This window comes from Chelonia mydas, chromosome 7 (assembly GCF_015237465.2).
Source record: "Chelonia mydas isolate rCheMyd1 chromosome 7, rCheMyd1.pri.v2, whole genome shotgun sequence".
NCBI classification, from domain to species: Eukaryota; Metazoa; Chordata; order Testudines; family Cheloniidae; genus Chelonia; species Chelonia mydas.
Genome location: NC_057853.1, coordinates 28,939,919 through 29,397,351, shown reverse-complemented (window position 1 = coordinate 29,397,351; position 457,433 = coordinate 28,939,919). Strand labels below are relative to the sequence as shown.

General features: G+C 55.7%; 22 protein-coding genes, 1 long non-coding RNA gene and 1 other non-coding gene across 57 annotated transcripts; 11 read left to right on the top strand and 13 right to left on the bottom strand.

The window, feature by feature from the left end:
* Positions 1 to 754: 754 nt before the first annotated feature.
* On the top strand, positions 755 to 6,114 carry CTSW (cathepsin W). Of its 2 annotated transcripts, none has more exons than XM_037905182.2 (11): positions 755 to 898; positions 1,552 to 1,618; positions 2,104 to 2,217; positions 2,432 to 2,565; positions 2,816 to 2,915; positions 3,510 to 3,590; positions 4,154 to 4,276; positions 4,706 to 4,770; positions 4,897 to 4,987; positions 5,123 to 5,181; positions 5,747 to 6,114. In XM_037905182.2, exons 1-11 carry the CDS (start codon positions 803 to 805, stop codon positions 5,858 to 5,860), a joined length of 1,044 nt encoding a protein of 347 aa, XP_037761110.1. In that variant the 5' UTR covers positions 755 to 802; the 3' UTR covers positions 5,861 to 6,114. The 2 variants fall into 2 exon arrangements, with proteins under 2 accessions (XP_037761110.1, XP_037761109.1); XM_037905181.2 differs by having other exon boundaries at positions 2,432 to 2,568.
* Positions 6,115 to 6,217: 103 nt separating this feature from the next.
* BBS1 (Bardet-Biedl syndrome 1) lies at positions 6,218 to 16,828 on the bottom strand. Of its 2 annotated transcripts, none has more exons than XM_007056171.4 (17): positions 16,612 to 16,828; positions 16,086 to 16,162; positions 14,151 to 14,185; positions 13,533 to 13,805; positions 13,262 to 13,308; positions 12,859 to 12,897; positions 11,963 to 12,035; positions 11,562 to 11,693; positions 11,298 to 11,404; positions 10,755 to 10,875; positions 10,285 to 10,443; positions 9,944 to 10,013; positions 9,490 to 9,648; positions 8,775 to 8,908; positions 7,074 to 7,208; positions 6,909 to 6,995; positions 6,218 to 6,697 (listed from the first exon to the last, which is right to left on the bottom strand). In XM_007056171.4, exons 1-17 carry the CDS (start codon positions 16,647 to 16,649, stop codon positions 6,611 to 6,613), a joined length of 1,773 nt encoding a protein of 590 aa, XP_007056233.2. In that variant the 5' UTR covers positions 16,650 to 16,828; the 3' UTR covers positions 6,218 to 6,610. The 2 variants fall into 2 exon arrangements, with proteins under 2 accessions (XP_007056233.2, XP_027674395.2); XM_027818594.3 differs by having other exon boundaries at positions 7,128 to 7,208; positions 16,612 to 16,762.
* Positions 16,829 to 19,752: 2,924 nt separating this feature from the next.
* Positions 19,753 to 34,197, bottom strand: DPP3 (dipeptidyl peptidase 3). 4 transcript variants are annotated; one of them, XM_043551388.1, is made up of 18 exons: positions 33,929 to 34,197; positions 32,884 to 33,166; positions 32,554 to 32,643; positions 32,110 to 32,247; positions 29,935 to 30,009; positions 29,541 to 29,634; positions 29,161 to 29,291; positions 28,673 to 28,803; positions 28,351 to 28,409; positions 27,713 to 27,907; positions 23,507 to 23,619; positions 22,985 to 23,077; positions 22,706 to 22,768; positions 22,255 to 22,379; positions 21,359 to 21,479; positions 20,972 to 21,151; positions 20,556 to 20,718; positions 19,753 to 19,971 (listed from the first exon to the last, which is right to left on the bottom strand). In XM_043551388.1, the coding sequence occupies exons 1-18, from the start codon at positions 33,985 to 33,987 to the stop codon at positions 19,820 to 19,822; spliced, it is 2,265 nt and encodes a 754-aa protein (XP_043407323.1). In that variant the 5' UTR covers positions 33,988 to 34,197; the 3' UTR covers positions 19,753 to 19,819. The 4 variants fall into 4 exon arrangements, with proteins under 4 accessions (XP_043407323.1, XP_037761336.1, XP_037761337.1 ...); XM_037905408.1 differs by lacking the exon at positions 33,929 to 34,197 and adding an exon at positions 33,849 to 33,909; XM_037905409.2 differs by lacking the exon at positions 33,929 to 34,197 and adding an exon at positions 33,681 to 33,850.
* Positions 34,198 to 45,157: 10,960 nt separating this feature from the next.
* On the bottom strand, positions 45,158 to 58,304 carry PELI3 (pellino E3 ubiquitin protein ligase family member 3). 3 transcript variants are annotated; one of them, XM_037904876.2, is made up of 7 exons: positions 53,480 to 53,730; positions 49,617 to 49,769; positions 48,725 to 48,854; positions 48,307 to 48,408; positions 47,556 to 47,753; positions 46,699 to 46,887; positions 45,158 to 46,062 (listed from the first exon to the last, which is right to left on the bottom strand). In XM_037904876.2, exons 2-7 carry the CDS (start codon positions 49,766 to 49,768, stop codon positions 45,496 to 45,498), a joined length of 1,338 nt encoding a protein of 445 aa, XP_037760804.1. In that variant the 5' UTR covers position 49,769; positions 53,480 to 53,730; the 3' UTR covers positions 45,158 to 45,495. The 3 variants fall into 3 exon arrangements, with proteins under 3 accessions (XP_037760804.1, XP_043407657.1, XP_043407656.1); XM_043551722.1 differs by lacking the exon at positions 53,480 to 53,730 and adding an exon at positions 58,290 to 58,304 and having other exon boundaries at positions 45,168 to 46,135; XM_043551721.1 differs by having other exon boundaries at positions 45,168 to 46,135; positions 53,480 to 53,724.
* LOC102930625 (actin-related protein 2-B) lies at positions 56,130 to 66,490 on the top strand. Its single transcript, XM_027818579.3, has 9 exons — positions 56,130 to 56,385; positions 61,656 to 61,766; positions 61,953 to 62,168; positions 62,514 to 62,586; positions 63,082 to 63,218; positions 63,963 to 64,112; positions 64,353 to 64,498; positions 64,907 to 65,039; positions 65,425 to 66,490. Exons 1-9 carry the CDS (start codon positions 56,338 to 56,340, stop codon positions 65,593 to 65,595), a joined length of 1,185 nt encoding a protein of 394 aa, XP_027674380.1. The 5' UTR covers positions 56,130 to 56,337; the 3' UTR covers positions 65,596 to 66,490.
* A 3,701-nt stretch (positions 66,491 to 70,191) lies between these two features.
* CD248 (CD248 molecule) lies at positions 70,192 to 74,131 on the top strand. The gene has a single exon (XM_027818597.3). The coding sequence runs from the start codon at positions 70,221 to 70,223 to the stop codon at positions 72,348 to 72,350; it is 2,130 nt and encodes a 709-aa protein (XP_027674398.2). The 5' UTR covers positions 70,192 to 70,220; the 3' UTR covers positions 72,351 to 74,131.
* Positions 74,132 to 89,260: 15,129 nt separating this feature from the next.
* RIN1 (Ras and Rab interactor 1) lies at positions 89,261 to 96,441 on the bottom strand. Of its 4 annotated transcripts, none has more exons than XM_043550440.1 (10): positions 96,201 to 96,441; positions 95,644 to 95,827; positions 94,966 to 95,080; positions 94,690 to 94,762; positions 94,268 to 94,359; positions 93,011 to 93,814; positions 92,298 to 92,603; positions 91,517 to 91,648; positions 90,576 to 90,727; positions 89,261 to 90,266 (listed from the first exon to the last, which is right to left on the bottom strand). In XM_043550440.1, exons 4-10 carry the CDS (start codon positions 94,722 to 94,724, stop codon positions 90,012 to 90,014), a joined length of 1,776 nt encoding a protein of 591 aa, XP_043406375.1. In that variant the 5' UTR covers positions 94,725 to 94,762; positions 94,966 to 95,080; positions 95,644 to 95,827; positions 96,201 to 96,441; the 3' UTR covers positions 89,261 to 90,011. The 4 variants fall into 4 exon arrangements, with proteins under 4 accessions (XP_043406375.1, XP_043406374.1, XP_037761211.1 ...); XM_043550439.1 differs by lacking the exon at positions 96,201 to 96,441 and adding an exon at positions 96,006 to 96,194; XM_037905283.2 differs by lacking the exon at positions 94,268 to 94,359.
* A 2,440-nt stretch (positions 96,442 to 98,881) lies between these two features.
* BRMS1 (BRMS1 transcriptional repressor and anoikis regulator) lies at positions 98,882 to 106,062 on the bottom strand. 2 transcript variants are annotated; one of them, XM_037905271.2, is made up of 11 exons: positions 105,907 to 106,062; positions 104,283 to 104,428; positions 103,864 to 103,954; positions 103,472 to 103,599; positions 102,657 to 102,736; positions 102,120 to 102,216; positions 101,437 to 101,529; positions 100,931 to 100,995; positions 100,130 to 100,169; positions 99,644 to 99,776; positions 98,882 to 99,324 (listed from the first exon to the last, which is right to left on the bottom strand). In XM_037905271.2, the coding sequence occupies exons 2-11, from the start codon at positions 104,419 to 104,421 to the stop codon at positions 99,012 to 99,014; spliced, it is 1,179 nt and encodes a 392-aa protein (XP_037761199.1). In that variant the 5' UTR covers positions 104,422 to 104,428; positions 105,907 to 106,062; the 3' UTR covers positions 98,882 to 99,011. The 2 variants fall into 2 exon arrangements, with proteins under 2 accessions (XP_037761199.1, XP_043406370.1); XM_043550435.1 differs by lacking the exon at positions 105,907 to 106,062 and adding an exon at positions 104,886 to 105,110 and having other exon boundaries at positions 98,882 to 99,406.
* A 645-nt stretch (positions 106,063 to 106,707) lies between these two features.
* B4GAT1 (beta-1,4-glucuronyltransferase 1) lies at positions 106,708 to 111,735 on the bottom strand. Its single transcript, XM_027818526.3, has 2 exons — positions 110,308 to 111,735; positions 106,708 to 107,776 (listed from the first exon to the last, which is right to left on the bottom strand). Exons 1-2 carry the CDS (start codon positions 111,388 to 111,390, stop codon positions 107,585 to 107,587), a joined length of 1,275 nt encoding a protein of 424 aa, XP_027674327.2. The 5' UTR covers positions 111,391 to 111,735; the 3' UTR covers positions 106,708 to 107,584.
* Positions 111,736 to 111,862: 127 nt separating this feature from the next.
* TRNAS-GCU lies at positions 111,863 to 111,944 on the top strand. The gene has a single exon. It is a non-coding gene; the product is annotated as a tRNA-Ser (tRNA).
* A 2,752-nt stretch (positions 111,945 to 114,696) lies between these two features.
* SLC29A2 (solute carrier family 29 member 2) lies at positions 114,697 to 126,765 on the bottom strand. Of its 10 annotated transcripts, none has more exons than XM_037905262.2 (14): positions 126,207 to 126,756; positions 125,796 to 125,853; positions 122,453 to 122,561; positions 121,263 to 121,344; positions 120,802 to 120,992; positions 120,174 to 120,313; positions 119,620 to 119,754; positions 119,304 to 119,401; positions 118,881 to 118,994; positions 118,302 to 118,522; positions 117,983 to 118,170; positions 117,715 to 117,800; positions 117,270 to 117,469; positions 114,697 to 116,874 (listed from the first exon to the last, which is right to left on the bottom strand). In XM_037905262.2, the coding sequence occupies exons 2-14, from the start codon at positions 125,845 to 125,847 to the stop codon at positions 116,763 to 116,765; spliced, it is 1,728 nt and encodes a 575-aa protein (XP_037761190.1). In that variant the 5' UTR covers positions 125,848 to 125,853; positions 126,207 to 126,756; the 3' UTR covers positions 114,697 to 116,762. The 10 variants fall into 10 exon arrangements, with proteins under 10 accessions (XP_037761190.1, XP_037761198.1, XP_043406365.1 ...); XM_037905270.2 differs by having other exon boundaries at positions 117,983 to 118,088; positions 118,881 to 118,965; positions 126,207 to 126,748; XM_043550430.1 differs by lacking the exon at positions 117,270 to 117,469 and having other exon boundaries at positions 125,676 to 125,853; positions 126,207 to 126,765.
* Positions 126,766 to 132,967: 6,202 nt separating this feature from the next.
* Positions 132,968 to 140,829, bottom strand: NPAS4 (neuronal PAS domain protein 4). The gene is made up of 8 exons (XM_007056176.4): positions 140,585 to 140,829; positions 140,027 to 140,175; positions 139,466 to 139,568; positions 138,803 to 139,052; positions 137,993 to 138,102; positions 137,761 to 137,899; positions 135,997 to 137,273; positions 132,968 to 134,707 (listed from the first exon to the last, which is right to left on the bottom strand). The coding sequence occupies exons 1-8, from the start codon at positions 140,757 to 140,759 to the stop codon at positions 134,679 to 134,681; spliced, it is 2,232 nt and encodes a 743-aa protein (XP_007056238.3). The 5' UTR covers positions 140,760 to 140,829; the 3' UTR covers positions 132,968 to 134,678.
* Positions 140,830 to 153,868: 13,039 nt separating this feature from the next.
* On the bottom strand, positions 153,869 to 166,103 carry MRPL11 (mitochondrial ribosomal protein L11). The gene is made up of 6 exons (XM_037905279.2): positions 165,935 to 166,103; positions 165,252 to 165,386; positions 155,765 to 155,860; positions 155,397 to 155,490; positions 154,579 to 154,738; positions 153,869 to 154,295 (listed from the first exon to the last, which is right to left on the bottom strand). The coding sequence occupies exons 2-6, from the start codon at positions 165,372 to 165,374 to the stop codon at positions 154,190 to 154,192; spliced, it is 579 nt and encodes a 192-aa protein (XP_037761207.1). The 5' UTR covers positions 165,375 to 165,386; positions 165,935 to 166,103; the 3' UTR covers positions 153,869 to 154,189.
* LOC114018579 (transmembrane protein 121) lies at positions 157,727 to 165,258 on the top strand. Its single transcript, XM_037905274.2, has 2 exons — positions 157,727 to 158,146; positions 160,552 to 165,258. The coding sequence occupies exons 1-2, from the start codon at positions 158,041 to 158,043 to the stop codon at positions 161,502 to 161,504; spliced, it is 1,059 nt and encodes a 352-aa protein (XP_037761202.1). The 5' UTR covers positions 157,727 to 158,040; the 3' UTR covers positions 161,505 to 165,258.
* Positions 166,104 to 166,516: 413 nt separating the features above from the next.
* On the bottom strand, positions 166,517 to 177,978 carry LOC122466543 (cilia- and flagella-associated protein 251-like). The gene is made up of 10 exons (XM_043551008.1): positions 177,855 to 177,978; positions 175,499 to 175,682; positions 174,722 to 175,137; positions 174,345 to 174,622; positions 173,845 to 174,071; positions 173,708 to 173,763; positions 172,483 to 172,594; positions 171,098 to 171,229; positions 169,136 to 169,173; positions 166,517 to 168,955 (listed from the first exon to the last, which is right to left on the bottom strand). The coding sequence occupies exons 1-10, from the start codon at positions 177,937 to 177,939 to the stop codon at positions 168,861 to 168,863; spliced, it is 1,623 nt and encodes a 540-aa protein (XP_043406943.1). The 5' UTR covers positions 177,940 to 177,978; the 3' UTR covers positions 166,517 to 168,860.
* Positions 177,979 to 185,187: 7,209 nt separating this feature from the next.
* Positions 185,188 to 227,571, bottom strand: GAL3ST3 (galactose-3-O-sulfotransferase 3). 2 transcript variants are annotated; one of them, XM_037905273.2, is made up of 3 exons: positions 225,374 to 227,571; positions 188,141 to 188,371; positions 185,188 to 187,769 (listed from the first exon to the last, which is right to left on the bottom strand). In XM_037905273.2, the coding sequence occupies exons 2-3, from the start codon at positions 188,266 to 188,268 to the stop codon at positions 186,584 to 186,586; spliced, it is 1,314 nt and encodes a 437-aa protein (XP_037761201.1). In that variant the 5' UTR covers positions 188,269 to 188,371; positions 225,374 to 227,571; the 3' UTR covers positions 185,188 to 186,583. The 2 variants fall into 2 exon arrangements, with proteins under 2 accessions (XP_037761201.1, XP_043406371.1); XM_043550436.1 differs by having other exon boundaries at positions 185,188 to 187,772; positions 225,374 to 227,556.
* Positions 227,572 to 234,693: 7,122 nt separating this feature from the next.
* On the top strand, positions 234,694 to 249,797 carry SF3B2 (splicing factor 3b subunit 2). 2 transcript variants are annotated; one of them, XM_037905259.2, is made up of 21 exons: positions 234,694 to 234,929; positions 235,350 to 235,396; positions 237,228 to 237,305; positions 237,716 to 237,967; positions 239,310 to 239,436; positions 239,623 to 239,723; positions 239,971 to 240,076; positions 240,875 to 240,960; positions 242,067 to 242,261; positions 243,120 to 243,257; positions 243,601 to 243,681; positions 244,175 to 244,402; positions 244,785 to 244,934; positions 245,243 to 245,332; positions 245,687 to 245,794; positions 246,513 to 246,620; positions 247,164 to 247,306; positions 247,449 to 247,550; positions 248,012 to 248,111; positions 249,123 to 249,308; positions 249,575 to 249,797. In XM_037905259.2, exons 1-21 carry the CDS (start codon positions 234,815 to 234,817, stop codon positions 249,644 to 249,646), a joined length of 2,613 nt encoding a protein of 870 aa, XP_037761187.1. In that variant the 5' UTR covers positions 234,694 to 234,814; the 3' UTR covers positions 249,647 to 249,797. The 2 variants fall into 2 exon arrangements, with proteins under 2 accessions (XP_037761187.1, XP_037761186.1); XM_037905258.2 differs by having other exon boundaries at positions 234,708 to 234,929; positions 240,872 to 240,960.
* A 4,932-nt stretch (positions 249,798 to 254,729) lies between these two features.
* On the top strand, positions 254,730 to 354,543 carry PACS1 (phosphofurin acidic cluster sorting protein 1). Of its 5 annotated transcripts, none has more exons than XM_037905256.2 (24): positions 254,731 to 255,054; positions 306,548 to 306,635; positions 316,011 to 316,100; positions 319,450 to 319,575; positions 319,860 to 320,004; positions 323,681 to 323,772; positions 324,452 to 324,532; positions 325,875 to 325,931; positions 326,866 to 327,026; positions 330,338 to 330,431; positions 331,426 to 331,506; positions 331,893 to 332,008; positions 334,716 to 334,854; positions 335,509 to 335,613; positions 336,862 to 336,968; positions 340,966 to 341,120; positions 341,681 to 341,791; positions 342,415 to 342,517; positions 343,071 to 343,113; positions 344,615 to 344,657; positions 345,729 to 345,864; positions 346,862 to 347,088; positions 350,405 to 350,524; positions 350,968 to 354,543. In XM_037905256.2, exons 1-24 carry the CDS (start codon positions 254,795 to 254,797, stop codon positions 351,078 to 351,080), a joined length of 2,793 nt encoding a protein of 930 aa, XP_037761184.1. In that variant the 5' UTR covers positions 254,731 to 254,794; the 3' UTR covers positions 351,081 to 354,543. The 5 variants fall into 5 exon arrangements, with proteins under 5 accessions (XP_043406360.1, XP_037761184.1, XP_037761183.1 ...); XM_037905255.2 differs by having other exon boundaries at positions 325,872 to 325,931; positions 334,719 to 334,854; XM_037905254.2 differs by having other exon boundaries at positions 325,872 to 325,931.
* LOC119566835 lies at positions 286,175 to 336,863 on the bottom strand. 2 transcript variants are annotated; one of them, XR_006292005.1, is made up of 4 exons: positions 336,738 to 336,863; positions 333,106 to 333,177; positions 312,424 to 312,498; positions 286,175 to 292,670 (listed from the first exon to the last, which is right to left on the bottom strand). It is a non-coding gene; the product is annotated as an uncharacterized LOC119566835 (long non-coding RNA). The 2 variants fall into 2 exon arrangements; XR_006292004.1 differs by having other exon boundaries at positions 286,175 to 289,743.
* A 4,961-nt stretch (positions 354,544 to 359,504) lies between the features above and the next one.
* Positions 359,505 to 371,949, top strand: KLC2 (kinesin light chain 2). 6 transcript variants are annotated; one of them, XM_037905260.2, is made up of 16 exons: positions 359,505 to 359,640; positions 362,889 to 363,138; positions 363,844 to 364,074; positions 364,306 to 364,378; positions 364,465 to 364,687; positions 365,212 to 365,299; positions 365,796 to 365,897; positions 366,979 to 367,152; positions 367,613 to 367,712; positions 367,940 to 367,989; positions 368,118 to 368,185; positions 368,526 to 368,634; positions 369,017 to 369,172; positions 369,561 to 369,685; positions 369,923 to 369,980; positions 370,588 to 371,949. In XM_037905260.2, the coding sequence occupies exons 2-16, from the start codon at positions 362,899 to 362,901 to the stop codon at positions 370,669 to 370,671; spliced, it is 1,881 nt and encodes a 626-aa protein (XP_037761188.1). In that variant the 5' UTR covers positions 359,505 to 359,640; positions 362,889 to 362,898; the 3' UTR covers positions 370,672 to 371,949. The 6 variants fall into 6 exon arrangements, 5 of the variants coding, with proteins under 5 accessions (XP_037761188.1, XP_043406364.1, XP_043406362.1 ...); XM_043550427.1 differs by lacking the exon at positions 359,505 to 359,640 and adding an exon at positions 359,677 to 359,776; XM_027818577.3 differs by lacking the exon at positions 359,505 to 359,640 and adding an exon at positions 360,402 to 360,464.
* Positions 371,950 to 374,733: 2,784 nt separating this feature from the next.
* RAB1B (RAB1B, member RAS oncogene family) lies at positions 374,734 to 393,480 on the top strand. Its single transcript, XM_007056178.4, has 6 exons — positions 374,734 to 374,874; positions 388,241 to 388,313; positions 389,393 to 389,488; positions 389,733 to 389,828; positions 390,745 to 390,876; positions 391,786 to 393,480. Exons 1-6 carry the CDS (start codon positions 374,861 to 374,863, stop codon positions 391,978 to 391,980), a joined length of 606 nt encoding a protein of 201 aa, XP_007056240.1. The 5' UTR covers positions 374,734 to 374,860; the 3' UTR covers positions 391,981 to 393,480.
* A 12,136-nt stretch (positions 393,481 to 405,616) lies between these two features.
* Positions 405,617 to 425,660, top strand: CNIH2 (cornichon family AMPA receptor auxiliary protein 2). The gene is made up of 6 exons (XM_037905280.2): positions 405,617 to 406,186; positions 413,303 to 413,371; positions 421,560 to 421,607; positions 422,998 to 423,110; positions 423,414 to 423,557; positions 423,795 to 425,660. Exons 1-6 carry the CDS (start codon positions 406,106 to 406,108, stop codon positions 423,820 to 423,822), a joined length of 483 nt encoding a protein of 160 aa, XP_037761208.1. The 5' UTR covers positions 405,617 to 406,105; the 3' UTR covers positions 423,823 to 425,660.
* A 5,077-nt stretch (positions 425,661 to 430,737) lies between these two features.
* YIF1A (Yip1 interacting factor homolog A, membrane trafficking protein) lies at positions 430,738 to 437,818 on the bottom strand. Of its 2 annotated transcripts, XM_037905277.2 has the most exons (8): positions 437,498 to 437,818; positions 436,187 to 436,404; positions 435,404 to 435,508; positions 434,965 to 435,043; positions 434,477 to 434,534; positions 433,866 to 434,021; positions 433,100 to 433,193; positions 430,738 to 432,502 (listed from the first exon to the last, which is right to left on the bottom strand). In XM_037905277.2, exons 1-8 carry the CDS (start codon positions 437,526 to 437,528, stop codon positions 432,347 to 432,349), a joined length of 897 nt encoding a protein of 298 aa, XP_037761205.1. In that variant the 5' UTR covers positions 437,529 to 437,818; the 3' UTR covers positions 430,738 to 432,346. The 2 variants fall into 2 exon arrangements, with proteins under 2 accessions (XP_037761205.1, XP_037761206.1); XM_037905278.2 differs by lacking the exon at positions 433,866 to 434,021 and having other exon boundaries at positions 437,498 to 437,704.
* Positions 437,819 to 441,181: 3,363 nt separating this feature from the next.
* On the top strand, positions 441,182 to 445,818 carry TMEM151A (transmembrane protein 151A). Its single transcript, XM_037905272.2, has 2 exons — positions 441,182 to 441,365; positions 442,959 to 445,818. Exons 1-2 carry the CDS (start codon positions 441,306 to 441,308, stop codon positions 444,273 to 444,275), a joined length of 1,377 nt encoding a protein of 458 aa, XP_037761200.1. The 5' UTR covers positions 441,182 to 441,305; the 3' UTR covers positions 444,276 to 445,818.
* The last annotated feature ends 11,615 nt before the right edge of the window (positions 445,819 to 457,433 follow it).

The following is a 457,433-nucleotide window of genomic DNA, read 5'->3' as shown; positions in this document are numbered from 1 at the left end:
ATGAAGCACAGAGCCCTGTGGTGCTGGGTACAATGAGCTGGGGGCGGGGCCCTGCGGGGCTGAAATCTGTCAGGTGATTAGCTGTTTGGAAGCTCAGTGCCTGCACCTGTTCAAGGCTGCAGCGGGGTGGGGGTGGACTCAGTCACGTCTCTGATCAGGTCCTGCCAGGCTAGCTAGGGTGGGGATTCAGTAGGGGGCACTCTCCCCTCACAATCAGTGCTAACCCCACTAGACCTGACGGGTCGCTGAGCTGCAGGGGGGCTCAGTAGGGGGTGCTATATGCCTCATCTCTCCAGTGCAGTGTTACCTGGGGGTCATGGCTGATCCTTTTCCCTGGACTCAGAGTGCAGACCCAGGCATGTGGGCTGGATTCCAGCGTGGCCAGACCAGCCCCAGATAGAGGTTCTGTGCTGTGGCTGCCATAAGCGTCTTTGTTCCTGAGGTCCCTGGATTCTGGAGGACGGGTACCTCCCATGGGGGTGGGGGGTCACCGGGAGATGGGGCCTTGGGCTAAATGTAGCAGAGCAGATGAGTGATAGGAATGGATGGAACAATACCCCATTATCCCCAAATCTGTCCCCCTCCGTGGTGCAGACCCTGAGGGCACAGGAGCAGGTTTGATGCTGCTTGGGGGTCTGAAACCCAGCCCCCACACCTTGGATTCCCCACCCCCCATCTCCCTCCGTCCCCGGATCTCACACCTGCAGCTCCTCTGCTCTGTGGTTTCCGTCACTCTTCTGCCTGCCCTTGCCTATATAACCCCCCCACAGGATGCCTGGGCAGGCACAGAGCAGCTACTGCCATGGGGCCTGGAGTCCTGAGTCCCTGCCTCCTGCTGCTGGGGGTCTGGGTCTATGCCCTCCCAGCTGGCTCTGTCCTGCCCCCTGAACTCAGCAAGGTAAGGGATGGAGGACACACCTGGAGGGAGTAGTTTTGGGGCGGAGTGGGCCTGAAAGCCAGAGAAGGACAGAGAAGACACCGCGTGTCTGTGCCAAGAGCCATTGGCTACTGTGCTGAGACCCAGCACCTTGGTGCATGCATGGCGAATCCAGGGACGGGAATTGGAGCCAGCACCCTCGCGAGGGGAAGGTCCTTTAGCCATTCCCCACCACTATAGGCCAGTCTGTGCCTCATGCTCCTTGCACACTCACATGCCATCCTCCGCACTCTCCCCCATGCTCCACGTGCTCCCCCCCCACACCCCAACACACACTCACCCAGATGGGTATGTCCCCCCATCCATCCCAGACATCAGTGGGCTCCACTCTACACCCCAAAGCAGGGATAGCCAGGGGCTGGGGATTGAGGGCCATGGGCAGAGCTTGGAGCAGGCGCAGAGCCCAGGGTTAGGCTAACAGGGGGCTGGGGGAGAGGATTGGGGGGCACTAGCAGGGCTGTGGGTGAGGGGAGCCCAGTGGTAGGATAGCAGGGGGCTGTGGGTGCGGACTGGGGGGCACCAGAAGGGCTGTGGGTAGCCGGGGCTGAGGCAGGGGCACTGGCTGCTGGGATGCCCCTTTGCTGCCCACCATCCTGCTGGTTTGTCCATTTCAGGCTGAAGTGACTGGAATGTTCAAGGATTTTATGATTCAGTTCAACAGAACCTACAGGAGCCCCGCAGGTGACGGACAGGGAGGGTAGGGGGGGCTGTCGGTGTGGGGGGCAGGCGGCTCTTCCTGGAGGCTGTTACCATGGGGAGAAGGCGGGGGGCAGCAGAGGGATGGATGGGGCTGAGGCGGGAGTGCACAGACCAGCCCGATCCCCTTCTCCACACCTCTGTGAGCAGCCACCTCTGAGTCTGGCCTGCCCGCGGCTGGTGTGAGCTGCCTACCCTGTGGCCGCATGCTCCCCTCCCTCCAAGTCCCAGGGCCGCGTGAGGGCAGGGGGAGGGCGGGGGGTGCTGCTGTGTCGCTCTTTCCGTCCCTCTGGTTTCACACCCAGCTCCCTGTGGCTCGGCTCTGCAGCTAGCAGCGGAAAGAGGTGCTGGACGGGTGGAAAATTCACGCCCCCGATTTGTGCTGGGGAGTGGGAGGGGCAGGATGTCCGATGCCACTGGCTGGGGTTGTCATGCCCCCCAGTACTCGTGACCCCCCCATCTCCCTCCAGAGCAGCGCAGACGCTTCGGGATCTTCACGCGGAGCCTGCTTGCGGCGCGGCGGCTGCAGGAGACGGAGCTGGGCACAGGGCAGTACGGGGTGACCCGCTTCAGCGACTGGACAGGTGGGAAGTGACCTCCAACGCCCAGCACCTAACCAAGCACCGCACCCCTCTCCCCTGCAGCTGTGTACCCCTCCCTTCCCCTGCCCCCCACCGCTCTGCACCCCCTTCCCCTGCCCCCCTACTCTGCACTCCTCCCTTCCCTGCCCCCACCGCTCTGCACTCCTCACTCCCCCTTCCAGCACCCCCTCAGCACCATCTCCCTCTGTCTCCCCAGATGAGGAGTTCCGGGGGATGTTCTGGAGCCCCCCGCCCCGTACCATGCACCAGGACCCCCGGCGCCCGAGGAAGAAATTCCCTAAGTCCTGTGATTGGAGGAAGGCGGGGGCTGTGACCGCCGTGAAGAACCAGGTAGTTGTGGGACGGGTGGGTTGGGAATCCCCCAGACAGACAGTTAGATGGGGCAGGACAGGGGGTGCCATGGGAGGCTTAGTAATGACAAAATCATTCCACGCCCCCTTCCCCACTGCTCACCCCAGTTGTCGTCCCCTCCCTCAGCTGGGACATTGGGGACAGTGAGGAGGCTGGGGAGAGCGCCCCCTCCTGCCCCACAGCACAGCGCCTCCTAGCGCCACGCAGGGCCTCACCCCTCTCTCTGCAGGGCCAGGAGTGCCACTCCTGCTGGGCCTTTGCTGCCGTCGCCAACATCGAGTCCCTCTGGAACATCCACTTCCACCAGCCCCGGAACCTCTCGGTGCAAGGTAGGGACTGGGGGGAGCCCCGCCCCCTCGACTGGAACAGGGCAGGGCACCCCAGCACTGCCCTGCTGTGTGCAGGTGAATGGGGCACAGAGGAGGGGGCGCCTGGGGATGTTCTAAGCGCCTCCCCCTTCCCAGCCCAGAATCCCTCTGTGTGTGTGTAAAGTACCTCCTTCGTTTCCTGTCCCAAACTGGGAGCTTGTAACCCTTGAGGGACTTGGGAGCAGGCTGGGTGTGTGGGGTTTACAGGGACCATGACCCCATGCATTGGGTTTCGTATATTTGCACCCCATCTGCAATCACTGGGGTGGGGGCCTGGGGACAGCCCCACCACAGACTTGCCTCCCTGTAGGCTCGGATCCCCTCCCCAACCCCCAGTCTACTGTCAGCTGAGCCCTGCCTGTGGAACTCTCCCCCACCAGATGTTAAAGCGGGGGTGGCAGGTGCTGAGTCTCTCCATCCAGGGGTGGGTTGATCACCCCGCTGGGAGCCGCTGTGGGATGAGCCTGTGTGCGCCACCCAGCAGGAGCAGGATCCCAGGGTCTGACTGGGGTGAGGGGGAGATGGCTTGGTGCTCACCCACTACTTCCCTTGCAGAGGTGTTGGACTGCAGCTGGTGCGGAGTGGGGTGCAACGGGGGCTACGTGTGGGACGCCTTCACTACGGTGCTAAACAAGGGTATGTAGGCACTGGAGGGACGTGTGGTCCTTTGCCCTGCAGACAATAAACCCCCCACATCCCCCTGGACTGTCCCCTATTCACCCCTCACAACTGTTTACTGTGAGGATATTTTAGTGCATGGAGACTCACTCTGACTCAGACTGGGGCCCCCCATCGTGCCAGGCACTGCACAGACCCTGACCCAGATTCAGGCCCGTCACCACAGGTGCTGCACAGACCCCTTGACTGAGATTGGGGCCCCCAGCATTGTGCACACCCTAGCCCAGTCTGCAGTCCCCATCACCAGACACTGCGCAGACCCTGACCGAGATTGGGGGCCCACATCATGACAGGTGCTGCATGGACCCTGACCCAGACCAGGAGCAATCTTCCCAATACTGTATATGGAAGGGAGACCCCTCCTCATTCCAAGACCCTGCTGTGGCCCCACTCTTTGTGACAGGTTGAATTTGGGGGGAGGGGGTTTACTCTGATCCTTGAATCCAGAACAGGGGAAGGATGGAGCAGGGAATGAGGTGCTCTGGGCCCATCCCAGACTTTTCACATACACTCCCTCCCAGGTGGACTGACCACCGAGACTGCCTACCCCTACACAGGGAGACAGGAGAAATGCCACAACCTCAATAAGTATGAGCCGGCTGCCTATATCCAGGGCTTCCAGACACTACCTGGAGATGAGGAGGGTGAGGCCTGTGGGGAGAGGGGGTGGGGTGGGGCCAGCACTGGGGACAGGGGGGAGTGGGCCATCCAGGATGGAGTGGTGGGGGCAAAGGGAGCAAGTGAGGGGAGTGGAACAGGATTAGGGGGTAACAAAGAGGGCTGGGGGGGAGGGGGAGAAGCAGGGCCTGGGTGGGGGCAGAACGGATCAAGACCTGGCCAGTTTCCAGGCAGCTGTGCCTGGGGTGATGTGTGTGAAACCTACCCTGGGAGAGCTCTGAGCAGCAGAGGGGGAATGTGAGGGATGCAGAGGGCCCAGAGGACACAGGGAGGGGCAAGGGCCAATGTAGCCAGTGTGTGGGGACAGCAGCAGCCTGGTAGGGCCATGCCTAGGTCAGGGGTGTTTGTTCCTGGGTCCTCCTCCCCACCCAGTACATTTGGGTTTCCTCTTGTAGAAATAGCTGCACACATCGCAACTGAGGGCCCAATCACAGTTACCCTGAACTCAACTGCCATGAAGGTACGTGCCTCCCAGTTGTAGCAATGCGGGAGAAGCCTTCTGGCTACTCAGCCCATCCCATGGTGACCTGCCCACTAAGCCCCCCTCCCCCCGACTCACTTTCTGCTCATTTTTGTGCCTCTGCAGCATTATAAAAAGGGCATCTCACAGCCCTTGGTGAAGAACTGCAATCCAGACCAGGTGGATCATGTTGCCCTGCTGGTTGGCTACGGGAATGGTGAGTGGAGATGGGCGGTACAAGGGTTTGGATTTGGGTGAGATGGGGTTAAATGAACTGGGGGCTTGGCAGGGGGCTCAGCTGTCAAAAGCACTCTAAGACCACTGTGCCTTTCTCTTCATCAATTCATTGCAGTAAAGGGAAGGCAGTACTGGGTCATCAAGAACTCCTGGGGGGAAGACTGGGGAGAGAAGGTGAGTGGGGAGTGTATGGGGCTGCCCACAGGGCGGTGCTGTCTGTGGGTGCATGGGCTGGTTTTGTCTGAAGGAGGCTGTGCTGTGGGATCCTACAGAGATGGCCTCTGGGTGGGGTGCAGGGACCATTTAAACAGGGATCCCCTGCCTAACACTAAGACACAGCCACCACTGGGGTGAGATGTGGGCTTTTATTATACACTCCCTGTCCAGGTTCAGACCCCGTTCCAGTTTGATGCAAAGGCTGAGTGAGGGTATGTCTACACTTAAACCGCTACCACGACCCAGTTGCACGGCCACCTCCACCAATGGCAGGGGTTCTCCTGTCACTGAAGTTCATCCACCTCCCGAGAGGCAAGAGCTAGGCTGACGGAAGAATTCTTCCATCCACCTAGCACAGGCTACTGCAGGGGTAGGTCGGCACTGCTACGTCTCTCAGGGTGTGTGGATTTTTACACCCCCGAGAGATAGAGCTATGCCAATGTAAGTTCCCAGTGTAGAGCAGCCCTGGGTGAGGAAAGGCTGTCCAACACCATCTGTCCCTAACTGCGTGTCCCCTCGGCAGGGCTATTACCGTCTCTATCGCGGCAGGAATGCCTGTGGCATCACCATGTTCCCTGTAACAGCCACCGTCAACCGCGTTGGGGTCCCGGGACATAAAGTCCACTGCCCCCCCTGAAAGGGGTGCTGCTGCTGCAGAGAGCCTGCTGACTCCCCTGCTACCACCAAGACAGAAATAACTGGGGCCATGGGCCTTCGCTGTGCGATGGGGGAATACATTCGATACTCAGACTGCTATAGCTCCATACCCACAGGTACCCAGAGCTGGGCTCGGCCCTTCCAGCAACACTGCCTCCAAGTGAATGCTCCTTCCCTTTGCTGCAGCAGCAAAAGGGGCCTACGAAACTGCCATTAAACTGATTTTATGTGCTATGTGTGTGGCCCCTTTGATTGGGGGAGGTTGCTGAATTGTTAACCTGAGTGTACCACCCCTGACTCCCCCCACGCTGCACACTCCACACACCAGCACCCTCGGTACAGCAACTGTCCTGGCTTTATTGGGATGCTACGATCACAGCTAAGGGGGTTTCTAGGTGCTACCCCCAGGGCCGTGGATGGGAGAGAAACACCCCATCCTCCAGCAGCTCTTGATACCAAACCAGGCATAAGTCCTCCCCCCGCCCCCTCTGCTGTAAGGAGCTGGCCTGATCCCAGACAAAGCAGCTGGGTCTGCACCCCAGGCTGGGGTGGGGACGGCAGCCCCGACACCCCCTCTACATGGTCCCACATCAGTAGTGTGGGGGCACCTGGGGGCAGCTCGTGGTTCACTGCACAGCGGGGGCCTCGGCTCCCAGTCCTGGCTCTGATCCAGTGAGGGTTCCTATGGGATCTACTGCAGCTCTGGTCTCCATCGCCCCTCAGAGGCGGTTCAGGCAGCAGCCAGGCCCTCACTCACTGGCATGTTGATATGGGCAGTCAGCAAGGGCATGCTCTGGCCCTCCCGCAACACAAACACCTGCAAGAGATGAGACAGAGAGCCCCACGCTGAGATGCAGCCACCTCTGGGGTGGGTGCAGGGACTCTTTGTACACAGATCCTTCCCTTGGCACTGAGATGCAGCCAACCTCTGGGTCCTACCCCCCCCCACACCCACCCACAGCAGGAGGGAGGTGGAAGCATTTTAAAGGGTCAGGCATCTCTCTGGGATGGGGTGTCCCTGTACAAACCTTGATGACGTCCGAGATCCCCTTGTCACTCAGACACTCCACAAAGGTTTCAATGGGGTAGTTCAGTCCCGGGACCAGCATAGGGGCCTGTAGGGAGACAAAGCTGAGTTAGTCAGAGTGCAGGAGCCCATAGGAGCGGTCAGAGGTGTTGTGGAGTGGGGGTACCTTGAAGAAGGCTCTCTTCATGGCATAGAGGCTCTGGTCATACAGGAAGCTCACCAGCAGGTTGATGGAAGGGCGCCCAGCTGACGTGTTCTGAATGTGGAGGGTCAGTTTGAAGGTGGGGCCGATGCCCTGGACCTGGGGGGGCGGGGGGGGGAGAGGGGGTAGATCCTGAGCACAGGTTCAGTGCAAGGGGGAGAGGAGTCCTTGATCCCACAGCCTGGGGTTGGGGTGTTTTCCATCACAGGAGCCACAAGAACGGACACCCTGGAAATCTAAAGAGATGATTGAATCCCAAATCTCACCCCCTCTGTTCCCGAGTTCAGCCCAGATCTGCTCAGTGAGCTAGAGGCACATTGCCTCTGGATTGGAAGCCCCCAAGCGATGGAGAGTTCCCTGCTCCCGTTGTTCGAAGGGCAAATCCCTCTCCCTGTTAAACACTGGCTGTGGCTGATGGTGGCTCCTGGCTCTTGCTCAGACTTTGTCTGCGACCTTCATGAACCCCCTGCTCCCACAAATCCCCCCACCATGCAGAGAGACCGGAATCAAGCCCCCCCCCAGGACCTTCTCTCAGAGGAACTCTTCCACCAGGGCTCCCTGAGGCCCAGGGTTTCCAGTCTGGCATTGTTCACATGGCTCCTCGCTGACCCCTCCCCAGTGGGTCAGTAACCTCGTGGAAGAGCAGCCCCCCAAGTGCATGCAGCATCCTGTAGTGGCCTCGCAGGCGCTGTCTGCTGCGCTCCCAAAACCTCCGCCTTGGGCAGCAGAGAAATCAGATGGTTCTCTCCCACCAGTGACCTGCCAAAGCAGGAAGCTTAGTCTAGTGATTAGACCATGAGCTTCAACCTAGAGCCCTGCAGCGGGACTGGGATCCCGAGGGTCCCGCTGCCATAACAGCGGGAGCGGGAGAAAAATTCAAGAAACAATACGGGGGCAGGATTAAAAAGATAATCCTTCCACACTGCAAACAACATGAATGCCCCGGCCAGCAGGCACCGCTCTCTGGCCGCCCAGCTCTGAAGGCAGTGCCGCCGACAGCAGCAGTGCAGAGCTAAGGGTGGCAGTGGGAACTCTCCCTGCCTGTGCCTGGGGATGGCTTCCTGTCCCCTTTGCATGATGATGCAGGGGCTCTCCAGCCATTTGCATGGAGGGTTAGAGGTTTCTAATCCCTGTGCGTGGGGAAGGGGAGATGAGGGGCTGCTCATCCCCTTGTAGGGATGAGGATTCCGATCCCTCTAAATGGGGGAGTTGAGAGGGTCAGGGGGTTCCCAACCCATTGCACGGGGTACAGGGAGTAGATGGGTGCTGATGGGGAGACATTTGCTGAAAGCAGCATGTTCAGCCATTGCTGGGGCAATTTTAGAGCCCTGCAGCGGGACTGGGATCCCATGGGTCCCACTGCCATAATAGCAGGAGCAGGATAAAAATTCAAGAAACAAGGCGGGAGTGGGCGGGAGTGAGTATTGCAGGGCAGGATGGGAGCAGGATTTAAAAAATAGTCCACACAGGGACAACCCACAGCAGGGAAAACAGCCCAGCCCCGCACCCGCTAGGCCCCCGCCCCGAGCTGTGGAGAACCCAGGATTCCTGGCTCCCAGCCTCCGCTTGCACAATCCTGAATTTTCTCACCCCGTCTCCTGGCTCCCTCCAAATGCCCCATACCCTTCTCATTCCAAGGGTCTGGTGTCCCCATGACCCACTCACCACTGCATTCATCTTAAGGGGCTCCTGCAGTGTGGATGTGATGGGCGCCAGGCTGGACTCCAGCGCCTTGACATAGGCCCGGGCTGCCATGAGCCGCAGCCGGTACAGGTCCATCTGGAACACGTGGTGCATGGCTGGTGAGGGATGAAGGGACAGCGAGGACAGAAAGTCAGCCTGGGGCCAGCAGCCAATCAACAAGGGGGATCTCTACCAATCACAACGGATCTTGGTTTTATGCCTTATCTACAGCACAGTGCCCCTTAGTGTGGCACTGCGGCACCAGGGTCAGCACCCCGATTGAGCCCCCACCCCTGCTCCCTGCAGCGCAGTGCTCCCTGGGGCATTGGGGCAGCACTGACTGCGGGAAGAATGCCTGCCACTGAGTCCCCATCCTGCTCCCTGCAGCACAGCACCCCCCAGTGGCTGGCTCGTGCATTTGCACTAACATGCTGAGTTGGTAAGTAAATCCCAGGCCAGTGGCTTCTATCTTTCCTATAGTGGATGCTCAGAGTGGGACTGGTGGCTCTATGGCTGGGCGCATGGGAGGAGACCCATGTTCGGTGGGGCATGGAAAATGTAGTGGGAGATGCCCCACCTCGCCTCCCACCCCCAATCTCCACTTCCCCCACTCATTGCCCTACACTCCCAGCTGCTCCCTCCCCAATCTGCCCACAAGCAGTCCCCCTCCTCAACCCACCATTCCTGCCCCACTCACCCACAGCATTCTCGCGCTCCCGCAGCGTCTGGTCCACATAAAGCCTGGTCTTCTTGGGCACACTGAGTCGGATGCTCTGGGCCACAGGAGGGCCCAGTGACATGTCCTTCTCCTCAAACATGGCTGTGCGCTTCAGGATCTTGATGATCAGCCCCCCGCCTGGGCAGCGGGATAACCAGGATAGAGTACAAATGGGCACAAAGCTCCTGAATCCCGTCTTCCTGGATCAGACCCATGGGCCCATCCCCCGTGGTGTACTGTCTCCAGTAGTGGCTGGTCCCGTTAATGCCCCTCGCTGCACTGCACTGTCCCACAGGACTGGAATTCCTTCCTGACCCACCAGCTGGAGCCCCGCTGATGCCTACAGCCAACAGCATCCCCTGCAGGGTGCATTCAGTATTGCACAGCAGCACATGGAACTGAATGGTGCCCACCCAGCACGCCCCTTGCCCACCTTTAGTCGTCATGATCAGGGTGTTGTCCTCACGCCCATAGCGGCCAAAGCAAATACTGGTGACCACGTCCTGTGGGGGAGCAAGGGGGGGGTAATGGGGTATCAGGGAGCTCGGCCAGTGTCCATAACCACCAGACCCACAATTCTGGCTCCTAGCCTCCTCACTCTAACCCACTAGATCCCATTCCCTTCTCAGAATTAGGGATAGAACCCAAGAGGCCTGGCTCCCAGCCCCCTGCTCTAACCCATGAGACCCTACTCTCCTCCCAAAGCTGGGATAGAGTCCTGCATTAAGAGTCCTGCATTACCCTGGCACTGGCTTTGCCGGGTGGGGAAATTACCTGGGTGCGGATGACGTCCACAAGGTTTTTATCCCGGTACATGTGCACCTCCTGGTTGGCCAGACCTACCATCACGGCCTGGAAGCCGCGTGATTTATGATCTAGGAGGCTCATGGTCATCAGTGGGGCTGGCAGATAGACTGTCCACAGCTTCTTCCCCTGTAAGAGAAAGAGATCTGGCACTCAAATGTAGCCATCTCTGGGGTGAGGTGCAAGGCTGTTTATCTGACTCTGGGGTGGGGCAGAGGGGCTACTTATACAAGGATCCCTTGTGTGGCACCCCTGTGACACTGGCCCCCTAAGCAGACTAGACTTAGAATGGAGCCATGGAGATCTCCCACTGGCCCCCAGGGAGAGGTGCCTTGGTAACAGGTGGTGTAGGGAGTAGATCTGGGGGCACACAGGTTCCAAGACCTGCCCAGCTGCCCCACCCCTAGTGCCCCGTAGGGGGTGCCCTCACCCACTCCCACCTTCTGTGTATAGCCCTGCAGGGTTTCGTCGGAGCAGCCGGCCACGATATTCTTGTGTACCCGCACCAGCCCCATGGGCTGGGCACTCAGTTCGATGCAGTACTTGGGCCGCTTGGACTCCCTGGAGTGGGAAGGGAGGGCAGACAGGTCAGTGCCAGTCCCCCACAGTGCTTGCTGCCCCACCCAATCCCCTCCTCCCACTCCTGCCTTGTGGGCTCCAGTCACCCTCCCCACCCCCTGCGCCGAGGGAATGGGCACAGACAGGCCTCACCAGCAGGAATGTTACAGCAAAACTAAACCTTCAGGTACTGGGGCCTGGCACTGGTGGCTGTTGGGCAGTGGGGCAGCAGGGAGGCAGAGTATTGGGATGGGCCCATGGATCTGATTGGAGAGGGAACGGAATACCAAGCTGGAAAGGACCATAGATCTGATCTGGCGGGAGGGGGAGACATAGCAGGTTCCTTATCTGATGTTCCTCAGCACTCCCCTGCCTTCCCCTTTGTCCCATTCCAGCCCCAAGCACCCCTCACGGCTGGCTGTCACCTGCGGAGGATGTAGATGCTCCCATCCCGGCAGGCCACTGTGACCCGGTACTCCACATCGAACTGCCCCATCACGTCCAGGAAGGCTGGCACGCTCGGCAACGTCATCTGCAACAGCAAATGGAAAGCTGGGGCAGCCCCACACCCGTGGGAACGAGCTATATATGAGCAGGGGTCCCTCGCCTGGTGCTGAGATGCAGCCACCTCTGGGGTGGGATGCGGGGACTGTTTATATAGGGACCCCCTCACCTGGCACCCCACTCACCTTGGCCAGGATAGTGAAGGCCTCAGGGTCCAGGATAAGGACATCGGCGCTCTCCGTCCCGATCACCAGGCAGCTGACTGCGTCCTCATCTGCCATGTTCTTCTTCAGTGTGCTCATGCACGTGATGACAGTCTGGATAAGGAGATGGGCATGAGAGGGGCATGGACCTCTCCCCCTTCCCCAGTCTCCCTCTCTACCCAGGGAGGGCAGTGCCAGTCTCCCCAGAGGGTATGCTGGGAAGGAAGGGTACCCGGAAGGCCCTGCTGGGACCCACAAGTCATCAGTGGGGAACTGGCAATGCTAGAATACTCCCTTTCTCCAACCCCCATCCCCTTGAGTCCCTTACTCTGGGAGGATCCACTGGGGAGTTTTCCCCAGACCCAGGGCAGGGCAGGACCCACCTGGCGCTTGATCGGTTGCCCCTTATGTAGGTTTACAAAATTCTCCATCTCTGGTACATCTTGGGCCAGGAACCTGGGGGTTGGGGAGACAGAGAAGGGGATTGTGGGATAGTGACACAGCTTGCTCTGGTCCACAGTGTTCCCCGTACCACTTAGAACAGGAACTCTGCTGCTGAGAGCCTTCCAAGCTTTGGGACAATGTCCCCCGACCCGGCCTATGCTCCCCACACCACCTGCCTCCCCCACTGCCGAAATCCCTCCCCGATCACCCACCCCCCCGGCTTGTGGTCCCTACACCACCTGCCTCCCCCACAGCTGAGGTCCCTCCCAGATCCCCCCCAACCCGGCTTGTGCTCCCCACACCACCTGCCTCCCCCACTGCCGAGATCCCTCCCCGATCCCCGCGCCGTGGCTTGTGCTCCCCACACAACCCGTCCCCCTCACTGCCAAGATCCCTCCCCAATCCCTACCCTGCGGCTTGTGCTCCCCACACAACCCGTCCCCCTCACTGCCAAGATCCCTCCCCAATCCCTACCCCGCGGCTTGTGCTCCCCACACCACCCATCCCCCACACTGCCAAGATCCCTCTCAGATCCCCACCCACCCTTGGCTTGTGCTCCCCACTCGCCCTGCCTCCCCACTGCCAAGATCCCTCCCTGATTCCCACCCCTCCAGCCTGTGCTCCCTACACCACCGGGCTTCTCTGCTGCCAGGATCCATCCCTGACCCCTGCACACCCTCTCCCTTGGCCACCAGCCTCAATCTTCCTGCTCCAATCCCTGAAAAAGCTGGGTTCCTAGAGCTCCCAGCCCAGGGTTTTGGTGCTAGCCAGGAAATCGCTGGAGGGTGAGGTGCTCATGCCACTCCCTGCCCTCAGTGGTACCATATGGTCTTACCTCAGTGATCGTACCGACAGGGGGATCTCTGCCTTGTCCCTGACACACGAAGATGTTGAACAGATAGGAAGACATTGGATAGAAACTCAGTATGATACATTCACCATCACAGACCCTACCATCCACAACCCGGAACAGAACACAGGAGTCCTGATTTCTCACCCACTTTACCGTAACCACTAGATCCCACTCCACTCCCAGAGCTGGGGATAGAACCTGGGAGTCCTGGCTTTCAGCATGCCCAGCTCTAACCTCAAGGATCTCCCCAGTGTCCACACCCAGGGATCGAATGTTAAATGCCTCTGGCATTAGCTCCCAGCACTTGCTAAGCCAGGGACCAGGATGGAGTTTCTGGGGGGCGTGGTGATGTGACAGTCCATGGGGGGAAGGAAGAGCCACTCACCGGATCCCCTCCAGCATTTCCTTCAGAGTCAGGGGGTCGATCATGTCCTGGAACAAGATGCAGACAGAGAGAGATGGGAAGGCACATGACTACAAACTGGGAATAGAACCAGGCATCCTGGCTCCCAGCCTCTGTATTCTAACCACTAGACCCCACTCCCAGAGCTGGGTCTGATGTGGAGTGCCAGGGAGGGGTGGGCCCATTGGTTTGATGTGGGGCAGGGGTGTGGACAGGTACCTTGGGCTGGCCATGCCACCCCCAACCTGCTCACCTCTTTGGCCTGCTCCCAGACGTCCTGCTCCAGGGGGTTGGCATCCAGGGGGGGCAGGGTGAATTTGAAGTAGGGCCGCAGGTTCTTGTAGACATAGATGAATGGGCCGGAGGCCACGGCCACAGCAGGCGTGCGTGGCTCATTCTGGTCCATTAGGAAGGTGGTCACGGCAGCCGGCAGGTCCAACAAGGTGCTCTCGCTGGCCAGCCCCGTGCCCCGGTACACCTTCAGCCTCATGGTGTGTCCAGCCATGCCCAGGTCACCCACCACCAGCTGGGGGGTAGACAGAGACAGAAGGGTAGTGCTGGGGGGTCCTCATCCCCCACCACAGGGCAGCTCCCACCTGCTGGGCTGGGCACGGACACCCTCACTGCCTCTTGCCCAGAGAGGCAACCGGCCCAGAATGCTCACTCCCACCCTGAACGCTTTCCCCCACCCCGCCCCAAGAGACACACTCCCCATCCAGATGCTGTTTGCCCCTGGGGGGTTAGCCAAAGCCAGGGTGGAGTGTGGGGGATACCAGGCCCAGGGGGCTGATCTGGGAGGTGGTGGAGGGAGGGGATACCAGGTTGGGTAGGCCCATTGCCTGGGGTGGGCAGGCAGGCCATCCTTCCTCACCTTGTACTCTCCATCGCCATGCAGGTCAGCCAGGGCTGGAACAAAAGAGACATGTGGAGTCAGCATCCCTGACAACCTCCCCCCGGCTAAGCAGGTCCAGCCATGCCCAGTATCTGCATGGGAGACCAAGGGGATGCTCTCCCCTCCCAGTGAATGCTAACCACAATGCCCCAGCATGATGCCAGGGGGCACTGTGCTGCAGGGAGTGTGTGGGGGTGGGAGTAGTAGGAGGTGTTCTCTCCTCGCAGATGTGCTGGCTCATTCCATACCAACTGTGGAGGCTTGTGCTCCAGAGCCATGTAATAATTTGAAGGACTTTGAGGTAAAAGGGGCTCTGGAACCATGCAGTGTAAAAGCATCACTGCGAGCCAGGACTCCTGGGTTCTATCCTCAGCTCAAGAAGGCAGACTATCTAACCACTATGCTCAGTGCTCTGTAACCACAGGGCTGTGTCTATCACTGCTGTGTGTCCGGTTCCCCTCTGGAATGCTCTCAGCAGGGTCCCACAAATGTCCATAGTGGCATGGAAGGTTGGGGGATATGCCCTAGGGGACAGTGTCTGAGACCCCTGTAATGGGTGGCCCTCCACTGGCCCTAGCTAGCGTGAGCCCAGCAGTATTAGTCATTATCCCTAGCAGCACAGCTCCCATCTATCTCCCCCTCCCAGGGATGTTAGTGGTGGACAGGAGGAAGGCAAGGTGCCATAGAATTGATTAGAGAGACAAGGTATTGGACCAACTTCTGTTGGTGTGAGAGACAAGTTTTCAAGTTACACAGAGCTCTTCCTCAGGTGTGGGAAAGGTACTCTGCAAGCGTGTCTCTCTCTCTCACCAGCAGAAGTTGGTCCAATAAAAAATATTCCCTCCCCTACCTTGTCTCGCTAATATCCTGGGACTGACAGAGCTACATCTACACTGCAAACAACAATTAGAAGGGATTACACAGGGCCCTGTCAGCCGGGGCTGCTTGCTACGCGCTACAGTTAGTTATTTAATGGTAATCCGAGGCAGGCTGGGAACCAAGCTTCTAACTTCAGCTTTGGGAGGTGAGTGGAGTCCAGGAGGTTAGAGCTCGGGGCTAGAACACGTGGGTTTATCCCCAGTTCTGGGAAAGGACAATGTAGACAGTTATAAGGTTTTCTTCCCAGCACTATCAGGAAGGCAACAGCTGCTTTCCAGTGAGTTCTCCTTGGAGGACCTAGAGATGTGGAGCTGGTGTTCTGTCACTGAAGAGTGGGAAGGGGTTAAATCTTTAACGGAGAACACTTTCCTGCCAACCGGGCATCAGGCCTCAGACTTAAATAAGCATCAGACCATCCCCTTCATTGCCTTTCCCTGCGTTTGTAAGTTCCACATCCTGTTTGCTGTGGCTGGGTGTTTCACACACTCACTGTGAGAGAGAGGCGACTATGGAGAGAACAAGAGCTCCCATCCCCATGAGTGTTAACAAACCTGGGTGGGAGGGAGGGGAGAGTCTACTTCGTATTCCCAGGGTTGAGATCCCATGTATCTGTACATAACTATGCTTTGCCATCTGCCAGCACCACATGTGCTTAAGTGACCTTGAGAAGAGCTTCCTTTGCGAGGTACCTCACTAAGTTATTGATGGAGAATGTGGGGGCCAGATAAGGGAAGGGACTTATCTAAGCACCTACAGAGACAATATGGCAGGAACAGAACCCAGCTGTTTGGATTCTCAGCACCCCACCACCCACACATTATAACCACTGGAATAGAAACTAAAAGTCCTGATTCCCAGTCCCCCTCCAATCTAACCACTAGCCCTCACTCATCTCACAGAGCCAGAACTCCGGGCCCTTTTCCCCCTCCCTCCCCACCTCTAACCACTCCCTGGGCCTCCACCCAGGAGAATCCCACTGGACCATTCCCCAGCTCTCTCAGCTAAGGGCACTTTATGGGAGGATCCTGGACTTACCGATGCAGGAGGAGAACGTGTAGAGATTGGCCATGGGGTCGTAATGGGCATCCAGCCATTTGGAGTTGGCTTCATTACTGGAGGGGGATGTGGACAGGGTGGGGACACAAAGAGACAGGTAGACACAGAGTGACAGTGAGAAACTGGGATAGATTTCAATCAAAAAAAGGAACAGAAATTCCAGCAGCCCCAATCCCTCCCCATCTGCTCTCACCACGGGACCCCACTCTCCTCCTGGAGCTGGGATAGGTCCCACGAGTCCTGGCTCCCAGCCCCTCCCCTATGCTAACCACTAGTCCCCACTCTCCTCCCAGAGCTGGGATAGAACCCAGGAGTCCTGGCTCCCAGCCCCTCCCCTACGCTAACCACTAGACCCCACTCTCCTCTCAGAGCTGGGAGGAGATCCCAGGAGTCCTGGCTCCCAGCCCCAGCCCGTCCCCGCTGGGAAGAGGATCACAGTCATTGCCACCCCCAGCTAACCAGGCCCAGGAAAGAGGGGTTCAGGGGTCACCAACACCCCCCTCACCTCTCGCTGCTGGAGGAGGAGGAGGAGGTGGCCGCCATGTCCCGCTCCAGGACGGGCAGGATCTGTTGCTACGGCAACCAACGGCTGTGGATGGGAGTTACTGGAAAACAGTCCCCAGCCAGATACGGTGTCTCACTCAAAAGGGCCCTTCCGGGGGAGACCAACCGTAGCAACTCAGGGTTCCGGATGTGTGGGGACTGTCTCCGCCCCGCCTCCCACCCCACATCTACCCCCAATGAATCTGGGGCGCGCGGCGACGGGGGGCGGGAAGACAGCAGAGCAGCTTCTGCAAGGGAGGAGTCACCCCAAGAGCCTGACTTCCACCTGGATCCAGCCTCCAAGGGAGATGGTCCCCCTAGGAGCTGTGCGGGGACCCCCAACTTGACTGCCCCACAGTACAGGCTCCAGTGCCAGCGTCCCCAGGAGGGGAAAGGCCCTGTATCCCATACCCCTGCACCAGCCAGTCCCTCCCACAGCCCTGGGCCCAGGTCAGAGCCAGCAGCCCCTTCCCCTTCCCCTGCCCCCTAAGCCAGCCGGGCCACTCTCTGAAACCGAGAGGCTGAAATGCACTGGTCTGGCCCCTGGAGATCCCAGCTGAGCTGAGTCCTGGGCCCAGATGCTTCTGCAGGAAGAGGATCACGCCCTGTGACATGATAGGAAAGGGACATGCAGGAGATATTAACCATCCTTTGGGAGGAGAGTGGGGTCTGATGGGTTAGAGCAGGGGGAGGGCATCTGGGATCCAGAGTCAATTTAATAGAATTTAGGGCCAGAAGGGATTAGCACAGAGGTGGGCAAACTACGGCCCGCGGGCCACATCAGCCCGCAGGACCGTCTTGCCCGGCCCTTGAGCTCCGGGCCGGAGAGGCTAGAGCCCGGCCTCTCCCCTGCTGTTCTCCCTCCCCCGCAGCCTCAGCTTGCCGTGCCGCCATCGCTCTGGCCCGCCACTCCTGCCGGGCAGCTTGGTGGCATGGCTGGCTCCGGCCGGGCAGCGAGCTCCTGCTGCTCTGAGCAGCACGATAAGGGGGCAGGGGACCCCGGGGGCAGGCAGGGGATGGGGAGTGGTTGGATGGGGCAGAGGTTGGGGCGGGGGGCAGTCATGGGACGGGGAACAGAGAGGGTTGGACAGGCATGGGAATCCAGCGGGGCCTGTCAGGGGGCAAGAGTGTGGATAGGGGTTGGGCAGTCAGGAGCCGGGGTGGAGGGGTTGGGGCGGCAGTGTGGATAGGGGTCGGGGGGTGGGGGGAATCAGGAGACAGGGAGCAGGGGGGGTTGGATGGGGGTGGGGTCCCAGGGGGGCAGGCAGGGGGTCCCAGGAGGGGGCAGTCAGGGGACAAGGAGCGGGGGGGGGGGGGGGGTTGGATGGGGCAGGAGCTGAGTGGGGCAGTAAGTGGGAGGGGGCAGATAAGGAGTGGGGGCCAGGCTGTTTGGGCAGGCATAGCCTTTCCTACCCGGCCCTCCATACAGTTTCACAACCCCGATGTGGCCCTTGGGCCAAAAAGTTTGCCCATCCCTGGACTAGCAGATCATGTAGTCTGACTTCCTGTCTATCACAGGCTGTTAAATCTCACCCAGTTTCTCCTGTATGAGGCCCCAAGATTTGAGAGAGACTAAAGCATTTCAGCCATCAGGAGACTAACCTGTTGTGAGCCCCAGAGAACCAGTGAGGCCCCCCCAATACCCAAATTCCCTGTGATGACAGGGAATTGCTGAGATGAGCCATGCCCAGCTGATCCCAGGAGGCGACCCGTGCCCCATGCTGCAGCCGAAGGTGGAAAAGCCCCAAGGTTCCTGCCAATCTGACTGGTAGAAATCCCTTCCTGATCCCAAAACTGGTGATCAGCTGCACCCCAAACATCTGGGTAAGACCCTCAGTCAAGCATCTGAACAAGATTCTCAGAGCCCAAGCCACCCATCCGCTGTCCCATCTCCAGCTGTGGCTGCTCCCTGACACATCAGAGGAAAGCAGGGGGAAAAAACCCAGATAAATGTGTCCACTTGTGCATGGAAGAAAAAATTCCGTCTTGATCTACTGCGGGTGACTGGTTGAATCCCTGATTACAGTCATTTAACTGCAGACCTGCAAACATTAGGGGTGTGTTGCAGGCAAGGCTGCTCTCCCCGTAGTCCCTGAAGAAAAGGAATGAACAGGGGGATTTAGAGATTCCATGGCCAAAACTGACTACCACACCCTTCCAGCCCAACCCCTCCAGCACACAACGGCTGTATCATTTCTCCCAGGTGCTGGATTAATGTAAGATGTCCCGTTAAAGCCTCCAAGCGATGGTGAATCCCTCCACTTCCCCAGGGAAGCCCTTCGAATGGCTGTGGAAATTGCTTCTGAGATCAAAGTTAAATCTGTCTAAATTCAACTTCCAGCCATTGGGTCTTGCTAGATCTTTGCAGCAGTGGTGAAAAGCTTCCACTACTTGCTCTCTTTTCCACGTGTAAGTACCTACACAGAGCGATCAAGTCAGCTCTCGCCCTTCGCTTTGATCAGCTGAATAGACTGAGCTCATCATGCATCCCCTCATGAGGCTTGTGGTGCAACCCTGGCTCATTTTTGTGGCCCTCCTTTGAACCTTCCACACCCTACTGGAAGTGTGTATATCGGAGCTGGACACAGCATTCGAGCAGCAGTTACACTGACACTGGGGGCACAGGCAAGACCATTCCCTGCTACTCGCGATCACGTTAGCCCTTTTGGGCGCAGGGCTGCATTGGAAGCTCATATTGAGGCAATTACCTGTGATGCCAGCTATGTCCTTCTCTGAGTCCCTTCCTGAACCTGCATGGTTGGCTCCCAGACATACTACCTTGAATTTGGATGTACTGAAACTTCTCAGGGTTCTCTGGGAGGGGAGGGGTCTAGTGGTTAGGGCAGGGGGAACTGGGAGCCAGGACTCTTGGGTTCTATGCCCAACTCTGGGAAGGAAGTTGTTTTGGTGGCTTGTGTGGGTGGAGGGGAGTGGGAGCCAGGACTCCTGGTAGAAAAGTTGTGGGGAGGGAGTCAGACACTAAGGCCCATTAAGCCATGTGCCATTTTGCTGAGGCTGTGGTGAGGAGCCCCATTAATGCTCATTTGGGACAAGCTCCCCAACTCTTGTTTGACACATCAGACGCAGCAGAAAGAGATGAGAGGCAGGTACAAAAGCTGAGTGTATTGAGTTTCCGGTGCAGTGTGCGGAGGGGTTGGGTCTCCCGGTTCTCAGCCCTGGCTTGCCCAGAAGTGGGCGTTGCCGTCCGACAGCTCCAGCAGATGGCGCTCCAAGAGCTCAGCATCCTCAGGGAATCGCTCAGAGAAGGAGCGGATCAATCCGGCCGCGGTACCCTCATACTGCACCAGGGTCACATCCTCGCCTGGGAAGAAGGGGGGGGAGACAGGGTCATGGCATTGCCCTCATCACAGCCCCCCACCTAACCTTCACCCTCTCTCTCTCTCTCTCTCTCACACACACAGGTCATGTCTCATGTCCTTGCCTCCTGAGGGAAAGGGCGGTAAGACGAGGTCCCGGTGTTTCCCCCACACCCTGCTCCATCACAGCCCTCTGTATTGCACCCACTCCAGCTCCTGTACCCTTCCACCTGCCCCTACCTTGTCACTCCACGTCGGTCACCCCTCACTGGCTCCAATCTTAGCCCACCACGCCTTCTTGGCGCCCTCTCCACCTGCACCTGGCACCAAGGCCCCACGGGTCTGAACTCCCAGCTGGCACAGGACTGGGGTAAACCAGGGCTCAGCCTGGCCTGCAGCCCAGGGATCTAGTTACCCGAGGGGGGCAGCTGGGGTGGGAGTTGTGGGGCAGAACTGTACCCACCATGGGAGTGTCACCCCAGAGCAGGGTGCACGGGGCACTGGGGGGACTCCATACCCTCCAGGCAGTGTTACCCCATAGGGAGGTGGATAGAAGCCTGGGCAGTGCCGGGGGCGGGGGATTCCATACCTTCCAGGCGGGTGTTGGCCTGCACAAACATCTTGCGTGCCTCCTTGCGTAGCAGCACGGTGTCCCGCAGGCTCAGGAATCTCTCAGGCCCCTCGTCTGTCACGGCTGAGAAACCCTCATAGAGCGCCCGGCCCCCCGCCACATCCGCTGTCGACTTCAGCACCTGCAACACAAAGGGGGCTGAGACCCAGCCAGCCCCGCCCCCCCCCCCCCCAGCGGCACCCCCCCGTACACCCACAACACAGCCACGGTCCCACCACCCCTACCATGATCCCCCTCACAGCAATAGCACTGCCTCATTGAACCCCACTGTCGAGTAGCACAGCACCCCTATTGGGGCCAGCACTGACTGTGAGAGGAGAGAGCCCCCTACTGAGCCCCCAGCTTGCGCCCTGCAGCCCTGCCCTGCCCCTCACCTGCAGCCTGCGCAGGAACCGCTCGATGGCCGGCTTCCCCACAGGCAGGATCTTGTTACGGTTGAGAGTGATGAGTGCATCAGGTTTGCCGTCAGCGCCCGTGGTGTGTTGCAGCGACACCAGCCCCTCGCCCGCCTCCAGCAGCACCCGCAAGATCACAAAGCGCGCCTGCATGTGAGCCTGGGGGAGAGCAGCAAGGTGCCGTGATGAGCCCAGGAGTCCTGGCTCCCAGCCCCCCTCCACTCTAATCCACTAGATCCCACTCCCGCCCAGGGCTCAGATAGAACCCTGTCTCCCCCGAGCCCTGCCACACCGCCCCCAGAGGAAGAGTCAAAGGCTGTCCTGCCTCCTTTTAAAGGGCCAATGCCCCCCCCACCCCCAACTCACCTGGCGCCAGGTGCCAGTCTCAGGGGTGTAGAACTCCAGCCCTAGCAGCCCAGCCCGCACCATGTTCAGCCAGTTGATGTAGATCACATCTTCCGCATCCTCGCCTTCCAGCTCAAAAATCCTGTGGGGGGCAGGAGGAGGGACTGAGGGAGGCCCACTGGGGAACCCCCAAACTCCCCCCCCCCCACACTTCTAGATAAATCTCTGTATTAAGTATCTTCACATAACTCTCATATGCCTTTGTATTATGCCTCTCCATATAACCTTGTATTAAGCTATTTTCATACAACTTTGTATCAAGTCCTTTGATATTGGAACTTTGTAGCAGATCCCTATACAGAAAACTTTGTATTAAGTCTTGGTCTAATGTTATAGCCCCTAAGGATAGTTAAAGTAGAAGAAAAATGTCTTTTTGCTAGGAGTAGAATAAGATTTCCCCCCGGACTCCTTTTGCCCTGTTGAATGAATGAGGTGTGAATGAGTAAGGCGTGAAAGCAAGCATCTCCAGACAGCTGCAACCGTTGGAGAAAGAAAAGGAGGACTTGTGGCACCTTAGAGACTAACAAATTTATTTGAGCATAAGCTTTCGTGAGCTACAGCTCAGAGGGGGACTTGCTGACAGTGGGGGGCAGCAACAAGTGCAAGGACACGCCCCCCATGGTATCTGCAGGACTGCAGCATTATCCTGAGCCCCAGACCCTGCCATCCCCCAGCCTACCCCCACTCTCTCAGTCCCCAGTGACAGCCCCCACCTCCCTACTCACCACCCCCTCCGTACCCAAGTAATATGAATCCCCCCTATGACAGCCACCCCCACCACTCAGGTGACCCTCCCCATCCACCTGCTGTCCCCAGCCCCTGGCGATAGGCCTTGTCCCCCCACCCAGGCCCCTCACCGGAGCACGTCCTTGTTGAGGCAGAGGTAGAGCCCCACGCACTCAGCCCGACACTCCTCGTAGCTCGACGCGATGGTGGAGAACTTGCTGTCCCATGTCTCGCCGCCCCGGTACCAGCTCTGGATCTGGGGGGGAGGGGGGTGAGAGAAGACAAAGTTAGGGGGCAAGGCTGGCACCTGAGGGAACCCCAAAGGCAATGTGGGGGTCAGGGCTAGGGGGCTGGGACTGATACCCAATGGGATCCGATACGTAATGTGGGGAGGAGGGGTCTGGGGAAGACACGCATGGGGACATTATAGGGGTTGGGGTGCAGGGCTGGCAGGTGGGGGGCACCCCAAGGTGATCACAGATGTTCAGTGTAAGCTGGCCCTGCCACTTCCCTTCCCCCATTAAGATCATTTCTCTCCCCACCCTCCCCTATCGCCACCACTTCCCCTCTCAGCCCCCTTACCAGTTCCCCCGTCTCCGGGTTGATCACAGCCTCCCTGTCGAAGTTACAGGTGCCCTTCTCCTCCTGTGGAATGGGGGAGACGTTAGCATCCACCCTCAGCCAGCACTGCCGCGCTGCACCAGCCGTGCTAGCCCGTGGGGAGAAGCATCATCCCCAACACTGTGTACAGGGATCCCTCGCCTGGAGCGAAGAGGCAGCCTCCTCTGGGGTGGAGCGCAGGGGCTGTTTATATAGGGATCCTTCCCCCTCCCCCCATCCCCTGCCAAGGCGGGTGCTTACCTGCACAAAGAGCTTCCCACTGCCATGCCCCAGCAGCTCGTGCAGCCCAACCTGCACCTCAAATGATGGCCCCTTCCACTTAATGTACAGGTCCTGCAAGAGACCCACAGCCTCAGCCAGCCATGGTGTGCGGTGCCCCTTCCTCCCAACACAGAGTCCATGCTATCCCAGCCTTGGCCTTCTCCCAAACTCCCACAGCTCTGCCAGTGCCCCTCAATCCTGACCCACTGCTATCCCAGCCCTGGGGTCCCCTGATCCCCCTCAGCTCTGCCAGTGCCCCTCAATCCTGACCCACTGCTATCCCAGCCCTGGGGTCCCCTGATCCCCCACAGCTCTGCCAGTGCCCCTCAATCCTGACCCACTGGCCCCCTGCTATCCCAGCCACGGGCTCCCGACCAACTCTCCCAGTGCCCCTCAGTCCCAACCCACAACTGCTGCTATCCCAGCCCTAGCCTTCCCCCAATCCCTACAGCTCTACCGATGCCCCTCAACCCTGACCTACAGCTCTGGGCTCCCACACACCTTGTCCTCCTCAGCGAGGAAGGTCAGTTTGTCCTTCTGGGTGGCATAGGCCACTGACAGCACGTTGCCCAGGGACACATTCTTGAAACCTTCGGTCTGGCGGATGTCGTCATCTGGAGAGATGGGGGAAGCAGACACTTGGCTCAGCCCCACCTGCCCCACACTGTGGCCCCAAACCTTCTCCCTGCAGCACAGCGCCCCCTAGCACTGCACTAGGGCACTGGGGTCAGCAGTGACTAGGAGAGGGGAGAGTTACACTCCCAGCCCAGAGAGGCTGAACTGCAGTGATCTGACCTCTCCAGGAGATGAACCTCCCTAGAAGCTGCTTTAAACTGTTCCAGGGAAAGCTGCCAGGGAAGATTTCCTTATTTACAAACTCTTTGGCTGGGAGAGCATTAGAGGACCGTCACATGGAGATGAGAGAACTTTTATACTAGCCAAAGGATGGTCTGCGACTCTCTGGGCATTTCTGGGACAAGTCGCAGTGAAACTGCAGCAAAATGTCGACTTGCTTTAATCAAATGCTTAACCATTGCAGGAAGAATTGGACGATCAGGGACTGTCTACATTGTTGGCATTACAAGATAAGAGCATTCATTGCTGCAGCAAACGGGGAGCAAACGGAAACAACTGAAGAGGAGACAGTTCAGACCCAGAGTGCTGAAAAATTTAAATGGCTTGAAATACAGTTTCAGGAAAGCATGAAAGAAATTAACAAGCCAAACCGCTGTGGAAAATCTGCCACTGCCAGCCCAGAAAATAGAACCAGTTCTAAGGAAAGATTTTAAAACAACAGGACAGACTGGGAATGCCAACCAAGAGGACAGGTTAAGCCTGAACAGTCTGGCTTCTCAAACTGAACGTGGAATTCCAAAGGGGTACGCTGAGGCAGAGACCATGGAAGCTGTGATCAAGGCAGTTTGCCCGGGACTGAGCTTCAGGAGTTACTTGGAGGGGAAAACTAATCAGAGCCTGCCAAAACTGAGGGTATATTAAGATCTTATTACCACGAAAAAGATGCAACTGAACTTCCCCTGCAGCTCTCAAGAGCAGCACAAGAGGACGTTTCAGGATTTGCTAGTCCCAGCCCTTGATCTGAGACAGAAAGTACCGTCTGCCTCACAAGAAGCTGATTCTAACTGAAGATATGATGCGGTGCTACAGAGAAGGCTTTACTGGAAACCAAGCTACCTGGTATTACCTGAAAAATCCAAAAGCAGGTACATCAAGAATCACACACAGAGATGGGACTTGGAAGAGCAGAGCAAGTAACCAGTCTTGCAAGAGATCAGTTTTATTGGCCACAGACGAAGAGAGACATCAGACATTGTCACTAGAGTCTGTCCACTTGACAAGCAAAAGAACCCTCACCCGCCTACCAGAGCGCCATTAACTCACAGTTACAACAGAACCATTTGGGCTTGTATCAAGAGAAGTCTTGCATCTAGACAGAAGCAAAGGAGGGTATGAATACATCTTAGTCGTAAGGAATCACTTCACTAGGCATGTCCAAGCGTACCCTTCCACCACCGAGTCAGGAAACACCGTGGCAGACGAGATCTTCGGTGACTTTGTTTTAAAATCTTTTTCCTTTCCCCAAAAGGATCCAAGAGGCAGAGTTTGAAAATCATTTATTCCAAAGGTCACTGGACTACAGTAAAACTGAAACACCTTGCACAACTACAAACCATCCATGGGGCAAGGGCACATGGAAAGCCTGAATCAGGCTCTGCTGGATAGGTTGAAAACCTTGCCGGAAGAACAAAAGTCAAATTGGAAGGCTTCCCTTAATAAAGTGATTTTTGCCTATAACTGTACATGAAATGAGCAACACGGTTCTCACCCTTCTGTTTATTATATGGAAGTTCAGCACATTTGCCCACTGACATTGCATTTGGTTGACCTATAAACTCTCAGTCTGCACCTGGGAACCGTAAAGATTATGTTGAGAAATGGAACCAGCAGATGAAAGAAGCTTAGAAACCAGCATCAACATGTTCTCAAAAATCTGCTACTCACAAAGGGAATCACTGTGATTAGAAAGTGCATGGTGCTGCCCTCCTGCCAGCTGCACCAGTACTTGTCCAGAGTCTCCCACAGAGAGGGGGAACCAGACAAATTAAGATTGTAATGGGAAGATAAAAAATCATGTAGTACTTCACAGGGAAGGGGACAGTCTAGTCCAGGAGTAATCAATTATATTTTGGTCAAGGTCCAAATTTCTTGGTCAAGGTATAGTCAAGTCCAGACTCCAGGGAAAATAATAAAACCCAACGATGATGATAACAACAACAAGTAAATAAAAAGATGTTGGGGTCTGTTCAAAAGCATCTGGCGATCTGGATTGGGCCCGTGATCCGCCTATTGACTACCCCTGGTCTGGTCTATGAAGCACAAGCAGAAGACAGGAAAGGAGGTGTTTGCAGTGAAGAACCCTATCTTCTACTTCCCTATGACTTCCCCTTGGATGTAACACCACTACAGAAGACACACAGGACAAGGCAAACTAGCACCAAAGGAAATCAAAATGAGGACAGGAATTTGGACTCCAGGGACTCTGAAAGCGAGAGTGAAGATGAACTACATTGCTGATGGTATCCGATGCTGCCCATGGCACAGAGACTCTGAATCCACAGATATTTCTTCCCCAGCTGGGAAATGAGGATGCTGTTGACTTTGTTCGTTTGGAAACTGCTGATCACATTGATGGGACATTTGCAACAGCTGTTGAAAGACGGGATTATCAAAATGTGACCACGGAACCTGAAACCAGCAGTGCCCCAGAAGACAAATCACGGACACACAAGGTCGGCTGACAAGGAAGAGAAGAGCCCTGCAGATGCTGACATAGGAACAGTTAGGGCACCTACTTATCAATGTCTAAATCCAACTATTGGACCGGTGAATGCACCAGGAGGGTGTCCTCACATTTGTCACATGCCATACTCAGTGTCTATTCCTGCACCGTATCCGGCATTCTATCCAAGGCTGATGTAAGGGATACTGAATTACACTGTGGATGTTGATCTACAGCAGTTTATGGCTCTGGATAGTTTGTAATTCTGTTCATTTAGTACGTTTTTCTAAGTAGCTTGCCATATACCCAGTGACTTGGGAGTTACTTGTGACGCCACTGAGCACATAGGAACTGTTATTCCATAAGATATGAACATCTTTGGGGACTGAAGGTAGGATGACCAGCCAGCAAGTGTGAAAAATTGGGACGGGGTGGGGCGTAACAGTCATATATATAAAACAAAGCCCCAAATACCAGGACTGTCCCTGAAATCGGGACATCTGGTCACCCTAATTGAGGGTGTTCAGAACTGACTATTCTGTTGGACAGTGGAACTAAAGTTGCCACAGAAACTTTCTGCTGAATTTGAAATAAATGGGAGAGAGCTGCAGAAGGTCCCACCGTCAGTCCCAGAACTCGTGACAGATGAGAGGCTCAAATGACAACGACAGTGATGTGCTGGGACTATTGCTCATAACTCAAACGGATGGACTGGATTAGATTTTGCTCGGGAAGACATTACATGAACTGAGGGGAGCGTAGTACTCCAAAGGGAACGTCAGGGTTAGATTTGCCTGTGCGTGTCTCTTTAAGGATTGAAGGACTGCCGAGGGGGTCCAAAGGGGAAGCTCTGGTTGTAGCAGTAGCGTCATCTGTGCTCTGAAAGCACCGAGCAGAAATGGGGCTTGTGCAACGTGTGTGGGTGTGTTCGGGTTTTGATACAAAGCTTAATAAAACTCCAGTTTTAAAACTGCTCCCAGACTGGGAGTGTAACAAGAGTGCCTATGGTACCCTCCACTCTGCTCGCTGAAGCACAGTGCTTGCTAGTGCGGCATTGGGATCAGCACTGATTGCAAGGGGAAAGCACCCCCTACTGAATCCTCCCTGCAGCACAGCACCCCATAGGGCCTTGCTAGGGCATTGAGGCCAGCACTCATCAGGAGGGGAGAGCAGGTCAAGGGGACAGACCAGTGGGCCTTACATGGGGTCTGGTCTCCCGTGCCAATGGCTGGGATGCAGATGCAGGGGATTCTGGATAGTGCCAGGGTGGAAGAGGATTGTGGATAGCTCCTGGGAGGCACACAGGATTCTGAGAAGGGATGCAGACAGAGGATTCTGGGTAGCCCCCGGGGAGGTGCAGAGCACTGTGGACAGGGGTGCAGGCACAGAGGATTGTGGGTAGTGCTCACAGTTGGGGATGTTGATGCCAGCCGGGATCCCACTGCCTGCGAATGTCAGCACGTCCAGCGAGGTGAAGTCCGGCGTGAGGAAGGTGTCCTTCTCGAAGGCACGGGGCCAGGGCAGCTCCAGCAGCAGCTGCTCAGCTGACTCCACCAGCCGCGCAAACTTGGCGCTCATGGCCTTGTTCACGATGGCCACAAATCCTGGGGGGAGAGAGCGGGTGCTGTGGACGGGGCTGGCTAGTACTGCCCTGCCCCAGCTAGCCAGCCACCCTCTGCCCAACACCACCACAACCCCCCCCCACTGCAGAACGCAACCCCCACAAAACACCCCAACAGTCACACAAAACTACACTCCTCCCCTACAACTCCCCCACAGCAATTACAATATATGACCACCATCTCCAAAACACACCTACAGTACACAGTTGCAAGGGGCACACAACCACACACCCCCAACGACACTACACGACTACACAACCAACTCCCCTCAGCAGTCAGCCACACCCGAACACAATTACAGTACAAAAGCACACCCAGAAAAAAACACACACACACCCGTCCACAGCCAACCCATCCCCTCCCTCCCGCTACTCCAACCCCTCCCGGTTCCCCAGGGTTCCTTTGAGGGAACCAGCATGTTTTACCTTCAAACTCCCCCCGGGAGCCGTAGGGGTCTCGATAGCTTTCAATAAAGCCGATGTAACTGTGGAGGGAGAGAGCACATTAAATGGCCTGTCCTGCCCTGGACAAGAGACAAGCCCCTGGTTCGCTGATCCCAGGAGGCGAATGTCCCTATCAACAAACCCCTCTCCTTTCCTCTCCCAGCCGCCCCCCCGCCTCCCCCAGCTAGCACCTGACTTCTCTCAAAACCCCTGGGTGCCAGCCCTCTCTGCTCAAACCCACTGAACTCCACTTCCCTCCCACAGCTGGGGACAGAACCCAGAAGTCACGGTTCCCAGCTCCCACCTTTCGACAATAGGCCCCTTGTCACGGATCCAGCTGCGGGAACCTTCCTTGTGGGCCGCAATGGAGCCCTGCGTGAAGCTACGGATGTAATGCTCCAGCATGCGCTCCTGGTTTGTGTTGGCAGCATGAGCCTGGGAGAGAAGAGGGGCAGACACCTAGCTCATCAACGACTATTCATCTGGCTTCAGCCATTCCTCTCCCCACCCCGCAATAAATTCCTCCTCCCCCATCACCATCTCAACTCCAGAAAGTGAGAACCCAGGGGTCCTGGCTCCCAGCCCCTCCTCCCAGAACTGGGAACAGAACCCAGGAGTCCAGGCTCTCAGTCCTTTGGCCCTAAGACTATCTTCTCTCTCTGGATATAAAAATAAGGTTTCCCTTTGGTGGCAGAGTTAGGGTTTAAAACCTACAAAAGCCACTGGGAGAGACCCCCCCGGCCCCCACAACTCAGTGCACACGCAGAGCAGGGGCAGCACGGACACACATGCCTTGGTGCGCTGTAGGTTCTCCACCACTTTCTCCAGCAGGGGTGCGTAGTCCCCGCGGGTCACGCGGAACGTGCAGCCCTCAAACTCAAAGCAACGCAGCTTGGGGGCCAGCTCATGGTCGACGGGTGCATCTGGGGAGAGAGAGAGATAATTCAATGTGGGGGAAGAGAGTGGGGAGCGCAGGCAGGGAGCTAAGCATGGGGGTGGGATCCAGGCAGCAGGTGAGGGGGGTGGCATGGGGGAGTACGGGTTGAGGGATTGGGGAGAGATCCAGGTAGCATGGGGAGCACAGGTCAGAGGAGCTCAGGGAGGTGGGCAGTGTGGGGAGCACAGACTAGGGGGATCCAAGCAGTGAGGGGGCAGAGAAGGGGGAGTCTTACCAGTGCCCAGCACTGATGCCAGCCGCACCTCATAGCATGTCTGCCCTGCCTTGTCCTTCTCCTTGAAGAGCCGCGTGTTGTAGGCACTGATGTTCTGAAAGAGATGAGGAGATGGTGCTGGAGGGGGTGGGAGATTTACCCCATCTGACCCCCCCCTTCAGTGGGCCCCCTACAATCCTATGCAGAGACACTGGGATCAGAGTGGGGGATGGGAAACCTGGAGGGCGCAGACCGCAGGAGGCCTGATGCTGGCCCTGCCCTATGGGCACAAGAGCCGTAGCAATGCAGATGCAGCAGACACACCCCACGGAGGTGGTCAGGCTTGGGGCTGCCCTGTGTGGGGCTGTCTGGGGGGACCCGGGGAGATGTCCTATGTCAGCACGCCAGCAGGTACCTGCGAGTCGAGGAATTTCTGGGCTAGCTGGGCATCCTCCAAACAGCAGTTCCCGGAGAAATAGGTCGTGGTGCCCTGAGGGGGAGGGCAGGGTGTTAGAGAGAGACTGCTAACCTCCTCTTCCCGCCACCAACCGAGACTGCTCACACAGCCCCTCCCCACCGCCAGCCACACCCACTGACCCCCCCCGACCTCCCTGCCACGCCCACTGAGACACACCCCCTGCCACCAGCCACGCCCACTGACACACACCCCCGCCGCCAGCCACACCGAGACACAACACACACCCCCCCGCCACCAGCCACACCCACTGAGACACACCCCCCTGCCACCAGCCACACCCACTGAGACACACACACCCGCCGCCAGCCACACCCACTGAGACAGACACACACCCGCCGCCAGCCACGCCCGAGACACACACACACACCCGCTGCCAGCCACGCCCACTGAGACACAAACACACACAGATCCCCGCCGCCAGCCACGCCCACTGACACATCCGCCCGCCGCCAGCCACACCCACTGACACACACCCCTCCCGCCGCCAGCCACGCCCACTGAGACACACACACACACCCGATTGTCCAGCGGCCCCACTGGTTCATAGAATCATAGAATATCAGGGTTGGAAGGGACCTCAGGAGGTCATCTAGTCCAACCCCCTGCTCAAAGTAGGACCAATCCCCAATTTTTGCCCCAATCCCTAAATGGCCCCCTCAAGGATTGAACTCACAACCCTGGGTTTAGCAGGCCAATGCTCAAACCATGTACTTTTAAAAAAAAAGTGCTATTAACTTTTTGATTCTTTGGCTAACTGTTCTTCAATGTGTTTTAAATTCAGTTTGAACTCCTGACAGGCTCTGGCAAGGCCAAACCTTACTGCAAACCATTAGAAACACTGAAAGAAATACACAATAATATAATATGCTGCATGGATGAGCCCTCAAATCTTGAAGGGGGGGAAGTGCACGGCTTGTGTAATTATATGAGCAATCGGGGCTAAACCATCTTTAATGGCTGAGGACGAATCAAGCTTTATACATGTCACAATGGCCTGCGTGTCCTGAGGGTTGAGCAGAGTGAGACCTGGGCCCTCCATTAGTTTGACATTGAGCAAACCTTGCTATCTGCATGATCTCAAACCACAGTTCTTTCAGTTTCTGTTCTGCACAAAAGCTTCCGCTTTAATTTAGTGCTCTAGTTCAGCGTTTTTCAAAGTTCAGGTCAGGTCGCAGCATAGAAGGCCCTGGGTCGCTCTGGTCAGCGCCGCTGACCAGGACATTACAAGTCCCGTCGGCAGTGCTGCCCAGCTAAGGCAGGCTAGTGCCTACCTGTTCCGACACCCCTCTGCGCCCCGGAAGCGGCCAGCAGCGGGTCCAGCTTCTAGGCAGGGGGGCCACGGGGCTCCACGTGCTGCCCCCACCCCAAGCACCAGCTCCGCACTCCCACTGGCCGGTTCCCAGCCAATGGGAGCTGGGGAGGAGGGGTGGGGCGGTGCCTGGAGGCAAGAGCTGCGCAGAGCTGCTTGAGGGCCTCCGCCTAGGAGCTGGACCTGTTGCTGGCCTCTTCAGGCAGAGCGCCGTCCGCGGGGCCAGGACAGGCGGGAAGCCTGCCTCTGCACCCTGGCTGTGCCGCTGACCAGGAGCTGCCGGAGGTAAGTCCATGCCCCAATCCCCTCCCCCAGCCCTGAGCCCGACCCCAAACCTGGAACCCCTTCCTGCACCCCAAACCCCGCATCCCCAGCTCCACTGGGTCGCGGGCATCAACAGTTTTCTTCAACTGGGTCCCCAGAAAAAAAGTTTGAAAACCACTGTTCTAGTTCAACCAGGAATTAATTCAGGGCAGTCGTATGGCTGTGTTATACAGGAGATCAGACTAGATGACTGCAGTGGTTCCTCGTAGCCTTAGAATTCATGAATCTATAAATCAACCTGTTTGACTGGTTTATACCAACCAATGAGAATAAACCTTTCGTTAGGAAAAAAACTAAAAAGTACAAAGGCAAAACAAGATGACAACAGATGATTTAAATCAAGGTTTCCTGCTGACTGATTTAAATCATAATTCAAATCGGTGGTTTAATCACTAATTTAAATCAATCCATTCTGGTTGCTCCCAACCCCCACCCCTCCCCAGGCCGGAATCATCATGTGTGTATGTGTGAGGCATTACCTTCTCTCTGAGCCCCAGCTGTCTCTGGTGCGGGTCCAGCGAGAACATCAGCTCCCCACACCTATCCCACAGCGACTCCATCTCCTCTGGCCGCTCCTGGAATGCTTGGCTCTGCCAGATCAGCTGCCGGAGCTTGTCCTAGGGGAGAAAGGGACTGAGCTGTGACGGAGAGGGGGATAAGCGGGCTGGAGCCATGGGGTGAGGGAGGGCCAAACAGCCTCCCCTCCATGGAACATTTAACTTAGTCAGGGACCTGCTCCATAGCCAATGAGAGGGAAGGAAAGTGATGATTGGCTGGGGAAGACGGCTGGCACAGAGCTCTTGGCAAGAGGATGATGCTGTGTCTAGGGAGCAGTGCCTCCCCATGGAGACTCCAAAACACATTCCATCCCCGTGACCCTGGCATGTGGCCCCTCCCTCCGCCCCCTGCGACTACAGACTCACCTTGGGCAAGTTGGGCACAAACTTGGTGTCCCCAAAAGATTTGTAGTTCCCCATGTTGGAAAAGACGCCAGCGGCGTAAACCAGGAACGCCTACGGGGAGAGAGGAATGATCAGGGTCCAGGCAGGCACTCCAGTGCCAGGGAGAACCCAGGAGTCCTGGCTCCCACCCTCCCTTCCCCCCACTCTAACCTACTAACACCCAATCCTCTCCCAGAGCCAAAGAAACCCAGGAGACCAGCCTCCCAGCCCCTCCCCAGTGCTCTAACCCACTAGACCCCACTCCCCTTCTAGAGCTGGAGACAGAGCCCAGGTATCTGGGTATGGTGGTACCTGGTACTCCAGGTCAGTGAGGCCAGCGGAGCGCGCCAATTCCCCCAGCTGGTCAGGGTCCTGGGCACGGAAGAGCCGAGAGAGCAGCACATAGATGGCTGGTGCCTCAGGTGAGGTCTGGAGCAGCACAACCAGCCCCCCGTACCAGCAGGCACGTGACAGATAGTGGGCGTAGAGCCGCTCGCTCCGCAGCAGCAGCCGGAAGGCCTCGCTGCAGTCCAGGAGCGCCAGCCCCACATCGTTGGGCAGCACGTACTGTGAGTCAACCATCTTGCTGGCCAGCCTGTGGGGAGAGCATGGGTGCCCCTCAGTCCCAACCCACAGCCCCTGTTCTAACCACGAGACCCCACTCCCCTCCCACTTCCATATTCATCCCTAGGCTGGTTATTGTCCACCCCCCACACAACAGCTACAGCAGAATGTCCACGAGGACAGGCAGGGCTATTGCCCCACAGCTGAGCCAAAGTGGCATAAGCACAACCAGGGACACAACCACCCACTCATGCAATGGCCTATCTGACTGACCTACACAACCACACAATTGCCCTCCCTAGCACGACTGTACAAAGACACATCCACTCCAGGATGCAGCACCCCAGAGGAGGCTAGGTAAGGGATCCTGTATAAACTGCCCCCACGCCTCACCCTAGAGGAGGCTGCATCTCAGCATCACTCCCCCCCGCGACACTGCCCTCATTGCACCCTTGTATTGCAGCAACATCTGCACCCACAAGTGCCTGCACCCCCCCCCCAGTGCATCCGCTCCCACTCTCCCTGTGCCCAGCCCCCCAACTCACACCTGGTGCCTCCCCAGTCCGTGCAAGGCCTCTGCCCCCTGCACCGCGGGGGGGTCTTCACCACCCCCAGAACCCCCACTGCTCTGAGGATTCCCCCTCCCCCCGGCAGGCTGCACGAGACCCGCCCTGCACCCAACTCGAGCTACAGCACGCGCCCAGAGCCCCCACCTGCCGCCACTGCCCACTTCCTGCTTGCGGCCCCTCCCCCAGCGCCTTTCCATTCATAACCTCGGCCCTCGCCCACCCACCAATCCGTGCCCTCTGCCAGGGAGACGGACGCTCTTTGCAGCCAATCGTGCTTCGGCATGGGCAGGCCTTCGCCTTCCGAGCTCCTCCGCTGCCACACGCGTTACCCCAAAGGGCCGGCCCGTGCTCTGGCGCCTCAGGGGCCGTTGTCATGTCAGTAACGGGAGGGGAAGGTCCCAAATCCCATGGCCCACCCCCGAGCCTGCCAGTCCACCTGCCCTGGGGCCGGATCGGGGCTGGTGCCCCGAGCGGGGCAAGGCCCCGGCTCCCGTTCCCTGACAAACCGGATTGGATCCGGCTTTACTTTCCCAGAGGGTCACAGGCTGCCCTGCTCCTGGAGGCCGGGTCGGGGCCCGGGGGGGGGCAACCTGGGTTTTTTTTTTTTGTTTGGTTGGTTTTTTTGCGATTTTCCAGAAAACTCGCAACCAAACCATGCAGAGAGATTCTCTAGCCGGCCTGTGTCCGCTGGCAATTTTGCAGGATTGTGATTATTTATTATGTGTATTACCGCAGCGCCTAGGAGCAGGATTCCCAGAGAGGACCCCATTGTGCGAGGCATTGTACAAATGCAGAAAGCACAGACCCTGCTCCAGAGTGCCTACAGTCAAAGTACAAGCCAGGAGACAACAGGGGTAGAGAGATGGGGGAGCACAAGGAACCAGTGAGACAGCTGTGGTCAGCATGAGAGGCTGTCTGGGCTCAGCACACCTGCAGGCTCACCGCTGTCAAGTTGTTTCTATGTGTCACGGCAAAGGAGAGATGCCACTGCCACCAAAAGTACCTCTGTTTGGGGAGTCATCCAAGCCACACCTCTTGGTGTCTTCACTGGTTCCTTAGTTTCATCTTCTTTCTAGTTTGTATTGCTTGATATCCGAATCCAGGATCCAGTGTAATCCCATCACATCTTTGGGTCCTGGAAAGGGCTCCATAGGGATTGTGCATCTGGCTGCAGGGTCACATTGGCCAATGTCAGTGACAACTTTGGATAACAGGAGCCCCTGCGACTCCTGAACTGGCCCAGCCCAAGCCCAAAGCAAAGGAAAGTGGCTCTTAGCTCCATTTCTGGTCTTCCATCCCCAGTGATGGAGCTCCGAGGAATTGGTGCTCTGGAGACTATATGAAGTTGGTCTAGTGTACTCATCAAATGCAACACAAACTCCTGCAGGCACGTCTGCCACTGTTTTGTTCACGTGCTCCATCAGTGCCCATACCAAGAGCAGTATCAACCAGGCCTTTTCCTCCCCACAAATCCGTTTTCAGCATAATGCTGCTACCAATACCAAGATATAGCTTAGCTTCTACTCCTTGGGGTATCATCCACTATATCATATCCCCTTTATATATAATATAAGTTTGAGTTATAAAATAATCCATAACTCTTATAAAGCACTTTCAATCAGTGGATCTCAAAGCACTGTACAAAGGTGGTCAGTATCATTATCCCCATATTACAGATGGAGAAACTGAGGCACGGACCAAAGACGTGAAGAGGATGGGTCTATGACAGAGCAAGGACCAGAACTCAAGTTTCTTAAGTTGCAGTCTAGTGTTCTAGCCAGTGTTCCACCCTGACTTTCAGGGCCGCAGGGAACCTCTATGCAAATATCATAATTAATCTAATTAACATCCCCTTTAACTCCTCCCTCCTCCTCCTCTTCCAGATCCAGGAATAGAACCCAGGAGTCCTAAGTACCAGCCCCTGCCCACCCCCAACACACTATATCTAGGGCTGTGAGTCTGTCACAGAGGTCATGGATTCTGTGACTTTCTGGGACCTCTGTGACTTCTGCAGCGGCTGGTGTGGCTGGCCTGGGGGCCACCCAAGCAGCTTGGGCAGCCCTCGGGCCAGCCACACCAGCCGCTGCTAGGGCAGTCTCGGGACACTGTGCACTCACCCCCACCGATAGCAGCGGGGGTCCTGGGCTGCACGCCGCTGTCCACCCGCAGAACACCTGCACACTCCTGAACAGCTCCCCCTCTCCCCATCAGAGCACCCAACATTTACTCAGGGGTATATAGTACAAGTCATGGACAGGTCATGGGCCATGAATTCTTGTTTACTGCCCGTGATCTGTCCATGACTTTTACTAAAAATATCCATGACTAAAATGTAGCCTTAACTATACCCCATTCTCCTCCCAGAGCCAGGGACAGAACTCAGGTGAAGGGAGTGGAATCTAGTGGTTAGAGGAGGAGGGGCTGGGAGCCAGGACTGAATACAGCAACCCTGGAAGAGAAAGTGATTATAGAGAGAGAACTTTTTTAACCTGGAATCAAGAAGCAGAAGGGGAAAAAGATAATTATGTTATAGAGCTGAAAAGACAGGCATCCATATGTAACGCTGGAGACATTAAAGATTCCCTAATTAGAGACAGGATCATTTGTGGGACACATGATTCCAGCTTGCTGGAAAGATTGTGGAAAGAAACAGATCTAACCCTAGAGAAATGCCTCCGAACAGCAAGGGCAACTAAACTGTCTGGGGAAGGAGCAAAACAGTGACAGTCACTAGTGCAGACCAAGTACACAGGCTCAAGATAAAGGAACCCAGGAAGCAGGACAGAGACATACCAGCCAAGAATGCAGGCATCATGGTCCAGTGAGTGGTATGAAAGGCAGAAAGGAAAATGCCCAGCCTATGGACAATGGTGCAAGGGTTGTGGAATATAGAACCACTTTATGTCTCAATGCCAGTACATGGAGTGACTGAGGATGTAGCAACTTCCAGTGGGAAAGAGGAGATCTCTTTAGCAGATCCAGAGACACTTACTCAATGTCCATGCACTGCAGGAGAAAGCTGCCCACCATTAAACTGCCATATTTGCAACTATGCTATTGGATCGACAACCGATTGGACTCCAGATGGACTGCAGAGCCAGCTGCAATGTAATCCCAGCAACAATGATGAGCACCAATATTAGACTGGAGGAATGTGACTAAGTGCTGGTGATATTCATTCTGAGGCTAGTGAGCAAATGCAGATGCTTGATAAGAAACCCACGAGAAAAGAGACATTGCTTGGAGCTCAAAGTAGTTGATATACAGAAGCACCACCCGCTGCTGAGCAGCTGGGCAGGACAAGCCATGGATCTGATAATAACACAACACGAGAACACCTTCAACGTGAGAGAGGAGGGAGAACAGCCACTGTGAGCCCTATCCAGCACTATATCAGAATATCTATATAATAAGATCCCACAATTGTCACCTGTCCGAGTGTCACTCAGAGGCCTAGACTGTCTGTGGAGTCAGTGTGAAGTGATGGAAGCAGCTACAAGCATGGCTGTGAGCTCTTTTGGTTCAGAATATCACCAGGTTCGATCATCACTGGGTTTCGCCGTTTGTTACTGTCCATTCTTTACTTTCTCAGCCATTTTGACTTTACAAATTACACCTGTGTTGTGTACAGCTACAGTAAGGCATTTATCCACGCCAGGCCAAGAGTTCTAGACCATTGTGAGATCAGAGGTAACTCAACCAATCACCACCCTTGCTCTACAGCTAACTTGCATGCAACAGTTTCATTGGTCATATGAGCGAGACAGCACAGGTGGTGAATTACTTGGCCCACCTGCCACACCTATGTGACAGCATGGGCTTTCGGCAATTAGGAAAGACATATCTCATGGAGACGGACACCAAGAGGACAAGCTGAAAATAGAAACAGACCCTCATGTGCAGCTTGTGAGACAACCAAAATGCAGAGACCACCTTCTGTAGGTAAAAGAGACAAGCTTTCAAGCTACATTTGTGTATCTCAACACTTGTCTCTCTCACCAACAGAAGTGGTTCCAATAAAAGATATGACCTCACCCACCTTGTCTCTCTAATATCCTGGGCCCAACACAGCTACACCAACACTGCAAACAACACTGCGTGGGATGTCACAAATGGGTTCTGCTGTGTTGAGCTAAATGAGCCATCCTGCCACCTTTTGGCAGGCACTGCAGGATCTGAATGCCACTGGCATCAGCCCCGGAGGTGTTCCACCTTACACAGATAAAGATGAATGAGTCACTGGCCTGGAAGTTGCTGGTTGCTTAGGGACCAGAGATCATGACCCGATTACATTCAAAATGGGCAAACAGAAAACAGTCCCAATCAGTAACATAGACTTGATTCTTCAGAAGGGCTAATTTCCCAAAGTTGAGGAAAATTATATGTGAAATTGATTGGGAGGAAAAATGTAAATGGAAAAAATGTGAACAAAAACTGGAAGTTCTTTAAGAAGAGCAGATCTTTTAGAAAAACATCCAGTCTTGATTTTAAAATTGTCAGTGATGGAGAATCCACCACAGCACTTAATAAATTGTCCTAATGGCTAATTACTCTCACCATTAAATATGTATGGCTGATTTCCAGTCTGAATTAGTCTAGCTTCAACTTCCAGCCATTGGCTCATGTTATACCTTTCCCTGCTAGATTGAAGAGCCCATTATTAAATATTTATTCTACATGTAGGTGACTGAGATCAAGTCACCCTTTGACCTTCGCTTTGTTAAGCTAAACAGATTCAGCTCCTGGAGTCTCTCACTCTAAGGCACGTTTTCTAATCCTTAAACCATTCTTGTGATTCTTCTCTGAACCCTCTCCTATTTATCAACATCCTTCTTGAATTGTGGGCACCAGAACTGGATACAGGATTCCAGCAGCGATCTCACCAGTGTCCAATACAGAGGTAAAACCACCTCTTTACTCCTACTCAAAATTCCCCTGTTTATGCATCCCAAGATTGAATTAGCTATTTTGACCACAGCTTCACACTGGTAGCTCATGTGAGGTTGATTACCCACCACGACCCCCACATCTTTTGCAGAGTCACTGCTTGCCAGGATAGAGAACCCCATCCTTTAAGCTTGGCCCACGTTTTTTGTTCCCAGATGTATACATAGGGTTACCATACGTCCGTATTCTCCCGGACATGTCCAGCTTTTTGGTTCTTAAATTGCCATCTGGGAGGAATTTTTAAAAATCTAAAAACATCCGGGATTTTGCCATTATTATTTTTCCCCAAAGAAGAGTTGATCATTCAAGAAAGAGAGTGAATGTTGATCATTCGAGAAAGAAAGTGAATGTTGATCACTCAAGAGAGTGCCCACTTTTCCCCCCTAGCTCCCAGCACTTGCACCGCGAAACAGCTGTTTCGCGTAGCTGGGAGGGAGTGGGGAGGAGGGGAAACGCAGCGCGCTCAGGGGAGGAGGCGGGGCTGGCGCAGGGATTTGGGGAAGGGGTCCAACGGGGCAGGGAGGGGGCGGAGTTGGGGCGGGGACTTTGGGGAAGGGGTTGGAATGGGGGCGGGGAAGGGGTGGAGTTGGAGCGGGGCCGGGGGGTGTGAGCAAATACCACCCGCCATGGAGTGTCCTCTTTTTTGAATGCTCAAATATGGTAACCCGATATACATTGACATTTAGCTGTACTAAAACACAATTTGTTTGCTTACGCCCAGTTTACCCAGCAATCCAGATCACTCGGAATCAGTGACTTGTCTTCTTCGTTACTTACCTCTCCCCCAATTTGTGTGTCATCCGCAAACTTGATCAAGTCCAGGAACAAGGGCTACAGGCCATGCCTACAGAATGGGGACTCTATCCTGGAGAGCAGTGACTCTGGAAGGATTTAGGGGTCTCAGTGTACAAGCAATTCAACATGAGCTCCCAGTGCCATGCTGTGGCAAAAAGGGCCAGTGCAACCCTTAACTGTGCAGACTGGGGCATAGTGAGTAGGAGCAGGGAGGGGATTTTACCTTTGCATACCGCACTAGGGAGACCAGTGCTGGAATGGTGCGTTCAGCTCAGGAGGAGGGGCCACAATTTAAAAAGGGTGTTGAACAATTGGAGAAGGTGCAGAGAAGAGCCACAAAAATGATCCAGGGGCTGGAGAAAGAATCTTAGAATGTGACTTAAAGAACTCCATCCGCTGAGCTTCTCAAAGAGAATGTAGAGAGGTGGCTTGATGACAGTGTCACAGGGAGACAATACTTGTTACTAAAGGGCTCTTTAGGCTAGCGGAGAAAGGCAGAACAAGAACCAAGAGCTGGAAGCTGAAGCCGGCCATATTCCACTGAGAAATAAGACGCCCATTTTTAACCATGAGGATGATTCACCATTGGAACAAACCCTCAATGCAAGTGGTGGCTTCTCCTTTCCTTGATGTCTTCAAATCCAGACTGGCTGCTAGCTGGAAGATGCTTGAGACAAACCCAAGTGACTGGGCTCAGAATGTGGTGACATTGTCTGGCCTGTGCTATCCAGGATGTCAGACTAAGTGATCTAATGGGCCCTTCTGGTAAGAATCTGTCTCTATGAACCAAGCATTAGAGGGGCTCTCGCGCATCAAGACTGGTACTGTTGGCATTCTTCTTGGAGGAGAAGGAGATGTCAAAGAGGAGACAATCCAGACCGTGATACAAAGCTGCAACAACCCTCACACAGGTGTTGGGAGCAGAAAGTTAGGCTGGATGCCAACAAGCTGAAGAGCATTGAAGTCCCCTACTACATCAGACATCTGTTGCCTTCTGAGGAACTCCAGCTGGACCCTAAGAAGCTGAGAGCCATTAAGGACAGCCCAGAGCGAAGGATGTGAAGGGAATCCAGCGATTTATAGGGATGGGCCTGCTGTCTTTCCAGATTCTGTGCACACCTCTCAGAAGCCAGTGAGGCTGTGATGCACTCCCACACTGATGCAGCACAGGGAAGGTTGGAGACACAAGAAAAGGCTTTGAAAGAGTAAAGAAAATCCTAAGTAAGGTACCAAAAATAAAGTCCTAAAACTCTGCATAGCAGCAAGAGTTGCAGGGCATTGCCTCAGAAGGAGACTAGGAGCAGTACTGCTGCACAGCCAGCAGCCCAGAGCATTAGCAAGCAGACCCCTGACAGATGCGCTAGACAGAAAGGAAGCTACTGGCAGTGCTCGTTGGAAAGAAACGCTTCCATTAGTTCACCCTGGGACAAGGGCGGCTCTAGCCATTTTGCCAGCCAGGGTGGAAAACGTTTTTGCTCCCCCCGCCCGCCACATGCAAGCGTGGCTGAGAATAAAAAAAGCCCAACAGCTGGCCAGCCCGAGATCAGAGTGGAGGGGAAAAATCCCCAAACCCAGTGGCCCAGTGGTACAGCACCCCCTGGAAGTTGGTGCCCAGGGCGACTGCCCTGCTTGCCAGCTCCTAGAACCAGCCCTGTCTTTGGGCACAAGGCGGAGGTGCCGTCTGATCACAGGCCATTAGAAAGTGTCGGGAAGAAGCCACCGCTGAACGCACCCAAGCAACTACAACGCATGCTATTGAGACTCCAGTGCGATGAGGTGAGGATAAGGTACTGCCCGGCTGAGGAAGGTCACTGTTGGTGGCAGATACACTGAGCAGGGCAGACTTTCCAGCGTCCCTGCCCCTGATGGCTCTGTGGGACAGGAGACGGAGTCTATCCACAGGCTTCAATACCTCCACATCTCCAATGGGAGGCTCCAGGCAGTCCAAGAAAGCTTTGAACAGGATGGGGCAGGAAAATGATTCAGACGCCCAGGGGCCAGATGACAAGAAGCAACGCCCCAGGAGGTTATACCTCACCAGCCAGTGAGGGCGAGCGGGGTGTGCACGGCAGGATTTTGTTTAACAGGACTAAGCAGTAATTCCAGCCGAGTTAAGAGCTGACATAAAAGAATCTAAGGCCAGAAGGGCCCACTGTGATCATGGGTTTCAGAGTAGCAGCCGTGTTAGTCTGTATTCGCAAAAAGAAAAGGAGTACTTGTGGCACCTTAGAGACTAACCAGTTTATTTGAGCATAAGCTTTCGTGAGCTACAGCTCACTTCATCGGATATATTTGTTAGTTTCTAAGGTGCCACAAGTCCTCCTTCACTGTGATCATGTAGTTTGACCCCTCATGTAACACAGGCCCTAGGGCTGCCCTGAATTAATTACCATTTACACTAGAGAAGAGCGGTTAGAAAAACATCCAACCTGGGTTTAAGAATTGCCAGTGATGGAGAATCCACTCCAGCCCCTGGGAAGTTGTTCCAGGGGTTAATTCCCCTCACTGGTACAAATGTGCACTTTAGGTCATGCTGAATTTGGCTGAATTTCCAGCCAATGGCTTTTGTTAGACCTTGGTCTGCTAGATGGTAGAGCCCATCATCAGACTCTGTTCCCAATGTAGGTACTTATAGCCTGGGGTCAAGTGACCTCTTAACTTTCTCTTGGTTAAGCCAAACACACCGAGCTCTGCTCCGGGAGTCTCTCACTAGAAGGCTTGTTTTCCAGCCCTTTAACCATTCTCATGGCTCTTCTCCTGGGATGGCCACATGCTCCCCATGTGGGGCTAGAGGCACGCCTGAGCTGATCCAAGGAGAGAATGCCCAGCTGAGACCATGCATGGACCAGTGTGAATGTGCAAAGAGCATCCGAGCCTCTACGGGCCTCATGAAACCCCCTCCCTGGGAAAAGGCCAGACCCATTCACTCATGATGACAGGAGCCGTCTGCTCACAGTGGATTGTAACACTCGGGTCTGGCAGGCAGACTCTCTGGAGGTACTGGGGTAAGATCTGTGATCAGGAACCTGAAGGCACATTTTGTAAAGGTATTGTGGGGGTTCTGGCCTGGTGAGTGCAGCCAACGGCCACAGCACACTGCTGCAGAATTCAAAGGATCCAGCCCCAAATGGGAATGGGAGCACAAGTCATCTTCCCCTGGGTAGCCACAAAGCAACGGGAAGGCAGCCAGCTGGCAAGACAGCCAAGAGACTGATAGTAAAGGCAAAGCAGATGGGAAGTGCTCCCTACTTGGCAATGTTGCACCATCGCAGTACCACCCCCCAGGGACCAGATAGGGGCCCCCACACAGAGACTGATGGGCTGGAGAACCAAGAATCCACCCAGGCACAACCTGAATGGGCCAGGGGTTCTGCGCTAGGGCAGTGCGGGGGAGGGAGCTGCACCCTGGGATATGGAATCTGTGTATGAGTCCACCACCACTCCAGTGGGAGAGGGACGGGGACTCCAGCTGTCCCCTCCCCACCTCGGGCCTCTGCCACAAATCCCAAGAGGAGGGGGCTGTGCCATGTCCCTGGGGAGGTAGGGATCCTGCATGGCCACCGCAATGTTGCAAAGACCCCTCAGAGGTGCTGCTGCTGCTCCCCAGCCAGGATTCAAACTGAGGTCTCTCCTCGCAGTCCACAACCCCCAACTTCCACCACAGCTTACAAATTTCCTTGTGGACACGGGTCAGCTTCCCCCTCCCATTACTCCTGGGGATGCACTGCCCCCATCCCAAGGGACAGCCCTGGGGCGGGCTTTGGGCCCGGGGCAGATGGCCATTCAGTCCTCAGCTTCTCTATTGGGCTGCCCACAAAGGAGAGGGTCCTGCCCACCTGAACCAGCCAGTTCCCCACCCTGGGGCCAGACTGAAGCCGGTACCCCCTTGAGGGGCAAGCTCCCGTGTCCCATTCCCGGACAAATCCGGTGCCCCAGTTTACTTCACTAAAGGGTCACACAGGTCATTGCTCAGGGAGGCTGAGGGCTGTGTTATCCAGCTTTTAAAATGTAAATAGAGGCCTGGCTGGGGGATCTGGGTGGAATGGGTGAGGGGCTGACCATAATGGGGGCGAGGGTATGGCCTTGCTTTGCATGACCAATAATCAGAATCCCAGACACGGCTCTTTGGGGCTGGGACTGCCTCTCACCCTGTGTCTGGGCAGCTCCCAGCATGAGGATGCCCTTATCTCTGCTGGGGTCTGTGCAGTATGGTGGGGTCCCTGATCTCAGTCTGGGTCTGCGCAGCACCCGGCCCGACGGGGCCCCAATCTCGGTCAAGGTCTGCGCAGCACCCGGCCCGACGGGGCCCCGATCTCGGTCGGGGTCTGCGCAACACCGGGCATGACAAGGCCCCGGTCTCACTCAGGGTCTGCGCAGCACCCAGCCCAACAGGGCCCCAATCTCGGTCGGGGTCTGCGCAGCACCCGGCCCGAAGGGGCCCCGATCTTGCTCAGGGTCTGCACAGCACCCGGCATGACAAGGCCCCGGTCTCAGTCAGGGTCTGCGCAGCACCCGGCCCGATAGGGCCCCAATCTCGGTCGGGGTCTGCGCAGCACCCAGCATGACGGGGCTGGTTTGAGCCTCTAGCTGTCAGAGAATAAATGGGAAGTGCTCCCTAATAAATGGATAACGTACCCCCCCCCTCCCCCGAAGCATCTCAGGGACTGAGCCCAGGATCCCTGCAGGTAAAAGCAGCTTCCTGTGTCTGAGCTAAAGGCTACAGGCCACTCACAAACCTCTTGATGGCTCTGACCACTAGGAGGAGCCGGAGAGCCACACACAGGGTTCGCGTGGGTCACACCAGTGACAGCAGGAGTCAGTGTCCCCAAGAACCTCTTATTCCATATCTCCCGCTCCATAGATTTCAAGGCCAGAAGCAACTGCTCTGACCCCTGCATCACCCAGCCTGGCAATGCCCCCCAGCCCCAAAGTGATGGAGAGTCAGCTCTTCCCCCTCCGCCCCTCCGTTCCAGGCCAAATGTGACCAGCGTCAGCTCCCGGCCCTGGAGTCTGGCTCAGCCTTTGTCTGTGGGATGGAGGAACCCGCTGCTCCCAGAAGGGGAGGGGCAGAGTGACTGGGATTGAGCCCCTTTGGGATCCTCCTTCAGAGGAGCTCTTCCAAGGGGCTCCCTGAGTCTCGGGGTGTCCAGACTGGCCTTGTTCTCATGGCTCCTCTCTGACCCGCCATGACCCACAACTGGGTGCAGTCTCCTTACCGCAGTATGCAGAGGGGACCTCCCTCTCCCCACTGGTTATACACCCAGGGCTTCCTTAGTCCTCAGCCCGTGTCCTGCAGGGAGCACCCGGCCAGCTGGTTTCCTCCAGGACTCCTGGGTCCTTGCTAGGACAGCTGCATCTAGTGGGCTGCCCACGTGAGCCAAATTCGCTAACAGGAGCTGGGCTGACACTGCTGCCCCAGCCTGTGTCTCAGGACCCTTGGGCACTAGACTTAGGGACCCTAAGGTGCTGGGGCACCTGTTCCTGGCGCCAGTCACTGCCCCCATTTCTCCTCACCTGTGGGACTTCCTGCAGCAGGGGGCATTGGCTGGGATAACAGCCTGCAGGGGGCACACCCTGGCCCATGCTGGGGCTGGGATGGATACTGGGCTGGATGGGGGGGAGACGGGAACCTGCACAGCAGGAAAGGGCAGTTGGGTCCAAATGTCCATCTGGGGGCAGGCAGTAACAGACACACGGACACGCCCCAGTTTAGTCTCTGTAGATAGCTTCCCCCCCAGGTTTTTTGCTGTTTTATTGGTCACTCACACTCAGTCCATGGGCACCCCCGCGCTCCTGCCCCACCTACCACTCTGTCCACAGAGCCATGCCATATCCCCCCGCTCAGGCCACAGGCTTCACCCCACCACACGCAAATGCACGCTTCGGCCACAGGCTCCTCCTCCATTTACACTCCTGCCTGGCCCCCCATTCAGTCCACGGCCCCTGCCAGGTACCCCAGGCTCAGTCCATGGGCCCCGCCCCTGCTGAGTCCCCGGGCCCCGCCCCACCCCATCTGCTCAGTCCATGTCCCCCTGCTGAGTCCCCGGGCTCAGTCCATGGGGCCCTGGAAGATAAGGCGCACAAATCCCCGCTCGCCTGTGAGCCAGGTGCCACAGAAGGGGCAGGCGGCATGGAAGGCATGGGTGCCGTGGGGCAGCGGGATCTGGGCCCAGTACTGCACAGTCTTCTGGGAACAGACGTGGCCGCAGGGGCAGAAGGCGTGGGTGGGCCGGCCTGTGTCCAGGTACAACCCAGCCTCGCAGCCCAGCCAGAGCGGCACGTAGGGTCCGGCTCGACGGCACATGGGGCACTCCCGCTCCAGCCCCCCCTTCTCCTTGCGGAAGCCCCAGTTGTGGTAGCCGTGGACGTGGCCGCAGTTGACATAGACCCAGGGCTGCTGTTTGTCCACCACGCCGCGCTGGGCCAGGCTGGGGAAGGCCAGCGTGTTGAAGCCCACAGGGCACTGGGGGCGGGCGGCATTCGTCTCCTGGCGCAGCGCCTCCAGCTGCTTGAGGGTGGGTGTCAGCAGCAGCCCCGCTGTGGTCCGCCACAGCAGCGTGGCCCCGCACAGGTCGATGAGCGAGCCGTCCTGCAACACGTTGGACTCGGTCTGCACCTGCAGGACATGGGAGTCGGAGGCGGGGAGCCGGGCGTGTCAGAGCATCAGTTCCAAGGGAGGGGGGTTGGGGCTGGGGAGGGGAAAGGGGGAAGTCAGGCTGGAGAGGACGGACCAAGGGAGGGAGATATGTGCTCCAGACAGGTGTGGGGGGGGTCAAGTTGGAGGGGCGTTGGGGGAAGGATCACCAGACTGGGAGTGTGTGGGGGAGAGGGCTCAGGCTAGGGACCAGGGGGCATGACACATGGGGCTGGGAGGGTTGCTCCTGAGAGGGCAAGAGCACCAGGCCAAAGGGTTGGGGGTTTGTTCCAAACCAGGGCACCCCTCTGGGCACTGAGTCCTTTCTGGATTGGCAGGGGGGAGGTTCCCCCTATGACCACCATGTGGGCCAGGCCTCCCCGCTGCCAGATCTATAGTCATGTCCCTGTAACCTCCTAGCTGGGTGTTGGGGCACCCCCTGGGCAGGAGGAACCCCCTGGAGGGGTGGAGCAGGAGCCCTCCTATGGCAGTGAACAGGGCCCCCCAGGAGGGTATTGGGGGCCCCACGTACCAGCTTGCCACGGTACAGGTTGGCGCTCCCTGGGGCAGTGCAGGGAATGGGGGACCCCCAGGAGGGATGACGTGGGCCCCACGTACCAGTTTGCCCCGCTGCTGCGCGGAACGACTGTCGCGCAGGGCATACACATTCCCGCACACAGAGATCTCGCGCCACACGCCAGGTGCCGAGTCCTCACTGAAGCCCCCTGTGGGGTGCATCACCAGCACCCCATTGGTCGTCAACCCATCCATCAGCCCGTCCGGCGTCCTCCACTTGGCTGCCCTCTCCTGCCAATGAGAGCAGTCAGGGGTCATGGCAATGCATGGGCGGGGGGGTGGGGGAGGGCTCCTTACAGCTCCTCCCCTGAATCCCTGCATCTGGACCCAGCTCCTTGTTCCCTCCCCAAGAGGGACATCTGCCCCATCCTCCTCCATGCCCAACACACGCACCTATCACCCTCCAGGACCCAGAGGCTCCCAGTACCTTCACCAGGGCCCAGTCACCCTGCTACCCATGGGTCCCAACCCCCTGCATTATTCCCAGTGATCCAGGGCAAAGGTGCCCCTTACAGTTCATTCCCCAGGGCTTGAACCTTGCTGTCCCCCATGTTTGGACTCCCATCACACCCAGGAGAAGATCCCCAGATCCCTCAGCCACAGGGCACCAGCCTGTACCAGAACCCTGCCCAGTGATGACCCATGGCTCCTGCTCCCCCTCCAGGATTCCCTTTGGGTTCACAACCACTGAGGGCAGGGACCTCAGGCACCTGCTTCCCTGAACAAGTGTCCCAAGGACCAGCTGCCCTGGGGTTGGATTGAAGCACGACCTAGAGGGAAAGGCCCTGTGTCCCATTCCCTGACCCTTGAGCCAGGCAGTGCCCCTGGTCTGGGACCGGATTGCAGCCAGCGCCCCTGAGAGGGGAGGTCCCCTCTCAGCACTGTCAGGACTCACTCACTCCAAGGAAGATGTTGCGCGAGGAGTCGAAGCCTGCGGCGTAGATCCGGGCGGTGTAGGGAGGGCTGCGCTCACAAATGATGCGGCAGGCATAGCGGGAGATGGTGCTTTGGGCCGACTGCCCCTCACTGGCGCAGCTGCCCCCAGGCGCCGTGTCCGTCACCACAAAGTCAATCATGTTCTCCGTGGAACGGCCAATCTGTACAGACACTAGTTCTGAGTGACCAGCTTCCTCCTGCCCCCTCCAAGCTGAGAGGCAGCTACCTTCTGGGGTGGGATGTGGGGGCTGTTTATATAGGGATCCCTCAGGCAATACTGACATGCAGACACCTCTGGAGTATGGTGTGGGGCCTGTTTATACAGAGATCCCTCACCCACACTGAGATGCAGCCACCTCTGGGGTGGGGCATGGGGGCTGCACAGCAATAATGGCCAACAGTCTAGGACAGGATGTGAGTGAGAACTGCAGATGGAGGCTTCATGGAGGCAAAATGGGATCCATAGGGTCAGTGTCTGGCTCAAAAGGGCCAGACAAGGGCTCCGATGGGCACAAAGGGGAGGCTCTAGCCAAGCCTTGACCCCCAGCCTGTACTGCCTGCTGTTGCCACAAGGGGGCACCCTGACCCTAGCCTGGGTCAAGCAGTGGTGGAAGGGGCAGTGGCTGAGCTAAGATGTCATGGGCAACTGGCCATTGTGTGTCGGGGGGGATGGGTGGAATCCACAGTGTATTGTGGGTTGCTGCGGTGCGGTACCTGGAACATGTCGGTATCACAGTCATGCGTATATTCCACAATTACCGAGTGGCTGCGGGACAGCGTGTAGGAGATGCTGTGCTGGCCCTTGTTACTGAGTGCCTGGGAGAGCAGAGAGCATGACCTGAGCCAGATGGCCCCAGCACCACTCCCATACCCCACTCCCTGTCCCCACAAGCCAGATCAGATCTGGCGCCCCCTAGAGGATAAAGGGCCCGTATCCCATTCCTTCTCTCCCTCTCCCCCACCCCCGAGGCAGCCAGTACCCCCGGCCCTGGGGCCGGATCAGAGCTGGCGCCCCCCAGTGCTGTGTCTTTATGCCGTATCTCCCCTTGGTGGTCAAAGCAGGCAGCAGCACTGCCTGGGAGCCTGCTGGAAGCCATGGCCATGGGGCAGTGGGTGCAGGGGCATGGCTCACCTTGGACACAAGGGGGGTGGAGATGTGGTGTATCACGTCCGGCTTCACCCCATTGGCCTTCGGCCTCTTGAAGAGTGCGATGCGGCTGCGGCGTCGGCCCTTGTCCCCACTGGCCAGGGAGCCATTGTATCTGTGGGGTGGGGGGAGGTTAGTCCCATACGGACACTGTTCCCCCCCGGCACCACCCTCCCCTCCTGAGCCAGCACAAGGCCCAGCCCCCACCCTGCCAGACACTCGACTCTAGGCTCAGGATGGCAACACAAGCAAGAAAAACCAGGTGTCATGGCAGTGCCGAATCCCTCCCCCGGGGCCAGCACAGCAACGCCAATGAGCAAAGAATTCTGGGATAGCCCGGAATGGGTCTGGGAGCCCAGCCCTGCCTACTCCCCGGCTGGCACCTTAGCAGCATACAAAGGGTTAAACAGTGCTTCTAAGGAAGGCAGCAGTCCCAGCATCACCAAGCACACATGGAGCTGGGTGTTGCACAGACACGGTGAGGGAGAGTCTCTGCCCCAAAGAGCTCACAGTCTGAATAGCCAAGGAGTGGGAGGGAAACTGAGGCTCCAAAAGGGGATGGGATTGCCGAAGGTCAGTGGCAGACCTGGGAATAGAACTTAGGTATCCTGAGTCCTGTCCAGGCAAGGTGCCCACTGCAGCTGGATCTGTGTTACCAGGGAGGGCTCTTGTTCGCCTCATCCCTCCCTAATAAACCAGCCCCAGCATCCCCAAGAGACCCTACAATAACAAACCAGTGTGCACACCGAGCACCCTGGAGATGCTTCAACAAGCTGGCCTTCACAGCCCCAATGCTCCTAGAGACTCTAGACTAACAAACCAACCTGCATATCCCCAGGGCTCCCCCCCTCAGACCTCGTCCCTAGTCCCCACTCACCCCAGCACAATGAGCTCTCCATACTTCACAGCCTCTTTGTTCAGCAGGGAGCCCTCTCCAGCAGAGGGGAAGATCCGGGAGCCCTTGGGGCAGGATCGCCGCAGGTCCAGAGACTGGGAGCTGACGGCCTCGGGGCTGCCCTCCAGCACCATCCTACAAAAAGAGAAGAGGGGGTGAAGGGGAAATTAATGCAACCCAGGGCTTAGATCCTATCTCTCTATCTATCTTTCTGTTCATCCATCCCCCTCTACCCCCATCTAATTGTTGTTCCAATTGTTAATTACCTTCATTGTTAAAAATCTGCAAAAAGAAAAGGAGTACTTGTGGCACCATCGGATGCATCCGATGAAGTGAGCTGTAGCTCACGAAAGCTTATGCTCAAATAAATTGGTTAGTTTCTAAGGTGCCACAAGTACTCCTTTTCTTTTTGGGAATACAGACTAAGACGGCTGTTACTCTGAAACCTGTTAAAAATCTGCACTTTATTTCTGTTCTGAATTTGTCTAGCTTCAACTTCCAGCCCTTGGTTCTTGTTAGATTTTTGGCTGCTAGGCTGAAGAGCTCTCTATTATCACATTGCTGTTCCCCACCTAGGTACTTCTAGACTGGGGTCAAGTCACCCCTTAACCTTCTCTTTGTTAAGCGAAACAGATTCAGCTTCTGGAGCCGCTCACTACGAGGCATGTTTTCCAGCCCTTTATTCCTTCTGGTGGCTCTTCTCTGAGCCCTCTCCAATTTATCAGCATCCCTCTTGCATTGTGGGCACCAGAACTGGATGCCGGATTCCAGCAGCAGCCGCACCAGCACCACACCCGGAGGTAACAGAACCTCCCTTCTCCTATTTCACACTGCCCTGTTTACACACCCCAGGATCACCTTAGCTCTTCTGAACACAGCGTTGCACTGGGAGCTCATGTTCAGCTGATTATCCGCTGTATTTGGATGGGTGGATGGTGTGTGTCTGGGGGGCTGGGGGTGAGGAGGAGGAAGTGGGTCCCAGCCACATGGTAGGTAAAGTGTTAACCTCCCCACCCCTTTCTCCTCCCACCTCCCCTATGTCCAACAGGAACACAGAAAGCTGGGCAGCCCAGGACTCTGCCCCCTCCCTTCTCCATCACTGGGCCCAGCTCCCCACCCTGACATTGCCATGACAATGCCCCTAACACTTAACCTCTTGTCACCATGGCAACACTCCTGAGCTCTCCCAACCCAATGTTACCATGGGAACACCCCTGATTTCTGACATCCACTTGTCACCATGGTGACGCTCCAGACCATAACAACCCTATTGTTTCCATGGCAACATTCCTGAACTGGAATCCCTGTCACCACAGTGACATTTTAGATCTTTAATGCCCCTCTTGTTACCAGGAAAACACTTTTCCTTCAGTCGGTCCCCCCTCACTCAGGCAGGGTCAGAGCCAGCCCCCTAGAATGGAAAGACCCCACAACCTATTCCCCCTCACCAGCTGATCCTGAAGGCAAAACCCCCCCTGCTCTGAGTTGGCCCTATGGATTGCCATGGGTTGCCCATCTGCAGAGGCCCGTGCAGCCCCCAGATGCTGGCCCTCCGGCCTTCCCCTGCAATGGGATCCATGCCACACAAGGCCAGCTGTGCCAGGCAGTGAAGCATAAGCCAGGCAGGGGAACCTGGGGAAGGGACAAGGATAGCCAGTTTTCCCATCCTCCCAGAGCAGCATAGGACGCAGGAGGGATCGCTGGTCTGTGGGGTTCCCTGGGATGTGGGTAGCTGGGGGACTCATCGGGTACCACAATGGAGTGCCTCCCAACCATCATCCCACCCAGCCCAGGGACAGGAGAGACCCACTGGCTGGGAGGGAAGGCGAGAATTTACAGACTGGTTTCTTCAGTCTGTACATATCTGTATGGGGGAAGGAAACGTCTGTTTTCTGATATCCCAACTGTAACATCAACCATCCACACACACACCTGACACGACACACAGACACCCCCGTCACCCCACAGACACTCTCAGCATCACACACAGACACTCCATCACCATGCACAGACACCCCATCACTACACACAGACACACCTGAAATGACGCAGACGCATACCCCTGACACCATACACCTGAAACGGCAGACATAGACACACTTCGCAACACCACCCCCAACACCAGACATACCCATCCCTTACACACACACACACACACAGGATAAACATCCTTCGTCACACCCCTTTGAAAAGCAAGAAGCCAAACAACCCTCACCAAAACAACATAACACAACAATTCCTGGTGTCATCACATCGAGAGACATTCTAACTCAACAACAACACAACCCTATCCCAACACACACACCGGGCTGCAAGGGGCTTCCCACACATGCACAAGGACAACACAACCCCCTTTCCCCAAACACAAACTGGCAGGGCAGGGGCTCTCCTTCCCACCCACCCCCACACCACCTCCTCCCAACACACACACACACACACAAAGGGGGCAAGGGCTGCCCTCCCACCCAACACAACTCCCAAACACATACAAATGGCAGGGAATCCCCTTCCAACACAATGCCACCACAACTCCCTCCCAGCACACACAGGAGTGGGGTGAACAGGCACTTCCCTTCCCACCAACACAAACCACATGGAGGAGAGCAATGGGCTCCCCTCCTAGGCACCACCCCCCAGCAACACAACCAGCTCCCCAAACACACACAGGCAGCGAGGGGGCGGTGGCTGCTGCAGGGGCTGGCAGCAATTGCCTGGGAGCCAGGTGATCCCCGCACCTCCTCCAGCCAGACACAGAGAGCAGCCCTGGTGTGGGTGCGCAGAGAGGATTTTGGTCCCCAAGTCACAGATGGGTGTGTGTGTCAGGGGTGAGATGGGGGGGCGGGGATCAGGGGCTGGGGATTCAGTGACTGGGGACTGCTGGGAGGCGGGAAGGGGTGTAAGCTGTGGAGGTGTCCCTATCTGACCCTTTGGTTTGGATCTAACACACCATTGTGCAAAAGAAACAACCCCCTTTCCTCCAGGGCAGGCAACAAACCCGTGTGTGAGTGAGACAAGGAGGGGAACTGATGGTGCAATCAGATCTCAAGAAGAAAGAAAAACAGATGGAGTGTAAGGGGATAGCTAGATAGATGGCTGGGGAGGGAGGGATGGTTACAGGGCTGGGGAGGGCGGGATGTAGGGATGCTTATAGGGCTGTGGATGGAGGGATGGTTACAGGGCTGTGGAGGGAGGGATTGTTACAGGCTGTGAAGGGAGGGATGGTTACAGGACTGGGGAGGGAGGGATAGACGGATGGTTACAGGCTGGGGAGGGAGGGATGGTTACAGGCTGGGGAGGGAGGGATGGAGGGATGGTTACAGGGCTGTGGAGGGAGGGATGGTTACAGGGCTGGGGAGGGAAGGATAGAGGGATGGTTACAGGGCTGTGGACGGAGGGATGGTTACAGGCTGTGGAAGGAGGGATGGTTACAGGACTGGGGAGGGAGGGATGGTTACAAGGCTGTGGAGGGAGGGATGGTTACAGGGCTGGGGAGGGAGGGATAGAGGGATGGTTACAAGCTGTGGAAGGAGGGATGGTTACAGGACTGGGGAGGGAGGGATGGTTACAAGGCTGTGGAGGGAGGGATTGTTACAGGCTGGGGAAGGAGGGATGGTTACAGGACTGGGGAGGGAGGGATGGTTACAGGCTGGGGAGGGAGAGAGGGATGGTTACAGGCTGTGGAAGGAGGGATGGTTACAGGACTGGGGAGGGAGGGATGGTTGCAAAGCTGCGGAGGGAAGGACAGAGGAGATGCCCCTGGCTGACACTGAGGTTCCCATCTCCAGCCGCCCCTCTGCTTCTGTCTCCCCCCACGTAATCCCCAGCAGCCCCGACCCGCCGCTTACCCCTCGGCGCGGCCCCAGCTCCCCCGCAGCCTGGCTCAGCAGCCGCCTGCGTCGCGCGGCCAGGATGAATAGCCCCGCATTGCTGCTGTCTCCGCCGGCAGTGCTGGAGCGGAACTGCCCTCCCCCCGGGGCGGGGTGTGAGCGGGGGCGGCCCCGAGACCACCACGGCCACCCCCGCCCCTCCCTGCCCTGCCCCCGCCTCCCCCCCACCCCATCGCAGGCAGGGATCCCCCCAGCCACGCGTGCACCCCCTGCCCGCAGCCGCTGCGTCACTCGTGGGGGGATGGGGCGAGGCGCTTTTATGACTATGCAGGTGCGAGAAGGGATGGAAAAGGCTAGAAGTGTGGGGGGGGAGGGATTGGAGCCGGAGCGGGGGGCTGAGCTGATCGGGGGGAAGCAGAGCTGGATGGGGGCACTGAAGCTGGATTAGAGTTGGATTGGGGGGCTGAGCTGATTGGGAGGAGGGAAGCTGGGTGGGGGGTGGAGCTGTATTGAGGGGACTGAAGCTGAATTAGGGGACTGAGCTGATCGGAGCTGGATGGGGGGAAGCAGAGCTGGAGTGGGGGCAGGGCGCTTCCACTGGGTTGGGGGGCAGGAGAGTCTGTGCGTTGGTCCCCCCTACTTGATGAGCAGTGATGCTCATGGGGAGAGAGGGGGAGATGGACCCTCCCCCACACACTAGGAACTCCCCTCCAACTTCGAGCTGGGTTTCTGCCCTATCTCCACTCTGGGGCCTGGGGACACATTGAGGGGCCAGTGGCCTCTGCAAACTCTTGATTGTGCCTCCAAATTTCCTTGGCCTCCTGTATCCTTCTTTGTCCATTAGGAGGAGGACGGTGAAGGCTGGTTCAGGGGCCAGGGGACAAGCCTGGGTTCACTTCCCTTCCCCACCAGCCTCCCCTGGTGTCCCCTTGGCCAAGTCACTTTTCTGGCTGATGCACAATGGGCCAGATCTATTCTGGGTTGGTTGAATGGTTGGTTCCCCTCCTCCCCCCATCTTCCTCTGAAGCATCAGGGCTCGGCCACAGCTGGAGACTGGACACCAGAAGGAGGGTGCGGAAAGGAGGGTGCTGGGCTCTGAGCCTGTTCACAGAATCTTTCCTCTAGCTGCCAGGCTAGTGCCTGCTGCCCGGATGCTCAGGGTCCAGCTGATCACCGGGCTGGGAAGGAATTTCCCCCAGGTCAGATTGGCAGGGACCTTAGGGGTTTTCACACACACACACACCCTGCAGCATGGGGCGTGGGTCACCTACTGGGATCCCCTGGGCACAGCTCACCTCAGCAATTCCTTGCCACTGCAGGACCCGCGGGCATTGGGGGCCCCTCCCCCGTTCTCTGCCTGGGGCTCACAACAAGTCAGTCTCTGGAGACTGAAATGCTTTGGTTTAACTAAAGTCTTGGGGCTCAATTGAGGGGGAATGGGGTGAGACGGTCAGGCCTGTGCTAGACAGGAGATCAGGCTGGATGATCTATGGTCCCTTCTGGCCTTAACCGCTAGGAATCCAGAGCACCGAGGGGATGTCTACACAGCAAGTAGACTCCCACAGGCTGCAGGGCCCTAAACTTGCCGTGCAGACATTCTGGCTCCAGCTGGAGCCAGGGGAGCCTCCCCCCTCCTGGGGTCCCAGAGCTTGGGCTCCAGCCCAAACCTGAATGTTTACACAGCAATTCTACAGCCCTGCAACCAGAGCCCCATTAATCCAAGCCAGCTGACATGGGCCAGGCCTCTACAGTAGGGATCACAGCGCTGCCCTGCCTCCTGTGGGGAAGGGGGACTAGAGAGGTGCTGAGCCCCTGCAGTAATGGGGGCAATCCAGACAGTATGACCTCTCCCCCTTGACCCAGTGACATCCACTGTGCCCCAAGACGCAGACCGCTGTCATGACCTGCCAGCTGTCCCCGGACTCTTGCTGTGTGTGTGGCTCTAACACAGAGGTTGGCAAACTACGCCCGTGGGCCACATCTGGCCCACGGGACCGTCCTGCCCGGCCCCTGAGTTCCTGGCCCTGGAGGCTAGTCCCTGGCCCCTCACCTGCTGTCCCCCCTCCCCCACAGCCTCACCTCACCGCGCAATGCTCTGGGCGGCCCGGCCTGACCCGGTGCTCTGTGCTGTGCGGTAAGGGGGCAGGGAGCGGGGGCTGGATAGAGGGCAAGGCGGCTCCGGGGGTGGTCGGGGCGTGGATAGGGGTTGGAGCGGTCAGAGGGCGGGGAACAGGGGGGTTGAATGGGGGCGGGGGTCCCAGGGAGGCAGTCAGGAAGGAGAGGGAGGGTTGGATGGGGTGGTGGCGGGCAGTTAGGGGGTCCGGGGACGGTCAGGGAGAAGGGGTGGTTGGATGGGGTAGGGGGGCCAGTCAGGAAGGAGAGGGAGGGTTGGATGGGGCTCCGGGGGCGGTCAGGGGCCCGAGAGCAGGGGGTGTGTGGATGGGGCAGGGGTCCTTATGGGGCCGTCAGGGGGCGAGAAGCGGTGGGGGGGTCGGATAGGGGGCGGGGACCGGGCCACGCCTGGCTGTTTGGGCAGGCAGCCTCCCCTAACCGGCCCTCCATACAATTCAGAAACCCGATGCGGCCCTCAGGCCAAAAAGTTTGCCCGCCCCTGCTCGACCAGCAAGGCGATGACCGAAGGCAGCTTTTCCCGCGGGGGCAGAGGCAGCGGGGACCCCCCGCCCCACCCCCTTTTCGGATTGTGCCCAGCAGGGGGCAGCAGCACGTGGCCCACAGGCGCACCACGCCCCCGACGCGGTCCCAGCCCAGGACGTTACATCAGCGGGGCTGGTTTCCTGCGCTGGGAGCCGGGTCACTGGGCTGGGGCCGGGGTTCCGTGGCTCAGACGGCGCAGGGCAGCGAGAGGCGGAGCCCCCATGGACAGCCAGGGCCGCAGGGTGGTGGTGTGCGACAATGGCACGGGGGTGAGTGTGCAGCCCCGGCTGGCCCCACCCCTGCGCAGGGGCGGCGGCTGGGGGCAAGGGCGGCGGCGAGCCGGGGCTCGGGACCGAGACCCGGCCCAGCCTCGCCGCCAGCGCGGTGGTTTCAGCGGGGTTCGGGGGATCGGGCCCCGGGAGGAGCAGGGCGGATCGGGCCTTCCCACTGGCCCCGGCAAGAAGCAGTCGGCTTAAAGGGTTCTGCAGCCGCCGGAAGAGCCTCGCCCCGCTCCCCGGGGTGCGGTGCTGGGTTCCCGCTCGCCAGTGAGGCAGGTGGAGGAGCAGGCGGGGTAACTGTGCGGGCGGTGGCTGCCCCTGTTCCGGCTTGGCCGGCAGTTCCGCTGGCCTGGGTGGGGAAGGGGCCCAGCGACTCCTCCAGCGTCTCGGCGTTGGCGCTTCCTGCTTGCCCTGGCTCATACACGGGGCCCAGCTCCCCGCAGAGAGCGGGGCAGCCCGGGGAGGCCCAGGGGCAGCCTCGGCCGCTGGCACCGGGGCCATTTTTCCATTCTGAGAAAAGTCCATTTCTGTTTCTTCTTTGCATTACGGTGGAAGCTCCACTCCCAGCCTCAAGTCAAGGGCCCTTGTCGTGCCAGACCCATTGAGCCAGGTTAGAGCCCCCTTGTGCCCAGTGCTGCCCAGCCACCCAGTGAGAGACAGTCCTTGCCCTGCAGAGCTCGCCATCTAAATAGACAGAGGGTGGGAAGAGAAACTGAGGCAGGAAAAGGGACTTGCTGGAGGTCACACAGCAGCTCAGTGGCAGAGCCAAGAATAGAACCCAGGAATCTCAGCTGTCACCCCACCCTGACTCATCCCCTCTGCTGAATTGTGTTGTGTAGGGGGAACTTTATATATCCAGTATAAGTAAGGCACCTCCATTAGAGAGCGGGGGAGCATGAAGACTATTAGACAAGGCATTGGTAAGAGCACATCAGGAATGCTGGGTGCAGTTCTGGTCACCCCCTTCAACAGAGAAGCTGGCTCCTAGGCTGATCAGAGGAATGGAGAGCCGATCTTAGGGGAGGAGCCTGGAAGAGCGGAGTCTCTTCAGCCTGGCTAGAGAAGGGGTCTGGTTCCTCCCTCTAAATACATGGGGGAGAACCCCTGAGGGAGAAGAGCTATTGAAGTTTAAGTGGACACAAGAACAAATGGGGTTAAACTGGCCAGGGATCAGCTGAGGCTAGAAGTGAGAAGAAGGGTTGTGCCCCTCAGAGGCAGGAGGATCTGGAACAGCCCCCCCCCCCGATGGATGCTGGTGGGGGGGGGGGGGCAGTGATGGACTTGCTAGCCAAGGAGCTCCCTTCCAATCCTGTAGAAGAATGGGCTCACCCTCGTGCTCTCCCTTGTGGAGAATGGAGGGGTAACAGCTGTTTCCTCACTACTTCCCCTGCCCTTGGTCACACCAACCGTGGTGGAGTTCCTCTTCTCACCACTCAGCTGGCTCACACCTCACTTCTACCCCTTTTGGCTACCAGAAGCTAAACTAACAGTAGTCCCCCTCCTTACACTGGATCTTTGGTACTCAACTCCAGGCCCTGTGATCCCTACAGCCCTTCACACCAGCCTCTCTTTCAGTCACCCTTCTCAGACGCCTCACACTACCTCTCCCAGAGGCTGGTTGGGGGAGGGTCCAGGCCTACCCTCTATGCTGGGTTCAGTCTAAGGCCCCTAGCACACGCAGCCAAGCTCTGTGCCATCAGATGCTTTGTCACTGTCTCCCTGGTCTCTGTCCTTTCTTCAGGCCTCATCCCCAGCTTCCCTCTGGGTTGTGTAACAAGCTCCCAGGGTTTCTCCCAGAGATCTGGGCCCTATCCTTGGGTCGGGTCAGGTCAGGCAAAGGAGCTTGCTTCAATCTGGTGCCTTCCAGGCACCCCTACCTGCAATCAGAGCCTTACCATGCTACTTAGGGCGGGCGGGCGGGCGGGCGGGCGGGCGGGCAGGCTGCGCTGCGCTGCGCTGCTCTCCCCTTCCCCTCACCAGGATGCTTCTTCCCCCTTCTTTTAGTCCACCCCCTTCTCTTTTTATAGCTCCATCCAGCTCCTCCCCAGCTGAGCTTCATCTTCACTGAGGCCTGGCCCACCTTCCAGGTGCAGCCAGCTGTGTTAATTGGGCTCTCAGGCCCACATTAACCCTTTCATCACCTCTCTGGGGCAGACCCCCACTTCCACAGGCACTCCTCTATCTGTAAAGAAGCCTCAGTGTGTGATATACATTAAAGCGAACATTGTAAGAGTCTTTTCTTCAATATTTCCAAGCGACAAACTCTTTTTAACCTGCTTCATTGGCGAGCTTTGCCATGAGGTCAAGGCTGAGAGAAGGCAATGCTGGTTCACGCAAGATGTATTTAGCCTGTGGGACTCACTGCCACAGGACATTGTTGAGGCAAAAAGAAAAGGAGTACTTGTGGCACCTTAGAGACTAACCAATTTATCTGACCATAAGCTTTTGTGAGCTACAGCATCCGATGAAGTGAGCTGTAGCTCACGAAAGCTTATGCTCAAATAAATTGGTTAGTCTCTAAGGTGCCACAAGTACTCCTTTTCTTTTTGCGAATACAGACTAACACGGCTGCTACTCTGAAACCTGTCATTGTTGAGGCTGAAAACTCAGCAAAGTCCAAGAAGGGATTGCTCATTTTTGTGGAGAAGCAGAATCTGCAGAGTTGGAATTGTTGACGCTGACACAAATCCTGGCAGGGGGATGAAACCTCAAGCTCCAGGGGTTGAGCCAATCTCTACCCATTAGTGAGAGAGCAGGGGGAGGCTAATGTGTGGAGGATTATTCCCCATTGCCTACTGCAGGAGTCTTACACCTTCCACTGACAAATTCCCCAGGCAGTGGTCACTGTCAGAGACAGTATTCCGGGCGAGAGGGGCCTTGGCTCTGAGCCAGTCTGGCAATTGCCATGTGAGTTCTGCAGGTTAGCAGCTATGCTGTGTGTTTGGCAGGGAACTCTGGCACTGCTCGTTGGATCTATCCAGGCGTCAGTCGGAAGTGTCTACAACCTGGCTGTTCTCACCAGGGCCCCGATCTCAGCTCCGTGCAGCACCCAAGGCAAGGGGTCCCAATTCAGCCCGGGGGGAGGGGGCTCTGTGCAGCGCCTGGCACGATAGGGCCCTGATCTTGGTCAGGGTCTGTGCAGTGCCTGGCACGATGGCAGCCCCGCCCACACTTGCTGAGTTGGGGGTTAAAGGGGACACAGGCCTGCATTATGCCAAAGCGGAAGGTAATTTGTAAATGAAACATGAAGCAAAACCCGCTTTGCAGAGGGGACGCCAGGAAAGTTCCTGTAAAAGGAATCAGAAATGAGATTTCTCTTTAAGGGCTGTTGCTCTAGAGGCTTTGGCCTCGCGGAGTCTGCCCAGAAATGCAGGGTGCTGCTAGGAGCGATAGAGCCAGAGGGGATGTGCCTGTCTCCAGCAGGCTGGGTCTGCGGGTGCCTCTCTGCTGGGGTGAGTGCATGTGTCGTGGTAGCAGAAGCAGGCTCAGCTCTTGCATTTCCTCTTTCTCCACATCCGCTTGCTCGCTGCAGGGTTCACTCTCCCACAGCAGGCAGGGCCAGTCTGCCAGTGCTTTTGCTATGATTGCCCGGGCCTGCTGTTCAACATGAGACAGAATTAACCTGCAAGCTGTGTCCAGTGGCAGAGGGTTCCACAGGTTAATGGGAGTGAGGAAGGCCTAGGGGGACACTCTTGCCTAATCTGGGAGCCAAGGAGCCTTGGGTGAAACTTACACTGCTCAGGGGGAGTAATGGGCCCAATCCCCTGGGAGCAGGTGAGAGGATCAGGCCCAGTACTTTTACACAAACTCTTAATTAACTTGCAGAGCTCGCTGTCATTGGGTGTTCAGGAGGCCAGGCTTGGAGAGGGGGCAGGGCACTGCGATGGGTAATGAGGTCATCCACAGATAGGAACAAAATTAAACAGCATGGTTGAGTGGGGGTGGGACTGGGACTTGTAGCTATGCCACCATCTTCCTGTGTGACCTTGGGTGGGACCTTTCCCGTCATTGGGCCTCAGTTTCCCCTCCCACCCCTTCTCTGTTCAGACGGAGCTCTTCCGGGCAGGGACTGTCTCTCACTGTATGTCTAGGTAGTGCCTGGCATAATGGGGGCCCTGCTCTCATACTGCTGCTCTGACTTCTAAAGCATAGAACACGGTGAGCACCCCTAAAGGACTCACACACTATATAAAGGGATATTATCTTAGTCCGTTACAGCAGGGGTTCTCAACATGTTTCTTTCGGAGGCCCCCCAACATGCTATAAAAGCTCCACGGCGCTCCTGGACCACAACAACTGGTTTTCTGCAGGGCTGGTATTAAGGGGTAGCAAGCAGGGCAATTGCCTGGGGCTCCACTCCACAGGGGGCACCACGAAACTAAGTTGCTCAGATTTTGGCTTCAGCCCCAGGTGGTGGGGCTCAGGGCCCCAGGCTGCAGTCCCATGCAGCAGGGCTTCGGCTTTCTGCCCTGGGCCCTAGCGAGTCTAATGCTGGCTCTGCTTGGCAGACCCCCTGAAACCTGCTCACAGCCCTCCAGGGGGCCCTGGACCCCTGGTTGAGAACCGCTGCTTTACAGGGCCTCTAGGCACTACCCTAATATTCCTAATAGCAGGGTGTCCACATCTCGCTGCATGAGGGTACTGATGGAGCCTCTCCCTTTCCATGGCGGGGGAGTGGAGAGGAGAGGCGGGGAACGAGGGAGTCGTGAGTGTCTACAAAAGCAGAAGTGTCACTTCCTCTAGACTCTGCACCCAGGGCTACTTCCCTCCATGGCTGGGGAGGGAGGTGGGGCTTGTGACCCTGTATACATGTAGCACCTCCTGCTAGCGCTTGGTGTGCAGATAGGGAGGGTCAGGCCAGCCCAGGGGGCATTGGACACAGTTCTTTGCAGCAGTTTGGCTCCTTCCCCCCCCCCCCCCCGGGGCAGGGGTGTCTGTGGCTCAGGGCTGGGCCAAGAGGATTTGGGGCTGAGGGGAGAAATTCTGTAGGGATTTAAAGGGTGATACTTCCAGTGACCACCCAGCCTGGTATCCTTCTGCTCCCCCCCACCTCAGAACAAAGGTAACTGGGTCCCTCTAGGTGTTGTGAGGGTAACAGGAGTAGCCAAGTGGCCCCAGCATGTCTCCCCGGTGCCCCTAAGCCAGCTGGAGGGAGGAATGGGGCAGATCTCCCCCCAGCTTGGGGAGATCCTGTGTGGCTGGGTGGGTGGAGACTCGGAGGGGTTGTCACCTGGTTCATTTCCCTCTCTCTGTCTCCCCAGTTCGTTAAGTGCGGCTTTGCCGGCTCCAACTTCCCTGAGCACATCTTCCCCGCACTGGTCGGGCGCCCCATCATCCGCTCCACCGCTCGCGTGGGCAACATCGAGATCAAGGTCAGGCTCTGGCAGGGGGGGCATGTCCCACAGGGGTCAGGTAAGGGGAGGGGGGCTTTGAAGGGGAGCTTTCCCTTGGGGGGAGGGGCTCCTTAGGGATCTGGGGCAGAGGGGCCCTGGCCTCCCGTGGTGGCTTAGCCAAAGTGCTGGTGTCTCAAATCTCCTCCCTCCCCACCGCCGCCCCAGGACCTGATGGTAGGGGATGAGGCCAGCGAGCTGCGCTCCATGCTGGAGGTGAACTACCCCATGGAGAACGGCATCGTGCGCAACTGGGACGACATGAAGTACCTGTGGGACTACACCTTCGGGCCCGAGAAACTCAACGTCGACCCCCGCAGCTGTAAGATCCTGCTCACCGAGCCCCCCATGAACCCCACCAAGAACCGCGAGAAGATCATCGAGGTCAGGCTGGGCTGTGGGACTGAGGGGCATCAGCACGGGAGGGGGAGGGGGCTGCGGGGCGGGATTGAGGGGCATCAGCACAGCCTGGCGGGGGAGGGGACTGCGGGGCGGGATTGAGGGGCATCAGCACAGCCCAGGGAGGGGGCTGCAGGGCGGGATTGAGGGGCATCAGCACAGCCCGGGGGGGGGGGGGGGGGCGGCTGTGAGGCAGGATTGAGGGGCACTGGCAGAGCTTGAGGGACATCGGGCCTGGGGGGGGAGCCCAGGGCTGGGATAGCAGGGGCAGGAGGTTGGAGCTGAAGCGCAGCGGCGGGGCTGTGCCCATGGTTTTTTCTCTCCCCCCAGGTGATGTTCGAGACGTACCAGTTCGAAGGCGTGTATATCGCCATCCAGGCCGTGCTGACTCTCTACGCCCAGGGTGAGGGGGCGCTGGGGCCGGAGCGGGGGTGGGGGCCTGAAGGGGGATGGAAGGGGCGGAGCAGGTGAGGTATGGGAGGGCCAGAGGGGGAGGGTGCGAGAGGTCTGGAGGGAGGAGAGGCGAGGGCAGAGTCAGGGGCAGTAGAGGGAATGCAGGGGAACGTGTTACCATGGTGAAGTCTATCCTGCTGTATGGCAGGTGAGTGAACCGGTCACCCAGGGCGCTGGCCTGGGGAACTCACTGCCACTGGATGTCCTGGAGGCTGAGAAGGGAGCAGGGTTTGGGGAGGGAAGTGCAGGGAATGACCAGGGGAGCCCTGCTTTGGGAGGATGGGCAGGGGAGATGTCCCCTCTGAGCATGTTATTTCCTGTTTCGCCACAAAGGGGCCATTGTCACCTTTCCTGACGTGGCCAGTCCTGGTGCCTTTGGAGGTGGGATACCAGGGTAGATGGGCGTATTGCCTCTCAGCACAGTAACCTCCCCCTCCCATTTCAGGCCTGCTGACTGGGGTGGTGGTGGATTCTGGGGACGGTGTGACCCACATCTGCCCTGTCTACGAGGGCTTCTCCCTGCCCCACCTCACTCGGCGGTTGGACATCGCGGGACGGGACATCACCCGCTACCTCATCAAGGTGAGAGCCGGGTGAGGGTGCGTCATAGATTTGCTAGCCGCCCGTCGGACTGCTGTGAGGGGAATTCACGCCCCGGCGTCCCCGGATGTCTTAAGCCTCCCGGAACCTAAATGGGGTCCAGCCCCTGTCCCGAGGTGTGAGCTTTCTGGGTCCAGCTCGGCTCCCCCAGGAGCCCCGCGGCAGCTGTGAAGCAGATATCGCACCCGGACCCCGCCCCGCGACTCACCTGCTGCCCTTTGACCTCATCCCATGCAGCAGAACGAGCTCAGATCCTGCAGCCCCGACCTCCTGCCTGCAGTGCCTGCCGCTAGCTCCCCTTCCCTGGGGAGGCCTCCACCCAGCTGGGCTCAGGCAGGGCCCCTGCCTCAAGGCTACTCTGTCGAAAATGGCCCAAACCTCCCAAGAGCTCAGATCTTCCCCTTTATAACCATCCAGCCTCCTCCTTTGCCACCGGCCTTCGGACTCTCCGCCCACTGGGGGGGGCGAACAGGGCGTCGGGCAGGCGAAAGGCTGCACCTCGAAGGGAGCGTCCCGCGTGGGAAGGAGCCAGGCAGCCAGTTCCTGCTCCCACTTGGAGTGCCTAGATCGTACCCATGCCTTCCCCAGAACCTCACAGGAGGCCAGAGGGAGGGGTGGGACCTCTATGGGAGGGGCCCCAGCAGCTCCTGTTATTATAGTCTCCCCCTCCTGGCAGCTGCTGGTACTGCAGGTTCCCCCCATGACTCTGTCTCCCCCTCCTGGCAGCTCCTGTTGCTGCGGGGTTACGCCTTTAACCACTCTGCGGATTTCGAGACGGTGCGGATGATGAAGGAGAAGCTCTGCTACGTGGGGTACAACATTGAGCAGGAGCAGAAGCTGGCTCAGGAGACCACAGTGCTGGTGGAGTCCTACATGGTGAGGGAGCGGCTGGGGGTGTGTCTCTGCTTGGTGGATGGGTGGGTCACTCCTGCCCCATTGAGAGACCCTTGCCGGGATGGTGGGGACCTTAGCACAGTGAGGCTGGGAGTTAACACCCCATTAGGATGCCTGGGGTGATTCTCCGCCTTGGAGCAATCAGCTCAGGCTCTCTGCAGACTCAGGCTCTCTGCAGACTCAGGCAGTGTTGCTGACAGCCTCTCCGTCTGCTCCCCACAGCTGCCCGATGGGCGTGTGATCAAGGTGGGGGGTGAGCGGTTTGAGGCGCCCGAGGCCCTATTCCAGCCCCACCTCATCAATGTGGAGGGTGTGGGTGTGGCTGAGCTGCTCTTCAACACCATCCAGGCAGCTGATATCGACACCAGGTGAGCAACGGGGTGGGAGGTGGAGCCTGGAGCCCCCTCTCCTGACACTGGGCTGCAGGCAGGGGGTGCCTGCAGGCCTAGGAGGCAAGACCATTGGTGGGGATTTTTTGTGTGTGTGAGAACTAGTAGGGGAGGTGATGGAATTATTGGGGATTGGGAGGTTGTTGGTGGATTCCAGGGGGCCGATTGGAGGGGGGTTGCTGGGGAGATCCTAGGGTGTTGAGAGGTGAGTGGAGGCAATCATTGGGGTAAGCCTGTTTGGGGGGATCCTGAGGGAAGTTGTTTGGGGGTTGAGTGGGGAGCTGGGGGGTTGGGAGAGTGAGTGGGGATCCTAGGGGTGCAGTGGGGCTGAGCCCCGAGGACCCCTCCAATGGGGTGTTGTCTGTCTCACTCCATCCCTCTCCCCAGGGCAGAGTTCTACAAGCACATTGTGCTGTCAGGTGGCTCCACCATGTACCCGGGCCTGCCCTCTCGGCTGGAGCGTGAGATCAAACAGCTCTACCTGGAGCGGGTGCTCAAGGGCGACGTGGAGAAGCTGTCGGTGAGTGGGCACCATGTGGGGTGCATGGGCACTTCCCCACTGGACCCTAGTTCCGTTGCAATGGGCCTGGGGCCTACAGTCCCCTCCCTGGGTGGGACAGGCCAGCTCAGCTCCTGAGTGCCACCCACAATCCATTGCAGCTGACCTGCGGGTGGGGCCAAGGAGGCCCCTGCCATGTGAGGGGGATTTGCCCAGGGGTGATGCAGGGGTTCAGAACAGGCCTTCTGACCTTAAAATCCAGGGGTGAAATCCTGATCCCATTGACCCTGTGACTGAGACCAGTCACACTAGTCCCATAGCCGAGGGGGCGGAGCCTCTTCTCCTGGCTGAGGGTTTGAATCCTGGGGATCCCGTTTTTAATAAATGGTCTTGTCTCCCCCTGCAGAAATTCAAGATCCGGATCGAGGACCCACCTCGGCGGAAGCACATGGTGTTCCTGGGGGGTGCCGTGTTGGCCGACATCATGAAGGACAAGGATACCTTCTGGCTGCAGCGAGCCGAGTACCTGGAAAAGGGGACCCGCATCCTGGAGAAGCTGGGGGTCACTGTGAGATAGGGACACCCCTGTCTCACCCCCTCCCCACTAGCTCAGCTGCCCCATCTCTTCATTAACCCTTTCCTCCCTGTCAGTATCGCCTTGATTCTGCCTTTCTCGCAGGCTGACCAATCACAGGGCTTCTTTTGGGAACCTTTTTTCTGGGGGTGGGGGAGAATAATCATAGTGCCAGGGGGTTGCGTCTGGGTGGGGTGGGGAGAGGGAGGGTGTGCCTCTCTCATAGGCCCAGGGCACTCTCCATCCCAATCCCTGGGCTCTGCCCTGGCCACATCAGTGATGTCTCCCTTCCTCCTAGGGGCCAAGTGGGCCCCTGCAGCAGCCTGCTAGAGGCAGGAGCGGGTGGGGTTCAGACAAGGCTGTTTCGGGCTGGATCTCAGGGAGATGCCCCTGCTGGGGAGGGGTCAATGAGGCTGGGGAGTCCCCCATCCCCAAGTCTGGCTAACACCGTGGGGAATGTGCTGTAGGGACCAGAGGGAGGGGCTAGCTGGGGCCCCCCATCCCTGTGGGATTGGCCCTTGGGAAGCAAATAAGGGGGCATTGGGGAGGAAATTTGAGGGGAGGAATAAAGGGATCAATGACACAACAAACTGGATTGGGGTGGGGCCCCAACTAGCCCCACCCTTTCCCAAGCACATGGCTGGCCTTAAAGGGTTATTAACAAGCTTTGCAGGAGCCTGATTGCATTGGTGGGGTAGGGGACCTTCTTTCCATGCCCCCCTCTCTCCACACTGCAATGCTGGGGTGCAGACATGGGGGAGTGTTTGCTGGGCCTGGGGCAGGATTCCCAAGCGACGCAGTCTCTGTATTGAACATGGTGGAGGAAAATCACCCCCGCACACACAGAAACCTGTAAATGGGTTTTTTACCCTGATTTTTAAATTGTTTTTGCTTCTTAGTGTCTCTCTGTCTCCTGTCTCTGCTGGGGAGGGAGGGCTGAGAAGAAGTGTATGTCCCAGCTCTGGTTCAACCACAGGCTGGCTCAGGGGAGTGAGATATGGGGCCTTTCCCCTCTATGGGGTGCTGGTCCCTGTTCTGTGTCCTGTGAGTGGATTGACTTGGAGGGGGGTCCCAGCCCAGCTCCTAGTGGGGCCAAGCAGCCATGTAACCGTGAGCGCTGAATCTGGCCTCCCTGGGGGATCTGCCCCCATCCTTAAAGGCAGGAGTCAGGCCTTGGGGTGGCTCCCCTGCTCCTTCCATACACGTAACGGGAGATGCTCTGGGCTGGGGGGAGCTGTGACGACACAGTCCCTAGGGCTGCCAGGCGTGGGGCACGAGACCATGTCCAGGTCTGGAACTCTGAGCCCGCCATGATTGTTTCCCGGCCCACGGGACCTCAGCTCTCCCCAGCCCTGCACTACACACAGGGCCGCTGTGATGAAGGTGGGAATGGCATGTGGGTAAATAGACTCCTGGAGTCTATCCCCAGCTCTGGGTGGGGTCTGTTGGTTAGAGCACAGGAGCTGGGAGCAAGGACTCCTGGGGTCTATCCCCAGCTAGGGGAAGGGAGTGGGGGATACTCACCCAGCCCCCACTGTGGCCCTTTGTGTAAAGGGCCAATATCAACATTACCTGTCCCGTCCCCCACAGCTGGCGCTGTGGCTCAGAGCCCTGGGGTCTGTCAGGGGCTGTGAGGTCCTGGGGGGGCAAGGCCATCGGGACAAATGCCAAGAATAATCCTTGTTGCTAACTAGGAATTCTGCCTGCCCTTACAGACCATAGGGCTTGGGCCATGTCAGCCCCAGGCCGCCAGGGGGCAGCACAGGTCTTCAAGACTAACTACATGGGAGTGATTCACACGTGCATTTCCCTGCCTGGCCTGGGGTAAATCGAGTCACTCACTGCGTGCAAAGTTTGCCAGCATCGCCCATGCTCTGACCGTTAGAGACCACTCTCCTCTCAGAGCTAAGCCAGGAGCCCTGGCTCTCAGTTCCTCCCATTGCCACCAGGTGGTGCTCAACCCACATCACTGCGCTAGGATCCCTATATCCCAGCCTAGAGGCCCCTTAACTGGGGAGCTCCTCTCCCCGCCCACCCGAGCCTGCAACCAGGACCCAGGGTAGAATCAGCCCCCCTCCCCCGGTACAGAGCCTTCCCCCCCGCCTGAGAGAGTCCAGAAAGGGGATGAAAACGAGGGAGGGGCTGGCTCCCTGACCCCCATCCCTCCCTTCCCACAGGGATACCCGGCTGAATGGGCCCATTGCAGCCGGAAGGGGAGGGGGGTGGGGGCGGGATGGGTTCATCGGTCTGATCGGAGGGTGGGGGGTGAATACCTGGCGGGGTCTAGGGGTCAGTGTCTCCCCCAGCCCCAAGCAGATCCAGGGGGGCCCAGCTCCATCAGCCACAAGCCAGTGTTTCTTGCAGTCTCTTAAAACAACCAAGCAGAAACCGGGGGGGGGGGGGGGGGGGGGGGGGGGGGGCGGGGGGGCGTTGATTAGAACGAGGGGAAAGGGGGCGGAAGAGCTCCCATAGCGTATGCCTGGGGTACCCTCACCCCCGCCGTGGGGATCCCTGTGGGGCCGCTGGCACGGGGTGTGGTTACTTACTACCTATGGGGTGGGGGCTCCTGCCCCAACAGGGACCAGGCTGAGTCAGAAAACTCACCTCTCGGAGGGGCCCTGAACGGGCGCCGGATCGGAGCCCGTGTGCCTGCGGGGGGAGCCCTGTGTCCCATTCCCCACTTCCCTGAGCCAGCCATTGCCCCCAGCTGGGGCTGGAGGGGAGCAGAGCTGGCGCCCCCTAGCGGGGAAAGGCCCCACGGCCGGCCGCCCCCCTCTCCCCTCCTGGTTCCCACACGCAAGGAATTCCATGCATTTCCGCGCTGCGCCTCCATCCGACCTGCAGCCCCCGCCCCCGGCTCCCCTCCCCCCGCCAGCCCCTTCGGCTGGGCCCATTGTGCCCTCCCCCTCGGCTCACACCACACACACCGAAACACACAACCCCCCCCCCCCCCGGAGATGTACAACACACACCCGCCACAAAGCCCGCCTAACACACACACACCTAGTTCACAGCAGAGACAGCTGGGATCCCTGCCCCCCTAGTCGGGGCTGCAGACCGAGATTCCTGGATCGCAGATCTCGGACCCTTCCCTGTCTCCCCTCGCCTGGCCATGGGGGGGCGCTCCAGAGCCTTGCGAACTTGTACTGCTGGCCTCGGCCTCCCCAGGAATGGGGTCCCCTAGGGACTGCCAGTTGGCTTAGTAGACAGGGTGAGCAGGTAGGAGTGCATGGGAAGCACCTGTGCAAATATGCCCAGGGGTGTGCCCACAAGTGAATGCACATGTGCAAATGCTCAGGTGTGCAGGCACAGGCATGGCAGTGCAACTATGCATACACATTGGTGAGTGTGGGACAATGTGGTGGCATGGGTGTGTGGCAGCATGGGAGGATGCGTGAGTGAGTCTGCGCAGGTGTGCAATGGGACGATGATCACACCAGTGTGTGAATGACGAAGTTAGGAACACGTGCATGAACAGGAGTGTATGTATGCACAGGGGTGTGCATGCCCAGGAAAATGCATGCATGGGAGGGTGTGTGTACAGATGGATGTGCGTGCCCAGGAATGTGTGTGCATACGCGGGTATGCTTTCAGGGGACAGTTAGAATGCAGAAGAAACTGAGCTTGCACAGGAGAGCTTGTGTGTGTGCAACATGCACACACAAGTGTGCACATGTGCATGCACGTCAAACTAAGCTGCACATGGGGGTACTCACACATGTGTGGGAAAGTGAGGGCGAGGAACAATTCTGGTCCCTCTATGTCCTCCCCCCATGCTCTCCTGCCCTCCCATGCAATGCGCACCGTTGTGTGCACTCACCCACGTGCACACTGACATCCCCCAATCTGGGCCCAGCGCCCTGTTGTGGGTCTCAGCTCCCCGTGGGAATCGCCCTGAGCATCATGAGGTCCTGGAGAGGATGGCGGGAGGAAACTCACGGTGAGCCTCTCCCCGCTCCCAGCAGGGCATTGGGGCGGGGGGGGGAAGCGAGGAGCCAAATTCCAACCCGGTGTTCCAGCCTCCAGGTTTCTGGAACAAAGGGCTGAACTAGGTCTGGGACTGGGGTGGGTGAGGGGGATGTAGCAGTGTATGCAGAGTGTGTGTGTGCATATGCACGTGTCTTTGTATGTGTGTGTCAGTGTGAGCCGCAGCATATGGTCACTGTACGCACCCATTCTCTGCAGATTCACTGTCCCTTTCAGCAATTACTAGAGGAAAGCAGGGTGGTGGGACTGGGAGTCTGGACTCCAGGGTTCTAGCCCCAGCCCTAGGAGGGGAGTGGTATGTCTAGTGGTTAGAGCAGGAGGGCTGAGAGACAGGACTCTGGGGATCTATCCCAGCTCTCGGAGAGGAGTGGGGTCTGCATTTCTCATCCAGCTGCAAGCAAGGGAAGGTCTCACACACACACATACCCTGCCTCCATCCTCTGGGTCAGGCTGTCCAGGATCCCCACAGCTGCCCCTCCCAGCTTGTCTCCCCCTCTCCCTGGGCCTGGGACCAATTCTCTGCCTTACAAGGGCAGGGGCGTGCACTGTCCCATCCTGCCCCTCCCCGCCGAGGGGAAGAGAAGGGCAGGGGCTCCGTGCCGAGGCACAGAGCCGAGCAGGCAGCCGTGGGCGCCAGGACGATGCTGTGTCTCTGGCTGCTCTTGACTGGGCTGGTGGGGCCAGTGCGGGGTGCCTGGCCGGGGCCCGAGGCTGCCTGGCCGGGGCTCGAGGCTGCCTGCAGCCCCGAGGGCTGCTACGTTGTCTTCTTCCAACGCCGCAGCTTCCTGGAGTCCTGGCGGAGCTGCCGGGAGCGCGGCGGGAACCTGGCCACACTCAAGCGCCACGAGGAGGCCGCCCAGGTGGCGGAGCTGCTGCAGGCCACGGGCCCGGGTACAGGGCAGCAGCGGCTCTTCTGGATCGGGCTGCAGCGCCAGCCGCGCCAGTGCTTCCCGCAGCGCCCACTGCGTGGTTTCACCTGGACCACCGGCGACCAAGACACGCTCTACACCAACTGGGCGCGGGCCGAGCCGGCCGGGGGTGCTGCTTGCTCGGCCTCGCGCTGTGTGGTGCTGAGCTATGGCCCGGCCGTGCAGGAGAATTTCCAGTGGCTGGAGGGTTCGTGCACCCTGCCCGTGGACGGCTTCCTGTGCCACTTCGGCTTCGCCGGCATGTGCCACGGGCTGGCCACGGAGGAGACGGGGCCCGTGAGCTACACGACGCCCTTCGGCCGGGTCAGCAGCGCCCTGAGCCACATCCCCTTCGGCACGGTGGCGTCCGTGGCCTGTGGCAACGCAGCCCCTGTCTCGGTGCTGTGCATGCAGCAGGACGACGGCGCCGTGGGCTGGTCCAAGGAGGAGCCCCTGTGCGGGGAGGAGCAGGGGGACTGGTGCGAGGGTGACAATGGGGGCTGCCAGCAGCTGTGCGTGGACGAGGGTCCCAGCTACTCCTGCGAGTGCCACGCCGGCCACACCTTGCTGCCCGACGGGCACTCCTGCGCCCCAGCCGATGGCTGCCAGAACCACCCCTGCCAGTTTGAGTGTGTGCCAGGAGAGGCCGGAGGGTACCGGTGCTTGTGCCCCGTGGGCTACACGCTGGCCAGCGACGGGCGTGCGTGCGAGGACACGGACGAGTGTGCCACGGGCCCGTGTGAGCAGCTGTGTGACAACTTCCCCGGCGGCTTCCAGTGCCGCTGCCAGCTGGGCTACGAGGAGGACGGGGCCGGGGGCTGCGCCGACCGGGATGAATGCGGCACCGCCCCGTGCGAGCACCAGTGCGAGAACACCGAGGGCTCCTACCTGTGCTTGTGCCACCTGGGCTTCAGCCCGGCCGAGGAGGCGCCCCAGCACTGCGTCGACAACGACGAGTGCCAGATCCCCGGCGTCTGCCAGCAGATGTGCGTCAACTACGTGGGCGGCTTCGAGTGCTACTGCACCGAGGGCTACGAGCTGGAGGCTGACGGCATCAGCTGTGCCCCCCTGGCAGAGCCCCCCGCGCTGGCCACCAGGCAGCAGAGCTTCTACCCGCGCTTCAGGGACCAGCAGGAGTGGGGGGCGGAGGTGCTGCAGGTTTTGGGGACGGACGAGCCGTTCAGCCTGACCCAGGAGTTCTCCGACCCCACTGCTTCCCACTCCGGTCTCTCTCCTGCAGCCCCGCACTCCAGCACCGGCCACTCAGCCCCTCGCCCCTTCACTGCCCCCCCAGCAACCACCACCAGCCCCCCAATCCCTTCCACAACCACTGCTCCCCCAGACCTCACCACTGGCCCCCCAATCCCCAGTACCACCACCCTGATCCCTCCCACATCCACTGCCCGCCCAGAGCCCACCGATGGCCCCCCAGTTCCTCACACGAGCCCCGCTATCACTCCCACAATTGGCCCCCCAACCCCCAGCACCAGCCCCCCAAGCCCCAGATCTCCAAGGTCCCCTGGTGCTCCTGCCTCACCCTACAGCATGGGGGAGGGGGACCCTGCGGCAGACAGGGCCAGGGCTCCGCTGCCTCCTTCAGAGGACCCCAGCACCTCTCCAGGCGGGGAGCGGGCACGGAGGAAGCGGGATGACCGGTGGCTGTTGGTGGCACTGTTGGTGCCCCTCTGCGTCTTCCTGGTGATCATGGTGGCATTGGGCATCGTGTACTGCACCCGCTGCGGTGCCAGGGCCAAGAGCCGCAGCGTCACGCAGTGCTACCGCTGGGTCACCAGTGCGGGGGGCAAGGGGCCCCCGCACCCCCCTGCAGGGGCCCACCCAACCACCTGCCGGACCAGCGTCTGAGACTGGGGGGGGGCCCAGAATACAAAGGGACCAGGATGCCTCCCCCCACTCCCAGCAGGGAGATGAGACCCCCTGGCTGGGATGCCAGGACTGGCCTGCACCCTTCCCCAGCTGAGACCCTGGAGCCACCCCATAGCCCCTGGCTGGGACATGAAGGCCGATGCCCTGGCTGGAGCAAGGGCCCTGCAGCCACCCTGCCCCCTGGCTGGGACATGGACACCCCAACTGGAGCACGGAGTCCAGAGCCACCCCATCACCCTCCCCCAGCTGGGACCCTGGAGCCACCCCTTAGTCCCCAGCTGGGACATGGACCCCCCATTTATTTCCCAACTCTCCAGCTGGAGCATGGTCCCCCCAAAACTGTCCTGCCTCCATCAGCTGGTCCCCTGGAATTGCGCAGTGGCCATCCCGGAGATGGAATCACCCCCACCCCAGGGCTGGCACTAGAACTAGGACTGGGCCCCTCGATCCAGGGCAGAGACATGGATCCCCTGCACCCTGGCTGGGACATGGGCCCCCACTCATCTCCAGGGCTGGGTTCCTCCTTATCTTGCTCCATGGACTTCTGCCAAACGGACACAGGAGCCACCCCCACTGCTCTGGGGGCCCCCGCTGATTGTGGGGAACCCCTGATGAGACCCACGGCTACCCCCACCCCAGAAAAGCTACGAGAAACTGACAGGGATGGAGAAGTGCCTGCAGGACTTGAGAGACCTCTGGAACTAGGGGTCATGGAGCCAAGAAGGGTGGGAAGTGGGGGCCTGGAGCTAGGGGAAGGAAGGGGAGTTATGGGGGGCTCAGAATGGGGGTTGGGGAGGTCTCGGGGAGAGAATGTGGGGGCCCTCTGGGGGCGTGGAGGTTCAGGGACTCCCCAAATGCTGTTCCATTCTTAACGTGTGTTGCTCTCACAATAAAGGGGTGGAGCCCACACTGCCTGCAGCTGGTCAGCTTTACTGGGGTGGGGGGGCTGGGAGTCAGGACTCCTGGGTTCTATTCCCAGACAGTTTTACTGAGTCAACCCCTGACTCCATGATGGAAACTTTGGAATGGGCATCATGTGAGAAATCTGTGGGCTATTAGGCTACTGAGCCCCACACTTGGCCCTCTGGCCGTCCAGGACTCCTGGGTCTATCCCAGCCCTGGGAGGGAAGTGGGGGCTGGTGGGCTAGAGTGTGTGTGGAGGGGAGGGGCAGTACTCCTGGGTCTCGCTGGGAGCAGGCAAGGATGTTTGTGTCTGCTGTTGCCTCTGTAATTAGAGTGTAATTAAAGCTCCTGGTGGCAGGAAGCTCCCTGTACCAACTCCCCCCTCCTCTGGGGCCTTTCCCACCAAGCGAGCAATGGCCCCCCAGAGTCTGTGTCCCACTGGGGCGGGGTGGGACATGGCTCCCCGCCTTAACCCTTCACTAAAGCCAGGAGCAGCCCATCCCCCTGTCCCATTGTAAGCTGGGCTGTCTTCAGCTCTTACACTAAGCTGGGGCGGGTCTGTGTATGGGAGACCTCCAGGAGGCTGTGAGAAGAAGCAGAGGCTCACTTCCTGCCCTAAACTATCCTGCAATCCCAGTTGTTGCGCCCCACTCCAGAGGTGGCTGCATCTCTGCGCTGGGTGAGAGATCCCTACCCCATGCTCAGCCCCAGCAGTGGCTTCATCTCTGTGCCAGGTGAGGAGTCCCTGTGTAAACAGCCCCCTGTGCGCCACCCCAAAGGTGGCTGCATCTCAGAGACAGGGAAGTGATTTCTCTGTATACAATGTGTACAAACCATTAGTAAATATTTTAAACTGAGTCTGGCTATGGATGAAATGTTCTACAGCTTCTTACGCAGGGAAATATGCCCTGTTACCCCAGCCCTGGGCTCCCCCCTCCCACTCTGCCAGTGCCTGCCTGTATGTCCTGACCGACAGCCTTTTGCTATCCCAGGCCTGGGCTTCCTTGCCCCCAGCCCACCATGCAGTGAAGGGTTAATACTGCGGGGGCCCAGGGAGCCCCCCACCCCAGCCGGTTGGGGGAAGGTTTCCTGGGCTCTCTGCCCCAGAGCCGCCCGGCCTGTTAGCACAAACTGGAAACAGACTCTGGCCTGACGCAAACACTTGGCAAACAATGGCCCCCAGGCACCTTGGGGAGGGAGAATGGGAGGGGGGGCTGGGAGGCATGGGGGGCCGGGAGAGGAAGGGGGCAGAGGGAAGGGAAGGATATTTTGGCTCCTTCAACTGATTGAGTTTCCCAATGTCTGTGCCCAATTGAACTCTAGCCCCCCCCACGTGCCCAGAGACCCAGAGACATTTATGCGCACTGACCCCCCCAGACACACTCCCATGCACATATACCAACATGCACACCCCCACCCAGAGACAAGCGCCTGCACACACCCAGAGACACGTGCACACCACCCTGAAGACACATGTGCGCACATGCTGGTGCGAGCGCACACACAGAATGACAAGCACACACCAGTGTGAGCACACACACACACAGAGACACATGCATTACCCCCTCAAGACATGCACACGCACACACACATTGGTGCAAGCACACTTGCACACTGACACACGTACACACACCAATGTGAACACCCTCACCCCCGAGATCTGCATGCACTCATGCACCCTTCCCCCCCCCCTGCTGATGTTCCCCCCATAGATTTCCCTTTGTCGGGGCTGAGCAAACGCTATCAATGTGACAGTGAGCAAGCTAGGCGGTGTGCGCACGATGTGTGTCTGTGCAACTGTTAGTGCAAGTGTGTGCTCACCCTGCCCCCTGCTGGCTGGATCAGGGAGCTGCGCAGGCCCTGGGCCCTGCTGGGGGGAGCCGGCATCCCCCAGCTATGGTCAGCTAAGGGGGTTTGCAGCCTTCAGGTGCTGACAACACAGCACCTGGAAGACACCCCCCCACACACCTACCCCCTCCTGACACAGCCTGCGTGTGGGACAGACCCAGGCCTGGGATAGCAGGGAGGCTGTGGGTCAGGACTAGGGGGCACTGGCAGAAGCAGAGTTGTGGGGTGGGGGCAGGGCTGACTCTGCATGTTTATGGGGAGGGGGTGTATTTGGGGGCAGGCAGGTTGAACCCCAACATACTGTGTCTGCCCCTTTTCCCCCAGTTCACTGTGTCCCCGTCCCCCCCAAGATGGACAGGAATGTGCCGGGGAGAGGGGGGAGTGTTGAGAAGGGTTAATTAGAGCCAGACGGGCGGAGAAGCCAGAAGAATCTCAGCTCTGTGGGGCCTAATGAAGAGCAGATGGGGCTGTGTGCTTGGGACAGGGACCCCTCCTCGGCCTGGCTCCCCTCACCCCCTGTAGCATGGCCCCCCATTGTCCCAAAGCCCCCCCCCAGCCTCCCCCACAGCACAGCCCCCCCACTGGCCTGGCACAGCCCCACTATCCACTCCTACAGTCCCCTGCCTCCCCCATCGACCATGACACCCCCACCCCACCCCCACCATTCCCCCAGCACAGCCCCAATACATGCCCCCAGGGCCCCCCACCCTCCAACACCATGGCCCCCCGTGGCAAGGCCACCCCCACGGCACTGCCCTTCTCCAGTACAGGCCCCCATTCCTCGATACTCCCTCCTATGGCTCCTTATAATCCCCCAGCCCAGCCCCCCATACACCCCACAGTTCCCCACAGCCCATTGCCCCTAATCCTTGCCATCCCCCCTGTGGTGACCCCAAATCTTTCCCCCACAGAGACCCCCAATGTTTCCCCCCCAAGCACTTGCAGAGAGTGAACCATACCGGTGCTCTGCTCTTGGGGGATGGGGTGTCCTTCACCAGTGGGGGGTTTGAAGGGGTTCTGTCCCTGTTCACTGTGGTGGGGAGGCGCTTGCTCGGCAGCCAGGCAGACCCCCCTGTGGGCGGATGGCCTCATTGTGAGCACGAGGGGCCAGGCGGACGCCGTGCGGGCGGCTGCGTCGTGAGCACAAGGGGCCGGGCGGACGCCGTGCGGGCAGGTGGGCATATCAGGAAGAGCAGGGCCACGAGTGTGCCCATGCAGGGATCTCACACACGTGCAGAAGCCTGAGGACCCATGTGGCCCCCAAGGACTCGTTCTGAACATGTTTCCTGGCTCTCCCCAAGTCACTCGTGACCCCTGGCGGTGGGGTGCAATAAGCCAGCCTGCAGCCCCCCCATACCTCTCCCCCACTGCATGGACCCACCAGGGAGGCCTGTCCCAGCAGTGTGCGGGGGGGAGCAGTGATCCAGGTCGGGCAGGGGGCAGAGCTGAAGTGGGGCTGGGAAAGGAAGTGCCGGGACCACCCAGTGAGTCCCAGCCATGGCTCAGCAGCAGGGGCCAGAATGAGGCACAGAGGAACTGGGGAACACTCCCCACCCCCAGCTCTGCCAATGCCCCTCACTCCTGACCTGCAGCCCCCGGCTATCCCAGCCCTGGTCTCTCCCCCAGCTCGGCAAGTGCCCCTCAATCCCGACCCACAGGCCCCTGCTCTCGCAGTCCTGCCTCCCCCAGCTCTGCTGGTGCGCCTCACTCCTGACCCACAGCCCCCTGCCACCCCAGCCCTGGGCTGCCCACCTGAGGCAGAGACCCAGGTAGGGCAGCCTGGCCCATCCCTGTGTCACAGGATGGACGGTCCCTGGAAATCAGCCAGGCCCAGGCCTCAGGCTTCTGCAGAGGAGCAGCCCAGACAGTCTGTTTGTCTTGGCTGGAGCTACAGCCCCACCTCCCCACAAGCTTCCTGCCACCTCCCCCACAGAGCGGAGATATGGGGGAGGCACAGGCTCATCTTACAGAATCCCAGAGTGGGGATAGCAGGGGGCGGTGGGTTGCGATTGAGCGTCATCAGCACAGCTGGGGGAGTCTGAGTCCCCGGGTCTGTCTGAGTATGGGGGTACAGGAGCCTTTGTGTGCCCATTACTCTTGACCCAGCTCAGCCCCACTGCCAGGGTAGCATGCAGGGTGAGTGTGTGTTTGTGAGTTCAGAGAGTGGGTGTGTGCATGTGTGCTGGTTCTGTGTGTGAGCCTGATGGGAAAAGCAGGCTGGTTTGGTGTGAGTGTGCACAGCCAGGTGCGGGGGAGTGTGTGCCAGTGCAGTGTGAGTGTGGGGGAGTGTGCCTGTGTGTGCCAGTGTTGTGTGTCAGTGTGCACAGGCAGATGCAGGGGGAGTATGTGTGTGTGCCAGTGCAGTGTGAGTGTGCACACCCAGGTGCGAGGGAATGTCTGTGTGTGTATGTTTCAGTGCCTTTTGAGTGTGCAGGGGGTTAGTGCCTATGCACCCAGCTGGGTGTGCGAGGGAAACGCATGCTGGTCAGAGTTTGGCTAGCCAGCGGGCGGCTGTGGCAGAAAGAGGGATGTGGGAAGGAGAGAATCAGGGGCTGGTTCATGCCTGTGAGGGTATGTGGGGGTGAGTGCGAAAACGGACCCTGGACACAACAGAAGGGAAGCTGAGCGACCCCAGCTCTACCCTCCCCTCCCTTATCCCCAGCTCCGGGAGGGGAGTGGGGTCTAGTGCTTTAGAAGGGGGAGGTCTGAGAGCCAGGACTCCTGGGTTCCCTCTGGCTCAGGGAGGGGCTATCCTGTGTCTCAGCCATGGCTCAGGGACAGGATCGCTGGTGGGGCAGGAGCAGGCGCTGCCTCATTAGGGTGAGGGGAATTAATGCGTGTCCAGCCCCCCTCCCATCATAGGGACTGCAAATTACCAGTTATGGGGGAGGGATGGGGCAGTGGGTCCTGAGGGGTGGTGGTGGTGACAGTATGTGTGGAGGGGAGATGGGGGCTGACTGTGGGGGGGGGAAGAGAAGCACAAAGTGAGGCTGGGAAGGGCTGGGCATGCTGCCAGCTCCCACTTTGTACCGTCCCATTCAACTGCGTTTAACCCCCTCAGCTCAAAGCTAAGGACGCTTTCACTAGCCCTCCATCAGGCTTTGTTTTTGTAGGGTCTCTCAAGAGCGTGGGCAGAGATCAGCCCACGTGTCATGGTGGGATATCTGAGGGGCAGCAGAACTGTGGGGGAGCCCCAGGCTGGGATAACAGGGGGCTGGCGGTTGGGACTGCCGGGCACCAGCAGAGCTGGGGGTCAAGCCCAAGCCCTGACTCTGCAAGGAGCCAGGCCCATTCCCTGCTAAACCCATTTCCCGTCTCAGCCCTAAGGGACCCGCTCCAGTGCCTGGTGGAACCATCAGCAGCCAGAGGGGGACAGGAATGCCATGTGGCACTCTGCCCCCACTGCTGCCCCAGAGCCCAGCAGCTGCGCATCCGTCCTGTCCCCCAACGGCTCGCCCCACCGCCGCACTGCCCACATACTGCTCGCAGGGGGTCGCCCAACCGAGCTGGAATGGAACCCAGGAGCCCTGACTCCCAGCTCCCTGGCACTGCCCCTCACTCCAGCCCAGCAGCCCAGCCCTGCCTCTGTCCTGTCTCTGTCCCTTCTCTGGGGGAGGGATGCAGCTGTGGTGGTCAGAGGAAGAAGGAGGCCCTGGGGAAGCCCCCCCTTGTCTATCTCCGGGTGGGGGGGGTGGAGTGGGGAATATTTGAGGCTTGACAGTCTGGGAGGAGCCAGGCCAGGACCCGCACGTCACCAGGAAAGTATCTGAGCAAAGAGCCAAAGGATGGGATGGGAGAGCAGGGCCAAGCTTTGCATGGGACATTGGAGCCTTTCCCCTCCAGGGGGTGCCAGCTCCCATCTGACCCCAGGGTGTGTGTGTGTGGGGAGACTGGCTGGCTCCCAGAGGACGGGGAATGGGATCGGGGCTTTTCCCACTTGGGGTGCTGACTCCAATTTCCCCCCCTGGGGCCGGGCAGTGTGGTGGGGGCAGGGGGGCCTATGAGTGGCTACAGGTGAGACCCATAGGTGCTGGAACTAGGGTTGCTGCACCCCCCTGGCTTGAAGCAGTTTCCATCCTATCCAGGATTTACAGTTGGGTTCAATGGCTCTCAGCACCCCCACTAGACACATTGTTCCAGCACCCCTGGTGAGACCCGTGGGAAACTCATTTCATCAGGTCCCCCTGGGAGCCAGGCAGACCTGGAGGATAGGTGTGTGTGTGTCCCTTTGAACATGGCCTTTTCTTGTATGACCCAGACCTGGTTCTGCTCAGCTGTCCCAGCACCTCCAGGCCTGGGGGATTGTAGCCCAGAGACCTGCTCCCAGCCCTCAAGGGGTAGGTGTGCGAGAGACATAGTGTGTGCCCCACACCTAGTGCACTGGACAGGCTAGTGCAGGTGAGAGTGCGTATAGGTGAGCGGCTCTGTGTACATGTTGGTGTGCGTGTGTGCACGGGTGTGTATGAGCAAGCAAACAGTGCATTAAACATCACCTCCATGCCTGTAGCTCGTCACACTCACACACGCTGCCACGCTCACCACGCCGACGGGCTGAGGGGCACTCGCAGCCTTGCCTCTCCTGCACAGAACCAGCACCTCTCCTGCACAGAACCAGACCCGGCCCGGACTCCTGGGTTCTAACCCAGCTCTAGGAGGGGTGGAGTGTTAAGGGGAGAGGTGGTTCAGGACACCCCAGCACCCCAGGGAAAGTGAGTCATCACAGCAGGAATGTGATGGGCTCACGCGTTCCCTGCTCACACCCACCCCACCCGACACAGGCCGGCTGGACCCACAACAACATCTGGATCTGCTCAGCAGCTGGAGCGCCCATTGGGGGGGGGCAGTGAGAGCGAGAATGGGATCGTGTGCCAGGCTTTGTTGGGCCTGGAGCTCCCCTCCTCTAACCCAAGCTGGGTCAGTGCCCCCCAGAACACACTGGGTGCCACTAGCTGGGACTCCCCTCCATATGGACCCCTTCAGAGCTGTCTGGGAGAGGAATAGGGTCTAATATCATAGAGCAGGGAATGGAACCCCGGAGTCCTGACTTGCAGCCCCCAGCTCTAACCACTGGACCCACTCCCCTCCCAAAGCCAGGACACAGAACCCAGGAGTCGTGGTTCCCATGAAGTACTAGGCCCCATTGCTTCCTTCCTGCAATCCAATGGTTTCGCCCCTCATCCCTGTGCAGTGTGGGACAGACCCTGCTTAGCAGCTGGGAGAGCGTGGTCCAGGCTGGATTCCCAGCCCCCTGGGGCCTGAGTTCCTGGGGAATGTGGCCCCCCCAGGAAAGGAAAGCAAGCAACCTCTTCCCAGGGTGGATAAATATAGCTCAGGGGTGGGCAGGGGGTCACAGACAGGAAGGGACAGTGTGGCGGCTTCCGGCCGTTCCTCTCCGTCCTTGAGTGACCCACAGCGACACTGACACAACCCCAAGATTCCTCCTCCCACACGGGCAGGGTGGGACCCAGCATCTGGGCTGCCAGGAGCTTGCTGAAACAGAGGGGGGATCCAGCAGAGACAGGAATGGAAACCCCCTCCCCCAATAAACCCTACAGGCCCAAGCCAGACAGTCCTTCCATCCTGCCCCCAACAGCTCGCCCTGCCCCCATAGAGGGAAAGGCCCTGTGTCCAGTTCCCCACAGATGTAGGGGGCTGAATCCTGGGCGGGGGCAAAATTGTGGTGGGACCGAGGGTTGGGAGAAGCATCCTGCCTATAGGAATTAACACCAAAGTGGGGAGCGTGAGAATAAAACCTGGCCGTGTGGCACATTCCTGCAGCTCCCAGATGGACGCCGCCACTGACAGAGATGGGGGGGGCCCAAAATCTTCCTCCTGTGGCCCAGAGGGGGCTGTGGTCCTTTGATGGGGCTTACAGGGGAAGATACCAGCTCTTCCCTCTAAAGGAAGAATGAGGGTGTGTGTGGGGAGCAACTCAGAGCCCAATGGGGGGCACTGAGAGCAGGATGGACTGGGGGTCAATTCTGACCCCCCCTAGCCTCCCCAACTCCCTGTCAGACCTCACTCCAGTCCCCCCAGGCTCCCTCTATAAACAGCCCCCATGCCCCACCCGAGAGGCGGCTATGTCTCAGGGCTGGGCGAGGGATCCTTCTATAAAAACCCCTATGCCCCACCCCAGAGGCAGCTGCATCTCAGAGCCAGAAGAGGGATACCTGCACAATCCACAGTCCCTGCAGCACATCAGCCCCCAGCACTGTACTGAGGCACGAGAATCAGCGCTGATTACTAGGGGGGAGCCCCCCATACTGAGTCCCCACCCCACTCCCACAATTTAACTTTGAGCTCGTCCACTCAGATGACACCTGGGCCTGTCTCTGCTTTGCGTTAGAGCCTGGCCAGGAGCAGGGACATTAATTTCCCTCCGTGGAGTGGGGGTGTCTCAGGGCCATAGTCCCCCCTCCCCTCCGGCAGGGTCCTTTTGTGTGCTGCCCCCCTGCTCCAGGACAGGATAGAACAAAGAGCATGTGCTGTTCCAAGCCCCCCTTGGATGAGCTCATTCCCCCCCCCCCTCGGGCTGCCATGCAGGGCAGGGCCTCGGGGTTCACGCAGCGTCTCCTGGGCCTGGGCGGTGCTGGCTTAGCCTGGAGCAGACCCAGAGCCCAACAGCTGGGGGGTGGGGTGAGGTGGGGGGACACAGAGCACGTCCCCCACACAGCCCAACAGTGAGGTGGGGGACACACACACACAGAGCTCCTCCCCCACACAGCTCCCACTCACCAGAACACCCACCCCTCCCCATAGCCTGGTGGGGGAGAAACATACACAGAGCATCTTCCCCCACAGCCCACATACCCCACTGGCAGGAAACCTGCCCCCCCCATGCCGTTCTCATCCCCCAACCCCCAGCACACCTGCAGGAACCCCACATCCCTAACCACACAGAAGACCCCCTAACACTCATAGTCCCTCCCCCAATCTAATGTGCCCCCTCCCTGCTCTGCAGAACCCCCAAAAGCAGCCTTCCCTCCACCTAACGTGCCCTAGTCTCACGTGCTCAGAGAAACCCCCCGACAGCCCTCCCCACCCCTCAGTCACACTCTCCCCGCTCCCTAGCCATGCAGGGCCCCCTCCAGGAGGCACAACGGTGGCTACTGCCCCTGTGGAGGGTAGATCCTGCCTTGCTAGGGACGAGGCTGTGACCTGGAAATTTAGCTATTATGGGGCAAATGAACTAGATGGGAAAGGCCCCTTGTGCCATTTTTCACCCCCCTGAGCCAGCCGGCCCTCCCCCCTCACACCCAGCTTGGGCCAGCTGGAAGCTGGTGCCAGAGGGGAAAGGCCCCGCGGTGCAGGGTGAGTGCAGCAATCAGGGGTGGGGAAGAGCTCCACACTCTCTCACACCCCACATGAGCTCACAGCAGCCCCAGCTGCTCCCGGCCCTGCTGGCCCATGGACAGACTGACGCAAGGGCAGGGAATTGGGGCCGGAGCACGAGGGTGGGTGGGACGGGGACAAGGGTCAGTGCCCAGGGATAGAACTGGGCCAGTCACGGGGCGTCAGCTGCTGTAGCCGGTCCTGCCAAAGATCCTGCAGCCCGGCCCAATGCACACAGCTCTGCCGATGCGCTTCCATCCCAGCTTGTAGCCCCTCTGTATCCCAGCCCTGGGCTCCCCCGCTCTGATCCTGACCCACTGCCTCTTGCTGTACCGGCCCTGGGCTCCCCCCTCAGCTCTGCCAGAGCCCCTCAATCCCAGCCCTGGGCTCCCCCCTTCAACTCTGCCAGAGCCCCTCAATCCCAGCCCTGGGCTCCCCCCCTCAGCTCTGCCAGAGGCCCTTAATCCCAGCCCTGGGCTCCCCCCTTCAACTCTGCCAGAGCCCCTCAATCCCAGCCCTGGGCTCCCCCCCTCAGCTCTGCCAGAGCCCCTCAATCCCAGCCCTGGGCTCCCCCCCTCAGCTCTGCCAGAGCCCCTCAATCCCAGCCCTGGGCTCCCCCCCTCAGCTCTGCCAGAGGCCCTCAATCCCAGCCCTGGGCTCCCCCCCTCAACTCTGCCAGAGCCCCTCAATCCCAGCCCTGGGCTCCCCCCCTCAGCTCTGCCAGAGGCCCCTCAATCCCCGCCCTGGGCTCCCCCCCTCAGCTCTGCCAGAGCCCCTCAATCCCAGCCCTGGGCTCCCCCCCTCAGCTCTGCCAGATCCCCTCAATCCCAGCCCTGGGCTCCCCCCTTCAACTCTGCCAGAGCCCCTCAATCCCAGCCCTGGGCTCCCCCCTTCAACTCTGCCAGAGCCCCTCAATCCCAGCCCTGGGCTCCCCCCATCAGCTCTGCCAGAGGCCCTTAATCCCAGCCCTGGGCTCCCCCCTTCAACTCTGCCAGAGCCCCTCAATCCCAGCCCTGGGCTCCCCCCCTCAGCTCTGCCAGAGCCCCTCAATCCCAGCCCTGGGCTCCCCCCTTCAACTCTGCCAGAGCCCCTCAATCCCAGCCCTGGGCTCCCCCCTTCAACTCTGCCAGAGCCCCTCAATCCCAGCCCTGGGCTCCCCCCCTCAGCTCTGCCAGAGCCCCTCAATCCCAGCCCACAGCCCTTGCAGTCCTAGACCCGAGCTGTCCCCACAACACTCCAAATTCATAACTGGGTTACAATCCCAGTTTAAGGATACGGATGGAGTGGTGTTGCCCCCTGCAGGCGTGATCACAGCACTGCACCTGGACTCAACTTCATCATTGAATCAACTGAACATAAATTTCAATTACTGTCTTTTGGGTGCTGGGTCCCACCGGCTGGCTGAGGAGGGCAGGGAATGAGATACGGGCCTTTTCCTTCATGGGGACACCAGCTCCAATCCAGCCCCAGGGCAGGGGACTGGCTGGCTGGCTCAGGGGCACAGACTATGACCATGTCTTTCTGAAACCAAACCATGCCAGGACTCCTTTAGTCGAGCAATGTTGGGGGTGGGGGCACACACAGAGGTTGATTTTGTAGTGATACAGTTATCCCAGGACAGCCCCTCAGGTGGATCCTGTTATCCCAGGATAAAGGTGCTTTAACCCCACTTATCTTATTCCCCTTGTGTACAGCTAGCCTGTATCCTGGTACAGCTGCATCCTCACCTGGGGCAGGAAGTATCCTAGTGCTGAAAGGAGACCAGGACTGCTCCAGCCGAAACACATGTGTGTGCGCTGACTGGCTCTTACACTGGTGTACCTACCCCCAGGACCTTAGGAAAACCATAGAAAGGTTCCTTCCTTGGACAGCAGCTGTGGGCTTTTGAGACGTGCTGCCCTCGGCGTATTCCACTAGAGGTGCCCCTGTGCCACAGGCCCCCCAAGAGTGCCCCTCTGGTCCATGCCTGCATCCCAACTACCCTATGCCCCATTTCAAGGCCACAGGAGATGGAGTGGACCAGTGCCTTCACCGCCAGGGCTCCCAGAGCGGACAGCGGGCTCCACAGCGGAGGGGAAGGGGGGCAGGATGTGGAACAGACACAAGGCCAACACACTGCAAAGAATCCCTGCCACTGCAGAAAACTGCCTTGCCTTCCTCCAGTGCTAGTCCCGATGCATGCTACATTCCGGGGGCCTCCCAAGCAGGCTTCTGGTTCTGGCAGGAGCTCCGAGCCCTGCCCGCCACCCACTGGAGAATCACCTGCCCAGTCTGCAGTACCCGGGAAGGGTGTGGATATTGCCCCTTGTGGCGGCTCAGCTCCAGAAATGCTCCTCAGGTGGCCCACAAAGGACACCTTGAGCCCTTGTCAAATGAGCGGTAAGCGTGCTTGGGGGATTTTGTGTGGCAGCCTCAAAACATGTGAGATACAGCTCAGACCACAGCACCTGCCATTCCCCCAGCCAACGAGACAGACCGGCTCAGGGAGGGCCACCTGGTTTTGTGTCTGGAGGGAAAAGGCTAAAGGTCTCCAAACTCATGACTTGTGTAAGTTGGCCTCACCCGTTAGCATGACATTTCAGATACCACACAGCATTACATGACTCACCACCGCAGAACAGCCCCTCACAGCAAGGGCCTGCATGGCAGCACGCTGCCTCAGTTTCCCCACAACAATCTTCAGCCTACTCCAGCCATAGGATGACATGCTGCAGTGATGTGGCCCTCCAGCTAACTCATTAACAGACATCCACCCTGTCCTGGGAATCAACATCCAAAACACCCCCCCCATCCCATGCACCTTTACCCCAGTTCCCAACTGGACCCAGTCCTTCCTTTCCAAGGGATCTGTTCTCTTTCTTCTAACTCATATACACTTCTGCCCACCTACTGTGCTCAGTTTCCAGGCCAGCCATGCTTTCCATCCACCCCCACAGCCCCTCCTGGGGTCCTCCCCAAGCAGCCACACCCAGACACCTTCCCCGCCGCATCCGGTACCTGCCTTGTGTTGCACTCTGCTCTGCTGGGCTTCCTTCCTTTTAAGTCTCACACCCAGCAGGCTGCAGCTAACTGAACAGGGCTGACTAGCCCAAGGCCTCCTGGGCCTTAAAGGGGTAGGCCTTCGTGTGACACCTGGGTGAATGGATGGCGTGAGTTAGACGGCATTCAGACACAATTCTGGGTATGAGCTTAGGGTGCAGCCTGAGCGAGTCCTTGTCTGGGAACAAAACTGTATAAGGAGGGTCAGTTGTAAGAGCCCCTAGTTCCCCCACTGTTCCTGCTGATGTTATCGCTGCAGGACAGGGGGCTTTCCTGAGTAAGTGCATAGTTCAAAGAGTGATCTCATCAGACCTGGTCACACTGCACTGAGGTCCCAGACTGGGGCAGGTTCTACTCCAGGTGGAAATGCTCTTAGGGAAATGGGGAGTTGGTATGGTGGGAGAATACCAACAAAATGTCTACACGGGGCTGGGGGCACTGATCGCTGCCCAGGGCACGCTGAGAGAGCAGCGTCAGAGACCCGAGTTCTTCAGCAGTCATAGAGAGTCTAGCCTGTCAGCTATCTGAGACTGCCCCGGTACAAGCTCGAGCTGATCCCGCCAAGCCACAGAGCCTTTCCACTCAGAGCTGCCCACTTTCCTCGTGGAATCAGCCTGTGAAACTCATTGCCAGGGGATGTTGTGAAGGCCAAAAGGATAAAAAAAGAAATAGGTAAGTTCATGGAGGATAGGTCCATCAGTGGCTGTTAGCCAAGAAGGTCAGGGACACAGCCCCATCAATGGGCATCTCTAACCCTCTGTTTGCCAGAAGCTGGGACTAGGCGACTGGGGATGGATCACTTGATAATTGCCCTGTTCTTTTCATTCCCACCGACACATCTGGCTCTGGCCCTTATCAGAGACAGGAAACAGGGCTAGATGGACCATTGGTCTGACCCAGTGTGGCCCATTCTTATGCAGTCCTTTCTACTGCTGAGCAAGAGAGTTTGTGTCCCTGTTTGTACACTGCCTATTCTTTCTAGCTCCAACACCCAGCCAAGAACCAAGTGGTCGGGTGGAGGGAGGACAGCTCAGGGGAATGAGCCCTTCTCTTGTTCTGTGATAGGAGCCCTGGCAGCAGAGGGAATGGGATGGGATGACAAGTGGACAAACCAAGAGGATCTAGGAACCACTATTGCCTCGGCCACCTGGGTGCCAATAGGAGAATTAGTACACTGTCCTGTTTGCTGTGTCCTAGTACTCTGGGAAGCCACGGGGTGGGTGGATCGACATCTGTTGTGACTAAAGGGACTGCAAAGAGAGGAGCTCTCTCCCCCTGCTCGTTTATAGTGTGGTCATATTGTCTGTGGTGATGGGAACGGACTGGTTGGAATGGCTGGTCTGGAGGTCATTGTGCCCTGCTCTGAGTTCCAGCAGAGCAACTCTTCAGCTCACGAAAGCTTATGCTCAAATAAATTGGTTAGTCTCTAAGGTGCCACAAGTACTCCTTTTCTTCTTGCCTTGCACTACCTGATGGTCCAGGTGGGCTCCTCAACTCAGCACAGATGCCTCCAGCAATATAGTTCCTGTCAGAAGGGCTGGGACGAAGGGCACTGCTACCCACACTGCAGCCGGGTGCGTCCCCAGTTGGGAGAGGAAGGAGCCCTTGGTGGGAGTGCTCCCATCAGTCTGGGCTGTGGGCTGTCCCCAGCTGCGCTAGCCTGCAGGGCAGATGCAGTTTGGCAGGCGGCGTCACAAAAGTGCAAGAGGCCGCGTGGCCCAGCGAGACCTTACCATCATCTGTGGAGCGAAGAGGATGGATCGATTGGTCGTGAGCCAAGTCCACACTGGCAACCCTAGAATCCATCTGGCATGGCTCGGCAGGGGCTGAGGCCTTCAGCCAGCCTTCTGGCAGTAACCCCATCTTGTGCCAGGCCCCGCAGTAGCTCACAAGAGACTCCTCAGCCCAGCGATAGAAGTGTTCAGATACACCCCAGAGGGAAAGGATCTGACTCCAAATAGTTCCTTATCCCGAGAAGGAGGCTGGGGGCCTGGCCTAGCCCTCAGAGAGCTCAGCACCTAAGGAGGTGTCCCCCAGATGGGCCCCAGGGTTCCCAACAGGGCCACTGTAGGGCATGGTGTGGATTAGAAGGGCCCCAGGGACGGGCTAATGGGGCACATGGGGAGCATGAGAGTCCCTGTCCTGGGAGCACTGGGATACCCAAGAGGACCGCTCTGAACTCATGTCTGGGCCTGGGCTCTAGGACAGCGGAGTGATGACTCAGGGCCCTTCGGCTAGGAGTCAGCCAATGATTCATGACTTGTCTGTCTCCAAAGAGGGGGCAGCGCTCAGGCAAGGGGGACCTGGCCCCACAGCCTGTGCCAACTCCCTGCAGTCAGTGGGACCCATCTCTCCAGTCCTGGCTGCCTCCCCCATCCCCATGCTCCTCCTCACCCCCCCGCCCCCCCAGAGCGCTACTTCCTCCCAAAAGCCTTGCGTTCTGCTGGACTCCAGGCCAGTGCCCCACTCAGTGCAGGGAGCTGCCTCCTGTGAGGTGCTAAGCAGCAGCAGCAGGGGGCACCAGTGTCCCGCCTCTGCCTGCCCCGCCGGATGGGCCTGATTTCCCTCCCACTGGGTTCTGCCCGCAGGTGCCAGGCCCCTCCCTGAGGCTGTGGCATTGTGCAGGCCGCCACAGACCGGGGAGCTGGGCGCAGAGCCTCAGTGTCCAGCCACAGGCAGAGCTAGTCGCAGCGCCTTGGGGGAAAACCACAGTGAAACCCGCCAGGGCACCCCCTTCACAGCAGGTGTTGGCCGAGCTCATCGTCCCCACCAGGGCTCCTGGCATCCCTCCTTCCCCCATCCCCAGCTGCCTGGGTGCCATCCTCCATCCCCCTCTCGTTCAGAGGCTCCCTGCCCTTCCCCCAAGCTCCTCCTTGCCAGGGGCTGTCTGTTCCCCCTTCCCCCATACCAGGGGCCCCCCAACCCCCCGGCATGGGCTCTGACAGCTCCCCCTTCCCACATACCAGGGGCCCCCATTCTTCCCCACCCCCAAGTGGGCTCTGTCAGCTCCCCCTTCCTCCATACCAGGGCCCCCCATTCTTTCCCACCCCCGCATGGGCTCTGTCAGCTCCCCCTTCCCCCATACCAGGGGCCCTCCTTCCCCCCGCCATGGGCTCTGTCAGCTCCTCCTTCCCCCATACCAGGGGCCCCCATTCTTCCCCCCCCAGCATGGGCTCTGACAGCACCCCCTTCCCCCATATCAGGGGCCCTCATTCTCCCGCTCCTGCCAAGGGGTCTGTCTGTTCCCCTTCCCCCATACCAGGAGCCCCCATTCTTCTCCCCCCCGCCAAGTGGTCTGTCAGCTCCCCCTTCCCCTCACACCAGAGCCCCCCTATTTCCACCCATGCCAGGGGCACTGTCTGTCTCACTCCCACCATTTTCATTTCTTCTCTTTCTGTCCAGGAGCTCAGTCACACAGGGTTTCAATGTCTCAAACTCCACCTGGAGACTGGGCAGAGCAGAAATGACAGCAGTGTTGTGCCGGAAGGTGTTAATTGTTGTCAACAGCAGTGGGGCTTGAAGCCATGGCTCTGCTACTGGATGCTGGGGTTCCAGGGGCCTCCCATTTCCCCCTTTTGGTTTCTCTGATTTTCACCAACATCCAACGGCTCTTGCCCATTGCTGCCTAGAACGTTCCTGGAAATGTTGGAAATGATTGTACGCAGTGTTCAAAAGTTATCTTGTTACAGATAGAGACAGCCAAACAGATGGCACGTCATTCAGCCAATAAAGCAGACCCTACAATAATATCAACAGGAGAGTTTCGTGTTCCAGAGTGTTGTATTTATCAAAAACATATATTGAAGCTTCAGAAAATAAAAAAAACCCACAGACTTGAGTTAAAACAAAGAATGCCACTCTTCGAACAAAGTAAATCTTTTTTACAAATAGCAAATAAAGTAGGTCCTACAATAATATTGATACAAGAGCATTTTGTTACAGAACTCCTTTTTCTTTTAATATATGAACAAATTGTAAATTTGAGGCCTCAGACAAACCAGGCCGTGTCGCTTTTGGGAGAATAAAAAATAAAAATGAATTTCCCCCCTAAAAAATATTTAATAAAGTAGGCCCTATAAAAATAACATCAGCAGAAGAGGTTTTTGGGCCAGCAAATCCCCCTGGTGTATGTACATTGATCCTCTGTGTCACTAGAGAAAGAGTCTCTCTCTCTCTCTCTTTCGGCATTTAACTGACTCTTATTCAAGTCAGGAGTGATTGTCACAAGCTAAGATACTCCCTGCCCCACCCCCAAAGTGAGGAAGAGGCTCCCCCAGCACCCCCCCCCCCGGAACAGGGAGGGGCTACCGGGGACAGACATTCCTTCCACACTGCTGCAGGTCTTATTCGCCTTGTTTTACAGAAGGGGGAAGCTGAGGCGCCAAGAGGGAAGTGGTCATAAAGCCAGTCACAGCAGAGCTTGGACTAGAATCCAGGAGATCTCACTCCCAGGCCCACTGCTCTAACCTATAGGTCCCACTCCCCTCCTAGATCTGGGACAGAACCAGGCATCCCAGGTCAGAGGGGTTCATCCAGGTCGACAGCCCCTTCGCGGAGCAGCCTGTGCGGGGGTCCTGGCCTGGGTCCCATCTCCCCGGGGTGGCGGTGCTGGGCTGGGTGCTCCTGGGGCTGGCGCTGTCCTTCAGGGTGCAGGGGGAGACTGTTGTCTGTGGGGTGCCCCCGTAGCTGCTCTGCCGTCCCCTGGGCTCCCAGAGCAGGCGTGGTGGAGTGGCACCCACTGCAGGGGGCCTGGGTCTTCTCAGGCTGTGGGTCCTGGAAGGCAGAGCAAGTCAGTGACTAAGTGGGCATGGGTGTGGGGGGTGGGACTAAGAGCAGCAGGGACCAATGGGGATGGGGGGCAGGGACTGAGTGGGCACTGAGGCGGATGGAGGGGCAAAGATGGGGTGATGGGGGGATAGGGACTGAGCAGGCACCAGGGGTGATGGGGGGACTGTGCAAGCAGCGGGGAGGGGTAAGGAAGGGGGTAGGGATGGAGCGGGTCGTGGGTGGGGTAGGGGCAGGGACAGGGTAGGTAGCAGGGAGTCCCCGTCAATGACTCCTCCAGGGCACTTCCCCACATACCTGGCATGGGCTGCCAGGGGGCCGCCCTGGGGGGCACAGGTGCTGCCAGCTCAGGGTTCTCTGGACATCGGGGTGCAGCTCCCTTGGCTCCTCTTCATGGAAACGCTCCAGCAGGGCCAGGCTGGCCTGGAGAGTGGTCAGGTAATAGCCACCTGGGGGAGGATGGGGTGTAGATTGTCAGGCCAGAAGGGACTCTGGGGATTCTCTAGGCTGCCCTCCTCTCTGCACAGGGCTGCCCTGAATTGATTCCTGGAGGAACTAGCACAGATCTCAGAAAAACATCCCCCCTGCTTTAGACACTGCCAGTGACGGAGAATCCAGCCCTTGGGAGGCTGTGCCCCTGGTTAATTCCCCTAACTTACAAACGTGCACCTTATTGCTAGTCTGAATTTGTCCAGCTTCAGCTTCCAGCCCTTGGTTCTTGCTAGACCTTCGGCTGCGAGACTGAAGAGCCGTGTGCTCTCCTGTTTCTGTTCCCCACGTAGGTACTTAGACTGGGATCACGCTTAACCTTTTCTCTGTTAAACTAAACAGATCGAGCTCCTGGGGTCTCTCCCTCTGAGGCTTGTTCTCTGAGCCTTTAGTCATTCTCGTGACTCTGCTCTGAGCTTTATCAGCATCCCTCTTGCATTGTGGACACCAGGACTGGCCGCATGGCACCAGCGCCACACCCGGAGGTAACAGAACCTCCTTTCTCCTAGTCGAGATTCCCCTGTTAAACACCCCGGGACCGCTTTAGCCCTTTTGGTCAGAGCGTCGCACTGGGAGCTCACGTTCAGATGATTAGGTGGGTCCCCCCCCCCGCATTTAGGGAAGTAAACGGACTCAGGGATTTTCCCCTCTAGGGGGCGCCATCTCTGATCTGGCCCCAGGGTGAGGGGACTGGCTGGCTTAGCGGGACAAGGAAAAGGGGTAGTGGAGGGCCTAGGCATCTCCCTTACCTTCCCCCAGGAGCTGGCTGGGCTCCATCAGCTCCATCATGTACTCAGCCTCCATGAGCAGCTGGGGCAGGTCACACTGAGCCAGGATGAAACTCAGAACTGGCAAGAACTCGTCCGCCCCATAGCTCCCATCTGGGGGGAAGAGGAGACATGTGAGTGGGTGCTGGCAGGGATGTAGCAGGAACATAAGGGGGCTGGGGGAGTCATGGCAGTAGGGGAGGCAGGTGGCGCTGGGAGCATGAGCTGGGGGAGGGGGGCTCCCAGCGGGGAGTAGCATGGAGAGCACAGGCTGGGCAGGGATGGGGGAGGGATCCTGGAAGCTGAGGAGGCATGGGGTGCAGGTTGCACAGATTGGGGGACTGGGGAGGGAGGGGCAGGGGGAGACCAGGGTGGCTATGTTAGGTGTGGGAGGGCACAGGGGTCAGTTACGGGGGTGAGCAGGTATGGGGATGTGGGGAGGATCAGGAGGTTGTAGGGAATGAGCAGGTTGGAGGTGGGGGGGGGGGCAGGCTGGGTGGTATGGGGGTGGTGCTGGGGAACAGGGGGCCATATGGGGGTTGTCTGTACTTGGGGACAGATCTATGGCTGCAGAGACGCCCTCCTAGGCCTGGGTGCTGGACGAGGAAGAACGGGGGGCGGGGGGGGGCCATGCAGGTTAGGGTGGTCGGGAAGGCTGTGCGGGGGCCCCCCCCATGGCTCTGCAGACACCTTTGCAGCCCTGCAGGAGCAGCATCACGTGGGCGAGGGAGGGGAGGGGGGGAAGGGATGAAGGGATCCGTACCCGGGGCTGCCCCCATGGCTCGGTAGACACCCTTGCAGGCCTGCAGCAGCAGTGTCACCTGGGTGCTGGGCGAATAGGCGCGCAGAAGCTGCAGCAGTTTGCGCCGTGCCCGCTGGGTGTCGGGGGGGCTAGGTAGCGTCGCCCGTGCCGGGAAGGCACCAGGGCCCCGCTCCCGCACCAGCCGCAGGTTCTCCCGGAGCTGGCCCAGGGACCCATCTGCCATGCGTCGCCTGCACAGCCGTGATGCCAGCACTGGTTTGAGGGGCTTCAGCACACAACGATGGAGGGCCCGTTCCAGCACAGCATCTGCGGAGTAGGAGTGGGTTACATGGGCTAGCGACAGAGCCAGGAGTCCCGGCTCCCAGCCCCACTGCTCTAACCCACTAGGCCCCACTCCCTTCTCTGAGCTGGCAATAGAACCCAGGTGTCCTGGTCCCCAGTAGACCGCATTCCCCTTCCTGAACTGGGAATAGAACCCAGGCATCCTGGCTCTCCCCTGGCCCAACCCCCACCCTTCTCTTAGAACCCAGCAGTCCTGGCTCCCAGCCACCCCTGCTCTAACCATTACACCCCACTCGCCTCCCAGAGCTGGGGACAGAACCCAGGAGTCCTAGCTCCCAGCCCCACAGCTCTAACCCAGTAGACTCCATACCCGTCCCAGAGCTGGGAATAGAACCCAGGCACCCTGGATCCCTCCCCCCAGCCCCACTCACCCAGCCTGTGGTCAGGCAGCAGCGTGGGGCTTGGCAGCTCCAGGGCTGGGCTCTGCAGCAGCTGGGCCTTGGTGTGGGTCAGGAAGGTCCGGATGGGGCTCAGCAGCTCGTGGCTGGACTGCCACTCCCCCCCGCCACCCCTCACTAGGGTCAGGAAATCCTGGACGCTGGCTCCCAGCCTGGTGCTCCGGTCCCGCGCCAGCCCCTCCACGGCCCGTGACAGCTGTTTCTCAGGGGCCAGCACTGCCAAGACGGCATCGCTCATGCAGCGCAGGGGGGCACGGGGGCGGCGCTGGGCGGGAGGTGAGGGGGCCCGTGGACCCCCACCCCCCTCGCTCTCTGAGCCACTGGGGGACCCGCTGTCCAGCTCCTGCAGGGATGGGAGGCTGCTCCCGGCTGGCTCGGGATTAAGAGGCTCCCCAGCCCGCTGGGGCACCCGATACCCTGACATGCTGAGCGGTGAGTACTGGCCCGGTTCCTGGTGCAGGGTGGGGGACGTCCCTGGCTGGCTGGCAGGGATGGGGGGCGGTGGCTTGGGGGGAGGTGAGAGAGGGCTGGAGGTCTCGGTGGACACCCGCACTTTAATGCTGCGCTTGAAGTCGTCCCGCCGTGAGCCCCCGTCCCTGCCCTGGAACAGGGGGTTCAGGAAGCCCAGTGCCCCATTGCCCAGGCCGCAGTCCAGCTCCCTTGGGCTCCGCGTGGGGATCGCACCCAGCTGGCCATCTGCAGGGGCAGCATCCTCACAGAGTTGGGGCTCAGGCGACTTCAGGGGGTCCTTGGCATTGAGAGAAGAGCTCCAAAACTCTGGGGGATGGGGGAGGAAACGAGGGGTCAGCACCGAGGAGAGGACATGGGGCCTTTCCCCTCTAGGGGGCGCTGGCTCTGATCCAGCCCAAGGTGGGGGGCCTGGCTGGCTTAGGGGGCCAGAAATGGGATATGAGCCTTTCCCCTCTAGGGGCTGCCGGCTCCAATCTAGCCCCAGGCCAGGGGGAGGGGAGGGGAATTAGAGGAGAAATGGAGGGGAGGGATTTCCCGGCTACCTAGGGGGTGCAGGGAGGAGGTGCAGGGTGATGGGGGAAGGGGAGTGGGGATGGGGTGGAAATGGGGCACACAGAGAATGAGCAGGGAGGGACCAGGGGGATTGAAGGGAGAGGAAGGATCAGGGAGAGGAGTGTAAGGGCCACTGAGATGTGGGGCACGGGTGGGGGTCTGAGAGAGGGGTCCAGGGGGAAGGGCTGTTGGGGGGGTGTCACTCACCGAGCCCCAGGTGGGAAATGGCCTCCAGTTCCTTGTGCGACACCGCCTGTTGGATGGGCGGGGGCAGGCGCAGGGCAACCGGGAGAACCTCTCTAGGGGGACAGTGCATCAGGCTCTGACGGCAGTCCCAGGGCTCCCTCCTCCCCCTCGGGCACTCCCCCAATTCCCTTCTGCCCCTCCCCCTCCCCCAGGGGCACTCCCCAATTCCCTTCTGCCCCACCCCCTCCCCCAGGGGCACTCCCCAATTCCCTTCTGCCCTTTGCCCTCTCCCCCAGGGCTGCCCCAACGCCCTCTACCCTATAACCCCTCTGCTGTCCCCCACTGCCCTGGATACTACAGGATCTCTGTCCACTGGGAGCAAGGGAGAGCTGGAGCTGGGGTGGGGCTCAGATTTTGGGGTGCCCCCCCATCCTCCCACTCACCGGCTCTGGCAGTAGGAGGCCACCAGGTGCAGCATGTCTGGGAAGCTCTGGGATGAGCCCTCCAGGGAGATGCCTGCAAAGAGAAGGACTCTCAGACCTGTGGCACTAGGAGGCGCTCTCCCTGGCAGTCAGTACTTGCCTACTGGCCCAGTGCAGCGCTAGGGGGCACTGTGCTGCAGGGAGCTGGGGGGCTCAGGAGGGCGCCAGACGCAGGGCTGTGTGTAGGCATGGCATTCCCAGGGGGGCACAGGGCAGCACAGACAGATGCGTCCCTACCGGCTGCTCTCTCCTGCAGGCAGTAGCTAGCGACGAAGGCCGGGGCCAAGTCATCTAGGAGGCGCAAGCAGAGAACCCGGCATCGGTGTGTGTTCGATCGGCGCACCAGGAATGTCTGGGGCAAGAAGGGGGCACCTGTCAGCAGGGCCTACACCGGGGCTGAGGACATGGAACACTTCCCAATATCCACCCCCTTCCCTGCTCAGCCCCATGAACCCATCCAGTGTGGGCCCCCTCATCAGTCCCATGCACCCATCCAGTGTGGGATCCCCCACTCCCAATCAGCCCTGTGGACCCATCCAGTGTGGGATTCCCCCCCCATCAGCCCCATGGACCCATCCAGTGTCGGATTTCCCTCCCCCAGTCAGCCCCATGGACCCATCCAGTGTGGGATTTCCTCCCTCCCACATCAGCCCCATGGACGCATCCAGAGTGGGATTTCCCTCCCCCAGTCAGCCCCATGGACCCATCCAGTGTGGGATTTCCCCCCCATCAGTCCCATGGACCCATCCAGTATGGGTCCCCCCCCATTAAAGCCATGGACCCATCCAGCCCAGTATTATTCCCCTCCCCAGATGAGCCCCAGGGGCCCACCCTGCCTGAAAACCCCCATCAGACCAATGAACCCATCTGCCCTAATATCCAGCCCGGCAGGGCAGAGGTCCCCTGAGCCCTCACCCCGGGGGGCTCACGCTGCAGGATGTGCAGGGCGGTGGCAGAATTGAGGCTCAGCTGCAGCCAGACAGACTGGGTGAGGAGCAGACGATCCAGGAGGCTGACGCTGTTCAGAGACCCCCGGGCTGGCCTGGGCTGGGGGAAGACGTGTGGGTCTGGGACATCGTACACCGGGTCACGCCCCAGGCTGAGGAGAGAGACAGCGCTGTGAGGAGGGCGGGGAGCCCCTAGCACTAAGGGCCAGAGCATGGAACCCAGGAGTGCGGGCGCCCAGCCCCACCTGCTTTAACTCACTACCCCCCACCCCCACCTGGGCTAGACCTCGGGAGCCCTGGCCCCCCACCTCCCAGGCCCCTCTGCCATACCCGTCTGGCTGGTCCGGGGGCTCCATCTCGGCTGGGTGACGGGGCTGCAGAGACAGGCTCCCTCTGCCAGAAACAGGAGCTGCTGTTAACCCTTAGCGGACCCCCCACCCCGTGGTACCCACTCCCCTGGGCCCCCCAGGGGCGGCTGAGTGTGGGGCAGCCCAGCCCAGCACGACGCCAGCCCTGAAACGCTACCGGGAAGCTGCAGGAGGAGCAGGAAGGGGTACGACTCAGACCCACGTGGCCCTTGCTGGGAATACGCTTCTCCCCCGGGCCGGGGGCCCTGGCGGGGCGCTGAGATGCGGCCACCTCTGGGGTGGGGCGCGGGGGCTGTTTGTCCCGGGAGCGCAGCCGGGGAGAGGGGGCTCCTGCCCAGGGCGGGCTGCGGCAGCGGCGACCCAGGCAGTGCCCCGGCTCCGCGGGAGGGGGGAGCTGTTCGGGCCTGGGCCAGGAATGCGCGAGTCGGCTCTGACTCACCGTCACACCCAGCCCTGGCACAGGGCTGGGCCAGCCCCAGGCAGGGACGGGCGGGCTCCCCCCTCCCGCAGCGCAGTCACGTTTCCAAGGCAAAGCTCTCTGGGCTGGCACAGCCCATGCGGGGGCGCAAATCTAATCGGCAACCCAGCCCCGGGGCAGGGGGAACAGGAGGGGAGACAGCCTCCCAGCGTGCCCATTTTGTACAGGGGTAAACTGAGGCACGGAGCAGGGTTCTGCCCAAGCGAGAGTCCAGGAGTAGTGGCTCTCAGCCCCTCTGCTCTAACCCCCTAGACCCCAATCCCTGAGCTAAGAATAGAACCCAGGCGTCCTAGCTCCTAGCTCCCTGCTCTGACTCACTAGACCCCACTCTCTCCCCAGAGCTGGGGCTAGACCCCAGGAGTCCTGGCTCCCAGCCCCCGCTCCTCTCCCTGCGCTGGGGTAGAACCCATGGACCCATGTCCATGCTCCTAGTGCCCAGCACCCTGCTCTACCCACTAGACACTGCTCCTCTTCCAGATGGGAGAGAAAGGTCAATCTTAGGGCTGCAGGGCAGGTGTGTACTTGTGTGTGTATAATCACAGGGAAACGGTGCTTGGAGGCAGGGCAGTAGATGGAGGAGTTGGGGGGGGGGGGGGATGCAGGGGAGAGAAAATTAGCAAGAGATGGAAAATCCATCAGAACCATGCCAGATCCCAGATCCCAGCTCCCCTCCCCTGATCTCAGCTCCCTCCCAGATCCCACCCCCTCTTTTCAGCTCCCCCCCCTCCCCCCCCCGCTGCCCAAGGTCCTGAGCTTGAAATAGCTGCTGGGCTGCTCCCTCCCTGCCTGGAGTGAAGTTTTGATGTGAACGGAGCTTATATTGCAGCTCATCCTGGTGGAGTCCCCAGTGCCCAGTGCCCACTTCCCACTCCCCTAGTGCCCCATGCAGCCCCACGCCCCATCCCAATGCCCCCAACCGCAGGCCCTTACCTGGCAGCGCCCCCTTCGCTGTCTGCAGCGTCGTTATTAATTCATTATTCCCTTCGCTCCCAGGTTGAACTCAGATGCGCTGGGCTCTGAGCATGTCCGGGTTGCCAGCCAAATTCAGCAGCTCCCTGGCCACCCCCAGACACCAGGGGTCCTGGGCACCATCCCTAGGGTCTTGCTTTATCCTGGGTTTTGTATCTGTCTCCAGCCCCCAGCCAAGAGCCCTTCCCAGATGCCCCATCCCCTCACCCTGGCATCAGGGAGGCCACCGTAGCACCCAATACAGGGAGGGAAACTGAGGTACAAACAGGGGAGGGGACTCTGCCACTGTCAGCCAGTCAGCTGGGAAGAGAACCTAGGGGTCCTGGCTTCCAGCCAGCAACCCCTCCTCCCCAACCCAGTGGACCCCACAGTCCTTTCAAAATGGAGGATAGAACCCAGGAGTCCTGGATCCCAGTGCCCCTGTCCCACTTGACCCCACAGCCCTTCTAAAACTGGATAGAACTCAGGAGTTCTGGCTCCCAGACCCCAATCAGCTGGGCATGCAGAGAAGGGAGATGAACCATGGGGAGGGTAGTGGGGTGTTGGAATCCAGATCAGTTCTCTGCACCACTCATGGGGTGTCAGGCTAAAGCCCCAATTTGGGGAAGGGCTAGTAGAGAGCCCCTGTGGGCAGTTGGCAGGAAGGTTTGAAAGCCCAGCACGGGACAGAACCAAGGATATCGGGACAGGGTTCCCAGGTCTGTGCCAGATCCCACCCTGTGACCCAGTGCTACTCACCCTAAGGCCCTTGTAACCTCTCCAGGGCCTGTGAAGTTGGGGTGCAGCTCTGGCTGGGCTCATGCAGAAGGGATGGGAAGGGATCCCCCATTCATTACCCCCCTTGCTCTGCTGAGGAGTGCAGGAAGCTGCAATTCTGGGGGAGGCCTGGCTGAGAATGGGCACGGCCCAGACACGAGACCCCCAGGCTGTCAGCCACGTGAGCAGCTCCCAGCAGTATGGTCTGGCCAGGGACTGTGAGGGGCCCTGTCTTTCCCGAGGGGAAGGAAGGCTGGAGAAGGGGCAACAGTGCAGGCTAGGAGAGTTGGCTGGGCGGTCCCAAAGGTGCTGCCACTTGGGGGAAAGGAGCCAGGGTGGGTGTCCCAGAATCAAAGCAGGTTGGAGTCAGGGGGTGCCCTGATGCTGCAATGACCCCCCTAAGGGCCAGCTGTTCTGGAGGGTCTCAGAGACAAGAGACGGTGCACACAGCTGGGGCGGGGCTGGCTTGGAGCTGGGGATCCTCTGCGCCCCAGCAAGGGGACACCCCACTCACCCTCCATCCCCAGCCCACCCTGGAGCCAGAACGGAGTTGGCGTCCCCTAGAAGAGAAAAGGCCCATGCCCCACTCCCCATTCCCCAGCATATGCTGAAATGAATCAAAGAGCCAAGAGTTGTATGTTTCACTTGGTTTTTAATGTGAACGCTTCCAGGGGGCTGGCTGAGGCCCAGGGCTTCTCCTGCTGAAGCCCCTGGAACCAGCACCCCTATTTCCCTGGGGGGCACAACAGCCCCAGGCACCGGGGTTTACGTGCAGCCCCCCAAGATTGCTACAAACATCAGAGTCCTAGTGAGGGAAGCGAGCAGTGAAGCCTCGTGCTGGCCTGTCTGCAGGGATCTGAGGCGGGAGCGCTGGCCATGGGAACACGCTGCCGGGCAGGGCCCCAGAGTCCTCTCCATCGGAGTCCTAGTGCAAGGGGAGAGCAAGCCCAGCCACTCGCTGCGCCGGGGAGGGTCCGTGGGCCGTTGGTTTCCAGGAGGAGGCCTGTGCCGAGCCGCAGGGCTGAGCCACGAGAGGGCCCGCTCAGGCCTTGTGCACCGAGTACTTGCCCTTCTGCAGCTGTGAGACATAGATTTTGGTCTTGGTGCCATCCTCCCGGCGCAGCCAGACCTCCCCAGTGCTGACAGCCGTGATCACAGCCCTGCGGGGGAGAGCAGGGGTCACACCAGGCCCCCAAAGACAGTCAGTTGCGTTGCCTCCCCCGCCCTGGGACTGGATTAGAGCTAGTACCCCCTACAGGGGAAAGGCCCTGTATCCTATTCCCTGCCCCCTGAGCCAGCCAGTCCCCTGCCTTGGGGCTGGATCAGAGCTGGTGCCTCCTAGAGGGAAAAGGCTCCGTGGCCCATCCCCTCCAGCCAGCCAGTCCCTGGCCACTCACTGCGCGGGCGCCTCGTCCCCGACCTCCAGGATGACGCTCTGCCCTTTGCTGTAGATCTCGCCCTCGTAATGCAGCCGCCCGTCCTCACAGCGGGCTGAGAATTGGGCCCCCGGCTTCTCCACCTTCACCAGCACTGGGGGGAGAGAGGTGGTCAATGCTGGGGGGGCAGGCACAGCCCTACATACCTGAGGATGGGCCCTGCTCGCAGCAGCAGGACCAGGTTAGCTCGTGTCCTGGCTGAGGCACTGGGGGAGACCAGAGGTGGCAAGGGGGATCTGTGCAGGGTGGTGGAGGGCAACAAGATGGCTGGCGAGGAGCCATGAAGGGGCAGGAGGGACACGGCTGGGATTCAGGGGGGCCCAGGTCAGAGCCAGCGCCTCACTCCCTGAACACCTGAGCCAGCCAGTTCCCTGCCCTGGGGCCAGACTGGAGCTGGTGCCCCTAGAGAGGAGAGGCCCCATATCTTATCCCTTCCCCAGCTCTTACCATCTGATTTTCTTTTCTGGGGGGATACGGCTGCTTTAGCCTGTAGGGAGAGACAAGACGATTAAAGGGGCTTATGCAGGGAGCGTGCTCAACCCCCTGCAACTGCTCACAGAACTATGCAGACCCCACCCATGCTGGTCCCCCAGGAAGGATGGCAGCATTAGCCTGTGTGACAGATGGGGAAACTGAGGCACAGGGTAAGGGACTCACTCAGCATCAGTGAACAGAACCAGGGAGTCCTGACTCCCAGCGCCCACTCTCTGCCCACAGCTGGGGATAGAACCCAGGAGTCTTGGTTCCCAGCCCCACCCTCCCCATCACTCTAACCCACTAGACCCCTCCCCAGCTCTGCTCCCAGAGCCGGGGACAGACCCCAGGAGTCCTGGCTCCCAGCTTCTGGCCCAGCTATGCAAATGGTGACTTTTAAAGGGCATATTAAGAATACACATGAAAACAATCCCATTTCCACATGTTTGATCCCAAATGGCAGAGCTAGGAAGGGGGATTATTATGGGACATGGTGTTCTGCAGCACAACTAAGGGGGTGTGTGAAGGGTGGTTATTAAGGGACCCAGGCAGCCTGTGGGGCAGCCAGGGGACATGTGTGTGTGGGAGAGGCTTAAGGGATCCAAGCATTGTGTGGGGTGGCCGGGGGTGTGTGAGGGACTTGGGGTCCTGTGGTGTCGCTGAGGGATGTGTGGGATGGGGTTTAAGGGACTCAGGCATTGTGGGGGGTGGCCAGTGGTATCCAAGGAAGCGGGGGTTATTAAAGGACCCAGGCGTCCTGTGGGTCAGCCTCACCTTTTTGATGGCCGTCCAGTCTTCCAGGATGTCGATGTCCCGCAGCATGTAGACGATGTACGGGCGTGAGGGGCACGTTAAGGGCTTGTAGCCATACACAGCCATGGTGATCATTTAGCCCTATTCCCTTTCACACCAACTTGGGGGGGAGGGGGCAGCACCAGGATGCGGAGGATGGGGAGATAGTGGCAGCCAGCCAGGAGCCAACAGGACTCCCTGCCACAGGGCACCACAGAGCAGGGAGCCCCTGGGCCAGACATCCCAGCCCCCTCTTTCCCCAACATCAGCACTGGGACTGGAAGGGTCAGGGGCCAGGACTGATGGGACGCCTGGCGGGATAGGTCTGTTCTGGGGGAGGAGATACCAGCATGGCCAGCGGGGGGGAGATACCAGCAGAGCGTGTGTGTGTGTGTGTGTGTGTGTGGGCGGGGGGGACGGGACACCAGCATGGTCCTTGCCCCAAGCCCAGCGGGGGGGAGGGGGATGGGATACCAATGTAAGGATATCAGACACAAGTGGCGCTTTCTTCCTCTTGGCGGGCCGGAAGGGATCCCACTTCTTGAGGCTGTTCTTGGGGCGCAGCTTGTCGTCCCACCACTCTAACCCAGGAGGAGAGGACAAGGGTCAGAGGACAGCCCCACCCACCAGGCTGGGGGGGGGGGGGGCCTGCTTGGCAGCAGCCCCCTCTCTCCCTTCCCCCTGCCCCACAGGGATGCCTCTGGGGGGCAAAGGGGACTCAATCCTCTCTCCCCACTGGGGCTGCCAGTGCAGGGGAAGTTAGTGCCCTCTGGGGACAGGGATGAAGGGAATGGTTTGTGCCAGGAGTGGGGGGGCCAGCGATCCTGCCCCATGAGGGACTGGGCTGAGACCCAGCAAACTCGCCTCACACATGGAGCAAACGAACAGCTAGAAAGGGGGAACAACGCTAGGATACTGGGCAGGATGGACCCGTTGGTCTGATCCATGGGGTGCAGGGACCCTGGACACAGCTGCCTTTGTAATGGGGATGTGACACTGGGGCCCTGTGGGGGGCAGCAGCAGTGTGGCAGGGGGCATCAAGCTGGGGATGATTGTGGGGGCACACTGAAGTGAGAGCAGGTTAGAGGCACCCTGGATGACCAGGAGGCAGAGACACGTGGAGAATGGCAGGCGGGGAAGGGGGTCGAGGGAGGCCCCAGGGCTCACTGACCCGAGGTGATGTCGATGCTCTGCCGATCATCCTCCAGGCGCTGGATGCGCTCCAGCAGCTCGCTCTGCATGTTGTCGTACAGCAGCAGCTTCTCACTCTGTGTGGACAGGACGGGGTCGGGGGGTGCAGCCAGGACGGACCCACCCCACTGGCCCAGAGGACACTAGGGAGGCCCTGGAGGCGCAGCCAGACCCAATCCCACCCCAAGGCTGTGGGCTCCCAGCCTCCCACCTGGCTCAACTGGTCCCATTCCTGGACCCCCCGCAGTGGTTGGCGTCACCCACAGGTGCTCCCTGGGAATGCTGGGGGTGCAGAAGTCAGCCACTGGGCTCACACAGATGCGGCATCTGGAGCTGGGAAGTAGATGGAGAGTCTGCGGGAGCAGGGCAGTCCGTGGGGCACTCAGAGGCAAGATCGGGGGGCTTATGCAGGGGGCTCCTGCGGGGCGGGGAGGGACAGATGGGGGCCTGCAGGGGACCTCAGCAATGGGACTGAAGGGGGCGGGGAAGAGCAAAGCGGGTTCATGAGGGCCCTCACCTCCAGGTGCTGGTGTGCTCCCTGCAGCTCACACTCGTGCTTGTTCCTGACCACCTCCAGGCACAGCCCCTTGTAGATGCCTGCAGAGAGGGGGGACCAGTGACCCCTGCCCACCCACCATCCCTCCACCTCCATGCCCAACCATAGCCCCTGCGAGATGCCTACCTTGGCTAACTCCAAGCCTCCCATGAGGCTCCCAGTCCAAGTCCCTGCCCTCCTACCACCACCAGCCTGGGCCCCGCCAGCCTCACTCCATCACTCCCCCTACCCTGAGAAATTCCTGCCCTCTGGGCCCTGCCATCAACTGCCTGCTCTTGGCCTCACCCCGTCTTCCCACAGGTGGGCCTGGCCCCCACCTGCCTGAATCTCTCCACCGCTGAGCCCCCTCCCAGGGCCTGCCTGCCAGCACCCTCCTCTGAATTCCCACCCCACCCTGCAGGCCTAAGTCCCCCCTATGCCTCTCCTGAACCCCCTCCCCCAACTTCCTCTCCCACCGGCTCCCCCACCTGCCATCCATCCTCCCCTCTCCTGAACTCTTCCCTCCCCCACCTCTGGGCCACACTGGATCTGGGCCCTGTCATTTCCCCCCCAAGCCCAGCTGCCCCCAGCTACTGAGCCTTCAACTCTTGCTGCTCCCTTAGAGCTGGTCACTGCCCTCTGAGGCCTGTTTGGACCAGGACAGCCCAGGGGACACAGCCACCCTCCCCCCATGCCCTGGTCCTGAGCCCTGGCACCCCAACTCCTCAGCGGTGGGACCAGTCCCCTGTGGGGCAGCAGGGGATACAGATAACAGATGGGCAGGGCCAGGAGCTCACCAGCCACCTCGATGCGGATCTTCATGTTGTTCTGCAGGACACCCAGGGGGTCGAGGTACTCGGCTGCCCGCCCCGACGCCACATCCTCCAGCTTGGCCTTCACCTGGTTCAGTCGCTCCTTGAATAGCCTGCAGGGTACACCAGCAGGGACTGAGCCCTGTCCAGCCCACCCAGCTTGTACTTGCCCCCCGCTTCCAACCAGCCCTGCCCAGCATGGTCCCGCTCTGCCTACCCCACCCAGCACAGCACAGGCCTGCCCAGCCCACCGTGTCAGCCCGCACTGAGACACAGCCATCTCTGGGGTAGGGTGCAGGGACAGTTTATACCAGGATCCCTCGCCTGGCACTGAGATACAGGCACCTCAGGGGTGGGGAAGTCAACAGGGGACTCACTTTTCCTTGAGCTCAGAGAACTGCTTCTCCAGGTCACACATCTCATCCAGGCACTCACTGCGGCGCCGCTCACAGTCCTCCTCGTCCATCTCTGTAGGGCACAGCACATGTACCTTCCAGCCCACGCTCACCCTGGGCACAGTGCCACACACAGACCACCCGGGGAACTGAAGCACAGAGTCAGGACACTCACCCAGCGGGCAAACAGAACCCAAGAGTCCTGGTTCATAGGCCCATCCCCCTATAGCCCACTAGACCCCACACTCCTCCCAAAGCTGGGAACAGAACCCAGGAGTCTGGGGAGAGGACACCGGCCTGGCTGGGCCATGGCTCTTACCCAGGAAGCAGGGCCAGCCCCCAGTACTGCTCCTTGATGAAGGGCCAAGCCCCATCCCAAATCCCCCTCCACACCCCAGTACCTGAGCTTTCTTCCTCAGACTCAGAAGGACTGGCACTATGCTCCTCCTCGCTCTCCTCCTCTTCGCCATTCAGCTCAGGTGCCGAGTCCCCATCCCCCTCCATCTCCTCCGCCTCCTTGGGCGCCGGGTGCACCGGCATGGGCGCTCTGGATGATCAATGGCAGGGGTTATTGCCAGGTGATCTGGGAGGGTCCTACTTCACTGCACCTCCCACTGCCCTCCTCCATCACATGCAGGGCAGGGGACCCTGGACAGGGACAGCTGCCCCCCAACCCATGGGACCCCCTGTGTGCCCAGAGCATGGGTCTGGACAGGGGCAGCTCCAACCCCCAACCCCTGCCAATGTGTAGCCCCTTGCCCCAGGGCCATCATAATTAGTGGACCCCAGTTTCCACTGGGAACAACACTGAGACCCAACAACTTGTTCCACATGTGGGCCCTGAATACATATCACATGGGGCCAGACCAGAGCCAGCGCCTCCTAGAGGAGACAGGCCCTGTGTCTTATTCCCCCCCACACCCTCAGCCAGCCAGTCCTCCTGCCATGGGGCCAGACCAGAGCCAGCAACTCCTTGTTCTCACTGCATTGTGATTTGCAGCCACCTTGAGGGGAGCCCCATGAAGCCGCCCAGTCGCTCTGTCAGGGAGAGAGGAGCTATCAGCTGGTAGCTGCTATTGCAATGGTGTCGGGACACGTGATGGGACTCTGCGGAGATGGGTGCTGGCCTCATCGGAGCCAGCCTGGTGACCCCAGTGCTCCCGTGCCATGAGCCTGGAGCTCCCTCCTCGCCAACACTGCAGGGACCTGACTTCCAACAGCAGGCCCCAATCCAGGCCCATGGGGCACTGGAGCCAGCAGGGAGCAGGGCTAGCAACGCTGGGAATACAGGCAGAGGCAGTAACAGAACCCAGGAGTCCTGGCTCCCAGCCCCCTGCTCGCTCTGTAACCACGGTCTGACCCAACTCCCTGCTGGGTTTATTGCTATTTGTGCAATCCTGGGGGACACTCTGTTCCCCCCACCCCTTGATGGGAATGGTATATCCCATCTTCTGCTCACTTGAGCGCACTGAGGGACGTACCACTGCTATATATTCCCCCTCCAGTTGACATAGTCTGCTCTATTCCCGTGCTGGGGAAGGCACCACTGAACTCCATACACAGCAGGAGGGCACAATTCATACGCCCCCCATGAGATGTCTTGGTCTCTTCCAGTTCCTTTGAGTTTGCTTTGGAAGATGCCGTTCAGGTTCCCATGAAGGGGGACAGCAGGATATAGCGCACCCCTTCAATGGTGTGAGCCCCCAGTGCGTTTCCAATGGGGAATGGATCATTGAGCCCCCACAATACGGGGACCGCAACCCTCCCCTTTGAGTTGCAATGGTCTGGGCCGGCCGCCACTGTAAATTCTCCCCCTGGGGTTGCAATGGGCCGGCCTGCCCTCCCTTGATCGCAATGGGGATAGAACCAACAAGCTCCAGAAGCAGGGGAGGAAGCGAATTCCCCCCTTGGGCTGCACTGCTCTAGCCCAGCTTCCATTGATCTCAGCTGGGAATGCACCATCCAGCACCCCATGGAGGGGAGGCTGGGACGAATCCATCTCCCGCTGCTCTGAGCCCCACGTACCTCGGGGAGCCCAGGCCGCCGGCCTCCCTCCCGTAGGCGCTTCGCTTCTCCGTACCCGGAAGCTCCACACCTACTGGCTCCGCCCCATCCTCTGCCAGCCAATCAGGGAGACCAGTTAACCAGAGCGCCGTTGCCTCTATGGTTCCCAGCTGCCCCCCCCCTGCGCTGGGCCTTATGGGATAGTGGAGGATGGCGCATGTTCCCATGGCAACAGGACGCCCACAGCCTAGCGTGAGGTGAGCGACATACACCCAAAGTTGGGCTAAGGGGAATCCCCTGAACTGGTGTTGCCATGGCACCTAGTCTTATGGGCACCTGCTTGTGACACATCACCATGGCACCCAGTCAGGTTGTTGCCATGGTGCCAGGTCATGACATTACCAGGGGACCTGGTGATTCCTGGACAGTCTCATCACAATCTGCTGCAGCGCCATTGCAGCATCGCCCGAGCACCAGTCACGGCGTTGCCATAACACTTGGCACCCAGTCCCAGGGCAGCCTTAGCACAGGACCTCTGGCCCCTTGCCATGGTGCCCAACTGCAATGTTGTCATGGCACCCATGGGACTGCCCCCATCACCCAAGGGCCTGGAGAGAGGCCAGGGCTGTGTGGCTCTCTGCTCCCCTCTCTCCATCCTGAGCAGCATGGGGTGCATTGGCAGGAGGGTCCCTGCTCTGGCACACCAAGAAGTCACCACCACCCACCAGTGCCATATCTAGTGAGCAAAGCCCTGTGTGGGATAGATAAGTTCCAGCCACTGCCCCCAGCACCACAGAAAGGACCCACAGCAGGACACAGCCATGAGGAGATGCCCCTGGCCTCCACATACTTTATTGTTCTAAGCCAAGGCTTGCACTCAGGGGGACTGAATGCCAGGCCATTTCCTACAGTGGGGTAAGAGCACTCTGCCAGCCCCATCCAAGCAGCATTGAGCATCTTCATAAATTAAGCCTCATGCCCCCTGCCCTCAGGAGGTAGGTCAGTGCGTTAATTCCCGTTTTACAAAAAGGGGAAAAATGAGCTGCAGAAAGGGGAGGGGACTTGGTGGAGGGCAAATAGAATCAGTGACAAAACTGGGAACAGAACCCAGGAGTCCCGACTTTCAGCCCCTCATTCTTTAACCACTAGGGCCTACTCTCCTCTCAGAGATAGGGAAAGATCGCACAAGTCCTGACTCCCCACCCCCCTTCTCTAATCCCTATACTAGCTCCCACCCCACAGCCACCTACAGAAAGGGAGAGGGGGATGCTGAGTCCAGAACAGCCCCTTTCTCTTTGCTCAAGAAGGGAAAGAATCATAACAAGGGAGCTGCTGAGGGAGGAAACAGCTGTCCTCTGCCCACACAGGCTGCAGCGGGAGGTCCTCTGTTCTGACAGCCTGCTGTTCAATGGGAAATTGGGGAGGAGAATGCTGAAGTATATTGGAGGAGGGGATACAGGAATCCATGACCCCAGCAACAGGTTGGGGCAGGTGAAGGATCCAGTGTGATGTGGCTGGAAAGATTCCCCCCTAGCTATAAACCTCTGTCCGATGTGGGGGTTAATGACTCAATGGAAAGGGGGGGCGTTGCAGGCCCAGATTGGGCAGGGCCCCCTAAAAACACTATGACACCAAAGCTACAGATGAAGGGTCATGGGGAAGGCAGGTCTGAGGAGCTGTGCCAGAGATGGCAGGACCATCAGCACCGGTGCAGTGAGCCAGGATACTTCAGCTTCAGCTCCTGCTTGAACTGGCGGAAGAGCACCTTATTGCGCTGATTCTCGGCATCCTTCTGTGCATGGAACTCGCTCGGCACTTTGAAACCCTTGTGCACCAGGAAAGCATTGTTCAGTACTGAGAAACTGTACCCGGCCACATGGAGCTCACATGCCTGTGAAAGGGGACAGGAGAGCTGTGAAGGAGAGACCAGGGTAATCCCCACCCCCACCAGACTCCGAAATCTGTTACATTGAGGGCTGAAAAGCAGCCACCTCTAGAGTGGAGTGCAGGGGCTATTTATACTGGGATCCTTCTCCTGGGACTAAGATGCAACCACCTCTGGGGTGGGGCTCTGGAGCTGTTTTATACAAGGATCCCTCACCCAGAGCTCAGATACAGTGTGGGATGTGGGGGCTATTTCACAGCTTCACAGAGCACTACAGTTCAGCACAGGAAGTGGAAATTCTCCACTGGATGGAAACTGTCGGAAAAGGGACAAATGGTCATTAGTAAGCACAAGGGGCCAAGGCCCATTTTACATCTCACTGGACAGATGGCACTTCAGTGTTTACGGCAACCCCGGTGCAGCCCTGGCATTGGGAACAGTACTGACTGCAAGGTGAAAGCACCTCTTACTGAACCTCCCACCCTGGTTCCTGCAGCACATTGCCCCCTACATAGATTCATAGATTCATAGATATTTAGGTCAGAAGGGACCATTATGATCATCTAGTCTGACCTCCTGCACAACGCAGGCCACAGAATTTCACCCACCACTCCTACAAAAAAACCTCACACCTATATCTGTGCTATTGAAGTCCTCAAATTGTAGTTTAAAGACCTCAAGGAGTAGAGAATCCTCCAGCAAGTGACCCGTGCCCCATGCTACAGAGGAAGGCGAAAAACCTCCAGGGCCTTCCAATCTGCCCTGGAGGAAAATTCCTTCCTGACCCCAAATATGGCGATCAGCTAAACCCTGAGCATATGGGCAAGATTCATCAGCCAGATACTACAGAAAATTCTTTCCCGGGTAACTTGGATCTTACCCCATCTAAAACATTGTGCTGTTTCTCCCCCCAGCCAGTAAATACCCATGACCTAGGGCTGGATCAGGGCCAAAGCCCCCTTGCCGGGAAGGAAATATTCACTTCTCACACCCTGCCCAGGTGTCTCACAGGGCCATGTTCGAGCAGGGTTGGTGTAGCCACTAGGTGAACTACACGGCCGCCTAGGGCGCCAAGATATGGGGGCGCCAAAAAGCGGTACCCCAAAATATTTTTTTACACTATTGCTTAGGGACAGATACCTGTCAGTCTCCAATGCTCGGGCCGTGCCAGGGCCAGCAGCCTCTTCACCTCTGAGTCTCCCCTGCTTGCCCGGGGGCCACTCCTCCTCTCAGGCTCCCCAGCCACTGCCACCGCGGCTGCCCAGAAGAACGCGGGCGGGGGGCTTTGTCACGGAGGAGGCACAAGGGGCTGGGCTTGGTTGGGGCCCTGCACCTGCCAGCCGAAAGCAGCAGGAACCGGGTGCCGCTCGGGGGGAGCCAGGTGGTCCGAGCCCAGGGCTGCGGCAGCCTCCGCAGCAGCAAGGGCATGCAGGGAGCGTAGGCGCCCTGGGCTTGGCCACCTGGCTCCCCCCGAGCGGCACCCAGTTCCTGCTGCTCTCAGCCAGCAGGTGCAGGGCCCCAGCTGAGCCCAGCCCCTGCATCTCCTCTGCGGCAGCGCCCCCCGCTCGCGTCCTCCTGGGCGGCCTGAGAGGAGTGGCCCCCAGCCAAGCGGGGGAGACTCTGAGGTGAAGAGGCTGCCGGCCCTGGCGCGGCGCCAGCGCTGGTGACTGACAGGTACCTGCCCCTGCCCCATCCCGGCACCACCTGCCCCCCAGCCCAGTGAGGGTTACCTGCCCCACCAGCTTCAGTGCCCTGCCCCATACTGTCAGCCACCCCAAGCTCACTGTGACACCAGCACCCCTTGGCAAAGGGCCCCCTGATCTTCACAAACAGCTGTCACCACAGGCCTGACAAACTCACTGCACCCCACATGTGTCTTACAGGGCACTTACCCACAAAGAGGAATGTGGAAGGGATCAAGGCAAAGCTGGTAACTTGTCAAGAGTGAGAATCTTTGTGAGATGTGTGCATGGGTAATATTGAAGGAATAATGTATTTACCTTAAAAGTCTGCTTTACAGACTTGGAGTAGAAATTAGTCACCAGGAGATAATGGCCCTTTGGGGCAAGGGGGATTTGTCACCCTGCCTAACGTGGCTGGCAAGGCTCAATTGTTTAGCTTTGCACAATAGTAAAACTTTGAATGGGACACCATCAGAGGCAATGGCAAACAACTGAAACACCTTAAAGATAAAAAAGAAACATTACAACAGCCGTTACCTGTTCTGACAGGCTGTTTATAATGCTAAGTTTACTAGTTTTCGGAGGTTGTCAGGGGTGGGGGGGTGTGCAAGGTGGAAGTTTTGTCTAGGGCGCAAAATATCCTTGCAGCAGCCCTGTGTTCGGGTGCCCTCTATGAGGCTCAGTGAGCATAACCTGAAGTGCCTAGTGATCAGGAGAGCACCTGGCTGAGACTTCCCAGACTTGTTTCACCCACAGGTCAAGGACACCCTGGTCCATCTCTTGGGGTGGCTGGGCGTGTATCTGGGGCTGGCTCCCATGGCACAAATGCCTCCCCATGCCCGGTGAAGCAGGTACCTGGCTGATGCGGTTGAACCCATACTGCTTGAATCTTTCATCATAGGGTGGCACAGAGTTGGCACTGATGTAGAAGGGCTCCCAGGGGTCCCTCCACTCCACGGTGTAGGCAATGTTCAGGGAACTGCCTGGAGGCAGGTTCAGCCAGCGTGAGTAGTTGGTGGGGGCCTGGCAGCGTGGGCAGAGCTCCTCGTAGAACGGCCGGATCTCCCCCACCTGATACAGCTGCAGCAGCTCGGCCTTGGCACCTGGGAGGCGCCGGGTGTGCCGGATCTCAAAGGCGGGCACCACGAAGACGCCGGGTGGCCCCTCAGCACCCAAGGTTGCAGCTAGTGCCAGGAAGGCCTCACGCAACCCCTCGCTGGGCAGCATGTCCACGTCCAGCACGAGCGTGTAGTGCCCCGTGGCCGCCCCCCGCGCCACATTGCGCAGCAGGTTGTTGGGGTATGAGGCGTTGGCGCCCAGGGCATAGTTACGCCGGCCCGCCCCGGCCCGGGCCAGCTTGGCGAAGACATCCCCACAGGCCTTGAGCCGGGCAAACTCCGCCCGGTCCTCTAGCTCGGGGAAGGCGGCCAGGTCCCCCGAGTGGCACACCAGGTGGGCACTCACCAGCTGCCGCACTGGCCCGCACAGCGCCCCCAGGGCGTAGAGCATCAGCGTGGCCAGCCGCACCTCGGCGGGGCCCGGCGCAAAGAGCGCCACGGAGACTGGGCCCTGCCAGCGCCCCACCAGCTCCTGCAGCTGGTGCAGGTTGCTCAGGCTGGTGTGGGTGGCGAGCACCAGGTCGGGCGCCCGCCCCGCCCGCTCCGGGGGCCCCAGCATGTCCGTGTAGATCCGGTACTGCCCGCTGGCATCCAGCCGCCCGCCGCTGGCCAGGGCGCGCTTCAGCTGCTCCTTCTGCTGCTCGCTGGGCCGGCCGGGCGCCTCGCCCCGGCGCCCCCCGAACAGCTCCGAGTAGCGGGAGCGCTGCTGGCGGCCGTGGAGCCCCGAGAGCAGGGACAGGTAGAGCAGCTGCAGCAGGGCCACCAGCGCCAGCGCCCACAGCAGCGCCTTGAAGAAGGAGCATCTGGCGGGGCCCTGCATCCCCGCTCAGGCCCGGCGCGCTGCGCCCATGCTCGCCAGGGGGGACCGGCGCAGGCAGCGGGCGGCTGCAGCTCCCGGCCCTTCCATGCAGCCAGCCGGGGGCCGGGAATGGAGGCGCCCGTCGCTGCGGCAGCGCGCCACCTGCCCTAGGGAGGAGCCACTGCAGGCCGGCTCGCCACCGCGCCCCGCCCGCCGGGGACAGGGGGCGCCGGGGGAGTGTCGGGGGGGGTTGGTTTTCTGACCATTGCACGGGACTGGCTCGCGCGCCTCCGGCTGCATCCGGGCCCGGCTCGGATGGGGCAAGGGGGGGAAAGGGAGGGGGAGGGTGTCCGGGTAAGGGGGTGTGTGCAAAAGGCAGCGCAGGGGGAATCAAGCCCTCTGCACACAGACCCTCCCCGTCCCGTGCACTCTTGCCCCCGCTCACACACTCTCAGGGGTATGGCTGGGATGGCAAGATGAGCCCAACGTGAGAGACGAGGTGGCCGAGTGGTTAAGGCGATGGACTGCTAATCCATTGTGCTCTGCACGCGTGGGTTCGAATCCCACCCTCGTCGCTCCCTTTTTGAAAGAAGAAGAAGGTTCAACGTGCGTTATTTTCTGGACTGATTCTGGAAGAAAGGGGGTGGGGGATGTTCGCAGCCTTAAGGGTATGAGAGCTGCGTCTGCTGTTCAACATGTCTCATTCTTCCTCCATTCATGCAATAAAGTCTCCTCTCAGCCCCTGGGGTTAACGCTGGCAGGGAGTGGTGTGCAATAAAATCTCCCCTCAGTATCAGGGGCCCCAACAGGTGCATTTGGGGTGGGTGAAATGACACACTGGAACCCCGATAGCCCACAGTAGATCGAATGGGTGGGGGCGTCTATTGGGTGGTGGGCTGGGAATTGTATTAGACTCCCCAATACACTGCCCTAGGAATATGAAAGCGAGCTATTCGTGGGGTGCAGGTAGGGCAGCCAACAACCCCTGCTTAGACGAAGGCAGAGGGCAGGGGATCTGTCACTCACTGGAGGGGCCGAAGGGAGACCTCTGGATGGGATGGATGTTCCTCCTCATTCGGGCATAAGTGGGGCCTCAGTGTGTCCTCCCCCTTGAAAGATGTGGAAACTGAGGCAGAGAGCTGGGGAGGAACACACCCAGACAATCAGTGGCTGAACGGGGACTGGAACCCAGTGAGTCCTGGCTCTCCGCCCCTCTGTTGTAACCACTAGCCCCCTCCAAGACCTGGGAACAGAAGTCAAAAATCTATTTTCCGTGCCAGAGTTTGTGGTTATGTTGAGTACAGCATGCTGGGGGGCACATCCCTCCCATGGACTCCCTCGGAAACACCCAGCTTTGGCCACTGTTGACAGAAAGGATACTGGGCTAGATGCACCATTGGTCTGACCCAATATGGCTGTTCTTATGTGATGTTTTGCTTCAGGCAGTGCCATCATAGTACCCCATCATTCCCCATCACCACCACCAGCCCCCTCTCAATTCATCACAGATCCTGGAGAGGGGCCAGAGAGCAGCCCCAGCATGGGGTATCCCCTCTTCCCTGCGGGAACCCCATCTGAGGGAAGAAGGTGGGGGCTTGGGGTCTGTTGAGGGGGATGGGGGCAGGTGTGGGGGTGGCATGAGCCCCTGTGTTGCAAGGAACAGGGCTAAGACCCAACAGACTCACTCTCCCAACATGGTGAGCTAGATGAAACTCTCAGATTAACCCCTTCTTGGCCAGGAAGCTAAGGCAGGAGGTTGAGTCCAGCAAACAGCAGAAGATTGGCAAAGAATTAGGCTGAACAGAATAGGTGCCCTGGGCAGTAGCAGCTAAGAGGAGCCCAAGGGTACAGCTGGCATCGAAGTAGCCTGACCTGTGAATATTTGTGGCTTCATTCATAGAGTTTAAGGCCAAAAAGGTCCAGCAGATCATCTAGTCTGACCTGCTGTATGGTCCAGGCCAGAGATTGCCACTGGTACCCCTGCACTGAGCCCGGTCACTTGGGTTTGACTACAGCATCTTCCCCCAAGGCAGCCAGGCTGGATTTGAAGACCCCAAGAGATGGAGAATCCACCACTTCCCTTGGCAGTTTGTGCCGCTGGTTAATCACCTGTTCTGTTAAAAACGGGTGCCTTATTTCTCCTTGGAACACATCTGGCTTCAGCTGTCACCTCTTGGTTCTTGTTTTGCCTTTCTTTGCTAGCTTAAAGAGCCTGTCAGTATTCGGTGTCTTCTCCCCATGAAGGTACTTAGACACCTAGATCAAGCCACCTCCTGATCTTCTCTTTGAGAAGCTAAATGGACTGAGCTCCTTCGTCTCTTGCTACAGCATTTTTCCCATTCATTTGTTTGGCTCTTCTCTGCAACCTCTCCAATTTTTCAACAGCTTTTTTATAATGTGGCCCCCAGAGCTCCGTTAGGTCAAAGAGCCGGTGAGTACTTGGCCTTTTGTGCCCAGAAATGTATGCACAGACTGTAATCCAGTCACCTCTCCTTTTTGGTAAGATGAACAGATAGAGCTTTTTAAGTCTCTCTCTCTCTCTAATGATTTTGCACACCCCGGGGTGACGTCCATCTAATTTTCTAGTGGAGACCAGCCCTTAGCATAAACCAAGCCCAAGACACCAGCCAGGCATCTATAAAATTGATTCTCCAAACCATCTTCAAGCACCGGCAGAGCCTGTCCAGCATCTTGTCTCCAATTGTGGCTGATCTCTGATGCTTCAGAGGAAGGGGGCAGGGGGGAATTATGCTTCAGGGAAAAAAAATTCCCTTCCTGACACCTGCAGGGGGTCAGCCGAAGCCCACAAGTATAATTTGATTAGTCAGTGTAGGGCTGTGAGTCTAGGGAGCCATGTGGGTGACTGGGCTGAGATCTCTGACTGGAGCTGACTAGAGACAGAACTGCTCCTTAGGATCTGGTTTATGGGACATCTGGTAGGAGGCATTACCCTGAGGGCGAGCTACCCTTCCACTAGATGGCAGGTGCGTATAATGTAAATAACTCACAGGGAACAGTCCTAGATCTGCATGGCTCAGCCAGCTGCTCCTACCCAGTGTAGGGGGTGGGGGGCAGCAGTGGTACTGGGAGAAGGGGGAGATTTTTACACACACACACCCTGCCCCCTGCAGTAGTTTAGGCAAAACCAGCAAAGCAGTGCACAGGATGGCACATATCCACACCCAGCCCCACGTTGCTATGGGATGGGGGCTGTGCGTCTACAGAATACCTGCCCGCTTAGCCTTGGTTTCCCAGTTCCACCACCCCACAATTGCTCTCAGCGGCAAATGGGGAGTTAACCCACAGAGGCCAAGACAAATCCTTGTAAAAAAAACCTCACATCACTTTTATTGCAAAAAAAAATAAAATAAAAATCAAACTTATTAAAAAGAGCAAAAAGCAGCCTATGAAATACAGTAAAACAGCCACCCCAACCCCACACACACAATAAAGCCAAAGGGGAAAAATGCCACCATATCCTTCTCTCTCACAGGGATTTCTATTGCACCTGCCACCATGGTATCTGGGCACATCACAACATGAACTGAATATACCCTCGTGCCCCAGGGAGGGCAAGGCAGTGCTAATATCTCCATTGTACAGATGGGGAAATTGAGGCACAGAGAGGCTAAGGAACATGCAGGGAATACAGGGCACAGCAGGGAACCAAACCCAGGTCTGCTGAGTCACCAGACCTGCCCATGAGCCACCCTTGAGCTCTTCCAGTAGCACAAAGCTGCCTGCTAGCAGCTGGGCCATGGCTACTGATGCCTGCTAGAGGAATCACTCCTTTGGCTCGGGAGGTCCAAGGTTCGTACTCAGAAGGGGGCGAATCTAACTACCATAAAGTCCTAAAGGTGGAGAGAAGAATCTGGGGGAAGACACAAAGGGGCAGAGGTTCCAGTGGAGAAATTAAAACTTTATGCACCAGAAAGTTAACAACAAAAGAGGTTTCTTTCCCTTCTTTGGATGCTGCAGCAGGCAGTGCCCCAGGGCGCTGCCAGGAGGGGATGTGCCAGTCCTGGGGTGCTCATGGAGACCTGGCTGGCAGGCTCAAGAACTGGGACCAGCAGGGGTTGGGAGGGAAGTCCCTTATCTAGGCCATGAGATTATTGTCCTTCAGCACCTTCCACTAAGGGACTCCAAAGTGCTTTACAAACGCAGATTACTCTGTACGTCGGTTTCCCCTCATGTGACCAGCTCTCAGCCCCTCCCTGAGCCCAGAGTAGAACCCAAGAGTCCTGGGTCTCAGCCACACCTACTCTAACTATTATTATTTATCTAGCACCTAAGGCAGGGGGGTTCTCAAACTGGGGGTCATCGTGAGGTTATTACATGGGGAGTCACGAGCTCTCAACCTCCACCCCCAAACCTCTAGTATTTATAATAGTGTTAAATACACAAAAAAGTGTTTTTAATTTCTAAGGTGGGTTCGCACTCAGAAGCTTGCTGTGTGAAAGGGGTGACCAGGACGGAAGTTTGAGAACCACTGACCTAAAGCATACTAGGCACTTTAGAGCACAGACAAGACCTTGCCCCAAAGAGTTTACAATCAACTGGCCAGCATGCGCCTCCCAGAGTTGGGGACAGAACCCAGGTGTCCTTGCTCCCATCTCCTGTCCTACCCATTAGGCAATATTCCCTCTAAAGGGCAGTAGCCACCACACTATGGCATTTGCCAGTCAGGAGCCAGGACCCTTATGGGGGTCAGGAGAGAGGGGATATTTAACCCTTTAGAGCCCAGCCAGCAGTCTGGCTTGGATGTGCGTTTGTGCAGCAGAGGCAAAGCCCCAGCAACCCTTGGGGTCCTCTCCTTCCTCAACCCCAGGGTGAAGGGGCAGGAGTTGGAGACAGAACCCAGGAGTCCTGGGCTCTATCTGAATCTCCAGGCAAAGTGGTATGCTATGGTGTCCCTTTGTGTAACCCATGACACCTCATGGGCTCAGGCCCCCCACTTGGGCTCAGGAGCCAGCCAAAATCAGCCCAGGAGCCCCACAAATAAAGACATTAAAAACCCAGATATCTCTTTACATTAACCCTTTCCTCCCCCTCCACACCATTCTATAGACATCCCCTTTGCTGGAATTTCTATGGAATGGTGGTGGGGAGCAGAATGGGGCTGGGGGGCAACCCCTGATGGGGTATCTGCCTTGTAACAGGAGACTGGGGGGGGAGGGCGGGGGAGACTGACAGGATACTAATCTTTACACCCACCGGGCTGAGATGATGCCCATGGAAAGAAAGGGGGAAGTCAAGAGGTACCAGCCCCCCTCCTATGCAAAGCCACCCTGTCCCTCCTATTCCAAGCCCCCCAGTTTGATGGGGTGTACTCAGACGAGCTGCTGGCGATGGTGGATGCTGCAGGAAGATGAGGGGATGGATCTGAGGGGGGCTCACAGCAGGGCCTTGAGGAGGAAGGAGAGCCCCGCTCCACACGACAGCCCTAGTGCCAGGAAGAAGGTCATGATGGCTCCAGCCAGCTCGCTCTCCTGCGGCAGCACCTGCCTATGGGGCAAGAGAGGACACGGCTGAGAACCACACACACCACTCCCCAACATGCAGAGAAACCCAGCACTGAGATGCAGCCACTTCTCGGGTGGGCTGTGAGAGCTGTTTACATCAGGATCCCTCTCCTGGTGCTGAGATGCCACTCTGACCGTGCTGGGAGAGCGCCCCCTACAGACCTCCCCTTGCAGTGCAGCACAGCACCCCCTAGCAGCACACTGGGGCATTGGGCTCAGCACCGACTGCGAGGGGAGAGCACCCCCTAGAAACCTTCCCCACCCTGTTTCCTGCAGTTCAGAAAAGCGCCCCCTAGCAGCACACTGGGGCATTGCGCTCAGCACTGACTGCGCTGGGAGAGCGCCCCCTACTGAGCCCCGACCCTGGGCAGCACTCACTTGGGGGCGAGGCACATGGTGAGCGAGACGAAGTAGCCATTGGAGAGGGAGAAAGGCAGCATGAAGAGAATGAACCAGGCATCCTGGTGGAAGAGCACGGGCAGGCGGGTGCGGGGCTCGGCCTGGCACAGCATCAGCAGAGGCACAAACAGGAAGCGCAGGCCCACCAGCAGGGGGAGTAGCCATAGCCTCTTCTCTGGCTGGAGAGCAGCAAGGGGGGGGGGGGGGGTCAGAGTGGGAGGGAAACCCAGCAATCATGGGCTAATCTCCCCCATACAGACCCAGTGCAGGATTGTGCCCCCCCCCCCCCAACGTCACCCACTCCATTAAGCCCTCCCTTTGCCCCAAGGGTTCACCGCCGATGGAGGCTGCCGATTCCCCCCCCCACCCCATCCCTGCCAATGAGCGCAGAGTTTGGCCAGGGGCTGGGTGTCCCCCCACTCACCCAGAGGCAGCACGAGGTGACGCTGCGGCCCATCCAGTCCATCACGTTGAACAACAAGAAGCAGCAGACAGGGGTGAAGAACTCACCTGCGTGAAGGGGGGAAGAGTTGGGGAACAGGACATGAGGCTTTCATCTCTAGGGGGCGCCTGCTCCAACCCAGCCCTGGGGCATCAAGTCACAGCACCACCCAGAGCCAGGGATTCACGCCAGGAGTGCCGGCTCCCAGCCCCCCATGTTCTAACCGTGAGACCCCACTCCCTATACTCACTCCACTGCCTGCTCTCCGAGGTGCTGGTGACGGTAGCAGTGATGGCAGGGAACACGGACAGGGTGACAGTGAAAACCATGACAATGCAGAGTGCCAGCAGCCAGATCTGCAGGGGGGTGGGAAGACAGTCAGAGCCAGCTGGGCCCCACCCCCAATAGCTCCAGAACCTCTCAATGAGACGCAGCTGCCTGCAGGGGGTAAGGCAGGGGCGGTTTACCCAGGGATCCCTTGCCTGGCACTGAGATGCAGCTACCTATGGGATGGGGCATTGGGGCTGTTTATAGGGTACCACAGGGACTCTTCTCCCAATCCCCCTTACCTTTCGGAGCACACCGAACACTGACGGTCTCTCTGGTCCCGGCCCCCTGTTCTGGGAATTGGTGGCTGTCCCATTGTGCAGGGCGAAGGCTCCCTTCCCGGAGCTCTCCACGCTGATCTCTTCCAATGTCCTGAACGTCCCGTTAACCATTCCCACCATTGGCTTCTCCGGGCCCTGCGGCTCCTCCCCAGGCCTCTCCAACTGGTCCCCACTCTGTTCCTCTGGGGACACAGGGAAGAGATGCAGTGTACAGAGATCCCAGAGGTCTTCAGCTAGCCTGGGCATAGCGGGGGGTTTGGACACTATCATATGCCCTCGCGCTGCAATGGGTGAAGTGCCTGGGTGTACCAGGGGGTGTGACACCCCATACGGCATGCAACAGGGTTTGTGTGCAAGGTGTCAGCACAGCACGTGGGCTCATGAGGAGCCAGGGCAAGGTGGGTGAGCACAGCACATGGGTGTGAGCGGCCTCACCTGCCCACTCGCACCCTGCCCACCGATGAGCCCTCTCCCAAGCTGCGGGCAGCGAGGTGTCCCCCTGCTGCAAAGGGCCCTACAACTCCCCAAGGCCTAGCGTACCGGGGCCCAGCAGCCCAGCCTTGGTCTCCAACTCATTGTGTGGGTCACGCTGCCAATTCCGCTCCATGTAGTGACGGAAGAAAGCCTGCAGGGGGCGACAGGACAGGAGCAGGTCTGTGGAAGAGGCACACATCTGACCCCAGGGCATCACACCCATGTCCCTTGAATCCCTCCATTGCTAATACACAACCCCCCTGGCTGCTACACACTGCCCCCCACTCCCCCAACAGCCCCATCCCAAAGTCCTAACCTCCCCCACATGGGTCCAGCCAGCTAGGGACACTGCTTTTATAAGTCCCCAACCCTCTGGGGCCTGACACACCCACACCCACTGCTTGCATCCCCAGCCGGCTTGGAGCCAGCGCCCCCCAGAGGGGAAAGTCCCTATGCCACATTCCCCGCCCCGGCGGTGCAGCATCTCACCAAACGGGGCAGCATCAGATAGCAGACAATGGAGATCAGGGTCCCGACACAGGGGGTGATGAAGTAGCTCAGGGCAGACGTCTGCGCGTCCACACCACCTGAAACAGCCAGCACAGCACGTGGAGCAACAGCGCGCAGACAGCACGATGGGGCGCTGAGCCCAATGTCCCAGTGCAGCACTAGGGGGCGCTGTGCTGCAGGGGGGGAGGACTCAGTAGGGGGCGCTCTCCCCTCACACTCAGTGCTAGGGCTGGGGCTCAGTGGGGGGAGCAGGAGAGGGGCTGCGGCTGGCGAGGCGGATCCCCGTCATACTCACTAGCCATGGAAAGCAGCATGGCACTGGCGGCGAAGGTCCCGGCCATGCCCTGGCCGCTCAGGAAGCGTGTGCTGTAGCCCTGGGGCAGGGTGCCCAGCTGCCCGAACAGGCTGCCTTGCAGGACGGCGCAGAAGGCTGGGTAGAGACACAGTGGGTCAGAACTGCCCCCACGGCCCAGGGACCCCCAGTGCCATGGGAGGAGGAGGCGGGAATGCTGAGCCCAGCCCCCTCTCTGCCAATCCCCTGGGAGTTAACCCTTAGCCTCCCCCCCCACAAAAAATACACCATGCCCTCGCTGCCCCCTCCCCCACACCATCATCAGTCGCATCTCCCACGTGGGTGCACAACCCCATCACGGACCCCCCCAGCTCCCTTTTGGCTCCAATCCCCCTGCACTCAGTGGGCTGTGAGTCACTGTATTTGGCCCCATAGGGGCACAATGGAAGGAGAAGCTTTGCAGACCCGCTCCCCGCCCTCCCAAGCCAACCAGCCCCTCAGCCTTGGGGCTGCCAAGAGGGGAAAGCCCCCGTGTCCCATTCCCTGCCCCCACTCACAGTTAATGAACCACACAGAGCCTATGGTGATGGAGAAGAAGCTGTGGGGGGGCATTTCCACCCTGACCAGCACGGCCGTGAGGATGAAGAGGAGGAGGATGCCACTCATGCTGCCAAGGACCCGCACCTTGTCCGGGATGCTGCGGGGGGAGGGGGAGCAGGTCAGAGCCAGGGGGTCTCACCCATCACTCCAGGGCTGACTCAATGTTGGGCCGCTGGTGCCTTGTCACCCCATCAGCCCCGACTGCAGGGGGGCCAGCTCAACAAGACCACAGGGGTGTGTGGGAGGGAGAGGGACCCTCTGGCTTCCCTGCTAGCCCCTGCGGTGGGGATGGGGCACTGGCGCTGTTTATAAAGGGACCCCACCCATCCCGGTGCTGAGGTTGTCAGGATTAGAAGCCCCTGGAACTGCAGGGGGCTGCGGGTCAGAGCTGGGGGTGAGTGGGGGAGCCTGAGGCTGGGATCGCAAGGGGCTGGAGTCAGGACTGAGAGGCACCGGCAGAGCTGGGAGGAGGGGGAACCCCGGGCTGGGGTCAGGACTGAGACGCCCCGGCAGAGCTGGGGGGTGGGGAGGAGCCCCGGGCTGGGATCAGGACTGAGAAGCCCTGGCAGGACCAAGGTCTCTCACCATTGGTAGAGGAAGGAGTTGAGCAGAGTGAAGAGAAGCAGAGGGAGCTGGGAGAGCAGCGTGAGCCAGTTGTTGAAGTTGAAGTCATCCCGGGCTGGGGCTGGCTGCGTCCCAGAGCTGTTCCCCCAAGAGCTGTTCCCGCCCGGGCCCACGGACGAGCTGGTCCCCACGATGAGCCGGGCCTGGAAATACTGTGGGGTAGAGACGAGGTGAGATGGGGCTGCGGCCCTGCTGCCCACACAGCCCCAGGGGCACCTCCCCCACTGAGCCACCCTCCCCTAAGCCCCGCCAAGACCCCCACATGCAGGGCTGCACACCTGTCCCCCCAGTGCTCCCCCTCCCTTAGCCCAGCACCCCTCTTCCCCTCCTCCTCCCCGCAGCACTGTACCTGCCCCTTGCCTACAACAGTCCCCTCAGCCCCTCCCATCCCCCCAGAGCCCCATGGCACTCAGGGTCGGTACCGGGATGGCCGTGATGAAGAAGTTCCAGGGCAGGAGGGTGCCCAGACCCAGGATGAAGATGATGATTCCCACAGCATGAAACCTGTGGGAGAGACACCATCACCATGGGAACAAGGCCTTCCCCCTCTAGGGGGCACTGGCTCTGACCCTGCCCCAGGCTGGTGGGGGACTGGCATCTGGGGCATTTCCCTTCTGTGGGCACAGAGAGGGACTCAGTCTTGGTGGCACGTTCAGTCCCCGGTCAGCCAGCTGGGGCTCCCTCCTGAGGGACTGGGCTGAGCCCAGCAAACTTGCCTCAGATGGGGCCCCGATTGGGGATGGTTTCCATTTAGGACCCAGCTATGTGGGGTGCAGGGACTAGAATCCTCATGGACCTCCCCGCTCCAATCCAGGCTACCAAGCCAGGCACCCTCCCCGCCTGCCACCACCCTCTTTCCTGGCTCTGCTGCTCACACCTGGACAGGTAAATCTCTTTCCCAACTTAGAGATCTGCAATTCTCCACCCACTCCTCCCTCAAGCTGCCCCCAGAGTGGGATGGGATGGGGACTGCACACTGCCTTACGTCCGAGCCAGGGATAGAACCCAGAGTCCCCTGGCTGCCAGCTCTCCCCTCCCCCGCCTGCCCGATCTAACCCACCATACCCCACTCCCCTCCCAGAGCTGGGGATAGAACCCCGGAGTCCTGGCTCCCAGCCCCCATCTGCTTGAACCCCACTCCCCTTGCTCTGCAGTCATTTCTCATTAGCTCCAGGGAGCACTGACTGCATAGCTAATGGGGGTCCCCTCCCTGAGGGCCTGCGGGGATGGGTCAGAGTGGTGGTGTTAGGCATGGTCCGCAGCTCGACCCCTCCTCCTGCCCCCCTTATGGGCGGGTTCAGGGAGCGCGAGTCCCTTGGTTTGACCAAGGTTTTACTGAGTGGGCAGGGTGGCCACTTATCTCCCACCCTGCTCCTTTACTCCCAGGGTGTCCATGGGGCAGCCCTTTTCCCTCCCCAGCCCACACATGAATCTGGCACAGAACCCAGGTGTCCTGACTCCCAGCCTCTCCCACCCCTCCCCACCTGAGCCCCACAGGACACAGCCCCTGGGGGATGGTGGTCCCAGAGTACGTCCCCTGCCCAGGCAGAGCTCCACCCCCACACAGAGGGTGCCCAGGGTCTGTTGTTGGCAAAGGGGAGCTGCCACTCACTGGTCCTTGGGCTTGTCCTGTCGAGCCATCTGGGTACTGCGGGGGATGTCTCCGGGCCTTGTGGGGAGGGAGGGGGCAGTGAACAGCCCTGGCTGGTTCCCTGCAGCACCTAGAACAAAACACTCTTAATAACAGGGAGGGAGCAGCCCTCAACCCACCAAGGAGCCCTGGGGGATGGAAAAACACAACCCATGGAGGGGGGATGGGCTTAAGGAGAAATCTGCTCATACAGGGGCCTCACAGGGAGGCTCCCAGCTCCGCTGTGGAAGGCAGGTGAAGACAGAGGCCAGCTAACCCCAGGAACAGAAAAAACAGCCCTTGGGTACCCATGTTTTCTTCCAAAGCTAGGATAGACCCCAGGAATATGGACTCCTGTCCCAGCCCCTGTCCCCGCCCAGAGCTGGGATAGAACCCAGGCTCCTGCCCCTAACTCACTAGACCTCACTCTGCTCCTCAAGCTGGGCATAACACCCAGGAGTTCTGGCTCCTGAGTGCCCCCTACTGAGCACCCTGCAGCACAGCACCCCCCAGCTCCGCACTGGGGCATCGAGACCAGCACACACTGTGATGGGAGAACACCCCCTACCAAGCCCCCCATGCACTCCCTGCGGCACTGCACCCCCAGCAATGCACTGGGGCACTGCATCCAGCACTGACACCTAGGGGAGAATGCCCCCTACAGAGACCCTGCCCTGTTCTCTGTAGGACAGTGCCCCTAGTACCAACCAGGGGCATTGGGCCAGCAGTGACTGTGAGGGGGGAGCGGTCAGCGCAGCGCCCCTAGCACCAGGCCTGCTTGTGAGATTCTCCACTGCATCTCAGCATGGAGCAGGCATACTGTGAGTCAATGGCGAGGGGGGAGTGACTGTCAGTGCCTCCCAGCGCTGGCAGCAGACCCAGTCCAGGCTTTATTCTATACAGAGCTCCCATTACCTGCTGGGAATCGGCAGGGCATGCCACTGGCAAACAGCCACAAGTCCCTTCCCTAGAGTGAGGGCCCTGCCTTTGCCTGAGGCATCTCAAGCCCGAAGGACAGGTCCCCAGGTTGTGTCTGTGGTGGGGATGAGGCTACAAGCTGCTTTCGCAGCTGTCAGCCAGTTGGGGGTGCCCTGGGTTCCCCTCTGACCAGCTAAAACAAAACATCACTCCAGCCTGCACCATCTAAACTGAGGGTTTTAACAGGAGACTTGTCTGCACTTTGAAGTTTACCAAAATCTCTTCAGGACTGCTCAGCCAATGGTCAAATTAAGACATCAGACCGAACCGGAGAATTCCCTAGGCAGGGTTGGGAGCCTGACACTTCCAATTATAGGACGCTATTGTTAAGTGCTTAAAACTTTGCTAGACTTTAACCAGACAGGCTGAAATTTCACACTCATGTCATCAGGCCAAATATTTTGGGAAAATTTCAGCCAAAACAGCTCCGCCATCTCCAAGAATGAGGTTAGGGAACAATGTATGGTTTTGCCCATGTTAACTATATATATACACATATTTTGGAGACCTTTACTTTGGCTCTAGCATCCCGATGCTTTGCAGCAGGGACTTTATTTGCCAGGGTGGGCTGTCTGCCAGGGCTGTGCCTTTTGCAATCCCCACGAAAATCCATCTACCCAAATTTGAAAATATTGCGGTTCACATGTGCTCAGTAGAGTCTCCTTAGAGCTTAACTAACATTTCTAAGAATCCATCCTCACTGGGCATGCTCCATCCTCACAGAGGGCTTGAGCATTCTCCCTCCAGCTCAGGTCTATGGGGCAAAACCAGACCTTTTCCAGGCACTGGAACTGAGAGCCTCTCTCTCTTGGGCGGTCAATGGGCCCCTTACTGGCACCCAGGCAGAGCGGAGGAGTAAATCACCCAATTCAAATACAGAGGGGACAAGATCCAGATCAGGCGGAATGAAAGGAGTAGACTGGGACAAGGAGCTGGAGGATCAGAGGTCTGCGGAGTGGAGATTGGGACTGACTAGGTGAGGCGAATGGGAGTGGGACAGATTGGAGGGGAGGGGACAGAAGGGGTCAAGCTTGAGGGAAAAGGGGCAAGAGCCAGGATCACACTCCTCCCTAGAGCTTGGAATAGAACCTGAGATTCCAGGGTCTGCTGACAGCTGAGGAATACTGGCAGAGTATCCCACCCTCCTGGGCCACATAGAAGAGAACAGCTACCAATTACTCAATAAGCTCAAGCGGCAGGGACTCCCTGCTGATGACCCATGTGGGTGTCAATAAGATGCCACATGATAGAATTGACATTTTTTTAAAACCTAGCCAATTACACACAAAAAAACGGCGTGAAAAGAACATTAGCAAGGTTGGAAGGTCAAGCACTAGGAAGTTCCAGAATTAAGGTTGCCCGTGCAGCCTCAATTCAGCCCCTTGTGCGTATTGGATCTGATAGAGTCTTTAACCACAGTCTGTTTTTCCACACAAGCCCCTGCTGCATTCAGCACACAGGCCGGACCTGCTCTGGGGATGAATTAGAGATGTGCGGTGAAGGAGGTTGTTGTTCGTGGGACCCTGCCTCCTTTGTTGTAGCAGTTGGCAGGTGAGCAGTGGAGGAGGCAGGGGGCTGCAGGGAGAGGAAGGAGGGGCTCATTATTCAAGTAGGTGAATGCTGCTGTGGAGCACTGGAGTCTGCCCCTGCCTCTGCCACCGAGTTCCTGTGGGCTGCTGGGCAAGTCACTTCACCCAGACTTTAGTGATTGCTAATTGTGTGTTCCTCGTTTTCTGGGTGTCTGACTTGAGAGCCTGGGGTCTGATCTGCAGAAGCGCTGAGCACTCACCGCTGCAATTGAAATCAGTGGGAGCTGGGGTTTGAACATATGTTGTTCTATGTAATGCTAATGGCACTGAAGAAACAGATTGTAGCTGACTCAGTGGGTACCCAAAATTAGTGGATACACTTGACCCTAATCTCTCAGTGCCTCACCTGTAACATGGGGGTAAAACCCGCCTCTCGCTTATAGAAGTGTTGAGAAGATAAATTCATCAATATTTGACAAGCTCTCAGATACTCTATTTCTGCACGCCATAGAAAAGCCCAGGAGGAAATCAGCAATTCTGTATTCAGGGCAGGGGCTGGGTGGTGTACCCAGGAAGAAGGCCTGGGCACCCATTGAACAATGAGGAGGAAACAAAATATTGAAGAGCCGCCTGTTTGACTGGCCAGAGGTCACCTGAGCACTGAATGAAGCAGGGTCCTGTGGAGGAAAATAGCATACCGTCATGAAGTTAAAGCCTGTAACATAATGCAGACACCCAGGAGGGCTGGACGCTTTCACTCATAGGGTTTGTATTGCTTTGATGCTGCAAATTGTTAAAGTGTTGTTAAAGTGATGTACCCCTTGTGTGGCTGCAGCTGTCCTGGTACAGAGGTGCATCTAGCACCCACATGGTGCCCTGTTTTCAAACAATGACATTGATTGAAATTAACCAGGAAGAAGAAAAATACCAGAACTTCCCCCCACCACACTCTCCCAAGTCACCCCCCCCATATAATCATGCACACACTCTGTAGCCACACACCAACACCCCCCATCTTCACTCTGTACACTGCTATGACACCCCTCATTGCCCCCCAAACCTCCCCACAGGAGGGAAACCGAACCTCCAGGACAATCCAGCCACCCCCCACTGCAGACACCCCCGAAGTCCCAACAGCACACTCCAATTGCCCTCTTTACCACCCCTCTGAGGCACCCCGACAATGCAGACCCCCCCCCCAAGCCAGTGACCCCCAGCACAGCCATTACCGTCTATCTCCGGCTGAAATGCCTCTGCACTCCCTCAAGGGCAAAGGGGAGAGTCCTGCCCCCTTACAAAGCCCCCGAGGTCACACGGGGAACGTGTCTTCCGGCTGCGCCGCAGCGCTGCCCAGTGCAACCACGTGTGAAAAGGGAACCGCTACGCTGCAGGGGGCAGCGACCTGGTACCGGGCGGCCAGAGGGGTCGGAACCGGTTTGTTCCCTTCGCCCCAGCCCCGCCAGCGGCCCCGCGGAGCCGGCCGGCCGGACCCCCCGGCACGGGGGGTGGGAGAGGGAAGCAATCAGCCGGGCTGAGGCTCCATGGCCCCCAAGGCCGATGCGATTTCACCAGCTAGCGCGGCCCGGTCTCCGTGCGGCGGCGGGTGTGCGCCGGAAACAGCCCAGCCGCGCATCCACTTGCCGCCTCGCCCCGCCCCCGGGGTCCCCTAGAGAAGGGTCCGGACCCCAGCGGCCCTTCCCGCCGGCCGGGGATTGGCTGGGCCCTGGCCGGGGCCACTGACACCCCCCGTAGCACCCCACGAGACACGCAGCGCCGGGGAGCGGAGCAGTTTTAGCCTGGGCTAGTCCCGCCCCCTGGGATCGCCCCCGCCCCGGGAAGGCGCGTTCCAAAGGGTGACGCTGCCCGCGGTAGCACCCCCCCCCCCGGTAAATCTGACCCAGCCCGTCCCGACTCACCTGGGCTTGGGGGAGAGGGAGCTGAAGTGGAAGGAAATCGGGTTTAGCAACATGGTCCTCGGATCGGGGGCTGTGAGGTTCCTGCTCTGGGGCGCTGCCCCCACCCCGTGTCTGGATCGCAGGGGGCCCCCTGCTCTGGGGCGCTGCCCCCACCCCGTGCCCGGACCGCAGGGGGGTCCCCGCTCTGGGGCGCTGCCCCCACCCCGTGTCCGGATCGCAGGGGGGGTCCCCGCTCTGGGGCGCTGCCCCCACCCCGTGCCCGGATCGCAGGGGGGGTCCCCGCTCTGGGGCGCTGCCCCCACCCCGTGCCCGGATCGCAGGGGGGGTCCCCGCTCTGGGGCGCTGCCGTCACCCCGTGCCCGGATCGCAGGGGGGGTCCCCGCTCTGGGGCGCTGCCCCCACCCCGTGCCCGGATCGCAGGGGGGGTCCCCGCTCTGGGGCGCTGCCGTCACCCCGTGCCCGGATCGCAGGGGGGTCCCCGCTCTGGGGCGCTGCCCCCACCCCGTGCCCGGATCGCAGGGGGGGTCCCCGCTCTGGGGCGCTGCCCCCACCCCGTGCCCGGATCGCAGGGGGTCCCCGCTCTGGGGCGCTGCCCCCACCCCGTGCCCGGATCGCAGGGGGGGTCCCCGCTCTGGGGCGCTGCCCCCACCCCGTGCCCGGATCGCAGGGGGTCCCCGCTCTGGGGCGCTGCCCCCACCCCGTGCCCGGATCGCAGGGGGGGTCCCCGCTCTGGGGCGCTGCCCCCACCCCGTGCCCGGATCGCAGGGGGGGTCCCCGCTCTGGGGCGCTGCCCCCACCCCGTGCCCGGATCGCAGGGGGGTCCCTGCTCTCGGGCGCTGCCCCCCATGCCCGGATTGCGGCGGGGCTCCGGGCACCCCCCTGTGGTGCACAGAGTGGCCCTGTTCCCGGGAGGCGGGCAGCCGGTCTCAGGGGCTGGGCAGTGCCAGGCGCTCACTCACCTCCACTTGTTGTTGTACTTGGTACTTCCCGTTCCCGCCAAAACATGGAAATTTTGACGGGGGGCGGGGCCAGGCTGCATTCTCCAATCACAACCCCCCTACCCCCGCGACCCCTCCTTCTCCAGTCACATCCCACTCCCCTGCAAACCGCTTCCCACTGTAGCTGCCCGGAGCGCCCCGTCCCCAGTCACACACTGCTCCCCCTGGATCCCAGGGGCTCCTGCTGGGACTCTGGGAAAGGGGGTCTCTGCCCTGCTCCACCACTCACCCTGACTGGTGACCTCAGGTCATTTCCTTCCCGGCTCGGTGCCTCAGTTTCCCCCTCCGCTTTTGTCTATCCGGACTGTGAGCTCTTTGAGGCCAGGACTGTCTCTCCCTGTGTCTCTGTGCTGGGCCCATGGGGCCCCTGGTTCAGCTGGGGGTTGCTCTGTGCGGCACCCAGCACACTCTTCGCAATGTAGGGCTGGAAGAGACCATGAGAGCTCAGCTAGTCCAGCCCCCTGCGCTGCAACGGGCTCCAGGGAGGTCCCTGATAGGTGTTTGTCCAACCAGGTCTTAAAAACCTCCAGTGATGGAGATGCCACAACCTCCCTGGGGGACCTGTTCCGGGGCTTAACTAGCCTTGGGGTTAGCAAGTTTTCCTGAATGTCAAATCTCAATTTCCCTTTCTGCAAACTAAGCTGATTACTTGTCCCATCCTGGTGGTCACAGAGAACAATTGATCACCATCCTCTTTATAACAGCCCTTAGCATAGGTGAACCCCTTTATCTGGTCCCCCTTCCGTTGTCTTTTCTCAAGACTAAACAGGCCCAATTTTTAAAAACTTGCCTCATGGGCCGGGTTTTCTAAACCTCTCATCGTTTCTGTCTCTCTCCAATTTGTTCACATCTTTCCTGCTGTGCAGCACCCAGAACTGGACACAGCTCTCCAGCTGAGACCTCCCCAGTGCCCGGCAGAGTGGGGCAGTTACCGCCCATGTCCTACATACAACACTTCTGTTAATACATCAGTGATGGGGCAACACCCCCGAACACACACCCATGTGGCACAACACAGCCTTGCGGAGGCACTGCCCTCTGTTGCCCCCATCCCACCTCATCCGCCTCTTGTTAGAAGCCACTCTCCAGCTCGAGTGTTTAAACAGGGGTTCCCTTGTGAGGGGTCTCGTTTCTTACAGCACGTCAAATTAGTCCTTAAACCCTCAGGTCCCAGCCTTGTTTCTGGGCTTCCACAGCCCTCCTTGGGGTCTGACTGATCATTCAGGCCAGCTGCAGCCTTCAATCAAACTCTCTGCACGGCCCCTTTTAATCCTGTCCTTTCCTGCAGGGCTGGGAGAGGTCACAAGCAAGCAGGTATCTCCTAGGGACATCTCTTTCCAGCTGTCTGTTTCTGCACCCACACACAGCCCCTGGGCTCTCCAGTGACTCTTCTTTTTTATCTCCAGGCCTGCACTGACTTTTTAAAACTATTTGTGTATTTAGGTAGGAAGTTTTAACAAGCTTACAAATCCTTGCCATGTAAATTTCAGAAACCCAACAATCATTACAACAGTTAGCTTTTGTACAGGGTTGTAGTCATCAAATTTTTCTGTTTAACAGCGTGTTACCATATTACAGAGTGCACTTTGCTACAACACCTGGAATATGTCCCTTCTAGCGATAAATGGAGTGAAATCTCTATACGCACCTATTTAACTGACCAGGCATGTCTATCAAATGTTAATAGTCACAACATTTGGACAAGCATGCTGAGGTTTTTTTTGTAGGTGACTTTGTCTGAGTATTGAGTAAAAAGTAAGCAAATATCTATCCGTTCTCTGTTTATTTTGCTGGGTACGTAATTGGTATATTAATTTCCCCCTAATCTCAATCTCCCATATTTTTTAGATAAGTTCCTGCAGGACAGGTCCATCAATGGCTGTTAACCAAGATGGTCAGTGGTGCAGCCCCCGTATTCCAGGTATCCCTAAACCTCCAACTGCCAGAAGCTGGGATGGGGGCTGGATCGCTTAATAATTGCCCTGTTCTGGTCATTCTCTCTGAAGCATCTGGCACCAGCCACTGTCGGAAGACAGGATAGTGAACTAGAGCAGTGGCTCTCAACCTTTCCAGGCTATTGTACGCCTTTCCGGAATCTGATTTGCTTTGTGTACCCCTAAGTTTCGCCTCATTTTAAAACTACTTGCTTACAAAATCAGACAAGTGTCACAGCACACTATGACTGAAAAGCAGCTGACTATCTCATTTTTACCATATAATTATAAAATTAATCCATTGGAATATAAATATTGTACTTACATTTCAGCGTATAGTATATAGCAGCAGTTCTCAAACTTTACAACCTGAGGCCCCACATTTTGATTTAAAAATTTTCATGGACCCCACAAGCCGCCCCCCCAGCCCCAGGCCCCTCCCCACTCTACCCCTTCCCCCAAGACCCCACTCCTGTCCCACCTCTTCCCACCCCCACTCCACCCCTGCCCTGCCTCTTCCCCGCCTCTTTCCGCCTCCTCCCCCTCCCTCCCAGCACCTCCTACATGCCGCTGAACAGCTGTTCCCCGGTGTGCAGGAGGCACTGGGATGAAGGGGGAGCAGTTGATCAGCGTAGCCAGCAGACCCCTTGGAGTACCCTTGCAGACCCCCAGGGGTCAGTGGGCCCCAGTTTGAGAAATGCTGGTATATAGAGCAGTATAAACAAGTCATTATCTGTATGAAATTTTAGTTTGTACTGCTAGTACTTTTTTATGTAGCCTGTTGTAAAACTAGGCAAATAGCTAGATGTGTTGATGTACCCCCTGGAAGAACTCTACGTACTCCTGGTTGAGAACTACTGGCCTAGAAGGATCATCGGTCTGACCCAGCGTAGCCATTCTTATGTTCTTAATAATTCCTCTGGAATTGGAAAAGGTTCAGAAAAGGGCAACAAAATGATTAGGGGTACGGAACGGCTTCTGTATGAGGAGAGATTAATAAGACTGGGACTTTTCAGCTTGGAAAAGAGACGGCTAAGGGGAGATATGATTGAGGTCTATAAAATCATGACTGGTGTAGAGAAAGTAGATAAGGAAGTGTTGTTTACTACTGCTCATAACACAAGAACTAGGGGTCACCAAATGAAATGAATAGACAGCAGGTTTAAAACAAACAAAAGGAAGTATTTCTTCACACAACACACAGTCAACCTGTGGAACTCCTTGCCAGAGGATGTTGTGAAGGCCAAGACTATAACAGGATTCAAAAAAGAGCTAGATAAGTTCATGGAGGATAGGTCTATCAACGGCTATTAGCCAGGACGGGCAAGGATGGTGTCCCTAGCCTCTGTTTGCCAGAAGCTGGGAATGGGTGACAGGGGATGATCACTTGATGATTACCTGTTCTGTTCATTCCCTCTGGGGCACCTGGCACTGGCCGCTGTCAGAAGACAGAATACTGGACTAGATGGACCTTTGGTCTGACCCAGTATGGCCGTTCTTATGTTCTTATGTTCTCTGTGACTGGGCTAATTTTCTTTTTCCCGTTAGAGGCTACCAATAACCGAGCATCTAGGAGATGATGAGAGCTTAATTCTTCATTTCTTCTTGTGTGGCCATTTCCACCAGGAGGAGTATTACCAAACAATCACTTGGTAATAAATACGGGCCTGGTCTGATTTTAACCACACAACCTATCTGCCAGGTATCTACACTGGGGAGGAGGGCTGAATGAGTTCCAGGTGGAGCTGGACCCATTACCTCTTAAAGGGGCCAGTCAGCTGGTGACAACATCCCAGAAAAAGATTTGCCTTTTCCAAAACAGCTTCATGTTGTTGGCTCGTATTTAATTTGTGATCCACTATCACCCCCTGATCCTCTTCCGTAGTACCGCTGCCTAGCCGGTGAGTCCCATGGTGTATCTGTGCCTTTGCTTTTCCTGCCTACATGCCATACTTTGTACTTGCCTTTGCTGAATTTCCTCTTGTTGATTTCAGAACAATTCTCCAACCTCTCAAGATCATTCTAATTCTAATCTTGTCCTTGCAGTGCTGGCAGCCCCTCCCAGCAACTTTTATCAGCATACTCTCCACGTCACCAGCCAAGTCGTTCATTACAGTTTTGAACAGTACTAAACCCAAGACAGACCCCTGAGGGCTCTGACTTGATATGGCCTCGCAGTCTGACTGTAAACCATCAAGAATTATCCTTTGAATATGGTCTTTCAACCAGTTGTGCACCTGCCTGATAGGAATCTCATCTAGACCGTATTGCCCTAGTTTGCTTCTGGGAATGTCAGTGGGGACTAACTCTTTACTAACATTCGGATATAGCAGGTCTACTCTTTTTCCCACATCCGCTAGGCCAGTTATACAGCTCCTGCACTCTGCCCCAGAGGCAGCTGCATCTGGGTGCTATGCGATGAGTCTCTATAGAAAGAGCTCCCACACCCCACCCTAGGGGCAGCCGCATTTCAGCACCGGGCGAGGGATCCCTGTATAATCAGCCCCCCCACCTCATCCCAGGAGCAGCTACATCTCAGTGCCAGATGTGGGAATCCCGATATAAACAGTTCCTGTGCTCCACTCCAGAGGTAGCTGTATCACCACAGCCACGGGATAGCAATCCCCCACCCAATCTGTGTGCAGAGCGGGGGCCCAGTTCACTAACCTGCCACTAGGGCACCCTGCCCTTGATGCTGCTGACATGGGGGCTGATGTACAGCAGAACACATCTGGTTTCACCCTGCAGGGGGCAGCAGTGCTGCTAAGATGAGGGAAGGGCCAGGAGGTCTTGGTCACCACTATGCCATGCCCTGTAGCAGAGACCCAGGAAATCCTTGCTCAGGCTCACAGGATATGGGGATACCTGGCACAATAGGGGCCTTGATCTCTGGATCCATGCAATGCGCAGCACCATGGGGGCTCTGGGCTCAGTTGGGGTTTGTGCAGCATCTGGCCCAATAGGGCCCTGATCTCGATCGGGGTCTGTCCAGAGCCTAGTGCAACGGGATCGCCAATCTTGGTGAGTGTCTGTGTAGCTCCTGGCACAATGGGGGCCCCGATCTCAAATGCAGCCTCACAATACAATTACTAACCCTCTCCCAAGGAGATAGCTTAAGAAATGCCCCACATCATTTTTGTTCATTTCAGTTTTATTACAAAGATTTTGGCATTACAAATGCACTCACAGCGACACACACCGAAGAACGACTCCACGTTGTCCATGACCTGGTGCACAATGATCCGTATATATAATATAGAGATATATGTACAGCGATGGACACAATGATCTTTTTTGTTTTAAAAAAAGAAATCCCGTCGTTTTCCTATACAAATATACATGTGTCTTACAATACTCCACATTTCGGCAATGTGCGAATTGGTAAAGAGTTAGAGGATTCAATCCTGATACTTGAGCGTAGACAACTCTACGGTTAGCGACAATGGCGCCTCTCTGGGCGTCACATCTTAACATTTGTTTATTTGTTTTTTTTATCAACACCCCAAAAAGAAAGGAAAGGGGGGAAAAACCCCCATGGATCCTGATGTCTTACAGCTTATCCCTGTCACGGCACAGAGACTGCGCCCAACTCAGGATCCCACTCTGGAGAAGTTAGAAAATCATTCTTGTGGTTTTTTTAAAAAAAATTAAAGATCTATATATATTTATATCTATAAACATTTCTGTTCTACATTGGTATATTTCACCCCGCCCTGCCCACCCTAAGTGGGGGAGAGAGGGTTTTTTTTGGTGCCAGGAATCATTCCGAGTAGCTCATTCTGGTGACAATGTTAAGCTCCGATCTGGAAGATGCTTGCAGGGGATTATTCCAGACAGGGTGAGTTAACATTCATGGGTGAAATTTCAAAATGAAACAACAATTAAAATGACTCCTGCTGAACAACGATCTCAGTCAACGCTGAGAGTCTCAAAGCTGGACCAGGGGCTGGAACGTCAGTCCCTTAGGGTAATGAATTCTTAGGCTCAGATCCTGTCTGCAATGGATAACACAGGCTAGAGAATTTCACCCCATTACCCAAGCACTGAGTCCAGTGATTGGTGGTCAGGCTAGAGAGAGTCACCCAATCTGGGTTTACAGCCCACATGATGGAGAGTCCATCACATCCCCAGGCCATTTGTCAATCGCCCTCCCCACTTAAACATTTGCCTTTTGTTCATTGTTCAGCTGCCCCTGTGCAAGAGACTGTGATCAAGCCAGCTTTGACAGTCCCAGCCTAGAATCCCAGCAGAAGTCTCCCGGTGAAATGGACGTAGCCACAAACACTGTATTTTGCCCAAAAGCTCTGAGAAAAATCAGAGCTGGGCCAGTTGAATCTAGGGATTTTTTTTTTTTTTGAGTCAGGAACAGAAATGCAATTGCCAAAAAACGCCTGAACAGCCATGGGCCCTTACTGCGGTAGGTTAGATACCACCTACGCCCACCATTCTCGAGGGGTGGGGAGGCCAAAGCCAGGCACCCCTGTGCCTTGTTCCAACACTGGGTTGAATGCACGTGGGGGTGCAGGCCTTGGGGAGAGGTGACTGTAGTATTTCTTATTAAATTACATACATATACTCACTACGAGTGAATACAGTTCTATGTGTAAAGCCACGTACAATGGTCCTTTCAAGAGCTCTGGTTGGCAACTCTAGCTTCGACAGCACAATGGTGGTCGTTTTGGGGGGGGGGTATAAAAATGCTAGTTCTTCGCCCAAAGCTCACCCCAGGGACGCCCAGCCTGGCGCCCACTCCGGATGTGCACGGAGTCAGGTCTCAGCTCGAGTATAGGTGGAAGAAGCTCCTCAAAATATGACAATATGCCATACTTGGTGAAGTAAGTCACAGACTTATTTCAGAACGAAGGGTCACTTTCGCTTCCATCTGTAGGGAGACACAAAGCAAAGGGGGTGGGGGGGTTAGAGGGAACGGAGCATCCCAGCCAGCTCCCACCACAAAGCCAGACCATGGTCTCCCTCTGTCAGGCATGACTGAGCTAGGACCAGCCCCCTCATGGATCTCCACTAGAGGGCGACCTGCTCCACAACGTTCCTCCCAGGCTAGCTACCTGGGAGAGGTTATTCTCCCCTACATTCACAGAGGGGGAAACTCACACATGCAGCGTGATAGGGTCAGGAGTAGAACCCAAGAGTCCTGATCCTATACTCTAACCACTAGTCCAGGTTCACTCAGTAGTGGGAACAGAAACCAGAAGTTCTGGCTCCTCGCTTCCCTGCTCTAACTCACTAGATCCCACTCCCCTCCCGAGCTGGGATACACGAGGAGTCTCCTCGCTCCCAGCCTCCTGCTCTAACCGCTGGTCCCCCCGAGCTGGGATAGAACCCAGGAGTCCTGGCTCCCAGCCTCCTGTTCTAACCGCTGGTCCCCTCCGAGCTGGGATAGAACCCAGGAGTCCTGGCTCCCAGCCTCCTGTTCTAACCGCTGGTCCCCTCCGAGCTGGGATAGAACCCAGGAGTCCTGGCTCCCAGCCTCCTGCTCTAACCCACTAGAGTCAGACCCTGACTCTCTCAATCCCTTGCCAGTTGCTCATGTGCTGTCCCCAAGTGGAAGCACCATTTTGCAATGCTGGCCTTGAGATGAATGCCACAGGCTGGTTCTCAGGACACCTGGGTTCAGTTCCCAGCTCCACCACTGCCTCCCCATGTGACATTGGGCAAGTCACTGACTCTTTCTGGGCCTCAGTTTCCATCCGTAAAATGGGGAGGATAATCCCGCCTATGTCTAGAGCTTGTGATCTCGGTGGGACAGGGACTGCATCTGTGCAGTGCCCAGGCTGACGGAGACCCTGATCTCGGTCAGGGTTGGTGCAGTGCCGGGCGTGATGGGGCCCTCGATCTCAGCCTAGCTGCCTTTACATAGTACCCTGGCAGCAGCCTTGGAAATGGTCACACAGCCGAACTGGAGCCATGGGACGTGTAATCGGGGAGGGACAGGTTACATTTTGGAGGGCAGGGGGCAGCATGCAAGTGCCTTAACCGGTGGCAGATGTGCTGCAATGCAGGGTTGGCCCCCTGGAAGAGTGATGTGCCCCATGGTGGGGGCAAATGGGTGGCCAACAGGGGATCCCTACAGTCCATAGCCACACAGCCTGAATTCCTGCACTGACCCGGTCCCTCCCCCCCGCCCCAGCTGGCACTGCCTCTGCCCCTTACCTTCATGGAAGCTGTCTTGCAGGTGGCTCTGGAGTTGATACAACTCATCTAACCCATCACAGGGCGACCTTGAGGCACATGCCTCAAAGACTGTTTCATAGGAGGCCAGTTCTTCCAGAAAGCACTGCTCTTCTGGAGACAGGTCCGTGGAGGGCGAGGGAGCCAAGGTCCCACTGCCGCTCTCTTCGGCGTCCAAGCTTAGTGGACTACTGACGTTCCCACCACAGAAGTGGTGGTGGAGGGGGCAGCGGACACCGGTGCCACTCTTCTCGAACAGAGAGGTGGGCAGGTCCTGGAGAAGGTTCTCCACGGTGTCCTCTTCCAGGAGGCTCTCCTCTGGGCAGGAGAGGAAGGAGAAGTCAATGCTCCTCCAGCTCTTGAGGGGCTGGAAGTCCAGGCAGGGGCTGGGCATGCCGGCCGGCAGGGAGGAGCTGCGGCTGACCTGGCCTTGCTTTGCCTGGAGAGAGAGCTCCGTGGAGTGGAAGGAGCTGAAGTCTTCAGCCAAGCAGCTGATGTGCCTGGCCAGCAGGTCAATCTCAGTCTTTTCTTTTTCAGAATATCTGAAGAAGGTCTGTTTGATGGGCGAGGCCTCCGGGGTGAGCACCCCCTCGGGCACCATGGGCACATCAATATAGAGGGGGGCTCTGACCTCCGGCAGCGTCATGACGGTGCAATCCCCATTACCGGGGCTGTCAGGAGTGGGCGGCAACTTCTCATAGAGAGCACTGCAGTTCTCCGGAGGGTAGAGGAGCTCGGAGGAAGTGGTGGTGGTGGAAGTGGTGGTGGGAGGGGAGGTGGCTGTGTTGGGAGGGTAGGACTCCTGGGTCCCAAACATGAAGGTGCAGCCCTGGTGGGGCGTGTAGGGAGGCGTGCAGACAAAGTCCTTGCTGGAGCCACCTGGGTTGTCCCTCCGGAAGGCCGGCTCGTAGGCAGTGGGGAAGAACACATAGCTGAACTCAGTGTCTTTGCCTGGCTGTCCCAGGGTGGAGCTGGGGGCCTCCTCCATGGAGGAGAGATTGCCCAGCTCCATGGCCATCGATGCTCCCTCGTGGCTCAGGCTGGCACCCTCTGCATACTCCAGGCTGGTGAAATCGAAGGAGGGCACTGGGGCGGCACCAGTGGGTGTGCCGGACAGGGGCGTGAAGACCTGGTCGGGGCTGGAGAGCTGCGCCGGGGATAGCAGCCCCTCAGAGCAGGGCGGCGCAGCGCTTAGCACGTAGGCCACCTGCGGCTCCTCTGAGGCCAGCTGCTGACGCAGGCACCAGGCTTCCGAGTCACTGGGGACCAAAGGGAGGCAGGGTTAGTGCTGGAGCTGGCAGGAGTGATCCCCCCCCCCCAGCCCAGGGCTCTCAAATACACCCGCCTATTGCACCACGGACACACAGACCAGGCTCTGGACAGGGAGTCAGGATGTCTGGGTTCTATTCCTAGCCCCTGACCTTGGGCAGACCCCTCCCCCTCTGTGGGCCTCAGTTTCCCCTCACACCATCTGTCTATTTAGACTGTGAGCTCTTTGGGGCCGGGACCATCTCTCGTGCTGGGTCTGTGCAGCGTGCAGCACAATGGGGCCCTGATCTCTGTCAGGAGCTATGCAACACCCAGTTCAATGGGATCCCCGACCCTGCCTTGGGCTCCTGGATTCTAGCCCAAACCAAATCAGGGCCTGATCCCAGAAGCTGCTGAGTGCCCAGGCCCCTCAGTGAGGGGAGCGCTGTCTGGCTCGGGGCCCCGTAACCCAGGAAGAGGCTGGTTGCATGCAGTTACCTGATGATGTAGTTCTGGCAGGTGATGGGGATCTCAGCGCTCTCCATGCATGCCAGGGAGTAGATCCAAACCCAGCTGACACCATTCTTGGTCTGGAGTCGGACGACCATTTCCACCTGTGGCTCACCAGCATCGCCCACTGCAGGGGGAGAAAGAGGGCAGGGGGTTAGTGTCATGGATCCTCTGGAGCCCAGCCCTCAGTCGCTCGGGGTGGAGAGGAGGAGATACTCACACAGGCGGCAGTGCTGGGCTGAGGCATGGCTCAGGTCCTCTGGGTGCATCAGGCTGTACCACGACCGGCATAGGAGCTCACTCTTCTCAAAGCCCAGATGAAAGATCACACTGCAGGGGAGCCAAGCAGAGGAGACCATTGAGCACTCACGAGGAGCGGAGAAGGACCCCCAGAGCAGCACCGAGCTGGTGCCCAGAACACCTGGGTTCTACTCCTGGCACTTGGAAGGGAGTGGGGTCTAGTGGGTTAGAGGTGGAGACAGGACTCCTGGTTCTCCTCCCAGCTCTGCCACTCAACTTGGGCCAGTCATAGGATCATAGAATATCAGGGTTGGAAGGGACCTCAGGAGGTCATCTAGTCCAACCCCCTGCTCAAAGCAGGACCAATCCCCAATTTTTGCCCCACATCTCTAAATGGCCCCCTCAAGGATTGAACTCACAACCCTGGGTTTAGCAGGCCAATGCTCAAACCACTGAGCTATCCCTCCCCCAAAGTCCTTCCCACTCTTGCTGCCCTTGTTTCCCCTCCTGATGTTTGAACAGAGGAAGCAGGGATTGTCTCTCATTCTGCATCTGTGGAGCTCCTGACATGATCAGGGACCGTGGTTCATAGGCTCAGCCCAGGGGCCCATCTAGCCTGGTACCCCAACTTTTACAGATGCCCAGAGCAGGGTTCATGGCACCCCGCAGAGATGGGGTAACCACTCCCCGATTTTCTTCCTAACCCCTTCACGCAACTCCTTATGCCCCAAATCAGGACATGCCAGAAGGTCCCTCCTCCCCCTGTGCTGAAGGCTGAGCCCCTCCTCACCTCTCTGAGATGTCCAGGATGGCCAGGTCCTTGCTGTGCCGGCTCTCGAAGGAGGCCAGGAAGAGTGAATTGTGGCTGAGCCGTGGCTTGGGCTCTAGCGGGGTGCAGAAGGCCATGAAGACAGGGTTGGTGGACCAGTAGGAGCCAGGTGGTGGCTGATGGAAGCGGCCCCGGATTAGGACCAGCTTGTTCCCCGCGCTCTGGCGCCGCACAGTCTTGGAGGTGTTGAAATGGCACCGGAACAAGCGGTCTGGAAATCAGCAAGGGGAGAAGATGGTGAGTGTGTGGGGCAAACGTAGGGAGTCTTGGCATGCAGGGAGGGAGCTCACAGAAGAACTTAATGCACTGGGAAGTGTCAACTCCAGGAATATTAGATTAGTACAGGAGTGAATCTATCCTCCCATGCCCATCTCTAGCTATCCACCCAGCTTTATATAAGCCCGTCCACCCACCCATCTCCCCCTCTCATATTTCCATAGTATCTGAGCTCTCTCTCATTTCTATGTCCATTTGCATACTCTGTATAGATGTCTCTACCCTCTGTCCCTCCTTGGCCAGCTGCTCAGATCCTCCGCTCTGCTCTTTCTCAGTTTTCATGCTCTTCCCAAGTGGCATCGCATGCAGAATGATTTCAACGCAAGCCCCAATCACACAAGGACCCACCTGTATCAGTTGGGGAGGGCAGCGCCAGCTGATTCCTCATCACAAAGTGGTCGGTGGGGTCAATGATGTCGTAAATACTGTCTCCTTGGGCTACCAGGTCCACCTGGGGGGTGAGGTAATAGCGAGATGTTAGCTCACACTGTCATGCAACACAAGGAACAGGCTGCTCGGAGCTGAAGCCCAAGGGTTGGCAACACACATCATTGTGCCAGGATTTCTGTGTGGTCATATAACACATATCGGCATTTGCCAGGGAGCTGTGTTTTTATGCTTCACAAGCTATCAGTGTCTGTGTTAGAAACACTGCTTAACAACAGGCACAGGGGAAATACACAGTGAGATCCTCACTGGTTAACTCTAGAAATATCTATCTATCTATCTATCTATCTATCTATCTCCACATGCATCTGTCTCTCTCTCTCTCTCTCTCCACATGCATCCCTCTAGCTATCCACCCACCCCCATACACAGACCCCCTCTCCCCCAGCTCTGTAGTATGTACAGGAGCGGGAGAGTCGGTGGTAGATAGCCCGGCCACCGGCTCGCCGCCGGAGCCCTTACCATCGAATGTCCCAGGTGCTCGGCTACGTTCTCCGAGACGTAGATCAGCTTCCCTTCGCCGGTGAACGCCAGGAGGAAGCCTGGGAGCGTCTGCACGAACTCTTCCAGGTCCTGGGATGACAGCAGGCTCTCCAGCCCTCCCAGGGCACCTGTTGTGGAAGAGGAGCGGGAGTCAGGATACAAAGCCCTTTCCATGCATCGCAGCCCGGCCGCACCATGGACAGCGACCCGCAGCAGCCTGCCGCTTCAGAGCCACGGACAGCGACTCCACCGCCACCTGGGCAGCACCGTGGACAGCGGCCGGGACTCGGTGCCCCTAGGCCATGTAGCTTCAGCACCACGGACAGTGCCATGAGCCTTTTACCCCTGCCCCGACCCCCTTGGCTGGAGGCGCCCCATAGCCGGACACCCACCAGGCACTGGTGTCTAACAGGTGTCCGTCCGGGCACACTGGCCCCTCACTTCTCCCTGCCCAGTGCCAGCCAGGCAACGCGTCTCCCTCGCTCACACACTCTCTCTCTCTCTCTCTCTCTCTCTCTCTTTCGAGGTGCTGGTTACCTTTGGCGAAGAAGATGGACTTGCGGGTGTAGATACAGGCCAGCGACATGATGTGCAGGTAGGAGAGCCGGACTTTGTCCCCTTCCGGGATGGGCAGCAGCTCCTTGAGATTGCGGATCTCGGCGTTGATCTGGTCCCGCCGCGCCTTGGAGGCGCCCTTGGTGGAGCGGTACATCTGGGCTTCTCCACGCTCGGCGCTTGGCGACGGTCGGTCGGTCCGTCTGGCTGGCTGTGTGGCTCCCAGATTCCTGCCGGCAGATCTGGTTGAGAGCCTCAGCCTGCATCCCGGCTTTTATAGGCTGCTGGGAGTGTGGGCACTGGCATGGTAAGGAAAGTGGGGCGGGAAGATTTGCTCAGATCAATGGAGGGACATGGCTGGGAAGCTGCTCCCCCCTCCTCTCTACCCCCTCCTTCTATGTGCTGGGGGAGCCACACGTCACTCTCTCCTCAGTGACGTGATCAAGTGAGGGAGGGGGAGTGGAGGAGGCAGGCACAGAAACACACTGCACCGAATTAGGAGAAAAGCAGCTAGAGGAGAGACTTGACTGTTGGAATCACACCTAGCTCCAGGCTAAGTCTGCCCCTGCTCCTTCCCAGAGTCAAACATTAACTCTTACACTGACTTCTTGGTGAAGTATTCTGTAGGGGAATCTAATTTAATCCTCTCTATCTATCCATCCGTCCATCCCCCTTTCATCTATCTACCACTCTCTCCATCCATCCACCCCCTTCCACCTATCTACCCCTCTATCCTTCCATCCCTCTTCCTTCTATCTACCCCCTATCCATCCACCCCTTCCACTTATCTGTCCCAGTATCCCTCCATCCCTCTTCCATCTATCTACCCCTCTATAAATCCACCCTTCCATCTATCTACCCCTCTACATCCATCCATCCATCCACCCTTTCCACTTATCTATCCCAGTATCCCTCCATCCCTCTTCCATCTATCTACCCCTCTATAAATCCACCCTTCCATCTATCTACCCCTCTACATCCATCCATCCATCCACCCTTTCCACTTATCTATCCCAGTATCCCTCCATCCCTCTTCCATCTATCTACCCCTCTATAAATCCACCCCTTCCATCTATCTACCCCTCTACATCCATCCATCCATCCACCCTTTCCACTTATCTATCCCAGTATCCCTCCATCCCTCTTCCATCTATCTACCCCTCTATAAATCCACCCCTTCCATCTATCTACTCCTCTATCCTTCCATCCCTCTTCCATCTATCTACCCCTCTATAAATCCACCTCTTCCATCCATCCATCCCCCTTCCATCTATCTACCCCATCCATCCACCTCTTCCATCTATCTACTGCTCTATCCATCCACCCCTTCCATTTATCTATCCCAGTATCCCTCCATCCATCTTCCATTTATCTATCCATCTATAAATCCACCCCTTCCATCTATCTACCCCTCTATCCATCCATCCATACCCCTTCCATCTATCTACCCCCTATCCATCCACCCCTTCCACCTATCTGTCCCTCTATCCCTCTTCCATCTATCTACCCCTCTATATATGCTCTCCCCTTCCATCTATCTACATAAGAATGGCCATACTGGGTCAGACCAAAGGTCCATCTAGCCCAGTATCCTGCTCTCTGACAGGGGCCAATGCCAGGTTCCCCAGAGAGAATTAACAGAACAGGTAATCATCAAGTCATCCATTCCCTGCTGCCCATTCCCAGCTTCTGGCAACAGAGGCTAGGGACACCATCCTTGCCCATCCTGGCTAATAGCTGATGATGGACCTATCCTCCATGAACTTATCTAGTTCTTTTTGAATCCTGTTATAGTCTTGGCCTTCACAACATCCTCTGGCAAGGAGTTCCACAAGTTGACTGTGTGTTGTGTGAAAAAATACTTCCTTTTGTTTGTTTTAAACCTGCTGTCTATTCATTTCATTTGGTGACCCCTGGTTTTTGTGTTATGAGAAGGAGTAAATAACACTTCCTTATTTACTTTCTCTACACCAGTCATGATTTTATAGACCTCTATCATATCCCCCTTAGTCTTCTCTTTTCCAAGATGACAAGTCCCGATCTTATTAATCTCTCCTCATATGGAAGCTGTTCCATACCCCTAATCATTTTTGTTGCCCTTTTCTGAAACTTTTCCAATTCCAATATATCTTTTTTGAGATGGGGTGACCACATCTGCAAGCAGTATTCAAGATGTGGGCGTACCATGGATTTATAGAGAGACAATATGATATTTTCTGTCTTATTATCTATCCCTTTCTTAAGGATTCCCAGCATCCTGTTAGCTTTTTTGACGGCTGCTGCACATTGAGTGGATGTTTTCACAGAACTCTCCACAATGACTCCAAGATCTCTTTCTTGAGTGGTAAGAGCTAATTTAGACCCCCATCATTTTATCTGTATAGTTGGGATTATGTTTTCCAATCTGTATTACTTTGCATTTATCAACATTGAATTTCATCTGCCATTTTGTTGCCCAGTCACCCAGTTTTGTGAGATCCTTTTGTAGCTCTTTGCAGTCTGCCTGGGATTTAAGTAGTTTTGTATCTACCCCTCTATCCATCCATCCCACTTCCATCTGTCTACCCCCTATATATCCATCCATTCTGATACCATCTACCTGTTATCCATCCAACCCCTTCCATCTATCTACCCCTCTATCCACCCATCCATCCCCCTTTCATCTATCTACCCCTCTATATATCCATCCCCATTCCATCTAGCCAGCTATGTGTAGATCCCCACTCCATCTATGTACCCCCCTAGCTATCCATCCCTATACCATCCCCCCCATACCATCTACCTAGCCACCCATCCATACCATCTATCTAGCTATCTAATCTAAAATATGCAAAACATTGTCTCAAGGAATATGTTTGATACATTCCTTAAAAGTATCTTTTCAATCTGTGAACAACTAACTCCTTTTGATGGCTGCAGTTGTTTTCTTTTTCTTTGCCTTTCCATACAGAGGCCTTGTATTAAGCCTCCCCACCCCACCCCGTCCAGGTAGCATGTCTCTCCAGGTGTTAAGAGCATTTCCACAGAGCAATGCTGGGCAAGTTTGGGGGGTTGCTTTTGCTAATCTTAGTGCCATTCAAATAATGTTTTTCAAAATGGGATAAAAATAAAGCCAACTTCTGAAAAGCCCAAAGAAGTCCCACACTGTGTGTGTGTGTGTGTGTGTGTCGCATTGTTAGGAGAGCAATTGTGTCAAAAGCAGTGACAGAGCTGAAGCGCCACGCTCAATGGAGTAACCTAAATTGGGTAGCTAGGTTTTGCATAATCTCGTCTTCCATATTAGGAAAGAAAGTACAGAGCTGAATAACCCTTCATTGCCCAGAAAGCCGTTTCACCTGTTTTGGAAATCTGTGACAGTTAATAGCACACTTGTTTGATTTCTAATGATGCAGGGAACTGGGGAACCCACAGCACCCTTAGCACCCACATGAGGGCTGCTGTGTATGGGTCATTTTACACTGCTTTCCTTATTTAGGCAGTTTAAGGAATTATACGACTTTCCAAAGTCACTTTTTAAGGGATAGGCCCTGTCTCTAGTTTCTCAAATGGTCTGTTCACTACCATTGTGCAATGTACAACAACGAGTCTCAGCGAATTCCCTGTGCAGGGACGGGGCCCTCTGTGGATTCGAGCCTATTGCAGAATTTCTTCACTCTTCTGTTTTGTAAGATGGTAGTTTAGTTAAACCTGGCATTTCCAGAGCTGCCAACAGAACCCAGGAGTCCTGAGGCTTCCAGCCCACCCTGCTGTAATCCACTAGAGCAAGGGAAGGGGTATCTATTGGGATAGAGCAGGGGAAGCTGGGAGTCAGGATTCCTGGGTTCTATCCCTGGATTTGGGAGGGGAGTGGGGTCTAATGGGTTAGAGCAGGGGGGCTGGCAGCCAGGACTCCTGGGTCCTATGCCTGGTTCTGCGAGCCGGGGTGCTGGAACAATTTGTATAATGGGAGTGCTGAGAGTCATTGAACCAAACTGTAAACCCTGGATATAATGGAAACCACTTCAAGCTAAGGGGTGCGGCAGCACCCCCAGCACCTCTAGTTCCAGCATCTCTGTCTGTGAGCAGTGGGGGATCTAGTGGTCAGAAGGGGGGGCGGGGGCTGGGAGTCAGCTTCCTTGGGTGTATTATAGGACGCCATTGATCTGAGTTGTGGGAAGACAGCCACCAGCTTTCTATCCTTTAGGAATGTGATGCTATAAATAGACACAAAGGGAGCTTTTTTCTGTTTTTGGCTTGCAGCTCCGACGTCAGCCTGTTATCTAGGGCTGTGCCCTCGCAGCGTAACCCAGCTCAGCTCAGAGCTGAGTGGGCGCATCATGAATAAGAAAAGAGTCTTTGGATTGTGGGGGTGGACCTGAAGCCTTAACTCCTATAAAAGGAAAGAGCTGAGCACCGGGAGAGGCAGCCAGTGCCCCGCCAATGCCGCATGGCTGTTTCCATCCCAGGCTGAGAAAATCTATTTTTGGGAGTCTCTGACTTTAGGAGAAGGCACAACAAGGATGTGTGGCAAGTAAACAGCACCTTTCACCCAGTGCCTTGGTAAATGGAATGACCCAGGGATAGAACCCAGGTGTCCTGGCCCCCCAGCTCCTTTGCTCTAATGCCCTAGACCCCACGCACAGCTGGGGATAGAACCCAGGAGTCATGACCCCTTAGCTCCCTGCTCTATATACCAGACATCACCCATGCAGCTACTGCCCTGGTATTGAAGCACAGGGCACTAGAGGTTAACCTCTTCTCTTCTTACTAGGCAGGGTGCGGGCAAGGGGAGGAGTCGCATGTGCCAACCGGGCCCAGCCCAGTCCCTCCAGAGGGTGAGTGAGTGGCTAAGGACCACTGGCTGGGAGCTCTGGATGATGATGTGCTGTGGGGCAGGCCCAGGGCACCCACCCCAGGGCCAGCTGTGGTGCTGATATGACCCCATGTCTCTGGGTCAAGCTGCAGGACCAGATCTTGCTGAGATAAATGTGGCTCCCTGGGGGTCATCACTTTGCATGAGCAGGGTTGGGCCTGGGCTGGGCAGTCCGCTATTGGATGGGGTCTGGCACAAGGGGACCGTAAAGCCCTGCTGACACCAGAGTAGCATTCGGCATCCCAGGAAAGGTCTCCAACCAGGGCAGTGCCAAAGCAAGACTCCACGACCACCTGCCCAGAGTTTGGGCTCTGGGGCCTGTTCAGCCCCTCTGCTCATCTCCCACAGCCCACCGCCCCTCAGCCAGCCACTCCCCTCTGCCCGGGAGCTGGCTCAGAGCTGGTGCCCCTAGAGGGGAAAGGCCCTATGTCCCATTCCCAGAGCCTTATACTCAGCCAGTGCCCCCAGTCTGCAGCTAGATCGCAGCCAGTGCTGCCTAGAGGGGAAAGGACATGTACCTCACTCCCTCTCTTTTCTTTGTGCTATGGAAAGGGCAGGCTCCACTCACCATTGTCCATGGAGTCCCAGGGCCAGGATTCCAGGAGCCATTTTACCTCAAGAGGAAGAGCTCCACCCCCAGCAGTGCCCCTTTTAACATGGTGCCCTCTAAGTCCAAACACAGCCCCCCACCCCCATGAGCTGCTGTGTTTGCAGGCTCCCTCTCCCTCCGCCCCCCAGCCCTTCCCTGCCTGCTGCCTTCTACTGGACAGGGTGCGGTGCTCGTGCCCTCCCAATGAGTTGAAAACCATAGCCTCTCTTCTCTTTGTACCCATCTCTAGTAGCTCAGCCCCAGGGTGTGAGAGGAGTAGGGGTTGGCACGGCCCTGTGGGCAGGTTTGGGGGGTTGGCTAGCTCTGCTCCTCAGCTGTGGCTGGAATCCGGGAGCCAAATGACTCAGGCTGCATCACTCCTGAGTCACCCCCTTGTGGAGAGAGGGGTCCATGGGTGGGGTTGCTGATCCCGAGCCCATCTGCTCTGGGAGCCTGCCGGGTCCTTTCATCCCCCCCACCTGGTGTTTCATTCAGGATCTGAATCAAACAACTAAAAAGAGAAACCTGGAGGCTAAAAATAGCTCTGGAGTCTGTGTGATTTAGTGAGTGGCGAAGCGACTCAGCCCCGTAACAGCCAGTCCCTGCCAGAGCCAGGCCGGGGGCGGGGATAGGCAGTGCCAGCCAGCTGGCAACAGGACAGGGGCACACTGCCTTCTATCCTAGTCAGACACCGGGGCTCACGCTGCGGGGAGCTCATCATGGACAGGCATGGACCTCATGTACTGACATGGAGTGACAAACAGTGACACACACCAACACTCCCCACTATGAACTGATGCACCAACATGTAGTAACACATACTGACACACAAGCTGTCATGCACTGACATACAACACACCCTAAGAGTCACTGGCATGTGAGTCCTCGCACAGACACGTACCCATACATGCCGGCCATTACATGCTGCCACATGGGCCCAGGCAGGATGCTATCCCCACACCCACACAGGCTTGTAGCACCCTAGAAATGACAGACCCTGTATCCCATTCCCCCTTCCCCCCTCCTGAGCCAGCCAGACCCCCTGCCTGGGAACTGGATCAGAGCTGGTGCCCCCTACTGGGGAAAGGCCCCATAACCCATTGCCTGCCTCCTGAGCCAGCCAGTCCCTGGCGGCTGGCATCCCTAGAGGGGAAAGGGCCCATGCCTAGGCCTTGGCTAGCTCTACCTGGGAGCTGCCCTCATTTCCGGACTCCTTTTATCAGGCGCTGGCGAATGTCCTGATGATGCTCCAGCACTGAGGATGATTTTCCAGGTAACTGTTTCTAAATGCAGCTTGCAAGCGTCCCATCCGCGTCAGAACCCAGGGAGGGGACAGATTGGCGGGAGCGCATGTTAGCTGAGCAAGGGCATAGACACAATGGCAGTGAGTGGAGGCTGTGAAGGGGGGACAGTGGCAGGGTCAGGGAATGTATGGAGAGGACCCATTGTGTTAACTGGCTTAAATAAAATCACCCCCTGCCACTTTCCACCTGTTGCTTTTGATGACACAAAATGAACGATTTCTACTCCTCTGTCCAGCTTGCCAATCCCCGACCTTGCTCAGAACCCCTACATGATATGGGGGGCTGGCTGGCTCAGGGGACAGAGACTGGGGTAGATGGTTGTTCCCCTCTAGGGTGCACCAGCTCCAATCAGGCCCCAGGGATGGGGGCAGGCTGGCTCAGGAGGACAGAGAATGGGACATTTCACCTTTAATGGACCTTGGCACCAGTCTGGCTTCAAGGCAAGGGGACTGACTGGCTCGGGGGGTTAGGAATGAGCTCTGGGGCCTGTCGTTCCTAGGGCACCATGACTGTGTGTTTTCTATTAGTGTTTTCAGTGGGTTCTGCTCCCAGTTCTGGGGCAGGGGGCTAGTGGGTTAGACTTGGGGTGCTGGAAGCCAGCACTCCTGGGTTCTATCCCCCACTGCAGAGTGGGGATCACAGCCCCCTGCCTTAGTCTGGCTGCTGTTGCTCTGTGGCCCCCAGAAGGGCTGAGGGACTGTGCCCCCCGCCCCAATTGCCATCGGCATCTTTACCCCACCAAAAAAGGCTCTTTGCTCCTATTTTTAGACCCACTCCCAGGTTTTATATAGCTCTGAACGTTCACGTCCCCCTGCGTCCCCCGCTGGAGCGGGAGGGGAGAGCAAGAAAAATATCTACCAAGGTCCCTTCTTCATCGAAAATATCTCAGCAGTTGCCATGGCGACCCGCCCACAGCTTCACCTCCCAGCACAAGAGGCTTCGCAATACAGAGGGGCTGGAGGCTTTTTATAGACCCAACGTGCGAAAGGAGAGGGGGGTCTGGGGGGACGGAGCCAGTGGGATCGGCTAGTGCCCCCCCCTCCAGTGTGGGAAGTTCAGACCCAGCCACCCCCCAACATCTACCCCTCAATACAAATGCAGAATGGGGTTTCAGGATTTTAAATGGGCTGGTTCTTCATTCCCACCAAGCCCATTCTGCCCCCCAACCCCCTGCTGTAACCCACTAGTCCCACTCCCTTCCCAGTCCTGGAGCAGAACCCAGGCATCCTGGCTCCCAGCCCCCTCTACCCTCCCAGAACTGGGAACACAATATAGATTTAACACCTTCGCAGGAATGATGCACCATTAGAGCCTGCTTGAGAGGGGAGGGCAATACTGGGCAAGGTGGTCTCACGTGGTTGACCCAGGGGACTGGGGAAGAGGAAGTGAATAGTGTCTCCAATGCCATATTGTTCTAGGGCCACCCTCCTGCAGGCAGCCTTCCCTGTCTGAAACTCCTTCACCACTGCTATGAGCTATTAAACATCTGCCACCCCACACTCCAGAGGTGGCAGCATCTCCGTGCCGGGCAAGGGATTCCCATCTAAACAACCCCCACACCCACCCCAGCAAGGGCTGTATCTTAGCACCGGGTGAAGCGTATCTGTAGAAACAGCCCCTGTGTCCCACCCCAGAGGGCACTGCATCTGAGCACCAGGGTGAGAAGTCTCTGTATAAACAGCGATTGCACTCCAGAGGCAGCTGCATCTCAGTGCTGGAGGAAACGACTCATATTCATATGCTGGTCAGGTGCTTTGAGACCCAAATTGGGAGGAATTCTGAGTAAAAAGCCAGCAGATCCCACAGCTATTTTTGAAAACACAAGGAGTAAATAAAAGGCAAAATAGCTGAGGCTGAAATGAATTTAAAACCCCCCACGCCCAATTTCCTGCCAGTCCTGGGGTGAGGGCATCGTGCTGGACCCAACCTTCACTTTTATAGACATCATCAAGCCAGAATGCAACCTACAGACGTCTAAATGTGTCTGACACACACTCCGATGCAGCAATGAGGAAAGCCACACAGCTCCAAGCTATTATGTAACAGGCTCCCAGCACCTGAACAGTACCTGCCAATCCCAAAGCACTCTGCTTATACGTGTACTTACAGACCCCTCATTTAGCACTGAGATGCAGCCACTTCTGGGGTGAGGCCCAGGGCTGTTTGTACAGGGATCCCGCACTCGGAGCGGAGATGTGACCACTGCTGAGGTGGGATGCAGGGCTGTTCACACAGGGATCCTTGCAGCTGCTTCTGGGGTGTGACAAAGCACCAGGCCGACTGCTGCATAGAAATGCTCTACCCTGGTTCATAAAAAGAGAAGAAGAATTGCGGGGTATTGTGGCCATCACTGACTGTGAGGACAGAGTCCCCTGTTGAGCTCCTCGTCCCACTCCTTGCACACAGCACCTCCTAGGGCAGGACTGGGGCACTAGGGTCAGCCCTGACAGCAAGAAGAGAGCACCAGCAATGAGGGACGTCAGAGCTGCACCCCCAGGGCTGCTCCTTGCTTTAGATCCAGGGTGACCAAGAGAGAAGCAGAACCACGCTATAGCAACAGAGAGAGGGAGGGAGGTCTTTTTGGGAGGGATGGATGGAGGGGTGTGTGCTGGAGGGTTGGCTCATTCTCTTCACCTCTCCCCCCCTCCCCACGCTCTCAGTCCCTTTCCAGCCTGCGGCCACAGCTAAGGGATGCGGGGGCGGGGGGGGGGGGGGGAAGAATCCGCTTTTCGCTGCCAAAATAGGAAAAAGACAGAGATGCAGCTGTGATGTCAGTGCTCCCCACCTGCATCACATCGCCATGGCAACAGCATACAGGGGGATTGTTCACTGCAACAACAGAGCAAGGTGTGACAGGGGCCCCCTCCCCCTCTCCTGCCCCCCAGACTCCTCCCCGTCCACCCCACAGACTTCTACAACCCCACCCCCCCAGACCCCTCCACCCCACTCCCATTGACCCCACTGATCCCCCACCCCGAAACCCCTTCCACCACCCTCTGCCCCCCACATACCTCTACACCCCACCCCAACAGACCCTTCCCTCACACAAATCCCTCCCACCACCCCACTGCCCCCCCGACTCCTCATTCACACAGACCCCTCCTGACACTCCACTGTGCCCCACAGACCACTACACCCCACCCCCAGACCCCTCCCTCACACAAACCCCTCCCATCACCCCACAGACCTCTACACCCAACCCCCACATGAACCCCTCATTGAGATCTCCCCACACATCACTCCCCCACATTGACTTCCCCCACAGACCTCACTCCCTGCGCTGCATCCTGAGGGGCCTCTTGCTCTCCCCACTGATCCCTTGGGGCAGCTTCTTCAGCTCAACAGCCCATCTCACATCGCTCAGACCCGTGGGCCCAGCCAGCCTGGTATCATCCACTTGTGAGCTAAGGGGGCAGGTTTCCATTCTGGAATGAAGTTGGGGCCAGTTCCTCAGAGCAGGTGCTGGGGGTGAGATTTGGCTTGGCAGCACAGAGGGTAGGGGTAGATGGGGGGCAGAGACCATGCCCCAACCATGCCAGGACCTATGCACTAGGGTCATGCCCAGCAAAATGGGAAGTGGGGGGAGGCATGAGTAACAGCTCTGGATCTGTCCCTGCAGGTCTGGGTGTATAGGGGCATTCTTGTGCAGGGCAGTGCCCACATCTTCCTGGGGAGATGCATGTGCATGAGAGATGTGTGTGTGTGTGTGTGTGTGTTTGTGTGTGGTGGTGGGGAAATCTGTGTCTTTGGGGGGAGGTGTGTGTGCTTCGGGGTGATCTATGTCTGGGTGGGTTGTGTGCATGGGGGTGATATGTGTGCATGGGAGAGATGCATGTCTCTGGGGGGACTGCGTGTGGATGGGGCACTGCATGTCTTCAGGGGGTCTGTGTGCATGACGGGGTCCATGTCTCCGGGTGAGGTGGGGGCGATGTGTGCATGTGTGTAAATGGGCACAGCCCCCCATGTGGGATTGACCTCCGACCCCACCATTCTGCGGCAGCCTCCCCTCCATCCCTCGCCTACGCAGCCCTAGCAACAGGAACCCGTTTCCTAGAGACTCTCTTACGTTGCTACAGCAGCAGCAGCACCAACAAGCAAGGAACCATCAGTCCCTGGGAGTGGGGTGCTTTGGTGCGGAACGAGCAGGGGGCAGCCACCCTCCAGGGCAAAGCTGGGGGGAAATTTCTCCCCATATCTCTCAGTCCCTCCCCATCCCTCCATCCCCCAACTAAACACTTCCCCTCACTCCCTGACCTCCAACTCCTCCCTCTCTCCCGCCGATCCAGCCCCAGGACAGGGGGATTGGCACTCAGGGCCTTTCCCCTCTGGGGTGGGGGGGGGGGGGGGAGGGCCTGCTCTGATCCAGCCATGCTGCCCCCACATGGAACAAGTTTGCCAGGTCTCAGCCCCATTCCTAGCCAGGTGCCACACAAAATCCATCCCCTTGGGCATTAACTCAGCCCAGGCAGAGGGGCCAGGGCCAGCAGAGCTGAGCTCCTCGGGGAGGGGACAGGGTGTGTGTGGTTTGGGGAGGCTCCTTGGCAGCTGGCTGCCCCAGAGGACCCCATTCCTGGGGTATCGAGCTGCCCCTCCCCAGCGCTGAGGGGCCTGAGCTGGCTGGACTCAGGATCAGGCCAGGCAGGGAGTGTTGGCTGCAGAGGCATGGAGAGATGGGGCCTCACTCTGCCAAGGGCCGGCTGGGAGCTGCAGTGGCTGGCTGGGCCAGGGGTGCCACCCACAGCCAGAGAATGAATGGGAAAGGATGAGACTGGCCAGAAAACCCCATTCACACCCCCACATACAAACTGCACCGCTTCCCACACTCCCCACAGAACCCCTATCCAGACCCCCCACATTGCTCCACCTCAGACCTGCATCCCATCCACATCCCAGGCCATCTATTGCACCCTCCACTGGACCCCATCCACACACACCCCAGAACCCCTATCCAGACCTCCCACATTGCTCCACCTCACACCTGCACCCCCCCACTGCACACCTATCCACACCTTGCACCCCCACTGCACAGTCACATACCCCCCATACCACACCCCTCATACACACACTGCACCTCATCTCCATACTTCCCACACTGTATCCCCCAAACCTGCAGTCCTATCCACATACCCCCACTCCACACCTGACCCCTCCACTGTACCCGATCCACATACCCCACACCACACCTGCCCCCCCCCCCCCACAATCACACGCCCCTTTTCTTGCTGTCCAGCTCAAGGCAGCGTAACTCTGTGGCTGGCTCAAACAAAGGGCAATGCCTGCTTCTTTAGCTGGGGTGGGACAGGGGGACGGGACTGTTGGCCAGCATGGGGTGTGGGCTGGGACGGCTCTGGCTGCAGGAAGTTAGCCACCATCTCCCCAAGCCCTGCTCCATGCCAGCAGCAATGCAAATCATGGATAAACTCTGCCACCTGCTGGGGACAACAGAAAACAGAAACTTTCCTCTCATTCCCCCCTAGCCCCCTGCCCCTCCATCCCAATCTGTCACCCTTGGCAATCCCAGTCCTGGGCTCCCCTTCCCCCACTCCTATTGATACCACTTAATGCTGATAACTCACAGTCAATCAAGAGTGCGTGGAGGTGCCCACGGCAGGCTGTTTGCCTCAGCAACCATGTCGTGTCCCAGCTCCAGGCAATTCTAGTCTGTCTGTTCACCTGCTTATTAGTTTCAAATAGAGATTTGATTCCCCTTCATGTTTCACCTTAAAATCTTGTGCAATGATGCTATAGATATTACCCAGCGGCTGTGCCCTAGCCCAGAGGCCGCTGGATCTCTGCACCAGGTGAGGAATCCTGGTATAAACAGCCCCCCTGCCCAACCCCAGAGGTAGCTCCATCTCAGCACCAGCCGAGGGATCGTGGTACAAACAGTCCCCTTGCCCCACCCCAGACGGGGCCAGGTCTCGGGATCCCTGTATAAACAGCCCCATACCCCACCCCTGAGTCCCTTTCCTGAGTTAATACAGTAAACTGAGACCCTGGAGAAGGACAAGGTACTTATGTTTCCTATCCAAAATGCATTCTGTTGGATTTATGATCCTTGATGATTGTTTGTCCTTGTTTTGTTCATTCGCCCTGCTGGGTTTGGTGTCTCTGAAATACATCCAATATATTGTAACACAATGGCTTCTCTACCACTTTCCAATCGACCTGGGTTTTGACAGAACCGCAGCTGGGCCGGTCCCCTGGATGTCTCGGCACATGGCACCATCCCTTCTCTAGAATCACAACTGGCATTAATAATAAAGCAGCTAGTTTCCAGCCCTTGGGGTTACAAATATAATCGCCAAAGAGCTGTCCCACGTGTAACCCATGTAGCGCTAGCTGCCTGAACTACGAATGAGGGAATAGCCCCGGGTCCTGTTCCCTGCCCCCCCATCCCCTCCCTGAGCCAGCCAGTCTCCCTGCTCTGGGGCTGGATCTGAGCTGTCGCACCCTCAGAGGGGAAAGGTCCCATATCCCAGGTCCCCAGCCCTGAAAACACAGACAAAGGCTGCTCCCAGTTTGGGGGTCACAGTGGGGTTTTATTGGATTGGGATTTTAATTGCATCAAAACAATTCAGCACATTTAAAGAAGGATTGGATATGAAGGGTGGGGCCTGGGTTGGGGCTAATTCCCATTCTCCATGGAGGCAATATCATAGGACAAAGATGGCCAGGATAGGGGAACAGGGGTGGAACGGATGGACAGACTGACATGCTGCTCCTGAGAGGATGCCCCCAGCTCCCCACACCCAGACTGGGGCTTTGACCCTGGAGGCCCGGAATGTGGGATCTGGACTTGCTGGCCCTGCAGTCCCTGTGGGATCCGGGGGTCCTGGAGATCATTTCTTCTTGGTGGCCGCTGCCAATGCTTGGGCTTCTGCTGCTGCCACCGCCAAGGCCTCCTCGCGCTGCTGCCGGAACACGGCATATTCCTCTGCACTGAGGCTGGTGGGGGGAGAAGAAAGGGGTCAGACTTGCCTGACATGGGAGACCTGGCTCCCAGCCCCATCTAGCACACTAGACTACACCCAGCCCCACCTGCTCGAACCACTAGATTCCTCTCCCTGCCCACACCTGGGGACAGAACCCAGGAGTCCTGGCTCCCAGAGCCAGGCATAGAACCCAGCAATCCTGACTGCCAACTCCCCCAGCTTCACCCACTCACCCAGAGCTGGGAACCCAGGGCTTCCGGCTCCTGCCCCGGCACAGGCTCTGTGCAGGTACTCACTCTCTCACCACCTTGATGCCCAGGGTTCTGGCGCTGCCGATGAGGGATTTCACCACCTTCTCCAGACTCGTGTCCCGCACCACAAAGTTGGAGTTCTTGGACTTCACCAGAGCGATCTCGTACAGATGCTTCAGGGTCACCATGCCTGCTACCTCGTGCCCTGTTCAGCCAGAGACCTGTTAGCTCCACCCATGGGGCCCCATCACAGCCACCGTGCGGGCCCCTTGCATCCTGACCCACAGCTCCCCTACCCCTTGTGGACCCCATGTGTCCCCGCAGCCCCCCTGTCCCATCCGGCAGAGCCCCCCAGTGGACCACAGGGCCCCTCCAGCCCACCTGCAGCCCTCCCACAGGGCTCCTCCATCCTGATCTGCAGCTCCCATGTCCCATGGTCAGATGCAGCTCAGAGCTCTAATGTTGGAAGCAGCCACCAGGTGACCCACAGGCTCTTTCTATGGGGTGCTCTTGCTGCAGGCTGTCCCCAAGAGGGTGTGTGGGGGGGTGAAACCTGGGGGCCCAACTCTCTCCCCCACACCTGTTCACAGGGCATCAGGGCAGGCAGAAAAGTGAGGGGAGGCCCTGGGTGCCAATCTACAGGCCTGGTGCCCATCGTGCGGTAGCTGGGGTTCAACACGGAGGGCAGCATGGGCATTCCCAGAGCACAGGGGGACTGCCCCCCGCCATTGGCAGGACCCTTGCCCTCACCACCCTGGGTGGCCCTGCTCCCATATTGTGTAACCCCCTCCACACCAGTCTGGGCCTCTCCCCTCCCTGCTCTGTGCCCCCTCAGTTTGGGCCACCCCCGTTCATCTCCTCACCAGTCTGCGCTGCCCCCTTGTCGATGCCGGCAGCCGCCTTGAGGAAATAGGAGGCCGTGGGCTGGTTGATCTGGATCTCATAGGTTCTATCTGGCTGCAACACATCAAGGGGGTCGGGCTTAAACTGGGGTCCTGCCTGAGGAGACGTGGCCTAGACCCCTCTGCGCCCCAAAGGGAGACCCCCAGTAACCTGCCACACACAGATCCTGCCCCACTGTGGAGGGGTGTGCTCTGGCCCAGTGGCAGTGATGGGGTGGAGCAGGATAGGGCAGTGTGGGGGGGTGCCTCCCCCTGATATCGGTGCACATGGGCAGCAGGGCTGGGGGGCAGTGTGGGGTGGCAGGGTGTGGGTTGGGGCGGTGTCTCACCTTGACATCAATGCGCACGGGGAGTGGCACGCCCTCCTTGATGTCCTTGGTTTGCTCATTGAAGTCCTTGCAGAACTGACCGATGGGGATGCCCCTCTTGGGAGAGAAGCAAGGACACTATCAGGGGGTTCAGATCCCCCACCCGCCTGCTCCATATGTCCCAGAATCTCTTGCAGCTCCACATGTGACCTCACCCCAAACCACAGCCCGTGCTCCCCAGAGGGGAAAGGCCCTGTATCCCATTCCCCATACCTGAGCCAGCCACTCCCCTGCCCTGGGGTCACATTTCAATGGTATATGCTCCCCCCCGTCCCCTTTCCCTGTTTGATGGCATGGGGTGAGGCTACTGCACTCCTTCCCAGAGGGGCTGGGAGTAGAGTCCAGATCCAGCTGTAATGCAGGGCTCTGAATCTGGTGGGACGAGTTGTGCGACGTGAAGTTGTCACTAATGATCAGGCCAAATAAAGCTGAATTAGAGCAGTGCTCACTGCCTCCCGGAGCAGTTGTGAGCTCCCCAGGGAACCCAGACCGCACACCCACCGTGCACACGTCCTGCCTAGACACAGCCCAAGACACATACAGCACAACCCCCATCCAGCGTGCACATCCCAGGAACCCCACACCCTGAGACACGCACAGCACAACCCCCGCCCAGCGCGCACACCCCAGGAACCCCACACGGGCAGAGACCCCAATGAGCCCTTCTGGCTACGGAGCCTATGAACCACACACAGGAAGACCTGCTCCCTCCAGCGGGGGGCAGCACCCACACTAGTCCAGGCCCCATGCCCATGCTATTGCGCCCTTTGTTCATTGCTCTGGTCACTGTCTCTGCCCTTCCCTCAGCCCCAGGAGGGCCCTGTGCTACTATGATTGACGGGAGGACACCGGGGTGGCACCTTCTTGCCCGTCCATCACTGCCCGCCCCTGGAGAATTCCCCGCCTCGGGGCTGCAGAGCTATCAGGCCAGGCCGGCTACTGCAGGGATCTGCACCAGGACGGGCTGACGCTGGTGCTCTGGGGCCCAAAATGCTGTAGGTGTAGGCCTGTAACCCTGCCCCTGGCCCAGGAACGGACAGTCCTGCCCCAGAAGGGACTGAACTGCTGGCCCCATGGGAATCGCCGGGGCTGCACAGGGGCTGGGACACACAGAAGGCAGCAATAATGCCACCCCCCACCCCTCTCCCAGAACCAGGACAGACCCCAGGTCCTGATTCCCAGCCCCCCAGCCAACCACTTGACCCCATTGCCCTCAAGTGCTGGGAGGAGAACCCGGGAGTCCTGGCTCCCAGCCCCTGCTCTAAGCACGAGACCCCACTCGCCTCCCAGATACCACCCCTCAGCCAGAGCCCCCTCGCCCACTCCAGAGCCCGCGCCCCGCCCGAGCAGCCCAGGCTCCCCGCGCCACCCGGCGGCACAAGGACCCCGCGCAGAGCCGGGACCCCCGGCAGGATTCAGGCCCCGCCCTCTGCGCTCACGCACGTACGCGCGCTGCTGCCGCTCCCGCATACGGGACCTGGAGGTAAGGGGGGCGGGGAACAGGCTGCCCTGCCCCCGGGGGTCTGGCCGGGAACGCCTCCGAGCTCCGCGCGAGACGGGCAGCGGAGCGGGAAGCAATGGGGTGTCGGGGGCGTGAGGAGGCCATGGGGGGATTGGGGGCCCGGGGGTGAGGAAGCAATGGGGTGGGGGAGGTCATGAGGGGATTGGGGGCCGGGGGAGGAGGAAGCAATGGGGTGGGGGAGGCCATGGGGGGATTGGGGGCCCGGAGGTGAGGAATCATGGGGGCCGGGGGAGGAGGAAACAATGGGGTGAGGGAGGTAATGGGGGGACTGGGGATGAGGAAGCAATGAGGTGGGGGAGGCCATGCGGGGATTGGGGGCCGGGGGAGGAGGAAGCAGTGGGTTGGGGGAGGCCATGGGGGGCTTGGGGGCCCGGGGGTGAGGAAGCAATGGGGTGGGGGAGGCCATGGGGGGATTGGGGGCCCGGGGGTGAGGAATCATGGGGGCCGGGGGAGAAGGAAACAATGGGGTGAGGGAGGCAATGGGGGGACTGGGGATGAGGAAGCAATGAGGTGGGGGAGGCCATGGGGGGATTGGGGGCCAGGGGAGGAGGAAGCAATGGGGTGGGGGAGGCAATGGGGGATTCAGGAACTGGGGTGCGATGGGGTCAGGCTCACAGGATCTGGGGACACATGGTAAGCCCTGACCCCCTCCCCACAGGCAAGGCAGTGCAGGGAGCAGCCAACAGACACAGGGGACTGCCCACAGCTTGAACCCATGCCAGGGTGTGGGGCACAGACAGCCGGACAGAGCCCAAGCCCTGGACTGATGCCGGGGGAGGAGCGAGGCCCGGTCTGCTCCGAGGGAGGACCAGGATGCCCAGGTCAGTATGTCGCTCTGAAATCACCCCTCCTCTAACAAACTAGAGCCCTCTCCCCTCCCAGAGCTGGGGACAGAACATCAACCCCTTTAGCATCACGTCAGGAAAGTGAGGTCAGCGTCAAACAGTTCTTCCTGTCACCCACTGAACTACTGTGCAGTGGTGCTTTTACACAACCCCACCCCAGAGGTGGCTGCATCTCAGCACTGAGCAAGGGATCCCTGCATAAACAGCTCTCATTCCCCACCCCAGAGCCAGCTGCGTCTCTGCGCCAGGTGAGAGATCCTGGCATAAACAGCCCCAGTGCCAGATGCTGCGCAGTCCCTGGCTGTCTACTAATCTGTGAAGTGCCCCTGAGAGTCCTGCTGTGGGGAGGTGCTGGGAGATGACGCATCTCTGGCAGGGCAAATGAATCCAACCGACTGGGAGTGGGGCGGGTGGAGAGCCCAGGAGCTACTTGCTGGGCTAGAAGCTGGCACCAAGGAGGAGGGACAGGTCCCAGCACCCACCCCCACCTGCATGGATCATGTGTCAGGAGGGGCCATTCCCATCCCCTGTCAGAGCACACTGCTGTCACGGGGGTGGGGAAGAAGGGGAGCACAAAGGCAGCAGGCAGGTGAAGTGTGCACCACTAATGCAGGCTGGCACATCACATCCAGCTCCCAGCACGGAAGATGGACATCCCCACCTGAGCCAGTCAGTCCCCCTGCCCCAGGACTGGATCACAGCCAGCCAGGCTGCCCCTACACAGTAAAGGTCCCAGCCCCCAGAGCCAGCCAGTGCCACCCCCAGCTGTCACACCCTTCCAAACTCCCTTCTGTATGGGAGAGAGGCAGGAAAGGCAGTAATGGGAAGAGCTCACTGAAGCTTCACTCCCTCCTCCTCCCCCCGCCAAATCTATAAATCGTGCTAGGAGCTGGCACTATCAGCTGCACTGGCATCAGGCCAGTTGGGAAATTGGACCCTTGGTCTCTACCATCATGGGGGGCCCCAGCCCCTTCCCCTACTCAGGCTGGGACACAGGTCTGCTAGCCAAAGCTGAGAGAATCCTACCCTGCCTCCTCCCTGCAGCAACCTAGTCAATAACCACATGGGCCCTTTAACCTCTGAGAAACCCGTGCTGTGTGTGCACCAGCAAGGCACCTAGCGCCTGTCTCAGGGTTGGGGTGCAGGGGCTATTTATACATGGATCCCTTGCCCGGCACTGAGATGCAGTTGGCTCTGGGCTGGGGCACAGGGGGCTGTTTGTATAGGGATCCCTCGCCTGGCATGGAGATGCAGCTGGCTCTGGGGCATGGGGCTGTTTATATCTAATCAACAGTAATGCAAGGCCACATCAAGGTGGCTGAAGCCACTATTTGTGGCTGCTGTGTCTTGGGGGAGGCGCGAGCATGGCCAGTGTGTGTGTTTGTAGTGTTCGCTATGGGGCAGGGCAGGTGGAGGGCTCCCCTTCCCCTGGCTGCTCTCCCCTGAGAAGGTACCGTGGGGAAGGACCAGAGTGGCAAGGGCTGACCGCCTTGCTGGCCCATTAAGAATGAGGGGACAGGGGTGCCAGAAACACTGACAGTTGCTGGGATCAGCAACCAAATACCTCGCTGCTCAGCTCCTCCCCGCACACACGTGCTGCTGTTGGAGCCAGTGGTTAGAGCTGAGAGCCAGGACTCCTTGGTTCTACTCCCAGCTCGGGGCGGCGAGTGAGTCTAGTGGCTAGAGCAGCAGGCTGGGAGCTAGGAGGTCTAGCCCCAGCACTGCCACTGACTCCATGTGCCCCCGGGGCGAGCCGCTCTCGCTCAGTGCCTCAGTTTCCCTGTGTGGGACAGGATTGGGCTGACCCAGTTTCAGGGTCCCCATCAGGTACGGGAGCCAGCACAGTCAGAACACTCCCATCACCCTGCCTGCCCCCTGTGCTCCTCAGGTAACTCCCTACAGGCACCTCCCCCACGCAAGTGGGGCAGCAACACTGAGGGCATTCTGTGCTAGAGGTCCCTGTGGGACTGGTGCAAGGGCCAGGGGGTGAAGGCCAGGGGGAATGCAGGGGTGCTGGGCCAGCCCCTCCCCGGGAGCCCTTCAGAGAGGCTGCATTCCTGAGGGCAGCAAAAGGGGAAGTGCGTTCCCTGCAATGCAGCCTGTAGGGGGCAGAGGGGAACACAGTCCCCACCCCTTGCCCACAGCACTAACCAAAGGGGCATTTGGAGTGACCCATTCTGGAGGCCCAGCACTAGCTCCAGGATGGTATGTGTATGTCCGGAGGCCACAGCCTGTCCGTGGTCCCCTATGGCCTGTCCTCGGTCTCTCTGTGAGGCCAGCATTAGCCCCGGGATGGTGCGTCCCAAGTCTGCAGCCTGGTCTCTTGTGGCCCATCCTGCTCTAGGCAAGTGTGACTCACCCCCCCTGCCGTTTCCCTGCAGGCGCTGCCAGCTGGCCACCCTCTGTGACCAAGTTCCCCCGCTCCATGGCACCACTGCCCCCTGCCAGCAAGCCACATGCCTGCATGTCAGCGGTGGTGATCGTCTCCACCATGGTGGCGGTGGATGTGTACCTGATGGAGCTGAGCGCTGAAGTGCAGCGGGCCAGCGTGCTGGCCCTGGCGCTGGCAGGTGATCTGTGCTTCCTCTTGGTGCTGCGCTATGTGGGGGCATGGGCGGGTGCCGAGCCCCGGACCCCGCGGCATGGCTACACCATGGCACTCTGGTTCCTCTTTGTCTTCACCCTGGAGATCAAGCTATACTTCATCTACCAGGGGTACCGGGGCGATCGGCGCACCCCTGACCTGCTGGCCCGCCGTACCCTGACCCTGCTGCTCTCCATCTGCATCCCCTCCCTCTACGTGGTCCTGGTGGCCACCGAGCACTTGGAGCATGTGGCCGCCTTCCGGCGCAAGGAGGATCTGCGCAGCCGGCTCCTCTGGGTGGTGGTGGACCTGCTGGACCTACTGGAGATGCAGGCCAGCCTGTGGGAGCCTCAGCGGCAGAGGCTGCCGCTATGGGCCGAGGGCCTGACTTTCTTCTACTGCTACAGCCTGCTGCTGGTGCTGCCCTGCGTGGCACTGGGCGAGATGGGCCTGCCCGCCCCACCCCACCTCCCACTTTACCCGCTGCTCAGCCTGCTGGCCGTCAACCTGACCACACTGGCCATCCGGGCTGCTGACCTGCTGCTCTACCGCGATCAGCGGGTCTCTGCCATCTTCATGGCCAAGAACCTACTGGCCATTGTGCTCAAGGGGTGCACGGCACTGCAGTACCACAGAGCCGGGGCCACCGGGCTCAGGGAGCTTCCCCCTGGGGACATGCCATGTCACACACCCCGGTGTGGAGGCATGGACAGCACCTCTGGACACAGGTTCACCCCCCGGGAGTTCTGAGTGCGCAGGGACGCTGGAACACCCACACCCTGAGTTGGAGGTAACTGGCTGTGAGCATGGGGCCAGATCCCCAGCTGGTGTTACCCAGCAAAACTGCCCTGATGTAAACTGGCCCCCAGGCTCCTTCACACACACAGGAGGGCTGAGATCACAAACCTTCCTTGGGCACAAACCACTATTCACTAAGGGATGGGACTAGCATAGAAAGGGGCGAAGAAACACCAGAAGAGCTGAGCGAGCCCAGGGCTGGCATAGCAGGGGGCTATGGGTTGGGATTGAGGGGCACTGGCAGAGCTGGAGCCCAGGGCTGAGACAGGTGGGGACTGAGGGACACCAGCAGTGCTGGGGCGGGAGGCAGGATTCATCCCTGACCTTTGGGCTCCACTCCCCACTGCAGCACATTGATGACCACTGCATACACTCATCACCCCTCTGTGTGGAGCTAGACTGAGACACATGGATCCACACCCAGCTGGCCCGGTGGCAAGCCCAGGCTGAAGCACTGGATGGGCCCAATGGGTGGTGCTAGCTATGGCCCTGACATTCGGAGGGGAAGGGGGCACATGCCCGGGCCTGTCTGCTCCATGCAGGACATGGGGACAGAGGGAAATAAAGAAGAGCTAACACAGAACAGACCTTGGATCCCAATGTGCACAGAGTCCTGGGGCTGCATGCAGGGGTGGTGTACCGTGGCCTGCAGTCACCACCCCATACCCCCAGGGGAGCGCCAGCCCTTGCCCTTGGCAAAGGCAAGGCTGTGGAGGGGTGGAGCCCTGAGTACCCACCTCTATCAGCCAGCAAGAGGGGAGGGGAAGGGACACGGGAGGCAACACAAGGGGCTGGGAGCCAGGACTCCTGGGTTCTGTCCCAGCTCAGTCACTGACTCACTGTGTGACCTCAGAGAAATGTTTTCTCCCTCTCCTGGCCCTTAGTTTCCCCATCATAGAGTTCAGGGCATTCCCATCCCCGTGGCAGGTGCTTAGTGAGTGACCACTGACAGCATGCTGTGAAATCCACTATGAGGGGCAGTGGCCCCCTCTCCCATCACTGGGGAGAGGCTCACACATCGGCTCCTTAAGAGCCAGGCCCAGCCCAGCACACCAGCAGGTCCTGGCTCTGTGCTTGCGCTACCCCATCCCCTCCCACCTTGAGAGAAGGGACCTTAACACAGACCCTTCCCTGCACCCATCCTGCGCCACTCACCTGCCCCAGCACCAGAACATGGCCACCTCTGGGGTGGGCACAGGGGCGGTTTATATAGGGCTCCCTCCCCATCACCCCTTGCAGGGCAAAGGGCCAGTGCTCCATTCCCTGGCCCTGCTGTCCCAGGAGTCGGGGGGAGCGGGAATGAACCCACACAGTCTTTCCCCAAGGGCACAGTCCCTGATCTGGCCCCAAACCAGGGGGCCTGGCTGGGGACTCAGGGCTGTTGGCTCATATTTACAGCAAAAGCCTTTTGTGGGTTTTGCAGCAATCCCCAGCCCCCTCTTCAGGGCCAGGACAATCCCAGCGTGGGGGGCAGGATTCAGTGGGGTCACCCCATGGCCCTGTTACAGCAGGGCACCACATGGGGCAGCAGCAGTTGGAGGGGAGGAGGCAGCCCAGTAGGGCTCTCCACACTGACAGCAGAGGAGAGTCCAAGTGCCCTGCCGCTGGGCCCTGCCATGCCAGGAGGCAGCATGGTCTTGGGGAAGGGTGGGAGGTGCACTGGGCTGGGATTCAGGACACTGGGGTGCAATCCCCACCACTGATTCCCTGCATGATGACTCGTGGCTCCTCTGTGGGCCTCAGCTAACAGCCATCCTACCTCTGCCTGGGAGCTCTTTGGGGCAGGTCTCTTGGTATGGGGCTGTGCAGCCCCCAGCATGACAAGGGCTGATCTCAGGCTGGGGAGAGAGGTGGGATGTGTGTGCAGCGCCCAGTAGAACGGTGCCTCTGGGCTCCACCTTTGTACAAGCAGCAGCAGCTACAGACAGGGGGCTCAGTGTAAGCCTGGGGGCATTCTCAGCCATCCCAGCCCCTCTTTAGCTATTGTCTGAACACAGCCCGGAGCCCCAGCAGCAGCAGACATGACAACACACAGGTGCATCGTTGGGCAGCGCTTGCTCTAAGCAGTGGGATTGGGGGTGTGGTGGGAGCTTGTGCAGTCAGATGTCAAGGCCAGAAGGGCCCATTCAAATCCTCCAGTCTGACCCCCGGGCTGGATAATCCGTCCAGGGATCCTGCAGCCTGCCCAGAGCTGCTTGTTGAGCTGGAGTGGAGCTTTTAGAGGAAGACACTAGGGCTGCATTGAGATTCCAAGCAAGACTCCCTTCCCACCCCACCCTATTCCTGGGGCACTTGTCAGAAGGGCAGATCTGCCTCCCTCTTAAACAATGGTCTATGAATGCATCCAGGCATCTCTTCGAGGCCCTTGACTCTTGCTCAGCCTCTGTTGGTGACATTAATAAGCTCCCTGCTCCAGAACCGCCCCCACCCCACACGGAAGGGCTGAGAGACTGGGGATCAAGCCCCCTCGAAACCTCGTCTGGGAAAAGCTAACTCCATGCAGTTCCTGCAGCCTCTCCCTGCAAGACATTCTCCTTGGGTCACTGTGGGGCTCATTTCTGCACCCTCTCTGATTTTTCAACACATGGCAACGCATGTGGACGCACTACCTGGACAAGTACGGGGCTCACCAGTACAGAGGCAAAATCCCCTCCCTACCCATACTCACTAATCTCGTTTACACAGCCAAGAGGATCACTAGCCAGTTTCTAGCCCCTTTCATAGGGGTGCATTGATTTTGTCCAGCCCTAGGCGTTTCGTCAGACTACCGTGAGGTACCAAGTCAGATGCCTTGCAGAGTCCCAACCAGTTGTATCAAGGCAGTTACCGTCAGCGACCAAGCTGTGATCTCATCCAATCATGACGCCAGACTCGTCTGACAGACTGACCGCCCGGGAAGTCATCACCGGCATCAGTTACAACACTCATCCCTTGCAGCACAGGTCTGAGGCGCTACCCCATTTGGGGAGAGCAGGGAAGGCCTCCGAGATGCCCTTCTTCTAAAGCCACCAGGGCCAGCTGCCCCCAGGGGCTACTCCCAGCCTGAACCATTCCTTTCCACAGGCATTCAAATGAAAGACAACCCCTTGTGATTCACGAGTGCCCCATGCCCAGCCTGGCTGCCCTGATTGGGCCCAGAACCCCAACACAAAGTTCAGTAGAGCAATATTTCTCTGTTCCCCCCGCAAACGAGGAGGAGCATGCTTCAACTGCAGAGAGCTCAAGAGCCAGTAGAGGGACTGAGCCCCACAAGAGACTCAACCCTCAAGGGTTCCGTGCCCACAACTGCGTCTCCCAAACATGCCTGGGAAGGCTGGATCTCTTCCTGCCCACAAACACCATGCCCCTGGTAACAGGCGTAAAAGGAAATCCTTTCAGAAGCTGGGGTGCTGCCCTGACATCTGCATCCAGCCAACAAATGGGAGGGGGCTAAAGACCCCGTACTGCAGGATTTGAACCACAGATCCGGCAGCCTTAAGCAGCCCAGAGTGAGAGCGGCTAACCCTGTTCCCACATTGTGAGTAGCCACAGGGGGCAGCAGGAACCTCACCAGGGGATTATTTTGGAGCATGGCTGTCCCAGAAGCACCCGCTGCCCTTGCAGCGAACCTCATTACCCCACACCACTGATTAAATATAGCAACCATCCACAGCATAGCAGCCCCCCCAGATCACACAGCCAGTGAGGGGCCTGGCCTACCTGCCCGAGAACAGGGCCTAGGGGAGGCCCCGGCATGGCCTGCCCTGCCCGGATGATCATTCGGATGACACTCCCGGGATCGACCTTCTTCACAGCTTTGGCGGCACGGGAGATTTTTGACATGGTGAGTCTCAGCTGCGAGATGAGTACAGGGGAGAGGGAAAGTCACAGGGGGCAGCATCCAGCCCCAGGGGAGAGCGCTGGCAGGCTCTCTCTAGCACCCCCCACACTGGCACGAGGAAGGGCTCCCTTGCCGCCCAAGAGGTGCCACGGGCCTGGGGAAAGTGTTGTTTGTGCCATAGCACGGTTAGAAACCACTATTCCCAGAGGATCCTAGTACCCCCCACCCCTATTATACAGTCATATAGCTCAGCCCCCCCAATCCCCTAGGCTCCAGTACACCCTAACCATACAGCTCAGCCCCCCCAATCCCCATGGCCCCCGTACACCCTCACCATACAGCTCAACCACCCCGATCCCCTAGGCCCCCGTACACGCTCACTATACAGCTCAACCCCCCCCCGATCCCCATGGCCCCCGTACGCCCTCACCATACAGCTCAGCCCCCTTTGCGTCCCACCACCCCATGGCCTCCCCTAGCTCCTGCCCTGTGCGCCCCAGCCACGGCCACTCCCCAGACCTCAGACTCCCTACCCCAGTCCCCCACGCGCCCCAGAACTCACCTGCGGCTCAGCCCCTAATATCGACTCCGGTCGCCGCTCTCACCCCAGCCTGGGCGCAGACATATTGGGGCAGGAGTCTCGGCGAACGGCATGCCGGGAGCTGTAGTTCCCCTTGGCCCTCCCCCTTGCACGCCCAATGTATGCTGGGAGCTGTAGTTCTCACGAGCCCTTCCTGGGCTGTCCCAAGCGCATGCTGGGGGTTATAGTTTCCTCCTCTATGTTCATTCTGGGAGCTGAAGTCTCCCCCCAATGACCCAGGTGCATGCTGGGAGTGGTAGTTCCCATCCCAAAAGAGACAGAGACCCACACAGTGAGTGCTCTGTTTTATGCTAGAGAGCAGTTGGACCCATCCAAGCTTGCTAGTCCTTTTCAGTAACCCAGGGTTACTTCTCTCACCTTCTTCAGGCTCTGTAGCCAATACGGCACTCGATCCCCAAAGGGCAGATTCCCTGTACACGCCACGCTGAGGCAGTCTCCAGCAACGCCAGCCCTAAACACTCACAAGAGTCTGGTCCGAAAACCCAGGAGAAGATATTAAAAATCATGAGGTCTGTTTTTAATGCATATATATGTGAAGGGGGGTATTGTTATTTGCCTTCTGATTTCTGAACCTTTATGGGGCACTTGGGGACAAGCTTTTTTCCACAATCAGGAGAGCTGATTTTTAGTTACTCATTTTAATGAAAGTTAAGATTCTTCTTTAATGCCAAGAGTCTGGGCTCTGGGGCTTTAAGGGAAAAACCAAGTATCACGAAACTCACAATAAAATCAGCAACGTGGGGTCTCTCTTCCACATATAGAAACTCTGGAATATTTGTTGGCCTTCCTTAAAGTAACTAGGAAGGCGGCTTGGTAAACCAAACCTTACCCATTTTCCCTCCTCTCCCCCCAAAAAACCCCACACATCCTTTTTGTTGTTGAAATTTGCAGATTTCAGGTTTTTCCCTGAAATGTTTTGACAAAAATAGAAGTTTTTTGAAGGGGGGGAGAGAATGGGATTTTCGTTTAGTCACAAAGCCATTTTTTTTGCTGGAAAAACATTGCTCTGGAAAACCTTCCACCAGCTTCGGGGACTTTCATAGGAAAGTCTGAGTGGTACAGAGCAGCAGGAGAGCAAATTGTTTTAGCATGGCAAGTTCTAAGGTGCTGCCTGCAGCCCACATTGCTCAGCTCCTGATAGGCTTTAATTGCACCTCAGAGGAAAATTTACTCTGTTTCCATCCAGCGGTACTGAGACTTCTCCCACCAACTCTGGTTTCACTCTGGTGTAACTGCACAGACATTGATGTGGTCACTCCTGGTTTACCGGGCTGCCAAGGGACAGGAGAACCAGGCTCAATGCCATTAGGTGGGTTAAAGGGCCAGATGCTTAGCAGGTATAAATCCTCTAGCTCTTTTTACATCAGCCAAGGATCTGGCCCCAAACATTTGCAAACCCAGCTGTCGTTTAGGTTGCCCTGTCCAGCTTTGGCCAGGGACAAGATGAGAGAGGGTGCTGGGGGTGCTTGGCAGGAGTAGCGTAATGGATCCTGGGAGGCAGAGGAGGATGTGACTCTGAGGTACTTAGGCGGATACCCCCCAGAGCTCCCGCTTCTCCATTCTGCCTCGCTTCTGCAGGCGGTGGTGCCAAGTCTGAGCCCCCGCCCCACTTCCCACCCCAAGCTCTGGGTCCTATGGGGCTCCCAGAGGAGGCCTGCCAGGCCTGACTCCTGTTACCTGTAGGAGCGTTGGCATCAGCAATTGTCATATACATGCTGTGTGACACACACACTGAGGTGGGCAGGGGGAGTTCAGCCATCACAACCACACCATCTTGCTTAAAACCCCAGGATTTTTCAGGATCTGACTCATACGCTTTTTTATCTCTTGAGGTTGGTAATACTGCCCTCTCTCCCTCCCCACCTGCACAGTGGCCCCTAATGGCTGCCGCAGACCCTAATGCCAGGCCTGCCTGGCACTGACTGATCACTGACTGAGCTCTGACCTTCCCCTTCCCCCCCCCCCCCCCCGTCATAGTGGATCCCCACAGACACACTCACAGCTGGGACCCGCCCCCAAGAGTCCCGCACAGCCCCAGTCACTGCTTCATTCCCAGACACGGGGCAGGGCCACCTATACGTGGGCCAGGGGACTCTAAGACCAGGGCTGAGCCATTTTCTGTGCCCAGCGCATGGCCCTTCCTTCCTTCCTTCCCCTCCCCTCCCCACGTGGGCACCTCCTGCTAGCCCTGCTGTCTCTTGTGCTAAGTAGGGGGTGGGTCATGGGATTCACCAGCGCCATGGGGCGGGGCTGGGTCTCCCCCTGACAGTGTCTCTCCCTTAGCAGCCAGGTTGCTGAGCTGCACTGGCACCGATGCTGCGCTGCCCCAGGTGCCAGATTCCCAACTCCCGCAGTACAGATGGGCACTGGCCTGATCCCTAGCAGTCAGTGGGTGACTCCGGATTGATGCCAGGGCCCTGTCTCTCTCCCACCCCATTTGATCACTCCCAATTAATCAGCTTGTCTTACTCAGTGCCCTCAGTCCCCCAGTGCATTCTGTCTCCCCTGCTCCTCTGACCCAGCCCCTGACTGGGAAAGATTCCCCACCATCCCACAATGGGGCATTATAAACTCCCTGCCCACCTTGGGCCCCTTTGCCCCCCATGGCCTCTCCACTCAGTTCCTTTCTGGGAACTTTATTGCCTGATGTGCCACCCTCACGCTCCGAGGGCTCTGGACAATCAGAATCCTGCACTGTGTGGCGTGGGGAGCAGCCTCAGGATGGGGTCACAAACTCCACGCTCGGGGGGAAGGGATCCCTCAGTCCATGTGTCGCTCCCACCCTGCTGGCTGGCTTCACAGCACTGTCTCTGGGTCTCTCTGTGGCCCCCAAGGCCCAGCACAGTGAGTCTCCAATCCCAGATCGCCCCCGTCTCACTGGGACCCCTCAGTCATAGAAGTCGTCTTGGTCGTCCAGGCTCCGGTCCTTCCTCAGGGACGTTTCCAGGCCTGCTCCCAGCTCCTCCGAGTCACCCCAGAACCCTGTGCAGGTAAAGTGGGGTAAGCAGGTGTGGCTGGGTTCTATTCCCAGCTCTGGAGAGCAGTCAGATCTAGTGGCCTTAAGCACGGCGGAGGGGGGGGGGGGGAGACTGGGAGCCAGGACTCCTGGGTTCTAATCCCAGCTCTGTATTAGCCTGTGTCTGTCCGTGGACACCTCCTCACCTGTGACACTGCGAGCTGCAGGCCCCCGTGGCGGTGTCCTGGGGGAGGAAGCACAAACACAGACGGGTCAGGGAACTCCCAGCTGGGGGCACCTCTACCTGCCCCGAGGGGACCATCCAGTACCCCTTGCCCACTGGCCCAGGGAGGGGCCTGTGCTATACCAAGTACCACGGGAATGAGGCCAACCTTCCCCACCCTTTGGAGGCTGCCTGCTCCCCACCCCCTCCACAGCAAAGTCCACCCCATGACAGGTCCTCATGCCCTGGCCCTTTAAATTAGACAAATGCCCTGATCGCATGGTCCCCCCTTTCACCCAGTTCATTAATCAATTGCTTCCCCTTCCCAAGCAGACAGCAAATTCACATGGGGTTAATTAGTGCCCCTGGGGTGGGGGGAGTCTGCCACCCAGGGACTGGGTGGAGACCTGGCAAACTTATCTCATACATAGGAGGATCCAGACAGAAGCCACTGCCCCCTAGACGGGAAAGGTCCCAGATCCCATTCCCTGCCCCTGAGCCAACCAGTCTCCCCCACTGTGATGGAGTGCACCCCTGTATTCAGACCCTGCACACTATTGCACTAATATTTGTACATGGATTGCCTTGTGAGGTATCATTTGAAAATTCATAGCTTGCTGATCAGTAAGTAATATCAGGGTAAAATGCATGTAGTAACATGATGTGTACAGTTATGAACATAAGCTGAAATCATGACTGAAGTGTGTTTCCCAGATAAGTCAGGGGAGTGGCTAAAACAATTTCTCAAAGACAAAGGCTATGGGTACACTACAGGTTGTGTCAGCATAACGTACGTCACTCAGGGGGTCGCTCAGCTTCTCCTGCATACATAGCTATCGCCGCTTAGGAGAGCGCTCTCCCGTTGGCTTAGAGCAGCTACATTGGAGAGCTTACAGCCATCGGTGCAGCTGCGCTGTTGTAAACTCTCTAGTGTAGCCAGGCCCAAAGTGTAAGCCGATGCGTCAGCCAGGCGTTAGCAAAGCTGATGGGTTACAAGAAAGGGAGACAGGGACAAAGAGATCTGCATCTTAAGGAACAGCCTGAGGTCTCCTTCCTCCACCAGACTCCCTGTCTCTTGGTTCTCAGCTGGAAATGCTTTTCAAAGCAGGACTGAAACTATAAAAAGGAGGGGCAACCCCCCCAAGACCACCCTCCCTGCCTATCTCATTCTCCGCCCCTGAGAAGACAAAGGAAACAGCTGTTGGACACTGGGGGAGACGTTGGTGAGAAACTTTGCTTTATACAGTTGGTTAAGTTTGGCACTAGAAAGCGTTTTCTCTTTATTTTTCTTGTAACCATTTCTGACTCTTATGCCTCATTGCTCACACTCACTTAAAATCTCTTTGCAGTTAATAAACGTGATTTATTGTTTTATCTAATCCAGTGTGTTTAAGTTGAAGTGTCTGGGTAACTCCATACAGGATGGCAAGTAGTGTGTATATTACTCCCTTAAAGCAATAACGGATTTAATATATTTGGACTGTCCAGGAGAGGGCTGGGCAGTACAGGACATACATTTTGGGGGGGAAATCTGGGACTGGGAGTGTGTTGGCATCACCTGGCAGAGGTAACTGAAGCTGGTAAAAGCCAGAGTGCAACCCAAGCATGGCTGGCAGGCTGCAGTTACCCACAGACAGTCAGGTTGTGATCTGCATGCTGGAAGGCGGTTTGTGAGCAGCCCAGATGGGAGCTGCTGCAGCAAAATATTGTAAGAGACCCAGGGTTGCATGGCAACCCCTCACTTGTCTGGATTGCTCCCCAGTATGTCGCACCCACCCTGGGACCAGATCAGAGCAGGTGCCCTCTAAAAGGGAAAAGCCCCATGTCCCATCACCAACTATGGAACTGGATTCCCTGGAAAGACTCCAGCTCATCCTCCTGCGAGGGAGGAAGAGCTGGACCAGACTTTGCCTACAGAACCTGCCCTGTCTTTCGCCCCTTGCACCTTGGCCACTGGGTGGTGCTGGCGGGCGGTGCCTCCTTGACCACCTTGACTTTCCTTGACCCTTCCTCCAAGCGGGGTCTTCTCTGGCGGCCTTTCCTCCACTCATGGCTCTCTGACGTTCTCCTCTTCGCCCTGCAAAGGGCAGAGCACCACGGGGGCTCAGCACCCAGCTCCTGCCCAGATTCTGCCCCACTCAGCGGTCGCGTAGCTGGGGGGGAGCGGGGGGAGCAGCCGCTCCCCCTCTGCGCACAAGTGGCACCTTTTTAATTTATAGGCGCCTTGTTTAATTTGTACTCACCCGGCGGCGCTCCGGGTCCTTGGCGGCAGGGGCCGTCACGCGCGCTGGCTCCTCGACGGCATTTCGCCGTGGGGGCCTTCAGTGCCGCCCAGGACCCGGAGTGCCGCCCAGTGAGTACAAGCGGGTGGCACCTTTTTTGATGTCCGCTGCCCCTCTTTGCTCCACCTAGCTATGCCACTGCCACTCAGGTGCTAATCCCACCCCCGTCACCGCGGTATCAGGGCTGCTCCCACCCATGTGATGCATTCCCTCTCCTCCCCTCCCTTGGCAGTTACCTGGATTGGTCTGGTGGAGTATGGTGTAAATGCCATGTGATCTGCGTTTATATCAGAGCAGGCTGACGATGCTTAGTTCCTTGGGGGGCAACTTGTTCCACAGTCCCCCATTATTTATCCACTCAGTGCCAAGGGCAGAACCCTGGAGTCCACCTGCTCTAACCCACCAGACCCCACTCCCGTACTAGAGCTGGGGATAGAACCCAGGAGCCCTGGCTCCCAGCCCCCCTGCTCTAACCCCTCTTCTTGTACTATACTAGGAATCATGTTTAGCTGAGCTGGGGACAGGGTTGGCCTGGTTTTGCTCACCCTGCAGAGACCTTTTTGTCCAGCCCCTCCCTTGTGGTGGATGCCTGCTGCAAAGCCACACTGAGGGGCCTCCCCATGGACTGTAGGCCATACAGGGCCTCTGACACATGGGGGAGCATGGGCCAGACTGCACACCCAGTTTGCAGCCACAGGCATCTCCCCTGGCAGAGAAATCTGTATCGCTGCCATTCAGCCTTGGGCGAGTAGAGGGCACTCTGGGATCAGGGTGTTTTCATTAGCCTGGGCTGGGAAAGGGAAGGAAATTCTCTGCCTCTGCTCCAGCCTCTTTATACCTGGGTATGGCCTGTCATACTGACTGCAAGGGGAGAGTGCTCCCTACTGAATTCCCGCCCCACTCCTTGCAGCACAGAGCCCCCTAGGGTTCAGCACTGACTGCAAGGGAAGAGCACCCCTATGAAGCACCTCTCCTGCTCCCTGCAGCACAGCGCCCCCTAGTGCTACACTCGGACATGGGGAACACAGGATTCATGGTCGATCCCCACCTTGGTTCTGTTGCGTTTCCTTGGGGAGCCAAAGCAGCTTCTATGGCCTCATCCCCTTCACTCTCTGCATCCTCCTCTTCCTCCTCCTCCCAGGTTGAATCCTGTCCTAGATCTGTAGTAGGAGATGCAGAAGCTGAAATTCTCGGGCGGGGTGGCAGGGGCTGGGCAGGGGGCAGCATTGGGATAAAGGACAGGTCGGGGGGGGGGAAATATAAGGCTGAGGGACCTTAGATCTGATCAGGGGGAAATACCAGGCAGGCTGGGCCCAGGGTAGGTTTGCCAGGCATCCAATTTTCAACAGCAACTCCTGTTTGAAAAGGGATCCTGGCAGCTCTGATCAGCACTGCTGACTGGGCCATTAAAAGTTCAGTCGGTGGTGCAGCAGGGAACTAAGGCAGGCTCCCTGCCTGCCCTGGTTCCACGTGGCTCCTGGAAGTAGCCCACATTTCCCTCCAGCTCCTAGGCGGAGGCGCAGCCACAGGGGCTCTGCGTGCTGCCCCTGCCCCGAGCGCCAGCTCTGCAGCTCCCATTGGTCAGGAACCGTGGCCAATCGGAGCTGTGTGTGTGTGTGTGGGCGTGCCTGCGGACAGGGGCAGCATGCAGAGTCTCCTGGCCGCGTCTCTGCCTAGGAGCTGGAGCAAAATGCCAGCTGCTTCCAGGAGCCACCTGAGGTAAGTGCTTCCCGGAGCCTGCACCCCGCATCCTCTGCACACCAATCCTCTGCCCCAGCCCTGAGCCCCCTCTAGCACCCAAACTTCCTCCTGAAGCCCAAACCCCGAACCCTCTCCTGCACCCAAACCTCCTGCCCCAGCCCTGAGCCCCCTCCTGCACCCCAACCCCCTGCCCAGCCCGGTGAAAATGAGCAAGTGAGCAAGGGTGGGAGAGAGCAAGCGACGGAGGGAGGGGGGAATGGAGTGAGCAGGGGCAGGGCCTCAGAGAAGGGGTGGGGCAGGGGCGGGGAAAGGGTGTTTGGTTTTCTGCAATCGGAAAGTGGACAACCCTAGTCCAGGGGTCGGACCAAGGGGGGATACCAGGCTGGCTGGGCCCAGGGGTCGGACCAAGGGGGATACCAGGCTGGCTGTACCCAGGGGTCGGACCAAGGGGATACCAGGTTGCATAAGCCATTCGGTCTGACTGATGGTGGTTGGGCTGGAATTCAGGGCTGGATGGGACATGGGTCTAACTGAGGGATGTCAAGTGCGGGGATACCAGCCTCCACACTCACCCTGTGGGGACTCTGGGGTGTGGCTGTTCCATGCGGGGGTCTCTCTGCCACGGCCCCTAAAATGAGATGGGGAATAGGTTAAAGGGGAGGATTCACCAGGACTCGTGGCCCAGGGGGAGGGTAAGAAGAGGACTCACCTGCCCTGCTCAACACTGCCTGGGCCCCACTGGGCACCAGCTCCCAGGGCACATAGCACCAAGTCGCTGTCTGCATCTTCCTCCTCCTCCTCCTCCTGCACACGGCCTTCTGTGCCCCCTACCACCAGGCCCTCACTGCCCTTCTCCTCCTCTCCTCCCTCCTGACCCCCTTGCTGCCCCTCTAGGCCTTCTTCCTCCTCGCTGCTCTCCTCTTCCTTGCCCTGCTTCTGGCCCCCCCACCCCACCAGGCCCTCCTCCTCCTTGGCCCCATCCTGGTCCCCCAGCCCTTTCGGCGGGCCTTCCTCCTCCTCGCTGCCCTCCTCCTCCTCACCCTGCTTCTGGGCCCCCCACCCCACCAGGCTCTCCTCCTCCTCCTCGCTGCCCTCCTCACTCTCCTCCTCCTTGACCCCATCCTGGCCCCCCAGCCCTTTCAGCGGGCCTTCCTCCTCCTTGCTGCCCTCCTCCTCCTCCTCACCCTGCTCCTGGCCCCCCCACCTTACCAGACCTTCCTCCTCCTCAGCCTCCTCCTGACCCCCCAACTCCTTCGGCAGGCCTTCCTCCTCCTTGCTGCCCTCCTCCTCCTCACTCCCCTGCCCGCCTGCTAGGCCTTCCTCACCCTCCATCTCCTCATCCTCACCACCCTCTTGGCCCTTCTGCCCCCACACAAGGCCTTCCTCCTCCTCGCTGTCCTCCTCCTTGCTCCTCTGACCCCCTGCCAGACCACACTCTTCCTGGCCCCTCCGCTCCACCAGGTCTTCTTCGTCCTCTCCCCCATTTGCTGATGCCTGGACATGCTCCAAAGAGGAGCCTTCCTTGCTCCCTCTCCCCTCTGCCTCCCCCTCTTCCCCTGCCCCTCCAGAGCCTTCCTCCCTATTGCCCTCCTCATCCTTCTCCCCTGCTTCCTGGTCCCCCTGCCTCCCCACCAGGCCCTCATTCCCCTCCTCATCCTCCTCCCTCTCTTGGCCCCCCAATCCTCCTGCCAGACCTTCCTCTTCCTCCTCCTCCTTCTGTGTCTGCCCCATAGCTGAATGTCCCTCCCTTCCCTCCAGCTGCCCTACCCCCTGGATGGGAACCTGCCCTCTCTCTCCCTTCAGCTGTGCCCCTTCTCTGCGATCCCTGTTCCCCACAGTCTGTCTCACTCTGACATTCAGCCTCCGCCTTGGCTTCCCCTGAGACTCTTTTGGCCTGTCATCCCCTGCCTGCTCCCCACATGGCTCCTGGCACCAGCTCCCACCCTGATCCAGGACTGTGGTGTCTCCTCCTGTCTTCTCCTTGCACCACAGTCTTGGGACCCTAGGGATGAGAAAGAGAGACAGTATGAGCACAGGATGAGACCACTAGGCGCAAGTGCTATGGCCCACCCCAGAGGCACCTGCATCTTAGCATAGAGTGAGGGATCCCTGTACAAACAGCCCCAGTGCCCGACCTCAGAGATCTCTGCAATTTCAGCGCCAGGCAAGGGATCCCTGTATAAACAGCCCCAGTGCCCCACCCCAGAGCCAGCTGCATCTCAGTGCAGGGCGAGGGATCCCTGTATAAACAGCCCCCACACCTCACCCCAAAGGTGGCTGCATATTGGGATGGGTGTTGTTGCACCATCCCCCGGGGTTCTCTTTAATGGCTGGGGACCTTTGGGGGGATTCCAGGGAGGTACCTGTTCCAGGGCTTCTCACAGGCTGTCTCCGTGCTGTCCTGCTCCCAGGCTCCTCTCCACAGCAGCCTCCTGGAGGCCCTGTTCGCTGCCCGGTGTCGGTGCCTCACCCCAGAGCTGGCAGCGTCCTCAGGGTGCATCCCAGCTCCTGCACGTGCCCTGGTCTGCGTGGGCTGGGGACGAGTCCCTGGAAGGGAGGGGAGCGCAGCTGGGACAGGCTACAGCTGCCAGGCTGGGTATGGCCAGGGCTGCCCAGCGAAGTGCCCGATCCCTTCCCAGATCTGTGCCACAGGATTGCAGCAGAGCCAGCAACTGTGCCAGGCCCTGGAGGGAGGCAGAGGCCCCAAGCAGCTCACTTGTAGCACAGAGCCTCCTCCCCGCACCCGCAGACCCTCTCCAGCGCCCCCCCCCAGCCTTGGCACCCCCACAGAGCCCCCTAAGTCACCCTGTCACCGATCTGCAAGACTTCATTGCCCTGGCCTTTACCCAGTCTCCTGGGAGGACCCCTATTTCTCTGCCAAGCCCCAAGCTTAGCCTTTCCCAGGGCGAGTGCCACAGCTCGCCGACTCCTTCGGACTCCAGGCCCCTGTTTGTCGCTGTGCACGCTGAGCTCAGTCCCCGTAAATGCTTCCACCTCCCTCCTGCCTTGCCATCAGAAGCGGGTCCCCCTGCGGGCAGACTGCTGTCTCACTCCCTCACCAGGTCCCAGAGCCTTGGGTTGTGTAGTCAAATGGCGGGGGCCCATACTGGGGTCTAGGGATGGTTCCAAAAGGCCTTATTTCTTATGTGTGAACTGAGCCCTGAGGCTTTTCGCAGGAGAAGGGTTTGGGGTGTGCAGCAGACCCAGGGGGGTGTATTTGGGGTTGCCACGCTGATGGGAGATATTGCCACAAAGGGGGTAATAGGGCAGGTGTCACTGCGCTGGATGATTTGTCAGACCTGGGGGGGCCAGAACAGTTCTGTGGAATCTGCTCACATGAGCTCAGGCTGTGGTTAGATCGTAGTGTGACCAGACACCAAATGTGAAAAATCGGGACGGGGGTGGGGGGTAATAGGATCCTATATAAGAAAAAGACCCAAAAATCTGGATTGTCCCTATAAAATCAGGAAATCTGGTCACCCTATTAGATCGGGAGCTGCGTAGCACGGGCCGATCAGCAGATGAGATCACAGAGAGTAGGTCTGGCTCGGAGAAAAAAACAAAGGTAGGGACTGGCCCAAGTTGGGGCTGCACAAGGGGGTCCCTTGGGGGTTCCCCATAAGGGGGGATTAGGGCAAACCTGAACTGGGGGGTTTGGCACCTGTCAAGGGATCTTAAAGTCCTGAGGTGCAAGGCTGTAGCTGAACAGGGCATGAGTGGGCAGGCATGCTGCTCGCAGGTCAGGTCTATGGGGTGTAACTGGCTGGGGCCTGCACCACCAGAGGGAAGATCAGTTCCCCCAGCCTTTGGGGGCATGGATAGACCTGAAGGTCAGCAGGAGAAGGCCTCTGGGCTAACCCATGTAGGGGGTGATGTGCCCGTGGCTAGGCTCATCCCTCAGGTCCAGCGGGCTTGCCCTTGGGACAGCTGGTGCCTCAGCCCCATAGAGATGGATGGGAGAAGCGCCCAGGGGCTGTGGGACATGGTGCCAAGGTAACTCTCCCCTGCTCCGATGGAGCAGCCTGGATCACTGTGAACCCAACAAGTATCTAACCCCAAAGGGGGTTGGCCCCTGGTTAATGTGCCCACAGTCAAGACACATTGAAATGGGGCACCAAGGAGGTGCTCTGAGTGGGGTGTATAAACCATGCTCTGCCACTGCTGTTAAGGGCAGAGTAGCTCCCCCCAGCTGTGTCTAAGTGGCTGCCCAGCGAGGCTTGGGACAAGAGGCTGCTGCCCAGGCTAGGGGGAGAGGGGTTTGCCAGCGAGGCTCAGGGCTTCCCAGTGTCAAACTGGAGGGGCAGCAGGAGCTGGGGTTAGGCTGCTGTGGGAGACCTGCCAGGCCGAAGAGGGCTCCCCTTCTCCTCCACAAGCCGGGAGAAGGCTGGCCCCTGGGTGGATTAAGGCAGAAGGATTTGCGGGCAGCGGGAGATAGAAGGCTGAGCCACCTCTGAAAGGCCAGGGGCCGGGGGCAGGTCAGAGGGCTGAGCTTCTGCCCCCTGCACAGTATCCCAGCAAATCTGGCTGCTTCGGCCCCCTGCCTTTCCCGTACTGAGCTGATGCTGGCGTGCTGGCGACTAACCCACGCCCCAGGCTGCACTGCAGATCCTCCCTGGGGCCACGCTGCCTGGAGGGGGGAAGCCCCCACTGGAGTCTCCGTTCAGGCACTGCCTCCCAGGAGAGCCCCGTCCCTCACCCACACAGGCTCCCCATGCGCACCCTTTGATTCAGCTGTGCTGGGAAAGCCGAGCCGATGTGGGCGGAGAAGCGGGGATGACTCCTGATGGGGCATAGCAGCCAGCATCCTGTAGTAGCCATGGTCCTTGGTGATGGGCCCTCTGTGGAGCCAGGGTGTGCCATGGGGGCCCACTGTGGGCCTGGCTGCTAGGGGCAGAGAAGAAAGAGGCATCAGCAGGGATAGGACCCAGGAGTCCGGGCTCCCAGGACAAGCAGTATAGAGCAGGGAGAGGAGGACCCAGGAGTCTGGCCGGGCTTCCAGGCTGAGCGGCACAGAACAGGGCCCGGGCTATCTCCTTACCCTCCAGGGGCCCAGCCCCACCTGCCCCTGTGGATGCAAGGAAGGCAGCAGGCTCTGGGGACTGTGTGGGGGAGACGGGATGAGGCCACGAGGTCCGATACTGCAGATGGTCCATCCACTGTGGGGGGTCAGGGAGGTGTCTCCCAGAGCGTGAGCGCAGAGCTGGGTCCAAAATCCAGGCGGAGACCCAGTCCTGGGGAGAGGGGTAAGAGAAATCAACTGAGTACCTGGTGATTCCAGAGCCCACCATGCTCCCAGGCAGAGCTCACGCTAAGCAGGGTTAGGCCAGGCCAGTGCTTTAGGGGGCAAGGGGGAGAACCCAAGAACTGTGGGGAGGAGGGAGGGCCTGCAGGGAGGGGCAGGGGCACTTTCCCCCTCACAGTCAGTGCTGGCCCCAATGCCCCAACACCCTGGTGCCAACTCCCTCTTGCCCAGGAGGGTTAGTGTGACTCGGCTGTGCCTACCTGGTGCTGAGGGACCCGGCCAGGGCTCCCTGCCTCCATCCTCGGGTGAAGAAGCAGCCGCTGCAGAAATGCGTCATAGTCCACCTGAGATGAGCAAGACAGGGATGCGACCCTTTGCCCTTGGTCCCACCACAGGCCCCATCTGGATCCCCCGGGGCTGAATTCCTTCCCCTGCATCTCAGCATCCTCTCCTGCCCCACGGAGTTACTGACTTCCACCCACTCTCTGCACTGGTGGTGCTAAATCATCCTCTTTCTGGGAGGATACAACCCAGGAGTTCATCCCCCCCAAACACACACTAACCACTAGGCCCCACTCCCCTCTGAGAACATGGGCTTGAAGTTGGGAGTCTTGACTCAGTCTATTTCCTGGGGCGCTGTCCCCTGTCCGAGTCTGACTCTCCCCGCATGGGGCCCTCTGCAATCAGCCCGCTCAGCAAGATGTCTGGGTGCTGAGCCCGTCTCACCTTCCTCCTCCTGACGGCGTCTGTCCTGGCCCAGAGCAGCCCCAGCTGGGTCTCCAGGTGCCCAAAGTCCCGCAGCAGTTGGCGGTTCCGGTCCCGCGCCTGGCGCTCCCGCACACACAGCTCCTGCCATACCCTGCACAGCTCAGCTGCCTGTGCCCCAGGGCTGTGGGGTGAGGCAGGGATGGGTCAGCTCCCACCTGGGCTGTTCCCTGATACACAGCACCCGCGGGGAGCCCCTAGGGCCGGCTTGCCCCACCCTGGGAGCCGGGGGCTCTGCCCCAGCAGGGGTCACCCCTGCACTTACCTTGACAGCTCCTCCCCATCCTGCCAGTAGTACCCCCTAATCAACGCCACCCCTCACCTGCACAGGAACACCCCCAGTTCCTGCTGCTGAGTGTGTGGGATGGGAGGGTGGATGGACAGATAGACGGGGCAAGGGTGAGCATGCAGGTTGGGTGGTTGGTGGGTGTGCGTGGAGAATGGAGGGAGCCGTAGGTTCATTCACAAATGTTAAGGCCAGAAGGGTCCTTTAGAGCCTCTAGGCTGGCCTCCTCAATGGCCCATGCCAGGGAGTGTCCCCCTGATACCGCTGCACTGCCCCCAGGCACTCGTCTCACTCAAGACTGTGCTGGTCCCAGGGGCATGAGGGTGGCAGGGGGCAGCGGTGCTGGTCTCTGCTGGGGGGGAAGGGTGGCAGTTGCAGCAGAGGGGAAGAGCTGTGCTGGTCCCTATGTGGGTGGGCGGTTGTGCTGTGGGGAAGGGAGGCTGTTTTGGTCCCTGTGGAGGGACGGGTTGAAGGGGGGCTGTGTTGTGTATGGTGGGGGTGGGGTTGTTCCAGTTGCAGTGGTGGTGGGAGTGGTGGCTGTGCAGGTCTCGGTGGAGGTGTGGGGGGAGCTGTGCTGGTTCCTATGGGAATGGGTGGGGGCGGGGGGAGGGCCTGTGCTGTGGCAGGTGGAGCTGTGCCAGTCCCTATGGGGGTGGGGGTTGTGCTGTGGCAGATGGAGCTGTGCCGGTCCCTATGGGGGTGGGAGGGGCCGTGCTGTGGCAGGTGGAGCTGTGCCGGTCCCTATGGGGGTGGGGGTTGTGCTGTGGCAGATGGAGCTGTGCCGGTCCCTATGGGGGTGGGAGGGGCCGTGCTGTGGCAGATGGAGCTGTGCTGGTCCCTATGGGGGTGGGGGTCGTGCTGTGGCAGATGGAGCTGTGCCGGTCCCTATGGGGGTGGGAGGGGGCCGCGCTGTGGCAGTTGGGGCTGTGCCGGTCCCTATGGGGGGGGGCCGTGCTGTGGCAGGTGGAGCTGTGCCGGTCCCAATGGGGGTGGCGGGGGCCGTGCTGTGGCAGTTGGGGCTGTGCTGGTTTCTATGGGGGTGGGGGGGGGCCGTGCTGTGGCAGTTGGAGCTGTGCCGGTCCCTATGAGGGTGGGGGGGGCCGCGCTGTGGCAGTTGGGGATGTGCTGGTTTCTATGGGGGGGGGGCTGCGCTGTGGCAGGTGGAGCTGTGCCGGTCCCTATGGGGGTGGGGGCCGTGCTGTGGCAGATGGAGCTGTGCCGGTCCCTGTGGGGGTGGGGGCCATGCTGTGGCAGATGGAGCTGTGCCGGTCCCTATGGGGGTGGGGGGGGCCGTGCTGTGGCAGTTGGGGCTGTGCTGGTTTCTATGGGGGTGGGGGGGGCCGTGCTGTGGCAGGTGGAGCTGTGCCGGTCCCTATGGGGGTGGGGGGGGGGCCGCGCTGTGGCAGTTGGGGCTGTGCTGGTTTCTATGGGGGTGGGGGCCGTGCTGTGGCAGATGGAGCTGTGCTGGTCCCTATGGGGGTGGGGGCCGCGCTGTGGCAGGTGGAGCTGTGCCGGTCCCTATGGGTGTTGGGGGGGCCGTGCTGTGGCAGTTGGGGCTGTGCTGGTTTCTATGGGGGTGGGGGCCGTGCTGTGGCAGGTGGAGCTGTGCTGGTCCCTGTGGGGGTGGGAGGGGCCGTGCTGTGGCAGATGGAGCTGTGCTGGTCCCTATGGGGGTGGGAGCCGCGCTGTGGCAGATGGAGCTGTGCCGGTCCCTATGGGGGGGGGGGGGGCCGTGCTGTGGCAGATGGAGCTGTGCCGGTCCCTATGGGGGTGGGGGGGGCCGTGCTGTGGCAGTTGGGGCTGTGCTGGTTTCTATGGGGGTGGGGGGGGCCGTGCTGTGGCAGGTGGAGCTGTGCCGGTCCCTATGGGGGTGGGGGGGGCCGCGCTGTGGCAGTTGGGGCTGTGCTGGTTTCTATGGGGGTGGGGGGGCCGTGCTGTGGCAGATGGAGCTGTGCCGGTCCCTATGGGTGTGGGGGGGGCCATGCTGTGGCAGTTGGGGCTGTGCTGGTTTCTATGGGGGTGGGGGGGGCCGCGCTGTGGCAGATGGAGCTGTGTCGGTCCCTATGGGAGTGGGGGCCGCGCTGTGGCAGGTGGAGCTGTGCTGGTCCCTATGGGGGTGGGGGTCGTGCTGTGGCAGATGGAGCTGTGCCGGTCCCTATGGGGGTGGGGTGGGGCCGTGCTGTGGCAGGTGGAGCTGTGCCGGTCCCTATGGGGGTGGGGGGGGCCGCGCTGTGGCAGTTGGGGCTGTGCTGGTTTCTATGGGGGGGGGGCCGCGCTGTGGCAGATGGAGCTGTGTCGGTCCCTATGGGGGTGGGGGCCGCGCTGTGGCAGATGGAGCTGTGCAGGTCCCTATGGGGGTGGGGGCCGTGCTGTGGAAGTTGGGGCTGTGCTGGTTTCTATGGGGTTGGGGGCCGTGCTGTGGCAGATGGAGCTGTGCTGGTCCCTATGGGGGTGGGGGGGGGGCGCGCTGTGGCAGTTGGGGCTGTGCTGGTTTCTATGGGAGTGGCGGGGCCATGCTGTGGCAGTTGGGGCTGTGCTGGTTCCTGAGGGGGGGAAGGTGCTAGTTCCTATGGCGGGGGGGAGCTGTGCCAGTCCCTGTGGGGAGAATTGGGGGCAGTGCAAGTACCTCCGATGCCGCCTGTGGCTCTGTCCCGGGCCAGGCAGGGGGGAGCTCATCCCAGACGTGCTCCCTGTAATCAGCTTGGGGGGGGCACAAGGCTGCGCTGGGAGGAGTTGTTGTGTCGTCTGACCCACATCCCAGTGTCTAACTGAGCCAATCAAGGGCGGCCCCGGGGGATTAGTGAGAAAATCCCATTGCCAAGTCGGTTGCCCCCGCCCCTGCAGAGTCTCAGCCCCAGCTGTGGGGGGGAGGGCAGGGGGCCAAGGGGTGCTGGGCGGGCCCAGTGCATGGACCCTTTCCTTGCTCTCCACCCCCCCCCCCCCCGCACCCTTCAGGTGTCCCCGCTACCCCCAACACCTCTGCATGGCAAGGTTAAGCTCTGCAGCTGTAATTAGCTGGGAGCGCCTGTCAGTATAGGGCCCAGGGGAGCTGCAGGGCCTAGAATAGCTGCAGCCTCGACCAGCCCAGCCAGGACTCCCACGCTGAGCAGGGCTGGGCTGGGACACCACAGGCATGGGACACAGTCAGGGCTGGCCCCAATGCCATAGTGTGGTGCTAGGGGGTGCTGTGCTGCAGGGAGTGGGATGGGGCCCATCTCCCCTCCCAGTCAGTGCTGGTCCTAATGCCCCAATGCAGCTCTGAAATCTTCTCCCCCTTATGGCTTAAATTCAATTCACTGTCCTTCCCCACTCCCTGTCACAGACACATGTTCAGCTGTTAAACAGCCCCCTGCGCTCCACTCCAGAGGTGGCTGCATCTCAGGGCCGGGTGAGGGATCCTTGTATAGGGATCCCTGTGCCCGGGGTGGCTGCATCTCAGTGTGTGAGCTACGCACAGTAGTAGCATTTATATTTGTGAAATCCTATTGCCACCGGGAGCCATTTATTGGGCTGAAATCGTGGGAAATCTGGGCCGATCAAATCTTTTTGCAGAAATCAGCCGCCTGAGGGCTGGGCTATGGAGCTTAACTGTGTCCCATATTCTCTGGGGGTGGTTCTGTGGCTGTGCCTGCTTCTCTGCACTGGAGGGATGAGCCTGAAGCTTGGGAGGGTAAGAAATCTGTGATGATCATAATTGTCAGCCCCGTGTCTCCATGGCTCAGGCCCGTGACTAGGCACTTGCCTAAGTCCCCCAGTGCTGGGGGATAGAAGATTACTTTTTAATCTGCATGAGTGCGGAGATTTTAGCTTTATGTATCTCAGCCAGAACTGGTTCAGTTAGACTCTGGACACAGAGGGACTGGTGTGCTGGCAGTGTTATCAGTCCAGTACTATCCTCCACCCTGCCACCCCTCCGCCCTGGTATCCCCTCCTCCCTGCTGCCCATTCGCCCTGGTATCCCCTGCTGCCCGTCCGTCCTGGTATCCCCTCCTCCCTGCTGCCCATCTGCCCTGGTATCCCCTGCCACCCCTCCGCCCTGGTATCCCCTCCTCCCTGCTGCCCATTCGCCCTGGTATCCCCTGCCACCCCTCCGTCCTGGTATCCCCTCCTCCCTGCTGCCCATCTGCCCTGGTATCCCCTGCTGCCCGTCCGTCCTGGTATCCCCTCCTCCCTGCTGCCCATCTGCCCTGGTATCCCCTCCCCTCTGCCACTCATCCGCCCCCATCAGCTCCCAGCGGTGCAGAAGCAAGGGCAGAGAGGTGTGTTCCTCGAGGGGCTGTGAGTGGACCCCAGTGAGGAGTAGATCAAGCCAGCCCTCAGCCTGTCCACCCTGGTATCCCCTCCCCACTGCCACCCGTCCGTCCTTGTACCCCCTCCCCTCTGCCACTCATCCACCCTAGTATCCCCTCCCCCTTCCTGCCAGTCGGCCCTGGTATCCCCTCCTCTCTGCCACCCCACATTAGAGCTGTGGGCCCATCCAGATAGGTCTTGCCACCCTGCGCATGGGACCCCCCCGCATCAGCTCCCAGCGGTGCAGAAGCAAGGGCAGAGAGGTGTGTTCCTCGAGGGGCTGTGAATGGCCCCAGTGAGGAGTAGATCAAGCCAGCCCTCATCCTCCTGGCCCAGCAGTGCCCCACCACCACCATCGGGGTGTCCACATCTCTGTGGGTCGCTCCTTCCACTCCCTGGAGCTATCGGCTGCCATGTCTCCACATTGCCATCTGCACTGGCATGCTCGGCGTGGGATTGCTGGGGCTGGGGGGAGGGGAGAGAGACAGCCTCTGCCCACATACCAGCCCCCCATTGACTGCTCCCCTGAGCTAGCCAGTCCTGCTGCCCTGGGTCGAGTGCCCTCGAGAGGGAAAAAGCCCCATATCCCACTCCCTGGGCTGGGTACAGTCTATGGTGCAGGATGGTCCTTTGCCCTCTGCCAGGGATGTGTGAAGCCAGATGCTGCCACTGGCTTCACTCTCTCACCATTATGGCACAAGGGGGCAATTACTTGCTGCCCCCCTTATCCTCCACTCTGTGACCCCCCAACCCTATTCTGCATAAGCAGGTCCAGGACAGTGGGGCACAAGATCCCTGGGGCATGCAGTCTGACCACGAGATGCCCCCCTCACCCTGTGCCAACATGCCCATTGCCTAGGCCTGCCGGAGGCATCTGTGCAGCTGCACCTCCTCTTCCCTGCAACCCACCAATGCCTTTGCCTTTGCCCCACACTGACCCCTTTTCTACAGGGGCAGATCTCTGTGGCCCATGCCCCCCAGGGTCCCTGCCAGGGGCTTATGGGCAGGGAGACCCCTGCTCTGCTTGGAGCCAGGCTGAGACCTATCAAACCCAGCTCTGGGGGACCTCCTGGAAGGGGAACAAGGGTTGGGGGGCTGGGAATGAGGCACCTGGTCCCCTCTATCTGACAACACTCCTGCAGTGAATCCAGCCCCCATCGGTGCCAGCAAGCCAGTCACCATCCACAGGAACCAGCCCTCAACTCCTTCCCAGACGCAGCTGCATCGGTCCCTAGAGTCACACTCAAGGTGTGTGTGCAACACATACCATGTGTGCCTGACTGCCCCACCTCAGGCTCTGGCCACATGGAAGATAACAACTTTCTACTGCTGCCTGCTACAGGCTGCAGTGTCTGCTGAGGGTCAGGGGTCACACCCTGAGGTACCCATGGGGCAATGACCCACAGAGAGCCACCCCCCAGAACTTTCCACCTGCCCCCCATGAGCCACAGACACCAGAACAGACCAGGCACCTCACAGAGTCCTTTATTGGGGGCAGATTCCCATCCCCCTGACAGTTCACAGAATCAGAGAATATCAGGGTTGGAAGGGACCTCAGGAGGTTATTTAGTCCAATCCCCTGCTAAAGCAGGACCAACCCAAACTAAATCATCCCAGCCAGGGCTTTGTCAAGCCTGACCTTAAAAACCTCAAAGGAAGGAGATTCCACCACCTCCCTAGGTAACCCCATTCCAGTGCTTCACCACGCTCCTAGTGAAAAAGTTTTTCCTAATATCCAACCTAAACCTCCCTGACGGCAGTTGCTCAGAATCAGCCTCTTCCTGGGAACCCATTACCCAGGGAATGGCTCATGAGGCGGGAAGGCCCAGACAGTGCCCCCCCTGGGAGCCCGGGGAGGGAGTCACTCCTGGCTGGGACACTGTCACCTTGCCACACCAGTGTGGCACACTGGCAAGGGGTGTGTGTGTGTGTGTGACTGCACAGGGGGCCAGCTGTGAGTGATTGTGTGTGTGTGACACTGTGCATGTGTGCAAACAGTGGTTAATTTGGGCCAGGGCTTGGCAGTGCCAAGCCCCAGCACCCCTGGGCTTGCTGCATCAGGTATGAATGTAAAAATTCGCTTGAGCCCCGGCACCTCTTTCATTACAAAGTAAGCACTGTGTGCAAGGTGTGTGGGTAAACGGAAGCGGGGGTGGGGACTAATGGGGGGAATGTGTGGACAGATAGGATGTGCGCGCCATGTGTGATGGGGGGTGTCTGTGTGTGCGATAGGGTGTGTGGTGTTGTGTGCCCTGATCTGTTGCTTGGGGCAGGGGTTCGAGTCCCACCTCCCCAGGGTTTAGCTGGGCCCTGTGTCTCCCATGCAGTGCTATGTCTCCATGTGAATGGCGGCACTAGGGGGAGGTATGGGCCAGTGCTGGGGCGGGGAGCACTAGGGAAGAAAGGCTGGAGTTGGGGGGGGCCACCATCTAGACCCCAAACCATAGCCACTGCTGTTCCGTGCTGAGCTGCTGGGCTTCCCTCCCAGGCCCCCCGATGCCTCAGTCCCCAGGCGGTGATGGGTGGATTTCCAAATCCAGGGCATGTGCAAACCACCCAGAACCTGCAAACAGACCTGATGCAGGCTCAGGAAGGGGGGAGTGGCAGCTTCCCAGTGCCGGCTCAGGCCCCAGTGGCATTCAGTTCCGATCCAGCCCTCCCAAAGGGGCATGGGATGCAGGGGGCGGGCGTGGGGCTGTTGTGCAGGACGGGGACTGTCACAGGGAGGGAGAAGGGGGCCAGCAAAGGGATCTCCCCGTGGCTGACCCGAGGGCGGGGGGGGCACAGGAAACCATGTCCACGATGCCCGCACAGCCCCTCACCCCGGCGTGAGTGTCTAGTCTGGGCTCAGGTCCCAGCCCCTGCTCAGGCCGCTTTGGGCACTGTGGGGTGGCGGAGAGGGAGGGCCCTGGCTGGGCGCGGGACTCCCCGGGGGGGCAGCGGGCGGGGGAGCAGGGCCCTGCGGCGGGCACGCAGGCTCTGCTTGCGCAGCATGTAGCGGGAGTACTGCACCTCAGGCATGGCCAGCTTGAGGCAGCGCTCCTCGGGGGGGGCACCTGAGCCAGGCACGGCCGGAGGCAGGTCATAGCCCACGATGTCCACCTTGGAGCTGGGCTGCCAAGGCCGCAGCTCCTTGTTCTTGATCTGCGTGGCGGGGCGCAGCTGGGGCCGCCCCCCGAAGCAGCGGCGCAGCAGCTGGTCGCAGGCCCGGCGCAGCGCCCGCACCTCCGCCGCCACGCACTCCCGCCCCGCCTGCGCCACCTTGCGCCAGAAGGTGGCGTTGAAGTGGTCATAGAGCTGGGCGTCCAGCCCGTTCCAGGTGCGGATGCGGGCGGCCAGCACCTCCGAGCTGACGTTGCCCTTGGACCGGGGGCCGCGCATGTTGAGCTTGACGTAGAGCATGTCCTCCAGGTCCCAGGAGAGCAGGTGGCGCAGCAGCACCAGCGACTCGTCGAAGTACTCGGCGATCATCACCAGCGAGAAGACCTCCTCCACCTGGCGGATGAAGCCGGGCAGGTAGGCGGGGTCGGCGGGGCTGTGGTCGTTGTCCCCGCCCAGGTCGTAGAGCAGGGTGTTGTGGGCGTACATGGAGAACTTCTCCTGGGGGCGGTAGAAGGCCAGCGGGTTGGCCAGGAAGGCTTCCATGGAGCCGTTGGGCACCCGCTTGAAGGCGGAGCAGTACTGGTTGTAGTAGGTGAAGAGTGACTCGAACATGGCCACGGGCTCGCGCAGGATGGTGACGTAGAGCGTGTCGTTGGGCATGAGGCGGCGCAGCTCCTGGCGCTGGAAGCGCAGGTGGCTGGCGATGATGCGGGGGGGCAGGGTGTGCGGGTGCACGAAGCGGGCGGAGAAGTTGCGGGGGTAGCAGAACTGGTGGTCGCAGGCGTGGTGGGGCAGCGCCACCGTCACGTCGTGCTGCTCGGCGAAGCGGAAAAGGATGTTCTGCACCGTGGTGCCCGCTGTCTTGTGGGTCTTCAGGAAGGCCACCGAGGTGTGCTTGGGGCGGGGCGAGGGGGCTGTGGGGCAGCCTGGGGAGGAAGGCTTGGGGGACCTGCTGGGGAGAGGGGGGGTCAGAGCGAGGGGCATGGCCAGCCCAGCACTCCCCTGGACCCTTGCCCTGATCAGCCCAATGGGCCCATTCCTTTCCTCCCCATGTCCCAGCCCCACATGCCCATCTGCCCCCGCCCCTAGCCCCATGCCCACTAGCTCTGCCCCTGAACCATCCCACCCTGTCCCACTATCCATGCCCCACTCCACCCACCCCTGCCCCCATTCCCTAGCCCTGTCCCCACAGCCCCACTTGACGTGCCCCCTGCCCCATCCCCTAGCTCTACCCCCCTCCGTGCTCCAGTCCTTCTTCTACCCCACTCCTGCATGACCCCCATCCTCCAGCCCTGCCCCTCCCCCTCCCTTGCTCTGTACCAGTTGAGGTGCGTGCTCTGGTGGATGAGCAGGCTCAGGGTGCTGAGTGCCAGCAGCAGCAGCAGCAGGGCCTTCTTGCGGGACATCATCTTGAGAGCGCAGTGCAGAGGAGGGAGGGCGTAGGGCATGGTGGGTGCTGGCTCCCCCCTACCTGGGCCCCATCCAGCTGGGCACCTCCCTCGTCATGGAGCCACCGGGCGGGCAGCTGGGCCAGCCTCACGCCGGGGAGGCCTGGGGGAAGAGGGACAGGTGAAATGCGGGCATGCCCACTTCTCACATTCACGCCCCCCCACCCTGCCCCTTTGGGCCACTCACAACCAGCCCATGCCCCTTTTCACAGGCACGCCTGGTCCCCTTTGCACACCACCGCTTCACACTCCTGCACTCACACTGACCCTCACGCCCACCTGTGCATGCGTCCTGGGACACAGGATGTTCCAGGCTATGGTCCCCATCTCATAAACGGGACTGACGTTCTTGGGCCCTGCATGTAGCTGTGTTCAAATGCATGTTGTTGAAACGAGCCCACCTCAGCGCGTGAGCCAGGTCGCTCTGCATGACGGCCCTGTCCCCAGCATTATTTACCGCCCTGCCAATCTGTGTGCCATGGGCGCACGTTACCAGCACTGAGCTGGCATTTCCTTCCAGACTATTGCATAGCGCCAGACCTAGAACCCCTCACTGCAGACCCCACTAGAAGCAGCCCCATTGGCTGACAATCCCCCATTGAGCTCTATCAGTTAGACAGTTTTTAATCTAGTTAATAGGGACTTGCGACTGCGCTCTTCAGGGTCCAAGACACATTTCAGGGCAGACTGCAGAGGGAGCAAAAGTCCACGGAGTTTATTGAGGCAGCTCCCCACATCCTCCCTGGGCAGGGGATCCCAACGATCCCCACGAGGCCCTGCAGACCTGGCCCAGGCACCACAGACAGCCCGATAGTCATTTTGGACTAAAGCAAAGAAATAATCCCAAACCCAAAAGTTCTGTGCCAGACCTAGCGTCTTCTGGAGGACTCTGGCAATCAACAGTCTCAGCAGAGGGGCTGGGCTGGGCCTCTCCCCAGGAAGCAAAGGAAAGGAGATCTGTTCTCCACCCTGATCAGCCAGCTACTGAGCTGTTCTCCAGTGCCCTCCCCTCCTAACTTTACCTGACAGCGGGTGTCTGTGTAATGGGGTGGGGCTCAGTGCGTCCATAGCGCCTCATTAACCCTTGCTAACCACGTCTACACTACAAAGTTTGGTCGGCACAAGTTGCATGGGCGCATAGTCGCCAAAGTGTGTATATTGCTCGTGTGCATGCACACTTGGCTGCTTGTGTTGGAGTTGCATGTACCCACCAGGAATGCTTGTGCCAATGCAAAGTGCAGTGCACTGCGAGCAGCTACCGCAGTGCGCCATGCGCCACCGTCCCATGCAATGCCCTTGAGGGAATTTTCAGTGTGTGCTATGGGATACAAGCGACTTACAGAGGGATCTCTGGGTTTAGTTCCCAGCATGCAACTTCCTCCATCCCATAATACCATCCACAGCCCATCATTTTTGCACCTTTAATTTTTTTTAATCCCACAAACCCATGTGAACTTCTCCGTGACCGCCGTTTCTGACGGAAGCACGGCGCCCTCACAGCTCTGCACAGTCCTCATGTATCTGCAGATCTGCAGGAAGTAACGCAACAGTGGGAAACATACAGTTTTATTTGAGGACAGTTAGCTGAAGGACATAGCAAAGAACAATTCCAGGTTGTTGGTAGCATTCACGGAGCAGCTGCAGATGGTGGAGCGCCGCTTCTGGGCCTGAGAAACGAGCCCTGACTGGTTTGATCACATCATAATGCAGGTTTGGGATGATGACCAGTGGCTGCAAAAGTTTCGGATGCAAAAGACCACATTCCTGGATCTGTGTGCCGAGCTTGCCCCAGCCCTCTAGTGCATGGACAGCTGAGTGAGAGCTGTACGGCCAGTAGAGAAGCCAGCATTGATTGCACTTTGGAAATTTGCAATGCCAAATTGCTACTGATCCGTGGGAAATCATTTTGAAGTTGAAAAATCCACCGTGGGGGCCATTGTCATGCAAGAGCACAGGGCCGTTAATCATCTCCTGCTAGGAAGGTCTGTGACTAGGTAATGTGCAGGACATAGCAGCTGGATTTGCAGCAATGGGGTTCCCGAACTATGGTGGCATGATAGACGGCAAGCATATCCCTATTTTGGCCCCAGCCTGCCTTGCCACAGAGAACATCAACAGAAAGGGCTACATTTCCATGGTTATGCAAGCGTTGGTGGATTCCCCAGGGATGCTTGACTCACATCAGGGTGGGCTGGTCAGAGGAGGTGCATGATGCTCGTATCCTTAAAAACACAGGCCTGTTCAGAAAGCTGCAAGCAGAGACCTTCTGTCCTGACTGGGGGATTACTATTGGTGATATGGAAATGCCAGTGGTGATTTGGGTGGACCCAGCCTACCCCTTGCTCCCCTGGCTCATGAAGCCGTCTGCTGGCCACTTCGACAACACCACGGAAAGATTCAGCATGTGCAGAATGACAACTGAATGTGCTTTTGGTGGACTGAAGGGACACTGGTGGTGTTTATTCACTGGATTGGCTCTCTGGGAGAAAAATATCCCACTGGCTGTAGCTGCCTGCTGTGTAATATCTGTGAGACAAAGCGGGAAAAGCTGCCACCAGGGCAGAGGTGGAGCGGCTGTCTGCCGAGTTTCAACAGCCAGACACGAGGGCCACTACCATTGCTCCAGGTGGAACGATGTGGTTGAGGGAGGCTTTGGAACAGGAGGGTTCTGTGCTGGCCCAGGAGCTGCGGGAGCTGCTGGGAATCAGGTCGCACTTGCTGCACATCTGTAAATATGACTGGTTTCCTGCGCCGCTGAGTGGTGTGGTGCTTGCTGTACATTGACAAGTACAGTGTGCTGTGAATACCACCGTGCGTTCTGCCGTACGTGCTGGGCACAAAGAAAGAGAACTTTATTCTCCATAAATAGAAATTTATTGAGTGGCAAAAACACTGCAGAAAAACAACGTCCCAAAAGACAGGCATCGCCATACAGATTTTAAACATAAATTAATGGAATGGGACTTTGAAATTGAAAAGGCAGCAAATATTTCTGTCCATTTCAGTGCACAGAAGTAGCCCACAGGACAGTGTGTGTGAAGGTGGCGTTTCCCTTGCAGTCCCCTGCCCTGGAGCGGTAGGGGTAAGGGTGCGGCCCATGATGCCGAGTGCTATGTCGGGATGGCATTGGGAGCAGCTAGCATGGAGTTCTCCAAGGACTGCAAAGGGTGAGGAGTTTGGGATTTTTGGACCTGCAGGTCAACAAGGTCTGCAGCATCTGGGTTTGCTGCCTGAGATGGCCCATTATGTCCTGGTGCTTCTCCCGTTTCCTCTCTCCTTTTCCACATTGTCTGCCATGTTGGCCCTCCACTCCAGGCCCTTTGTTCATGGTCCGGTGCAGCACTGGCTGGCAGGAGCTTGCTGAACATGTCCTCCCTAGTCCTCCTCTTTCTCCTCCTTATTAGGGTGAGGTGTTCTGCAGGTGTGTGTGCGGGGGGGCACCCTCAAGTCCACAACGGCAGCAGCTGCTGATAGAAAGACAGATGTATCACTGGCTTTACCATCACAATGCAAAGAGATAGTTACATTTCAAAACTCCCTTGCCTTATTCCCATAAAAACTTTAAATACGACGTGCTCGTTGACAGGCCAACTTTGGAGTGCCCCTGCTCAGCACCACTCTCCAGCCCCAGCCACGAATGTGGCCCACCAGGGGCGAGCGGAGGAGAAGGAATTTTGGTTGCATAGAACAGTCACATTTCAGTCCCTATTCCATGGGTACGGGTATAGGGCAGTGGCACTGGGTATTGGCACTACATCCCACGGGCGCTGGTGATTTTAGCTGATATCTCACTCCTGAGGGTAGCAAAGCCACAGAGAGCTCAGCTGCTGCTGGTTTCAGAAACTGAGATGGATGGGCCTGTTGGTTGGTGTGGTGGAAGTCGGGCAAGGAACTAAAGCCAGTGGTCAGAGCCAGAATCAGGAGTTAAGAGCCGGGCTGGAGCTGGAGCAGGGCTGGAGCAGGCTAAGGCCTGTGGAGTCTGTCACCACTCTCAGGCCGGGGAGAGTTCCAAGCCATGAAGTGATACTGGGCAGACCGAGCTGCTGTTTCTCCTGTGAGGGTTACAATCCTGCTCTGAGAGCCACCAGACCAGCGCCTGGCTTGTGGATTGGCTGGAGCCTAGCTCAGTAGTGACTCAACACTGCTTGTGGCTTAATCAGGCTCTATCTCATCACCTCACATCACCCCCCACTCACTGGGGCATACACTTCCCAGTCCACAAGGTACACAAGTCATCATTAGAGGAGCTTAGAATCCAGCATCTGTCTCACCAGGTATCTTCTTGCCCCCGAACCAAGATGGGGGTGGGGGTGGTTGTGTGCATCCAGGAAAAGAGTTGGCCACCTATTTCTTTAACAAGGAAACATGGAATGCTGGATGTATCTTCATGGCACGGGGCAAGTGGATGAAGGCCACTGGGTTGATCTGTTGGATGATCAAAATGGGCCAAGGTAATGGTGGTCTAGTTTCCTTGAGGAGGTATCCAAGTGTTGAATCAAGAGCCATATCTTGTTTCCGACTGATAAGGGAGGAGGGTCCTGTTGATGGAGGACAGTGTATCATTTGTAGTTGTCCTTGGCTGACTTTAAGTGTGATTTTAATTCCTCTTGAAAGTGGTGGAGGTGTTGAACCAAAATCAGAGGCCATGGGGACATGGGAGATTGGTGGGATGGATGGATGGAATCGAGGGTGGAAGCCACAATTGGCATAGAAGGGTTTTTGGCAGGTTGATCTGTGACTGGTGTTACTATAAGCAAATTCAATGAAAGGTAAAAGTTGGAATCAACCATCTCGATGGTAGTTGATAAAGCAGCAGAGTTATTGTTCTGGAATTTGATTTACCCATTCCAATTGTCCATCCGTCTGGTGGTGGTAAGCAGAGGAAATGTGTAGGGTGACTTCAGGACTTTGGCCAATTCTCTCCAAAAAGGGGAGACAAATCGTGGCCCACATTCTGATGTCATGTTGGTTGGTAATTCATGGAGCGTGAAGATGTCATCGAAAGATAAATGAGCAGTTACTTTTGCAATGGGGATTGTCTGACAAGGTGCAATGTGTGCCCATTTGTTGAGTAAATCGACGACAACCAGTATAGCTGTGCAGCCCTATGAGTTGGGGAGATCTGTGATGAAGTTCATTTAGATAGATGCCCAAGGTTGGGGTGAGGCCAAAAGTGGGATCAGGGCACCTAGAAGTTTGGCATGTGGTCTTCATCTGGCTGGATGTCTCATAGGAAGCCATGTAAGATTTGACAGATCAGAATAGTTTGCCACCAAAAATTATGTGAAATCAGCTTCACTGTCTTCCAGTACCTGAAGTGGCCTGCAAGCGTGAAATCGAGGCATAGCGAGAGTATGGCTACATAGATGTTCCGTCAGGGACATAAATGCAATCCTTCAACCAGAGTACCTTGTTTTTCACTGTGATGTTTGGGTCAGAACTGGCTGACATTCATCCACTGCAAGTGGATCATTGGGCAGTGAGGCCTTTACAGTGGCCAAAAGATCAGTGTTGATCAGCATATTTACAAAATGGCAGGGTTTCAATATAGTGGTAGGCTTGGAAGGTTTAACCCCCTTATCTATGTACCCTCCCTTGTGAGATAACACATCCTGTTTTCCATTCCAGGTTCTCAGCTGGTAGGTCAGGGTGAAGTTGAATCTAGAGAAGAAGAGGGATCAACATAGCTGACGTTGGCTGAGGGCTGCTGAGAGAGATGTTCCAAATTTTTATGATCTGTGAACAACTGGACGGAAAGGCATACCCCTTCTAGATGATGGTGCCACTCCTGAAATGCAGCCTTGATGGCCAATGACTCCTTACTACCGATTTTATAATTTTGTTCCTCAGGTGTCAGTTTCATAGAAGAGAAGGCACAATGGCTAAGGTCATTCGGGGGCCCATGTTGCTGTGATAGCACTGCCTCAATTGCGTGATCAGAGGCATCTGCTTTGATGACAAAAGGTTCTGATGGATCCAGGTGCACTAGGATGGGGGCAGAAGTACACACATCCTTCAGCCGATCAACAACGAGTTGGGTTTCTGGCGTCCAGGGGAGAGTTCTTCCACAGCAGCTGGCTAATTGGAAATACCACTTGTGAAAATCCTTGAATGAATCAACTATAGAAACTGGCAAATCCTAGGAAGCACTGGATATCATGGATGCTCTTGGGTGTAGCCCAAGTTGAAATCGCAGAGAGTTTTCTGTGATCCATACTTATTCTGTTGGGAAAAAAAATATAACCCAAGAAATCCATAGAGGTGCCACTGAATTCACATTTCTCAGATTTCCCATACAGACTGTTTGCTTGAAGACGTTCGAGTACTAACCAGGCATGCTGGTCATGCAGGGTTTGGTCCTCTGAAAAAATAAGAATGTTGTCTGGGTAGATTACAACAAACTTGTGCAGAACAACACTGAAGATATCATTAACCAAGTGCTGGAATGTGGCAGGGGCATTACAGAGACCAAAAAGCATGACAAGGTACTCAAAATGTCCATACCACGTATGAAAGGCTGTTTTCCATTCATTGCCCTCTTGGATGCAGACCAGGTTATAGGTTCTGCTTAGCCAAGCTAACCCTCTCCTGTAGTTCACTGATCAACACCAAAGGATATTTATTCTTGACGGTGATATTGTTCAGCACTTGATAGTTTACACAAAGGCACAGGGTACCATCCTTTTGCTTGACAACCGGGGCTGGGGCCTTGGCAGGGGACACAGAAGGACAGATACAACTATTTGCTAGATTTTTCATTGAGGTGTTCCCACAGGGCCGTGAGTTCAGGTTCTGACAAAGCATAAATTTGCCTGAAGGGGATTTTGGCCCCTGGCAGGAGTTCTGTGGAGTAGTCATGAGGCCTATGTGGGGCTAGGGCATTATTGTTTCTTTTATTGACTATGTCCACAAAGTTCTAGTATTTCACAGGAATTGGCGAGTTATCCTCACTCAGAGCCCGCTGTGAGCAGAAAATGGTGGCCTTGCCCAGATAGTGTCTAGTGTCTTCAACACCAGGTTGGACTAGACACCGATGCTGACAAAAATCAGACCCGAACTGCACTTCTCGTGCTCCCCGGGAAATGTCTGGATTGTGGAGGGAGAGGGACGCCAAGCATGATCGAGAAGTGAGGTGAGTCAATCAGGTTGAACTGCAGGGTTTCCTGGTGGCCTTGGATTACAGCCCAAAGCGGTGGAGCCTCCTAGACGACCAGGCCCAAGGACAGCAAGCTGCCATGAACTGCTTCCACCACAGGGGAGCTTTCTTTGCACTGGCACTGGTTTGTTTTAGTAAAGTCAGTGTCCATGAAATTACTAGACGTTCCTGAGTCCAGCTCACTTTGGGCGTAGCCAGGGCCCAAGTTGACACTTGATCTGGAGGCGGGATTGGCCATTGTCCGCGATGGTTAGGGTACACGTTAGGGAAGCAGAGGGAGTCTGCTCAGGGAACCTAATGTTGCCATTCTGTCCAGCCACATCACCTCTAGTGAGGGTGATCCCTCCTGTCTTCCTGGACTAGCCATAGAACAGGACTTGAGGGGGCAGCTGGTGGCAAAGTAGCCTCATTCCCCACAGTACAGGCAGAGGCCATTTGAACAACGATATTTCTTCTCTCGATCTGAGTCGCCTACATGTCACGTCGACCTGCGTGGGTTTGGGTCCAGCAATTGCCTGGAGGGTGAGCGGTGGGAATAGGGCTGGTTAGGCAGGGACGGGCGTATGCCTTCCTTTTTTCCTGCCATCACTCAAACAGTTGATTGTCAATCTGATTACACAACTCAAGGTAGGGGTGCAAATGCACTGGGGGGGGGGTGTCAAGTTCATCTTTAATCTCATCACTGAGGCCTAGGTAGAAATGGTAAATCTGCACCACTTCGTTCCCAGCCGTGTCAGTGACCAGGTGTCGGAAACGGGTGGCGTCGGCTGTGATTGGTCAGGGGCCTTGTCTGAGTAACTGCAGGGCGGTTTTGGCAGAATGGGCACGGGCTGGGTCATCAAATGTGAGCAAAAAGAAACTAACGAGTTCATCAAAGTTGTAGAGAATCAAATCTCCCCATTCCCGGAGTGTGACGCCCAATCTAATGCTTTGTCTGTCGATAAGCTGATGACCTCTGCCTTGGTTTGGTCGTTCAGGTACATTTAACACAATAGGAACAACAGGCAACGTTGTTGAGACGCCCCTGAAATACGTGATGGTCCCCATCAAACTGCTCTGATAGCAGGATCTTGGAGCATACAACTTGGGCTGGCTCAGCTAATGATGTGGGCGGTCCAAGACCACTGGGACCTGCAAGTGCAGGAAGATATTTTCCCATTGTAGCTGGGCCACTTGGTTCTGGAGACCTTGAACTAGCTCTGAAATCTCTGGGCACTCCTGCCACTGAGATGTCATTCTGACTGCAAGGGGCTCCTGTGGGCATAGAAGAGGCCAGGCACCATCTTTAAATTTAAACAGCATAAGGAAAAATGCATGCATACACTTACCCGAGGTCCCTTCCCCTGGATTGGGCTTGTGCGTGCTCAACTGGTGGGATTGGCTAGATGGTGGTGGAGTCTCTAACAGGTCCTGGCTCATGGCATGGCTGGAGCCCCCCAGCTACGTCTACCCCTCGTCTTCCTCCTCCCCGCTGTTCCTAGCAGGAGTCTCTGTCTCAGGCTCCTCCAAGGTACCCACAGTGGTCTGCAGGGTGTTGGTGGGGTCTCCATGAGGTATGTCATGCAGCTTGTTGGGAAAGCAGCAGGACTGGGCCTCAGCAGCAGATCGACGGCCTCGTGTGTGCTTGCTGCAATTGATTTTCACATGGCAAGGCTACTTATCCCGGCCGTACCCCTTTGCCTGCAGCCCCCGTTCAAACTTTTCGTAGATGTCCACTGTTCTACAGCTAATCCATAGCTGTGCCCACACAGCCTCTTCTCCCATGGGCCCAAGAGAGCCAATCCCTCCTGTCTACTCCAGCAGGGCATGTCTAGTGCCTGGAACCAGCATGGTCAGGAGAGCAGTTGCACACAACAAGGGAGAGCTGCTCGGTGTGCTTCCCAGACTGGGCAATCAGGAAAAAGCATATCAAAAATACAAAGGTGGGGGGCTTAAAGGGGTGCTTCTGCTCTCCGTGACCCCTGAGCTGTGGAATTCATAATCGTGACCACCCCATTGTCACTGTTGCAGGGAGTAGCCATTGTAGGACAGCTGCTGGAGGACTGCTAGGGTCGACACAGGTCACACATTGACCTCATTAGGTCAGCCCTGGCTCCACAGCATTCAGAGAGGTGGTTGCACCGGGTCACTGTTGCGGGGTGCCTACCTCAGCTAGAGACAAATTTCACTATTGCCTTTTCACAGATAGATTGACACAAGGCAGCTTACATCAGTCTTACTTTGTAGTATAGGCCGGGCCCCAGTGTGGGGCTGGCATACCCTATCACAGGGCTGCAGCGTTTTTGTATTATAGCAGAGCAGTGGCTTTGCTATAGTTAAGACCAACTTTCTGTTTTAATCTTGACTGTTCTAAGTGCTCAAAAATCTGTACAGTTACTTGGGTTGCCTTTAAATTTGGTGTGTCTTATGGGGGTTCAGGGTCAGGTCAGTGATCCAAATTGGGGGCCATTTGGCCAATGGGTTCCTGAGGTACAGCCCCTCTCCAAACAGTGTTTCTTAAAGTTGACCCATTCTGCCTGCATTTTTTTTGCACACAGATAGAGATCAAACCAGGGCTCATGCTCTCCAAAACTCGAGGGTTACCCAACAGAGTGCATGGCACCCACCAGCCCTTTGGGGAAAGTCAAATTACAACATTGTTTGAAAAAGAGTTTGCTTCTCCAGTTAGGCATGCTCCAAGAAGTTCCAAGGTGCAGGGAGCTGCCCCATGGATTACACTGAGCATGTACAGATAGGAATTGACAGCGTTTCTAGCTGGATAGCTCAAGCAGATAAGCAGCGATCCTTTGAACCTGACTCACTGTGACAAATATGCCACGGCATGCCCTGGCAGGTATACAAATTTTATTAAAGCTAACGTTAAAAGATTATATAATACACAGGTTAAGAAAAGAGTGTCTGTAGATCTGGGTATAGTGCTTAGATTATCCACAAATATACAAAGTTTGTTTTAAAAGTCATAAGATACATATGGTGCATAATCAGCACTAACCCAAATTTAGGTGAATGAATTTAACAATACAGTTTAGATATTAGCAGCCAAGTATTTGTATACATCACTCATAAAAAGTTACACAGAGAGTTGGTTGTGGAAAGCGCATATAGCAATGAGTGAAGATTGTCCCTCAGTAATTGAGAATTTAGGGTAGGTTGTCCATTAGAAAATACAATCCATCAAGGAAGTATTTCAGTTACTTTCCCTACTGCACTTTGCATCAGCACTCCAGCTCATCCCTCCTGGTATTGCCAATGTCTGGTGATGTGTTCTAGGTAGATGTCCTTCGACCACCTGATGGCATCCGATACCATGAGTTGCCACATCAGCTGAGCGTAGCATTGACTGATTCCACATTCTCTAAGCACTCGCTCGTTACTGGGGTCCCATGCGCCCAGGGCTCCGACGATCAGGGTGTTAGTTTGAACCTCTTAGCCCCTAGCTGTCAGCTGTAGCCCCAAGGTGTCAGCCGAGGGGCATATTTCTCCAGCTTTTGAGATCAGGCATCGCGGAAGGCCGGGGTCCTGTTTTCAAAGGGAACTGTGACGTCCACCATGATGATCTGCACGATCTACATCTGCATCCAATCATCTTCTCAATTGTTGACTGAAGGGGTCATATGTGGTCTCTGCCAAAAGCTAGTAGCTAGCTGGTTGTCAAGGTTATCGCAGGATGTTTGTATGGGAAGCATTTTTCGAGTTATGTAACTTGTCGAATATTGGTTTCCAAAACTGGGGGAGGTGAAACATGTCACCTGAGGCGTGGTGGGTCTCCCAGCTGACTCAATCAACACTGAGAATAACTGACATTCTTCAACTCAGTGCAGCCCTGTTTTACAGTCTGGGGCTGATGTAGACATGAGCATTGACAAAGGCCTGGGACTGGAGAGAAGGAAAGAGGGCACAAATTGTTATCTATTCGGAGGCCACATTCTGCCAGTGGGAGTGTCTCATGAAAAGTGAGTCCCAGCTCCCTGGACTGGACAAGCACGGTAAAGACTTACCATTGGGTGAGAAATACCTTGTTAGACAGGAAAGTCACTTGTTAATAAGACTAGGCTAGAGATTGTACTTTATATGTTTCAGAGTAACAGCCGTGTTAGTCTGTATTCGCAAAAAGAAAAGGAGTACTTGTGGCACCTTAGAGACTAACCAATTTATTTGAGCATAAGTTTTCGTGAGCTACAGCTCACTTCATCGGATGCATACTGTGGAAAATACAGAAGATGTTTTTATATAAACAAACCATGAAAAAATGGGTGTTTATCACTACAAAAGGTTTTCTCTCCCCCCACCCCACTCTCCTGCTGAGGAGAGTGATCACTTTAGATAAGCTATTACCAGCAGGAGAGTGGGGTGGGGGGAGAGAAAACCTTTTGTAGTGATAAACACCCATTTTTTCATGGTTTGTTTATATAAAAACATCTTCTGTATTTTCCACAGTATGCACCCGATGAAGTGAGCTGTAGCTCACGAAAGCTTATGCTCAAATAAATTGGTTAGTCTCTAAGGTGCCACAAGTACTCCTTTTCTTTTTGTACTTTATATGTTTCTTTTCCCTTATGTTTCCAAATCCTTCTACTTGCTTTTATTTGAATCTTTAACTCAAGCTGTGTGTAGTGGTGAGGCGGTTGTCCCTCCCATCTGGGTCAGAGGGAGGACACACTGCCTCACTCTGTCATTGGGGTCTCCGCCTAGTATCAGGGCAATTAGCTTAGGCGTTAGCGTCCCTATCGGTTCTACGGGCTGTGCATCCAACTGTCTAGGGCCCTTGGACCCTTCAAGTGGGGGCTGCGCCCACCTTAGTCTATGGCCTTGGGGTCCTTGGGGCAGGGGCCCAGGCCAACACCAGCATTAAGTAGCTCCAAGCCCTCCAGCCCAGGGCAGGGACACGCCAGTAGTCAATTAACTCTGGCCTCTTGGTTCAGAGACAGAGCGAATCCACTAGGCAGTCAGCTCTGGTCTCTGGTTGCAGAGACAGAGCAAACCCAGTAGTCAAGTAGTTCTGGGCTCTTGTAGCAGAGCCAGAGAAAACTCCAGAGGCCGGGGGTTCTAGCTCCAGCGGACAACCGACGTGCAGAGGCCACTTGCCCTGGCGAGGGGAGGCTGCCACCCCAGGGGTGGGGTGGCAGGTGGGGTCCGGGTCCACCCTACTCCACTGGACCCCAACCCAGAGCCCTAACAGTGACGGAGTGGTCTACCACCAGGTCAGCGGGGGTCCCAACCACAAGACGCTGGCAGTGCCTCAGGCAAAGCTGCAGCCAGACTAAGGTCAGCTGCCCCTGGACCACTTCCTCCCCTCCCCTCAGAGTAGGTGGCCAGTGGCAGTCCCGGCAGGTCTGTGGCAGAAGCAGGTTCCGCGGCGGGCAGGGCACTGCTGGGTTCGGCAGTGGGCGGGAGCAAGCTGGGTCCATCTGCCTCCTATGGTGCCTCCGCTGAGCAGGAGGCGGCCCTGCCTTTTATACTCCCTATCCCGGTGACACACTTCTAGCAGGAGGAGCGAGGCAGACCTGGCTCCGCCCATTCGGGCATGAAGGGTGGCTCCTCCTCTGGGTCGGAGGGAAGTCACACCACCTCACTACATGGTGATAATGAATGTCGATTTGGCTTTACTGTAGACACGTCTGAGTGCCTTGTGCTAAGGCCGGTGTGGAACTGAGGTGAAATTGGTAAACAGGGGTTCACTGGCTCCATGGAGGCAGCAGATTGGTGTACATTACCGGCGTCCAGAAGACATGGGACCAGGCACTGGAGTGTAACAAAGTGGGGTGTGTATGTTACTAGCCTGCAGAGACAGAGAGAGCAGGGCTCACAGAGCCCAGAGCGGAGAACTTGTGTGATCCACGGCTGGCCAAGTTGAGAGGATTTCCCCTGTGGGCACAGACAAGGCTCTCTCATGCTGTAAGCAGGTGCTAGTGATTCACCTCGGAGAACCCCAAAAAGTGTCACAGTCACCCACAAGTGTCAGTTAAAGTCCCACCTTAGGCAGCAAGCTGGAAAAGGTCAGGAGGTGTATTGCTGAAATCTGCCTCTGTCCGGTATGTTTAAAATTATTGTTAATAATAATCACTCTGGCTAAGATTATATCACCTGTGACTTTGTGTGACCTCCGTGACATTTTCCACTTCAGCCCTCTGCAGGCAGTGGGGGGACCCCGCAGCTCCGAGCTGCCGTGGGCAGTGAAGGGATCCCAGAACTCTCAGCTGCCACAGGCGGCAGGGGGACCCTGGAGCTCCTAGCTGCCATCCCTGGAGCCCCAAGCTGGGGTCCGACAGCTCCAGGCCACTGCGGGCATCTGGAGGACCCCAGAACTCCCAGCCGCAGCCGTGGTGGGTGCTGCACCTCCTCCCCCCATCCACCCCCTGCAGCAGGGCTGGGGCTCAGCCCCTTTTCATAGACTCATAGGACTGGAAGGGACCTCGGGAGGTCATCTAGTCCAGTGGTTTTCAAACTGCGGGTTGAGACCCAGTACTGGGTTGCGGAATGAAAGGCACTGGGTCACGGCGGCTCTGGTCAGCACCGCCAAACAGGCCGTTAAAAGTCCCATTGGCAGTGCTGCCTGGCTAAGGCAGGCTAGTGCCTACCTGTTCTGACACCGCGCTGCGCCCCAGAAGCGGCCAGCAGCAGGTCCGGCTCCGAGGTGAGAAGGGCCCACCCGGAGTGTGTGCCTGCGGGCGAGAGTCGCAAGGAGCCACTTGCGCACCTCCGCCAAGGAGCCAGACCTGCTGCTGGCCGCTTCCGGGGCACAGCGTGATCTGCGGTGCCAGGACAGGCAGGAAGCCTGCCTTAGCACCCCCGCTGCGCCACTGACTGGGGGCCGCCCGAGGTAAGCCCGCTCCCCAGTCCTCTGCCCCAGCCCTGAGCCCACCCAAACCCGAAGCCCCTTTCTGCAACCCTTCATCCCTGGCCCCACCCCAGAGTCTGAACTCCCAGCCCAGAGCCCTGACTGCATCCTGCACCCCAACCCCCTGCCCTAGCCCAGAGCCCCCTCCCACACCCTGAACCCCTCATTCCCGGCCCCACCTCACAGCTCTCACCCCTGCACCCCAACCCTTTGCCCCAGCTCTGAGCCCCTCCCAAACCCCTCATCCCCAGCTCCGCTGGGTCGCGGGCATCAACAATTTTCTTCAACTGGATTGCCAGAAAAAAAGTTTGAAAACTACTGATCTAGTCCAGTCCCCTGGGCTCATGGCAGGACTAAGTATTATCTAGACATCCCTGACAGGTGTTTGTCCAACCTGCTCTTAAAAATCCCCAATGATGGAGATTCCACAACCTCCCTAGGCAATTTATTCCAGTGCTTAACCACAATGACAGTTAGGAAGTTTTTCCTAATGTCCAACCTAAACCACCCTTGCTGCAATTTAAGGCTATTGCTTCTTGCCCTATCCTCAGACGTTAAGAAGAACAATTTTTCTCCCTCCTCCTTGTAACAATCTTTTATGTACTTGAAAACTGTTATCATGTCCCCCCTCAGTCTTCTCTTCTCCAGACTAAACAAACCCAATTTTTTCAATCTTCCTTCATAGGTCATGTCTTCTAGACCTTTAATCATTTTTGTTGCTCTTCTCTGGACTTTCACCAATTTGTTCACATCTTTCCTGAAATGTGTCGCCCAGAACTGGGCACGATACTCCAGTTGAGGCGTAATCAGCACGGAGTAGAGCGGAAGAATTACTTCTTGTGTCTTGTTTACAACACTCCTGCTAATACATCCCAAAATGATGTTTGCTTTTTTTGCAACAGCGTTACACTGTTGACTCATATTTAGCTTGTGGTCCACTATGACCCCCACATCCCTTTCCGCAGTACTCCTTCCTAGGCAGTCATTTCCCATTTTGTATGTGTGCAACTGATTGTTCCTTCTTAAGTGGAATACTTTGCATTTGTCATTGAATTTCATCCTATTTACTTCAGACCATTTCTCCAGTTTGTCCAGATCATTTTGAATTTTTTGAATTTTAATCCTATCCTCCAAAGCACTTGCAACCCCTCCCAGCTTCATATCATCCACAAATTTTATAAGTGTACTCTCTATGCCATGATCGAAATCATCAATGAAGATATTGAACAGAACCGGGCCCAGGACCGATCCTTGCGGGACCACCCCACTCGTTATACCCTTCTAGCCTGACTGTGAACCACTGATAACTATTCTCTGGGAACGGTTTTCCAACCAGTTATGCACCCACCTTATAGCAGCTCCATCTAGTTTGCACTTCCCTAGTTTGTTTATGAGAAGGTCATGCAAGACAGTATCAAAAGCTTTAATAAGCTTTTAAGTCAAGATATACCACATCTACCACTTCCCCCCTCTCCACAAGGCTTGTTACCCTGTCAAAGAAAGCTATCAGGTTGGTTTGACATGATTTGTTCTTGACAAATCCACGCTGACTGTTACTTATCACCTTGTTATCTTCTAGATGTTTGCAAACTGATTGCTTCATTATTTGCTCCATTATCTTTTTGTGTACAGAAGTTAAGCTGACGGGTCTGTAATTTCCCGGGTTGTCCTCATTTCCCCTTTTATAGATTGGCACTCTATTTGCCCTTTTCCAGTCTTCTGGAATCTCTCCCATCCTCCATGACTTTTCAAAGATAATCGCTACTGGCTGAGATCTCTCCTCAGTCAGCTCCTGGAGTATTCTAGGATACATTTCAAGAGGCCCTGGTGACTTGAAGATATCTAACTTGTCTAAGTAATTTTTAAGTTGTTCGTTCCCTATTTTAGCCTCTGACCCTACCTCATTTTCACTGGCATTCACTGTGTTAGACCTCCAATCGCCACCAATCTTCTTGGTGAAAACCGAAACAAAGAAGTCATTAAGCACCTCTGCCATTTCCATGTTTTCTGTTATTATTTCCCCCCCCCCCCATTGAGTAAATGGCCTACCCTGTCCTTGGTCTTCCGCTTGCTTCTAATGTATTTGTAGAATGTTTTCTTGTTACCCTTTATTTCTCTAGCTAGTTTGATCTCGTTTTGTGCCTTGGCCTTTCTAATTTTGTCCCTACATACTTGTGTTATTTGTTTATATTCAGCCTTTGTCATTTGACCTACTTTCCACTTTTTGTAGGGCTCTTTTTTTATTTTTAGATCATTGAAGATCTCCTGGTTAAACCAGGGTGGTCCCTTGTCATACTTCCTATCTTTCCTACGTAGGGGGATAGTTTTCTCTTGTACCCTTAATAATATCTCTCTGAAAAACTGCCAACTGTCTTCAGTTGTTTTTCCCCTTAGACTTGGGTTCTTACCTACCAACTCCCTGAGTTTGCTAAAGTCTGTCTTCTTGAAATCCATTGTCCTTATTTTGCTGTTCTCCCTCCTACCATTCCTTAGAATCATCAACTCTATCCTTTCATGATCACTTTCACCCAAGCTGCCTGCCACTTTCAAATTCTCAATCAGTTCCCCCCTATTTGTCAAAATCAAATCTAGAACAGCCTCTCCCCTAGTAGCTTTCTCCACCTTCTGAAATAAAAAAATGGTCTCCAATGCATTCCAAGAACTTGTTGGATAATCTGTGCCCCTGCTGTGTTATTTTCCCAATCGATGTCTGGGGAGTTGAACTCCCCCATCACCGCCAAGTCCTGTGCTTTGGATGATTTTGTTAGTTGTTTAAAAAAAGCCTCACCCATCTCTTCTTCCTGCTCCGGTGGTCTGTAGGAGACCCCTACCATGAAATCACCCTTGCTTTTTACCCCTTTTATCATTACCCGGTCACAGTTATTTTCAGTAAAAGTCAGGGACAGGTCACAGGCTTCCATGGATTTCTGTTTGTTGCCCGTGACCTGTCCCTGACTTATACTGAAAATAGCCGAGAAAAATCTTACCCTTAATACTAAATCTTTTTTTTTTTTTTTTTTTTGGGGGGGGGGGGGGAATCTGCAGTGAAAGTATTTTTGTGAAAAGAAAATTAGACATGTGAATGCTTGCTGGCAAGGGAGTGGCATTTTAGGGGGTGAAAGAGGGGGAAGGGATGGGAGGGGGTTGTGGCTGCACTGAGGGGAGGGGGATGAATGGAGATGGGTGGTAGAGGAAGTGAGAGGGCTTGGGGGACTCAGTTGAGGGACACTGGGAAGGGGACTTGGTGGCGAGTGGGGGGCTGGGGAGAATAGGGACAGGGGTGTCTGTCAGCCCCACATTCTCCCATTTGTGTGTACTAGGATTGGAGGGGTCTGAGCTCCTTTCTCTACCTTCAAGTGTTGTGCCAGAATCTAGGGGGCCCCCGCCCCTCTGGGAGGGGTGGGTCTGAGCCCTTTCCCTACTCCTCCATCTGAGCTGGGACCTGGGGGTCCCTGCCTCCTAGGGATGTCTGAGCCACACTCCCTGCGCCCCTGTGTGTGCCAGGATCTGGGGTTCCCTGCCCATCTATGGGGCTCTGATCCCCCCTTTCATGGCCCCTGTGTGTGTCCCGGGTTCTTGGAGGACTCACCTGTTGAGCAGGGCCTGAGACCCACTCTCTACAAGCCCCTCCCCCAATGTGATCTGTGGAAGCCCTACCTCTCTGGGTGGGCTGCTTAGAACAGACAGTATTAAAGGGATAACTTCAAACTATCCCAATACAAAGGAAAGATAGGAAGAATAGTAAGAGGCCAATAGGACTGGATAAGGAGCCCTTTAATCACCTGAAGGAATCCTAGAAAGAGCGGACAAATTGCTGAGTAGGACTACAGAAGAATAGTATGCGCATGTAGGAACAAAATCAGAAAGGGTTAGGTACACAATGAGTTACACCTGGCAAGGGACATAAAAGGCAATAAAAAGAGGTTCTTTAAATGTATTAAGAGCAAGAGAGAGATGAAGGAAAGTGCAGGTCCTCTACTTAGTAGGTAAGAAGAGCTAATAAGCGATGACTCCAGAAAGCTGAGTAATAATAAGCTTATTATGCTTCAGTCTTCACTGAAAAGGTTAATGGTGACCAGATACTCAACACAATTAATACGAACAACACAGAGGAAATAGGGAAAGAATGGGTTAAAAATATTTCGATAAGGTAGATGTATTCAAGAGGGCAGGACCTGACGACATTCATCTGAGGGTACTTAAGGAACTAGCTAAAGTAACCTCAGAACCATTATCAATTCCCTTTGGGAACTCATAGAGGACAGGTGAGGGCCCAGAAAACTGGAGAAGGGTAAACACAGTGCCTGTCTTTAAAATGGGGAATGAAGAGGACACGGGGAATTACAGACCAGTCAGCCTCACATTGATAGCTGGAAAGATACTGGAACAGATTATTAAACAATCAATTTGTAAGCACCCGGAGGATAATAGAGTTTTAAGGAATAGCCAGCATGGATTTGTCAAGAACAAAGCATGCCAAACCAATGTAATTTCATTCTTTGACTGGGTTAAAGGCCCAGTGGATAGTGGGGAAGCCGCAGACATATCTTGACTTTAGTAAGGCATTTGACAAAGTCCCACATGGCATTCTCATAAGCAAAAGAGGGAAATATAGTCTAGATCAGTGCTACTCAAAGTGGTGGTCCGCGGACCAGTGCCATCAGCTGCCAGTCTGTGCGCACATTGGAAAAACATATTGCCAGTCCCCCGCATCAGATAGCTTGAGAAGCACTGGTCTAGATGAAATTAGTATAAGGCGAGTGCACAACTGGTTGAAGGACTGCACTCAGAATTGTTAGCAATGGCTCATTGTCAAACTTCAAGGGTGTAGCTAGTGGGGTCCTGCAGGGGTCAGTCCTGGGTCGGGTACTATTCAATATGTTCATTAATGACTTTGATAATGAAATGCAGAGTATGACTATACAATTTGCAGATGACACCATGCTGCAAGGGGTTGCAAGCGCTTTGGGGGACAGGATTAGAATTCACAATGATCTTGACAAACTGGAGAATTGGCCTGAATTCAACAAGATGAAATTCAGTAATGACAAATGCAAAGTACAGCACTTCAGAAGGAAAAATCTAATGCACAGCTATGAAATAGGGAATAACTGACCAGGCGGTAGTGCTGGTGGAAAGGACCCTGGGGGTTATAGTGGATCACAAATTAAATTTGAGTCAGCTATGAGATGCAGCTGCAATAAAGGCTAATATCACTCTGAGGTGTATTAATAGGAGTGTGTGAAGGGTGTTTTCCCCACACCAGCCCAGAAGGGATTAATTAACCTTCACAGTTGCACCTGATGGGAGGCCCAGGGAATTATAAACACTAATTGCTGATGAAACTCTGCTGGGAAGGGATCATAGTGAGGGGACATTTGTGGTAGCAGGAGGTAGCAGGGTGAGAATTATTTGTATGTGTAGAGGCTCATAGGGGCTTTGTGCTGGGAGGGAAGCTGAGCCCTGATTAGGGGGTGGAGTTTCTCTGACTAGGGGTCCTATAAAGGCAGCCAGCCAGCCAGGCAATGGCACAGACAGCTGTAGTAGCACAGGAGCTAGCAAACAGAGGTGTTTCAGGGGGAGTTTGTCTTGTGGTGCTTGTTGGGGGTTTGTTTCTGTTGTGGGTGGTGGTGTTTTGGTGCGGTTTGTGTTTCCCAGATGAACAGGATTTAGGTGGGAAGGCCATGACAGATACAGAGGCAGCAGTGGGAGTGATCCATGTCATGGAAGACGCAATGAAGATGACTGGATGTGGAAGCTGTAGTATGTACGTGATCCTGGAGGGGGTACCTGGTAAGAGTTTTGTCTACATGAAATACTATCTGATGGAGGAAAAGATTTGAGGTTTGGCAATGCAGGTGGAAAATCTGGTTGAGTTTAGAAAGGGGTTTGAGCAGATTATAGAGCAAAGACATGAGGTATCTGAAGGGAATAGCTCAGACTTGCAGATGGAAGCAGGACTGGGGAATTCTGAGGGGAGATTGCTGGGTGAGGAAAGTGGTCAGTGGAAGCATCTGACTAAGAGAACCAGGCAGAGGAAAAGATGGGCAGTGAAGGAGAAATAGAGCTCAAGAATAGGTTTGTAGAGTTGGAAAATGAAGAAGGGGCTCAGCAGGTAGTCACTGAAGGTGGAAGGGCAAGGAAGAAGAGAAGAGCGGCTAGTCCTATAGGAAAAAGGGAAGAGTCAATGGAGACTACACCAAATATGAGCCCCAGGAGGATACAGGATAGGTTGCAGAGGATTGCAAGGGAGAATAGGAATGGAAAGAACTTGCAGCCGGAGGATAGACTGGAGAATAGCACCGTCACTAGGAAAAGGCAGGTCTATGTGATCGGGGATTCTTTACTGAGAGGAATAGACAGGCCTGTAACCAAAGTTGATCCAGAGAATAGAAGGGTGTGCTGTCTTCCAGGTGCTAAGATACGGGATGTAGACCTGAGGTGGAAAAGGATCCTAAAGGGAGCAGGAAAGAATCCTCTAATTATTCTTCATGTGGGAACAAATGATACAGCTAGATTCTCGCTGGAAAGTATTAAGGGAGACTATGCTAGGCCGGGGAAGACGCTTAACGAAATCAAGGCTCAGGTGATCTTTAGTGGGATTCTACCTGTTCCTAGAGAAGGGCAACAAAGGTGTGACAAGATTGACTATCAACAGATGGCTTAGGCAGTGGTGCTATAAGGAGGGCTTTGGGATGTATGGCCACTGGGAGGCATTCATGGACAGAGGACCGTTCTCTCGGGATGCACTTCATCTGAGTAGGGAAGGAAATAGACTTCTAGGATGGAGGCTGGCACAACTGATTAAGAGAGCTTTAAACTAGGAATTTGGGGGAGATGGTTGGGAGATGTCCAGGTAATCTCCATGCTGGATTTTAGCATTGAGAGGGAAGAAAACGAAGTAAGAAAGGATACAGCCGTGGGCAGGAGAATGTATATAAGGAGGACGGGCAGGGTGGATACCAGTCTAATAGGTTATACTGGCTGTAGAATGACCATACCTAATTGGGTACAGAATGTGAGCGAGGCCAAACAGCAAAATTAAGATGTTTGTACACCAGTGTGAGGAGCCTAGGTAACAAATTGGAGGAACTAGAGCTACTGGTGCAGGAAGTGAAACCAGATATTCTAGGGATAACAGAAACCTGGTGGAATAGCAGTCATGACTGGACTATGGGTATTGAAGGGTATGTGCTGTTTAGGAAAGACAGAAATAAAGGCAAAGGTGGTGGAGTAGCATTGTATATCAATGATGAGGTAGAATGTAAAGAAATAAGAAGCGATGGAATGGATAAGACAGAGTCCATCTGGGCAAAAATTACATTGGGGAAGAAAAACTACTAGAGCCTCCCCTGGGATAGTGCTTGGGGTGTGCTATAGACCGCCGGGATCTAATTTGGATATGGATAGAGCCCTCTTTAATGTTTTTAATGAAGTAAATACTAATGGAACCTGCATGATCATGGGAGACTTTAACTTTCCAGATATAGACTGGAGGACAAGTGCTAGTAATAGGGCTCAGATTTTCCTAGATGCGATAGCTGATAGATTCCTTCATCAAGTAGTTGCTGAACCCACTAGAGGGGATGCCATTTTAGATTTGGTTTTGGTGAGTAGTGAGGCCCTCCTAGAAGAAATGATTGTAGGGGACAATCTTGGCTCAAGTGATCATGAGCTAATTCAGTTCAAACTGAATGGAAGGATTAACAAAAATAAATCTGCAACTAGGGTTTATTTCAAAAGGGCTGACTTTCAAAAATTAAGGAAATTAGTTAGGGAAGTGGAATGGACTGAAGAACTTGTGGATCTAAAAGCGGAGGAGGCCTGGAATTACTTCAGGTCAAAGTTGCAGAAGCCTGCATCCCAAGAAAGGGGAAAAAATTCATAGGCAGGAGTTGTTGAGCAAGCATCTCAGAGGTGATTAAGAAAAACCAGAAGGGAGGGATCAGCAAAGAAAGCTATCTTATTGAGATCAGAACATGTAGGGATAAAGTGAGACAGGCTAAAAGTCAAGTAGAGTTGGACCTTGCAAAGGGAATTAAAACCAATAGTAAAAGGTTCTATAGCCATATAAATAAGAAGAAAACCAAGAAAGAAGACGTGGGACCACTGAGGACGGAGTGGAGGTCAAGGATAATCTAGGCACGGCCCGATATCTAAACAAATACTTTGCCTCAGTCTTTAATAAGGCTAAAGAGGATGTTAGGGATAATGGTAGCATGACAAATAGGAATGAGGACATGGAGGCAGATATTACCATATCTGAGGTAGAAGCGAAACTCGAACAGCTTAATGGGACTAAATCGGGGGGCCCAGACAAACTTCGTCCAAGAATATTAAAGGAATTGGCACATGAAATTGCAAGCCCATTAGCAAGAATTCTTAATGAATCTGTAAACTCAGGGGTTGTACCGTATGATTGGAGAATTGTTAACATAGTTCCTATTTTAAAGAAAGGGGGAAAAAATGTGATCTGGGTAACTACAGGCCTGTTAGTTTGACATCTGTAGTATGCAAGGTCTTGGAAAAATTTTTGAAGGAGGAAGTAGTTAAGGACATTGAGGTCAATGGTAAATGGGACAAAATACAACATGGTTTTACAAAAGGTAGATCGTGCCAAACCAATCTGATCTTCTTTGAGAAAGTAACAGATCTTTTTAGACAAAGGAAATGCAGTGGAACTAACTTACCTAATTTCAGTAAGGTGTTTGATACCATGCCACATGGGGAATTATTAGTTAAATTGGAAAAGATGGGGATCAATATGAAAATTGAAAGGTGGATAAGGAAATGGTTAACAGGGAGACTACAGTGGGTCCTCCTGAAAGGTGAACTGTCAGGCTGGAGGGAGGTTACCAGTGAAGTTCCTCAGGCATCAGTTTTGGGACCAATCTTATTTAATCTTTTTATTACTGACCTCGGCACAAAAAGTGGGAGTGTACTAATAAAGTTTGCGGATGATACAAAGCTGGGAGGTATTGCCAATTTAAAGAGAGACCAGGATATCCTACAGGAAGATTTGGATGACCTTGTAAACTGGACTAATAGTAATAGGATGAAATTTAATGGTGAGAAGTGTAAGGTTATGCACTTAGGGATTAATAACAAGAATTTTAGTTATAAGCTGGGGACACATCAATTAGAAGTAACAGAGGAGGAGAAGGACCTTGGAGTATTGGTTGATCATAGGATGACTATGAGCCGCCAATGTGATATGGCCATGAAAAAAGCTAATGTGGTTTTGGGATGCATCACGTGAAGAATTTCCAGTAGAGATAAGGAGGTTTTAGTACTGTTATACAAGGCACTGGTGAGACCTCACCTGGAATACTGTGTGCAGTTCTGGTCTCCATCTTTAAGAAAGATGACTTCAAACTGGAACAGGTACAGAGAAGGGCTACTAGGATGATCCGAGGAATGGAAAACCTGTCCTATGAAAAGAGACTCAAGGAGCTTGACTTGTTTAGCCTAACTAAAAGAAGGTTGAGGGGAAATATGATTGCTCTCTATAAATATATCAGAGGGATAAATACCGGAGAGGAATTATTTAAGCTCAGTACCGATGCGGACACAAGAACAAATGGATATAAACTGGTCATTGGGAAGTTTAGACTTGAAATTAGATGAAGGTTTCTAACCATCAGAGGAGTGAAGTTTTGGAATAGTCTTCCAAGGGAAGCAGTGGGGGCAAAAGACATATCTGGCTTTAAGATTAAACTCGGTAAGTTTATGGAGGAGATGGTATGATGGGATAACATGATTTTGGCAATTAATTGATCTTTAACTATTCATGGTAAATAGTCCCAATGGCCTGTGATGGGATGTTAGGTGGAGAATTCTTTCCTGGGTATCTGGCTGGTGAATCATGCCCATATGCTCAGGGTTTAGCTGATCGCCATATTTGGGGTCGGGAAGGAATTTTCCTCCAGGGCAGATTGGAAGAGGCCCTGGAGGTTTTTCGCCTTCCTCTGTAGCATGGGTCACTTGCTGGAGGATTCTCTGCTCCTTGAAGTCTTTAAACCACAATTTGAGGACTTCAGTAGCTCAGACATAGGTGAGAGGTTTTTCGCAGGAGTGGGTGGGTGAGATTCTGTGGCCTGCGTTGTGCAGGAGGTCAGACTAGATCATAATGGTCCCTTCTGACCTTAATATCTATGATTCTATTAGAATCTGTAGTCGCTCTGTGGGAGCAGAGTTGTGAGGAGGCGGAAACTGGCTGGGGAGAATAAGCCCTGGGATCCTGGTCCTGGAAGAAGGCTCAACCCCAGAGGTGTTGTGGGGAAAGAGAGCCTGAGAAGGCAGGCTAGGGAGTAGTCCAGGGAAACCACATCAAGGAGGGGGCCTTTGTAGACCTTGGCTGTTGGTTACAGAGTTCCAGTGTGTGTGTGTGTGGGGGGGGGGGGGGGGGGGCTGGGTTCCCCCAACCAGTCACCGCATAGACATGCAGGACTGTTGGAGGCACCTGCCAGACAGCTGGTCTGGTGAGACTTTGATCCCCTGGAAGTGGGGGACTATGTAGTAACCTAGAGGAGGGCTGAGTTGTGAAGAGAGGGCCCTGCAGCAATGGAGTGACCATCTGCAGGGGGTGCCATACAGGAAGGAAGCTGCTCTGCTATGCCTGGCCAGGAGGAGGTGCTCTTGTGGTGAGTGAACCCTGTTAGAGTGTCATGCGTAAGACACGGGAGGGAATTGTCCTGCTCTACCTGGCACTGGTGAGGCCTCAGGGTTCGCACATGTGGCTGTTATAAAGAGGCTAGTGAACAATTGTTCCCTGTACCCAGTGGAGGTAGGACAAGATGTAAAGGGCTTCATCTGCAGTGAGGGAGCTTTAGGATGGATATTAGGGGAAACTTGCTGACTCTAAGGGCAGTTCAGCTCTGGAACAGGCTGTGGAATCTCTGCCACTGGAAGTTTTTAAGAACTTGGACGAACATTGTCAGGGGTAGTTTAGGTTTACTTGGCCCTGCCCCAGCACAGGGACCTGGACTTGCCTTTGCAGGTCCCTTCCAGCCCGACGGTTCCGATTCTAGGGTCCCAAGAACGTGCTGCTGACACTGGGTGAGGCGCTGAGAACACGTCCAGCCCTGGGGCCGGGGCACAGGGACACCCACTGACTGGTATGGAGCAGGTCAGGTCTCTGAGTGATCGCTTCAGGATGTGCTCTGTGCCATTCAGCATTCTCTTTCAGCTGAGAACAGCTCATTGAGATGAATGGGGCCACTTACCACATCTGAGGCTGCCTGACTGCTGATGGATGTATAGAGGCCCTCCCGCCCCACTCTCCCTCTACTCTGTTAGTCTGATGGCACATGCCAGCTTTGCTCCAACTAACGCTACGTGTACACTACAGCCTCTGGCAGCATGACTTATGTCACTCGGGGGTGTGAATAATCCCCCCAGCGCTAGGCTGGCAAGAGAGCGTCTCCCACTGACACCCCTTCAGCCATTCATGGTGGAGAAGACACTCTCCCGTCAGCATAGAGCAGTGGCACAGCTGTCCTGGGAAGTCCTCCTGTTTAAAGGATGCCTCTTTTAAGGGCTCTAAAATCCTGCCTGCTTACATGGATTGTCTTGAAATTTGCTGTGTCTCATGGGAGCATAGGGGAGGGTTAGTGACCTGGACTTGGGGTTATTTGAGCCAGAGGTTCCTGAGATACTGCCTGCCTGGGGGAGAACTCAACAGCATTTCATTATGTTAATGGGCTCAGTTTGAGAGCCAGCCTGGGCAGACATCTGAGAAGGAAGTGGAAAGGGAAAATCTACCTCGGTCGATATTTTTATTTATTGATTGTGGAGAACTGTAAGCTGAACGCAGCAGAGAATTCAGGAGATGCTGAAACTATTTCTGAAAGACTAAATTGCACATGTGACTGCTCAGGGTGCAAGAGGAGATGCTCATAGGGGAAGAGGGGCTGGGGTCTGCAGCAAGGAATGTGAGGATGGTTGCTCAGATGAGGTGGAAGGGGAGAGATGAGGGGCTGAAGAATGTCAGGGGTAACAGAGGAAGTTGGGGGTTGAGGTGGGGGGGACCTATAAGCTCTGAGGTCACCCAGCAAGCAGGTGGGTGAGCTGGGATCTGGGGGAGCCCTAGCCCTTTGGGCAGGGGGAGGGGCTCAGATCCCTGCAATGTGTTCTGGGACCTGGAGGACCCTGCTCCTCTTGGTGTCTGAGGCGTTCTACCTGCCCTCCATGTGAGCTGGGATCTGCAGGGGGAGGGGGATTGAAGTTAATGCTCTGGCTACACAACCAAGCAAGTTTGTGGCCCACAGTTAGCTGCTGCCTGGGATGTACGTAGGCAGTAGATTAGGGCAGGGGCCAGCAAGGAGCAACTTCCTACACATAAACGCCTTCTCCAGTGCTGTGGCTTAATGGGGCAGAAGGGAACTGTGGGTGGGAGGCCAGTGCTGTAGGGTGGGGAAGGGAGACACCGATCATCTCTCGCATGATTAAACGTCCTGTAATCCCCACCGTCCTGCTAAGTCTCGCTTGCGCTGAGCAGGCTGCAAACTCCACTGAGCACTAGGCTGGGGTCGCTGGCTGGCTGTTCCTGAGCCTGGGAGGACGGGAGGGCTGCCACCTTTGTAATATTTAAAAGCCAAGTACTCCAGCAGGAGTGCTGGACCCTCCCCTGTCCCACCCCTTCCCCCCACTCCGCATCACTTGCTACTTCTTCCCTTCTCCCCCTGCCCGGGACTGGCCTGCAGAGCCAAGACTGGGAGCTGCAGCTGCCCCACGCAGGTAGGAGGTGGTCCTGACTGAGTAGGGGCTAGCGCAGGTGATGACCTGGCACCTGCCCTGGCCCCAGTAACCTGACTCTTGGTGTCCGGTCAGTAGATTTGACTGGACAGTGGCAGGTCCTCTTCTTGACTGGACTTTCCGGTCGAAAACCAGGCACCTGGCCACCCTAGGAGGGAGGGCACAGGCGGAGGACAACAGCTGAGGGGGTCAAATGCTTTCACTACAGGGCACCATTGTGCGGTGCAGCCACCATGCCAACAGGTGGAGGCAGGGAGTTGAGGGGGGCACTTGGCATGGGGAGTGAGGGATGGTACAGTGGGATGGGGGGGAGCAGGCTGGGAAGGGGGTCCCAGCAGTGCACATATCTCACTGGGGATAGCTGCTCCTGGCCCAATCACCCCGGTTCCTACCTGCTCCCTAGCTTGACCCCAGGCACCACAGCGGCCACTCTAGTCCCTGCTCTCACCTCTGCCCCCAGCAGCCACGGAGCCTGAGGCACCAGCTGAGCCCAGGCCGTGCCAGCCCCAAGGACGGAGGAAATCGGGAGCACCGCAGTTTGTGACAAGTGCGGTATACGGGAGATGAGCCCAGTTCATGGGGAATGTCAGGAACACTGTGTAACACAACTGCCAAGGATTAACTTGGGGGCCCAGCCCAGAGATGAGATTTCTCTCCCCAGCCCTATTAGTCGGGACATGTGGCAAACATCTCAAAGCACCACCAGTATCCCGACTGCACTAGACCACAATGTACAGGAGCGGGAGGAGCACTGAGGAATCACATGGCAACTGTGTAGCCTACAGGAAAGCCCACTGATCTGGGACTATTCCTACCTCTGCCACTGGCTTGCTGAGTGATCTTGGGCAAGTCACTTCATCTCTCTGCCTCGGTTTCCCACCTGTGAAGTGGGATAATGATGTAACGATCCACTGATGAAAAGCACTATAGAAAAACTAGGTCTCTTAATTGTTACCTAGCCACAGAAGCAGATCAGCTGCAAACCTAGGGAAGAGCTAGAGCTGTCTGATGACCACTTGCTCCTAGCAAACGTTTCCTTCTGTTTACAAACCTAGGAAATTAAATGGCAGAGCACTTTAACGCAGTTATTGCCTGGCGATCGCTCGTGCCCATCCAGAACATCGAGCTCAGCAAAACTCAGTCATGTGAAAACCAGGAAATACAGAGTTAAGGTAAATGCCCCCATAGCCTCAGCTCTGCCCTCTTTGAGCAATGCCCCATAACACACACCCTCACACTCTGCCTTTTCACCATGAGGCACAGGTATTCGCTGCACTTGGCCTCCAATACTCCCCTGAGAGAGTACACAGCTGCAAAGCCACTCCCCACCCTCTTATAACCCGGTCACAGCTGCACACAGGATACCACCAAACCCTGTACTACCCCTACCCTTCATTAAATCCACAGACTACGCTCCAATCCCACTCACTGCGGACAATACCCCCCAGAGCCCTGCGACCAACACATCCTACACAATTCTGTACTGTGACGATGCAGGCTGGAACCTCTCCCCTTTGAGAACACGCACGGGGGGACTCACATCCAGATCTCTTCCTATCATAGAGCTCTTCCCAGTTGTTCCAACTCATTCCTCCCCCCTGCAGTATGGCTACACCTAACACAACGAGGGCAGCTGGACTGCATGCAGATAATTCCCAATGGCTACTCCCAGCTCCAGGGGCAGAGTTAAGGCTGAGTGGGTGTTTACCTTAACTCAGAATTTCCTGGTTTTCAGACGTTTGTTGCTCACCCCGATGTTCTAGAAGGACACAAGCTATCAGTGGGCAATCTTAACCCTGCATTAAGACAGTATTTTGCCACTTCAGTGCTAATAACTTCAATCAGAATGTCACATGGGACTAAGCCAAACGTCTTACTTAACCCTACTATGTCAATACCTTTATCAACCAGACTTGCAAACTCATCTAAAAACAATACCACGTTTGTTTGACAAGAAGTGTGTTCTAGCGAACCATGCTGATTGGCATACATTATATCCTTTACTGGTTGTGTCCCATCTCAGAGGTCCATGATTTTTGCCTGGGATCAATGTCAGACCGACAGACTTATAATTACCTGGGTTGTCCTGCTAACCTTTTTCAAATATTGGCACAGTGTTAGTTTCCCTCCAGTTCTCTGGAACTTCCCCACTGCTCCAAGATTTGTTAAAAAGCAAAGCTAACAGTTCAGAGATCGCTCTTGGGTGCAAGATACCAAGTCTAAAAATGTTTAATAGTGGTGGGTTAACATTCTTACATTAATTACTGCATGAATAACTTGCTTATACCTGGCCTTGCATTCAGAAAACCCACAGCCTTTAATGAACATACAAACCGGATTCATACAGAGCCCCCTTGCCCAGCACTGAGATGTGCCCACTTCTCAGGTGGGGTGTGTGGGCTGTTTTATACAGGGATCCCTCACCCGGTGCTGAGATACAGCTGCCTCTGGGGTGCAGGACTGTTTAATGTGCAAATTGTCCATCACCTGGAGTTTTTCAATCCAGACCAGGGGTATGTATCTCTAGGCTCTGCTCCAGCACAGACAGAAATGATGGGAGGGATGTGGGAGTCCTTGGGGCTGGCCTGGATGATGCCGGAGGTCAGACTGGAAGATCAGAACAGGCCCTTTTGGCATTAGATTCTACAGGCAAGATCCTCAACTGGTGTAAACTGTCATAGCTTGGTTGAAATCAATGGAGCCAGGACAATTTACTCCAGCTAATGATCTGTCCCTGTGAACAGCTGCACACCACTGCCCTGTGACAACTTAGAACAGGAAGCGAAGGAGAGTCCTGTATCCAAAGGAAGCTACAGGGCACGGGGGATGTGTTGTGGTGGGAGTCACAAGGTGGTGCTGTTACCCATGGCCTTCAAGCTCTCTTCTTGAGGGTATGAGTGATGTTATTCCTTGGAAGAATGCTGCATTGTTGTTTGATTTGTGATGCACCTTGTTTTGGGGGAAGCTGTTGCAAACAAGGGAGCTTTCTCCCTGTCCAACTCTCTCTCCTTATGGTCAATTCTGGGGACAGAGTTGGGCTTGAGCTGAGATCCCTGACGGGCAGGGGCGTTGCCCACGTGTGGGTTGTGACCATATCCGTCCCAGGACTGGCTTATAGAGTGTAAATAAACACATTACACTCTGACAGTGCCTAGCTGCTGCCTCTCTGATTCCCCTCCAGAGGGGAGCCCACGCCTATGCAGACACCACAAGAAGAACGCTTAGATTCACCAGCACAATTCCCTCAAATCCTGTGATGCACGTTCAATCCCTTCAACCTCCCTGGCTTATGGGTCCATCCCAGCGCAGCACTAGGGCAGCGGAGTGGGAGCCCAATGCATCTCCACCAGCACAGAGCTGCCACGGTCCCAGCCGTGTCACTCACATAATCCAGGCCAGACGTGAGTGGTGCTGCCCAGCTCCCCCGCCGGTCAGTCGGCCCTGTGGGGTGAGCTGCCTGCCATGGCTGCCCGACTGTCAATAAATCCATTCCCATTGCCCAGGGGTACGAAGAGCAGGTGGATGAGTCGCAGACACCAGCTGAACTGATTCCTGCGCCAGTCCCCCAGGGCAAGCGCCAGTCTCTGCAGAGCCAGCTTGCTCGGCTGTTAAAGTCCCTGCTCGCTCGGCAGAGAGTGAGCCAGCTGGATAATTAGTGCCTCAGCCCAGGGCCTGGGGCAAATTTTGGGAACTGAGAAGGGAGCTACAGAACTGCACCGGGGCTGGGGGGCCAAGATTAGTGGGTGCTAGCCCTAACTCTGGGAGGGGAGAGGGCTCTCGTGAGCTGTGAGGAGTGGGGAATAAGGACTCGGGGGTTCTCTCCCTGCCTCTTGCAGGAGAGGGGGATCTAGTGGTTCGAGCAGGGGTTGAGGTTATGGGACCCAGGATCCCTGGTTGTATTCCCAGCCCCCTGGTTGTAACCTCTACCCCACACTCCTGGCTCCCATTCCCTCAGATCGCTCAGTTCAGCAGGGCTGAGTGTGCCCCACTCTTAACAGATTCCACCCGCTCAGGTGACGTGCAGGAGGGGAGCAGCCTTTCAGATGGAAACACAATGAGGCTGCCGGGTTGGTTTCTGCCACCCTGGCGCAGCGAGAGATAGATTTACTGTAGTGCAACCTTTCCTCTGCCAGCTCAGACAACGGGCTAGAGTTACAGGTATTAGCGAGGCTGGGACACAGCATAGGTGACCTCAATTCAGCTCCCTCTGAACAGCTCCTGCAACCACAAACCTGCCATAGCACGAGAGTAGGGAATAGAACCCGGGAGTCCTGGCTCCCAGATCCTCTGCTTTAACCTACTTGCCCCACTCCCCCCAAAATTGGTAACAGAATCTAGGAAACCTCCCCCCCCCCCCCCCGCAGCCACTAGACTCCTCTCCCAGAGCTGGGATAGAACCCAGGAGCCCTGGCTCCCAGCTCAGACTGAATACCCCCTGGTGTGGCCATATTGGATCAAAACCTACCTGTGATGGTGCTGGGCTCAGAATCTGTGTGTGTTCTGGATCGGGATCCCAGGGTTGGGCCCCCTCAACAAGATGTGGCTGGGCTGCTGAGTGCATATTTATATCACGGCAACGTCAGGGAGCCATGCCAGGCTGTGACACTGCTCAAGGGCATGCAGATCTCCAGATACCTGAGCATGGCCTGGCAAAGGCTATGGAAAAGTCCTTGGTATGCACAGTCACGTCCCCAAGGACAGGGCTACTTGGAGGAGTTGGATCAGTGCGATCCCAGAGCAGGGGCATGTGCAGGGATAGGCCCCTCAGCACACAGACCTCTCCCACCCAGCCCCACAAGGATGCCTCCAGGGAGAGCCCCCCACAACATCTCCTCGCCCATGGGACTCACCTGCCCCACAGGGACCGCTTTAGGGGGCAGATGGGGACTCAGTCCTTGGGACCTGTGCAGACCTCTCCCAGCTGGGGCTGCAAGCACAGGTGTTGATCTAGCTACTGGTTTGCATGGGTGTCAGGAACAGCATGTTCCAGTGGGTAGGGCACTGGGCTGGGAGCCAGGACTCCTGGGTTCTACTCCTACCTTTGAGAGAGTGGTGGGGCCTAGGTTAGAGCAGAAGGCTAGGGACCAGGAATCCTGGGTTCTGTTCTCAGCTCTGCCACTGACCTACTGTAAGACGTTGGGCAAGTCCCTTTGCCTCCCTGTGCCTCAGTTTCCCCTCCCGCCCTTTCTCTGTTGAGACTATGCGCTGTTCTGTGCAGGGTTTGTCTCCCACTGTGTGTGCAGCACCTGCCATGATGGGATGGGGGCACCCGATCTCTGTTGGGGTTTGTGCAGAGCCTGACCTTGCAGGGGCCCTGACCTCAGTTGTGGGGAGGGGGGTGTCTGTGCAGCACCTGGCATGATCTGGTGCTGCACCTGGTCTCTGTTGTGAGGTAAGTGTGTGGAGCAGCTGCCTTGATGGGCCCCAGCCTCGGGGTGTTACAATAATATCCTGGGCTGAGACCCACCTGGCCGATGGGAGCTGTCCCCAGGCCCAGCCTGTTCGGTGTCCCCTGCCAGCTCTCTGTGGCCTCACGTTTGAGTCTCCCAAGAGCTAATATTTGTATTTGCAGTGGACCTGCCCTTGCCTGCCTGCTATGGCTGGAGTGCACAGCCTGGGCCATGCACCTGGCACTGCACCCAACCACTGCAACCTGAGTTAGGGAATCGCTTCCACACCAATTGTGGATGGGTTTCTGCTCGGGTTGCCTACCCTCCAGGATAGTCCTGGAGCCTCCAGGAGTTAAAGATTATGTTATGTGAGGAAACTTCCAGGAGAATGTGTGACCAAAATTGGCAAGCCTAGTTTCTGCGCAGGTCAGCTGCTGGAACTGGTGCAAGAGAGACCATTGTCCCAGCACTGCATCCAGCCAGGCCCACTGGACTTCAGCTGGCGGGGGGCCTGGTGCAAAGTGGAGGGGGTGGGGCCTTTCCAAGGCCCCACCCACAGACACAGCAGGATGGTGGGGGCGGGAGGGGTGTTTCGCAGGTATCAGCTAAAGGAGGGTGCTGAGTAGAGGCCCCCACACACAGTGCCCTCCCTGAGGAGGGAGCCGCAGTCAGCACCCTTGTAGAGGAGGGATCTGGAAACCCCAAGCGCTGACCAGATGGATGGGGGCTGTGGAAAGAACTTTGAGCCACATGCAGCCTCCCCATGCTCCGTCTGGCCAGCCTCAGGTGCAGTGTCCCACCCTGTGCTTCCAGCCAGACTCACCCCAGCCTGGGGAGCAGCTGCCTCACGGGTTCATGGGGCAGTTCAGTCCCCACAGCCCAGGTGGCTCTTGGCCCCTCTGCTGAGCGAGTGCAGAGCACAGGGGAACATCTCCCAAACTCACCTCAGACAGGACCCCCACACAGATGGGAGGGACTTTTAACCCCTGCCGGGCTGGGCTGGACTCTTCCTGGTCATGTCCTGGCCCTGGAGAGGGGCCGCTCCAATCAGCACTGAGAATTTTCATGCTTTTTTAAAAAAAATAATGAAATTTGAAGTTTTTTATTGTTTTTGATTGGGGGAAAATGGAAACACAGTCGCTTTGGTCACTTTGAAGGGAAGCAAACATTTCTTTTTTTTGAGAAAACCGACAAAAATGGTGTCAATTTTTTATTTTTCTCTCCTCCTTTTTTTAAAAAAAACCTTTCCCCCGCCCCTGGAAATAGGGGCTGGGGTGTTAAAGAAAGAGAATGGGGAAAAGGCCCCCAAAAGAGAACCAAAATTAAAAATTACTTTTTTTGGTCGGTTGGTCAAGAACTGAAACGAAACCACCATTTTTAGTTTTTGTTTTGAAAATTTTTGTCCAATTTCTACCAATCAAAAATGTTCCATTTGCTCAGCCAGGCATTTTCCTTAAACGCTTTTCAATGCTCAGTTTTGGATCATGACTGGTGTGTGGCACACCAGAACAGAACCACTCCCTATGAGGGTTTACGGTGCGGGTGGCTCTCTTGGCTGGCTGGCTTTGAGAGGTGATGGCTATGTACGTACCCATCTGTCTGTTTGAACAGAATATTTTGGCTGCGAAGTCTAGCCCTTGCAGGTTTGGAGAAGCCAGGGATAAGTTTGCCCCTTGGCGCGCTCTCAGTTGTGACCCCTGGGTAGGGGCTGGCTCCCATTCCTGGCTCAGGGAGGGAAGAGAGTGCTGTTAGAGCAGCAGCTGTGCCCAGCCAAGCACATAGATTTGGCATGTCCAGTGTGGGAGGCACTGTGGCAAAGTGGATGAGATGTGGGTGTCGCATAGTAGAGAGCTGGGTTCTGATCCTAGCTCTGCCTGAAGGGACCGTGTGCAGTTTCTCAGTTAAAGGAAGGGTTACACTGGACCCTACAGGGGAAAGGCCCCATTACCCCTCCCCCTGAGCCAGCTCGTCTCCCTGTCCTGAGGCTGGACTGGAGCCAGTATCCCCTCAAGGGAAAGGCCTGGAGTCCATTCCACACATAACTTCACGGCACAAAGATTCTTCTCATCTCAAAATGCTCTTTTGAATGAACAGAGCTGAGAGAGACCCTGGGGGCAGCGGTGGGTGGGGGCAGGAGCAGGCAGAGGATGGTGGTAACAAGGACCTCCACACACACACAACCTACGTGCAACCTTCTCCAGCCCCACCCGGTCTCCCTTAACTAGCATTCTGGCCCAGCCCAGAAGCCGAGGCTGCGTCAGGCACATAGCTATCGATGGCAGCCCCAATCAATAGGACACGTGGGTCGGTGCTGGGCTGTGGACAAGGGGCTGGTGATGAGCAATGGCGCATGCCGCACAGCCTGTCCCAGGCCAGGGACAGAACTCGAGAGTCCGGCTGCTAAGCAAGCCCCCCCCCCCCCGCCACAGGGGAACAAAAGCTTGTTCATTGCTACCAAGATTGGTTCTCCTCCCTGGTTTCTCAATGTGGATGCCCCATGTGACTCAGTAAAGGGAGAAACAGACCTAAGGGGGTAGGAAGTGCTGCATAGAGAGCCCCAGCCCCCCTGAGAGACCCTTGAGTAACAAATGTACCTGTGTAGCCCCAGCACCCCCAAGAGGCCCTGCAATAACAAAGCAGTGCAGCCAGCCCTGCACTGTCCAGCTCCTCTGAAGTGTCACCGTGACCCGGGTTCCCCCAGTGCCCTGCCCACGAGGTGCCCCTGCCCCCTTGCTCACAGAACACATTCCCCTGGCTGCGGGCACCTCTTCTGGCTTCCCGGGGTGAGGCCCTGGAGTAACTGTTACTGACTAAGGGAGCACAGCAGCTCGGCAGATATTGTTGTAGATACTAGAGTAATTCAGCACCTGCCCCTTTTCCAGCTCCGCTCGCCCACCTCCTGTGGCAGTGAGTTCCAGAGGCTGTTAGGCTGATTCATACAGACTCTGCTCATGCACAGGCAGTAGGGTTAGGAAGGACAGCCTGGGGCTACTCCAGACTACACTTGGCACCTCCAGACCCTGGGAGCAGAGAATAGCCGCAGCGTAGGGCATTCTAGCCGTGTCCCCAACCCACCCTCTACGGGGCAGGAATGGCACTGAGCCCCGTCCAGAGCAGGGAGACCACCTGTGTCCCCCTCCCCCATAAGGCCTGGGATGGATGGATGGATGGGATGGAGGGGTGCGTTTGGAGACAGACAACTGGATAATGTGTATATAAAGACCCCCTCACGCACCTCTATATGTGTTAATATATCCACACAACCCTGTGCACCTTCCACCCGCACTCGTCCCCGGGCTGTTAATGCAGATGACTGAAACGCAGAACCAGGCTGTGTGTGTGCGTCTCTGCACCGCTCGCCCATGTGCGCAGCTACAGAGATTGATAGATGAGAGAGCACAAGAGGGATCTGGGCTCATGGAGCGATACAGGCCCTAATCCTTTGTGCTCTCTCTCCACATGTACCCATCTATCTAGCCATCTAACTGCCAACCCTAATCCTGCTTTCTCTGTCTAGCTATCGAGCTATCTATCCCCATCTAAAATCGCTGTACATCTACTGATGTCTCCATCCCCTTGGTACGTAGGAGCATTTGTAGGCAGGGTGCTGCCATGCTCTGCCGTGACTCTGGAAATGCAGACTCCCCGGTCAGTGTGTCCCGGTGCTGCCTGTCTCCAGATCAGCTACCCCTACCCCACCCCTCAGCTGGGTCAGGCGTCGCTGGCACGCCACATTATTTGGGGGTTGATTTGCTCCTTAACCTGACCAGGCCAACAATGGAAATAACCGCCAGCCCCTGCCATGTCTGTGTGAAAGCCCATGCCAGGTGTGTGTGTGTGTGCGCACATGCACAGACACGTGCACACAGAACAGGCATGCACACACCTGGGGACAAACACACACAGGTTCACACACACACACACACACAGCTGCACATACATGGATGCAGATGCATGCACACTCCTACGCAGATGCATGCACACCTCTGAAGCACGTGGTGTCTCGATTTAACTCAGGGAGTCCTTGTTTCTCCTTTTATTCCTAATGCCCCATCTCGGAGGGGGTCTATCCTGCCAGCAAACACTGGGCTCAATCCCACCCCCAGGGCCCTTCCTGAGGATACTGGAGAGTGGGGATACGGCGATAGAGATATAGAGACGCGGGGGGCGGGAACATGGTGATAGATATGCAGAGGGAGTGGGGGTATGTCTGGCAATTGACAGGCCCAATTTTCAAAGGTCCTGAGCACCTCTGCTCCAGGGAAGCTGTGGCTGCTCAGCCAGCCGGAATCCCTCTCCCATCTTTCTCTCTCCCGTGGGAGCCGCTGTTGTTTCCAGTGGGAGGTTAGTTTGGGTGGCGTGATGGATGTCGCGGTGCAAAGAGCACGCCTGCCCCGCTCTCTCTGCTCTGCGCACACGCATTCTGGGGGCCGCTCTGAAGCCACAGGGCAGCAAACGTGCCCACGTCTCTGCCTTGGGGCACGGAGGGGGCAGAGATCAGCTGCGTGGTGCACCAAGGCTGGCACACGCAGATGCCGGGGGACTCTCATTTGCACACACACAGCGCTGGGGCTGGATAAGCATCTCCCCCTGGGCATGGCCATTCGCCCCTGCCACACTTCGTGCCTGGGTGCCAAGGGTTGGGAACTCCTCAGCCGCGTTTGCCCAGCACAGTGACACCCCCCCCACCCGCCGCCAAAGAAACATCACATCAAAATAGCCCCAATGAGCCAGGCGGGTGCGGGGGGGGGAGGTTTAACCGGGGGGGGGAGAGAGTCTGGAAGAGATTATTAAAAACAGCAGTGCTATTAGTGGGGTTCAAAGCAGCCCCCCAGGGCGAGACCCCCAGTCAATGCAAGGGGGGGGAAGGAGCCCGCAGCCCGGGCTGAAAGCCACACGGTGCCTCGCTGCGGGGGCGGGGGGGGCTCTGCGGGCGAACCCCCCCGGCCGGGGCCGCATACTCACCCCGTGCTGGGAGTGCGGGGAGCCGGCGGGGCTCAGTCCATCACCGGCCGGGCGAGCGCAGGCGGCGAGGGGCGGGGAAGTGTCCCGGGCGCGCCTCGGCAGCATCGCTCCCCGGGCGGGCCGGAGCGGAGCGGAGCGGGGTCCCCGCGCTAGCGACCGGCCGGGGAGCGCCCCATCGCCATGTTGCCGGCTGCGAGCGGGCAGCGGAGCCGGGGAAATTGGGAAGGCGAGCGAGGGAGGGAGCCGGAGCCGCGTCCTTTGTGGGGTCAGGTGGCCGCGTCCTCCCCGCACCGAGCCCCGCACGCAGCACGCGGGCCTTGCACACACAGCTCTGCACACAGCTACACACACTGCGACACGCACACAGCTACACACACTGCACTGTGCACGCAGCTACACACACTGCTACACAGACAGAGCTACACACACACTCCACTGTGCACACAGCTACACACACTGCTACACAGACACAGAGCTACACACACACACTGCACAGTGCACACAGCTACCCACACTGCTACACACACAGAGCCACACACACACTGCACTGTGCACACAGCTACACACACACTGCACACAGCTACACACATTGCTACACACACACACTGCACTGTGCACACAGCTACAGACACACAGAGCTACACACACGTGTGTCTGTGCACACAGCTACACACACACTGCACACAGCTACACACACTGCCACACACAGACACACACACTGCGCTGTGCACATAGCTACACACAGTGGTACACACACACAGCTACACACACACACTGCATGGTGCACACAGAGCTACACACACACTGCTCAGTGCACACAGCTACACACACACTGCACAGTTCACATAGCTACACACACACACTGCTCAGTGCACACTGCTACGTACACACACAGCTACACACACTGCTACACACATAGAGAACTACACACACACACTGCTCAGTGCACACAGAACTACACACACACTGTTACATACAGCTACACACACACTGCACCGTGCACACAGCTACACACACAGAGCTACACATGTACTGCACAGTTGCACACTGCTACGTTCAGCTACACACACTGCATACTGCTCCACATGACACATTGCTACACACACAGCTATACACACTGCTACACATACCCACTGCACACAGCTACACACTGACCGCACACCGCGCATCGCTACACACACACTACACTGCCACACATACATACAGCTACACACACAGAGATACACTCTGCTATACACATACTGCACACTGCTGCATATAGTTACACACACACTGTACACAGCTGCACACTGCTATACACACAGCTACACACATTGCACACAGCTACACACACTGAACACTGACACACACACACTGCGCACACAGCTGCACACACACTGCACACAGTTACACATGGCTACACACACCCACACTTGAACACACGCGGCACACTGCTACGCACACACACTTCACACTGCTACGCCCCCCCACGCCACTACACTCAAACTGCACACTCCTACACCCCTCGCTAACCATACACTGCACCAGCTACACACACTGCTACACCCCACACTACACACACACTGTGTGCACTCACTGCACACCGCTACAAACACATCACTATACACACGGCACATAGACATACACAACTACGCACACACACACCACATAGCTACACATGCACACTGCACACCTACTCACCATTATACACACAGACCTACGCACACACCAGGACAGCTGCCTACACACACAGACCCACATGCACACCCCTCTGTTGTGTGCACACCCTGCTGCTCCACATTGCACTGTAGCTGGAATTCAGTAAGAGGGGAGAGGAGCACACACAGACACCCCCCCCCCCCCCGCAACACACACAACCAGCTCAGTGGAGGACAGCACACACACACACAAACACACACACACAGCGGCACATCCTCAGCACAGCCATCATCACCATCACCACATGCAGGTCAGTGCACAGCAAGCATCACACATTCTGTCACCCTCCCAAACACACACAGGGGCCTGCACACACAGTCTGCCATACACACTTCAACACACACACTCTGTCGTGTACGCACTCACACAACAGCCCATTTGCTCCTGCATGCGCACAATCACACCTGCACACTCAGGCATGCACACCTACCCTTCCTCCTGCACACGCACACGCACACCCCCCGGGCACCCTCTCCCCGGGTTGTGCACCTTGCAGGGCTGCAGCATGGGGGAAGGGTACCCGGGGACGGTGCCAGGCGGGGGCACTGGGCTGTCTCACATTACCACCTGGTCCACAAAGCCGTCATTGTGGCTGGAAACTCCTGCTTGGGGGGTGGGGGGGCAGCTGGGAATTGATACCGGATCTAGGGCCGAGGACAATGGGGTGTGTGTCTGGAATGGGGAGTGAGGGACCAGCTCCCTGACGGGACAAGGGGTAAATCCACCCTTTATCTGGCAGGCAAACTTGGCACCCCCTGCCCTGCAGGGACCTCTCCAGGGGTCTGGGCCCCCGCACCTTGGTCAGATCAAGGGGGCCAATTATATGTGCCCAGGAGGACAGCGAGCTGGGCTGAAATCTGGCAGAATCATCACACCCATGCGGGGGGCGGGGAGGCGGTGTCTCTGCAGGATCCCTGGGGCTGGGCTGAGTCTGCCACACAGGGGTGGGTATGTTAGGGGGCTGTGGATCCAAGGCAGCATGGCAGAGCAAGCTAGTAGTCTGGGATCCGCCTCTTGAGGGTCACACAGCCCCGCACACTCACTCACCCCACAGGGGAAACAGAAGCACAGAGAGGGGAATGGACTCATCTGTGTTCCCATGGCAGGACAGCAAATAGAACCCGTTCCATCCCCGCTGCTCTGACCTCTAGATCCCACTCCCATTCCCCCGGGATAGAACCCAGGAGTCCTGACTCCCGACCCCCCTACTCCAACTCCTAGACCCCACTGGACTCAGGGGTCCCAGGTCCCTTCCCCACCCCCACCCCCCCAGTGCTGGAATCTGGGGCTGGGGGGGGGGGGGCCGGGGGTTGCAGAGCAGCCTCAGAGAGGAGGCCAGTATAAATAGCTGTTTGTTCTGCAGCAGAAGCTGGAAGCAGACAGTGACTCATCTTGGGAAGGCGCATGTGGGAACTGGTGCTTGGGGAGGGGCTCCTGCCGCAGTCAGCCCCATGGGGGCTGCGGCCCTCTCAGCCAGTCCTCCTGCCCCGGGGCTGAATTGGGGCAAGGGATCCCTAGAGTGGAAAGGGCCTGGATCCCATTCTTCGCCCACCCTGAACCAGCCAGCCCACCCCCTCCCCACCCTGGGGCTGGGCTGGAGTTAGTGCCCCCCCAGGGGAAAGGTCAGGTCAGAGCTGGTGCCCCTGGAGGCGAAAGGCCCTGGATCCCCATCTCCAGGGTCCAAGCGGTGTCTCCCCAGCAGACGCTCTCGATTATGGTTTGAGTTAAGGCTGTTCCCGTCACTCAGCAGATCAGCAAAGGGGCCAGCAGCCAGCAAGCCCTCCCTCCGGCTGCGTCTTTGCCATGCTCAGGGGGAGCCAAGTGCCCTCCCATGTGGGTGGTCTCATGCACCCAACAGAGAGTTAAGTGGTTCCCCTCCAGGCCAGCAGCAGACGAGGTCTAGGGCCTTGGGGGGTGATTTCTTGTCACCCCAGGGGCTGGGGCGATCTGCTCACATACAGACTGTGCCGGAGCCCTGGTGGGGCACAGCCCCGGGAGGAAGCAGAGGGACGATTTCCTAGTGCTACCTTCCTCCGCACGCAGCCCATGAGCTTTGGCACCGATCCCCAGCCGCCCATGCCAGCCTGGCTGCCAAGAAGCAGCTGTCCCGGTCTCCAGGCAGGACACGGTGCAGCACCCACACATGCTGCCTCCCCATTCTCCGCTTTCCCAGCCCCACTGCAGCTTGCCTAGCTGGGCCACCCTGCACATGTGAGCTTGTGGCATGCTGGCTGCGCATCCCACTGGGATCGAGCAGCCCTGGCAGCTCCCCTTTCACTCGGCACCCGCAGATGGGACGGACGAGCTCTCCCCACAGTGCACAGCATGAGCAATGCTGGAGTGATGTCCCCAAAAATCTCCATGCCAGTGAGGCTGCAGGGAAGAAGACTGTTTTCTGCAACTTGGCCTCCTGCCTCATGCCAGGGCAGTGAGTGGGGGTGGGAGCCCGGACTCCTGGGTTCTATTCTGTTCTCAGCCATTCGCTCAGTGTTCCTCTGATGAAGGCATCCCAGCAGGGGATTTGCTCTGAGGAGCTATTAGGGGAGGGTTTGGCTCAGAGCTGGAAGCTGCTGACCCCTGGAGGGGCAGGGGCTGTTGAAGACCCATGGGGGAGTGATTACAGGGTTAAATGTTTACAGGGTCTCCTTCCCCAGGGCTGGGCTTGGGGCGGGCCGGCAGGGTCCAGCCCCTCCTAGGCCAGGAGGGCTGTGCCCTTCTGTCCCCTCTAACAAGAGAGTGAGGGGGCCCACACAAAGGGGTTTCTCTGCCCACTGGGCTAAGATCCCTTGCGATTAATGGCCACACAATTGCCCTTGCATCCAGCCCATGCCCATGCCTGGCAGGATGAGGCATGGACACCACCCCTGCCCCAGTCCTTGATGTATCCACCAAGTTCCAGAGGGAGCCCCAAATGATACGAGGGGAGGGGCCACCCCCAGCGTTAGGGAGCCAGCCATTGAGGGTCACTGTGAGGTCTGGGTCTGTCCCTCCAGAGGGACAGGGGGGCACCACAACACTCCCTCCCCCACTGCAGCATCCCCCTGGGAGTCTGCATGACATTCCCATGTCAGAGAGACGGGCACAGATCCACACCAGGGAACCACCCAGGGGTCCTGACTCCCAGCCACCCCATGCCTAACCACTCGACACCACTCCCCTCCCAGCGCTAGGGACAGAAGCCAGGAGTCCTGACTTCCAGCCCTACCTGTTAGACCCCATTCACCTCTTTTTAGTCAGTGCCCCTTGCGAGGCACAGGCCGGGACAGAGACAAAAGGCTCACTGCCATGGGACATGACAATGCTGTGCATGTACTGCCCTCTGGTGGGGGCTTTGAGACTGCAGGAGCATTGACGTAAAAGCCTGCTCCATATGTGTACAGAAGTTGGAGAGACCAGATGAGAGAGGTAATATCTTTTATTGGACTGACTTCTGTGGGTGAGAGACAGGGCTGCCTCCAGCCTTTTGGCCGCCCCAAGTGGCGAAGAAAAAAAAAAAGAAAAACCCAATTGAGCCGCCGCCGAAGTACCACCGAAGACCCGGACGTGCCGCCGCAATCACGGACACGGTGCCGCCCCTTTCTATTGGCCACCCCAGGCACCTGCTTCCTTCGCTGGTGCCTGGAGCTGGCCCTGGTGAGAGAGACATGCTTTTGAGCCACATAGAGGTCATCTTCAGGTCCAGGAAAGGTACTCCAAGGGTCACAAATAAATACAAGATGAAACAGATTGTTTAGCATAAGTAGTTAGCACATACTCTAAGGGACCATTCAAGATGGAGGGTCTGTTAACACCTCTGCAGTCATAGGACAAAAAGGGGGGTTAGTGGGTGACAGATTGTTGTAATCAGCCATAAATCCAGTGTCTCTGTTCAGTCCATGATTTTTAGGCCTTATCTACACTACAGTTTTGTTGATGCAAGTTATGCCGATGATCAAAACCCGGTATACTTACAACTCATGTGCATATTCACACAATGCTCCTTCTGTCAGCAAAGGAGCATCAACAGAGAGAGCAGTGCACTGTGGATAGCTATCCCACTGTGCTACTCACCACCTTCTGCAGCTAGGAGTTGCGGGAAGGCAGAATGGATCGCAGTGCATCATGGATAAGGCTTTGTGTTTGTCACGGAGGTCACGGAAATTCATGGAATCCGTGACTTTCCGTGACCTTTGTGACTTCTGCAGCAGCCCATGTGGCTGGCCCGGGAATTGCCTGACCAGCTCGGGCAGCCCCTGGGCTAGTCGCACTGGCTGCTGCTGGGGCAGTCTCGGGGCTCCCCTGCCACCCCACAGCAGCAGGAGTTTGGGGGGGGCTCAGGGCTGGGGGTTGGGATGTGGGGTGGTGCTTACCTAGGGCAGGCTCCCCGGAAGGGCTACAGGAACTTCCATCCCTCAGCTCCTAGCTCAGGGATCAGCAACCTTTCAGAAGTGGTGTGCCAAGTCTTCATTTATTTACTTTAATTTAAGGTTCCGCGGGCCAGTAATACATTTTAACGTTTTTAGAAGGTCTCTTTCTATGTCTATAATATATAACTAAACTATTGTTGTATGTAAAGTAAATAAGGTTTTTAAAATGTTTAAGAAGCTTCATATAAAATTAAATTAAAATGCAGAGCCCCCAGGACTGGTGACCAGGACCCGGGCAGTGTGAGTGCCACTGAAAATCAGCTCGCGTGCCGCCTTTGGCATGTGTGCCATAGGTTACCTACCCCTGTCCTAGCTCCATGGCCTGCCTCTGCCTGCAGGCACCACCCCCGCAGCTCTCATTGGCTGCGTTCTCAGCCAATGGGAGCTGCAGAACTGGGGCTTGGGGTGGAATGGAGGCAGCATGTGGAGCTAGGAGCTGGAGGTCGGGGCTTCCCAGGAGCGGGGTATGGAACCTGCCCCAGCCCCACCAACCCCCCACCCCAGCACCCGTGGCGCCCCTGGGCTCCCCCCCCAGTACCTGCAGTGCCCCCTGGGTCTCCCTCCAGCACCCACGGCATCCCCCGGGCCACCCCTCCAGCACCCATGGCACCCCCCAGGCTGCCCCCTGGAGCTGCTCTCCCCAACTTTTAGTCAGGGGTATATAGTAAAAGTTATGAAGAGGTCATGGGCCATTAATTTTTGTTTACTGCCCGTGACCTGTCCATGACTTTTACTAAAAATAACCATGACTAAAACGTAGCCTTAATCCTGGGTGCGGGCTCAACGTCCCATGATGCAGTTTTTTCCATCCTATCATTCCATGGGCTTTCGACTGTGTTTTGTGGCATTTTTCAAGGGTCCATGTTTTCTGTGCACCCACCATCTCCGTCTGAATGGATGGATCCTGAACTGCTCTCTATTGTTGTGGTCATTGTTATGAACACATTGTGGATGGTCATGCAGTATATCATGAGCTCCCAATCTGAACAGGAATCAGAGGTGCCTGATCTGCTGTGTGCTATGGAAAGAAACAACAAACAAACAACAACACTGGATTACTTTTGGCATTCACGGAGGCAGCTGCACATGGTGGACCATCACTTTTGGGCTCAGGAAACAAGAACTGAGTGGTGGGATCACATCGTTATGCAGGTCTGGGATGACCAGTGGCTTCAGAACTTTCAGATGTGCAAAGCCACCTTCCTGAAACTGTGTGAAGAGCTCGCCCCAGCACTGTGGTGCAAGAACATCAAGATGAGAGCTGCCCTCTCTGTGGAAAAGCATGTGGTGATCGCTGCGTGGAACCTGGCAACTCCAGACTGCTACTGGTCAGTCGGGAATCAGTTTGGAGTTGGGAAGTCCACCGCTGGGGCTGCTTTAACGCAAGTGTGCAGGGGCCATTAATCACATCCAGCTACAGAGGACTGTGACTCTTGGCAATGTGCGGGAAATAGTGGATGGCTTTGAGCCAATGGGATTCCCTAACTGGGGCAGGGTGATAGATGGTATGCATATCCCAATTTTGGCCCTGGATCATTTTGCAATGGAGTACATCAATAGAATGGGATACTTCTCTACGGTATTTCAGGTACTTGTGGATCACCATGGCCATTTCATTGAAATTAATGCACACATCTTCAGGAACACTGGCCTGTACAGAAAGCTGCAACTAGGGACTTTTTTTCCAGATCAAAAGATTCCAATGGGGGATGTTGAAATGCCCATAGTGATCCTGGGAGATCCTGTGTATGCCTTACTCCCACAGCTCATGAAGCTTTACACAGATAACCTGGACAGCAGCAAGGAGCGCTTCAGCAATGGGCTGAGCAGGTGCAGAATGACCATAGAATGTGCCTTTGGCAGATTAAAAGCATGCTGGCGCTGCCTTTATGGCAGGTTAGACCTAAATGAGGAAAATATTCCCATGGTCACAGCAGCCTGCTGCGTGCTCCATAATATTTGTGAGGCTAAGGTTAAAAGTTTTCCCCAGGGTGGAACACAGAGGCTGATTTTGAGCAGCCAGACACCAGGGCTATTAGGAGGATACAAGGGTGGGGGGTGCTATTTGAATCAGGGAGGCTTTAAGGCACCATTTTGACAATGAGCTCCAGTAAGCATCCAGAAAGATGTCTTTCTATACAGCACTCTGCCATGCTTTGCTAACTTGCCGCCATGCATGAAAACTTTGATTATTCCTGACCGTGATTTGTTCTCAGCAAATAATTAACTGTGTATTAATTCTGGCAGCAACCACCATGTGTAGCAGACAAATAAAGATTGGTTATCTTTCAGAGAGTATGTTTTTATTAAATACCAATTAACAACACACACAAAAGGCTTCGTGAGAAGGGAGATAACAATGAAGGGCAGTGTAGGCTCTTATAGCTGTGTGTAAGTCCAGCTATCATTCTGGAAACTGTCCGACGGGGTAGAGTGAAGGGGTACTGAGACGGGCCAGGAAGTTACAAGGAATGTGTGGGAGGAATTTGGGGAGGGCATGGAAAGCAGTTCTGTATTGGCTGCAGGAGCTGCCGAGCACACATGAATTCTGCCTGCAGCATGATTAGGGACTTCAACAACTCCGTTTGCTCCTCCATCACTTTTCTCATCCACTCCTGGCCCATTACAATTTGCTCCTGGCTCTCCTTTCTGTCCTGCCTGTCTATTTTATAATTTTCTTTTAAAGTCTCTCTCCGTGCCCTGTGTTCTTGTTTTTCAGCCTGATGATTGGAGCAACCCTGAAACATGTCCTCTTTGCTCTTCCTTGGTCGCTTCCTTGTGTGGCAGAGGCGCTCCACTGATGTGTAGGCGTGTTGCGGTTCCTGGGGTGCAATCTGAACTGTGGGACTGCTGAGTCCCCTGGGCTCCCTCTTACACTGTGATGCTGTTGGCAAAGTGGTAGATGTAAGGGGTCAGAGCTAGTTACCAAAGAAAATAAAAGATAAGGGCACAAGCTAAATCTTAAACCTTATTACACTAGGCAGTATTTAGATCTAGCAGTTTTCCCACCCACTGGATGTTACAGTTCTTAATTCACAGGCTTCTTCCTTAAGCCTCGACCAGTCCCGCGCTGGCCTCTCCAGCCCTTCAGAACCACAATTCCCAGCAAGCAAAGCTACAGGAGGGGGTCAGCGCCTGCATGCCTCAGAACTACAACTCCCAGTGGACAGCGCGGTACCTTGTTTCCTTACTGGTCGCTTCATTACATGCGCGCTGACGTTGCCCTACTGGGGAAGTTCCCAGGACTACAACACCCAGAAGGCTGCGCGCCGCCCGCCGCGTGCTTGCGTAGGGGCGGTGCCTACGGCGGCTGTTCAGGGTCGGAGCTGGCGGGAAGATGGCGACCGAGCACCCAGAGCCGCCGAAGGGGGAGCTGCCGCTGCCGGCCTACGGGGCCTGGGCGCCCGCCGAGCTGCAAGCGAAGTTGGCCGAGATCGGGGCCCCGGTGCAAGGTGGAGGCCGGACCGGGGGGGAACTGGGGCGGCGGCGGCTCCCTCCAGGGGCATCCGGGGCCCATGCGGGGGGGGGGGGGGGGTGAGCCCCGCTGTGGGCGGGGAACCCTACCTAGGAGAGGGGGTGGGAGCTGCTGGGGTGATGGGAGTGGGGGTGGCGCCTGCCAGGGGGCGTCTGGGGCCCGGGGGGCGGGAAGCCCCACTGCGGTGGGCGTGCTGGGGCAGTATGGGGGGCGGGAGGGAGGCGGGCTCCGTGCCGCGTTTCCCGGGCAGCCCAGAGACGTGGGGTAGGTTTAGGGGCGGACGGGAGCCTACTGGGCTGCGAGGGGTGGGGGAGCCCTAGGGTGGGGAAAGGCAGCGGGTGGTGGCTCAGCGTCGGTGTTGGTCTGTGAGCGCTCATCCTTCACCTGTGTTTTCCAGGCAGCCGTGAGGAGCTGGTGGAGAGGCTGCAGACATACACGCTGCAGGTGAGGAATAACCTCTCTCCCGTGCGCGCACACCACCAAACACGGGCTACTCACATGGGGCGAGGGACTTGCTCTGCCATCAGAAACAGCCGCCCCAGTGCACCAAGCTTGAGCCCTGGCACCAGAAGTGGAAGTAGGCCGGTACGGTTCGCAACTGCGTACCAGTAAGAGCCGGTACACAGCCGACCATACCGGCAGGGCCGCTGATGAGGGGGGCCAAAAGGGGTAGCTTCCCCGGGGCATGGCCATTTAAAAGGGCCTGGGGCTCCTGGCTGCTGCTACTGCTACCATGCGGCTGGAGCCCTGGGCCCTTTAAGTCACTGCCTCTACTCCGGGGCTCTGGCAGTAATTTAAAGGGCCCAGGGCTTCGGTTGCTGCTGCAGTAGAGGCAGCGCCGGCTGGGAGCCCTGGGCCATTTAAATTGCTGCTGAAGGGCTGGCTGGGGGAGTCTGGCCCCAGCCTTGCCCCTTCTGGTTGAGCTGCCCCTCCCACCTCAACCTTGCTCAGGACCCCGGCAGTCCTGAGTACTGGTAAGTCCCTTAAGTTACTTTCACCCCTGCTTGGCACCCACATCCCAACTCCTCTATATGAAAGGGATCCGTATGGAGGCCCAAACCTGGGGCTGGCAACCCGCAGTGGGAGACCTTACTGCTTGGCATGTACTGTAGTGTCACACCCCAAACATGCATGGGGGCACGTAGAGAGCTCCCACCTTTACGCCCCCATAGCCACATGCGCACCATGCCAACTACACAGTGTGAGCAGTAATGGCACTCAACAGTCTTGGGTTTAGTGACATTGACTAGGAGCCAGGAGGCTCTCAGCCTGGATTCACTGGTGTTAGAGTAAATGAGCAGTGTTAGAAGATGAAGGCTGCTGTAGTGGTTAGGGTACTAGCTGGGACTAGGGAGATCTGGGTTCTAGTCCCTGCTCTGCCACAGATTTCCCAGCAAATCTTGGGTGAGTCACCCAGCCTCTTTAGGCGTCAGTTTGGCATCTGTATAATGGGGATAATAGTGCTGCCATACCTGTAAGGATAAACAAATTAACAACTGGGAGGCGCTCAGATACTAGGTTAACAGGGGCCCAAGGGGTACCACTCGGCATGAACAGTAAGCTGGGTTGTGACAATCACCTGATTGAACCATCTTGGGTGCTAGCGACCTGTGGAAGGAAACTTGTGATCTTTATCTTAAGACTGGAACATGTGGTTGCTGCTGCCATGTTGGGTAGGAGTTGGGGGCACCAGTGACGTAGCCAGCGCTGTTTGGGTGCCAACAAGGAGCTCTGTCCTAGTGAGGGTCATTGAGGTTTCATCTGGGCTCCTGTATTCCTTCCTGTCCCAAAAGACAGCGGGGTCTGACTAGCCAGCCCACCCACCTGCCCAACAGCAGAGGGTTAATGGCAAGTGTTCTGTTGAGGCCTCACCTTTGCAGTATGTCTGCTCGTGTTCATAGTAATTAGGGCAATTATAGTGCAGCCTGCGGGGATGAAGCTAGTGTGTGGGCTGCCGGGGGTGGCCTTACTTCTATCCCCTCTCTGAGCCACATGCTCTGTGGGCATCAGTATCCCCATCCTGCTTTCTGTCTTGGCTATGGAGACTCTGGTATTCTGTGTTGTGGGGGTGTATGTGCAGCGCCCGCAGGCTCCATCTTGCTTAGAGAGCTCCACACTACTATCTTTCCTTGCCATGGTGGTGTATTGGCCTCCCCAGAGCCTGGAGTTCCTCTCCTGACCCAGCACAAGTCAGTGGGAGTCTGAGAGAGAGGCTCCCCAGTGGATAGGCTTTCACCTGCTTTGCAGCTGCATTTACTGTGTCTTCCTTCCGCAGACTGGCATCGTGCTGAGCAGGCCGTCTCTTAGGGGAGATGATGGTGACAAGCCCACCCCACCCCCGATACCTGGACAGGTAAGTGACGGGGATATGGAGAGGAGGAATCCTGGCCTGGCTAGGTCACAGGGGCTGACTGCCCTGCCGTAGCTCTCCTATGCAACAGCTGCTGTGCAGCTTCTCAGGGTGACTGACATCTGTTGGTACTTCCTGCCAGGAGCTATTGCTAACCCCAGCATCCTGAAGAACAGTGCTGTTCTACCTTCCGAAGTCCCTCCAACTGTGTCTGGGATCCAGGAGCCGCCTCCTCTTCCTATGCTGAGCATGCTCAGCATTGCTTTGTGGCTCCTGGGCTGTTACTGCTGCCTCTGCGGTGGGACACAGCATCTCAGTGCTGGGCAATGGATCTTGGTATAAATAATCTATGAATTGCTTTGTGATCCTGCACACTCTGTGCTGGTCCTTGTCATCTTTTCTCTCATTCACAGCTCCCTGGGATCCCCTTGCCCCCTCCCCCCATGGGGATGCCACCCATGCAGCCCCCGCCACCCCCTCCTCCTCCCCCTGGCATCAGTCTCAACTTCCCCATGGGCGTGGGGCCCCCTCCGCCGCCCCCAGGCATGGGCCCCCCCCTCCGCATGCAGAGCGTGGACCCCTCGGCTCTGTCAGAGGAAGATCGTCTGAAGCTGGCGCAGCAGCAGGCAGCCATGCTAATGCAGCAGGAAGAGAGGGCTAAGCAGGTAAGGGCTGTGTTGCAGGCAGCAGGGCAGAGGTGCTCTCCCTCAGTGCTGGCCTCAGGGTGGCACTAAGGGGTGCTGTGCTGTCGGGGCTCAGTCTTTGTGCTCTTCCCTGCCTGTCAGTGCTGACCCCAGTGCCCCCTATGTGGTGTGAGGAGGTGCTATGCTGCAGGGATCTATAGGGGCACTCTCCCCTGGCAGTGAGTGCTGACCCGAATGCCCCAGTGTGGTTAGCCCTGTGCTGCAGGATATCTGCCAGATGACATATAATGAAGATGCAACCACTTTGTTTGCCAAGAGTCTCGGCTTTTTAATCCTGGGGTCCTGGCCATTTGGCCTCCTCAAATCCCTCCTTCCCAAGTGCAGTGTTAGGTGCGTATATGATTCTTCACATCCTGCCATAAACTATTGTGAAGTGCTAATGCTGAGCAGCCCCTGTGCCCCACCCCAGAGGTGGCCACATCTCAGCACTAGGTGAAGGATCCCTGTATATATAGCCCTGTGCCCCACTTTGGTGGCAGCTATTTCTCAACGCTGGGTGAGGGAAAGTTCGCCTTCAAATTCTAGCTTGTGCAATCTGTTCTGTCTGCCCATAGCCAGGGAATAGGGAGAGGGACATGGGTGAAACTGACCAGGTAGCAGAGCAGTGGGGTCTGTATGTTGCATCGGGGCCTGAAGGAGCCTGATCCGGTTCCTTCCCTCCTCAAGTTGCAGAAGAGACGCTGCTCTCTCCTCTCTAATATTGAACTGAATTGGACCCAATTGCTGTCCTGTTCTGGCAGAGAACAGATGCTGCGATCCATTCAGCTCCCTGTCTGCCCCCCCAGCCACTCCCAAAAAAACAAAAAGTTCTGCACGCCACTGCTGACCCGTTCCCAGATTGTTGCCTCTCCTGCTGGTCCCTTCCCAAAGCCCTGAGCAGGCAGGGGATGGGTGCCACTTGCTCACAGCTGGTTCCCAGCACTTTGCCCTCCCGCTCACTCCTTGCAGGGGGAGCACTCATTCAGGGAGAAGCTGAAGGAGCAGGAATTGCTGGAGCAGCAGACGTGGTTAAAGCCCCATGCAGCGGCATCGCACTGGGCATTCGGGGCTGGGACGTGGGTGGGTGGACTAACTGGCGAGGTTGCTGCTTACCGGTGCCATATGTCTCCCCTGTCTGCACTGGTACCCCACTCAGTGGGCCCCTCCAGAAACAAGGGGGCCCACCCAGCCTGGTGTCCCCTTTTTCAGCCTACAGTCTCCCCCAATAACCTTCAGACATCCTGTGGGGAAGGCTGAGGGGGAGGGCTGCTGATCTTCAGCTCCCACCTATCAGTGACCTCTGCATGTGTTTTCCTTCTCTCAGGCTGCAGTCTTACTAGAACAGGAGAGACAGAAAGAGATGGCCAAGCTGGCCCCCCCGGTGCCCAGACCCCCTCTGGATGTGGGGCCTGTCAGACCCATAGGACCAAGGCCCCCAATGGTGCCACGAGGTGAGATTATTACCCCAGATTCCATACCACAGTTGGGGATTTTGCCTCTAGCAGGCTCTGATCTAGGCCCTGGATGCTGCCCCTGCTTTGGAAGCAGGTGTCAGGAAGCAGCAGGGGGCTGGTTACTTCAGATCAGTTCCTTATGGGGACTCACCCCTTTTGTGTGTGTCTCTCCTGTCCATCTAGGTAGTGCCCCTGTAGGACCCCCACTGCCTGGAGTTCCTATTGGTCCCCCTGGCCCAAGGCCGCGGGGGCCACCACCGCCTCCTGGGGAAGAAGGCCGAGAGGTAAGGATACAGAAGGTGGTGGCTGGAGGGTGGCCTGTTGCAGATGGGCAGTTTTCTGTGACGTGTTGGAGGTAAAGAGAAGAATTGATATCCACTCACACAGGGTGGGTTCTATACCTGGCTCTGGGAGGGAATGGGGTCTGGGCGGGGTGTTAGGAGCCAGGACTCCTGGGTTGTTCCTGTCCAAGCCAGCCTGTGGGTCCTGTTGTGGTGCATCCCCCTGCTTAGTGATCGCCTCTGTTTGTAGACAGACGATTCCACTGTTGGCCCCAAGATCCCTCAGGCCCTGGAGAAGATCCTGCAACTCAAGGAGATCCGGCAGGAGGAGCTCATAACTGTGCCTGGCACCACAGGTAACAGGCTCCTTCCATTCTTCCTGTGTGGTTTGGGGCAGGAGCTCTGGCTGAAGGCGGAGCCCTGGCCTCTCCCAGCAGGAGGTGCTGTAGGGAGCAAGGGCGGGAGCTCTGGAGGGTCAGGACGGACACCTGGGTTCTATCCCCAGCTCTGGGTTGGGAGGAGAGTCTAATGTGTTAGAGCTGGTGGGGGACTGGGAGTCAGGACTCCTGGATTGTACTACTGGCTCATGTGGGAATGGAGCCTAGAGGTTAGAGCCTGGAATTGCATGCCAGTGATCTGTGCCCTCATCATTCTCAAGCCTCTTGCTTCTCCTGCCCTGTTTTTCAGTTGTGCCCTGGCATTGGTAGCTGCTGTTGGGACTTACCCAAGAGCTTGGTGCTGTCTGAAGGCAGGTGGAATCCTGCCTTTCAGGCGCACCTCAGTATTAACCCTTCTCTGCAGTGTCCATACCCCAGAAGACAGGATTGGCAGGTGCCTCCTAGGGAGACCATCTCCTGTCCCTTGGTAATGCTCCCCACAAAGCAGAGGCAACTAACCCACCTGGGTTGTGTTCCTTCTATATGCTGCACCCCCCACTAAGCCAACTCTTGCACTGTGACAAATGGGGGCTGGTTGGCATGTGTCTAAGGGGGGTGCAGGAGAATTGGCCTCCCTTGTAATGTGGTTGGTCACTCCTGCTCCCAGCATGCAGTTCTGAGGGGTTGGCAGGGCTGTCCCTTCCTTCTCTTCCCCCAGAGCTTGCTGCAGTGTGTCTGACCCCCACACACCTTGCTGATCTCACTGTATTTCAGCAGATGATGATATGGAGACAGATTTGAAGGCATTGATCAGTATCTCTGCTTCCGAGACAGAGGAAGACATGGCTCTATCAAAGAAAGAGGTGAGCAGGCTGCCTGCCTCACTTTAGTCCCCAGCTCCAGCATGTCAAGTGGCTTAGAGGGGGGAAGCTGGGAGCCAGGACTCCTGGGTTCTCTCCTCACTTCTGGGAGGAGAGCAGGGGAGTCTGGACTCCTGGGTTCTATTCCTAGTCTGTCATTGGCTTGCTGTGTAAGGTCTGGTCAACCCCTTCATCTCTCTGTGCTTTGGTTTCCCTTCTGTTGAATGAGGCTTGTCTAGCTTCAGAAGCAGAGAGCTCTGTTAGATGCTGAGATGGGCACTCCCCCCCTAGTCCAGTGGTTCTCAAATTTATTTACTGGTGACACCTTTCACACAGCAAGCCTCTGAGTGTGACACACCCCCCCCCCCTTATAAATTAAAAACACTTTTAAGATATATTTAACACCGTTATAAACGCTGGAGGCAAAACAGGGTTTGGGGTGGAGGCTGACAGCTCGCGACCCCCAGTTTGAGAACCCCTGCACTAGTTTAACCTCAGCCTGGCTAGCGACAGGTAGATTTAAAGTGACTGCATCAGCTGAGCACAGGCCTTGATGCTGAGGCTGAAAACATTGGCTTGGAATGTAATAGATTCCTATGAACCATGTTTCCAATTAAGGCCTTTGAATCTTCCCTAGCTGCCAGTGTGGGGAGGGATGGGAGTGAAATTCACTGAGCGGCATGTGAAACTTACCACTCCCTGCAACAGGGATGCTAGGAGTGAAAGGAGGTGGGAGATCTTTCCCTTTGCATTCAGGGGGCTTTAGGTTGAAAACCCTTCACAGCAGCTGGGAACTGCCACGTAAAGCTGAGGCTTTAGCCTCATGAGAGCTGCTGTGCCAAGCCCAGCATCCTGCAGGATGATTGTCAGAATCATTTCATGCCGTCACCATAAAGTTCCTCCTCCAGAATTCTTCTTCATGTCTGCCATATATGGTGCAGCCATGTCATGTGCAGTTGAAGAGCTGCCACTTACAGGATGAAGTGTGACTGCATCTCGGCACTGGGGAGAGTTCCCTGTATAAACAGCCCCCCTGCTCCACCCCAGAGGTGGCTGCATCTGAGCACCAGGGGAGGGATCTGTAGGTATTAATACACTTCTGTCGGCAGAGGAACCGTAAGCGCCGTAACCGGAAGAAGAAGAAGAAGGCACGTGTGGCAGCAGAGGGCAAAGGGGAGAAGGAATCTCCACGCACTGAGCCCAAAGACAGCGAGTCAGTGGTGGAGATTGAGTATGTCACTGAGGAGCCGGAGATCTATGACCCCAACTTCATCTTCTTCAAGAGGATCTTCGATGCCTTCAAGGTGAGCCAGGCTCAGGGTGCAGTCCTGGGTTTTTGGCGCTACACAGGTAAAGGAGCCTCTAGTGGTTAAAGTCCTGGCATCTGACCGAGGAGTGGGGTCTAGTGGTTATATCATAGAAGGGTGCCAGGACTCCTGGGGGGGCAGTGGGATCTAGTGGTTAGAACAGTGGGGCTGGAAGTCGGGACACCTGAGTTCTATCCCCAGCTCTTTTAAACCCCTCTCTTCAGTGGGGCAAGGGGAGACTCACAGGCTGCACTGAGCCCCAAATCCTGTGGTGATCTGTTTGCAATGGGGCAGGGGAAGTGGCTGCAAGCTCCATCTGCCATGACTCTGGGGGCAGTGCTTCCTGCCTCATCAGGATACAGATCGGTGTCTGCCCTCCAGCATCATGTTCCCTGCAGCCTGGGAGTGGGCACAAGCAGGGTTCTTGCGTCTGCTGCTGAGTTGGGAGCCTTGGCTGATCCCTGGCTAGGCGGGAGGGGAGACCTGGTGGTGAGAGGAGGGGAACCTTCCCTTCCATAGTTCAGAAGTCCCTCCTCTTCCTTAAGGGCCTGGCTTGGAGATCTTCATCCCCCAGGGCAGGAGCACCCCCACATGGCCTGTATTCGCCCATCTGCTCCCTTTGGGGTCCTGCTAGCTCCTCTGAGGAGATGGGAAAGGAGCCTTCTTCACTCTGTCGTCCCCCCCCCCCCCCCCCCAAGTCTTGTGCCTCTATCGCTGTGGGGCTCCCAGCTGCTCCTTGGGGGACAATTGCTCAAGCTCATGTGCTCCTGCTTAAATCCCCGTCCAGTCAGTGTCCCCTCCCTGGGGATGGAGTCTCCAGCCTCGGCCCCTTCTCACTTTCCCTTGCCTCCACAGCTGACGGATGATGTAAAGAAAGATAAAGAGAAGGAACCTGACAAGGCAGACAAGCCAGAGAGCGCAGCTGCACCCAAGAAGAAGGGCTTCGAGGAGGACCGGAAGGGCAGCGATGATGACAGTTCTGATGATGAACAGGTGGGCTAGGGGTGGGGCCAGGCAGGTGGCCAGTGGAACTTCCTGGCACCACAATGGCCCAGAGCTCAGGAGAGACTTGGGGCAGGTATTGCTAGGGATCAATTAAGCTGGCATCTGCACTGACCCCAGTTGGTGTCATGGCCCTGGGGCTACAAAGCTGGGCTAGTGCTGCAGGGAGGTGCTTTATTGGGAGTGGGAGATCCTTCATCTGCATCTTGCATTGGCCAGTATTAGTGTGTGGGGGAGGGAGGGGTACTGGGTCCATGGGTCTGATATGGTGGAAATGGTGTGGGGGACTCGCGCTGGATGAGCCGGGCCTATTATGCTGCTTTTTTGGGTCTAGGAGAAGAAACCTGAGGCCCCCAAACTGTCTAAGAAGAAGCTGAGACGTATGAATCGTTTCACGGTGGCAGAGCTCAAACAGGTGAGATGGTCAGTCACCTCAGCGCCATGTGGGTGTCACAGCTTCTCTGAAGGGGCACCCTCTGTGGAACAGAGCTGGCTCTGCTCAAGACACTGTGGGGAGGGATGGGGCTGAACCCCGGTTCAGGGGACTCTGCATTGGGGTTGGTGCCCTCTGGGCTGATGGCCCAGCTTGGCCAGTTGGGTTGGCACTATTTAAGCAGCAAGAGTGAAACTGACCCAGCTGGGTGTTGGGCCATGCTTTTTCTCGCTGGGGACATGGTACCAGCAAGGGATCTCCCAGGATGAACTTGCCTCGGGTCCTGTTGGGACCCTTCGGCCTCTGCTGTCTGGCTGGGCTGGGGCTGATGGAGCAGGGGGAATCTGATGCGGTCGCTGGGAATGCGGGGAGGGAAGAGAGAAGGTTCTGGTGCTCTAAAAGTTAAGCTGATGGTCTGGGGTAGGGATAATGGGAGGGCACTTGGAGGGTTAAGCCTCTGCTGTCCTGTCCCCAGCTTGTGGCGCGTCCGGACGTGGTGGAGATGCATGATGTGACCGCCCAGGACCCCAAGCTGCTGGTTCACCTCAAGGCCACCCGCAACTCGGTGCCTGTGCCCCGGCACTGGTGCTTCAAGCGCAAGTACTTGCAGGGCAAGCGGGGCATTGAGAAGCCGCCTTTCGAGCTGCCTGACTTCATCAAGCGCACAGGCATCCAGGAGATGCGAGAGGCGCTGCAGGAAAAGGTACCCACTCTGCATCTCGGTGCCAGTCGAGGGATCCCTATATAAACAGTCCCTACTCTCAGCTCCCTCTCTGATCTCAGTTGCTGTGTGGTGACTTGGTGGTGTAGCACCAGGGGGCTGGTGCTACATTTCCCTGCCTGGGATGATTGCAAGACTTGGTCCCGTTATCCATTGTCATATTTCTCGTCCACCCACACACACACACGCCCCGCCCCGCTTGTTGGTAGGTCAGGTCTGCCTCCTGGAGATGGGTTTGCATCCTAGGCCCTGCAGGGGGTGGCAGGAGGCTGTGTCTGGTGGCACTGTGTGTCCCTACAGCTGGAAGGGGCCCGTGGCATGGCTGAGGTGTGCTCACCCTCTCCTTTCTCCCACCCCCCCCCAGGAGGAGCAGAAGACAATGAAGTCAAAGATGCGGGAGAAGGTTCGCCCCAAGATGGGCAAGATCGACATTGACTACCAGAAGCTGCATGACGCCTTCTTCAAGTGGCAGACCAAGCCCAAGCTCACCATCCATGGAGACCTCTACTATGAGGTGGGTGTAGGGCCAGGGGAAGCCCTGTCCCTACAGGACCCCCTAAGATGGGGCAGTGGCTCTGGCTGGGGTCTGTGCCCAGGGCGTGCCCCATGCTGCGACTCAGGGGGACAGTCTTAATCTCTGGCAGACAGCTGGGGATTGTGGGCTGGGAAGGAAAACCCATCCTGGCCTGGCTCTCTCTGACCCTGGATTTCTGATTGCTGGAGCCTCTTCCCCCCAGCTGGGTGCTGGGCAGTGATCAGCCCACTAGCATTAGGGCACCTTCTCATGATTTGCTCTGACCCCAAGATTCCCCTCTTCACCAGGGCAAGGAGTTTGAGACGCGGTTGAAAGAGAAGAAGCCGGGGGACCTGTCAGATGAACTGCGTATTGCCTTGGGGATGCCCGTTGGCCCGGTAAGTGCTCTTGGAAGCTGACTGTCGGAGGGGGTAGCTGGTGTGACCCTCATCTGCTGATCCTACAGCCAGCCTTCGGGAGGCAGCTAGTCATGGCCACTACATGGCTGGGTACCTCAGGGCTAGAACAGAAGAGCAGCTGTAGGGTGGGATTGCAGGGCACTGGCTGAGCTATGGTGGTGGGGAGGCAGGTAGCAGGGGGCTGTAGGTTGGGACTGAGGGATGCCTGTGTGAGAGATGAGTTTTTTGGTACCCTCCTGGGACTTCCTTGCTGATGGTCCTGGGGGCTGGTTAGCCAGGGCTGGGCAAGCAAGCCTGTCCTATTGGCTAATGCCATGTCTCTCCTGGTTCCAGAATGCCCACAAAGTGCCACCCCCATGGCTGATTGCCATGCAGCGCTATGGCCCACCCCCCTCCTACCCTAACCTGAAGATCCCGGGCCTCAATTCACCCATCCCAGAGGTGAGTGGCTGTGTCTGTCCTACAGGGCGCTGAGGAATGTTCTCTTGCCCCAGCATGTGCTCTTTGAGTGTCTGCGGGGCTCTCGAATGGCCTATGGCACTGTCACTGGTGCCGGGGTGTCTGTTGGAGTGGTCCCACTCCAAGAAGCCCCTCCCTGTTTGGCCCTTTTCACTAGGGGGAAAAGGGGACTCTTAACTCGGGGCAGTACTAGTGCAGCTGAGGCACTGGGCTCCCCCAAAAGCTCAGCCTGCCAATGCAGTGTGACTCTATCCCTGAGACTCCCCTTTTCCTAGCAAAGACCAAGCTGAAGCAATGGCCTCTTTCCTGCTTCCCACTCCTGAGATGCTGCCCCCCCCGCCCCATCATTTTCATCTGGCACTCCATGATTCTCCTTGTTCCTGTGTTTCCATACTCCACGTGGTTATACGCTCTTCTTCCCCCTGCCCCACTTGCACCATCCAGAGACCTGCATTAACCATCCCGGGGTGGAATCTACCCCTTCTACCTAGAACCCAGCGCGCTGACAAGGGGTGGGAGGAGCACTGGCCCAGCTTCCCAGCTGGAAGATTAAGGCCCACAGATGGGAGGTGACTTAGCCAGAGTCAGTGGCTGGGCCAGGACCAGAGCCCAGGAGTCCTGGCTTCCAGTCGCCCCCTGCTCTAACCCACTGGACTCCACTGTCCTCTGGAGCCTGAATAACTCTTTCCTCTTGTCCCAGGGCTGCTCGTTCGGGTACCATGCCGGGGGCTGGGGGAAGCCTCCTGTTGATGAGACTGGGAAGCCCCTGTATGGAGACGTCTTTGGGACCAATGCTTCTGAGTTCCAGGTAGGTAGCCAAGTGATCACGGCCCTGGAGAGACTGTGTCGGGGGTGGGAATAGCCATTGCCTGGGGGATTGGGGTCACATGCCACTCCTGTAGCTTTCTAGGTGCAGTGGGATGAGCTAGGGGCCACCCACTGGCTGGCATTCCCCCTCTTTGGTACTGCCAACCAGGCTGGGGCTCTTCCAGGGTGGTGGGAACCAAGACGAATGCACAGCCTGCACTGACCCATTATCTCCCCACTGGGTGTCAGTAGGACCCCTGGAACTGTGCTCCTCAGTGGGGTTGATGAGCTGAGGCAGAGCAAGGGGGCAGCAAGGCTGGTGCTGGGGAAAAGATTGGATCCCTGAACCTTGGAGACTGAACCCCCTGTTCCTACTTGTACTGGGGCTGGAATGGTGCCCCCTAGAGGAGGAAAGCCCATTCCCTACTCCTCTGAGCCAGCCTGTCTGCCTGCTAGGCAGCTGAATTGGAGCAGCACCCTCCAGTGGGGAGAGGCCCCTCGTTCCCACACCTTCCTCTGTCCAACCCATCTCCCCTCATTTCAGACCAAGGCAGAAGAGGAGGAAATCGACCGGACACCCTGGGGGGAGCTGGAGCCATCAGACGAGGAATCCTCAGAGGAGGAAGAGGAGGAGGAGAGTGATGAGGAGAAGCCAGATGAGACGGGCTTCATCACCCCAGCTGACAGGTCGATGCCTATCCGGGGTGGGGGCTGCCATGGGGTTGTGGCAGGTGGGGGCATGGTCAGTGAGGGCCATGTGGGGGATCCTCCATTCCAGCCAGGCCATGTGGCCCAGTTGCTGTCTCTAACCATTTGCTCTTCTCCTCAGTGGCCTGATCACGCCAGGCGGCTTCTCCTCTGTCCCTGCCGGCATGGAGACTCCCGAGCTCATTGAGCTGAGGAAGAAGAAGATAGAGGAGGCCATGGATGGGTAAGTCAGGCCTCTGCCTTGCTTGGGCCACTCCAATCCCCCAGAGACAGCGGGGGTGAGCAGGACTCAGGGAGAATCCCATGGAACCCTAGGGGGCATCGTCCTGTGCAGTCTGTGCTGGCCCTAATGCTCCCATGTGGCACTAGGGGGTGCTGTACTGCAGGGAGTGGGGTAGGGTGCTATTGGTGATGCTATTATTTTGGAGGGCTCTCAGTCACTTACTTTCCCAGTTGGGCCTCTTAGCACTGCTCTCTTGGCCCAGTCTCAGCCCTGCTGTTTCCATTCTCCTTCCCAAATCCCTCCTGCTGTTTCATTAGGGTCAGACACTCTCTTTTCCACTTCTTGTCCCAAACTGCTGTCTGGCTACCAAACATTCCACCCCAGAGGTAGCTGCATTTCTGTCCCCCTGGCACTCATGGCCTGTTGTGCTGATCTTGTCTCTGCCCCCCCTTTACCCACAGCAGCGAGACGCCCCAGCTCTTCACAGTGCTGCCAGAGAAGCGAACAGCCACAGTTGGGGGCGCTATGATGGGTTCCACTCACATCTATGACATGTCCACGGTGAGTGACACAGGCCAGCCAGCCGGGTGAGCTATGGGACCAGAACCAACGGCTTGGCAGGATGGGGGCCTGTACTTCCGGAACCCAGCTATGTTCTCTGGGCCCCTGGAGCAGTTGTGGTGACAAGGCTTCCCAGCAGTGGGATGGGGCTGCTCGTCCTTGGCATAACCACTGTTCTGTGTTCACTAGTGATCTAGAGCAGGGAGAGGGCCAGCTGGGCAGGGAATCGGGTACTGGGGGGGGGCGGGCAGCATTGGAGCAGAGGGAGCTGGAAAGCTATGGTGCAGGGAAAGGGGCAGGACTCAGCTGGATGGCTATGGAAAGGGGTTGAGCAGCATGGAGGGCAAAAGGTGGCCCTTTGCTGCTGAAGGGCCAGGCTAGAACTGAACTTGGGACTCCTGGATGCAGCGAGCCATTCAGGGCACCCTATCCAAAATGGAGGTGGGCTGGCATTCGGGCCTAGACAGTCCTCTGCTTCTGAGCAGAGAACGGCTCGGGGCTGGGATTCGAATGCCTGGTTTAGAATGGCTTGGTCAGGTGCTGCTGTTGGGGGGCTGGAAGGAACATGTGGCTGGGGAGAGGTAGAGGATGGGCCCAACAGGAGCAGAGGAATGGGGTTCAGGGGCTGCTCTCAGGGGAGTGGTTAGGCCTGTCTCATCATCCCCCAAACAAAGGGTTATTCAGTGAGACCACCCAAGCTCAGTTCAAGTGCAAGGCCCTGGCCTTCCCCACTGCAGTTGGCCTGTGGGACTCACTGCCCGCAGGATCTCATGGTGGCTGTGAGCCACGCAGGGTCTAGGTGTTTCTGTGGGAACCCTGGGCATTTGAGGTGAGAATACTAAATGCTCAGCTGGGAGAGATTGTGTGATTGTGTGTCCGTCCGTTGTCGGGCCCCCCCCCCCCCCCTAAGATAAACCGGGCTAGCTTGGCCCCTGGCTGCTGTTCCCTGGGGGGCAGGGGCTCCCCCTCCCATCCATAGTGCTGGCGTCTCACCCTTCCCTTCACCTGCAGGTGATGAGCCGGAAGGGGCCAGTGCCAGAAATCCAGGGAGTGGAGGTGGCGCTGGCTCCTGAGGAGTTGGAGCTTGACCCGATGGCCATGACCCAGAAGTACGAAGAGCACGTGCGGGAGCAGCAGGCCCAGGTGGAGAAGGAGGACTTCAGTGACATGGTGGCTGAGCATGCAGCTAAGCAGAAGGTGAGGGCTGTGGGAAGGGGTTTGGGGTGGGATATGGGGTTGAACCCTCTATGGGGTGCCAGCTCCTATCTGGCCCCACAGGGTAGGGGGATTGATTGGCTCAGGGTCAGTGAATGGGATACAGAGCCTGTCCCCTCTAGGGGGTGCCATAGCTCCTGTCCAGCCCCAGGATGTGGGGACAGACTGGGTCAGGGAGGGGGTTATGATCCCCTGCTGGCTGAACTTTTTCTCTCTCTCTCTTTCTTCCCTCCCCGCCCCCCCTGCAGCAGAAGAAGCGGAAAGCACAGCCCCAGGACACGCGTGGGGGTGGCAAGAAGTACAAAGAGTTCAAGTTCTAGCCCCATCCCTTCTGTTTTTAACCCACTTGTTCCTGTTCTGTAGGGAGAACTGCACTCCCTGCTGCTCAGCCCCCTCCAATTGTTTTGTGTTTTTTTTTTGTAAATAAAATCCAGAGTGCTGGGGCAATGGCCCTGCCTGGGCTCTGTCTCAGACTGGCCCCTTTGATCTTGTCTCTAGGAGGCGAGCGCTGCCTCCTCCCTTTGCTGTTTCAGGATCCCATCAACCACTGCACCTTCCCCTCTGGCCAAATGCTGTGGGGCAAGTGCAGACAAGGCGGGGTGTGCTCCTCATGCAATAAGCCACGCTGTGGAGACTTGGACGTAGAGCTTTCTGTTGCCTGGGTGCCAGGCCTTGGAGTACAGTGATCTCTGTGCACTGTGCTTCCAGTTCCCTGCTGGCTCCATGTGTGGCTCTGCCCGGCAGGTGAGATCTCCAGGTCTATTGTAAAACGCCAGTGGGTGCAAAGGAGTAGGGCTGTGCTTTGAGGCGTACTCTCCCCTGGCAGGGCCCCCTCTGTTGTAGCAAAACTGCTGTGAGCTGGGTCACTGACCGCCCCCCCGGGGCTGCAGCCCCTACTGTAGTGTCACAGCCCTCACTGCTTTGGGAAGAGCTGGCCCTGGGCAGAGGGGACAAGGGGCAGCTGTATATGAAGCAGCACTGCCGCTCAGCCATCTCAAAGTGCTTGCCAGTCATTCCCATGCAGCAGGCAGTGACTTGCCATTGCTCTGTGTGACCATGGGCTGGGCTAGAACCCAGGAGTCCTGCTAGACCAGCAACGAGCTAGAAACATCAGGCTGTAGCCTTTGTGCCATAGCTGTAGGCTGCTGGCCCCCCTGGCAGGCACCAGCTGTCCTGGAGCTTGGGGCAGTGTTGGCTGTGGCTGTTTGAGAGGGGAAACTTTTCCTTGGCCTCAGCACAGGTGATCTGTGCCCTTGGCCCTGCTGGGAAACCTGATTCTTGTTTCACCCTAGGGTGCTAGCCAGGAGTGTGCCCCTCAGGGGCCAACTAGCTCAGTCAGCCCAGTGTGGGCCCCTCCAGCTACTATCCCCCACCCCAGGTCAGAGCCACAGCCTTGTCCTCGCTAGTGGCTGGGTAGGTGGGATCCAAACTCCAGCTCCTTTCTGCCCTGATGCCTGCGCTTTGCTTCCTGCTGTTGGTACCAGCAGCTGCAGCACGGTGGCATGGCAATGCCTGTGGCCCTGGTACACTCACTGCTATGCAGAGCAGTGGGCCCAGCACAGCCCTGGCACAGGGGTGGGGTTCTGCTCTGGTTAGACAGGAGCTTTTGGGCACATGGAGGGATGGCAGGGGGACCGGGCTTCCTACTATCCATCACCTTGACAGTGGGGAGGGGGGAGTTAGGGGCTGCCTTCCTCAGCGGCTGGGAGTGTCTCTAAAGCTGCTCAAGAAAAGAGGTGCTGTCCTCCTCTTCCTCCTCCTCCCCTCCCCACCCCCAGTTGCCAGCAAGCATGCAGGTCTTTGCCATGTGCCTGGGAGAGTGGACTATTAGTAGCTGCCTCACAGGTTGAGAACAGAGCAGAGGGGTGGATAGGTCTTGCTGTCTGATGCTGAGCTGGCATTTGGGCATGGATGGCACTGAAGAAGCTGGGGGCATTCTTTCCCTGGGGAGAGGCCCCCCCACCCCTTTGCAGTAACTAACCTTGCCAGCTGCAGCCTGGGGCTTGCGCCCTGGGGAAAGCAGGTGGGTGGCACAGCCTTGGTGCTTGCCTGGCCCAAGGTGGCTGCAGGCCAGAGCTCTGCCAGCCATGTTCTTTACATGGCCTCCTAGAGTTGGGGAAGGGAAAGCTGAGACCAGGTAAGCACCGTGACCTATTGCTGCCCTTTGGTGGTAGCTGGGGCCTGTGCAGCAGGCTGGCTGCATGGCAAGGGGTCAGACTGGGTTCCTGACAGGTCCCTGTTCCCCAATACTCACCTATGACCCTTCTCATGCCCTCCGTTCTACCCCTGCAAATGGGGAAACAGATGAAGAGCTGGGCCTAGACCTCGGGACTCCTGTCCCCACTCTGTTCCAGAGGCTGCTCCCTTTTCAATCTCCAGTCCTGCAGTTGCTGTGGGGAGCTCTTGGGCTGGGGCTAGCAGCTGGAGCCCAAGCTGGTGCATTGCAGTGGATGGGGCTGCTGGAACGACTTGTGTTGTGGGGGTGTTGAGAGCCACTGAACCAAACTAAACCCTGTATATAACGGAAACCACTTCAAGCCAGAGGGTGCAGCAGCACCCCTAGTTCCAGCACCTATGGCAGTGGGAGAAAAGTGTGCCAGTGCCCTCAGTCTGGTTTCCTGCCCTTCCTTCCCCCCCACCATTCCCTTACTGGCATAGAGGGGTCCTGGGGCCCAGAGTTGGGCTGAGTGACTCCCAAGCTGGGGAGGGCTCTCCCAAGCCAGCATGGGCCCAGCCCCCCTGCACTAGCATAACTGGGGCAGTGGATGGTGCCAGTAGAGGGCAGAGAAATGTGTGCTTGAGTAGGGGCTCTACCTACCTGGAGGCTTGGTGGGGGCAGTGGGAAGGGGGCTGGGTTGGGAGGCCAGGGCAGTGTGGTGGGTGGGCAGAGATGGTTAGTGGGAAGGGTGGGAAGAGGGACAGGGGCTGGATTAGCAGGTGGGGGCAGAGAGGGTTAATGTGGGAGATGGGCTGGGTTAGTCAGGCAGGGGGCGTTAGGGGAGGGTGAGAAGGGAGGGAGAGGATTAGAAGGAGGGCCAGTTTGGGGCAGAGAGAGTTAGTGGGAAGGGGGACGGGCCAGGTTAGTGGGGAGGGGCCTGAGGGGGTTAGTGGTGGGGGAGGAGGCAGTGTGGTGGGTGGGCAAGAGGATTAGAGGGGGTTAATGGGAGGGAGGGCTGGGGGACTGGTTAGTGGGGAGGGGGTTAGTGGTAGGATGGGAAGGGGGCAAGGCAATAGAGTGGACAGCAAGGGAGGATTAGAGGGGGTTACTGGGAGGGTGGGCTAGGTCAGTGGGGAGGATGGGAAGGTGGACAGGGCCACGTTAGCGGGGAGGAGGCTGAGGGGGTTAGTGGTAGGGTGAGAAGGAGGGAGGCAGTGGGATAGATGGGCAGAGAGGATTAGAGGAGGTGGGGGTGGGCAGAGGGGGTTAGTGGGAGGGAGGGCTGGGTTGATGGGGAGGCAGTGTGGGATGGGTGGGCGGGGAGGATTAGAGGGGGTGGGGGTGAGTGGGAGGGAGGACTGGGGGCTGGGTTGGTGGGGAGGGGGTTAGTGGGAGGGTGGGAAGGGGAGGCAGTAGGATGGGTGGGCAGAGGGGGTTAGTGGGGGGGGCTGGGTTGGTGGGGGGGAGGCAGTGGGATGGGTGGGCAGAGAGGATTAGAGGGGGTGGGGGTCGGCAGAGGGGGTTAGTGGGAGGGAGGGCTGGGGGCTGGGTTGATGGGGAGGGGGAGGCAGTGGGATGGGTGGGCAGAGGAGGTTAGTGGGGGGGGCTGGGTTGGTGGGAAGGGGTTAGTGGGAGGGTGGGAAGGGGGGCTGGGTTGGTGGGAAGGGGGAGGCAATGGGATGGGTGGGCAGAGGATTAGAGGGAGCAGGGGTGGGCAGAGGGGGTTAGTGGGAGGGAGGGCTGGGGGCTGGGTTGGTGGGGAGGGGGAGGCAGTGGGCTGGGTGGGCAGAGGGGATTAGTGGGAGGGAGGGCGGGGGGCTGAGTTGGTGGGGAGGGGGAGGCAGTGGGATGGGTGGGCAGAGGGGGTTAGTGGGAGGGTGGGAAGGGGGTTAGTGGGAGGGTGGGCAGAGAGGATGGGTGGGAAGGGGGGTTAGTGGGAGGGGGGCTGGGTTGGTGGGAAGGGGAAGGCAGTGGGATGGGTGGGCAGAGGGGGTTAGTGGGAGGGCGGGGGGCTGGGTTGGTGGGAAGGGGAGGCAGTGGGATGGGTGGGCAGAGGGGGTTGGTGGGGAGGGAGGGCGGGGGGCTGGGTTGGTGGGGAGGGGGAGGCAGTGGGATGGGTGGGCAGAGGGGGTTAGTGGGAGGGAGGGCGGGGGGCTGGGTTGGTGGGAAGGGGGAGGCAGTGGGATGGGTGGACAGAGGGGGTTAGTGGGAGGGAGGGCGGGGGCCTGGGTTGGTGGGAAGCGGGAGGCAGTGGGATGGGTGGACAGAGGGGGTTAGTGGGAGGGAGGGCGGGGGGGCTGGGTTGGTGGGAAGGGGGAGGCAGTGGGATGGGTGGACAGAGGAGGTTAGTGGGTGGGCTGTGGGCTGGGTTGGTGGGGAGGGGGAGGCAGTGGGATGGGTGGGCAGAGGGGGTTGGTGGGAAGGGGGAGGCAGTGGGATGGGTGGGCAGAGGGGGTTGGTGGGAAGGGGGGAGGCAGTGGGATGGGTGGGCAGAGGGGGTTGGTGGGGAGGGGGAGGCAGTGGGCTGGGGGCTGGGTTGGTGGGAAGGGGGGAGGCAGTGGGATGGGTGGGCAGAGGAGGTTAGTGGGTGGGCTGTGGGCTGGGTTGGTGGGGAGGGGGAGGCAGTGGGATGGGTGAGCAGAGGGGGTTAATGGGTGGGCTGGGTTGGTGGGGAGGGGGAGGCAGTGGGATGGGTGGGCAGAGGGGGTTGGTGGGAAGGGGGGAGGCAGTGGGATGGGTGGGCAGAGGGGGTTGGTGGGGAGGGGGAGGCAGTGGGCTGGGGGCTGGGTTGGTGGGGAGGGGGAGGCAGTGGGATGGGTGGGCAGAGGAGGTTAGTGGGTGGGCTGTGGGCTGGGTTGGTGGGGAGGGGGAGGCAGTGGGATGGGTGGGCTGTGGGCTGGGTTGGTGGGGAGGGGGAGGCAGTGGGATGGGTGAGCAGAGGGGGTTAATGGGTGGGCTGGGTTGGTGGGGAGGAGGCTGAGGGGTTTAGGGTGGGGGTGGGACGGGGGCGTGGGGTGGGGGGCAGCGGGCAGGAGTTGGAGGCGCGCTCCCCGAAGCGGGTCCTCGCAGGGCTCGGCGCCCCCCCCCCCATATTCTGTTTCTTGCCCGCCCGCCTGGGCACGAGCCTGGCGCTCCTGCGGGGTGGAACCGTGGGGAGGCGCGAGTCCCCCTGTGACCAATCAGGTCGGCGAGCCCTCCCCCGTGCCCCGCCTCCTGCCCTCGGGAGCGAGCGGGAGCGAACGGCGGCGGGCGGGAGCGCGCCCAGGGCAACAGGCAGGGCTGGGCAGCGGTGCGGGTCCGGCTCGGCTTCATGGCGGAGCGCGGGGGTCCCGGGGGCGGGGGGCAGCGCGCCCCCGCCCCGCAGCCCGCGGCGGCCGCGCTCCCCCAGCAATCTCCCTCGGGGCAGCCCCCGGCCCAGCCCCCGGGCGCGGCGCCCCTGCCCCCCAAGCCGGGCTCCGGGCCCCTCACCCCCGGCGGGGCGGCCCCGGGCGGGGCGGCGGGGCGCCCGGTGCAGATGAACCTGTACGCGACCTGGGAGGTGGATCGGAGCTCGCCCAGCTGCGTGCCCAGGTGAGAGGCTGGTGGGGCGCGGGCGCGGACCCTCCCCCTCCCCGGAGAGACCCGGCTGGACCGGACCCCCCCCCCCCTTCCGCCTCCCCGGAGAGACCCGGCTGGACTGGACCGGACCCCCGCCCTCCCGGAGAGACCCGGCTGGACCGGACCCCTAGCCCCGCCCCCCATGCTGGGTGACCTGGCTGGAACAGGCCCCCTGCCCATGGAGAGTCTCACCTTCACTTACCCCTGGTCCCTTCTCCTGCTTTGTCTCCCCAACATCTCCCCCCAGAGCCCGCCTTACCCTGCTGCTCCTTCCTAGGGAGTCTCCTCTCTCTCTGCCCTGCTGTTCCCTTGTTTCCTCCCTGCCACCACCCTGCTCTTCCATGAAGAGGCCGCAGGGGACCCTGCTCCTGGACCCAGCTCCCTGCTCAGCCTAGCAGTGGCCAGCCCCTTGGGATAACCTCTGGGCCCTCCTATCCCAGAAGTGGGCTCTGTAGGATACCAGGGCCCCACTGCTGTGGCGGCCCACCTGAACCGCGGTACCTGCTTGGGAACGTATGTCTGCTCCTGAGCCCAGAGGGACCAGCATGGGGCACCCACTCCCTGCTCAGTGTCCATCCATCCCCAGGGGAACCATCCCTCTGGAAGCTAGGTGAAACCCAATTCTGTTTCTTCCCCCAAGTATCCAGAAGAGATCAACTTCCTTTGCCCCACATGTCCCTCAACTTCCCCATCTTGTGCTTGCGACATGCCCACAGCCACCTCAGGGGAAAGCACCCTTCTCTCTCTCTCAGGTGTGTGCTCAGGGGCCCACTGCGTTCCCTTTCTCCTTGTGCCTGAACCAGGGACACACCTTCTTCCTAAAAATGCTAGTTGTTGTGAAAGCCCAATTGATGGTGTTGGGCTGGCGGATGGGGGCTGCTGCCTGGTTGTGCCTGGCTAGGGAGAGGCATGTGGCTACTGCGAAATAATCAGCCCTCTCAGTTCATTGATTGTTTATTTTTAGCGCCGTTCCTTCGATTCTGCCAGAGTCCAGGTGACTCGTTGTCATTCTGCTCCCGTGCTGCTGCTGTGGCAGAGATTGTAATTGCTGTGCTTATCTGTTGTTTGGGATATTTTTCTGCTACCTCCAACACATCCGGCTGTTGGTGTATTGTGGTGATTTGTGGTCACCAAGGCGACTTCCTACATGCTACAGGGCACCCCAATCTCAAACACGGTGACGGCACAACACACTTGCACATTTCTCAGCTCACAGAGCATTGACCTCAGGCTTGCCTCCCACCCCACTGGAGGGTTTAAAAACCAGCCAACTGTTCTTGTTGATTTCTTGGACGTTTGGGTGGGAAAAAACCTGAATTCTCATCCAGTGCATTTAGGATCTTCTCTGTATTCAAATGCATTCAACACCCCTTTAAGAACAACGCGTGTAGCCCACAGAACCAAACCTGCACCGAGGTCCACCTCCAGTAAGCAATCCTGCTTCTCCAGAGAACTCTTAGCAGTGGATCCTCCAGGTTTCCCTGTCTAAATAGGTAACTGGTCTACATTTTTTTTCACGGTTTGCTCAAGACACTAAATCCCTTGTATTTTATTGTCCTGGCAAACTATGCAGCTAGTGATGAGTGTGGCTCACTGTAGAGGGGACAGGCTGCCTCAGGTAGCTTGTGGTCTGCCTTGGATGGGGTATATAATGTTTGTAATTTCACCCCGCTCTTCCATGTCTCTCTTATGGGGGTCCATTTCTGAGGAAGTGGCAGGTTTAATGTGCTGTGTATGCAGACCTTGATGGTTCTAGGTGAAAGCTACTTCTAAAACAAATGGAGTGAAAGTTTTGCGTGTGTGATTATATCAAGCTAAATTGTGCTCACTTGAGAGGATGGTCTCATAATTCAGTCCTGGGCTAGTGCCTTAGGAGATTTGGGTTTAGTTCCTGGCTCTGCCACAGATTTCCTGTGTGTCCTTGGGCAAGTCCCTTCATCTTTCTGGGCCTCAGTTTCCTATTAATGACATAGGGAATTAAACCTCCCAGCCCACAAGGCTTTGAGGACAAATTCAGTAATATTTGAGGCACTCGGATGTGATGGTCAGGAGGGCCTTATAAAAATACTAGACTGTTACTTAAGTAACAAAGTTAGTACTAAGAAAAGGAGTACTTTTGGCACCTTAGAGACTAACCAATTTATTTGAGCATAAGCTTTCGTGAGCTACAGCTCACTTATGAAGTGAGCTGTAGCTCACGAAAGCTTATGCTCAAATAAATTGGTTAGTCTCTAAGGTGCCAAAAGTACTCCTTTTCTTTTTGCGAATACAGACTAACATGGCTGTTACTCTGAAAGTTAGTACTATAAGACTGAGCTGAATCTATGCAGTATTGTAGCTGTGTTGGTTCTCAGGATACTAGAGAGACATGGTGAGTGAGGTAATCTTTTATTGGACCAACTTCTGTTGCAGGGGAGAGAGACAAGCTTTTGAGCTACACAGAGATCTTCAGGACAGAAGAGCTGTGTGTGTCTAGAAAGCTTGTTCCTCTCACCCACAGTAGTCCAATAGAAGAGATTACCTCACCCACCTTGTCTCTCTAAACTGAATCTTGACCTTTCCATACGAGGTAATAAGGTGCATTTGGTTTTTAAGACCTAACTATTGCTCTTTGTGCTTTATAACTAGACACCTCTAGGCCATTAAGGTCCATATTTCAGCGCTATTTGAGTACTAGCTCAGTATCTCAGTATATTTCCTCTTGGGCTACTTTTCCCTCCCTGAGGCATTTCTGGGCCTGCCACACATGGCAAACTTTTCTTGTCTGCATTCTCCTCTCCCCTGCTGTGAGCTTTTGCTATAAAACTGTGCTGTGCACGCAGTTTCTGCTGGTCAAAGAGTTACGTTGATTTCCTGGGAGAAAAGGACCATTCCAGATGAATGTGCTCTCTTTGTAAAGGCTGCTGTTGTCTCTCTTTCAGCATTTAGCTCATTGTGCATGTCCTAGTCAAAGTCACTGACATTTTCAGGAAGAGCTCTGAAACCTTCCTAGGAAAGGTTTCAGAGTAGCAGCCGTGTTAGTCTGTATCGGCAAACAGAAATGCATCCGATGAAGTGAGCTGTAGCTCACGAAAGCTTATGCTCAAATACATTTGTTAGTCACTAAGGTGCCACATTTTCCTCCTAGGAAAGGTGTCCTGATTGCCAATTATCAGCTCCTGTAGCATTTTGTCATGTGGTTGCTTCTCTTTCAGATGGACTGCTAAGGTCAGGCTTATGCTACACATGCCTCACCTCCCAGCCTGTCAGGCTGGTAGTTAAATTGTTTCATCATCCATCCAAAAAGAAAGCAGATTTAGGGCCTGATGTTTTTTCCCCAGAGGTCCTGAGCAGCTCCTGCTCCCATTCACTTCAGCTGGAGCTTGGGAAACTTGCCACCTCTGGAAAGCAGACTCTTAGCGTAGGCCTTCCCAGTACCCACAGATTGTTGATGTTTTGGTCCTAGTCAGCTTTAAAGGAGAATGTAGAGCCATGTTCTGCACCAGGGTTCTGTACTGCATTTCAGCATGCTGCTTTGGCTGCCCAGGACCACCCCTTTGTTGGGATCTTGGCTTTTTGTGGCTGAACATTCAGTGCTAGTTCAAGTGGCTTCACAAGAAGGAAGCCTCTTTTCTCATTTTAGTGGACAGCGGGTGGGGAGGGGGCAGGGGGAGCAGAGAGCCTGCTGTAATCTCCCCCGTCACTAGCCGGATTCCTAGATTATAAAGCCAGAAAGGACCCTTGTGATCATCTGCTGTGACCTACTGTCTATTGCAGACCATATGACTTCCCTGGATAAGGAACCTTAAGTCAGTGAGGATATCACAAGGATTAATTTAGCTTCTCATGTACAAAGCAAATTGAAAACCTACAGCCTGAACAGGGACTCTGAGGCACTACTGACTGAGCTAGCCAAGCTTCTAGGGGCCCAGGAGTCAAAGGACCATGGAGCCTGGTTTCTTTCTCCCCTAGAGGGAGTCCATCTGAGTTAGATTTGAGGCATGTTGGTTGTGGGTACTGCATGCTCACGGCCTTGTAGCTAAACTGGGGGCTTGTTCTCCAGGGCTATTTCTTGTGGTCATTACTCCAGAAATGCTTTTACATTGATCCACCATTCATAGATAAAATCTCAGCCCGAGTTATAACTTCCTCTGCTGTGAAGATGACAGGACCTCCTTTTTTGCCCCATAGACTCGGGGTGATTTGTGCACTACATTTTTATGGCCTCGCCATTTACCATACATCACCATAGCTGGCATGGCTCTGGTGGAGAGGCTGGCTCCTGTGTCTCTCACATAAAACTCTGAGCCGCTTGGGTTTGTTTGTCTCTTGTATCTCGCCCATCTGCTAATCCCTGGTGTTTTGGTAGATGTAACTGGCATGCAGAGAGTTCCTGAGGAAATGCAGCAGGCCAGGCCTCCTCTTGTTGGTGGCTGCTGCTGCTGTTAGAGTCCTATGGCAGTTTTGAAACACAGCTGTACCAGAGAGTGGTTTGTTATACCTGCCGTGCAGCGCTCCATTGCCCTCGGGGGGGGGGGGGAATATAAATCCAAGAAATGTGTTTTCCCCATTATCCTCAATTATTGAGGTGAAGGGCAAAGTGAGAAAATGTGCCTGCATTGGCAGGCGTCCATGGTGATTTGTCATGGTTGCATTAAGAAATAAACGCAGGCAGGGATTTATCAACCTTGGTGGTTTTGCTCTCCTTTCCTTCCCTAATCTTGTGACAAGGAAGCCCTCCATGGTTTTGTAACCTGTTTCTGTGTCTGTGTCTTGGTGGTAACTTGTTTCATGTTTCCTACCTTCCAGAGGTGGCATGATGAGAGGGGTCTTCTGCTGTCTGTGAGTTTGGTTCCTGAGCAACTTAACCATGTTTGTGACGTGCTTCATGTATTTGCCGCAGTTTTCGGATGGAGGAATTGGAGTCCTACAGAAATCAAATGAATTTCTAGCAGAGCTAGGAATGGAACCAGGATCTCCAAATTCTAAGTTCCCTGCTCTAACCCTTCCTCCCAGAGCTGCAAATAGAACCTAGGAGTCCTGGCTGGCTCCTGCTAGAGCACGTTCATATTGCACAGTGTCTGCCAGCCAGGGAGGGTATGGAGGTATACAAGATCATCTTTAATTTACATGTGCCCATGCCTTAGAGCCTTAATTATCATTTTTAAACAGCAACATGGCTGATCAGATTTCAGACTGGGAACAAAATCTGAAAATAGCTATGAAAAATGCAGACCCCTACAAATGTGTGGGAAAAGCAGGAGTTGTCAAGGCTTGAGTTTAGTGTGCAAGCAGCACGTTCTGGGATTAATTGGTAGAACACCAATGGACTAAGAAGCAGAGGAAAGGAGGCCAGGATTTCCAGAGTCTTAACCCTGCCCTGCCACTAACTGTCACCTGGGGCAAGTCACTTTGTCTCTCTTTCTCTGACTCTGAAGGGGGGCTACTTGCCTATTTACCAGAGATTGTGAGGAGTAATGTTTATGCAGAGCTGTGGAAGTATCCATGCTGGAGGATGCCATGAAAGTCTCTTAGCCTCCTGTGGTGATAAGATGCTCAGAATTTGAGCATGCAAAACCTGAGCTGAATCCTTGTATATTTCGTTGCCCTGCTACTTCATAAGACAGGAGCAGATGAGAAACACACCCACACACCAGCTGTAAATTAAAGAATAAAATCGTGCTGTTCTAGGGCGCGCGCGCGCACACACACACACATACACACACACACACACACACACACACACACCTGTAAATTAAATAATAAAATCTTGTTGTTCTAGGACACAATTCTTTTTTAAAAACTCCATGGAACTTAGATAACAAGCAAACTCAACCTCAGACCCCAGGTATCATTAGTCAGCAAACCTGAACAACCTTTGGTTTCAAAGCAAATACAAATTTCTCAAGGAACTTGGACGCTTCAAACAATTGGGAGAGGAGATCTTTGTGTTTAAAAAGAACTCAAAATGCGCCTTTCTGTCTGAAAATGTTGTGCCTTTGGTAGATAAGTGACACTTAAAAGGCCTATAACTGAAGGAAGGTAACCAAGTATATTTTTCTTTGTGCAATGTACAGTGAGTTGTGTATATTCAATTTCATTATTTCCCTGCCTACTTGATTGGCTAGTCGGTTTCTTCTTTCCTGAAAACATCAATAAGGGGGGAGAGAAATCATTGTAGATTTTTAATTGCCTTTAAGATCCTGCTCTTGAAGGGTAGGGAATGGGGGGGAAAAACAGATTGTCCCTTTAAATTAGGCCCAAATGTAAATTTTATTTTAAGATTGAAAACAGCCCCTTTTAATAATTAAGACATTTGTTTACAATTTAAGACTCTAAGATTGTGTCCCTTAAGATCTCAAGTCATTGGCAACAAATATATTGATTTCAGTGTTTACACAAGTTTTTTAAACAAATATTTGATCTTGTATTTAACATCTGAAATGTTGCAGAGCTGCTTTTCTTGCATTGTTTTATAGGCTAGTGAAGCTAGTATCCGCTGGGAAATTTAGAAGCCTGAGTGTGAGTATTAGTATATTTAAAAAAAAATTTCAGTGGTAAAGCACTTACTGGGATTTAATGAAGCATTGTGAAAGTGTGAAGCTAACTTTGATGGCTTCTAGATTAATTGTAGCCATTCAGAAAAGGATCCCTAGGTGTTCTGGTGAAAGGCTCAATAAAAACCTCCTTCTGTGCAGGGGAAATCAAACCACCTGACAAGATCTTAGGGTGTGTAAAAAGACAGAGAATGTCAGAGCGCTGAGAGAGGTCTAGCTCACAGGGATGAGTAAGAGAAAACATGATAGAAGTGTGTAAAATGAGTGGCGTTTAAAAGTTCAATTACATGCTCCTAACTGACTTTCTAATACAAAAAAACCCCACTGAATTAAATGAAAAGGTGGCAAATTAAAGCCGATAAGGGTAATAACTTTTAGTGCAGTGCATAATTAACCTGTGGAACACGTTGTCACAAGATATTGAGACCAAGATCTTAGGAAGGTTTGAGATGCTTATTTGAATAACACCCGAAGCTATGTTAGAGAGGTTAAAAACATCTAAGGTGCATGTTGTGTATAAGCCAATTTCTCTCACTGATCTGGGTTTAGGAAGAAACATAGGGCTGTTACTGATGACTATAGGGGTTTCTTGCATCTTTCTCTGAAACATCTGGTACTGGCCACAGTTGGAAACTGGAGACCGGAAGCTGGAGTAGATGGACTATTAGTCTGATCCAGTGTGGCAACTCATTTGTTCTGAAAAAAAACCTTCAAATGTGCTGATGGGGCCCGAGAGATGTATAGCAAAATGTGTGAAACACACTAATTTGGTTGCTACATCAATGCTTAAAAGGACTGTTTTTCCTTTGGTGGATTAGTCCTGTGTGTGCTAAAAAAGTAACCAGTGTGCTTTTGAAACTGAATATTAAACTGCCATCCAAATACGTTCTTATTACAGTAAACATTTCACGCCTCTTGGGCAGTACCTCCTCTGACTTCCGTTGCTTGCTTTTTAACATAGCTATAATGGTTCTGGCGATTTAGGTGACACCTCTCAATTAAAGGAGCAGCAGAGTGGATGCTTTTCTTGAGTTGCTTAAGTCTGTCAAGAAATGGTGCAGAAATGACACTTTGTGTTTAAAAACATGCAGCCTATGGAATTTATAAGCAAGGTCATTTCAAGGGAAAAGCTGACAGTGTGGAGATCTCTGGTGTTGATGTGGGGAATATTTCCATTTAGTTTCACTTTGGCCTGATCAGCACATCTCTCCTCTCACTGTTAAAAGGGGAAATGACAAACAAAGTTCCAGCAGTTGTTATAAAATCACTGTTGTCAAATAGTTCAGTATTTGAAAATAAGTGGCCTGCAAATGTAAGGCAACCTGGGTTAGTGCCTTATTAATAATGTATTTAAAAAGCCATCCCTTTCAGTGTTTTTTTTTCTCTACTTGCCTTTACCTAACTAGTATCAGGCATGTCAAGTCTGCACTAACTGGGGTTTTCTGGAGGACACTTGGGAGGTGTGATGTGTGAATTGTGAGGTTTTTCAGGTGTCAGATCTGTAAGTAAGACCCCTCTTTTCCCAAGCGTTCGCTAGATGTCTGTTATAGGCCCAAACACAAACAACGGTTTCAATACTCTGAATAAAAGTTACTCCTAATTATCTATGATATCCTAGTTTTCCATAGAGACTCCCAGGACAAAAGACTAGATAAGACTTGAATTTTTAATGGGTATGGAACAGTTTTGAGCTCTTTCTACATTATAAAGAAGACCAACTCCCTTTCATTTCACCTCTTGTACAGTTTAGGGACATAAATTAATGCTGAAACTACAGCACTGTGTGTAGGGGGCAGACTGATTTTGTTTGAAGAGAAGTTTTGTTTCTATATTTCATGTACCGTCTGGCTTTGCTGGGATAGGCTAAGCCTCAGTGCATATTCATAACTGGCCCAAGTTGTTTTTCCACATGGTGATATAGAGTGTGAGGTGAGGGGGAATCATTCCCCGAAGCCATGAAGTGCTGTAATGCATAATAGTTATCCAGGAAGTCCTGGCCCTTAAGCTATTTCTATCCTTCGTCAGGCCATTTGTCAGCACAGTTACCTGATTTTTAGCTGCAGACATCACAGTGGCCCACCCAGAAATGTGCCCCTTGTGTCATGTTAGGTGCCAGAATGAGCATCCCATTTATATGAACGGGATTAGCTCGCTCCTCTTTGAGAGCTGTTAAAAACTCTAATGTTCAGGTTCTAGTCAGAAGGCTTTTAATAAGAAGGGCTCAGAAAATGAACCCATCTCAGGCTGAATTTGAATCTGTCATGGGGCGTGGATAGGAACATCAGGTGGGCTAGGAGGTTAATCCCTGGGGTAGGCAATGGATGGGGGGAGAAGGTAGAGCAATGGTCTCTTGTGGGACAAGCTGACGACACACCTTCTTCCTTCTCTGCCTATGTTCCCTTCGCGTTCTTGCATTGCCCTTCTTGTAACCAGACAACCTGCTTAATTAATGATTCATTTGAGGCAATGGCTTTTCTGATAAGATCCCCTGTCTTCAAAGGGAACGAGTAATGCTAGACACACACGCTTCCTATTGACACGGTTTGATTTAACCCAGGGAGTTTGAAGGTAAACTCTGGCACAGATCAGCCTGATCTTGTTAATGCAATATATTTTGTTAATTATTTTCATCGCATGGAGGAACTGTCAGCACTGTACTTGCAAGCTAAACAGTGAAGGGGGATCTGTGTGGGGGAAAATAGGGGCTGCAGGGAGTAGAGTGGGTGGCTTAGTAGCTGGTCCTCCTCCAAAGTCAGTATTGAACCCAGTACCCTGGCAGTCAGTGTTTGAGGGGGCATCCTGTGTTACAGTGTGTGGTTTAAAAAAAAAAAGGGGGGGGGGGATCCCATTTTCAAAGGATGGTACGTTAACTCCATTATCCTGAGCAAGTATGTCCTTGCGTTTTGCCATTGGATACAGTCGTCTTTTGTACTTTTAACTGTTAATCAGATAACTTTTCCATGACCAAGGTAGCTGCTTTGCTGTGATGGTAGGAGGTGATTCTCTTCCCCCACCCCCCCAATCTTTCTAAAAACCGTTCAGGAGGCACCAGTTTGTAAACATTATCATTTTTACTGAGTGTTTGTGTCTGTCCATAAATTACCATCAGTATGTTACAGGCATCAATAACCGGGTAGAGTCTTAAAGAACACTGGAGGCTGTTCTGATTGGAAGCATGATGAGCTCATGGAAATGATTTTCTATTAATATAAATAAATGGAGGCACACACAACGGCGTATGCTAGTCCTTATCCAAAGCACAGCACAAGGTAGGCCAAAAAATCCAAAGGCTTACTTTGGCTAGCGAGTGAGTTAAAGAATGACCTGGTCAGAACTCATTAGCCTTGTCACAAAGCTAAATAATGATTTGCACACAGAGATTAGCAAAGGAGAACTGGTGGGATCTCAGCTTAAAGATCCAAGGCCAAGGCCAGGCCCCAGGAATGGGGCTGTCAGGAATCCCCCTCGAATAGAAGATGCAGAATGAAATCAGATGGGTGTGAATCAGTTACTGAATTTCTGATTGGGACTGGTGATGAGTGAGCTGCCATTCCCTTCCCTCCACCCCCAAGTTTGTTTGTGTGATCTTATTGTTAATGCAGTACATGGAAAAGGACGGGAGGCCTTGCATTGCTTTTTATGATGGTGAACTGACACCTGTGGGACAATCAGAAATAATGCTCCGCCTGTCTTAGTTTTCCATAGTGCCACACTTTCTGTAGTGCTGGATCATCTATATGAATTGCGACGGTCTTGCCTAGCATCACATAGAAGTCTATGGCACAGTCAAGAGTAGAATGCAGCTGTCCTGGGTTCCAATCTAGTGCCTTCATCACAAGAGAACACCATTGCTCTAATACTAATCTTCACTTCCTACAGCCCCCTTCCTTATTTCCTATTCATCCTGTGCCCTGAATGAAGTAAAGGTCCTGCAGAACAAATACTATGTGAATGTCATTAAAGACTACCTTGCATACATGCAAAGGGGGCTCATGAAGGTTGCTCGTACAACCTTAATTCTGTCATTTCCTAAGTTTTGAGTCCATGATTTTGCAGCTTCAGTGTTCTTTCAGTGTAGTTTTTTTGTAAGAAATTTCCTACATTTAAAAAAAACTAAACCCATCCTAAAGAGCTATATTGGCCCCTGCCTGGGTCAGCAGCAGGGTTTGAACCCAGGACCTGTAGCTTCACAGCATGGACCTCTACCACTTGGGCAAAAGGACTGATTGCTAGCAGTAGTAGGGTGTAATCCTCTGTGGATCCGTCATTGTCTGTAACAGACCTTGTCAGCAGGAGTCGGGAATCCTAGGTTTTAATTTTCTGGCTCTGAAGGGGAGTGTGGTGTGATGACAGCACAGTCAGACAGAATGTATGTGTCAGGTCTGAAAGGCAGTATGCCTGTGGATGAGAGGTGGGTTCGCTCTAATAGCGGCAGGATTCTGTTCCCAGTTCTGCCTGACATGACCTTGTGTGCGACCTCTCAGCTCCCCCATAGGTAACAGGATGAACAGTAGCTGCTTTGCTCGCTAGTAAGAGCTGTGATGTGCAGATAACTATTATCAGCAAGTGGAGCAGCTGAGGTTAGAACTCATGGCTTCCTGTTGGCTCCCACCCCAGCACTTCTTCCCACTGACCATAGGGATAGTGGCTGCTTTGTTCCATGGGAGCTCAGCATGGGGCCAGGAGCGTGCTCCTGGGAAGATGAAAATTTCAGAGAGTTTTAGCATCAAGCTTCTAGCAAGCTGTATGGAGCATGTGCAAAAGGTGATTTTCCTTCAGCTGCTTGTTAGGCTGCCAAATCTGGGTAGATTTTCATGAGGCAGCAAAGGACCCTATGAGCACAGCACTGTCCCCCTGTGAGATTGCAAGTTCCTGTTTGAAACCCTGGCAGTGCTATAGCTCTTTAAAGGAGTGATGGTGGGAGGAAGTTTAATCTTGGCAAAACTAACAGTTATTCCTTAACCTCATTTGTGCTCAGACTTACCTCCAAAACTCAGCTTGTGGCAGAGAACAAGTATGGAAAGCTTCAGTGGTGAAAGTTTTGGCAAAGTTATAAGCAACAGAAAACAAGAGCTTATAATGGAAAGTGACACTAAATATCGGTGTCAGTACCAGCTGTGCCTGTTATGTATGTACACCTGTCTGTCTCTCTCTCTCTGCCTCTGGAGTCCCTCAAGATTGCTGCTAGCACTAGCCAGGCTGGGTTACTCCCCATTAATGCAAGAGGCTCCCTCTGGATCCTGAATGTACTGCTCCCCCATGTTACTCTGTAACAACCATGCTGTCAGGAAGGACAGAATGAAAAAGAAGTATGTCACCTATTTCATAGTTGCCACATCTAGCAGGTATGGTGCCTACGTGCTCCAACGCCACCAGAAGCCTGATCTCCGACCTTATTAGCACCAATACACAGTCTGCCTGTAATAAGGTTTGTATTCAAACAAAGCGTTTTTTGTCCTTGTGTGTGTTTGAGGGAGTCACATTCCTATACAGTGTTCCAGTCTGATTTCTTTTGCTTTGAACTGGTGGAGCATTCTGTGATTCTGTGACAGACATTTTGTCTCTGTGTAAGTAAAGGAACAGTATATGTAGCACTCTGTATCTCGCCAAATCTGAACTCCTGTAACTAGGTGGGAGTTGTTGAGACAGAGCACAGCCATTTAGGACAAGAAGTGAAGACTAATACCATAGCTAACTGAAGCTGCTGGGGAATGTAATTAGCAAAGTTAGCATGGGCTAGGGAGTGAGGCAGGCTCTTCCCTTTTCAGACACCAAATATGATTCTAACTATATTCAGATATATTTGAGCTTTATTATCAGTTACATTTTATTGCACTTTCCTCTGCCTGCTAATGATGCTGGGGACCTGAATCCCCTGCAGCATTGGCAGTGCCCCCAGCCTGTAACAGCCCAGAGCACTGTATAGTGGGAGAGTCCTTCGGGGACTTGCCCAGTCTGTCTGCATCAGGGCAGAGTCAGTGTAATCCTCCTTAACCCATCCTCAATGCATAGATGTCTAGTTGATTCTCTCCAGTGCTGGCCATTCCACAAGCGTCCTTAGCAGCTGGTCCCATTGCCTGGCACGGAGTTGCTTTGTTTCAGTGTATTTTTATTATGGTATCTACTACAAACAGGGCTCAGTCATGGCAGGTGCTGAGGGCTCTGGCTCCAATCCAGCAAAGCACGCAAGGATTCCATTGTCTTTAGTGGGATTACTCAAGCAGCTAAAGTTAAGCACATGCTTAAGTGCTTTTGGTATAGTTATAATAATAAAGCAGTGATTTTCCTATTAAGTTTTTCTTAACCACAAAACTAATATCGTTGCAAAATCAACATGAAAGCTTATCAGCAGTGCTGCATGTCTAACCTAAATCTCCTCTGCTGTCCTTAGGCGCTCATTCAGTCCTCCATGGCTAATCAGAATAACCCCTCCCTGTTGGTTCTCTGCAGCACGTTGGCCTACATTTACCATGCTTCCCTTGCTGCAGATTCCATTATCTGTCACGGCAAAGGTGTCCTCAGCCGAAGAACTCTCCCAGTCATGAATAAATGATGTGGCAGATCTTCAGCCAACCTTAATGCACTGTTTATGAAACTGCAATTACTAAAACATTTTATGAAATTATTACTGGGCGCCAAGAATGACTCTGCAGAAATGGGCTCCTGAGGATTGGAAATAGGAATTTAAACCGAGATTTCAGCATTCTCTGTTTACTCATTGCAGTTTGATGGCGCCACACTAAGTTGCTTCTGGTAAGTTTTCCTTTGGCTAAACTGTTCTGAAAGCTTGCCTGAGCAGCAGGTGACTGAAGAAATGTTGGCTGTCCCACGGGTCTTCAACAGCACAGCATAGAAAGCTTCTCCTCCATTCGTTTGCTGGGATCCCCGAGCCTTCTGCAGCTCACAGCACATAGTTATGGGTAACAGAGGTGGTTCTGTAACACCACGCTGTTTACTTCCCCATATGTAGGGTAAATATATCAACATGCTGGCTTTAGTTTCAAAAACAGGAAGTAAGTGTTGGCTTTTCTTCTCTCTAACTGTCTCACTTGATGGGGAAGGGAGGGTCCTTAATCCCTAGCTCCGCTGTAGCACTTTTCATCAGCAAATCTCAAAGTACTTTACAAAGGAGGTCAGTATCATTAGCCCCATTTTACAGATGGGGAAAACTGAGCACAGAGCAGTGGCTTGCCCAGCATCACCTAGCAGGCAGTAGAACACAGGTCTCTTGAGTCCCAGTCTAGTGCTCTATCCCCTGGGCCATGTTGCCTTTCAGTTAACGTAACTGTTCCCACTATGGCTCCAAACCTAACATGGAATCAGGGCACTGGGTTGGGACTCGGACCTGCATTAAACTATCTGCCCTGCTACAGACTCTGTAACCCTGGGCAAGTCACTTAATTTCTCTGTCTTATTTCCCCATCTGTAAATGGGGATGATGATTCTTCCCTTCCCCCCCCTGCATTGCCTGTCTTGTGCATTTGGACTGTAAGCTCTCGGGACAAGGGTGCTCTGTACAGACACGACTTTGGTGCAGTTTCTCTGCTTTCCTCTTTAGCTATAAACATTTCCATCTCACATATTGTGTTGCTGTCAGGAAACCCCAAATTCGACTAATTAGCCTGCCACCCAGCCCCGGCCCCTTCCTCTGTTCCTGGGTCCCCTCCCCAGCACCCTCAGTATCAAGATAACAGATGGAGCAGGCACTATTTAGAGGGATTTTGACCTTTCATTGTTTTGAAGCCTGAGACAAGGCTGATATCTCTGGTGATGTTAGATAATGTGACTCAGCTAATCACTGCAAACTAACTGCATTCACCCAGACCTAGGGAAACAGCAGCTGTGCATCTGCTACCTAGTCAGTGCTACCCACCTCATGCCCCTGTTTGGCTGTGTCTACACTGGCATAAGCAGGACCCATAATTCACACCGGTGCATGCTTTCCAGGGCCAGATCTAGTGTCAACAGGGCTTGTGCATTTTTACTGTCCTATCCTGTTGTCTCAGCAGGCTTGGTAAATTGCAATTAGATTTGTAATGCCCCTAAGATCATCTTGGCCAGCTCGCTTGTCAGCGTCTTGCAGTTTGTTTGCCTGTATTTTGTCTAGCCGGGCATGCCGTGGGCAAGCACTGGTGCAGCGCCTCTCTCAAAGGAGCCCCAGGCTCTGCTTTGGGCCGGCTGCAGTGAAAATAAAAATGGGGTCCCTACTGGATTCCAGTCCGAAGTGACTATGGTTGTTTGGTCTCTCTGGGCCTACCTTGCTCTCTTTGTAAAGCAGGGAGGGAGCTTGGCCTGAAACACTGCTCTGTAAGCACAGGGTACTATTAAATGGGTAGGGCAATGCACTTCCCCTGGAAACTACTCCACGGTCAGACTAGAACCCATACTCCTGGCTAGGGAGGCAGGCAGGCAGGCTAAGGAGGAAGCTGTGATTAATCCTCCGCAGGCTGGTTCTCTGACATCTGTCCCCTTGCCAGTTAAGGGGAGCTTCCTTTCTGGAAGCCTTCTGCTAGGCTTGCTTACACTGGTGTACAAGGGAGCCTTGCCACAGCCCAGCCTGTGTTAGGGCAGTCTGAATCCAGCCCTGGGGCTCTCCTGAATAAGCCCTTCCCCCTCTAACAGTGCAATTACACAGTCCCAGTCAGGTTTGTGCTGTTGTTCCAAGGTTGCCCATGGACATTGTGCTGGATCTTCCTGCAATCAAATATTTCCTAAAATGTTAGGGAGGGGAGGATGCCAGGCAGGTGGTGGGTGACAGTGGTTCCTCAGGGGAAGGGCCGGGAAGGCGCTAGGCAGGCGGTGGGGTGGGAGCGGTTCTCCGCGGCAAGGGCCGGGAGGCCCCTGCTCTTGTGTAAGGTGGCAGGCCAGCTTACTCGCAAGTGTCAGTGAAGCGTTCACTACAGCGTAGATATTTAAGTCTCTTTTCCCCAGGGGTGTGTGTGTATTGGTCAAACACTGTTTGAAATCTATCAAAGCAGGTCCTGCCTCCTGGCCCTCCTCGGGCCTCTGCTTCAGCCTGCTTCTGCTGCTGCTTGCTGCAGGGATCCCAAGCCAGGTCTTCCCCCTGGGTAGTGTGTTGAGCCCCCCTTCCAGATCCTTTCCCTGACCCAGGGTCTCCTGCAGGGGTCGCCCCCCCCCCCCCCCCCCCCCCCCCGCAGCTTCCCCTCCCCCTTAAATGAGCTGCCTTTTGTTTCCCCAGCTGGGAGGCAGCTGATCAGTCACATGGGGACCTTGTGACACCTAGCAGTGAAAGTGCCCTGCTTTTTTCAGCAGTCCCATGCCAGGGTGTCTTTGGCTCAGTTGAGAGCAGCCCAGCCAGTGTGCACTTCCCCCCTGCAGAATGCTGTCTGCTCCACGAATGAAGCTGGCATTTAAAAGAAATGACTTTTCTAGCCATACGGCTGCAAAGAACACCTTTAAAAATGGCAACAGATTATAACCGATGCAATGGTGTGACTCCTTGGCCCCTGAAAGAGCTGGGAACTGCTCCTGCCTCTTGGCAGAGCCTAACTCTGAAGCCTAATGGTGCGTTTGGATGCCAGCATTAACTATTTCACTGCTGATCAAAGCACAGCAGGCAGGGACCTAACTGCTCCTCCCGAGCTCTGTGTCTCAATCATGTCAGATGGGCATCCCTTATTCAAAGTCAAACGATTTCAGAGCCTCCTTAATTTCCTATGAGTACAAACATATCAAAAATAGCAATGGTAAGGGTTCTGCTCCCAACCCCGCCACTGGCTTGCTGGGTGACCTTTTGGTGCCTCAGTTTCCCCCCTGTAAGGTGGTGGTGATGATTCTGACCTCCTTTGTAACGCGCGTTGAGATCTACTGATGAACAGCACTGGATAATAGCTGGGCGGTGGTATGAGTTTCTTTTATATCATTTTAATATTTCTATAAATGTTTTGATGGCTTTGCTTTAGAAGTGAAATAAAAATCCCAGTGCCTCAAGACCCCTCTGATTGCCTTTCATGAGCTCCCTGAAGGTTGCCACCCACCAGATAAGACATGCTGCTTTAGAGCGGGGTAATCCCATATCCCCGTGGGCCACTAGAGCAGCACAGTGTGTGGTTCATGAGGATGAAACTCCTTCCTGACCTCTTGGCAGTCAGCTGCTGTCCTGAAGCATAATGATTCTATCACTTCTCTTTTTGGGAGCCTAGCTACTAACCAGGATGCAACAAACAACTTCCTGACAGTGACTCAGTGTGGCTAATCTTTAGTTCATCAACATAGTGCTGTCATGTTTGATTGTTAGCGGAACTTGCTGGTGTAATGAACTTGCAGGTGGTGGAGAGTGAAAGTCCTGATCAGCTAAGGTGCTAATTGCTGTTCCAGCTAGCGAGGCCCTTTCTGTGGCAGGCAGTGATGTTGCTGTATGAGAATCTCGCGATATCCCAAAGCTCCTCTTGACTTCATAAGTGAGTGCCCAATGCTCCTGGAAATTAATATCAAAGAGCGTTATCTTAGGCATGTTGCTACTGCCCGTGGCCTTCGCAGTGGAGGAGGGCTTGAACGGACCGCAGAAAGGTCTGATTAGCTCAGAAATCCAAGGCTTGTCATTCTCATTTCACCGCTCAAGTAGGCACAGAAGTTGTCTTTTTTTAATTTCAAAAGGATGCTCTTGAATTGAAAATCCCTCTTGTCTGCAGATTTCGCACCTCCTCTTGTTATAAGTAACACTTAAAAGGCTTGAGTGTCTCTGATCAGTTATTCTCAGTTTCTTCACATTGCACTTGGGACCATGTGGCTGCATACACTGGTGGCTCCTTTACTGCATTCTTGGAAGACCATACCTCCTGTCCCCTATGGAGAAACGCTGTTACAGAATGGAATTCACTCCACAGCACAGGACGGGAAAGCTCTAATTCTGTAGTTGGGTACTGTCAGTATTAAACCCCCTCCCCCTTTTTTTTATCCTCTCTTCCCCTTTAATTTTGCAAACCCCTCTTTTTGCACAGAAAATTCTCGTGTCCCAGACTTCAGGAAGCTTGCGGAGAAATGCCCAAGCTGCTGTATGCCTTTTAGATTCTAGTGAAGTGACTGTAGTGCATTTCTGAGCTGAGTCTTCTGAATAATTCTAACCTTCGGCTTCAAGGTTGCCATGTCCTTAGATTTTTTTTTTTCTGTGCATAAGATAACTTTTGAACATAATTGATCTACAAACAAATTCAGTTCCCTTGCACACTAGTTAATAGCAGCAACCGCACATGGGAATACTTAGTCATCCACAATTTCATGACTAAATATTTCATTGCCACAGGCAATTGCATCTAAATATTTAGTCTTTGTCTAATTAGTAGCGAAATATTTAGACGTCAGTTAATTAAACTAATTGACAGTTATACATACTGACATATTAGGAAGACCAATGATGATGTCAGAGATGCTCTTTAGCAGCAGCTAAGTGAACGATTTAATTCTTACCTGATTCAGTGACACATACCTGGAGTCTTACAAGGCAATGTGTTCAGACAGGTGTGCGTGTGAGCGTCATCCTGCCATCATTCATCAAGAATGACCTAACATTCATGATGAGCCACTGGTGTTAGGTCATTCCCGATGAGCAAATGTCCCCCATTGCCCTTGGAGATGTGAAGTCTGAGAGATCGAGATGAGCCTTATTATTTTTTAAGGGGAACTTACACAGTTTGGCTGTTAGACATGGTCCCCCTCAGAAAGCTCTGAAATATTGTCGTTGCAAAATTTCACTGAGAATTTCCAAGAGGTGGTGTGAGTGGAGAGTAACGGAAGCTTTCCGTTCGGGGAGCGTACTGTAGAATGTGTCCTTCCTCTAGCAGGGAAAGGGCCTACAGTGTTCGCTTTTGGCAAGAGGCAGAGAAAGGAACTGTGGGTAGAATTTTCAAAAGTACCTAAGTACCATTTTCAAAAGTGACTGTGGTACTTGGAGCCTTGAATCTTAGGCTGCTAAATCACATTTGAAAGTGGGCTGAGGAGCTCTGTGTAAGCCTGATCGCTTGTCTCGCTCACCAACCCAAGTTAGTCGAATAAAAGATATTCCCTCATCCACCTTTTCTCTCTAATATCATGGGACCAACATGGCTGCAACGCCACCCTGCACCTAAATCACTTGGGCACTTGTAAATCATCCCTCTTGCCTAGTGATTAGCTCACTCAACCAAGAGCCAAAATCTTGTGTGTTCTGATCCCATCTCTGCCAGTGACTTGTTAAGGCCTTAGATGAGTCACTTAATCCCTCTTCTTCAGGGTCCCCAGCTATGAAATTGGGATAGTGTGACCAGATGTCCCGATTTTATAGGGACAGTCTTGATTTTTGAGTCTTATATAGGCGCCTATTACCCCTCTCGCCCCGTCTCAATTTTTCACATTTGTTGTCTGGTCAGGATAACACCCAGCTGCTTCCCAGAGGGGTGGTTAGGACAAAAGTTAGCCAGCTTTGAAAAATGGAAAAGCACCAAGGGCTTGAATCTCTTTAAAAGACCTAAAGTCCTAGCAGAACCGTTCCCACTCTGTGTTAACTGCTCAGCTCTGAAATGGCTTTAGAATGCTTGTCACAAATGGCGGCTCTTGTTTAATTGCAGCTAGTGTCCTGCTGGAGTCACTAAGGCCCAGGGAATGCTGCGCCCACCACCACTACCACCTGCTGCCACTCATTCCACTTGGCAGTGTGACTGTAGGGGGCTTTGGCACTTCTCGCATGGCTGAAGCCACAGAGCCTTCGGCTTCCTCCCTCTAGTCAGCATCTGAGGCATGCGGTGATCGCCCACAAATAGTCTTGTCATGCTGTATTGCTTAAATCTCGTTAGTCTCTTAATTGCAGTAAATTCAGATGATTCACCAAGTGCTTCAGTTCCTCTTATTGAGATGTAAGGAATCTTGGCCTGTTGGGATGCCTGGGTCATGCCGGAAGCATGCAAAGGGTTAAATTTGCAATACAGATCTACTCCGAAGAGTTTGCAGGGAGTGGGTTGAACTTTAGAGTGGGGTGGTGGTTTTCAGAGCTGGGATGCTGCCACTGGAGTACTGGTTTTTCACAGCTGAAACATTTTGAATGGAATATTGAATAGTCTTTGTAGTTGGGGTACTTCCTGGCCCAGCTGGCTCCAGGGCCGGATGAAGGCAGAAGCTAACTAAGCTACAGTTTAGGGCCTGGCAATACTATGAGGGGCTTCTAAAAAACGAAAAAACTGACTCCATTTCAAATGTCATCAAAGTCGGTTGATAAAGAAAGGAGATATGGGAAAAAGAAGATTCTCTCCAAATGTAGACACTTTCGTTCAACTATGACAAAAATCTGGCTACACAAATACCCTTACTCTCCACTAATTGTTCATTATTGACAGGCGGGAGGCCAGGGCTGAGGGGAAAAAAACCAATGCACTTGCAAAATTAGTGTTTCTGCTATATCAGTCTTCTAAGGCGGCGTTTTGTTGGCCAGCTGCTACTGGTAAAATTCTGAGTGTGCCATCATCACTTATTTAAATAAAGAAATAATCTCACTGCCAATAAACCTGGGAAAAATGTGAGGTCGGACTAGACGGCAGTGCCGTGAAGCCATCCCGCAAAGTTCATACTCGTATGGGACTCATCCTAGAAGTGACATCACGTATAGTGTCCCCTTTGGCTGGTAATAGCCAGAAGGCCGCCGTCTTTCGTTTACAGTCCAGCTCAGTCACATAGTGCCTTCGCTCCTGTTTTTCTTCATTTTCTTAAGTGTTAGTGTATTCTTCTTTTGATCGGTACATACGTACATACAACTGTGTATTTTAGTGTGCACACGGCTTTCTGCTTCGTGCACTATCCGTGCTTCACATGATTGAGTTTGCCGGTGATCATCTTATGGACTTGGGTTGAGTCGATCTTGAGGAGGATAAATTTGTGTTGGCTTCCCTCCAGCAGTTTCAGGAGCCTTCACAGTAAATATCAGAGAGTGCTGACGAAAGGATAAATAGAGGGTTTTGAGAGAAGTGAAGGAAGATATACATATATATCAAAATATTCTGAGTACTTGGGGAGCAAGTTATTTCAAACTGTATGCATATATGATTTATAGGCTATTAAAACCTATAATAGTCATTATATTTGCTTGAATATAGGCTACATTTTCTCACTTTCTTAATGCCTGTCCAGAGATTACCAGTCTTTTTTTCTGGTAAATTCTTTCTCTTTTGCGCATATAGCTTATTGTCACTCTGTGTGTCCGAGGTGTTTACTCGAGATTAATTAGTGGTCCTGAGGGAGACGGAGGATTGAGAAGCGAACGCGAAGAGAGATGTCTGCCTTGAAAATGCTGCAAGAAAAGCAATCTTCCCTAAACAATTGTGTGCATCGAAAGTGACAAACTCTGTTGCTTATCATTTGAGGACATCATCAAAGACTTTGCTCTCCAAAAATCACGAAAGAAAATGTTTTAAATTTCAGTGTTAAAATGAATGTGACGTGCAAACAGACATACTGCAGGTTGCACTGCTTCCATTAAGGGAGCTAGTCTGTGTAACTGTAACTGCTTTTGTGTTGCTGTAGATATAAAGTTTTCATATCTACTAATTAAAAATCATAGATGAAAATATGTTAATTTGAAACTATTTTATAGTGCAAACAGGCATATTGAAAGATGTGTTTCAGTTAGATTATTGTTCTATTTTTACAACTTCGCCTTTGTATATATGCAAATATAAAGCTTTCGTGTTTATATATTCAATGTCCTTTCTGTGAAAATAATAAATTAAATTTTTTTTTAATTGTATGGGGCTCTTACAGTTGACATAGTTTAGGGCCTCAGAATGTCCCAATCCGGCCCTGACTGGGTCTCCAGAAGTCCATTTGGAGAAGGCTCACGGTGCTTGGAAAGCGACAGGGAGGCTGGTTTGGCATAAAGGGTTAGTGTGGGAAAGAAGACATGAAGTTGAGAGCGGGTGAAGGAAATAGAGGGAGTGGGTGGGATGTTTGGAAGATGCTGTTGAAATGAGAGCCTCTGTGTTCCACTCCCAACAGCTGCCTTTCTACTGTGGGTGAAGCATTTCTTGTGTGTTAAATTTGCACACAGCTTTGGGTGGCAAGACAGTGAAATGCATGATGATGGTTTCTCTTTTGCATAGATTCTTACCCTCCTGCATCAAGGAGGCTTCCTTTGCTCTCCAGTTGACACTTGTTTAGCATTGCTGACTCTGCAGCTACCTGTGCTAACTGCTCCGCTGATGAGAACTGAATACATTGGTACCTGTGCATACAAATCCTTCTAATCTCTGAGGCAGGTGTGATTTGGGATGGCTGCCAGGCCACTCCTTACTGGAAATGCTGGCAGTCGAATTCCAGAATTAATAGTTGGCCTCTTTCATTCACCCAAGACAGCTGAGCACTTCTTAGCGCTGAGGAAAACATGATCTGATTTTTAAAAGCACCACATGGTATTTCCATGCTAGTGGAGCTCTGTTCATGTGAAGGTGCTACCTGGCCACTGAAGCTACTCACACAGAGGTTACTTGACAATGTGAGTCCAGGGGAGTTATGGGAAATGGAGGATTAATGAAATTAACAGGGCACTGGTAGTGGTTTAGAGCTCTCTGCCTGTACATAATGTCTCATTTCAAAGCCTGTGTCTTGATACAGACATGGCGAGAGAATTGATCTAAACTGATAACTGGATTATTGGCGGGAAATGGCTTTCTAATCAAAAGTCAATATAGGTCTGGGACCGGAGGAGGAAACAAACATTTGTATTCTGGTGAGAGGGCCTTGTGTGTTGGGAAGGCAGCATAAGGTCTTTTATGATTCAAGATCTTTTCTGTAACCAACATTTGCACTGTTTATAGAACGTGTATTACTCAGTTTTACCTTCAGATATTGACTTGCTTAATTTTTTTTTTCTCCAGTGCAGCCTAAATAAGGAGTTGAGGTGACTCTTTCATTTCTATTTTGAGGTATTGTGCTGGGCTGTCTGGATCAGTCTTGGAGAGCTATCGCAAATGCTCTTCCTTTTGGAAGAAAGCCTGAGTGGAATGGATGAGACTCTTCTGTTCTGTAGTAATGAGTCTGGAAACTTGCACTGGCTGAAATGGCCAGGGCTTGAAAACTTGCCAGGCATCAATAGCCAGAGGACTAAATAAGCCTGCTAGGTAGAGCTAGGTAAAAAAAACAATATGGTGAATGTTGTTCCCCACTTCCTGTCCCCCCAGGAGCTGGTATTCATTCATACTTAGATAAGAGGATGACGCTGGACTGGATCAAGTCCTGCCTTTGTCATAAACTCCCTGTGTTATCCTTGGACAAGTCTTGCACTCTGTCTCAGTTCTCCATATGTCAGATCAGAGTAATATGCCCTTGTCATCCAGCAGTGCTGTGAGGATAAATTCATTAGTGTTTGTGAGCCATTCAGATATGAGTGTGATCAGGGCCATGAGAGGAACTGTATAGTTGAAATTCAAGAGCCAGCTGCTGGAAGCTGGAGCTGTACAGGTTTAGTCTAGAAATAAGTGGCACACTTTTAACAGTGAAGATAATTAGCCATTGGAACAATTTACCTGCAGATGTGGTAGCGGTGCCATCACTCAGTCTTTAAATCAAAGTTGGATAGCTCTGTAGCTCAGCCAGAAGTGACGGGCTTGACTCAGGAACCCCGGGAGGATATTCTCTGGCCTCTGTTATGCAGCAGGTCAGACTAGATGGTTATAATCCCTTCTGGCCTTAAAACCTATGTATCTGTTAATTCTGGAGCTTGATGGTTTAGGCTGCCTGCACATCTGACGAGGAGGCCAGGAGCATATCTCTGCTACTGTACCTCTGCGTTGGAGAACATCAACAGCCCCCCCACATGCACAGTGCAGCCTATCAAAGCTAAAATGGCTGCCAGGTACAGTGCTTGCCAGATCATCCCTCCAGTTAGTTACTGCTGTGTCTATTCTGTAATACTACTGGGTGACTGTACATAGAGCAGAGCTCCTCAAACCCTTTGAGAAGGAAGAAGGAAGCTTTATTTGGGTTGTTTAGGAATGATAGGCTTCCTGTTACCCTGCAGGATCATTTTCAATTGCTGTTAACAGTCAAGGGTATCGAGACATCGCTTTTACTGATGTCAGAACATGCAAGTCTCAACAAAGCTTCCATCTAGTATCCTGACGTGTGAATTTCCGGTTGCCACTTGGAGCAGGTTTTGACCTGAGTCAGTGTGGCTAATTGCCTCTGGCAGAGCTTGGAACACAGTCCATTGCGTTCAGCAGGAGACTCCTGCAGTGGGGAGAAGAGTCCTTGAGATGACCTTGGTTGACAGCTATTTATTAAGTAAACCTTGCTTGGCTTTGGAAAGATTGGTGCTAGGGAGGGAAGGACATGGGATATGTTCTGTTGATGCTTAGCAGCCTGGGAATAAATTAGGTACTTGTCATGATCACTGTAAAGGAGGCGTGATAGAAAATACAGTTAGTATCAAACCCAGGTATATACCTGGCAGATGGAGCACTAACCCAAGGCTCCAACATTTCACAACTGTTGAATTTAGCCTTTCTGAATGGCTGAATGAATGGCTGGATGTCAGAGCCCTCTATGCTATTAGGAGTGGATGATTCCTTACGTGTAATCCTCTCTAAATTTGCAGTAAGACTTTTTGGTTTTGGTTCATAGCCTTAACGACCTCTGCTTTGACTCCTTGCTCCAGTTGAGCAGTATTGCAACAAACAGAAGCACTGTTTGTTCTCTGTAAATTTTCTAGAATTTTGCTGATCTATGGGCATAAACTTTTAGGAACTATACCCATTCCTCAGGCAGGGAGTTCCACCAGTGGGATACAAAACAGGATCCTACAACATGTTATAGTGCGTGTGCATATGTCTCCGTAGGATGACTGGCCCTCACAATATTGGCCTTCTACGTGCAGCTTAAATGAGTTTTACTCCTTTAGCTGAAGTGATATGGACTCATGCTTTTGGAGTTGAAGATTGAGTTGCCAGGCTTAGATGTCTGGGGTGTTTTTATTGGTAGCCACAGTTCATTAAAGTACCTCTTGAATTCAAATAGCATTATTGGCTTGTGTGTCAGCCTATGACCCCAGTGTTGATGTAAGCTGAACCCAGGGAAATCTGTTAGATAGAATTTGTATCGTCATAGGTAGCTAAGGTTTCAATAAATCAGTTATAACTACATGGTTAGATTTAAAACTTCTTACTAGAATTGGTGATGGAGAAAGATTTATAATTGCTCTTGCTGTTAATAATCTTTCCTTACTGTCTAGTTTTAAACTATTCCTTGCATACCTTCAGGCTAGTTCTGCCCTCTTTCAAGCCTGAATAATTGCCTTTCTCTGGCTTGGTACAGGTGACCGTTAAAATGCTAAAAGCTTTGAAACTGCAGGTATCTTCCTTTCTGCTGTATGGAACATTGCTTCAGAACTTTATTGCTGGAACAACTGCTTCAGCACAGATAGAAAAGCTCCACTTCTGTTGGACCAGCTTGGAGAGGAGCTGTTTCATCATCACCGCTTTGAAGGCGGCTGGCTGCTATCAAAGGGTTTTTAAAGCTGTATATATTTGCAACATTAATCTTCATTTGAGCTTGTATCTCTCTCCGAATGTGGCAGGATCCAAGCTGTGCTGTCTCAAATTTCCTTGCACTGAATATTTTCAGTGAAGTGAAAAATCAAGTGAGAAGGGCCCAGAGGTGGGCAATAAAAGCTGATTAGAGGCATTGAAAGGCTTCCATGCAAGGGGAGATTAAAAAAGAATAGGATTTACATAGCCTACGAAGGAGGTGAATCAGAGGGGACGTAGGAGAGGTGCACAATACAGTGAATATCAACGCGAGAGTTGCAGATTCCTGGGAACCTTTTTTTTTTTTTTTTAAATAAATCAACCTTAACTATAGCAGTGCTACTGCTCAAGAGAATAGATCGAAGGGACAGTGGCCGCACAGATGTATGAAGGGTTACAGTAGATCAGGAAAATGGCCCAGTGAGGCTCCCTGATTGTTCTTTCTCAACGATATCCATATCCAACGGAGGGCTGGCCGGTAACTTTCTGTCTAAACTGTTTTGTCAGAAAACTGGGTTTTCCACTAAACAAAATTTTTTGCAGAAAGGTTCTGCTTTCAGCCAGACAAACACATGCCCCAAATCCAAAATATTTTGATTCAAAATTGCACTGCCGTGCTTCCATTCTACTCTGAGCGGGACGCCTTGGACAGACTACAAGTTCCATGACTCCAGTGACGCTCCCCAACGCCCCTTGCCAAGAGCATGCATCATGGGAAATGAAGTTCAGCCACAGAGCTTGACCCGCAGAAGAGAATATGAGAACAAGGCACCCGAACTGCAACTCATATGAGGCACAACAGTGCCGTTTTGAAATGAAATATTTTGGTTTTCAACCAAAATATTTCAATATTTCTCCAAAAAGTCAGTTTTTTCCATGAGATTTCCCCCTTGCCCCTCCATTTTTGTGCCAGCTCTGTCTAATCTGTTGTGCTCAGTTTAATACATCCAAAAGATTTGAACACACAGGTGTCTTCACCCCGTTGTTAGTGATGTCCCCTAATCTCTAGTTACGGTCCGTTTGGATGACTCGCAAGTCCAGATAGTTACCTCAAGCTAGCTATATTGCCTCTCACATGTAGGGTGACCAGACAGCAAATGTGAAAAATCGGGATGGGGTGGGGGGGTAATATGAGCCTATATAAGAGAGAGACCCAAAAATTGGGACTGTCCCTATAAAATTGGGACATCTCGTCACCCTACTCACATTGCTCCTGCGAGCAAACTTTTTTCAGGGGACCCAGAGATATGATTTAAAACACACAGGGAGCTGAGATGTTAAGGAAGAAAGTACCAATCTTTGCACAGTAATTTTCTGGCATCAAACACTCTAAATTGCTATTTTTATTTAGCAAACAGATGGAGCAGAGCAATAACTACTCAAGCTTTCCATCTCGGGCTCTGTCAGAGCTCCTCTATTGCATTATAGCCTTTTAATCCATCTCCAGATTTGTGTGATGTGTCTAAGGAACTTCGCTCTGATATCTGAGTGCCTGCATCAGAGTTTCATTTCTTCCTAGGGCATTAAATACCCATGATTCCAAAGCAGTGCCCACTTCTTAGCCCAGCTGTCTTAGATTAGTATTTCCTGCTAGATTCCCAGCTTGCAGTGACAGAAGAAGAGCTCTGAACAAGCCCAGATTTTCCACCTGGGGCCACCATGTTTTATTTTTACAATCATCAAAGGGAAGAAATTAACAAGGATTCCAGTCTGGGCATGGTAGTTGGGCTGATTTAATTTGTTTCATTGAAGAGGCCATCTGTTTCGAGGACCCTTGCGGAGCTATTGCTGCAAAAGGGGATTTATTATTTAGATGGCAATTAATTCCATTAGGGACAGTATAATGAGAGGTGATTGTGTAGCACTGTCTGCAATGAGCATATGGTCAAGAACAAGCCATCTGAAAAAAAAAAAATTATATGGATGTAGCTATTAATGGTGCCTTGTGCTTTCCCCCTTGGTGCTAACAGGGCTTTGAAAGCATCTTTTCATGTAAGTTTTCAAAGCAAGAGTTTGTGGCAGAACCAGAAACATAACTGGGAGTGCTGGCTCCCAGAGCCACTGCTTCAACCCAACCCAAGACACTAGATATTAAAATGTAGTTCTAATCGATGTCAATCCAACATTAACTTCTGCCGGGGGAATCAGAATTTCTTTTGCAGTGACAAAACTAGGGTTGTGACTTCCACTGTTAACATGGTGCTGTGAGTGGAACTGTGGGAGAGGGCGCCGCGTTCCATCCTGGCCTGATGCACCCTCAACTCCATCTGCCAACTAAGTGTGTCCGTTGCAGATTCTTTTACTGTTGATATGTGAGCCAGAAGGAACTCAGCTCTCAGATCCCAGGCTGAATGTGCAGGGGTTTGGGTTACAAAGTAAAGGAAAGTAATTGTTCAGGCCAAACAGACTTGATCAGGAACAACTGAGAAAATTAACTGAACCCCCTGATGCCGCTTTCCAGAGTAGAGCTTCTTTACTGAGTGAGACAACTATAAACGATAAGGATCTAGATATACTGGTGCACCAGGATCACTCCATAATCTAAAAGAGCAAAGCTTGGGTGGGCCTGTAACTCTCTGAAGAGCAAAGATAACAGAAGAGGGTGATTGAAGCTTTTCAGTGCCTGGAGAAGAGTTTTTATTTTCTCTTGAGATCCCCGCCCCCACACTGAAGCATGGCTCACCATGCCTTTCTGTGCACGGCGCAGCTGATCATTAGAAATATTGGAGCATGTTGCATTTACATCTAAGCTATAGCTGAAACAGACCAAAATATGGGAGAGACACAGAGGCATTGCAGAGTGAATGAACTGGATGAGATTGAATGTGGGTGAATGAACAGAACGCTGTGATGCACTGGACCCAATTGGGGAGTGGGAGAGGAGGGAGAAGAGAAGTTTTAATTACACTCCTAGCTCTCCTTTGGCTTTTTGAGATCCCCTGCTACTACCATCCACCCAAGTAAGAGGGTGGGGGGTGGAATGAGGGAGGGGGCAGTGGTGGTTGGAGAATGAAAGAGGAAAGTTCTACCCCTGCAAGGCCTGATCAAAGGAGACCCCCTCTGTGCTCCAGTTGCTACTTTTTGTCATTTCCCCAGAATGATTCTGTTGCAGCTGCAAAGAGGTTTGCTGCTGTTAAAGGGAGACTGTGGAATTTCCTCTGGGCGTGTATTGCACATGTGTTGATTCTCATGGTCCTTGGTTGCCAGCACTGCAGTACTTCCAGCAGCATATCCAGCCAGCTTCCAGACACCTTATTGTTGTCACCCAGATGAGTCAGGTGAGGCCTGCAACTGGTTAACTTGAACTGTGAGCTCACAAATTATCCAGGGGCAGGACTGATACTTGGCTGTGGGAACTCCTCAAGCGGTCCTCATGGCACTGCAGGTGGTAGTGGTGGTGATACATACCAACCAGTATGGCACTGAACCCCATGCCCAGAGGCTGTGCTAGTTTGCAGGGAGCAGTGGGAGAGACTTGCTAGGACGACTGTCCCCCGGGTGATGGTAGAGGGTGCTGTGTTGGTGGAGCGCCCATCATTCAGGTGAGATGTAAGACATGAATGCTGATTGCTTGGGTCATGAGGGCCTGTGGTGTTTTTGTAAGAGATGGGTACCAGAGCCTGCATCCTGGCCAAATTCCAGTGTGTGATTGTATTTGGCTTAGTCTCCCCCTTCCGCTCCAGTGCAGTTCCAATTAGAGAATGGATACTGCCCTGCCCAGGGGTGTTGTGACGGAGGAGGGCACCCTGCAGAGGTGACCAGGGAGGGGGCAGCACGGCCTAGAAGAGTCAGGAAGTCTCTCCTGTGGGCAGCTTGCCCTATGATTGTCAGTTGTACGGGTTTCTTTAACCTTCCTCTTGAAGCATCTGGTACTGGCCACTGTCAGATGGGATACCAGATTAGATGGCCAACTGGTCTCCCCTCCCCCGCCCCAGGTTGTGAGGATTAAACATCCGTGCAGTGTGTAAAGGGCTTTACTAATAATATAATTTCAGGCTTACCATGAATGTTGTGAATAGTGCTCATGGCAGCCAGCTGTGTGTTGGAAGGCAGCCGGGGTATGTACTGCTGTAAAAGTCTCAACTCTAAGATTTATGTAGATTGAATCTTGCTGATTCTTTCTGCACAACATCTCTAAGCTGACCTCTCCTATGTGGCTGCACAGCAAAAACTATCCTCTAGGCTCTCATCTTGCATCTCGGTTACTGCACTGTCCTCTGCTCTTCACACCTTGCCCTGCTTGAGTCCATTCAAAATGCTGCTGCAAAGATCCATTTTCCAAGCCTGTTGCTCTTATGTGTCCCCCTATTCACATATCCCACTGCTGGCTCCTCCTTCTCTATCATCACATCAAACCTCAGCTACTTGTCCTTACTTTCCGTGCCCCTCATGGCCCGTCCCCACCCTACTGTCATCTCTCCCATGCTACTGAGATGTTGAGTCCTGTCTCCCTCACCTGTCTTCATCGCCCACTCGTAAAATCTCCCTTTGTTTTTTCTCCCTGCTGCCCCACACACTGGGGAGGTGCTCTCCATAAACATCTGCGAAGCTACCTCATTATCTACCTTCAAATCCCGCCTCAAATCTCTCCTTTGCCATGATGCCTACAAAACACTTGACAAGGGTTAGGCAGCTGGTGTGCTGAGACCACTGGCCATAGTGCTGACTGGGTTCCCTGAGCTTCCCCTGTTTGTCTGTATTCATTTGCTGTCTTGTCACATACATAGTATATGTTTTCAGGGCAGGGGCTGTCTTTGTTCTGTGACTAGGCAGCACCTAGCCCAGTGGGGTTCTGGTCCACGTCAATACAAATAATAATGTAGTAGTTTTAGTATCTTGGAGTGAAGAGAGCTCCCTAATAGCCAGCATCAAACGTAATCAAAAAGATCTGGGTAACAGGAGAGAACAAGATAACAAAACTGCCTTTCCAATACCACTGTGGCAGGGACTTGCAGGTGCTTTAAGTCCCTCTCGGGGCCACATGCACATCCCACTGACACCGAAGCTCTGCTATGGTCGAGCCCTTCCATTTCAGTTGAGCATTGCTGTCATTCCTGTGCTTTCCTGTTTCCCTTAGCTGAGTTGCTGGAGGGTGTGAAATGACTTCAGAAATGTGTGCTCCTTCCAGGCCGGATTGGGAAGCAAGTCTGGAGTCTTGCCCAGCTCATCAAGTGCAGAAGAAGAGAATAGTGTGTGTTGTGGGCACATCGAAGCGGTGTGGCAGTCTGAGTTCCCTTCATCTGGCCTAGTAATGTCCAATTAAGGAATCTCCGAGGCCAAACACTCTAATTTGTAATTGTAATGCTCAGCTTGGCTGGCTAAATTGGTCAACGCACTTTGGGCTTGTGCTTCCTTTTCAGCTGCACTGAAAAAAAACCCCAATACTCTGCTGGATTGGCAGCCTCTGCAGACCAGTCTCCTGGCTCCAGAACAGGTGATACAGGGTATGACTCTGTCATGCACTGCTCTGGACGGGGCTGGGAGAGATGAGTGAAGCCTCAGTAGCCCATTCAGTCCTTGGAGCCTGCACTGCCCTGGAGGGGGCTGGGAGAGATGAGTGAAGCCTCAGTAGTCCATTCAGTCCTTGGAGCCTGCCGTTAAAGCCCTGTCCTGTAAGGAACTGGAGATACTATAATTATAACCAAAATGTTCAGTGAAAATATGTGAATTATTTAGAGAGACTCAGGATGGGGGTGAAGGTAATACTTTTATTGGACCAACTTCTGTGGGGAAGAAGGAGAAGCTTTTGAGCCAAACAGAACTCTTCTTCAGGTCTGGAAAACGGTGTGTCACAGCAAATACAAGATCGAAGGGCTAGTTTAGCATAAGTAGCTAAGCACATATTCTAAAAAAAGAACAGCAGTACTTGTGGCACCTTAGAGACTAACAAATTTATGAGAGCATGTGTGTGCATATCTATATCTCTATCTATAGTAAGAAGATATGTTCCATTCTATGCATCCGATGAAGTGGGCTGTCACCCACAAAAGCTTATGCTCTAATAAATTTGTTAGTCTCTAAGGTTCCACAAGTACTCCTGTTCTTTTTGCGGATACAGAGTAACACGGCTGCTACTCTGAAACACATATTCTAAGGGACCATTCAAGGTGAAGTGGCCCATTAACACCCGTGTAGTCATAGGATAAAAAGGGGGGTTAGTGGGTTACAGATTGTTGTAATCAGCCATAAATCCAGGGTCTCTTTTCAGACCTGATTTTTAGTGTCTATCAGAATTATGAATGAGTTATGAATTTAAGCTCCCAGGCTTGTCTTTTGAAAGTGTTGAGCAGGTTTCCTTTGATAGGTCATTACAGCAGCCAGTGCCCTACGTGCTGTACTAGTGTCATTCCAATGTCCTGATCCTCCCGGGCCACTGGTAGTCTGTCTTCGGGAAAATCTCTGTTATCTACCATGACAACTGATGGCGCTGAATCTCTCAAGGTGTGGCAAGCTGCACGTTCATTAAGGATGGAGCTTGCCACTATGACAGCCCTGACAAACTAGCCCGTTACTTTCCTGATGGCAAGTTAATGAGATTTCCCTACAATGAACCCCCCTACCTGTTCCATGAGTTATATCAGGGAGGCTAATGGAGGCTTGCAGATTGTTGCTCTCTGTAATCTTGCTGTCTCCCAAATCCTGCAGTGCTTGGTGTGCTAGGTGGAGGCAGCCTACATCCATGTTTGCAGCGTGCACACCGAGCCGTTGGAAGGGTTTGAGATCTAGATGGACTTGGTGGGAAGGCTGAGCTGTGTTTCCTTCCTGAACTGTGGCCTGCATAGCTGCAGCATGAAGCTGCCTTTTTTTGTCTGACTTCTTGTTCCTTTTTCATGCTCTGGCTCTGGAATTGCTGCAGTGAGGCAAACAGCTACTGGGCTTCTGGCCTGTCTGAACACACTGGAGCGCAAAATCCTTTCTTTATGGATTCAGGAAGTTCAAGGCCAGAAGGGGCCATTAGATCATCTAGTCTGACTCCAATATAGCACAGACCAGAGAATTACACTCAGTTACCTTGAGCCCATTCACTCGTCTGACTAAATCAGATCTTCCAGAAAGGAAGCCAGGCTGGATTTGAAGAGAATAAGCGGTTGTAAATCCACCCCTTTCCTTGGGAGTTTGTTCCAGTGGGAATCACCTTTCCTGTGAGAAATTTGTACCTTATTTCTAGCCTGACTTTGTCTAGCTTGCTCCCATTGGGTCTCTTTTTGAGAGCCCTCTGCTACCAGAAATCTTCTCCTCCTTAAATATTTATGAATGGAATCTGGTCACCTTTTAACTTCCTCTTTTTGTTAAGCTAAATAGGTGAGGGTGGCTGGGGGTGTAAATATACCATTCCTGTTGCTGAGGAAATGTAAACAAACAAAACTATATCACTTATTTGTGTAGGGCCTGCCCAAAATCCAGTATCTTTAGTCCTGAGCTTCCTTTTTTGGTTTTATGGCAACAGCTAACTATCAAACACTAAGCCATGTCTACACTAGTGATCTTACCGCGGCACAGCTAGACCAACACAGCTGCACTGCTGTGAGATTGCTGTGTAGCCGCTCTATACCGCTGGGAGAGGGCGCTCCCGTCAACATAATAAAACCACCTCAATGAGCAGCAGAAGCTGTGCTGGCGGGAGAAGCTCTCCTGCTGACATAGCACTGTGCACACTACCACTGATGCTAGCGAAACTTATGTCGCTCAGGGGTGTGTGTTTTCCTGGGAAGGGGAATAAACTGCGGGTATAAGGCACTTTGATCCCGATGTCACTGCATCCGCACTAGGGGCAGTACTGCTGTACATAGATGGGTAAATAATCACAGCCCTAACAGAGAGGATCCTGCCAGTGGAAAACGTGCAAGCAGGCCTATACCCTGTTCAGTGGGTAGAGTAGAATGAGCTGGTGGGGTTCTGAACAGGGAGAATGGCAGCTTTGGAATGCAGACATATTTGGTGCTAATTGGCGCAGGTTAGTTAGAGGAGCCAAAGGCTGAACTCCCATCTGCTTCCTGTAGACTAGTGGTGGGGGTAGGTGATGTGTGGCAGCTGCTACCTTTGCTGTGTCTGTTCTGTGAATGATGCCTTCGCTTCACAGTGGTTATTGATCAGGTGCCTTATGGTTCTTGCTACAAAAAGTCCCATGTGAACAATTGCCCGGCTGCACAGTGCTGGGCTATCAGTCTTGTCAAGCCAGCCAGGGGATTTCTGACTGTATTCTCCTTTCCTGGTTTGGAAGGGAAACATTAGTCAGTGGCTTTCAACCTCTTTTTCATTTGGAGACCCCCTAAAAAAATTCGAATGGAGGTGCAGACCCCTTTGGAAATCTTAGACATAGTCTGCAGACCCCCAATGGTCCACGGACCACAGGTTGGAAACCACTGCATTGGTTGATCTGCACAAAGTACCCCAAATACAAAGAGTGAAGTCTGTCTTTGAGCAAGGTGAATGAGCAGGCCCAGCTCCTGGTCCCACTTCCAGTGATTGGGAAATAATTCTGCAGCCTGAGAAGGATTTCTCCCAGCCCAGTATTGATCACTGGCTCCATTCCGTATTTCTGACACTGACATGTGAAAGGATGCATGCTTTGAAAAATAATAGATTGGGAACATTTGTCAACTCAGAATCCCAGTGATGAGTCTTTGAGCTGAACTGGAGAGTACTGATATACATTTCGTAGCTACAAGGGGAGTAGTAAATCAGTTATATAATCTCTCTCTCTCTCACACACACACTCACTCTCTCTCTCTCTCACACAGACACACACACACACACACGTTAGGCATCCCCTTTCCATTTCTCAATGTATTTTCATTCTGCAAAAATCCAGTGTGTTTTACTGAGAGTAGTTGGAAATGTAAAAGAACCTTATAGCCGGTGAGGACAGGTGTCTGCTAGAGAAAGCAGCTTTAGATGTTTGGGGGCGGAGAATTATTCCAAATAAAGAGCCTCGGTGCACCGTAAGGTCCTTAGGATGTGAATCTTGCTTCTAGCAAATACTCTCTTGCGAGCTCTTTCCTCTGGCTGCTAGAGTTAATGCAGCTATTAAAATTGCTTCTGTTGAAGAGCTCATTCCTGCGACCGCCCTCTAACAGTTTGAAGTTTTACAAGATAATTGGACTGTAATTTTCCTTTTATATAAAAGCTTCCTTCAGCAGTCTTAAAAAATAACGTTTCCCCCTTTGTTAAACGCTTGTCAGGGTTACCCTGAATCTGATGCCTGCTTTAACCTTAGACAAAGGCCAAGTGTGTCCGTCACACCCCTCCCACTCCAGTCTATTCAGTATAAAACCTTATACTCCTGAATTCTCTTCTGCAATGCTGCTACTTTAGGTGAAAGGGGTTTTGATCAAGTTATCAGTTAATTCATGATGCCTAGGAAAGCTTTTTTTCCTTGGAGAGTTCTTTGGCTTTGCAGGTTTTCCCCATGAAAGCTATAGGTAGGGAGGAGAGGTTGCTGTGAACGGTAAATAGGAAATTGACAAAGAATTCATACAGTCTTTCTTCTATGGGCCTTGGTAGAGGGCAGACTTCCTGTTATCAAGGCGAGCAGCACTTCCTCTGACTCCTCCCAGCACTGAGAAGTTGGTTGCAGGCAAGGCAGATTGGCTGGCAGGTGGAGAGATGGTTCATTCAAGCTGCCTCTGTTATAAAAAAGCAAAGGCTCGTCTTTTAAACACTTGCAAAGGCTGCAGGTGTCTTACCCACCCCGGGGTGCCAACTGTAGCTATGTATTTAAATGCTCACATTGCAAACAGACTTCCAACATGATTCCCCTGGCTTTAGGGGGTGGGAATTCCCCTCCCCCGCCCCCCCCCCCCCCACTGTGCTAGAGAAACCATGAAACTGCCAGCCCTCTAGGTAGCTAACACTTGAGTAAAACTTTACTGGGAAGTTGGGAGGCTGGCATGATACTAGAGCATTACAGCATTAGCTGTGCTGTCCTGGACAAATTCAGGGAATTATGTTCTACTTGCCCTGATTTATCCTGCAGTTGAATTGTGCGTGATATCCCTGGCCTAAAAACTGTTGCGTAGTGTTGCTCTGAGCTGTTAAACAGCTGCCATGTTCCACCCTAGAACTGGCTGCTTTTCAGAGTTGAACAGATTCCTGTTTCATGAAGACTTTGTATCTGGAGCAATATAAATATAAGGCTGTTATTACATGTACCTCTAAGGTGTAGTTCTTACAGAATTTTTTTAAGTCTACAAAATGGATTTTCAGAGAAATTAAAGATGTACAAAGCTGATTAGTTCAGCTTCACCTACACAGGCTAGACTAGAACTAAATTCACTGTCTCTGCGTATGTCATATAGTCCTAGTTTATAAATAAAGAAGAGACATTGTGATCATCTAGTCTGACCTCCTGTGTAAAACAGGCCATAGAACTTCACTGAATTATTTCCTCTTTGAACTAGAGCAGATCTTTCAGAAAAACATCCAGTCTTGATTTAAAAATTGCCAATGACGGAGAATCCACCACAGCCCTTGGGAAGTTGGTCGGGAAGTTTAATGTTAAAAATTTGCACCTTGTTTCTAGCTTGAACTTGTCTAGATGCTTCTTCCAGCCATTGGATCTTTTTAGATCTTTGTCTGTTGTCATATTGCTTTAACTGCAACCACAAACCAAACCTGACTACATCTGATAGTACAATAAAGATATTTCTTATTTACAGAGGAGCTGTAAGCTCTTTAGGTCAGGGAATGTCTTTGTTTTGTTTGTACAGTGCCTAGCACAGCGGGGTCCTGGTCCATGACTGGGCTGCCTGGACACAACCACAGTACCAATAAATAATACTAAAGAACCAAGCAGGGTGTCTCTGGGGCGCTTCCATAAGCATTCACAGTTGCTGCTTCACTTTCCCCTATATCTGAAAAATAGCTAACCACCAAGCAGAGCAGAGAGAGATCCACGCAAACTGGTGGTGGTGCAGATTTCTGGGGTTGGGACTGGAAGCTAAGAGTTAATTAAATTCCATTCCAGTGGTGGATATGTGACGCTATTGCTACTACATCAGTTTGTATGGGTGCTGCCTTATAGGCCTCCAAAGCAAAAGGGATCTGTGAATAGCAAGTCTCCTCATTAGCTGATGAGGCTTCTATGTGGGGTCCTGGGTATCTTCTTCACATGTGATTAAACGCTGCTTAATGAAAGGGAATTGCAAAGTAAATTGAATCTCTGTTTTTGTTCATGATCCGTACAAAATTATGGATTTAATGGCTTGTTGACCCCATCCCCAACCTGTAATAGCTCTCTCCCTTTCATTCCAACAGGCTGCCTTCAGATCTGGGGAGCGAGTTTAAAATGGTGTCTGTCTTGTTCATGGTCCTTCTTGTACATCTGCCTTGGTTGTCAGTCACGTGCTGCTTGCAGTCTGCATTCGGTGTGCCTGTTTCTTGCCATACCCAGGCATTGGACTTCTGCGCATTTGACTTTTTGAGTAGTGATTGTCTTCCTGTGTGATTGTGCAGCACCTAGGACAATGGGGTGCTGATCTAGACTGGGGCCTCTGTGCTCTTCCACACTCTGCTGCCTATACCAAGCATTCAAAGATCATGAGTCAGGCTCTCCAAACTCCTGAGGCTTTTTAAAATACATGGTAGTCTCTCTTAGGGCACTGGCTCCCAAACAGTACTAAGGCAACCCACCAACTGCATTTTGTCATTTTTTGCAACACCCTATTACATATATGCACCTTCTGCTCTGGCACTGGAATTTTAACTCCGGCCTGGTGTGGAGGGGATGCCGGGGTTATGGTGGGGTTCAGAGATGACCCAGGCCTGCCAATAGTGGGGGGGGCAGAGTGAGGGCAGCCGGTTTCAGTGGTGTTATTGCTCTGTGAGTGAGTATGCTCAGTACAAGCCAAGCAGCAAATCTGAGTGGGCACATGACTCCACATGACACACACACCCTGCCTCCGGTGGGGTTGGAAAGTGAGTTTACCCCACAGCAGTGGCTCCTTTCCCACAAGGCTGGGTCCAGCCTTCCGTCCTGGGCATTATGATCTGGTGCATGGGATCACAGTACCACTAGGTTTGGCCTGAGTGACACTGCAACCTTGTGTACCAGGTCATGATGCCCAGAGCCAGGAGCCTGGACAAACCGCTCTGTAGGGTGAATACAGGGTGGATGTGCTCTCTAACCCCCTGCACTTTACCAGGCTGGGACAAATGTATGTTTGCCTATGGCAACCCATCTAGAACCTTCCTGTAACTTGGTAGGTCAGGGCCCACCGTTCGGGAAACATTGCTTTAGGGTGTCACATTTTCCAAGCTTTTTGCCATAACCATGAAGCCTTGCTTTTTGAAAGCTAAAATTGTCACAAACTAACGTGACTCCAGAACATTGAATAGCATGATGAAATCCTGAGTTAGCAACACTATGCAAAACAACTATGCTAATGATCTGTAGATATCAAAAATGGCTTTGCTTTCTAAACGGGTGATCAGCTGCCATGACTGCAAGTTCAGGAGGGTTTCTTTTCTGGGAAGACAGTTGGCATAATTCTTAATAAAGCCACAGATGACAGCAAGTGATGTCTTATCTTGTCCTTCGCTCCATTACTTTTGCCTGGAAACAGATGGAATACACAACTACTGTTATCCGAGGATTCCTTTAAAATTATTTCAGAGGAAACTGAACAGCTCCAAACAAACACTTCCACAGCAGCATGGTCACTCACATACACAATAAGCTTTGCCTGGCAGAATAACCTCAACAGGGGAAAGATTTACTGGTTACACCTCTCTTTATCTCAGGTGCTTTGCTACAGTATGATCTCTTCCGTGCTAGTTGTGACATTGTGCATTTAAGGATGTGTACAGGTAATATGGGGATTTCTTTATGTTTAGCTGCTACTGGAGATCATAGCAGCAGAAGGCAGTTAGGACTGTAAGAGACAGGCTGGAGAAAATAGGGATAGTAGCATGAATGGAAGGCACGCAGAGATCATGGAATATTTTAGCCATGGAGTTGAGCAGTTGTGATGTCTCAGAGCAGTCAGATCTCGGATATGTAGCCTCGTCCTCAGCTTTCACAGAGAGAGACATGAAAAACAGGCGTATCCAACATTGCTGCGCCTCTTGTTGGCTCTGGAGATGCAGGCCTGCTGGGTGTGTCAGTGACGATTCAGTGATAATACATGCTGCTCGTTCAGTGCTTTTCATCTGGAGATCTCCAAGCATGTCATGAAGGAAGGTATCGTTCTACAGATGGGAGCTGAGGCAGGAAAGGGGAAGTAACTTGCCCAGGGTCACATAGTGACAGTGGCAGAGTGAGGAATAGAACCGTGGGTCCTGACTCACTATTTGGTGCCGTAACCAGCAATAGATGCTTCTGTTTTCTCTGGGTCACTACTAAGCACAGGCTACCAATGTGGCTGTTAGGGAAAAAGGTTTTCCCTCCCATCTACGGTTAGGAGGGTAGCCTTCTTTTCTTTATCATGGCCCTGTGGTTTTCCACATTGGTGGAGGGGGGGTCACTTCAGATGAAAGGCCTTGTCTAAACACACAAGTTGCACCAGTTTAACGAAGTCCCTGCAGACTCCTTGCGCAGACACTCTTCAGCCAGTTATAAGAATGACTTATATTGACTTAGCTTAGCACGATCCCTGACTTACTTAAAGTAAATGTTTCCAAAGTACCAAAGTGACTCAGGAGTCTAGATCCCTTTGCCTGGGGCCTCTGACTGCTACTGTTTGTACAAATCGCTACAAAGGGAGTGTGCAGGTCCCTTCTCTTAAACAGATCAGGTACCTTATGTGTGACTGTTCTGTTTGGAATTTTGCGGTATCTCTGAACGCTTTCCAATGAGCAGTAATGACTTGGTTTGGCTTGTTCATACTGGTGGCATCTTTCAATTCTCCCTAGCAATAAAAAAAAAAAAAAAAAAAAAAGCACCCCTACCACTCACTGAGCTCTCTCACTTGCAGAACAGAATGTAGCAATGTGTGATGGTTTCCTGTGTCTCTTGTCCTTGCATAGTGCTCTGTTTACGCTGCCTGCATACAGCAGCTGGGCATCCCTGCAGAGGAACAGTATGTTTCTCTTTGTGCTCTTCTTGTATTTTCAGATAATCCCCAGTGAGTTTGTGTGTGCTTTGCTCAACGGCTCGCTCTGGGAAGAACTGAATCTGTCTGCATCCTGCTGACACCAGATAATGATCAAGCTGGGGAAGATTTATTTTAACACAGCCTATTACAAAGCTAAAGCTGAAACCTGTAGCTCTTCTTCTGAACAGTAACATTTTAACCATGTTAAATCAACATAAAAGGAAGAGCCATATGAGATTATTATAATAAACATAGTGTTTTTCCTGTCTTCAGTAGCTGCTGACACATAGAAGGACTGGGTAAAAGGCTCTTGGGATAAAGATAGGACCCTTCACAGTGGGGGGTGTTTCTGTATGTCAGTCATCTTTATATGCTTGGCATATGTTAGCATCCATAGCAGTACTAAGGAAGCCACACACCTCTACTCTTCAGCAGCATGACCATGAGAGAGAAAGCAAGAATCATAAATCAAGATGTTCAGAAGTGTCTGTCTTTACTTTGGTTATTTTAGTTTGCACATCTGACCTCCTTTTTCCATGCAAATGGGACCGAAAAGGCTGCTCACCGCCAGCAACTGAGTGTGTGAAGACTTGCCTGTGGATTTCCTTAGCTGGCTGAATGGGACAAGTGCCAACTTGTACTGAGTTAAACAAACAAACACAAGACCCCACTGGCTTCAGACGGCAAGAGCCTCTCGGCTCTGTGTTCTCTCTGATCACATTGGCTAATCCCTGGGGAAATGGAGTTCTTTACATCTGTTGCCTTCCATCCTAGGCACTCTGCTAGTATGTGTGTGTCAGACGGAGCTGGTAGACCACAGCAGCACTTCTCAGGCACCCATCTCTCCGAGCATAGCCAGGTATAGTGCTGTCTCCGCATGCTAGTAGGTGACAGTAGCTCTGAGCTCCACATGATGCTCTCATTAATCTCAAGGCAGGTGTTAGTTAAAGGGCCTAATGGTGAAATGTTGAATGTCACCATTAACTCTCTTATTGCTGATCATTTAACCAGAGCAGGGGTTTGCAAAGTGTGTTCAGCAGAATGAAAAATATAAGGAGCGAGTTATGGTGGAGTTGGGAAGGAATGTGGAGCTCTGAGAATTAAAAGCTTGGAAACCCCCTCAAGTATCTAGACTGGCCCTAAATTCTACCAGGTGGGGGCATCAATATCCTCTAATCTGACCTCGTGTATAGCCCAAGCCAGAGAATTTCACCCTTTATTGAGCCCAGTCACTTGTGTTTGATTAAAGCATCTTTCAGCAAGGCAGCCAGGTTTGATCAGAAGACACCAGCAGATGGACAATCCACCCCTTTCCTTGGCAGTTTGTTCCAATTGTTAATCACTGTCCCTGTTAAAAACTTGTGCCTCAATTTCTAACTTGTCTGGCTTCAGCTTCCAGCCATTGCTTCTTGTTCTGCCTTTCTCTGTTAGCTTAAAGAGCCCTTTGCTACCCGCTCCGTTTTCCTCATAAAGGTAGCTATGCACTGTAATAGTCGCCTCTCAGTCTTCATTTTGATAAGCCAAAAGAGTGAGCTGTAAGTCTCGCCCTGTCAGGCACTTTCTTCAGCCCTCAGATCATTTTTGTGGCTCTTCTCTGTGTCTTCTCCAGTTTTTCAACAACCTTTTTAAAACGTGGCCCCCAGAACTGGCTGCGGTACTCGAGTATTGTTCCCACTAGTGCCGTATCCAAAGGTAGCTCCCTCCCTGCTGCGGGTCACAGTGGCCCTCTTTGCCAAGCATCGCACTGGGAGCTCATGTTGATTTGTTTGTCTGTCTAGGTGTTCTGGGGTAGTGGGCGGAGCTGAGCACCAGAATGTCCCCTATACCCGACCACAATAGATTCCTCCTAGCCAGGCCTGAATACTAGTTTGCTCGTGCACCCTGCATGATTGTTATACCCTGCGTTGTAATAATGGAACCTGTGAAATCTCTGTGTCTGAAACTTGCTTCTGGTTATCCTTTGTACATCACTATTTAGCTTGTTTGTCATAGAGAGTGGCGGTTTCCTGAAACCCTTTTCTGATTTGCTTATGCTCTGTTTAACTTTCAGCTGCCCTTAAACATTACTGGCTGAATTCCAGCCCTTCCATATTCATGCACCAGTTTCACCATTTTCAAAGGAAAATAGCCAGAGTGCCAAGATTGTCCCTAGCTAGTGGCCTAATTAAGTGTGAAGACAAGTATGTTGCTTACATATTTTTTAGGTCAAAGCTGAACTTGGTCTGTTTTTTGTTTATTTCTCTAAGCACAAGAAAGGAAGGCTGATCTTGGGGTTAAAAGACAGGACTTGAGGTCTGGGCTCCATTCCCAGCCCTACTACAGACTTCTACCAGTTACATCATTGCTTTGTTTCCCCCATGTAAAACAGGGATAGCTAATCCTTCCCTACTTCAGGAGTGGTAGGTGACTTAGAGATGACCATGAAGCCTGACCGGATGTCTGGAGACCTGTGTTCCATTCCAGGTTCTACCATTAACCTCTGACAAGCCTCTGTGCCTCGGTTTCCCCATCTGTACAAGGGTGGCAGTCCTTGTCTTTCTTTTTGAGATCTAGCAGTGAGATGCACTAGAAGCTAATTATTATGGAACTGGTAAACAGAAGAGGCTCTAAAATTAATAGTTTGCTCGTTTAAAACTGCCTGGTATGAAGGTGACCTTTTTAGGAACATAGGACTAGAATGGGCCTACTGGGTCATCAAATCTAGTCTTTGCTATTGCAGCCAACCCCATCAGAGAATCCTGGTCAGAAACATGTCGAGCTCCATCTTCAAACTAGTTGCAGTGGGGACAAATAACCTTCCTATTGGAAGGCTGTTCCAGAACCACACTCCTCTGGTTAGAAATCTTCCTTTTCAAATGCTTTTTCCTCTAGCTAGTGGAGAAGAGCATTAGATCCGGTGAAACCCATGCTGCAGCATGTCCCCACTTGTCCACCAGTAATGCTACACCCCAGAGCTCTGCAGGGACTCTGACATCCCAACTAGTGTGACAAAAAGGTGTGAGAGAGGCTCAGTTTAGCCACCGTTCAATAAAAGCCTAATTATTGCAATTAATTCCTCTGGCCTGCGAGTATTTACGGTACTAGAGTTACACATGTTCGGTGCAGTCCTCTGGCTGCTGGCGAGCTGCTTTGGGCATCCCAGTTTGATTACGTGCATTAAGGTGTGTCCACATGCTACACAGACAGACTGACATAACGTAGACGAATCGATGCCTTTCCTTCCACAGCAGGAAGCATGTACCATTCCTACCTATTGAACTGGCTACCCTAAAATATCAAGATTAATAGTTTTTAAGGCCAGAAGGGACCATTAGATCATCTGGTCTGACCTCCTGTATGGCACAGGCCAGACAATGTTACCGCTGCACTGGGCCCAGGCACTTGTGTTTGACTATAGCGTCTTCCAGAAAGGCAGCCAGGCTGGATTTGAAGACAATCCATCACTTCCCTTGGCAGGTTGCTCCAATGACTAATCAGCTGGGCTGTTAAACATTTATGCTTTATTTTCCATTTGAATTTGGCTGACTTCAACTTCCAGCCATTGGTTCTTGTTCTGCCTTTCTCTGCTAGGTTAAAGAGTATCCTGCATATTCTCCCCATAAAGAGACACCATCGAGTCACCTTTTGATCTTCTCTTTGAGCATTTGAAGTCTCTCACTCCAAGGCATTTTCTCCAGCCCTGGAGTCAGACGTTTCCATGCCTCCTTTTTACACCACCTCCAAATTTTTCAACATCTGTTTTAAGATGTGACCCCCCTGAACTGGACGGGCTGTTCCAGGGCAGGTCTCCCCAGTGCTGTATATGGAGGTGAAATCCTCTCCGTGCTCCTACTCACTACCCCTTTGTTTACACAGTCAAGGGTTACATTAGCCCTTTTTGCCAAGTGTGGCACTGGGAGCTCCTGGTCAATTATTTGCCCACTATCACCCCTGAATCCTGTCCAGAATCACTGCTCTCCACGATACAGGCCCCGCTCTGTAGGCATGGCCTGTATTCCTTGTTCCTAGGTGTGTGACCTTGCATTTGGCTCTATTAAATACCAAGCAGGAAACCCATTGGCCAGAGCAGTTCAAAGGCTGCCATTAGGGGAAGTCCTGACCAAAGAGGTGCCTGGGGATATTTTGGCTCCACCCCACCATTGAGAATAAGAGCCTGCTACTTACGCAAAGTGACTGCTTTAGCTCCAGGGTAGGGGCTGGTGCTGAAGGTCTGGGGTTCAGTCCTGCGGGAGGTAAACAGGCCCAATGTGTTACACAAACAAGCAGGGGGAGGAACTATTCCCATGCCTCCAAGCACCGAAGAACTGCGATAATCAAGTGTCTCTAGGCTAAGCCTCTCTAATATTTTATTGTGCAAACAGCAGTGTAACTTTCACTCCGAGGTCTTGGAGAGCTTGACGAACAGCAATTGCTCCAACCTGGCAGCGCGCCTATGAGATGAACATTACCCAGCTGAAAGATGGGGAAACTGAGGCACGAGTGGGACTTTCAAAGAGCCCAAGAGTGAAAATCCCAGCTGCAGTGACTTCCCCACGGTGATACAGAACATCGGTAGCAAAGATAGAACCCAGGCATCCAGCCTTTCAGTCCTCTGCTGCCACCATTAAGTTATAAGGAGAAGGAGGCCATGTCTTGTGGCTAAAGCAATGGACTGGGTAATAAGAGGTGTGTTGCATTCCCAGCTCTGCCACAGACCTAGGGAAGCTGCTTAACCCCTGAGACCAGCTTCCCTAGGTTGTTTGGAGACAACCCCTGCCTCCCAGGGATGCTGAGTTCCTCAGTGCCATAATACTTTAAGTTCAAGGAGCTGGGGTGAGAGGAGAGGTGGTGGTGGTGGACAAAGCTGGTAAAGAGCTAAGTGTATTATCCTCATGACCTGCATTCCAACTCTGGTAGCTTTCAGGGGGGTTGTTCATGGGAACCAAGTGCAGAACAATCCTGTACAGGCCTGCTGTCTCATTCCTGACCCGAGTGACTAAGTTGTGAAAACTTCAGTGACGCTGACTGGAACTCTTTCAGGAACTCCATAGTGATAGTTTTCTGCCTGACAAAGCTGTATGGTTTCCCAAAAGATTTCACAATGATGGATTCCTGCAGCAGCCCCCGGTACATCAGAAACTCCTGAGTTTGCAACATATCATAGATCTTCCTTTGGAAGTTGTGGCTCTTACTATATGTAATCCTTTTCCTTTTCCCCCGTGGCACATGTGAGGAAAGTGAGGTTATTACTCCAGGATGGTTTCTAAACTTAGCGGGATGGGGAGAGGATTCTGAACGATCACAATTCACGTTTGCAGTCCTAGTCAATCACCTACCTTCCTGGCTGATGTGGGGTGGCTTAGGCTAAAGAAGTGTAATACAGGAGGTGGCCTGGATTATGTCACCTGAGTAGTAATTTTCCCTGAACTTGCAATCATGTCTTGTAAGTGACCTGTAACTTCCTCCATGGTAATCTTAGGTATCTCTTGGCATTGTGGCAAGAAAATTCTTGCTGTGTCTAAACAGCTTCAGAACTCCTAGATTTTGTTTATCTGGGAATAGATGTGGGCATGGCTTGGAGACTGGTAGATGATCTTCACTTGGAGAGGAGATGAAAATCAGGTGTCCATGCTGAACTAGTTAGATCTACCTTCAGTATTATTGATCATAAGGTGGCGGTGACTCTTGTAGACCTGTTGCAATAGATGAGCCTGCTTTTGGCTACTCCTTTCCATCCGAGGGTGTTTTTGGAACACGGTTCTTTCTCTCTGAGGGTGTAGTCATGAAAGACTGTCAAAAAATCCCAACTACCTCCCCCGTTGCTCAGTGTATATATGGGATGTGAAGAATGTGGTCGATATTTGTAGTATTTTTATGAAAATTATGTCCTTGTTTGTTTGCTCTTGTGTTGGGGGTTATGGGATCAAGAGGGGTAAATTCCAGCAGATGCTGAAAGCTTGTCAACCCAGGGAAATAGCCCACAATAGCTGTTGTGCACTAGCTTCCCAAGTGAACATTCTTATTCCACACTCATGCCTTGTGTGGTTAGTGGATTAAGCTAAAGTGCACAAAGGCATTTGTAGTGCGGAATAAGAGTGTCCACACAGGGAGTTATTGTGAAATAGCTCTTATGCTCCAAATTCACACCCTAGCTATTCCACACAGATGCCTCATATAGACAGACACTAGCAAGCACATAGGCAGATGAGACTAACAATTCTAATTCCCACCTGTAACTACCAGTGAATAGAACAAAACAGAGAACCTACTGCTGTGAAGTCCAACCTTGACCTCACGGTGAATAACCCAGTTTGGACCAAGCCCAGGAACCCAGGGATGAAAAAGGAATTTTGAAATGACATTTATGAATGGGATTCTATGACAGGGTTGGCTGCGACAGCAGGGGACTGGACTTGGTCACCCAGAAGGGCCCTTGCAGTTCTGTGTCCTACACGCCTATGAATGACAGTCTGCCTTGTTTCTCTCAGCGTAAGTTTCTGTGAATCAATAAATCATACTTAGGTTTGATGAACTATCCTGAGTCACTGCTGATTCTTACTGGTCACAAGCTCCCATTGAGAAGTCTACAGCCAGACCCAAAGCCAGTTGTTCCGGTTGAGGTAATATGGTTGGTAAACAGGGGGTGTTGTAGCCTGGTGATCTTCTTTAAAGTGAAGTGAAACTCATGGTTCCATTCCAGGAGACGTGCAGGTAGAAGCACTTGAAAGACATGGAGAGAGCAAGATTGAGATCCCAGGGGCAGCTCGTTCCAAACTGCAATGTGGGGCTGATAGGGGGCCGAACTTTAATGGCAGCTGGGCAACTCTGAAAAACAGGCCACTTCTGAGCTGGCTAACTAGAGACACCCAAGTCTGAAGATTTTATCCTTTGCTTCTGAAAACAAGAACAATGTGCTCTCCCCCCACCCCTCAAATCCTGCCTGATCCGTCTGGGGACAGCACTGATCGTTCTTCTGACTAAGACATCTTCTGTTAACTCTCCATATGCTGGGAGCTCACGGACAGTATTAGGTAATGGTTGGGATGCATCTGCTCAACCTTATCTCCTGTGACAAAGTTCCTCCTCTGCCTTGGTGGGTCCTGTGCTTATTGGCGGATTTTCTCACCTCAGAGGTTCACGGCAGCTCTCAGTTTGGCCACTTTTGTGGCTCAAATCTGCCGTTCACTCAGTTAGCCTCATCACTGGCCAGCATGGGGAAAGGAAGAAGAACAATCCCCACAGTCTCTGCTGATCCACCTAGTGGATTGGGGAACAGGCCAGAGACCATTCCCTCGGGTGGAACCCACGGTCCAGTTCAACTCCTCCAGTATCAAGGAGGGAGTTGGGGGGATGGGGGAACCCAGGCCCGCTCTCTACTCCGGGTTCCAGCCCAGGGCCCTGTGGATTTCAGCTGTCTACAGTGGCTCCTGTAACAGCTGTGCGACAGCTACAACTCCCTGGGCTACTTCCCCGTGGCCTCCTCCCAACACCTTCTTTATTCTCACCACAGGACGTTCCTCCTGATGTTTGATAATGCTTGTACTTCTCAGTCTTCCAGTAGTACGCCTTCTCACTCTCAGCCCTCTTGCTCCCAGCTCCTCGCACGCACCACAAACTGAAGTGAGCTCCTTTTTAAATTCAGGTGTCCTGATTAGCCTGCCTTAATTGATTCTAGCAGCTTCTTGATTGGCTGCAGGTGTTCTAATCAGCCTGTCTGCCTTAATTGTTTCCAGAAAGTTGCTGATTGTTCTGGAAACTTCCCTGTTACCTTACCCAGGGAAAAGGGACCTACTTAACCTGGGGCTAATATATCTGCCTTCGATGAGCAGATTGTTACAGCTTAATGTACTGCTATCTATCGGAGAAGTTCTTCTTTGTGCAATCTATCCTTAATAGTAGGTGAGGGGGAAGAAGAGAAGTTACAACTGTTAAAAAAAACTGTGTGTTGTGGGGACCATTCAGTGGTTCCTAATTGTACAATTTTGTTTGAAATGAAATACTGTTTTTTTAGCCATCATGGTTGTAGAAATAAATATACAAAAACATGAAAAAATCACTCTGCTGTAGCCATCTGGCCCAACCCTGTCACATTCCCTTTTAACAGAGTTTTTTGCCTGGGAATTGCCTGTGGTTTTTAACTTTTCTCAGAGCATGTGGAAACCCATACAACAGCAGTTCCCATGTAAGTGAAGAATATATGTAACTGTACTGAGCATTTATGAGGTTCCATGTTATGCAAAAAGGCTGCCGGTTTGGAGTTCCCTTGTGCTGGCCTCTTATCTGTCGCAGCAGCTGTGCAGATAACAATAGATATTCCTACATTGGGCTCCACTTAGCTCCTGTGGCTCTAAAAAGATCACACTGCTTGAAAGACAAAGTTGTTTTGGAAGTAGAAGCAGCATTATGTTTCCTCAGTCAGCACCTGATGTGTTTGCTGTAAGCTGGCGGCAGGTCCTTACGCAGTTTCTCTCACCTTCACAACAAAGCTGTGCCTCCCTGAACCCCCTGCACTTACCTGTCTCCTTCCTGAGCCGTGGTATGTGCTGCTGTTACAGGTGCAGTCATCTGTGCAGATGAACAGTGAGTCATGGATGACTTACCATGTGCCTGGTAGTACACAGGCTGCATCTCAAGAGGCTTCTCTTTGCAATTAACCAATTCTGGTGCCACCTGCCTTTTATTCCTCTTCTGCTTCTTTATTTCCAACTGCTAGAGATTGTCCTGGGCTTGATGCGATGTAAAGTACGGGACTGCTCTTGGGAAATCTGAGTTCAGTTCTTGGCTCTGCTGTAGATTAGGGCCCTGGGGCAGATCTCCCCTAAATTCCCAGCTGTGGTGACCCCCACCTTTCTTAATAGAACATGGTGACCTGTTACATGTTCATCTGGTCTGGCCTCCTTAGTTTGTCCATAAATAGCACAGACCTAACCTTTTAAACTAGTCCTAGCAAAAAGTTAGAGTGGTGTTGGCTCTGATGTCAGGTCAAAGGTTGATCAGGAGAGAACTTGGAGGCTTCATGCCGCTGAGAGTTGGGTCAGTGAGTTCGGCAAAGAGACGATGGTTCCCTTTTTCATGGTATGGGTGCAGGTTAACATCTATTGCGTTGAAGAGGGCAAGGTGCTCAGCTCCAGTGGTGATGGGGGTCAGACAGCTGTGAGGCCTCAACCTCAGCTGTGAGGCCTTTCACGTCTGTTTGAACTCGGCCCTGAAAGAGTCCTAGGTGGGACCATCTGCCCTACAAACTCTTTTTTGTCCTCCTGACTCATTTTTTTTCCCCTTTCTTCCTTTTTTGTCGTGCTGCTGGCTTCCTGTCTAATAGCAGTGCTTCAAGTGGGCTTCTATTGCAGTGACGTAGCCTGGAGAGAGAAGGTGGTGGTGTGAGGGACTCTGGAAAGCATCTGTTTCTTCCTTCTAGCCTTCTATTTCCCCTTCATCTCTGAAAGAGGAAGGTGCTGCCTTCGGTGCGTCCTGGGACTTCATTACTCCTCAAGTATGGATCTGAGGAGTTAGCAAAGTAGTCACTAAAACCTGCAAATGAGAACTTGGATCTGATAGAAATCTAAGGATGCACAGCTACAAAACCATGGCATTTAAGTTACCATGGTCTAGTGACTGAGCCACTGGCTTGGTCTTGAGCAATAGGGATTCATCCTGAAGTATTTGAGCATCTTGTCTCTGTGGGGTGGGGAAGTCTTGTTACTCCCATTTTACAGATGGGGAAACAGAGGCATGGAGGGGAAGTGATTTGCTCAAGCTCGCCCAGCGGCAGAGCGGGGACTAGAACCAGACCTCCTAGCTCCTCGTCAAGTGCCTTACTTAACACAAGATCGCCGAAGCCACTCAGGCGCCAGCCGACCTAGGGGATTTCCCTGTTGCCTAAAGATGAGAAGGACGCTTCCTCCATATCACCATTTATTGATGCCGCACAGGCCCCTGTGCTTTACTTTAGGAAGATAGCATTTCCGGCACGGGGTTTTCCTCTTGCTTTGGCCACTGCTCCCAGAGTATTCACCAAGGGCTTGCCGTGAAAGGAACCCTGGCAGGAAGGCATCCCCATCTACTGCTTCTTGGGCTGCCACAGTGGGGGACCACTGAGATACAGCAGTGGCAGACGCTCCCCAACGGGTTCACATGGAGGAGTTACTGCTGTGTCCTGATCAGAAGAGTCTGCCAGCCACGCACACAGTTCTGCTCCTGGGAGCAAACAGGGGTGGTGCCCGTCTGACTAACGGCACTGCTCTGAGATCGGCACTTCCAGCACTCCCCGGCAGGAGGGGCCTTTCTGCAGCCACCTCTCTGGTGGTTGAGGAGTGATGCCTTTTCATATGCAAGCTGGAGAGCACTCGCTGGCGCCCCCAAAGGTTGTAGCGTCCATCTGAGGGGGGTGCCCAGTCCTGGGGCTTGGTCCTTGGAGAGGAGGCAGGGTAGAGGTGGATGGAGCCCAAGGCCCAGCTTTCCCTCCATGAGGAAGGGGCATTGTGAAGTGAAGAGTTCCATTTACCATGTGCTAATTGGACAGCTGGGAAGGAGGCTTTCCTGCCTTCAGAGGGAGGTGCAACTGTACCTGTCCTGTGCAGAAAGATCCCTGCGGTTATTCACTATCCTTAGCACAGAAGGCAGCACCTCTGGCAGTGTCAGTCCATCTCAGCCCCCTGTCACCTGGATCTGGTCCCCACCGCTCTCATGGAACATGCATTTGCACTGCGAAGGAAGTGTCTCTTTATCTCCCCTCCCCTACGTTTGGGGTCTTCATTGCTCTCTCTGCCCCTAGAAGCGCACTGGGGCTGTGAGCACTATAGCCCGTTTCCCAAAGAGGTCCTTTGTCCAGAGCCAGCCCTCAAGATTGACCCTAAGCTGTCCTGCCATTTGATAGCCTTCTCCAACGAGAATCAAAGGGAGAGAGAACCTCCTAGCCTGTCATTTTCAAATGGCTGATGTGTGTCTCTGGGGTCTACCCAGTGGAAAGGTTATGTGGCTAATGTCACAGCTCACTGCCAGGGGACAGTGGTGGCCACTTTGAAGGACAATCGCATGTGTCCTAGTGGGAGATCTACTAGGAGTTTTCTCCCTTTGCTCCAATCTCTGGTCCCTCCAGTACAGAGAATGCAGTTAGTGGGTGGAATTTTCAGAGCACCCAAGTGATGTTCTCTTGAAATGGGATTTGTGCTCCTAAGTCACTTTGGCACAATTGAAAACGCCGCTCAGTCTCTGTCTGTAGGCAGTCTCCCTGCCCAGGTCCATACTGCCATCAGGGTCCCACAGGAATGGATCTTAGGAGTTAATAGGAGGGAAAAGAGGAGAGTGTATCTGAGCTACCTGAAGGTTTCCTTTCTCTGCATAATGAGGTCCACAGACCCAGAATGTTGCTACAGGAGCTGGTGCAGGGTTTGGCTCAGTGGAGAAACGCGCCTGTTTCTGTTGAGCTCTGCAGTACGTAGCGGTCTTGAGTTTTTCTGGAAGCAGATTGTGAGGATTCTGTCAGTCAGCCAAGCAGGTAACTTCCACAGAACAGGAAGGTCCTTGGGGCCTGGGCTGCACCCCTTCCTGGCAGTGACTGGCAGGTCAGGTTTCCCCCCAAACCTGCAGACCCACTATAATGTGGGTGTGGAGCTGGCTGCTCAGTGAAAGGAGATGTCCCGACTTTGCTGGGACAGATCAGGCTGTTGGTAAAGTACAAAGTGTCTCTCACAATTGGCGTCCTTTGAAATCTATTTTCAAAGATCCTTTAATGTGTGGCCTGCACTTCACCACCCCCTGCTCATGATAGCACACAGACCGTGCAAACCAGTGAAAATCACTGGTAGCCAAAACCCCCATTACCCAAAGGTTTGGCATGGCCCCCCGAGACTTGGCTCTGGATAATCAGAGCTTTACCTGTGTGTTGACCTATGTGCCTTCCGTGCATTTAGTGCAGTCCATAGATGTTATGGCCTGAAGGCCTGTTCTTTTCTAATCTGATCTCCTACCTATCACAGTCCATAGCACCTCACCCTGTAACTTCTACATCAAGCCCAGAACTGCCAGAGGCTCAGGCTGAACGGAACAGGTTTGAGTTGCCGTCAAAGATCATAAGTTCAAAGCAGGTCAGCTGCAGTGTGGCTTGACTCCCACATGAGCTTCCTTTCCCTTTCCCTGAGCGCTGTTTGTATTGCAAGAGGCTGGACGGGCCAGACACATAGCTGGGAAAATATTTGCACCACAGAAATGCACAAGAGCATGTAGACAGCCTTGGGGAGTGTCTACTCCAACCTGCTTGTAGCGCAAAGCTCTGAAGAGCTGTCTGATGGAATAGAAAGCCATGAGTGGATTGCATCTCTTACAACCTCTGATTCCCTGTTTAGCTTCAGGAATGCTTCATCTCTTCCTGCATCTCCCAGCTGCTCCGTCCTGTTTCTGACAGTTTCTCTTCTCCTGACAGGTTGTTCAGCTTGACCCTGAAGAAGCTTATCATGTTGAAGGAGATGGACAAGGACCTAAACTCGGTGGTGATCGCTGTGAAGCTGCAGGTCAGTGTGCCCAGTCAGCGGCTGAAGGTGGTGTGTTTTGCATGTGGGAGCAGGGTGGAGGGGTTCCAAGCTAACTAGTCACTGCTGCTGCCTGCCTGGTCTCCTGCTGACTTTTTCCCTGCCTGGTGCCTCAGTTTCCCTATCTGAAAATGAGGCTATGCCAACCTGTGTAAAGCACACTGCGATTGACGGATGAAGAGCTCTATGTAATAGCTAGAAGATAGGTATAATTTAGGGGAAATCTCTAACATGCGAGGTCCTTGCCCTCCAGAACAATCTGCCCTCCAGGCAATCTCTCCTCCCTCAGAACAGGAAAGTGCTGGCAAGGGACTGCTACAATAAGGTGGACTGTGTGTGGGTGGTGGTGGTGGTAGGGGTCGGCAAGGGGGAGGGGGGGAATCAAAGCAGCACGGGATGAGGGTGAGTTGACATTATTCAAGCAGTGAGGAGCAGCCCAGCAGGGCAAGGATGTAAATCAAACCGGAATGTTTAAAGAGCAATTTTCTCTAAGGTATCATGAAAGAGGCAGGTCTTAGGAGGGACTTGACTGATGGGCAGAGGAATGGCCTAGGTGAGGAGCCCCATGCAGACCTGGTGTGTGTGGGGGAGGGGAAGTGGCGAGACAGGCTGTTGAGTGGAGAGGACAGGCAGGTAGGGAGCAGAGTGAGCAGTGTTTTGCAGTCAAAGGTAGTGGTGGAGAAAGGGGAGCCAGTGACAGGGTCAGATCAGGCTCGTGAACTTAGCAGATGCGCTTTTCCTGGTGTGGAGTGGGACACGGGGCGTGTCAGAGAGCCCAGAAGGGAGCGGGTTACAGCAGCCAAGCCAGAAAATGAAGCCCTGGGCAGGATCATTCTCTGTAGAGAGTCTGGAGCCGAGAGATGATCTGGGGAAACAAGCAAGCAACAAGATTTTCTCTGTGCACCCAGCCCTTGGACAAGAGGGAGGCGTGGGACACGGGTGGTGTTGGGGAACGCTAGGAGGTCAGTGTTGTCCCTGCTCCAGTTAGGTGAATGCTGTTACAGATGTAACTTGTTGTGGTCTTTCTGGTAATCGTCTTGAATTGGGCGCATGAGGAATGAACATTGGCCCGTCCACTGCTTACTGATCTGCTAACGTAATGTAAGCCCTGCATCATCAATAAATGTTTAATCCAGGCTGTCGTTGTGCATCTTTCTCTGCCAGTTTCGATGTCTGCAGCTGTATGTCAGGTGATGCCCAGGAGCTCTTCTTTCCCACTCCCCTGTAATGAGTCTTGCTAAAAGTGGTTGCTCTTGCCTACCGTTCAGGTTGTCAGCTTTGCAAGAGATCATTGGCGTGCTTGACACACATTCCCTACTGCTGTCTCTCTCCCCCGTTGTCTGAGAGAGCCAGCCTGATCCAGATCTCCGGCTGTGATGCCCTGTGGGGATTCCCTGCAGCACTTGGAGAGGAGGTTGAGGGCTGAATCACTTTTGGTTAATCTGTGCAGCTGCTTTCTGTGTTCGAAAGTGCATGAAGAAATTAACCCCTCCTTTCAGGAGCTCAGGGGGTTTAATTCAGGCAGTGTCACTATGTCTGCAGCCCTTTAGCTAGGACACTTGGATGGTTAATTACCCGGGGGGGAAAGGGATGCCCTCAGAATTTCCACCACACATTACACTCTGCACACTTGAGCCATCAGAATGAGAATCCATTCACAATATATTGTCCAGATCTTCAAAATCGAACTTTCCCGCTTCTAACGTTGGTGTTGCTGTCATTAGGGCCCAGAGTTAACATTTTAGTCTAAGAAAGTGGGGCAAAGTCTCACCTCCTGTAGCTGTGGTTTTAGGCTCTTGCCAGGCTTGTGCAGCTTGGACTGTTCTGACTCATGCTGGGTTCACCTCTGAAAGTAGCCTGCAGCTATAAGAACTGGACATTCTGGGTTCTGTTCCCACTTCAGATCCTGCTCTCTGAGGCCTTCAGCAGGTCATTTATCTCACCTTTTTTTTGCCTTACCTTCCCCATCTGTCCAGGGGGCTCCTGACTGCCAGCCTTTGCAAAGTGCTCTGAAATCTTTGGGTGCAAAGCCTGTAGAACTACAGCCGAACTAAAAACTGTATCTGCAGCTTTATTGGCCAAGCCCAGTGAGGTCTTATGCCCAAATCAATAACACTTCTCTGTTGGCCTGCATTGCGATAGCTTTTGAATGCTAAGTCCAATAGATTCCAAAATTCCAGGGAGTGTTCTAGGCATCCATGGACAGCACCCTTTGATTTTGTGAAAATCAGAAGAACCGACTGGAGGAAAAGGGAGACACACAGTGCAGCTGGCAGGGGTTGTAAATGCCAGTAGGGAAGAGGAATTGTTCAGGATGGCCTTAAAAAGCACATATGGTGCATTCTTTTACATGCTAAGGTCTGCAGAGCCATTCCAGTGGATATGCCAGCCTGCTTCAGCTCGGGGCAGACCCAGCCTGAGAGTCACTGGCTGCAGCATCCCCTCCAGTTTTCTCTGCCTCCCCAGTGGCAATCCTGACCCCTCCCTGCTGCTGAGCTCTGCTGAGGGAAACCCCAAACGAGCAGAGCAGGGCCTTGTCTGAAATAACTAAATACGTTCCTGAAGGAGGCTTGACTTCAGAGCATTCCCATTTTCCCATCCCCAGACAATTCTCTTGTTTTGCAGATGGATGGCAGTCTTTTCCCTTTGCTCTGACATGTGCTCCCAGGGTCCCTCTCCAGGATCATGGCAGCAGTAAAACTGTCTTTAGGGAAGAAGGAAATTCACTTAATCTGTTCCTGGACAACTTTTCTGATCGGGTTCTGTACAGAGAGAAAGCTGAAGCAAACACATGAGTGGTATGGTTCCTGGAGTAGCTTGGCTTCAGGACAAACACAGACACATGGTGCCTGGAAAGTCGATCATAAGCTAGGGCTTGGGACCAATACTAGCAGGTATGAGGACTCCTCTCAGAAGATGATGATGGCCATAAAGGAAAACAAGTGGTGTGCCAGAGAAATTATCCAATTCTTATTGGAGCCTATGGAGAATTCTGATCTCCCAGACAGGCATGCTTCAGTGATCCTGACTTCCTATGAGTCCTATGTAGTAATTCTGGGTATCCCCTCCACATCTTGCCCTGTCACATCCATTGGCAGAGATCTAGCTCCAAGTGTATATTCTATCCCCCACCCCCACAGCTGGAGAACGCAGAGAATCAGATTTTTTTTAAGGGATCTTCTTCATTCAGTTCAGGGAATGGGAACCAGAATGAGAGTACCACATCCACCAGCTGGACCAGAGTGATTCATTGAGGTCTCGGAGCTTCCATGGATAACAGACCTGTTCTGGTCACGACAGTCAGCGTGTGTGATTGTGTTTTTCCTAGTGTGTATGGAAACCCCATCAGCCCTTCCCCAGAGAGAAACTCTCCTGTCCTGGGCAGAGCAAAGTTGGCTATCTCTATGTACGTTGCCCACCAAGGGGGAGATGAACACCAAGACTTCCGCAGCAGAAGTCGGATTAGCAGAGTAACTCCGACACCCAGAAATATCTCCTAGTTGTAAACCAGTTTGGTGGGCTGGTGATCAACTGCCTTGCATCTGGAAACTGTAAATAAAGTGCCCTGTAGCCTCTCTGTATTGGAATGTAAGGTGGTAAATGACATCTTGCAAAACTGGGTGAGGTCCCTGCTTTGTTTTCCTACCTATGGCACTGCTCCCCAGGGCAGTACAAAAGCTAGTGAGGAGATAGAAGCGGTGATACGTTTTATGCCTTTCTGGCTGAAGAGGCAATGGCGTTCAGACCTGATAACTGAGTGTAGGATTGTCACCTTGTCTTTAGCTCACAGAGGAGGTCTGCTATTGCAAGACCAGCCCCGCATCCGTGACCAGTCAGATTTAAAGGAATACAGGCTGAGGTGATCATTGTCCCCATGCACCCCAAAGGAGAGCTCAGCAAACAGAGTGTATTCTGCTGGCTGGGTGCAAAGTCCCTGGTTTAACTGCCATGCTAACCTGGTGAAATGTAACCTTGAGAACCTCCCTGAGGGCGTTACTGCAAATGTATCAGCGTGTCCAAGCAAAAAGGTCAAGTCTCTGCAGTGTAATGTTCTCAGCATGTTCAAGCAAAGGACGTTTTGTGCAGATCCCAATATTAAATGCTTCCTTAGGGCATCAGCTTTATTCCAACCTGCAAGGTCGTAGGGCACGACCTTTGGATCCTCATTCTACTCCTGACAGCACTACCCAGACTGAACCCCTGTGGAGGTGTCGTCATACTTCCTGTCCAGTAGAGCAGGCCTCCTGCTGTTTGAAGTTGGGAGCTTTCTCTAACGAGACCCTGTATGTTCTTTTAATGTACAGAAGTCATTTCGTTCCCTACGTAAATTCAAGAAATAGTCCTCCTTCGGGTAAGCATCCAAATCCAGTCCATAGGAGCGCAGACGGTCAGACAGCAGAGTAGCGATGTCTCCTGTATTGAGACTGGCTGGACAGCCACATGGCCATCAATATGTAAGTTCACCGACTTCTGCATTTTAGCCAGTGCGAGAAGTCTTCTCCATGCCTTAGTGCCCTGGGGAAGATGGAGGAGATATAATCTACCTTGTTTTGGATGTCTGTTTAGGATGATCCTGCTTCCTGCTCTGGGGGCACGCTGCTCTGAAAATCCCAGTGTAGCAAATCTGGTGCCTGGAAAGTCCATTGTAGCCTTAGCATGAAGAAGTATAAGAACATGTATCCTTGCTTACCTGTGAAGTTCCTTTCTTCAAGTAATAAGGTCCACATATCCAGCCCACCCAGGAGACGAATCATCCAGGCTAGAGATGGAAATTGACATCCAAGGATTTGGATTTGTCGTCATTGAAATTTCCCATGCTTTGAAATAGGAGAAATTGTGCTTTTCCCACAAAGTATATTTACCACAGTCTGTAATTTAGGAAACTAGGTCTGAATGATCCTGGCTGTGAAAGTTCTTGGCTGCAGGGGACTTCACTAGTGAGGCATTCCCCTGCTGCCAGTGACTGTCAGGCCTGGTTCTTCAAGCAGATGGAAGTACCCATTGTAATGGATCTGGGGACCTTGTTGCTCAGTAAAAGGGAATTTTCAGGTAAGCGCAAATACATTTTTTTCTGTTTCTTCATCTTCCAAATTCTTTGCAAACATTAACTCTCTTAGCCTGCCCCAGGAATACCATCCCCTGCCTCCCACCGATGCACAGAGATAGCAGAACAAAGTCTGGGGGAGAGCCAGGACTGGAAATGGAGTTGCTGATCCCAGTTCTGTGGCCTCTTCCTAGGAGCAATAAGCTTCCTAATGGTCAGATCTGCTAGGCTGGGGAATAGTCTCTCCTAAGAAACATCCCATGAGATGGGCCAAAGCCTTAGAGATTTGCTCCAACTCTCTCCCTCCTTTACAGTATCTTCACCACTACGCCACTCCACATCTGCCGCGGGCCCCCTTCCCTTCAGTGTCCCTTCACTGCCACTACATAGTTCACTCTGCTTGTGTGTTACATCCTTTCACCCTGCATTTGGTCTGTTTCGATTGTCAGCTCTTCAGGGCAGGGACCATCTACTCTATACAGGGCCTAGCACAGTGGTGCCCCGTTCTGGGCTGACCCTTCGGCACTACAGCAATAAACAGGATTACTAATCATAATCAAAGTGGAAGCCATGCTGCATTGCTGGGGGCAGCTGGGGCTAATTTAGCAGGTGTAACTAGTATGACTGAAAAAAGAACTAGTCTTTCCTCCAGCAGCCTAGCAGTGATTTGGAGAGAGACCTAAAGACAGCAGTGACCAGCCAAAGAGCCTGCAGTAAGGGACAAACCAGCATTGCATTGGGGGCTTTTCCAGCAGCTCCGGTTGGACCAGGCAACTCTTCAGTCCATTCAGTCCACACTTCCTGTGTAAGGCAAAGAGGAAAATAAATATGTCAGGCCAAGAGCTCATCTGTCTAATCACAGGAGAGGGGGGGATGACCTTCTTCATCCTCACTCCTACCAGAAAGCCCTATGCATTTAATTAAAAATTTATCCCAGTGTGAATTAGTTACAGCTGAGATGACATGCTTTTATTACTGACTGACTGCTGGGGGTTTTAACCCTTCCCCTCTGGGGTTTCCATAGACTGTACAAATGATACCATGTCATGGCAACGCGCCCCGCCCCACCTCCAAACCTCACCGAAAGTCCTTACCAACCAGTGCTAGGGGGTTTTGAACCAGTATTTTGTGTCCAGTCTAAGGAGAGCTGTTACCAAGAGAGCATGTCCTTTTACTGCTGTCTGCTTCCTGCTGTTTCCCTATCATGTTTCTCACTGTTAATAACTTGGGTTTATTAGGTTTTCATGCAGAAGAATTTCAAAGTGCTTTAGGAACTATATATAGCTCGCTCTGTCCCTGCTGAGATGCAGCCACCTCTGCAACACGCAGCAGCCATTTACCAGTGTGGATCACAGCAGGTCGGGGGAGGGAGGGAAGTAGCCAGCGTTTGATTGCAAGTGCCAGGGGTTGAGTGGCACTTCCCCCACAACACCACTGCCTTGGAGAGCCAAGGAAGAACTTTCAGAGGAACTCTGACCTCAGGCACTTGCATCACTGCCAAGTCCAGGGCAATTCTCTTGTAGGACACACATGCAAATTATTTAATGAGCTAATTAGCATAAAAGCGTAAACCTCAGCTTGAAAATGGTTGTGTGAATTTGATGCAAATCCTGCCTGCCCTCAGTGAGGAAGCGCTTTGGGTGACGTGTGGGGTCTGATGGCTTGAGCGGTGGTTCCTGACAGCAAAGCCAAGAGCACGCACCTGGCATATTCACTCTGAAAATCATGTGGCTCAGTGGGACAAGATCTGTCCTATTAGAGACCTGGCTTCTGTTCCCAGATAGCAGTATAGGCACCCTGCAGAAATATTAACAGCAGTCCATGGAAGCGGCAAGCCTCAAACTCATGGTCTCCGGGTTTGCAACTCAGTGCACCTTCCTCTCTGTCTAAGGGTGTCAGCTGAGGTGTGACAAGGCTGCCAAATGTGCGGGTGCCTGGTGAGATGCGAGGTGCATCGCGGGTTTCCGCTCAGGACTTTCTTTGATGAGCGAGGCCTTGAACATCTAGAAAGCAGTTGGAGGGCCCCACCTACGGGCCCCTCTGCTAAGTTCACAAGCACCATCTCAGATTTGGTTGGCACTGCATGCCTGCTGCAGGGTTTGTGTGTCTGTCTTTGCAGCACCTGGTGCTGGCCACTCTCAGCAGTGGGGGTCTGGGCTAGACTGGCCATGGGTCCAATGAGTCTGGGTGCTCCTTTTGTTTCTCATTTTAGGCAGCATTGGCCTGATTCCCACCACAGGTCATCAGCAGGGATAGATCCTGTAACCCTCTGCAACAAAAGCACAGGCCTCTAACACTAAAGCTAAAGCAGTAACCATGTAAGCTAATAAGGGATTCAGGGATGGGAAGGCCGGAAAGGCCCATTAGATCATCTATAGGGCTCTACCAAATTCACAGTCCATTTTGGTCAATTGCACGGTCATAGGATTTTGAAAATTTTAAATTTCATGATTTCAGCTATTTAAATCTGAAATTTCATGGTGTTGTAATTGTAGGAATCCTGACCCAAAAAGGAATTGTGCGGGGTGGGGTGTCACAAGATTATTGTAGGGATGTTTGCGGTACTGCTACCCTGACTTCTGCGCTGCTGCTGGCGGGGTGCTGCCTTCAGAGCTGGGCAGCTGGAGAGCGGCAGCTGTTGGCCAGAAGCCCAGCTCTGAAGGCAGAGCTGCCATCAGGAGCAGCGCAGAAGTAAGGGTGGCCTGGTATCGTATTGCCACCCTTACTTCTGCGCTGCTGCTGGTGGGACACTGCCTTCAGAGCTGCTCTCCTGCCACCCAGCTCTGAAGGCTGTAAGGGGTGGCAGTACCGCAACCCCTCTAAAATAACCTTGCCAACGCCCTGCAACTCCCTTTTATGTCAGGACCCCCAATTTGAGAAACGCTGGTCTCCCCTGTGAAATCTGTATAGTATAGGGTAAAAGCACACAAAAGACCAGATTTCGTGGGGAGAGACCAGATTTCACGGTCTGTAGTGCATTTTTCATGGCCATGAATTTGGTAGGGCCCTAATCATCTGGTCTGACCTCCTGGATGGCCCAGGCCAAAGAACGTCACCCATTCCCCCTGCGCTGGGGCGAGACGCGAGTGTTTGACGAAAGGCAGCCAGGCTGGATTTGGAGACACTGAGAGATGGGGAATCCCCCCCCACACACACACACTTCCCTTGGCAGTCTGTGCCAATGGTTAATCACCTGCACTGTTAAATCTTTGTGCCTTGTTTCAGTTTGAATTTTTCTGGCTTCAGCTTTCAGCCATTGGCTCTCATGCGGTCTTTCTCTGGTAGGGATAAGAGTCTATTTTTTGTGTGGATCAGCTCCCAGAGCGGGACATGCCACATGTACCCAAAGTCTTCCACTGTCTGTGGTAAGAGCAGGAAGCAATTGGAGTCAGGATTCCTGTGGGCATAGTAACAAGATGCCAGGGGCTTTGAAGGCGAGGCTCTGCCACCCAATGGGTCTGTGCTCTGGGAGAAGTGGCTGGAGCAGGGGATGCTGGGTATTATTCCTGGCTCTGCCACTTAGTCTGTGACTTCCCCTCTGCTGGGAACGGGGAGAATCCCCAGAGCCTTCATGTCTCTAAGCAGCTTTGAGACTGGAGGAGAAGGGCTGCTCCAGTGGTTGGGGTGCCAGCATGGGACTGGGAGACCTAAACTCAATTCCCTGCTCCAACAGACTGCTTGTGTGACCTCGGGCCTCTGTGCCTCAGTTCCCCATTTGGACAGCAGAGATAATCCTTCCCTACCTCCCAGTAAAGATTGTGAGGTGCCCAGATGCTGTGGGGGCAGAGGGCGGGGTAAGTGCTAGGAGATCTCGGATGACAGGCGCTTGGAAAATGCCAGTGTTATTCCCACAGCACAAGCTCTTCTTATGTCTGGGTCTGTCTCCAGGAGCGCTCTGCCTGCTGCCGGATCCAGAGCTCCGTAACCGGGGGATTTAAAATGGTGCTGAAAGTGAAACAGCAGCAGGGGAGTGCCCGCTTCTTACAGGGCGCGTGCAGGTGTGGTGTTGGCGCTCCCTTTGGAGATCTGCCAGGCAGTGCATTGGAGAGCTGGCCTCTGGGACAGATGAAGGGTGGATTTCAATCCCGTCCTCTCCCCCAAGCCCCCTTCACAGCTGTGGCCAAGGATCAGCTTGAACAGGAGGCTGTGATACCTTCTCTCCATGTAGCTGGGCCCTCCAGGGTGGGGTTGGCACAGGTTGATGTGGGGGCAGTGCTGGGCCAGGTTGCCCTGCTGGTGCTGATTTGGGCACTATTCTCTGCCTGTCCTGATCCTGAACGCATGTCACACTGTCTGCTCTGTGTTGGTTACAGGGCTCAAAGAGGATCCTGAGATCCAATGAGATTGTCCTGCCGGTCAGCGGACTTGTAGAGACAGAGCTTCAGCTGACCTTCTCGCTACAGGTGAGTGCGTGCAGCTGTGGGGGGCTCTGAACTGGAGAGGCCTTTTCCTTGACAGGTGGAAACTCCCATGTGGCACCAGCTTAAGATTATGTCTCTTCCAATATACCCAAGGGCAGGTCTACACTACAGCCGGGATCCACGCTCTGAGATCGATCCACCAGCGGTCAATTTAGCGGGTCTAGTAAAGACCCACCAAATTGACTGCAGATTGCTCTCCAGTCGACCCCTGTACTCTACACCGCCCCCCACCTCCGACAAGAAGAGTAAGGTAAGTCGAAGGGAGAGTTTCTCCTGTCGACTCCCTGTGGTGTAGACCTCGCGGTAACTCGACCTAAGGTACATTGACTCCAACTACGTTATTCATGTAGCTGGAGTTGCATAGCATAGGTCGACTTACTGCGGTAGTGTAGACATAGCCATAGAGAGAAACTTTGAATTACAATTGGAGTCCCTCAGCAGCTCAGACAGCCTCTGCTCTTGGCTGGAGGGGCCTTCCAGAGTCCTTAATGCCCACAGGGCTACAAAGCTCTTGGAGGTGGCAAGCTGAACAGGCACAGTTGCACTTAATAACACCAGGTTTCCTTGAAAGCTCCAAGCAATGACAATACCATCATCTCCTGTTTGACATTCCCCCTGCCTGCCCTCTGCCTTAAATCCAGTCTAACAGCTGGGTGGGAGACCGAAATTATATTCCCAGTGTGACCTTGGGCAAGTCCTTTACCATCTCTCTACCTCAGTTTCCCCACCTGTAAAATGGGAGCATTCTTAGGAATGCAGGATTGGACTGGACTTCCTGGGTCATTGAGCCCATTCCCGTGGTACTGTAAGCAACCCTGTCATGCCATTAATGATGGAGGGTGAAGATACTCCAGTGCTGGGACCGTACAAGTACCTAGATTGAATGAGGCAGCAATCCCAAAATCAGTGGCTTACAGCTGCACTCTCCACGCAGCGTGCCATGTTTCGTCCCTGCTGCTTGACCCCTTTGACAACTCCCTCCACCCTTGTAAGATCTTGGCAGCAGAGAAGCGACTGTGTGATAGTTCAGGCCCCAAAAGTCAGCCTTGTACCATGGGACTCTTGTGTTTTCCTGAAATGCTTTGTATCTTTTTGAGATGTGACCTTTCCCCTTTCATGTGGGGAACCAACCAGCATCCCTAGAGTATATGAGCCAGTGTCACTGATCACAGAGTGAAACTGACCAGCCTACTATAACTTCCTAAGCAGAGTGATATGCACAAAGCGGACTAGCTTCCCCCACGTCCCCAGTTTTTTGCCCTCTTTAAAAACACCCAAATGTTGCTGATAATACAGCATAAGAGGATTTCCAAATGATTTTAATCCTGCAGGAAAATGCACAGTGGGCAGTAATAAGAATTGATTAATTAAACTGTTGCAACGACATCCTTTGGCAGTTTCCATCTCTTTTAGCAATTGAAAGTGTTTGCAGCCAGTCCTGGCCTGGGACAGGTCCTTGGAGCAGTTCTGAATGTCCCCTTCTTCCCTGCACTCAGCCAAAAGAGTGGCATAGAAAGAGCCTTGTTATTTCTCATGAGGGACACGGTATCCTCCCTTTGTTTTTTTAAATACAGGCTCAAAATGGCAATGAAGCTTTTGCCACACCTCATTGGCCAGTGAATGCAAAGTACTGCCCTGGACTGCGTATCCTGGAGCTGTGTATTGTGCTCAGACATTGAGCATAACACATTTGTCTTCCTGGATTATTTCAAGGTGTTCATGACCTGTCTGATCCCTTCCTTAAAGCCTCTCTTGTGTAGTGGCTTTTGGAAGCTGCGGTATGCTCAGAATAGCCAGCCAGAACACTGCCTCTTTCAACAGTTGGCTTCCAGACACTTCTTGAAATTAACTTGGTTTCTTTCAGGAAGAAGGTATAATCAGTGGGAGGCATGGGAAGGTAGGGAACTGTCAAGCAGGACTCCTGGGTTCTGTTCTTGGTTTTTGGAAGGGAATGTGAGCTAATGGGCAGAGCAGGGACTGAAATCCAGGAGTCGTGGGTTCTAGTCCCAGCTCTGCTATTCCCTCAGTTTGTCCTTGGCTCAAGGGTAAAATCACTGGCACTTCTAAAAATGCAGTTCTAAAGACCCATTTTCAAAAGTGATTTAGGAGCCCAAATCGGACTCAGTGGGATTTAGGCTCCTTAATCACTTTAGTGCTTTTGAAAACGTCATCTTTCAGTGCTGCAATTTTGCCACATGTAAGGGATATAATTTACCTGCCTCCCAAAGAGAGAGGAGGATTAAAGTTCGCAGAGCACTTGGATTCCTGGAGGAAGACACGACAGGAGGGCAGAACGTTATTGCCCCTCCCTCTGTGCTTGGTCTCCCTGCGCAATGCTGGTTGCCATCTGCAAACCTAGCACAGGTTGTTTCCAGAGAAGACACTTCTGCTCACGTTGTTACTCATGCAGGTAGTGGCGTGAGATTTTCCCATCCTCTTTCTCCTGCCAGTGGAGCTGCAGCCACCCTGCCCCCGGACAGAACAGCTCACCCTCTGTGCCTGACTGTCCGCTGTGCTGCATAAATCCCTGCTTCCCGGGACGAGCAGTTACGAGCTCTGAGAATTGTAAATGTGTGCCCCTTATGGTCTTGTTGAGCCTTGGCTGCTGCTCTCCAGGCAAGCTGGATCCCACCAGGGGGCTGATCACCAAACAGGTGTGGACGGGATCTTAGATCCCACTTCCATGGCTTTGTCATACTAGCTCTGAGCACCACCCCATGTAGCCTGGCCGCCTGCTTTTACTGATCAGACCAAGCACTGTGCCTAAGGTGGGAGCTGCTATTTGGTGCCTGGGAGGAAGATGCGCGAGGCTTTGCTACCCAGTGCTGTCCATGGAAGAGGGATAGGATGGGGGGATGCCTCCCTGAGCACTAGAGCTCTCCTCTGAACCCCTGGAAACGTGAGATGTGATCATCATCGTAGCTTGGCCAATAAGCCTTCTCCTGAGCCTCAGAGGCTCCGCATGACCTGACAGGTCTCCCTCCAGTGGAAGCCGTGGCATGTATTGACCACCCTCTGCACGTCCGCTGTAAGCAGGGCACCGCGCTTCCTCCCCGCTCCCTGCCAGCCTGGGCGAGCAAGTGTCCGCTAGGCCGGTCTTCAGCAGTGTGCCCGCACTCACCATCAGCCTGTGATGCGTGTTGGGAGAGTCTCTCCCTAGCAGGGCTGGACATGGGGTTTTTAGCAGCCTTCCTGAGTACCCCCATGGGAGCCCCCAGACAGATCTCTGCCCCAAACACCCTTGCACCGGGCCACCTGGCACCCAAACATACCGGGCTCTCATGCGGCCCACTGTTGTTGCTGCTCCCTTGACTGTCACTTGCCCTTGCAGTACCCCCACTTCCTGAAGCGAGATGCCAACAAACTGCAGATCATGCTACAGAGAAGGAAAAGATACAAAAACCGGACCATCCTGGGCTACAAGACTCTGGCTGTTGGGCTCATCAACATGGCTGAGGTGAGGAGGAGGAGGGAGGCCCCAGGAACGGCCATGGGGAAGAAGTGATTACATGTAACCTCTCCCCTCTTTAGCTCAGGCAGAGGCAGAGTGCTGTGTCCCTAGGCTGGGCTCAGGGGTGGGACCTAGCCAGAGACACCTAGACCAGCTGAGCTGTCTCAGTCTTGTGTCAGCTTGGCCCATGTGGGGCCACAGTCTCGGTGTGGGTGATGGGCTCGGTAGTCTCAGTAGCCTCCTGCGGGGCCCGCTGGGAGTACATGCCATGTGGTGTCTCCCCTGCCCAGGTCATGCAGCACCCCAGCGAAGGAGCTCTGGTGCTTGGACTCCACAGTAACGTGAAGGACGTCTCTGTGCCCGTTGCTGAGATTAAAATCTACTCTCTGTCCAGCCAGCCAATTGATCATGAAGGGCTTAAGTCTAAACTGTCCGGTAAGGAGGGGACTAGTTTGGGATGGTGGGGCTTGGGCATGGGGTATCCAGAGGGGAAGTTCATTGGCTGCCGTGGAGCCTGCATCACTAGGCAGGTGCACAGCTCAGTAATACTCAGTTAGCACAGCGAGCTGCAGCTATTGCCAAGATGGGGCCCAGGTGTTTTCGATCCTCTCCATTGAGCATGTGCCCCCCTCCCTCCCTGCTGGGAGAGGGGTGGGTGGCAGGGGACACTGCGCTGGAGGTGGTGCCTCCTTCAGATGAAACAGAGCCAGTGTCCTGACCTGGTCATTAAAGTTCCTGAGTGAGTCACTTGCTGTCTGCTAGAACTGGGGTGTTGGAGCCAGTGTCCTGGGCAAACTCCACCAGGGGGAATTATGTTCTACCTCCCTAAATTCTCTCCCCGCTCTGCCTTTTCCCTGGGACCGAGAATTCTTTCCTTCCTGTCCTGAGCTGTTATAGAGTGTGGCTACACGTTCCTCCCCAGAGGGAGCTGCATTTCCACACTGTGGCAAAAACACTTTTCTCCAGAGGCTTGGCTTGACTAAAGTCTCAGAAGCAGAACAGATTTTTCTTGGTCCCTGAAACCTACCAGCTGTAAAAGCCACATGCCTGCTGGTTCCATTCTGCATTGTACAGCTCTGCTAGTCTCTTGTATGCATGGTTGGAGGCAGTGCCTTAGAAAGCACATGGAGCCTCTTCAGTTACATTCTATCCCCGCTCAGCTATATGTGTTCCTGGTGCTTCTGTGACACAGCCCAGGTGCGAACAGCAGCCGGCTGGGCATCAGCCCCCTCTTGGTTACCTGTACAGCGATTCAGTCTCTGGTTTTAATGTGTTTAATCTGCAGAAGTGAAGGCAAAACCCTGCTCAGGGCCCAGTTCCACCACGTCCATTCGCATCAGATCTTGTTTGAACAATGGAGGCTAATTCCTTCCAACACGGCTATATTTAGCCCTGCGTCTTGGAATCCTTCCGTTTATGATACTGTCGTGGATGGCTGCCTAGGCAGTAAATCTGGTTGCCAGGGAAACTGATGGAGATGCAGGCTCTGCGTTGTATTTATTTTAATATTTGGGTTTATTACCAGTAACTGCGTGACCCGACAAGGGAAGGCAGTGGGCACTGACGGGGGGGCACCTGTTAATCTGGAAATCTACACCCTTTCCTGTCTGGCATATTGAGGCAAATAGAAATCAGTCCAGGTCTCTCATAGACAGAGCCTAAGTTCCTCTGTGGTGGCAGAATTTAGTCTTAGCCACAGAATCGTACTCTTTTCTCTAGCTTTCATTAAAAACAAATCTGTGCAGCTCTTATGGTTGCGCCACATGTGAAGGATGTAATAGTGTCTGCTTTAGTCTGCAGGCAGCCTGAAACAAGCATCATCAAATGGAACCTCATTCATCTCAACAGGATGTTAACTCTGAAGCATACCAATGACAATGTACATGTCAATATGGTTAACAATTTAGCTGCTGAGCATATTAGTGGAGACATCCCCCCAGTGTGTATGTGGTGTGTGTGCCACGCCCCTTGGCCCTATCTTCTAGGAAGTCTGGGTGTGTGTGTATGTGTGTGTGTGTGTGTTAATGCTCGTAAAGTGCTGTGAGAGTCTCCAATGAAAGGCACTAAAGAGGGGCCAGGCTTGTTGCTGCAAAGGGAGAGGTGGTTCTACTCTGCTAGATTCTGTGAGGAAACAGGAATGTAAATATTGTGAGCCATGAAATCCTCTCTCTCAAACTCCAGCACCAGCTGATCTTTGTCCTTGAGTGGGAATTTAAGCAATTATTTTATTTTAATAGTGTCCAAGGATGACTCCCCACCCCCAAAAGACACTAACCAGATACAAATAACTGTCTGTCAGATAATGGGAAATACCAGATGGTCCCAAAGGGAGTGCAGGGAGCTGTTTGCAGCTCAATAATCAGCACAGTTCCCAAGTTCATCAGTCAGTCCATGGCCAGCTCATCTCAGATGTTGGGCTGGCTCCATATTCCACACTTCTCCACGCCCTGCACAGGGCGACTGTTCTCTAGTCATTGGATGCAGGCAGGGCTGCAATCAGAAGGACTATGGGCTGCTATGGGCCATGGGGATGCTGTCTTTGGACATGACTGAAGGAGAGGGGCAGAAGAGGATCAACTGGGCGTTTATTTGCTCCCTTAGGGTGTTTGAAAGGATTCTTTTGCTTTTACCTTAGATATATCAGGGATGGCTGTTCCCTGGGGTTTTGAGACCCCAAAGAAGCTGCCTGGGAGCTTTCTCATCCCTTAAATGAAGTGGGGAGGGGTTGAATCTTCAACAGACTTTATTTTCTACCAGCTGTTCATCCAGTGGAAGGCTGGCCTGGTGGCTCAGCACTTGCCTAGGAGACCTGGGTTTGACTCCCTGGGCCACCTTGAGTAAGTCCCTTATGGTAACCGTGCCTAAGTCCCATTTTCAAACACGACTTAGGGAGCTTGAGTCTCATTGAAAGTCACTGGGATTTAGGTGCCGAAGTGCCCGAGTTACCGTGGAAGGAAGGCCTTACGTGCCGAAGTAAAGGATGGGGATACATGTCTCCAGGAGCTCAAGCTATTTAGCTTAATAAAGGGAACGTTTAGGGGTGCCTTGGTCTGTAAGCTCCCACGCAGGGAACAGAAATTGGCTAATGGGCCCTTCAGTCTGGCAGACAAAGGTCTAACAAGAGCCAGTGGCTGGAAGTTGAAACTAGATGAATTCAGACTAGAACTAAGGCATACATTTTTCATAGGGAGGGTAATTAAGTATTGGAACAACCTGCCACGGGCTGTGTTGGATTCTCCATCACTGGTAATTCTTAAACCAAGGTTGTCTGTTTTCCTAACAGCTCTGCTCTAGTTCAGCCAGGTGTTGGTGCAGAGAAGCCCTGAGGCCTTGGCTATGCAGGAGCTCAGACTAGATGACCACAATGGTCCCTTCTGCCCTTACAGTCTATGAATCTAAGCCACTCAAATGTGACCCTTCCCTCGGTGCCTTGGTTTCCCCATCCCCCCAGTTGGGTCACTAATCCGGCTTTACTTCAGCCTCTTTCCTGTTTAGACTGTAAGTCCTTCGGGTCCTAGCTCCCCTGGTGTCTGTGCCACCCCCCAGCAGAGCAGGGCATCCAGGCACTACTGTGGCACAACCCAGCTTTCGAAAGAGTCGGCATAAAAGGCCTTCTCAAGCAGACCTGCCTCAGTGAGTCCCATGGTGCCAGAGCCCTCTTAGCTCTCCGGTCACCCACAGAACCTTCCAGGGTAGCCGAGGTCTGAATTTCTAATGGAAAGCCAAGCCACTAAAGCCTCTCTCGTCTATATTGTGCATGACCAAAAAAGGACACACGCTTCTCTTTTGGATCACCCTTAAAACTGAGTCCTGACCACTCTGTGGCTACATATGGCCGTGTGGTACTTTCCACTAGAGAAGGCATGTGCTTGTCTGATGGTGGAGAGGCCCAGTGCCGGCTGCCTGCTAGCCCATCTGTAACATAGGCCAGGCTATACAGAGACTAGGGCTCTGGCTGGACTGCACCACCCTGGAGGACCAGTCTGCACTGCTGAGCACACTCTGACCTGCTAGGCTGTGATGTGTGGTGTCCTGGACCCTATGCGAATTCTGCTGACAGCGCTAAGCTCTCAAGCTGGACTTCCAGCCTAACCCCAGCTGTGTCTTCCAGATCGGTCCCCCGACATCGACAACTACTCAGAAGAGGAGGAAGAGAGCTTCTCCTCAGAGCAGGAGGGCAGTGATGATCCCCTACATGGACAGGTAACCCCGCACCCCCCCTTCCCAGTCTGCTGCCCCCTCAGAGTGCTCAGGGCAGAGCTCCATTGTAAGGCATTACAAAGCACTAGGCTGGCTGGGCCTGGCTGCCTCCATTTGCAAACCCCTCTTTCCATGGGTTCAGGCTTTCCTCCAGTCCTGATCTCTCCGCAGCAGGGGGGTTTTCACCTTGTTTCTGCCTTTAACCCTCCCCAGCCCCGTTTACTTCAGTGGCTGAATCAAGGCAGAGAAGAGTGCCCGCAGCGAGCTCTGAAAAAGATGCTAAGTAGCTCCCCCTTCCAGCCTGCACCTCTGGGGGCAAAGGGAGCAAGAGGTGGTGCTGTGCAAGCCAGGCTGGGAGCTGGCTCTGGGAGCATCCCCCTTTGGGAAGGGAGGGGAGAGGCAGACAAGCTGCAGAGCAGCCTCCCTTTGGGATCTAGCTGAGGACTGTGGACTCCAGGCCACTGATCCCTTGGCTGGCTGCCCCAAGTGGTCACCTATGACTGGGCTGCTGCTAGAGGCAGCCTATGTGGAACTGTACCTGCCTGGAGCTGAGCTGCTGTGGTCCGAGGACCAGGGAGATCCTGGTTAAGAGAGCTAGCTATGGCAGTGTGGCCAGGCTCCCATAGCCCCAGGGCCTGGGGGTATTATTTCTCTGAATGTGCTGTCTCCCCCACCCCACAAGGACTTATTTTACGAAGACGAGGATCTCCGGAAGGTGAAGAAAACGAGGCGGAAACTGGCCTCGGCCTCGGCAATCACTCGGGTGAGTATGTTCTGCGGGTGTGCTGGCTGGCTTGTCGCCGTCTGGCTCCAGTCTCGTGCGAGGCCTGGTGCATGCTAGCCGGGCCAGGAGGGCCTCTGAACTGGTCATAAGCAGCTTCCGGGGGGACTGGATGGCTCTGGGACTTGGGATGGGGCAGAAGGAGCCATTCGCCTCTCAAAGTGACCGTTCTTCAGCACATTCAGACACGCTGCTGGGGGAGCTACGCAGCAGCAATCTCCAGAGCTGTCAGGCTGTCCCCTTTCCACCGCACTGTCGCTCGTCCAGGCGTGGCTGTTTGACCTAAGCCGTGGCTGGGAAGTTCTGCCCTGTCTCCTAGGAACTGGCCTGCAGTAATGCTGCCTCTCACCGTGCCCTGCTCAGAAGGCAGTTACCAGAGCTGCTTGCATGCCTCTCCTTTAACACCTAGCTGTGATAACCGCCTCTGAGCTGCATGCAGCTGCTATGCCTGCTTTCAGCCTCGCCATCTCGCGCAGTGAGCTTGGCTGGTTTGCAAGCTAAGCAGGCTTGCTCTGGGCTAGACCTCCGGAGGATGAGCCAGAGGTGCAGCGTGGAAACTTGTGAGTGACTCAGGAGGAGTAGTGCTCCCCTCTGGATTGGTGCTAACCCCAGTGCACCAGCATGGTGCTAGGGAGTGCTGTGCTTCGCTCTGCATGTTCCCTATGTCCAGCCCTGCATCAGGTTTGGAAACTCTGGTGGACTTTGAACTGCCACTTAGGGCAGCATTTCTCAACCGCGGCCACTGTGGCACCCAGCGAGTTCTCCACTTTCCCAGAGGCGGTGGGGCTCAGGCTTTGGGCTTCAGCCCTGGGGTGGCGAGGTGGCAGGCCCCAGGCTCAGGCGGTGGGGCTTCAGGTTCTAGCCCGCTGCTGCCTCCCCTGGCCCCCCATCCAGGGTTTACTTTGTCCCCAGGCTTGCCAGGGCTGAGTAAGTCTGCTGTGGAATGTGATACTTGTATGTTTGCTAATATCACTTTTCACAACGGTCTTACTAGCTAGCAATAAATAAATGACCATGATTTGGACGTGTATATGTGCATATTTGTTTGTTTTTCCTAAAATTAATGAAGTATTTTAGGAAAAAGTGTGAAAGCGGCCACCAGCAAAAGTTGGTGGCCGCACTCTGAGGCCACCAAAAAATTTGTCCTGAGAACCCCTGATTAGGGTAACTGGCATTATCTGTGGGGCGATGTGATATTCTCCTTCCATTGGCCGCTCAGTCGCGCCTACAGCAAAAGCCTGCGCCCCTTCATTGGGGCCCCTGATTCCTGTTCCCTTCCTTGGTGTCACTGTAACGAGTCAATGGCACCGTTTCTTCACAGCAGCCAAATATAAAGCAGAAGTTTGTGGCGTTACTGAAGAGGTTCAAGGTGTCGGATGAGGTAGGTGCAGCCCTTCCCTGTCTTGTTGCAAATGCCTTCGCTATTTCCGTGGTCTCTTGTTGGTAGATGGGCTGTGATCCAGATCAGGTGAAATGCATCCCTCATCACTGTTCTTCCCTGCTCCAAATGAATGGCAGTGTGAGCTCAGAACTCAAGTCCTTCAACAGTTTGTCTCATTTTTGTTGTTGGAAGGAAGGGGAGTAGGGTCTAGTGGCTAGAGCAGAGAGGGGCTGGGAGCCAGGACTTCTGGGTTCTGTCCTAGTTCCTCCACTGAGTCATTCATGGGAAATCACATCACTTCTGTGCCAGGTTCTCAATCCCCTGCTCTAATCATGAGCCCATCTCTCCCTCCCACACTGCCCTTCCAGCAGTCTGACCTCTGTTACCAGTTACCCGCTGCTCCAACCACTGGACCCCATTTGTCTCAGAGCTGCGGATAGAACCCAGGGGTCCTGAATTCCAGCCCCCCTATTCTGACTACAAGATCCCTCTTCCCCTCAACCTTCTAACAACCAAAGGAGCAGGAGGTGAATGAGACTAAGTAGGGGCCCCTCCTGCTTCATGGGCTAAAGCAGCCGTGTGCTGCTGGGTGTTAGATATGCCTGTGAGAGGAGGGTAGTCCATCATCTGCCTCGGAGGTTTCTTGGAACTCTTCCTGAACCTTCGGTGATAGCCGTTCTCTGACATGGGATCTGGGACTGGCCGGGCCATAGCTCTGTGGGTGACTCTCAATGTTCTCTGGGAGATGTCAACTGACAGCTGATTGGTGGGGTGTTAGACCCTTGACATGCCATTGGCTGGGGAAGGAGAGTCACGAGCAGGAGGAGGTCCTTCAGGCTTCTTCTAGCACTCACTCCCGTGGGCTTCCACAAAATATGCAGTCTCTACTCCGGGTTGCCTGGCCCTGGTCTAGTCTGGAGTCTCCTGCCCGCAGGTTGGCTTTGGCCTGGAACACGTCTCCAGGGAGCAGATCCGAGAGGTGGAGGAGGACCTGGACGAGTTGTACGACAGCCTGGAGATGTACAACCCCAGCGACAGCGGCCCGGAGATGGAGGAGACGGAGAGCATCCTCAGCACGCCCAAGCCCAAGCTCAAGTGAGTGCTGGCAGTGGGGCAGCACGGTGAGCGACAGCTGCAACAGGGAGCGAACCTGGGCTGGTGGGATCCATGGGACACGGCAGCTGCTCCCAGCTCTGCCACTGCCTTGCTGAGTGAACTTGGGCAAGTCGCTTCCCTTCTCGGTGCCTCAGTTTCCCCTCCCACCTTCTCCCGGTCTCGTCTGTTTAGACTGAGAGCTCCTCAGGGCCATGGCTAGTCTCTTGCCACACATTTTGTGCAGCATCTGGCACAGCAGGGTCCTGATCTTGGCTGGGGCCTCCAAGCACTCTTGTAATACTACTGATAGTGTGGGCTGGGGGGCTAGGAGTCAGGGCTCTGGGAGTCTCTTCCCATATGACACTGATGCAGCAAGTATCTACAGTGCTCCGTGACTGTCTGTGAGACACTGTTGTTATTTACACTGTGGTAGCTCCCAGAGGGCCCAGGTTCATTGTGCTGGGTGCTGTATGAACCTGTAACACAGAGGCGCTCCCTGCCCTACAGAATTCACAATCCAGCCATGAGACTAGACAACAAGGGGAAGGGAGCACAGGGTGCCCCTGAGATGGTTGAAAATGATTGTAATTCTCCGTGAGTGACAGTGTAAGTCTCCACAGTGCTTTAGGAAACAGCTGCATTGAAGTGCAGCTAATTCTGGGGTGGAGCGCAGCCGCCGCTGTGTCAGTGACATAAGGGTGCATGTTGGCTAAGGATACTAGAGGGGAAAAGGGCCCTGCATCTCAACTGCACATTCAGAGCCCCCCGTCCAACAAGCCTCATGGAAACTACCCAAATGGGCTGAGACTCAGGATCTCCGTTAGTGCATCCATCCAGTCTGGAATCAGAGTGCTGATGCTCTAGGGCTCTTCCCCTGCAGCTGAGACTGGTGTCACATGCCTTCCCCTGGGAACTGAGGATTAATTAGGATTTGTGCAGCCCTTGGAGATGCCTGGATGAAAGGAGTGATCTGTTCAGCTAGGTTGTTTCTCGCCCTGCTTTGCTCATGCATGCCAGCCACTGTTGCTGCAGACCCTTCTCCTGCGGGTGTCCCCTAGCCCCTCAACACCCCACCCAGTCCCCCCCTCAACACCCCAGTCTATAACACCTCTACTGCACCTGCCCTCACAAGCCCTTGGGCACTCTGAGAGGCTGCCTGAGCAGGATTCCTGCCATCTGCCTAGAGCTATGGCTTCAGTCACGGTGCTTCACAGACCCTAGTAAGGAGCTCATTCCTTTGCTCTCACCATTAGACACACCTCCCCTCCCAAACCTGGGAACAGAGCCCAGGATTTCTGGCTCCCAGCACCTCTGTTCTAACCCCTACACTCCCCTCCCCTCCAAGAGCTGGGGATAGAGCCCAGAAATCCCCATTGCCAGCTCTGGTCTGGTCTAATCCACTGGACCCCGATCACTTCCCGTAAGTTGGAAGAGAACCCAGGAGTCCTGGCTCCCAGCCCTGTGCCTTACCCACATGGTGGTGTGTGGGGAGTGCAGTTCCATCGCAGGGGGCATGGGGGCCCTTCTCCAGCATTGCCAAATGGGCTGGGAGTCGCTGTTGCTGACAGGTTGATCAGGGGCTGTGGAAAACCGGCTCCTTAGATCACGGGCCATATTCGGTGTGAGTCACAGCCAAGGCCAACATCACACGTGCTTAATCAGGCACCAGTACAATCTGAGCCCCCCCGCCCCCCCCCCCCCCACTCGCTTTCCCAAAGCAAGCGTGGGCTGCCAGTCCAGCCCTACCAATAACACACCATCTCCTCCTCCCACACCTGAGCTGTGCTCTGTTCTCCCCCACAGAGCACAGCCAGTGATCTCGCCCCCTCAGACTCTGGTGCTTGCTGTCCCCGCGCTGCCCAGCTCTCAGCATCGCTGTAGCTCCTCATGTCCCTCGCTGCTCTGATCCAGCCCTGGCATAGCACCGCAGCCCCGGCAAAGGGCTGCGCGGCTCTCCTAAACGCCAGCCTGGTTCTGATTGGCCCGAACTGCATCCCTGACGCCAGGCCGCTCCCTAGGGCTGCCGCGAGCCAGAGCTTGAGATGGACTTGCTGGGCTCAAGGCCTGGTGGGGTGGGGTTCAAACACCGGATCAGGAGCACTGAGCTGTAGCTGACTGTGCAGAAGCTTTCAGCCATACACTGGCTACAACAGGGGACGAGGTGCTGGGTCTCCTGGTTCTGTCCTGCCCCAGTCTTGCCACCCAAAGGCCTTGGCATCTGCGCCCTTCCCCTCTCTGTAGCTCAGCTCCCCCATCTCCTGGAGAAGGCATGCGAGATGGATGGCTTGTGTACGTTTCTCCCGGAGACGGGTGTGACTGAAGCTGTGAATGGAAGCCAGGGTACCAGGCCGCCTGGATGTAAGAGAAGGCCTTGTTGCGATTTAGCTGTAACCCATTCCCAGACGTTGCACTGGGTTGTGGGAAATCGCTGCAGCTTTTGCGTGTGGACTCATATTGGTTTCACACTGGTGCAATGGAGTTAGCGCTCCCAGTAAATGGACCAATGCGAGTCGAACGGAGAGAAGCCTGGCCTAGCCCAAACCAGCCTTGCAGGCTTGTGTGCTGACTGAACTCCTGCAGGGTGTTATGGTACTGCAGCTCTGTGGGTGGCCCGGGACTCAGGCTAACCTGACGTAGGCCCCTCTGGTACCAGAGCAAGGCTGATCGGCGCGCATACTCGCGTGGTGTCAGGGAGATCAGTGCAAATCCCCACACGGACACACTCTGATCTCAGTTTGAATTAACCCTGTTCCCAGTCGACTTGAGCTGCAGCGTTCACAGGGCCTTTGGCACCAGACTAGCTGGAGCGGTTTCAGTTCGGTCTGTAAGTGACGCCGTCTCAGCTTTCTCACGCAGACGAGGCCTGCTGTGTGTCTGCCCAGCCCCCAACCTTCCCTGCTTGGAGCTAGGAGGGGCCCAGCAGCACTGCAGCGTTTCCAGGGAGAGAGGCCCCTGGAGAGAGCCCCTTGTGGGTAAGGTGAGCCTGTCACTCCAAACCAGGCTGGGCGTTAGATGCTCCGTAGTGGAGATGGTGCCGGGGAACCTGGAAGGGACGGGAAGCCCTGCGCTAGCGTCCATTGCTGTGCCAGTGCGGAGTGCCTCTTGCAGAGCCGTGCAAACTGTGGGAGGAAATGGGGCTTTAAATATCAGCCAAAGTCTCCACCGTGCAGGCCGGCCCATAGGCACTGAAATACGCCCGGGATTCGCGCAGGCTGTCCCTGGGGCTTGAATCCCTCTAACCTTCTCCTCGCCCTGGGCCAGGGTCTGCAGAAGCACTTTGTGCCCTGATCCGCTGCATCTCTCCCTGCTAGGCCTTTCTTCGAGGGGATGTCTCAGTCCAGCTCCCAGACAGAAATTGGAAGCCTTAACAGCAAGGGGAGCCTGGGCAAAGATGCCACCAGCCCGGTGAGTCATCGCACAGGGAGGGAGTGGGTCTCGTGTTCCAGCTGGGGGTGCCAGACGTAGTGGGCCCATGTGGGTGCCAATGTGGGTCTGGCTGCGTGGTGATTCGCAGCTGGTACGTGTCACGCTGAGGCTCGGACCTTGACTTCCAACGCATGTGAATGCAGTCGCAGGATCTCTGCTGGAGCCAGGTGGCTGCGGGAGTGCTGGGCACGGACAGGTGCCAGCTCCTCCCTGAGCACTGCTGAATGGCTGCGTTCCGCTTGGCCTGGAGACTGGCTGAGGCAGGGCAGCGCGGCCTGTCAGTGCAATAGGCAGCTGCCTGTGCCTCGTAGTCCCTAAAATCTTAGCCAGCACCTATCCTGGCCAGTTGGAATTGCCCCCCAATCCTCCTTCAGTCCAGGCAGCTTTGGTGCACAGAAGGGCAGTGGGGCCTCCCCTTTGGCACCGCGGTGCTCCCCAGCTCCTAGGCAGAGTTTGCTTCCTGAGAGCCCGGCACATACAAACTGGTTTTTCTAACACCAGTGTTTGTAAAAGGCCAAGCTGCTTCTTATCAGCATTGATTATCTGTATTCGGCAACATACAGTACCCCCACTCCTGGCCGAGCCCCCGGTGTGCTAGGTGCTGTACGAACACTGAGAGCTGCCAGTCCAGTGTCAGCCAGAAGCCGGCTGGTGGACACAGGCAGCCGGGCAGTGAAGCCCAAGGAGGCCATGAAGCGTTCCTGCTCAGCACAGTGGCAGTGCTGCCAGGGGATGCCCGGAGTGTGCCTGGCCCTTCATACCTTGCCCAAAGAGCTTCACTGTCTCGACGGAGCACTCAGCCAAGGGGGGCAGGACTCCAGGGGATGAGCTGGGAAGCGCTGTTGGGATCCTGGCTGGGCCAGTGGCTCTGAGCAGCGGCCCTTGGGGTGGCTGAGGGGGAGTGAGCGCAGTAGGGCAGTGTCTGCCCCAGACCTGTAAACCCCCCATCCTTCTGCCCTGGCTGCTTTTTCAGATGGACGCAGCCGTCGGGGACAAGTTGAAACCTTCGCGGAATAAAAACCTGGACGACAGCCTCAACGAAATAGACACCCTGGTAATATGCCCCAGCCGCGCTGGCTTGCTCTCCCCTCGGTGCTCTGCCTGGCTTAGGAGCCGGAGCAAGGGGGACATGGCACGTACAGGCCTCTCCCTTTTGGGGGAGCTCACATGCCCAAGGTAACACCCTGTGCTGGTGCCCGTTTGCCCCAGGAGGCAGCATGGCCTAGTGGGTAGAGTGCCAGGAAGCTGAGCTCAGGATGGGGGCATACAGCCCCTCTAACAATGGAGCCCAACTTGTCTCAAGTTGGCACCTCCAGTCAGTGGCTGCTTGGTACGACATAGTCGGTGGCTTTTGGCTGCGAACTGTCCCCCGCTAGGGCCCCAGCTGCTGATGGCCAGAAGGAGCTCTGGAGCCTCCTCGTTCCCTTTCCGTGTCCATAGGAAGCGAGCGAGCAGGACACGTTCGGAGACTCCAGCACCACGTTAGTCATCCCCGAAAAAGTCAAGACGCCCATGAAGAGCAGCAAGGGGGAGCTTCAGAGCATGGCATCACCCAGGTAAGCTGCCTGCTTTGAAACCAGGGATGGGAGACGTGGATTGCATAGAACAGCAAGTGACTGCCTCTAGGGGCACTGGCTCCAGGCCAGCCCAGGGCAGGGCTTGGCTGGCTCAAAGGGCAGAGAATAGGTCATTTCCCTTTCTCCTTTAGAGAGTTGGCTCCTAGCCAGGCTGATAGCTACCAGCCATTGCTCCCCTTCCATGACCTGTCTTGATGTAGCTCTTAATAGACAGGTTCCACCTCCTTGTCCGTTCCCAGGTGGGCCCTTTCCCCAGCGCTCTGCAGGGTTGGGGGTCAGATTCTGCTCGACACCCAGGGAGGAGGCTCCTGGACCTCACAGCCAGTGGAACTCGATTTCTCTTACTGAACTGGTTTATTGACTTCTCCCTGAGCACAGGCTCTCTGCGGGCTTTACTCCAGCCCCAAAATCCCAGGGGCACGCATCCCTCGCTTGACATAGGTCACTGATGTCGCACACTAGCAGGCTGGGGGATGAGATCACCAGGATCAGTGGGGTTTGCCCCTCGGAGCCAACCCCTGCTTTGTGCTCTCCAATGAGTTGGCCCTGAACTGGAGCGGTTCAAAGCAAACTGCTGGTTATAGCCCTGCCGAGATTCCCCGCCAGAACAACCTGGCGTGTTGCACCTGAACAGCCTGAGACCCTCCCAGGGAGAAAGGGGATGTTGCAGGAGTCAGGAGGCCTGGGTGGCATCTCTGGCTCTGCCCTTGGAATGTGTGGTTCTCACTAAGTCGCCTCAGTTTCCCCATATCAGGTGTTGGGCGCTCAGAGGACTGTGTGGCATTTTGCATCCAGTACCCAGCATTAGGCATCTTCCCCTGGCCAGGGGTTTCTGGTCTGGTCTGCTATTGCCCATTCCATCCCAGGCCAGGGAGGGTGGCGATGCCTTATGGCTCTGAGCCTCCAGCACTGGATGGTCTGTGGGCAATCTCGATGTGGCTGTATTTGAACCTTTGACTGTGTGGTGTCGGGCCCCCATCCCGTCCCTGATTCCCTGTGGGTACCAGGCCTCTCCTGCTGTGAAGGCAGTGGGGCCGTGCCGGAGCTGCACTGAGTGAAGGATTGGATCCACATACCTGGTGTGTTCAAATGCCCGTACGTTCCCAATGGAAACCTGCCCCATCTGCCTCCTGCTTTGTTTGGAGACACTATGGACAAAAGTGCAGCTTCAGCGTGCGACGCAGGCTCGCCGTGCTGGCCCCGTCCCAGATGCTCTGGGGGTGGGGACGACACCATCGATACCCCTCCCCCCCCATTTGTCTTAGTGCTGAAGCAGTGCCTTCTTGGAGCTAAGCACCAGGCTGCTTTGTCCTGGAGTTAATGCCTTTGCTTAATTGCTGCCAGGTGGCAGCAGAGGCGGCTGTGTCCTCGGGCTCCTGGGAGCGCTGCTGCTTCATTCAGGCCAGGCTCCAGATCAGATCTGCTCGGCTTACAAGCGAAAAGCTCTTGTTTCCCGCCTGCCAGCACTGCAAGCCCCCGGCTTCCTGCCTCCAGCAGGGGAGAGTCTGAACTTCTGGTGGGGGGGGCACGAGCTGGTTAACATTCCACCTCTCCTCCCCCAGAGCTGGGCTGGCTCTCGGGCACTAGCAGAGCTCTAGTTCAGCTGGCTGGGCTGGCCCCGGTGGGGAGCTCAGACGGTATGATCAAACCGGGCCCTTCCTGCCTTTACGCGTCTCAATCTAGGAGCAAGGACTAAAACCATATTCTAGTCAGTGATGGAAGAGCTGGGCCTCCAGTACCCAAGCTGGGCTGTGCAGTAAGGTGGGACCATCTGAGCCAAGGTCATGTTTCAGGGGAGCGGCACGCTCTAATGGGCTGAGGCCATCGGAAAGGGAACTGACAAATATCCCTGAGCAGTGCAGTGGCAGGGTCTAGTGGTTAGAGCAGGGGACTGGGAGCCAGGACTCCTGGGTTCTAGGTCCAGCTGCATGGGTGGGAGTGTAGGCTGGAGAGGGTACCAACCTCATCCCACAGGGGCCTGGGCTGGAGAGCATGCCCTTCTTGCCCTACTGAGGGAGGAGGGTGTGGGCAGGAGCGTGGAGCTTTGTGCTCTGAACTGACCATGTTCTGGATCCCGCGGCCCCCCATGGTGCTTTGTTAGCTCGTATGTCCAAGGCCTGCACAGTATGGTCTTCGCCCTCCAGGAGAGATGCCAAACCTGCCAGCCATTGGCAGGCTCTGCATTCCTGTGGGGATCGAGCCCCAGCACCTAGCACAGCCCCCTCTGCTGCTCTGAGATTGCTGGAGGAATCCGGATCATGGGAGAGAGCCCTCTGAACTGGCTAGGAGCCCGCCCTGGATCCGCTGCTAGAGGAGGAGACACAGCCCGCCCCTGGGGTTCCCTCTCAGCCTGTGCTGGCTACAGACTGTACATGGGCTCTCCCTGTGTCTGACAGCCCACCCAGTCCTGTTTGTACCCAGCAGCGTTGCTGAGCTCCCGCTCTTGGCAATGTGCCAGGAAACCCAAGTCACATGGCCATGCCACTCTGTCCCCTTGCCAGCGGGCAAGTGTTGTCCTGGTGCAAACGCTCACAGGAGCCCCAGGGCGTGGCTTAGACCTGAGCGGGGCCTGTGTGTGTATCTGCAATCAGAGACCCTGGTGCGTGGGGGAAGGACCCTGCTCTCCCATGGATGTTATGCCATGCCGGGGAACCAGGCCAACAGCACTGTCCTTTGTATGCTGCAGCAGAATGGAAGGTGCAGCGCACACACCCCGGCAGAAGAGAAGCACCCCGCTGAAGGAGAGACAGCTCTCCAAACCCCTGAGCGAACGGACCAACAGCTCGGACAGCGAGAGGTCCCCGGACCTGGGCCATAGCACACAGGTGATGTGAATGCAACCCCAGGCACTGTTCTATGGGGGGGTGAGCCTAGCCTGCACCACCTACAGCTGGGAGCTCATCACAGATCTAACCAAACGCAGTCAGTTGCCTGGGAGTCCTGTACGGAGAGCCAGGGGCTGCAATGAGCGACATCAGTGGCATCAGGGGGTGCAGTGCTGCGGGGAGCGGAGGCGGGTGCTCAGTAGGGTGCTCCCTTCGGTCAGTCCTGGCTCCAGTGCCCCAGCGCGGCACTAGGGGAGACTTTGTGCTGTAGCTTTCCATCTTCCTGACGATCTGTACAGTTGTGTCCTGCCCGCTGGCACTCAGCACATATCCCAGGCACTGTGTATAACAGAGCTGGATCCCGTGTCCTGGCCACATTCTAGTTCAGCTAATGGATTTACCTCTCTGAACTCCCCTTGCAGGAGTTGCCTTCCCTCCTCTCCCTACCAACGCGGGCTGTGGGGGGCAGCAGGGGCCTTGAGGCAGGTGGCTGGATACACAGAGCTGAAGGAAGGCAGGGGACCGGGCTCCGGGTAACAGCACCAAAGGAGAAGCAGCTCACCAGGGGAACCTCCAGGGTTCTGGCCCAGCCCAGTGTGTGTTGCCTGTGCCCTGCCAAGGCTTAGCCCTCCCCTCACCCTCCCTCCCCAACAGATTCCTCGCAAGATCATCTATGACCAGCTGAACCAGATCCTGGTGTCAGACACAGCCCTGCCCGAGAACATCATCCTGGTGAATGCGGCCGACTGGCAAGGCCAGGTAAGGAGGCCGGCCCCGGGACGGGACCCTGCAGGTGCTGCTGGGCAGGGTGGCAGTGACCCATGGAGACGAGGCCCCTCTGTTTCCCTGTCTTCCGCTGACATGCCTCAGCCCTGAGCGAGGGGATGGGGCCTGTCCCCCGCCCTGCCGGTCTCTGGGCTCTGCTGCCGTCGCAGTGCCTGCCTTGTCCAATGCAAACTGAGCCACAGCTCGGGTCACTGGGGCCCTCGGAGCCCTGCTGCCCTGGGAGTGGAAATGGCTGCTCCGCAGAGGGGCCGTTGGCCGTGTCGCCTGGAGCCAGCTTCTGCGGGGAGCCATTGCAGGCAGCGGGGCCTGTTGGGTGGTGCTCCGGGCTGTGCGAGTAATGGAAGTGCAGGGCATTGCCTGGGCTGAGCTGAGGCGGGGGCTGAATGGGAAGTGCCAGGGGGCGGGGCTGGGTTGGCTGCCCACAGACATTTCCCTGCAGGTGAGCGTTAATGCTGCTGCTGTGACTGCGTGGCCGAGTTTGAATCCCATCTGAGCATCCCCCTTGACCTGGCGTGGAGTCTCCCCGAGCTGTGGCTATAGGTGGACTGGAAGCTCTGGGGCGGATGCTGATCTTTCCCAGTCCGGACCAGGGCAAGCGTGTGATCTGATGGCTCTGGGTCTCTGTGTGTCCCTCGCTAGCCCTCCTCACTGCAATACCAAACACCTCTCGAGGCCTGTCCTCCAGAGTGCACAGCACCCTCTGGATTGCAGCTGACAGGCCCACTCTTGTTTGCGCGCTCAGCGGAGAGACCAGGGCTGTGTAGCCTTGACTTCTCTCCTCCCGCCCCCAAGCAGGTCCCTCATTGGAGCCTGTTGCATGGGCATTGTAGGCAACGTGCCTCTGCGAGCCATGAAGGGGAGTCTTGACTTGCCTTGATCTCACACCTGAGATTGCCAAGCCCCAAGCAAACCAGCCTCTGCTGCCCCACAGCTGCCACTTCCCACTCACTAGGCAGCCACAGCGCTCCCGGCCCTTGGCAGTCTGGAATGAACGCACGCCCCATGGCCATTGCCACCTGTCCTGCCTGTGCCCCGCACAGCCTGCCAGCCCTCGGCAGCAACAGCCAACCGGCGCAGGGAGGGGCACGCTTACCCACCTGTCCCCAGGGACTCTGGTTGCTAAGCACAGAGGAGGAGTATTCGTGGCAGGTGTTGTAACAGATCGCTTTGCTCCCAAACACACGGGCGTGCTGTGCTCACCTTTCCTCCTCTCCTTGCCAGTATGTGGCCGAGCTGCTTCGGGACCAGAAGAAGCCAGTCGTGTGCACGTGCTCCACCGTGGAAGTACAGGCCGTCCTGTCTGCTGTCCTCACCAGGATCCAGAGATAGTGAGTAAAGGGCGGTGGCCCTCTGGTCCCTGCGCCGGGGGCAGATGGTTTCTGTCGATATGGCTATGGTGGAGTTGCTCTATTAGCTAACCCTGCCATGGGTTATGAGTCAGCTCTCACAACCTAAGCAGGGTGGGGCCAGATCAGTGCTTGGAAGGGGAGACCTGTAGGCAAAACCAAGGTGTGGCATGAGTGTTGTGGGAGGTTCATTAGAGGGCACTCTCCTCTTGGAGTTGACACCAAACCAATGCCCCAGTGTGGGGCTGGGGGTGCGGTGCTGCAGGAAGGGGGGCAGGAGCTCAATTGGGGGTGCTCTTCTCTCCCGGTCAATGCAGGCCCCAACACCCCAGCATGGCACTAGGAGGTGCTGTGCTGCAGGGAGCTGGGTGGGGGACTGAGCAGGGGGTGCTGTCCTCCAGGCTAGTCCTGGTGCCAGTGACTGAGCGGTAGTTGGGAGTGTGGTAAAGGAGGAAAGGCTGTTGATCCAATAGGGGGAGCTCTTTGTTCAGTTCCGGCCCCAGGGTGATGCTAGTCCTGTGCCACTTGAGATGCTGTTTTCAGATGGGAAATAAAACCAAGATCCTGGCCACTTGTGTTCATTCAAGGGCTTCCTGACCGTATAATACTCCTGTCCGTTAGCCCCCAGGGTCCTGCCCAGAGTCCAGCATGGTAATTATATTCCACCCGTTTAAAACATCCCTGGCTGCTTCACTTTATGTGCTCTAAGCTGTCAAACGGCTGCTGTGTTCCACACCAGAGCTGGCTGCATCTCACCCCTCAGCAAGAGGTCCCTCTACAAATCGCCCCTTGCCCCACCCCAAAGGCATTTCATTGCTGGGCAAGCATTCCCTGTATAACTCCCTCCCTGCATCTCTCTCCAGAGCTGGCTGCATTTCATTGCTAGATGAACTATCTCAATGTAATAGCTGCTGTATTCCACCCCAGAGAAGTCTGCATTCCAGTAGTGGATGATTCATGTATAGCACAGCTGGGGCCTGCAGGGTGAAGGCTGCCACAGATGTGTAAGATACTTCATTCATAGTGCAGGGACGTGAGGGCTGGAGTCTTTCCATGGTTCTCTTGCCTATGACTCTGAATATTGTGGTATCTGAGGGACAAACCCCAGCCTGCTTCATGCACAAGTGGAGCCGCCTAGGCCTTGCCTACAGTCTGCAATCCCCACTGCGCCCCAGCCAGCTCTGCTCCTAACCCGGGTCGTGCATTGCCAGCGGATCCGCCACTGGGCTGCTTCCCCGCAGCTAGAGGTGTAGGTGCAGTGCAGGTATGCGGGCCTTTCCCTGACCTCTGCGGCCGTGACTCAGCAGCAGCTGGCTGGGGATGCAGCCAGGCTATTTTTACCCACTCTTTCTGCCCATCTCCACACTTTAAAATGCTGTCTGTTCCCTGAGGTTGTTTTCAGGTGAGCCGATTATAATGCAGATGGCTAACTGTTCCATAGAGCCATCTCTCCTTCCGCCTGCATGGCAGAGAGACAGGAGCTTGGGGCTTATTTAAGATGTAGAAAGGTACGAAAGATTCCCCTAAAAAAACCAAGCCGAAATGTGCCTGTTAGAAAGTCAGGTCCCATCAGCCTTGTCTCTCTCCAGGAGACTCTGTGGGCACCTGGAGAGCTAGGAAAAGAATTACGAGTCCAGGTACCAAGAAAGGGGCAGGCTGAGTCAGACAGGCAGGACGTAGTAACACCTGCAACTTGGGGTTTGTCTACACTTACCGGGGGATTGACGCATGGGCGGTCAATTTATCGGGTCTTGACCGCAGATCGCTCTCCCGTCAATTCCTGAACTCCACCTGAATGAGAATCACAAGGGGAGTCGACAGGAGAGCGTCTCCCATCAACATCGCATAGTGTGGACCCCGCGGTAAAGTAGATCTAAGTACGTCAACGCGTAACTTAGATCAGTCTCCCCCCATAGTGTAGACAAGGCCTTAGATGCTCTACAGCAGGGGTTCTCAAACTGGGGGTCGGGACCCATCAGGGGGTCACAAGGTTATTACATGGGGGGTCGCGAACTGTCAGCTTCCACCCCAAATCCCACTTTGCCTCCTGCATTTATAATGGTGTTAAATATATTTAAAAGTGTTTTTAATTTATAAGGGGGGTTGCACTCAGAAGCTTGCTATGGCACCAGTACAAAAGTTTGAGAACCACTGCTCTACAGACAGCTGGGAGAAATGTTCTTTCCTAATAGTTCCACCTCCTCCCTTCACCAAAGGGGAGTGAGCTCCCAATTCACCTCTCCGGCACACCCATGGAGACCTCCAGGAACGCTCCGACTTCACTTTCTTCTGAAGTAGATAAATGAAAGTTTGTTTCTCCCACCTGCCTTTGTGCATCAGATCCTGCAGGGATAGGTGCCGAAAGCAAACCTGGCTGGTTAGATCAGAAAAATGCAAGAAAGGCTGGAAGCCCATCACTTGCCTCTGCAGATCACCTACACCCTGTCAGCCTGCAGCCCTCCCCCACAGGGGGTCTGTCTGAAGGGGAAACCTGGGCCCACGCTCCTTTCCCGGGGAGAGGACAACCTGTGTGAGTGTGAACATCCCTGCCCTCTGCATTTGGACATAGGACTAGAAGTGGCCCTCTGGGCCATCAAGACCTGATCCTGCTATTGCAGGCTGTTACAGAATCCACTGCAGCCCCAGGGGTTACAGCTTCCAGCAAAATCAGTCTTACCTGTGGTCCAGGCCTTGAATCTGGTGGCCCCCATGAAGGGGGATTTGAGTACTGATGGCTTGGAGGCTGGCTGGCAACGCCTGCAGCGACTTGCGCTCCTGGAGGAAGAGGTCTAGCATTGTTCTGCTTGACAGAGGAGGGGAGAGGCAGAGGCCTAAGCAAAGGGGAGAGGAGACTCTATCAGCTCGGGCAGGTGAGATGGGGAGCAACTGCAGAGGAGAAGGCTCTTGCACCAGCAGTTGCATGCTGGTGAAAAAGGAAGCAGTGCTAGTGAAATACAGGGAGCGGACTAGAGCAAGCGGGGATCTAGGATGGCGTAGCCGGGAGGGCCCATGACACTGCACTGTAGCACTGATCTTTTCTGTTGCCTGATGGACAGGCTGTCCCAAAGCCATGTGGTAGCTCCTTGCTTTGGCCCTATTAGCTGCCTAAAGGAAGTTGGTGGTTCTCTGGTGCCCTCTAGTGGTGGCCGTTGTGTGGCACGTTTAACTGCAGCTGCCCTAGATCAGCTGCTAGAGACGCAGCGCTGGGCTGGGCTGTAGGGCGCCAGGCCCGTGGACATGCTGGGCATTAGCAATGCTGGAGGGGTCCTTGGTCCTGAGCACATGCGCTGGGCCTGGCGGGGGGGCCAACCCATCGGGAGCTGCTCTGAGAGCCACCTCCACAGCTCAGTGGGGGCACCCTGGGTCCCAGGGCTGAGAGTGGCTGGAGTGGCATCAGGCCCCCCAGGATGCTCCATGTGGCAGAGAGCAGCAATGCCAGGCTCTGCTGGCTCCTCCCTCAGAGGAGACCTTCCTCAGTGCGGGCGGCAGCTGCTCTGTCTAGCTGGTGGGTTGCTGACGTCACTGCTCCACGGGCTGCTGCCCTGCTCAGGGCAAAGCTTTTCATCTGCGAGTCCCGCTGGAGCACTCTGCTGGGATTTACGGCCTGCTTCCTGGCATGGTAATTACAGCTGGGCACGGCAGTGCCGGAGATAGCAGTCGCTCATCAACTCGGTGCCTGGAAGGAACAGCAGCCCTCATTGCCTGTACTGCCTACCACAGTGTATGGGGAGGGGCACCCCTTGTCTTCCTCGCTGGCCAAGGGACTCCTGTATAAATGGCCCCTGGGTCCCACCCCAGAGCTGGCTGCATCTCACCACAGGATGAGGGATCCCTGTATAAAGAGCCCCCGGACCCCAACCTAGAGGTGGTCATGTCTCAGTGCCAGGCGAGGGCTCGCTGCCTAGCGTGATTTAGCGTTGTACCCTGCAGGCAGAGGGTGCAATAAGCGCACACATTCCCATTGTCCTTTCTTTTCCAGCTGCAACTGCAACTCCTCCGTGCCGCGGCCCGTGAAGGTGGTGGCTGTGGGGGGGCAGAGTTACCTCAGTGCCATCCTCCGTTTCTTTGTGAAGCAGCTGGCGAACAAGACCCCAGACTGGCTTAGCTACATGCGGTTCCTCATCGTCCCGCTGGGTAGGCGCCTCTGCCCAGACCCCACCCAGCTGGCGCGAGTCCTGCTTGACCCCCCTGCAGCCAGAGTGCGGCTGTCGGTGCAGGCCTTTTCTAGCCTCTCCCTGTTCGTGTGGCGACGCCACGGGTGGGGGGTCCGACGCTGACACCCAGGGGTGCAGAGGGGCGGCTGAGCAAAGCATGCCTGGGTCTGTAGCGGGTGCCCCCAGGGGCCGAGCCCAGAGCTAGCCCTGCTGGTGGCTTGAGCTCCAGCAGGCTGCCTCATGGTGGGGATACCAACACAGCAGCTGGGAAAGGGGTCCCAGGCAGCCCAGCCTCTGCATTGCCATAGAGCTGGGTAAAGGCCCAGGATGGGGTGGGAGCCTGGGGTGTGGCATCCACGGGACAGCTAGACCATCGCTCCTGTCACAGGGCCTTGCGGAAGGCTGCTTTCAGAGGTGCAGGATAACAGGAAGCATCCAGCTGAAGGACCCCTCCCGCAGGCACTGTAGTACACAGCTAAGAACCTCCCCCCCCCCCCCCCGAAGGCACTACAGCAACACCCCCCTTTCTCTCCTCCACAGGCTCCCATCCCGTAGCCAAGTACCTGGGCTCGGTGGACAGCAGGTACAGCTGCACGTTCCTGGACTCCACCTGGAGGGAGCTGTTCGGCAGGGCCGAGCCCCCCGGGACAGGTGAGGGGCCAAGCAGCACCAAGCACTGTGTCCATGGCCCTCATGCCGTTGGACAGGGAGGGCTGTGGGTCGCTGTTCCCCAGGGGCTAGCGAGGGAGCAGCCAGAGCTGGGCATGGTCTGTGGGATGTGGCCTGGGCTCCCCTATGGCAGTGGCTGTTCTGTCTGCGCAGAGCAGGCCTGGCCAGTTCCTTCCTGAGCCCTGGTTTATTCCCTGGGGCCTGCCCCTAGCACCAGGGGTCACTGAAGGGGTCACAGCTCCAGCCCGGTGAGCAGTGCGGGAGGCAGTCTCCAGTGGGACCAGGGGGAGCTCTGTGTGAGAATGTGTCCTGCCCCCTTCCTACTGCAGCGTAAGCTCTGGCCCTCTAGCCTTGCAGCCAAGCCAGAGGCCTGGCCACCTGCTTTCTCCCTCAGCCGCCCCTGCCTGGGGCAAAATCCCCTCTGACCCACACACCCCGTTCCCCACTGCGATGAGAGCACCCTCTCCTCTGCTGCCACTCAGTCAGCGGGGGGCATCCTGGCTCTGCTGTGCAGCTCACCCCTGCTGCGGGCTCGGGGACAAGGAGTCAGAGAGCGGGCTCTGTGGGGATTGCTGGTCACATCCCTCTCTCCCCTCTGCCCTCAGAGCCGTTCGATGTGGTGGGCCGCATCGTGCAGTATGTGGGTGGAGCCAGCGTGACCCACCAGCTGCCTGTGGCCGAGGCCATGCTGACTTGCAAGCATAAGTTGTAAGTGTCGCCCGGGCGACTCTCCTGCGACAGGGGACGTTACAGGCACCCAAAAGACCCTTTCAGTGGGGATAGCAAAGCTGTTAAAGATCATTGAGAAGGGGGCTGGGATCGGGACTCCTGGGTTCTGGTCCCTGTTCTGGGAGTGGGAACGGGAGTGAGGACTGGTGGTTAGAGCAGGCAGCTAGGAGCCAGGATTCCTGGGTTCTGGTCCTGGCTCGGCCACTACTCAGTGTGTGGCCTCTCTGTGCCTTGCCTTCTTTCCACCCCTCTCAAAGCTGCCCCGAATCTGGGTGTGTTTCTGGAGCGCCAGTTCCCTTTGTATCCCAGCCCCTCTGGCATGGGGATGGGAACTTACCTCCCTCAGCAGGCGGGAGACGTGCTGTGGTCACTGTCATTAATGTGGTGGGGCGGGGGTGGGGGCGGTCATTGAGCCTGGCGAGCTTTGGATGCCCCTCGTGTATCCAGGGTGAGGCATTCCATGCCTGCTGGGCCCCGGCTCACCGCCCACCTCCCAGCAGACCCTAACAGCTGTCTCTTCCTCTCCCCACAGCCCGGATGAAGACTCCTACCAGAAGTTCATTCCTTTCATTGGGGTAAGGCTGCCCCCCGGGGCCCCTCCAGTGAGGGCCCAGGAACACCGCTGTGCTGCTGGGGTGGGGCAATACCCGTTGTGACCTTCCAGTTTGAGCCCTGCCTCACCCAGGGTAGGGCTCCCTGCCTCCAGCCCATCAGTGTTGGGGCTAAAGCAGGCTGGAATTAACCCCCCCAGGGTCTGGAGAATCCCTGCCCTGGCCCTGGGTCAGTTCTTCCAGGGGTTAATCCCCCTCCCTGGTAAGTAGGTAACTCTCGATGCTTCTCCTGCTGTCATGGGATCCACGCAGACAAAACCTCTCCGGAGCCAGGCTCTCCGGGGTGTGCCAGCCACATCGCGTCTCCGACACCCAGAGGGCCTGGCTCCGGAGAGGTTTTGTCTGCGTGGATCCCATGACAGCAGGAGAAGCATCGAGAGTTACCTACTTACCAGGGAGGGGGATTAACCCCTGGAAGAACTGACCCAGACCCAGAGTGAGTCTGCTCAGCCCCAGACTCACTGCAGCATCTGCGAGGGGCATGAGCTCTGCTGGCCACCAGGGGGCGCCATCCCCCCACTGAGCAGGGAATGCAGTGCCTTCCGCACAAGAGCCCCTTCTCCCCACAGAGCACTGGGACTGCTGCTCCGAGCTCGCTGGGCCCTGAGCCAGGCTGGCCGAAACCGAGGGCCTCAGCCCAGGCTGCCCAGAGGAGAGATGTGCCAGGGCTGGGCCTCTTCCAGGGGCATGGGCCTGCGAGGGTTAAACCTTGGGAATAATCAACAGTGATCAGAGCCTCTCTGCTGTGTCCTTCCCCATAGAGGTCTGCTTAGAGGACTGGAGTTAGTGTTTCCAGCCCTTCACTGCCACCTAGCGGAGAGAGAACTGGCCTGGGAGTGAGGAATCCTGGGTTCCATTCCCAGCTCTGCCACTGGCCTGCTGGGCGCCTTGGGCAAGTCACTTCCCCGCTCTGTGCCTCAGTTTCCCCATCTGTAAAATGGGATAATGCTTCTGCTATAGCCTGTCTGGCTCTGCATAGAGTCTCCTGGGGCATTGGCTGGGTGACACTCTCTGATAGAAGGAACAAAGTGGGAGGGCAGCCCCCATTGCCTGGAGGAATTCACTGTTGTCTGGATACTTTCCGAGCACTTGCCCTTCCATTGTAAACACCCCACTGCAATGTCTTAGGGGGTGAGGCTGCCATTGCTTTGGGCACTGGGATGTCAGACATGGTTGATGGCTGGGAGAGGGCATCCCCCACTTGCTGTCACCCCAGGGGTGGCTGGTGCTTGGGATGGGGGCAGCCCTGATGCAATGATCCTGGGGGGTCCTGCCCACCTAGATTTCTGCATGGAGCTCGTGGAGCGCAAGTGGGGATGTGAGTCCTTCCTCCATGGTGCAGGAAGGGTTAATGGCAACCTTGGCCCTGCAGCTCTGGGTCTCCCAGAGGAGCAGGCTCAAATGTCTTCTCCTGGACGGGCTGGCAGCCCGGCCTGAATTACTGATCTCTGTCTCCCTGTTGCAGGTGGTTAAAGTGGGCCTCATTGAAGATTCCCCTGCAGCCACAGGTACGTTCCCTGTGAGGCCGGCCCCCGGCTGGGTCCAGGCCGGCTGGGACTCGCAGCCTCAGAGCTGGTGCCACGTCGGGAGTCCAGGGGCACAGTTCCCACCTCCCTGAGCTGCTCTTAGGCTCTGTGCAGAGCTGGACAGGCCCAGGGCTCCCTCCGCAGTCAGCTGGGCCAGGAACCATGGTTGGTTAAAGGCAGGGTGAGGTCCCCTTGGGCTGAGACACCCTCCCCTCCCACCCATCCCCCCTCCATCCTCCCTCTTCTAACCCTCCGCCCACAGCCCAACCTCAGCCCAACGGGCCTGCTTCCAGCTGGGCTTTTACTGCCCCCTGCTGCCGCTGGAGTGGGGAGTTGTCCAAGCAACGGGGTCTGCCCCTGGGATTCCCCTCCCCTCCAGCTCCAGGCTGCTGCTCGGCTTGTTCACCTCTTGCTCCGGCTGGACAGGGCGTGACGGTTGGATCCCCGCAGGGAGGCTGGGGGCTGAATCCGTATGGGCTGGGGAGCAGGGGGATGACGCAGTGCAAGAGTTCAAGCATTGAAGGGGAGTCACTAGGGCTGTGGAACCTGCCCATGGAGGCAACAGCGCCTCGTGGCTCAGGACGCCCATTGGCCTGGTACCCCCAGAGCGCCCCCATCCCCAAGTCCTCCGCTGGAAAGGGCCTGGGAGCTGTCACACCACAGGAATGACTGGGAGGCTGGTGGCAGTAGTGAGCTCATCTCCCGCCAGCCCAGCAGAATGGGTAGGGGCCCAGCTGAGACACCTACAACAGGACCTGGGCCTGCTCCAAGTGGGTCACGGCCGGAGACGAGAACCCAAGGAAGAGGAATGCACCAGCATCGGGGACTTGGTGCCTGCCACAGAGCCACTATGGGGAGGCTGGGGAGCGCCAGGGGAGGAGGGAGCCCCTGTGGAGAGGCCAGGATGCCCCCAGGGGGGCAGGGAGCCCCTGTGGGAGGCCGAGGTGCCCTGTGGGGAACCAAGCGGTCTGGGGCTTCCCATGGAGAAATGAGTCTGAGTGGCACAGCCCAGAACCTGCCTCACCCCGGCCGCGCCCTCTGTTCTCTCGGCAGGAGATGGAGACGATATGCCCGTGGTCAGCCTGACGGTTCCCTCCACATCCCCCCCATCTTCCTCTGGCCTGGTGAAGGATGTCTGCGCCACCCCCCCATCCTCGCCGTCCATGAGCAGTGGGCTCGCTGTCGTGGGGTGAGGCAGCCTTGGCCACCGGCCCCATGGTCGTTAATGAGGAATCATGTTTTCTTCTCATGCCCCGGCGGGCAGATTGGTACCATCCGTGGGTGTGCAGGGCCTAGCACACTGGGGCGGGGCTGTGACTGGGCGTCCCGCAGGGCAGATCATAGCTGCCATGTTCCAGCTGGGGAGAATGAGGCCTGGGTGGGGAAGGGACAAACTGAGCCACACAGGGAGTCAGCAGCAGCTGGGGGAACCCTGGCGTCTGGGTGCCAGGTTGTGTGCGAGGCCATCCCGGTAGAGTGGTTCTGTGTCTAGGCCTGTTCCTGCCTTCCTGCGCCTGGGGGCATGTGCTCAGTAATAGCCTCTGCCATCGTGGGGACGGGGCTGTCCAGCTCTTGGAGCCACTGGTGCTGGCAGATCCCTTCCCTCTGAGCGCCCTTGAGTGGCTGGTGCCCCCGCACCCCACCCATGCAGGGTGGGGCAGTCATCTTGAGTCCTGCATCAGGGGCTCACTCTGAGCTAGTGCTTAAAGCAAGGACACGGGAAGTCAGGACTCCTGGGTTCTGTCCCTGGAACTGGGAGGGGCGTGGGGTCTAATGGGTTAGAGGAGGGGGACCTAGGCTCTGTACCTAATTCTGGCTCGAGTCATACTACCTCTGTGCTTTCTGTGCCCTCAGCAAAGCAGGCTGGTGTTCACTTGCCTCCCGAAGGTATCTGAGTTAGTTACCGTTTGCAGGGGGCATTGGGATCCCCCAGGAGCCATCAGCCCAGGATTCTGGCATCGAATTTCAGATCTGTTTGCTCTGCTGGGCCCCCAGTATCCTGGGACTGGAAGCCAGAACTCCTGGGTTCTCTTCCAGCTCTGCCACTGACTTGTTATAGGCCTTTGGGCAGGGCCCTCCCATGCCTCAGTTTCCCCATCTCTGTGATGTAGCTGGTACTGTCCTGCCCCTTGGGGGTGAACCCCTGCTCTGCCCAGCCACTGCTGATGCTTTCCCACTGTCCCCAGGTCCCCCAGCAGCCCCTACGGAGACGTCATTGGCCTGCAGGTGGACTACTGGCTCGCCCATCCCACGGAGCGCCGGAAGGAGGGCGAGAAGCGAGACGCCAGCTCCAAGAACACCCTCAAGAGTGTCTTCCGCTCGGTGCAGGTGTCGCGGCTGCCCAGTGGCGGGGAGAGCCAGCCCTCGGGGACCATGGCCATGACGGTCGTCACCAAAGAGAAGAACAAGAAAGGTGGGTGTGCTGGGGTTGGACGGGCGTCAGGCTGGTAGCACTGGCCCACTCTGAGGGGGTGGGGAATGGGAGCTGGGGCCTTTTCCCTCTAGGGGTGCTGCCTCCAATCTGGCCCCATGGAACCGTGTCCATGTGTCGTCTCCGGAATTGGCACTAACTGTCCAGAATGGGCATTCCTTGGACATGCTAGGGGCAGCAGACTGGCTAGGCCCTGGGTGTGGACCCCCATCTTGCCCCAGAGAAGTCCTGCTAGCTAAGGGGGAAGCCCATTCTGTACCTCCTCTGAGCTAGGGGCTCTGCCAGCCCCTTTTCTCCCCACAAAAAGTGCCAAGGGGCTGCAAGAGGCAAGGCTGTGCCCTCAGGACGCTGCCCTCTGCAGGCTGCCCGGGGCTAAGCATGCAAGGTGCTGCTATTTGCAACCCAGCTCTGCCTTCCCTCTGCAGGAGGCAGCTAGGCATTGGTAAATGCGCCCCTCCCTCCCCACTCCCCATCATTGGCAGCTGTGCTACTGCCACGTCTTTCCCAGCCCCCTTGTTCACCCCGTACGCTGGAGGAGCTGACTGAGCGGGGTGTCACTGGCAGACTGTCTGAACAGGCCCCTGCTCCTTCACGCTGGGCACTGGATTCTGCCTTTGTCACTGCGGCCGATGGCGAGAAATGGAACGTGCACGCCGTCTAGTCCCTGGCAGGAGCGTGGGCTGAGGCGGTTCGCAGGAGACTCGCTCACAGCTACCAGTACTTCTGTGGGTGGGGAGGAGCTTTCGGACAGTGCGTTCATAGACACTAAGGCCAGAAGTGTCCTTTAGATCATCTGGTCTGACCTGGATGGCCCAGGCCAGAGAACGTCACCCCATTCCCAGGGATGACCTCCTGCACTGAGCCTCGGCGCGTGGGTTTGTCGAAAGCATCTGCCCAAAAGGCAGCCAGGCTGGATTTGGAGACACCGAGCCATGGGGAATCCACCCTGATGGTTAATCCCCCACACTGGGAATGTTGGTGCCTCATTTCCAGCGTGAATGGGTCTGGCTTCAGCTCCCACCCCTTGGTTCTCTTTCCGCCTTCTCTGCTACATTCAAGAGCCCAGTAGTGCCTGGGGTTTTCTTCCTGGGAATGTCCTTACAGTCCCGCCAAATATGGGGCTAGAGGAATTCTGAAAACACGATAAGTAGGCTGAGTGACCCGCGGAAAAGTATTGAAGAGGACTGGAGCTCAGCAGCCGCTAGCTACTTCTGGCAGGCAGCTTTGGACTGCAGGGCACACCTGCTGAGTTCAGCTGGTGATGCCTGTGTGTGGGCGCTGGAAGGGGAGCTGGTGGCAGAAGAGCAGGAGGCAGGAAGCAGCTCTTGGCCGGATGATGCGTCTTCTGGGTGGGTCCGAGGAGCTGTTGGTCTGCAGGGACCAGCAGAGGATGGTACCGAACCGGCTGTCGTGGCTTCAGGCTGCCAGGAATGGAGAGGCCCCGTAGGAAGGAGGTGGTACTCAGACCCAGGACTGAGTTGCCTCTTGACCATGTTGATAAGCTAAAGCTCTTTAATGGCGCAGACGCAGGCCAAGGGCTGGGAGTGAGGCCCAACACATTCAGCCTGGAACCGAGGGGCCAGTGTTTAACTGGGAGGGGGATTCACCGTTGGAAAAACTGCCCCGGGGCGGTGGTGGGGAGGTTTTCCAGCCGACTCCCAGTCCAGGCAGCACATCTCTCTGTAAAAGCTCTGCTCCAGCCCAGTGCTGAGGCGGGCTCCCTGGGCCGGGCGAGACAGGGGTCAGGCTGGAGGCTCACAATGTCCTTCCGGCCTCAGGCTCGCTGAAAGTGCCGCTCTGGTAGTTTTCCCACTGCGCAGATGGGCGGGCGGCTGCCGCCTGTCAGTCAAGAGGGAAGGCGTTCGCCCCAGGCTGGCTGGGCAGGCCATGGCATGGGTGCCCTGCCTGAGTGATGGGGCGGCTTGGTCTGTGGGCTCAGTCCACGCCCTCTGGCCCTTGCCTGCTCGAGTACAATTTAATCCATCTTCGCCATGCGTCAGTGTTGGCAGAAGGGCTCCCTTCCCCAACCTGGGGCTGGGGAAGGGCCAGATGAACCCCAGGGCTCCCCGCTGAGGGGGCAGCTCCAGAAGTTCAGGGTTTACAGTCCAGACCAGAGACTGTTCCCGCCCCAGGCAGAACCCGTCTGTCCTTGATCTCGGGCTCAGCCAGGAACATAGGGCACCCCGCCTGGGAAATGGGCCTCAGCTCTGTGGGCTGGAGATAGGGGCAGGGCTTTGGCCTGCAGGGCTGTGTTGAGCCCCCAGCCGGTGAATTAACCACTACAAGGCCTTGAAATGCCCCTCTCACCTTGGCCAGAGGGCTTTGTTGCGATGAAGAGCGGGAGCCTGGGAGCCAGGACTCCTGGGTTCTTTCCCCATGTCATCGCTGACTCACAGTGGGGCCATGGCTGTGGGGTGGTGGTGTGCAGCTGTGTGTCTTTATGGGGCTTTCCCAGGATCTCTGCCTGGGGCCCTGAGCTCAGTGCTGCTCTGGCTCCCAGGGCAAGTTCTGCTCCCCCCACAGCCCTCCTGGCAGCTCTGGGCTGGGACAGCGTCTCCCTGGCCAGACCTAGCCCAGGAAAGTGGCCTACCCCTTGCTGCTGCTGGTGCTGCTGCAGTGCGGGGCCGTGCCCCGAGTCTGGAGCTCGGCAGGAAGGAGTCAGGTTAGGCCCCTTCGGCCAACTCCAGCTTCCAGCCCCCTCTCTAGAGCTGTCCCCCGGTCACAGGGTGTCCAGCCCCCCCTGCTACTAGCTGTTATCCTCTGAGCTGGGAGCCAGAGTCGAGCCAGGTTTGAGTCACTGCCCTAAGAAACAAATTGGGGTGCAGTAGATGGGGCCCCGGACTCCTGGGTCTGGCTCTGCTGCTCACGGCGTGACCTTGGGCGCATCACTATCCCCTGTGCCTCAACCCCCGCGAAACACACGCGATGGGGCACAGACTCTAGAAGTGCTTTGAGAGCTATATATGACCCACTAGCACCCGTGTGGGCTCCTGACTGACCCCTCAGAGACTCTGGGAGGCTGAGCACAGGGCCCCAAGGTACTTCTAACAGCCAGTGCTCGAATTGCACCGAGCAGGGAGCGTTCTCCCTCTGCCATTCCCAGCCCGTGGGGCAGAGTGGCTGCCAGTTCCTCCATCCTTCCACGGCAGGACTTGGGGCGAGGCTGGGTCCATGTGTGACCACCAGCCTTGGGGATGCCACATCCAGCCTCTCACCCAGCTGCCCTCCCCTCAGCACCGCCTTCTAAAGGCTTGTGCTGAGCGCACGCTAATCCTGGGTCCCCTGCCTCTCGTTCCAGTCCCCACCATCTTTCTGAGTAAGAAACCCAAAGAAAAGGAAGTGGATTCCAAGAGCCAGGTGATTGAGGGCATCAGCCGGCTAATCTGCTCTGCCAAGCAGCAGCAAACCATGCTGAAAGGTAAGGCCTGCCTCTGCAGTGCAGCTACCTCTGGGGCAAAGCAGCTGGTTATACAGGGGTCCCTGGTCTCTCACCTCTGGGTGGGGGTGCAGGGATATTTATAGAGGGATGTTGAGATGCAACCAGCTCTGAGGCGAGGCAGCTGTTGATCCAGAGGTCTCTTGTCCAGCGTTGAAATGCAGCCACTTCTGGGGTGGGGCAGCTTTTTTAACAACCACCCTGCAGCACCAATGTTGGGGAGGCAGGTGGGAATTATCCAGTCTGTTTGTTCAGTTCCAGGGCTGGAGCAGTGTCACTTGCCATCCTGTGGGGGAAGCATAGGCAGGTTAGGGGCACAGGATCCTCAGAGCTATAGCTCAGGAGGGGCTAGATGCCCCAGGCCCCACCCTGCACCACGAGCCAGCTGCTTAGGCCCTGCTCTAACCTCCCTCGTTCCTTCGCAGTGTCCATCGACGGGGTGGAGTGGAGCGACATCAAGTTTTTCCAGCTGGCCGCGCAGTGGCCCACGCACGTCAAACACTTCCCCGTCGGACTCTTTGGCTCGAAGCCGGCGTGACAGCGCCCGCCCTGCTGCCGGGCCGCACCCACCAGCCTGGCCGAACCCTCAAGCAGTGGGAAGCCTCTTTGGCTACATCCCACCCTCCTTGCGTAACTGTGTTGGTATGTTCTGCACTGGGAGGGCTGGAGGAGGGAGCACCCCAGTGCCAACCTGTCATCCCCCCATCACCAGCTTTGTCTCCAGCTGCCACCGACTGCTTCCTTGTGCGCGTGTGTGTGTGTGTGGGTGGGTGGGCGGGCGTGTGCACCGCATTGGGTCCTAGTGCCCAGTGGGGAGGGACCCCAGCCGGCCCCAGACACACTCCCCCGTCCAGCCTGGAGCAGCTGTGACTCCCAGGACAGGCCCGGGAGTGCTTAGTGTGTGAGAAGGCTCTTGCCTGGCACAACTGGCCAGTGGCTTTGCCCTTGCCTGTGGCCCATTCACCCCTCACCCCCTTCTGTAGCCCTTCTCCAAAAGCACAAGCAGCCAGGCCACAGGCTGGGTGCCCACTGCTGTCTGCCCTGGCATAGCATGTGGGCACAGGGGGCCCCTTCCAGCACAGCCTGCCCCTTCCTGTAGGCAGTGGGCACTCACTGATGTCCAGGACCACTGCACTCCAGGCAGCGTGGCCCCTGCTGTTCACAAGCAGAGGAGAGCCCTGGTGTGTGATGCTGCTGCTCTGATGGCTTTGTGTCCTGGTGGAAGGTGAGCCCATGAGGGGGGCCCCCTGCTGGTGAAGCCAGGGATGGGGGTTTGGAGGTGGAGGGGCGGGTGTCTGCCTTGCCTGGCCTGGGGCAGGGGCAGGCTCGGACTTCCAGCTGTGTGTAACCATTCCCTGGGCACTTGTGTTTGTTTCTATCCTAAATGGTTGCCAAGACCGAGTTGCTTAAATTTATCCCTGCCCCAGTGCATCAGTGAATCCCCCCCTCCCCCCCACATCAGTCACCTTTGCCACATCACGCTGCCTTGCCAGGCACTACAGGACAGTAAACAGCCAGCTCTTGAGTCGCTGCAGGCTTGGCTTTCCCACTGCCCCCTTCCCCCCATCCCATGCTCCACTGCTGGCTGAGCTCCTCCCTGCCCCATGCTGCCAGCGGTTGGTTAGAAAGCCCCGGCTGTGTCAGCTGCCATGCTTCAGCTGGTGTCTCTTTCCCCAAAGCCAGCAACCCGAATGTAGTCTGCTCCCAACAGGGGCCAGCCCCAGGTCAGCTACGGGCAGAGTAAGTTGGTTCAATAGGGACCAGGTCACTGGGGTTGGCCCAGTTTATTACAGCTCTGAGCATGGCAGACAGAGACCCTATGTGAGGTGGGGGCAGGGGTATAGTCCACAGATGGGCTTTTAAGAGTGAAGGAGCAGGCAGCTGGGTCCCAGTCCCAGCTGCCCTGAGCCCCTCACAGCACTGAGTTCCCGACCCTGTTCTCTAGCACCCAGGTGTGGCAGGAGCTAGGAAGCGGCATCTGGCCATCCCATGCCAATTTCACTCCTGGCTGCACTTCATCCCTCCCACTCCATCTCAAGCCAGCACCTTCATTACGAACCCCCCTTAAACTGAGCCCCATATTTGGGCTGCTTCTCCCACCCCCAGCTGTTGTCTTTCTGACCCCCTCCCCCCAGCAGGCAGCAGCTAAGTGGTTGGATTTTCTCACACAGGCTCACTGTGAGCTCCGCTCTTTTCTCCCCACACATCTGGCAGGGCCTCGCAGTCCATGCAAGCGTGGTCCAGTGGGTCCAGGAATGTGTCCAATAATTCCCATTGGTCACTGCTGAGTCCTGGGCCCTGTGGATCCTGCCTGTGCCGTGTGCGAGGTCCACACGGACCATGAGCAGGACACCCCGGACCCCAGCTCTGAAAGAGACACAATTATCAGAAGGGGGCCTCCCTGAGCCTCATTCTGATGGGCGTGGAGTGCCTCTGCCAATAGGCACCCCCACTCTCAGTGTGTGTGGGGGTCTTAAAAAGCAGGTGGGAGCCGCAGTTCAATCCCTCTGGCATCCCAGCCCCCCTATTTCCCCCAGCACCCAGCCCCGACCGCTCCGTGCAGCGGGCAGGAGAGGGCATGAGAATCTAGACGATCTCCCCCACCTACCTGCTAGCAATAAAGCCAGCTGAACCTTGGCAGAGCCCGTCTCCCTTCCCCTCCTCCCCTACAACACACAAACACCACGTGCCCCACTGCCTCCATTGATTTCCCATTGCCCTCCAGGCCGGCCTGGCTGGGTGGGGAGGAAGGTCACTCGGGTGTGACAGGTGGCACCTATAGGCCTGCCTGGCTTCCCTGGGAAGCTGTTTATTTGCTGGCTGAGACAGTAGCCGCCCCATTGCCACCCCTGCAGTCACAGGGAGGCTGCAGGATGGTCCCTGTGTCTGAGTCACTGCGAGTGAGAGAGCCGGGTAGCGAGTGTCCGTACCAGCGCTTGCCTGCACTGTGGGTCAGTCACCTGGATGTGGCAATTCCTTTGAGGGTTGCTCAGGTGGCCTGGGCAAGCTCCGAACTGGTGCTTGGGGGGCCAGACATCCCAAGCTGAATTGCCAGTGCAGACAGGTGCATCGCCGCAAGCCCCTGCAGGCCAGCTGCTCCCTGCTGACCGAGTGTGTCCCGTCCATCTTCTGGTCTCACTCGCTGCAACCTAGCCCCCACGTTGCGGTTTCTCCCAAGCACAAAGAGCTGCAGCCAGAGCTGGCCCTGCAGAGGGGTCTCATGTTTGCTCGGCGTTCTCTGCCTTTTGCATTCCAACGTGGCCTGTTCAGTGCTGGCTCTCTCCAGGGCTCCCTGTCCCTCTGTGCTCCGAGCCTGGCAGCTGCATCGGGCTGGGGACGGGGGCGGGGTCTCCCAGGCCTGCGCACTAGGCTAGGGCTCTGAGGCACTCCAAAGCCCCCAGGAGGCCTCAGCAAAGCTCTGGTGTCCCCACAGGCTGGGCTGGCTGCCGTGGGGGTGGAGGGAGCTGCCCTACCGCCAGGCACCCCAGGCCCACACGATCCCTACGCACACTTCCACGGCCAGAGTCGTCAGAACATTCTCGGCCACCCCAATCTCCATGAGAGCTGGTGGGATCCCCATCTCAATCTGTGCCCCCACAAATCACTCCAGAAACTCCCTGCACTCCCCCAGCTGTGTGCGGCCCCAGTGAGCTCTGGCTTCAGGCCGGAGCCGCACGAGCACCCAGCAGGACTGTGGTCCAGTACATGGGGGCCAGAAGGCGCCTGGTCCAGCCCACAGGGCCTATGTGGGCTGGGAATCTTGATCTGTCCCCCCTCCCCGCTCATGGTGCTGGCTGGGCACACAGGGCACTGTGTACATAGCCCCCTGGTGTGTATAAGTGAGTGCCTCTCCCGTTTGGTTTGCGCACACCGTCCACGTTGGGATCATTGTCCGGGGTTGGGGAGAGACCCCTGTTGTATTTGACACATTTTATTGGGGGAGCTGTTGTCCCCCCCTTTTTTTGGAGTTTTTTCATTAAATAAACTGTGGTTATTTCTTAGAAGGCATTTCTTTATTTAATCAGTTTGTGTCTGTTCAGCCTGAACCCTGCAGGGGGCTCCCCAGTCCACGGGGGTCAGAGCTGGGAGCCAGGACTCCTGGGTTCTGTTGCAGCCCGAGCCCTGTGAGCCCAAGTCAGCTAAGATAGGCCAGCTGCGGGTGTTTGATTGCAGTGTAGACATATGCTGTGTGACATGGGCCATTGTCTGTTAGACCCTAATGGACACATGCTCACAAGAGACTCCCACCCCTCCCACTGCTGCCCCCTGCTGGGAGAGGCCAGGAGGAGGCTGGAATTGCAGGGTCGCGCCGACTCCAGCAGAATGACGAAGCCCCTTCCCTGGGGTGCTGGAACCATTTTAGACCGGGGGGGGTGGGTGTTCTGGAAGCCATTGAAATAGGGGGAGGGATAGCTCAGTGGTTTGAGCATTGGCCTGCTAAACCCAGGGTTGTGAGTTCAATCTTTGAGGGGGCCATCTAGGGATCTGGGACAAAAACAATTGGGGATTGGTCCTGCTTTGAGCAGGGGGTTGGACTAGATGATCTCCTGAGGTCCCTTCCAACCTGGATATTCCATGATTCTATGAAACTGTGAAGCCTCTATGATGGGAGCCAAGCATTCGGTTGCTGCTGTAATTCAAGCTAGGGGGTGCTGCCTCACCCCTAGTGCCCTGCTCCAGTCAGTGTGTTGGCCCTGGCCGGCCAACCCCCCACACACGCTACACCATTCAAGAACCATCCTCCTGCTGGGGTCTGTTGCCTTAGGGCTGCTGCTGCCTGGCGAAGAGCCTGTGGTACTACTGTGAGGGAGGTGGGACGGGCTGGGCCTCGGCTCCGTGGCCCGGGACTGCTCAAGGGGATCGCTCAAACTTGGCTGCAGTGGAGAACTGCAGCTGAGGGGAAATGCTCCCGCTGGGCCAGAGAGAGAGACATGCCCCCCCACACACACACACCCTGGGGGAGAGAGCCTGCCCCTCTCACCATACAGTGGCAACCTACCCCCAGCCAGACCATGCCACCTGCCAGGCCTTGTATGGAAAAACACCCATGGAGCGGCTGCAGCCTGCATTGTCCCAGCTCAGAGCAGCAGCAGCATCAGCTGGGCCTAGGGGCTGCCAGTTTGGGCCCTGCATCCTGCCTCATTCCACCATCACACTAGCCCCCTGCATGTGAATAGGGGGCTGCCAGAGAGACAAACTACCTGGATGCCAACAATGCAGCTGTGGGGACAAGAAACTGCTTTCACCGTTGGCAACTAGCTCTATAAACACCCTGCTGGGTGCACCAACAATGCCACTGAAGTTCAGGAAGCTACATCAGGGATTTAACTGTCCCTAGCCACTGCAGCCAGAGGCCTAGATCTTAGCTCCCATGCAGACGTACACACACACACACAACTGTATCCTGGACAGCGGCGATCGTGGGAGCAGAGTGGACAAACCGATGCTGTGGCAGAACAGGCCAGTGCGACCCATGGCATGAGTAGGAGCAGGGAGGGGATTTTACTGTGTCTATGGCACTGGTGAGACTCACCCTGGAACAGTGCATCCAGTTCTGGGGACCACATTTTGAAAAGGATGTTGAATAATTGCAGAGGATGCAAAAAAGAGCCGCAAAAAAATCTTGCGGGCTGGAGAAAATACCCGCCTGAGGATTTAGAGCTCAGTCTGTGATTGAGAGGTGACTTGGTTATGGGATATAAACACCTTCCTGGGAGAAGACACTGGGAACTAAAGGGCTCTTTAACCTAGCAGAGAAAAGCAGAACAAGAACCAATGGCTAGAAGCTGAAGGCAGACACATTAGAAATAAGGAACCAGAGGCTGATTAACGGAGTGAGTGGTGGATTCGTAATCTCTTGGTGTCTTCAAATCCAGACTGTACCCCTTTCTGGAAGAGGCTTTAGTCAAACACAAGTGATTGGGCTGAATACAGGGGTAATGGTGAAATTCTCTGGTGAAAACGGTGAAATTTGTGCTGTACATGAGGTCAGACTAGATCAGGGATGGGCAAACTTTTTGGCCTGGGCCACACTGGGGTATGGAAATGGTATGGCAGGCCATGAATGCTCACGAAATTGGGCTGGAGTGCGGGAGGGGAATGAGGGTTCGGGCTCTGGGTTGGGGCCAGAAATAAGGAGTTCAGGGTGCGTGGGGGGGTGAGGGGATTGGGGTGCAGGAGGGAGCGCCAGGCTGGGACCGAGGGGTTCGGAGGGTGGTAGGGTGATCAGGGCTGGGGCAGGGGGTTTGGGTACGGGGTAGGGGTGTGAGGGCTCCAGCTGGGGTGCGGGCTCTGGGATGGAGCCAGAAATGAGGAGTTCGGGGTGCGGGGGGTGAGGGCTCTGGGGTGGGGCTGGGAATGAGGGGTTTGGGGTGCAGGAGGGGGCTCTGGGCTGGGACTGAGGGGTTCGGAGGGTGGGAGGGGGATCAGAGATGGGACAGGCTGTTGGGGCGCAGGGAGGCTCAGGGGTGCAGGCTCTGGGCGGCGCTTACAGCAAGCAGCTCCCAGAAGCATGTCCCCCCTCTGGCTCTGAGGCGCGGCCAGGCCGCTCTGTGCGCTGCCCCGTCCACAGATGCCACCCCTGCAGCTCCCATTGGCTGGGAACCATGGCCAATGGGAGCTGCGAGGGCAGTGCCTGCGGACAGGGCAGTGCGCAGAGCCACCTTGCCATGCCTCTGCGTACTACGTGGGAGCTGGAGCGGGGTCATGGCGGCTGCTTCTTGGGAGCCGCACAGAGAGGGGCAAACCTCCGAACCTGCTCTCCGGCTGGAGTGGGGCAAACTCCTGACCCCACTCCCCAGCGGGAGCTGAGGGCTGGGTTAAATGGTCTGACGGGCTGGATGTGGCTTGCGGGCCATAGTTTGCCCTCCCCTAGACTAGATGGTGATGGGGTCCTCAGTGACTGACCAAGGAGGTAGCAGGGAGGGGGTAGCAAACTCTGTTTTAGCCATGTTGAGCTAGACAGCCACAAGGTGATGGCAGAGACAGGCTGGGATTTCAGTGTGGACAGGACGAGACAGGTCTGGAGCAGAGAGGCAGATCTGTGAGTCAGCAGCATACAGATGGTAGTTCAATTTGTGTTTGCGGATGAGATTACCCAGAACTAAGGGGAAGAGGGAGGAGAGAAGGGGACCAAGGGCAGAGCCCTATTGCCCACAGAAAGCAGGAGAGGTGGGGTGGGGGGATCTTCTGAAGGACAAACTAAAGGAATGATTAGAGAGTTAGGAGGGGAACCAGGAGAGGACAAGATTTCAAGAAGAGGTGCATGGCCAATGGTGTCAAAGGCGGCTGCCAGTTGAAGGGTGATGAGGATGGAGTACTGGTTCTGAGCTTTGGCTAAGAAGGGGTCGTTAGAGACCGGGTGAGAGTGGTTTCATTGGAGTACATGGGGTGGTATGGGGTTGCAGTAGGGCTAGGATGGAACTGGAGAGGAACTCTGCATGGTGAAACTTGGCCAGGGGCTGGCCTGTGTGCCAGGGCTGTCCTTTCTGCCATCCCTTCGAAGTCTGCCCAAATTTGGCCAAGTTATAAACCTTTGAAGAATTGCAGTTTGCACAGTAAACTTGCTAGAAGCTTTCCAGCTACATTCTGGGCAGATTTAGTCCACCCTGAGCAGGCTCCAGCCTGGGGGTGCAGGGCTTTCCCCATAATTGCTGCTCTGGGCTGCTGCAGGCTGGGTGCTGGAATTGAGAGCAGGGGCCCTGTCTTTCGTGTGCTCTCCATGACCTCCCTGCTCCCCCACCTGTCTGCCCAGGCACCACAGAGGAGGAAGCTGCCTGATTCAAATGCAGAGGGGGCCAAGAGCTGGAGCGGGGGTGGGGTAGAGAGCAGGAAGTAGTACACTGGCCCAATGAGCTGGGGCGGTTGGGAGGAGGCTGAGGCTGGTAGGATGAAAACTGGGACTTGGACTGGCCTGGCCTGGTGCCACAAGGTTATGACTCCTGCTTTTGATGCCACCATGCTGGGGCAAATGAAAATGCAACCGGGAGCTGGGGGTTGTGATGGGGACTAGGAGAGGAAGTCTGATAACTGGAGACTGGGCCTGGCTCGCTGAGAAGAATGGTAGGGGGATGATGACCCAAGGCTGGGAAAGAGACAGGCCTGGGGCAGTTTGGAGGGGATGAGGCAGAAGTCTGTGCACACTGAAGTACTCGCCTCTTCAGAGCCCAGAAGGGAACTCAAGATCCCTGCACATTAATTTATCTTCCCAAGACCCTGCTGAGGTGAGAGGGGGGTATTATCCCTGTGTACCACAGGGCAAGCTGAGGCCCAGACAGATGAAAGGCAAGAATTGCCACTAATTTGGAGTGCCCACTGGAGACAGCTAGCGCCTGGTTCAGCATTACTTGGCATTTGTGTGTGCAAAGCCCAGCTCCCGCGGACTTCTGGCGCAGCGGTGAGTGCTCGGCGCTTCTGCAGATCAGACCTCAGGGGCTCAAGCCAGATGGCCAGAGAACGAGGAACACACCATTAGTGATCACTAAAGTCTGGATGAAGTGACTGGCCCAGCAGCCCACAGGAACTCGGTGGCAGAGGCAGACTCCACCTGCCTGAATCATGAGCCCCTCCTTCCTCTCCCTGCAGCCCCCTGCCCCCTCCACTGCTCCCGCAAGGGGGGCACTGCCCCCCCCCGGCCATCGTGCGCCTGGGTGGCGCTAGCCGGTCCCGTAGGTAGAACCCAGGAGTCCTGCTCCGCCTGGCTCCCTGAAACCCCCCCGCTCTAACCACTAGACCCCACTCCCTGCCCAGCGCTGGGGACGAACCAGGCGTCCGGGCCCCCAGCCCTTTCCTACCCAGCTCCATCTTTCTTAACTGTGCACCGCCCCCCTGCGGACACCTCCCCTTTACCGCCCCCTCCCTTTAACGCTCTGCTCCTCCCCTTTAAGGTGCTGGCTTTCTGCTCACCAGACACTAAATCGCCGCCAGCCGCTTCCCCTTTACAGCAGGCAGTGTGGGGGATCACGTGGTACGGCCGCGGAGGCTGCTGGGTAGCGATGGGGCGGGGCGGGATGGGGCCGGCGGCAGCTGCAGGTCGGAGCTGAGACCGGAGGGGAGAGAGAGAGAGAGAGAGAGAGAGAAGGGGGCGGAGCCTGCAGCAGGTAGGGGCGGGGCTACACGGGGCAGGACTCAGGTGTGGGGAGGGGGAATGTCTAGCAGGGCGCTGGGGTCAGCCCGTGTTTGTCGGGCTGGGGGGGGGGGCTCTGGGTCCAGCGGGGACCCGGTGTGTGTGTTTGTGTGAGTCCACGGGCTGGACGTTGGGGGGGCTCTGGGTGTGTGTGAGAGTCCACTGGGGACCTGGAAGGGCTGGACTTTGGGGGGGGCTGTTGGTGTGTGTGAATCCACAGGGGACCTGGAAGGGCTGGACTTTGGGGGGGGGGGGGCTCTTGGTGTGTGAGTCCACTGGGGACCTGGAAGGGCTGGACACTGGGGGGGGCCTCTTGGTGTGTGTGAGTCTACTGGGGACCTGGAAGGGCTGGACACTGGGGGGGCTCTTGGTGTGTGAAAGTCCACTGGGGACCTGAAAGGGCTGGACACTGGGGGGGGGCTCTGGTTGTGTGAGAGTCCACTGGGGACCTGGAAGGGCTGGACATTGGGGGGGAGCTCTGTGTGTGTGTGAATCCACTGGGGACCTGGAAGGGCTGGGAGGGGGACACATCTGGAATGGCCCCGGGCGGGAGGGGGTATTGCGGAATTTGTTCATCTAGCGTGGTGGAGAGGGGCTGGGGGTCATCGCCTCTGGGATGGGCCTGGGTGGTGCGGGGAGGCGACTATGACATTTAGGGTTGGGGAAAGGGGAGTCCACATCTGGAATGACTTCGCCAGTGCGGGGAGGGCGGTATTGGGGGATTTCTTCCAGATCTGGAATGACCCGATGTGGTACGGAGGGTGTTGCTCTCAGATCTGGAGTGGCCCCGGCTCTGGGGTATGTGTTGAGGGGAGAAGTGTCTGGCAGGGCAGAGGGGCTAGGGGGATTACACCATCCCTGGCCTGGCCCCGAGTCCTGTGGGGTGGCTTCTCCTCACCTGGAAGGGACCCAGAGGTATGAGAGTGCAGTGGGGGAGGGTTACTGCACATCTGGAACGGCCCTTAGTGGTATGGGAGGGGTGTTGGGATTACTGCACATCTGGAATGGTCTCAGGTGGTTTGGGGGTACTGGGGTGGGTTCCCGCACATCTGGAAGGGCTCCGGGCGATGCGCGCGGGGGGCGGGGGGTTGGGCCAGCGTTCCCCCGTGTCTGCCCGGCCAGTGCCGAGGCCGGCGCTCCGCTCGCTCCGGCTGCAGGGGAGGCGGGGCAGCGGCACGGAGGGCGCATTGCGGACCAAGCGCGTCGGGTTGGGCAGCCGGGGGCAGGTGAAGGACGCGGGCGGGGCCGGGGGAGCGAGGGGGGCGCCCGGGGCGCGGCGGGTGGAGGTGCAGAGGGGCCCGGGGGAATTGCACGGGGCGCTGAGGTATAAGGTGGGTGGGAGGGGCAATCTCAGGGCCAGGGGAGCATGTCCTGGGGGGCTGCGAGGTCCTCCGGGGTGGGTCCGGGGGGAGTCTCAGAATGACACCGGGGTGTGTGTAGGGGAGAGCTTGTCCCGCCGGGGAGCTCCAGAGTGCGCTGGGCGTGGTGATGGGGACTAGGCAAGGTGTGGTGGGGAGAGAGATGCGGGATGTGCTGGGGCAGTTTGAGGGTGCAGTGGAGATGGGGAGAGATGAGGGGAGCAGTGGGGGGTTTGGGGGAGATGAGGGGAGCAGTGGGGGAAGCTTCAAGGTGCAGTGGGGTCGGGGCAGATGAGGGGAGCAGTGGGGGGTTCGGGGGAGATGAGGGGAGCAGTGGGGCAGTTTCAAGGTGCAGTGGGGTCGGGGGAGATGAGGGGAGCAGTGGGGGGCTCGGGGGAGATGAGGGGAGCAGTGGGGCAGTTTCAAGGTGCAGTGGGGTCGGCGGAGATGAGCGGAGCAGTGGGGGGTTCGGGGGAGATGAGGGGAGCAGTGGGGCAGTTTCAAGGTGCAGTGGGGTCGGCGGAGATGAGCGGAGCAGTGGGGGGTTCGGGGGAGATGAGGGGAGCAGTGGGGCAGTTTCAAGGTGCAGTGGGGTCGGGGGAGATGAGCGGAGCAGTGGGGGGTTCGGGGGAGATGAGGGGAGCAGTGGGGCAGTTTCAAGGTGCAGTGGGGTCGGGGGAGATGAGCGGAGCAGTGGGGCAGTTTCAAGGTGCAGTAGGGTCGAGGCAGATGAGGGGAGCAGTGGGAGGTTCGGGGGAGATGAGGGGAGCAGTGGGGCAGTTTCGGGGAGCAGTGGGGTGTTCGGGGGAGATGCGGGGTGCGCTGACGAGGGGTGCCGTAACAATTTGTACAGTGGGGGTGCTGAGAGACATTGAACCAAACTAAATCCTCTGTATGATAGAAAAAACTTCAAGCCTGGGGGTGCAGTAGCAGCCCCCCTCCCTAGTTCTAGCGCCTAAAGTGCTGGGACAGTTTCCAGGTGCAGTGGGGAGTCGGGAGGGGAGATGTGGGGGGCCGCTGGGGGGAAGGTGGGGGCAGAGAACGATCTCTGTCTCTCCCGCCCCGAGGGGGGTGACTGGGGTCCCATTCTACCCCAGAGCTGTGCAGGGAGCCGCTGGCTCAGCAGCGCGTGCGGCCTGCACCGCATTGCGTCGCTATCGTCTGGGCCGCCGGCCCCCTGCTGGGGGAGGCTGGAACTGCAGCCGCGGAACCAGGGGTCATTCCAGAAAGATGAGGGAGCCCATGTACCCCTCCCCCATGCGTCCCCAGATTCCCCCTTGCACCCCTTCCCCCGTGCATCTCCCCCACACACTCCCCTCCCCAGCTGAGTGAGGCTAGAAATTAAAGGGACACAAGGGGCATCCAAGGAAGTTAAAGGGACATGGGGGGGCATCAAGGATTGGCATCTATTGGTTACATTTGGGAGTACAGGGGGTCAGGGTGGGAGTCAGGACTAGGGTTCTAGTCTAGCTTTAGGAGGGGAGTGAGGTCTAGTGGTTAGAGCAGGGGGGCTGGGAGCCAGGATTCCTGGGTTCTGTTTCCAGGTCGGGGCGGGGTCTACTGGTTAGAGCAGGAGGGTTGGGAGCCAGGATTCCTGGGTTCTATTGCCAGGTCTGGGGAGCAGGGTGCGGGGCTGATGTCTACTGGTTAGAGCGGGGGGGGGGGCTGGGAGCCAGGACTCCTGGGTTCTGTTTCCATGTCAGGGGGCGGGGCGGAGGGAGTGGGGTTTAGTGGTTAGAGCAGAAGGGTTGGGAGCCAGGACTCCTGGGTTCCGTTCTGAGGGGTGGTTGTGCCAAGCCCCTGAATGTGTGTTGGGGGGAGTGTAGTTGTGCCAGGTCCCTGTCTCATAGCCCACTCCCCGCAGGAGCCCGGCCATGGCGACCATGGTGTGCCCGCGAGAGGAGAAGCTGAGCCAGGACGAGATCGTGCTGGGCACCAAGGCAGTGATCCAAGGCCTGGAGACGCTGCGCAGCGAGCACCACTCCATCCTGGCCACCCTGCTGGACACCAGGAACTGCCTGGACAAGCAGCACGAGGCCAGCGCTGTGCAGGAGAAGTCCAGCCTGGTGCGCAAGTCCTTGGAGGCCATTGAGCTGGGGCTGGGGGAGGCCCAGGTGAGGCCTGCAGGGGACCTGGCTTCCTGCCCCAGCTCAGGGATGTGAATTTGTTATAGTTGTTGAGGGCGGGGGGGCTGAGAGCCAGGATTCCTGGGTTTGGTACCCAGTTCTGGGACCTAGTGGGTTAGGGCTGGGGCTTTGAACCAGGACTCCTGGGTTCTAGTGCCAGATATGTTGCTGGCAGAATGACCCTGGAGGCAAGTCCAGTTTCTCTCTGAAAAGAGACAGTCGTCCCGTCCCGCCGGATCAGATGTGGCCTGTGGGTAGTGTCAGGGCTCTTGGGGAGTTGTGATGGGGGGGGGGGGCAGTGGAGCCTGTGGGGTGGAGGAGGAGGACAAAGGGTTCCTGTGGGGGAGAGGGAGGCTGGTGGTGGGGCAAGGGGAGTGGGGAGGGTGAGGGGGGGTGGAGGCTGGGGAATGCAGGGAGGCAGTGGCAGGTGTTGGGGCAGTGGGTGCCTGTCAGGGGGTGTGGAGGGGAAGGGGGAGGGCTGTAGTTGAGGGGGGAAGGGGGAGGGCTGTAGTCATGGGAGGCAGTGGATGCCGGGGGAGGGCTGTAGTTGTGGGGGGAAAGGGGTGCCAGGGGGAAGGGGGAGGGCTGTAGTCACAGTGGGCAGTGGATGCCGGGGGATAAGGGGAGGGCTGTGGTTGTGGGGGGCAGGCTGTGGTTGCCTAGGGGGCTTGTCCCCATCTCACATCCCCCCAGGTGATCATCGCTCTGTCGAGCCACCTGAGCGCGGTGGAGTCGGAGAAGCAGAAGCTGCGGGCCCAGGTGCGGCGCCTGGTGCAGGAGAACCAGTGGCTGCGGGACGAGCTGGCGGGCACCCAGCAGAAGCTGCAGCGCAGCGAGCAGGCCGTGGCACAACTGGAGGAGGAGAAGAAGCACCTGGAGTTCATGAACCAGATTAAGAAGTTTGATGACGACATCTCCCCCTCGGTGCGTCTCCCAGAGCCAGGACTCCTGGGTTCTCTCCCAGCTCTGAGGGAGGCGTGGAGTCTAGTGGGTTAGAGCAGGGTGGGCAGGAAACCAGGATTCCTGGGTTCTCTCAGCGGTTCTGTGAGGGCAGCAAGGTCTAGTGATTAGAGTAGCAGCGTGGGGCTAGGCTCCCACATGCTCCCCAGGCTGGCATGGGAAAGCTCCAGCCCTGATAGCCTTCTTCCTGCCCAGGAGGAGAAGAATGGGGAGGCAGCCAAGGACTCGCTAGATGACCTGTTCCCCAGCGATGACGACCAGGGCCAAGGTGAGCTGCCCGGCTGCCAAGGTGAGCGCTGCAGGGCAGGGGCTGGCTCTCTGCCCACGGGCCCTCACGGCGTCTCTCTCCTGCAGGGCCGACGCCCGGCAGCGGGGAGGCTGCGGCCCAGCATGGGGGCTATGAGATCCCAGCGCGGCTACGCACACTGCACAACCTGGTGATCCAGTACGCCTCGCAGGGGCGCTACGAGGTGGCCGTGCCGCTCTGCAAGCAGGCACTGGAGGACCTGGAGAAGACCTCGGGCCACGATCACCCCGATGTGGCCACCATGCTCAACATCCTGGCGTTGGTGTACAGGTGGGGAATGGGACACAGGGCCTTTCACCTCTACGGGGCACCAGCTCTGACCTGGTGCCAGGGGGCAGGGATTGGGACATGGGGCCTTTCCCTTCTGGGGGGCACTGGCTTTGATCCGGTGCCAGAGGGCAGGGACTGGCTGAGTCTGGGGAATGGAATATGGGGCCATTCCCTTCTAGGGGGCGCCAGCTCTGATCTGGCACCAAGGGGCAGGGACTGGCTGGCTTACGGGGGCAAGGAATGGGACAGGAGGTCTTTCCCCTCTAGAGGCACCAGCTCTGATCTGGCGCCAGTGAGAAAGTCCGCCCCGCCCAGTCTGACTGGAGTTTGGGTGGTCTCGGTTCCTGGCAGTACCCATCCCCCTTGGCCATAAATAGGTGGGCCTTGGAAATGGGGGTCTCTGCTAGGTTTGGACAGTGAGAGCCTCCCCCACCCCAGGGCTGTGCTCAGGGCCCCTAGCCTCAGGGCCAGGCCTGGATGCCCGTAGCACATGGGTCTGACCAGGGACCATCCCCCCACCACAGGGACCAGAACAAGTACAAGGAGGCTGCTCATCTTCTCAACGACGCGCTGGCCATCCGGGAAAAGACCCTGGGCAAGGACCACCCCGCTGTGAGTGTGCCATGGCTGGTGGCTGGGAGTCACGGCGTCTGGGTTCTATCCCCAGCTCACAGAGGGGAGTCAGGCCTAATGGCTTAAACAGGGGGAGCTGGGACTCCTCCGGGGTTCTGTTGCCAGCCCTGGGAGGGGAATGGGGTTTAGTGGTTAGAGTGGAGGCTGGGAGCCAGGACCCCTGGGTTCTCTCCCTGGCTGGGATGGGGGGAGTGGGGTGTAGTGATTCGAGCAAAGGGAGCTGGGAGCCAGGATTCCTGGGTTCTGTCCCTGGCTGAGGGAGTGGAGTCTGGTGGCTAGAGCAGGAGGGCTGGGTGTTGTAGGTGGGTGGCTCAGGTCTGCACTGCGCTGTTACCCCAGACTCATCCCAAGGGCTGGGGGGCTGAAAGTGCCACAGAGCTTGAACTCTCCCTGGGCCGCACAGGGACCTGCTGGGGGGAGCTGTGGCCAGGGGCTGCTGTGCAGGGTGGACGATGACACCCCTCTGCCCCCGCAGGTGGCTGCCACCCTGAACAACCTGGCTGTGCTGTACGGCAAGAGGGGCAAGTACAAGGAGGCCGAGCCGCTGTGCAAGAGAGCGCTGGAGATCCGCGAGAAGGTGGGGGCAGTGCTGGGGGACGGCTGTGAGGGATGAGCTGCAGATCAGTAAGGGGGGATGGATGGAGGCTGGTGGGGGCTGGCAAGTGGGCGTGGCCATTGGGTGGGTCTGCGAGAGGGGATACAGCTGAGGGTGAGGTCAGTGAGGGGGCTTGGAGGGACAGGAGGGGGTGGAGTCATGGGGCCGGAGGGTGGTACGGGCAGGGCAGCAGGCTGGGGAACCCAGGAGCAGGTGCAGTTGGGGGGACGGCAGGGCGGTGCAGCGTGATCTGGGCAGGGCAGGGGATGCCGTGTGAGTTGGGGGCAGAGCTGGGTGAGTCCTCAGGGTGCTTTTTGATCCCCTATCCTGGATCTACAGGATCTGGGCTGCACCCCCAGCTCTTGAACAGTCTCTTGGAGAAACCCTTTAGCATGCCAGAGCCCAGGGGCCTCACTCTTCCCCCAGGGCATGCCATGCGGCCTCCCTGCCTGCCTGCTGAGCCTGGCCCTCAGCCCCCCTGCTCCTGGTGGAGACTTGCCCACTCTACAGGGGTTAATGCACTGACATCATGGGTTCATGGTCTCCGGGACGCAGTGTGGGAAGCCCCCAGGTTAGCTCAGGGAAAGGAAGGTAACGCCTGATGGTCAGCCCAGAGCCCAGCCAGGCTGCAGCGACCCCATTGCCAGGCTCTGTCGCTCTCTGACAGTCAGTCCTCAGGGGAGAGTGCCCAGGCCCCGTCCAGCAGCCAGCCTGTCTCCTCCCAGCCCTCCGGTCTCCAGCTGGGGTCTCTGCTCCGCTTCCCTGCTGAGAGGCAGGGGACCCCTCCCTTGGTTGCTGGGAGTCAGTGTCCTGGCGATTGGGTTTGCCATTGTCTTGTTGGGTTTTCTCTTTCATGGCCCTTTTAATGACCCATTCACTCCACTCGGACAGCTAGGTGACGAACACCCACCCTTGTATCTCTTAGCCTGCCCTGAGAGCCAGCTTCATCCCTTCCCCTCACCCCAGGTAGCCAGGGAAAGGGCAGGGGAAACTGAGGCACACATAGGCTTTGTCAAATCTATTGCCAAAACTTCCCTCTTCGTCATCGTCCCCCCACCCCCAGGTGCTGGGCCGGTTCCACCCCGACGTGGCAAAGCAGCTGAACAACCTGGCGCTGCTGTGCCAGAACCAGGGCAAGGCGGAGGAAGTGCAGTACTACTATGGGCGGGCGCTGGAGATCTACGAGAGCCGCCTGGGCCCCGACGACCCCAACGTCGCCAAGACCAAGAACAACCTGGTGAGAGCTGGTGCCGAGGGCAGGCAGCCACCGCACACGCACGCCGGGCAGGGTAGGGGAGCCCGGACTCCTGGGTTCTAGCTCCTCCTTTGACTCGGTGGGATCATGTGCAGGTCCCAGGTCCCATCCTTTCGGGTGCCTATGTTTCCCCCTGCAGATGGCGAAGGGCAGCATCTGCCCTTCCCCAGAGCTGAATGTGGGCTCTGGGCTTCTCAAGGGATGAGGGCAAAGGCCCCGTGGGAAGGCAGAGAATGCTGCCCCCACCTCGGAGACTGCCTGGCCCAGCCTCGCCCCCTTGTGTCCAGACTGGGCAGTGCAGGCCAGAGCTGGGTAGCCCAGGGGAACCACCAGGTGTGTCTGTGCCCAGCAGCTTGGACAGAGACAGCCCGCCGTGCCCGGCCCTTCCTGCCCTCAGGGTCCCTGAGTAGACGCCCATGCTGACCCTGGCTCTGCCCTACAGGCATCCTGCTACCTGAAACAGGGCAAGTACAAAGAGGCCGAGGCGCTGTACAAGGAGATCCTGACTCGGGCGCACGAGAAGGAGTTTGGCTCAGTCAATGGTGAGTCGGGGGGCTGGGGGGGCATGCTCCCCTTGCAGTCAGGGCTGGCCCCAATACCCCAGTATGGCACTAGGGGGCGCTGTGCTGCAGGGAGTGGGATGGCGCTCAGTTGGGGGGTCTCCCCTTGCAGTCCCACTCCAGAGGCAGCTGTGTCCCAGTGCTGGGCAGGAATTGATGGAGCGCTACTGTAACCCACTCTCCCCCCCAACCCCCGTCTGTCCCTGCAGGAGAGAACAAGCCAATCTGGATGCATGCAGAGGAACGCGAGGAGAGCAAGGTACCTGGGCATGGGAGTGCAGGGCTGTCGGGGGACTGGGGTCTCAGTGGGGTACTGGGGGGACCCTGCCCTGGTTGCTCCCCCTGCACAGTGACTGGGACTATCCTGTGTGTCTGTGCCCCCCACAGGACAGGAGCAAGGACAGTGTCCCCTACAGGGAGTACGGCAGCTGGTACAAGGCTTGCAAGGTGGACAGGTGAGTTCAGCTTCCGGGGGGAGCAACATCCAGAGCCCCAGTGGAGGGTGGCAGTGCTCTCCTACACCCTGCCCAGCAGTCAGGCTCCGCCCCCTCACAGCAACTGTCTGGGAATTAGAGGAAGGGGGACTGGGAGCCAGGACTCCTGGGTTCTATCCCTGCTCTGGGGGTCAGTGGGAGTCTAGTGGGTTGGAACAGGTGAGGTGGGAGCCAGGAGTCCTGGCTGCTATCCCCAGCTCTGTCCCTGTTTTATGTTGGTTGAGCCGTTTCCTCTGTGCACACAGTCTGCTCAGCACACTGGTACTTATCGCTCCCTCTGGGTCCCCTCTCCTGCCCACAGCCCCACAGTGAACACGACCCTGAAGAGCCTGGGGGCTCTGTACCGGCGCCAGGGCAAGCTGGAGGCCGCCGAGACGCTGGAGGAGTGTGCCATGAAAACCCGCAAGCAGGTATCACCAGGTCCGGGGGAAGAGGGGACTGAACTGGTTTCCTCTAATTCCCTTCCCCACCCCACTTGGGAAGGAAGGGGGCGTGTAGTGGGTTAGAGCAGGGAGCTGGGAGCCAGGACCCCTGGATTCTCTCTGTGTTGCAGTGTTCTGATCTCTGTCTCCCCCACAGTGGAATGATTTTAATTATTATTGAAATCAGGAAGCAGGAAACTCCCATCTCAGAGTTATGGATGGAACCCAGGAGTCCTAGCTCCCAGTCCCCTCCCAACCTTAACACAGGTTGCCAGGATGTCAAATGTCATTTTAAGGGGGTTTATTTTTAAAAAAGAAGAGTGTCTTTCATTTCCCTGAGAACAATCGGGTGCTGCTGGTCTCCCCACAGGGCATGCACGCCATCAGCCAGACCAGGGTGGTGGAGCTGCTGAAGGATGGGGGCCGGTCGGAGCGCCGGCCCAGCCGGGAGAGCCTGAGCAACAGTGCTGCCAAGGCTGAGAACGGGCCCGAGCCCGCGGACGGGATAGGCACGGAATGGGCTGGGGTGAGACACACGGCGACAGCGGCAGGGATCAACAGGCAGGGCCAGAATGCCGGGGGCCACTTAGCATGCTATCTCCACCAGGCATCTTCCCCGCCCCCTCCTCCCCCCAGTCAGCCTCACAGGGCCCAGCCCCCACTGGGCATCTCCCCCACCCCCAGGTCAGCCACAGGGGCCCAATCGCCCCACCTCCTCTCATCCCAAGCAGAGCCGTGGGGGGGGAAATCAGGGGTGTTTGGGATAAGGGGGAATCACATGGGGGATACCCCCCACAGAACTCATCTCCCACCCCAGGGCCTGCTCCAGAGCCCTGCCCCAGATGGGGTGTACTGGCAGGGGAGTATCGGGGGTTCTGTCGGGGTGTCCCTGTGTGACTCGTCCTGCCCCCCAGGATAGCTCTGGAGTCCTGCGCCGGAGCGGCTCCTTTGGGAAGCTGCGGGACGCCCTGCGCCGGAGCAGCGAGATGCTGGTGAAGAAGCTGCAGGGGAGCAGCCCCCAGGAGCCCAGGAACCTGGGGTGAGTTCAACCCCACTATGCCGCTGCCCAGCTGTCTGTGTGTGTCTTGGGGGTCCCCTTTCCTCCCAGCCCTCCCTATTGGACTCTACCCCTCGCCAGCCTCCGCCCATGTGTGCCTTGGGGGGTGAGGGCAGAACTCCTGGGTTCTATCTCTGGGAGGATAGGTGGGGGAACTAGAGCCCAGACTCCTGGGTTCTCTCCCTGACTCTACTGGGACTCTGTTCTCTTCCTCTTCAGGATGAAACGGGCCAGTTCCCTGAACTTCCTCAACAAGAGCGTGGAAGAGTCGAGCCTGGTGAGAAGTGGGCAGGGGCAGAAGGGGGGACGAGCAGTTTGGGCCCCTCCCCTCTAGCTTGCCACCCTCCTTGTGTCCCCGCCTGCTGCCCCCAAACATTACTGCAGCCCTGTCCCCTGGGGGTAGGTGCTGGTCACAACTTGGCGGAGGGAACCTTGTCATGCCCTTGAGCTGGGCACCCCAGGTGCTGTGGGGATGCCGGACTGGGCCTATGCCAGGCCTCCCCGCACAGGGAGGGGAAGGGGCCACACGCAAACACACCCCTGGAGGTGTGGGCATCTGCCCGTGGTGGGAACTCCCTGCTCGGCCCAGGCACTTCTCTCCCCACTGAGCCCTTGTCAGCACTGACTTCCCCCAAGCCTCCTCACCACAGGACCATGTCTAGCTTACAGCCCTCAGGGCCAGGGGGTCCCACAGGGGGCTCGGGTGGGGGGTAGGGAACTCTTTCTGAATGTTCCCCTGTATGTATGTGGAGGGGGAGAGGCAGGGGTCACAGGAGTCCCCATCTCCTGCCTCAGGCCTTGACACCTTCCCCTGCCCAGCTTCCCCCCTCTCTAAGGGAGTGAGCCCTGACTAACCCCCCCACCCCACGTCTCTGTCCCTGCAGCCAACCAGCAGCAGCCTCACCGAGAGCCGGGGCCTGAGCTCCAGCACTGTGGACCTGTCCAGACGCAGCTCCTTGCTGGGGTGACCCCGGCCCCCCCCAGACACCCACGGACACCCCCACAAGCCCCGTGGGCCAGAGTAGAGGAGACAACCCCTGCTGTTACACCTCCATTGGCTGGCTCCCCTCTCCACCCAGTGTGTAGTGACGGGGGAGGGCCGTACTCCCTGCATAGAGACTAGGGGCTCCCCACCCTCCGCGTGGCACGGCCTGGCCCCTCCTGCTCTGGGATCTCAGGCCACTCGCTCACATGCTGCTGTAGGGATAATTCCCTGTTGGGGGGGGCACCCCTTCATCCCCCAGCCCCACCCCCTTAGCTGCCCCGAGCTGCCGTCACCCCTCGGGCTGGGGATCTGATGCTTGGATGGGATGGGGAGACTTGTCTGTGGGGCTGGTGGGGAGGTGTGGAGGGGGCGTTCAGGAGGAAACCTCTGGAACTCCGCTGCTGGGTTGGAGAAGGGGAGCAGGAGGTGAGTTACATCTGCCCCCCTCACTCCTGGGTCACAGATCACCTCGTTTTTCCTTTGTATTTATGTTTTGTTCTCAGGGAGTCCCCTCTGGTGGGAGCCCCCCTTTGCTCCATGCTGCCCCCAGACCAGCTGGGAAATCCCTCCCCCTTTGTCCCTTCAGACGCAGCTGCTGCTGCCCCTCAGTATCTAGCTCCTCTGAGCTGTCTTCCCCTCACCTTCTCCGCATCCCCCACCTACCCAGAATCCTCTCTGCCCCACAGCAGGGGGCAAACCCTCCTTACTGAAGGAGACTGGCGAGTCACTACCATCCCCCTGGTTTGCATGGTCCTGGTGCAAGCTGGTGACACCCCGCTCCCCCCCAGCCTTTCAACACTAATTCCACTGCTGTGGCGGGGAGGGGGGGTGTGTCTCATTTCCTCCTAGCTAAAGCCTGCACCTTACACTGGAAAACACTAGCCCCTCTGGGGCCTGGGGGGCAGGAATGGAGATAGCGCTGTTGCACAATTCATTTCCCGCTCCAGCCTGTCACATCTTTTTACTCCGCCACTGGACACAGGCATAGTCCCCAACCGCTGCTGTGCCTCAGCGGGGAGGGGGCACTGTTACTGCCCTCCGAGGGGGGCCAGGGGGAGAGGCTGCTATGGAAAATCTCCCCCTAACCTGAGAGGGGCCTAGCTGGGTCCCTCCTAATCCTTCCCTCACTGGGGGCCCCTGAGCCTTCACTGCTTCACCCACCTGCCTGTCCCCATGTTGGGGGACATTTGCGGGGTGGGGCACCTGCTGAGTTCGCTCTGGATTTACCAGTGTTGCTGTAGAAATAAAAGGTACTTCAAAATCTTTGTGTGGGGCTCTGCCTTTTTGGGATTTGGGGCCTTCCCCTCCAGGGGGTGCTGGGTCTGATCTGACCCCAGGGTGAGAGGATGGGCTGGCTCCGGGGTGGGGCATGGGACATGGGGCTGTTACCCTCTAGGAGATGCTAGCTGTGACCCAGCGCCAAGGAGTTATATTATTGGGGAATCCAGATCTGTGGAATTGGCCTCTGCCAATGCACCCTGCCCCCTTGAGCCAAGTCCGGCAGCCCCCCTAGGGGGCCCAGTTTTGTGGTTTAAGACCTCAGCTGCAGTTTCAGTTCTGAGCTTGTCTGCTGGAAGCAGGTTAGTGCCTCCTGACCCCAGGGCTCAGCCACCACGCACCAGGCCCCGCAGTGTGAGCTCAGCTAAGGCCAGCATGAGGCTTGAGAACTTTAGCACGTGGCGTACCTTGCTTTGCCCCTGCCAGGGGAGTCATTTCCCAGCATTTCTCCACCACCAGCACAGAAGGGAAGGCTGTGATTGGCTCATCATCTCAGGGCTCTGAGAGCTGGGGCTTGGAGAAAAGCACTTCCTTGGGTGCCCCTGCTTGCAATTTGAATACATTTACATAAATTTGCATATGGACAATGCCTGTCCCTACCCCAAACACAGACATTTCCTTGTATTCATTCTACATGCTCCCAGTCCCCATTTGTCCCACAGTCACTGTCACCCCAGCCCATGCTATTGGGAAGCTCCCTCTGATTGGCTGCCTTTCCCTGGCCTCCTAGAGAAAGGAAACTAAGCTGGATATGCTGATGGACTGGAGCAGCCAGACCCTTCCCCAGCAGCCTTGGCTCCTCCCCCACCTCTAACCTAACCTGTGAGCCCTTAGCCCTTTTAATGGTCCTGGAAGCCCCCCGGCTGCCCCTCCTCAAGGCCTGGCTGCCCCTCTCCCCAGTCCCAGAGAGGAGTCAGGCTATTTGGGGAAGGGAGGTGCCCTTGCCCAAGCAGGCCCCAGGGGGAATTTCCCCATCACTTGGCTATGGGAGTGCCCTAGCAATGGGACACCAGGAGGGTAGCCCCAGTGTGAGGGGTATTGAGGCCTATGTTGGAATTGCATGCTATCACTTTAAAGGCTCAGTAGGGGTTCCTGATTCTGCTTGCAGGTTAGGGGGATCTATAGTAAGCCTGTATGTGTTTGAGCAGAGTTGGTTTGCAGCTAGTCAGCCTACAGCAACTTGAGGTGAACTGGATCATTCTGGTTTTATAAGGAGCAGCCTGCTTCGTCTCTCTCTGTTGTTGGGTTTGTGTGTGTTTTCATTCTGATTTCTCAGAAATAAAGTAGCATTATGTTTCAATCTTCCCACAGGAATATTTTGTGTTTTCTTCTCCTTCTCTATCTGTATGCCATGAAATATAACAGGTGCCAGCCTGGGACTGTTATTCCCTGCTATGCTTTTTACAGTGACCCCTGTAAAGGCCAGGGCTGGAGTAGCCAGGAGTCCCCCGGCCAGAGCTCCTGCTCCACACCTACAGCACCCCCTGGTGGGAGAGGCTGGGATCTCCTCCTCAGCCAGCTCTCCTCCCCACTGTGTTTCCTGTAGTCGTATCCCAGATTGGAATAGCCAAGAGCTCCCACCTGCTGCCATTGCTCCTCACTGAGAGAGGCAGCCCCTGGAATAGCCGGGAAGGAGCTCCCTGTACACCTAGTGCTCCTTTGCTTCTCCTGACAGTGCCCCCTGCTGGGAGAGGCCATGAATGGAGTAATTGTGAGCTGCCCCTGCAGCCAGTGTTCCTGTCCTGCTTCCAACAGCATCTAGACAGACAGGAAGTTGAGGGTCCACCCACGCCGTGATTGTTCTGAGTCTCTTTCTTCTATACCACTGCTCTGGAGGTTCCCTCTGGACCCCTCTGGTGGGACTTTAGGGGATGGGCACTTATGGCACAGAGTGTGGAGCTCTTGAGCATCTAAAACTGTCCACATGGCGGCTGTGTGAGGTCCCCTAGGATTATAGATGAACAGACACAGAACCAGAAGGGCCATCATTAGAAGAAACATCCTCTATCTATCACCCAAGCCAGCCTGTCCCCAACCATTTCTGCAGCTAGCCCCACAACTAAGTACTAGGCCCAGGTCCTACTCTGTAGCACAGTGCTGCTAACAACCCCTAGAGAGGGCAGGGGCCTGTTGGAAAGAGAGATTGGGAGTGTTGGTTTCCCCTGCCTGTGATGCAAGAACGAGGGTGTGTTTCACTGAAATTAACTAGGGGTAACTGCAACAAAGGCTAAAAGCAATAGTGACTCACCCAACCAGTCATTGTGCGTGAGTCACAACCTCACTATTACCCTGACATAGGGCTAGAACCCAGGGGTCCTGATACCCAGGCCCTGGTTCTAACCACTAGACCCCCCCCCTCCTCTCCTCTCCTAGAGCTAGGGCTAGAAGAACCCAAGAGTCCTGGCTCCCGCCCCCTCCCTTGTGCTCTGGGGTCTCGTGGGTTCTGAAGTTAGCTTGATCTGGTCAATAAACTACATCCCCCAGGGGTCTTTGCGGCTGAGGGCTTTGCGAAGGAGACACTGAACACGTGTCTGACAAAGAGTCCGGCAAGTAAACTACATATCCCGTGAGGGATTGCGTGTGTGGCGCCTGTGCACGGGACAAGCAGCGTCTGCACGGAGAGCGCGTGAAGCCTGGGTAAGAGGAACTACGCATCCCATGAAGTCATGCGCTCTCCGCACATGCGCACTTCCCCGCAGGTCGCGCGGCCGCAGGGGAAGGGGCGTGGCCAAGCGTGAGCGGGAGACTACATATCCCAGGGTGCCGGAGGCAGGACTCCACACTTGCGTACTGGCGGTGCCGCCCCTGGGGTGGGGGGAGGACCGAGGGGGGTGCCGCAGGCCGCCGCCATCTTGTGAGTGAGGAGGAGCCGAAATCACCGCGGGGGCGCCGCCATGAACCCCGAGTAGTGAGTGCGCGGGGAAGGGCAGGGCCGGGACCCCCGTGGCTCAGGCGGACCGAAGCCCCTCGGGGCCGGCCCCTCACCGTGGCTAGGACCCTATCCCAGAGCGCTCCCCACAGCCCCCGCCGGGCCCTGAGCAGCCCTCGGCGGGGCCTTACAGCCCCGTAGCCCCGCCCCTGCTGCCCTTCCGGGGCCGCGGGGCGTCTCCTGCCGCCGCCCCCTGGCGTCCCCCGGCCGGGGTCCGGGCCCCCCGCTTCCCCTCCCCAGGCGCTATCCTGCCTCACTTGCCGGTCCGTTCCCCTCACCAGCGTCCCTGGGCCCTCCGCTCCGGCGCCAGCCGCGCGCTCGGCCCCTCCCTGGGGCGGCTGAGGGGCATCGGGGGGTGAGCCCCGGCTCCAGGGAGCTCCCTGCGGGGCTGGGTCCCTCTGCCCCGGCGCCTGCCCCGTCACTGGGTGTCTGCGGGGAAGCCGGGGGGTGGCGGGTCTTATCCTCGCCATGGAGGGGTCAGTCCAGCCCTACAATGGGAGCTGAGGCAGCGGAGGGTGCGGGCGGTTTTGTACCAGTCTCGTTCTAGAATAGTGCCCAGGGTGGGCAAGGTTATTCCGGGCTAAAGCTCCCCACTCCTCCTTGCTGCCCGGGGGTAACTGTATGGGTGTAAAGCACCTGTACAGCACGGTAACTCCAGCCACACTAGGGCCCTGCATTGCATTAACTAGACTGGTGTCAGTAAATCAGGGCAGTGTGTGTACGTGAGCCCTGAACGACTGGCCTAGGGAGTCTGGAGAAGCTGAACCCAGGTCTCCCCTGTGGAGGCTGGCGCCCTAACAACTACACTAGCTGTTCTCTCAGGGGCTGATGGGATTTCAGTCGGTGCTGGGACCCATTCAGGCCTTGGCAGAGGAGGCCAGCAAGGGACTGGTTAGTGCCCACTGGGTTGGGGAACAGGTGATAGAGATGGTTGCTCTCCTGTGACCTGGGGTGAGACCACCCACACCCCAGTGTGTTTCAGGGGGATGGGCCACCAAACAGACATAAGATGGGAACAGCTTTCCACCATGGAGGCTGGCTGGAGCTAGTGGCCTGCAGGGGAAGACCCCATTTTCCACCCCAGAGCCAAACAGACCCCTTACAAACTCTGTTGCATTTCAGTGCAATTCTGTTGGGCTTCAGCCTTCCCCCATGAGGTGGTGGTTCTACAGGGTAGCATCTTGGCTGCTTCAAGTGGATCCAGTGCTAATTATCACAGCTGCTTGTCAATAGCACAGGGAAAAAGTCAAGTTGATGTAAATCATAGGCCTGCTTTGAATCCTTCTTTACTGAAGCTTCCACAGCAAGGGATGTGGAGTGCCCTTCCTACTAGGCTGACTTGGCACTGACTGAAATGGGCAGTGCTCTGACTGCTTCCAGAGTGTGTATGTGACTGCAGCTCTGGGGCACTTGAGGGAGCTCAGATGTGGCTCCAGAGAGGCCATCCCCTAGGTGGGCACACAGGGAAGCTGCATTCTAGCTGGCTGTAGGCAGAAGTGGGCAGAAGTCCTCGTCCAGATTGTCTGCTTGTTGGAGGGAGAAGGTGAAGGCAATGGAAACCTGGTCAGCTCTGGGGTTAGACAATGCCCTGATCAGAGCAGCTAGGAGTTTGGCCTCCATGGCCTCTCTGAGCAGCCAGTTAGTGTTGATGACAGGTGGCTTTGTGGAGAGTGAGGCTTTCTGGAAAAGGAATTGCACATCTGGCTGGTGGCATTCCCTCTTGAGCTGCTAGGGGGCAAACTAGGACCCCCCCCCCCACACACACACACACACTTCTCAAGTGGCGCTGGCTGCCTTTCTGAATGAAGCTGTCAACACACTTTTCGTAGCAGGTTGTCAGAGCCAAGATCTGGCACTGACGGGCAGCTCCTGTGATTCTGCCTTTCAGATGAGACTTAGCATACGTCCTGACTTCTTGGAGCCCAATGCCCTTTCTCTTCCCAGCCCTTCTTGGGGCCATTCCATTTTTCTTCCTTTTAAATCCCTCTCCCTGAGTTTCAAATGGATACAGGATTCTGCTCTTGCTAGTATCTCTGTTGGCTATTAAACAGCTGTTGTCTTCCACTCCAGAAGTGGTGGGTGAAGTGATGTCTGATATGCATGGAGATGGCTATGGTGTGAAAGGCACCAGGAGCATGGGAACTCCAGAAGTGGGGGTTGGGGACAATCTCATACTGAGCCGGCACTGTGTTTGCTGAATTTTTGACCTGTGTGGGTGCATTCTCTTGGATAGCTAGTCATGCTCCCCCACTAGGGACCGCCCCAAAGCATCTATATTGAATGCATGTTGAATCAAAGGAAAAGTGACCGGAGATAGCATGAGTCAGGGCTTCCTGTCCCCTCCCCACCAGCAAAACACACTCATTAGGAAATGGCGCTCATGTTGCCTGCTGCCAGCAGGACTTGATTGTGTCACCAGGCTAGCTGGGCCAATGAGGAGTAATGCAGCCGGGCTACCTTATTCTGTTGATCTGAGGTGACCGATGTAACAATTCTCAAATGCTGAAAGCACTCAAATGCTCCATAATTAATTGTGCCAATTCCTTTGGGAGCCCCTGGAGGTATCATGGGGATGGTGCAAAGGTTTCTTGGGCCATTTGGAGCAGAAACACTTGTGAGAGGCAAGGGACATGCTGGATACCCCTTGTGCAGAGACCTCAAGTAATCATGGAAGGTGTTGCTGTCTCCTTGCAGCAGCATCAAGCCGGTGGTGATGAGAGAGAGGTCTGTTCAGATGCACGCAATGGCTGTGGCAACTATCTCCGGTGCAGTGGTGACCGTGCTCATTCCTGCCTGCATTGTGCAGGCAACTAAAGTGTTGTACTGACAGCATGATGGCTGTAAGAGGCAGGATGAGATCTGAGGAAGGAGGAGTCATGATAGCTGCTGAAGAGCTCTGGTTGGGGCTGAGACGGAGTTTGTTCCTTTTATGACAATGCTGATCTTCTGCGGGGGGGGAGGAGGGGAGGTGTGTGGTAAGGGAAGCTGGGCTCCAAGATTCAGTTTGGGCTGCTTCTGTGCCTGAGCAATGCTGGGGGCAGTTAGGCACTCACACGTGGTGACCACTGACTGTTGCCTGGGTACTGACTTGAGAACTCCGGGAGCCTGGCTTCTGGGGATGACGAAGGGCCATATATGTATGGCTGGGCCAAACACTTAGCGCTTTAAAAAGCATGGTCGATATTGTTCCTGTGTTTCAGAGGGGGAACCAGTTGTGCCAGTGACATCTGTGCCTGAGGCTAGAACCCAGGAGTTCTGAGTGCCAGTGCCTGAGCCTTACCTATTGCTCTGTATTGTCTCAGAGGATTGTAAATTGCCCCATATCTGAAGGCTGGGACGATCAGCAAGGGGGAAGCATTGTCGAGGGGGCGTAAGGGGGCAGATAAATAAAGCTGGGGGAAGGAAGAGTTTTATATATTGGAAAGCCATTCCTAACAGTGGAGTCTCTGGAGCAAGGAATCTCCTCCCAAGGGCAGCAGGGGCACCACAGTACTAAGCCAAGCACTAAGGAGCCATTCTGCATGGGCTGGATGAGGTAATGAACTCTTCCTGTCACAAACTCCAGCTCTGCACAACAATAGGAGTCACTCAAACCCTGTGCTCTTGTGAAAGCAGTGTCATCTCGGTACACGTGGAGGGGTCTGGAGAGCAGAGTGCTGGGAGAATGAACCCCCTTAACTCCTGCTGGGTCTCTTCTTTCACACCACTTTTTTGTTCTCTGGGAGGAGGGGGCGCTTAAAGACCTTCCCAAAGCCCTGCCCCCTGTTGGACTCAGCTGTATAAAGCTTCCATTCTGGCTGGGTGTGAGTATTAATCCTATATAAACTGTCTCATGGGACAGTGCTGCATCTGGATCCCAGCTAGGGTAGGGTGGCACTTGGCCCTGTGGGGTTTCAACATCCCAGCAGGTGGGGCTTCCTCCTTTGCTCTGGGACCTGTGGGGTCTGAGATCTCATAGTGATTGTTCTCTCCCAGACATATCGCCCCAAGCAACACCTTTGGTTTGGGAGGAAAGTGTGCCCACCAGCTCCAATCTATGGATCTTTGCCAGTCCTGGTCACGGTGGCCTTCAGTAGTCTTTCAGTCCTCCCCCTGTCCTGCTATTACCAAGCGGAGCACAGCATCCTCTGCCTGTACCCCATGTTGCTGTTGGTGCTGGAGTTAAGTTCTCTCCTGGCTTGCCTGTTGGACAGAATCATCAGCTAGGTTTCAATGAGTGGGTGTCCTCCTGCTGCCTGCACAGTCCTGAGAGGAGGCATGAAAAGTGGTGGGGTTGCCTGGGGACACCTGAAAGCAGAAGAGGGTATTGTGGGTTGAGAGCAGGATTTGGCTTGCAGTAGCTGAGGAGCAGGGTAGAACTTTGGCCCACATTTTCCATCTAAATTGGTACAAAAGGTATTAACATAACCCAGTCACTGTCCAACCTTAAACAGGGGTCTGAATTAGGCATACAGAGACCTCAGCCTGCTTAGTACCATGGTGTAAACACAATCACCGTTCTTTAAACCTTCTATTGCAAATACAGAAAAAGGAAAGTTAATACTTTATTTACATTTCAAAGGCTTTTAAATATTTTCATTTTAACAGCTCCCTTGGTCTTTCTCTTTAGCTGTAGAGTTTTAGAACACACAACCCCTTGTTTGACAGTTTCTTACATGGTATTATAGATGGTGGTAACTGCTCTTTTGTGGGAAAGAAAAGTTAGTAGAGATAAAACCGGATCCTGTTTCTGAGAAGACCAAACAAGACAAACACACAAGAGGAGAGAAGGACAGCAAAGTTAGAAAATGCAGCTTCTGTCTTGGGTTATGTTTCACTTGCAGCCTCAGTGCTGTAGAAAGACAGGCACAGCACATGGTCTTATAAGCCACTCAAAGACCTGGCAAACTTGTATCAGCATCAAGCTGTCTAGGGCATTGCTTTTAGCTGCCTCTTTCTGGTCACAGGCTTACAGCAGTGTTGCAGAATATATAGTCTTGGCCAACTGAGATGCTTATTAAACAGAGGACAAAAGGAGAATAAAGTAGGGAAGGAAAAGGACACACGGAGTGGGGAGGGAGGGCTTAAAGTCACACATTCTTCTTGGTGTTTGAGATTCAGTTTAAGTAGTGGAGGTGGCAATGTTTGAGTCCCCCTCTCTTGCCCACTCTGATCAGGACATCTCTCAGATTAGGATGAAGAAGGTCAGAAGACCACACAGACAGTAGGGATGACCACCAGGATGGTGAAGCTCACTCATTCCCCTTCTCTCACCTGTTAGTCGGCCAGTATCATGGTAGCTGCCTCCAGTTTTTCCCCCAAAGGGAGTGATGGGTGGAGTAGCCTATTCCTTCATTACTTTGTCTAATTAGGCCTAATTTCTGACACCAGTTTTGGTTCACTGATTTCCAGTCTTACTGCTATCTTGTTTACCAGGGAATGATCTCAACACCGTTTTAGTTATCAGACTGAGTTAGTCCAAATGAAGAGGTGTACTTGGTCTCTCTTGCACCTCTTCCCATCTACATTTGTCGTTATAGGCTGCTGTGATGTTTCATGAACTCACTTTTCACAGCTGAGCTCACAAATAGAGTAAATTTGTAGGCCAGTTGTTACAACAGAACCCAGCTTGACATGGATCTGAGGAGCTTGCTGCCCTAGTGGAGCGGGTGTAGTGTGGTTTTGAGGTAAGCCTGGGAGCAGGTCCCAGTTGACAGGTGCTGCAGAAGAGAAAGCTCGGGCACCTGCAGTGAGGGCTTCAGGGAAGCAGTGTTGCAGCAAAGCTCTGCCTGCAGAGAGATGCTGCCCAGATTCTGTCAGCTCTGCTCACAAATACCTCTGCCCCTGCCAACATGTTGGTGAGGTATATGGATGGGGAGCCATCCTTGCTGCCCCCAGATAGTGGAGATGGGAGGGCAGGGCACCAGTTCTCTGCAAGTCAGATGGAACAATCTGTCTGCAAGAGCAGTCAAGAAAGGGGTGGGTGTTGTGCTGTCACAGTAGCTCATATGTGGCTGGGTTCTTAGGGAAACACCTGGCTTCCCTAGTACCTGTTATCAAAGGATCCTGCAGTCCTCAACGCTACTGAAGGGAATTAGCCCCTTTCTACTGGTGGGGAAACTGAGGCAGAGAGGTGAGGACCCTGCTCGCAATCATGCAGTGTAGGTGGAAGAGCTAGGAATAGAACCTAGGGCTTTTGTTAACCACTGAACTACACTCTCTCCAGAGACAGGCAGAGTCCTGATTTCCTGCCCACTGCTCTCCAGAGCTGGGGATAAAACCAAAGACTTCTGGCTACCCGCTTTTTTGATTAAACATCTGTCCTTGTATCCTGTATGTCAGATCTTCCTGAGTCAGCTGTGAAGTGAGAGTCTCCAATCTGGGATTGGGGAACAAACTACTTCCATGCAGCAGGCGCCACTTCTCTTCTCACAATCCCTGTGCAGGGGGCTGTGGGAGGCAGCAGAGAGGAGTTGTCAGGGGCCTCACCCGTTAGGCCTTCATGCAGTTGCATACAGCCCTGGAGACCAGTCACTCTTATCTGTATAGCATGTGGGCAGAGGCTATCAGATAGCTGGGAGGGCTTGAAGTCAGGATTTTTGGGTTCTAGTCCCAGCTTTTGCGCTAACTCATCGAGCAGCTGTGGTCAAGTTGCTTCCATCTCTAGACTTCTGTTTCCTCATTTTTAAATCTGGGCAATAACTTCATGGGATGTTGAAGCTTGGCGTGTGAACTGTTTAGCACCCCTTCATTGACAGTGCAGTGAAACTCCATGGCACAGGTTTGAATCCAGAACAGGTCAGTGACAAGCAAAACCTGTTCTACATAAAATGCATTGGTGGGTCTGAGGGTCTCTCAGCACTACAGCATTCATTTGAGCGACCTACTCTGGAGTTGGCCTCATTCAAGTGCCAGTGGCCACCCTGCCTGAAAACACTGGAGCTGCTGTGGCCATGCTGGTACTGGGCTCCCTTGTGTTTGGCGCTAAGGCTTCTTAGAGCATATCCCATGGTTCTTAGCACTAGAGTCAGCTGAGCTGTTCTGAGTTCTTTAGTGAATTGTAGGCCTGTCCTTTCTGGGAAGGAGATGCAGGGAATGGAGGCATTGGAGGACTCGTGGCACTCCAGTGGTACTAGCTTGCACCCATGCTGCAGGGTGAGGTGTGCTCACACGAGCTGTAGCCTACGCCCCTACAAGCCAGCCAGCTCAAGTTGAAACCACCACACTTGAGGGGAATGGGTTTTTGTGTGAACAGGGCTTGAGTTAGGGACTGCATTTGCCTTGGAAGCCAAGTTAACCCTGCGGTGAAGTGGAACCCTCAGCCCAGCTTGTGCTGACAGAGGCTTCCACTTATAAAATTGTCCTGCTCCTGGCAGTGACCGGACTTAGTGCTGGCAGTGAGCCACTTTGTGTGTTCACACACTCTCTCTACATGGGCCTTGCTGCTGCAGGCACTGCGCAAGGAAAGCTGCATCAGTTTAACACAGTGGTTCTCCAACTTCATTGCACCATGACCCCCTTCTGACAACAAAAATGACTACATCACCCCAGGTTGGGGGAGGAGAGGTGGAGCCTAAGCCCCACTACTCCAGGCTTCAGCTTCAGCCCCAGGCCCCAGCAAGTGTAATGACCCTGGTGACTCCATTAAAATGTGGTCCCAACCCACAGTTTGAGAACCACTGATTTAACATCAGTAAGTGTAAGCTGGTTTTGTTTACTCAGTGCAAACCCCTTTGTAGGCTGTCTGGTACTTATGTCACACAGTAGGCCAGAGTAGCTGGAAAGAAAGGACCACAATCTATGGATCTTTAATATAAATCAAACTCAAAACAATCTAGCTTCAGCTGATGCCTCGTGACTGAAACAAAACTTAAGATTCAGAGTTAAGGCCAAAAGGGACAGTTAGATCCTCTAGTCCAGTAGTTCTCAAAGCTGGTTCGCCGCTTGTTCTGGGAAAGCCCCTGGTGGGCTGGGCTGGTTTGTTTACCTGCTGTGTCCACAGGTTCGGCTGATCATGTCTTTCACTGGCTGTGGTTTGCCGCTCCAGGCCAGTGGGGTCTGCGGGAAGTGTGGACAGCATATCCCTCGGCCCACGCCGCTTCCTGCAGCCCCCATTGGCCTGGACCGGCCAACTGCAGCCAGTGGGAGCCACAATCCGCCGAACTTGCGGACGTGGCAGGTAAACAAATTGGCCCAGCCCACCAGGGGCTTTCCCTGAACAAGCGGCGGACCAGCTTTGAGAAGCACTGCTCTAGTCTGACCCTCTTGTATATCACAGGCCAGAGTGTCACTCAGTGACCCCTGTATTAAGTCCAATTATTTGGGTTTGGGAAAAGCATCCAGTCTGGATTTGAAACTAACACAGCATGGAGAATCTGCCACTTCCTTTTGGCTAAAAAACTGGTGCCTTATTTCTAGGCTTTATAGGATTTGATTTTAATCTAGAACTGTCAGTAAATGTCTTTCAGCTGACACACTGAAATCAACAAATCAGTTGGTAACAGTTGATATGACTGCAGGGACTGGGTCATGTGTGGGGAGCCTTCTGCATCTCTGCTGTCACAGGAGTGAGTGAGCTGGTCTGTGTCAGCAGAGTTCTGCTTCCTAAGGGCCAGCATCACCTGATCTCTGCAGGCGCAAAGTCTGGGGAGGCTGCAGCGCTCCTAGCCCAATGGAACAGAGACCCTCCTCCAGGACTGCAAGGAGGAAGACCTGCCCCCACCTCTGCAGGGAGACCACCCCCTGCTGAACAACTGCCTGGGGACGGCTCCCATGCTCCTGACTAGTGAATGAGCGAGCAGGATTGGTGATGCCCAGTCCCTGAAGGCACAAGGTATGGGAGTTGTTTCTGCTCACTGAAGAGGCCACCCCAGGCAGGAGCCATTCAGCAGTAGGGTGGCCTCCCCCCCCACAGCTGGACACGAGGACTTCTTAAAGCCCTGGCCAGTGGTGTCTGCAGTTCCCTACTAGGACCCCAGCCTTCCTCACATCTTGTGCCTGCAGGGATTGGGTGTCATGAGCCAGGGGCGCTGTCTCTGGGCAGGAGCTGTTTAGCAGTGGGATGGCCTCCCCCACAACCAGGGGCTTCTGCTCTGCTGGGCCAGGACTGCAGCCTCCCCATATATTGTGCCTCTTGGCTGCAGAGGGAACCCCCTGCCATCAACACTGCACTAACCCAACCCCTGCAACTGTGGGGGGGGAAGTTTTAAAAATAGAAGAAAACTCTTAAATAAAAATTGTCAAAATTTGGGGGGGGGGAGAAAATCATAAAAATTGACTTCTGCCAGGCCTGCTTAATTCAAGTTTCAATGTACCTGGCTTTAACTTCCAGCAGTTTAACAAGCCACTCTGAAGTAGGATTTGCACCGGTTTGTGGCCTAGGAGCCCCGGACATGGACCCTGTTATGCCAGGTGCTGTACAAACATAGTGTTGATCTGACTGGTATACATTTCTCATGTGGGTGAGGCTTTGAGTCTGGAGATCATAGACTCCAGTTTACCAGCACTCTTCTGAGCAGTTATTCCCTGGATCTCTCTCTCTCTCTCTCTCTCTCCTGTTGCCAGCACCAGAGCTTCAGGGCTTACGTTTATTATCAGTTGCTCTCTAAGAGTGGGTTGTGTTGGGAGGAGTAATGGGCCTTGATAGCCCAGCCTGGGTACTTGCAAGAGCCTGTGAGGCTTGAAAAGGGCAGGTGTTAATTAGGGCTTGTGGTGAGTTGTGGGGGTAGCTGTCTCTGCGGAGCCTGGTGTGTATCCAGGGCTACCCTTGGCTGGCTCTTAATGAGCCTTTAGAAAAGGCTTGTACTGTATGCCATGTAAAGCAGGGGTTGAATGCAGCAGGTGTACCCGACAGCCAGGCAGCCTCCCCAGGGGCAAGTGCTAGATCCGCACCAGGCGGGCAGGGTGGGAGCTGAGTCTAGCTCTGGGTGTGCAGAGCCTTGTTGCGTGTTCTTACTGCTCATTTTGGGGATTCAAACTATAGCTGTGTAATGCAGCAGCACTGAAAAGTGGGGCTGGGCAGGGTCACTACTTGGATAGGAGACCTCCGTGGAAAACCTAAGCTGCCATATGGGGTAGTGGTGATTCTGTAGTGGGTGCTGTCCGTCTGAGCAGGCACTGAATCTAGTGTCGTGGTGCTGAGCTCTAAGAAAGGGTGCTGCTGGGCTCCACAAGGGGTGCTCTCCCCCTATGCTGGAGGTGGGGAGAGGGGATGCCTTCCCCCCCCCCCCCCCGATGTTGATGGCCTGGTAGCTACTCATTTTCCCCACAGTTCCCTCAAGTAGTAGCTATAATGCAATTGAGTCTGATTAACCTTCACTTCTGCCTGCACTGTCATGCAGCACTGGGCAGGGGCCAGGCCTGGGCTCCCATGTAAACAGTTTGCCACAGTAATAGGTCGTCCTGCACCCTGCTTTGGGGTGAAGGACGCTATAGCTCTGTGTCACTGCTGTGCTGTCAGGATGTAGTGCTTACGCACCCAGGCTTTGCGACTGTGCTGAGCTGTGTTGCTGGTCAGAGGCCTCAGCTCAGCTGGCCAGAGAGTGAGGCAGAGGGGGGACTGTACTTGGGATAGGTGCTACCATGTCTCTGGTGTTGTATGATAAAACGGTCTGTGCAGAGGCCTCTCAGTTCAGTTCCTCCTGGCTTGTGGTGTGGGTGGAAAGCACATGAAGGGCCCTGCTATTGCTAGTGGCAAGCTGTGCTGGGCAGTGAGTGGGGTCCAATGGCCAGAACCTCAGGCTGTAAAGGGCTGAATGTTACTCTAGGGCAGGTTATCCTTCTCGGTGATAAATCAGTCCCTCTCCACAGACGACAGCTATTCTGCCTGAAATTGCGCTGGCATCCAGGATGGACATCCGGATGGAATTGAACAGAGGGCTGGGAGCCAAGACTCCTCAGTTCTTTCCCCAGCTCTGGGAAGGAAGTGGGATCTAGTAGCTAAAGCAGCTCAAGGCACAGAATGGGGGGCTCTTACTGTATCACGTCATCTAAGATTTGGGAGGAGAACCCAGGAGTCCTAGCCCCCTTCTATGACCACTGGACTGTGACCACTAGACTCGCGTTGTGTGATTTACCTCAGTGCTCTGCAGCTTCTAATTTCCAGAGCCTTCTGAACTCTTGGATGACATGGAAGTCTGTTCTGGCTTTGTAATCCCTCTTAGGGCCCCTGTGTGTTGGAGCAGGGGACAGTCAGTCTGTCCCAGGGCTTGGTCTCTGTCTGGGATTGGTTCAGGCTGTCCTGAATGTATCATGAGCCTCTTCTGTTCAGGGATTTGCTGCCAGTACCCCCAGCTGCAGTACTGGGGAGCAGCGAGAGTCTCCAGCTGGAGCTGGTTGGGGCTAAGCTGCCTTTGTGTTAATGTCCAGCCACTCAGCATGTCTTCCCATGAGATCTGTAGTCAGGCTGGCCATTGCAACCCCTTCCTGGCCACCCCATGTCACTGTCACCATGTGGGAAGTTCTGCTGCTGCCTTGGGTCGCAATGGCTGAGGGTGAGTTGCTGCTTGGCTGGGTCACCTCCTTCCTGTGCAGGGAGGGATGGGTGGTACCAGCTTCATTGCACATGGCATTGCCATGGCAATGTATTGGGGTGATGGATTACACTTGCAGTGACTGGGATTGGGCTGTTCTGTAAATGGGTCTCTTCCCTTGCTGTGGCTACGCTCACTGGCTCAGTATGGTGAGGGATGCAGAGAAAGTCACTGGAGACCAGAGATCTCCAGCTAGCATTTGAGGGGTTGAAGCTGTTCTGGGTGGTGGGTGACAGAGCAGCCTATAACCCTCCCAGAGCAGAGGGCTGAAGTGGGGAATGGTCAGCTCACTTGCTCCTCGGAGATCAGACCTGGAGACTATGATCTGTTTGCTTCCCTCAAAGGGAGTTTAAAAACAGTCTGGAGATTTCTAGACCTTTCACTGCTGGGAGACCTTCCCTGATTGACTGCCAAGCCCTAGCTGTCCCTCTGCTAAGGGTCACCACTGACCCCCTCAGATTGAATTTAGCAACCTTGCAAGTCCAGGATAGGAGCCCAGCTCCCTAGGATGGGCAGAGCTGAAGCTGCCTTGCCCCAGAGCACCTGCATTCTGTAGAAACCCAGCCCTAGAGGCCAGCACTGTGGTGCATGGTCCATGCAGGACTCTTAAGAAAGGCCCTCTTCCTTCCCCCTCCTGGAGTTGACACTCCAGTTTGGGATCTCTGCTGCAGCTTCCCCAGAGCTGGGTGAGCATTTTGCTACGAGGGCAAAGGGCTGGCCATAACCAAGTGGGATCCTAAAACTTTAAATACCTGGGTCTCTGCTCAAGAGGTTTGAGAACCGCCCCAGTGCTCAGTGTCAATCCACAGAGCCACAGTGTGTCCTGGGGTGACTCCTCCAATCCCAGCAGAACCGACAGCACCAGCAGATATGTGGAGGCTCCCACATGGCTGTGTGGAGATCTAAAACCTGACTTAAAGGCAGGCTTTTGCCTGATCAAAAATTCTAAATCCTTTTGCTGTGGCTGCATTTCAGGAGCTGTGTGAAGGCCTTTAGGCTTGGCCTAGCTGAAAGGCCCTAGATGTAGGAATGGCTGGATGATCAGAACAGGCCTTTCTGGCCTCCAGCTCTGAATGGCTTCATTTGTTCCCAAATTCTTAATGTTTCCAGGGTTTTTTAATGCCTTAGTCTCTGGGATCCCCTGAGCCTGCAACACGTCTGTCTTGAGGGCCCTGTAGAGAGTTTGCCCCCACTCATGAGGCAGTCTAAGTACTAAAACCAAGCACCCCATGCTATTTTCCTTGCATTTCTGACCTCCACCATGGGCTGCACCCTGGAAAGTGGACCTCTCAAAATTTGGTTGGGAGGGTGACCCTGCTCTGTAAGATACTGCCATTGTAAGCAATTCCTAATAGACTGATCTGAATGTATAGTGTGCACTGATCCAAAGCAAGGGAGAGTGTTGGAATTAGGACTCCTGGCTTTTGTTCCCCACTCTGAGAGGGGGGAGTGAGCTCTGGTGCTTAAAGCAGGAGGGCCGGGAGCCACGATTCTTGGGTTCTAATTACATCCCCTGTGGAGCATCTGATGCTCCCTGTTGTCTCTTGAACACTGTGGGTGGCAGGGAGCAGAGTCCTGACTGCCCAGATCCGACTAAGGATCCCTGTTTAAAGAGCCCCCATGCCCTACACCAGAGTTGTTTGCCAGCACATACACTTTTCCCCACTACATGTACTCCAAGTCCTTGCCCGCTGGGGTTGTGGGAATGTGACCCTCTAATCTTCTTCAACTGGGAACACTCCCTGGTCTGAGCAGGGGAGAGGTCTCCAGTTATCCACACTACTAAAGTCAGGAACTGTTCTGTTTTCCTCATTCTCCATCTATGTCTGTTTCAGCGATTACCTGTTCAAGCTGCTGCTGATTGGAGACTCGGGTGTGGGGAAGTCATGCCTCCTGCTGCGATTTGCTGTGAGTGTCCCTGCCCTGTGCAGAGCCCCTCATGATCCAGTGGGCAGCTATCTAGCCATATGGTGACAGGCTGGCCACATCTGTTCCAGAGCTGTTGCAGTGAGGTTGTGGTGCCTGAGATGTGGGTACTTGGGTATCATCACCCTGGGGCATATTTTATGAAACTCAAACAATCATACATTGACCTAGTCAAATTTGCAAGCTAAAGACATTTAGGCCTGTCAGTGCTTGGCTAAGAGATTGCCACGCTGCAGAGAACAGCAGAGACGTAATAGGGTGCCCTCTTTCCTCAGTCTGACCCCAGTATCATGCTGGGGAGGAGAGTGCTGAGCAGCAGGGAGGGCTCAATAGGGACCTCTGTGCCCTTGTAGTCAGTGTTGCCCCAGTGCAATGCTTGAGGACATTGCTATTGGAGGTGCTGCCTTTTGCAAGAGACTTAAAACTGGGGTCCTGACCCTGACACTGTCCCAAGAGGCTCTGTAATCACTCTGGTGTCCTGGTCAGTTTCCATCTTGAGTGATTATATTTGGCCTCCTGTAACTCCACATCTGGTTACAGGCTTCACTTCCTGTCCTAAACTTGCACATCATTGTGTGCTGCTTAATGGTCCCCATACCCCACCCCAGAGGTGGCTGCATATAGTCTTATCTGTCCATAAAGCACTTTGGGGTGGGAATACCAAGCATTACAGGGCAGCTGAGTGGCTGGTGTTGCATGTCCTTTGGCAATGGGCAGGTACCAAGGAGTTGTCTTGCTAGAATGACAGTTGCTTAAAATAGGCTTTTTAAACTGCAGAACCTTCCTGGAAGCTAAGCAGCTCCTGACCAGGATCTCCAAACTCCCAAAGCACTTAATAAAAGCCCCCTATTTAAAGAAATCCCAAACCCTCCTCTTTGCCCAGCACTGGGCTGACATCTGTTCACCTTTGAGTGATGGCTGTTAATGTCTGAGGTGTGTTTAGATCCAGGGCACTGGGCATCAGGGCTCATGACCTTTCCCCACCACTAGAATTGGGTGTTGAAGAAGGTTCAGCACAGACCCCAGCTGCCCTGGTAATCACCTCATTCTGCACCCTCCAGGATGACACCTACACAGAGAGCTACATCAGCACCATTGGGGTAGACTTTAAAATCCGGACCATTGAGCTGGACGGCAAAACCATCAAACTACAGATCGTGAGTATCTGGCCCCTGGCCACTGCATTGACCTCTGGGGACTGGCTCTGGAGGGCAGGGAATGGTATACAGGCCTTTCCCTTCTGAGGGTGCCAGCTCCTATCCTACACAAGGGTAGGGGACTGGCTGGCTTAGGAGCATGGGGGAATGGAATATGGGGGTTTCCCCTCTAGGGGCTACTGTCTGTCTCTAGAGAGGATTAATGCAAGGTCCACCTCCTCCCCTCCCTTCCCTTCTCTTGCAGTGGGATACTGCTGGTCAGGAGCGGTTCCGGACCATCACCTCCAGCTACTACAGAGGGGCGCATGGCATCATTGTGGTGTATGATGTAACAGATCAGGTAATGCTGCTCCAAGTACTCTGGCCCTGCAAGTCCTCTGACAGCTCCCTGACCTCCCTGCATCCAGAGTCCCTCCAGGTTCAGGCAATGGGCTGCCTGCTGGGCACCTAGGGAGCCAGGACCCCTGGGTTCTGTCCTGGTTCCAGGACTAGAGCAGTGCTGTAAGAATGCCTCACTGTTGGTAGCCAGACCCTGCCTCCTGGGTGGCACAGTGGAGACCAGGCAGTCCTCCCAGAGTTGTTGGGTCTTGGGTGTGGGGGGGTTGTTGGGGAAGAGAGTGATCCTGATCACTATTCCCAAGTGACATCCATTCCTGCACCCTTTGATGTCCTTTGTGCTGGGCACTGCCCCTTCCTGTGCCAATGGGGCATTGCATTCCTTCCGCATCTGCCCCAGACATTGCTGATGCAGGTGTTGTGCACCGCTATGGCAGCAGCTACTCTGCTCTGTGCCAGCAGCTGGCGTACCCATGACTGGCCCATCGAGCAGGTTGCAAAGCCAGGCCCAGGGGGCTGCGCTGCCTTCATTTCCATATTCACCTTGAAGATGGGGAATTGAGCAGTTTCTGAAGATGGCAAGGCTGGCAGCAGCTGCCTGGAGTAGGTGGGAAGGACATCAAGGTAACAGCATCTAAGAACAGTTGCTGAATGTGGGAAGGGCTGTACTGGTAGAGAAAGCACTGGGAGCAGGACTCCTGGGTTCTGTCCCCAGCTGTGCTGCCAACTCACTGTGACCCTAGTGCCAGTTGCTTCCCCTGTATCCATTTCCTGCCTATGAAATGGAGATGCACCCTTGCTGAGGGGTGCTGGGGACCTGCTCCCCACTGTGTGGGTGCTCTGAGCTGTTGCTGTAAGCATGCTGGCAGGGTGGCTGGGGTCCTGCTTTTGTCCAGCTGAGCCCACGTTCCCTGTTGCAGGAGTCCTACAGCAATGTGAAGCAGTGGCTGCAGGAGATCGAGCGCTATGCCAGTGAGAATGTCAACAAGTTGCTGGTGGGCAACAAGTGCGACCTCACTACCAAGAAAGTGGTGGACTACACCACGGCCAAGGTGAGCAGGGCACAGCAAGCCCCTCTGATGCTTGTGGATAGCACTCCCCCTTCTGTCTCTGGCACTTCCAGCATCTGGCAGACAGGCAGCAACTCTCAGGTGGGGCCCTAACAACTGAGTGGCTGTCCCCACTGCAGCATATTCCTGCAGTACCGGGAAGCCCCACCAGGGGGCAGCACTTGTCCTATCAGATGCTTCCTCCCCTTCATGCCTGGCTGTAGCTCAGAAGGGCTTGCTATTTGCCAGCGGTAGGGCTGATCTCCAGGGCTGTGCTGGCTGCCTCCATCCCCACTGCCAGCCATGGGCTCAGGCTCCTAGCCACCTGCCTGGCTGGGGGACACGAGTGTCTGGGGACAGAACTAGGAGTGATGGTGAAACAGGCTAATTTCTGGGAAGTAGCAGTCTGCCCTGTAAAAAGAAAAGGAGTACTAGTGGCACCTTAGAGGCTAACCAATTTATTTGAGCATAAGCTTTCGTGAGCTACAGCTCACTGTGGCACCAAGAAGCTGGGGATGTGGTTAGGATCTCCAACCCATCATCCAGAACGCCTGGGTTCCATTGCTGGCTCTGGGAGGGAAGTGAGGCCTAGTTAGAGCAGGGGCCTCTGATTTATTTTTCCCATTCTGCTACTCACTTGGTGTGTCCCTTTTGGTAAATCACTTCCCTGGGGTGTGCTTTGGCTTCCCCATCTACACTGGGGCTAATGACTGACCAGACCTACTGCCTGGGTGTTGGGGGTCTGAATGGTGTCTGTCTGGCTAGGGATCTCAGCACTGCCCCCTCCCCAAAGGGATGAGGGCCCTCCTGGGTAGGTGACTCTTGGGACAGGGACAGCCCTGTCCCGTTGTGCCACAGACAGGAGAGGCCTTGCCAGTCTGTAACCCTTTCTCCTCCCCTGTCTTTGCTTAGGAATTTGCAGACTCCTTGGGCATCCCGTTCTTGGAGACCAGTGCCAAAAACGCCACCAACGTGGAGCAGTCATTCATGACCATGGCAGCTGAGATCAAGAAGCGCATGGGCCCCGGCGCCACCACTGGTGGGGACAGACCCAACCTCAGAATCGACAGCACTCCAGTCAAACCAGCGGGTGGAGGGTGCTGCTGAGGCCCAGGACTGAGGGGTGGGGTGGGGAGGGGAGGGGACCGTCCAACCCAGTGCTGTCCAGCACCCTCCTCCTGTGGAGTAGCAACTTTCCCGGATGATACCATGCAGGGGGACGGGACCTCTCTGGTGGGGTGGTGGTTTGGGTTCTCTGCCTGTGTTAATTACTTACCCTTGTTGAGTGTGTGGTGGGGACAGACTGCAAGGTGTGCTCTCCCACCCTTGAGAACTTCCCTCTATGCAGCCTCTTGCCTTGGTCCTTGGTGCCCGATGGCTGGCAGGATTCCTGGCTCCTTCTCGTGGGTTCTCTGCTGCTGCTCCCCTCCCCTTCCTGCTGGGTGCATGGGGCTGCCCCCATCTCCACCCCCAGCCTCTGCTCTTCTGCTGCCTGCAGTCCCCTTCTCTCCAGTTCCAGATGCGGGGAGTCTCGGATGGTGACAGGCTCACCCCTTCTCTCTCTCTCTCTCTCTCTCTCTCTCCCCCCCCGGGAAGGTTCCTGTGTGGTTAAGGTTGAGCCAAGGCTGGCTGGAGCGGTTCTGCCTGGTACCTGGTCTCTATGGGGCAGTCGCTTGTCACTCGCAAAATAATGGAGGTAGGGGCATAGGCCGCTCTGAACTGCTCAAGCTACTCTCTGGGTTGTGCCCCCTGCCTCCACTCAAGGGGTCTGTGTTGTCCTGGCTCCATGTCTTTTCTCATTCCTCTCGCTCCCAGCAGCACAGAGACTTCTGTTTAATCCCCTCTCTGCTGCAGTTTGGGGTCCCCTTTCCTCCCACTGCCTTGCTCTAGTTCAATATTTATACCCCTGCTGCAGACCTTCACACAGTGCCACAGAGTGGCTGTGACGCAGGGCTGGCCCAGGAACGCTGAGTGGAGCCTGATACCGCCATTCCACCTCCATCCCTCAGTTTCCTCACCTCGCCCTGCTGAGGCTGTCTCCCAGTGCTCCCCAGCCAAGTGGGGCAGGCAGTTGTCCCTGGGCCACCCCATGCCAGGCCCACTGAATGTATTCAGGGTAGCATGGACAGTCGGGGGCCTTAGAACTGATCAGAGGCCTATGAGCTGCTTGTCCAGCCCCTTCCCCAGGGCTCTTCGTGGCTCAGGAGCACCCAGCACCTCAGCCCTCAGGGGGGCTAATGCACTGAGCAGCTGTCCTGCTTCCGCCCCAGCTGGGAAGCTCTTACTCTTTCTGTGGGGCAAGTGCATGGGGGCAGCCCTCTACTGCTCAGCTTACCCCTCTGCAGCGTCAGCCCTTCCCATTGTGACCAACCCCCAACCCTGGCAAGAAGGGGAAGCTGGGGGCCTGAGCGTGTCTCCCTTTGCTGTGCCCAGCCCCCCACTGTCTGGTGTGGCTCAGCCATGCCCATTTAGGGTAGTGGGAGGAGCTGCCTGGATGGTTCATTTATTGGCTTTTTTTTCCACCAGTGACATTATTTAAAAAAAAAAAAAATGGAACAAAAAAAATTCCAAAATAAAGGTGAGTGCCTCTGCTGGGAGGCTCCTGCAGCCTGCACCCTTCTTCTTGTCAGCAGGCCTGCTGGGGTGTGCACTGCAAGAAAGGGGGGAGGCACATGGGCTGGGTCAGGTGCCCCTCCCCCCTGGATCAGGCAGCCCTGGTACAGTGCAGGCACTGTCCAGCCCCCTGCCTAGGGTCCCCCAGCTAGACTGAGTACAGCTGAGCTTGGGCACCTTCTGCCTCCTTTCCCCAGTGTGGCCCCCAGTCGAGCAGGCGCTGCATTGTTAAACTCTCCTCTCCCCCCGATCTTCCTTTCCTAGCTGTACCTGCTACTCTTGCTCCCTGGGAGTGCCCAGAGCTGAGCTCACCTGCCTGTGGCTGCCATGGAACACAGCAGTGTCCTTGGGCTGAGAGCTCCCCTGCCATTTTGGAAGACTCAAAGCTGGGGGAGAGGGGGACTGCATCCCCTTGACCTAGCTTTGCATTCAATTTTAGAGCAGGGGTGGGGAAGTAAAATCCTAATCCTGGGCTAGACTGTTGCAGGTGCAGGAGTGCTGGCCTGTTGCACTGACCTATGGAGCTGGGCATGTTTTGGGGCAACTATCTTCCCCCTAGCAGTGGGGTGGCATCTTGCTGGCTGGGAATGACTCCCTCTCCTGCTTGTCAGGTGCCTGTAATTTTTTCACGGCCATGTGTGGCCTCTGGGCCACTGCCTCACAATGGAGCAGGGGCAAGAGGACTGGATAACACCCCCTTTGGGAGTCCCCAGGGTTCTGGTGTCTCTGTGCTGTGGTGAGACCTGCTGGGCATAGCTGTTACTGAAAGTTGGGGGATGGCAGGAATTCGCTTTCAAGCCTTGCCAAGTTGTGGGGCTGCAGGAGGGACATGCAGCCCTCACGTGAACTTGCAAAAGCCTATGCCCCCCCACATTTGGAGCAGTTCCTAGTTCTTCCTTGCAGGGACTAAGTCTTAGGCTGCTGCCAAGGTGGCCTAGAGAACTTGGGGGCTTGGCTCTGACTAGGCAAGATTCCCCTTCATTTACACATCTTGTGTTGTGCCCTCTGCCTACTATGTGGGCTGGGCCCAAGGCTTTGTATGGCCCCTCTTTCTGGGGGTGAGAAGGGGGCTGTTCCCCAGGACATGCTACGTATGCTTCTGCTCACCTAGTGTCTTCTGAGTTGGTGCATGGTACACCAAGCAGCTTGCCCCCCTGTGGGCATGGCCCAGAGGGCTGCCCTGCTGTGGGGCCTGGCAGTGCCCTATCTGGCCTTGGGTTGGGCCCCCAATCGGCCCCCACCATGGTGTTGGCTTGGACCACAGTCTCCGCACCAAGCAGTGTAAATAGGATCCCTCTGTGGGGGGGTGAGGCCCTGGCCCATCACACCTCCCCGGCCCTGCCCACATACCTTGCTCCTGCTTGCTGCTAAACTGTATCACACTGCCCTTGCCTTAGCTGTTTGTGCATGCAGGTGTGTGGTAAGCTTGCTAGAACCCCTGGCAGGTTCTCTGATGCCATGGGCAGGGGGACAGTGTACAACCCTCACCTAGAGGAAATCACTGCATCCCCCCCCATCTCCCCTAATACTAAGACCCAGTCCTGTCCTGGATTGTTGACTTGCTTCACCGTGGGAGGGGGCCAGGGCTGGCTGAGGCTGTCAGAGAGGGGCTGGCTCAGCCCTGATTGGTGCCTGCGCCCAGCTTGGGAATGAGCTGAGTGGGTGATGGACCTGCATCCGCCAACACTGCCTGGGGGAGGGGTCCCTATATGAAACCTGTTAAGGGAGGTCTGGAAAATGAGCATCTTAGGCTGGGCCCTGCAATTGCTACTGAGAACTGTGGGTCTTCTCTCCAGGGAGGCTGTGGCTGGCCCCCCCGCACTGCTGGGGGAGAGTGTGTTCACTTTGCACTGGCTCCCTCTATGCTGGGGGTTGGATCTGCCACCACAAGCAGCACCAACCTGTGAGGATCTGGGTCAGGAGTTGGGGAATTAGGGCAGCAGCTGGGAGCCTGGTGGGAGGGGCAGGTCCTGCCTGGCTATCTGTCCCCTGTGTGGGTGCTGCTTCCCAGCATGGGTCAAAGAGCTGGGCCCCAGCTGGAGTACGCCAGACTTGAGAGGTGCATGTGTGCTGCTAATACCATCTCTGTGCTAAGGGGCAACATTGGGCACCATCTCCCTGCCCCACCCCTGACCTGCAGAGGAAATAGCAGGTGCCTTTATTCAGCACAGGTTCAGCCAATGGCTGCTGGGGTGAGAAGTGAGGGCGGGCTATTTCTGCTGCTCAGGATGAGCCATTGTGTCCCCTGTCCACGACCAATCTACTATTTTAAGCCCTTTGCTGTCAAGAAATAAGGTCACTGCAAGGGCAGGAGAAACAGCAGCATGAGTTTGCCCAGCAGCAGGAATTCCCCCCTAAACACACCTGTGAGTATGCACACACCCTTGTTGCTGTACCTCCACATGAGGTGAGGGATCCCTGCACAAACACTCTCCATGCCCCCCCCTCCCCAGGGTGGCTGCATCTCCACACCAGCCAAGGGATCCTTGTATAACCAGCCTTGCGCCCTACCCCAGGGGCAGCTGGATCCCCATGCTGGGTAAAAAATCCCTGCATCAATACCCCAGCACTTCCCTCCCACCCCCTGCTGTGGCTGCATCTCAGCACTGAGCCAGAGATCCCTGGATAAGCAGCTTGCCAAAGGCTTTGGGATGAAAGGTTTTGAAATATGGAAAATCTTGCTGTGAAAGTGTCCAAACTTGGGCCTATTTCTCAGCAGAGCTGGGCTGTTTGAAGCAATGCTGTTGAACCCTTTACTACAAGAAAGTCCAGTGGCCTTTTTGAAAAGTTCTGATATGGCTCTGGATTGCACCTGCCCTTTGAAATCAGGCTGGGGGTAGCCCTAGGGCCAGGGACCTGCCTTTTGATGTTTCATGGAAACTGGTACCTGTCTGGCTGAGTTTTAAGCTGCTGAAAATGGCCCTTTCCCCCCTGTGGTTGCTTGATCCAGCAGGATTTTGGCAGCAAGACTAGGAGGGTCAGCATTCACCAGCCCTGCCTGTGGCCTCTCTGTGGCACCTCACCTCTGACCCTGGCTGGAACGCAGCTACAATGGATCACCTTCAAAGTACCCTTTGGCCCACGAGAATGGGTGGTGGGCTGGGAACCTGCTATGCTAGAGTTGCTTATTGGTGCTGTTAATAATTCTGTGCATTTCACAGCCTCTAGTTCAGCATGGAGGGAGTGGGTAGTGTCTCTTTAAACACCTGGGAGCAGGCCTGCCGACAGCAATTCTGGACCTCAGGGCACAACAGTCAATGGGCGCACTTCCTGCACGGCCAAGGCTTCCATGTGCCTGCCTGGTGCCCTTCGCCACCACGGTACCACCCTGTGTGTGCCTAGGAGCCCTGTGGCCTGCCCGGGGAATTTAAAAGGGCCTGGTGCTCCCAGGCCCTTTTAAATCATGCAGGCCCCTAGGCCATTGCCCCCGCCCCGCCTCAGCGGCCCTGTCTGTGAGTCCTCTCCTACGGCTTGCCATATTCTGTTTCAGACCCTGGCCAGACCGGCTGTGTGTCATGAGCTAAGCCTGGCATGTCGTGTGCAGTTAGTAAACAGGGCTGTCTGAATCCATGGTTCCTTCCTGTTACGCAGTTTGTGCAAAGAGCAAAAAGCACAAAGGCTTGTTATTAAGGGCCCACCGTGAGGTTACGCACCCTGCGAACAGTACCCAGACCCCACTCTCTGCCCGTCAGAGCTCGCCTGCCACAGCTTTGTGCATAGCACCCACTAGCACTATGCTGGGGCATCAAAGCCAGCACAGACTGCACGGGGCAAGCCCCCGGGCCCTGCTCCCTCCAGTACAGCACCCCCTGGAGCCAGCACTGACTGTAAGGGGAGCGTGCGCCCTCCGGAGCCCCTGCCCTTCTCCCTGCAGTACAGTGTCCTCTAGCTCCTTATTGAGCATTGGGGCCAGCACTGACCGCGAAGAGAGGGGTGGTGCTATGTGCTATGCTAGAGGCTGGTCGCAGGGGATAGCAACCGTCTCTGGCTGCTGGCTCAAGTGGTAGCAGTCTGGGTGACAATGCTGAAGGGACTGGGAGAGCTGAAATCCTATGGAGGGCACACAATTGAACAGTTTAGGGTTGCACATGAGAATTTTTTTTCCTTTCAAAAATAAAAACTTGGGAAACTGCCTTCCCCTCTCCCCCTCCATTAAAGGCACGTGAGGTAGGCTGGGAACTCAAGCCCTCAGGAGGTAAGAAATGCCACAGCAAAGGCTGTCCCATTTACTCTGAACTCTGCCTGCCTGTGTCAATGCACTGAGGTCCAACTTTGACCATGTGGTCACAGGCTGCACCACTGGTGCCGAGCTCACATCATCAGTTGATCCTGCGGCTTTAAAAATAATCACTGGGAAGGTTCTTTCTCATAGAATCATAGAATATCAGGGTTAGAAGGGACCTCAGAGGTCATCTAGTCCAACCCCCTGCTCAAAGCAGGACCAATCCCCAATTTTTGCCCCGATCCCTAAATGGCCCCCTCAAGGATTGAACTCACAACCCTTGGTTTAGCTCTTTCCTCTCACATCCCTGAACCTTTCAGGGTCATGTTTGTAAACCCTTCTACCCTAAAAACTTTACACCTTGCAAGGTGACATTCTGCCAGCTTGTTGTGAGTCCAGCAAAGGTGCCCAACAGTGTGAGATTTGGGATAGATCCTGAGAGCAGGCACCACTGGATATTTGCCCCAGGGCCCTGCCTCGCTCCTTGCTGGGGATGGCTGGTATGAAGGAATGTGCCTGGTAGCAGTTCCTTTCTCTACCATGTATGGTTCCATCTCTGTGCATTGGCAGCACCTAGACCCCAGGGCAGATCCAGGCCTGGGAATCTCCCAGAGAGTTGCTTGAAATTTCAGGTTGGGGGCGGGGGAGAAATGACCTTTCCTGGGGGAGGAGGGATGACCTATTTCTCTCTCTTTCTCACTCACACCCACCCACCCCCTCTTTGTCGTTTCTCAAGTACTTTCCCAACAATTTTTATCCAATGTTTTAGCAAAAATAGCATTTTCCCTTCACCAACCCCTCCCCTCCCCCCCGATCTGGGTCACCCCCCCCCCCCAAAGCAATGATAAAAGTGTTTGATTGGAAAAAGGGACAAAATAGGGGCCCTTTTGAACCTCACAAAATGGGAAATGATCAAATTTCCTGCTCCATTTCTGCAGCATTTCCCCCCCTCCATCCCCCAACTCTGAGCCCCACCAATTGCCTCATCACTCTGAAGTCCTTTTTAGGGGGAGGCCCATCACCATGGCATCAGGGCACCTCACAGAATTCCATGTGTTTAGTCTCATACATTGCTGGGAAGAGTTCTTAGCCAAATTGTATTGATGGGAAGGTGAGATGCAGAGACATTCGGTGACTTGCCCGTGGTCGCCCAGGGATTGGAATCCAGGTCTCCAGGGGCTTAGGCTGGCACCCTACACCCTGCACCATCCTGTTTTAAGTTGCCTTCCCAGGAGAGTGGTGTGATCCCTGTTTTACAGAAAGGGACCTGACATAGTGACTCTTCCAAGGCCACACAGTGAGCCATGGCAGACGCAGAATTCAAACTCAGCCTTGCCGACCACATGGCCTGACTGCGAGAGCAGCCTCAGCTCCTGTTGATTCAGCTGCAGTGGTGAGCGCTCAGCACTTCTGCAAAATAGACCCCAGGGGCTCAAGTTCGGCACCAAGCGTGATGAACACACAATTAGTGGTTTCAGAGTAACAGCCGTGTTAGTCTGTATTCGCAAAAAGAAAAGGAGTACTTGTGGCACCTTAGAGACTAACCAATTTATTTGAGCATCAGCTTTCGTGAGCTACAGCTCACTTCATCGGATGCGTACTGTGGAAACTGCAGAAGACATTATATACACAGAGACCATGAAACAATACCTCCTCCCACCCCACTCTCCTGCTGGTAATAGCTTATCTAAAGTGATCATCAAGTTGGGCCATTTCCAGCACAAATCCAGGTTTTCTCACCCTCCGCCCCCCCCCCCACAAACTCACTCTCCTGCTGGTAATAGCCCATCCAAAGTGACCACTCTCTTCAGAATGTGTATGATAATCAAGGTGGGCCATTTCCTGCACAAATTCAGGTTCTCTCACCCCCTCACCCCGCTCCAAAAACCACACACACAAACTCACTCTCCTGCTGGTAATAGCCTATCCAAAGTGACCACTCTCCTTATAACGTGCATGAAAATCAAGGTGGGCCATTTCCAGCACAAATACAGGTTTTCTCACCCCACCCCCTTTTTTTTTCCCCTCAAAAAATACACACACACACAAACTCACTCTCCTGCTGGTAATAGCTTATCCAAAGTGACCACTCTCCCTGCAATGTGCATGATAATCAAGGTGGGCCATTTCCAGCACAAATCCAGGTTTTCTCACCCCCCCCACCCCTTTTTTCCAAAAAAAAAAAAAAAACCAAACAAACAAACAAAAACACACCTTGATTATCATGCACATTGTAGGGAGAGTGGTCACTTTGGATAAGCTATTACCAGCAGGAGAGTGAGTTTGTGTGTGTGTGTGTTTTTGTTTGTTTGTTTGTTTGTTTGTTTGTTTTTTGGAAAAAAGGCGGGGGGGGGTAAGAAAACCTGTATTTGTGTTGGAAATGGCCCACCTTGATTTTCATGCACGTTGTAAGGAGAGTGGTCACTTTGGATAGGCTATTACCAGCAGGAGAGTGAGTTTGTGTGTGTATGGGGGTGGGGGGGTGAGAAAACCTGGATTTGTGCTGGAAATGGCCCACCTTGATTATCATGCACATTGTAGGGAGAGTGGTCACTTTGGATAAGCTATTACCAGCAGGAGAGTGAGTTTGTGTGTGTGGTTTTTGGAGGGGGGTGAGGGGGTGAGAGAACCTGAATTTGTGCAGGAAATGGCCCACCTTGATTATCATACACATTCTGAAGAGAGTGGTCACTTTGGATGGGCTATTACCAGCAGGAGAGTGAGTTTGTGTGTGGGGGGGCGGAGGGTGAGAAAACCTGGATTTGTGCTGGAAATGGCCCAACTTGATGATCACTTTAGATAAGCTATTACCAGCAGGAGAGTGGGGTGGGAGGAGGTATTGTTTCATGGTCTCTGTGTATATAATGTCTTCTGCAGTTTCCACAGTATGCATCTGATGAAGTGAGCTGTAGCTCACGAAAGCTCATGCTCAAATAAATTGGTTAGTCTCTAAGGTGCCACAAGTACTCCTTTTCTTTTTACACAATTAGTGAACACTGGTGAGCATTTTGCTTTAAGTGACTTGCCAGGTGCCACAGAGGCAGGGATAGATTCCAGTTCTCAAGCTCCCTTAACCACGAGACCCTCCTTTCTCTCCCTGCAGCCCCCTGCCTTATTCATTGCTCACCAGCCACCCAGCAGGGTCCAGAGAAGGTCCAGCTTTTGCACTGAATGAGGCAGGGGTGTTGTGGAAAAACTGTCTGTGATAATGTCATTAAAGCCTGTAGTGTGATGCAGGAAGGCTAGAAATGTATAAATGCCTGGCCTAGCTACCTGCCCTATCTCCCCACGTGGAACTGAGGCACTGGAAGTAGGGGTGCAAGGGGTGGCAACACCCCTTGGCTTGAAGTAGCTTCTGTCACACACAGATTTGCAGTTATGTTCTTTGGCTGTCAGCATCCCCGTTATAAAAATTGTTCTAGGGCCCTTGCTTGGAACCCTGCAAACATTTAAGGGGCATCTGTGGGGCATCTGTGGGAGCAGAGGGAAGGAGCCTGGAGCTGGGATAGCAGGGAGCTGGGGGTGTGGGGTGAGATTGAGGGGCACCAGCGGAGCTGCGTGTGTGTGGAGGGGGAGCTCAGGGCTGGGGTAGCAGAGGGCTGGGCATCAAGCTTAAGGGCACCAGTGAGGCCAGGGCCAGGATAGCAGGCAGCTGGGTGTTCAGATTGAGGCAGAGGTTGGCAACGTGTCCTTACATGGACACGAGTGTCCATGGTAAAAATGTTGAGGTCCATGGGGGCACTCACCTAGGGTGGCTCCCCGTCTCTGCTGTTGCTGGTGAAGGTGCAGCCAGGCGGCTCTGCATGCTGCCTCTGTCCCCTGACCCAGAGCGCTGATTCCGTGGCCCCCAGCCCATTGGCCAGGTACTCTGGCCAATGGGAGCTGCAGGGGCGACACCTGCAGACGGGGCAGTGCTCAGAGCCGCCTGGCCGCACCTCCATGTAGGAGCCGGAGGGGGAACATGCCGCTGCTTCCAGGAGCTGCTTGAGGTAAGCACTGCATGAAGCCTGCACCCCTCCCCCTCTCCCACACTCCAACCCCCTGCCCCATCCCTGATCCCCTCCCGTCCTCTGAACCCCTTGATCCCAGCCTGGAGCACCCTCCTGCACCCCAAACTCCTCATCCCCATCCCCATCCCAGAGCTTGCGCCCCCAGCTGGAGCCCTCACACACCCCAACCCCCTGCTCCAGCCTGGCGCCCCCTCCTGCATCCTGAACCCCTCATTTCTGGCCCCACCCTGGAACCCATACCCCTAGCACAGAGCCTGTACCCCCTCCCACACCGCACACCCCAACCTCCTGCCTCAGCCCAGAGCCCTCTCCCGCCCCCCGCCAAAGTCCGTCACTAAGTCTGGTAATTTTGTCCGTTGCACAACGTGGCGGTGCTGACCCATGGACTGAGGGGCACCAGCAGAGCTGGGGGGGGGGTTGGTTGGAGCCCAGGGCTGGGCTAGCAGGCAGCTGTGGGTCACGGCAAGGAGACCCAGCCTTCTCCAAGCTCCCATTCCCCTGTCAGACAGGGCAGGTGGGGCTGGTGCGTTGTTCCCGCGCTCAGTCACAGACTGTTCTGTACCGTGTTGTGGAGGGGAAGGCAGCCACCCGGACCGGCGTCAGGTGTAAAGTAAAACAGAACTTGAATAATACATTTCATTCTAATTAAAATTATTGCTCATATGAATCATCATGTAATTACACCAGATTATGAATATTTAATTAACCCAAAAACATGCTCAGAAATCTGCAAACAAGTTCCCCACCTCCATATGAGGGAAATTTCTGATCTCTTCGAGGGGCCTAATGTCTGTGATATGGTGCCTGTGGCCCTCAGTCCCATCTTGCAGCCCAGATAGCTCCGCTTTGGGCCCCTTCCCATCTCTGCCAGTGCCCCTCAACCCCAACCCACAGCTCAACCAGTGCTCTGAGTCCTGACTAGAGCTCTCTGATGTCCCAGCCCTGGGCACCCAACTCCGCAGCTCTGCTGGTGCTCCTCAGGGCTCCAGAAGATTGGGAGCGATGAGACCAGGCAGCTGAGAATGGCCTGGCCTAGTGCCGTGCAACACAAATGCGGAGGGGTATGTGTGTTGGTGGACATGGCTGGGGCGTGAGTGTGTGTACAGGGTACATGTATATATATATTGTTGTGGCAGAGGGGGTGTATTTGTGAAGATTAGGGTAAGGGTGCTTGTGTATGGTTCATTGAGGTGTTTGTATGTTTCCAAGCACAGTAGCCCTGCTATCCATTTGTCTGGCTATGTGTCAGTGCACCATGTGTATGTATAGGGGTGGTTGTGCAGAGTGTGTGTGCTTCAAAGGGGGTTGTGTGTTTAGAGACAATAGGAGTATCTGCAGTGTGACATTACAGGTGTATGTGTAGACAGGTGCTTGTGTGCATTTGAGTATGGAGGGAAGTTGTAGGGGGTGTGTGTGCATGTCCACATTCTTAGTTTCTATGGCCAGAAGGGACCCTCTCGTCATCTACCCTGACCTCCTATATAACAGACCAAAGGTTCCCTGAATTAATTCCTGGCTGAACTACTGCAGATCTTTTAGGAAAAACATCAGATCTTGATTTAAAAATTACCAGTGATGGAGAATCCACCACGACCCTGGTAAATTGTTCCAATGGTTACTTCCCCTCACTGGTAAACATTTGGGCCTTATTTTTAGTCTGAATTTGTCCAGCTTCAACTTCCAGCCCTTGGTTATTGTTAGACCTTTGTCTATGAGATCAAAGAGCCTGTTATCAAATTTCTGTTCCCCCTGTAGGTACTTACAGACTGGGATCAAGTCAACCCCTTAACCTTTCTTCATTAAGCTTAATAGACTGAGCTCCTTGAGTCTCTTGCTATAAATTTTCCAATCCTTTAATCATTCTCTTGGCTTTTCTCTGAACCCATGAACACTCTTATCCAATTTATCAACCTCCTTCTTGAATTGTGGGCACCAGAACTGGACACAGGATTCCAGTAATGTTCACAATAGTGCCACATAGGCGGGTAATAGAACCGTCCTTCTCCTACTCGAGATTTCCCTGTTCATCCATCCTAGGATCTCATGAGTCCTTTTGGCCACAGCATTGCACTGGGAGCTCATGTTCTGCTGATTATCTTCCATGACCCCCAAGTCTTCTTCAGAGTCACTGCCCCCAGGATGGAGGCCCCCATCCTGTCAGCATGGCCTACATTCTGGGTGCCTAGATGTATAACTTTTCATTTGGCCATCTTAAACAGCATATTATTTGCTGTGCCCGGCTTACCACTGTGTGTGTGTGTGTCTGTACAGTGTTTGCAGAGTGTGCGTTCATGTGTACAGCATCTGTAGAGTGCATATACAGATCATAGTGAGGGGTTGGGCAGGTGGGGCTGATGTTTCTGTAGTGTAGTTGTGGTGTGAACAGCTACACAACCTACCATGCTCAGCTCCCTCCACAAAGCAGCCCCCACACATGTCAATCTCAGTATCCTCCACTCTCTCTCCTTGCAGTTCCCCCAGTCTTACCACCCCAGTATTGCCATCCCCTCAAGATCCAGCTGGTATCCCCTCTCAATTCCCCATGCCCCACCTCAGGGATTCCCTCCCCCCGTTCCTGCCCCTCCTGGGAACTCAAAGCAATTAATGAAATAATGGAGAGAGGATCCTACTAGTGCATGATGGAGGAGGATGGGCCAAACCCTGACAGCATTGACCAGGGAGACTCCCCGCACTGAATCCCCCTGCAGGTGGCACAGGCTCCACCCCACAACCCAGCACAGACACACACACGCCATCTGACACAGACCCTGTAGCAAAGATTCCCCCTCATTACCCACCTGCCCCTGTAGAGAGGCAGGAGGCCACATGGAGGTTTGTGTGTGCAAACATATATGGAGCCAGGCAATTACATGTCCTGCCCCCTGGTTATGGTTTTCTAAAGCCAGTCCCTTTGTGCACACAGCCACACCACTGTCTCTCCCATGCACACTTCCTTTTCTGTCACATTCACACACACACACACCCCTCCTTCTCACACTCACCCCTCCCAGTCTCCCTCATCTCTCTTTCACCCCTTCTCTGTCTGTCACACTCATCCCCCTATCCCTGTCTTTATCGCTCACATACACTCTTTGGGTCACACTCTCTCATCCACCCACTCCTCTCCCCAACCTCTCCCAAACACCCACCCAACCCTGTCTCACCCCACCTTTTGTCTCTGTCTCTGCTCATACCCCATTGTCTGTCTCACACGCCCGCCCTTTCTCTCACATACACCCTCTCACTCACTCACTCATACACACACTTCTCTCCCAGCCTCTCTCTCACACAGACTTAAAACCCCCCACCCATCTCACACACCTTCTTTGTCTCTGTCTCACACACACCCCACCCCCCTCACCCACCCTTTGTCTCAAACACACACACCCTCTTTGTCTCTTGCACACTCACACCCTGCTTGTCTCCCTCACCCTCCCCACCCCCCCAACATTCACCATTGTCTCTCTCACACAGCCCCTTTGTCTCTCATTCTGGCACCCCCCCTTCCATCTCTCCTTGTCTCACACACACTCCAATTCCCCTAGCCCCTCTTTATCTCACACACACCTCGCTCTGTGTTTCACACACCATTGTCTCTGCCTCAAACCCTTTGTCACACTCAGAGACCCCTCCCTGTCTCACACAGACTACACCTCTGTCTCACCCATACACACTATCCATTGTCTGTTTTATGCCCTTCCTGTCTCACACTCCTACCCCCTCATACTCACACCTATCCCTGTCTTACACCCTCACCATCTCCCCGTCTCACCCCCTCTGTCTCACACCCCCATCTCACTCATACTCACATCCATCCCTGTCTCACACACTCACCCCCTCCCTGTCACTCACCCCCTCCGAGTCTCACACACTCACCCCCTCCTTGTCTCACCCCCTCCCTGTCTCACCCCACCCCCCCGTCTGTCTCTCACACACTCACCTCTCCCTGTCTCACACACACTACACCTCCGTGTCTCACCCATGCACACCATCCATTGTCTCTGGCTCACGCCCTCCCTGTCTCACACTCATAGCCCCTCACACTCACCCCACCCACTCCCACTCCCCCTCCCCCCTCCCTGTCTCACACTCACACCCCTCTCTCTGCCACACTCACACGCGGTTGCGCTTGCGCCCCGGCTCCTCCTCCCGGCTGGTTGCGAGCGGGGCCGGGGCTGGCAGTCGCGGCGGAGCCGGTCGAGAACCGGAGCCGGGAGCTGAGCGGAACTGAGGCGGGTCCCCGAGCCATGGGGCCCCGGGCTCCGCAGCGCTCCTAGGCGGGCGGGTCCGCCCGATTCCCCACGGCGGCGCCCAGAGCTCATGGGCGGCCGCACGGGCTGAGACCCCACGCCGGACGGGCTCGGAGGGACCCAGGCGTCCTGGCACCATGGCGTTCACCTTCGCCGCCTTCTGCTACATGCTCACCCTGGTGCTGTGCGCCTCGCTCATCTTCTTCGTCATCTGGCATGTGAGTGCGGGTGGGGGGTGGGGATCGGGAAGGGGGTTCGGTGCTGGGGGGGGAGGGTCGGGATGGGGGGATCCGGGCTGTGGGATGGGCGTGCTCAGAGGCTGCCCGTGTCCCTGTCAGGCCGCCTCCTCTGCCAGCCAGGCCCCCCGGGGATCGGGCCGGGGGCGGGGGGATCCACCCCGTTCATGCTGCCCCGTTTCTGGGGTTCGGGCTTGTCTCGCTACTTGCTCCCCCCGCCCCCGCGTCTCTCGGTCCCTGGCTGACAGGCTTTGCCTGAGTCTCCGCTTTCAAGAATAACAAGAACCGTGAATAATTCTGCAATGAAAGAGAGAGGGAGAGTTCCCCTCTGCCCCCATCACCCCGACACCGCACCAGCCCCAGTTCCCATCGCCCGGCTCCCCTTCTCACCACGCCCTTGGCCCTGCGCCCTGGCTGCCCGGGACCAGTTTGGGGGTTGCTCCCCAGGCCGGGCTGCTGGGAGGCGTTGGGCCGGAGCGGGGCTCCCGTCAGTGTGTGTGTGTGTGTGTGCGTGTGTGTGCGCGATGCTGGTGCTGGTGGTGATATGGAGCCGACGTAGCTAAGAAACCCAGGGTTGGGGGGGCCCTGCCTGCGCTGCCCCCCAGAGCCCCCTAACCCCCCCCCTCCGTCGTGGCTCCCCACTGTGTCCCAGCTCCCCCGGGTCTCCCCAACTGCCTCCCATCCCCCTCCCGGTCGGATCTTCCCCAAACACCCTCCCCTCCGCAGCCCGATCCCTCTCGCCCAGTCCCAACCCCCTCCCGTGCAGGATCCCTCCTGCCCCCAGCCAGATCCCCCGTGGATCCCCCAAATTGCCCTCCGCTGGATGCCCCCCCCCCCCGTTTGTTCCACGGCTGCTGCATATCCCGGGCTCCCCGCGATGTAGCCCCCCTTCCCGCTCAGCCGTAGCTAGGGAACCCGGCGCTGGTTGCCATGGGAACTACATCTGTTTACAAGATGGGCTCTGGGTATCAATAACAGGGTGGTGGGTTTAACTCCTCTGGTTCTGGGCGGGAGGTCTCCCCATCGCTCCCCTTCCTAGCCCTGCACCCCCAGCTCCGCCAGTGCCCCTCAGCCCTGCCTTGCAGACCCCCCCCCACCCTAGCCTCGGTGCCCCTCAATCCCCATCCACAGCCCCCTGCTATCCCAGCCTGGGCTCCCCCACACGGACACAGGTCTGGCTTGGCTTTCCACTGCATAGACAGCCTGGGCCTGTCTCTCCTGTATCCCAGATTACTGCCTCCTCATCCCTGCCCCCTCCCCATGGGCATCACAGCACAGCTGTGTCATCCCCCTCCTTGCCCACCCCCCACCCCCAGAGTGCCCAACTGCTTTGGCACTTGCCCCTGTCATGGGAGGGCTCCAACCACAGCTGTCTGGAGCAATGATCTTTGCAATAGTCAGGGATGAAAATGTGGGTGTTGGGAGTGCGGGGCACCAGCAGGGCTGTGGGGTGGGGGAAGCCCAGGGCTGGGATAGCAGGGGGCTACAGGAGTGAGGGGCCCCAGGGGTGTTTGGGGCATAGGATGCATTTGAAACAGGGACCTGGCCAGAGGGGTCTGTCCCTGGCAGCAACAATCCAGGTGAGTCTGGGAGCTACAGGCTGTCAGCTATTTCCTCCCCTGGTGCTGAGATGCAGCCACCTCTGGGGTGGGGCGCAGGGGCTGTTTAAACAGGGATCCCTTGCCTGGCACTGAACTGCAGCCACCTCTGGGATGGGGCACAGGGGCTGTTTATACAGGGATCCCTTGCCTGGCACTGAACTGCAGCCGCCTCGGGGGGCAGCGTGTGTGTGTGTGTGTGTGATAACAGGACAGTGTCACACAATAGTTTAGGACAGGAAGTGAAGCGGAATCCTGTCTGTCTGAAGAGTGCCCTAGGAGGACACAGGAGTAGGGCTGGGTGTGAGCTGCATTTCCCGTTTCATGGCAAATTCCACAAATTCAACATTCTTTCCTGGAACAGAAGCAAAAATATTTGGAAATTTCCCACAAAAGGAAACGACCCCCCCCCCCCCACCTCCCCCAGGCATTTGGGGTTAATGGAAGTGTCTGGTTCCCATTTCAACCGTTTCCAACTTTGAATGGTTTTCTATATAAAAACGATGAATTTCGTTCTGAAAAGTCATTTCAAAACCCACTGCCAAACCTTTTCATTCCAAAAACGTGCAAACAGGCCAGTGGGGTTTGGCCAGAAATGGCATTTTTATCAAGAAACAGTCCAAGGAAAAATTTCAGCTCCAGTCAGAAGCAAAAGGGAATGTACCAGAGTGTGAACAGAGCCCCTGACATGTAAGGATTTTGCCCTGCCCTGCTCCCTGCACTACTGTGCTCCCCTGCCCCCTGCGGAGCCCCCCCCTGCTCCCTGCAGTACAGCGCCCCCTGGGGAGCCCCCCATCCTGCCCCGCTCCTCCCGTCACAGCACCACAGTGGGGTCAGTAATGACTGCGAGGAGGGAGTGCCCCCTCTTGAGCCCCCTGCTCTGCTCCCTGCAGTACAGCGCCCCCTACTGAGGCCCACCCTGCAGCACAGCAGTGGAGGCTTTAGGGCTGGATGTGGCCGGGGTTGAGCCCTGGGAGCAGCTGTCCCAGGCAGCTGTGGGGATGGAGATAGATACGGGCTGCTCTGTGCCTTGCTGGCCCCTGCCTCTAACCCCCCAGGGGTCCTGACAGTGAAGTTGTGTCACTGCCAGTGTTAATTTGTGCCAGGGCTGAGCCCGGCACCCTGGGCTTGCTGCATCAGTTACGAATGTAAAGGAATTGCTTGAGCCCCAGCACCTCTTTCATTACAAATTAAGCACTGGTCACTGCCCGGCCATTAACACCCTTCTGTGCTCTGCCCCAGGGCCACACAATGGCCCATCCAGCCCAGTATCCCCCAGAGGTGTGCTGAGGGGGAGCTCACTGTGGTGCCCTCCTTCCTTCTCTGCTGGGGGTCAGGGGTTTGCATTGAACTCCAGCACCCCACAGATAAGTGACCTTTCCTCCCTGAACATGCAGCACATCCCATAATACTTTGTGTGCTGAGGGGGGCCCTGCCCCATTCCCTCGCTGCCCCCACTTGAACCCTTGGGAACCATAGATTCCCCTCCCCACCCAGCAGTGGAGGGTAAACTGAGGCAAGGGGGTCAAACAGCTTGCACAGTGGTATGCAGGGAATCTGCAGGGGAGCCAGGAACAGAACCCAGGTGTCCTGAGCCCCAGTCTGGGGCCCCCACTCCCCAGTCAGGGCCTGGCCCCTGAGGGGGCTTGGCTGCATGGGAGAGCCCATATGTGTCTGCACATTGCTTTGCTGGGTCTCCTCAACCAAGCTCCTAGCAGACATGGTGCCCCCCTGTAATCCCCCCCCCCGCAGCAGTAAGCAGCCCTCTTGCCACTGGGGAGCCCAGGGGCTGAATGGTTCCCCGGACTCGAGGCAGAGTCCTGGGGGATCCCTGTGGGGAGGGACAGGCAGGGGTGCTGGAACAATTTGTATAGTGGGGGTGCTGAGAGTCATTGAACCAAACTGTAAACCCTCGATAGAATGGAAGCCACTTCAAGTCAGGGGGTGTGGCAGCACCCCCGCACCCCTAGTTCCAGCACCTTTGAGGGGGGGGAGCTCCCCCAGCCAGGGCTCCTCTCTCAATAGAAGGAGTGAATTGCTCTGGATGTCCCCTGATCCTGCCCTTCCCCAGGCTCAGAACCCAGGTGACTGGGATCAGGGACCCAGGCGAGGGACTCAGGCGATTGGGAATCAAGGTGCCTGACCCCTTGGAGCAGCAGGGAAAGTTCCTCCCGCGCACTCCCCCCTGCTGGAAACCATCCTGTTGCCCCGGTGACCGGCTCCCAGGCGGCCAATGGTGGGTGGGTCACACGCTGGTTTCTCTCCCTCCAGTTCTGGGCAGGTGCTGGGCATGGGGGAAATGGAGGGGATGGAGTTTGTAGCTGTGCAAAGCCAGTTAACCTAAATCCCGACCTGCAGCCCCCCAGCTTTGCCAGTGCACTCAGTCCTGACCCGCAGCCCTCCAGCTCTGCCAGTGCCCCTCAATCCCAATTTGGAGCCCCCCAGCTCTGCCAGTGCACCTCAATCCCACCCTCAACCCCCCAGCTGTGCCAGTGCACCTCAATCCCACCCTCAGCCCCCCAGCTGTGCCAGTGCACCTCAATCCCACCCTCAACCCCCAGCTCTGCCAGTGCCCCTCAATCCCAACCTGGAGCCCCCAGCTCTGCCAGTGCACCTCAATCCCACCCTCAACCCCCAGCTGTGCCAGTGCCCCTCAATCCCACCCTCAGCCCCCCAGTTCTGCCAGTGCACCTCAATCCCAACCTGGAGCCCCCCAGCTCTGCCAGTGCACCTCAATCCCACCCTCAACCCCCAGCTGTGCCAGGTCCCCTCAATCCCACCCTCAGCCCCCCAGTTCTGCCAGTGCACCTCAGTCCAGACTCACGGTCCCCCAGCTCTGCCGATGCACCTCAGTCCCAATGCTCAGACCCCCAGCTCTGCCAGTGCCCCTCAATCCCAACCTGCAACCCCCCAACTCTGCCAGTGCCCTTCAATCCTGACCGCAGCCCCTCAACTCTGCCAGTGCACTTCAATCCCAACCCACAGCCCCCAGCTCTGCCGGTGCCCCTCAATCCCACCCTCAGGCCCCCAGCTTTGCCAGTGCACTTCAATCCCACCTGCAGCCCCCCAGCTCTGCCAGTGCCCCTCAATCTCACCCACAGCCCCGCAGCTGTGCCAGTGCCCCTCAATCCCAACCCCCAGCCCCCAGCTCTGGCAGTGCCCTTCAGTCACGATCCAAAGCCCCCCAGCTCTGCCAGTGTTCCTCAATCCTGACCCCCAGCCCTCCTGTTCTGCTGGTGCCCCTCAATCCCAATCCCCTGATATTCCAGCCCTGGGTTTACCACCTTCCCACCCCCACCCCCAGCACTCACTGACCCCTAATCTCCCCCACTGTGCCTGTCACAAAATTATGTCTGTCCCAGCACAAGCTGGAGTGTTGGACCCTGTCTAGGGCCTGGTGTGTGCAGTGAATTTGTGGGGTCTCAGCTTCATTCTGTGTGGGGCAGGCACCCAGCCACAGAGAGCAGCAGCTAAATGGTCCAGCCAGCCACCTCGTTACCCCATCCCTGGCTCCCTGCTCCCCCAGCTGGCCTTGCAGACTGTTCCTAGGGCTCTGATTATGGGGGGAGGATGCTGAAGCAGAATCCCTCCCCTGCCAGGCACAGAAGCCACGTGTGGGGGTTGCTAAGCAACCCCGACAGGCGCCTGTAGTCCTCATTGTTGCTTTGACAGGTACCAAGTGCAGCTCAGATCTGACTGTGGCTGGAGAGGAGCCCAGGGCTGGGTTAGCAGTGGGCTCTGGGCTGGGTTGGGGGGCACCATCAGAGCTGTGGGGGTGGGGGAGAGCCCAGGGCTGGGTTAGCAGAGGGCTGTGGGTTGGGTTGGGGGGCACCATCAGAGCTGTGGGGGTGGAGGAGAGCCCAGAGCTGGGTTAGCAGTGGGCTCTGGGCTGGGTTGGGGGGCACCATCAGAGCTGTGGGGGTGGAGGAGAGCCCAGAGCTGGGTTAGCAGGGGGCTCTGGGTTGGGTTGGGGGCACCATCAGAGCTGTGGGGGTCAGGGGAGCCCAGGGCTGGGCTAGCAGGGGGCTGAGGGTCAGGATTGGGGGAACCAGCAGAGCAGAACTGTGTGTCTCAGCCCATCACCTTGGTGAGTCTCTGCTCTGAGAGCCCAGAAATTGGTGACGGGAGTAGCTGGGGCTGGGGCACATGCCAGGGAGCCAGGAGGCTCTGGGTGCTGGTAATTGGGCCTGAGTGTGATGGACCTGGACATGCTTAATGTGGGGGGAGGGGGCAAACTCACGAGCAGGGGCTCTGGAAGGGGGAAGGGAATCCCCCAGACACACCTGCTGGAGACCACGGCAACAGGACTGAGCTCAGGCTAGTGACAGAAACATCTCCATTTGGGGAGGCCGGGGGGTATCGGCTCTGATCCAGGCTGGGGGCTCCCCCAGTCCCCCACTGTCTCACACCGGATCTCTCCCAGCCCCCGGAGGACGGGGAGGCAGTGGCTGAGTCACCCCATTTGGCTGGGGCTCCGGGGCTGGCTGTTCCGGAGCCGGCTGTGCTGGCAGGAGCCCAGGCAAAGCCATGTGGAGTCGGGGGAGGAAACTGGACCCCCCAGGGAAGCTGGGTCTCTCCACATCCTGCTGGGAGCTAACTTCCCTGGTAACGCTTGGGGGAGGATGGATCCAGGCTCTTCAGGGGGCAGATGAGTTCAGGGGGCTGGAAGCCATCCCAGCTCTGTCAGGGGAGTAGGGGCTAGTGGTTAGAACAGGGAGGGGCTGGGAGCCAGACTCCTGCTCTAATCCTTGATATTTTTATTATTGATATGGAAGTGCAAAGCAGCAGAGACTGGTGAATTCCTGTCAGCTTGATCACTTCTGGGGAGTTTATCAAGCAGTGACTGTTAGCAGTAGGGTCCGTCTGTTCCTCCCCATCTCCTGTATCCACAAACCAGCCAGTCCCTTGGCCCTGGGGCTGGATTGGAGCCAGCACACCATAGAAGGGAAAGCCCCATGTCCCATTCTCTAGAAGGGCTAGAGAGGAAGGGTGACAGAATGGGGAGCTGAGACGGTGTGCGTGTGTGTGAGGGGGTCCGGCTGGGTGCCCCAGTGGGTGGCACTGGCAGATGCTCCTCTCTGGCTTCATCAGCCCGCAGTTGGGGTCACCCCATGCAAATTGGCAGGATGGGTCTGATTTGCATACATAAATAAGATTGTGTGGGTTGGGCCAGACATTGCCTAGGTGATCATGTCCTCAGGCAGCCCCACCATGGGCTTGTGTGACCCCTCCTCACCTGCTTTCCAGGGGGCGACCCTCCTGGGAACTCCCTACCCTTCCCTCAATGAATGGGGGAGCCCCCATGGGAAGGTCGGGGGGATGGATCCCTGTATAAACAACCCCTGCACCCCACCCCAGAGGCAGCTGCATCTCAGCACTGGGTAAGAGATCCCTGGATACACTGCCCCCATGTCCCACCCCAGACTCAGCCGTGTTCCAGGGCTGGGCCGGGAGTATCTGTCTCTCTCTGCAGCTGTCTCTGACCCTGCTCCCCCCACAGATCATCGCCTTTGACGAGCTGCACACAGACTTCAAGAGTCCCATTGACCAGGGGAACCCGGCGAGGGCAGTAAGTCAATAGATGTGGTGGGAGAGGTGTGTCTGTCTCTGTGTCCGTCTGTGTCTGACCCTCCCCCTCACCCACTGCCATGCCCCCCCCGCCCATGTCGCCCATGTCATTCCTATATTTCTTAAATGTGGTGTCCACTCAACCGTCCTCTGCCATGAATGAGTGACGGTGGCGTGAGGGGTGCAGGGCTCCCAGACTCCTGGGTTCTATCCAAGCTCAGGGAGGGGAGGGGAGTCTAGTGAGTTAGAGCTGGGGGGCTGGCAGCCAGGACTCCTGGGTTCACTCCCGCTGGCTGTGCTGCGCTGAAGTTTGTGTCACTCAAATGTTTTTTCGGAAGGTCCCAAAGTTCCCATCAGCCCCTGGGGCTGGTCCGCCGGGGGGGTGTCAACACTACTCTGGGGCTGGGATTTCAACAGGCTTCCAAGGCTCTGCACCAACCCACCCCCTCCCATCCCCTCACCCCTCTTCCTTTTCCACCCCAGTCCCCCACCCCCTCCTTCTCTCCTCATCACACCCCTGGCCCAACCCCACTGCTTGCTGCTTTTTCATCTCTCTTTGCCTAGTTTGATCCAGCTGCATCAGTGCTGGTGCCCCTCCATCCCAGCCCCCAACCCCCCGCTAGCCCACCCCTGGGCTTGCGCTCAGCTCTGCCGATGCCCCTCAGTCCTGACCTGCAGCAGCCCTGGATCCTGTTCCCTCCATGCTCAGCTGATACTCTTCAGTCCCAGCCCCCAACCCCCTGCTACCCCAGCAGCCCCCATTCAGATGGGGGTCAAGGTGCGGGTGGGTTCTGGGGGCAGGCTGTGCTCAGGTGCGGGGGTGGAGGAGCTGTAATTAAAGATGCTGCTGACAATCACTAACAACTGCCCCCCCACCCCCAGCAATGTTCCCTCTAATTTTTCACAGGCTGTGTGTGCAAAAAATTTCTTCTGTGCAAATTTTTGTGTGCGCGGTGTTTCACTGTGTGCGTGGGGTTTAGGATCTGTGTGAACACGCACAGAGCAGAGGGAACAGTGCCCTGCAGGGTTTGCGGGGGCGGAATAGCACCCTGGGGCCTCGAGAGGGGAAGGGGCTTGCTATGGGTCACAGCGAGTCAGTGGCAGACCCGCGGAAAAAAACCCACTCCCACCCCAGAGCCAGGGATAAAACCCAGGAGTCCTGACTCTCCCTCTCTCTCCTGCTCAAACCCCTTACACCAGCATTTCCCAGGGGTGGGACCCAGAACTGGTTGGCGGAATGTTTCAAAGGGTCACGTGGCAGCTCCTAGCCCATGGGGCTGGCTGGGCTCTCCCTGCTTCAGGCACTGCAACCTCTGCGGTCCCAGCACCCCTCAGGTTTGGCCCAGCCACCCAGACAGGCCAAATCTGAGTGAGTGGCGGCCCTGTAACCCCATGAGCCAGGTCACAACTCCACCCACACACATTTGGTCCAATCAGGTGGGCGGGGCCAAACCTGAGCCGCGCTGCGACCGCCAGAGGTTGCGATGCCTGGCACTACCCCAGCCAGCACAGGAGCTGCTGCTGTGGGGTGAGTGCCGTGCAGTGCCCAACCCCGTCCTGGGGGCAGGAGCTGACCGAACCCCCCCCAAGGCCTCCGCCCCCCAGACTATTTACTGAGTCGCGACAGGCCATAAACATTTACAAAGGGATCCTGAGCCCCCAAAAGTTGAGAACCACTGCACTAGACCCCCCCTCCCTTCCAGGAGTGGGGGATAGAACCCAGGTGTCCTGGTGGGTGGCGAGCCCTGTCTGCTGCCTGTGTGTCGGCTGCAGTAACAGAGTTGCTGGGAGAGGAATTCAGGTCACACAGAGCTGTTTATATTTAGGGAAACGGAGTGGGAGCGATGGCCCCAGCTGCAGTCCCTGGCTTGGGGCCCCCGAGGTTGCTGGGATTGACTCTGCCCAGGCTAGGCACAGTGGAGGGGACAGCTGGGCCAGGTGAAGGAATAACTCCTCATAGGGCAGAGCGCTCCCTGTCTGTGCAGCCCAGAGCCCTGGAATCAACCACCTCCCTGCTCACACACAGCATCTGCCTGACTGATGGGAAACTGAGGCACAGATGGGGGAGGAACTGAATCAGGGTCATGCAATGAGTAGGGATGAGAAAGGGAAATAGAACCCAGAAGTCCTGGCTCCCAGCCCCCCTGCTCTAATCCTAGACCCCACTCTCACCCAAATTCTATTCATTAACATTTCAGTACTGGAGTAACCTCACTTCATATCTGATACCAGAATCCAGGCCCGACCCCAGTGCAGCCAGGGGTGACTCCGGATATACGTTGTGGGAGCTGACACCAGAATCTGGCCCCGACCCCAGTGCAGTCAGGGGTGACTCTGGATACAACCTGTGGGAGCTGACACCAGAATCCGGACCTGACCCCAGTGCAGTCAGGGGTGACTCTGAATATGCTCTGTGGGAGCTGACACCAGAATCCGGCTCTGACCCCAAGTGCATTCAGGGGTGACTCTGGACACAACCTGTGGGAGCTGACACCAGAATCTGGCCCTGATGTCAGTGCATTCAGGGGTGACTCTGGATTTATCCCAGGTAACCAACATCAGACTCTGGCCCACACTCCATCGCAGGCAGATGGTGACTTTGGATTTACTCAGGCTCTCAGCTCAGAATCTGTCCCTAGCCCAATTGCACTTGCTGACTCTGGATCAGTGCTTAATTTGTGCCAGGGCTGAGCCCCAGCACCTCTGGGCTTGGCAGTGCCGAGCCCCAGCACCTCTGGGCTTACTGCATCAGGTAAGAATGTAAAAAGTCGCTTGAGCCCCAGCACCTCTTTCATTACAAAGTAAGCACTGCTCTGATTGACCAGGGGAAGCTGAGCTCAGAATCCAGCCCTCATCCCGTTGCTGTTGCTGGGTGACTGGATTTACCACAAGGGAACTGAGATGTGGGGGCCACTGGGGGCTGGCGGGGATGAGATGGGGGTGAAGGAGGAGGGGAGAGAAGGAGCTGGGGAAATTGATGGGGGTGGGTTCTGGGGGCTGGCCTTGCTCAGGTGGGGGGGAGGGATCACAGCAGAGTGAATTTGGGGGTCTGGCTGTGCTCAAGAGGGGGTGAGCAGGTGGGGGGACCTTGCTGTGTGAGTCCTGCTTGTAAGTTTGCCTTTCCTGTTACTGATCCAGCCAGGGTTTGGGGTTCACTGGGTGGCAAAAGGGAAGAGACACTGAGGTTTCAGTCCCCCCAGATGAAGCTCAAGTTGCTTCCTGTTCTCTGCAGGGTTGGTAGCCGTGTGGGGAGCCCAGGGCTGGATAGCAGGGACTGCGGGTTTGAGGGGCTCTGACAGAGTTGTGTGGGGAGCCCAGGGCCGGATAGCAGGGGCTACGGGCCAGCACAGGGATACCAGCAGGGTGTCCAGGATTCCAGAGCTGGAATCCTCTCAGGCTGAGTCTCTGTTGGAAAAAGCTGCCATTTGAAGTCTCTGTTGCCCAGTCTCAGGGTTTGATCATGCATTTGGTGTCTTAGGGCATGTATGTGCTACAACCAAACACCCGGGCTGGCCCCTGTCAGCTGACTCAGGCTCATGGGGCTCCCTCCCTCCTCATGGGATCCCAGAGGCCCAGGCTCCAGCCCCAGCAGTTTCATAGCCCCTCAGCCCGAGCCTTGCCCACCTGAGTCAGATGGCATGGCCTAGCTATGTGTGTTTTATTGCAGTGTAGACATGCCCTTAAATCCCCAGCTCCCAGAGTCCTGGGATCTTCTGAGAATCGTGGCTTTCATATATAAACCCCCCAGAAACTTTCTCTCCCTTGTGGGGAGAAGCTGGTATCTGCCTCCTGGAGGCACCCCACAGGCGCTGAGCCAATAAATACAAGCCCAATGGCACATGATTTCAAAGCTAGTCTCATGGTTTTGGGGCCCCACTAGCCTTGGGGTTCATGCTGAAGAAACTGGAAATGTAAATGTTCCCTTTCCCCTCACGGGAGCACAAGCGGAGCCACTTCTCTTGAGCTCTGTCTATGTAGGGTCTAGTGTTTGTGTTTGTGCAGGGCTTAATGTCTGGGGTTTATGTGGGGTCTTGTCTGTGTTTGTGTAGGGCTTAGTCTCACTGTTTATATAGGACCTTACAAGATCCTTGACTTGCGTATTGTACAAGCCCTAACTAAGGGCACACATTGTGTCAGACTATGATGTGAATGATGGAGCCTGAACCCTCTTTACAACTTGGGGGGGGGAGGAAGTGGGGCCCCAGAGGCCCTGGGATTTGGGCTCCACCTTCATTTTGGACTTTCTGCAAACCCTAGCCCTATATAAGGGCAAGGAAGTGTCTTTATGGCTACTTGCACCCCACCCCTGACCCCAGCTCCAGCAATACCCTGACACACAAAACTAATTCCCAGAGTGGGTATCCATGTGCACACCCTCCCCTCCCCAACCACAAGACCTCATTCACCTCCCACAGCTGAGGATAGAACCCAGGGGTCCTGGCTCCCCTCCTCCCCCACACCCTGCTCTAACCACAAGGTTCCTAGATTATAAAGCCAGAAGGGACAATTGTGATCATCTAGTCTGTCCTCCTGTGTAGCTTGTTCCAGTGTCTAATTAAAGCGCTGGGGCAGGTTACTTGGGGAGACAGTGGAATTCCCACCAGTGGAAGTTTTTAAGAACAGGTTAGACAAACACCTGGCAGGGGTAAGCCAGGTTTACTTGGTCCAGCCTCCTTCAGATGGGTGGCCTAGATGACCGTGTTAGGTGCATTCCAGCCCTACATTGCTATGATTATATAACACAGGGCATAGGACTTCCATGAATTAACTCCTGGTTGCACTAGAATAGAGCAGATCTGTTAGCAAAATATCCCATTTTGATTTAGACATTGCCAGCCATGGTGAATCCACCACAGCCCTGGATAAATTGTTCCAACGTTTAATTACCTGCACTGTTAAAAATGTAGGTGTCTTATCCCTAGTCTGAATTTGTCCAGCTTCAACTTCCAGCCCTTGGCTCTTGTTAGACCTTTGGCTGCTCTATTGCAGCTCCATTATCCAATTTCTGTTCCCCACGTAGCTACTTCTAGCCTGTGATCAAGTCACCCCTTAATCTTCTCTTTGTTAAACTAAACAGATCGAGCTCCTGGAGTCTCTGACTCTGAGGCATGTTCTCTAAGTCTTTAGTCATTCTCGTGGCTCTTCTCTGAGCCCTCCAATTTATCAGCATCCTTCTTGCATTGTGGTACCAGAGCTGGATGCAGAATTCCAGTAGTGGCCGCACCAGCGCCACGCCCGGAGGTAACAGAACCTCCCTTCTCCTATTTTAGACTGCCCTGTTTACACACCACAGGATCGCATTAGCCCTTTTAGCCACGGCATCGCACTTGGGAGCTTGTGTTCAGCTGATTATCCGCCATGAGCACCCAAGCCCTTGTCAGAGTTCCCTGTCCTGAAAGTATGGCCCGTGTTCTTTGTTCCTAGAGGTGTATGTTTACATTTGCCCATATTACAACGCACATTGTTTGCGTGTGCCCAGCTTACCCAGGGAGCCAGATCGCTCTGTATCCGTGACCTAACTTCATTATTTATTACTCTCCCAATCTTTGTGTCATCTGCAAACATTCCATGATGATTCGATGTTTTCTTCCAGGTCACTGATAAAAAGGTTAACTCGTGTAGGGCCAAGAGCTGATCCTTTGGAACCCCACTAGAAACACTCCCATTCAGTGATGATTCCCTGTGTACAGTTACATTTTGCGACCTAGCACTTAACCAGCTTAACCCCATTTAATGTGTGTCATGTTGGGTTTGTATTGTTCAAGGTTTTGAATCACAATGTCATGCAGCATCACATCAAATGCCTTACAGACGTCTCAATATGTTACATCAGCTTTATTACCTTTATCAACCAAACTTGGAGTTTCATCAAAAACTATACCAAATTAGTTTGACAGGAACTATTTTCCATAAACCCACGTTGAGTGGCATTAATTATATCACACTCCTATAATTCTTTATTAATTGAGTCCCATCATATCTGCAGCCCCATGTCTTGCCTGGGATTGATGTCAGGCTGACAAGCCTATAATTACACAGGTCCATCCTTTGGCCCAGTTTAAATACTGGTGCAACATTAGTGTTCTCCCAGTCCTCTAGAACAGGGGTTCTCAAACTTTTTCTTTCTGAGCCCCCCCCCAACATGATATAAAAACTCCACAGCCCACTGTGCCACAGCAACTGTTTTCAGCATATAAGAGCCAGGGCCTATGTTAGGGGTAGCAAGCAGGGCAATTGCCTGGGGCCCCATGCCACGGGTCCCCTGCAGAGCTAAGTTGCTCAGGCTTTGGCTTCAGCCCCAGGTGGCAGGGATCACGGCCCTGGGCTTCAGCCCCAGCCAGTGGGACTTTGGCTTTCTACCCTGCGAGTCTAATGCGAAGCTAGGCCCCAGCGAGTCTAATGCTGGCCCTGCTTGGAGAACCCCCAGAAACCTGCTCGCAGCCCCCCCCAGGGGGCCCCAGACCCCTGGTTGAGAACCACTGTTCTAGAACTTCCCCAGTACTCCAAAACATATTGAAAAATCAACCCTAATTGTCCAGAGAGCTCCTTGGTCAGCTCTTTTAATACATTTGGATGCAAGTTATAGGGCCTTGCTGATTAAGAAATGTCCCAAGTGGCAAAAAAAACAAAACTTGCCGCCGAACGGGGAGGCGGAATCCTGCCTGCCGAACACGGAGGCGGAGTGATGGTGCGGCCGAAGAAGAGTCACGTCCCCGCCGCCGAATTGCCGCCGAGCGCGAAACGTGCTGTGACGGAGTGGCCGCCGAATTCCTGCCACTGCCGAGGGTGGATTGCTGCCCCAGAGCCCGACCTCCTGCCTCTCCTTTACATTTGCCGCCCCAAGAACCTGCTTGGTTCGCTGGTGCCTGGAGCCAGCCCTGACCTTAACTTTAGTAGATGCTGTTTAACATCCTCTGGAATTACTTTTGGAATAGAAAGTGTTTCATCACTATCATCATCATATGATATGAACACATTATCTGGCTTTTTCTCAAATACAGAACACAAATAGTTATTGAATACTTCTGCCATTTCTACATTATTATTGACAATTTTGCCATTTCTATTTAGGAATGGACCAATGTTGTTTTGTTCTTAACATTCTTGAAAAAAATTCCTTCTCATTGTCCTTAATTCTGCTGGCCAAACATCACTCCTTGTATCCTTTTGCTTCCCTTATTAATTTTCTACAATTCCTAGCTTCTGATTTATATTCATGGCTATTGACTTCCCTTCTCTTCCTTTTGTATCTATCTGTCTCGTTCATTTATTGTAATGAACTGCCCTCACTTCATCTCTAAGTGAGGTGGGTTCTTTCTTGATTGTGGCTTTTTAGGCTTCTATTAAAATGTTCTTAAACAATTCCTAATTATCATTCACATTTTTCTCATTAAATTCTGCCTCCCAGCTGACTTGGTTCCTTTTAGCTTTCAGCCTTGTGAAACGAGACCTTTTAAACATAAGTTAATATATTGCTAGTTTGGGGTTTATTCTGTTTATACGTAACAAATGTGATCAAGTCTTGATCGCTTGCATCTAAGCAACAACAAATTTTTAGTTCTGTGCTCAGTTCCTCTTTATCTGTTCAGATGAGGTCTAATATAGAATTCCCTCATGTTGGATGCAATACTCTGAGTTAGGAAATTGTCATTTATAACTGCAATCTATAATATATAGAAATTCCAAGGATGCTTTAGCACTGACAGCAGGAGGCCTCCAGCAGATGTCACTCAGATTGAAGCCCCCATGATCACACTGTTCATTCCCCCTCTACTCATTAAAAACAGGTGTGGAAGGAACCAGGCATCCTGTTCTCTAGTGGATTTGGTGGCATGTAGAAGACACCATCTAGTAACCAATCTATTGCTTTACCTGTTAGGACATTGATCTATAAGCATTGTAGATCATTTGCTTTCGAGCTGTCGGTGACTCAGACACACATAATGCTATATTTCACACACCCCTTGCCTTTTTGCCCACTTGATCCTTCCTAAATAGGCTATAACCATTGATTTTTAACATTCCAACCCCACTCCCGTCCCAGAGCCAGGTATAGAACCCAGGAGTCCTGACTCCCAGCCCCTCCCACCAGGCTTGAACACCCCTCTCTGTTCCTGCCTCACCCCCTTCTTTCAGCCCTCCCCTGTGCCAGCTCTCAGTCTAATTCCCTGTTTCTTTCCCCCCTGCAGCGAGAGCGATTGAAAAACATTGAGCGGATTTGCTGCCTCCTGAGAAAGGTGCGTCCGTGTGTCCCTGTCCCTGCCTCATCTGTCTGTGTGTCCCCCCACGTCCATGTGGCCCCATCCCTGCCCCTTATGTCTTAGCTCTCCCAGTCCCCAAAACAGTGCATGACCAGTTCTTGAACCCCCAACCTGGGAGCAACTGACAGCGCCTGAACCCTCCAGCCCCCTGAACTCCTGCACCTCTCCAAACATCTGCACCTCCTCCCTATAGCCTCCTCACCTCTCCCCACTGCATCCTGAACCCCCAAGCTCCATCACTCCTCCCCTTCCTAGGCTCCCTGAACTTCCACCCCACAGCCCCCCACACCTCTTCCCACAGCCTCCTGAACCCCCAACCCTTCTCCCATCTCCTGCCCCTCCTAGGCTCCCTGCACCTCCTTGCACCCTCTCCCCTCCTAGGCTCCCTAGACTTCAGCCCCACAGCCTCCCACTTCTCCCACAGCCTCCTGAACTCCCAACCCCCTTGGCTCCCTGCACCTCCTCCCCACAGCCCCCGACATCTCTCCCCACAGCCTTGTCTGCTCACACCTCCTCCCCCCCTAGGCTCCCTGCACCTCCTCCCCACAGCCCCCCACATCTCTCCCCACAGCCTTGTCTGCTCACACCACCTCCCCTCCTAGGCTCCCTGCACTGCCTCCCCGAAGCCCCCAACATCTCTCCTCATAGCTTCCTGATCCCCCAAGCCCCCTCCCACCCCTTCCCCTCCTAGGCTTCCTGCACCTCCTTCCCTCAGACACCCCCCCACACCTCTCCCCACAGTTTTCTGAGCTCCCAACCCTCCTCGCACCTCCTCCTCCTCCTAGGCTCCCAGCATCTTCCCCCCACAGCCCCTGACACTTCTTCCCACACCCTCCTGAACCCTCACCCATCCCCTAGCCAGTCCCCACCTGCCTTAGGGCCAGATCAGAGCTGCCTCCTCCCCCAGGAAAGGCCCCATATCCTATTCCCTGCTACCCTGAGCCAGCCAGTTCCCCTGCCCTGGGGCCAGATTGGAGCTGGTGCCCCTGGGGAGGTGCTGTGTTGCTTGTGTCAGTTTCCCTGTTGTGTGTTGCTCTGCATTTCCGTCCGAGAATACCCCCCGCCCCCCCCCCCCGTATTATTTATACCTGGCTGTTGGCAGGACAGGACACGGCCATGGCCAAGCCGCGGCATACTAATGGGGTGCCTGTGGGGAGCACAGTGTGCTGAGGCGGCATCTACCCACTACTGGCAGTGGGAGCCAGGTAGGGTTGCCAATTTTGGTTGGGCATATTCCTGGAGGTTTCCTCACATGACATAATCTTTAAGTACAGATTAATCTTAAATTCCTGGAGGGTTGACAACCCTAGAGCCAGGACTCCTGGGGTCTATTTCCCCACTGACCAGGGCTTGCTCTCTCTTCCAGCTCGTGGTCCCTGAATACTCCATCCATGGGCTCTTCTGCCTCATGTTCCTGTGTGCAGCCGAGTGGGTCACCCTGGGCCTCAACATCCCTCTGCTCTTTTACCACCTCTGGAGGTGAGTGGGGTCTGCGCCCTGGGAGCCAGCCCTCCTCGAGAGGACAGCTTGTGGGGGGAGGGAGTGCAGCCTCTGGGGGTGGAGGGTTGGGATTGAAGGACACGGGGCGGGGTGCCCAGGGCTGGGCTGGGGGGGACCGGCAGAGCCGTGGGCATGGCGGGGCTAGCAGGGGGGCCGGCAGAGCTGTGGGCGTGGCTGGGCTAGGAGGGGGGGTCTTTCCTAAGCACTACAGGAAGCCCCTTGCACGAGGCGTTTGGGAGGACAAAGACGCTGTCTGAGCCCTGGCCTCGTTGCCCCCCCCAGGTACTTCCACCGCCCGGCAGATGGGTCCGAGGTGATGTACGATGCTGTCTCCATCATGAACGCCGACATCCTCAACTACTGCCAGAAGGAGTCGTGGTGCAAACTAGCCTTCTATCTGCTGTCCTTCTTCTACTACTTGTACAGGTAGGCCCCAGCACGGTCTCTGGGGAATCCTTACCAGGGGCTGAGATGCAGCCTCCTCTGGGGTGGGGCATGGGGAGGTTATACAGGGATCCCTTACCCAATACTCAGGTACAGCTGTCTCTGGGGTGGGGCGCAGGTCTGTGTGCCTGGCGCTGAGACCCTGTGCTCCTCACTCCTGACCTGCAGCTCCGTTATGCTGCAGCATTTCAGGGTGTCTCTTTTTCTTTCTCTCCCCAGTATGGTTTATACTTTGGTGAGTTTCTAAGAGGACTGAGTGGGGGACCCCACAATTATCTCAGTGGCTGCTCCTGGACTCCTGGGCTTACCCCCAACCAGCTGTTTCTAGGAGAGCGTAAGAGATGCTGGGAACACAGGAGGGCCCTGAAACTCCAACACCCCCATGGGCCTGATGCTCCGCCCCCATGGATTTGAGGCTCTGCCCCATCGCTGGACGACTCGCAGGATCAGATGTTGGGCCTCCCCATATTAGGGCCGCCCCGTGTTTTGAGTGACTCACTAAACCCTGCTGCCCCTCATTTCTGCAGCGCCCATGAGGAGGGGAGCGTCTCCTTCCAGATGTACCCTCCCCACCTCTGAGATGGGGGCCAGGGCAGGAGCGACCTCCCCCACCCCAGCTGTGACACTCCCCATTGCCACACCCCATTGTGAGCCTGTCTGTTGGGGGGCAAGGAGGGGGACGGGGCACCCTGTCCCACTGTTAAACCCATTTTAGGGTGCAGGGGAGCTGGATACTGGGCACCTCTCCCCTGCAGTGTCATTATAATGCGGGGGTAGGGGGTCAGGGCTGATGTCCCTAGGACCAGGGGTGTTATTCTGTTGGACACATTTACGTCTAATCCAGGGGGTGTAACCCACCCAGGATCTCCCCACAACCTATGGAGCACAGCCCCTGCCCCCCCCCCCACCCCAGGGCAGGCCCAAACCCCACACATGCCAGGGCGTGGCAGGGTATTTCTGTGTGTTTGTAGTGTTGAATTTGTTACCAGGAGTTATTGTCTGGAGTGGGGGCTGGGGGCCCAGGGGGTGCCTTAACTAGACCCCAAGGAGAAGGGGCTCAAGGCTGAACAATGACACCCCCCACCCACTGCAAATGTCAGGCCCGCTCCAACCCTCATTACCTCCTCATTACCAAGTTGGGGGGAAGATTTTGGGGTGCACTCAAATTTGGGCCTTGAGTCCGGAAAGTGGGATGGGGTCCCTGTGTGTGGGGGTGACCTGTTATCCTGCATGCGGGGGGGGTCTCTGTGCAGAACACCCCATTATCTCACGTCGGGAGCTGTTCTGGGCTCGGTGCTGGGGAGGAAATCCCTGGTTTTAGAAGGAGGGGATTCCGCCCCCCTCTCCCCCCCGGCACCTCCACCTGGGGTCAGACCCACACAGAAAGGGACCCTGGTGCCAGAGCTGTCTACAGATGTTGGGGTGGGTGGGAGAAATCGCTCCCCCTTGGTCATTTTCCCCCCTCCCCATTTCTCCCCCTCCCTGGGGCATTTGTGTATGAAAGAAACATTGGCTAAACAATCCTCAACTTTGTGGCTAAATAAAAACTTGCAAAAAAAAAAAAACGGCCCCCCCCCATTGGCCTCCTGGTGTCTGTAAGTGGGACAATGAGCCCTCAGGGAGCGCTGGCTCCAATCCGGCCACAGGGCAGGGCAGCACTTTCCACGCTCGGGGCCACCAGCTCCAAGCCGGTCCCCTGCCACAGCGCTTCATTGCCCCCCTCCACAGCCATGGGAGAGGGGCTGAGCAGGCCCCCGACTGGCTGCCTCCCAAGGGTAGGCAGCACATTGCCGGGGCTTGGGGGGCAGGGGGTGCTCTGGCACTGCTGCTGTGGGGGACTGTGAAGTGCTGGGCAGCCTGTCCCCACCAATCCTGGCCTCCTGGGGACGTGTCTTTGCTCCTAGCCCCCAGGGCACTGGGGAGCTGGTTTGCACTGCAACAGCGCAAGGGCCTTCAAGGGGTGCCAACATTGTGTTTAAAAACTAAGGGCCTGTTTTTGTAGCGCCCCCCCCCCCCCGGCCTGCCCGATATTGTTGTTATCAGAGTTTGGAGCATGTAGCAATAAGAAGCCGTACTCACCCCCCTGCCCCCCCCCCCCCGGTCATTCGCCAGGGGCATTGCTTGCTGCTTTTTGCAGCACTCAGCAACTCCAGAGCTTGTTGAGATGAAAATATAAGGGACGTACGTCCCGTGTAATAAGGGACTGCTGGCAGCCCTGCTTCTGAGTGGCCCTTACCACAGGGACCCCCCAAAGCCTGGCAGGATGGGATGTGTGCTCTCACCCCAGGGCTAGGCACTGCTGTTGGAGTGTACGCAGCCCTTGAGCACCAGCGGGCACACACTCATGGGCTCAGCCCTTCATCCCTTCTTGCCAGACCAAACCCCTGCCCCCCCCCCCCAACTAGCCTCACACACAGCCTTCAGGACACACACACCCCCACCCGCACACAAACACAGTCCCCCACTGCGCACACACCCCAGCCACCTGCTAGGCCAGCAGTCACTCAGCGGTGGCTTGGTCTGTTACTCCTGCCTGAGCCAAAGGGACAACCCGAGGGTTGGCTCCTGTGCAGGGACAGGGGTGGTGGCTCATAGTCACAGTGTAGGCAGCAAGCTCAGTCCCTATGGGGCAGCCCAGCTAGCCAGGCCCAAGGACATCCCCACTACTGGAACCTGGGCAGGGATTCCTGGGTTCTTTCCCCAGCTGGTGGGAGGGGGGCTAGAGGCTTAGCCAGGGTGAGGGGGGGACCCTGTGAGGCCTGCAGGGCTCTGTCACTCCACTGGGAGACGACTGGGGTTTGGGGCGGGGGGGGGGGGGGGCGCTGTTAGCCAGGATTCCTATGTCCGAGCCTCTTCGCTGACATGTTTCCCCTCTGTAATGAGCTCAGTAAAATTCTCTCCTGGGGCAGTTGTAGGGCTGCAAAGCTCTTTGAAGCGCTCGAGAATAATCAGCAACTGCTGTTTTCTGGGCCATTTATCAAGTCTCGGATCAAATTTGTCACTATGCTGCCAGGAGAGAGTGTGAACGAGAACCCTGCACTGGCAACGAGCCACCTCCCCCAGGCTTTGATCTGCTGGGAAGGCGCCATCACAGCCGTGGCGCGAGGGATCCCTTTCCTGGCGCCATGCTGCAGCTGCCTCTGGCGTGGGGCACGGCGGCTGTTTATACAGGGGTTCCCTCGCCTGGCAGTGAGCAGCAGCTGCCTCTGGGGTGGCGTGCTGGGGCTGTTTATACAGATTTCCTCCCCCACCCCGCCTGGCACTGAGACATGACCCATCAGCATTTTGGGGTTTGGCCGGGGGGGTGGGTGGGGGGATGCAACGGTTGGAGCCCAGCCGCCAGGGTGGGAGCTGATATGTAATGGCCAGTGCTCACTGTCCTCTCTGCTTGCTCCAGCACATTAGCCATGAGCTGCAGCACTGATGGATTTAATCTGTTTAGGTGAGTTGCCACCTGACCGCTCCCCAGCTGGCCCCATCTCCAGCCACAGGATCCCAGCTGCTGGCCCTGGGGCTGCCCTCAGCTCCCCCCTCCCCGCCTGCTGCAATGCTCATGAATTTGTCCTTGATTCGCTCCATTTCTCCATTAAACAAAGCAGGATAGTTAATATGGGCACACCTAGACTGGGCTGGGGGAGCAAGCGTGTGTTTGTGGCCTACCCTCGGGGCGCGGGGGGTGGGGGTGGCGGGCACCACAGCCAATCCAGCCCCAGGGTGGGGGAAACAGACTGGTGTGGGGGTGCAGGGAATGGACTACAGGGCCTTTCCCTGGGGGGCGGAGGGAAGAGGTGCTGGCTTTTGGGCGCACAGGCAGGGGTGATGGTGCTTGTGCAAGGTGTGTCAGGGTTAGAGCTGGGAAGGCTGGCCGCCAGGCCTGTGGGGCCTATTGGTTAGAGTGGTGGGAGGTGGGGGCTGGGTGTCAGGACTACTAGGTTTTAGTCCTCGCTGCGGGACAGGCCATGGAACTAGTGGGATGAGCTGGGTGTCAGGACAGTGGGGTTCCAGTCTCAGCTCACTGGAGGGGGGTGGGGGAGAGTTCACACCTCATTCACCCCCCCACGCCCAAGATCTCTGCTTAATTGGAAGAGCCAGCAACCTCCAGATATTGCAGAAATGGGGAGAGTGGGGGAGTTGGTCAGAGCTTGGGGTGGGGGGAAAGACAGTGCTGGGGGAGGGGTAGAGCTTACCTGTCTTTCTTGCCCCCACCCATCCCTGCTGACTGAGGTGCTGGATTCACAGTGAAGGGAAGTGGTGGGGGAGGGGGTCTGGCAGGAGACCTGGGAGCCTCCCCCACAACTGCTGCGGTCAGCATTGCAGCATTAATTGCTCTTGGGGGGAGTGGTTGCAAGGTGATGATGAGCAGTTAACTAACAGACCCTGAGACAGAAGGGGAGCCCAAGGCTGGGCTATCAGGGGGCTGTGGGTCAGGACTGAGGGGCACTGGCAGAGCTGGGGTGGAAACTGATAGCTGCTCTGGCCCATATGGGGGTCCCTGGCTCATAACTGGGCATAGGTGCTGGAACGGGGGGTGCTGTTGCACCCCCCTGGCTTGAAGCGGTTTCCTTCATATCCAGCATTTACAGTTGGGTTCAATGGCTCTCAGCGCCCCCACTGTACACATGGTTCCAGCGCCCCTGTAACTCAGGGCATCTGCTGAGGAAAGTTTGTGGGGATCCAATACATCTGCTTCCATTTGCTTCCCTGAGCAAAGGGCCCTGTGTGCTGGGCTCGCAAAGGGCTCGCACTGACACCTGGTGGCAAGAGGCAGAATGACAATGTCAGCAGCATTGAAGGCAGGATGAGCCAGAGCTCACTCCCTGTCTGGTCCCCTCCCCACCCTTGCATCCCTGTGCTGCAGCAGGCCTGGGCTATAGTGGAGGCAAGGGTTAAAGTGCTGGGCAAAGGGGCTCTGACTGGCTGCTTGCCCCACCTCCTGTGGTATAAGCGGCCAATCAGAGCTGCTACAGTGCTCTTCCCCCAGGAGGTGCAGAGGAGGCGGGGGTGGGGGTAGAGTTAATAGGGGGTGAGAGGAGGGACAGTTTGATGGGGCAGGCAGCTGTGAAGGCACTTTAATAGCTGTGGAAAATTACAGATCATAGAATATCAGGGTTGGAAGGGTCCTCAGGAGGTCATCTAGCCCAACCCCCTGCTCAAAGCAGGACCAATCCCCAACTAAATCATTCCAGCCAGGGCTTTGTCAAGCCTGACTTTAAAAACTTCTAAGGAAGGAGATTTCACCACCCTCCTAGTGAAAAAGTTTTTCCTAATACCCAACCTTGAGACTATTACTCCTCGTTCTGTTATCTGCTACCACTGAGAACAGTCTAGAGCCATCCTCTTTGGAACCCCCTTTCAGGTAGTTGAAAGCAGCTATCAAATCCCCCCTCATTCTTCTCTTCCGCAGACTAAACAATCCCAGTTCCCTCAGCCTCTCCTCATAAGTCACATGTTCCGGTCCCCTAATCATTTTTGTTGCCCTCCGCTGGACGTTTTCCAATTTTTCCACATCCTTCTTGTAGTGTGGGACCCAAAACTGGACACAGTACTCCAGGTGAGGCCTCACCAATGCCCAATAGAGGGGAACGATCACATCCCTCGATCTGCTGGCAATGCCCCTACTTATACATCCCAAAATGCCATTGGCCTTCTTGGCAACAAGGGCACACTGTTGACTCATATCCAGCTTCTCGTCCACTGTAACCCCTAGGTCCTTTTCTGCAGAACTGCTGCCGAGCCATTCGGTCCCTAGTCTGTAGCGGTGCATGGGATTCTTCCGTCCTAAGTGCAGGACTCTGCACTTGTCCTTGTCGAACCACAACAGATTTCTTTTGGCCCAATCCTCTAATTTGTCTAGGGCCCTCTGTATCCTATCCCTACCCTCCAGCATATCTACCACTCCTCCCAGTTCAGTGTCATCTGCAAACTTGCTGAGGGTGCAATCCACACCATCCTCCAGATCATTAATGAAGCTATTGAACAAAACCGGCCCCAGGACCGACCCTTGGGGCACTCTGCTAGATACCGGCTGCCAACTAGACATGTAGCCATTGATCACTACCCATTGAGTCTGACAATCTAGCCAGCCTTCTATCCACCTTACAGTCCATTCATCCAGCCCATACTTCTTTAACTTGCTGGCAAGAATATTGTGGGAGACCGTGTCAAAAGCTTTGCTAAAGTCAAGGAACAACCCGTCCACTGCTTTCCCCTCATCCACGGAGCCAGTTATCTCGTCATAGAAGGCAATTAGATTAGTCAGGCATGACTTGCCCTTGGTGAATCCATGCTGACTGTTTCTGATCACTTTCCTCTCCTCTAAGTGCTTCAGAATTGATTCCTTGAGGACCTGCTCCACGATTTTTCCAGGGACTGAGGTGAGGCTGACTGGCCTGTAGTTCCCTGGATCCTCCTCCTTCCCTTTTTTAAAGATGGGCACTACATTAGCCTTTTTCCAGTCGTCTGGGACCTCCCCTGAGCGCCATGAGTTTTCAAAGATAATGGCCTTGAAATTCTTCCTCCCGCAACTCCTTTTTCACACTACTTTAAGCACTGCAGGGAGCAGGGCCTGCACTTGTCCCCCACATGGGTTCAAAGCCCCCTACAGCCAAACACTCAACCCTGAGCTGTAAAGATACCAAACCCTAATGAACCTCCCACCTCCATCATTCCAGGGCACAATAATGGAATGACTGACACAATAGAACTCAATTAATAAAGAAGTGTGGTATAATTAAAACCAATCAACATAGGGTTATGGAAAATAGAGCCTGTCAAAATAACTTGGTATATTTTTTTGAGAGTCAAAGATGAGTGTTGATGTCAAACACTTATCCTGGGGTACCATGGCAAATGACTTACAGAAGTCTATCTTAAGAAACCAGATCAATACTAAATCACCACAGCACACATTAACTGGATTAAAAACTGGCTTACTGATCTGTCTCATGTTGTACTTGTAAACAGGAAATCATCACTGGGTGCATATGTTTCTACTAGGGTCCCACAGTGACTGGTTTTTGGCACTATCCTGTTTAGTATTTTTAGCAATGACATGGAAGAAACCAAAAAATAATTGCTGATAAAGTCTGTAGATGACACAAAGATGGGAGGACTAGTGAATAACGAAAAGGATAAGTCACTGATACAGAACGAGCTGGTAAGCTGGGTGCAAACAACCAATATGTGATTTAATATGGCAAAATGTAAAGTTATACATATAGGAACAAAGAATGTAGGTTACACTTACAGGATGGGGGACTTTATCCTGGGAGGCAGTAACTCTGAAAAGGGCTTGGGGAGTCATGGTGGATAATCAGCTGAATGTGAGCTCCCAAAGTGAATCTGTGGCCAAAAGGGCTAATGCAATCCTGGGATGTATAAATAGGGGAAGACTTTCGTAGGTGGCGCTGGTGCAGCATCTGCTGGAATCCTGCATCCAGTTCATAATGCAAGAGGGATGCTGATAAATTGGAGGGCTCAGAGAAGAGCCAGGAGAATGATTAAAGGCTTAGAGAACATGCCTCATAGTGAGAGACTCCAGGGGTCTGATCTATTTGGCTTAACAAAGAGAAAGCTAAGGGATTACTTGGTCACCCTTTAGAAGTACCCAGTGGGGAACAGCACTTGGATAACAGAGGGCTCATCAGTCTAGCCGACAAAGGTCTAACACGATCTAATGGCTGGAAGTTGAAGTTAGACAAATTCAGACTGGAAATAAGGCACAAGTTTTTAACAATTTAATAATTAACTATGGAACAACTTCCTAAGGATTGTGGTGGATTCTCCGTCACTGGCAATTTTTAAATCAAGATTGGATTTGTTCTAAAATATCTGCTCTAGTTCAAACAGGAATTAATTCAGCTCAGTCCCATGGCCTGTGTCATACAGGTCAGAGTAGATGATCCCAAAGATCCCTGGTGTACTCAGTCCTGCCTCAGAGCAGCAGGCTGGTCTAGATCTCTCTTCCGGCCCTACATATCTATGATTCTGTGATATATAATCTATGGTTCTATGAATGGGACAGAAATTGCAGAGTGGCTTCAGGTTGCGATTGAGGGGAGCTGTACTAGTGCTGTGTGTAGAGGGGTCCACAAAGCCTGCAAGGATAGAATGCTCCCCTTCTGAGCCCCCATCCTGCTTCCTGCTGCACAGCCCGCCTAGTACCATGTCTGGGCATTGGGGCCAGGGCTGCAAGGGCAAAGTGCCCCCTATTGGGCCACTGCCCCACTCCCTGCTGTAAAGCTCCCCCTAGCACCATGGCCCAGCACTGACACACAGACTGCTAGTTAGTCAGGACTCTTTATTCCCTCTCTCCCAGTGTTGGGTTTTGATGGAGTTTTCCAGGAAAACACTGATATGCTGGAAACACTGTTTTTTTGGGTTACTTTCCACCGCAGGGGACTGAAGGACCAAATACTCACCAGCAGAAGGGAGGTCGGGGGATAGGGCCCTGCACCCGAGGTGATGTGGCTGGGGAAGTCCCAGAGGGCAGGTTAGTGTTATCATCCCTCCTTCATAATGAGGGTGAAACTGAGGCATAGGCAGGAGAAGGGACGCGCCTCAGGTCACCCAGCCAATTAGGGATAGAACCCAGGAGTCCTGGCTGCCAGACCCCGCATGGGGGTCTGAGGTGTCCATGCTTCAGGTTGTGTGTGGTCCCCGCCAGCTGTGTATTGCAGGATGTGTTGTCCTGGGTGCCTCTACGTCTGGGGGCGTCCCAGGAGTCCATGTGTCTGGGAAGGACTGTCCCCCAGGCGCTATGCTGTCCCATCTCAGCGGACCAGGTGGAAGGTGAGCCAGTAGACGATGAGTGGCTGGCAGGCAGCAGCCCCCAGGGTGACATAGGTCTGACCACGCCCACCGCCCCTGGGATGCCCCATCCCATCTGGCACCAGGGATGGGTGCAGCTTCATTCGCAGGGAGCGTGCCTGGGGAAAGACAACATTAGATATAGGGGGGAGCCTGGCCTGGTAACCCACCTGCCCCTGTCTCTCCCTGCCACCACCTCAGCTGTGGGGAGACAGCATTAGACATGGGGGATGAACTGGTAATTATCCATGCCCACTCCTCTCCTCACACAGCCCCATGCCCAGGGCCCCACCTCTCAGGATTGTGGGGACTGCGCTGCCCCATGGGGTGAGTTGAACATTGCAGCTACTGTGGCTGAGGGAGCCATTACCAAGTCCCATGATGCCCCATGTTCAAAGGCTACTGCTGCCACCGCCCTGCAGCTGGGATTGGCAGATACCACCCTGTGGGGACGGGGCCTTGGAGACTAGCCCAATGGGAGGGCCTCAAACGGCCCAGGGGCCACATGGCCTCGCTCACTTCTGAGGCTCTTCCCCTTTCTCCACTCCCAAGCACCTCCAACCTGTGGGGTTACAGGGGCTATAGCTGCTATAGGAAGCAACCCCCATTCCTGGGTGCCTAGTCCCAGGGATTTATGGGGGCCCTATGTGTCTATATAGGGGCTGGCCCTAGAGATTACAGAGGCTGTAGGTGTCCGTATTGGGCCCTGCACTCACCAGGAAGTACATGAGGGCACAGGATGTCCAGGCAAGGGCCACGTAGTACCCATCACTGCCAAAGAGCAGCCCCCCCAGCACAGCCAGGATCATCCTGGAGGAGACAGAAATTAGGGGAGGGCAGGGCCAGGCAGTGAGAGGGGGCTCCTCAGATCTCCCCTCCCTGCACAGATGCACCAGATCCCATACTCCAGCATCATGTCATCCAGCCTGCTCCCTCACCCTGGTGGGACCCCTCAGTCTCACCCTCAGTATCATCCCACCCAGTCCCCCGTTCCCAGCTGGACACCTCAGACCCACTCTCAGCTTCGCCCCATCCAGTCATCCCAACCCTGGCAGAGCCCCCAACCCCACCCCAGCATTACCCGGTCCAGCCCCGCATTCCAGCAGAACCCCAAGGCCCACCCCACTGGTGCATCATGGGAGATATAGTCCGTGCAAGGGAAACTCGCACAGTGGAGAATGGGGGCTTGAGGCTCCAGGACTATAACTCCCATGATGCCCTAACAGCAGTTTTTCCCCCAAAATTTTTGAGCAAAACTGAAATATTATGAAAATTTAAATTTTTGCCAAAATACTGAAATTTTCCATTAAAAATTTAGATAATTAGGCTGAAATGAAAATAATTTAATGAAAACAAAAAATTAGTTTTCTGTAACCTCTGCCCCACATTTGTAGCCTTGAACCTCCATCCCTGGGAGTTGCCTGGCACTGCTGCCTGCCCAGCTGGCTTGCGGCAGCAGGGCTGTCCTGTGTGCAGACTCACCCCACATATTTGTACCCACTGTAGGCGAGCAGGTCAAAGGGCGTGAGGTCGCTCTGCACTGTCACTAGGTACAGACTCAGCAGCAGGGCGAGGACCTCGATAACGACCCACACAAAGGCAGTGCTGGCGCACATGCCCAGCACCTCCGGGGAGAACCTGCCAAGGAACCATGATAGCAAATCAGCTTTAACTTCTGCCTCTGGGGTGGGGTGCAGGTGCTATTTATACAGGGATCCCTTGCCTGGCATTGAGACGCAGCCACCTCTGGAGTGGGGTGCAGGGACTGTTTACCAGCACATAGCAAAGCTACACCTGAGTTTGAGAGAGGAAGTGGGGGAGAATCCTGCAACTGACAGAAACTGTAGCAGGGATTTAGAGATAGGTAGAGTCACCCAATCTGGAACCTGGCTAGGAGGACACCTGGGTTCACACCTCAGCTTTTGAGGAAAACACCAGGTGGATCCTCCACACCTGGGAATCACTGGAACAAAGGACCCACTGTGCTAGGGCATTGGGGTCAGCGCTGCCTGCAAGGGGAGAGCGCCTCTGACAAAGTCTGTGGGAGAAAGGTGGGCTCAGAGTTTTGGTGGCTCCAGGGAAGCAGGACTCACCTTTGCTGCAGGCCCAGGGCTATGCCGGCCAACAGGATGTAGGTGATAAAGGCCATGGCTGAAATAGAGACACAGATGAAGCATGAGCTAGAGCTTCCACTAAGGGGAAAACACAACCCACAGAGGACAGGGAATGTGAGGGGAGGGGATCAGCCTCCCAGGGGACAGTGCTAGCTATGTCTGTCTGCCTAACTGACCGGGCAGTCTGTCCACTGACCCCCGCCCCCATTCATGCGCTCCACCATCCTTTCATTCCCGTACACACCCTCTCTCTCTGACACCTCCCAACTGCTCTCTCTCTCGCACTACATACAGACAGAAACGGGGGGTCCCTTAGACCCTAGCTACCAGTCCTAGGAGAAGGGTCATCAGGCCCTGGCCCCTGGGGCTGTGGGTGAATGGCCTGAGAGTGGAGGGCATCAGACCTGACTAACCTGGGCTAGGAGGAGAGGCCCCTTCCCCATCACTATTTGCTTGATCATACTCACTGGGGATGTACAGGTCGGGTGCGTTGATGTCCTGCCGGGGTGTCAGGGGTGTGTCCCTGCTGTACCGAACCTCCCAGTTCTAAAGAGAAGGGAGAGTGATTAGATACTGCCTCTAAGCCTTGCAGATCCTTATCCATTAAGCAGGGGAAACTGAGGCACAGACATCATCATCATGCAATTGAACCAATGGCAGAACCCGGACTAGAACCCAAGAGTCCTGGTTTCCCAGGCAAACCCCCCATCATCCCCCCCAGTATCCCACTGAACCACAATCTCCTCCCAGAACTGCAAATAGAACCCACGAGTCCTGGCTCTCAGCCCATGCTCCTCTATCCCACTTGATCCCATTCCCCTCCCAGAGCTGGGGAGAGAACCCAGGAGTCATGACTCTCAACCCCACAGCTTCTGCATCAGGATGTACGGCAAGGGCGTCCCGTACCTGGTGTGCATACGGGAAGAGCAGCAGTGCCAGCTTCTTGGTCACGTAGGCAGTGTCCACGGCGAAAAAATATTTGAGCCTGTTCACGGACATGAACCTGTGGATCTGTGCAGGGAGAGAGACGGGTTATGGAACCAGAAAGGGGACTTGGGACTTACTGTGCCAGGAAGAGCAGGGGGTCATGCTATGGGGCATAATGGAGGACTAATCACACCAGGCTGCACAAGGAGATTACTGCACTGGGCAAAATGGGATGTGTGTGACAGGGGCTTACTGCGCTTGGGGCATCCTGGCAGGACAAAGCCCATCACTAGTCAACTAGCGACACCTCCCCCTTCTCCTGTGCGGGCCAGATCCAATTTATAGACAAGAAACTGAGGCAAAGAGACAGGAAGGGAACCCTGGAGTCCTGGCTCCCAGCCCATCCTGGCTCTAATCCACTAGATCCCACTCCCCTACCACCACCAGGTATATAACCCAGGAATCCTGGCCCCCGAGGTCCACTCGCCTCCCAGAGCTGAGAAAGGAACCCAGGAGTCCTGACTTCCAGACCCCTCACTTTAACAAGCAGACCGTGCTCCCTTTTGTGAAAGGACCATGGAGACTCAGTTCCCTCTGCCCAGCAGAGGGGGTACTGCCACATAGGGGAGGACTCTCCCGACCATGGGGGGGCAGGGTATGCAGACTCCAGGGGCTGCAGAGCATTCAACACCCCCAATCTGCCCAGCCCCCTCCATTCTAGCCCTGTGCAATGCAGGGGTCTGGGTCTTGTCCCTCCCGTACCTCCTTGTGGACAATGTCCTTGCTCTGGCTGGCGATGGAGGAGCCATACGCCACGGCCACGTTAGCCATTGGGTCAGCCAGTAGGGTGTTGAAGCCCATGTCGATTCCTGAGGCGGGAGTGCCTTGTGCATGTGGGAAACCAGCACTGGTGTCATCGAAGAGCTGGTGGGGGTCCGGGGCAGGAGGGACAATGGGGCCCCGGACTCGGTGCTTGGAGCCTGCAATCCATATAAAATCAACGTTGATCAGATGTGCAGACAACATGTAGATTGATAAACAATGACTGGGCCAGGGCTGTCATATGAAGCGAGCTGAATCGATTGGGGAGCAGGGCCCATTCAGACACACTATATTTTAATACAGCCAAAATTGGCAACCCATCTAAGAACAAGGGGGTCAGGCCGTGCCAACCGAGCTGGGACTGTCTCCTGGAGAGCAGGGACTCTGGACAGGATCCAGGGGTCAAAGTGGACAAGCAACTGACTATGAGCTCCCAGTGCCATGTTGTGGCAATGAGGACCAAGGTGACCCTTGGAGTCACCCAATCTGTAACCAGAGTAGGTGTAGGTAGGAGCACACAGCACTGGGTAGACCCTTACTGGAACAGGGCATCTGGTTCTGGGGCCACAGCTTGAAAAACGGAAGAGGGTGCAGAAAGGAGCCGTCAAAGCGACTTGGGGGCTGAAGAACGAAGTCTCTCACTCGAAGACTTTAAGAGCTCCAGCTGCTCAGCTTCTCAAAGAGAAGATCAAGACTCACTCCTGGTGTCTAAGCGCCTTGGCGGGGAGCGGCGAATGGGACGCCGCTGGGAAATAGGGACACGCTGGTCTTTTCTTCCCGACTTGGGGCGGGTGGGGGGGCCATTCTACCGTGTAACTAACTCACGCCACATCACAGCAGGCCTGGCCCTTGGCATCGCCCCTCCCCACACAGGGCCTGGGGTCCCCCCACCCCAGCTCCTGCCGGGCCCTGGACGGTGTCAGGAGGCTGAGCCCCATTACCCCGGGCGCTGCCCCCAAACCGCCCTGAGGCTCCCTGCCCCAGCCCCGGAGAGACCCCCGAGTGCCCGCTGGGGTCCAGCCCCCACAGCTGCCCACGCGCGGGGCCAGGGGAGCCCGGAGCGGCGGGAACCCGACGCCGCGAGCCCGGGGGCGGCTGGAGGCCGCGGCGGAGACACCAGCCTGGCAGGGGCTGGCGCTGGCCCGGGGCCTCCCGAGGGAGGCAGCACCGGGGACCGGGAAGGGGGGGGGGAGAACGGCCCCGCAGCCCCCCACTGGCCCAGCCCTCAGGAGAGGCGCGCCCCGCACTCACCTTGCCCCCCGTAGCCCTGGTGATAGGCCATGGCGGGCTCAGCGCGCGGCCGGCCTCCGCGGGGCTTTGTGGGTATGAATAACAATGAGCTGCGGGGCCCCCCCCCACGGGCGCTTTCACGGGCCCTTCGTTCGCTGCGGGCGCCTCGTACCGGACCCTGAGACCCGGCAGCGGCCACGTCCCCGGCCACACGCTCCCCACTTCCGATTGGTCGCCGGCGCACGTGGATTGGACAAACGGTCACACTGATTGGCTCAGGAGATATCAATCCAGACCCAGTTGCTCCAATGAGAAGTGAGAGGGTAGGATGTGTGGCAGCAGGGAGTCGCGCATGCGTGTTTACTGCGGATGAAGCTCTACGTGCCAGGAGTGTGGGGGCGGGGGCCAGCAGTTGCGAAGGGGCAAGCAGAGCGGGCGAGGGAGTAGCTCAGCCAGGGTTCTGCATACTAGATCCATGCTCTGTACAGAGGTTAGTGGCTACTGCCAACCAGTGCCCCCCGCACTGCACATACAGTCACAGATGTCAAGGCCAGAAGGGACCATTGTGGTCATCTGGTCTGTCCTCCTGCATGTGACAGACCACAGGACTGTCCTGAATTAATTCCTGTTTGAACTAGAGCAGCTACTTGAGGGGGGGAAAAAACATTGATTCTTGATTTAAAAGTTGTCTGATGAAGACTCCACCATGAGCCTTGGGAAGTTGCTCCAATGATTAACTACCCTCGCTGGTAAAAAAAAATTATGCCTTCTTTCCAGTCTGGCTCTGTGTCAGTTCAGTTTCCAGCCATTGGATGTTAGATCTCTGTCTGCTGGATTTAAAATCTCGTTGTTAAATTTCCATTCCCCATGTAGGTACATATAGACTGTGATCGGGCCACCTCTTAACCTGCTCTTTGTTACGGTGTGCAGGTTCAGCTTCTGGAGTCTCTCATCTAAGGCACATTTTCAATTCTTTAATCATTCTTGTGGCTCTTCCCTGACCCCTCTCCAATTTATGAACCTGATCCTTCTTGAATTGTGGACACCACAACTGGACACAGGATTCCAGCAGTGGTCGCACCCCCGGCCCTGACACATACAGAGGTAACGGAGCCTCTCTTCTCCTACCTGAGATTGCCTTGTTTGTGCATCAAAGGATTTCATCACACTGGGAGCTTATGCTCAGCTGCTTATCCACTATGACCACCAAGGCTTTTTCCAGAGTCAACAGCGACCCCTCTCCTGCCCCCGAGTCTGCTGTACATCCCACAGCTCTGTCAGGTACACCTGCAGAGCCAGGAAAATATCAGGCATATGAGTGCACGCCTCCCCTGCACAATACCCTGGGGAAGGTGCACTCAGCTACTGGCCAATAGCAATTGGTGTGAGGATCCTGATGTAATTGTGGGGAATTGGAACAATAAGTACACAGAGAAGCGGAGGAGCCTGAGGCAGCCACCAATGAGGTTTTTGCTGGCCACAGATGGGGGGGATGGGGAGAGTTCATATCTGAATAACAATTTAGCACATTTTTAAAAACAGAGCCTGCAGGAATTAGTCAAATACCATGGATCACTGGGAGACTAAGCCCATTGGGCCCCATCTGCACCCCAAAGCACACCCCCACTTTGGGCCACTGACTCCCACCCTCACACGGCCCAATTGGCTGGCCCCAATTGCAGGTGGAGTTATTCGCTACTGGTAGTAGATTCTCAGTGCGTGAAAGTCATCCCCACGCTGGTGACTTCAGTGGAGCCTGGTCAATTTCCACCTGCTGAGAGGATGCCCCAGAGGGGTCTATGTAAAGTGCCAGTTCCTGGAGTCCCAAGATTACAGGGTTTTGAGTAAAGTGACTTGCTTAACTCACCGTCCCTTTTGGACCAGTTGAACCTTCGCCTAATAGCAGGCATGACTCCACAATGCCTGGCTGGAGAGCCCTGACCACAGCACGGGCTGGGGGCTGTATCCAGGATTGCAGGGACTCATCAGTGCTGGTGCAAATCAGCTGAGCAGGAGCTCCCAGTGCCATACTGTTGGTATGAGGGTCAGTGTGATCCTGGCATGTCTGAGGGACATGGAGCAGGAGCTGGGAGGTGAATCCCCTCTACAGCACACAGCACTGGTGAGACCGAGATTGGATCTTACACCCACATCCAGTTACCACTCTTCCAAAGGCTGGTGACAAATCAAGGGGAGCCTCAGAGAAGAACCACAAGAAGGATCCGAGGCCTGGAGGACCTGCCTTGCAAGGAGAGTCTGATGGAGCTGCATTTAGTTTATCCCAGAGAAGGTACCAAAGGGGCTCAATCCTGGCCTTTCAGCACCTCCACAGGGAGATTTCTTGGAGCTGGGGGCTCATTAATGTCACAGACAAAAGCTGAGCAAGAGCCAAGGGCTGGGAGCCAGCGCCCGACACATTTAGCCTGGAACCGAGGGACACATGTTCAACAGGGAGAGGGGACTCACCCTTGGAACAACTGCCCCAGGGATGGGGGAAGGGGGTTCTCCATCAAGTGTGGTCTTTCAATCCAAACTGGGTGTCTCTCTAAAAGCTCAACTCCAGCTTAGCCAGCAGCTCTGGGTGGGGTGCAGGGATCGGTGTGGGGAAGTACCCAGCCTGAGTGATTCAGGAGTCAGGATGGAGGATGAGAACAGGCCCTTCTGGCCTTTGAATCTCCCATCCATAAATCCTGTGGCAGGGAGTTCTGCAGCTCACCCACTGACTCTCATGCCAGTCTCCAGGGAATCTAGTTCTTTGCACACTGCACAAGGAAGTCTTGCATGCTGCACACGTTCTCTGAGATAGGGGCTCCCTTGCCTGGGCACTGCCCCCTTGTCCTGGCACCATGGGAGCTGCAGGGAGAGATGGAGAGGAGGCCTGGGGGGAGGGCAGTGGAGCCAGTCTCACTTCTCTTACCTGAGCAATGGAGTCCATGGGCAGTCAGGACCAGCCATTCTGCCAGGGGCATTAGGGGGAACTGAATTCCTATCCATCTTAGGGACCATCTCCAAAATGCAACAACATGGGGGTCGGGGGGGGGGGGGGGAAAGGGGAAAGGAAGGAGGCATAGTCGGACTTTGGTAATGCAGAGCTGAGACACCTTGCACCCCTAAGGGTATTGGAGAGCAAGGGGAGTGGGGATTGTAGGCACGGAGGGGGGGCAGGAGGCACTGGGGATGGTGTCAGGGGGGTGCAGGTTGGTAGAAGCAGGAGGCACAGATTGGGGGGTTGCAGGATGGCACCTGGGCTGGGGGAAGAGGGTCAATTAGGAGCATGATATGTGGGTCGCACTGAGGGGGTGAGGTATGGGGGTTCTGGGGGCACATGCAGGTAGCATAGGGCACAGGGGGTGAAGTGCAGGGACAGGAGGTGTGGGTTGCACTGGGGGGTGAGGAGTGGGGGTTCAGGGGACACATGCATGTAGGATGTGCAGGTAGCACTGGGGTGCAGGGCACATCAGGGCCCTGGGTTGGGTGGCAGGGGAGGTGGGCACCTGGGTGCACTGGAGGCGGCGGAGGGTGGATGTGGGGGGGCTCTGCGATGGGGCGCCTGGGCGCACGGGAGTAGGGCTGCGGAACCGGGGGCGATGGTGTAGCCGGGGAGCAGTGCTGGGCAGGGGAAGCTGGGCACCGGGGCAGGAGGGAGGCGGCCCCGGCGCCGCGGGCAGGGCCCCGCCGGGGGAGGCGGAGCAGGCGCACGGAGCAATCGGAGCGGGGCGCAGAAGATGCACCAGGCGGGGAGGCGGCTCCGCGCTCGGGCCGGGGCGCGCTGGGTCTGACCCCGCCATGGTGCCCGCGATCCCGGCTGCCGCAGCCCCCAGCAACAGCCATGCTCGGCGAGGGGGCGCTGCCCGGCCCGCCCGCCGCGGGGGACCCGCACCGGGAGGAGGTGAGCGCTGGGCCCGATCCTGGACCCCCACGCGCAAGGGGTGGGGTGCTCTCCCCCCAGGGGCTAGTTGCGGGGGGGGAAGCGCTGCTGGGAACTCCCCCCCACCCAGGACAGACAGGCAGGGCGTGGGGGTGTGTTTGCGTGTGAGTTGGGGGGTAGGCAGCGTTGGGGGGATGGGAGGTGGGGGCTGGGGGTAGGCGGGGCTGGGGGTACGGGGAGACAGGCGGGGTTGGGGTGTATGGGGCTGTGGACGTGGGGGTCACGGCGATTCCCCCGCTCCGTTCCCCCGGCATTTCGGTAACTCGTTACCATGTGGAGGGACGATGCACCGGAATCACCGGGGCTGGATCGGGCCTGGGGGACCCCGTTGGCCCGGGGTGTGGGGGCTGCTGTCGGGCCCGTCGCGGGGAGGCGGGTCGGGTGCCGGGCTCTGCATTGCAGCAGAGCGGCTGGGGCTGGTGGCGGCGTCTCTTGCTGGGGCTGGGTGTGGGGGGAGGGGGAGGGACCGTGAGGGGCTCGATCGGGACAAAGGCAGAGATGGGGGGAGGGCTTGCTGGGGCTGGCATCCCCCCGGGCCAAGGGTGGGGTGGGGAGCGCTTGTTTTCTCCGTCCCCGCCAGTCCTGCAGGGAACACTTGGGGAGGGGGGGGGTAATCGCAGAGGCAGGAGGAGACGTGCGGGGCAGTCCTGCTTTGGCTAGTTCTGGGCAGTTTCGATCCCTGCGTCTCCCCCCCTCACATCCCTGGGCCCACCCCTCCATTCCCAGCTCTGGGAGGTTGCGGGTCCAGTGGCAGAGAATGGGGGCTGGGGTGTTGGCAGCCCCGACTCCTGGGTTCAGTTCTCAATTCCAGGAGAGGCCTGAGGTCTAAAGCAGGGGGCGGTAGGAACCAGGACTCCTGGGTTCTGTCCTTGGGCCTGGGAGGCAAGTGGGGGCTAGGCAGTTAGAGGTGAGCAGAGGTCCAGGACTCCTGGGCTCCAGGCCCAGTTCAGGGTGGGATCTAATGGGCCAAAGCAGTGGGGGTGGAAGCCAGGACTCCAGGGTTCTAAACCCAGCTCTGGGAGCGGGAGGGACATAGGGGGTAAAGTCGGGTGGTTAATTTGGCCCTGAGCCTTCCCATCCCCCAGTGAGCTCATTGGTGCTGATGCATCTGCATCCCTAGCCCTGCCCTGCCCCCGGGAGTCCATTTGTAGTTGGCACTTTGCCTGGTGCCCACGAGATGCTGTTGAGGTGGAAGGCGGGTGGGGGCGGATTAGATGCTCGCTGTGGGCACAGCTGGGCCTTGTGCCAGAGGGGCCATCCCCTTTCCAGCCAAGAGCCTGCTCACGGGCATCCTGATTGGCTAGTGCTGTCTGGCCTGGGCCAGCCCTTTCGATGGTTGGAGGTTGGAGGGCAGGGTAGGGGACATGCGGCCTTTCCTCTCCAGGGGGCAGCAGCTCTGGGCTGCTCAGGGGGGACTGGCGGGCGTGGGAGGAAAGGAAACGGGACCTTCCCCTGTTGCGGGGCATGGACGCTGATCCAGCCTCAGGGCGAGGGGACAGGGAAAGGGACACAGCGCTTTTCCCCACTAACTGTGTTTCTCTCTCCCTGGAGCAGCAGCGCCCCCTCAAGCAGTCCCTGAGCAGCTCCCTGTGGCGGGAGTCACACTGGCGGTGCCTCCTGCTCACCTTGCTGATGTATGGTTGCTTTGGTGCCGTGGCCTGGTGCCACCTGTCCACCGTCACCCGCCTGGCCTTTGATGGAGCAGCCCGGGGAACCTCCACTGTCTATCACGCCAGCCCCTGCTCCGATGGCTATCTCTACATCCCGCTGGCCTTCCTGGCCATGCTGTACCTGCTCTACCTGGTAGAATGCTGGCACTGCTTTGCCCAGGCCCGGCGCCAGCCCCGGGCCAGCACGGCCAGCGTGCACCAGCTGGTGCAGCGCATGCAGCAGGCAGCGCCTTGCGTGTGGTGGAAGGCGGTGAGCTACCACTACGTCCGCCGGACGCGCCAGGTGACCCGCTATCGCAATGGCGATGCCTACACCACCACCCAGGTGTACCACGAGCGGGTCAACACCCACGTGGCCGAGAGCCACTTTGACTACACGGCCCACGGCGTGCGCGACATCTCCAAGGAGCTGCTGGGCCTGGCTGAGCACCCGGCCACGCGCCTGCGCTTCACCAAGTGCTTCAGCTTCGCCAGCGCTCGGGCCGAGGCTGCCTACCTGGCACAGCGGGCACGCTTCTTCGGCCAGAACGAGGGGCTGGACGACTACCTGGAGGCACGAGAGGGCATGCGGCTGCAGGATGTCAACTTCCAGGAGCAGCTGATGGTCTTCCCTGAGCCAGGGCGCCCTCCCTGGTTCGCCCGGCGCTGGGCCTTCTGGGCAGCCTCGCTGGCGCTTCTGTCCTGGCCGCTGCGGGTGCTGGCCGGGTACCGCACGGCCAACGTGCACTACCACGTGGAGAAGCTCTTCGGTACCGAGGACGGGCCCGGCTCCCTGGAGCCCCCTGGCTACGGCCGCCCCATCCCACGCGTGGCCACGGTGGACATGACGGAGCTGGAGTGGCACATCTGCTCCAACCGCCAGCTGGTGCCCAGCTACTCAGAGGCGGTGCTGATGGATGCGGTCATGGCAGGCGGGGCTTACCTACGGGGCTGGCAGCGCTGCCGTCGCACGCTGAGCAGCAACTCGCTCCCCTCTTGCGGCACCCGGGCCCTCTACGCCCGCCTGCCCTTCAGCCGCAGCCGCTTCTCGCTGGGCCGCGGCATCTTCCGCAGCCTGAGCGGGGGCGGGGCAGAGAGGCAGCCCCTGGGGAATCCACCCTGCTACCACGACGCCCTCTACTTTCCGGTGATCATCATGCGCAGTGGGGAGACGTGTCCCCCACAGGGCACCCCGGGCACAGCGGCTGGGACGCCTCTATGAACTCGGTGCACGGCCAGGAGCGTGGATGGGTGCCTGGAGACAGGAGGAGAGCAACGAAGTTACCCCCGGGGAACAACTGAACCCCCCTCCCCTGCCCCGGGGACCCCAGTGCTCGTGGCACACAGGCCCTGGCTGAGGTAGAACAAGGGGAGCCACGTCGCAGCAAAACCAGTGTGTGCGCTCAGCTCTCCGGGTGTAGATCCAGTCACCCCCTGAGGGCTACGGGGTCAGGGCTGGATTCTGATCTCAGCTCCTGTGCGTGGAATTGGATTCCAGAGGTTAGACTGAGCCCAGGGCTGGGACAGGGACATTGACAGACCTGTGCAAAGGGGGAGCCTAGGGCAGGGGGCAGCCTTCCCCAGATGTGCCAGATGTGCAGGAGGGGCTGGAGCTTCCTTTGGAGGTGACTGGGGCTGCCCTAAATCCCTGATAGCTGGAGGACCTTGATACTGTGGGGTCGGTGCCTCACCCCTCCCTCCCCAAGGCTGTGACCCCCATGGCAGAGTGAGGCTGGGGGATAGTTTAATTTCCTCTCAAACCTCCCCCGCAGGGTATCTATTCTGCCCTGGCACCCCTCTCTCCCTGAGGCTGTGCCAAGGGGCTGGTGGTTAAATGGTGCATGCCCAGGGAGGCCTGGCTGGAGTGAGCCTGACAGTGAATAAAGGGACACAAACCCACAGCAGAGTCTGGGTATGTGGCTGTGCTACCTACTTCTGGAGGGGATGAGCCAGGCTCTGTGTGCGCGTGTGCGCGTGCGCGTGTGCAAGGTGGTGGTGGTGGGGGAGTCCCCTGCTGGAGGAGCTAAGCCCAGACTAGGGTACGGCTGGTCATGGCATGAACTGTGCTGTGTGCGCATGCAGGTAGCCCGCTGCTGCGTCTCAGCACCAGGTGAGGGAGTCCTGTGTGAACAGCCCCCATGCCCCACCCCAGAGGCAACTGGCACTCAGCACTGCCCAGGACCTGCAGAGACTCTATTGCAGACCCTCCTGGGGCAGGGCCCTTTAAGAGTGAGTGGCAGCTCCAAGGCCTGGGGGTAGCACGAGCCACTCTGGCAGGAGCAGATGGGCTAAACTGCTCAAGTGCCTTGCCTATGGGTGCTGGAGCCATGAGCTGATCTGCTCTGGGGCATGGAGCGAGCAGTACAGGGCAGCCCGGGAAATGGAGCCAACTGATATAGCAGCCCTGCTGATGCCCCTCACTGCCAGCCTGCAGCCACTGCTATCCCAGCCCTGAGCTCGGCCCCCTGGACTCAGACTTTGGGGCCAGCACTGACTGCAAGGGGCACGTGCTCCCTACTGAGCCCGTCCTGCTCCCTCCATCACAGCACCACCTACCACTGCCCTGGAGCACGGGGGTCAGCCCTCCAGGCCTGCGCAGTAAGAATGACAGACACAGCTGCTGATGGAAGCATTAGGGTTTATTGAGGGACTGACAGATGCAGGTGCATCTTGAGCTTCCGCACTGGCTCCGTGGGGCCCAGGGCCTGCTTTCCTGGAGTGCAGGTCAAACGGTGCACGGGTGGTGCAGAACAGGAAGGTTAGAGCCCTTAGTCAAGCCCTCGCTGAGCCCTGTCAAGGCCCAGGGCTTCCCCATCCCTGCCTAGACACTGCATGGCCCCAAGCAGTCCAGACCACTGTCCTGCTGGCTTCAGCCTCTCTGGGAACATGAACAGAGCCAGCTCAGCCCCCGCAGAAGGACGGAGCACTGGAGAGAGGAAATCACTCACTCACGCCAGGGGCAGAGCCAGGAATTGAACCCAGGATGCCTGATGCCCAGCCCCCATTCTAACCCATTAGACCCCACTTCCCTCTGGGGCAAAACCCCAAGAGTCCGTGCTCAGCCCCCGGAGGGGAAACACAGCACCGTGTTCTCGCTTTATACCCCGAAAATCTGCTGGAGATTCATCCTGGAGTCTGATTCGGGGGGAGCCCTGAAGAGCCCCCCGCCCTGCTCTCCCTGCCGCTGCACCTCTTACTCCCAAGGTGGCTTGTTTAGCTGCCTAGCCCCAGTGCTGGGGTTGCCGGCGAGGGGCGGGTTAGTGCCCACGGGCAGGGCTGTGTGTGTGTCCTGTGGAGAACTGGGCTGAGATCCTGCAAACATGCCTTACACAAGGTGGATCCAGACCAGAACTGGCACCCCCGGGAGGGGAAAGGCCCCCTGTCTCATTCCCAGGCCCCCTGCCCCAGGGCTGGATTGGAGCCAGCCCCCCTAGCGTGGAAAGGTTCCACTTTAAATCTGCTTAACTGCCCTGTTGCCCTGATGCCCGTCCTGGAGTTTGTGCGCTGAGGCTGCAGCTCTAGCTGCTTCTTGCACAAGGGGGGGGGGGCATATTTACCTGGTGCATGTGTTGGGACGTGGGATGGGGGGGGGTCAGAGGGTATTTCAGCCCCCTGAGCTGTCCATCTTATCCCCAACTGCCCATGACCCGTTGATCTTTGTTGCAAACCTGGCACCCCTAGGGCCCTGGCTCCTGGCCCTGCCACCCGGGGGGCATTATTCCTGCCTTGGCAGCTCTAGGAGCACTGTCCCGCTGCTGCCCCGGACACCCCCCATTCTGGGAGCCCCTGGAGCCAGAGAAGGGCAGGGCTGGGGGCTGTGCAGCCCACCAGTGCATGCTGGGATAGGACGGCAGGGTCTATGGGCACCACCTTGATGTATACCATGCAGCTCAGCACTGCTGTCTGTACCCCACCCATCTCTCACCTGCTCAGGGACTCCTCCTCCTGTGGCTGCCGGCTGGATCCCCCTCTGAATCACAGTCTTCCACGTCATCACTGGGGGAATCCATGACTCCTGCCTGCCCCAGCCAAGAATTCCTGGTCTCTGATGGCTGCCGTCGGATCCTTCGGCCTGCTGGTGGGGGGCGCACTGAGGCTGGGGGCTGAACTGGCCTCCGCAGGGAGGGGGCATCACTCGGGCCCATGCTGGCCTGGCACTCAGCCAGGGTAGGAAGGGTGGCCGTGGCCATGCTAGGCTTGGATGGTGAATACTTCTAGAGCCTAGGAGGGAAAATCCTAAGTGAGCCAGAGACATTAAAGCCCCATTAACAGCAGAGGCCATAATAGAACCCAGGCATCCGGAGCCTCAGCACAGCGCCTGATCTTCCAGACACCCACGAGCTCCTGTACCACCCTCAGAGCCAGGCAGCCTTTATTCCTGTAAATGAAAGGGTCTCACCGCCCCCCCACTCTCCCCGGTATTGAACTCAAGTCAGCTCACTCCAAAACCTCGGCTGTGTTTGGGCGGAACCAGGAAACCGCAAAGAGGAACATCATAGTGGGATTTGATTGGTCTTTCAGCCCCCCGGGCTGCTTCTTGCAGCCTAGCGCCCCCCACCAAGCCCCTGCCCTGCAGCCCAGTGCCCCCTACCGAGACCCCTGTGTGTCTCACGGACATCTCCCATCCCCTCCAGGCTGAAGGCTGGGGCAGGATCCCATGTCGGACCCCAGGGTGGGCTTGTCCCCTCACCTGTTCTTGGTTGAGGCTGCCCAGTCCTGCTGGTGGTGGTTGCTGAACCAGTTTCTCACATGGATGGGGGTGAGGCCAGCGGCCTGGGGCAGGTGGCACTTGCAGGACTGGCTGGAGTCCTTCTGTGTCGGCTCCCAGGGACAGAGATGGGGATGGGTGTCAGTGCAGGAACAAGGTGGTGGGGAGTCCCCTGTGCCCCACCTGAATGAACACCCCCCCCCGCCCCAAGCAATACATGGTCCCCTACAGAGTATTCCCCATCCTAGGTGGGATCATCTCCTACAGTCTATTCTCTCTTGGGGGGGTGAGGTGGGGGGCAGGATCATCCCTTCCTGTGATGGACAAAGCACATGTAAGTGCCCTCAGCACTAGAAGGGCACTTGTAGTTTTACTATTAATCAGGCAAGCTTCCTTTGAACTGGGCAAGGATAGTCGAGACTCATTTGTCATTAACTTGATTCATATTGCACTTTTCCTCTCTCCGTCGCAAATAACTCTAAGGCGGCGTGGATAAGCCCTCCCCATCCCCCCAAGGGAGGAACAGACTGTACAGGGGATGATCCCACAGGATAAACATGCCCATTTTACAGATGGGGATCGATGTACAGAGGTGTTACGTGATCTGCCCAAGGTCACATAGTGAGTCAATGGCAGAGTTGAGACTAGCACCCAGGTTTCCTGACTGATGCCCTGTATACTTAGAAGCAAACGTCGTTGGGAACATGAGTGAAAATATGAATTAGGACTGACCGCGCCTAATAAAGCCAACTAGGCCGTGGGTAACCGGCAACAACAATGGGGCTCTCGCGCCCCCTCTCTGGCTAGTCCTCAGAGGTTTGAGTCAGCTATGGTGCTTGCGCTTACTGTATTTAGACTGAGCAGCAGAGGCCCTTACTTCTAGAGCCAGTTTACTTGCTGCGCGGCTGTCCCCAGCCAGGGGCATCATGTCCCATGTGCTTCGAACAGCAGGGTAATGAATATGTCGTGCAAGACCAACACGGACTCCCAGCCAATAATTCCTAATATGGGCCAGATGCTCACGTACAACCGAAAGGAACAGCCCCCCAGTCAGTGGGGGGTGCACTAAGGTAGCTTGAAGCGCTCCTGGGCCTGCTTTGCCCACACCTTTGGATCCAGGTGACAGGAGCCTGTCCGCCCGTTCGGGTCAAACATGGCAGAACTCCCCTAACAGCTGCCATTTTTGTATGATTTTCACCCGACATGACAAAAGTTTCACACCCACTATGCAAGCGCGCTAGGCCACGACACGTGGCCTTGGCTAGCGCCGTGTTTCAGCCTCGGATCCAGATGCCCAGTGCTAGCCTAAGCCTAAGCCATAAATCTCTTCCTCGGCCCGCAACAACTCTGCTTATGAGGTCACTTTTCATACCACTGTCATGTGTTGCTTGACAGGGTTTGGCTGTATTTGTGGCTCCCCATCTTCCACCCTTCTCCCCTGTGTTTCTCCCGGGGGGCTCCCTTCCCTCCAAGTACTTAGTAAAATGCTGGGTTTCCAGGCTCTCCCAAGCTCTTCTCATCCCAGTGCGTTAGTACAAAGGAAAACCCAACTTAATGGCACATGCACACGAATGAGGTCCCCAGCACCACCTTCTAAGTAGGGCTCTCGCTCCCGTTGTAAGGCCCCATCCCTTGTGGGGGCGTCTCACTCACTTGTAAGGACCGGGGTTGAGTACACCACACCACTAGGATACCCATAGCATGCCAGGCGTAGCGCCACTCTCAGGCATGCCCTGTAGGTGCACAGCTAGGTCTGGTAGGCGCTAGCTCCGCTGCGTCCTAATAATCACCGAGCCACGTGGCTGAGTGAAAGGTTATTTTACGAGGGCCGGCAGGAAAGGGCAGAGGTTGCACACACACACCCCCCCCCCCCGGGGGTGGAACAGAGGCTTAACCAGTTACATTTCAAGTGAGCAATAATGGGTTTTCCTTGGGCCAGTCCAATTGAGAGTCAGGCCTCTTCAGGGCTGGGGCGTGGGGTGCCCTCTCCAGTCGTGTCTCTATTCAAGGAAAGAGGAGCTCGCAAGTTTCCAGGCCAGCCAGGTCACCTAGTGTCTCTCATTGGGCCCCTCTGCACTGGCTCCCTGTCCAGCTGCTGCTGCCCCATAAGCCTCCCACAGAGCTGCACCCAGCTGCTGTAAGGCTGGCAGTCACAGCCTGGTTGATGTGTGGGTCTGTGGACAGATCCTGGAGATTCCACTCTGCATCCAGGTTCTCTACAGCTCCTAGCTTGCCATGCGGCCACTGGTCCTGCCTCCCAGATCCTGTTCACTTGCTGGTTCAGGTCATTTCCCCTTACCTGTCCAGGAGGCAGGGCTGATGGGAGTTATGGTCCCCTACTCACCAGCTCCATCACATGTTCTTTCAGGGTGAGCGCCTTCGATATTTATCTTCCACAAGCAAAGGAAAGTTTTCTCACAAATGAGTGATGTTGTCTCTCCCCATCAGTGAGGAAATAGTCATAACAAATCAGCTGGCATGTGTTACACTTTTATATTGCTATGCTGGAGGCTGGCTGAAACCTTGTTGAAGCTGGTGGGTGTGACAGCTGCCTTTCATTCAGGATAAACGTAAGAAGCAGTTAAGCTCCTTTTGGCAGAAGACAGCTGAAACAACAGGAGCCACTCCCCAAAACACAGGTAACATGCCAGGCCAGTCAGGAGCTGAGCTACGAGGGCCGAGAGGTTTCACAGGGGGCTGAATGCAAAGGTAGACAGCTGGATAATGTTTTGGTGAGCTGCATGTGTGAGAACAGGTACAGTGGCAACACCACAGAAACACACAGAGAAGGCAGTGGAAAGCCAAGGACAGCCAGAGATGTACTTGTCACATGACCCTGAAAGAAAGCGGAGAGGGGGCTTTTTGGGCAGACTGCTGGCTGGAAAAAGAGGCTTGCCAGACTGAGCAAGGAAACGGTTTCCTAGTTGATTCCTACTGTGGTCAGAGAACCAGCACTTTGTGTGCATTCTTTGTACATAAACAGGATTGCCTCACAGAAATACCTTATCCATCGTCTATTTCTCCTCTTCACAGAAACAACCCACAAGACCCTGCATGTTGGCTAACCACTTGGGTCGAAAGGGGTAACGCTTTACTAAACTCCCACTGCTGAGAACTGACATGGTTCTTAAGAACATAAGAATGGCCATCCTGGTCAGAGGAATGGTCGATCTAACCCAGAAACTATGGAAAACGAAGTCCTTGGATTTGAGATGCTCTTGTCTCAGTTCTGCCGAACAAGCAGCAAAGATCAGAGTGCTGTCTGTAATTTACAGGAGTGTAAACTGGGCCCCCCAGATTCCTTCCCCTGCTTCTACCCTCAAAACTTGGCTTAATGTGATGGTATCTGGATAGGGCCAAGCTGTAGGGCAACAGAGTATGACTAATTGCCAAAGCAGAGGGCAAATACATTTGTGGCATTTAGGTATTGGCAGTTCGGGTAGTTGACTCTGTGGAAACAGAAAGCTGTTCTCGGGAAGGCAGTATGCCTGAGTGAAGTAGTAAAGAATCAGGAGCCAGGAAGGCCCAGATCCTCAAAGGTGTTGAGGCACCTAACTCTCCTTTTCTTTTAATCAGAATTGGGTGCCTAAATACCTTTGAGGATATGAGCCAAAGTTCCTTAGTATTATCTGAGAATCCGAATCATTTTCTTGACTTTGAGCAGTTAACTTCTACATGCTTTAGTCATCTCAGTTCAAACAGGGCCTCACTGAAAAACAGATGCAGTGAACAATTTCCCTGGGTAAATACATGTCAAATTACAGCACCATTAGAAAGTGGGGAGTCAGAAAGGGAACCAGTTCTGATGGGCCCTTGGGACACGCCAGTCAATCACTGAAGTTTTCCTGTATTTTTTTTCCCCTTGTCTCTTCTTCGTGTTTCCAAATCCATGTGGAAATCAAGGATTATTTCCTGTGAATCGATTCTGATTCGGACAGACGATACGAGGGTAAATCTTTTAGTGGTTTCGCATGTCACCTTTTTGCTGTGTGGGGTCATTTGTTTTTGATGGCTGATTGGGCAAGTGTCTTTTACACAGGTGCTATGTGTTTCTATGAATGAGCTGTTTTAAAATTAGTTATTTTGATCTTAACATTTCAGGGAACAATTTCTTCCCATCAGATTGCTGGGAAGTAGACCAGTTCCAACTGGTACAATAAGAAATTGTACCAAGACATCCCATCACTAGGGATATGTCATCCTTCCAAGCTAGTTTTTGGAGTCACAGAACTATTTAGTGTTCACAAATCCCATTTCCTTGTAACAGAACCATAGAAATTAGAAATGAAATAGACCTACTGCATGTAGTCTACTTCCTTGGCAATGCAGGAGTGAACCTCAAACACTCAGGCTTACTTCCATGTTCAATTCAGTTTTTTTAAAAAAATCTCTCCTAGCTACCGTGATGCCTGCACTAGCATGGCACCACTATGCCACACCAGGGAGAGAGCCCTTGCCTAATAAACAAGGGTAGCACAAGTGTTCTATGTGATTATGGCAAAGATAATATTTTTGCTCTGGAATTTCTTTTCCACTGCTTCTCAGCTCCCTCTTTCACAACATTCAAATCAATAGAACTTTCAGGACCAATGCTCAGGTGGGTTCAAAATTAGTTAAAAGCAGTTCCAGCCTCCTTAAATATCGTCAGGGCGTATTCTGAGAGGCTGCAGAACCTGTTGGTGCAGGATGTTCTAGAATGGGACAGGCCTCCCCACAAAAGATCAAGAGAGACCTCTATACATTCACTCCTCCACAGCCCAGTCTCCTCTTGGCCTCCCGCCTCCCCCAAGCCTCTCTCCCTGCACTCACAGGAATGTGGTGTTGTTATTTTAAGAGCTGAGTGAAAGTCAGAATTTCTAACATGTCAACATTTGCTTTTGTCTCAGATTGGGACAAGGAGTTGAAATTTTTAATGTTTTTGAGGAACCAAAATTCTGAACATTTTCAATTCAGAAATGTCTAGTGTTTCATTACTACTTTTTTGATTGAAATGAAAGTCTGACATTCCCAAAATTGAAATATTTAATTTTGGTTTATTGAACTGACCCAGAATGCTTAGTTTTGAATCAGTTCAATATTAAATTGCATTTTTCCATGTCATATGACCTTATGGGAGTTGTAGTTCAGAAGTCTGTTGCCCCCATTCTTCCCTATGGGCTAGGCTCTCTGCCAAGATTGCATCTCCCATAATGCACCCAGAATCATGCGACTCCCATGATGCACCACACAGCTCAATCAGTAGAAAGTCCACATTGCATTATGGGAGATGTAGTCCTCCAGGTAACTGGCCCACAGGAGAGAATTGGGGCACAAACAACTCCTTCTATAAGGCAATGCCTTGATAAGGAAATATAGATTAATATTGTGTTGAACTCATTTAAAATGAAACTTTTTCAGGTCAGTTCAAAAACTGAAATATTCTGATTCATGTTGAACTGACCCAAAATGAACATTTCATTTTGATTTTCCAAATGGAAAGTACAGTTGCTGGAAAATTGAAATTTTCTATGGGAAACATTTTTCCATTTTCCACAAAATCAGAATTTTCCTATAGAACATTTTGATTTTCTAGAAATTATATTTTTCCATCACAAAATAATTCCAACAGAAACTTCCCCAATCAGCTCTACTGTTCTATACACAGCTTTAACAAACATGGCCGCATTGCAGAAGAGAGAGGATGGCCAGTGGCTGTGCAGAGATGCGCTGGACCAGCTCTGGTTATTTGGACTCAGAGCCTGTAAAGTGCCATCTCTTTCTTTCAGATAATCCAGCTGTGAAAATTAAATGACCGATCAGGAACTCTGGAAAAAAGTTACTAGAATCACACACGACCAAAACAGTGTTATCATCTGTTCCTACATTGCATGTTAGCGCTGTACTGGAGAGGATAAAAACACAACTATCCCACCAGGCATGGCACAGGGGAGACCCGCCTAAGCATGTCTCTCTCCCTCCCTCAATGTTACAACAGACCCCAGAATATTCATGTGAAAATGAGGATTCCTCCTGTTGCCTGTAGTCAACCAGGTCAGCTCCAAGATCTACTGATGCAGCTGACTTATTTTGTAAAAACGGATACATTTCCAAACATATTAAAAAGGCTAACAAATGCAGGTTGCAGAGTCAAATAAGTCCCAAACTTGGAAAATTAAGGTTCCAAAGCCCCATTGGATTTGTAGAGTTTTTGTATAAGAACATACGAATGGCCCTACTGGGTCAGACCCAAGGTCCATCTAGTCCAGTATCCAGTCTTCTGACAGTGGCCAGTGCCAGGTGCCCCAGAGGGAATGAACAGAACAGGTAATCATCAAGTGATCCATCCCCTGTCGCTCACTACCAGCTTCGGGCAAACAGAGGCTAGGGACATCATTTTCAAAAGAATCCACCATTTCAGCCACCATAAATAGTGCAAAGGCTGCATCATATTGCACATACTGAAATGATCTTGATAGTCTAGACACTTACACACAATTAGCACAAACATCTGAGGATTACTTTGCTATCCCTTGATACTTTTTAAACTGATTTGACAACCCCATTTCATTTTTTGTGTGTGTGGCAACAATGCATGTAGTAATTGTTAAAACATCTAACTTCCTTTATAACCTCCCCCAGAATCCAACCCCTACCCCAGCAAATTCACCCCTTTCCCCAGAAAAATTTCATCTGCTGAGATTGCTAGAGTACCTGGAAACAGTCCTGGTAAGAACGGAGGAAAGAAACAGCATTTGGATGTTCCTTTTTGGCACAATAGCCCTGATTCAGCAAAAGTCTTAAGCACACGCTTATATCTCTCAGAAACGATACGAATCCAAAAAGGGTTTGAAGATGTTTTTTCTTGAAGTCAGCATATGCACCCCCTTGCTCAAATGCTTTGCTGAAGCAGGGCCTTCTGGCAGGAGGCTTGATTGTGGGTGTTAAGGTTCTAAAATAATATCTCCTCTTAACTGTCACCAAAACTAAATTTGCTGTCAAATGAAAGCATTGGTTCTTCCCAGTACCGTGTTCTACTGCCTCTCTGGAATTACAGAGTGACTGTCAGCAATGAAAAAACCACAAAATTCCAAAGAGATGGGCGGGAAAAGCCTTTTAAATAACAAAGCGCCATTTTACAAGATGATAAGTGTAGAACTTTCCTATAAGAGTTTGTGTCTGAAAGAGCCCTACACATTCCCAGTTTTCCTTGTAGCCTCCATTGAAATCCAAGGGTCAGCCTTCCATTTGAGAGCTTCCTATGAAACACATCAGCAGTGGTATCTTTGCCTTCAATCAGTGATGGCTGCAATATTCTTGAGCCAGCTCATGTACCATGGGGATTGGAAACCAAGGCCAGGAAAGATTGGGATCTCCTGCAAAGCAGTGCAGTCAAGCATCAGCAACAAGCTACTTGGTGCTTTTACATATTAAACGGCTTCCCTCTAGATCACGGTATCAGGCCTTTAGGGGCTGATTTTCATAAGTGCACATGCAAGCAGACAGCATGTTTGAGCTTCCTATTACCAGCTTGCATGTGCAAACACCTTCTGTGTGCAAATTAGACATGCAGTTCTGAAAGCCGGGGCTGCTGAAGCTTTTGATTATATGATGAGTTGACAAAAGTAGGTCAGGTGGATAGATATACTGAGGAAACAATGCGTCCTTCCTTCATTATATCCCTAGATCCATCCCTCCGCTTCTTACATGCTTTGCAAGGTGCTACATGAAAGGCCCGAATCAGTGCCCTGGAAGCCAATAGAAGGCATTTTCCATGCAGCAAATTGACTAACTCTTGCCTTAAAAATCACTAATACTCTCTGCAGCTTCTGTTACCTTTAGTGTAAATCTGATCATGACTGAAACAGCGACACACAGGAGACTCTGGCTGAAGCCAAAGCAACTCTTACCCATTATTCCTTCTCAGCGGTATTTAGGTATTTACTGTGAGTTCATCTCCCCTTGGTCACTACCCCTCTCCCTCCCGCCCCGTGGTGGAACCTGGGTGTGTTTTGAAAGTTTCCTCCTCTGAACAAATCCTATTGTCCTTGTGTCCCCACTTTTAAAGCCCACCTGTATGTAACATTCCAAATCTGCCCCTACAAGCCCTTGCCCAGAGGCACCTTGTTTTTGTTGCTAACAAGTGAGAAGTCTCTGTCTGACAGACAGCTGTCAGCTTTGCACCCACGCTGACTAGACGATTCTGGCTGTTCAAATGCTGGACCCAAAGCAGCATGGTATTCGAGCGGCGGCTACCCAAGGAAGCCACGGTTTAGGGTTAGACATTCCAGACTGGGAGTGCATTGGAAAGGCAATATAGGCCAGAGATCTAGGGGTGGTTCTCCAGGCGCAGGAGATTGGAGAGCCTCTGTGCAGCTCAGGGAAGGCAAGAGGGGAGCTGGCATCAGAACCCAACTCCTGAAGAGTCCCATGGTGCAATGGGCCCTAGAGAAGACCTGCTTTGGGTGTCGGTTTGACAAGTAGCTGCTGATGTTGCCATGTGGGTTTCAGGTGGTGAAAGGCGAATTGCTACAGCAAGGAAAGTCGCAGGTTTTGTCAGTGGGTGTCAAGGAGGCTGTTGCTTCCCTCTTCCGCCAAGCCAAGGTGAAAGCTCCATTTGGCTCCTCAGGTGCAGTGTCAAATCCAGCTATACCTGTTCTACTCCTGGCCAGAGGATGTTGTGAAGGCCAAGACTATAACAGGTTTCAAAAAAGAACTAGGTAAGTTCCTGGAGGATAGGTCCATCAATGGCTATGAGCCAGGACAGACAGGGATGGTGTCCCTAAACTCTGTTTGCCAGAAGCTGGGAATGGGAGACAGGGGATGGATCATTTGATGATCACCTGTTCTGTTCATCCCCTCTGGGGCGCCTGGTATTGGCCAGTCGGAAGACCGTATATGGACTAGATGGACCTTTGGTCTGACCCAGTGTGGCCATTCTGATATAGCCAAGCATGCCAGGCACTTGTTCTCCACTACCGCTAATTAATACTTGGCATGTGCATAGGACGGCTTATGAAAAGATCTAAGTGCTTAAACAAGGTAGGTAGAGCCCTTCCCCTCCATTTTATGGAAGGGGGCACAGCAAGGATAAGTGATTTGCTCAGTGTCACGAGGCGAGCCAAAAGGTGTAGTTGGGAATAGAACCCAGGCCTCCTGTTGGCCACACCCAGTGCACCAACCACTACGCCTCACTGCCTCAGTGGGTGCTGAACTGTGACATGAGTGTAACAGGAGGCTAGTCATTCTCAATGCCACTTACGTATCACCTGGAAGAAAGTACCGTTTGACTGCCTTTCCCCAGGCAGAGCCTAAGCCTTGTGTTTTAGTGCTGGGTTTGTAATCAAGGCGTCTCACGGTTTCTCCTTTTTCCATTTGCTTATGTAAACCCTGAAATGTCCATTCTTGTGTACACGGGTCTTGACTGCATTTGTGAGACTCAGGGAGTTTCACTCAGGACAGGAGAAAAGCATGAACGAGCAGTCTCATCCTAACACTGGGCTGCATCCAGTGAGACACATGGAGCCCTGGGAAACTACTACCAAGGCTGGCGGGAGCAAAACAGAACCCACACCTAACCGGGAACGTCTGGGAGTGGGTTGCTACATCCAATACCTATTTGTGTATATACCTCGTGAGTCGGGTGGGATATGAGGGGGCTTTTCCAAGAGCCCTGCTTTTGAAGCCAGTTCCTGA

Coding starts and splice junctions, on each gene's coding strand:
- TMEM151A (XM_037905272.2), top strand. CDS start 441,306: ATGCTCGGCGAGGGGGCGCTGCCCGGCCCGCCCGCCGCGGGGGACCCG. Junction 441,366..442,958: donor GGGACCCGCACCGGGAGGAG/GTGAGCGCTGGG, acceptor TCCCTGGAGCAG/CAGCGCCCCCTCAAGCAGTC.
- LOC114018579 (XM_037905274.2), top strand. CDS start 158,041: ATGCCAGGGTGTGGGGCACAGACAGCCGGACAGAGCCCAAGCCCTGGA. Junction 158,147..160,551: donor GGGAGGACCAGGATGCCCAG/GTCAGTATGTCG, acceptor GTTTCCCTGCAG/GCGCTGCCAGCTGGCCACCC.
- SLC29A2 (XM_037905261.2), bottom strand. CDS start 125,847: ATGTGGGTGCTAGATGCACCTCTGTACCAGGACAGCTGCAGCCACACA. Junction 120,993..121,262: donor TCTTCATCACGGCCATCCCG/GTACCGACCCTG, acceptor TCTACCCCACAG/TATTTCCAGGCCCGGCTCAT. Junction 116,875..117,714: donor TCACCTCGTGCTGCCTCTGG/GTGAGTGGGGGG, acceptor CTTGCCCCATAG/GCAGGTGCTGCCGCAGGAGA.
- BRMS1 (XM_037905271.2), bottom strand. CDS start 104,421: ATGCCGGTGCACCCGGCGCCCAAGGAGGCGGAGGAGATGGAGGGGGAT. Junction 103,600..103,863: donor TTCTCTGAGCTCAAGGAAAA/GTGAGTCCCCTG, acceptor TGTACCCTGCAG/GCTATTCAAGGAGCGACTGA. Junction 102,737..103,471: donor GATCCGCATCGAGGTGGCTG/GTGAGCTCCTGG, acceptor CCCTCTCTGCAG/GCATCTACAAGGGGCTGTGC.
- PELI3 (XM_043551722.1), bottom strand. CDS start 49,768: ATGGTGCTGGAGGGCAGCCCCGAGGCCGTCAGCTCCCAGTCTCTGGAC. Junction 48,855..49,616: donor GGAGAGCTCATTGTGCTGGG/GTGAGTGGGGAC, acceptor CCCACCCCACAG/ATACAATGGCTCCCTGGCCA. Junction 46,136..46,698: donor CGCAGCAGCGGGGCAAACTG/GTACGTGGGGCC, acceptor TCCCCTCCCCAG/CCCCAACCCCCCTCCCTTGG.
- BBS1 (XM_007056171.4), bottom strand. CDS start 16,649: ATGGCGGCCACCTCCTCCTCCTCCTCCAGCAGCGAGAG. Junction 7,209..8,774: donor CCCTTAAGATGAATGCAGTG/GTGAGTGGGTCA, acceptor CCGCCCCCCCAG/GTCCAGGGCATCGGCCCCAC. Junction 6,698..6,908: donor GGATCTCGGACGTCATCAAG/GTTTGTACAGGG, acceptor CATCTCTTGCAG/GTGTTTGTGTTGCGGGAGGG.
- GAL3ST3 (XM_043550436.1), bottom strand. CDS start 188,268: ATGCCCTACGCCCTCCCTCCTCTGCACTGCGCTCTCAAGATGATGTCC. Junction 187,773..188,140: donor CAGAGCACGCACCTCAACTG/GTACAGAGCAAG, acceptor CCCTCTCCCCAG/CAGGTCCCCCAAGCCTTCCT.
- RIN1 (XM_043550438.1), bottom strand. CDS start 95,889: ATGCTCTGGCCCTTAGTGCTAGGGGCTCCCCGCCCTCCTCACAGCGCT. Junction 95,081..95,643: donor TGCAGCGTGAGCCCCCCGGG/GTGAGGGCTCAG, acceptor TTCTTGCCCCAG/ACATTCCTGGTGCGCCGATC. Junction 91,649..92,297: donor AGCCATGGGGGCAGCCCCGG/GTACGGATCCCT, acceptor TCTTCCCCCCAG/ATGGGAGCTATGGGGCGGAC.
- RAB1B (XM_007056178.4), top strand. Junction 388,314..389,392: donor GCCTCCTGCTGCGATTTGCT/GTGAGTGTCCCT, acceptor TGCACCCTCCAG/GATGACACCTACACAGAGAG. Junction 389,829..390,744: donor TGTATGATGTAACAGATCAG/GTAATGCTGCTC, acceptor TCCCTGTTGCAG/GAGTCCTACAGCAATGTGAA.
- CTSW (XM_037905181.2), top strand. CDS start 803: ATGGGGCCTGGAGTCCTGAGTCCCTGCCTCCTGCTGCTGGGGGTCTGG. Junction 4,277..4,705: donor ACTACCTGGAGATGAGGAGG/GTGAGGCCTGTG, acceptor TTCCTCTTGTAG/AAATAGCTGCACACATCGCA. Junction 4,771..4,896: donor TGAACTCAACTGCCATGAAG/GTACGTGCCTCC, acceptor GTGCCTCTGCAG/CATTATAAAAAGGGCATCTC.
- PACS1 (XM_037905254.2), top strand. CDS start 254,795: ATGGCGGAGCGCGGGGGTCCCGGGGGCGGGGGGCAGCGCGCCCCCGCC. Junction 323,773..324,451: donor ATGATCCCCTACATGGACAG/GTAACCCCGCAC, acceptor CCACCCCACAAG/GACTTATTTTACGAAGACGA. Junction 342,518..343,070: donor CTGACTTGCAAGCATAAGTT/GTAAGTGTCGCC, acceptor CTCTCCCCACAG/CCCGGATGAAGACTCCTACC.
- SF3B2 (XM_037905258.2), top strand. CDS start 234,815: ATGGCGACCGAGCACCCAGAGCCGCCGAAGGGGGAGCTGCCGCTGCCG. Junction 240,961..242,066: donor TGGCTCTATCAAAGAAAGAG/GTGAGCAGGCTG, acceptor TTCTGTCGGCAG/AGGAACCGTAAGCGCCGTAA. Junction 243,682..244,174: donor CGGTGGCAGAGCTCAAACAG/GTGAGATGGTCA, acceptor TCCTGTCCCCAG/CTTGTGGCGCGTCCGGACGT.
- KLC2 (XM_043550427.1), top strand. CDS start 359,688: ATGTCTAGCAGGGCGCTGGGGTCAGCCCGTGTTTGTCGGGCTGGGGGG. Junction 365,300..365,795: donor TGGGCAAGGACCACCCCGCT/GTGAGTGTGCCA, acceptor CTGCCCCCGCAG/GTGGCTGCCACCCTGAACAA. Junction 365,898..366,978: donor CGCTGGAGATCCGCGAGAAG/GTGGGGGCAGTG, acceptor CCCCACCCCCAG/GTGCTGGGCCGGTTCCACCC.
- CD248 (XM_027818597.3), top strand. CDS start 70,221: ATGCTGTGTCTCTGGCTGCTCTTGACTGGGCTGGTGGGGCCAGTGCGG.
- LOC102930625 (XM_027818579.3), top strand. CDS start 56,338: ATGGACAGCCAGGGCCGCAGGGTGGTGGTGTGCGACAATGGCACGGGG. Junction 56,386..61,655: donor TGTGCGACAATGGCACGGGG/GTGAGTGTGCAG, acceptor CTGTCTCCCCAG/TTCGTTAAGTGCGGCTTTGC. Junction 61,767..61,952: donor TGGGCAACATCGAGATCAAG/GTCAGGCTCTGG, acceptor CCGCCGCCCCAG/GACCTGATGGTAGGGGATGA.
- B4GAT1 (XM_027818526.3), bottom strand. CDS start 111,390: ATGCAGGGCCCCGCCAGATGCTCCTTCTTCAAGGCGCTGCTGTGGGCG. Junction 107,777..110,307: donor GGTTCAACCGCATCAGCCAG/GTACCTGCTTCA, acceptor CCCCTTTCACAG/GCATGTGAGCTCCATGTGGC.
- CNIH2 (XM_037905280.2), top strand. CDS start 406,106: ATGGCGTTCACCTTCGCCGCCTTCTGCTACATGCTCACCCTGGTGCTG. Junction 413,372..421,559: donor AGGGGAACCCGGCGAGGGCA/GTAAGTCAATAG, acceptor TCCCCCCTGCAG/CGAGAGCGATTGAAAAACAT. Junction 421,608..422,997: donor TTTGCTGCCTCCTGAGAAAG/GTGCGTCCGTGT, acceptor TCTCTCTTCCAG/CTCGTGGTCCCTGAATACTC.
- LOC122466543 (XM_043551008.1), bottom strand. CDS start 177,939: ATGCTGGCTGCTATGCCCCATCAGGAGTCATCCCCGCTTCTCCGCCCA. Junction 175,683..177,854: donor CAGCACAGCTGAATCAAAGG/GTGCGCATGGGG, acceptor CCTCCCTTCCAG/GGACTCGTCCCCAGCCCACG. Junction 175,138..175,498: donor TGTGAGAAGCCCTGGAACAG/GTACCTCCCTGG, acceptor TCTCATCCCTAG/GGTCCCAAGACTGTGGTGCA.
- NPAS4 (XM_007056176.4), bottom strand. CDS start 140,759: ATGTACCGCTCCACCAAGGGCGCCTCCAAGGCGCGGCGGGACCAGATC. Junction 139,053..139,465: donor GCCCTCCCCAACTGATACAG/GTGGGTCCTTGT, acceptor GCTGATTTCCAG/ACCGCTTGTTCCGGTGCCAT. Junction 134,708..135,996: donor GCAAGACAGCTTCCATGAAG/GTAAGGGGCAGA, acceptor GTCTCCCTACAG/ATGGAAGCGAAAGTGACCCT.
- MRPL11 (XM_037905279.2), bottom strand. CDS start 165,374: ATGTCAAAAATCTCCCGTGCCGCCAAAGCTGTGAAGAAGGTCGATCCC. Junction 155,861..165,251: donor TAGGCCCTGTTCTCGGGCAG/GTAGGCCAGGCC, acceptor TTCTCTCCCAAG/AGGGGCATCCCCATCGGTCA. Junction 154,739..155,396: donor CAAGGGGGCAGCGCAGACTG/GTGAGGAGATGA, acceptor CTGGCTGAACAG/GGCACGAGGTAGCAGGCATG.
- DPP3 (XM_043551388.1), bottom strand. CDS start 33,987: ATGCCGAAGCACGATTGGCTGCAAAGAGCGTCCGTCTCCCTGGCAGAG. Junction 22,380..22,705: donor ACCCGGAGACGGGGGAACTG/GTAAGGGGGCTG, acceptor CCTCCCCCCCAG/ATCCAGAGCTGGTACCGGGG. Junction 21,480..22,254: donor CTCAACAAGGACGTGCTCCG/GTGAGGGGCCTG, acceptor TGCCCCCCACAG/GATTTTTGAGCTGGAAGGCG.
- YIF1A (XM_037905277.2), bottom strand. CDS start 437,528: ATGGCCTATCACCAGGGCTACGGGGGGCAAG. Junction 433,194..433,865: donor AGTGGGTACAAATATGTGGG/GTGAGTCTGCAC, acceptor TGTCTCCTCCAG/GATGATCCTGGCTGTGCTGG. Junction 432,503..433,099: donor GTGCCCTCATGTACTTCCTG/GTGAGTGCAGGG, acceptor GTCTTTCCCCAG/GCACGCTCCCTGCGAATGAA.